The sequence below is a fragment of the Apis cerana genome, linkage group LG8 (genome assembly GCF_029169275.1).
Source record: "Apis cerana isolate GH-2021 linkage group LG8, AcerK_1.0, whole genome shotgun sequence".
NCBI lineage: Eukaryota > Metazoa > Arthropoda > Insecta > Hymenoptera > Apidae > Apis > Apis cerana.
The window spans coordinates 6,833,158-7,333,245 of NC_083859.1; the positions used below are offsets into that span (position 1 = coordinate 6,833,158).

General features: G+C 29.5%; 43 protein-coding genes, 12 long non-coding RNA genes, 1 other non-coding gene and 1 pseudogene across 179 annotated transcripts; 36 read left to right on the forward strand and 21 right to left on the reverse strand.

The window, feature by feature from the left end:
* Positions 1-5,127: 5,127 nt before the first annotated feature.
* On the reverse strand, positions 5,128-39,207 carry LOC108001732 (aquaporin). 9 transcript variants are annotated; one of them, XM_062078425.1, is made up of 7 exons: positions 16,433-18,447; positions 16,242-16,342; positions 13,540-16,153; positions 10,499-10,686; positions 9,894-10,037; positions 7,643-8,098; positions 5,128-6,145 (listed from the first exon to the last, which is right to left on the reverse strand). In XM_062078425.1, the coding sequence occupies exons 3-7, from the start codon at positions 13,553-13,555 to the stop codon at positions 6,140-6,142; spliced, it is 810 nt and encodes a 269-aa protein (XP_061934409.1). In that variant the 5' UTR covers positions 13,556-16,153; positions 16,242-16,342; positions 16,433-18,447; the 3' UTR covers positions 5,128-6,139. The 9 variants fall into 9 exon arrangements, with proteins under 9 accessions (XP_061934409.1, XP_061934406.1, XP_061934407.1 ...); XM_062078422.1 differs by lacking the exons at positions 13,540-16,153; positions 16,242-16,342; positions 16,433-18,447 and adding exons at positions 35,523-35,682; positions 38,324-39,207; XM_062078423.1 differs by lacking the exons at positions 13,540-16,153; positions 16,242-16,342; positions 16,433-18,447 and adding exons at positions 35,523-35,682; positions 36,497-36,635.
* Positions 33,908-34,750, forward strand: LOC133666578 (uncharacterized). The gene is made up of 2 exons (XR_009830898.1): positions 33,908-34,202; positions 34,282-34,750. It is a non-coding gene; the product is annotated as an uncharacterized LOC133666578 (long non-coding RNA).
* Positions 39,208-42,421: 3,214 nt separating the features above from the next.
* Positions 42,422-44,544, forward strand: LOC133666576 (uncharacterized). The gene is made up of 2 exons (XR_009830896.1): positions 42,422-42,934; positions 43,414-44,544. It is a non-coding gene; the product is annotated as an uncharacterized LOC133666576 (long non-coding RNA).
* A 1,458-nt stretch (positions 44,545-46,002) lies between these two features.
* LOC108001700 (coatomer subunit beta') lies at positions 46,003-52,270 on the forward strand. Its single transcript, XM_017062861.3, has 9 exons — positions 46,003-46,246; positions 46,434-46,570; positions 47,105-47,456; positions 47,534-48,472; positions 48,566-48,801; positions 48,875-49,213; positions 49,281-49,880; positions 50,065-50,151; positions 51,993-52,270. The coding sequence occupies exons 2-9, from the start codon at positions 46,568-46,570 to the stop codon at positions 52,029-52,031; spliced, it is 2,595 nt and encodes an 864-aa protein (XP_016918350.1). The 5' UTR covers positions 46,003-46,246; positions 46,434-46,567; the 3' UTR covers positions 52,032-52,270.
* Positions 51,778-53,407, reverse strand: LOC114578030 (uncharacterized). The gene is made up of 2 exons (XR_003698601.2): positions 53,049-53,407; positions 51,778-52,684 (listed from the first exon to the last, which is right to left on the reverse strand). It is a non-coding gene; the product is annotated as an uncharacterized LOC114578030 (long non-coding RNA).
* Positions 53,408-56,513: 3,106 nt separating this feature from the next.
* On the reverse strand, positions 56,514-69,957 carry LOC108001702 (forkhead box protein D2-like). 9 transcript variants are annotated; one of them, XM_062078488.1, is made up of 9 exons: positions 69,733-69,957; positions 67,310-67,670; positions 64,615-64,747; positions 58,328-58,912; positions 58,059-58,257; positions 57,944-57,992; positions 57,772-57,850; positions 57,553-57,672; positions 56,514-57,406 (listed from the first exon to the last, which is right to left on the reverse strand). In XM_062078488.1, exons 2-9 carry the CDS (start codon positions 67,364-67,366, stop codon positions 57,243-57,245), a joined length of 1,386 nt encoding a protein of 461 aa, XP_061934472.1. In that variant the 5' UTR covers positions 67,367-67,670; positions 69,733-69,957; the 3' UTR covers positions 56,514-57,242. The 9 variants fall into 9 exon arrangements, with proteins under 9 accessions (XP_061934472.1, XP_061934473.1, XP_061934471.1 ...); XM_062078489.1 differs by lacking the exon at positions 69,733-69,957 and having other exon boundaries at positions 57,553-57,708; positions 67,566-67,600; XM_062078487.1 differs by lacking the exon at positions 69,733-69,957 and having other exon boundaries at positions 57,553-57,693; positions 67,310-67,444.
* Positions 62,011-72,211, forward strand: LOC108001705 (uncharacterized). Its single transcript, XR_009830904.1, has 10 exons — positions 62,011-62,179; positions 62,268-62,397; positions 62,854-62,963; positions 63,096-63,952; positions 64,054-64,218; positions 64,877-65,467; positions 65,562-70,113; positions 70,207-70,407; positions 70,633-70,765; positions 71,821-72,211. It is a non-coding gene; the product is annotated as an uncharacterized LOC108001705 (long non-coding RNA).
* Positions 72,212-73,872: 1,661 nt separating this feature from the next.
* Positions 73,873-77,254, forward strand: LOC108001701 (dnaJ homolog subfamily C member 11). The gene is made up of 8 exons (XM_017062863.3): positions 73,873-74,058; positions 74,443-74,572; positions 74,646-74,889; positions 74,954-75,267; positions 75,366-75,573; positions 75,709-76,273; positions 76,347-76,476; positions 76,553-77,254. Exons 1-8 carry the CDS (start codon positions 73,987-73,989, stop codon positions 76,573-76,575), a joined length of 1,686 nt encoding a protein of 561 aa, XP_016918352.1. The 5' UTR covers positions 73,873-73,986; the 3' UTR covers positions 76,576-77,254.
* On the reverse strand, positions 75,570-78,572 carry LOC108001704 (uncharacterized protein C1orf50 homolog). Of its 3 annotated transcripts, none has more exons than XM_062078499.1 (4): positions 78,003-78,565; positions 77,601-77,932; positions 77,322-77,492; positions 75,570-76,816 (listed from the first exon to the last, which is right to left on the reverse strand). In XM_062078499.1, the coding sequence occupies exons 1-4, from the start codon at positions 78,031-78,033 to the stop codon at positions 76,790-76,792; spliced, it is 561 nt and encodes a 186-aa protein (XP_061934483.1). In that variant the 5' UTR covers positions 78,034-78,565; the 3' UTR covers positions 75,570-76,789. The 3 variants fall into 3 exon arrangements, with proteins under 3 accessions (XP_061934483.1, XP_028524459.2, XP_016918362.1); XM_028668658.2 differs by having other exon boundaries at positions 77,601-77,929; positions 78,003-78,342; XM_017062873.3 differs by lacking the exon at positions 75,570-76,816 and having other exon boundaries at positions 77,263-77,492; positions 78,003-78,572.
* A 52-nt stretch (positions 78,573-78,624) lies between these two features.
* LOC108001713 (importin-13) lies at positions 78,625-82,831 on the forward strand. The gene is made up of 8 exons (XM_028668610.2): positions 78,625-79,087; positions 79,160-79,324; positions 79,400-79,549; positions 79,653-79,906; positions 80,156-80,918; positions 81,085-81,994; positions 82,100-82,246; positions 82,323-82,831. The coding sequence occupies exons 1-8, from the start codon at positions 78,947-78,949 to the stop codon at positions 82,592-82,594; spliced, it is 2,802 nt and encodes a 933-aa protein (XP_028524411.1). The 5' UTR covers positions 78,625-78,946; the 3' UTR covers positions 82,595-82,831.
* LOC108001717 (INO80 complex subunit E) lies at positions 82,323-92,158 on the forward strand. The gene is made up of 7 exons (XM_062078498.1): positions 82,323-82,610; positions 90,605-90,713; positions 91,023-91,179; positions 91,245-91,426; positions 91,492-91,618; positions 91,682-91,854; positions 91,950-92,158. Exons 3-7 carry the CDS (start codon positions 91,036-91,038, stop codon positions 92,032-92,034), a joined length of 711 nt encoding a protein of 236 aa, XP_061934482.1. The 5' UTR covers positions 82,323-82,610; positions 90,605-90,713; positions 91,023-91,035; the 3' UTR covers positions 92,035-92,158.
* LOC108001712 (5'-3' exoribonuclease 1) lies at positions 82,822-89,899 on the reverse strand. Its single transcript, XM_017062884.3, has 17 exons — positions 89,635-89,899; positions 88,532-89,423; positions 88,204-88,454; positions 87,994-88,121; positions 87,544-87,926; positions 87,184-87,479; positions 86,838-87,103; positions 86,488-86,767; positions 86,144-86,422; positions 85,908-86,071; positions 85,449-85,831; positions 84,929-85,377; positions 84,677-84,724; positions 84,439-84,603; positions 84,138-84,359; positions 83,622-84,053; positions 82,822-83,542 (listed from the first exon to the last, which is right to left on the reverse strand). Exons 1-17 carry the CDS (start codon positions 89,707-89,709, stop codon positions 83,294-83,296), a joined length of 4,962 nt encoding a protein of 1,653 aa, XP_016918373.2. The 5' UTR covers positions 89,710-89,899; the 3' UTR covers positions 82,822-83,293.
* Positions 92,159-92,310: 152 nt separating the features above from the next.
* LOC108001716 (E3 ubiquitin-protein ligase MARCHF3-like) lies at positions 92,311-93,432 on the forward strand. Its single transcript, XM_017062888.3, has 2 exons — positions 92,311-92,646; positions 92,720-93,432. Exons 1-2 carry the CDS (start codon positions 92,404-92,406, stop codon positions 93,218-93,220), a joined length of 744 nt encoding a protein of 247 aa, XP_016918377.1. The 5' UTR covers positions 92,311-92,403; the 3' UTR covers positions 93,221-93,432.
* On the reverse strand, positions 93,106-98,508 carry LOC108001714 (sin3 histone deacetylase corepressor complex component SDS3). The gene is made up of 9 exons (XM_017062887.3): positions 98,195-98,508; positions 94,625-94,735; positions 94,494-94,557; positions 94,321-94,434; positions 94,042-94,243; positions 93,785-93,965; positions 93,610-93,724; positions 93,456-93,540; positions 93,106-93,368 (listed from the first exon to the last, which is right to left on the reverse strand). The coding sequence occupies exons 1-9, from the start codon at positions 98,346-98,348 to the stop codon at positions 93,273-93,275; spliced, it is 1,122 nt and encodes a 373-aa protein (XP_016918376.2). The 5' UTR covers positions 98,349-98,508; the 3' UTR covers positions 93,106-93,272.
* A 42-nt stretch (positions 98,509-98,550) lies between these two features.
* On the forward strand, positions 98,551-102,447 carry LOC108001720 (protein ELYS). Its single transcript, XM_062078891.1, has 5 exons — positions 98,551-100,038; positions 100,225-100,465; positions 100,562-100,880; positions 100,971-102,220; positions 102,353-102,447. The coding sequence occupies exons 1-5, from the start codon at positions 98,551-98,553 to the stop codon at positions 102,445-102,447; spliced, it is 3,393 nt and encodes a 1,130-aa protein (XP_061934875.1).
* Positions 102,448-103,629: 1,182 nt separating this feature from the next.
* LOC108001721 (coiled-coil domain-containing protein 50) lies at positions 103,630-106,689 on the reverse strand. The gene is made up of 5 exons (XM_017062897.3): positions 105,945-106,689; positions 105,791-105,853; positions 105,609-105,726; positions 105,371-105,536; positions 103,630-105,287 (listed from the first exon to the last, which is right to left on the reverse strand). The coding sequence occupies exons 1-5, from the start codon at positions 106,000-106,002 to the stop codon at positions 104,661-104,663; spliced, it is 1,032 nt and encodes a 343-aa protein (XP_016918386.1). The 5' UTR covers positions 106,003-106,689; the 3' UTR covers positions 103,630-104,660.
* Positions 106,690-106,888: 199 nt separating this feature from the next.
* Positions 106,889-110,168, forward strand: LOC108001668 (protein-S-isoprenylcysteine O-methyltransferase). The gene is made up of 3 exons (XM_017062783.3): positions 106,889-108,996; positions 109,083-109,562; positions 109,669-110,168. The coding sequence occupies exons 1-3, from the start codon at positions 108,799-108,801 to the stop codon at positions 109,849-109,851; spliced, it is 861 nt and encodes a 286-aa protein (XP_016918272.2). The 5' UTR covers positions 106,889-108,798; the 3' UTR covers positions 109,852-110,168.
* LOC108001672 (basement membrane-specific heparan sulfate proteoglycan core protein-like) lies at positions 109,961-113,962 on the reverse strand. The gene is made up of 6 exons (XM_062078483.1): positions 113,824-113,962; positions 113,274-113,667; positions 112,835-113,201; positions 112,555-112,756; positions 112,095-112,445; positions 109,961-112,012 (listed from the first exon to the last, which is right to left on the reverse strand). The coding sequence occupies exons 2-6, from the start codon at positions 113,613-113,615 to the stop codon at positions 111,763-111,765; spliced, it is 1,512 nt and encodes a 503-aa protein (XP_061934467.1). The 5' UTR covers positions 113,616-113,667; positions 113,824-113,962; the 3' UTR covers positions 109,961-111,762.
* On the reverse strand, positions 113,889-263,722 carry LOC108001671 (basement membrane-specific heparan sulfate proteoglycan core protein). 50 transcript variants are annotated; one of them, XM_062078450.1, is made up of 53 exons: positions 263,111-263,708; positions 209,692-209,845; positions 209,498-209,622; positions 209,247-209,397; positions 209,007-209,175; positions 208,700-208,860; positions 208,197-208,346; positions 207,600-207,809; positions 207,304-207,420; positions 160,292-160,399; positions 152,831-152,947; positions 150,457-150,570; positions 149,937-150,050; positions 147,428-147,535; positions 141,874-141,990; positions 140,154-140,303; positions 137,866-138,015; positions 137,304-137,414; positions 136,046-136,159; positions 131,417-131,524; positions 130,971-131,108; positions 129,775-129,996; positions 128,631-128,738; positions 128,168-128,308; positions 128,019-128,078; positions 127,870-127,884; positions 127,189-127,416; positions 126,961-127,098; positions 126,633-126,881; positions 125,666-126,542; positions 125,472-125,596; positions 125,221-125,398; positions 124,938-125,148; positions 124,503-124,643; positions 122,593-124,399; positions 122,142-122,438; positions 121,655-121,794; positions 121,407-121,587; positions 121,317-121,346; positions 120,718-120,978; positions 120,063-120,617; positions 119,350-119,767; positions 119,081-119,270; positions 118,722-119,001; positions 118,370-118,630; positions 118,032-118,298; positions 117,533-117,700; positions 116,731-117,000; positions 116,418-116,569; positions 116,033-116,340; positions 115,464-115,930; positions 115,087-115,252; positions 113,889-114,825 (listed from the first exon to the last, which is right to left on the reverse strand). In XM_062078450.1, the coding sequence occupies exons 1-53, from the start codon at positions 263,192-263,194 to the stop codon at positions 114,711-114,713; spliced, it is 11,796 nt and encodes a 3,931-aa protein (XP_061934434.1). In that variant the 5' UTR covers positions 263,195-263,708; the 3' UTR covers positions 113,889-114,710. The 50 variants fall into 50 exon arrangements, with proteins under 50 accessions (XP_061934434.1, XP_061934435.1, XP_061934438.1 ...); XM_062078451.1 differs by lacking the exon at positions 147,428-147,535; XM_062078454.1 differs by lacking the exon at positions 141,874-141,990.
* LOC108001680 (uncharacterized) lies at positions 213,835-215,439 on the reverse strand. 2 transcript variants are annotated; one of them, XR_001766756.3, is made up of 3 exons: positions 214,870-215,419; positions 214,567-214,773; positions 213,835-214,126 (listed from the first exon to the last, which is right to left on the reverse strand). It is a non-coding gene; the product is annotated as an uncharacterized LOC108001680 (long non-coding RNA). The 2 variants fall into 2 exon arrangements; XR_009830905.1 differs by having other exon boundaries at positions 213,835-214,773; positions 214,870-215,439.
* LOC108001679 (uncharacterized) lies at positions 215,694-221,288 on the forward strand. Its single transcript, XR_001766755.3, has 4 exons — positions 215,694-215,831; positions 218,578-218,771; positions 219,376-219,660; positions 220,036-221,288. It is a non-coding gene; the product is annotated as an uncharacterized LOC108001679 (long non-coding RNA).
* Positions 221,959-223,793, forward strand: LOC114578033 (uncharacterized; annotated as a pseudogene).
* On the forward strand, positions 226,589-259,373 carry LOC108001677 (uncharacterized). Its single transcript, XR_009830903.1, has 5 exons — positions 226,589-227,088; positions 228,140-228,655; positions 228,883-229,143; positions 257,781-258,964; positions 259,119-259,373. It is a non-coding gene; the product is annotated as an uncharacterized LOC108001677 (long non-coding RNA).
* Positions 263,723-272,060: 8,338 nt separating the features above from the next.
* On the reverse strand, positions 272,061-274,499 carry LOC108001673 (dnaJ homolog subfamily C member 1). Its single transcript, XM_017062810.3, has 7 exons — positions 273,975-274,499; positions 273,794-273,895; positions 273,512-273,730; positions 273,161-273,405; positions 272,772-273,066; positions 272,492-272,710; positions 272,061-272,429 (listed from the first exon to the last, which is right to left on the reverse strand). The coding sequence occupies exons 1-7, from the start codon at positions 274,122-274,124 to the stop codon at positions 272,364-272,366; spliced, it is 1,296 nt and encodes a 431-aa protein (XP_016918299.1). The 5' UTR covers positions 274,125-274,499; the 3' UTR covers positions 272,061-272,363.
* A 195-nt stretch (positions 274,500-274,694) lies between these two features.
* On the forward strand, positions 274,695-279,667 carry LOC108001675 (leucine-rich repeat flightless-interacting protein 2). 11 transcript variants are annotated; one of them, XM_062078492.1, is made up of 9 exons: positions 274,695-275,704; positions 276,065-276,275; positions 276,832-276,958; positions 277,031-277,170; positions 277,272-277,535; positions 277,646-277,787; positions 277,876-278,001; positions 278,106-278,320; positions 278,390-279,667. In XM_062078492.1, the coding sequence occupies exons 2-9, from the start codon at positions 276,192-276,194 to the stop codon at positions 278,498-278,500; spliced, it is 1,209 nt and encodes a 402-aa protein (XP_061934476.1). In that variant the 5' UTR covers positions 274,695-275,704; positions 276,065-276,191; the 3' UTR covers positions 278,501-279,667. The 11 variants fall into 11 exon arrangements, with proteins under 11 accessions (XP_061934476.1, XP_061934479.1, XP_061934477.1 ...); XM_062078495.1 differs by having other exon boundaries at positions 276,094-276,275; XM_062078493.1 differs by having other exon boundaries at positions 274,695-275,592; positions 276,094-276,275.
* Positions 279,019-282,602, reverse strand: LOC108001666 (targeting protein for Xklp2 homolog). 2 transcript variants are annotated; one of them, XM_028668661.2, is made up of 2 exons: positions 282,394-282,602; positions 279,019-282,306 (listed from the first exon to the last, which is right to left on the reverse strand). In XM_028668661.2, the coding sequence occupies exon 2, from the start codon at positions 282,240-282,242 to the stop codon at positions 280,146-280,148; it is 2,097 nt and encodes a 698-aa protein (XP_028524462.1). In that variant the 5' UTR covers positions 282,243-282,306; positions 282,394-282,602; the 3' UTR covers positions 279,019-280,145. The 2 variants fall into 2 exon arrangements, with proteins under 2 accessions (XP_028524462.1, XP_028524463.1); XM_028668662.2 differs by having other exon boundaries at positions 282,359-282,602.
* Positions 282,603-283,962: 1,360 nt separating this feature from the next.
* On the forward strand, positions 283,963-284,153 carry LOC114578043 (U2 spliceosomal RNA). The gene has a single exon (XR_003698628.1). It is a non-coding gene; the product is annotated as a U2 spliceosomal RNA (small nuclear RNA).
* A 3,069-nt stretch (positions 284,154-287,222) lies between these two features.
* On the forward strand, positions 287,223-290,044 carry LOC108001670 (vacuolar fusion protein CCZ1 homolog). Its single transcript, XM_062078505.1, has 10 exons — positions 287,223-287,668; positions 287,779-287,869; positions 287,981-288,074; positions 288,194-288,409; positions 288,488-288,663; positions 288,766-288,909; positions 288,977-289,122; positions 289,210-289,471; positions 289,567-289,694; positions 289,785-290,044. Exons 1-10 carry the CDS (start codon positions 287,590-287,592, stop codon positions 289,835-289,837), a joined length of 1,389 nt encoding a protein of 462 aa, XP_061934489.1. The 5' UTR covers positions 287,223-287,589; the 3' UTR covers positions 289,838-290,044.
* A 454-nt stretch (positions 290,045-290,498) lies between these two features.
* LOC108001733 (sorting nexin-13) lies at positions 290,499-296,349 on the forward strand. Of its 3 annotated transcripts, none has more exons than XM_017062914.3 (10): positions 290,499-290,669; positions 291,247-291,359; positions 291,436-291,535; positions 291,597-291,683; positions 291,778-291,902; positions 291,980-292,541; positions 292,601-294,163; positions 294,405-294,593; positions 294,675-294,889; positions 294,968-296,349. In XM_017062914.3, the coding sequence occupies exons 2-10, from the start codon at positions 291,247-291,249 to the stop codon at positions 295,296-295,298; spliced, it is 3,285 nt and encodes a 1,094-aa protein (XP_016918403.1). In that variant the 5' UTR covers positions 290,499-290,669; the 3' UTR covers positions 295,299-296,349. The 3 variants fall into 3 exon arrangements, with proteins under 3 accessions (XP_016918403.1, XP_016918406.1, XP_016918405.1); XM_017062917.3 differs by having other exon boundaries at positions 290,663-291,145; XM_017062916.3 differs by having other exon boundaries at positions 290,663-291,140.
* A 1,318-nt stretch (positions 296,350-297,667) lies between these two features.
* On the forward strand, positions 297,668-304,884 carry LOC133666582 (uncharacterized). 2 transcript variants are annotated; one of them, XR_009830908.1, is made up of 2 exons: positions 297,668-298,291; positions 304,129-304,884. It is a non-coding gene; the product is annotated as an uncharacterized LOC133666582 (long non-coding RNA). The 2 variants fall into 2 exon arrangements; XR_009830909.1 differs by lacking the exon at positions 297,668-298,291 and adding an exon at positions 301,508-302,175.
* On the reverse strand, positions 298,324-301,526 carry LOC114578034 (uncharacterized). The gene is made up of 3 exons (XR_009830907.1): positions 301,387-301,526; positions 298,854-300,648; positions 298,324-298,756 (listed from the first exon to the last, which is right to left on the reverse strand). It is a non-coding gene; the product is annotated as an uncharacterized LOC114578034 (long non-coding RNA).
* On the reverse strand, positions 302,188-310,535 carry LOC108001694 (transcription cofactor vestigial-like protein 4). Its single transcript, XM_017062845.3, has 4 exons — positions 310,392-310,535; positions 304,363-304,527; positions 303,487-303,690; positions 302,188-303,395 (listed from the first exon to the last, which is right to left on the reverse strand). Exons 1-4 carry the CDS (start codon positions 310,447-310,449, stop codon positions 303,316-303,318), a joined length of 507 nt encoding a protein of 168 aa, XP_016918334.1. The 5' UTR covers positions 310,450-310,535; the 3' UTR covers positions 302,188-303,315.
* LOC108001689 (uncharacterized) lies at positions 309,986-342,013 on the reverse strand. Of its 3 annotated transcripts, none has more exons than XM_062078503.1 (10): positions 341,843-342,013; positions 315,727-315,929; positions 315,157-315,625; positions 314,763-315,079; positions 314,380-314,680; positions 313,967-314,314; positions 313,779-313,894; positions 313,351-313,645; positions 312,243-313,275; positions 309,986-310,662 (listed from the first exon to the last, which is right to left on the reverse strand). In XM_062078503.1, the coding sequence occupies exons 1-9, from the start codon at positions 342,011-342,013 to the stop codon at positions 313,219-313,221; spliced, it is 2,277 nt and encodes a 758-aa protein (XP_061934487.1). In that variant the 3' UTR covers positions 309,986-310,662; positions 312,243-313,218. The 3 variants fall into 3 exon arrangements, with proteins under 3 accessions (XP_061934487.1, XP_028524440.1, XP_016918325.1); XM_028668639.2 differs by lacking the exon at positions 341,843-342,013 and adding an exon at positions 316,611-316,747; XM_017062836.2 differs by lacking the exon at positions 341,843-342,013 and having other exon boundaries at positions 315,157-315,636; positions 315,727-315,864.
* On the forward strand, positions 312,085-316,025 carry LOC133666581 (uncharacterized). Its single transcript, XR_009830906.1, has 2 exons — positions 312,085-312,194; positions 315,715-316,025. It is a non-coding gene; the product is annotated as an uncharacterized LOC133666581 (long non-coding RNA).
* Positions 316,706-321,700, forward strand: LOC108001688 (cyclin-G-associated kinase). The gene is made up of 7 exons (XM_017062833.3): positions 316,706-316,839; positions 317,397-317,458; positions 317,534-318,119; positions 318,182-318,966; positions 319,240-319,959; positions 320,035-321,123; positions 321,215-321,700. Exons 1-7 carry the CDS (start codon positions 316,716-316,718, stop codon positions 321,320-321,322), a joined length of 3,474 nt encoding a protein of 1,157 aa, XP_016918322.1. The 5' UTR covers positions 316,706-316,715; the 3' UTR covers positions 321,323-321,700.
* LOC108001693 (clustered-asparagine-rich protein) lies at positions 323,432-326,011 on the forward strand. 2 transcript variants are annotated; one of them, XM_062078504.1, is made up of 5 exons: positions 323,432-323,711; positions 323,901-324,131; positions 324,204-324,368; positions 324,445-325,542; positions 325,631-326,011. In XM_062078504.1, exons 1-5 carry the CDS (start codon positions 323,568-323,570, stop codon positions 325,733-325,735), a joined length of 1,743 nt encoding a protein of 580 aa, XP_061934488.1. In that variant the 5' UTR covers positions 323,432-323,567; the 3' UTR covers positions 325,736-326,011. The 2 variants fall into 2 exon arrangements, with proteins under 2 accessions (XP_061934488.1, XP_016918330.1); XM_017062841.2 differs by having other exon boundaries at positions 323,570-324,131.
* Positions 325,233-333,297, reverse strand: LOC114578035 (uncharacterized). Its single transcript, XR_003698614.2, has 3 exons — positions 333,156-333,297; positions 330,019-333,067; positions 325,233-329,937 (listed from the first exon to the last, which is right to left on the reverse strand). It is a non-coding gene; the product is annotated as an uncharacterized LOC114578035 (long non-coding RNA).
* LOC108001687 (uncharacterized) lies at positions 327,056-331,760 on the forward strand. 2 transcript variants are annotated; one of them, XM_062078501.1, is made up of 7 exons: positions 327,056-327,499; positions 327,570-328,585; positions 328,661-329,522; positions 329,602-329,951; positions 330,026-330,398; positions 330,467-330,537; positions 330,612-331,760. In XM_062078501.1, exons 1-7 carry the CDS (start codon positions 327,056-327,058, stop codon positions 331,552-331,554), a joined length of 4,059 nt encoding a protein of 1,352 aa, XP_061934485.1. In that variant the 3' UTR covers positions 331,555-331,760. The 2 variants fall into 2 exon arrangements, with proteins under 2 accessions (XP_061934485.1, XP_061934486.1); XM_062078502.1 differs by having other exon boundaries at positions 330,470-330,537.
* On the forward strand, positions 335,275-338,745 carry LOC108001690 (kelch-like ECH-associated protein 1B). 2 transcript variants are annotated; one of them, XM_017062840.3, is made up of 7 exons: positions 335,275-335,411; positions 336,348-336,647; positions 336,738-336,902; positions 336,987-337,654; positions 337,750-337,998; positions 338,086-338,384; positions 338,476-338,745. In XM_017062840.3, the coding sequence occupies exons 2-7, from the start codon at positions 336,357-336,359 to the stop codon at positions 338,652-338,654; spliced, it is 1,851 nt and encodes a 616-aa protein (XP_016918329.1). In that variant the 5' UTR covers positions 335,275-335,411; positions 336,348-336,356; the 3' UTR covers positions 338,655-338,745. The 2 variants fall into 2 exon arrangements, with proteins under 2 accessions (XP_016918329.1, XP_016918326.1); XM_017062837.3 differs by lacking the exon at positions 335,275-335,411 and adding an exon at positions 336,089-336,227.
* Positions 339,431-342,084, forward strand: LOC108001740 (glucoside xylosyltransferase 1). The gene is made up of 2 exons (XM_017062925.3): positions 339,431-340,325; positions 340,420-342,084. The coding sequence occupies exons 1-2, from the start codon at positions 339,888-339,890 to the stop codon at positions 341,068-341,070; spliced, it is 1,089 nt and encodes a 362-aa protein (XP_016918414.2). The 5' UTR covers positions 339,431-339,887; the 3' UTR covers positions 341,071-342,084.
* Positions 341,987-345,661, forward strand: LOC108001739 (PDZ domain-containing protein GIPC3). The gene is made up of 6 exons (XM_017062924.3): positions 341,987-342,129; positions 343,096-343,418; positions 344,351-344,447; positions 344,541-344,923; positions 345,038-345,119; positions 345,247-345,661. Exons 2-6 carry the CDS (start codon positions 343,104-343,106, stop codon positions 345,402-345,404), a joined length of 1,035 nt encoding a protein of 344 aa, XP_016918413.1. The 5' UTR covers positions 341,987-342,129; positions 343,096-343,103; the 3' UTR covers positions 345,405-345,661.
* Positions 345,662-346,318: 657 nt separating this feature from the next.
* LOC108001729 (succinyl-CoA:3-ketoacid coenzyme A transferase 1, mitochondrial) lies at positions 346,319-350,180 on the forward strand. 2 transcript variants are annotated; one of them, XR_009830910.1, is made up of 8 exons: positions 346,319-346,557; positions 346,802-347,182; positions 347,255-347,680; positions 347,769-347,877; positions 347,942-348,158; positions 348,278-348,489; positions 348,594-349,010; positions 349,095-350,180. XR_009830910.1 is itself a non-coding variant. In XM_017062910.2 (7 exons), the coding sequence occupies exons 1-7, from the start codon at positions 346,468-346,470 to the stop codon at positions 348,782-348,784; spliced, it is 1,626 nt and encodes a 541-aa protein (XP_016918399.1). In that variant the 5' UTR covers positions 346,319-346,467; the 3' UTR covers positions 348,785-349,074. The 2 variants fall into 2 exon arrangements, 1 of the variants encoding a protein (XP_016918399.1); XM_017062910.2 differs by lacking the exon at positions 349,095-350,180 and having other exon boundaries at positions 348,594-349,074.
* LOC108001728 (ATP-binding cassette sub-family G member 5) lies at positions 348,936-352,248 on the reverse strand. Of its 4 annotated transcripts, XM_017062907.3 has the most exons (7): positions 352,110-352,248; positions 351,577-351,700; positions 351,102-351,329; positions 350,455-351,030; positions 350,154-350,376; positions 349,860-350,074; positions 348,936-349,782 (listed from the first exon to the last, which is right to left on the reverse strand). In XM_017062907.3, exons 3-7 carry the CDS (start codon positions 351,295-351,297, stop codon positions 349,115-349,117), a joined length of 1,878 nt encoding a protein of 625 aa, XP_016918396.1. In that variant the 5' UTR covers positions 351,298-351,329; positions 351,577-351,700; positions 352,110-352,248; the 3' UTR covers positions 348,936-349,114. The 4 variants fall into 4 exon arrangements, with proteins under 4 accessions (XP_016918396.1, XP_016918395.1, XP_061934490.1 ...); XM_017062906.3 differs by lacking the exons at positions 351,577-351,700; positions 352,110-352,248 and adding an exon at positions 351,399-351,556; XM_062078506.1 differs by lacking the exons at positions 351,577-351,700; positions 352,110-352,248 and adding an exon at positions 351,502-351,519.
* Positions 352,249-357,076: 4,828 nt separating this feature from the next.
* LOC108001727 (ATP-binding cassette sub-family G member 5) lies at positions 357,077-360,405 on the forward strand. Its single transcript, XM_017062905.3, has 6 exons — positions 357,077-357,195; positions 357,276-357,772; positions 357,866-358,142; positions 358,204-358,709; positions 358,857-359,323; positions 359,386-360,405. Exons 1-6 carry the CDS (start codon positions 357,080-357,082, stop codon positions 359,980-359,982), a joined length of 2,460 nt encoding a protein of 819 aa, XP_016918394.1. The 5' UTR covers positions 357,077-357,079; the 3' UTR covers positions 359,983-360,405.
* Positions 360,406-367,855: 7,450 nt separating this feature from the next.
* On the forward strand, positions 367,856-372,087 carry LOC108001686 (dual specificity protein phosphatase Mpk3). Its single transcript, XM_017062828.3, has 4 exons — positions 367,856-370,015; positions 370,542-370,727; positions 370,826-371,068; positions 371,149-372,087. Exons 1-4 carry the CDS (start codon positions 369,622-369,624, stop codon positions 371,526-371,528), a joined length of 1,203 nt encoding a protein of 400 aa, XP_016918317.1. The 5' UTR covers positions 367,856-369,621; the 3' UTR covers positions 371,529-372,087.
* A 1,685-nt stretch (positions 372,088-373,772) lies between these two features.
* On the reverse strand, positions 373,773-376,791 carry LOC108001684 (phospholipase A-2-activating protein). Its single transcript, XM_017062825.3, has 6 exons — positions 376,616-376,791; positions 375,631-376,500; positions 375,199-375,529; positions 374,891-375,125; positions 374,371-374,789; positions 373,773-374,279 (listed from the first exon to the last, which is right to left on the reverse strand). Exons 1-6 carry the CDS (start codon positions 376,789-376,791, stop codon positions 373,962-373,964), a joined length of 2,349 nt encoding a protein of 782 aa, XP_016918314.1. The 3' UTR covers positions 373,773-373,961.
* Positions 376,792-377,278: 487 nt separating this feature from the next.
* On the forward strand, positions 377,279-379,631 carry LOC108001685 (dolichyl-diphosphooligosaccharide--protein glycosyltransferase 48 kDa subunit). The gene is made up of 3 exons (XM_017062826.3): positions 377,279-377,455; positions 378,106-378,732; positions 378,824-379,631. Exons 1-3 carry the CDS (start codon positions 377,323-377,325, stop codon positions 379,366-379,368), a joined length of 1,305 nt encoding a protein of 434 aa, XP_016918315.1. The 5' UTR covers positions 377,279-377,322; the 3' UTR covers positions 379,369-379,631.
* Positions 379,632-379,906: 275 nt separating this feature from the next.
* LOC108001683 (intermembrane lipid transfer protein Vps13D) lies at positions 379,907-396,555 on the forward strand. 5 transcript variants are annotated; one of them, XM_062078508.1, is made up of 25 exons: positions 379,907-380,160; positions 380,250-380,371; positions 380,580-380,770; positions 380,839-381,070; positions 381,160-381,356; positions 381,439-381,606; positions 381,677-381,914; positions 381,984-388,762; positions 388,861-389,017; positions 389,088-389,316; positions 389,397-389,640; positions 389,710-390,078; positions 390,160-390,348; positions 390,411-390,734; positions 390,851-391,043; positions 391,118-391,300; positions 391,373-391,603; positions 392,146-392,172; positions 392,375-392,535; positions 393,055-393,669; positions 393,735-393,917; positions 393,983-394,354; positions 394,416-394,528; positions 394,655-395,084; positions 395,148-396,555. In XM_062078508.1, exons 2-25 carry the CDS (start codon positions 380,275-380,277, stop codon positions 395,247-395,249), a joined length of 12,024 nt encoding a protein of 4,007 aa, XP_061934492.1. In that variant the 5' UTR covers positions 379,907-380,160; positions 380,250-380,274; the 3' UTR covers positions 395,250-396,555. The 5 variants fall into 5 exon arrangements, with proteins under 5 accessions (XP_061934492.1, XP_061934491.1, XP_061934494.1 ...); XM_062078507.1 differs by having other exon boundaries at positions 379,907-380,371; XM_062078510.1 differs by lacking the exon at positions 380,250-380,371 and having other exon boundaries at positions 379,908-380,160.
* A 169-nt stretch (positions 396,556-396,724) lies between these two features.
* On the forward strand, positions 396,725-399,046 carry LOC108004209 (tumor protein p63-regulated gene 1-like protein). 2 transcript variants are annotated; one of them, XM_017066952.3, is made up of 6 exons: positions 396,725-397,056; positions 397,239-397,455; positions 397,543-397,719; positions 397,822-397,929; positions 398,261-398,394; positions 398,460-399,046. In XM_017066952.3, the coding sequence occupies exons 1-6, from the start codon at positions 396,942-396,944 to the stop codon at positions 398,645-398,647; spliced, it is 939 nt and encodes a 312-aa protein (XP_016922441.1). In that variant the 5' UTR covers positions 396,725-396,941; the 3' UTR covers positions 398,648-399,046. The 2 variants fall into 2 exon arrangements, with proteins under 2 accessions (XP_016922441.1, XP_016922442.1); XM_017066953.3 differs by lacking the exon at positions 397,822-397,929.
* Positions 399,047-399,324: 278 nt separating this feature from the next.
* LOC108001682 (glycoprotein-N-acetylgalactosamine 3-beta-galactosyltransferase 1-B) lies at positions 399,325-401,840 on the forward strand. The gene is made up of 4 exons (XM_017062823.3): positions 399,325-399,518; positions 399,626-400,598; positions 400,674-400,975; positions 401,051-401,840. Exons 2-4 carry the CDS (start codon positions 399,794-399,796, stop codon positions 401,201-401,203), a joined length of 1,260 nt encoding a protein of 419 aa, XP_016918312.1. The 5' UTR covers positions 399,325-399,518; positions 399,626-399,793; the 3' UTR covers positions 401,204-401,840.
* Positions 401,841-401,902: 62 nt separating this feature from the next.
* Positions 401,903-416,629, forward strand: LOC108001681 (hemocytin). Of its 2 annotated transcripts, none has more exons than XM_017062820.3 (27): positions 401,903-402,170; positions 402,238-402,387; positions 402,458-402,585; positions 402,678-402,837; positions 402,951-403,078; positions 403,224-403,319; positions 403,394-403,767; positions 403,861-404,440; positions 404,521-404,808; positions 404,892-405,316; positions 405,399-405,660; positions 405,732-405,962; positions 406,041-406,266; positions 406,342-406,547; positions 406,627-406,989; positions 407,093-407,431; positions 407,675-408,013; positions 408,078-408,412; positions 408,485-411,194; positions 411,390-411,540; positions 411,622-411,977; positions 412,093-412,505; positions 412,586-412,884; positions 412,980-413,622; positions 413,699-414,029; positions 414,137-416,077; positions 416,359-416,629. In XM_017062820.3, exons 1-27 carry the CDS (start codon positions 402,073-402,075, stop codon positions 416,547-416,549), a joined length of 11,763 nt encoding a protein of 3,920 aa, XP_016918309.2. In that variant the 5' UTR covers positions 401,903-402,072; the 3' UTR covers positions 416,550-416,629. The 2 variants fall into 2 exon arrangements, with proteins under 2 accessions (XP_016918309.2, XP_061934496.1); XM_062078512.1 differs by having other exon boundaries at positions 402,032-402,170; positions 402,327-402,387.
* LOC108001735 (mitochondrial carrier protein Rim2) lies at positions 416,630-430,728 on the reverse strand. Of its 6 annotated transcripts, XR_009830911.1 has the most exons (9): positions 430,552-430,704; positions 430,415-430,477; positions 428,803-428,988; positions 427,909-428,186; positions 422,343-422,461; positions 419,846-420,056; positions 419,658-419,762; positions 418,927-419,402; positions 416,630-418,844 (listed from the first exon to the last, which is right to left on the reverse strand). XR_009830911.1 is itself a non-coding variant. In XM_062078526.1 (8 exons), exons 2-8 carry the CDS (start codon positions 430,453-430,455, stop codon positions 419,125-419,127), a joined length of 1,218 nt encoding a protein of 405 aa, XP_061934510.1. In that variant the 5' UTR covers positions 430,456-430,490; positions 430,552-430,709; the 3' UTR covers positions 416,630-419,124. The 6 variants fall into 6 exon arrangements, 3 of the variants coding, with proteins under 3 accessions (XP_061934510.1, XP_061934509.1, XP_061934511.1); XR_009830912.1 differs by lacking the exon at positions 419,658-419,762; XM_062078526.1 differs by having other exon boundaries at positions 416,630-419,402; positions 430,415-430,490; positions 430,552-430,709.
* Positions 430,729-430,885: 157 nt separating this feature from the next.
* On the reverse strand, positions 430,886-432,993 carry LOC108001669 (pachytene checkpoint protein 2 homolog). 2 transcript variants are annotated; one of them, XM_017062784.3, is made up of 6 exons: positions 432,725-432,950; positions 432,395-432,551; positions 432,138-432,329; positions 431,754-431,981; positions 431,343-431,690; positions 430,886-431,276 (listed from the first exon to the last, which is right to left on the reverse strand). In XM_017062784.3, the coding sequence occupies exons 1-6, from the start codon at positions 432,772-432,774 to the stop codon at positions 430,983-430,985; spliced, it is 1,269 nt and encodes a 422-aa protein (XP_016918273.1). In that variant the 5' UTR covers positions 432,775-432,950; the 3' UTR covers positions 430,886-430,982. The 2 variants fall into 2 exon arrangements, with proteins under 2 accessions (XP_016918273.1, XP_061934508.1); XM_062078524.1 differs by having other exon boundaries at positions 430,886-431,690; positions 432,725-432,993.
* A 144-nt stretch (positions 432,994-433,137) lies between these two features.
* Positions 433,138-446,768, forward strand: LOC108001695 (A-kinase anchor protein 9). Of its 10 annotated transcripts, none has more exons than XM_017062846.3 (22): positions 433,138-433,371; positions 433,595-433,717; positions 433,771-434,028; positions 434,102-434,284; positions 434,350-436,950; positions 437,453-437,593; positions 437,732-438,006; positions 438,087-438,778; positions 438,838-438,965; positions 439,384-439,440; positions 440,049-440,216; positions 440,628-440,696; positions 440,985-441,299; positions 441,363-441,734; positions 441,810-442,016; positions 442,081-442,233; positions 442,295-443,897; positions 443,967-444,958; positions 445,063-445,347; positions 445,423-445,596; positions 445,671-446,050; positions 446,123-446,768. In XM_017062846.3, exons 1-22 carry the CDS (start codon positions 433,309-433,311, stop codon positions 446,241-446,243), a joined length of 9,360 nt encoding a protein of 3,119 aa, XP_016918335.2. In that variant the 5' UTR covers positions 433,138-433,308; the 3' UTR covers positions 446,244-446,768. The 10 variants fall into 10 exon arrangements, with proteins under 10 accessions (XP_016918335.2, XP_016918336.2, XP_061934497.1 ...); XM_017062847.3 differs by having other exon boundaries at positions 440,631-440,696; XM_062078513.1 differs by having other exon boundaries at positions 439,387-439,440.
* A 53-nt stretch (positions 446,769-446,821) lies between these two features.
* LOC108001698 (2-phosphoxylose phosphatase 1) lies at positions 446,822-459,571 on the reverse strand. 3 transcript variants are annotated; one of them, XM_062078523.1, is made up of 5 exons: positions 459,511-459,571; positions 449,784-450,045; positions 449,123-449,290; positions 448,448-449,013; positions 446,822-448,371 (listed from the first exon to the last, which is right to left on the reverse strand). In XM_062078523.1, exons 2-5 carry the CDS (start codon positions 449,872-449,874, stop codon positions 447,631-447,633), a joined length of 1,566 nt encoding a protein of 521 aa, XP_061934507.1. In that variant the 5' UTR covers positions 449,875-450,045; positions 459,511-459,571; the 3' UTR covers positions 446,822-447,630. The 3 variants fall into 3 exon arrangements, with proteins under 3 accessions (XP_061934507.1, XP_016918348.1, XP_016918349.1); XM_017062859.3 differs by lacking the exon at positions 459,511-459,571 and adding an exon at positions 450,392-450,985; XM_017062860.3 differs by lacking the exons at positions 449,784-450,045; positions 459,511-459,571 and adding an exon at positions 449,384-449,618.
* LOC108001699 (uncharacterized) lies at positions 451,041-451,884 on the forward strand. The gene is made up of 2 exons (XR_001766757.3): positions 451,041-451,351; positions 451,605-451,884. It is a non-coding gene; the product is annotated as an uncharacterized LOC108001699 (long non-coding RNA).
* Positions 454,701-482,001, forward strand: LOC108001697 (patched domain-containing protein 3). Of its 10 annotated transcripts, XM_062078518.1 has the most exons (14): positions 459,331-459,671; positions 460,027-461,398; positions 462,493-462,627; positions 462,876-463,165; positions 468,473-468,808; positions 469,341-469,516; positions 471,090-471,366; positions 472,028-472,238; positions 472,908-473,093; positions 473,159-473,502; positions 475,696-475,896; positions 475,980-476,111; positions 478,169-478,482; positions 478,987-482,001. In XM_062078518.1, the coding sequence occupies exons 7-14, from the start codon at positions 471,090-471,092 to the stop codon at positions 480,457-480,459; spliced, it is 3,138 nt and encodes a 1,045-aa protein (XP_061934502.1). In that variant the 5' UTR covers positions 459,331-459,671; positions 460,027-461,398; positions 462,493-462,627; positions 462,876-463,165; positions 468,473-468,808; positions 469,341-469,516; the 3' UTR covers positions 480,460-482,001. The 10 variants fall into 10 exon arrangements, 9 of the variants coding, with proteins under 9 accessions (XP_028524450.2, XP_016918346.1, XP_061934505.1 ...); XR_003698615.2 differs by lacking the exons at positions 459,331-459,671; positions 460,027-461,398; positions 462,493-462,627; ... (1 more) ...; positions 468,473-468,808; positions 469,341-469,516 and adding an exon at positions 454,701-455,008 and having other exon boundaries at positions 478,987-480,594; positions 480,701-482,001; XM_062078520.1 differs by lacking the exons at positions 475,696-475,896; positions 475,980-476,111; positions 478,169-478,482; positions 478,987-482,001 and having other exon boundaries at positions 459,264-459,671; positions 466,216-468,808; positions 473,159-474,019.
* The last annotated feature ends 18,087 nt before the right edge of the window (positions 482,002-500,088 follow it).

Below are 500,088 nucleotides of genomic sequence, written 5' to 3' on the forward strand. Positions count from 1 at the left end.
CGCCATTTTCTTGTCAAATATTTTGTAGATATAAAACTTTTTTTTACATATTCTTTTAAATACAAAGATAGAAGATAACTTTTAAAAAATGATTCATTTCCGAAACAAAAAATATTTATTTCTAATATTATTATATAATATCAGTAAAAAATGTTTAAATCCATACCTTTAAAATTTTATAATGAACTTCATGCTGTCTCAATTGTGTAAAATTCCGATAAATATTTCTTTCTTGACCGTTTAATAGCGTCGCGCCTGTTCACGGTCAGGTTAGCCTACCGGCGCGCGCTCACAGACGAGGGGTCGGGCAGGGTCGGGAGGGATCGACCACCAAGTCAAACGACCGGTCGAGTTTGCGCAGTGGACAAAGCATAACCGCAGTACAAACTTTTTCCATGTTCGAAGGGGCAAATAACACAAGCTGTAACTGCGGTAGGTAGAATTCTGAAAGAAATACGATAAGATTCTATAGGTTGAATTCCTAAAAGCTACGATTCACTCCCCTATAGTTCTCTTCTTGCGAAATACGTTATCCTGCGAGATTCGATATTACGTCACTCGTATTGCATCTTTCGATTATCGAACGAATAGTTTTACAATCGTGACCTTCTTCACGACGGATATGCGTCTCAAATGTGAACACATGTTGAATTTGTTTATTGATAAATACATATGATGGATTAAAATTGTTCGAAATGTTACAATACACATTTCATTTTCATTCAAAATTATGTACAGAATGTCGACAATGTTTATACATATTGGACACTACACCAAGATTCGTTTATGTGCCAAGACATATTATCTGATCAACTGTTGCACGGATCCATATTATAAAAAAAATTAAATTGTACAAAAATTTGATTGTACAAAGCTTTTGACAGTGTTTAAAATGTTCAACGATTTGAAGAAACTTACAAGGTTCGTGAATTTTTTTTATTAAATTCATGCATAATTGATCAAACTTTATTTCGACAAGAATCTATTCATGATTTAAAGAAAGATGATTTGTTTTTTGACATATATATTATCTCACAAAGAAAACGTTTATAAATAATTTTTTGATAAACATTTTGTTGACATTTCATTAATTCAAAGTATTTGTAATTCAATCTAAATTTTTTTATAAAAATTTAAAAGTTATTAATTGTTCTAATTTTAAATAATAATAAAATTTTTATAGTAATTATTTCTTATAAATTCTACAGTAGTATAATTCTATAGTTGTAATAATAAATATTTAAATGAAATAAAAGTAATGGTCTTGAAAGAAATTTAACTTTGAAAAAAATCATCTGATGAAACATTAGTATTGATAATAGTTTTTATCTTATTCTGTATATATGGATCAATTAATGCAAACAAATCACATGCTCAACCTTGGTCAAGAATTACAATCTCTTTAGAGTTCATTCACTTTGCTTGTGGTTATCTATATATCAAGTGTTTCCAATGATCATCTTTCATACCAATATAAATCCGCAGACATTTGATCAAACTATTAACAGTCATGTTGCAAGAATATTTTTCAATTTAAATTTAATTGCAAATAATAGATTCATCAGTGTTATCTTAATTTTTTCATAAAAAGATCTATGAGCACAGAGATAATTATAATTCAAAATCAAAATTAAATAGATTCCATGTAACATTTGCTTCACATAAAATTAAAATTGTGAAAATTATTTCAAGCGTCATATAAAATCAAATATTTAATGAAATGAAAATCTTATATTGAAAATTATATATTTCTCAATAATATAACTAAACACATTAAATCTAAATATCAAAATTACAAAATGCTAATGATATTTTTTATTATTGAATTATTATTGAAATTTTATTATTGTTGATATTATTATTGAAATTGTAATTTTATTGTCTTTTATTTTCAATCATTCTTTTTTTTTAATATATGATTTTATAAAAAATTAACTAATTTATACATGTCTGAGTCCCATTTAAAATATTTGAAATTAACATCATGCAATAATATAGAATTAAAAATCAAGACGGTAATTTCAATTTTAGAATTAAAAAAATTTTTAAAAAGATCATTTTCACTTGATTGTGAAAAGCACATCAAAAAATTTGTAACGTGAGATTTTTCATTCGTAATTGAATTCCCGTGCTGCATATCGATATTGAACAGATTCGTTACACTTTCTAAATGGATCTATTCGCAAATATTTTTCCAGAAAAATGCCAGATAGATAATCCTACAATGAACAATTACACGTCCTCATAAGCCTTCCCGATTACAAACGTTCGAACGCGTTCCATTTGTATGCCCCTTTATCTCCATTTTCTATTCGCCTTTTGTGTTACGATTAATTAGATCAAGATTGATCATCGATTTCATTCGTGCATAATATTTGAAAATCGAAAGAATTGGTTCTAGTAATTTCAATTTTTAATAATTTAAATATTTAACTAATTAAATAGTTTCATAATTATTTGACTTAACCTAAAGATTACTATAGAAATTTTGAGGTTAGAATTTTTAGAATAAATAACACGAAATTTATATTTATATTACATTATTGAATAATGTAAAAATTGTAAAAAAGAAAACAATTTTGACAAACTATACGTGTTATTATGATAGAATAATTATAAAAGTATATAATAGTCATGTAATACGTTTATAAACGAATATCTATAAACTTTAACTGTGAACGTAGATAACTGATAATAAAATTTTCTTTACTACAAAAGCTTTCTTAGAACTGAAAGCAGAAAACTCTTTTCGAGGTTGTTTAAATACAACACAGTATCATAAAATACAGGACACGTCAAAATGATTGACGTTTAAAAATGTCTTGCAAGTTCTTACACGTTCCTGTATTGTATTCCAACACGTAGTAATTTAGTAATTTACATATTTGGAATACCAACTAAATATTCATTCGATTTCATTTCATAAGCTTTTCATAAAAAATAAGCACTAATAATAAATAATAATAATAATAATAATAATAATGTACTTTTTCTTTTATTTTTAATTATTCATATAAAAAAAAATTTTTTTATTTCCATTCTATTAGATCGTTATTTATCTTCCAAAAAAGAGATAATTCGATGTTAATATTCAGATCTAAGGCTAAGAGAAATTTAGAGAAGGGAATGTTTGTATATAGCATGCTTGTTCTATTGTTTCCGCATCGGAATGGTAAATTGACACAGCAGGTAACAGAATTACGGGATCGTGCGTACGTTAAGATGACACAATCAAGACTGATAACGTAAAGCAAACGAGGATATTAATAGAAGATGCAAACGTTCCCTCGTAACTCGCATACAAAACGGGATTTCACTTTTATCTGCCTTTATGGCCATCGTAATTCTCTTTCAAATCACTCTGTACATTGTTGTAAATCTACAACCAAATTCTTTATAGTTAATTTAAATTTACAGTTAAAATTTATACGATCGTTGCTCTTTATTTGAAAATCGAATTATGTCAATTTGAAATTGTTCATTACGTGATGGACGTGACACATTTATTTGATAATTAATGACAATCGAAATATATTTTTTATTCTATAATAATTCTCAATTTATTTTCTCGCGTTGAATTATCTCTTTTCCACTTGTCATTCGCGATATATTTTAAAAAGGTTAAAAGAAACTTCAATCGTAAAAATATTAAAAAAAATTTAATCTTATAAATATCATTTATTCCAAAATTCACATCGGAATAAAAATTTGAAATATTCAAAATAACCATTGAAAAAAAAGAATTATATAAGTATCAATCGTTTAATTTTCGAATTTTTGGAAAAATTTCTCGATCTATAGATCGAACGATGAATTGCAGATTGTAAATATTCTATTCCAAAATTATTGGAATAAAAATTTAAAGTATCAACAAAAAAAGTAATTTTAAGAAATAATATTTATATATATATATTAATGAATTGAATTGTTATTTTTGAATTCTCAGATAAAATTCTTCGATTTATAGATCGAACGATGAGTTGCAAACTATATAAATAAATATTTTGTTCCAAAATTTAATTACATCACAATAAAAATTTAAGATATTTAAAAGAATTTTTAAAAAAAAAATAAGTAAATGCGAATCGCTTTATATTTGATATTCTTGAATAAAATTTTTCGATCTATAGATCGAAACGATGACTCATAATTTTTTTATTAAACGACAAATATTTACTATCGCTACACCGTAATCATTTTCGTCTTAGTCGATCATTATTTTGTCTGCAGACGTACACGTCGACGAAGAAATCGAAAGAAATAAAAAAACTAGCAAGGCGAGTGCGAGCATTAAAGAACAGATTGAAAGTTGAATTATTAATGGGCAAACTGACGCTCGGCATGTAAATCATATGGAAATATTACTTTGCCACATTTTCCAACACAGAGAAAATATTCTATCATAATTTCTCGTGTTTCCTTCCCAGAGAAACGTATTTGTTTCTTTCTTGAATTTAATTTTCTGGCTCTTGTAACCAGTTACAGCACTCTTGGGAGCGATTCATGCACGAATCGTGATCCACGAGTCCAGGTACCTCCATCTAATTATTGTCGTAATTTTATGATAATTGAATAATAAAGAATGATTATTTATTAAAATTTAAAAATTCTTCTGAATGAAACATGGGATTTGAAGATAGGATTAATCATTAAATAAATTGTGAAATTTAAATAATAAAGAGGTTAGGTTAGAATTATTTCTCAAGGTGATCTTGGTTTTTTAAAAAAATAATTAACGAAGTATTGATTTTTGTATTTCGAATGTAATTGATTTTTCATATTTGTTTTTATCGTTAGAGACTTCTGAAAAATTATATTATTTGTTCTTTATTTTTTCGATATATAAATAAATCATATGAAATCTGTTTCATATACAATTATTGCTTTTGAAACGATAATCACTTTTCATTCTTGATTTTTAAATAAAACTTGAATATGAAAAACAGAAAATTCTTCTCATTCGTCGAAGAAAGAAATCATAGACGTAGTTTGATATCATATCGCTTTTAAATTTTCATTCAAAATTTCTTAGAAATCTCAATAATCGTTTTAAAAGAATGAAAAACAGAAATTTTTTTTCCAATGATATATGACAAAGAAAGGGAGAAATTCCAAAAAAATTCCACGTGCTTTTGATTCGATTATATTTTTTTTTCCATCGTCACGAGTAAATACATCTATAAAAAAATATCATAACAATTATATACAATGATTATTATTATTAGCGAATCGTTAAATCTCTGGTAAATTGAAAATACGTAATACGAAACATACCAACAGAGTATTAAAAAAAGAAAAACGACAACAATAACAAAATGCGTGTTTCCAGCAGTAATTTAACAAACGCCATTTTGTACATACAAATCACTGAATTATAAAATGGTCGATAATCAATATGGCAACCTTTATGATACATTACCATTCAAAAGTATTAACTACATTTTTCTACAAAGTTTTCGATATTTTCTATTGCCAAATTTTTCGACTTATATAATTCAATTATTTAAATATAAATAGTTCTTAATTCTTATTATTTTTCATTCTTACAAACCAAACTTTGTTCCATGATATTATTCTTTTTCAAATTTTTTTCATATTTTTTAACACTATTCATTGAACAGAGATATATAAGACATAAAAAATTAAATAAATCAAATTATATAACTTTCGATTCGACATATTCTCATAGACTCGTTATATTTTTCATATCAGAAAAATATACAAAATAGTTATATAAAATATACAAAACGAGGTCTATTAAAAATTTGTTAAAATTAATCGAACGTAACTAATAATTTCGAACGGCAATGTACGCTATATCTATACATTTTAACAATATAATGTCGTCGCTCTTTCGCAGGCAACGAACGATTTCTCTGAATTATTACAGTCTTGCGATCTCGTGAATCGTTCGAGCGCGATACGATCGAAAGAAAAAAACGGAGGTGTTGGAGGTCTAAGATGGCGGCACATGATGATGACCCCCCAGGCCCAGGTGATCGTGTATCGCGTTTCAGGCTTCCATTCGATCCTTCCACGTCCCTCCATTTAAACACTTAATCTCTTGTACTTTCTCGAATAAAGTGTCGATCGTCTCGTACCCTGGACGCTCCCGATTGGCCCTCTTCGAATGGTCGTATCACGGCTAAAACAAAGAAATAAAGTCAGTTTGCCTTTTCATGCCCGTTGATAAAATCTTATTTAAATTATACATCATTCTCGTCAAATATCACTCGATATATTTTGAATATATTGTTTATATACAGAATGTTAGATTAGTGTTCGATGGTTGAATCGATGATACATAAATATAGACCCGAGATATTGGAACGAAAATAGATTTCAGTATAAATAATGTATAATTTGTATTTGATTACTCTTAGTGAATTTCGATTATATCTATCTTCGTATTTTCTTATTTCATCTTATTTTCACAATTAACGTATAATTTCATCAAACAAGAGACATCAATCCACAACATGGAAAAATCTATTCCCATTAAAATCGTTATAAATAAAATGTTAAGATATTCTATATATTCGCATGGTTGAATTGTAAGCTTTGATCGAGCTCTTATGCCTGGAAAGTCATTAGATAAGATTCCATTGCAAAAGTTACTTAGATATAAAATATTCTTCCAACAATATCGCGCTAAAAAGTTAAACGACGCGTCGTCGTCCGGAAAGCTTTCCCTTCTTGATCCATGGTTAAGGTTCTTCCCCCATCGACGGTAAACCGAGAACGTTAAATCCCGGCGTGTCGTAAAACCAGTTTCACCAAACTTCCTCGCTCGACCAACGACGACGATTTATCGCCGACCTTTACGGCCAGCCCTTACAAGATAATCCGCTTCGCCAAAATTCTTGATGCACGATTTTGCATGCCGTTTACACGATAGAACTTTGCCAGAGATCCTTCACGTAATTCTCTTTAAAGTTTCGTTTCTCCCGATCGTTATATAATAATCGGAGAATGGGTTAATCGATACTTTGCTTCGATAATTTAGAATCTGGAAGAAGTTAAGAGTTAAGGGGGATATTCTGTATCCTGGTTTTATCGACTGAGAAGATTCGAAAATAGCGTGAGACGGTGGATGTAGGGAAGAGTCTTGAAGGAATCTTAAAAAGTTGATGGAAATATCGACCGAGGAGATATATATAGATATACTTAAAAATATAACTTGAAAAATGGATCTCGAAAGGAGATATCCTGCTCTTACCGACCGAGTAAGTTCCAAAAATAATCATAAAGTGAATCGTTACGATTAACCAGAATTGAGCATCGATTGAAAAAGTAACTAGTTAAAAGTCTCGAATAAACTTACTTTAATCCATTCCTAGCTACATACCGATCCGTTTCTCGATTATCATCCCAACAATAAATCATCGAAGTAACTTTATTCGTAACTTCAGCTATTAAATTTTACCCTTCATCACTTTTTCCTACGAAGGAAAAAAAAAAAAACTCCTAGATCCTAGTATCCTCGATGAAACAAAATCTCTCCTACAAGAAACTTTCTTATCCTCGCACAAAAATTTCGAAAACGAAGTACGAGAAAAGGATTGAAACAAACAAACAAATAAATAAACAAAAATAACAATAAGCGAGTTAAGAAAAGGTATACCGCGAAGAAAGCTCGTACCTCGGCCTTCTGGGTGTCCACGCTGTTCAACGCCACAGCTTCTGCGGCAGGCTCCTCCTGCTTGTTCCTCTTCACGCCGAAGATGGTTTTGTACGTGAAGGACGACAGAAGGGCGCCACCGATGGGGCCGAACCAGTAGATCCAGTGATGGGACCACTGATTGTTCCAGAGCGCCGGTGCCAACGACCTGGCCGGGTTCATGCTGCAGCCCGTGTACGGGCCGACGGTGAGAGCGAGAGCGGCCACCGTCAATCCGAATCTGATTGGCACCGAGTCGGTGTTTTTCGCGTTCCTGCTGTCCCAGACGGCGCACGCGACCAGCATCAGTACAGCCGTGGAAATGCCTTCGAGGAGGAGGCCCTGGATGGCGGACAGCTCGGTGTGCAGATCGGTCACGCAAAACATGTCCGCCTCGTCCACGCTTTTGCCCGTCATCCGACCCGCTGGAGTCACCACCTGCAACGCGCTTTTCGTTTCATTCCATCTCGTTTTTGACAGATTTCCAGACAAGATGTAATTTTTTTCTCTCCGATTTCGTGACTACGAGTCTCTTACGGGAAACGAAAATTGAAGAGGGTTTGCTCGAGTGAATGTTGATTGAGTGGAAAGAAAAGTTGGATACTAATAAGTTGGAAGGCTAGCTTTTCTTGGAAAAGTTGGGTAGAAAAGTTGTAGGATAGGAAACGACACGTACGTTCATTCGCATTCGATGTGTTAACTCGATGGTTAAACGTTCTTTTCGCTGTGCAACGTGTTAATATAATTATGGAACGTGTTTGGAACGCGTTGTTTCTTCTGGAGAGGTGGAAACAAAGGGAAAAATTGTATATAACTGGAAAATGGAGGGAGTTTTATTAATTCATAAATAATTTAAATTTTATCTCTGCTGCTATTGTCATCTTTGTCCAATATCTTTTTGTTTTAAATCCTGCAATCGAACTATTTTCGCGATTCGTGTGAATTGTCTTTCAAAGAATTAGAATTAAGCGATTATCAGATCGGGAGAAATATTATCATCGATTAATCAAAAATTAAGATCTCGTTAAGATCGATTTTCCAGGCGATGAAATTTCGTTAACTTAGTTAATCTATAAGAAAGTTTTAACCACGATTATAACTTGCAACTAGTTATGATTGATGTATGGCGAACATTCCCAATGGTTTAAGGTTGAAGGTTAATCGAACGAACTATCTAATCTTGTTATTATAATGGTTTAACTTTGAGCTAGTTGAGAATTAGCGTGATGGATCAGTTTTATTGATCCGATTACTCGCAATTAGTTCAACTAAGAACGTCGATACAAGCCGTTTTTATCTCGATTATCATTCTTCACGTATCTACAAATTTTTTTCATGCTCGATGCTATGATACACTTCATTTTTAAGTTATTTAACATTTAATTAATATTTTAAGGAAAAAGAATTTTTCCCTCCTGTTTTATAAGCAAAAAATTTTCTGCAATTCTAGGATTAATTATTGACAAAAATTGCAATTGCGATGCAAGTCCATTGATTCCGTAATATTTTGCGATCTTGAAATCAGTTCATTTACATTTTTTCTCCTTTTTTTAAAAAAAACGATACATCAAAGTTCAGTAAACAAAATTGGACATGAGCAATAAACATTACTTGAATCATGTGGAATCAATCTGGATTATTTCTTCTCATCTCGATAATTCGTATATACAAAATGTACAAATATATTCGTACAAACAATTTGGAAGATCAATTCCAGAGACTAAAAGAAGCACGAAAGATGATAGATAAAAATGTCGATCGAAGCCTGTTTATCAAGTTGCGAACAATTTAAATTTGCGTTAGACCAAGCGAGATAGAAATAGAGTAAGTGAAGTAACAGAGACAAAAAGCACTTCATTTGAACGCAAGCTTAAATCGTTTATAATTTAATAAATAAACCTTATATCGATTTGCCAATTTTTTTTTTAAGATCAATCCTTCGAAGATAATCTCACGAATATATTAATATTGTAGATAGTACACGTTATCATAGTTACGTAAATACCCGTTCATTATGTTCTCCTGAATCAGAGATTAGAGGTCTTGAACCTCGATGTAAATATATATAAACGTATATGTATACATGATAAATGAACGTGTAAAATTCCATTCACGTTACGACACTTTTTATCAAACGTTGACATTCTTTATTTCTTTCATTGTTCAACTATTAATATAAGAATCATTTGTTCGTTTCGATTGATGAATAGAAGCAAAAGATAATCATACTAACCTTTAACATTCCAAATCCTAAGACTCCGCCAACTACTTGAGACAGGAGGTACACCAAACCTTCGGGAATAGTCTTCATTCCAAGCACAACCGATCCCACCGTGATGGCAGGGTTAATGTGAGCTAAACTGATGTGGCCAAGGGACTGGAAAAAGGCAAAGAATCGCTTGAGTGGACGTTGCTTCGTTTTTTTGAAACGTTTAATATTTCATTCTTAAGTTATTTAATAGCTAATAACATTTTTTTTAATTTTTTCTTTTCCTCTTCTTTTACTGTACGAACAATTGAAAAAATTCTCTGAAATTCTACGATTAATTATTGATGAAAATTGCACTTCTCTTCGTAATTCGATGTGTCCATTAATTCATGATATTTTGTACTCTTGAAATTTTTTATAATTCGTGTCCTATATTTTTTGTTACTTTTAAAAAAGAAAACACGCATAAAAATTCTGTAAATAAAATTAATTTACATACAAGCATCGTCCATTTTGAGGTTAAAATTTTTAAAATTATAAAATTATTATTATTATTATTCGTAAAACGAATTTGTATTTGAAACTCTTTTATTTTTAACATTTCTACAAGAGAATCTCGTATTGCCAACCTGAATCACAATCATCACAGCCAGACCGAAGGTTAAGGCTATTTGCAAGTGAGAAGGAACGACACCAAGGCTTCCAATGCATCCCATACATCCAAGGAACACCAACATGGAAGTGCCAATCATCTCCGCCAGAGCAGTCAGCACGGTGTTCTTCAAGGCCCCTTCGCCGTGCATCAATTTCTTAAACCCTGAAACATGAAACGCCATCTAGATGATCTATTTCCTTAGACGTAACTGCAATCGATTTTTCTCTTTTCTTGCCTGATTGGAATTAATGTTTTCATACTTTTTTCAAATTCTTTTTCTCTTTTTCTTAATGTTCAAAGAAAAAGAATTGAACACAAGATTTTTCTTTGTTGTGTTTTTGTTTTGTTGAAATAGCGTTTCAGTTTCCAATTTTCTTAAGAAAAATGAAAAAAAAGTAAAAGTTGAATAGTGAGAAGGTCATTTTGATATCCTTGAAGAATATGACAACATAATTATATTAGAATAAATAAATTATAAAAATCGTTTCCTTTCATAATATTTAAATAATAATAATATTTAACAATCTTCTCATATAAAATAATATAAGATTACAATATAATATTAATATTCTTGATATTCTTGAAGAATACAGATGTAATTGTATTAAAATAAATAGATGCTCAAGTATTATTAAATATGATCTCCTTCTGGATCCATATTGAGAATCACTGGACTAGAATATTGATATGTAAATTTATCTGATGTAACGATGAGAAAATGTTTTATTTCAAAGTGGTAAATTGCAAGTCTGATTTCATTATGTAACGCGAACAAAATATGTAATTTATCTAATTTATTCTGAATGATATATGTAAGCGATAATGGAAGAATATGCTATTATAAAACAAAATTTATACAAATAGTTTCACTTTAAATTTCTTCGCTTCAAATTCAATTAAGTACAACTGATTTCATTCTTCTCATTCTATTAATACATACAAGACAAAAATATTCTTTCTTTGCAAAATTCGGTTAAATACAGGTGATCTCATTTTTCTCGTTCGAATATTAATAGAAAATAAAAAAAAAAAAAATTCCTTTGCAAAATTTCAAAATTCGATCGAGTACAGGTGATTTCATTCGAATGTTGATGGTACAAAATAAAAATATTCTCTCTTTGCAAGATTTCAGATTAAATACAAGCAGTTTCATTTTTCTTGTTCGAATATTTTATCTTTTCGCTCATAAATTTCACCGCTATAACGCTCGATGCGATAGAGATGTACTCTTTTGTCGTATGAAAATGTTTCTTCCAACGCTCGTCAACATGGTAGACGTTTTCCACGATGTCGGCGACGTTTATCATGTATAGGAGACACGTCAAACGACCGCTCGTAATAGCGTTCTCGAGACCTGACTCCCGACAGGTGTTGACAAGGACAGAGAGACGTTCTCGTCGAGGCTCTCGCCTTTTCTGGACGAAGTAAAACAGCCGTTGGTAGCGGATGAAAAATTAATAAATCTATTTTTCCTCTGTCTATCCCCGGCGCAAGATATTCGACGACTCGAAAATCGTTGAATTATAAATTCTTGGACTTCTCTGGTTATTCTGAGAACGTGATACTTGAAGGAAAAAGAAAGCGTTGAAATATATACAGGAAGATATTCAGACGATTTTGTCCTACTATTTTTATTCTCTTTCTCTCTCTCTCTCTCTGTCCAATATAGTGTTTCTCTCGTAAATTCTTTTTTTTTAACTTTTTTAAATTTCAATTCGCGTTCGTTCATCATCGATATCACGATTTTTTTCAAATTTTTACAAGTCCTTAATATATATATTTCGATTTACTTTGAGTTTTCGTTTGCGTGGAATATACATTTTTTTATAGAAGAAAAATAAAAGAGGATAAATGATTTAGAATTTTCAACGTAGAGAATAACTTAAATATTTAAATATTCCGGTACGTGAATTTATTATATATAGTCGGAAAATAATTTCGTAAACTTTAAAATTCAACGGTTGAAAAACGATATATAATATTATATTATTATTATTACTATTATTATTATTATTATTTTAAATCGTATATAAAATTTTTATAGAGCGAATATTTTTTTTTCCTCTGCCACGAAAAATATTCGTATTTTCGACTGGTGACACGTTTCTTACGGAAGTGTACACATCTGTTCATTTATCATTCGAACGCTGTAAATTCTCAGCCTTCACCAACTTTGTAAATAAAATCGTGAAGAAATAAATAACAAATTGCCGCCGCACTTTCATATTTTTCAATTATATCTCAAAAAAGAAATTGAAATTGCTTATGATACCTTTAAAAAAAGCCCTCTAAAATATTATTATTCCGACAAATTATTGTTCGCAAAATATTCGATGAGAAAGAAATTTAAAAAAAATTTTAATCAACCTGCCCTATTAGCTTCTTTCAACTGACTTTTTTCAAATTGTTCGCAAAAGACTTCTATGAATTCCGTTTACACGTTTATATCTATATGCAAATTATAATCGATTATTTACATAAATTATTCACATAATAACAGCAGTTGGCAACCGATTGTGGAAAGCTTATCTCGAAAAGTCATTTCCTCGTCGAATTAAATAATCGTTGCAGAAATTAAATTCTTTATAAAAACTAATTCCCTTTTTTTTTTAAAAAAAAAAAAAATACGCGTAAATGAAAGACACCGGGTACTAAAATTTCCTTGGCATCGATATAAATTGAGCAATAGAAATTCGAATTAAAAAAATTGTTCGAAATTGTTATCCGTGTTCTAATATATATTTACTTCAAGGTTATCAAAATTCGTGAAAAGATAATTTTTGACAAGTTCATATGTACATGGTCAACAACCTGATACAGTTTACGTATAAACAATCGATATCATTATCACGAGCCCGTACACGTGCAAACAGATAAAAAATATTTTGCAAGTAATTAAAAAAAATTGAATTCGACCATTACCGTAAAGTAATAGAAAAAAGTTTTTCGAAAATCGAGCACAGAGGAACAAAGAATTATAATCGAATCGTCGAATCAGAGAGGAAGTCTTCTTACCGCAATTCCAAACCATTCCGTTTCGTTGCTTTCTAACCAGCAGCACCGGTTAGACGTGTACACGGAACCACTTCCACCGATGAAATAAGCAGCGGGAAGCGATAACCTGTGTTAACTTCACCCGCAAAAGACAATGTGCATCGTAGATACGCATCGATACAACTCTGTTGACAGTTGATTAGCTCCACTGCCGCACGAAAATTGCTCAACCGAATGACGGCTTAAAGTAAATAACACTTTACACTCGCGCGACAATCGGAATGCAAATATGCTCCCTTCCAATTTTATTCCTCGCTTGGGATCAATATTTTTGAAACGATATACACACACGATATACGTGTCACCGGGGAGAACAAAAATTTTAAATCCGTTTCAACGTTTTTTTAACGAATCATAGTTATTTTGAAACATCCTGTACATCGATATATGTATATATATTCGTTAATCGTATTCGTTTCTATTACCATAAGGAATACGAGGCGAATAATATCTTATCGTAAAGCTGATTATTTTCAATAATTGTCAAGTTTAATTTTCAATAAATTTTTCGTTCGTGCTAAGATAAGGTAGAAAAAAAAAAAAAAAAGAATACAAAGACGCCGCTCGTGACCCGGTTATTGAAAATCATGACGGTGAAAACGATTCCGCTTGAAATTTCTTGGAATCAGTTGTAAATTCGTTTTACGATCGGCACGCCTCTGGAAAACGTAGAATTTCAATGGCAACCAGCCGTTTTGCACTCAAGAATTACACTCGCGTAACGATAGATGAGGATCGATCGTAAATCAGAACGTCACCTTGCCACGCGCAAGGTAGCCGTGTACACCGTGCGCACCGTGGAGATAACGTCGGATGCAGGAGGATCCACGGAGCAAATCACTCGACACGAGTCCACGAACGTTGTTCCTTATGTCGTGCGCAATTTCGCAATGCGTTGGAAGTCGCGAGATATCGAATGCTTCCGTTAACGTGCTACAAAACGTTTCAAAATTCGTGCAACGGATTGAATTTTAAATGGGAACGGATAACTCGATGCTTCTTGATTTCGAGGTTAGGAATTTCGATCATTGAGAATTTCAGTCGGTTGATCACGGAGCGTTGCAAAATTTATGCTTTCGATCGATTTTGAAGATAAAAATGAAATAACGTTTTTGATTTGGAAGTTTATGTTGGAAAATTAATTATCGAGAATTTTTAATCGTTTATTACGAGATGTTTAAAAATGTTTATTATTAAATTCGAGACAAAGAATGATGAAATAAAGAATGCTGCAACTTTCACGAACACGTTTCCGATAAAAGCGTCGAATAATTATAAACATTCTCGTTATTATATATAAAACGTTTCAAAATAAAAAATACGGAGTACACGTCAACCTGATTAATCAATTAATGATCTTTTCATAAATATTTCCAATCGATACGACGGCATCCAACGATTATAAATTTGTCAACGACTTTCGTTACTATACAGGACGTTTCAAAATAAAAAGTTTCAGAATACACAGCAACGCGACAATTAATCAACGATCCTTTCACAATCGCGTTTCTAGTTATAGTATCGAACGATTATAAAAGTGTCATCGATTTTCGTTACTATACAGGACGTTTCAAAATAAAAAGTTTCAGAATACACAGCAACGCGATAATTAATGAATGATCGTTTCACAGACATGTTTTTAACAGCATCCAACGATTATAAATATGTCAATGACTTTCGTTACTATACAGGACGTTTCAAAATAAAAAATCATAGAATACACAGCAATGCGATAATTAATCAACGATCGTTTCACAGACACGTTTTCAATCAATATAACATCATCGAACGATAAATATTCCAATGACTTTCGTTACTTTCGATACAGGACGTTTCAAAATAAAAAGTTACAGAATACGACACCGATACGACAATTAATCAGCGTTTCACAATCACTAGTTACTAATCAATGTTACCATCGAACGATCACAACGACTTTATTATACAGGTTATTATACAGGACGTTTCAAAAAATTATAAAATAGATAGCCAACACGACAGTTAATCAACGATAGTTTCAGAGACACGTTTTCAATCAATATAACATCATCGAACGATTATAAATATGCCAATGATTTTCGTTACTTTCGATACAAAATAATCGTTTCAAAATAAAAAGTTACAGAATACGACACCGATACGACAATTAATCAGCGTTTCACAATAGTTACTAATCAATGTTACCATCGAACGATCACAATGACTTTCGTTATTATACAGGGCGTTTCAAAAAATTATAAAGTAGACAGCCAACGCGACAGTTAATCAACGATCGTTTCACGCACCCATGTTTCGGTGTTACAAGTGTTGTAAAAAAAAAAAGGACGTTTTTTTCGCGCCGAAAACACGCGGTTACTCGTATTTTCGCTCGCGAATTCGTTCTTTCGACGGTGAATACCCGGAAAGTAATCAGAGTGCACGTTCATCGGAAGAGTGGCCGGTGATTGATGCGGCTGTTCGGCATCGCTATCGATCCGACCCGATGAAAATATCCATACTATCCGTGGAAATTGGATCCATACCCCCGTGCTCGTGGATCCTCACGGACCTCGTTATCTACAATTACCCAAAATTCCTGGCCAACGCCAAAGGGAAACAATTTCATCGTTATCGAACGGTCAGATCGATACGATCGGCATACGATGATGCGTTCGTCGGCTCACCTTGGATCCCATATCCCGATTTTATGCTTGTACATCGGATTTTCAAAGTAGCCGGCCATGAATATTTAACCAAATTTCAATGTTCGATTAACTCTTTCGCACTAATTAGGATAATTATAGAATATTTATGCAGTCAATCCTCGACTATAACATGTTCATTATCAATACAAAATTTTGTTTTTGTGACTTACCATACTCGTCGGGTAATTATAATAATTGCAGATAATATCGGAAATGCTAAATTTTGTTGTTGGTGTAATTATCGTAGCTATGAAAGTTATATAATAACTGTGTAAAAAAAAGAAAAAGAAAAAGATGATAACTTTATGGAATTTTGCAGGCGTCGCGGAATTTTTATGCGCTTTTTAAAGACCATTTAAGCCCCTTTCCCGTAACTTGCATAAATTATCGATTTAATAGTGGTAATATTAATATATTAATAGATAATATTGATTGAAAAATTAGCAAATGTCAATTCATCTTTTCAACAAAGTAATTGCCACACGACTTGTAAAACAATTATCTCTTTGCGATCGTTATTTTTTTCATATTTAAAAGCAATAAATTTTAATTAACAACGCCACTTTAACTTTTTATCCCCGCTTAGTTAAAAACTTTTCATAAATACACAATGGTTTAAATGATAAAGCTTCAAGTTTAAAATTTCCGATATATCCATAATTTTTTTTTGCTCCAGTTTCTTTGTGCCGTAAAAAATCGGATTAATGATCAAATCGTTGAAATCCATTATACGTAAGTAAAAAAAAAAAAAAGGAAAAAATCCTCCTCTTTAGAAGAATGATAGAATAATATTTTCGAAAGGAATAATTGGATTCTGAGGCAGACAAGCTTGTGCAACGATGCATTCCGCCGTTCGCTTTTGCAGCAGCGAACAGGTAATTGCGATCCACTGGATGCATCGTAATTGCGTGTAATTTATGCCAGTCGTATTGTTCCACTTGCCCACTAGCGCCATCTTCTCCTTATCCCGCCATAACTTGTTGTTAAACCTAACCTTCTCTTCGCTTCGACTTTCACTCAGTTTCGTGTAGAAGATTCTCTCCACGATTTCTTTGCATCCTCTCGTGCAGAAAGTGATCGATAGAAGAAAGGTCACGAGTTTGATTCTATTCGAGAATCTATATATGTATATGATTTTGTAATATATTATTAAATACGACTAATCTCTTCATTTGGTCAAAGAAAACATCGATAAGAAACTTTTATTCTTTTTCGAATTTTCACTTCAATTCCACGTGAAAAAAATTGTCAAGATTTCTTGAGAACACAGATCGCTAAGAGTTTTGAACTTGTTTCTATTCGAGTGGACTTGTTTTATTACACTTAATTATCGTTATTAATCCGTATTATCTAATCTTTTCATTGATGCGATTTAAAAAAATTGTCAAGATTGGTAGTTTTGAAAAGCACGATCGATAAGAAAGAACACAAACTTCCAAGTTGATTCGATGTTTTATCTTCCATCTTATCGGATCTTTCTCTTGCAAATTATTTAAACTTCTCTCGATAACGACCGACCGTCCCGAAAAAAAAACTAATAAACGTATTCGATATTTTTATTTTCAATCGCGTTATTCATCGATAAATTCACATAAATCATCCACATTTTAGCGGAAGATCCTTCTTTAAAAATTACCAAATCAATTTTAAAAAGATGTCTCTCGCGAATCGATAGAAGAAACAATTTATTTCTCTGGCAAGCAATAAAATAAAATTTCACGTGAACACCATATTTCGCCCTTGTTTTCACGTGACACGGTTACCAAGTTACGTGACGTTTCCCATAAATAGAAGATCGAAAAAATATCGAGGACGGCGGCGAGGCCAAGGGAACTGAGGAAAATCCGATCATAAACTCTCCCATTGTCTCGAAGCGGAGGAAAGTTTCTACTCGCTAAGTAGCGCGGTTCCTTCAACGATAACAATCCCGTTTACGCGGGAAGAAGAAGCTTGCAAAGTCTTATCTCGGAGAAAAGTAATTAATAGCGGCCTACGTGCTTGGCCACGCCCCCTCGATCATTATTAACCCACACTCTTATTCCCATCCGTGTGTCTTTTCGCTCGAAGAAACGAACGAAACTCGATCCGGTCCAATTCCGCTCAAAGTAAACAGACCTTGACGCGACATTCCACATTGCCCATTGAACAAACGTTTTTGAGAGAGCTGTCCTCGAGCCCATAAGCCAATCCGGACACAATCGGTTAATTCCATCCCATCGCCAGTCGAGAGATTACGTGGCAATTAGTATAATCTGCCTATTAGAAGGAGGGGAGGGGATGAATAGTGTAGTCGATATAGAGCGTAGATCATCATCATGCTCGAATTAACTAATGGCTCGTGTCGCCCATTCAACAAGTCCAAGTTCGCTTTTGTTCTCCTCCACGATACAGAGGTTGAATCGTTTCAAAAAAATTCGATTCGATATTGATTTTTCAATATTTCCGCGCGATCGTAACGCGAGGTAATAATAATCCGTCCGGCAGATAAAAATAAAAATTGGTTTACAAAATCTGTGGCAAGGACATCGGGTGAAAATGTTATCGGGTAATCCCCTCTCGACCGATAACGTAATTTCCTTTATTTATTAGAAAGAGACAGAGAGGAGGGGGGAAGATAGGCAGAGAAAGAGAGGAGAGATAAAAGGCGGACTCATAACTTTCGAGATAAAAAGATAAAGGATACATATTATTGAAAGATATATGCGTGTAAATAGGAATGTTGGAGGTGGGATTCGGTGTTGTAGCGTGGAAAAATCCTCGAGGAAAAGAATTGTTGGAGAATTTAATTACAGGGTATGAAGGTTAAGCGGATAATCGGACTCATTGATAATAGTTTTTTTTTTTTTTCTTGGAAAAAACTGAATTATCATCGAAATATGAATGATATTAATATTTTTATGGGCGATGATCTCTCAGTTTATCAATTATGTCAATTATATCTCGTTCGGATTAATCAAGTTAATTGTATACAAATTCAATTAATCGGGAAACGAGTTGAATATATAATTTGAAATTTTGATTTTTTTCATGAGAACAAAAATACTGAAGAATTGAAATTAAAATATTGTTTCAGAAAATATTGTTCAGATATTGGGTTAAAAATTAATTACTATTTAAAATATTTCCTGTTTGAATAACATTAATCGTGGCATCTTAAAACAATAAAAGAAGTTAAGAAAAATAACGAAAGTCAAAAATCTGATCGACATTAAAATAAAAAAATAAATGTTGAACATTTCCTTAAAATTCAAGAAATTTCGAGTCCCGGAATCTTAAAACCTTTTTCTACTCTTTTGATAATTCGAATATATTAATAAATTAAAATAATATTATGAGAAAATTTCCACTCATCTTTAATAAATATCAATTCAATAGGAGAAGTCTTATTTCAAAAAAGAACAGGAAGATGAAGGCCAAGCTGGCGCTAGTATCGTTATGGCCACCAATTGGAAATTTTCTAACTTTTTGTCAATAGAATATTGATATTCATCCCCTCAATAAGTTATTTTAAACAAACTTATCTATCAGCAACTGTGTCATCACGACTGATAACGTTATTTCCATATTATATTTGATAAACGTGGAAAATAAGTGAATAATCAGATCCAATGGAAATCGACATTTTAAAATATCGCATTTTATCTCCGATTTATTTTTACCTAGAACGAAAAAATACTAAAGAAGAAACCATTTTAAAGGTTTATTACTTTATATACATTTTCTATGAGCATTCTATATCGGTACAAAAATAGACCTAATTTAAAATAGAAACACTAGCTTAAATTTATTATTGTTACTTTGATCATTTTTGAATTCTATTTCTCTTATATTTTTCGCATTTATACCATACGATATTATTATGTTAATTATTTATTATTTCCAAAATAATTTTTATATAGATAGAATAAGTATTTTAACGATAGATATATTTAAATAAAAAAAAATCACTAAAAATATTCACTATATAAATAATATATAAAGAAAAACAACTGTAATATAAAAGACTTCAACTTAAGATACCACGTATTGGAAATCTATAGCTTACATTAAATCGAAAAGCTAATAAAATTAATACCATCTAAAATCATGTAATGATCACGTGTTATTATTATCAATATTATTAGAGATATCAAAAATTAAAAAAATTCAATTTTTTATTTTTCTACGAATCTTTAGGAATTCCAATCTTCCGCGAATCGTATTACGATAAGTATTCTTTAAAAAGATAAATACATATGCATATTCATTTTATTCGTGATAGCTCTGTCGATAAAAAAGGAAATTGAAACTGGAGTTTTGATTCAACTAAAAATCAAAGTAACCTCGGCTCGAATTGAAAACGAAGTTAATTTAGACGCACCTCTGACCTCTGAACTATCACGATAACCAGAGAGGAACCGGTTTCAGAACGATACCACTTGCTCGATCGTAAAAAGAAAATATAACGGTCGGTAGAAAATTGTGTGTGCCATGGAGCAACATTGTTACGCAATCAAAAGTTTGATCGCGCGATGCAGCTATGCTATCGAGCCTGCTTGCACTCGGCCACGTGAGCAATTGGCAAATACTCGATTCTGTATACCAAGCGATATTTTATTTTCCTACTTTTCTTTTGAGTGATTCGTTTTTTCTTTCTTTTTATTTTATTCTTGTTAAGTTGAATTATGAATTTTGCGATCTAATATCTGTCAAAATATATTAGTAAAATTTTTTCTTTCTTTTTTTTTTTTACAAATCTTAAAATTTTTTAAAATTATTTATTTAGAAAAAGGAGGAAAAAGATTATCTAGTTTTATTCTTATAAAGAAGTTATGAATTTTGTTGTGTTAAATTTATTGAAGTGATAAAAAAAATTTTGATAAAATTTTTAATTTATATAGTGTATAATTATGATATGTAGATATAAAATTTAATTTAATTTAATTTAATCATTTTATTAAAATTAACTCTGTAACAAAGAATTTCAAAATGTTGAAATTATCGTTAAAAATTATGTACTTTTCGTTCCAGTCAATGATAAGAATTTTTTTCTATTTTCACAAAAGAGATATTCTAAAATACTAAAACGAATAAAAACATAAAATCATATCCGTTTCCAAGTCATGTATTAATTCTACTATAAATAAAGTGAATATACCATTATTCTACTAAAAATTTGAAATTTAAATCGATATGTGCATAAATTTAACTTCTAACTTCATTATAAATAAAAATTTCTTTTGTCTTTTTGTCTTTCAGCTTCAATGATTAAAGAAAACTCAAAGAATAAGAAAAAGCATGTATAATTCAATTCGATAAATGTTTTTAGTAAAATACATAAAACATTCTTGAAATAAAAATATAATACACGTACTCGCAAAGATACTTATTTCTTATGAAAATTTAATTATTCATCGATGTGCAATTTTGATCTGTTGTTTTGCTAATGAAATATTTCAAGGTTATGGATAAGAAAATACAAATCGAATTGAACTCTATCTATTACTTTACGTAATCATATTATTATTTTTTTACGATTGGTTTAATTAATCTTCGACATCTGTATCTAATAAACAAATGCCAATAACTGCTACGGATGATTATGTTACCTTGATCAGATTTATGGCTATCAATGAACATTCAACGACTCGAGTTTGAATAATGTAATGATGAATTTTGATTATAGAAAAATTATACAACTTTGAATTTAAAAATTTTGAAAAAAAAAAAAAAAAAGAAAAAGAAAAAAGAACATGGTTTAACATGATAATCGTAAAATTATTTTTATTATATTTTAAATATTCCAAAAATATTATATTATATTTTTATATGTAATATTATATTATATTGTTTTACTTTATTTTTTTCATATTTTATATCTGAATACCATTGTTAGTCACAAAGTAATCGGAAAATGCTTAATTATCATGCTTTTCTCATGTGATCACCAATTGTTAAATCAAATATATATCATTTGTTAACATAAGTGTCAAAGTCTGAACAACGAATGTGTAAATGTATATGACTAATTGTGATAACAAAGTAAGATTAGTCGACAAAATTTGATACCAAATAATTTAAAATCGTGACATTTTTTTCTCATTATAATAATTAATTTTCACACAACTATAAAGAAACATTAATTAACATGTGTCTTAAAATTATTTCTCAAAATATTCTTTCTTTTCAAAAAATGGAACCTTATATGTAAATATTGATATAAAAATATGTTGTATTTGCATGATATGAAATGATATGAAAACAGCAAAAATTGAGAAATACTATATATTAGATAAATATAAAAAAAAAATTGTACAGTAAAGAAGAAATTGAAAGTTAAAAAGAAAGCAATGTATAGATAAATTTTCTCTGACATGAAATAGCATAAAAAAATTAATTTTCAGTTCTTTTTAAAATAAAATTGAGATAACTACTAATATTTTATGTAGAATTTAAACATTATATAAAATATTTTGCTAAACTGGGAAAAATTTATTTCATAAGAATTTGTTTTGTTTTAATTATCTTTCAAATATCTGTTATTTATATAGATACATTTTGATTAGTCAGAAATTATGAAACAAACTGTGGCAAAAATTTCGAATAAAGTGATTGGCATCGATTTTATTACAAACAGATATATAAATTGTCTTGAAAGTACAAAATATGTAAAAATAGAATTTTAAAAAGCAAAACAAATTTCATTTCAAAATAAAATCTTCGTTAATATCTTAAGTTAATAACGCGTTCAATACATACACAAACCGAATCATAAGATACTATCGAAAAACAAACATTATTATAAAAACATTATACGATCAGTATCCATGCTTGAGTATTTCATTTCACAGTTTCAATTAAACAATTTATATTCTTCTTTCTTTTTTTTCGTCAACATTCATCGAATTTTTCTTTGAATCAATTTTCAATTATTTTTTTTAATCAAATAAAAGTTTATCATATATTATGATTTAATATTGTATTGACTTTTTTCTTTAGTTTGCTCATTTTTCAAGCTTAGAATTTCAATAAGAACACAAGAAATATTTAATTATATTTAATATACGATATTTTCAATGTAAATAACAAAATGTTTGATCAAAACGAGCGAGTAACTGAAATGATGGCTAATTTAACCACATTTTAACCAAATCTAACCTACAAAACATGAATCTATTAATCCATTTCGTATATAATTTATAATTTTTTACTTTTACTTATATTTCGATCAATATATTTGAAATATTTTTAAAAATAAACTGATAAGAAGAAACTAGATAAGAAATTTTTCGATATAACATTTTAAAAATCACATTGAATTGTTTTTAATCTATAGTCTGGTAAAAATTTTACTAATTATATAAATCAATTATATAATTTTACTAATTATATAAATCAATTATATAAATAATAAAAATCTACTGATACTTTTAACTTATGCTCTAATATATAAATATGATATATAAATTGATATAAATTAATATAAAATGATATTAACTCATTCGAATATACCATGCAATTACGTCAATGAAATACAATCAAATATTCAATCATTGTGCACTAATTAAATATACGTGATAATAGATTTACATAAACTTTTTCATACAAATCATAAAAATATCATTAATTCACTGACTTGAAACTAAAAATCAAAATAATGACTGATATTTATCGTCCTATGAATTTGCACCTTATGTTCTATCCAAAGGAATAATCAAAACAAATGGAAATAAAATGAAGTGTATATATATATATATATAAAGTATTAAAATTTTAAAATATCTATCCACTTGATAAATTATCACACAATATTATACATATTTAACACATAGAGTTATATATAGAGTTATATATAGGTTATATATGGCCCATATTGAACTTTTCATCACAGATGTCTCTACCAAATTATTTATGCAGTACATCAATGATGGTACACATGAAATAAATTGATATTTGTATGAAAATAAAACTTAATACTTTATAAATAACCTACTTTCTAATATTTTGAGATATTCGCTATGCAAATTGCATACGCTTTCTCCTTATATATAAATCAAAAATTAAAAATTTTAAGAAAACGATCGTTTTAAACTTTTGTTCTTTACTATGAATATCTATATCAATCTATGAATTAAATCAAATTCATATTAGATCGTATTAAATTTTGAATGAATCGCAACAATAAAAAAGGCTGTTAAATATTATATATAATTTAATTTATTTAAAAATATTTAAAAAATAATTTAAACTTTTTTACTAATTTTTACAATTTCAAATTTAATTCTGTAGTTAAATTCAAATAATAAAAAATGAAATTTAGGTATTCATTTCATAAGTTAAAGTTCATTTCACCACGCTCAAAATCGATATTACTTTTATATAATATACAATTTACAATATTACACATTTAAAAATTCATATGTCTTCAATCTAACAGATATTAAAAAATTCTACATTACCTACAAAAATTTGAATTATCATAAAATTTAAATTATTATTATAAATAAATATGTAATTCATACCAACAACAAAGAATGATTGAAAAACATTGATATAAATACAGTTTAATTGATTTTATCCATGACTTACCTGAGCGTAGATCGTTAGAGGACATGATCGCCAGAGCCGTATTCACACAGTCACTGTATACACTGACGCGCGGCCAGAGATCGAGAGGTGACGATCGAGAGGTAACGATCGAGAATCGATTGAAAGGCACGATGGAGAAGCACAGTGCACTGCACCGTCACTCGTCCCGATTGTTTGTGAACGGGTACGATCGTACGCACTTTTATCGCCACGGCACGTGGTCGCTTCGACGAGTTGATTCAGTGCCCAACCTTTCTCACTCCACGTAGTCGCCCCACCACCATTTCGTTTACTCGCGTGCGCGGTAGCGTCAGCGCGCGCGCATTATCGCGTCGTTTATTTTCGAATGCCAAATAAAGCGAGGTTATTTTTACCGCGTGCAACAAACTCGAAACTGTAAACAATTTAGATTCTCCCTATCTAGGGAGAATTGGTGAATCGTGGAAAAGAAATTCGCGGGAACGTGGTTTTCAAATACAATTTTGGAGAAGAAAAATTTTATTTAAAGGTATTAAAAATTTAATATGGATAGAATAGATTAGACTTGAAATTGATAATATTAGACGATTAAATATAAATATTAGGATGTAGTAAATACGTAGAAATATATATAACAAAAACTTGAAATTTGAGAAGCTTATAATTCTAGTTCCAACCTTTAAAATTTTTTCCATTTTTGTGAAACGAAAATAAAATAAAATAGATCATTATAAAATATTGAAACAATGAGAAAATAGGATAAGTGTGATAAAAATATACAATGAATTTTAAAATATATTAAATTTATTTACTTCCGTTTTTATATCCAAAAAGAGATCGCGATTTTAATAAAAAAGAAAATATATCGAAGAATTTTGAAAAGATTCATCACTAAGAAAACATAACATGAAATATATTATACAAATTATAGTTCCATTTATCGATGATTTATCTTAAATATTATATACATAATATTTTTTTCAAAAAAATATTTTACAATTTTTAATCACTCTGCCATTCATACTACTTTTTGGTATTTTTTTGAAATCATATTAATCATTGATTCGCAATCATTAATAATCTGAATTCCACGATTAATTTTACACATAATAAGTTTTCGTGAGAAAGGAGAATATAAGAAGAAACAGCGATGGAAAAAGAAAAAAATCAGTCTACGCAATCGAGAACTCCTCGAGACCATTTCAATCCTTCACTTCCGCTTTGTGCAATACGATTAGGATTTCTCGCTCGAATTGCGAACATGGACTATCGAAATGCGATTTTGCTCGCTAAAAGTAAAATGACAGTCGATTAACGTAGTTCAATCTATTTTCACATTTCTCTTCCTTGGTTTCAATGAAATAGATTGGGTAAAAGAAATAAATAAAAAGGATGAAAAATTTCTTGTATATAGAAAAAATGCAATAGAAGAAATTGTATAAAACTTATGAGAATCAACGTTTTCAAAATCATATTAGAATTTTGAAATTATTAATAGATTTAATTCATTATTCATATTAATAGACAGAGAAATAACATGTGATTTTTTAATATTGAAAGTTAAAGAATGAAAATAGAAATAATAAAAAAATATTAAATAAGATATTTTAACCAAGGAAATGAAAATCTGCATCACCTTTAAATTAAAAATAATTCTAATTTATGAAAAGAAAATAGGATTGCACAATATTTTCATCTTTACCTACCATTATTATTCTTTGTTCCTATTCTCTTTGTCCAAAATCAGTCTCGGTTCTCTTGTATAGAAATATATATCGATATATCAACGACGCCACAATTGCACCACAGATTGGACCTAACCAGTAAACCCAATGATTTCTCCAATAGCCATTCCATATGGCTGGGCCCAATGTCCTTGCTGGATTGAGGCTGCATCCGGTATAAGGAATGAAAATTAAGCAAAGTACCGTGATACAGAAACCAAATCTTATGGGCACCGAATCTGTGTTCTTCGAATTCCTATCGTCCCATAAACCGCACGCGAATAAAACCAGAATTAAGGTCGCTAAGAATTCTGTCATTATGCCCTGAAATATGTTCAGATTTTTGTGGATGTCGGTCATGCAGAAGGACGATGCTGTGTCTGGAGTAGTGGTGTACATTAGATTCACTGGAGTTATCACCTGGTGAAAAGGAAAAAAATGTGATTACGAAATAGACAAATATCTTACCGAGATTACATCATTAAGAATCAAACAGTGAAGTAAATTTTTAATATAATAATTATCTTTACTATAATGATACACATAAACGAGAATGTAAAAATATATTTATTAAACATTACAAAAAAATTTTGAAATAAGATAAATTAAAATATACTATGAATATTATGCAAGAATATAAATAAAATATAAATAGAAGAAAAATAATAAATTTAGAAAATAAAATATTAAAGCATTGTTCTTTAATATAGCATTTTACCTTAAGAAGACCATAGCCTAACATTCCACCGATACATTGGGCAATAATATACAAGATTGACATAGATAAAGATTTTTTCCCTAAGATCAGTGCTGCTACTGTTATAGAGGGATTTATGTGTGCACCACTGATATGTCCAATGCTCTGTGAAAAATAAAATATAAAAGTGGAAGGAATAAAATAAAATATATTTAAAGTAAAAAAGCATTTATGGAAGAATTTTACAATCGAAAGATTTATAAAGTTTAAAAATAGAATAAAATAGAGTTTGGAAGGAAAAAGGAGATTGTACATGATTGAAATGGAATTGGACTGCCGGAAATTTAAAAATGCAATTTTAATTTAATCATTGACCTTTTGATTTTCTGTTTAGATTGGCTTGATTAGCAATTGTAAATAGACGATGAGTTTTAGAAGTATCAAACAGGAAAGTTGAATTGAATCAAGTATCTGAACTTCATTAACATTATTCCTCGTCCAACGAAACGAAAATTTAAACTAACATTGAATTAATTATAATCAAATCTTATGCGCCATGCAAATTCTGAACAGATATCAAAAACTATTAATTAGAACATTATGAAAGATTAAAATTATTATATTTTTCTGCTCTAATTCTTTTTTAAATTAGATTCTTTTCACTTAAATTTAGTAAATATTTTCTTAAATACTTCTCTTATTAAAATTCATTTAATATCTTTCAAAAGATAAAGAAAATTCAATGAAATTTTGAATCATATGCTCCAAAATACAATATACAATTAAAAAGTTAAAAATAAAATTCATCTTTTCTTATCCAAAAAAAACAGCAATCTGAAATAATATAGGATTATTTTTCAAGACTTCTCACCTGTATAGCTATCAAGACAGCTAGTCCAAATGTTAAAGAGATTTGTAATACTGAAGGATTAATCCCCAAACTCCCAATGCAGCCTGCACATCCTATAAATACCAAAATGGCAGTGCCAATTGTCTCACTGAGGGCAATGGTAAATATTTCCCAACCACTGACAGTTTCATCTGTCAAACTGTTCAAGCCTGGAACGAATAGAAAAAAAAACAAATCTATGATTTTCTAAAATCAAAAATTGAATTCGATCTTGTTATAAAAACATTTTTGTAAAGAAAATTTGATGCATCATCATTGTAACACTTGTAAAATATTGCAAACGAAATATTTAATAATTACAGGAAAAATATTTCACGAACAAACGATATCATTTTTAAAAAAGATAAATTTCTTTTAAAACATGTAGAAAAATTTCATTAAAATTTATTTTCTTAAAATTCAAGAATATATTTTTGCTCAAAAAATATAAAGAACCGTATTTGAATACAATAACACGTTATTTTGTTAATCAAATTTATCGGCAAAAAAATAATAAGTTCGTAAAATTATTTTCTTTATTTTCAATTTAGAATCCTAAAGAACTTTTTCGTGATATGAGAATATGGCATACGTTTTTTCGAGTTACATAATACATCACTTCCCTAAGAGTTCGTGCGTCAAAGAGAATGAATTTTCCTTAACGCACGTGAAATTGAACGGTTCGAATAATTGTGAAAAATTATAAAACCAATTGCAGCCACATCTGCGCGAAAGGATAAATTTCCATTTAAATTTTCACCGCGCGATATAACCCACATTTAGATCTCCCAGTTAGGGAGATTGGACGAAACGGCTTAGAAACATGGTAATGGGAGTGGTGGCCGATATCGTTGGCGCCAAAGTAAACAGAGGCTTCGGTGGAATACAGATGTCAAGGAGATGGCTATTGGTCGAAGAAAGAGGTTTAACGAAGGGACACGCGGTGAATGCATAATGAAGAAACCGCGGCAGGAGAAAGGTGGAACATTAGAGGAGCCGCCGTGGCTTGATATTCGAGCCGAGGTGGAATAATGCTCGCAAGCACGTGCGAGATTTTCGTGGCGCACGGCAGATCCACGCTCGATCGGCTGCAATTTTCTTAATTACGTCGGCAGCCCCTCCCCGACTCATTAAGGTAACCGTGGACGTGCACGATCGATGCCGTTTCCAGATGGAATTGCCCCTGGATCATGCGAAATTTCCTCTTTGCACCACTTGCTCTACCATCTACAATCTGTAGGGTAGGGCATTAGACGAAGGTGGAAATGAGGTCTCTGGAAATTTATTCGCTATTCTGTTATTAGAATTGTTGTTTATATGTTAAATTACTTTAAAATCATCCTATATATGAAATTTTATATACATATATATTTTGTAAAAAATGTGATAAGGATTTAATTTACCTTTGGTTTTGCTAAAAAATTATATTTTAAATTTATTTGTACAACTTGAGTTATATTATTTTTAGGATATTTTGTAAATCTTATATTTGTGTAAAAATGTTGAGGATCTTTGATTTGATATGAGGTGTTCTAAATCTGTTTGTATCTTGAATTAATTCATTTTGAAGCACTTTGTATATGAAATCCTAGATTTGTAAAAAAATGTTTAAAAAAAATATTTATTCTGTGTATATGAAACTATGTGCTTATAAAAGAATCTAACTTACCTTTCAACACTATACAATCTTGAATCACTTTTGTATCATCCTGTATATGAAATTGCACTTATAAAAATGATTAAAAATTTTGCAGAAATTTTGATTTTGATCAGAACAGATTCATCAAAATCATAATTATCATATTTGAATCATAATTAAATATATCTGAAAATGAATTAGAAAATGAATTAGATTTTTTTATCGAAAAAATTCATGAATTCAATATGATTATGTAAACTAGATATATAAACTTGCAGAGTGATGATCAGTATTGTAGAAATTTATCATTTCTTTAAAAAATCTCTTAGGATTGGAAAAATAAATAGTTTTAAAAGAAATTTAAAAAATTTTCCAAAATGAATAATTAAAAAATTATATTTTTATAATCAATATGTATTTTTTCGATAAATAATGTAGCAAGAATTATATAGTTTTATTTAACAATATCCAAGCCTGATTATAAGTATTTTTGTTTCATTTATCGCAGCGAGCCAATCTCGGGTCACTATTACGTATATGTATATTAAAAATGATAAAATAATGCTATCAATGATGAAGAAATCAATAGCATAGGTCATATAAATTTCTGGATAGATAAATATGAAATATAGAATCTAAGATTTTTCATTCATAATATTTATAACATAATTATTATAAAAACTATATTAACAATGAATATATTTTACTAGATTCTTTTTTTCATTCAATCTCGTTTCTGATATATTGAGTGAAACAAGTTGATATAATTAATGATAAAAAAAATTATTTATATTTTTTATGTAGCATGTAAAATGTATATATAAACTTCTAAATTTTTTAATTCTATAATTTGAGAAAAATAAACTTTAACGAATTTTCCTGGAACATTAAACATGAATCACTGTTAAAATATATCTCTTAAATATCTTGTTAAGTAATTTTCAGGATCTTCAGCAGTATTATGATAAATGAATTATTTTATGTACTCAGCCAAGTCATCCATAATTTCTAAAAATATATTTAATGAATCATTCTGTATACATTAATAAATCAATTAACTTTGAGTTTATCTTTTAATATATATGAAAAAAATCACTAAAAAAATCTATCATCGTTAAGGCAAAAATTTTTGTATATTTTATAAAGCTGTAATAGAAAAATCACAATTTTGGTTAGAAATTTCGAAACTTGTTGACAATTTTCAGATAACCCAATTTTATCCACAGATTCTCTCGTGTGCATAGTTAGACATAGGATATGCGGAAACACGTTTGGCCCAGAATTACGTAGAGTTCTCGTGATTAACCGTATATCGGCCGGATATAATTAGAAGGCAACATGTGTCACGCACAATTTCCATTAACGTCCCATCGAGAGTGACAGCGATCACTCATTGGCGTTTATCTCGGTTTTCAGGTTTGATTCCATATTGACAAAAGCCTAATTATTGAAAGACCCTAGTATTATTCAAGTCTATAGAAATGCACTAACTTTTACGGAGTATACATTCTTTATATAAAATTAGGTTATGTATATTTGTATATTAGGTTATGTATATATGTATATTTTATTCGAATTGCAAAAAAGAATAAATTTTAATTTGATGTGAAATAAATTTAAATCGATAATATATAAAGTAGGAAAAAACTGGTTTTTAAATTTATGGTATATGTATATGAATTTTTTATATGTAAATTAAAAAAGAAAAACATTTAATAATATGGAAATTAGATTAATAATTACATAGTACAATTGAGATCAATCGAAATATTCTGATATAATATTTAAACTGAATGTAGTTGAAAATAGTTGATTAATGTTGTAAAATATCTTTAATGTATGTTTAAGCTATTACTTTTTTATGTAACAAAAATTTTCTTGTTACATAAAAATGTAAGGTAGTGTGAATTGCTTGAAATAGCAATTAGAAAACTTTTTCACAACATGATACAAATTTTATTATAATTTATTTAAGAATGAGGAAGTTTCAGAAAATTATATATAGCTAATAGTAAATTAGAATTTTTGTTTCATAAGACTATTTATATAGAAGTTCGTTGATGGTATCTGAGTTTCATAATTACGAGTAGAATTATAAGAAGTTTAGGTGGTACCTGTAATTATGATGAAAGTTACTCGCTCATAATTAGAAAATATGACTTAGAAAAGTGAAAGGATCATCGTTTACCTTTCGAACTCGATAAAAAAATCCACGTTCTCCTCATTTCCTATACCAATTATAATTTATAATGCTACTCTACACGCCATCTATTCATAATGAAAAGAATTACCAATAACTCAATCGTGTGGTTCGATAAAGAAGAAAATGATTATGTCGATGAAAAATCCTGATGATAAAAAATCTGATAAATTAATATTTCATCAGATAATATGTACTTAATTTATCTAAAATAGAATGAAATTTTTTTCTTTCGTTCTTTCTTAAGTCAGAAATTTTTTTCACTTAATATACGCTTGTAATGCAGCGTCATAAACTCGAAGAAAGTACATCACGATTTCTCGATATATCTAAAACCGAAACAATAGAATCCCTCTCGAATTAATAGCGTGTCGAGAGACTAGAGTAGAAAGCGCGCATGGAATTAATTTCTGTCTCGCCGCAGTTTAGTCGCTGCCTGGTTCATATAGCACACGATTCGATGAGAGCACGCGCAAAAGCTCCCTAAGATCGAGGACTACTTCTTGCTCGAGCGTTCCACGCTCCAATTAACGTCGCTTCCGTGCTTTCCGCAACATGTTCACCTCAGCATCTCTTCGCTTGACAAATTTTCTATAATCTAAATAAGAAAAAATTTTTCTTCTTCTAATTGAATTCAGGTTAGTACTGAGATAATAATATGCAATTAAGATTAGGTAACATATTGATTTAAAAAAATATTTAAAGAACATAGTTAGAAATTTCCTAAGAAATCTTTATTATTATATTAATTTTCATAATTTTGAAAAAAAATATTCAAAATATCAGACTAAAATTAGTTATGATGATTAATTTGATTATTTCATCGAAATCAAATTTTATCTTATCAATTCATAGATTCACTGCATCTTTTCAAATCTTTTCATATCTGTTATACTCAAATGAGTTACAAGTATGACAGTAGGTCAAGTTCGTAATGAATGTCTATAGACCGGTTTCCAAAACAACACTATTTATACTCTTTTCATATCATATCGTATGTCAACTATATAAAAACTCCAAGTAATTAGCGTTATGTTTAATAATAATAAAATCTTCATTTAAAGTTTCTTCACTGAAACATAATATTTATTTTCAGGGTTATTTTATTATTTTGTATACTTTTTAAGTGCATATTTCATAAGAATACCATAACTAGGAAATTCCCACATTAGTAAATATTATCATATCATATCATTTTATATAGAATCAGATTAGATTCCTTTCACTTATACACATTCATAAGATAGTGCATCTCGTTAACTTTCTAAGTCAAAGTAAAATATCGTAAACAGAATTTATGGATCGATTTTCATGAGATGAAAATACGTTTCAAAATCCTTCTGAAGGATCATTCATTCGAATTTACGAATCCAAATAAAGAACAAAATATGAGTTGGATGTGTTCCAATTAGAAATCTCTTGAAGAATCAGGTTTATCGATGACTTTTACGAAAGAAAGTATCACTCGAAAGTATTTGGAACGAAGAAAATGAGGGAAATCACTACGATTATATCGATATTGTGGCGCCACCATAAAAGATGTTGTTTCACGTGATTTCGCATTTCGCAAGTAGGACAATCATAAGAATGTATATTGTTAATGGATCTAAATCAGAATAAACAATCGGTGTGACGATAAAGTATTTAGGAAGTGGAGTTTCATTTTCTTCATTCTAAAATCTTATTCAGATTATTCAAATTACTACAAATTCAATTATCAATTGAAACTACTTTATCATTGTGAGTCTGTTATTCCTTTCAATTGAAATGTCTTTTAAAGTTTTTTTATTAGACAAGTCAATTCATATTAATATAAAAATTTTTTATTAATTAGTCGTTTCACGGTGGATTATTCGAATGAAACGATACGATGATTATTTTTTCAATTATATATGTAAACATTCAATTATATTGTATTACATATATAAACATTTCTAATTAATTTTTTTATCGAGAAATATAATTGTATTAAAAAAATATATATCTATTTTTTTGAATCAATAATTAGTTTGCTTTATGCAAGGATTATCAATGATTGATAAATATCTATTTCTCATAATTCAAGGTATGTTAAAACATTATAAAGAGGATTTAAAAAGTTAGAAATTAACACGATATTTTTAACAGCCCTCAGTTTCGATAACGGTGTTTCTAGAAACCGAGTTTAAATTGCTGAGTATGGACGATTTTGTGGCTTGATAAAAGACGAGGTATCCTTGATATTTCTTGAAAATCATTTTCATGGTAGTATGATCTCATTTCATTTTTAAAAAGATGCATTGAATTTTCAATATCACAATTTATCAATTAATCAATTTTTTAGGGGAAAAATATTTATTTTTATGATATTCAAAGAAATATAAGATTTTAAGGTTAACGATCTCTAGAAATATTTTCCTAACCTTAACAATTCTCAAGTTCAAATAACAGATCTGCTAATCTAAAAATAAAATTAGATGAGGCGTAGTAAAGTTATAGCAAATACACGATTTTATTATCTGGCAATTTGTAACTTGTTGATTTACACGCATGGTAATGACTGTTCCTCAACACGATGATAATTACTTCACACTATGTCACAACTATGTAACGAATAAGCTATGTTCCGGGTTATTATTCACCGTAGAATCATTCAAATATCATTCTCTGAAATATGCAAATGCAATTCATCGAATATTTTTAAAAAATGAACCGAAATTTGACACGCAAGAACGAAAGTTTAAAAGTTGTATGATAATTTTGTATGATTTATAATCTAATGACATAGTAATAAAGTAAAGCCACAAAACTGCCTTAATCTTTCTTGCGTAGTGACATTCATCTAAATATTCTAGTTATTTTTTTTATTCCAAAAAAAGAACTAAACGAATAAATGCACCGTAGATAGATATTCTCCACTATGAAGCAATTTTTCTAACAATGTAGGCAAGTTTTTTTCGTTGTTTATCACGATAAATAAATATATGGAGCGTGGAAATATAATTAAAGTCGATTATTCGCCGCTCACAACTTCCGTTTCACGTGATGTACTTTCCGGTTGATCTCTGGCATCTTGTTTTCTTGAAATGCATGCCGCGTTGCCCGTACTTTCTTTTCTTTCACCGAGTAGGATCGAATGTACAACGTTCACCTTTCTAAGCGATATGCTCGAATTTTTATATCTGGTAGAATTTCATCGGGATTAAAGGAAACTCCTCCAATCATCTTTTTATTTCCTTTTCTTTTTTCTACGTGTCACTTTCTTAATTATCGTTGTATTTTACACGAAATTAAAAACGAAAACTTTCGTTGCTCTTTCGTTGGATTAATCGTCTTTAATTTAATTTTGCAGAATTAAAGTAAGAAATAAATAAATTTTTAGATTTTTTTTTATTTTCAATCCTTCATATTCGAAATAATTAAAAACATCCCTCAAACTTTATAGCTACTATATTTTTTGAAATATCTTCGATTAAAAGGTTTTTTTACGAAATCTTAAATATCTTCCAAGATTAAGGATTAAAAGGCTTTAAAAATTCAAAATATCCGTGAAAGCTGAGATAAATAGTTGAAAAGTTCACTTACATGGTGTCACGATTTTTTCCTTTGCAGCTTGTATGCTCGAGCTCGGATTGAACGTGATGCCAAGGTCTTTCGATTTTCCACCCGCATTATCCGCGATTCCATTCGTCTGTATTATCGAGATTCCAGCTGGTTCCATGTCGATCGAGTTTGCCTGTCGAATCTGTCAAAAATTCAACCGAATTGTATTTTTCATACTAATAGATGAGAAAATCGAGTATTTCGAGATAAGATACTTGGAGGAAAATAGAAAACGAATTAACAATTTTGAATGCACTCTTATATAGAGAAAAATTTTCACAAGAATAAACGAAAATTTCTATTTTTGATCCAAGATTTCTCTGATCAATATTGTGAAATTAGCATACGTCGTTTCTCGACTTTCTTTGTCAGAAGAACGAAGTTTTTTTTTTTTTTTTTTTAGAAAGAAATCGTAAATCGCGTTGACAGAAAAGCAAAAAATAAGCCATGCGATTGTAAATCATTTCGATATTCATCTGCGTCGAAAATGGAAATTGATAAGAAGGAACGTGTGTCGGTCGTTGCAAATCTGGTATTACGTTTTCTGCATTCTCAATGTCAAGAGTATTACATACAGATTTTATTTTTCTCTCGCATTGTATAAACCTTGAATTAATTTTCAATTTCTTTTCAACGAATGAATTGGAGCATCTCTGTATTCAAAAAATCGGAATTAATTCGATTTTATATTTTATTTGTAATTTACAAAAATAAACCATTTACTTAATTTTGTTTGCTAATACTACATTTTTGATAATTTGAATAAATCGAACACTGAAATATCCTTTGCAATAATCATTCACAAATGTTTCAACACGGTTTCGTTAATTATTCTTGACAAAAATACCAAGTTCGAGGATTTAATTAATTTTTCTTTTTTTTTTTTTTACAAGCCAAATTTAATTTCCAATCGCAAAAAGTAAAAATATCGCGGTACAACTCGATCAAATACTTACCACGATCCTGTGTGCCGGTAATATTCGCGAGATGGCAGGAAATCGAGGGTGTATAATCGAAACAGAAGCCAGTTAATTAGCCAACCGCAGTCACACTTTGACGCCGCGGATAATTAAATTCTGCCGATTGAAACTGAATTCGTCTAATTGATACCGAGTTCTCCTATACCGTGCCAAGACTTAATGACCGGCGTTAACGAGCCACGTTATCATTGTGTTCCCATTACACCTAGATAATTACTTATGGAAAAACAATTTCGAACCTTCTCATCGATCGAGATTAGATTAATGAGATAAATTCATTATGAGATAAAGAGGATATTTCTTATTTAAAATAAAATTTGAAATTGCCTTTATCTCGGCAATGAAAGATTAATTAAATTATTAAATTTAATTAGAAATTGTCACTTTGCATACTTGCTAATTCACACGTTTGTAAATTTATTATCAGAAGACATTATTGATAACAAAGATTTAATAATGTTGAAAATTCTGGGTGAAATTGCATATTTGTTAATTCACGTGGCACGTTTGTAAATTTATTATCAGAAGATATTATTGATTTAGGTTTAATAACGTTAAGTTTAATAATGTTGAAAATTCTGGATGAAACGTGATAAAAGGTTAAAATGTGGAAATTAATCGCGGTTTAACCCCTTCCGTTGATTACAATTTTAACAAATTTTGTCAGATCGAACAACGAATTGGAATTTATTTTTATTAATTAATCATTTCATCTTTGAATTTGTAAAATCGATCGATTCGGTTTTATTATATATGCGTTCAATTTCTGGAAAACAAACAAGTTATTTACATCGATAATTTGATTCGTAATAAAGAAATGGAACAAATGATCGTATTTCAAAATAAATGTTAAAAAAATACTCGTAACATTGTTTCTCTATTATTTTGCGACTTATGAAGTTATGGCTTCTAACTGGCTCAAGCTAACCTTTAAGTTTGATATTTACAACTTTAAAATTCTTATTCTTTTATTTGAATATAGAAATACAAAATATTTCACCATAGTAATTAACTTATTACTGCAACGATTCACGTTTATTTAATATTTTGTAAATGTATTTGTATTTTGTATTTATAAATAAAGTAATAATTATTCGGTTGATTATCATAGACAAAAGAACTTTACTGCATATTCTGGAGCCTGTAAAGTCATGGATAATCATATTTTAATCCCAGACCAAGGATTTCACGATAACGATGTAATCTTTCATGTGCGCGTAAACATAGGTATTGTTGGTAATCAAAAATCGTATGTATGTACATGAAATTTAACGTACCGTGACCAAACTGTAAATTAGCAGTTTCCAATGTGAATTGCCCTTGCGATTAGAATTCGTATTAGAAAGAATTCAAATAATTTCTTAATCTTAACAACTCTTTTAATCTCCATATGCGTTATATCTGAGTTTAATTTTTTTTATAAAATCACAATTACACCTTTGCTTATATATACTTCAATTTCAATTTCATCGTTCAAACCTTTATCGGATTTATTCATTCATCCTTCAATTCTTTTCGTAAACGTAAATTTAATTAAAATCTCATCGATTCGAACGATTCGAAATCATCATTTTTACTTTTTCAATTTTAAAATATCCCGAAATCCAAAAATTTCAATTCATTCAAATTCATATTTTTTTAAAACCTTTTTTTTACATTCAAAATTAATCCAAGTTCCAACTTCGATTCAAATTCGAAAAATTACGATTCCGATCTAAATATCTTCTTATCGTTACTCGATTGGGAAAAATAAAAAAATTCAAATATTATTAATTTCCAAAAAAAAAAAAAATTACGACACACCTTAAGCGACCTGGAGATCGGCCAAAGGGGTTAATTTATCTCGCAGCCTCCTTCCTCGCATGGGGCGCCGCAGATTGGAAACACGTGGTGCACCACCTTCCCTTGATGCGGCCACCACGTTGGAAACGGCTACCGTCACACCTGGACGAGAACAGAGGCGGTTTTACTTCCGCGATTCGGCACCGAATGTCGCGTGGCTTCGACGAGACTGAATCGTTTCGCGACTCGTTTCTACCTCTATATGTAGAAACTCCTCCTCTGCCAGACACCGAGTCTCCCGTTACTTACTGCCAAATCGATCTGCCGACCGTCCGACACAGTTTCCTATCCTTTTCGACTGTGGCCGAGGTGAGGACGATACTCTTGGAACGCTTCGTTTTTTATTTTTTTTTGAAACGAAATTAATTCAAAATTCAAACGTAACAATTTGCACTCGCTCGCGTTGCTTCGCGTAAATTATTCTCATTATTTTTTATTATGTTGTGAGATAAGACAGTATTTATCGAGAATTGTATTATGTCAAATGACTTCTTTTTCCTTTTATTTTGATTGAGAAATTATTTTTATCGTAAAGTAAAATCGGGTAAAATTTTTTTCAAACGTTTTACACGAAGCGGGGGGATTAGTTTATTTAGGTCGGATGGATTGTTATTGAGATATTTGATTGATTATATGAAATTCCACATGCGAAAAGTATTTGTTGCGAAGCATAATATTTAAAATTGCGCTCTGTTAAAGAAACATAACATTTTCTGCGAATACAATAATACATCGAGATAAGAAAGTTTCGTTCTTTATCTCGAAAAAGAAAAAAAATTTTCTGTCTTGAACTATTTAAAAAAAACAAACAATATAAAGATTCATCGTTGTATGAATAAAGAAATTTATTTCATTATTTCTCGATTCAATTTCCTCCCTTGATCCGATATATTCATATTCTATTCATTATCCATTTAAAGGATATTCTTCTGGGATCTTATGATATATCTTTAGAAAACGTTGCAAAATTACGGAAATACGGGAATTTCGATTCGGTGATCGTAAATCTATGGTGGGAACAGTCAGAATTGGAAACTTCACGGTGACAGGGATCGGTAAAAGCGCAAGTTTTATTGCGGAATACTTTCAAAGAGAATGGATTGTTATGTCACGTAGTAGTACGTGAACGAGCCTCGTCTTTTACGAGGTAAAAAAACCATGGCAATAGTTCAAAGATCTTTAACGTCGGTTTATTAAAAGCTGATCTTTTTCTAAACACGTAGAGCTTATACGTCTCTGTTATGCGAGTACAGCTCGATCGATTTTTATCCTTTCTTTTTTCTTCACGCTCGTAAGAGATAACAGATCACCGATGATCGATCGTAGAATAATAATCGCAATATGATGATACGAGATCACGGATGTTTCTCAGTTCGCATAAATCGTGATGCACGTACACCAGCACGTGAACAGAATTTAAATTTTCGTTTCAATTTCTGTGAAACTTTAATTTCCCTATGTAAATTTAAGAAATATTACAACAAATTAGGTAAGAACGTTCTCAATTCGCAATCTCTTCTGAAAATTGAAAAAGGATGAATGATCGAACAATTTGTAAATTGATTGTCGAAAGATGAAATTGGGTTTTTATTTTGAAAAACGTGGAATTACTTCTAACCTCTTTGATCAAATGAGTATCAAATGAGTTTTCAATAATATACTTGTTGGATTCAGAAACTTTGTATTATTATACTATAGGAAATTACATTGATCCATTGATTTTCGGAGTATAAATAGAAAAGCACATTTTCTATATTTCACGTTTCTATATATTTTGAAAAAATATATCGTAGTATCAGGATCTATATATAATATCCAATTTAAAAGATACTGAAGGAATCGATCTAAAAATTGTTCATCCGTTGTGACTATCATTCGTTTCGTTTAAGAAAAAAATAAAAATTCAAAAACTTTCTATTACAAATCATTATGCGATTTATTGGTTTTTATAAACACGTGTTATATGCATAAAACGTAAAATTTATGATTTTCCAATTTGATGCACATAAAAAAAAAATAATAAATTAATTCAATTTTCTCGCGTATAATGTAAAGAATTTTGTTCTCATATAGCTCGATTTGTCGTTTATGAACCGGTCAGAAATAGAGAAGGAATTATTTGCGTTGCCAAATATTCCCGCGTTATTTCTAGCCACGCGTATTCTTGCACTGTTGCAATGTTGCATAATTACGCGTACATTAACAATCACTCAATCGAGTGCAAAAATATCGCGGAACGAAGAAGTTCGGTCTATCGATTGATCATTTTCTAAATAGGAATCTTCGACGCGTTATCGATCCATAATTTCCATCATCGAATTGCACGATAATGAACGAGTGAGGTAATAATCGAAAAGATTCGTTTCTTGGTAAAACGGTGTTGAATTATTATTGTTTCAAAATTTTTCAACTTCGTTACATTAATCGAACGAGCTCGTTTCCCGAAGAAAGTATGTTCCGTAAAGAATACATGCATATTTATGTTTTATCGTTTTTAGATGAAATATTATTTTTCTTAAGAAAATAGCATATCTTTTGCATTAACGTTATAATATTGATAAGAGATAGAGAAATAAGTATGTTAATTGCCAAGTGGTTGTTACCTTGATGGGTACTTACCACTGACGTAAGAGGGTCACGGATGACTGGACTTAAATGAGATATGTAAATTAGATAAATAGTTTTTTTTTGTATAATTTTAAACATTTTTAATATTATAATAATAATATATAAAAATATAAATTTGATCAATTAATTTTTTTCAACAAAGTTGTACAGCATATATTCTATCAACACTATCCACCTGAAATATCTTTGTCACTTGAAATAATATGCAAAAACATCTATTTATAAGATTTAAGATCGAAAAAAAAACGTAATATGATTCAATGATTTTACAAGTGGAAGTATGTGGAAGTATGATTCAATGATTTTACAAGTGGACAGATTTGAAGGTTAATTTTATTTTTTTCAAATGAAACATCTAATTTCTTATAATAAGTTTATTTATATAAATAATTGAATATTAAAATAATAAAATCAACTTTCAAATTTTACATATGTTTTTACTTGTAAATAAATCATTATTCATAGTATTATCTCTTTTTTGAAATAAAATTTCATGTAATCATATTTATTTCAATGTGAATCAGCTATTATCTCAATTTTCATGTGATAATAAAAATGAAAAATCAAGCTATATAAATTACTTCTGGTATTTAACCTGTCGAGAATAGATTGTAAGTGATTGTAAACAGCGATATGACATCTACGTTAATACTAGCTTTGATAGATTCCTTTAGCGCGAATCGATGATTAAATTAATCGCGACAGTAAATATGTAAACGTGGGATTTACCGATTGAGAAAAAGTAGGTAAATTCCAGCAAATTGCGCGGATTTTCGAGGATCATTTTCCATCTGTCTCAATTTTCTCATATTAATCGATTTTATTTTAACCATAGTTAGGATGTAAAGCTAGATTTCGAATGTAAAGCTAAGTGTATACATGATATGAGTCGATATGAATCGTTCGATAGAGAAAAAAAATAAAAATTGAAATGATTGTGATTCTTATTTATTTTATTTTCATGATTCTTCATTTAAATATATCAAGACTCTAACTCAATATCTCAAATATATTCTAACATAAACTCTTGCACAATTAAATTAATGAAATATTATAAAATTTACACAATTTATATAAAATATTTATATAAATTTATATAATAATTTATATAATATTAAGATATTCTCTTTTATAATAATAATAAATTTGATAATAAAAAAGAAAGAGATTCACATAATAAATTTTATAAATTCTGAAATATCTATTTATCCTATTTGATTTGTAGTTATTAAATTATATAAGAGAGCTCTGAGGATTCTGAGAAATTTCAGAAATAACCTAAGTTAATGTCATCATATTTGTCATATTGATTTGGTTCAAATTTCAATAATGAAAATATTTTTCCAATGAATACATTGTCATCTAATATTAAGAAAAGATCAAGAACATTTTTCTTACCCATCCTTTATGAAATATTTAATAGGCACATTCTCGATTTATTGCTAACCTGCTGCTTCTTTTCAAGCAACAAAAACTTCACTACAATTACGCGGCGAATACATTATTTATTTGTTTCTCCTTTCGACATTAATGCTTATTGTATTTTTTTTATTTGTTATTATTTTTTCCAGTTCTTTGCACAGATTTTTATTTTACAGTTTCATCGATCATGCATCATGTTATTCCATAAATGGAAACGCTCTTTTTTCTTTTTTTTCTTTTTTTTTTTTGTTTTTCTTTCTTCTGAACGTGATCGTCGATCAGTCTGTGATCTATGCTATCGATCGACACGTTGCTTCGGAAAATCGTCACAGCGGAAGTTATATCGCGTATTGATATACGAGAACACGAAGATTTAAGATTGGAGACAGTTTCACGGGAGGAAATTCCTTTCCCTTTTTGCTAGTATTGGTTGTTGGTTCTTGCTTCCGGCTACCAGAGACTTCTGGTATCCGTTTCCCGATCGGGTTTTGTTTTTTTGAAATATGACATCCAGGAAGTCAGGTATGTACCTGAATTACTCTCATGATCATTTCTGTAATCACTCATTTTTCCTGAGTCTTATTCTTTCTCTTCAATTTTTTTCTTTCTTTTTTCTTTTTTTTTAGTTATTAATGAAAGAAAGAATTGAATATTTTTTGAATTCTTTAAACTGATACTTTTGCAAGATTAGCACTTGACTCTTAGAAAATAGGTTATGTTTAAAAAAAGATTAAAAAAAATTGTTTTAATATATAGTTTCATTTCTTCAAGAAATAGAATATATGAATTTTTTTTATAATAATTAACAATATAGCAGATCGTTTAATACATTTTAATTTTAATGATAAAAACTACTCATTAGTTGACATATCATTATGTCATTTATTATACAGTATATATATGATTTAGCTTGTAAATCTAAAACTGTTTTATTTTCATAATTACGTAAGAGAAAGTGGTTCTATTATATTATAATCAATAAAACTTGCATATGTTTTCAGATGTCAACTTTTTACAACTTTTCTGCACAGTCCAAAATCCAATATTCATCGATATAATTGGCGCAGCCGTTAACAAATATAATTATGCATATTCGAATTGATAAGTCGATCATTGTTATCAGTGAGTGTCGATATGATATTTCTATTTGTCAAACAAATCCAGAAGCTAAAATACAGTATCAATAGTATTTCTGGTTGATTCGTGGTCGATGATAAGTCAACGAATGGGCTAACTAACCGATGGTTTCGCAGAACGTTTTTTCGCAACCGAGACGGGTCGACGACTCGAAGCTAGAGACGAAAACGCTCCCTTCCGTATTCGTGGAATTTCGAGACGAGTAGCTCGCAGTAAACGGTGTGTAATATTAAGTTGAGTAATAAGTTCGCGTTTCTCTAATAGAACATTAACGCTGAGAAAATTGAAGAAGAGTTCCTAGGTTTATTATTTAAAAATTATAATTTAAAAATATAAAAATAACAAATATATAAAAATATGGAAATACAGAAATGTAAGAATTGGAATATCTTTGAAGTTTATATAAAAATATAAAAATATAAAAATTTAAAAATATATTATTTTTAAAAATATATTTAAAAATAATTTAATTATTTTTATAGAAAATATATTATTTTTTCTAATATTGAAACTTATAAATTGAAAATTTAAAAAAAAATTATTACTTATAACTTTAAAGTTGTTATTAAGAATCAATTTTGATTTAATAAATTTAATTAAAATCAATGAGTTTAAATTAAGTCTAACTTAAAATAAATTAATTATATATTTATTACATATTTCTAATTTAATTCATAGTTTTAGTACAATATTCATATACATATCTATTATACATTCATATTTAATATATTTGATAATTATTTCTCTATAAAAAAATGAATATTTAATAAAATAACGACATTATCTAAAATCAATCATCAAATATAATTACAAATTATATATTTTGCCAATTATTCACCATTAATAAATATTATTGTCATTATAAATATATATTATTGTCATGTTAATAATTCTAACAATTTTATTTGTATAATACTAGTTGATTAGTTTAAAATGTACGTAAAATGTACATATAAAATATGAAAAATAAAAAAAAAATAGATGAAGAAATCTTATTTCAAATCTATTCTACTTTACTTATTTTTCAATATTCATATTTCCCTAGAAGTAAAAATAATTCGACCGCAAAATCATGATTACCAGATCTTCAGAGGCCATACCTAAATGGTTAAAGTTCAGAAAGCAGGTCACCTCTTTCTGGATCGAGAGGAAACAATCACGAACTCATTTTTTCCCTAGAAGAATTTTTATAATGATAATTTTAGCTGCTCGTTTGCTACTCGTGAAGAAAATCCAGATTAGTTGATAAAACAGATTTATCTTATAATAATTATCTACTAATGAACAAATTCTAGAATACATGGAGATTTAGAAAGAAATGTTATTCTTATTTGATAATTTATTAAAAAGTTAATCATAAAATTTGATAGAAAACTGAGAGAGATAATAATACATATGCAATAATAATTTAAACTTTTGAATACTACTATGTATTATTACATTAAAAAAATTGCAAAAAAAATATTGAAATTTTCAATCTATAACAAATTTAAAATTTATGTTCGTTCCACAAACATGATATTTGTGATTCATAAATGTTTAAATGTTTCATGTTTTACACGTTTTATATTTCACATAATATAAAACTTGGAAAATTAAAAAAATTAAGAAAGAAAATATAATTAATTGTTACTCAGTAATTTGAAGTTCTTGATAATTAATAATCTAAATATAACTTATTGGCATAAGAATTTATTGTTATTACATAAATTGATCTATCATAAATATTAAAAATATCATAATTTCGATAAAAAAATAGTTTTGCTTACCAAACTGAAAATCCATCTTTTCTCAAAAATTAATGCAATACCTAAAAATCGATTTATCAACTTATAGGATAATAAAATATAGGATAATAAACAATTATAAAGTATGTTTCATTTTTACTCAAGAAATATTATACACTTTATGATAGATGCGTATAAGAATAATTACATTTTCAAATTATTTTGTGAATCGCATTTTATACAATGAATAATCTATATTTATATTGATTTATTGATACAAATTACTTATCATTTTTTTTTGTAAAATTTTAATGAAACACGTACTTTTATTGTCAATATTTCTTTAATTAATTGCAAAGAAATATACTTATAATTATCTTATTAGTTTGATTTTTTATTGTACTTTTATTAATCAATAAAACAATTCATAATAATTGTTTTAGAAAAAGACAAATAAAATTAATTAAATATCGGCATTGTTATCTAAAAATTTGGCAGAACAAATGGACAAGATCAGAAAAGATATAGAATAAAAATTAAACACTTAGCGCCATCTCTAGAGCGCCATCGTTATAAATAAAATCAATATATAAACAAAGAAAACGATAAAATGGTATAAGAATTAACATTCAACGCTATATCAAAAAACATTTTTCTAAAGGCAAAATAGTTAGAATAAGAATTGAAGATTAACACCATCTCGCGTTGAACTTCTAATTCTAAAGCAAAATGTTAATTAAACACGTTTTCATTATTTTATTTTTAAAACTAAATGAATATCACATATGAGATAATATATAATAATATATTGAATGTTAGATGTATTCTATATCTCGTTTGTAAACTAATAATCGTTATATTACTCTATAATATATATTTATTTAATAATTATTAAAAGAATTCTATTTTATCGATATTTCAATAATATTTAAGGGGTCACATATGATTACAGACTGTACGTCATAAAAGTGTAAGTTAAGGATTTGACATATTCTATATTGCATCATTAATTTATAAATAAATCTTCAAATTTAATAAGTTAACTATAAAAATTGTCAATAAGATTGGATGTTCTATGAATATTCATCTAATGATAAATATATTTAGTCGATTGTTAAATCCATGTGTAAGAACCTTTAAATCAACGCCATTTTTAGGAGGTGTATATTGTTGTGTAGTGGCAGAGAGGTTGGGCCACGTAGTTACTTCATGGGAGAAAATTTAAATTTTGTGTCTACGTTATTGGGCTCGAAATTGTTTAATACTGTAAATATATATTGTACAATAAAAAATGGTATGTATTTTAAAAATACAAATAATGTAATTTAACAAATTTATCTCCTATTTCTATATTCTAGTTTTAATGGTAGTTTTTATATTTCGCTTTAATGGTAGTGACAAAAAATTGTAATAATAATAGCTATATTCTGTAATAAATAATTATTATATGATTGTTCTGATATAAAAATTCTAGATTTAAATGATTTTTAACGATACATTATTTTATTTTTTATTTATTTTTTTTTCTTATTTTTGACAGCTGGCTATTTTTTATGATAACTATCATTAAATAATGATAAGTTCATATTAAAAAATGTATATAATATGTATATTATTCATTCAATGATAACTCATGCAATATACTTTTAATACATAATTTTTTTTTATTAAAATATCACATATTAAATATCAAGATATTCCAAAATTGTTTTATTATTGTTTAAATACATAATTCTTTTAATAAAATTCCTTTATTATATTAATATATTAACATTATGTAAATCATATTATATTTTAAATGACAAATTTATATTTTCTTTTTCATCAGCCTCTGAGGTTAGATATCAAACGAAAACTGACTGCAAGGTCAGACAGAGTAAAAAGTGTAGATCTTCATCCGACAGAACCATGGATGCTTTGTTCCTTGTATCAGGGAAATGTTAATATATGGAATCATGAAAACCAAATGCTGGTCAAAACATTTGAAGTGTGTGATTTACCAGTTCGTACAGCTAAATTTGTACCACGCAAGAATTGGGTTGTTACTGGTTCAGATGATATGCAAGTTAGAGTATTTAATTATAATACTTTAGAACGTGTGCATTCTTTTGAAGCACATAGTGACTATGTCAGATGTATTGCAGTACATCCAACGCAACCATTTATATTAACAAGTAGTGGTATGTATTCATTTATTTTTTACTTTTAATAATTTTTTTAATTCTTTTTAAAATTAATTTTTGTGTTTTTTTTTTAGATGACATGTTAATCAAATTATGGAATTGGGAAAAAGGTTGGATAGGACAACAAGTATTTGAGGGACATACACATTATGTAATGCAAGTTGTATTTAATCCAAAAGATAACAATACATTTGCAAGTGCATCATTAGACAGAACAGTGAAAGTTTGGCAACTTGGATCTTCAACTGCCAATTTCACTTTAGATGGTCATGAAAAAGGTGTAAATTGTGTTGATTACTATCATGGTGGAGACAAACCATACTTAATATCAGGGGCAGATGATAACTATGTCAAAATCTGGGATTATCAAAACAAAACTTGTGTACAAACATTGGAAGGGCATACACAGAATATTTGTGCTGTTTGCTTCCACCCAGAACTACCAATTATTCTCACTGGTTCTGAAGATGGAACAGTTCGAATATGGCATTCTGGAACATATAGATTGGAATCTTCTCTTAATTATGGTTTTGAAAGAGTATGGACAATTGCTTGTTTACGGGGTTCGAATAACGTTGCAATTGGTTATGATGAAAGTAGTGTTATAGTAAAAGTAGGTAGAGAGGAACCTGCAGTTTCAATGGATTCATTGGGTGGTAAAATCGTTTGGGCGAAGCACAGTGAAATACAGCAAGTGAATTTGAAAGCCTTAGGAGAAGAAACACAAGATGGAGAGAGGCTTCCATTAGCTGTTAAAGATATGGGTGCTTGTGAAATTTATCCACAAACAATTCAACACAATCCAAATGGAAGGTTCTTAGTTGTTTGTGGAGATGGAGAATATATTATTTATACATCTATGGCATTAAGAAATAAAGCCTTTGGTCAAGCATCAGAATTTATTTGGGCAGCTGATTCAAGTCAGTATGCTGTTAGAGAAAGTAACACTACTGTAAAAGTTTTTAAAAACTTTAAAGAAAAAAAAAGTTTTAAACCCGATTTTGGTGCCGATGGTAAATATAATAATTATTTATTCTTAAAAAAAATATAAAATATAATAATTATTTTTCTCTCGTATTTTATTTAGTTATATATTTTTTATTTAGGTATTTTTGGAGGATTTTTATTGGGCGTTTCATCCGGATCTGGCTTATCGTTCTTTGATTGGGATACGTTAAAGTTAATTCGTCGTATAGATATTCAACCTACACATGTCTATTGGGCCGAAAATGCCTCTTTAGTAGCATTGGCAACATCTGATCAATACTTTATTTTAAAATATCACACTGATGCTGTTGCAAATGCATCAGAAAATTCGGAAGACATTGAAGATGCTTTCGAGGTTTGTCATTTCCATTATTAACATTTAGAATAAAAGATAATGTTTTAAAATCTAATCGTTTAATACCATACAGATGGTAGCAGAAATGAATGAAGTTGTAAAAACTGGTCTTTGGGTTGGTGATTGCTTCATTTATACGAATAGTGTAAATCGAATAAATTATTTCGTTGGTGGAGAAGTTGTGACTGTATCGCATTTGGATAGACCAATGTATCTTCTTGGATATGTGCCGAGAGATAACAGATTATATTTATGTGATAAAGAATTATCTGTTGTTTCATATTCACTATTGTTGTCTGTATTAGAATATCAAACTGCTGTTATGCGAAAAGATTTTGAAACGGCAGATAGAGTTCTTCCCACAGTTCCCAAAGAACATCGTACGCGTGTGGCTCATTTCTTGGAAAAACAAGTGCGTATTATTGAAGAAATATATTGCTTAATATATTTTCCATATTTTAATATCTCAAATACTCTAGGGTTTTAAAGAACAAGCATTAGCCGTGTCTACGGATCCTGAGCATAGGTTCGAACTGGCTCTAGCTTTGGGAGATCTTATAACAGCACACTCTCTTGCTAAGGAAGCAAACAGTCAGCAAAAATGGCGACAATTGGCATCTCTTGCAACGCAAAAAGGAAAATTATGTTTAGCACAAGAATGTTTGCATCAGGCACAAGATTTCGGAGGACTTTTATTACTCGCCACAAGCACAGGAAATGCAAATATGATTCAAAAATTGGGCGTAGATGCAGACGAAACTGGCAAGAACAACATTTCTTTCTTATCAAATTTTATTCTTGGAGACCTCGACAAGTGCCTAGATATTCTCATAAAGACAGATAGAATTCCAGAAGCTGCATTTTTTGCAAGAACATATGCACCTAGTAAAATTTCATTTATTGTAAAATTATGGAAGGAAAAACTATCAACTGTAAGCAAGAAAGCCGGACAAAGTTTGGCCGATCCTGAACAATACGAAAATCTGTTCCCTGGATATAGAGAAGCATTGAAAGTTGAGCAGTTTCTTAGAGAAGAGAGTAAAAAAAAGATTCCGGCATCTGCATTTCCGGAAGTACAAGTAAAAATATTTTTTTTATATTTATATTTTTTTAAATATTTTTTAATTTTTTAATTTTTTTATAAATTTAATATACGAAATTTTTATTTTTTCGATAATTTGAAATATCGTACAAAACATATTCCATAATATTGAAATATTAAGTTTCTAATTATAATTTTAATTTTACGTGTTTTCATTATAGTCCAATGTCGATCGAAAACCATTCGAAGAGATGTTGGCAGCTGATTTGGATCTCGATCTCGAAATTGACGATACTATCGATACTACTGTAAGTAGATTCAGGTGATATAAAAAATATGAAATTGAAGTGATATAAATATAAAATTATCCAACAATTAATACAGTTTAGAATTTGGTATACAATTGATTTTTTGTTATATAATTACACATTTGTTTTAATTGTTTTCAATTAAAAAACAAGAAAATATATATTAATCAGTGAAAAGTTGCTTACCAAGTGTACCAAATCTAATACTGACATGATATCATTAACATTTACAATAAATAATTATTTATTTTAAGTTTTTTATTTTGACAAAATTTTTAATATTAAAATTTTTTACATTATTTTTTTTTCTCTTTTTCGATAGTTACGTTAAAGTTATATCGTTAAATTAATTATCCTCATGTTATGATAATGTTATGATTTCTTATCGTGACAGTAAAAATCAAGTATATTTTTTCGTATTATAAATATTTTTTATCATTTCTTTGGTTTTGTTTTTATTTTATTTTATTCTTTTGCGTTTATTAATAATAACTTAACTATAGAAATAATTAATATAAAATAATTTTATTATAATCAATTGTAATAAAATAATTTGGTTATAAATAACCGATCATATGCCATATAATTTATTGGTAGATGTTGAAATAATATTTATAAATATGTTTTTTTATTTTACACCGATATGTATATTGGGGCGAGATAAGGTTATATCAATATGTAATAAGATCAAGATATTAAAATTATAAAAAGGAAGCAATAGGTGAATTGAGATCAAATGGAAAAGTAACAAGGGGTGGGAGAAACAAAAAGGGGATAACTAGACGATGCCTTAATACCCTTAAATACAGACGCGTAATTCTAGAAGGGTATTACATTACTAAAACAGGCTGAAATCAAGCGTAACACGCACACGCGCGTTTATAGCGAATGTATGCGTGACGATATATCGATCTTGACCGATGTATGTGAACACGTTCCAGCTATCGAGCAGAACGAACACTTCATTAAATAAAGCAAAGAAAAGTGAAACATACGCAGGTATAAAAGGAAGGGAAAAACCGTCGCAGGTATGTGAAAGTAAAAGATTTTGAGACATTTATTTCAAGATCGATAATGATATTTTAAGAAATCATTTTTTTCTTTTCTAAAGAAATTTTTTATTCTTTTAAATATTGATTATCAAGATTCTTGAGTCATCAACAATCATGTAGAGAGAGTTGTGGGACCATAAAGTTTGTTGACTTCTCGCCAGTCACGGTTCATTCTCTTTACAGCCTTATTGCCATAACATTCGTGTACAGAATCCCTCTTTGTGTACCCTTTCCTTCGTTTATATTGTTTTATCACACTTTCTTCTTTCAGACAGCAAATATTTCTTTTATGGAATCGATATGTACCCTCATTAGATATATGGTATCTATTAAAAATTGACAATAAGAAATAATTGATTATTTGTTCAAACAATTATAGTTTATTTTTCGAATCGAATTTTTTAAAGATAGTAATTATTATTAAATCCTTTATTATGAATTTGTTGAAGTGCAATTTTGATTTAACAAAAGATTTTTAAACAATTTTTTATGATATAAATATAATGAAAAAATATTAACAAATTTGCAATGATTTAAAAAAAAACCTTATCGAAATTATTTACATTCTTATAAATTTTAATTAAATATATATTTCTTTTAATTATTCATTTTATTATATTACATAGACAACAATAAAAATGATTGAAGAAAACTTTGTTAAATAAAATCTCAAAGAAAAAGAATAAAAGAAAATTAATTTATGGTAGTAACAATTAAATATATCGCATAGCACATAAGTTCATGATTTTTTAAAATTATTAACTATAGAAAATGCGTTTTTTGTTTCAGGGTGTGAATCTTGACGATGACCTTCTTGAGGAAGATTAGTCGATTGGAGGCTAGGTAACGTGTATTTCGCACGTGTAATATCCATTCTTCTGTCAATCATTCCCCATGAGCCAATCAGAATTGTTTAAACTCAAGTATTAAAAAGAAAAGAAATCGCGAAAGAACATTTTTGTGCGCGAGTGTTTTTATCATGCACAATATTCCACCTGTGCACGCAGACTTTATTCATGTACCGAGAATTATATAGTATATTGTAATATAACAAAATATTCACATAAGTTTTCACCTGTTTTTTTCCATGGCCATCATTGCCCAATCTTGAGGTATCTTTTTTATCGATGCTTGGAAATTTAGGAAATCTACAAATACATGTTAATATAAAAAAAATTCAATATAATTTAATTTCCATTTTATTTTGCAGATAAATATTTCCGTGTTGGAGAAATAAACAATAAATATTTATATTCTGAAAACCAAAATACTATATTTCCAATTTGTTGTCAATCCAGTTAACATCACAACAAAATAAGAATGATTCTCCATATCACCATCATCCAATTTTTTCCATGCTGAACAAAACTTTCCTCTAAAGGACCCAAAAATAATTCAAACACTTTATAAGGAACACTCTTAACTCTCTTTGAAATCCGAATAGTCGACGATTTTCATGCATGCGTACGTGTCGTGAGCCACTAGAAAGAGAAAGAGATATATTTTGCGTGACTGGTACGTGCTCTGAGGTTCCCTAACACAACGTGCACTCAAAGAAGTCGTTAACTATCGTATTCCATCTTTATTTTCATTGTACCAGTTACAGATCAGATAAAAAAAAAATACATTTAAAAAAAACAGCAAATTTCATGGATCATGCAAAAAGAAGTATAACAATTTTTTTTTTTAAATCATTTTATTGCCTGCAAAAAAGGTTAGAACTATTTATTGAATTCTTTTTTAATTCTATTAATTAAAAATATCAATAATGAGAAATTGTGGTCAGTGTTATAAAGAGATTTAAAACTATTGCAATTTTTTTTTTATTAGTATTTTTATATTTACCTCTATGTCTTTTTGCATTTTTGTTATTTTTATGGAACAGATTGAGGAATCGCGTGTCTGGATAACAAGAGACGGCTACGAGGACGGATTAATCGCGTGTAAATTTACGCCACACCGGGGTAACTCGGTGCAACAGGCTGAAAAACGATGGAGTAGTAGGTGGAGACAGAGAAAGACGAGGGAACAGGGCGGAAAGATAGCCACGCACGTCGTCTCGAAAATAGAATCAGCTTCGTTGACACTCTGCTACAAATTGTCCGCGTCGTTATGCTCTTTGTAAGAGGCGCTCTTTCTTTCTCTCTGAGTGCTCATTCGAATACTTAGCAATTTTTGAATTCCGATCTCTGCCCTTTGACTAATCGGACATTAAACATTAGAAATATACATATAAAAAAGTTATTATACATTACATGAAAGATTTTAAAAGATTAAATTTACAAACTAAGGTTAAAATTACATTATTAAATTAATATATTTTCACAGGAAATTAAGACAAAATAATTTAAAAAATTACTAAGAAGTTGGATTTTAAATTATTATTAAATTATTAAGTTAGTAAAGGTAAAGATAATCATATATTTTTTTTTCTTTTTTGAGTTTTGAATAAAAAGAGGAATAATAGGAAACAGTATTTATTTCTTATAAGCATATAAGCTTAGAATTCATTATTGATTAGTATACAGTTGCTGAGTGTACAAAACTCTAATCTAATTTTTTCCATAACAATAACAATTTTAGAGAATAAAAGTCCAAGCATTTGAAATTTAAATACCCGTATTTCTACGCGACATCCACTTCTGTGTTTAAATGGAATTCCTTTCTCAGTGTTCGAGATGATTCCCGAGCGAACATCACTAACGAAAAGAGCATATAACAAATAAATACTGTATATTGATTCTGCTAGGCCAAATGGTTGGGTGTGTAGATTATAATTAACTGATTTTAGGTGACGTCTCGAAAAGTAAATGGACCGCGTAACACCAGTCCTACTCTCCAAGCAGTGTCGCTGAGAATTTATTACCATCCGTTCTGTGCGAGGATTACCAGAACTCGGTCGAACGATATCTGACACACTCTCCCTCGTTTCGTCCAGTTAAATCCACTCTAACGACCGCGTAAACGAGCCGAGTAATTCTTAAGGCGGAGCTAAATATAGACCGGCAAAAATTATTCCAATAAGATTCGACGTTCTCTTTCTTTGCTTATTCTTTCATAAAATAGAGATCTGAAGAAGGAGGAAGGTATAACTCAACTTGAATCTCCTTTGATATTTCCTATCATCCTTCTTTCTATAAAAAACATAAACTAATCCTGAATCCTGGTGAGTTAACAAAAAAATAAAAAATTCATAATTTTTATTCATATTTATAACTAATTAATTATAATTAAATAAATCAATTATAATATGTCCATTCAGGTACTGTATCCCAATTCCTTCGTTCTTTTTAATTGCGAATAACGTGTTTATTGAGTATTTATTGTTGGTGTAAAATGATGTAATTATTGATTATGCTAGTCAGTAACACAGGAGGAACAATTTAACCGGCACCAAAAGTCGGAAAATAGTCTCGAATCGCACGTGCGTGGAAGAAGCCGTGAAGCTGCTAATAGTCGCCTAAATGGTCGACACGCTTCCTCTGGCTGTCGCTATATGTTACCTCCGCCCTCTATTTACACGACATGGACGATGCACGTGCGTGTGAATCTCGACGCGACTGAAACGAAAGAATTCTCGACTGCTTGCTACATTATACTCGTTCAAACGTTTAAAAAGAGAGAGAGAAAAAATGTAACCAGTCGAATTTTCCACATAAAAATTAATTCACTCGGTTTCAGTAATTTCCTAAGCTAATATAAGCCATTTACGACTCTACTTTAACGTCCGTAAACAATTACATACACTGTCGCTCGTAAAGTCAAGAAAATTATTGTCTCTGTGATTGTCAGTCCAACTAGAACTGATTCAATGGGAAACAATAACTGCATAGTGGTCGTGTCCGTTGTAAAGCACTGCGACCACATCTCTGTAATCTGAACCTACAGAGAAACACCAGGAATGATTTACCTGACTCCCGGTGGATTCGTTCCACAGAGAGGGGAACCACCGATGATTAACGCCAGTGTTTGCTTATAGAGACTCTTTGCGTGAACCGAACAGTAGCCGACGTTTATGTTTCGAGTTTCTCGTAAGATTTAGCTATTGTATACTTTTTTCCATCCTGGTCAGATGAATGGTTTATTATTTCATTTTCTTGAGGACACCATGTTCATGCTGTTCTTCTTTTTAATCTCACCTGTTTCAGTCAACCAATGAGAGTTTAGATGTTTCCATCTGTCTCTACGATGGTTCTTCTCGAAGAAAGAGACAGTTGCTTCTACCTGTGTCAAAGTGACCAATGAGAGAGTCAGAATAATATAGACCCTCCCCGTAGCTGGATTTACATTGCCGCATACGGTGAAATACACGCTTCTTTTTTCATAATGTAGAAGTAAAATGTATATTGGATAAAAATTTTGAAAGTTTATACTTTAGAGAAAAATTTCATGAATTATATATATATATATGAATATAATTGAAAAATTTAATAATTCAGTTTACAATTCTAAAATGTTGTATTTATTTGATTATCTTTTTAAAACGATATAAATTACATTATCAAATGTGCAAATATTACTGGTATCTGGTCAACTTATAATAATTCATTAAAAAAAAAAAAAAAAAAAAATTATAAAGTGAGGAAATATTAAAAACAATAACATAAAAAATGGAATTTCTGAAAATTCAAGAAAGAACAAATTATAATGATGCAAATAAGAAGATTTCTGTCCATTCCATTCATGCCATGCGTGCTCTTTTCCATCGAGCTGGCAAGATTTATTTTGAGGCGGGCATGCAGAAGGGACGTGGCCGTACGATCGATTTCCAGACGAAAAATAAAGTGCACGTGCTATTCCTGCGCTGATGCACGTACGGTGTTGACTGGCTGTGCACGGCCAACCTCTCTTTTACGGAGAATATTAAAGCTCGCTTGTGTGCACCGTGTTTGTAAAACATCCTCGTCGACGCAAACATCCCCATTGCTGGCCATTGGCTACTTTTCCCTCTTCCGCTCTTTTTCTCATTTTGCCAGGGATATTCTGAGCCCTGGAGCTCGCATTGAATCACAGGAAGCGACTATACTTTTGTTCTGAATATCGGGCAAAAATAGAATCACCATAAGAATGGATGATAATGTCTTCTAATATTTTGTAGAATTATAATAAATTGGAGAGCACGATGATTAATTAATTTACAGGGAATTAGAAAATTGTGGATTTTATATTAAAATTTTTATAATTAATTATGTGCAAAATTATATTAATCACACATAAAATATAAATTACAGAAATGTAATTATATTTGATCCTTTTTTTTTTTTGGAATAGATGATATGATGAAAGGTAAATAATATTCTTCTGACAATATTAGACGATAAATAATAGAGATTTATTTTTGATTTTCCATCTAATTACAGGAGCTGCCACGTGCGTTCGTCTTTGGAATAGCTCACAATTAGTCAATCAAACTAAGTACTTAGGCTTAGATATGTACACTGATGAATAGTCTTCCAGAGAAATTGTTTTTTTTTTTCTTCTTCTTACTATTGCAACCTACATATTCAGATACACAGATTTATCTTTTTCTTCTACAATTACTAGTTATTTATATAATATATATAAAAGAAAACATCTTCGAGTGCTTTCCTATTTCGCGAATACGCCTTATAAACTACTCGTTAATCGTTATCTCTATATTTGTTCCTCGCAGATTCATTTCTTCTCTCGAAGAGAAACCAATTCACGAGGCACGAATCGGTCCCTTATCTCGTTTAAATATCGAATACTGTGCAGCAGTCGAAAACGCACGAGGATAGGGTTGCAGTGTTTATCGTCTCAAGTGGAAGAAATCTTTCACACTCCTCTACGGGCCGGAATTAGTATCACTATAGACCAGTTCCAGCATTCCCTCCGCCATAGGTCCCATAGAATTTCATCATTCAGTGAAAGGAAATACTTCGATATTTCGCTTTTCTGATCTACCAGTTGGTGAAAGATCGATCTGAAGATCAATCGATTCGACGTCGTTTAAATGGACGCAGAATGATCCTTTGAGATTCTTACGAGATGCTCAGTTTATAACGGTGATAAATTGATTCACATGAAGCACTTGGACCGCGATTGAAACTCCATGGGTGCAAATCCAGTCGTGGAAACCCCTGATGGAGTTGTAGAGCCCATCATTCCTGAAGGAACACCTACACTGCCTACGCTGGTACTGGATACTGCTACAGTTCCTGGCTCCTCTTTTACGTTCACCACTAGAATCGAAAGAGAGATGCTCGGATTCATTTATTTCCTTTTGACGAACAGAAAAATAAGCAAAATAATATTATCGTATTATTCTGTTGGAATAATGCGAATATTATAAATTGGAATACAGAAACACCAGGTCGAAGATAATTACTTTCAGGCCAATAGCACCTGGTAGGCACTGTTTCTTGAGTCATGGCGGCATCGTGCCTCCTTGCGAAACTACTTCCAAAAGAACCACTTGTCATCGAGCCTGAGGAACTCGTGGTTCCACCTGGAACATCCAAGTAATTGCCTTGAAACGCTTTGTCTGATCATGAAGCATTTTACCAAGTCGAATATTAAAAATGTTTTAATTAAAATAGAGACTCACTTAACGAGGTGCCTAATTGACTGTAACCGTTCATGTTAGGAATCTGCATGGACTGCATTGGTTGCAATTGCGGCTGAAGCTTCAAGAAAAATCCAAATTTTGTTATTATTGACCGTACCTCGATTTTTGGGTATATGATAAAAATGATGACACTGATGAGAGAAGCACTTACTGATGGACAGTGGCTGTAGGGCAGCTGAGACTGTTGAAGACTCCAAGCACTGGAATTACAGGTAAACAGAGATTTAACGATGGACTTTAAGAGACGAGGGGATAATTAACGATACCTGGTGTCGTATCTGGTGTACGTAGACGGAGCATAGGACGGTGGTGAGGGGCCAAACAAGTTCCTGGGACCTAAGTGGACGTGCGTGGGAGTGAAAGGGTCGCCGAACAGCGGTTTATACGGTGCATTTCTATATGGTCGCTTCATACGTCTACGCCTCCTATAGTTACCATTTTCAAACATATCCACGTATTGCGGGTCTAAAAATGGAATATTGTATGGAATCCTAACTGCTACAATTGTTCCAGATTTAAAAGATTGAACACCAACCGAGAGTCCAAAAGTTTCCTTTCCTCTCGCCACCTCCATCGCGTGGTACTTTCACGAAACACTCGTTCAACGATAGATTATGCCTGATAGAATTTTGCCAGCCTTTTTTGTTCTTCTGAAAGTAGGGAAATCTGGCGGTAATGTAAGCGTAAATCTCGCTCAAAGTCGCCCTTTTCTGAGCGCTGTGCTGTATAGCCATGGCGATTAGAGCAACATAACTATACGGAGGCTTTTTGCTGGCCGAATCATTGTTAGTATTCCCATTTCCGGTTACTGTCGCCGTAGAGGAGCCGTCCGCTACTGTTGTCGGGGTGGAGGGTGTCGATGGTGTCGATGGATTGCTGTTGGTGGTGCTATGAAGAGCTCCGGTCGGTGACGATCCCTTTTCATCAAGATGATGATGAGTGGAACCTGTCGAATGCATGGAAACCGCAGAATTCGGGCTGTGTAGGCTGTGATGAGAGTGATGATGACTCAGAGACGTGTGGTGCGATGTCAGCCCTCTGGTGAGGTTCACGGAAGAGTCCAGCTCCTTCGATGCGACACCGATGCAGCCATTTTGCATCTCTGATACAAAGCTGCTCACTGAAAATATTGCAAGCACGATTTAAATTGCGTCGATATTTTAAATCAACTTGGAGGATGCTCGATCGAATCATCGTTCGATCATGAAATTTTAGATGCATTTAGAGAGAGAAGAGGGAGAATTTTTAATCGAATTTGATAATCTGGAAGAATCTTATCCACTGTTACCAGAGGAGACAAGAAAAGAGATTAGATGATTTTAATTCGAGACTAAACTTAGCCTCCAAGAAATTGGACAATGGAACCGACTCGATCGATCTACATGCTGGTACGACTTCCTAGAAATCTCAGTCGAGGTAAAACAATTCAACCTTTGAAAGGAATTCACCCGGCGTCATTTGAGCTTCGACGATAAGCTGTTTGGAGAAATGAACGTCTGAGGCACACTGGGTGTCCTTAAGTAAAATTATGTCCCTTGTTTTTCATTCGGAATGGGAAAAAAGGGAGAAAGAGGAACATTTGTAGACGTTTCGTTAACGAAAATTTGATAGTAAATACCAGGTAATATAATTACCTGGATTAATTTAATTTAATTTAATATTTAATTCATAATCCTGTTTTTATTCGTGCAAGTGCATACATACTGGACGAATCGTGGATAATTGACCATCAGAAGTTTTAAAGGTGGAAGAAAATCAGCGGAAAACACGGAGATATGAGTCAGAAAAGGAGTGCGTACGTGCATGGCGTCGAATATTCACCGGTGCCTCGCGGCACATGTAACTGGAACCGTAACTAGACACCGATAAGTTAAGCACGGCGCACTTGCGCAACAGAGAGGTTTGGAACAAAAAGAAAAACAAAGTATGAATTTTCGCAAATTCAGTCGGATCGGTTACAAGAATAGAAGAGCGAAGAACCGAATATTTCACAATTTAACTTACAAAATGATAGAATATTCAATTTATTCGATGTATCTCGCAGTTCGATCTGAATGTTATCAATCAACTAGAAGCTGGGGAACATCCATTCCCAGGATACGCGAATCCAGGCAAACATGATATCCCTAAACTAACGGCAAACCTCCAGGGTATATGATTTTCAATGCAGAGAGAGGTTTCGTCATTTGGGGGCACGATGATCCACGTTTCCACAACGGTAACATGTTCCATCCACGTGTATATTGTATACTCTGGTCAGGTGCTTAAGCTCATTTCGTTAATTATACTAGTCGTATATGCCGAGAAAAATTAATAAGTATTATGGAAAACGCGTATAAAAATAATTTATACGCGGGATAAAGAGAAAGTAGAAATTAAAATAAGCTCGTACCCTTTCGTTATTATATCATCAAGATTGAACGTCATCTTTTACAGATCACGTGCCGGAGATTCGATATACGATATCGACCTACGGTGAACACCTAACATGTTCTACACAAGCTCATAGACTCCTGCGTGTAGATTTAAGGTACACAAGCGGACGACGAGATCGCGATAACTCGAAGCGTTTGCCAACACACCTGACTGCAACTGGAGATCCATTGCTACGCGACACCTACGAGACCACATCTGCTCTCGTCATGGGATCCCTTGTTTCAAATTGTATGCGACAGACAATCGTCGACAGTGAAAAACATTGGAGAAGGAAAACGTTTAATTTCCCAACCTGTGTCAAAGGTGAAATTATAAATGTCGTGTAAGTGGATCATAACGCACAAAATATATTTCACAATGTGAATTGTCGAAGAAAAATGCAGTGTTCAGCTGCATTGTGAAAACCTGTGACGTAATCACAGGCTTGCGAAAATTGTTGGCCTTCGTCGAGGTATATTTGTAACGATGATTTAACGATGTCTGCAGATTTATAAAACAAGTTCATGAGTTCTTGATAAGTCGGGGGCTAATTAGGTTATGAATCTGTTTCGTTGAGTTTCTCTTTTATATGTATATATATATATTATAACGTCAAGGATCGAGAGAAAATTCAGTTCAGCTCGAAGCCTTCCTATGATGAAAAACAAAACGAAAGATAAGAGGAAGAAAGTTTATGCGGATCGATTAAAGCGATCCTCGGGGCGAAGGTCGTTGTCTTCGTGATCGTTGTCGCGCTGAAAATCATGGCATTCGCATTCCTGAAATGCTGCGGGTTCCGCGAGGAATCGGCGTCGATAAGCGAAATACAATACATCGTGACATCACGCTGCGAATCGCACGCCTTTGTCCTCGTCGTCATTGTTTCTCTTTGATTAGGTCGACTGGCACTCCGATTCTAACATGACCTTTACTTATATCCTCGAATAATTCGATTTTCCATCATCGAACGAAGAAACAATTCCTTCTTTTTTTTTTTTTTTTTCTTAGCCAATTAATCAACTGCAAGGAAATATGATCATTGAAATAAGGTGAAAGTCATACTCCTTTCAATATCAAGTATCATGGCGATTATAGCGAGCTAGGATAAGCATTAGAGGGCGTCAGGGCACGTGTTCAATGATTCCATTCCTGCCCAGCTACTGAAGGGATCCCATTGGACTAGGCCACTCCCACCCATAGAATAGCACGTGCCTTCCTACACCGATACCATCAACCCCAAACGTATTTTATGACCTGTGTAACAGTAAGTACTTACTTCCAACTTGAAGTATCGTATTCCATTCACGTGTGATCAATCTTACCATCTTCGTTTCTAATGAAAACGAATCTACGCGATAATTATTCTAGAAATTTTTTTTTAAAAATAATATTTAATCCAATTTAATTGTTTCTGAATCGACAGGGATATCCAAGTATGGAATGGCTGTTCGAAATGGGGAATCGAAAGCGAATTTCTGGAAAGAAGTAAGCGCGAAGAAATTACGAAGGCGCCCAAGTAAACGGAATCAAGGGGCCAGAGGGTCATATGCACGATAACTCATCTTATGATATCTTCCACGTAAGCCAATCACCGAGTGGTATCTCGACCTCGTCAAACGTCGTAGCGACATCTTCATAGGTATTCTCGTTTCACAATTAACGAAGGAAATAAAAATTAATTTTCTTGTAAATTGAATCGAGAATCGATCGCTTTTATCTTGGACGAATTTTTATTCCTTTTTCCCCTTTTCATCGTGCAACGTAAGTAACAATTCCTCTTACATTTATCTCTCGTTCTTCTCTATCTAACAACCTGTTGTGTTATCATATTTACTGCAGAGAATATATTTATATATTCGGTATTTTGCAGCGAGAACGAGGCTGAATCTGGACGAGGTCCGATCGAAAACAGACACCGACGTTACTTAACGATGATAATATTCAGGGGGCCCGACTGTATTCTTGCCACTTGGTTCGTCGTCGAACATTTATCTCATTTTCTTTTCTCGCGGCGTTTTGCAACCGACCACCCGTCATTTCTGATCGTTTTATCGTTTTAGAGAGCCAAGGAGCCGGTCGGTTTAGACGCCGATAAGGAAATCGAGTACAAATTGCGTGACTCTCCACCTCCTTATCTGCCTCTGGACTTCTATGCAAGCTGTAAATGACACTTCTCAGATTTACCTACCGGTGGGTGGACATCTAACGTGAAATTATGCTCGTCATCAAAAGTATCGTATCACCTGGCTATTAAATGTAAATCGATCGATCGATCAAATTTGCACGAGGATCGAAAATTTTATTGCATCGATATTAACCGTTGTAATTGGATGAACGCCCGCGATTTCCTTATCAACTAAAGAGTAACCCAGAACCGTGCCCTTGTTTACTAGAAATCTATTTTAACGCGAGTAAATGATATTACGTTCGCGGCCTGGTTTCCGAATAAATAAATAGAATTACGTTATCGACGATGAATAAATGGAGGCACTATCTGGCGGTTTTTTAGTCAGAAATCATCGAGATTCTTGAACTCGTTCCACAGAGGTGATAAAACGGATAACTGTACTTTAAAAAAAAAAAAAAAAAGCAAGTATAACTATGGTATAATTATGATAATGAAATTATCAACGTTTTGTTTGTTAGTTTCGTGTAATTAGAAGGCTCTAAAGAAGCTAAACTACGACCCCAGTTAATCAGAGCACCGCTCAAGCGCTGCACAATTAAACGTGTCAACTTTCTATGGAGCTTTATCGGTGAGTTTTTATTAGCCCGATAAATATGCATGCATAATCGTGAATATGACTATTAAACGCACCACGAAAATGTAGAACATCAGTCGAGACACTTATTAGCTAGTATTTATACTGTTTACGATATTTTTACAGCAAGAAAAAAATTTTTTTTTTTTAAAAGTCATCAAAAAGTGCCGAAGTTTCAAGATCGAGAAGAAAAAAGATCTTAAATACACTTTTAACGCTTTTGCGCGTGTAATAATACGAATAGACGATCAATTGTAAAAATATTATTGGCCGAAATTTGCGAGTAATTGCGCAAAATTTCTTTCCGTTTAAAAAAAAAAAAAGAAGAAGAAGAAGAAGAAGAGGAAACCCGGAAAATCATTCTTCGTCACTCGCATCTGGAAAAATTTTTCGACTGCTACCTACGAGGAAGATCCTTCGCGTCGTCATCGGGACTGACTAATAGCTTTATCTAATCGAACGGAGCAGACTAAAGATTTTTGCGACGTGTACGCGATCAAATCGCGTGCACACGCGCATAACTCGCTGAAGATATTGATACCAACCTTCTTAGATTTCAACGGAGCCCAACGTCTATCTTCAGCGATTAGCGAATCAGAAAAATCTGGTAACACGAAACTCTGGGTGCGATCATTTCCTCTTTATCAGAGGATTTATATGCTCTTTTAACTCTTCCGACGTCATTTGTCTTCCATCGTGTACAAGGAAAATCACTCTTCTCATGAGTCGATATTATTATTATTATTATTATTATTATTATTATTTCTTTTTTTCTTTAATTACAATCTACTATGTATATTGCAGCGATCCGCGTGAATAAGAATTTTACTTCAGTTTTTGATTGGATTCATTATACTTCCATAAACAAATCTATCCACCGAACCTGCCTTTTTCCATCCCGACGAATGATTAATGGACATGGCGTTAACAACCAACGTATGAAGCTGGACACGTCCATCAGCAACATAATATTAATACAACATGTATACACCATCTATACGAAAACAATGCATCTCGCTGATTGTAATTGATAAATCGTCAGAGTATATATATATATATATATATATAAACCCTCTGTTTCCAGGTATACACGCATCATTTGATACACAGGGTATATATTTCCATTAGTGATCATTTTTAACCCGAAACTGTCGAGAATGAACCACTGACAGCTTCTCGAAGAAGCGCAATCGAGGCAGAGAATGTGAACTAAACGACACGTGGAGAGATTAGGATGCAGCCTCCACCGGTATATCATCCATTACTGTCTTTCTCTCTCTCTATCCCTATCTCTCTCTCCCTCCCTCCTCCAGTTTTTACTTTCTTTCCTCGTTCTATTTATTCCCCCTTCCCTCGTAACGCTTCTATCTTCTTTCAGATTATTCTCGACCGGTTTTTCCGTCTCTTTTCGCTCCCTGTCCCGTGCCTTTCAGTCAGTGAGGAGTCGCGCGACACTTGAGCAGCATTTTGTATTATTAGAACGTGGTTTTCGGGTACCGTGAACACGAAGAAATCATTGGTGGCGACATCCCGATGACGTCAAGCCAGTTTTTCAACGTCACTCAACGCGTTTTTAGATACATGCTCGAGTGGTAACGATTTTTTGTTGATCGTGGTTAGGTACGGCGCGAAATGGAACACTTACCTTGATGCAGGGGGGGAAGGGGAGATGGCGGGGACACCTGAAAAGGCTCCTGCTTGATCTTCAACGAATGAGACGACTCCTGCATCCCGCCCAGCCCCGTGACACCCAGATTTCCATTACCTTGCTGTAATTCCTGAAACGAAACAAGGAAATTCATTTATTTTAAACGTATCCCTTACCGACGTAAGGGAACAATGATTTCAAAGGAAGAATTTTTCTACGCTATATCCGATATATATTAAGCTATTATATATGTTCGTAGGACGTGGTTTAAACGAAAAAATGACAGAGTAGATCGTGCAAATCTATGTGGCGAAACAATCAGACGCTATGAATTTGTACATGAGCAGTATTATGATGAACAAGGGGAGGGCAGTGATGAAAGGTGAACGAACCGGAGAATCGTGCAACGTGAACGACGTTGGCGCATCCACGAGGCCGGGCCAAAAAGACTTCTGGCTCGTAGCTGGCAATGTTTGAAGTGCCGTCGCCGGAAGCTTACAAACACCGGCCCGGTGTTGTGACATCGTATTATGCCAAGCGAAACTTACGATCTCGCTAGATCGTTAATTTGCGATCCAGCTTTACGACGTCTAGTTTGCACCGAACCACTGATGTACTTGGCAAAAATTCGTCAAACAACTAGCCCACCAATACTCCGTGTAACTATCGCACAATCCTTGTTCTCCTCCATTCTAGGCAAATTATTATTCAAATAACAGAATGTAATTCGTATAATTATACGTAAAATTTTGTAAGAGAGCGAAATACAGCGCAAAAATGTTGCGCCACGTCACGTAGAGCTGAGCAGTTTCTGTTCTTTTTTTGTTTCGAAGCAAATTAATAAATATTGGTAAATATATATTTTCGATTTATTCTATTCTATCGATCGGACAAAGGGCCGATGTCGTTGACCCAGAGTTTATATAATCCGTTTCATCTTTCAGTTCACGATTATTCTCACGGCTGGAATTGTCAAAAGCGGTTTGCAAATGTGGCAGAATATACAGAGATCGCGTGGAATATACCGCAGAAGTGCATCAAGGGTTGACACTGAAAAACGTTCTCGAGAAATCTGTCGAGGCGGTTGGCTGGAACACGTGGTCACCTCGTTAATTCGCTAGACAGCCATTAAATTAAGCTCCTATACCGCCACCGGTGAATGCTTTGAACGAATAGGAAAAAGAGAATCAACATAGCTGGATTCTTCGAAGGACGAAAATTTTAAGATCACTTTTGGATCACTATCGGTGTACTTGCTGGAAGAAATATGCGCAGAGGTTGGAAAGAAAGTGGTAAATGAAAAAGAAGTAATGTATCTTGTATGCGAAGGGCGTTAATCACTGGATGCGTTCACAGAATCATAGTTTTTCATAGAGATATTAAAAATTGCTAATGATAATTTGAATTTTGTAAATAAAGAAGCAATGGGTGGAAAATAGGGAAATACCGCTTGATAAATTACATGTTTTATAAACAAACAAATGAAAGTTGGTTTATTGTTTCTGATGATTTAGCTTGTTTGCACTACATACAGAGTTCAACATGACTAAAGATAGAGGGCCTATAAACACTTCTGTAGATCAACAAATGAATGAGATTTAGAACCTCAGGATAAACTTATATCTTTGATCCTTTGTTTTTGATCATATTTTAACTCTATTTGATATAAGAGAAACGATCAGATTTTGAAAAGAATAATAAGAATAAATTAAATAATTCTTGTTAGAGAATTAATATATTAAATTCATAGATTTTAAAATCATCGTGCATCAAGATGAGTATTGAATTATGCTTTAACAATTTACTCTATTCCTTTCAGCAAGTGTATCAATATACAGCGATGGAAGTCAGGTCGTGGGAGAGGAAAGATCAGCATAGGTCGACAACGTGAGAGGCAACTTCTCTTATCACTGCCTCGATAAAAGCTCCTCTGCTTTTCCTTCAATTTATCAGCAGTTCGTTTATTTTGAATAACTAGTTCGCGTGTCTGCCCCAGAATTATCGTCTCATGACCACCTAATAATCATATTCTGCCTTCGATATTGCTTTAATTTAACTCAGCACGGAGTATACTCCTACAACTGGCCTGATTTAGCCTGTTAGCCATAGTAAGACGAGCTTCTATCGATTTCTCGAGCTCGCTTTGTAAGTCTATACCACATCCAATCGATCCACAGGTTGAATCAAATATAAGTTCATTCATGGAAGAGGGCTATTCAATAAATTCAACGTCTATGTTCAAAGTGGATGATTCTACTTTCTCGAAGAAATTCCTTGAATTTGAATAAAGAAGAGGCGAGAGCGACGATTATTTAGAAATGGAACGTGGTTAATAATATTCGACGAAGACGCAGATCGGATAGTTGCGAAATTTTCGAGGTCACGACCTCCATTTTTCTCTTTTTTCTTTCCCTCGTATGCGACGATAAGCAACGCTGCTCAACACTCTCGATTATCGGTCTCTCGACTGAACGTTTGACGAACGTTAATTTGAAAATCCATGAAAATTCAATAAAATTCAACGATTTGTAATAATAATTAACTTCGCAATATCCTAATAACGGGATTAATTCCCTATGTGATATAATTATAAAAATTCATGGAATACCATGTAATTATTTGACAAATGATCTTTCATGGTCCTCCATGATTTACAGATGGGCCGTATTAAATGATTAAGATTGAAAGTTACCCCAGCGACGGGAATGACGTGCGAGACCATCCTTGGTTTGTCCAGGTCGTAATTCATAAAAATGCTGGCCGTTGCAGCTGCATTTACACTATGCTGCACGGCTAAGTCCTCCCAATAGGCGGGCAAGCCCTCCACTGTTCAACACTGATTGTTTCAAAATGTTCTAATTTGTTTGGAAGGGATGTTGTTAAGTTTTTCAAATGCACTGGCACAAAATTGTTCAAACTAACAACTAATCACTGATCACAAGCTACACCTTTAATAGTTGATGTTACATCTTTAAGAGGAGGCTACCTTGGCACACCAGAACAGCATCAGGAAATGATGGAAAATAATAATTCTTCCAACTTGTTGATACGATCTGTAACAAAAAAAATAGCAGATACATAGTCCATAAAATGTCATAATATTCTTTCTTACTTAACTTTATTGAATATAAAAAACAATTTTCAAACAATCTTATCACGCTTATCAATATTTACGCATCCTACAGGCCTAACATCTTCTTCGCCAAATAGGAAATAACCGAAATGTCCCCCCTGCTCGTGACAAATGAAGCGGAGCTACACAATTCCCTTCAACGATTCTCAACGTGGAAAAACTCGTGTTAGAAGCTCAAAGCCGCCGATTCGATGGGATAAGGAGTTTGACACGACTCCAGAAGGGAATTCGTTGACGAGCGAGCAACAGCTGAACACTTAGCCGAGCACGAGGAAAGAGACCCCATCCCAGGGGAGTCGTTGAGACTTCCGGCGGCCGCCGACAGAGGATCCTCGATACGTCCTCTGACGGACATGATCGTAAATTTCGACAATAAGAGGATATACTATGCCAACTCATTTATTTTAACTTTAGAATGTGCACATTAAGAAATATTCATGTCGGTTTATCGCTGTTGGATGAGCTCATTAATTGGATATCAGCGTTAAAGAGCTGTAAATGTATCGCAGATTAATGGCCTCAGTGTTAATCCGGATCACTTTTTTTCCTTTAACAATTAAGATATTAATATTGAAAATTAATTAATAAAATTTATTAAGAATCTACTATATACGTACAGCTTGATTAAAAAAACGCGATCACAATCCGCTATTGTCAATCAAGGATCGTAAAACTCGTGAATGGATTCAATAAATATCTATTAATTAATTTTAAACAGAGAGATAATCTTAATAATTGTGGAAAATATAAGTTAGGACTCAATAGGCAGAAAATTAATTAATACCGAGCTGAAATCAGTAAATTAATTCAATAATGAGTGATTTTCTTGTTGAAATCTTTTAAGAATATATTATATATTAATTGATGCCTGATTTATGGAAGTACAGACAGTTGTTTTGACGTAATTAGGAGAGCCCCTTATCTCCTCTGACAGAAGGAAGAGCCGTTTATCTGGCTGTTTACTAAACATACGCGTTAAGTTCATAGAAATTCTTGCTCGATCGAAAAACGAAGTTTATAAACTCACTTCTGGCTATGATATTTTAGACATTTCAACAATAATATTGCACGAAATCCATCTTTTTATTTTGGCTCGTGTGCTACGATAGTAAACCATTTCATTCATAAGTTTCTTGATCATAAATGAGTTCTTGTAAACGCAAACGTTAGATCAACAACGATCCGGAGGTTCTAGAGGTGATGAACTTTGCACATGACGTTGCAGACGAGATCGTCGACATCCGACGGCGTCGCAGGTTAAGACCAAAACCTAAGTCCGAATTCCTTCCTTTTTCTTTCTTTCTTTTTCTTTTTTTTCTTTTTTTTTTTCTTTTTTTAAATTACGAAGCTAAAAATAATCAAAGTTTGCACGCTGAATCTTTGAAAAGCGATGAAAGACACGAATGTTTTAACGTGCAGATAATTTTTACAATAACTTGATACGATACGAAAAAATTGTATCTAGTATCTTAAGTGAGAAAACAATTTTGATGTATTCTGTTCTTTTCTTTAATGGATTTTCTTTATCTTTTTAGGGCTCTTTAAACTTTCCAAGCAAATCTCCGGGGATAGGAAAAAGAGAAAGAAGATATTAATAAAAAAAAAAAAAAAAAACTCATACTCATCTGCTGTAAGTATTTCTTCATTGAAATAATCCAAAACACTTCATTCTCTATTTTCGAGACACGAATAGAAGATTATTAATATCTGAAAGCTTTAAAGACCCTTGTTATGTTAAATAATCACCAATAAAAAGAAACCAATCACATTTTCTGCAACTGAAATCACAAAAAAGAAATGCCTACATTCAAAATAAAAGAAAGAAAAAAGTTGTCACCGTGTAACCAAGAAGAAGAAAAAAGAAAAAAGAACCACCACAATACTTTGATATAATAATTTGATTAAAATTCTTATTATCAAAAATTATTAAACGGATCACTAGAAGCTTATAAAACTATAACAAACTAAAACAAACAACTCACAGTGATCAAGAAGTGAAACAAGCCTAAGCCGAATCTTCGATCGGACGACGAAAGATGGATCACCAGGGAAGTTTACCTCGTTCTTAGCACTGCGATTGCGAGGACGAGGTTTTTTTTTTTTTTTTTTTTCTTTAACACTTGTGTCGAATCGCGATCGCGTGGAAACGGTCGAGTAGCAGCGGAAACACGATGAGCTTGAGAGGAGAGCCAACCGAGATTGAAACTAATTGAGAATGTCGAAGCGGACCAGCGAGTGTTTCGAAGCGGGTGGAGGCGCACAGAGGCGGAGTTTCGTGGTCACCGAGCCGTCCAACTTATCAGAGACCTCCCACGTCTGGTTCTCCGCCCCTTGTGACTAGAACAGCCAAAAATCCTGTCTTCGTAGGCTACTTCCATACTCTCTGACTTTATTGTTACTCGTTATTAAGGCAATGTCAAGTACCCATAAAATGATTTTGATAAACTTCTTTACAGGAAATCGAGCGGAAAAGAAGGATAAACGGTGCGATGCGTTTGTTGGAGGAGGAAGGAAGAATTATTTTTATTGAGACTGAAGAAAGAGGCAACAGTTAAGAATAAGAATGTCTGGCTATTCGTTATTGTTGATGCGCTGATTTATTATTTGTTATACTTCCAATGGGAAGTTTGTAAAGAGAGTAGAGTGATTATTAAATGGTATGAAACAAATATTACATTTAGAATGATAATATTATTTATTTATCAGGTTTTACAAGTTGTTGAAATTTCTGAATATAAAAATGTCTTGAATAAAAAAAATAATTAAAAACGAATCGTTGGATATTACATTGTAAATAAGATTAAAATATATTCGTTTATTTATTTATTCTGAAATTTCAATGTTACATCAATTTATATTAATGATAATCGTGATATATCTAGGGGATTGTGTAGCCAAGACTTTTTTTACAATCACATCTATCCGACATCCTTCGATTTCGACCACGGACAAACACATTTGTTGTGCTCTACTTTAGAAAGAATTGGTCCAATATCGGTCATCAAGTGCAATTATGTAAGCATGTTCAGGTACCGCTTAAGAAATCACATTAGGCAATCGTGTTTTGCATGATAATCATTACCTAGAATCCTGAAGGAATTAAGGTCATCGAAAGAATTGCTGAACTCAATGGAAAACGCCTGGTCAGGTTTTAATCGCGCCTGGTCTGATCATTGGATTGCCGTTTCCACTTTGCCGGTTTTCAATGCGCACGCGTTCATTTGGATCGATACTGTGCAAAGTTTATATCTATCTGTAAAAAAAAAGCTTCATCTTATCAATTATTAGATTCAAATTATATTCTATAATTAATATATACATTTCATTTTTCAAATCAAATATTTGTAGAAATTAATTTTTTTTTTTTCAAATGAAAGATTTACAAATTGTTCGTAGAATCGTAAATCTTTAATATGATGGACCTTTTTATTTCAAAAATTGAAGCACGCAGTTAATTTATCCATTAGAAACGTGTTTCTGATCAAGTTCCGTTTTTCGTGTTACACGAAGCATAGAGGGGAAAGAAAAGCGGTCGCCATGCTTTGGGCGGAGACTGCGAAACATTTGCCTCCTCCATTGGATGAAAAGATCGATCTGGTGCATCAGCTGCACGCGCCTGCTCAGTAAACGTCCTCTAATACCTCGTGATTCGTTTCGCTACGGAGTACTTACAGATTCCTACTGTACAGAATATCCTTTCACTTCCATAAAAACAATACCCATTGTTTCCCGGATAGAAAATATGTTTGAAGTACTTTTATTAGAAGGAGACTGTATTGAAATTTTTTCGAAGCAGATCTGAACCATTTCTAGTTGCTATAATTAAAACGAATTTCATTAAAATTTTATGATAATTAAGTATTATTCTAAAGCTATTGCGAATTTTTTTTTATTTCTTTTTTTTTAATAAATTTCAACAATTATAAAATTGATCAAGTGAAATTCATGTTAAAATTATCTTTTAAGAAATTTATCCTTGAAATTTTTAATTAAATAAAATTCATTAATAATTTTTATTGAAAATTATTTCAAAAGAAGATATGGTTTTATTTCAAATTGGTTTTTTCTAGATCTCGCAAATCAGTGAAACAATGGTCAACAGCCATACTAAGGAAGAATTCCAAAGGATCAGTTTCTTTTTATGGCATCTCTATCGGAATCGAAATCTCCGGACAAATAAACATCGCACAAGTTCCCAGCCATTGATCGTGAGCAATATAAATACTTCTTACTTGATATAAGTATAATTCTGAGAAATGGGACCGTGATACGTGCCACTGATTACGTAATGATTTAGGCAGGATACTGATAACGTCTGTAAAACCGAAGGGGTTACATTTCTTTAACTCTGCCTCAGAATGATTTTTTTTAATCATTTTAGTAAATATTATATGTTTATCTTATATATTTAATTTATTACTAGAGTAACATGAATTATCAGAAAAATAATTCTTAAGATTATAACTTAAAAAGACTTTCATATTATTCGTATAATTATATATATTATATTGTTCATATAAAATATTATTATGATTTGTCCTTTCTATCTCTATTGGATTCTTTCATTTTTATAGAATGATTTTCTTATTATATTTCTTCTTTTTTTTTTTTTTAAAGTATATTTCTCGTGATCAGTTTATTCATTGATTAGAGATTCATTTATCTAGCGTTATGTCACATTGATAAAATATATGTAAAAATTCAGAGAAAAGAATTAAGTTGATCCACAATCTTTTTTTGAAGATATAAAATATTAGATATCGTAATCGTAAAATATTATGCATTGATCATACTTGATGTTTTAATTTAAATTTATATAGAATTTTTATCATAGAATTTACTATATCACTCGGCACTATTAAGTCCTTAAGTATTGAACTATTCATTGAAATTTCCTATTCGAAAAAAAAAAACGATGGCCGGATATTTTTCAATGGTGATAACGGATTGTTGATCTAAGGCTAAGACTCACCGTCCTGGATGTTGTCACTGTAACAGTGTATTGTTAGAGTAGTACAATGAGCGTGTTTAACAATACCGCCGGCCGATCCAGCCGATTGTTTCCTCGCCTCTTAACGTTACTGTTGCCATTAGCCGCGGCGATTGCGATTAATTTGCTACTAAAACAACGTGTGCCTTGCCTGTCCAATTATTATCACGTGCACGATAATCTATTACAAGCGAGCTGATTATATCAAAAGAAATATACCATCTCTCAATTTGTTTGAAATAATTTTTAATCAAAACTTATGCGTACATAATACTTTAATTATTTTATATAAGCTCAGCTTAGATTCTTATAGGCGAGGAGCAAGGTAATTATTTTTATGAGTATAAGCTATGGAGAAACTATAAAAATTCCTGTCATTCATTCGTAACAAGTCACGCTTATGAAGAAACGATAAATTATTAGGAAATTCAATCCTTCGGTCCCTTTAAAAATTATAACTGACCTAACAAGCGCAAGGAAAGACGAAAAGAAAGGGAACTCTTGTTTTGATTAGGGAATGTCAAAGCAAACTGACTCCGTAGCACTGGGCTGCCCTTTTTTCTTAGTCTCTCCCTACCAATTTTATTGGATTTTTATGGTGGTTTGTCGTGACTGGTCGTGGTCACGTTCTATAGCAAGTCACTGCAAGCTATTGTGTCACGGTTATAGTATTCTTAAGTTAGCAAAAGATATATGTAAGCGTAGAATTATTTAAAATTATCGATTTGAAATATTTTTTTTCTCAAAAATATATATAGAAATAAAATCATCATTAGAGTATAAAAAATTGTTTAAAAAAAAATTATTGCAAATATTTATTGAGAATTCCATATGAATTATATAATAAATAATATAAAAATTAAATATTTACCTTTACAATTTTTTTTTTGTTATTTATGATCTTATAATCTTATGTAGACAAAAATAATAAAAAAGAAGATAAAATGTATAAAATTTAAAAAAACAAAGAAATGAAGAAAAATTCTTGTAATCATTGCAGTTGTACTTAAAATGAATCGAATAAATTTTTATCGTTATATTTATAATTGTTGAAAGTCGATAATGCAGACCAACAAAAATGAGCTTTTGCTCATCTAGCACCATCCGACGATGATCATAAGTACTAAATGATAACCGGTTCTCGACTGAGTCTTTCGTAACCTATAGAAGCAGAAGACTAAGTTTTAGGGAAGCATTAGTACTTGTAATTCGTCTGAATCAACGAAGAAAAAATCGAAATTTCGAAATGGATGACGACAATGATCAGGAACATTTAATAGAAGATGATTATTACACATTCCTGAATATCCCAAGAAATGTGAGTCAACACGACATTTCGAATTATGAACGTGTTTTTCTTGTCCGGTTTATTGTGAAGATCAATTCCTAATTTTCCACGTGACATACTATTTCTCAATGTCTGATGTAATCGATCTCTTCGTAACAATATAATATAAACTTTATTGCTAAGAAAAATTATCAAACACTATTACGTTCTGATATTAATTAATTTCTTTCAACATTGTAACATACTTTCATTTTTATTACTCTTTTTGTTTAAATCTCTTCTTTTCTAATAAATAAATAATAATAAATAATATAAAGGAATATATATTTTAAAATTGAATTTTTATAAAATTTTCCGACATTAAACGTAAAAGTTATTTATAAATATTTTAGTTACATTAGATTTATTTATTAGGCTACACAGGAAGAGATCAATTATGCTTATCGTAGGCAGAGCAAACTTTATCATCCTGACAAACATGTCGATCCTGTACTCAAAAAGGAAGCAGAAATTTTATTTAATCGCACTAAAGCAGCATATAAAGGTTTATATAGATTAATATTGTAAAAATATTTCAATCTATCTATTATATAAAATTAATATGTTGTTTATGTTAGTTTTAAGTAATCCCCATCAAAGAGCTATTTATGATTCAGTGGGTATTAGAGGATTACAAACTGAAGGTTGGGAGATAGTAGAGCGTACTAAAACACCTCAAGAAATTAGAGAAGAATATGAATATCTTGCAAAAGAAGCAGAGGAAAGAAAATTATTAAGGCTTACAAATCCCACTACTAGTATCACAATGAATATCAATGCTACAGATCTTTTTAATAGATATGACAAAGATTATGAAGATAGGTAATGTTCTGCAATTTTAATATAGTTATACATATTATAAAGTATATTGTATTTTAAAATATAGCAGGGACATACTTTCATGCATAGAAGTCAGTGGAATGTCTTTCACACAATCCATTGAAGCACCTCTTACTTTGCAAGACATTATAACAATGTATGGTCAATTAAGTACAAGAAATGGTATAGGTTCTGGTTCCATACATATAGCTGCAAAACGATTACTTTCATCGAAAGGTTGGATAGAATTGGAAGTTGGTGCTGGAAATGGACCAACAATATCATTTAAAGGTTTCCGTTTACTACCTCATAAATTGATGTTTAATGGAGCAACAGTACTTGAGTTCACTCCAGTCGAAATTAAGGCTAGTCTTGTAGGCAGTATGTTCATTCATCTTATTAATTATAGATATCAACTAATGAAAAAATATATATAATTTTTTAATTAAAATTAATTTCGGAAATTATATTAATTTTAGCACTTACAATGCAATTAGACACACATACAATAGGAGAGCTTACATACAATGCAGGTTCAGAAAGTTCTATGAGTACTGGCATTGTTAGAGATACAGATAGATCTTATACATCATTTTCCATACATCTTGGTATCATACGGTCATTTATTAGTTTTAATTACGTATATAAAATGCATGAGAAAGAGATGAAACTACGCGGAAGTGTAAAGTTAGTATTAACAAATTATTTTATTCATAATTATATACATAATTGTACATTCATATTGTATACATTATTGTATAGTATATAGTATATAGTGTTTTCAAATAATATATGCAAATTATAATATTTTGTTAATTATAGAGCTGGTACATTTGGATTAGTTGTAGAATATGGCGCGGAAAAAAAAATTTCGCGACACACTAGACTATCTGCAACAGTATCTGCTGGAGTACCAACAGGAGTCATGTTAAAACTTAAATTGAACCGTTCCTTTCAAACTTATGCATTTCCTATTCATCTTAGTGATGAAGTTCTTCCAGCCACTGTGTTCTATGCTACTGTAGTTCCAATAATGACATGGGTCATATTGAAAAAAATTGTGATAGATCCCATGGTAAAAAAACGAGAAGAGCGTGAAAAGGAGAAAGAAAAGGAAGTAAATAAAACGAGAATGATGGAAAAGCAGAAAGAAGCAGAGAGTGCAACTAAATTAATGAAAGCCACTGTGAGTAGGATAAGAGCTACGGAAGAATCAAAGAAGGGCTTAATTATCTCAAAAGCTTTATATGGAAGATTTGTTTATCCTCAACAAGATCAGTATAATTCAGATCAACGACCCATACATAGAGATGAAGTAATAGATGTAACTATTCCTTTACAATGTTTAGTAAAGGATTCAAAGTTAATTCTTTATGATGCATCTAAGGTATTATATAAAATTACTTACATTAAAATTAGTTCATCTTTTTTATCGTAAAATATAAATTTTAACATTGCAGAGCGAACTTCCAGGATTTTATGATCCATGTGTAGGAGAAGAGAAACAATTATTAATACAATATCTATTTCGTAATCAAACACATGAATGCATAGTAAAAGATAATGCACCAGTCAGAATACCATTACCATGTAAGAATTACGAAAATATTTTATAATCTTAATTATTATTTTTGCAAATATTAATAAAAAAATTGTTTTGTTTTAGCACATAGAGTAAATACAACATGACGCATGCGCTATCATAAAAAATTAAAATAAAGTCACAGTGGTTCATGGTAATAGTCTGTACTGCTTCACTGAATTCTTTCGATCATTTTTAGATTAAACTTCTACAGATATTTTGTTGAAGAAATTGAGTGTTCATTAATCATTTGATGATAATTTTATTTTCCCTGATGTAATCATTTGCATGAAGTCCCATGTAAAAAACACAGTGAAAGAATCAGAATATTGTCTTCATAAATACTGCCTATGAAATAGAAACAAATTGCATTAGATAAGACGACTAAATTGTCGTTATATAAAAAATCAAAGGAGAGCAAACTTATTATGCCTTTGTACAATTATAATAGACATATTTTTCATATTATCTACTATTCACATTATCTTGAAGATTAATAATTATTTGAAGAATCGTTTGTTGATAAAACTGTACATCTAATATGCAATTCATTAATATATAAAATATTTTTGTTGCATAAAGTGCAAAATGTATATAGAATTATATACATTATTTTTTAGAATTCGTATATTTTATTTGTTAATAATAATAGTATCATATGAATTACTATGAAAAGTGTAATTGATAAATTATACGAAATCGTGTTTTAGATCACTCATATATAATTTCTTCCTATAATTGTCTAATTCGAAAAAAATAAAAAATATAATTTAAATTTTAGTTGAATATACATGTTTGAAATGAACAAATTTATTTAAATTGAATACATTATATATTATTTTTACATATTTACATTTAAATCAAGACTTTTATAAGTAGGTGTTGAAATATTAGACCAAAGATTGGCCAACATAGTTATTTCTTTATTTTTTTTATCAATTTCCTCTAAAGATGTCCATGAACGATCATGTTCTAATCTGTAGGAACCTTTGTAAATTTGAATTGGTCCAGAATTACCCCATTCCTATACAAGAATAGTATATATATATATATATATATATATAAAATATATATTAAATTTTTAACAACCTTTTTTTAAATCTAGAATAAAATAAAATTATAATTGACTCACTTCTGGACTAATCATTGAAAAGTATAATTGTCCAGTTTCTCTTTGATACAAATGATATACATGTCCAGGATGTTTTACAAAATTACAAGAAACATGATGTAATTTCATATTCCAATCTGCTTCTGTGAGGATATTTTCAGCCTGTTTCTTTAGAGCTTTTATTTGCTCAACAATTATTTGCAACTTGCTACAGGCATTTGCTTTGATAAAGTTATCTGCTTTTTCAATTTCTGTTGCCAATGTAATTAAATCTTGTTGACATGTTTTAGCTACTGATTCTGGATCATTTAGCAGAATACCTTGTGGTTTAATATTACGCTCTACAAGAGCTACTGTTTTCATATTAATAATAAATATTAATTATTATATTAAACAAAAAACTTAGTAATAGAAAAATTATACCTTTAGTAAGCAAATCCTTAGAATTATCCATATTACTAAATTATCATTTCATAAATATTTCATTTTTACTTTTAATTATGTATGTAATTATTTTATGATCATTAAGAAACAATTTATAAACACTTAAAAATAATTTGTAAAAACTGTAAATTAGCCGTAATAGTAAAAAAATATTAATATAATAAAGATTTTATAATATCATAGATAAAATATATCAAAAAGTTCAAATAATAAATAAAAAATAAACTGTCTTTGAATTATGACAATCTCAAAAAAAATATAAAGTACATATCAATGCCTCTCTGTCACAAAGGTAAGTATAGGTAACTAAACTTAACTAAAGCAAGGTTATTTTATTAAATTCTTGTTCACATGGAATCATATTAAAATGTAAGATGTAAGATATAATTTTAAATATTTATATTATAAATATAAATATAATAAATATTTTAATATTTTAATATTTTAAGAGTATGCAAAAATTTGTATAAAATTTTCTTTATTAATATATATTTGTTTTTCTCAAATATAATAAATCTATATATGCTCAATTCATTTTTCAATGATTGAAAATTGTAATAAAATTAAGGTGTGTTTCTAAAAAGTATAATAAAAATAGAGCTGTCGGCCGATAGCGAAAGATGTCGTTTTTGCGCGCAATCATGAAATTTTGAAGACGGTCGAAAAATCGAAAAGGACTGTGTAAACAGGGATTAAGCAATTTATGTGCAAGAATTTCATACGGGACCACGCTTTAAATGATTTACAAAGAAGATGATAGTATATTTATTAGTGAAAGAAACATTGAAACGAATTAAATATAAAATTCTGACGAAATTAGGCGAAAGAAGTAATTCTTTAATGACAATGAGGTCTTTTCAAGTATAAATTTAGTAGTTATCGAACATATAAGATTATTTATAAAATTTAGCAAACAATTTACGATGGATTATGCAACTGTAATCGATCAAGCTGTGAAACAGTTTTACGCGGAAGGAAATAATGATGTGCATGCATGGCTCCTCAGGGTTCAGGCCTCACCAGAAGCCTGGACTTTTGTCTGGGAACTTCTTGATCCTTCTAAGGTATATGAAATATTCTTTTTTCTATGTAAATATAAATATCTTGTTAAAAATAATAATTCTGATTTTTATCAGTCAAGGGAAGCTCAATTTTATGCAGCTACTACATTGCATGCCAAAATTTCTAAGCAATGGGAAGAAGTACCCAAGAGTGAATATCCTGCTTTGCAGGAACGTTTAATAAACTTTATGAAGCAGCCAAATATGCCAAAGGTTGTTCTGTCTAAACTCTGTCATGCGGTAATATTTTATTTGAATTTATTCAATTTAATTTAAGTTAATTAGATAATTAAATAGGGAATCCTATTGTTATAGTTAGCTGGATTTGTAGCAAATACTTGCGCAGTAGCAGAGAATGATGACAAGGATAAAAATGTTGTAGATGAACTAATGCGGATGTTATCATATAATTCTCTTCCTATGTTAGAACTATTATTACGTACACTTTCTGTTTTACCTATAGAGGTAAAATATATATATATAATTTATAAATCTGATAAAAATAATAAATAATAAATAATATAATAAATATAATAAATAATATTAATAATATTGATAATATTATCAGTTTGAAAGAAGACATGAAGCAAGACGAGCCAAATTACATGAATGTTTAGTAAATGGATGGTATAAGACAACCTGGCTTTTACAACAAGTTTTTTTAATGTGCAATCCAAACTCTCAAGACATTGATAATGATATGCACTTATTAGCTATGGAATGTGCATTAGCTTGGCTTAAAGTTGGTCAACTTCCCCTTGAGGCAACAGGACAAATATATTCTCATTTGTTAGCAGCTGCAGCATATTATGCTCCAAGCAGGTATAATATATATATATATATATATATATGTACATATACATATATGATAATAATAAATAAAATATAAAAGTATATTTATTATAAATTAGTAGTATAAAATTAAACATATATGTATGTACTATATAATGTATACTAATATATATCACATATATACATAAATATAAATAGCATATTTTTTATATATAAAATTCAGTATATTTATGTATATATATATGGTATATTTATAAATTAAATTGCACAATTTTAAAGGGAAGGACATGATGAAGAAAATGTCAGAGGCTGGGAAGTTGTACAAGAATGCTTGAATATGATAGTAACTCATAGTGAGCTTACAAAGAGACCACAAACATTGTGGGAATGGACACATAGTTTGGTAACCATGGCAAGGCAATATAATAGAAAATATTTTTGTGAAATTTTAACTGCAATTGGAGAAGCTCATAGTAGAACATTTCTAAATGCTTTAGTGGAAGAAGGAAATGAAACACAAAAATGGACTGTTGAAGGTTTAATTGAATTACTTTTGCAATGTTCTGAACAAGAAGGAAGATATCCTACAAATGAAACTCGCAGTTCTATTCCATTTGGATTTTGGTACGCCTTACAGGACTATCTTCCTACTCTCGACCAGCCTTACGAAAGTCGTGCTTTGTTGATTCTGAAACCTGTTTATGCAAGATTAGTTCAAGCATTATTAAGAAAATCAACACTTCCTTCGTCTCTTAGCGAAGCAGGAGATGCAGATGAACGAGAGCTTTTCAGATGTTATAGACAAGATGTGGCAGATGCTTTGGATTATTGTTACAGAGTGTTAGGACAAGATTTACTAGTGCTTCTAGGACAAAGGCTGAGTCAGACATTAGATAACTCCGGAAAATGGACAGAAGTAGAATCTACATTGCATGCTTTTGAGGCTTTAGCAGACAGTGTTGGTATTGAGGAATCCCACTACATTCCTGCTTTGATGGATTTGGTTCTTAGTCATATCCCATACGATCATTACCCTGGAGAGGTACAACAAATTCTCTTGTATTAAAATGGTGCATAATCAAATTATATGTTATGATTGTTTGTTTATAAAAAAAATATTATCATGTTTATAAAAAAAATAGTAAATTTAAATTTATTTTACTTTATTTAGCAGTATAAATATGTAAAATTTTATTCTATGTTTTCAGGTACTTGCATGTGCATGTTCAACAATGGGAGCATATGCAGAATGGATCGGAGAACATCCAGATCCTTGGCTTGAAAGAGTGCTCCGAATTGTTACTTTAGGATTAACAAGAGGTTCGGTGACAGCACCTTTTGCTACTATGGCTTTAAAAGATTTAGCTCGAGAATGTGAGCAACAACTTACACCTTTTGCTCCATCTATTCTTAATACTATTGAACGAACTCTTCCGAATGTTACTCCAGGATGTGCAGAGGGTTTGCGATTAATGTATGCAGCTGGAAAATTATTGAATACTTTACCTTCTGTTGATGAACAATTAGCTCACTTAGATGCTACATTAGGTTTATGTATAATAAAAATTCGAGAACTTCTGCAACAGCCTTGGTTTATAGCACGTGGTGCAGTGATAAATCAATTAAAAATGGCTACCATGTTTTTCTCTACATTGGAAGGTTCTATTGGAAAGGCTGTGTTAGATGGTTTACTACCAATATTTAGTCAAATCGTTGCTCATCCCGAATGGGGTCAAGATAATTTCACATTAGAAGAGATGTATATTTGCGCTCAAAAATCCTTAACGTCATTGTTGCATCCAGAGGAAGATGCTCGACCTCTGCTTCTTATCTTGGCAAACTCGTATAAGACTTGGCCTCATCCCGCTGCCTTAAATCTTCTTCGACAACTTGTATTATTATTTGGACGAGATCCGAACAACATAATAGGTCCCGTTTTCGCGGATATAAGTTCAATTACTCTATGTGGTGTTAGGGCTTGCAGATCTGTAAATGGAAATTTATCTGATTGGGCAGAATTAATGGAAGCATATCTTGGATTATTGGCTCAAATTTGCAAAAAAAACACCAGAATGTTGTTACAAATTCCTGATCAAATTCCTGAAATGTTGCAATGTGGTAAATTTTAAATTTCAATTTACGTTATTTTTTTATTTTTTTATTATAAAATTTAAAAATCTATAGTAAAGAATAGAATTTTTAAAAATCTAATTTTTATTACAGGAATTGACTGCTTGACGTTACCAGAAACGGGTACCGTCAGAGCAGCCGGACATTTTCTTACTCATGCTATTACTCAGAGTCCACATTTACAGACGTTCGTACAACCAATTGGTCAACAATTAGTTTCTGTGATTTTGCAGTGTGTAGGTATGTAAATAGATAAATATATTTGTAAAAATTTTGAACATTTTTAAATAATAAATATATAATAAATATATAATAGGAGGCGAAGTACCACGGAGTAATCTGGAGCCTCACGCAGAAGTTTTATTGACATTAAATAAGACATGCATAGAATGGACAGCACAGTGGCTTCGTGTCGCCTTCGAGAAACATGGTGCCTTATTCACAATTTCGCAAGCACAAAAGGACGCTTTCGTTAAAAATGTGCTGCGAGAACGAACAAACAAACGGATGTGTGAATTATTGCAAAATTTTAGCTTGCAGAATTTATCTTCAGCAAATAATTGGAATATAATGACACGCAAGCAATAAAAGAGAAAAAGAAAAGGTAACAAAAAATAATTAATCACAATAATGAATTAAAGAATAAGCCAATTATTAAATAAACGCTACTCTATTCTATGTAAAATATCTTTTGTCGCGGATTAATTTGATAAGGGTAACGTTTATCTTTTATATAACAAATAATTTTAAATAAAAACTATAATGTGTATATTAAAAAAATTACATATACAAAGAAAAAGCGATAAACAAATGTATATTACATAATACATTGACTTTTTTTTATTCATTCTTATTGATCAGCATGTTTTAAAAGTTTACAAACGAGTCATTTTTCTTCTTCAATATGATGTATATACTGTAGCTTATAGTAATCAATACTGTTCTTCATAAAACATTGAAACATATAAAATACTCATTTATCCTTGTTACTTCGTAATTACATTAAGTGAATATTACGAATTAACTTGGACATTTTTAACATCATTCACACGTATAACAAGTTCATATGCTTACAAAAAGGGGGCAAAAAGGAAACTTTAAAATAAAAATTATTTATAATTGAGTATTATACGCATGATACTTCAATGTTTTTGAAGTTTTTTCTGCATACATGCACCTTCATTTTTTTGGAATTTTTATTACATAATATCAAAAAGAAATATATGAAAAAGAGATAAACACGTCGAAGTGCATTTATTGCTTATCGACGAATATTCTTTTTCTTTTTTAAGTTGAACTTTTACTGTGATTGTTTTCTTCAATTTGTGATGATATGCAAAATTTTGCAGCAACTCGCGATTTTTTAGGTTTAATCACGGTTTGTGTATTTTGTGTATTTTGTGTATTTTGTGTATTTTGTGTATTTTGTGTATTTTGTGTATTTTGTGTATTTTGTGTGTGAAGTGCTTGATGTGAGGTACTTTGCACTGGTTTTTGTTTTTCGACAATTGTGCTGGCGGTTTCTACTTTTATCGTCTGAAAAAATTAAATTTAAAATTGAATATTTACAATTTAAAATTATTTCAAGAAGAAAAGATATATTTTTTTAACGAACCTTTGTAGGCAATTCCTTTTCTTTTTGTTGTATTATAGGTTGAGGATTATCTTTGGCACTTTGATTTGCACTATCTTTATTAATAGCCTTTTTAGCTATTATATGTCTACTTTTCTTTTGTGCTTGTAAGGGTACAAAAGTTGTTGGGCACTTCTTTGTCTCTGACTTTGGTTCATTTTGAGATATCTTTGATTGAATATGATGCTTATACTGATTATTCTGTTTGGACGTATCTTGAGAACTAGTACTGCGATGATCTTTTTTGACCCATTCAGGAGAAAGTTGAAGAAATTTAGGTTCTGGTGGATAATATGGTGTGGCTGGTGATCTTATATTTTGTGACCAATTACTGTTCTGAGGATTAGAATACCAATGTTGAGGAGGTGGCAAAAGTATTTTCATATTTGGCAATAAGTTAGCTAACTTTAATTCCTGTTAAAAAATTAGAAATAAATTTAATTAATTAAAATACAAAAATTTAAAAAGATAATTCAATGAAATAATTAAATAATTTACTGCATAAACTTTTTTTGCAGCACTTCCTGCTGCCTGTTCGTGATTCACACATGGATCTCCCACAAATATCCTCTTGTCTGGTAGAAGAATTTGTGCTTGAATCAAATTACTTTCTCCAATACAAAAATAGCTATATCGAGGCATTCCTGCTCCACTGAGTTGATAGTAATTCAATAATTGCGAGCAATACCATGTTGGTGTCTTATCATTCTGTCGAGCATGCTAGAATAAAACAATTATTTTTCTTCTAAAAAGTGAAACAATATTTAAATAACAAATAAGTATTGAAATAAGTATTTACATCGAACATTTGTTGCACTAAAGGTGGTGTATCTAATACTTTGTTTTCTTTCTGTGAATTATTTGAACATTTAGGTGTTTTACATACTCCAGATTGTTGATGTTCTTGAGCACTTCCATCAGGAATTTTTAACACTGCCTTCAAGAAAGCACTAGGATCTTGAGGCTGAAATATAATTGATAATTGTAAATAACTTATTATAATAAAATGAGAAAAAAAATTATGTAACTATGCTTACCGGATTTTCGAGTTTTGTTGAAACTTGTGATGTAGCTTTGTTTAATTCCTATAAATTATATTAATATTTAAAATTTGTTAAAATATTATTAGATACAATTAAAATAATTTCAAGAATTATTTTACAAGAAATAATTTCAAAATTAAAAATAATATACAATATAGTATATATATTATAAATTCGAATATATTAAAAGCAAAAAAAAAAATTTAAATGATCTTATTTAGATAAAATATCTTATATTCATAAAACCTGTTTTTTATGCAATTCATTCCATATTGCCTGGAATTCAGATGTTGGCTCTATAGATGACTTTTTCTGTGTGTTCTGAGGAAGTTGCATATTTTTCATTGTTTTATGCGATTTTCGAATATTCACAGTATTCTGTACATTGTACTGTTTAAATTTGTGAGTTAACTGATTCTTTGCCGTTTCTTCGGTATTCTTATGGACAACCCATTTTGGTGACATGGCTGCTTCAATTGGCAAATGATTTTCATTCTTATACGATGTACTAGCATTTGTGCGCGATTGTGTTTCCTGATTAGACATAAGGTTTTTCCATTGTTCTGTAGATTCTACATTTGTATTTATAGTTTCTTTACTATGTTCTATTCTTTGTCCATAACTAATATTTATAAAATCAAGAGCTGCTAAACGATATGCGCGGAATTCAGAAGAGCCATTTATACTAAGACCACCTAAAAATAATATTAAACTGAATCAAATTTATTGTTAAAGAAATAGTGAATAAATAGAAAATTACACACACCTATAATTGGTTTATCAAACAAAACATCATACATAGTATCTGATATGTTTTCCATTTTTTGTATTCCAATTACAGTTCCTTTATATCCAAGAGGTACAGTGAAATTATCTTTAATGCAACAAATTCTATCTAACAAATAAGTTTCTGCTTTTGGATCAGGTGAAAGATTGCGTACACGCAAACTTGGTGTATAAAGCAAATATGGTTGTACTTGCATATCTACAACTTTTCCAATACTGTTTGGTGACTTCAGATATGTATCCACTTCTTCTTCAAGTTTTTTTACTATAGAACTTTCAACGGTTTCCCTGCCACACGTCCGGCTTTCTATTCCATGAAGTTGTTCTTTCAACCATGCCACTGTATCATTTAATTCTCCAGAACTGTAACATCAAAATATTGCGAATGATCAATGATCAAACTTGCTAAAAATTGACTGTTAATTAAATTACTCTTTACCCTTTAATAAATAGATCTTCCTCTTGAAAGATACCTGTGGTTGGATTTTGAGCTAATCGTTCAAACAGAGTAGGACATCTCAACATATAACTACGAATTAAATCGAGAACTTTGGGACTGTAAAACCAAGGACCATCTTCTGCTTTTCGAGTATAACCAGGAATCTAAAATTAAGGGAAAAAATAAGAATTGTTTTATTAAAAAAAAATAAAATATATACATACATATATTCATACCTCCGCGTTCTTCTTAGTGAATTTTAAATTGAATCCAATATTGTGTGTAACTTCATCTTGTTGAAGTCCATTTGAGGATTGTTTTACAAAAATCGTACCGGTAATTCTGCTTAAAAGTAAAGGACTTATACCCAATCTTTGTGAAGCTATATTTCCGCGCATATATTGAGTTTGAAGATCAGCTTGAATTTGTTTGATCCCTTCAAAAGATGGTTCTCGCACCGTAATTACGGATACTTTTATCCGACCTGATTTTTTACAAATCGCAGATTCGCGAACCTATAAAAAGAAAAAAAAATGGAACTTAAAGGTTGATTGTTTTCTTATTACTTTGCACGTCATACTTTTCCCATTGCTCCATAATATGGATGTCCCAACATAAAACATGTAATTCCTGGTTCGAAGATATCATTAACAGTTTTGTATATTGGTATATTATTATTGCAATGAATTGTGATATCTTTTACTATAGTTTGATAAGCATAACAACTTGGTATTTCACTCCAATGCTTTTCAATATGCACTTTTCCATAAGAACCGAAAGTATATTTTTTTCCTACCAATAATCGTACATGAACTAAAAATTTAGTTTCTCCGATATCCACTCCGAGACGATCTTTATACCTACAAATAATTATTATTATAAAAACGGTTAAATTTTAAAATTATTAAAAAAATTTTTTTAATTATTTACGTTTCTGTTATACGCTTTTTCTCCACAGTCCATTCTGATCCATCAATAGTATCATATAAACGTTTTATTTGCGGATTAATTAAATTCATTTTCATACAAGAAGAACTGGAAACACCAATTACCAAAGCTTCCTTTAAATGTGGCCAATTTACGAACACTATTTGACCTAATAATTTTGATCCTATGGTCGTTAAATTAATTTTGGGTTGTGGTTTTATATGTAAAATCATACTTTCTCGATTAGATTGTCGTTGAAATACTTTTATCTATACACGATGATAATACTTTAATAAAATAAAGTAGAATAGATAAAATAATGAAGAGAAAAAAATTTTAAATAATTTACTTTAGCTTTTTCCAAACTTGCAGTATGCTCTATATGTTGTATAGTAGAAAAACCAGGATAGTATATATCTGGTCTTACACCAGAACACAAGCCCCGTACTAATTTTTCTCGAGGAACGTAAATGTCTTCACGATTAATTAGTTGCACTTTCGCATAATTATTAATAACATTAGGAAAATATTCAGGTGCATGATACATGCCCAATTCTTCTTCTGTGTAAGTGAATAAACACATTGGTCCATGCTTGTTTCTTGCTTGTTCTTCCAAAGATAATTTTGAATAATGAGGTGCCATTGCTGTAAAATTTTAATTAATAATTTTAATTTATAGAAAAATGAAATTTTGCAATCTTTTAGTTACCATCTAATAGATCTTTTTCATTTATAAATGGAATAAGTACTACAGCTTCCCACTCTTGCTCCTTGCCATTTAAATCTGTTTCAAATTCTGATGGATAATAGTTAATTATAGGAGATTTTTCTTCAGTTAATAATGTTTGGAATGCTGATGGTAATAATTCTTTACTATAAGATGGTAACACAGCCAATAATTGTTCAAATGGTAAAAATGGTTCTCCTAATTCAAATTCCAATTTCAAATCTTTGAAATCTTTTATATCAGAAATATAAGGTGCATAATGATGTGGATAATACCACGACCAGCTACAACATCCGTTATAATAATAATTTAAATTCCATTGAATTGCTCTAACATAACCCTCGGCTTGTGAACGTAAAAAATCTCTAAAATAGTTAATATACATAGAGAATGTATAAATTAGATTGCACAATTTTTGTTAATAACACTTACTCATCTATATTTTCATATTTTAGTTTATTAATATAATAATCTTTCTTGCATTGAACAAATTCCATTGTATACATCTCACTATCTGACTTATCATCTCCACCATCTTCATCATCATATCTTCCTAATGACTACATTAAGAATCAATATTAAAAATCAAGTATTATAAATTTCCATCATTTAATGGATAATAAATAAATACGATTTAAATACCATCTCCGCGGCAGTTCTAAGTAACATATCGAATTCTTTATCTTGTACTTTTTTTGGAGAACGAATTTCTTCATTACTTGATTTTTTTTCATTGAGTTTTTCAGTTTCAATAAGAGATCTTCCTGTTTTACTTTCGAGATATTTCAAATCTGCATAATATTCAGAAAATTGTAATATATCGAAACGACTAAGTCTTTCCATGAATTTTTCGAATCTATCTAATCTTAACGTTCCTGCTTCATTTATATAACCTAAAATAAATTTTTAAATTTAAGTAACTTATGAAGTATATTGTATTACATGCTTTTTTTGTTTTAGATTATCTGACCATCTAATGTAGGCATTACGTCGATATATACTTGATATAGTACAGACAATGCACCATGTATAATATGTAAATTTGGCAGATGTGGTATAAAATCATTTCCTATAAGAAATCCCATTAAAATCCAGTCATCGATTATTTTTTCTAAATCATATGAAAAAGGCAATTTTTCCTTTAATGAGGAAAACTCATGATTTATATATTCTCTTAATAGAGATAAATGAAATAGACAAAACTTTGTCTCTTCTGGAGTTAAACAAACTTTTCTTTGTTTTTTACCAAATGTCAATTCTTCCCTCAACAATGTAAAATGTATTTCATGAGTGCATAAACCTAACATTATTAAGTCTGCATCTAAACCATATAAACAATGTTTAGTATTTACATCATAATTTGGTTGTGCTTTCATATGACGTATGTAGTCCATTATTTTGTGTTCTCCTTCTCCAGGAACCTGAGATCCGCTTAATATAACTTTACACTTTTGCCAAAGTTTGTCAGTTGATATTTTATATGTAATAAAATATTTTAATTGTTCATCCAGTTTGGACATAAAAAGTGTTCCTGGAGTTATACAATTAGAATCAAATCTTTTTTCTTTAGGTAAATTTATACCTTTAGCTCTTGCTTTAGCTTCTTGAATTTGTGCATCTTTTGCAGCTTTAAAACGTCTGCTTCTTTGTTGATTAATTTTCGCACGTGGCGCCACGCCATCAATCGCTATAAAAAATAATTTTTGAGGCTGGATCATGCAAAATAATACCTGAATATAACGAAATATATTTTTGAATATAATTTCTTCTGAAATGCGGAACGTAATATCCGTATCGTCCGGATGTGAGCATTCATGTATAATACCATTTAAATCTAAATATAAATTATCAAATTCAGGTATCTGGAAATAATGATAATCATTGATAATACATTAATAATATGAAGATATATTTATTTTTAAAATATTATTTATATGCATATTTTAAGAAACCAAAAAATTTATAGTAATAGAATGTATGAGAAAAATGTAAAGAAGACACTATCGAGTAATGATAAAGAATCGTAAAAACATAAAGGGCAAGTACTGTTGACAACTTTTTTTTTTTAATTACCTGATAGTCCTTCAATTTTTCTGTGAGACAAGGATATCTTTCATTTATGTATCGAAAGAACTTCGGTATACCCATTTGGAATGCAAAAATCCTTTTTTAATTATTAAAAACGTTTTAAAAGATTTGCACTGTGACAATAACACTTAACAATTTCTTCTCTAAAGACTGTTTTATAAAAACTAAAAACTTCGACCATGTAAGTTTATTAATTTTACTTCAATATATTCATAGACAATCAGTTTTGAGAAGATAGGAAACTCTTTGAAACAAATTAGAACATGTAACATAGCGCATCGATAGCGACAATTATAAATTATTTTTTTAAAAGGTTTTAAATACTCATTAAAAAAGAAAAAAATATGGTTCTTTAAAAAAATAAAAGATAATAACTATATCGACTTTTTGAATATTAAAAAATATTTTATTTTTCGTTTCGAATTTAAAAAAATTTATTTATAATATTTAAATTTTTTGGCGAAAAATATATATAACATTCATTATTTTATTATTTATAATTCAATCTTTTATTTTTATCATTATTATACATTAATTAGATATAATCAATATTCACTTATGATATATAAAAGATATATAATATAATAAATAATTAATAAATAAAATAATATATTTATATATTACAATATATAAAGATAATATATTTTTATATATTTTTTGTATGATTTATTTATTTAATAGATATTGCACAAAATTATGAAATTTTAATTTAATAAATTTTACATAAATTACATAAATTTATTGCTTATTCCATAAATGAGAAAATGTTGTAATTTTTCTATTATTATAAATTTAAAAAAATATTTAAAAACTATTGATTTAATATTTAAAAAATTTATAAAAATTTTTATTGTTTATCTTTTAAAAGAAGAATTTATTAAATCGTAAATATTTAATTTGTAAATATTTAATTTAATATTTCTTATCGAATGATAGCATTTTGAATTTACTATAGAATCGATAAAGAAATTCAGAATGGAAGCCAGTCATAAACAACTTATTTATCTTCCTAATTGTTCATCTCGATTATTCGCACCACAAAAGAAATCATCTTAAAGTTTTGCGTAAGTATTACTGCATTTTATTTTATTTTAATTCAGATTTTTCAATTCTATCTGATCATTCTTTAATTTTCTATTAAATATATTGTCACCCTATCTCCTATTGCTGAGAAGTTAACCTTAAATAGCATAAAATTGACATTAATAATATATTTATTATAATATGTAAATTATAGAGAAATTATATTGTATAAAAATATTTTTTATAATTATACGAATAAACGATATTAAAAATTTACTTCTTTATTACATGTTTATAAAATATTATATAAAATAACGTTTGTAAATAATTTTATGTTTATCAATTTTTAGTTGCGGATGATCAATGTTGGAAGAATGGTATTGTCGTTCAATTGCAAACAACAATGCAGATGCAGAAGATGATGACGATGATAGTCCAGAGGAGGAAGTGCCTAATTACAAGGATCAATATCGAAATCTTAAAAGAAAATTAAAATTTTTAATTTATGTATGTATATTTAATATTTTTATATAAGTTTTAATTGCAATTGTATTATTTAATAACTATTTTAGGAAAATGAATGTTTTCAAGAAGCTTTACGATCTACACAAAGAAAACTACTTAAAGTAAATAGGGATAAAAGTTTTTTATTGGATAGATTATTACAATATGAGAAGGTAGATGCTTCATTCAGTGAAAGTGATGAAACAGAATCATCTGATGAGGAAGTTACACGTCTTGATACTTCAAAAAGGTAACTGAAAGAAATTCTATTATAAACAAATTATAATTTATATTGATTTTATGTTTTGTTCTTAGAAAAAAAATAGAAATAGGCATTAGTAATCACACACCACATCATATACCAACAGTAACAAAGCCTCTTAATACAAGTAAAAAGAAGAAACCTACTCCAAAAGTGACAAAATCAAATAACACACCCATAGTAAGTAATTATGAGTAATTTTAATGAATAAGTAAGTTATTTCACAAACATTTTATATTTCAGGTACAATCATCAAATAATATAGTACCAATGTCTTTAATGTCAGATGGACATATGACACCAGAAGAAGTAGAAAGACATCTAGAGTCTCGACAAACTTACTTGGAATTAGTACCAGAAAAAGCACCACCTACTGTTCCAACTGAAATGTTTAGCAATGATCCTTCATTAGACAGGTAATGATATTTTAAAAATTTATATTCTAAAAAATTTATAGAAATATATGAAATTATATGAATATATGAAATATATATGAAATTTATATTTATAGCGAATCTAATGAAATCGGAGAATTAGAAACATCTCCAAGTAATATAGGTGAAGATTGTCCCAGTGTGGATATGATGGCTGAGTGACAAACGTTTATTCATAATTTAGTGATTAATTACAAACTGCACATTATTACATATTTCATTAATAATATCTTAGTTAACTTAACTGTATTCTTCGTAATATAATACAAGTTTTTATACATGTAAACAGATACTTCAATCCTCTTTTCCCTATTCATGTATATTTATAATAAATAGGATAAAATTATATAAATACATAATGAAAAAAATTGTTATATTTTATAATGAGATTTATCTTTTTATAACTTCATAAAATGATATAAGTATAACAATAACAGACTGAAATTATCATGTAATTGATATATTTTCGTTCGTCTTTTTTTCTTGAATACATTAAAAATATTCAGATTAAACAACTAAAAACAGTTTATAATGACCAGTCAAAGGAGTTCTGTCGAAAGTGTGCTAGAAAAAATTATAGCGAAAGTCGAAGCGGAATGCGATCAAAAGAATAAAGATGTCAAGCTGACAATAAAACGGAAACTTGATATAAAACATGATTCGAATAAAAGACCGAAATTAAGTTTACCCGAATCTTTTAATGAGGAGATACACTGTCGCATTTGCTATGATTCTTCCCAACATTTACCTATTACATATCCTTGCAAGTGTAAGGTTAGCTAATCGTCATTAACATTAATGAAATTTCATGAATTCCAAAGAAATTAAAAGATAAAATTTTTTCAAGGGAACTATGGGTGCAATACATTTAAAATGTTTAGAACGTTGGCTAGAGGAAAGTAACAGGAATAGTTGCGAATTATGTGGATATCACTTTGATGTCAGGAGAACTCCTCGCTACAATATTTTACATTCTATAATAATTTGGATGTGCCTTAATCAACAACAACATCAATTATATGTTCGCAGTTTGAAAGCTGATTTACTTCGGAGCATTATTATTACGCCTATGGCGATAGGATGTTCTTACATTTGTATAGTTGCGGCCGATTTTTACGCAAAAAATAATTATGATAATTTTCCTCCAGCACGATGGACAACTTATTTATTATTAGCTATGATGTTTCTGTTACTTTTCTCTTATTTTATATGGATGTATATGGCAATACAATATCATCAAAAAGTCTGGTTTTATTGGTGGCAAAAAACAAGTACAGTAAGAGTTATATTGAATCCAGAAAATAGAACTTCAATAAACTACAAGTCTAATATCATATCACAAGTGTAACAATTACTGAACACTTAAATTTATAACGATGAATACTTCATTATGATAGTCATTATGATGCTCTTCTTTTGATCGAAATCTTCCCTCGACTTAATTGGGATAAGTATATCCGCACTTTACTTCCATCTGAAACTTTCTTCACCCAAATCTTGAATGAAATGAGTAAATTATTATTAAAAAAAAAATATAATAAAAAAAATAAATAATGTGAATTTATTAATATTTATTTACTTACGGCTTCTGTTCCTATCGCAGAAATATTTGCAGCAAACCTGGTTAAATCTTTTCCCTCTACATATACTGGTTGTCCGCGATGGAACCTAATAATTTATTTATTTGAATATAAAATATATTTACATTTTATATGAAGATGTAAAAATTAAAATTACCATCGCCTTTCATGTAAAAGTTTTCCATCTTCTATTCTAGTCTCTATCATAGGACTATCAGAGGGTGGAGGAATATGTTGTGAAGGCATGTTGATTGCATTGTAATGTGGTAATACTGTTGTAAGATGATGCAAAATTAATGTATGCATATTGTTTTAAAATTTTGAATCAGTACCTGGTTTGCGAACAGTGGTCAGTACTTTACCGCGACTAATAGCTTTTAAATCACTTTCTATTTCTTTTTCATCTAATAGATAATTTAATTGAGCAGGAGGTGGTTTCCTCCGTTTTTCTACTTTTTCAGGTACAGGATCATTTGGTCGTCTTCGTAATTTTCTTGTCATTACAGGTTTTACCTAAACAATGAATAGAAAAATGAATATTTTATAATAATTATAATATATTGATATACTCATATCAAATTTATATTACTTCCATTGAATCACCAGTAAGTTCCATTGTGTGTCGATCAGATTCTATCATTTTTCGTTTTTCTTCCATGTCAGTTAGTAAATTTTCTTTTAAATCTATTTTCTTTTCTTCAAACTCCTTCACTGCTGCTTTCTTTTCTAATATATAATCTCGTTCTACCCATTCTGTCAAATAATCACGATAAATTATATTCAATCGTAATCTGTAAATAAATAACTTAATTAAAGGAAGAACATGATAATTATATTTAAAACAAATTTTATAGCAGAAAATATGAACCTTTCTTTATATTGAGCCTCCAAGCGTTTTAATTTACGATTGTATTCTGGATGTGTTCCATCCTTTAACTGTTGCAATTGTTTTTTCAAACTAGCTAATTTATCTTGATAAACCCTGGAAATTTTAAGTTTCATTATTAAAAGAAAAAAGTTAATATAAATTTATTTATTTACTGTTCTTTTATTTCTGTGTATTCTTCAGATTTTCCAAGATCTGTTTCACTTGCTTCCTCTGTGTCTGAAAATTTACATTGAATAAATATAAATATTACCTATAAATAAAATTTTTTATAAAATAATTATACCTTCATCACTTTCATCTTGTTCTTCAACATCTCTGTCATCCTCTAAATACTCATCATTGTCTTCATCAATATCATAATCATCTTGACCATACATAGTCGAAAACGGCGAATCTTGATATGACATTTTATAATATAATAATCATTTCTTAATATTTTGTTAATAATTTTAAACTTTGTAAGCCAATTTAGCAAAGCAATTTAATATTAATAAAGGTTAGAATTATTAATTAATATATATTTATGACAATATTATTATAGTTTTAATTTTCATAATTTATAGAACTTATTCTAATAATGAAATAATTGTAATTATAATATTAGATAATATTTATTGTGATAAATAATATAAAAAATATTAGTTTTGGAATTTATAAAAAAATATTCTGACAATCAACTGAGGCCTATCCACTAGAGAAATATCATTAAGAGCATTTAATATATTTAAGATATTTTCATTTTTTTTAATAAATTATTTAATAGTTGAAATAGTTGAATAAATAATTCTCATTATTTGAAATATATATATAATTATAATAAATAATCATATAACAAATTAAATAAAATAAAAATATTTGAAATTCAATATTTTAAGTGCAATATATATAAAATTTAAATATAGGAATTTTTAAGAAATTAAAAATTCATCAATTAAAATATTAATTTTAATAACAATATAAAAAATAACATAAAATCGTTGTTTATTAATTTTATATTTACATTCTCTTTCTTTTTATAAATATTTTTATTCAGATTTAAAATGTCAAGTATTTTTTAAATAAAATTAATATAATAATTAGAATTTAATAATTAGAAACAATGCTTTCTTTCTATGAGCATTGAATATGATAATCAAAATTTATTTCACAATCTTTTAGTATAATTATTCTAGAATATTTTTAAATTTCTTTCATTTGATTAAATTTAAAATTATATAGTAATTAATATTTTATGTTTGTATTAAATGTCATTCATAAATCATGCAATTGGTAACACTTCTTAACGTACTTCGCAGTTGTATAGTTACAGTTTTAAAATGTACGCACGAATAGCGGAACGAATTTAAAAGTAATATAAATTTTCTTCTGTATGATTCTAAATTACGCCGTTTTCCGAATACTCTATCATATTTTACTGTGAATGTACGCTATTCAAGCTTATGCCAATCGTCATTATCGGTATGTAACAGGATCATTGAAATTTGGCGGCAACATAACCTTATGGTGATCTTAGTGAGAAAGTTTATAAATGATTCTTCCTTATTTCATCTATTTTAATATCACGTGTAAAATATGAAAGAATTAGAAGAAGTTAGCTGCGAGGTAATTAATAATATTATATTGCATTTTTAAAAAAATTCATATGATTATTGCAATACTTGTTTATTATAGTGATATCACTTCTAATCACATTATTTTTTTATAGAATCGTAATGTTATAGATATTCAACATTCTATAACAAAATATTTAAATAATATAGAAGATGATGATCATAGATGTGGATCATCAAATATTTCACGAATATATAATAATACTGATAATGTACATGGAGGTTTTCTAAATGATATTACATATGCTTGGCTAAGTTATGGTTGCCATTTAGTAGTTCTTAATGTAAAAACTGGTGAAAGTACCAGTTCATGGACTTTTCGAGGAAAGATCACTTGTGTTTGTCAATTTCCTGCTCAATGTGGGGAATTACCTTTACTTCTTGTTGGTTTAGATAATGAAGCAACAAGAATTAAAGATTCTATGGGTTTATTGTGTATATTTGATTGTACTACCTCTCGTGTTTTAAGAGCTATTAAAGTAAGTATTGAAATAAAGCATTTAGAATGAAATAATGTTTATAATATTTATATTTTTTTTATAGATGCCAGCTGGTATAGAACAAGTTTGTATTGTATCTGGTGGAACACAATGGGAAGAGTTCAATGATAAAAGACCAGAAAATATTCTTATGCAAATGGATGGTATAGCTTGTGTAGTATTACGCAATCTTCATCACCTTATGATTGATCTTCAGAGATCTATTTGGGAGGTTCCTGATTTATCTGTGATGATGGATGAAATTTCTCCTGCTGAAATAGAAATTTTAACAACAAAAGATTCCTTCCATAGAAATAATAGCAAACATATGACTTGCAATTTGCTAACTCAACGTAAGTTGTTAAAACAATATTATTTTTTTTATTTTTTTTTTATTCTATTCTAATATACATATTCTAATATACATTTTCATTTTTATATTTGTAGGTATAGAAAAACATATTGGTTTTAATAGAGAAGATTTTGAATCTAATGGTTTTCTAGATGAAAAATTAACGAATACAATAATTAGTTCAACAAAAATTGGTTGTTTAATATCAGGATGTTTAGGCAGAATAATAATATGGCAAAATAATGGTTCTGTGGGATGGATTAGCATGCCTGTAGATGAAACTATGATAATAACACATTTAGCATTGTTAGAACCAACAGATGATCCTAGACCTTTTTATTATTTATGGGTGGTTTTTCAAGATGACTCATTTAAGATGCCTCCTCTTTTGAGAATGTTTGCTTTGTTGTTTGAACGAAAATATTGTGATAGAGGAACCAATTTATATTTTAATTTAGAAGCTGAGCCTAGTCTTAAATTTGAGATCGAATTAGATCCAAAAGATAAAGTAATTAGTTTGTCTACAATTGAAAGAGGAAATAATCTAGATCAAACAGAGTCAGAATGTAAGAGAGGTGAAGATAGTTTGCTTTTAATTTCGACTATAAATAGAACTTTCTTATTTGATTTGAATCAATGGTATAAGGAACAAATGCCTCAAACTATAAGTGAATGCAAGAATCCAAATAGTATATTAGCCTGTTATAATACGAATAATAGGTCTTATAACATGAATAATAATGAAATAATAAGTTGTGCTTATATTCCTCGCACTCTGCAAGAATTTCCTAACAATAACATAACTTCGTCAGAAGAATTATTCTATCCAAATTCTTTATCTCTTGAATGGATAGAATTAAGTTTATCAAAACTAACTTTTTGGCTTTCTAGAGGCGTTCAGGCTGAGTTGCTTCGTGAAATTGCCATTACAGGCCCAATTATATTAATGCAACCTTCTGAAATATTTCACAAGTGTCTCTCTGTTGGTTTGATACCTTTCAACACAGAAGTTTCTTTTTCTAGTGATCATAATGTTCAAAGAGATATGTTATTATCACTTTGTTTGGAACAACGTTGGGCGACTTTTTTAATCAGATGTGCTAAAGAATGGTCAGATGGAAGTGCAGCTTACATGTATCCAAGTTTTTTAAAGTGGGGAATACAGCGTGCATCTTCTATAAAAATGATTGCTGATCATTTATGTGTTCCTTTATTTGACCAATCAGGTAATAATATAGGAGAATCTGAAGTAAAAACATTAAGATTTTGTTATCAGCAACTGGAATGTCTGTCTAATGTAGTAGGAAAACTACCTTTTGAAACAAACAATTTAATGAAGCAAAAAAGAGCATTGAAACGAGTATCTATGTATTTCAAAGTACTGCTATGGTTTTATGACGTAGGTTTATTACCTGAATCACAAAATTTAGATGATAGTCCATTACCAATTTCTCTTACTCTGAAGATTCCATATCCATTTGAGAAACTGTTCACTTTGTATAAAGAAAAACGAGAATCAATTAAGAATAATAATCCGAAAGACGAAAAAGAAGAAGTACTTTTCATAGATGAATTAATTACTCGAGAATGTTCTGGTTTAAATTTACAATGGGAAAGAGAAGCTGGAGATGCAAATACTAATGGTTATTATCCTCCACCTTCTTTACAGTCATTATTAAGAAGTTATTTGACCGATTGTGACCAAACAGAAGCAAATGAAATTGAATGTAAACATCAAATTACTATATATCTTTTGATGGATTTAGCTATGTTATTACAAGGATCTTATCCTGGAGTTGATCAATTAATCAAATATCCTTCTTCTTTTAAAATGAGACCAAGTCTTATAAAACTTACTCAAGCTTTCTGGCTACTTGATCATGAAGACTATCATGGTTTTCTGGATATGATGACTGGTCAATTAGTTAGTGATTCTGATGTCAAAGATTGGCATCATAAACTTGTATTAAAGACACTGATAAGGAGCAGTCAACATAAATTAGCTTTGATGTATCTACGTATAAAAAAACCACCTTTGTCATCAATTCAAGATAAAAGTACATTGATAAGTTTATCAGTAGAACATGGATTAGTTCAATCTGCTTTTCATCGCAGACCACAATCACATTATACACAGTTACTTATGTGCTTCTTTCAAGCTTGTAAAAATTATGATAAACTCGGAGATATTTTACATTTGGCTCTAGACTCCGAAGAGGAAGAAATGTTTGTCAAATTTCTGGAAGATTCGAAATCTGAAGATATAAAATTATTATATTATTTACAGCGGTGTCGTTATATGGAAGCAAATAGTGGAAATTTGAATATATGGTTCAATTCTTCTGTCTCTAAAAATATGCATACCGATATGTTAAACGCCTATAATGCAACTTTACCTGATGTGGTGAAGCGATTTTCTGTAAGCATAAATAAAACAAATTTAGATGCAGGTTTAGAGTCTAGATATCCCAGACCCATGACTCATAAAAAAAGTTCTCAAAAAAATTTAAATATTTATGAAACAGTTATTAAGAAAGCAAAAGAGACTTATCTTAGAGAGGAAAAATCTGTAATTCCTTTTGTCACTGCTCCTTGGGCTACATTAAAACCAAGTAACGAAAGAGTTAATATAAGCTGTGTAATGACTCCTAAAATAGTACAAAATAATAGAAAACGCACTTTAGAACAAGTTACACATGATGAAGAAGACAATGAAATGAAAACTCCAGATAGAACAAAGCGTAGAAAGTTACTGGATGATGATGAAACAGTTTTAAATGCTGTATTTAATACTCCATTGGTAAAACGAAAAATATCCAGTAATAGAAATACTCCGATTGAAACTCCGCATTCTATTCTAAAAATTCGGCAGCTTATAAGATCCTCAACTTCTCCAACTATAGGTAGTTTACAAGAAGAAGTCATGGACAATTCTGTATTAGATAAAGAGCGTAAAGTTAATCGACAGATACGATTCAATATTAGCCAATCAAAGAAAAGTAGTTCTGATGACGAGATTAATGGAAAAGAAGATTTTTCTAAACTTAATACTTCAGAATTAAGTGAAGAAGTTTTTGAAAGTCCAACAGTGAGTGAAAAATCTTCAATTGAAAATGCAATCTTATCAAATAATGATTATACTTGTAAAAATGTTTACACAGCTCGACCTAGACCAAGTCTTAGAAGAACTTATTTGCAAACATCCACAGAATCTATAAACGAATCTTTAACTAATTATTCAAAATCAAGAAACTATGTAAATTCACATTTAAATACTTCTTCAGTTAATATATTGGATAATCATTCCATAAAAAATATTCCGCAAATATCTAAAAGATTTTCTATGTTATCTTCTTCGATTCATTCTACTGCAATACTTTCTCCAGACAGTAGTTTTGAGACAAATGTTTCTTTAAAAAGAACTAGTGAAAATGAATTTCAGTGTTTATCAAAAATTCCTAAGGAACAGAATACTAATTGTATTTTTGCGTCGACTCCTTTGATAAAAAGTTCTATTCCAGAAGAATCACGATATAGTTCAAAAGAATCTATAAATACAGAGATCGAAAAAGATATTATTCCAGAAAGTAAACTTTCAGAAAGTATACATCAATCAAATCATTTAGAATTATGTGATGATGAAAAATTAAAAAATGAAAAAAATAATTATAAAGATCTTTCGAGTGTTAAAATTTTTGAAACTATTAGAGAAAATTACAACAATGAAGAAGAATGTAAAAATATTTCTAATCTAATGAAAAAAAATTTAAATCATTCAGAGAACAAAGAGCAATGTTATCAATCGTTTCGCGATAAACCGAATGAATTTATTCACGACGTTGAAGAATATACGAGTTCAAAGAATGGTGAGCATTTCGATATTACTGATGATGAGTCTTCGGATAGTGATAGTGAGATAGTTTTAGTTCTTGATGAAATAGAGAGTAAACAAAAACAAGAATCGAAATCAATACCTTCAGACACTAATAATATTTATGGTGATTTAAATATTACAGATGATGAATCTGATTCTAATATGGAAGTACAAGATACTCTTCAAAGAAGTGTTACAGCTTTAGATAGACAAGAAAACAGCCAGTCCAAATTTTCTATAAAAAAGAAAGAAATAGCAGATGAAATTAAGATAAAGAAAGAATCAATACGACTTGATAACAATAATTCTAATAGAAAAACAAGAAAGAACTCAGTCCATGATATACCAGAATGTACAAATTCAAAAGATATTGTTAATATATCTACTTTAAACTTAGAAGTTACACCTAGAATAACCAGATCACGTAGAGCTTCTTCCATTACAAAAGAAATCAATTCATCTCCTTTAAGTTCACCTTCTAAAGTTCCATCAAAAACATCACGGTCGAGACGAGCCAGTTCGCTTGTAAAAGAAGTATTACTTGGATCTATGGTATCTACAGATGAAAATATTAAACAGACGATCTCTTCTGGATCAGAAGGATTATCCGAAATGTCAACTCCAAAAAGAACTAGAGGTAAACGAGCATCTTCTGTAACCAAAGATGTTTCTATAGAAACAGAAGGTGAAGAAGTCAAGATTCCAATAAGAAGAAGCAGTAGACGTTCTGCTTCAGTACAGAAAGAGCTAGAACCAGTAAAATCTTTATCAAAGAACGATGAAATATTGTCAATATCTAATATATCAACAGAAGATAACATGAAAAAAGTTCAAACAAAAACTACAAGTTCAAAGATGAAACAATCTTCTGGAGGAGCAAAAAAATCGAATGCAAACTCTTCTAAATTAACAAAAGAATATAAAACAAATGAACAAGAAATAGAAGAATCAAGTACTATTAAATCGTCAAGAAAACGTGGTAGTTCTGTATCTAAGGAGACAATTAGTCTAATACAAACTCGGAGAACTAGTAATGTAACTAAGGAAATTATTTCACAAGAAATTGAATCACCACTAGAAGGAATAGAAGAGCAGTTTTTGGTAAAACAAGTAATAAATAGACCAACTGCGAATACACGTAATCGTAGATCATCGATACAATCAATACCAGAAGAACTTGAAGAAATTCTAAGTGTTCCATCAAAAAAGAGAATATCTACTGCAAATAAGAGGCAACAGAATTCCCGAATGAGAAGAGCTGCAAGCGTTGATTTATCACAAACAGAAATAAAAAGAAAAACCAGAAGTACTCGGAGCAAAGGAATCTTTGAAGAGACAATAATAGAAGAAGAAATAATAGAAACCACAAATCCAGTAGACGATTTTAATAGTAAAGAAGTTGTTATGAAAAAAAAGCGTACAACTTCAGATTCCTCTAATCAAAAAATAGATGGATCAAGGAAAACTCGAAAATCAATAAAACAAGATACTAAAGATAAAGAAACTAACCAATTTTTATTTTCACAACCAGAGAAAACAAAAGATCTACCATTGGATCAAAAAGGTATTTTTAATACTATATTGAGATTTAAATATGATATTTAAATTTTTTTTTCAAAATAATTTATGAAAATAATGCTATGAATATATTATAATTATATTAATTATAATAAAAGTAATATTATTTTATTTGCAGCAATTGGAGAAGTTCCAAAATATATGTTTTCACCTCCCCATACTAGATCAAAAACTACGACTTCCGATCTTCGTAGGTGGTTACTTTTCAATTAGATTAATTTGCTTTTTTTTTTAAGCATGTTATTAGCTTACTTCTTTATTACTACTCCATTAAATAGTTTTAAGATTTTTCACATTCTATGCTTTACAACAAGTGCATTTCATTTATGCTTTTAAAAAGCTAAGAATTTAATGATTTATATGCTTTTTAAATATTTTAAATACGCAAATTTAATATAGATTTTTTTCATTATTATTATACAGGAAGATAAATAATTTTATTCCGATATTGAGTGATGATGAAGATGAGGGAGAAGATGGGAAAGAAACACAGAATATTATACGAAAAACCACAGAAATGAGAAAGCCAGGTTATTATATTCGATGTAGAACCAAATTTGTGCTACCCATGAGATCAAAACATACATCAAATTAAATAATTGTAATTTTATGAATATTTTTTAAACTCCCTTTTTTGCTCAATCGTACATTCAATATTGTCCAATTTTAAATAATTCACAACTTACAATATATGATAGATAATATACAGTGCTTTCTTCCAAATAATATGTACAGTTATATGTAAAAAAATATGCAGTTGTTTTTCGAAATACTTGGTTGCACAGGGAGAAAAAGATGAATTAGAAATTATAATATGTGGGACCATGTGAAACGAAACTTTTGTTACATCATAATGATGCAAAGTTTATCACAGAACAAGATTAATTTCTAAAATATACAACAAAAGAAGCAGGTAGTTTTTTGCTATCAATTTAATAATATTCAGTATAAGGTATATTTTATCAGTAAGTAATCCCATATGATGTTAATTGTATACTAACATAATATTTTGCAAAGAATATTTTTTAAAATTAATATGTTTTATGTAAAAGATTATTTTATATAATCTATAAACTTTTTTTGTTTAATTAGTTTAATTAACATTTTGCGCCATAAAATGAAGTGTTTTGTTCTAATTAGAGCCATTAAATGTGGACAACTGTATAGAAAAGATCTTTCACTGACTTATATTTTCGGAGTATTAAAACAGCAAATGTATTATAAAAAACAAAAATAACTAGCATATTCTGTAAATTGTAAAACTAATTACTTTTATATTCATATGGCAAATATATTTGTTACATTAAATTGATCCTTTCTTTTTATCATAATAAGTTCATGGAATGAATTATTGTCGTGTATTTGTACGGGGAATTTTGATGAAAATGTGTATCATAACTTTGTAAATAATTTATTAATATACCATGTATAGAGCTGTATTCATACAATAAATGTAAAAAAGAATTAATATTATCACTATTGAATAAATTTCCAATCACCATAAATAATGAGTTAAGCTTAAATATTGAAGTAATATTAAATAATAATACTATAAATACTGCGCGTCTATATTAGATTACTAATAGATTAGTAAAAATTATAATATAATCATTAAATTTGTTTTTTAAAATAAAGATTATTAAATTTACGAAGCACTTTTTTTATAGCACGCATTCGTAACTTCATTTTTCAAATATTTTAAAAAAAAATATATTCTCATGTTGCTAATACTAAACTTTGTCTAATGTAAAATGAACGTTATGAATGTCTTCTTTGGCAGTAAGTTATTCTTGGTTTTGCCTTAAATAATTAAAAGAAAAAATATTGCTCTAAGAAAAAGACAATGAGAATGCAATATATTAGATATATAGTAAATTTAGAGAGCAGTATTTATGTTTAATTAAAATCTTTAGATCATTTAATATTCAGTCTAAATTGTCAATATTTGTACATCATTATTTACTTAATACAATTAAATACAATAACTGAATCTTCCTTTTTTAGTTTTAATTCTGATTGTCTATCTACTATTTGTTTTTATTATTTCTTTCTTTTTGCATAATAATTTTTTTGATATCATTAATATAATAATTGTCAATATATTATTTTCAGTTCGATAAATATATATAGAAAAAGGCAGATTTAAGATTTAGGACGGTGCAATTTGTTAATAAATATTGATGAGTTATTGATATTCGTCGATTTCTTACACCGTATCATTTTAAAAGGCACATTTATTTTTATATTGCTTTCGTTAACTATATTTCGTCGTAAACGAAGGATACAAATTTAATTCTATTTTGTATTGATTTTTAAGTTGCATATATAATAAGAATTTCTATGAAACTTATGATAAATAAAATATCGTTTCTTCATGGCAACGAAAAAAATATCAAAAAATATTTTATTAAAGAAACAGACTATCTCTATTGTTGTTTGCAACCATCTTTCACTCGACGTTTATGCTTTTCTTCATGAGTTTGGGACGGAGATTGCATTTGATTTCTTCGTTGTCCTTGGATAGGCATGTAACATGGAACATCATCATTCATAAGCTCCTGTGGTGGTGTAGGTAATGCATATGTAGGGCTTACTGTACTGCTTGAACTACTTGAAGTGTTTTTATGTATATTTCCATTATATGTAGGATCAATAATTGCAGCCACATTTTGCACTTCTCTTATATTTTCAATTGAATCATCTAGTATTTGTATTTCTTCAGGATCAGGATATTGAGGATAATTTAAAGACTGTTGTATTCTAGTCTTACTTTGCACATTCTTCAATTCTAATCTATCAGGTCGTTGAGGTTTCTCTGTGAGATTTTGTTCTTCTAATTCTTGAAGTTGTTGTCGTTCCAATTTTCTTTGTCTAGCTTTTTGTCTAGCTTTCCTTATTTTTGCACGTTCTTTTTCTTGAAGCATTCGTGCTAATTCAGCATCCTGTGCTTCCATTGCAATTTTTTGATCTAATAGTAATTGCTCATTAATAGGACCATCGTGGTTACTTATAGCACTTTCTTCTTCTTCTTGCTGTAATTTTCTTGCTAATTCCTTTATTTAAAACAGATTAAATTATGACAATGCATATTAGTAAATATAAAATTATAGAAAATATAGAATATCTTTAAATATACCTCATCTTTTTCTTCTTGAATATGTCGTTCAATTTCAAGCTGTGCAGCTTCGTCATCCAACCTCAATTGCAGTCTCATTTGTTCTTGCAATTCTCGTTCTCGTTGTCTTTCTTCACGTTCTAAAGATAATGCAATTTGTTTTGCAACTAGTGCATCTCTTTCTTCTCTAAAAATAAAAATATTTAAATGAAAAATAATAAATATCTAATAAATTATAATTGAAAATATAAATACTAACTGCTGCTGAATGTAGGATTGATATTTGAGAGTTTCCAATTCTTGTTCAACTTTAGCTCTTGGTAAATCTTCTCTGACTTGTGCATTACGCATTTTGTTGCTAGAGTAATGTTCTCTAACTATAAAACATAAACATAATGCTAGAATAAAATCAATAATATTATATAAATGATCTAATCTTACTTTCTTCATCCTGTAAACGATACGCGAGAGCTCCATCCTCATGCACCAACCATTCACGACACACTGCAACATTTTTAAACAAACGATTATTAGGATTAATTAAATAAGTTATTTTAATAGAGAATGACAGAAGATATTCAAAAAAAGAAATTACCTTCATTTACTCGACCTGCTTTTGGCAATGTGTCAGAACTTAATACAGATTTTGCCATTTCTCATCGATTAATTATTACTTAACAAATAGATATTTCTTTCCGATTTTCTTGTTTACAACCACCTTACAGAAAACATACGTTGTTTTCTCTCCATCTTGAATAGCAATAGAATATATTCATGTATTGGTGCCGTTCTCATCATATATATGTATTTCTCCTTTCATAGTCATTTAAGAATGCTCTAAACACATTGAAGACGTAGTACAAGAATACACATATATATCGACACACTTTTGTGCAGGTTTTTATTAAATACAATTAGTAGTAATGTTATTATTTATGAATTTTGAACTATTTTCTTAATAATATTTGATGCTAATAAATAACTATTCATTATTTAAAAAATATACTAAATTTTTATTTTTAGTTTTTATAAATAATACTGAAAATAAATAATACTGAAAATATTTATAAAAATTAAATTTTTGGAAAATTATTATAGAAATTATTAGGTTAAATCCATCGCTACTTTACATAAAATAGCTATGGAGTAGTAATAGTAGTAGTATTTCTACTAAGAATAGTACATTAGTAGTAAGGCAAGTGTACTTATGTCAAACATTAGTGAAGTGGATAGTAGACTTTCCTGTATTAATATCTCTTTTAAAAATTATTCAATAATATAATCTAATTGAATAAATTATTTAGTTTTTATAAAAAAAAAAATAAAATTTCTTTATTTAAAATATATTTCATTTAATGATTATGATTATATTGTTTATCATTTCTAAATCATAAGAAGTATATTTTTATATATGTTTTATATATAAATTACTTTTTCTATATGTTGTACATATATTTTTATTTTACATTTATTTTTATATTTTTTTATATATACTATATATTATATATATTTTTTATATATTTTTTTCTTGTAGTTTCAATCTGCTTGAAAAGATAAACATATATAAAATAAAATTAAAGAATAAATATATCGAATTAAAATTAAGTAAAATAATAATAAAAATCATTTTTGAAAATATGATAATATAAAGAAATAAATATTTAAAAGGTAAGAAATAAATAAGAAACAAATTATATTTTATTGATTAATATTTAATAAGTAGTATAAATTGATCATTTATTTAGAAAAGTAGTATAAATAAATTATTTTATCAGATAAATAATATACATTAATAATTAGGTCAAAGAAATAAGTATAATATAGGTCAATAATTTTATTAGAGAAGTAATATAAATTAATAATTCAGTTAGAGAAATAATATATAAAACGATACAAAATCAAAATTTACATTTTATATTAGGAGAATATAATTCGACGAGAAATGGCATGCAAACTTTTTCGATTATTTCAAAATAAAAATTTTCAATTTTGCGTACATGATTTGAATGTAGCATACAAAATTTTTTTATTATCTGCAAAAATAAGAATTTCTTAAAATTTTATATATTTATTTGAAATATTTACTTTTCATAAAAATTTTATTTTTATAACACTGAATGTTTTTCGATGTTTTTTTAATTCTAGAAGATTCAGAAATATAATGAGAATAAAATAAATAAAAATTTAAAAAGAATTTTAAAATTAACTACCTACGCCATCTATTAAATGTCAAAGATATATTTTTAAAAAAATTCAAAGGATGAAATTCAATGATCTACGATTCTTATTCTATTGTTTTGAAAATAGATGTCTTCTTCATGTCTTTAAGAAATGATATTGATGATTAAATCTTATCTTTCTTTTATTATTTGTTTTTATTTTTTTTATTTATATTAATTTTATTCTGAATTTTGATATTCTGGATATGGCATTAATTTTTATTTTTCTTTTCAATATTTGCTCTTTTTATTTATATTTATATTTATACAATATATATATATATATATATATAAATATATATGTATATATATATATATATATTGATACGTGATTGTGACAGATAAAATAAATTAAAAAATAGATAATATAAAATATAGATAGATATGTAGGATAATGATCTTAAAAGATAATATCTGATATATAATATGATTTGAAATGAGGATTTAAAAAAAACTGACACAACAAACAAAAAATTTTTAAATATTTTATTGAAAAACAATGCAATATCAACTATTCGTTATCAAATATGTATCAATATGTATCAAATATATTTTTTGCCATCTGTTAAGCATATAAATACTATTATTGAATACGAAAGTTGATATATATAGTTTTAATGAAAAATCATTAAAAATATAATTCACAAATATTATATTTTATTATTTAATTCTTTAATTAGTAATCATCTGATATATAAATAATTTTTAAATATTTTTTAAAAAATTATATTTTGTAAATATTTTATAAAAAAATTCTAATATATGTACAATAAGATTGTATAAAAAAACAATTCTGTTACAGTTATATATAGTATATAATTACATATAGTATATAATATAGTTTATATAAAATGGGATTAATCTTTAATGTTATTATTGTATGATTTTAATTGTTTTAAATGTAATAATTTTATTATTTAATTTTTAATTTATTTAATATTATATATATAACTTATTTATGTATTATAATTTGTAAATAACTGAAGTATATTTTACTTGTCAAAAATTGTATTTATAAATACAAAATTATTTGTAAAAAATGAAGTTTGATTATTTATATGATTTATTTTTACTTTTTAAGTGTAAAAGATAATTAAAAACATAGTTCACAAAATTTTTGTTCTGCAAAATACATTTAATTTTATTGATATTATATACATATTAAAGGTTAAAAACAAATCTATAATCAAAATTTGATTTAAAGAAAAAGAAGTTATATAAACTTTAGAAATGTTATGTTATGATGGAAAACTTAGTTTTTTCTGTTTTATATTCACTGGTTTAATCGCGGTTTTATCAGAAATATTACTAAGGTTAGAATTCGATATTTTTCAAATATATTTCAATAATATTTGGCTTATGCATTTATTTCAATATGGATTCTTAAATATACTTTTACTTCTTGTATTTTATGGTTTCTCTTATCAGGTATTTTAAATATGTTATTATAAATTATATGAATTATTATAAATTATTATTATTAGTATAAAGCACTAAATATTTATATTTAATAGGTTGCTGTAAGAGCTGTATTTTTAGGATATGGATTTGGAATTGGAATTATATTGTTTTTTGTTGCACCACCTTCATGGCAGATGTTTGGAATATACGTTACAGTTCTAGCAACATTTCATTATACAGAATTTTTAAGTATTGCTTGGATAAATCCGTCTTCACTTTCTATCGATAGTTTCATTTTAAATCACAGCATAGCTTATGGAGTGGCAGCATGCTGTAGTTGGATAGAATTTATTATAGAAAGACTATATTTTCCTGGGATGAAAGAAGCTTCCTTCATATCATATTTTGGATTAATACTATGCATTTGTGGAGAATTTTTGAGAAAGCTGGCAATGTTTACTGCCAAACATAATTTCAATCATATTGTGCAAAATGAAAAAATGGACAATCATGAATTAATTACCTACGGTGTTTATAAAATTTGTAGGCATCCCAGTTATGTAGGCTGGTTTTATTGGTCTATAGGAACACAGGTAATTTAATTTTTTATTATATTTATATTTCACAATATTTTATTAAAAATATTATTTTATTAAAATATAAACATAATTTATAATTTTTATATATTTGTTTTTATAGTTAATACTTCAGAATCCATTTTGTCTCTTTGCATATACTATGACATCTTGGAAATTTTTCCATGATCGTATTTTAATTGAAGAAGTCACTCTGCTTAATTTTTTTGGACAAGATTATATAGAATACCAAAAAAAAGTTAGTACGGGATTACCTTTTATATCTGGTTATAAATTGGATTTATAGCAGCCGATATACATTTGAAATATTGTAATTGTTTCAATTTCTCAGGAATAATTATATCATTATTTATATTAATATTCTTTTTTATTGTACCACAAACAATAACAAAAAATTAAGAAAAGTTTTTAACAAAATTATATTTATTGTCTCATTTCATTTTGAAGAATTATTCATATAACAATAGACTATACTTTCATATATGATTACTTTCAGTTGATTCAGATTATACACTTATTTGTATATTTACTTATTATAATATGTGTATATATACATATGTATGAAATGTAGTAGATAATAAATATGTATAATGTTGCAATTAATACTTGCATTGACATACCTAAAGCATTCAAGTCGAGTAATAAAAAAAAATTCCAGCAATATTTCAGCAATATTACAATAATTTCATTATGCCTGTACATGATCATTTACAAATCTTAATACTGACAAAGCTTTTTATCATATATCATATCATAATTCTGTTTGAATATTTCTATCTATTTATTATTTTATCTTAAAATCAAAGAATAGATTGAAATGAAGAGAGAATATATATTATTATTTAAAATAAAATAATAAAATTTTATGTTGTGCATCAGAATTAAGTCATATTAGAATTATCACATTTTGTTTGTTATACAAATTTAAAAAACGTTTTAAAAATTGATATTTTTTATGTAAAGCAATTTGCATTTGTTAATTGATAATTTAATAAGCGATTACATAAAAAAAATGAAACAATAATATATTGTTATAATATTTGATAATTAAATATATTCTTTGTCATATTATTCATTCCATATCTATTTCTTTTTCTTAACAATATTATCGATAATACGATATTTTTTTTGAGAAATAACGGTTATATAGAATGTAAGAAAATGTGTGAAGGTTCGGGAGACTAATTATAATTATTTACATATGTTTATCGTATTTTGTTAAATACAAATTTCCTTAGAACTAGCAACATATCATACTAGCACCGTATTTTAACTATGCAAATATTTGTAAGTAATTTTTCTTCGTTAATATCACATAAATGGAGATCGAAATGTTTTGATAAAAAAACAATTCTTATAGCTATTAAACAATCAATAATAGGGCCTATATTTGGTCTAGATAAATATTGACAAAAATTTCATTCTAAAACATAAATCATTTTTTACAATTTTTTGTATATTGAAGGCATTGATTTATTATTATATCTAGGCCTTCTCATTTTTAATTCAAAGATAATTTAATTAGAATCATAATTAGAGTTTGCTAATATATAATTAACATATATTAAAAACTGGAAAATTCCTATAAAAAACGAATCAGACAATGGCAGTGAAAACTTATATGAGATATAATATAATATTATTGTATTCACAGTCGCCTCAATGTTCATTTTATTTCTTTTTTCAATGTGAAAATTAATTAATTTAAAAAAATATTATTGTCAAGTAAAAAAAAAATTCAAAAAAAGAGAAAAAGAAATCTAGCTTATTTTATAAAAACAAAGATTTGTATAAAATATAATTATAAATTGTCAGAAATGTAATTTATATATGTACAGATATAAATCTGTTTATATAACATTTATCACGCTTACTTTCACAATGAAGAAAATATTTAAATTGTCCTTTATCGTAAATAAACTTTTTCATATCTTTATGAAATCCAAATCTTATTGAAAGTCTATTGCTTAAATAATTATAATAATAATAAAAAAAAAGAAAATTGTTATTTAAAATCAGTAATTTTTATTATAAAATATTATTAAATATTATTTATCTTGCCTTCAATCTTAATGAAGTAATAAATAATTTACAAATTTAATCTTTCAATTAATTTTCACGAATTATAATTGAATACGTAATTCTTCGTTATAAAATGCTTTAATGAAGAAATACATATTCATTTGAAAAATAACATTTAACTTAGTATATATTTCAAAATGTCTATATATAATATTGTAAAAAATACGCTTTTTTTTCTTACATCTATGATAAAAGCGAGCAGATTTTGAAATAAAATTAACAACGAATAATGTTTGATATTATAAGCAGCTAAATTGGCCGCTGGTTTTGGGTGAATTATATTAACAGGAGGTGGAGGAACGAATGCATCGAACATATCAGTGTCTGCATTAGTAAATACCAAAGAAGAAGGAATCCATCTTGCTCTAAACAGCGTGAAACATTCATTTTACATAATTTTTATAATCTTCTTCTTAATAATAATGAAAACATAATTCAATCATTTACCTAGTACATGGTGAAACATTTTTTCCCCTTATAGCTTTGTCTCCGATGTCTATGGCTCCAGAATCTTGCACTTCCATAGTATAAATGCAACCAGAAAATCCTTCTTGATATTTTCCATAAGTCATAGCATAATCCGGCACTCCTCCCAAGTACACATTACCTCTAGTGTTTAAATCTTGTTGTGTTCCATAACTAGTACTACTTTCCATATGTTCACCATTTAATTCAATACTACCATCACTTCCTTGGCGTTTTAAAATTATTCTATGTCTTTCTCCATCATCTACTTTCTGTGCAGTGACACGAATCACTACTGGACCTGTTCCTAAATCATATTGATATTCTACATAGCTGAAAAAATAAGAACAAATTAAGTATTAGTTTTAAAATCAGAAATGTTATTAATAATTTCTGCTTAAGTGATTATAGTATTTATTTAAAAATGAATATTATTGATTACCCATCAACCACAGCAAGAGCCATATAATGATCAGGATTCAAATTACTTGGTATCTGTCCATGCCACATGATTAATCCCCTAGTCTTATTCGTTGAAATTTCAAAACCTAATACTTCACGCTCTTCTTCATGTATCATTACATTCTTATCCAATTCTAACCAGCCATCTCCTCTGAATGCAACGTCATATGTTATTTCTGCGACTAGAAATGAAATATAAAATATGAAATATTGGTCATATGATAAAATATATTTTATGTTAAATTTTCTGAAGTAATTACGTTTTTCACAATTTTGTCCATTATAACCCAGTTGACAATCGCATTTGTAAGATCCATGGAGATCTGTACACGTGCCTCCATTTCTACAGGGAAGAAGTAGCTCACATTGTTTTAGAATGTTCTCACAGTTTCTGCCTACATAGCCATATTCACAAGTGCAAGAATAGTCATAAGAGTCAGTATTTTGACATATTCCATGAATGCAGGGATTCGAGGCACACGGATTATAGGGAGTCGTAGTAGATGATGTTGTGGTGATTACAGTAGTTATTTTAATTTGATTAGGATGCAAAACGTTACAATCATCTATATTTGCTGAGTCTATAGCTGATTTTAGTATGTCTACATTTATTGAAGAAACTCCAAGCTGAGAATATAATAGAATATATTTTAATTAAATAGTTTCTTCATTTCATCAAAATTTTCATAATAAACTTACATCACTGATGCAACCTCGAAAAGTTTTATTCACACCAGCATTTTTGTTTATTGTGATTTTTCTGCGATCAACACCTCCAATGTAGAGGGGTGTATTAAGTGTCATAATGCGATCACTTCCTGGAGATTTGCCTATTACTGTAGGTTCTCCATTCACAGTTAAATTTCCTTCTTTGAAGTCCCTATTTATGGATACATGCGTCCATACACCTGGCTGAAGGATATGATTTGATGTAATGATTGCAGGACCAGAACCAATGTCGTACCGGAACTCGACGCGTTTTTCCTTGATTACTAGTGCCACAAAGTCTCCTAATCCTTCGTCACTTTGAGCACAATACATCAGGATGCCGTCTTCGTTATCCAAAGGATTAAAGTTCAAAGCCACTTTTAACCTACGATAACATTGAAATTATTAAAATAATTGTTCTAGTTTGATATTAAATGTACATAGAAATTAATTCCTGTTAGTGGGAAAAAAAATATTAAAGTTAATGAAAAAGCCATGAAAAAATATGAAAAGGCAAATTCCTTTGTATTATGTAACTTACCTCTTTAATGTTCATAAACTATGGAGATGGGTAATCAGCAAAATGAATATATAATTCGGTAAAAGTCCTGTTAAATCAATTTTTATTTGCATCTCAAGACATATATTTATACTTATAGCATCGTTCGAAGCCCGTCGAATACATATAAACGGTCATTCTGGCCCTAGAAACACACCACTTATGGCACATATACCAAATAGGTTTTTACAAAATAAGTACAAACATTTTAAGATGTGCCTGATTTGAGGTGTGTGTATGTTGCGTGTGTGCTTAATACACAAGTCAATGCCACAACACTAATAATTGTTTTAATAAGCTCTTGATATTATTATAAAATGCGATTCTCATTTGGCAGTGACCTTATTAATGATTTATTTTAAACAATAATTAAAATAACTAATACAATGCGTTAAAATGTACTATTTAAAAAGCTGTACAGAGAACTCTTTACGGTCCATCAGGCAATGATCTAAAAGCTATCTTAATAAAAGAGAGCTTTTTTTAACAATAAAAAATTGTTTTTATAATATTATTACTATAAAAAAAATTAATTGGATCCGTAAAAAGTTAATATATGAGAATAACGTAAATATATTGACTGATATTCTAATATTACAGCACCATGAGGTTCATTCCAAGGAACTACTCACTATACAGGCTTCAACATAATTATCTATGATACGTATGAGGCAGACACAAAGAAAAAAATCTAATTGTAAATAAAATTCTCATAAAAAAAATATATATAATATACATATATGCTGACTGACAACTATAAATAGCAGTTAATGTTTTCTATAAACATTTAATAATAATAAATGACTTTTCCTTCTTTTTTCTTTTTCTATCATTATGTGCATCGAAAAAGTTTGATTGTGAAAAAAGGACTAATGTTTCGTGTGGTGCAGCTTATTGTGGTGATGTGGCCTTGATCGCGGCTTTCTAACTTGTGCGTTGCGTGCTCTTAATCGACCGTATGTTTTGATTGGGTTCATTCTCGCCCTGAAAATTATTGTTTTAATTAAGATCAAGATTCCTTTTCAATTGAACAAGTTAATGTGCGCCTGAGGATCCTCCAGGAAGATTTTGCATCCATTGATTAACATTTAAACATATATAATCAATTATTGAACATGAAATTCTAAGATAAAAAACTTTCTAATTCTCTACTGACAAATATAATATAAGAGCTATAGAATAGGATATATGCAGAAAATCTGAATTATCTTTTCTAATCATGCATCATGCACTGTAGATAATTACCGTCTGAGAGCTTTTGGCGTTTCATGTGCTATAAAGGATTTATCGTCATGGAAGGCTGGTTCGTAGATTTTTATCGAGTTCTCACAACGAGAGCCAGTTCTTCCGGGAGGGCAATAACATTCGAAGCCAGTTTCCTTGTTTACGCAATTGCCTTCACCACAAGCACCTAATATAAAAAAAAATAATTACAATTTTTTGGATAACTCTAAGAAAAAAAAAAAAGAAAAAGAAAAAATCAAAAGAAAAATAATTAAAAATAATTAAAAATAATTAAAAATAATTAAAGAATGAGATGAATGAGATAAAATAAGAAAAAAAAAAGAAAAAGAAAAAAATCAAAAAGTAAATAATTAAAAATAATTAAAGAATAATTTCACCTGGATAACAGGGCTGGCCAATATAGTCACAATGTTTTCCACTATAGCCAGCACGACATAGACAAAGGTATCCATTTTTTGTAGCAGCTTCTTGACATACACCACCGTTGTTGCAAGGATTTTCAGCACAAGTTTCACAATTAGTGATTCCAACACTATCAGTTTGATCACCAATCAAATCGATTTCTTTCTCTCCAATTATCAATCTGCTGATACAGCCAACAAAACCACTATTGATTTCTGCATATTGAGTTATTATATTATCACTGGGAACTCCACCGATAAATAATAGCGCTTTTAAATCTAATCCTTGTTTCTTGCCAACTGCGACACCTTTGTAAGGACCTTCACCATCAACTAACATAGTTCCTTCTTTTCTATTGCGTTGAAGTTTTATGGTATGCCATTCTCCAAGTGTTACAGATTTATCCGCCCGAATGATAGCTGGTCCAGAACCGAGATTGAAGCTTACATATAAAAATTATTATTAGTTAAAAACATAATTTAATTCATATTAAATTTTGACTAATTTATATTAATTTAATTATCTTAATTAAGTTAATAATTACCTGAATTGTGGATAGCCTCTAACAAGTGATAATAAAACAAAATCACCATTTCCACTACTGGATTCATCATTATACAAGATTATACCATCATAACTTTGAGGTTTAAAAGAGATTTCAATATTGAATTTTAGATAGGAATCACGTAATGGAGATAAAGCAATAAAACTTCGAGGAGCTTGACTGAAATATGGGACAACTCCTGTTACCACAAGTACTGTGGGTATTTCTATATTTTCATGATTGTTATTTACACTGCAGATATAGGTTCCTGCATCCTCTGCTTTGACATTGATTAGCTTTAATTTACTCTAATAGAGAAATAATAGATGAAATTATAATTCTTAGCTATTATTTTTTATTGATCATAATATTATGATTAATGTACCTCGAAAATCTGAGCATCAGGTGGCAGAAAACCTCCCAATTTACTCCAATGAAATTTCATTGGTGGGTCAATATTAGGACGGCAATCCATTTCTAGGCTAGATCCATAAGGAGCGTATTTGGTTTCAATTGCTGGTGCATCATTATTTCCACCTAAAAAATATTCTCAATTAAAAAAATTTATATATTTAAAAGATTACTATATATATGTATTACTTACATTGATATATTATTTTGTTAGCAGGTAACATAAAGATTATATTAATTATATTAATCTAATTTTTATAATAAAGAACTTAATTATAAAAATTTACCATGCACAACAAGATTGAAATCTTGTTTGAAAACACCTTCAGGAGTATCAGCAGTACATCTATATAATCCACTGTCGCTAACAGCCACGTTAGATAATCTCAGAATATTTCCATATTCTTGAGCATTTTCTGGTAGACTGAGATGGTTAGGTCTAGACCAATGATAACGTGGATTATGAGTTCCAGAACATGCACAACGTATATCAATGGTATCTCCGATGTTCACTGGATCCTGAGAGACTTCTACACTAACTGCAGGTATCGGAGTAGCTAAAATATAAATAATAAAATTAGCAAAATATATTAAATAATATTTTTAACATGTACAAATATGAATTTTTTCTAATATTAAATACTTCTTATAACATTGATTTTTAAGATAAATTTCAATAGATGACAACAGACAACTGCATACCATTTAAATAAAGAGCAGACTACTTCTACTGAATAATAAACACATATGAGAAATATTCAAAACTACTATCTAAAGTATTAATAATACTAATTATCGCTAAAATCTTAATTTTCTTTTGTATAAACATTGTGTAAATTTTCTAATTTTCTTCATGTTTGATAATTTTTTAAAGATGTCTAAAATGTTTTAATATATATAATGATTAACATTTTTGTATGTTAATATAATGTACCATTGTTTTATTTTTATTGAAAATTTAATAGATAGTGCAATATTAGTGAGAAAAATCAATGACCACAAAAATGTTAATTTGTTCAATGAAAAAAGAAAAAAGCGTTAATTGTTCACATTACACATCGGGAACACATAATTTTTTTCAAAACAAACCGCCTCGATTTTGAAGATAGTGGTGAATCCACTGTTTGCTGTTGAAGTAGTGGTTATCACCAGAGAAGAGAGGATTGATGTTGCAATAGTAATCCAATAGAAAGCATCCTTGAATGCCGCACATACAATTGTTTTGCCTGCACTGCGTTTGGTTCACATGCATGCAATCTGTACGCAAATTAACTACTAATAAACAATACCGTGACAACTATGAATAAACCTCTGTTCTCTTAGATTGCTGATCATAACTTATCGATGATGATTTTATATTAAATTATTTGCATAATTTGAATTATGCGAACTGCATGTAATTTAAGATTTGCTAAAGAACAATCTAATATAGTTTTTTTTAATTATAGTAAATTTTGATCATAAATCTATTGTTTGATTTATATTAAAAAAAAAAAATAAAAGATAAAAAACAATTCTTAAAAAAGTCCTAAATTAGAAATGAAGAAAGAAACCATGCATGATTATTAGATTACAAATTCCAACTTACGCGAAACGTTTAAATTAATATAGTCACTGGAGACTCCATGAGAGGTTTGTATTTGGCAGATGTATCTTCCACTGTCTTCTGGTCTTACTCTAGGCAGCTCTAAATAATCTTCTTCTATTCTGACATTAGATGGCAATGGTTGTCCATCTCTGACCCAGTGTATAGTAGCTCTTTCTCTAACCATACATCGTAAACGCACAGGTTGTCCTACGTAAGTAACAATATCTCTTTGGGCAGCTTTGACTTCTGTATTTTCATAAGGATGTTCTGAAAGAATATTATAACATATTTTATTTGATAACTATATTTTTGAAATTAGAATTTATGCTTTTACATACCATTTACCAGAACTTCAGCAACAGCTTCAGCAGTTCCTGCATCGTTAGTAGCTTTACAGACATATTTTCCGGCATCAGAATAAGTGATTCCATGGAATTGGAGAAGTCCACGATTGTGTGTCACTGAATAAGGTAGGGAGCGTCCGATAGCATTCCATTCTATAGTCATGGGTTCATCTCCATTTGTACGACATTCGATTGACGGACTTTCTCCAGAACGAACAGTTTGTCTGGGTGGAATTAATACAATTCTGGGTGGAGCTGAAAGAATATTATATAAACATATATAAACGATTTTCAATTATATTTATTTATTTAAACAAGCAAAATGAAGATTAATCGAGAATCTTACATAATACTTCAAGATGAGATTTAGCTTTAAAGAGAAGATTGCCGGCTTGATCCATTCCAGAACAAACATATTCTCCTGCAGCGCTCTTATCTACAGCTGGAATGATTAGTACACCATTGTGAACAGAACTACCATTTGGCAAAGCTCTATGATCTGTTCTCTTCCAGTCTAGATAAATATGATTTCCATCATTATCATGCACATGGCAACGCATTTCTACCTTGCCTCCATTAGGAATTCTAAGGTAATCTTTTGGTATGGAATCATCGCTTGTAGTATCCTATAATGATTATTGTAATAATAATATTTATTATATTTTTATGCGGACTTTAATTCTTAATAATAAGAAAAGAACATACAAGACAGGGAACATCGCCTCTGCAAGGTGGATAAACCTCTGAATCCTCTACTCTAATATAAACACGTTCTTCGACAATTCCTGCTGCGTTATTTGCATGGCAGGTATACGAACCTTCATCATTCGGAGATGCGGAATATATTTCATAAACAGCTTTTTGAGGGGTATCAATTACTTCATTAGTTGTACCACTAGAAATTCAAACGTTATTTCTATTTTATATTTTTAAAATTATTTAAAATCATTATTTTTTTTTCAAAAGTAACTTACAGAGGTACTACATTCATATGTTTACTCCAAGCGACTGTAGGTTGCGGATATCCGGTTGCACTACAAACTAATCGTACCCTATCTCCAGGTTTCACGGTTAAAATTCCAGATTTAGGTGTTATTAAGATGATAGGTACAGATTGAACTTCTATATATACAGTTGCAGAATTTGAACCAACAGAATTGACAGCAGAACAAATATAAGAACCCCCATCATTAGTTGTGATATTGGAAAGTCTTAAAACACCTCCAGGAAGTTGTTTAATATTAGAAGCGAATGGTCGACCATCTTCATGGGACCATTGTAGCACTGGTATAGGAATTCCAGCGATTGCTCGACATTGAAGATCTGTGGATCCACCCAAAGTAACTGGAGGAACGTTTTTGGGATAAATCTCTACCAATGGAGGTTCTCTCGCTGTTTAAATGAAGTCAAAATTACTTGAATATAATAAGATAAATATAAATCATAATACAATTACACACATATTTAATTATGTTGAAAAGATGACTAATGGAATGACACTGAAACAAAGAAACAATTTCTTTCTTTGATTCACTATATAATCTTATTTGTAGATGATTTTTGGATAATATGCGCATTTATTTTTATAAATGTAAACTATAAATATATTTATCGAAAACTATCAATTCCGTATTTCTTTCATTAGTCTTCTTTAAGTCTTATAGTATTAAGTTTGATGATCACTCACGTTCAACTTCAATGATAGCACTAGCTTCGTGACTTCCACTTGATCCCGTAACCCGACAGACGTAAACACCACGATCAGCAATCTGGATGTTAACAATTCTCAAAGTATCTCCAATTTGTTGCACATTAGGACTCATTTGTTCAAGATATTTACTCCATTTTACTTGTACACCAGGTTCTCCGGTTGTGAAACATTTTACTTCAGCTATACTACCTTGAGGAACAGTCTGTTTTTCAGGTGTTACTTTAATAGTTGGCAAAGGTCTTCTAGGTGTTACTGTTATGTTGATGGTTTTATGAGCTACTGTTCCTATATAGCTGATTGCAGTGCATATGTAGATACCAGAATCGTACGTGCTTGGATTTATAATTGTTAAAATACCATCGCGTTGATTGGCTGTAGGAGGCAATGGAATATTTCTTTCTCGAGTCCAAGTAACATTGGCGTCTAGAGATGGGATGCAAGTTATCACGATTGTATCTCCAACTGATCCAATCCATTGTGGAGGAGTTATGGTAGGTGGTATTGAGTGTGATGGTGGAGTTTCGGGATTATCTATAAATACATTTATGATATTATAAAGATTAATTTTTCATATACTATTACTTATTATTATATTACTATTAGAATAATTTTGATTAAAAATTAATACTACCTTCAACGTAGAGAATAACGGTTCTTTCATCTATGCCAATATTATTTCTTGCTATGCATTTATATTCGGCGGCATCACTTTTCGAGACAGCTTTTAGAATCCACGCTCCATTGTAAACTATGACTTCTGGATTCATGGGGCCATGAACACGAATCCATTCAATTTGTGGCGGTGGATTTCCGCTGGCTTCGCAACGGAATTCCGCAGAATGTCCCTCTACTACTTGTAGAGATGGAGGTATGACAATAGTCCTTGGTGCAGCTGATTTTAGTATTTAAACAAAAAACATAATTTATGATAAATTATGAAATAAAATTAAAATGTGTAAAATGCTGAATCTCTTCGTATATAGATAATATTAATGAAATTTTATAATTCACAAATCAAATTCTATATAGTTTTTATCAATTCTTATATATTGTTGTAAAAATATTATTTCAAAAACAAATTTTATAGAATAAAATTGTATAAAAATTGGAATAAAAAAGAAAAATTTATTAAATGTAATTTATCAATTCACTAATATTATTATTTAATATTAGTATTTAATATCAATATAAATATTATTATTTAAATTATTACATTTCAATCTTGTATACCTGGAATATCCAATAAACTTTGTGGAAAAGCTGCAAGGTATATGATATTTTAAATATGATAAATAAATATTTTAATTTTCTTTCTCTTACCTCCAACAGTGAGGGTAACATTTTTGTAACCAATGTGTACTCCATCACTGACTTGACAAACATAAATACCGCTATCAGATACTTTCACGTCTCGAATAACTAATAAACCATGGTTATCATCTACACTTCTTCCCGGCGGTAGTTGACCACCTTCTTTCTCCCATTTGATATACAAAGATCCCTATATGTTAAAAAATATATTAAATATTTTTTAAACATTTAAATATTTCACAATTTTCTTTGCTTACATTATCTACAGATGTTCCAGAACAATGATATCTAACAGTGCTTCCTGTTTCAATTATTTGGAACTCTGGTCCTCTAATATAAATCAAAATCTTTGGTGGAGTTATAGTAGGAAATGTAGTGGTTGATGTAGTAGTACCTTCTGTAACAACAATAAAAATTAAAAAATTAATTAAAGATGCAAATCTTCAAAATGCTTCACAATCATATAACATAGAAACATATAAATGAAGATTCCACCACTGCCCATATTCTTTCTAATTTTCTATAATCAATATGAATACAATTAGAAGCTCCTGAATTAAAAATATGATTGAAAAATAGGAGAACTAGCAAGCAATTGATAATGTACACCTTTTATTGTATAGGCGTTACTACGGGAAATGATCATTTGATGAATTGCATCAAGAATGAAAATGAAGATCATGATATTTCTGCTTTCCACGGATGGACAAACACGAATTATTCCTTTCATTTGATCCGTCAAACCTGGTAAAACTGTCGACACAACTTTGATTAACTCTTTTCCGTTCAGATCCGAGATACAGCATTCCACATTGAAAGGATGTTGCCGGACGTAAACATACCAAGTCCTCAACGATCCGTTTGTTGTTGTTTTGAGAGATCCCGGCTCGGAGGCAGTCGCGGTTACGGGATAGCCATCACATGGACTCATTGTAAAAGAGATATATAACGGATTTGAGAACTTGTAACTGCATGTGAACAGAACCCACGAGTTTGCCTTTACTTCACCCGTCATTGGCGTTAGACTTACCATCAGTTCACCTAACCGATCCAATGTTTGAAACATTTTATTTAATATTTTTTATTTTTTATTTTTTATTGCAGTTTTGCAAAATTTTTTTAAATCCTAATTAATATCTAATTAAATTTGACATAATTTCTTTAAAGTTCTTTAATTTATTTATTTCATACATACCAGTATCTTGACAATACTGGCCCACATATCCTGGTTGACAATGACACTTCACTTGACCAATTCGTGTCATCTCACAGCTTTCTTCATTATTGTTGCAAGGACATAGAATGCAGGATCCCAAGTAGCTGACGGATCGATCATTAGTATCTCTATAATAACCTCTGGCACAGGATTCACAGGATGTTCCTACATAACCAGTAGGACAGCGACAAACTTCCACTTGAATCGCTCTCTTATTACCAGTTTGATGTTCTACAGCTGTATCCAGACTTATGTCGCTGATATAAGTAGCTGTCATCCATTCACTATGCGTTGCACGAACCAAAATTGCTTCCAAATTAGATAGCACTGTCATCAGATCGATTCTCGATGTAACATGAGGTCCTTCGGTAGTCAAACGTTTCCATTCCGATTCTCTAAATGGTACTGAATAAGTCAATGGTATATCAGGTTGAATTTCAGTAGGATTTGTCCAGAATAAAGTGATCCCATTTCCAATTAGTATAATATCTTGGTCCTTGTAACTTTGAGCACCAGAATAAGCAGTAATGTGTTGAGTTAATGTTAGATTACCACCATAACTTTTGACTTTATTGCCAGTGAAAATAGTTGGCAAAGACCAGAATAATCTGCGTCCTCTGCTGTCTGGATAACGATATCCTATTTCGTTCGTAGCAAAATTTAATTCGAAACCATCATCTATGATTTCTTGTCTCGACGAATCTGTTAAAGTGAAACCGTGTTGATTGTCATAGACCCACATAGGTATTTGCTGAATATAGAGAGAACTCTCATGACATTGATCAGTTAATCCACTACAGTAACATTCATTGCATCCATTCGGATTTTCCGCAGATAGTCCAAATGTACCTGAACGACATCTATTACATTGAGATCCCTCAACATTCCGTTTACAGTCACATACATTTCCGATGCATACACTACTGCGTGAACCAAGTTCGTTACACATACAAGGTCGTTCTGTACTATAAGTACAATCATAAGGAGTTCCTCGAGTTGCATCACCCTCATATCCGCTCTCGCAAATATCACAAAAGTCACCAGTGGTATGATGAGCACAATTCTCGCATACTCCAGTGTCAGGATTGCATTGATTGGAATGACCATTGCAATTGCAAGGTTCGCAAATACCTAAATAGAGGCCTTCGCTTGCTCTAGTGTAGCCAACATCACAATCTTCGCAAGATAATCCTTTATAACCCACTGGACAAGTGCATTCTTCTACTTCCACCGCTCTAATTTTTCCTGTATTGTATTTTTCGGCTGTATCTAGGGATACTAGTGATAAGGCAGCCTCATCGGTATGAGTAGTATACGTGGCTTTGATTTTAATTGCACGAACATCAGCGAGGGCCATTAGCAAATGCTCTCTGTCAGCTTGTGTTCCATCATTGCGTTGCCAATATTGTTCTAAGAGAGGAACGGTAAATGTTTGTGGAGTATTTGGTTCGGGAAACTCTCGAGAGAAATATAACAGATTGATATCATTGGCACTAATTAATTCAACATCAGCAGCATTATTCTTTGAGCTTTGACCACCTGGTGATGGTACATAACGAACAGTATATTTAAGATTTCCACCGTATGAAGTAATTTGATCGCCTAAAAAGATACTCGGCAATTGCCAATAATAAACATCATTGTTTCCGCGATTAGGGAAATCACTATAGATAATTTCACGGTTAACTGCGTCTAGGCGAATACCATTTACAATTGGTAAAGTGTCTGGACTTTTAGATTCGATAAGAGAGAAATCTCTGATAGAATTAGTAAAAGAAACTCGAATCTGAAAAAAATATTATAATGTTATATTAACTTTATAGAGGATAAGTTTTTTATTAATTATATGATGCAATATAATGCAATATAATGCAATATAAAATACTCACATCATTTCTATACCAATTGGAGGAAACGCATTTATTAGTAATGCCCATGCAAAAGCAGCTGATACAACCAAACTGATTTTTCGTTGCCAAATTGAATGTGTTTGCCTTGCATTGATTGCAAGTAAGACCCGTGGCATATAACTATAAACCATTTTATTTAAATCCAATACACCAATATCTTTTATCATACCATAGTTATACTAATCATTTTTATCTATTTCAAATTGTACTTACTTTATAAAAGAGTAGAAATATTTCCGAGTTAAATGATAGCATAAATAATATCGAATACATCATACAAACTTATTTTATATGAATAAATAATTTCTATTCTTTTTCTTATTTCTATTTTTTTTCAAATTTCTACATAGTTATTCGATTTATAAATTATATAGATAATATATATATATATAATAAGAATTAAAAATTTAATACCTTGCATCGACATCTTCCAGTGATAGGATCTGCAACTAAACTAAGACTACCATCAGGATCGCAATGAGATATGGGAACACACATATCTCCTGGAATAAGGGGATTTCCTTGATATCCTACATCACATTGTTCACACCTACGACCTATATATCCTGGTGGACAATTGCAGGTAGGCTGACCATCTGAGCCAAGCTGACAAGTACGTGCAAATCTATTTCAGACAATTTATATGTAGCATAATCTTTTCATTTTAAAATTTATAATAGTTTTCAATAATACTTACTGATTGGATGGATTGGTGAGTGGGCAAGGACACATTTGACAAGGAATGTTTCTCGAAGGATCTCCATAATATCCTGAAGAACATGGTGGTTCATCTCTGTAACATTGACCAAGCCAAGGACCAGACTGTCGTCTTAAATATCCAGGTGCACACTGCTCGCATGATAAACCACTATATCCTAAATAATTATCACACGCCATGATTATTTTAAATAGAAATTGGAAGATATATTAAATTAAAGTAACATTTACCTGAAGGACATTCACATTCTTCAACATAAGATGCTGATCCAAGTCCAGTATTTCTTACATCAGCTGTATCCATCACTATATTAGTAATTTGGATATCCAAGTATGGAGAATTATCATATTGTGCTCTAATAAATAGTTTTTTTTTATCAGTTTCAAGTAATTTTATATAATATTTATTAAATTAGCATACATACTTAATCAGAATATTATCCACATTTTCTAGTGTCATCATGATATCTTCTCTTGTAGCAGGAATTTCATTCCATCTTTGTTGTTTATACCACTCGCCTTGAAAAAATCTAACGATCTCTTCGTTATCGTAATTCGGTATTAATTGTTTTCCTCTATGCACTAGACGATAATTGTTTCCGCTTAGAATAACTGATGGTGCAGAATTTGTTACACCAGTTCCGTTAAAACGTACTCTGTATTTTAGATAACCACCATAGGATTTCAATTGATTCCCATAGTAAGTCTCAGGTAGGGCGAAATAAGGAAGTTCCGTATCGGTGTTCGATAGTAACTCTGATTGATATAATTGTATACCATTTCGATCTATATTTCTCAGGATTGAGATTTGTCCAGTGATATCATTTAGAATTTGAATGTTTGGTTGAAATTTGACTTCTATGATATTGTGACGGTCTATTGGTGGAGGAATATGATAAGTGAAGAGATTGGCACTATGACATTCAGTAGCGACACCGAAACAGAAACAGGAGATGCACTCATCTAGATTTCTGGCTTCAGAATTGAACATTCCTTTAGGACAAATATCTCTCATAGATTTATTTACCATGACAATAGCGTCAGGTATGGCAAATACGAAACCAGCATTGTTCAATCCTTCACAAGAATAAGCTCCTTGATCTTCTGGTTGAATGTTAGGACATGTGAGTGTTCCAGTTCCATTTATAGATGTCATGGTACATTTGGGAGGGACATGGCCCCAATTAAGACGCCAATTGATTTCAGGAGTAGGCACACCAATTGCTGTACAGGTGATTGTTAAAACTTCTCCTATATTCAGTGTAATCATAGGAACAGGTGGCTTTACAATAAAAACTGGAGCTATAATAAAAAAAAAAAAAAAGAAAAACTATTTGTATTGAACTTTTCTTTATGTATCTTATGTTTAGATTATATCAGAAAAATACATACAACATCCTATTTCATCGCTAGCATCTAAACAATCCTTTTCCATATCGCAATGGTAACTTTTAGGTATACATTGGTTATTACTAGCACAAGCAAATTCTGTGAAGCGACAGGGAGAACCTGGTTTATTCGGGGCACAATTTTCTTCATCGCTACCATCGGCACAATCTTTATCGCCGTCACAACGCCATAGTTTACTTACACATTGAGTGTTATTGCAACGGAATTGATTGGGTTCGCAACCATGTGGACCTGTTCGATACAATTAATTTCCCTCCAGTAAGAAAATTTCCAGAAAAATATCAATATTAAATAAATTATAAAAACTTACTGCAACGCATTTCATCAGAACCATCGGTACAATCTAATCTATCATTGCATACATATGATTTAGGAATACATTCACCGTTGCTACAAGTAGCTTCATCATATTGACACACATGAGGTCTGCTTGTCGCTGGTGGGTCGACTATGTACGAAAAATGAAAAAGTGATTAATTTGTTTTATTATAATTGTAGTTTTTCAAACTATAAATTTTTCAAGTTCAAAGATACATACATTTTTCTACAGTAAGGTATACGCTAACTTGTTGGCCAGGAGTAGATGGAGGATAATCAACAGCCTCGCAAATGTATGATCCCGAATGATTCAGCTGGATATTTGGAATTTCCAAACGTCCATTGATATCCCGACTTCCAGATGGCAGAGGAAGATTATTTCCTCGTAGCCAGCGTACTTTAGCCCGAAGAGGACCTTCGTCGCGACATTGAAACACAACTTCGCGACCTGATTTTTAAAATAATAGTATTCTATTAAAATAAGAATAACTTTCTTTCTTTTTGTCATTATCTGTTATTTGTGTGGAATTATTTGTAATGTTTTTGTAAGTAGCTTATGTTATGAGGAAATTTTTACTATGTGTGAGTAAAATTTGTACATGTAACGATACATGATGTTGTTTTGAAGATTTAAAAAAGAAGTTTTAAAAAACGATCTCACAAAATCATTAAATTAAAATATTTATCATTGTATGAACATATTTACATGCATATTGCATTTATTGTCAATTATAAATTAATTAATGCAAAGCTTTCAAATATGTAAATATGTATTATAATTCTTAATGAACAAAATGGTTTTCTTAGATGAATATCCATAATTAAGATGAATCATTAATCACATTTTATAAATCAAAAAATTACATAACAATACTTGCAATTTTTCTCCGTAAAATCTTACCTTGCTTCGCCGGATCTGGCCAAGATAATAATTAAAATCAATTAAAAATCTTTATTATTAATCAAGAGTTTATATAGTACTGTATGTATATTTTGTGTAATTGAATTATTATTCTATAATTATAATCATTGCAAGTTTATTAAACTTACTTTCTTTAATTACTTGCTCACTTGGATAAGTCTTCAAGCTAAGGCTCGATGGTTCTGTGTCTATATAAAGAAGTAAAAAAAGAAAAGAAAACCAATAATGTGAATTATATAATACAACTAAATTTTAATTAATCAACTTAATTACGTACTACAATATTCTTCATCAGATCTATCTCTACATTCTGGTATTCCATTGCAAAGAGAAGATTGAGGTACACAATCTTTGTCTCTGATGCACATAATGAAACCAGCTGGACAACGACCAGGCATTGGATGGGAACCAACATGATCTGATGGAATTTACAAAAAATTATTAATTAAATTATTAATTAAATCTTAGAAAATTATCATATTAATTTTAAAAATCAAAATATACTAAAAAATATATAATAGAGATATAATAGAGATATGATGATGTGACAAAGATGGGAACATCTTATCCTCAAATAAATCTCAAGATATTTTTTTTTTACACAATAACTTTTATATTTATATTTGATTTTTAAAATCAAAAAATATTTCACGAATATAATAATAGGTATATATTATATAACATTATATTATTCTATAATAATAGTTATATAATGTATATAACTAAAATATTATACTTACCACAATCATTTTCATCAGTTCCATCAGCACAATCAATGTAACCATTGCATTGGTCCTCAATCCTAATGCAATTTCCATCTGCGCATTGGAATTGATCTTTGCCACAGCCTACAAATACATTGAACATTGTAACAAATAAAATCTATATCTTTATTTTAAAAAAATGATTGTTCGTTAAGAAAAAATGTGCGTTCGTTAAAAAATTTGAACAAGACACAAAGAGACTCTAATAATCTGGAAATAATAATGTTCTAAGGGATGAAAAAGAGCATGAATTACCACAGTACCTAAAAATGCTAAAAACAGATATAAAATTATTAATATATGTACAAAAATCTGCACGCATAAAAAAATAACGCATAGAAAAATTCAATAACATCTCATACATATTTTTCTATACGTGTTAATATATACTAATCAGAAATTATACTATTCTATTATAACATTTAAAATACTAAATAACATCAATCGCTTCCAAGGAGAATATTTATAAAATACTAAAACATGTCTTCCTTTTTAATCTACTATATCACATGCCATAATAACAGTATCTATATTAAGTTTGTATTAACTGGAATTCAATACACCACGTCAGGCAATAGATGCATTAAAAATTACATAAGAATGCGTTGAACGCGTGACTGAGTAAAATTCATTCAAGTATCTACTCGAACAACCTATACAACATCTATTCGGCTGCTAATACAAACTCAAAAAAAAAATACAGAGTCCAGAAAATCTGTGACGTCCAAGATTTCCAACGAATATTTAATTTCATTCATCAAGCCATAAATAATTCTTCAAACCAAAAATTATTTTCAGTTCAATCAGATTATATTGGAATTGAAATTCCAAATACATAAATAGTACACTAGGATAATTAGTTCCTATTTAAAGTGATCGCATTTCTTTCATTTCCTTTTCTTGAATCTTATTTATTTTTTTTTTTTAATAAACTTTCACAAATAATCTTATGATCAGTTATCCAAGAACTTCAGTAACTGTTTGGATAAATGCTAAGATATCTGTATACTATTTAATTTGACAATTGAAGTAGAATTAAACCAAAGTGTATAACAAAAATAAAATGAAGCGAAGAGAGATGGACGCCAACAGATCATCAAGGTCTGCTCAATGATCTAACCGAAGCAATACTGTTCGTCGGTAAAGTCGCGGCAATCGTAGAAATGGTCGCAGTGGTGAGTTTCAGGGATGCAAGTGCCATCAGCACAAACAAAATCATCGGGAGCACAACTTCTTGGAGTACTCTGATTAGCAGGCGCTTGATAATCCGGATTGTAATCCTTGTTATCCCGAGTCTCGTGGATTAGCCCTACCAGGTTGGTTCTATCCGACGTGTTCTTACCTAGAAGTAACCGAAACTGAACAAAACACCTTGTACATGGTGTTTCTTTTTCATTTTGCTTTTTTTTTTTAACGATCTTTGCCATCTCTGCAATTTGGAATTTAATCGTACGACTACTTACTACTTGCGAATCCAGTTTTGTTTCTCATCTCTATAGGAAGAGGTAATCTGATCAATTCGACTATTTTATATGTAATTTATCATGTACCTCAGATTGACAGTGTATCATGATTAGCATAAGAAGATTAATATTGGATTAACAGGTGAATTTGGATTCTAGAATCTAGATTCATCTATATGTCTGACGTTATACATCTCAGTGTGATGTACAATCTGAAGCACTTGTGACTGAATCAGTGCACGTACAAACTGGGTGCGGCACAATTTAGATTGCCTCTAGCAAGCGGTGAACACGGTGTCACGGCCAAACACTGCGTGTGCACCTGGTGCGTTGCGTGATCTACTGTGGATCAAGTGTGCAATATCGAATAGAGCTTATGTACAAACAGTGGAAACGGCCACGACCTGGCCAGACATAAAAAATCCTCATGAATCTTATTAGAATCTTGAGAAACGTATTTCACTATGAATTATCATTTGTTCATCCTGCATAAGTATTTTTCAAATATTGGAAACAATATAATCCTCCATTAACAGTGGTTCTCATTTGAGAATGTACACATCAAAAGTGCATGTAAAAAAATGTTAAATTCTTTTTCTTTTCATATATTGTACACATATCAGAGAAATAAATAGCTAGCAAACTTGACAATATATTTCTCATGGAATTAGATAAAGCTTAAAACAAGTCTTTGCTCCTGGTACTTGCAGCCTTTTCCACCGATTTTTGGCCAAACTATATTTCCCTATATGTGATATCTAGGACATGTTTCTGCCGGTGCACACGTGTTCCTGCTCAATTTCTCTTTCCCACCATTCTAAGCTGTCTCTTGGTGACATGTGCCTTGACCTACCTTGAAGACAGTTGGCCTCGTCCTCTGCGTAAGGACAATCGGGTCGTTCGTCGCAGAAAGCTGACTGCGGAATGCAGGTTCCATCGCGACAAGTAAACTCGTCCTCGCGACATCTTGGTGGTTGAGTTACACCATTATCTGTAATTTTTAATATTTTTGTAACCTTTTTCTCAACAACATATCATTACTGACGACTCAGGATAAGTTGGATGCACTAAGACAGTATAATTGAATCGATTTTGCTTTCTTTTTTTTTTTTAACACTATGCAAATAAAAGAGACTAAGCATTTTCAGAGATTGATCGTCAATTCAAGAGAGAGAGTTTTTCTATAAATTTTAGAATGCTTTGAAGAAAAAAGAAAAAGAGATAAAGAGTTCCAGAAAGATCCGGAATATTGAAAAAGCACCATCTCGAACAGGTTCGAAACGGTTTGAAAACCCTTACTGCAATCGCGTTCGTCGCTCCCATCGTGACAATCGATGTTGTTATCGCAGAAGAAGTTTTTGTTGATGCACACTTTGTTATCACATGGTAACTGACCATCGGGACATTCTGAAAAGACGGGCGACAATTAATAGAGGAAATGATGATTTCAAAATCGATAAGATCCAAAAGAAACTAAAAAAGAAAAAAAGAAAAGAAGAAGAGAAAGAGAAAGAGAAAAAGAAGTGGGCAGCAGTGTGCTCGCTTCCCTAAAATCCATAACATAATGCCGTGTATATTATTCTAAAGCGACAGGAGAGAAAAAGAGAGAGAGATCCGACTAAATAGTGAGAGTTCAATAGAAAAAAAAGAAACTAGAAAAATAAAAATAGATGAACAGCTTTTGATCGATTTTCTACAGGCCTGTGGTATAATTAAATGTAAAGAGAGAGAGAGAAAGAGAGAGAGGAAAGAGAAAGTATAAGTGGCCTGTGATAATTAAACCGATCGATATACCGTCCCAGTCGAGATATCAACAGGGATAAAAATCGTCGGACAAACAGCGTGCACACTGCCGGATGTCATGCGACGTTTTAAGGATGCGCACATGTACACCGAACCCAAATCGGCCAACTTTCTACGGCGTTTATCATCATCGGTATTTATAGATAACGATAAGTAGAAAGATAATAAATACCAATGGAATATTTTTTGTCGTTCCTTCAATCTTTAATAATATTTTTTTGTACATAATCTTTTCAATTTTAATTTTAATTTCGAATCTTGAATCGCTTCGAATTCTTATTCATATTTCGATATTTTCCTTCTACGTGGAGGAAGAAAGAAGGAGGAATTTCGGTTAACACGCTTGCGTCATGAGATTTCTTCCAAGAAACGAAAAAGAATTTACAGGTATATCAAAATCGTTTCGTTGCTCGATAGCCCTTTATCAAAGAGCACCATTGTTATTGTGTAACGTGCTCTTCGATTTTAATGGCGCACTTTGAACATCGTCGGGACCGTGTTACGGTCACTGTGATTTCAACACAGGAGGAAGCAATACTGTTCTTCTGTTCTTATCTAATAACGATTTCATGATATTAATCGCGCGTGAGTCGATTGGATAATCGAGAAAGGCGCGGGAATTGATAGCTATTCCATTGGTATTGTATCGGTAAGAATAAGTAGGAGAATTCTACTATGCAGCACGATAACTCCACGTGAACTACGTCCTCCCTAGGGAGCAAGAGTGTGTAATGTAATTTCAAAAAGCTACATGAACGGTTTATAAACGGTATCAAACAGAAAGATCTAAAGGCAAAAGGCGATGCCTCGTAAATTCTAAGGCTATGAGGTGTGTGGTATAAGTGAGATAGAAAAAGAAATAAGAGAAAGAGAGAGAAGAAGAGGAAGAGACATACACTGGGGCTGATCGAAAGTTTTCCTAAATTTGTGAAAATAAATCATTGTAAAGAATTTGAATTTTGTATTCAAATTTCTTCTCGACTCCAGTGTATGCGAAGGAAGTATAATCCATTTGTTAAATTTATCGATCTTAGGATCCAGTGTACGTGCGCTGTGTAAAACTTATGATCTAATACCAGGATGGAAAAAAGATATAATATATAAATTTAAATATAAATATATATATATATATAATATACATAAGTATATACAATCAGATGTAGAATAGAAGAAGTACATAACAAGATCAGGCAACCTGTGCTGAAAGAGAAGATGAAGAAAAAGAAATAAAACAACGTACGTGTGAGAAACAGAGAGAAGAAAAATGAAAAAAAGAATATAAGACAGATAGAATATTCGAGCCACAGGGAGATATATATGTATATATATATATAGAATTCCTTGCAACAAAGTGTTCCACGTATTTTCAAAGTATCAGTTAAATAGTTTTGAATATTAAAACGAGATTTGATGTCGCGCTGAAACATATAAAGATACGTCGATGATTGTTAATTAAAACAAAGCTATAGAAGAGGATATGCAAAGAGAAAGAGAGAAAAAGAGAGATAGATTACTTGGAATTACATTTCTGATATTATCCCCATATATAATAAATACCTTCAATAAGTCAAAGGTTCTAATGAATCTTACAGGCAAACAGTATATTTAATGCTCTTAAAGCAATTAAACCGTTTGTTTTTGCCGGTAGAACCGACAAATTATATTTGATTGTTATTCTAACGCGAGAATAGCTCTTCTGTAGGATTCATTCGAAGCAAAGTATTTTTTTTTTAAATAAAATACGAAATAACTTGCGAAAGTGAGTTAATCGTGCGATTGTTAATGGAGAAACGAGTCAAAAATGTGCAATGCATTTTTTCAGTCCGAGTTTCCGTTCTCAAGAAAAACGACTTGAAAGTCGGTCGCGAGTGAGAGCTTTTAACGTAGCTATTCCAACGGTTCTCAACCTATTGCTTTTGAACTTAATTAATTCGTTTCATTTTTTAAATTAAATATTAAGATAAATTTTTAACGCAAAATCAATTGTTCTTTCAATAACTTCAATATACAAACAAACGAAGATCGTTAAATTTACAAAGATGTTTGGAGAACTAAAAATTAATTAGAATTAAAGATAGATTTGAAGATATAATGAAAATAATATTATAAACAATTTTAAAGAGAACCACTGAAATGCCACGAAGAAGTGCACCACCTTTCAAGTTCGATTCTTTTCAAAAAAAAAAAAAAAAAACAAGCTTCTTAGAAGAAACTTTTCCTACATCTTTTCTCCATATTTTTTTTTCTAAAGAACAATTCCATACACAAAAATCAAAACCTCCACCCATGTGAAAAACCCAAATTTTTTTTAAAAAATTCATCAATCCCTTTCGTTTTAGAAGATTTCAAGCATTGAAATCTCTATGTTGTATACGAAAGCTTCCATAACCTCAACGATGTCCCTCTATCGTGAGATTCTGATCCCGGCGTCGGGATTCAAGACGGGCAGTCAATGTCCGCCTCGGTCGATAAGAACGTGGAAACGAGATTAACGGCTCTGCACGGGCGGACAAGAGCAGGCTGGCATTAGTTACAGCTTCTTAATTGCCGTCTTGAAGACCGAGCCGCGACCAGGGAAGAGGTGGAGGGCTCTCTCCGCTATCCCCTGTGTACGCATCGATTTCCATTCTCTGGCTTCTCCTCGTTTTTCACGCTCCACCTTGTTTCCTCGCGCGTCCATCCGATGAACCGACACGTTCTATCTTTTTAACGTATTTTCTAGTTCCTTTCTACCTTTCTACCATCAAATTTTTGGATGGTGGATACGAGGAGACGAAATTTGTTACAATCTGAAACTTTTAATTGGAATTCGATGGAAATTATTAATTGTTAAAAATTAAAAATTAAAACTCAAAGATTGATATATCGATATTAATATAGGTATTTTTCATTTGTTAAGTTAGATTGGGTTAAGTGATAGAGATGTTAAGTAGAAGTTATTTATATTATTTCAAATATGAATTCAGTGATCTATTATATTTTAAAAGATCATAATTATATATAATACGATTTCGTTTTGATTCTATGCTTTTTTTTTGTCGTAACTTTCATTTTTTGAAGTCAAAATATCGATATATGTGTCATTTGAAAAGTTACGGTGCGAACGAAACTTTGAAATATTACTTCCATAGAATGCGTCTTACATCGAGAAGTCTCAAATTGTAACAATGATACGAATTCAAGTCACGAAAGTTTAAAATTTTTCACAGTGGAATATCTTGCGTACGTTGTCATCGAAGATGAAGTTAAAATATATGGAATAGATGCAAAAAAAAAAACGTGTTAAAAAATATATGTTAAAAAAGCTTCTATTTTTCCCTCCATGAAAATCGGTTCTTTTATACGATATAGTCCCAAAAATATCGAAACCCAATCATGGAATAATTTATGATGCGACTTCACGGGTTTAACCCGAAAAGATTGGAAATTGACAGATAAGAAAAACGAGAATAAAAATAGAGAACCAGTCCAAAGTTGGCTGATTTATATTACAGGCTGCTATACTGTGATCGATGGACACTAAACATGATTGTTTAATCCTCTGTGAAACGACTTTTTTCTTTTTAAATTTAGAAATTTATTCTTTACTCCATTGTCTAAATATAAATTCGCAAAAAATGGAGATGTGTTGTTGCAGAAAAAGGGTGAACCCTTTCGTGTAAATTATGCTCCTTGCATTATGAAAAATAGGGCGCAGGTGGTTTATGACAGCAGTTCTCAACCTATCGTCTCAGTAATCGTAAATTAAAATTTTTAATTCATAAATTTTTATTACAAAATAAAATTAAATTCAAGTCAAAACAAAGCAAATTTTATTTTGTAACGATAAATAATAACAACTTCCGTCAATAATAATTTTCTTTTATCCAAAATCGTATAAAAATAACACAATCAAAGAGAAATTCTCAGTAATTTAGTTAAAAATTTGCGACATCAAGGATGAGAACCACTGATACATCAATTTGCCCAGGGGATTCCCATATATTTTTTTATATCGACCGTCGATCATTAGAGGACCGATCCCATTCGAATCTATCGATATAGCATAGCCTGCAATGCGAATCAGTTTAGATCGATAGATAAAAAAGAGGCAAGCAGATAAATTGAGAAAAGTGACGATCGTACGGCAGTTGATTTCGTCCGAGCCGTCCGAACATTGTGGTCGACCATCGCAACGTCTCTTATTGTCCAGGCACAATCCGTCGTTGCATCGAAACATTCCAGCTGGGCATTCATTTACTACAAACACGATCCCCAAAAATAGCCAGGTGGTTTTTCATTAGAGCATTTCGTGCAATGGCGCGATACGGACGAAGAAAAATTATCTTACCGACAGAGTCCATGTCCACTTTTAATTATCATATGTCGATAACTTTTGTGATGAATATATATTCTAATGTATTTATTCAAGAAAAGAATCGTTGAAATTATTAAAAGAGACATATGAGACTCTGTTACCACTCTTGGCCTTTGGCTTCTTTGCGTGCACGTTGGTCCATTAATTCAAAAATGAAAGTACTCACATCTATTTGATATCTCCAATAGATATCCTGAGGTGTATACACAATTCCTTAACCCTTTCATTGTACAGAACACGTTTTATAATGATTAATTTATTATTATATAATTTGGAATTTTTTTTTAGTTATAAAACTTGGAATTTAAGAGATAATTATTGAATAATATCGTTTCAATGTTACTTTGAAAATATAATGGAATAAAAATTTTCCCAAAATATAGTTCAATAGAAGGTGTAGTAGTCCATTTTAGAAATGAAACAATTACATCACTGATGTTTTATAGAAGAAATAATAATCGAGAAATAAAAATCGAGATTTAAACAACGAATGGGTTAAAAAATGACTAGTATACGTTTCAGGAAATGAAAACATGAAGAATATCCATGACGCAATATGCCATACATGCATACATAAGAATAATTTGTTCCCATGCAGAAACATACATTTACATCATAACGGATTAAACAGTCACATTCTGTACGTACAAATGTTTATAAAAAAAAAAAATCCTGCTTACATTGATACGAAAAATAGAGCGAAATTGATTTTTAATAATACCAATTATATATTTTCCAGCAAGGAAATGCGAATTGTTAATTAATGATCAAAATTATATCGTTTTGCATACAGATGATAATAAAGGAGTCAGGGGATGGATGGAGTTAGAGATGCCATGAAATGTGCCTCATCTGTTAGTAAGTCTATTTATCGGATCCTAATATTCAGTGTCAATCAAATTAAAACTGTTCGATTTTGAAACGATAGATATATATATATTTTTTCTTTTTTTTGGAAAGTCACACGCAAAGGAACAAGACCAAGTGGGCCAGGACACTTTTTATCGATTGTCAGGACATAGTTACCGCATCCAGATTCGTCAGATCCGTCAGCACAGTGGATAACATTGTCGCATCTCTCGATTTCCGCTATGCATTCACCACTGGCACATTTCCATTCGGCAGGTGAGCAGACACCTTGACACAAGTCACAACAGCTCAACAACAAGCGTTAAAGAAGCTTCGACAAATAAGGTATATAACGAGGTGATCTTCGGTGCCTCTAAAGTGACCACCAGGATCGTATTACCTCCTAGTCGTCGCTCAATCCCGAGAGGATTGTTTTCACGACGGTTGAAGGCACCAAAGTGGGGGAAAAAGAAGGATAAGGTAAATGGGACAAATTCGTCACTCGAAATCTTGCATCTTCTCAAATTTGAAAATCGTATTCACAATTCAATCATATTTTTATCACTAAAATAATAAAAATTTCAATTCGCGTTTTCATTTTCTCTTATCTCTTCGATCTCTGGTTTTAATTTTTTTCTCGCCCGATGAAAGAAAGAAAAAAGCATATATATATATATATATTTTGGAAACTGCAAGAATTGCTCGAGTGACTTGAAACGGAAGCACAAAGGGGGCTTACCACAACCACGCTCGTCACTGCCGTCGAGGCAGTCGAAGATATTGTCGCATTTGCGTCGAAGCAGAATGCATTGTCCGTCGTCGCAACGCATTTCCTTGCTCGGATCGCATTCCCTCGGGCTCTCGGTTGCACCGCCCGGCCACGGCTGGCCTGAACGTACATACACAGACAAGCACATTGCCAGCTACTAGACACAAGCTTTTCTACCAATGTGGAGGAAAAAGAAAGAGAGAGAGAGAAAGAGAACGAGGACAACGATGCTGTTCGTGGAATTAATTCAGAATTGAATCTAACTGGCCAGTCAAGGTCAACTCTCCACAAGCTTCTTTTGCACGCGTAAAGAAAGGAATTTAAGGGGTCAAGACGTTAAACGTGTAACGTAAACAGGGATCAATGAATTCGTTGGCCCTCGTGGCCCTCGAGTCATTTTTAACCCATCTCTGTCTTGAGTTGGCATTTGAATTTATCGATAGGAGGAAGATCACTTTTTATCTAGATATATTTTTCGCCTTTTTCGTTACAGTATCACGAGGTTTGAAAAGAGTTAAATTAGGTATCGAGCGATTGAAGTATTCGTGGGACACGGAGGTCGGAACGAATATATAAAAGTTGGTATGCAATAATTCGTCCGAGTTCGTTCCGACTAATTTAAGTTCTTCGTTGAACGAAGAGAGATGGATAGAGATCGATTTCCCTTCTCCATTTCGCTTCGACTAAATCGGAGTTAAAAAATTAGTTAATAAATTGATAAATCCAATTTTTTTTGTACCTAGAAAGAATCTAAAAGTGCTTCTGCATTCAGAGTGCCAAATAGTCTTCTATTTAAAGTATACAGTAGAGAGTACTCAATCTTATCGATACGAGAAAAATTTGTTTTTACAACAATTATTTGTCCGATTAAAACGAGATCGGATAAGTAGGAATCTACTGTATTTTTTGAGCAAATGGCCATTTTCACCGTGCCATTTTCAATTCAATATGATATGAGAAAAGTCAATCAGTTCAAAAATCTCTTCACTTTCGATTCAAATTTTCGATCGACAAAATCAATTAAACTTCAACAAATCACTTAATTGACTTGTCAACTGAAAATTTGAAAGAATTTAAAAGAAATTCTTGATCCATTTCACTTCTCCCAACCACGACACTTGAGAAGCCAGTTAATCAAATTTCTCGCAACAAGGGCTATTGATTTTTGAAAAAAAAAAAAAAAAAAGAAAAAAGGACGCGGTTTCAGTAAGTCGGAAAAACTAAAGCCGGAAACGAAGGAGGCTTCTTAGCCAAGTTTTGCTTATATATCAAGCTAATGAATTAATTAGCGGTGAGTAAGCCAGCATCGTCATCCCCGTTGTCAAGTGCTAAGCAAACGAGAAAAACGCGTCTACCCAGCCAGGGGTTTCTACTACCCTACGTGAAGAAGAGGGAGAGGGAAGGGGACCTTCCCTCCCATAGTGTATTCGTAAACACGTTTCTTTGAAACGTGCAGTAGGGCAGGGATGGCGTGGGAGGAAGGAGGAGGAAGAGGGGTCGAGTGTAATCGAATGGTGGATGGTATAAAGCAAGCGAAATGTATCGTAAAGCTCATTTGTTGGAACGAACTATCCGAATATTTCCCGCCATTTTCTCGAAATATATAAAATCTCGCGATGTGAAAAATGTTTCTCCTCTCTCGAAATTTTTCGCGATTTATAATATCAAATTATACGGATTTTACACGGAGAAAAAGAGATAGAAAGTTTCATCTTCCTTCAAACATTAATCATTTAATCAAATTTGCTCGAGATTCCATTTATCCATTTTTCTCCTATAAATAAAATCATTGGAAACAGGCGGAACGTTCCTTCCAACATCGTCGAACGCATCACATCGCATACAAGAAAACTCGCCAGATCAATGTTAATGCTCAAATTGCATCAATTGATTTCGTTCGAATTTTACACCTTTTTTTTCTTTTTTCTTCTTCCATTCGATTATTCTTTCCACTATATCGATCCAATTTTTACGAAAGCATTGATCGAGCAAATTTATGGGTAAAAAAAAATGCATTATATCGCATCACAAAACTCTCAAGATCAATGTTAATGACCAAATTGCATTGGCTTCGTTCACAAGTTTTTTTCCTTTTTTTATTTTTGTCGTTTCCATCAACTTCCTCCATTCGATTATTCTTTCGACGAATATACACATGCATATAGCGATATCAATTTTTTTACGGAACCATTGATCGAGCAGATTTGTGGATAAAAGAAAAAAAAAAAATAAATGAAGAGGGTGAAAACTGAGCGTACTGATAGGTGGAGTGGCGTGTGTAATGGTTTCGTTAGCGCAATCTTCGTCGCTCTGATCCGGACAATCCGGTTGGCCGTCGCACCTGTAGATACCCTCGATGCACTTGTTCCCGGTGATACATTTGAACTGGGTAGGTGTGCATTCCCGTTCTGTTTATTGGGGGGTCGTTTGTGTCGCAGCAGGAATACACAAGAGCAGAGAATACACATTTATATATATATATACACAAGTTGTTATGTCGACAATGAAAATGCTGTTTTGTATAAAGGGAAGGAATTTCTTTTCGTTCGGGAGGGCAGGGATAATCGTTCATCGAAGAAGAATCAATCTTTTTCTGAAATAAAATTGATATTTTTCTAACCCTTTGTGTAATTCTCGGGCAATATTTGATGCTTTAATTCGAACGATGGCAATATTTATTTGTTCTTTTTGATTCCATCAGAATATCGCTTTTTTTTCTCTCTTTATCGCGTAAGAATCACGAAAATTGATACGTAAAATGTTGAAACGTGAAAGTTTTATATGTTAATTCGTGTTTCAAATCGTTTTAAGTTAAATTCGTCTCGAGCTAGGAAGATAATTTTCTCAAACAAAATTCGAATTTTAATTTGGGAATAGATATTTATCGTTGGATAAGGATTTTTTCCACTTTCTCTAATTTTGTAAAAAAAAGTGATTGAAATTCATATCGATATATTTTATAAATGCAAGAAAAATTAGGTTTCTTTTTTTTTTTTAATTTCCTTCTTCGACGTCAAGAGACACCTTGTCCTCCTCGATAAGGGATAATAGTTGATTAATCAAGAGGGGTATCAGTTGTAGGGTTTCGATTCTGTTATGACATCACGAAAAGCTCGAAGCTCGTCCACGAACAACGAAAGCGTTCGACGAACAACGATACAGAAAGCTATATTTGCTTATTGAACAATACGCGAGGAACTCGTAGAGAATTCCTCGCCGTAGATTCTAGCGTTTCGAACTGGAATTAAGAAAATTTCTATAACTTTCTCATATATAAGACTCGTGAATCTATGTACAATTAATGATCTGGAGAGGCAAGGGTTAAAACTTTGAAGCTATCAATGTACAAATGTAGGCACCGTGGGTGAACGAAAGCTTCAACGTTCTTTTCTTTCGTAAAAGAAGAAAAAACATTATCAAATTATTTTGTTCTCCAAGTTTAAATTCAAATATTTTCCTTTATCATTGTTATTCGTCTCCAACCGTTACGAATCGAGGATAATCCTTCCTTCGATCTTAAAAATGTTAAAGCTTTCTTCATCCAGGTTGATGATCCACTGTAAGTTCAGATTACTTTGCAAGCAGAAGCAGAGGCCATCAGAACACCGGGCGATGCTTTCAATTCCAACGCGTCTCGAACCTTCTCTTACTTGATTCTTCAAATTCGTACAAAAATATAACAATAATAATAATAATAAAATAATCCAAATTTACTTCGTTTCACATTTTTATCATTCGCTTCTCGACCAAGATTAAAATATTAAAAATCCCGAATAAATTAATCACTTAAAATGCTAAAATTAAACGTTTATTCTATACATATCACAGTTGATAATCCATAGTCGTTTCGCGTTACAATTACCTTCAAATTATCATTATTTCGAGCGAAATTAAATTATGATAAATAACGTTTCAACGTAAATCAAATTTTCCCCGGCGTTGTAATGGCCTCACACGATACGTAAGTGTTTAATATACCGCAGTGAAGCTCGTCTTCTGCCCGTGGGCAGTCGTCGAATCCGTCGCAAACGGAGCTCTTCAATATGCAAGAGCCGTCGCTGCAGGTGAAGTCCATAGAAGGGCACGGGGCCAAATCTACAGGGGCGCCACCGGCAAAAACAGACACAGCCTGGTATTCATGGTCAACGACCGCCGTCTCGAGCTCCTTTGTTCCTCGTTTTTCGGCTCGCGCCGATAATGTCGAAGCTCGAGCCGAGGTGGTGATGATGGTTTACATGTGGTTCGCACATGTATTTGTATATATATATATATTCGAATGTAAATACACGTATGTACACAAAGCACGCGAGAGGATCCACCACGTGGACACGAGACGCACGTGTGGAGAGAACACATTTAAAGCGTGGGGGGCATATCGGTGTATATATACACATTGAAAGCATTTGTTACACTGCTGAAAATGGTACGTATTTTTATTATATGGGGGGGGACTGCCAGACTGCGATACTGGATCATGACTTCACTTCATCCTATTGTTAGTTCATCCGAGTTTTCAATAACTATTGTCCGTTGCTTTTGGTATTGTACGTGTCCTTTTTCGAACATTTTTCTTTTTTTACGAAATATCGTTGCATACGTGTTTCTTGAACCGATGACCAATGATTAATTTAATTTTATTCGCACGATCTTTTGATTGCTTTCTCGAACAAAACAAATTCTATATTACTATATAATATTAATACTTTTCACTCGAGAGGTGACTCGAGAGGGCACCACTTGGTTAGATATGAAAGTAAAAGTTTTTATAATTTGTGCGTGGAATTATTTTAAGTTAAATTGTCTTCAGTAGTTGGTTCGACCGAGCAAAAAAGGGTTAAAAATATTTTTATATAATGTATATTTCTCATTTTTCTGAGAATAGAATAGATTGGAGACTGTGCTTTTACACGAGGACCAAGATAAAAAAAAATGGAAAAAGAATTTACAATTTTTTGTTTGTTTCTTTTATAGTTTGACATATATCTCGAGCTTGCTTTAGTTGTATAAAAATCTAAAGTCCATTATTCTTCTTTAAAATTCTTAAAAAAAAAAAAATAATTCGAGTCATTTTTCATCGATCGTTTTTTTCTCTAATGGCAGAGGATGAATTACACGAGCCACGATACAATATTCACAACCTGGCAGAGCATCGCGACTCCTCGATTACTGGGTATCATTTTATGTACAAAGGATTCCTTCGAAGCTGACTAACACTTAAAGCAATCCGAACCAAGCCTCCCCCTCGAAGGCGATTAGGTATTATATAAAAGTTCTTTGTACAGTGTGTGAGTTTGATGGACGTGTAACTAGTTTCTCGTGTCTGCCTTAACTGAGGCTTTAACTGAGAATCTCGAACGATCAACCAAAAGAAACGGGAACGACGTTGTTTGATTTCCAAACAGAATTCAATCCCCAGTCTCGATCGTTCTCGAGGATAAATAAACGGATCAACGAATTACCTTACTGTAATTCTTTAAACGGATAAAAAAAACGGATTATTAGATCTAGATACAACTCCCTTTGCATTCGTTAGTGATCTTGATACGATCTAACAAAAAAAAAAAAAAAGAAAACTAAGTTAAGCTCGTTCAAGTTTCTCAACTGCAATTGATAAAATCCTATGAAATACGAATCGAATGCAAAAGAAGAATCCAACGCGTATGGAGAAAGAAAACCATTAACATGTTCTACACTTCAAGGCCTTTGTACAGCAAGAAATTGAACGTCACAAATTAAGTACTGACACATATATAAACATATATCTTCTTCTTCTTCATAACATCTCATATTCTACCATTTTGAAAAAGCCACCACATTTTACAGCACTTTCAATAGAACGCATAGAATCCCATATTCTTTTTTTTCCCCCTCTCTCGACATCCAACGATATCATCGAAGAGCAAGTGTTTCGAAGATTTCCCACGAAGAGAGAAGTTAAAGAGTTGCAGTAGTAGAGTGGAAGAGAGGATATGTCGAAGAGTTAGCCTGTTTCTACCTTCCGTCTCACAGTCAGCTTCGTCAAATCCTTCGTCACAATCTATCTTGTTATTGCAGAGGAGAGAGAGATTGCTGATACAAGTCCCGTTGCAGAGGAACTCCCATGACATGCAAGTCGAACCTTCGTCAGACTCGTTCGATCCGTTCCCATTTCCATTCCCATTTCCATCGTTCCCATTGTTATCACAGTTGAACTCGTCAGTGCTGCCCTCACAGTCCATCACACCGTCACAGATCTTGTCTTTCTCGATGCACGTTCCATCCTCGCAAAGGAATTGATCCTGATCACACTTGAATGTCTCGGTATCCCACCAATCTGTGCTTGTCACATCGACGAACACGTCGCCATATCCTTTGGTAATAGTCTCTTCGATAGAATTGTAATCTGTTATCCATTCCATCGTGCTATCTTTCTCGCAATTCTCCCCAAATTCGTCTTCTTCGTTTTTACTATTTTTGCATTTTGTTCTGCTCGTGGAAAAACTGTTAACCGCTGGCAAATTCGTGGAATAGGTTTTACCATGTTGAGCTTGCTGGTCCCTTCGTTGGTCCACCGTTTCTCTCGATTGGAATTCTTTGAAAGTGTGCTCCGTCGATAATGTCGCGTTCACAGAGGAATTGGAATGATTATTAAAGTTGGTCCGATCAACGTTACCTCTTTTTCCCTCCTTGCTCGAATTTTCTTCTCGAGTTTTCTCCTCGCTGATAATCTTTATCAAATTCGGTGGCTCGGTCGGTAATGAACGATTTTGATAAAGAGGTCTCGCGAAGTTATGACCGAACGCCACCGCGAATTTTGAAACGTCTTGAGAGGAATCAGGAGAATTGTCGAAGTCGGGATTGGAAAACGTAGAACTTTCCTCGAAATCGATCAATCCGGAATCGATCCTCCCGTCGTTTTTCAGAATTTTCTCGATCAACTCTTGATAATTCTTTTCTTTCATCTCGTATAACCTCTTCCAGTAATTCACGCACTTCGATGTACAATCGTATACTTTGTCTTTGAAATTTTCCCTAGTAGGAATGGAGAGATCGGTGGACAATCTCGAATCGCTCAACAAATTTATGCGAACTTTGGAATTATTTCGACCCGTCTCGAACAATTCCGTTTCTACTTTCGCCGATAAATCGTAATCCTCGCTCGGTATCGTAGAAATCGTTGAAACCGATTGCGTCGCGTTCTGAAAATACAAATCGGTGAAATCGTGCTCCTTTTCATTTTCCCGTTCTGCACTTGTAGAACTGCTTAAAATGGACGGCGTCACGCTGTACTCGCGAAAATATTTAGTGAAACGTTTTTTTGCCTTCGAACCAACAATATCCGATTCTATAGAATTCTTACTGGAATCGTCAACAAATATGTCAAATAAATTTGAATTTTCCATGGTTCTGGACGAATTTTCCAACGATACAGTCTCGTCTAATAGAGGTGTTGCTCTTTCTTGAGCCATATTTTCCCCGGAAGAATGCTTGATTCTTAACGAAACGGAAGAATTCTTTTCTTTATCCGCGATGGCCCCCAAACGTTTGTCCAAATCTTCTTCGGAGGACCAATTCGTGTTCGAAACATCCGAAGAATCGACGAAGCTCTCTTTAAGTCGTTTTAAGATCCATTCCGTAATTGTTTCTGTACTTGTGCCGATATCTTCTTCCAGATCTTCACTTTTGGTCGACGATAATTTTTCGCTTCCTTCTGTAGACGTAACGAATTCATCGCTCGTAAAAGACGATACATCTTTCATTTCTGATTCCGTACTTTCCGCCTCGACTTCATCTTTCAACTTTTCATCTTCTTTCATCGTGGAATGCTTTATCTCCGTTGTAACCGAGATATCTTCCTCAAATTTTGAGACTGTGATACCGTTTGTAGTTCTCCAAGTATTGGTCTCATCACTTTTCGAACTTATAGTTTGTAATTTATTGTGAAACGTCTCACTTTTCGTTGTATTCGTTTCATTATTTACCCGAGTACTACTCTTTTCATTTCCTTCTTTAGAACCGATAATTTGCAATTTATCGTAAAATATCTCGTTTTCCATCGAGTTTGAAGTGGTGGAAACAGTTGAACCGATAACTTCCGACAATATTGTCGAATTTTCGGGGATCGCGTGGCCAAAAACTGGAAATACTCGTTTCGATTTCTCCTCCTCCTCTGCTATTTTCTCGCTTTTCTTCGATTTCTTCTTTGCACGTACCCTTCTCCTTGACACACCGAGCGAAGATGTCTCGTTTCTCTTATCACTTTTAAACCTCCTCTCCTCCTTGCCCAGATGCTTCTTCCTGTTCTTGTTCCTGTTCCTCCTCTTCTTGCCGATAACAACATCTCGATCGGTGACGTTTCTCACTTCCTTCAACGAGCGTTGAAAATTTTTGCCAGGTTTCAAGTAATTATTATCATCATCATCAACGATATTCTTAACTTCCTTCAAATAACTTGGAAAATTTTTGTCCGATATTTTCGAATCGTTCCAATTATTTTTCACGAATTTTAAAATATTCTCTGGATGCATCTTGAGATACTTCCTCGGATCGTGGCTGATGTTTCTCTTCAAATTTTTCTCTCGATTCCTCTTCGAGTTCCGCCGCTTAAAACTGTTGTTATTATTCTTGTTGTTGTTATTCCATTTTCTCGATTCCAAAAACTTCAGAAACAAACTTCTATCGTTGTACACGTTCCTCCACAACGATTTTTCTGCGACGACCATCACGATGAACATATATATACGATTTTTCAACCAATTTTTTTTTCTCCTCTTCGAAAAGAGAGAGAAAGAGGAGGTCAAAGGGGAAAAGAGGGGATGATATCGAGGCGGGGAAAATCCTAGAAATCCCTCGACAGAGGGAGACATCAACGAGGGAAAGAAGAGGAAGAAAGAAACAAGATGGCGGATCGTTAAAGACCCGTTTCATTCAACTGGAAAGTTTCAAGAAAATTTCCCTTTGCAATTTCTCCAATCGATGTTGTTAAACATTCAAACGAGGCGAATTATAATAGATATATAATATATATAACATTGAACTGGACACAATGATTTCAATTTTAAATATTCGCAGCAACAGTCCCCTTCGAGAAACACGAATCGAATTTAGGCTTAACTATTTTCCCAATTTCTTCCTCTTCTTTCCAGTCTCCGTACGATCAACGGAATAATATTAAAACCTCATTCTCACCACGCACCAAGACCTCTCCTACACAATCTAATCCAACGTTTATCGAAACGAACTTTCTATCCAACTCCTCGTTCCGACCAATAATAATCTTATCCCTCGATATTATCTAAACGAGTGAAACAATTATCATTATTATCATTATTAACAAGAGAAAAAAAAAAGAACACGCGAATTACTCTTCAATTTCAACATTCTGCCGAGTTGAAAGAAGAAGAGAGGAGGAGACAGACACGGTGTTTCAAAATCCATCAGAGTGTGCGGTATCGGTGTGTGTGCGTGTGCAATTGTGAGGGTATATATATATATATGTATGTGTGTGTACGTGTGTAACAAGTGTGTAGAATAGTGTGAATGGCATAATTACCGCAGTCCCTCTCGTCAGAGCCGTCTGAGCACTCCTCCACCCCGTTGCACTGCAACTCGTAACCGATGCATCGTCCATCCGTGCAGCGAAACTCGGTCGCTCCGCAACCTGCTCCACACACCACACTCATGCACATTTAACCCTTTAACGGATGCCACCCGATCGTAGCCGTAAACGATCGACGTCGTATAATCGTATGGGGGGGAGGGAATAAGAAAAATGGAGGGGAAAAAAGTTTTTTCTTTTAACCCTTCTCCACTATATTATAGGATAAGTGGTTAATTATTTATGGGCCGACATAGGAGAACTCTCGCTCGTTGGATTTGGAAACACGAATATTAGATACAGTTTTGAAAGAAATTTGTAAATCGTGTAATTGATATTTCAGGCGAAAGTATGGATTATAACATTGAATGACAAGTGTTAATTAAGGACGTTGTAGCAGATAGTGAGCATTTGTGAGAGCCTCTTGGACAGTGTTTTGACAATGACAGTAACAATATTAATGAGTAGATTTTAGGATAAAATTATCAGGTGGTTTCTAATTCTATCGAGATATATAATCAGTTAGTATCTGTGATTGATTTTTAAGTATATTAACTTTTGTAAAGAATTTCTTTTTTTCTTTTTACAATTTACAGAAAATTCAATTATTAAAAACAAATATAATTATTGAAGAGTATCGAAGAATATCTTTCATAATATTGATTAATAAAATTCACTCGTTTCATTAATCTTGTTACTGGTAAAATCCATATAAAAAGAAACTATCTTAAAAAAAATAATTCATTAAACTGATTAAATCCATGGAAAAACAAATAAATCTATTTAATCGAAATTAACGTCCATACACAATGGTGGATCATCAAGTAACGTTCTTCTTTTCCTCGACTGTCTCGTCGAGGAGGAGGAGGAGGAGGAGGAGGGGGACTCTCCTCCGTCCAATTGGTGATTTGGAACGAAAAGAAGACCCGAGTGAATGGCACGGTTAAAGGGTTAAAAGCGCAGTCAAGCTTCTCATCAGCCCCTGCTTCACAAAATAAAACGCGCGGGCTTACGATTCACAAGCGTGCTCCCCTCTCGACGTGTTTCCCTTTCACCCTTTCCAGCCGTCGATACCCACATTGTAAAACCCCCCACCCCCCTGTACAGATCGTGGACCGTTCAGAATTCTCTTGCGATGATCAATAGCGTGGCAAGTGAGCGATGACTTCAGTGCGATCCATGATTAATGGTGAATGAGCCAATGATTCCGTGAAACTTCGAATCACTTTGAATTTTATGAATCGCGGAGACATTCTTTTTATATACAGGATGATCACTTTGAAATCGTGGAAAAGATGATGATTTTGCAAAAAGAAGAAGTGAACGTTGAACTGAATAAAGTTTTAAATTTTGTGATATAATAAATATAGAAAATTGTTATATTTTAATAGGTATTAATTTAATAAGATATCCCTTTTGACTTATTCTCTCTATATATATGTAAAAAAATGGATTTTTATCAAGTATTTTTCTTTTGGTAATCTTTAAAATCCGAACACGAAGAGAAAATCCCTAGTAGAAATCGAAAATCCCTAACTCGGGATTGCACCACGATTGTAGAGACATCTAGTTACATTTTCGAACGAAAGATTCCTCGGGAAGATTAATTTTTTACGTGAAACACGTATTAAATAGATTTTTTCAATTTTCGATTTTTTTTTTCGATTGAATTATTAAATTCTAAAGTGATTCGAAGGTTGTGGCCCGATCGAAAGGGTAATCTTCGGGGGGATGGAAATCTGTTGAAGCGTGCCATGGTGGAAAATTACAATTGGGGATGGGGAAGAGGCCGCTTCCGGTCAGGGATTTCCAACACGATGGGGAAAAAATAAAAAATATGTTCCAATCAAATTCACTTTGGATTCAATTTCCCATCGCTGAATAAATTTTCTTCTAGGATAACTTTAGGAAAAAAAATTATATCTGCCCCTGAACAATTTTTCCGATCGAAGAAGAGACGGAGATTCATTCTTTCATTCGGAGCTGAATTCTTTTTTTCTTCTTTTTTTTTTTTTTTGCTCGAAATTGAAGAATATAATTGAAATAATATAATTCATCGTGGAAGAAAACGAGAATTTTACGAAATTAACGGTACAAAACTTGTCTCTTTCTCGAAGAAGGGTAGAAATTAAAAAGAAATGTATCTTGTCTCTCTCTGTTGCAAATTGAATAAACGTTTTTTCCACAATGACATGAGAGTCAATCCGGATGAATTAACAGGTTGTCACGATCACTGTTCACGATCGACTTGTTGCTTTCAAGAAATGAGCTCACACACGAGTGATTCTCAGATACCTGCCAACTTTCGAAACTACGAACAAACACGTAACGATGACGAGGTTATCGATCGTGAGATTCCATCAGATCATTGGAATCCAACGTCTCTTTAAGATTCCTATCGTAACTTGGGAATGATTAAAGCAATTTCTTCTGTTCATTAAAAGGCAAGAACGGGCTGACTCACCACACTGCTTCTCGTCCTCCCCATTGCGACAGTCTATGTTCTGATTACACCTTTTGTCGATGCTGATACAGGTACCGTCCAGACACCTGAATTGATCTCCGCTGCAGGTGGTCACTGGTGGCAAAAAAGAAAGAAAGAAAAAAAAGAAATTAATCAAGGGAAAGATTCTTTTCTGACGTTATTAAAAATATACATATTCAATAAATAATGTTAGTACAGCAATAAAAGTAAAGAGAAATAAAATAAAATTGAAAATTGAAATCGAAAGTGAGATTGAAACGATTCTTTATAAATTGTTAGTTAATTATTAGTTTTTTTTAAATTTTTTTAAAACTCTTTAAAAAAAATTGAATAAATCAAAAAAATAAAATTAAAACTGGACTGTGGAGAAATCTTTGGAATTTGGATTATTTAATTTTTATTTTATTTTATTTCTTCTCGATTAGAAGTTGTATATAAAAATATAAGTAATATGTCTCCACGGTCCAAACGAAATAAAAAAAAGGAAACATAATGATACCGGTGCAATTGTATTCGTCAGAACGATCTCTGCAATCGGATCTTCCGTCGCATCTCGCGGTTTGGCTCACGCAACTTCCGTCTAAGCACTCGAACTCGTCTGACCGACATCGAACTACGAGCCGAGGAACAGAAAATAACGTAATAAATAAAAGGTGTGAGATAAATAAAAATATAAAATTCATTTTAAAAATAACGAGGCGCAACATAAATTTTAATTATAAAATTAAATAAAAAAAAAAAAAAAGAAAAATGAAATATAAGGTACGATAAAAATGTGACTATGAGCCTCATAAATTAATTATTAGAATTATATTTAAAAATAGAAACGTGTTTTTTATTAGTAATTTTTTTTTTAATACAGTATAATTAAACTAAACGAAGGAATCGTAAAGATTTCCTTTTTAAAAATTTTTAATTTTTTTAAATATTCGTTTTTAAAAAAAATATATCAGTTTAATCTGGATTAGATTTCTTTTCCAAAAAAGAAAAAAAATTGTAATAATAAAAATATAAACAAAAACTTTATACTTTCTCTTTTTCCTACAAATAATAATTTTTTATGTATTTATTGCGTGATTTATTACGTCCCTCTTGGAATAAAATATATATTATGGTCCGACCCGAATGAGATTATTTAAAAAAAAAAAAAAAAAAATAGTAATATAATTTCCAAAAATCCACAAAAATAATTTATCTACAAACATCATATGCTGAAATATTTCACGTTTTCTTTTTTAAATACTTTTTGAAAATGAATTTCAATTCAATTCTGTTAATTTATTTTTGTTAAACAGGTTTAACGAAAAAATTTATGTAAATAAATACGTATAAATGAGATATATACAATATATACATACATCATATATATTTATACTGATTTAAAAAATGGAAGCTGATATAACCTATTTATAAATTGTTTAAAATTGATTTGAAATATCTATAAAATTATATCGAAATAATATATTATATATATTATAGATTCAGTGATCAAACTTTTAAAAATAACCTGACTGACAAACATAACCTATTCGTAAATTATTCAAAATCGTCTTAAAAAAATTTAAAGGAAGATATAAAATTATATCGAAATATACATCAGATTCAGTAATCAAATTTTTGAAAATGGAAACTGACAAATCTAACTTATTCGTAATCTGTTCAAAATTGATTTAAACAAAATTGACAAACGTATAAATATAGGCACGTCTGAATAGATAATCGATATACGTCGTTCGAGCGATCGAATTTTTAAAAATGGCTGACAGACCTAACCTAAGCCGTAAACCGTCGTTTTAAACCGTCTGAAACAGATTTTGAAGGGGATTGATCGGTGAGGGGGGATGAAATGGATCCGGGAAGGTCCGTTTATCGGGTCGACGCTTGTTCACAGTGGATAATTAGGCGATAGAATGATGATAATGAATCGGATTATTCCGTTGCGCCTCGTCTCGAAACGGGAAGAAAGGAAGGGAAATAAGATTGTAAGAGGGGAGGGGGAAGAACGATCGCGGCTGCTCTCTTCGTTCTCCGTGCAATTAATTACTCGAGAAACAAGCGTCCATTATCGGGGCCAGTAATATGCTTCGGCTCGAACGATTACTCGGCCGAATAACCACGCGACGAGCGTTTCCGTTTCACCTGAAATCGAATCTTGCGCCATGTTCGCACTTACCCCTTCTTCTTTTCCACTTGTTTCTCGACCGTTTCTTCGAACGTACCGGGTGTCTTTTTTTTCTCAACACATATCGATATTCGAAACATTCTTTTCCTTTTTCTTAAAATCGAAGACAGAGAATTTGGAGCAGGAATTAAGTTTCATTCATTAAAACTCGTATTTTAGATTCAATCGTTTAATTTTCTTTTCTATATCTAGTCGATACGTGTTGTATATGATATTTACGTAAGACACCCGGTATGTATCATCATACATATCATTCCCCTCAGAGAGGTTCTTTGAACGTTGAAAGAAAATTAGTTTTAAAGAAATTTTGCTGGAAAAGTATTTTACATCTTGACGCCATTGCATAAAGATCTTCGTTAATTAAGCAGAACTATCATACTTTAAAATTCTTTTGAGTCATCTGGTATGCAATAAAAATTATACTTATTTTAAATTTTGCAGAAAACATATCTCCTTCTTTAACGCGTGTAGAAGGCAATTGTGAATTTTAAAATATAGGTTAGGTTATGCATTGTTCTGTCATTGTCCAAAAACCAAAACATTTTCAAAACCAAAAAAAAAAAAAAAACATGCGTGCCTCTCATTCACATGTTTTCACAAAGTAATTAGAATGAGCCTTCTCTCTTTTTTTTTTTTTAGTCTTCCTAGAGTTCCTGCTTTATGCTTTTCGTTGGTGCGGTTAGTTTCGTACTTATTTTCCGACAATTTTCTTCATCCTTTCCATTGTTACAATCCATGACGCCATCGCATTGTTTCGAGTTGGATATGCAAACGCCCGGGGTGCATTCGAATTGGTCCTTTCCGCAAGCTGGAAGAATCGTATATATTCGATCTGATAGGATGAAAAAATTGTCCCAAGGACTTTTCCTTTCCTTTCTTTCCTCCCAATTTCTTTCGTGGATATGGATAGACGTTGACGGCACACGAGTTGAAAAAGCTCCACGAAGGCGAACAGAGAAGAAGTTACGAAGACGAGCACACAAATATATATATATAAATATATATATATATATACAAAAAAGAGGCACAGCGGAGAACACATATTGCCATGAATGAAGTTTTATTTTCGATAGACGTGACAAGCTCCATGTTTGAGGTTAAGGAAGGGATAGGTTTGAGAAATGATTCGTGAAGTTATGCTTCACGGCCAGTTGCCACAAATTTTAGAAAAATTTCTTATAACGAGCAAACAAGATTTTATACAAAATCATAGATTGAAAGAATTCCGTTGAAAATGCTTTCTTATTTTAAACATTCTTGTAGAAAGTATCTTGAAAACAATATCACGAATCAAAAATGTCGACAGGTATAAAACACGATGTATAAAAAATTAATCAATTTTTCATTTAAAAATATACCTTAAAAAAATAAATATTTATATACAAATATCCATCTTTTATTTTAGCTTTCATCTCGAAACGAATCCTAGCAAAAAATATATAACATTGTGACAGGAATTGACAAATTTTTTCACACCAATTAACCTTGAAAGAAAGATGAAAGTGGAGAGGAATAAGTGATGAGGCATAAGTAGGTGAATGGAAGATGAAGAAAAGCATTTGTAGAATTAATTAGTGGGCAGAAGGATGTGGGATAGAGGAATGGCCCGCTGGGCTACTGTGGTGTGGTCATTAATTAACACGCACCTGAGGAAATTTCGCGGAAGAGATTATAAATGAACAAGGAGTTACGGGCACGCGGTGCCTGTCTAATTTACAGCGGCAATTAGCTAACGATCGAGGATGAACGGCACTTCGAACGAAGCGCACACGGATGAATGGAAATGGAAGGCAGGCCACGAATTTCCATCGAGCTTCTATCCAGCTCTCGAACGATTCTCCGAGTGAAAAATAACTTAACGCTTCGGGATCCTCGAAATTTAAATACCGGGTGTCAATTTTCAATCGAAATTCCTCATTTTTTAGAACTTTTTAATACGCACACACAGTATGATTCGTGTTTGTTTCAAGTTCACTTGGCGAAAGTGAGAAACTTGAAAATTTTTAGAGAGTGTATATACCGAGTGTCTATTTCGAAAAGAACTCAAAGTTAGAGAAATTTTCCACAAAAAATTTTTTAACGAGCTGTCGTAACTCGCAATTCGTATCATCGACTTTAAAAAAGGTGAAACTTTGAAATTCTTAAGGTATATATATATACCGAGTGAACTCAATTTCAAAGTGAGCTCAAGTTATAAAATTTTGTAAAAAAAAATTTTCAAAAGGATAAGACACGGCGTCATAAGCATTGAAAGCAAAGCATTGAAGTTTCGCTGTTTCATATTTCTTTTTTTTTTTTTTTTTTTCTAACGAAAGTTAATACTCCTCCTTTATACATCAGATCGTAGAAAAATTCGTGGAGACCGTGTGTCGATAAGATCGAGACGAAATTGAAAGATGGATCAACGACAAAGGACGGACCAACAATACTCTGCTCCATTTCATACGATATATTCTTATCGGAGGAAGATTGAAATTTTTGTCGATACATTGTCCTCTCCTTTGAAAAAAAATTCTCAGATCGAAATCTACGCATAAAAATTTGACCCGGCGAAAGGCATAAATAATTAAACACCGCACACAGAATGATAGAACATTCACGATAACGACGCACACCAGTAATACTCGACAGATGCGTTCTAATTACAATACATGTGCATACCGGGTGTTCCAAAAATGATTATCAACAAACGGGGAAAAATTATTGTATTTCTTTCTTCTTTTTATTTTTTTTTAAGAGAGGAGGGGGTGAAAAACAAACACGGGGAGTAATTAATAGAGACAAAAGGTGGCCACCGTTCTTTCAACCAATCCCTCCCCCTCCCCCTCCCCCCTTTTCTTTTTCCAACGAAAATTCGTTCCAACGTGGTCGGCGAGCATTGTTACTCGTCGACATGCGAAACACAACTCTCACGTGCGCAATAATTACACAGAAGCTCGACGTTACGAGCGTGTCCCCGCGTGTTTCCATTAAACGTCGACGTTTACAACACGTTCCTCCCCCCTCCTCCCCCTCCTCCCTCCGTCGTCGTCACCTTTGCACGCGAAAAATGGCGGGACACGCGATCGCCGGGGAACGCATTATAACCCGTTCTGGATCTGAATTTTAATCCAGGGGATCGGTCGGCCAATTGCCTGTTTTTCTGCCATTATCTCTTAAATAATAGTCGCCGTCCGATTGGCCAACTTTCCTGCCACGATTATAATACATTTCCGCGGAGGTGGAGGTTCGTACACGATGCAATCTGGAATATCGTAATTTCTTTAAAATTAGTCGTGTCGTGCGTGTTTTCTTCAAGTTTTAATTGTCGTCGATATACCCTTCTTCCCCCCCCAAGTTCTAACGATAATCAATTACACATTCAATCAATTTGATTCGATCTCTCGTACGAGTCGAATTTCTTTCCCCACGAAAATTCAGTGATCTTCAGATTCTCCCGACAACGCATCGTAGGGGAAAAATTACCACGAAATATGGACAACGATTTCGAACGATATTCGACACTCGACGAGTCGAAACGATTCTCGATAGAATCCTCGATAATCACGTTCCCTCATTGGACGAATGTTCGAGAGAGAGAGAAAGAGAGAGGAAAAAAGAAAAAAGGGGAGGGAGGGAGGGGAGAAAAAAATGGACACAAGTCCAAATTAATTTGATTCCATGGAAGCAACGAATCGAGTGGTACGTGAGGTCGCGACTGCGCGAAAATCCAGTTACGATTGTAACGCGATTTGCCAAGTGCGTGCTCTCCCTTTCTCGCGCTCTAACCCCGGTGATCGACGAATATAAAGCGAATATATTGCGGCCACGCAAATTGGGAAACGGGCGGAAAGGCGCGGCGTGACGCGCCTCACCAAACGGGAAGTTTTCGGAAGAGAATAAAGAAGGAGAGATTTTGCAATTTCCTTTTTTCTCTCTCTCTCTATCTCGAGATTGGGCTCGTTCTACGAAACGATCGGATTAATAGATAAGATCGCGACGATTCTTTCACTTTCCAACGATTTCGTTTCGGAGCGAAACTTTCTAACCTCACTTTTTGAGGCTTTTGAGGTTAGGGATCGAAGAAACGATGTTTCACGATATCTTTTGGTGGCGTTCAAAGAACTGCAGTCGTTGAATTTGAATATGTTATTTTATACTTACGAGAAGGGAATCATACATTTGTATATTTTCGCTTTTTTGGACAGGAGAAATACGGTGGATATTTCGAGAGTACTTTGGAATCACACGCGAAAACGATCGGATAAGTATATTAATCTTTTCTTTTTCGAAAAAGATAAAACTATTATACATCTATATTTGTGATTTTTGAGAGTTAGACATCGATCAATATCTTGCATTTAAAAGAAAGAAAAATCTCAATTCCCGAAGATTAAAAGAAAATTAACTTTTTAAAACGAGATAGTATTAAAAAAAAGATTCACCGGATAAAATAATCAGTTTACGATTTTTCGACAATTTCTTTTCTCTTCTTGTTAATATTTCTCTTCTCCCTCCCTTTTTTTTTTTGGTAATTCGTCAACAAACGTCATTAAGCGGCATTAATATCGACGTCACAAAAACGGACAACGCCGCCCTCCCCCAACGCAGCCAAATTTAAGGCAGCCCCCGTGGCCGAACGAGATTTACTCGCGTTTATTAAGCCGCCCTAATAACCGGCTGCAATTTTAATCCGACGTTAATCTCCAGCGAAGCTTGCCGACCCTTTCGCGGCCTCGGCCCTGGAATTTCATCCGTTTTCACAGGGTTTAATCCAATTCTGATTCATGTCTGGACCCTTCACGTGTTGCCACAACGCACCAACGTTGCGTATCCGACTGATGTTTTTATCTTTTCATACCTTATATATATTATATATATTCGTGATTTGGAATAATCGTATAATTATGTATTCTTAGGTAATTTTTAAAATTTTGTTTCTCTCATTTTATTACTTGAATCGTGTATCAAGTAAAATCAATCTCAATGAAATTTTTCGAAAAATCATTCGAAAATATGCGAGTTGTATTGTAGACGTGTATTTTTAGCTTTTATTTATTTTATTATTGGACCTTAAATTATCGGTCAATTTCATTAAACTGTAAAAATCATGTAGAAAATATAAATGGTAATTGTAATTGTTGGATGATAATTTTGGAAGTCACGGTATTCTTTTAAGAACTTTTTGCTTCGCTTATTTATCGTTTTATCTTATCATCATTAGATTAATGCATACGAAATGGCTAATTTCATCAATGTATAAATTCTGTAAATTCATTGAAAAATAAGTGAATAAATGTATCATTGAGCAACATTTGTTGCGCATCAATTTAAAAATTGAATGTAATTTTATCGCTTTAACAAACTGTTTATTACAGTGAATTCGATTGTTTTCTTACACAGGTTTAAAATTCAATGCAACGTATAAATCTCTCTCTTTTTTAAACTATCCAATCAGTTCATCTATCCAGTTTTGGTAGCGAAGAAGAAACATAAGCCTGAATGGTATCAACTCGTGAAATTCGTTTTTTAAAGAAAGAAAAATCAACAGCATTAACGCGATATCCCCAATCCTGCGGTTTTATTGAAGTTTTCCAAGCTGAATTAATCAACGCAGTTTTTTGCTTCTTCCAAAATGTGTGCCAATTTTCAGGATCGAATAAATTTTTCAACATTCTCTTCAGAATCGAAGAATAAAATTTCTATCAAAACACAATTAATTATTTCTGTCCAATCCTTAATATTTCAATTCTAATTCAAATTCTAATCCAAACTCGTTCCATTTCTTTTTTTTTGAACAATATCAAATATAAATATATAAACAAGAATTAATTTTATTATCATGATGGAATCAAAATACCATTGTATACATATGAAAAAAGTTATGGTATTAAAATATTTGGAGAAACAATCTTCGAAAATATTTGTTCGAAGAAAAGTCGAAACAAGCGCAAAAATTGATTATATAAAAATTATAAAGTAACCGAAGTTTTATACGTTTCTGTATCATCTTCTCGATTTAAATTTGCAATTTGCTCGTAAACAGCAATAAACGAAGTCTCGGCCGAGAATTTTACGTTTATTTCGACTTGGCAAGAATCAAAATACATTTTCCTCTACACATCGCCTCTACAAATAAATTACTACTAAAGTGTAATATTTAATATATGCGCCACAACAATTATTTTCAACGTGTTTGAACGAAAATTCTAATCATCATTTTCAATAACGATATAGTTTCCACACTTATGCTTATGCTTATGCGTTATATCGTGGCCACCATGCACGGTTATCTTGGTGTGCTGAGGGTTAACTATGAACGTGCAGCAGTACGGAGCGTGCCTTCGCAAAAGACGATGGAAATAATAAGGGGTTAAAGGGAAGACAGAGGGTAGCTTGGTAGGCGGAAGGGGGAAGGAGTGCAATGGCCTGAAAATGACTGAAACGCACTCGAGAATCTCTACTACCTTTGCATCTTTTGAACAAGTTGTTGTCACAGTTTTTGCAATTATAGGGCATATCTTGTAATAGCCGAGCGATTAGCGAGCACGGATGCCGTGGATTCTACGATGGTAATCAGAAAATTGGCCTGTTCGCCATCCCTTTATCGCCCGTTCACGTGGATTTTATTCGATTCTGCGTGTAAATTGTTCGCCATTTGGATAGTATTGTTATAATCATTATGGAAAGAATAATGTAAATTCAAGGATGGAGAGTTTAATTTTTGGTGAATCTGAATGATTGTGAATTATTTGAATTCTCAAGTATAGATATTATTATGACATGATGTCAATGAGGATCGAGTAAATTTAAATAAAATTGAAAACTTCTGGATCTAGAGAGAATTTGAGAGATACGAAAAATATCAGAAGAATAAGGATTAATTATGATTTTCAAATATAGATATTATGACACGATGTGATAAATTTGAATATTTTTGTATCTAATGAACCCGTGATTGTGTTAGGATTGAGAGAATTTAAGGGGTTGTGAGAAGTATAAGAAGATTTAAATAAGAATTAGTTGTGATTTTGATTCTATTTGAATTGTCTAATATAAATGTTATGATATTTATACATATGACAATGATTATATAAGTGCAATTTTATTTTTAGATCTAATGAATCTTTGATTATTGTGAAATTTGAGAGGATTCATAAGAATCTAAGAAGGTTTAAATAAGCTATGATCTTGATTCTATATGAATTGTTTAAAAATATTATGATATTTACACATATGACATGATTATAAATGAAGTTTAATTTTTGGTTCTAATGAATCTTCGATTATTGTGGAGTTTGAGGATTTAAAAGAGGTCTAAGGAAATTTTGTTTGAACGTAACACTGATAATTATTACTGGAAATTTGATTTAAGACAACAGTAAATTGAAACATTTAAAGCTTAATAAGAATTTACTGAATATTGTTTTGAGTAAATATTTTTTTATATAAATGTTAGAATAGTGTTGTGGTGTTGAATAGTATGTACACATATGTAATAACTGAATCAATTTGAACAAAAAAAATACACGAAACACTAAATAAATATAAAATAATACTGTTATTGTTTCAAAAAAACGATTAAAACTTGTTTAAATCTTTTCCCGATTTTTCAGTTTAAACTATCCGCTAGACCAGCGATTTTAAATGAATATTAATTTGTTCGAGAACATACGAGGGATTCGTGCTCATCACTACCACACTATTTGCATTTCTGAATGTCAACAGGGAATTGGAGTAAAAAATTCAAGCGCATTTCAATTTCAATGGAATACAAGAACAAAAGGAACACGATAATTCCAGTTCCAGTCATTCAAGCGATAATTCTACTACATTTAGTAATCATTGAGGCAAAATAGCAACATAATTGGCAAATTATTTCCAAATGCATGCCGCAAGCCAAGTGAATTATCTTAAAAAAAACTTCATCTAACTCTTAAAACTATTATAAATATAATATAAAAACAAATTAATCATTAATTCTTCAAACAAATAATTCTTCTACGCTGTTCAATCATGCCATGGCACGCACTCAAATCTATTACGTGACACCAAGTAACGGACACCAAATACCAAATATTACGTATAAACCCAATGAAACGGATTAAGAAAATAATTATCCAAAATAATTATGCCGCTATAATAGAAAGGAATAAAATTTTCTGATACTCACGGCAATTTAACTCGTCGGAATGGTCGAAACAATCGTTCACGCCATTGCACCGTGCGCTGCTGTCAACGCACTGCTCGTTCCTGCATTTGAATTGCGACGCGGTGCAAGCTAGAAAGTGGAAAAAAAAATCACGTGAAAAAAAAAGAGAGAGAGAGAAAAGAAGAGAAGGGATAAAAAAATTTCTGATTGGATGGATGGAAATAAATGATAAGGAGGAGACGAATATTTCAAACTATGATTCGAGATTTGATCCATTTCGGCTCCATCTTGGATCACGTAGTGCGCGGGAAATTGGAGTGGCGACAAAATTTCCCAACTTGATTCTTGTGTAAATTCGCGCACGATGTAAATAAAGTTTGAAGAGAGATTCTTGTGGTTAAAAATAGAGAGAAAATCGAGAATAAGAAGTAGAAAAAAAAAAAATAAAGAATAAAATTTTTCAAACTTTTACCAGTGAAATTATATAATAAATTCTTTAATAGGTTATGTTGAATGGGAAAATAGAGAATATACTTTTTTATGAAAAAATTCATCGATTATTTTCACAATATACAAGTAGAATAATTGTATCCAATCAAGAATTAACTCATTCCCTTTTGAAAAGTGTTCAAAACATCGATTTATTAGAAAATGAAAAAAATTTAATTCTATATTTTTGTTTTCTATTTTTTGTACCATGGAATCTCGTTAACCTCATTTCTATTATTCTATAAATAGTGTTGATAATTTATTTAACAAGTACATAACGCGTCTCACTATTCCCATATTTCGTGATAAAATGAAATAATTCATGTATGAAATCGATATTTCGGGATTTAATTTATTTTTCAATAATTTAATCAAAAGGATGTCGTGGTTAGAAATTATAACAGTCGACTGTGATTTCATTACACGTTCGATTTTAACTCAGGCTCAGATAATTGTATTATTGCTTTCATTTTATTTGCAGATCTTGGGGTTTAATGATTTTATCGTGTTTATGTATCGTGTTGTGAATGTATCAAGTTAAATTTAATGTACTTTCCACCTATATTATTTGAAATCGTCGCATGTTCTCTTCTTTCTTTCTTTTTTTCGAATCACAAAAAGAATGGACATCAATAAGATTCGAATTTCTGTTCCCTTATATACGAATAGACGAAATAGGGAATCCAATAATGTCACTCGAATACCGTTTAATATAAACTCGTCGAGAAACGAGGAGAAAAGTCAAGTTTCAAAGAGCTGGGTTTTCCATGGCCATTTCTACGCCATTTCTTAACGTTCGTACTTTTTAATAAAACGGTACGTAGTACAATTATAAATGCGCAATTATAACAATTCTTTTTTCACTATTATTAATTACGATTAAACGGATATCCTTTCATCTTTTTTAAAAAAAAAAATCTTCTCGCGAATACATTATTTTCCCGCGTTCATTTGATGGAATGGCACCGCTATGAAATTATCTACCACCTGATAATGGAAACACCGCTTCTGATAAATTCTCACGTGTTTTAAACTGCGTGAAGATAAGGGGGAAGAATATATTTTTTTCGTTCCCTTGGCGAGTCATTAAATTTTAATAATCTCGCGAATAGAGAAAAGATATCGAGGTAAAACATTAATAATAACAATATCCCTTTTTTCAAAATGTTTCTTCAATTCAAATAAAAAGAAAAATTTATCTCGATATAAATTTGAAAAAAAAAAAAAAGAAAATTACATTTCGAAGAATTTTTTTCGATCGTTTCCTCTACGAAGGGTATCGTATCGTAAGATATCTCGTACTCATTTCGAAAGAATTAACACAAAAGAAATATTATACGAGCCACGATCAAACGTTGCTTATCACACGTAACTTTTTCTTAACCTCTATGCGATATAATTATATATATACATGTGTGTGTATAAATATATATATATATTTATATACATATATGGATATATACAATCGTAGAACAATACTGTCAAAAGTACCCCCTCCCTCGTATTACGTTTCAGATAAACACAAACCATGGCTGGATGCTCTTGTTTCAAGCTGACAGACCGGACTTCGCTACCACTTCAACGTGATATGAGAGTACGTCGACCACGGTGTTGTTTCAGCAATTGGATCGACGCTGGTTCCTCTCGTTTTCACAATTATGTCATGCTCATTCGAGACAATCCGATCGCACGCCGTTTTGGATAGCGTTACAGTGAGAAGAGAGTACGTGTAAAGTAGAGCAGGTTCGTATTTCCACCGATTTCCCGCGCTTTCGTCCGACTTTAGCTGATATTGTTACCGACCAACGGTCAATTTCGAAAGAATCAAGTAGTATGTTCTTTTTTTTTTTTTGTTTTGTTTTTTTTCTCAAAAATCATCGAGAATTCCTAAATGTATTGGATTGTTTGTTCTATGTAATTTTAAACGTTGAAATTTAATTTAATTTTTTAAACATTTATTTTTCCAAAAAATTAGTATTACGGAATATTGATTTTAAGATTATTTATCTCAGACAATAATGGGTACAAACGAAGTAAGAGAGAATTCTAATTGTGTGTCTTGCGGTTATTTCAAAGTTTGATTAGACTATTTTCGAACAATAGATAAATAAAGTATGATAATTCTTTCAATTGAAGATTCCTCTTTTTCAGTTTTGAAAACTTTCGGTTCGAAGGTTTAGTTTATTAATAAACGAAACTTAATCTCGTTTCGTTTATCAAAAGTATATCTTCATTGCCAAAAGACACCTTTTGTGCACCATGATCTCCGTTGCTTGGCTATAAAGTAATACGAGATTTAAGGTGACCAAATTGATTTCAACCTCTCTGACGAAGGTTAAGGAGAATTCCTGTTGGTTTTCATGGCAATATAGCGGCGAATGGGCAGTCAGAGTCAAGTGAGGAGATTGTGTGACAATCTCTCGTGTCAAAGCATACTTCAAGTCCCTTCACCAGACATAACCTGATCGTGTCTCGTGTTTTCCATATTCTTATTCCTTTCCACTCTTTGAATACCATAATGGATATGTCCATAGACTCGTACTCAGCAAAACTAGTTATATATCCTCGAAAACGACTTTGGAATCCATCTTTTCCATCCATTTCGAAATAATTTTTATTTCATGAAGGTAGACGAACGTTTAAACTGATGTCGATGAACCCTTTCTCTCGTATAATATCGAAGTCACATAGAATCGTGGAATGGATTTATATACACGTGTATATATATATATGGAATTTTAATTCAACGAAAGCAGATTGTCTTTGATAGAGAGATCAGCTTAGACTTTAATTTCAATTCTACGTTATGTATAATTTAATTTTTGTAGAATTAAAATAATTTTTTGCTCTTTTCTTTTTTCTTTCTTTTACGTGTATTCTAATAGTAAAACTCAACGAGAATCTAAAAGTATCATTTTTAAATTTAAGAAATTTATGCGTAATTTAGTTATTTTAACGACGTATTGGATTTAATTTCTTCAAAACTAAGTTTGGTGTTTCATCTAGTTTCTATAATGCAGCATTCATTCCATCAATTTCTAATATTCAATAATTTCACGTATACTTCTATCGATTTAAACACAATGTGTTACAGATGAATCACTAACAAGAAGAAATCTATTTCTGAAAAATATTTATCACTTTAAAAATAAGGGACTACTACCATTCTAAAAATAAACTTTCGCGAAATTTCCTTCCAACTTTTCCACCATCATTTCTCGTGAAATTCGAAACAATCGAATTCCATTGAAATTCAGCATTAACATCTTTATCGAGAACAAGGAAGCAGGAAGGAAAGAACCGCGAGATGGAGTGAAATATTGAGGGAACAAGGTGTCGCGAGGATGTGAAGGTGTACCAAGGTGGATGGAAAAGTTTCCCCGGTTTCCTTTCTTTTCTTTTTTTTTTTTTCTTTTTTTATGCTCTAAAGATGCATGAGAGCGTGTCTCGAGGCTCGAAAAACCCACAGCTTCAAGATGCATCTTTTTACAGCCGCGATTCTCTTATCACTCCTCCCCCCACTCCTCCCGACATCCTGCCGCTCCTTCGATCATAACTATTTAAAGCACCGAGAAGTTCTGCAAAATTGTCGCTCCGCCGTGTTCCAACCACTTTGACGTCGCGAGTATACCAACCCAAAGGTTGATAAAACACGCAATTTTTGCAGACTTGAAACGCCATTTTACCTCCCCCTTTGGACACCCGTGGATGTAACCATCGAAACCGGGTCAAAATAGCACGCAATATACGTATATGTCGCAGTGTATAGGTTATGTTATCATAATTCGTACCATTAAATATTATAATATATCATTAAAAATAAAAAGATTGTTTGTATCTTTGAATCGTCGATATTTGATTGGTCGGAAAATCAATTGACATTTTTTTTTCTATTCCTTCACAATTTTCGTTCTACTAATCTATTCATCTTTTATCCTCTCATTTTTCTACTATATTCGTTTATAAAAATGTCAAGGTCGATTAGAGAGATGATCTTCCTTCTTCCCTTTCTCCATCAAGAAGAAACACACAGTTTTTCGAGCGCGATAACGAGGACATTAGTATCGCGTGCAACAACCCGTGCGAAGCTGCACCGCAGCTTTTTCACTCGCATCAACCTGGAAAAGATACCATCTTCGAGAGGTATATCACGAAAGTTGAATTAATTTGTCATATACAAAGAGGAGAAGGAGGAGAGGGAGAGGATTTTGCTTCTTGTTCGAACAATTGTTTGCAACACGTTTCTTCGAACGGCAATTAATGGATGATCCTATCTCAATGGCTCTCTCGGACAAGAATTTTGGAAATTGCCTTTTTCTTCGTAAATTTTTTTCCTCCTATCCTTTTTTTTTCCTTTCTTATGACACACGTTTATTAGAAAGCAGAGGAGAGAGAGCTGAAAGCATAAGAGGTATAGTGGGTGATGAAGAAGGAACAACCCCATGGGGACTAAACTTCCCCCGCTGGCACTCCATTAGAAGAGCACGGACGATTTAGCAGAGGGGCCGCTCTTGCTTTTAGGTCCAGCAATTTGATGCTGCCTTTTGCCTGTCATGTTAATATCCCAAAGCTTTATATCGAGTCGAGTTTTTTCTTCACCGCGACTGATGTACATTCGCTCCGCGTAAGCATTTGGGGGACACGCGTCGTTGAACATCCCGAGATGTGCTTTTGTTGTTGTTTGTTATTGTTGTTGTTGAAGGAATTTTTCCTCGAGAGATAGTGGTGGTTGGTGGTTTCTTGAGAATTTTTTTTTTCTTCCTTTGTATACAAATTTGTGTTTTATCTCCCCCTTTGGTACATTTTACACTGTTTTTTTTCAGAATTTTGAAATTTTTTCTTTATTAATGAAAATTGTTTTTTTTTTATATTATTATGTAGCATTTCTTTTCATTTCTCAAATTCTTTTTTTGATACATTACATAAAGTTATTTTTATTTATTATTATGAATATATATCTTTCTTTTTTATCCTCATTTTACAAATTTTATTTTGTTGGATTTTATTTGTTGTTTAATTAGAATCAATTGCTTCAGTCATTAGCTAAAGAATTCTATTTTAAAATGTATTCTAAAAAACCATGGATACAATAACATAACATCGGTACTTTGCAAACGGTCACCCATCCAAGTTCGAACCGTGACAATCGAAGCTTAACTTGATGATCAAATAAGAATCAACGTAGCTATGTCGCAAAGATCATTAACTCGAAATTATTTCTTTAATATTCCATATAATGGTTTTTCTTATTAATGTCATTTCTCATTTACATTGATATTTCATTTTTAATTGCTTTGAATATTTGAAAATCTTTTCTACTAATAAAAAATTTTTCGAAAAATTCATTTCCCTTCTTATCACCTTTCCACTTATGCAACAGATTTATTATAATATTATTATCATATTATCTTTCGATTTCTTATCATTGATTCAAAAATAGATATTATATTGATCCTAATCCATTCGTTGGATTAGGATAAAATGATTTTTCGAACTAATCAGATTTTTTTTCAACTGTACATGTACATTCGAATATTCACGAAGAGGAACGAACTGCGTTTTGCAGTTCGGAAAAAGCAGTACAGTAGATGAGCAAGTATTCTCGCAGTACTCGCGTGATTTAGGAGATAACGAGTTCGGGGCTCGTCCTAATGAGACACGGAAACAAAAAGGGCATGATTTCCCTTCGAGAAGCGGAAGCAGTTCTCATTCTACTTTTCCGCCTCTCTTCGCAACAATAATTATCGAACAACAATAATAAAAATCGCAAAAATCGATCTCTTTCTATCGTGAATAAAATATTTACCAGGATATGAATGATAATTATTTTTGAGGTTAGAATTTTTAATATCCATATAGTTTTCAGTCGTATTTAAAGAAAAAAGAAAAAGAAGAAGAAAATGAAGATGCGTTTCTTCTTCTCTCCAAAGATCGAGCAAAAAATTCAAAATTTAATTCTTTTTGCACTGATAAATGTATAAAACTTTATCAACGAGTATCGAGTAGAATTTTATTAAAAAAAAACTTATCTCTATACTTTTCTCAATTTTAGATCGTCGATTTAATTAATAATTAGAATAATATATATACATACATACATATATATCTCACAGTTACACGGAATACTAATCGTTTCAGAAGAATTACCATCGATCTAGCGGGCAAATTTGCATGAAAAATCGCCCCTCGATGGGCAACGGGCGAGCCAACGTTTCCAACGGGACAGTCGCGATATATGAACGCGGCATATAAAGTACAATCGCGTCATACATCCGAGAACGTTCTCTTCCCCCTAACCACCAGGGATTCGACATATTTTACCGGCCGATTTGCAATTTAAACGTTATAATTAATCACCGTATATATAGTCGTATGTACTTGGCTGAATCAGAGATCCAAGATAATTGTTCAAAATTATTTTTACGAAAAATTCCAGATCTTTTTTTTTTTTTTTTACCTTATCTTCAATTTTATTTTTCTTTTTTATCTCTTTCGTTTAACACTTTCGCATCGAAGGATATCGAAGCTTTTTTTCTTGGCGTCACAACGTTTCCTTTGCAACGTGTATGATACATGGGAAAAATAAAAAAAAGGAAAAAAGAAGGGAAAAAGAAAGATGAGAGAAGAATGGGACGAGGATCGATGAATAAATCGTCGAACGTTCGAATCGTGTGCACAATGAAGCCGCGCGCCGAGTGGCGCAATCGATAACTCGTTTACAATTAATTTCCCCTCGAATGACAAATACTTTGGCGAGTAGGAGCGCGACTCGCGCCGGGCGGAAGTCGCGGCGGCGCCTCGATTTAAGCGTTCTTCCGAACAGTGGCTCTCAACTTCCGTTCACTTGGCTCGTAAAAGGGACGGAAGAGAAAACGTGGCGTTTCATCCTTCTATCTTTTTCTTTTTTCCGTGTATATTTTTTCCTTCCTATCTGGATATTATTTTTATTTTGCACAACGCGAAGAAATCGCGGGTAACATTGTTACACGGTTCTTTTTAGATAAGAAGTTTTTTTCTAGGTTTACGATTCGTACAGTGGAATTCTTCTAGGCAGTGGTTCTCAATCCACGTTATTTAACTTTATTTATTTATTTATTTACTTTAAAAAATTTAAATGCTCTATGCGACAGAGTTAAAAATACAAACAAATAAATTGCGAACATCGATATAAAATAAATTTTTCTATCTCCGTTAGACATAAATCTGAACGAACTCTGTCACGAGAGAAAATTTATTCGTCTTTAAAAGTAACAATTTTTTTTCAATCACTCTATCGATAATCTCCTACAGTTATTTTTGACAATTTAAAGGCATCTTGCCTTTCGAACTACGAAAAATGGAATCGATTTGGCAACTGGCTGGTACGACTCGATGGACAAAGTGAAAATTTTCGAAGAGAAATATTTCCTTTCATAATTGAATATTATCTTCGACACGGTGGCCGCTTCCATTATATTTCTAGAGCGTGAAGCGTTTAGCCTTTCGCGCGCGTGCAAAATCAACCGAGTAATCTACACCGGTCTGCATGCGTAAACTCGTGCGATAACCACGGCTAAACGTACGTCTCGGCCCCTTATCGCGATCCAACCCGCCATAATTCCCGTTTCCACGGCCGGATCATTGCTATCTTATGAAATCCAACGCGGAATTGCTCGCGGCCTTCTCGAAAAACGGCTGTTCCAAGCGGAGAAAAAAAATTCTTCGCCCGCGAGTGGGGATCCTCGCCGATCGATCGTCAAATCTTTTATTATTTCGAAAATCACGAGTTGAAGAAAACTTGGATATAATAAACAAACTTTCTTCCGAAAGAAGAATTTCTTTATCCGTAAGGCAGAGTTAAGATGTATTATTTGATAGAATTTTTCAAACGTATATATGTGATTCACGAGAGTGAATTCGAATAATTTTTCTTCCATCGAATGTCAACGAACGATTTTGTATTTTTTCCTTTTTCAATGAAACAATGATCGTATGGCACAGTGGAACTGTATACGAGGCAATTTTTATCAGAGATGATAAAATTTTAAGAAAATGAATTTTCGTGTCTTTAAATATAATGACTAATAAACAGAGAAAAGTGTTAAATTAAAAAATATTTATGATTTACTGTCTCTCTCATTCTGTGAAAAAAAAAAGTCTGAAAATTCAAAAATTAATTTTAAAAATTGCATTAAAAATTGAGAAAAATTATTATGTTCTATCTAGGTGGAAATCAGAATTGTCATAGTTGGACGAATTAAAATAATGTTCGAACACTTTCCCGAACGAGCCCCACTATATATATATATTAAAACAGGAATTATTGAAATTATTAGTATTTTTCGATGATTAATCGAATAAAAGAAGACGTTTGAACGAAGTATTTCTTCATCATCCCATCGCCTTATCTCCGCAATATAATCGCACGTTTCTACAAACCGACTACAACGGACTATTCTGTTCTCCCTGCGGAATCGTGCCGCTTGTAACGCTGGGCCCCGTGGCTTGCGTTCAATCAATGGAGAGGTTGGCAAATTGAGAGGGACGCGAAAAATCGCGACAGGAATCGAGGCAACAGTTTCGCGCATCCCCAAGGGACGACTAGGGATGAAGCGTTGCTTGGATTAATAAAGATATGCACTCAGAGTTTTCAGGTTAGGTTGAAAAACTATAATTGTCAAACTGTCTAATTGCTCCCCTTTGATTAATCGACATTGTGCATGAAAATAGTAAAACGGATTATTATTCTTATCTTAATCATTTCCCTTCGAAAGAGGTATATATAACTCAAACGTGACTAAAGTATTCGTATGTATATTTATTGAAGTAATCGTAAATTTAGTCATCTCGAGCGAAAGATTTCAAAAATCCTAACCTAACTATTCCCCTTTAAAATATTCAAAACAGTTTCTAACCTGAATATTCTCTTCCCTTATATAAACCATTCTTTAAAAAATCCTCCTGCTACATTTAAACTTCATCATTAAAATAAGGACAATCTTTTTCAAACAACGTAATATAAATATATATATCTCTCTCTGGAAAACGATCCAATAACCTGCCCTTCTTCTCCAAAACACTGAATATTCTTCGAAAATCTAACCTAACCATTTCGTTTCCATCACGAAAGAGATAATTTAAATATATAACTCAAACTCAAATTAAAATATTCGTATAAAAATGATATTAATTATTTGCCATCTCTAATTAGATAGATTTCAAATATCCTAACCCAACTTTTTTCCTTTCAACACTATTCAAAACATTTCCTAATCTAAATACTCTCCTCCCTTGTATAAACCATATCTTCAAAAAATCCTCCTGCTACATTTAAACTTCATCACTAAATAAAAACAAATCTTTTTTCCCTCTAAAAAAAAGATCCAATAACCTCGTTTCCAAAAGAAGAATATTCTTCGAAATATTCCAACCTAACCGAACCATTTCCGTTTCTATTCGAGGCTATCAGCAGCAGTCACGAAACGATCGGCAGGATCGATCAATCGGCCGATCGCCAAGCACAAAAATTTGCCGCGGACAAAGGGAGTCTCGTCGAATGGATAGGTTAGTCGACGCGACGAGTGGAGGGCACCGATTTCGACAACGGTCAACGATAACCGTACGCGGCACCCAGCCTCTTTCCGCCCTCGAGTGTCGTAAATAACGTCCAGGTAAAACGAATTGTCGATAAATAAATGCTCGAGCCGCGGATACGTGTCACGCGTGGGTGGACAGCGGCCGACCGGATCGTTATTTCATAACAGGTCACGCTATCGTTTGTCCGCCGAGCATATGCAGTCATTGCCATCTTTTCTCTCTCTCTTTCTCTCTCTCGCTCTCTTCCTCCCCCCACCTCGCTCACTCACTTTTTCTCCACGCGACGTGTTTTCGTTCGTTAACTGACGTGCGGTTTGTTCTCGCCAGACACAATTAGAATTCAACCGAGCGTCCCCTTCTTCTCTGTCGATCGGCCATCCTATCCCTCCCCTCCCCTCAACTTTTCATCCTATTCCCACAATTCTATTGTTTTTTGTCTCTGTTCTGATAAACGCTTCATCCCCTGTTGAAAATCCTTTCTTCTTTTTCTTGGTTAGAATCTTTTTTTTCTTTTTTTCGAGGGGAGGGGAGAAGAGCAAGGGATGAAAGGAAGGGGGATGAACCATTCCACGGATCAAATTCTGTGGATCCATGTGACATAAGAGATAAAGTAACAGTTAAAGATACTCGAAAATTTAACACATTTTCTATTTGATTTTATGGATTTGAATAACAGGATAATTTTGAAAGAAGAGACGTAAAATCGTTTGGTTTAATTTTAAATGTTTCGATTTTGTAAAATTGAATAGATGGGTAAATTTGATTGACAGATCAGATTATTTCCGAATTTATTACGTTTTTTTAAGAAATATTCCTCTGGCAATTCTACTTCTTAAAGGTGGCGAGAACGGTAAAAGATGCCGAGCCTTCGTAGAAATATTCGTATTTCGAATTGAAAGAAGTTTCGTACGGAAGATATCTCTTTATCAACGAGAAATTCTCGGCTATGCAAGTCTCCTAGCCGGTGGGAAGGAATCATATTTTACTGCATCCGCAGCTGATACGCCGAGAGGATGCCTTCCACCGGCACATTTTTAGACACCGTTCGAAATCCCAATATAGCTTCGACGAGCAGACTTTCGAAAGCCAGATTTTGTTTGACAATGTTCTCTCTCTTTCTCTCTCTCACATACACATACACATATATACATATCCGTGCAAATTGTTTATAAATTCCCCAATTCGTATGTATATTCATATCTCTCATAATCCGATTCTCTCGTTGACAGTTATCTTCCGCATTACAGTTATCCATAATAACTATTTTTAATCTTGTGTTCGTTCGATGCTATTCAAAACTATATCCAAAACTATATCAACTTTTATTTCGCATTGGGAAACTTCTCTCTTGCTATTTTAAACATAATAGATAAGCTATGAAGTTGAATTTTCATGGAAATAATTGCTGCAATATCTTCGAACTTGATAACACATTTGACTGGTCGAATCGTGTTAATGGCCGAATCAAGTTAATACTCGAACGTGTTTAGAAACTCGACAATGAATGTGCATAAGCATCATAAGCAGATATAAATATTTTTGGATTTAAGGATCAACAAACGATTTAATTTTCAATATAATCCTAATCATCTTCAGGACAGAATGCATAAAAATGCATTTTTGAAAAATGCATTCGAAACGATTCTTTCGTTTGTAAAATCCATTTGTTTTCTTTAATTGTCAATAATTCATGGATCGATTCAGCCGAACGATTTTCGCATATGACATTTCTGCATACAAAATTCGTGCGTAATTGGCGGCACGAGTCACCTGGACGCTTCCTATTGCCTTTTCAATCGGTTGACAATGTATGGTTAATTACCACACGTCGCATAACCTCAATTATGTGCACAAATGTGCACACTCAGAGGGGAAAAGGGATGTCTCTCTTCTCTCTGGTTTTTTTGTCCTATTTCTTTTGCCAATATACATAATTCTTCTTTACGAATCTATGTAAATATATGACACGATCGAGTCACGTTAAAGGGAACTCGTTGGTGTGCACATGCATCGTCAGTTATGTCACCAGTCGTGCGTTGCACACGATGAGTTCATCGAGCACGGTATCGGTGGTATATCGCGGAAAACGCGGTGACATCACTCCCCTTTTCCGCTCGGCGAAATCTCGATCTTTTATGTTCGATCAAAAGAGGATGAGCAGAATCGAAGGAATCTATTCGATATAGGAGAAGAAAACTGCAGAGAAAATGTTGTGCCATACCGGTTATTATAATATATTAATATCACACAGGTATTTGGATCTCGTCATCGAGAATTAACAAAACATCCCTGGTCTCATATCATCGATTATGAGATCATTTAGCATTTTCTTTCTCTTAGAAAAATTATATTAATTATTTTGCGATATAATTCGATATTACAGGGATATAATGATGGGATAATGAAGAAATTTGAGAGAAAAAACTTGGAAAAACTTTTTCGTGGAAACTAGGGATCGATCCCAGAATCTTCGAGTTACTGGTCAATGGCTTAATCGATGAAGCTAATCAGACAATCGATATACGATACTTTTTTAATTCATATAATGGAACATCATAACTGCGATACAATATTAACGTATATTATATATTACATAATATATAAACATAATAATTGAACATTATAATTTATTTTATATATAAACGAAAGGATCTGTTATTAAAAGTTATTAAAAGTTAAATTGGAGGCATTTACGAAATTTCGTCAGAATTTTTTTATTTTTAAGAAACGTGATACAAACAACTTCACGACAATGACGCAATAAGTCAATTTAAGTTCTCGTAACATAATCGAAGCGCGACATTCAAGTAGCGCACATTGTAGGCTAATTGTTCATCAAGCCACGAGTTTCCTTGGAAATGATTCGTCGCCATTTTGTTAGCGGCGACATTATTATGTATCCGGCCAAGACACTGGCTGACCTCACTTTTCGTCATGTGAGTTTCTGTGTCAATGTCTAAACGAATATCCAGGCGAAAGCCTCTCTTTCTCGTGAAATGTATCAAACCCACACATACGTGACTATTATTAATAGTCTGAAGATTCTATCGAGCGTTGGTGGAATATTCTCGATTATGCAAACAGTGAATCGACTTAGATTCGATCAATCAATGATCTTCGATGAATACAAAAATGATTGATGTGTTTTGACAGTTGGATAAAACAGGAAGTTTTACATCTTCATACTAATTATTTAAGTAAGATGGTAATCTTTGGTAATATAAATTCTTATCGTTCCTCACGATTTCCTATCTTCCTAGATCACCATCTACGAAAATTAGTGTGGGTGTGAATGGAAATTCAATGAAACGTATAAAAATTTATACAACGAACGTGGGTCCGAATTGTCACGAGTGATTTATCAGCGGCAGTGAACCATGCTCGAAACGCAAGAGAACCTGGTTCTGACCGTATAAGGTGATTTGATATATAGAGATACCAGAAATCTAACCAGAAGATTGAGAAATTCCACTAGTTTGGAAATCTCTGATGCGTTGGCAGATTGAGCAACAAGATAAATTTAAATCTATCTGATAATGACGACATCGGAAGATCTCAACAGAAGACCAAAGAAACTTTTTTTTTTGGGGGGCGAACCGGAAAGCTTTTGCACGCAGGAAAGTATAACAATTAAACAAATTTAAGATAAACACGTGTGGAATCTCGCTTGCGTATCACACGCAACACACAGTTCCACACAACATTGTCCAACAACAGCCTTTGTCACCGGCCGTTTAGCTTTTGCAAGAAGCGTCTCTAATTATAACAGTGGTTCAGTCTGTTCTTTTTCTTCTTTTTTTTTTTTTGTTTTTTTCTTCATTCCGTATCACGCGGTGACATCAGCGGACCGCTAATTCTTTCCGTTGGTTCGAATGCTCGACACCCACGGCCATGATGAGATCAACCGAGCAGAGTGGCGTTTTAATTACCGCGTATCGTGGGTGTTCCTCCACGCGGCTCCATTCCTTTCGTACCCAGTGCACGAGGAAACCGAGAGAACCAGACCTCTTTAATTATTTATCAGCACGGCCAGAAGGTTCGTTTGATCCGGTCGCGCCTTTTTCTACCACTCCAATTAACCTTTCTCGCGCATGCGCTCTAAGGATCGTTCTTTACCACTGCGAAGTCGCTGTTGTACGTGCACAACGAGGTTCCATGGATTTGAAGTACAAATTGGACAATAAATGATTCGACGAATGTCTAAAGAGGCATCGAATGTTATATTATATAAATGTTATAACCAAGTTATGGGATATTTAAAGTCCCATTTCGATCTTTTGATTCGTTTCAGGTGCGGAATGACCAAGCTAAACAAGTAAACATTCCAGATTCGATTTTAATGTTTGAATTAATGTTAGAGACGGATTACAATTACTATCGATAAGGTTTCGTGTTAAGTTTTTTCCAACGCATTATCCATTACAATTATATTTGATAGTTGTGACGAAAGCACAGAAGAAACTCTTGGCGAGAACAACAATCAGATTTATTCAAATCCGTCCAATTGGTGTCAACAAGTAGTCACAGTAAAAGGCAAACAGAAGGAACTGGTTTTACCGCCGCTTTGATTGCCCCTTGGGGGTCACTTTCATTGAGCTTCGTCACGCTTCGCATATCGCCTCGCGTGAAATTCTTTCGAAATTATCAATAAATCATCATCATCATCGATTCTTTTATCTGGAATACCAGAAGCGCCTCTTGATGTCCACTTTTGTCGTTTCGTTTTTCGAGAGAGAATATATTATATTGACAACCATTTTATATGTTGTGCTAATCGCGAAGTTGGCTGTTGGAGAGGTTTAGAGAGTTTTAAGAGGCATTCTCCTATCTAGAGATATTTTTTTTTCTACGTCTACCAGAAAGCTAATGTATGTGGCGGCGAGAAATGCGTTTCATAGGCAATTATTATTCATGTATGATTTCTGACCACACCGCGTATAAGATGAATAATTCACAACGGAACATTGTTAAACAACCGTGACAAATATTTGAGATCAAAATCGATCGATATGAAGAACAAAGTGAGAGGAAGCGAGAAAAAATGGATGAAAAAATTTCTGGGGGATAACCGAGATTCGATCCTGAGCCACGCGCGTGGAAAACAAACACGCTGATGATTTATCCAATTTGGTATTTTTATGTTCTGTTCTTATTCTTATTTAAAAAGATAAAAATCACTTATAACATATGTTGCAATAATATATCTTCATAACAAATTAATTTAAATTTTAACTAACTCAATGTTTTTTTTTAAATTTGCAAATTTCATTCAATTTTTCATATTGATGAAGAAAGTCATGCTTAGAAAGAACTCGATGCATATAATAAAAATATGATTTAATGATTAATGATTTACCTTATATAATAATTTTATCATCATTATAATGGTGTTGAAGAAACCTTGGTATTATAATGGTATAATATAATTGATCGTACTATCGATTAAAAAGATAAAAATCACTTATAACGTATGTTGCAATAATATAACTTCATAACAAATTGATTTAAATTTTAATTAATTCAGTGTTTTTTTTTAAATTTGCAAATTTCATTCAATTTTTCATATTGATGAAGAAAATCATGCTTAAAAAGGACTCGATGCATAAATACAATGATTTATCTTACATAATAATTTTATCATCATTATAATGGTGTTGAAGAAACCTTGGTATTATAATGGTATAATATAATTGATCGTACTATAGATTAAAAACGAACATTTATATAATAGGAATGTAATTACAGGAATGTAATAACGATGGCAATTATCACATGAAAATATCTAATTCAAAGATATATATTCATAATTGATATATTCATAATTGATCATCATTTATCAATAATTGGCATAGTACAACAATAAAAAATAAAGAAGAAAATTCCTTCGCCATTCTTTGAGAAAATATAAATAGAATTAAAATAGCTTTGTTTCTTTTATATCGAAATAAATAAGAAACATTGTTATCAAACTTTTAAGATACATTAATGAATTTAAGTGTTACATATGATATGAAAAAAGTTGTCACGATAATTATTGACATATTGACAAAAAATTTTTTTGAATATATTTATGTAAATTTTTAGCATGCAATTCTATATTTTCATTTTCGATATAATTTTAAAAAGAATATACATTCTATAATATTTACATATTTACTGGAATAATATGCGATGAGTGAAAATACAGTTTTATACAAATTTTCAGATTTTATTTTCAATTAATTTTCTGGTTTAACATAAAGAGAGAGAGAGAGAAATATGGATACACTGTTAACCTGAGAAGAAATTGCTCATTATCTGAAAATGCTTTTTTTAAAACATGAAAACAGGAAGAGTTACCTAAATGAATTTTGATAAGAGAAATAGCATTTCGACTGACATCTTTAAAAAATTTTTTCTTTCGCAAATTATTATATTGTTCACGTTTTAAAAATAACAAAAATTAAATTTAAAACGAAGAATATTGGTAACGTATCGTCTTCGTTTCACGGAACGATCATTTGTTCCAAACTTGCAATTACTTAACAGATAATTAATCTCGCCCATTTTTTGCTCGAAATATCGAGATGAAAGTAACGATATATTTGATATAAAATTAAATAATCAAAGATCCTTTCCATTTGTTAAAAAGGAAATAAAATTCACTACCATAAATAACAACAAATTGAGATTGAATCGAATGTACACCGAGATTAGGTATTTACTCGTGAAAATACGCGAGATATCATTTATCAATGATGACACGATATTGTAATCAAGCGAAACAAGCATATTATCTCAACCTATTATATCAACGATCTACATATAATAAATTACATCGAAATGTAAATGAAATTCTTTTCTTAGTTATCTTACTTGTAAACAGCTTTCGTGAATGGTAATCTTTTATTTCTCATAGACTCCTGTCTGCGTTTCATATATATATATATCTATGTGATGTTACACATGTACGTTTAAATATAACATACATTTTTATCACGCGAGAAATCTGAAATGTAACGAACCACGATCGAGAATCTTATCCCCAATTGGATCTATTAGATTCATTTTAGAACAAGAATAGTCGATAACAGAATGCCAACGAGGGGAGTAGTCGTGGAGAATTTGGGGGGGGAAGTATCCGCCACCACTGAAAATTTCTAAAATTCACTTAACGCGATTAAACCGTGCATTTTCGCGAGCTTCATCTTCGTAAGAGCTTAATAAAATATTGAAGAAGGAACGGTGGCGAGGAGCACCGTATAAGCGCAGGAGAAGAAGAAGGAAGAAGCGAGGTGGACGAGTAGGGGGTGTAGAAGGGGGTTGGAGGATAAACGCGTTAAATCTGAGAAATTCGGTCGACCTTTGTACTTGGTCGAGACCGAGTGCACGACCATTATGCACTCGAATCGCCGTGAACTCTAATCTCGTCCTGCCAGAACGGAAGAACGTAACACCTACTCCTCTTCCTCCCTCGTCTCGCGTGACGAACATTTGCTTTTCTCAGGATTGCACACGGCCTTTGAAACGTTTCCACGTACATTGCCGCGAATTATGCATAAAACAATCAAAATTCATTATCGATATATCGAGCTGAAAAAAGTATCCCGCGTATAGTCCTAGTAAAATAAAAAAAGGGAAAGTTACTTTCTAGGGTTACCTAGAATAGCTAAGAATTTAAAAAAGATGTATCTGTCTAATGATATTTCCTCTTTCCCTTTCTGAGAATTTTAAACTGAAGTGTAAGATTTCTAGGGATACCTAGGATTACAGAAAAATATCCCTATATGATATAACGTTCCTATCTTCTATCTTTATTTTTTTCATAGCTCTAAGAAGCTCGAGATTTCTGCAATTATTCGCAATTAGCAGACATAAATTACACCAAAAAAATTTTTCCTTTTTTTTTATAACTTCGAGAAGAAATTAACGATTAGCCACGATTATCTAGAATTGGCTACGATACCGCGTTAAGCAAAGCTGCAATTAGAGAATCTCCCTGGTTACAAATGGAAAAGATTGCACTCGAATAATGAGATTTACGTAATCTAGATAAAGAACACGGAAGTGGGAATCTTGATCAGATAACGGCCTCGGAATGGCTGAGCGACAAACACTCGTGGCAAGCGGAAGCGGCGATGAGGAATGATGGAGTTCGCACAAAGGAACGTTTTGCGTGCTCAACCACGCGTGTAATCATCACTTTTCACCGATCCAAAGCTAAATCCATTTCTACGATTAGTCTACCCTGTAAAGGAAAATCTAACTTAACCATAAATCATCCAAGCCTTAGGCCTCAAATTCGATTCGATTCAATACGAAATTATTTATTTCGAATCGAATGTTTAAAATCAAGTCAAAAATTGGCACACTTTTACGCGAGATTTCGGTACACAAATTATCCGATACGCTGATACGTGTTTGATGTAATCCAATGAACCAGATCTTTTCATCGTAACGCAACTTCTAATTTGAACTGGCACTGCTCAAGATTGTACAATATCTCCACTGGAAACATCCATCCTTAAATAAATTCTTTGTCCGAACTCGAACTTACGTTACGAGTGGCTTATTTGCGTACCGTCCTATCTAAATAAACATACGAACTTTACAAGATCATACAACTCACGTTGCCTATATACTTACATTATTCAATTCAAATCGGAAACAACATCGAGGAATCGATCTTAACTTTCGAGAACAACTTTCAAGAATATCCTAATCATCCAACGTAAAATCCGATCAGATCCATCAACTTACCAAACACAAGAGAGAAATAAAAATTACGTAATTAAAATGGCGAGACTCTCAGACGGGGATAAACATCGAAAACGAAAAGTGAGAAGCGCAAGGATCAGAAAAATCATACATGTTCGAGGCTGCACTCGAAACGTCTAAAAACAGAAACGATAATGTTCCAGGTGAAATTCGCGCGCGCGCAACTTCGCGCGGATAAGTGGATCGACTGCATCACGGGAGAAACATCTTAACCGTATTCGAGGCGCGCGTGCACACACCCACGATAAAGCTGTTCCAATATGCATTAGAACGCCGTTACATGCCAAGGTGAACGCGACCGAATAATTTATTATACCGTCACCGCGAGCTTGCGCGCGCGCGCACACACCATGATCCTCCCGAGTCTTACACATTTAGCATTTATTATCGCATTGCGTGCCATTTTCACGGTTACGTTTCCTGTCATCTCGCTCGACCTCCTATGACTCCATATTTTCCTTCTTTTTTTCTTCGCGAAAATAAGAATCGATATGGAGGATATAGAAAGTTTGGATGTAATCAAATGTTATTCACGGTCCGATTATTATATTATTTCTAAAAAATGAACAAAAATTGTTACAGGGATTGTTGGTACGATTTTCTTGGACTACTTTGAATCCGTTTAATCATGAAAGAAACCATACTGAATGTACGAAGCGTTATTTAACATTTTCAACGCTCTTCTTTTGTAAAAATAAATAAAAATTGTTACAAAGATTCCTGATATACTTCTAGTTTAACGTTCGCGTCCGATGTGTGTAAAGCGTCGATCCAACATTTCTTCCATTCTTTCCGCAGTAAAAATAATTAAAAAATGTTAGAAAGATTCTAAAAAGATTTCTACATCCACGTTGTTTCCATTAAAGCGCTCGTCATAATACGAAAGAGTCGGATGTATCTAATCTAACATTTTTAACGCTCTTCTCTTATTTCCTCCTTAACTAGAAACAATTATAAAAATGTTAGAAAGATTCTGAAAAGATTTCTAAATCCACATTGCTCCCACTAAAGCACTCGTCAACGATATGTAAAAATATATTTAACCTAACCAAACATTTTCATCTTCTCCTATCACTTGCATAAATTAAAAATAATTCAAAACTATTATAGAGATACATATTCCCTTTCGTTCCTGAATTTAGAATTCGTCGTAATAGAACAAATACGAAGAATCGAATCAAATCTGACCTAACATCTTCGAACATATCTCCACTCTCATTTACTTCCGCCCTAAAAATAATTTGTTGCACGGATTCCTTGTGATTCTCTACATCCACTTTGGTTCAGTTTAGCACTGGATAATCGTTTCCTCCCTCTATCAAATCTCAAAATACACCTGGTACGTATATATTGGTTCGATGAGGTCACGGTTCGGCATACGTAACATCGTGGCGTAATTTTAGCCGATAGAATCCCGATGAATATGAACAAAAATACTCCAACGATTTGCGGAATTCGCTTGCTTAAGCCTATTACCATAACATATTCTCGTTCCACAGAGGAGGAGGAGGAACGAATGATGAATCCAGAAGCCGACACAGAGGAGGCCACCGAGATGCAGGCTTTTACGATCCTCTCGCGACAGTCGAACATTGTACTTAATCGCAATCGTATACGAGATCATGACGCATTCCTTGTCGAGATGCAACACGAAGATGGCCGTTGGGGTCGGCTGGTGTTCGTCAGCCTCGTAAATATCGCAATTCAAATCCCTCTCTCCACACGTGGATTCCATAGCGGGGAGGTCGATGATACACGAGGCGAGCGTGCCACGGTTCCAAGCCTCACGCAGCCCTCCAGATAGATGCGCTTTCTAATGGTAATTTAAAATCACTTAACGAGACACGGTTAACGGTTGACGTATGGGTCAGCCCAATGGAAAATCGGCGGCACGAGTGGCAAACCAATCATCCTTTGACATTTCTCCCACGATTTATCCATACACGATGGATTTTTTATTTTTTGCGAAGTTCGATTTAACCCTTTGAGAGCCTAAATCGCTCTAATAACGATGAATCCTGAAAAATTTATCCAAACTTTTTTTGATTTCCTATTGGGATCTCTTAAAATCCGTACACAGATTTTTTCTAGGTTTTTCCGGCTAATTATTCATGAAAATGTTTCTTTCGGGAAATGTTTGTTTGATATTTCACAAGAGTTGAGAATAAGCAAAGAGGCATTTGTTCCTATTTTCGATTCGAGGATAGATGATAATTTCCACAAGATTGTTTTGCCTTAGAATAATAATGTTTCCTTCGTCGATTGCCGAAACTTGAACAGCTGTACGAGATCAAATTTTCCCCCGTACGGTTTTTAATCAAACAAGCAAGTTGAAAACGAACGATATAAACGAAGGATTAAAAACTGAAACTGATCGAGAGAGCAACCGAAGAATCGAGAGAATCCGACTTGCTTGAAACAAGAAGTAAATCTAACAAAGTGTTCGATAGGGAATCGAATTTACTCTTACAAACTCGATTCTCGTGTATAATGAAATCAAGAAAAGACTCATCAACAAGTTCTCAACTAATTTAGAAATTCACGATTAAATATATATATTCTCTCAAGATGACGAGAATAATCAATCATCCCTCTTTCTCTTTTGATTTCATCGATTATGAGATTCGTTTCAGCGTTTTCTCTTTTTTCCTCTTAGAGAAATTACATCAATTATATATTTGCGTGAATAATTCGAATTATACGGATATTACGACGAGATAATGAAGAAATTTGAGAGGAAAAACTTTTTAATGGAAACTAGGGAATCGATCCCAGAATCTTCGAGTTACTGGTCAATGTCTTGATCAATGAGGCTAATCAAACAATCGATATACGATACTTTTTTAATTCATATAAAGGAACATCATTATATATTATATAAACTACTATATAAAATATATATACTTTGTACATATAACCAAGAAATAATAACCTAAACCTAACAAAGAAAAAAAATATCGATACAGAATCGAATTTACTTGCAAATTCGATTCTCGTATATATATATAAAACGGATTCATCAACAGCTTCAACTAATTTAGAGAGATCCACGATTAAATATCCCCTCTTGTCTCGGATTGCCTGGATCCAAGTTTTCTTCATCGATCGTGGTCTAGGATGAGCCTTCGAGGATAGAGGGAAGGCGAAATTCGATAGACAACCGTGGAACATGTGTTATATCTCGAAAAGTGTGTTTACCCCGACAGGGCCACGAAAGTCAGCCAGAAAATCTAATAACTCGGCAGATCAAATATATTGGCTGAGGAAAACGTAGTTTTCGACCCGAGGGCTAAGGGTTGTTCTCGCCGGCTGGGAAGAAAAAAACTTTTCTTGATCAGCAGTTCCAGATTAGACGAGATACGGGTCAACTTTGGACCGAGTTACGTTTTTATGGATCTCAATTTGTCGTTATTCTAATTTTTTCCAATCTATCCAATGAACAAAAATAGATTCGTCATTAATTATTATATATTTATTATAATAACAATTTGGTTAAATCTATATTTTATATCAGGATATAAAAATGATGGTATCTCCTCAATCTTTTCTTAAGCAACACCATGTGTCTAATAATTTTCGTAGCCAAGCTGTTAAGATGATTCTCTGACCGTTGTAATTTATTTATAGAAATATATTCCCACTTTTGAACGTGATTTTCTCGAGTTGCTTGCAAAATCAAATAAATATTGGCATCCAAATATTAAATATCCATCGAATACATGCATTATCTTACATTTGTTTCAAACATGTTTCTCCACATATTTCGAACTAAATTACATTTTGCATATTAAACGATCAGAAAAAAATGTCGAAACATTTTATCTTGTCAGATTCGATCGGACGAAATTGAGACCATAAACGAAAGATAATGTCAACTAATGCGGTTCGTGTATCAAATAGTCGTATCAATTTAGGTTAGTCTTGGATTGGATTGTTTGTACGGTTATGGTCTTAAGTTGGAGGGAGTCACAGGGTGTCAAGTGCTCGCATGCATCGCACGCTTCTAAATAGATTGATGAATTTAGGGTGACGTTGAATCCTTATGTTTCTTCAAATATTCGTAATGCCGCCACTTATCAATATTAAATGGCCAACTTCAACAGCAATTGGTGGATCAGGATGTTAAACGATTATCTGGTTCGTGTTAAAGTGACCGGATGTCGGATATTAACCGTTTCATTCCGTTTGTTAAATGGTTAGATTTGACTTCAAGGCCAGCCATCACTGTCTGTGTGCCTCTGTATTGTTTCCTCCGCGTTAAAACGGCCCATCCATATCCTTCCCATATTCTTCGTTTAACAATCTCTCAATATAAAGTAAGCAAGAAGAGAAAAGGAAAGAAAGAAAGAAAAAAAAACGAAATATTCGTCGATCGAGTTTCCCTTCTCCTCCATTCTTTTTCCTTGAGCCTAACCTTGCTCAACCCACCCACCCACACACACACATACACACACACACACACAGTGGACACCGTGGGATAATTTATTTGCCAAGGGTACGAGAAAGCAGCAGGAAACGGTGGATAAGGGGCGCCGAATAAATCCTCTCAACGGCGCAGGAAGTAGCTGCATCTAAGACTTTGACCGGAAGTGGTACGTCACCGGCACCCCGTGCACCCCAAGAACCAATCGAATGGGACGGAGAAGAGAAGTGGTAACGATTAATCGATACTCGAATAAGAACAGGGGGGAGGAGGGGAGGAGGGAAAAAGAATCGTCTCGAGTTGCTTCGATATATATATGTATAGAGAGAGAGAGAGAAAGAAAGAGATAGATAACTTTGTACATATAACACTGTGTGTTTCTATACACGATATTTATCCGTTACGATAAACATTGGATAAGTGGTTCGAAACGATCTTAAGGCTTAAGTGCTACGCGCTATACATCGTTAGTCATTGCCCGTTCGCCATTCGAGAGAGACTGATTCTCCTCGATACAAGAATGAACACGTATATTTTTATCCCTTTTTTTTCCTCCGTTATTCGATGTTTTTTATGTTATTCGATGGTTTAATACAAAGGGAACGGATCGATATTGAATTTCGATTTTTCGAGTGTTTATTCGAGGTTTTTATATATCAATTTATATGTCATTGTTTTTGATATTCCTTGGATTCCTTGATTTTGGAAAATTTTGCAACTTTGAACCCGCGCAGTATCGATTAATTAAATTAAAATTAAAAATTTCATTAGCTCGAATGCTTGGGAATTTTTTCTGCATTTGTAATATAAAACAAATTTCTTCTCGAATCATTTTCTCGAACATATGCTCGAAAGTTACATTCACGATTGAACGGGAGGAAGAGAGAATGGATTCTCCTCGAAATAACTTTACACCTTATAAATAACTGTATCTCTTTTCTCGATCGTTGGCAAAGGAAAAAAAAATAGAATATTTTCTTTCTATTAATCAAAATCGAACTATTTTATATCAACGCAATATAAAAGATACGAAAGAGCAATTCGAAGAATCAGGATTATACACTAAATTTAAACCTTTCGCCAAGATAATCGTAAAGGATCGTTCAATTCGAAGAGAGACGTATCCCTTTCGAAAACGGGGAAGAAAAATTATTTCTTTACCAATTTTTAATTTAAATTCTTGATAAACAAAAAGAAAAACAATTTCGATCGGTATATTCCAAACGAGCGAGCTTTCCTCGCCGTCTCGTCGAAACAATTCGCCTCTATCGGAGAGAGAAAGGAGGAGAGGGCGAAGGAAGGAAGGAAGAGAGACGAAGATACGAAGAAGTTAAATGGTATTCCAACCGGTTGAATAATACGTGGATGAATCGCGTTGTTGTTGGCTTTTCACGAAAAGGGGAGGCAGGGGCGATAGAGGAGAAGTTTCGCAACAGTTTGTCGCAAGATCGAAGGCAAGAGAGGGAGAGGTGGTGCACTAGGCGCTATGGATCGTCAAAAACTATCGAGAAAGTGTATTCTGCCGGTTGGAAATATCCAGTGAAAATAACCAGTTGCATTCGGGTCAGAGGAAGATTCGGTTGGGTGTATGTAACGCGCACGATGCTCATCGACAACTGTTTCCACTTTCATATACGAAATTTACGATCCGGTATTACCGTACACCAGTAGTTGGAAAAGCTGTACTATATATCCCTGCGAGGAGGAAATTTATCGAATTCATCGGGCCAAGAAAATTTATCGATCCCGATAAAAGTTTGAGTGCGAAATGATGTAAATGTGTTATCAGTAAAACTGCGTGAAAATAGAACGTTAATTAAATATGCACGATTGTTTTTTGTTTCTTTTTTTGGAGGCCACGAAAATTTCTTTCGAATTCTCGTCTTCCGCGAAAAGAAAAGCGAGATAAGAAAAATTAATAAAACGAAGTTTCGTTTTTTTTTATCGAATAAAAATATAGTGAGTTTCTAGAAAAATTCCCTAGGATTGAGAACCGATCGAGAGGGTAATGGAATTTTTTTTCCATTGGAAAATTTCCTTGAGAAATCAATCTTCGATGTTTTGGATGTTATTTTTTTTTTCCATCTTTCGAATACACTCGTGAATTTTTGCCTGGGAATTTTTTTTTTTACGATTGGCTAATTGATACAGTATAAAATTTCAAATTCGAATATTTTTCACATTTCGCAACGTTTCACTCTATCCCGTGCTATTACAAATTTATTTACATACGTAAAAAAGGGAAGGGGGATACGTTGAAAAAAAAACGGAAAAAATTGTGAAAAATTTACGAGTTCATTTTACCTCTCAAAGTGACTTTTCTCTGTAATAAAAAAAAAAATAATAAAAAAAAAAAATAAATTACGATCTATTATACGTTCACACGTATATATATATATATATATTCGCAAAGTTTTATTGAAAACAAAATTGGCATTGATTACACGCGTGTGTATAATTTTGCCACTGATTGTACTTGCATCTCATAAGTGTGCATTGTTTGACAGATACGATTATTGATTTAGAATATATGCAAAGTGGCAGTTGTGTACCATTTAAACGTGGAACAGATTTTACATCTAGATTGGTAGAAATTAGTGTACAGATCGGGTCAGGTTAATAGTTTACACTTGGATTGGGTCATGTTAAAACTGGGTTTTGATCATATTGATCGTATTGATCTATGCACGTATACTCTCGTATTTGCTAAGTTTGTAAGCCTTTGTCACTCGTTTCCAATTTTAATAGAAGAGATCTGTCTTGCTCTTTAACACGAGCTCGTTTGAAAAATTGTTATATTATTTTGAAACTTGTCAAAACGTGTTAAGGCATGTATACACGAAAAAGAACAGAAAACCAATAAAATATGTGTATTTATACAAGTAGTTTATACGAACATTATTTTATAAGGAAATTTAAATAAAAACTTTGTTCCAATTTTCCCACATATAAATTATTATAATCTATATATTTTCATAGGTTTTTATCACATAAAGATAAGAAATTGTTCGTTAATATATAATTAAAAATAATATCGTGAGATAATTACTCATTGTGTTAATCATTGTATTACTCACTCGCTATATTTATTTTTAACTTTTATGCTTTTTAATTGTGAGAACGAATTCAAAAAAAAAAATAAAGACTTCGAAAAGATTCAAGTATAAGAATAGAACTGTATTTTTCCTTCCTTTTTTTTTTTTTTTTTTAAGAAAAATTATATATCAATTTTCAATAATTATCTATTTGCCTGTCAAAGTGGCGTAATTAAATATCTGCCATCAAGCAAGCATCAATTATGATATTAAAAAAAAAAGAAAAAAAACGTGATTTTATGCCAGAAGTTGTGACGATTTAAAATTGGACTTTGATTAAATCGGCCATTTCCATCCTGTCCTAATTAAATCTCGATATTCTCTTTCCATTCTTCTTAATTTTAGAATCCGATTTTTAATCAAATTCTTTGTCATTTTAATAGTGTAATAACATACTACTTTAATAAAAAAAAAAAATTAATCATTCAACCATCATAACAATATAAATGATAAAAGTTAAGTTGGCTTGAATGAAATGAAAAATATCAACAATCACGATGTAGGTTACAAGTGAATTAGATCTACCATAGAAGAAACCATAATCTATAGTCAAAATTGTTCGAGACGAATCTTGATCGCAAGATCCAGAATGAAAACCGTTTCTCTCGAAATGGGAAAGAGGTCGTACTGTCAAGAAATGAAAAAAAAAAAAAAAAAAAAGAAAAGAAAAAGCAAAGAATCGTGGATATTCGAACAATGCTCCATCCCCGGAGTAACCAAGTTACCCCCTCCCCTTAAAGGGTAAACGGAAATCTTCGCCCAGGCAAAATTAAGCGACGAAAGGACGTTCTTTCTTTAAGAAGGAAAGAATAATTCCACGGAATACACGAAATATTCAAGGATTCGCGCGCTATATAATCGCACTATGGCGTAGTAATTAAATCCTTGGTCGATTCTTTCGTCGCCCGTGCAATATGCATGAACAGGTTCTTTTTTTTTTCTTCTTTCTTTTTCTTTCTCCCTCCCTTCAAATGTCCATGGAAGAGGAAGAAGGAGGGGAAGAAAAGGAGCGAGCGGAACGATGATGGATAAAGAAAGCATAAATCGCGGTTTTTCTCGAATAATCTCGGTGCACGCCGAGAATTTTTCTCCCCTGTTTAAAATGTAAACTGTCTACTTGGGAGGGAGAGAAATTTTTCCATTTGATTTTCCCTCAGCGCCATCTGTCGCCACTCTCGATCGAGTCAATTTAATCGGACCCCGATTATTCGACCGCTAATTTCTACCGCTTTGTCCACAATCCCCTCCGCCCACTTGTCCCACGTTTGTTTCCTCGAGGCTCGAGAACGAGACGAGGGTCGGCCTCGACTCTCCTCGTCGAGATTTCGCGCCATTGTTCGATGTGACAATTTTATTTTGTTTTCGATGCCACGACGTATAAAAATTTCGGAAAGTTTTCGTAAAGATAAAGGGAGATGATTGTATACGTCGACGAAGATGAAATTGTATACATACGTAGACTGGTTTGAATCATTTCCATATTCTTTTTTTCTTTTTAGAACTTTCAAAAATGGAATTAACTTTCCGATAAATGAAAATAGGATAAATACAATTCACAGTTTTATATTTATATGGTGAATGAATGAAAAAAATATCACTCCTTCGTGTTCTAAGAATAATTCTTGAAATTCCAATAAATGGAGTGCTATTATATTTGGGGAAATCTCCGAAAGATTCTGGTAACTACGATTAATTTTGATCGTAATTTCGACTACTAAAGCCATTCGGCTCTAATCCATATTTAAGTCAAAACCTAACCTCAAACCTTCCTGGGATTTAATCTATATAAACATAATCTTCCATCAATTCGAGTATTAAATCGAAAAGCCACCACCGAACGATTTGAAATCGTTACAATAACCTAACCTCACTTTCTTCGATTAACCGAAAGCAAAACACGAACGACGAAGACATTATTTTCAACTCTTGGACCGATCAAAAATAATTGGCGTTATTTAAATCGTTAAATCGGCCGATATTAAAACGGATCAAAGGTCCGAGCAGAGATTGTTGCAAGCTTTTTTTTCGTTGGAATTTAAAAAATTTACGAGGTAATAAAAAACGATCATTCCACGTTAATTATTCCGGGGAACGGATGGTAAACCCAGATTTCATGGCTTCGTCCATCAGAATCGAGGATTCTGCGCGAGGGAAGAGAGAGAGAAAAAAAAAGAAATTTCTCCGGATGAAGGAAGAGAGAGAGAGACAGAGAGAGAGAAGAATTTACGTTTTTCCTGTTTATAAATATAACATTTACGCGAATAACTACGGTCGAATCAAGTAGTCAACGACGCATGCAAAAATGTCCACGTTTTAGTTCGCAAAAAGAAACAGCGTTGGTTAAGTCGGAACAATTTTCGAGAGAATTGAAAATATTCAGCCAGAGGAAAAACACTTTTTTCTACCGAATTTTTGAAATTCATTTTAAATCGTTTGAATTTTTATAAGAGTGTTTTCTAAATTTTAACCTAAATATTCGTATTCCAATAGATAAAAAATTAATTTCATCCTTCTGGTACATGTGATTGAAGAAAGCTTCGACTTTCGATATCTTTCGACTAAGATCGATAAAGCGAAGAAGAACGATCTTCCATCAAAAAATCACACAATTAGAGTTAACAGTTTTAATTGCAATTTATTAATCTATTCGCGTAACTTTGCGTTATTTGTTTTTCATTTATCTTTTATTTTAGTTTCTTTCATGTAAGTTTCACGCTTTAGTTGTCGGTTAGTTCTAGTGTTATATAACATGTATACTTTACGACTTTCAAACTCGAATTAGCACGTACTTTCACGATATGCGTGAACGCCAACTTCGATACAGATAAAATTAAAAATTACGAAATTCTTATGAAAAAAAAAAAAAACTTTCTTGTAATAATACATTAAATAAATATGTATTCAGAATCGTTGTAACGATAAAAACATTATTAATATTCGAAAACGTATAAAAATATTCATAAAATAAACTTCGAGAGGGATGGATCGATCTTTTTAAAATTATTAAAAGAGTTCTTTGTCCCAAACCTGCCGCCTGATACGATTTTCTCGGAATAAAACTCGTCAATCCCTGCCACAAACCTTTAGAATGCAATTTTAAGATTTCTATAAGATTTGTATTAATATTCAAGAGTTTAAATCAGAAATTTTGTTGCGATTCATTACAATAATTTTTATATTACTATTGAGAAAAGAGAGGGAAACGAGGAAAGAATAATACAAAGCTGGAAGAACCAACGAATGATACACATTTTCCAATCGAAAGAGATATCAAACTGCGACCCGTTGATAGGGAATATTGATGACACCTTGTCATTATTTCCGAATGAAAAGAACTTCCAATCCTGTGTCCGTTCGTATTCCAAACCTATTGAAATCGACTGAGGATCGTTCCATTAACGGACATCGTAAATCCACGTTGACACGACGCAGCTTCCAGGATCGGTCACCTCTTCAACCGTTTCTCCCTCTTTAATACCTTTCGACCAAGTTTTACGAACGATCAACTCTCTATTGTAAAAAAAAAATCGAAAGTAATAAAACTAGTAATAGTGGCGTCACGGTATCTAAAAAAAAAAAGAAAAAAAAAGTAGAACGAAGTGATTCAAATTGATTGAATTCTTCACCTTTATATCGAAAACATTATTGGAGTATAAATAATTGGATATCTAAACACCTGGTACGAATCAAAATGATCGAGTAATGCATTGTTGGCTTGCAATCGACTAAGCGAGGATTAAAGTGGCTCAGAAATTGATGAATCGCATAGAAACATGTACTAAACTTGGGAATAAAGAGGTTAGAAACTAGACACGCCTTCTCTTTTGAAATTACTCTATTAAAATTTATTAATGGAATTAAATTCTTGTAAGAAGTTATTAATAGTATCTATCAACGATCTTAAATTATTACATTAATTAACTTTAATATCCCTCCTCTGTATCGCTAAATTCATCTCTCTGTATTTCTAAAATACGGAAACATAGATTTACAGGATTTATTCATTGACCGATTTAAAGATTAAAGTTTATTTCTTTTCTGGTAACGAGACATTCGTCTTCCTTGAGATTTTCTCATCTTTTTTCCATAAGCGCACTCTATTCATTGAGTAATTCACATTATGATATATAAATTTGATTTATTTTGTAAATTTTTATTCAATTTGAAAACTAAAATAAAGTCATAAAGCATTCATCTTCCTTGAAAAAAAAATTCAAAGAGTTCTGAATCTTCCAAATTCTTTCTGACACTCATAACAAAATATCCAATAGGATTTATTCATTGATTCAAATTAAAATTTATTCCTGTATTCCTATTTCTGTTCAACTTCGAGATTGTCATCAAATATTTATCTTCTTTAAGAAAAAATTCTAATCTTAGAGATATTTCTAACCAAATTTATTTTTCTAAATTTTTATTCTAAACTGTCAATGAACTACTCATCTTTCTTGAAAAGAAAAAAAGAAAAAAGATTCGTGAACTTCAAGATTTCTTTTTCCTCAATTACATCGATTGCTCCATCAAAACCAACAACTATCCCAAGCAACAACAGAACGCTCAATGTTCTCTTTTCTTCTCTAACAAATGAAAAACCGATGCCCGACAGGCATAGAACACGAGGGGTGACCATCGAACACGTAAGAAAAGGAAACTGGCCACGACAAATCGAATTATTCTTAGCGAGGGGTTGGAAAGACTAACAGAAGCTTACAGGGGGAGAACACATAAACAGAGCAGATCGTTAACGCCGGTTATGGACCTTCCTGGTTTCCCGGCCATTAGGCGTCGTCGTTTTTGTTCCCGCAACTTCTATTTTATCGTACAATCGTAAACGTATTAATAAATAATAAGGAAGATTCTACAAACTCTGCGTTATGAATTTGCCTTTTCCACACGTCTATAATTCCATTTTCTCTTTCCCTCTTTCTCGTTGTCACGTTCATTTACGACGAGATGTTAAGTTGGACGATATTAAATATTAAGACGACGAATAGAATATTAAACATTTTGTTATGGAAAGAGATAATGCAAGAGATAGGTACTCTTGTACCTTACATCTTCTTACTTTATCTTTTAGACGATAAATTTTTTTGCAAATGTTACAATTTTTTTCTAAATTAATGATTATTTATAATTTATAAATAGAATGATAACAGAATATTATAGTTTGTAAATAAAAAATTTAATAGGTTTTTGAATCAAGCACAATTTTAAGAATGCTTGATCCAACAAAAGTGAAGTTTGTAAAAATTAAAATTAAAAATTGAAAGATACCTTCAATTATTGATGGTCCCGTTTATAACATAAATCTGGAAATTTCAAACAGAATGCAATGTAGCACAATTCCAAAATAGATCCCCAATACTTGTCACTTCTCAACCGTTTTATTCACCATTTCGTTGTACCAAAGCTCGCACTACAAGATTAAAATTTTATAGGTTATGTACTACATGGTAACGAATCTTTTCGCACATAACGATAATTTATACCATGAATGATCGACCAGGCTGAATGAGGCGCATATATACATATACACAAAGCAAGCATTGGTTAAAATAAACGTAATGCATGCTATGTACGCGGAGGCAACGGTTTGCACGATTGTTTCATCCCAAAAATGATATTCACGGCCCGCCACGCCGGCAGCTCGTAAAAGGACTTATCTTCCTCTCTTGCATGCTTCTACTATTTCTCTATTCTCTATTTCTGTCCTCTTCTACACTTAACCATGCCTCGTCCTTTTCTCCAAAGCTCGACTGTCGTACTTTTTTAACAAGAGAAACAACGTAGGTAAGATTTACCCTGAAAATACATCGCGGTCCCGACATCATGCAATTAAACATGAGTACTTCGGGGAAGAGGGGGTATGGAAAGAAAAAACTATAGAGCAGTAGATGGCGCAGAGAAAAATCTATTGTCGGTATTGTCGGAACGATGGCTAAATAATCGACACTTTGTCGATGACAAGTGTAAATATCTAGTCTCTGGTCTCTTGTAAAAGCCGAAAATTATTTTTTCTTTCGTTCACTTTGAGTTTTATACTAAAATTAATTTACATTCGAATTGAAAAGTAGATAATTTAAGTTAGAATAATTTCTGTTTCGATTCATTTGATCACAATGAACAAAATTTAATATAAATATAGATGTAGAGGTTAAGTTAAATTTATTTAAATCGATTATTTAATCGATGAATTAGATTTTATTTATTATTTCTCGAGAAAGAATTAGATGTAATATTTTATTCTAATTTTATTCTAATTGCAAAATTAATTTAATTGTAAATATAAATTAGATATTGTTATCGCACATAATTTAGATACGACAATCGTAGCGATTATTCGAGGAATGTAATCAGGTCAGGTTAGGTCTATGACATAAAATTCCACGATCAACCTTCGGGGAAACGTTTCACGCGATTTTTCGTCGCGTAAGGGAACAAACGACCAAGTAATCGATACCGACGACGCCTTCGAGTGCTCTTCATTAATGCATAATACGAGGAGGCGCGCGATACGATTTCGAACGAGTATAAGTGAGATTCTCCCTATGGAGTTAACCCTGATGCGAGGACAACGAAATCCGACAACTTTCTCGCAACATCGAAATTCAAACTTCCATTGAAATTCATTTCAATACCGACTCTCTCCTTTTCTATAATTTATTATACAAAATAAAATTATTACGTAGAGTTCCTTCTTAATAATAGACTGCATAATATAATTTATGTATTTAAAAGTATGTCGAAATATGCATATAAAATAGAATATAAAATATATGTGATGTATGCAAAATCATGTGCAATATAATATGTTACGAATAATAAGAATAATAAAAATATTCTATGATAATGCACAGCTTTATTATTGAAGCATTTTCATTATAATTTAACTTCTCACAAAACTATAATTTTTCTCTATATTTACTGTACTTAGTCGTACATCATTATTGATTCAAGTTAATTTATAATTTATTTATAATTCGACATGATATGTGCCATAAAAATATATTTAAATTTACTTTAATAAAATTGATTTAATTTTAATTTAACATGATCATTTAAAATGTTATTGATTCATAAGTGATTTATAAGTACTTTAAATTTTTTTCCCTGAAATTTTCATTTGATCAAAAATTTAATTTAAATTGTTACAAACTGATGTCTCTACGATATCAATTAAGAATTAAATACCGAATCGACACAAATTCTGGCGAGAAATCGTGACGTGGAGTGAGGTTAGGTTCAACAGGTGCATAAATCAGCAAAGATTCCTAGTGTAGTTACCTCTGTTCCGTTGACGATAAGATCTCCTCTGCTTCTGGCCAAGGTTCGCCTGTACCAGTGCCAGCAGGAGTAAAAGGATCACGAGGAATCTTCTCGCCGGAAGTTCCATTTCACTCTCGACTATCGTTTACTAGCGTCTCATTTGCAGCGCAACAAAGACCTTTAAACGATTTTTCCTTCTTTCTTCACTCGATTGAGCTCTTCACAGTTACAGGACGGAACTATTTCACCAACTGAATTTAATTTTCCGAATTAATCGATCAAAGGCCACGACTGGGGTAGTAATACCTTCTTCGAGGTTGTGGAGGATTCTGGATCTGGTAAAGTTGAAATTTTGATTGGTTCAACACTTCAAGTAGTGTTAATTTGTCTCACTTGAGGAAAAGACGTTAAGTCTTTTGCCATAATGGTGGAATGAAGTACGTGAAATGTAATCGAAATAAGAAATTCCTCTTAAACTATATTTAACGATGTTAAAAATTTAATTATTATCTGATTAATAACGACTATGGTTTCGCGATGATGGACCTCTTATTATTTTGTTCAATACAATGAAAATAATTCAGTATTTTTCTAAAATATAAAAATAAAATAAATATAAATTTTGTTGTTAATTCGTCTCACTTGAGAAGAAGGTGTTAAGTCTTTTGCTATGGTGAAATGATACATGAAATGTAATCACCATCGATAAGAAATTCTTCTTAGACAGATAAAATATAAATGTGCCTGATTAATGAGAATGATTTCACGATGATAGACTTCCTATTATTTTCTACACGATTCTAAAAATAATATATTGAAAATAACCCATTTTCTTAAAAATCAACGTAAATTTTATTAACAACAAGTTCAAATCTTTCGTGAATTCCATACACGAAACCAATCAAAGTAACGCGGCGAAAACAAATCAACACACACGTGTGCGTGTACAAAAAAAAAAAAAAAAGAAAAAAACATCGATCTCGCGATGCGTAGATGTAAAAAAAGAAAAAAAAAAAAGAAATGCAAAAAAAAAGCACCCGCATATTCCCGATATTTACAAAAAAAAAAAACAAATAACCAAAGAAAGAAGAAGAAAAAAAATCTAAAATTCGTCAATTCGACGATCTAGGTACTCCATCTATCCATCCATCCTCGAAGAAAACGATTCGAGGTGGCGACAAAACTAATCGAACTAAAGAAGCTCCCAAAAGAAGAACTCCGGGAAACCACAGGCAAGAAGAGACAAAGAAGGAGCACGATGATCGCCAAGTCCTTCGACAAGGGTGCATCCGAGGTCGATGAAGATTCCTTCGCCATCGATCCCACCCCGATTAATCACCCGTGCTCGTGAAGAAAAGAGAGAGGGGAGAGGAGGAGGAGAGAGAGAAAGAGAAACAGAGAATTCGAAGGCGGAAGAGTACTCGAAACCGGGAAGAACCGAGCTGGTTCTCGTTAGTTACACGAGCTTTTTTCCACTTTGGGGGAGGAGAAGGAGGGAGGGGAGGGGAGGTCCGACAATTCGGTTTTTGTTTTCGCGGGATTACCAGCACCGTGGAAACTGGGAGGATTGACGGAGGAGGAGGAGGAGGAGGAGGAAAGGAAAAGCGCGCGACGGTTCGCGGCAGAAAGGCAAGGAAATTGTGCAGCGAGCAAAGCACAATGGTTCCGCTGTGGCGCGGCGACACGCTGTGTTTTTCAATTATTTTTAATTATTTTCTGAAAGCCGCGACCGCGTTTGATGCACACTCTCCCTCCCCTCTGTTAACCCCCCCTTCCACCCCCTCACCCTATCGATCCCTCTCGCTTTTCCACGTCCAATTTAAAAAACACCACGTCCACTACCATCCCACCCCTACCTTCCGCCCCGTCATCATCACCGTCTTTTACCCCCACCGTCTCTCCCCCTCCTTCCCCCTTTGTTTCTCGCTTTTTTCCTCGTTTCTGTTCTCTTTTCATTTCTTCCTTTCTCCTTTCTTCCGCCACTGGATGTGTCACCGATGACCGGACAAAGAGAAGAATTCGAGGAAGAGAGAGAGAGAGAGAGAGAGGGAGAGAGAGAGAGAGAGAAGGAGAAATAAAGAGAGGGAAGGGGAGGGGGATTTGAGGCTCTAGCTTTGTCATCGCGGAGCGAGAAAGATGGAAATAATTGGAGGAATGCACCGGGTTGAATACCGTGGAGGAGAATGGAATCGGGATATATCGGGGCGAGTTTCTTTGACGCTGGATTTTTAATATTTTTTGGAAATGAACAGGTGATCGAAGAGACGCGATTTTTCGAAGTAGTAGGGATATATCGTAAGAAGAAATTTTGGAATTTTCGTTATAAATATCTTCTCTGCAAAAAGATGACATGTGATGGTAACGATATATCTTTCTTTATTTATATGGGAATCATTGTTGGTCTAAATCATTCGTAAATAAAGTTTTCTTCGCATCTTTCGACGCGAAAGAATTTTACATTTAATTTCGATAATCCGCTGGTTATCGTAGAAATAAAAAAACGAATGAAACAAGTGAAATGTAGTCAAGAGAGCGAGGAAGAAGAAGATTAATCAGAGATATCGTATTTCTTCCGGGAAAAAAATATCCAAACATTGGAAAAATATTACTTACGCGACCTTTTGTGATCTTGATATTGCATTAATCGATGAATTTTTTCATTACCAACTTTATTATATAAACGAATCAAAATATTATACTTATTATTACATAATTACAATAATTATCTTCTCTAAGAACGTACTTGTTTTCAAAACACTCAATAGAAATAATTCAATAGAATAATCCATCATTGTGAAATCAAAGATCCCTCCTCCCTGCATACATCCTACATACGTCGCACAAAAATATAAAAAACTTTCGAAATACTTCCGAAAAATCCATAAATCGACTCGAGGATTTACCATCTCCAAACTTAGAACACTCCACCGTGAATATTGAAAATTTTTTTTAAGATACATTCCAAATAAAAACACACTTCACCGTGCTCCAGAAATATCTTCGAGTCCAGAATCCTCCAGAAGAAGGTCGGTGGTCCCTCGATCGGATCCTCGAGCGAATTCTCCCTCCCTCCCTTCCCCTCTCGTGGCGCAAGAGATAAGAGGGAAGCCGGTCTCGCGGTAAATTTTATCTCTGGGAACGGAGGATTCGCGTGGAAAAGTGAAAAGTAATGGGATACGCACGTTTCTCGATGCAGACGCCGCGCTGGTTCGAGGCTCTGACAGACTGGCAAACTGCTAGTCGCCATCAACCGGACCAACAACAGACCACCCCACCTTCGCTGTCAACAAGCGTGGGAGGCACTAAGCTACTTTGAATTTTTTTCCTTTTTTAGTTTTTTTCTTTTTCCTATTTCTCTCTCAAGTTAACGTTGCGAGTAAACGTTTCTTCTGGTCGAATATGATCGTCGAATAGGGAGTTTTGAATTTTGACGAATCGAGAAAAAGTGAAAAGTTTTCTTTTCTTTTAATTAATTTTGGGAAGGGGATGAAAATCGTTGAAAGATATTTTCAAAGGAGTATTTTGTTGAGAAAAATTTGTAGTCGAAAAAAGTAATTTCTTTTTTTGTTGCTGGTATTAAATGAAAAAAAAAATTGATGATAAATCTGTAATTATCGGCTATCATAACAGTTCCATTTAATCAAATCCATTTCGAGATCATAAAAACAAATTTGTATGAATCAATCGTGATCTCCAAATGAAAATTTATTTATTTTAATATTTTATTATTTTATATTATTAAATATATCGAAAGTTAAATGAAAATATGTGAATAGTATCAAAATTTTGAGAAAAAAGTATTGATTTAAAATAATAATCAATCTCTTATTTTTTTTAGAAGTTTAGAAAATTTTCTTTTTTTAGAAAAGAAATTTATTTGGAAAATTCGTTTTAATTAATGGAAAACTTTGATATATTGTCAGAATGTTTTTAAAAAGAAATACGGATTAAAATTTTTGAAGATTTATATGATTTAAGAGAAGATTCGGGAAATCGTAAGTAGCTCATTCTACGAATGAGCGTGGATTTGTGTAATTTGTGACAGTAAGTTGAAAGGATTTTGCTCTGGTTCCGTGATCGGCCGGTGCTTTAAGAGATTAGGAGCGACTTTTCCTCCGCCTCCGCGGAACTTGTAACGCGACACCGGTTTTGAACAGAACTATAAACGAGAAAAATACGAGAGTTAAAGAATTAGAATCGTTTCAAAATATTTCCATTCGAGCAGCTTAAACAGCTACCACGATGCACATATAAAACTGACTATAATGATATAAAAAAAAAAAAGAAAAAAAACAAATTTTTCATGCCATTTAAAACTCTCTCTTTTAATATTCGTTTCCACGAATTTCCGAAATATTTTAAAAATTAAAAAAAATTCTGGTTCGAAAATAAAAAGTTCAAATCAACTATCGAAGAATAATTTAAAAACGCTTCGAAGAGAAGTGAAAAATGAAAGAAGAAAAAAAAAACTTGATTCATAGAGGAGAATTCAGCTCGAGGATCGTCACCCAGGCCGCCCCGTTGGCGAGGATCGACGATTTACCGATCGAAAGTTGAAAAAGCGTGGCCGTTTATCTCTCGAAGGAACGAACGAACCGACCCGCTTCGATTCGAACGAGTGACTGGCGGACGCGTGCAAGGTGTCGCAGCCACGGCGGCTCTGCCGCATCGCAATTGCAAACGCACCGTTTGCCGCGCGAAAATTCATCCGCGCATGCGCACCAACGTAAGGAGAACCGCGCACGAGAAATTGAAAACCGTTCGATCGGTGGATTTTATCGGTGTCCGATACCTCGTTTCGAACGAATATTTTTCGCATCGATGATTATCAATTGAATCTTTCGTTTCGGAGACGACTCATAGAGAGAGAATTTAAAGATCGTCGAACGATCCGAGAATGAAAATCTATCGACAAGAAGTTAACCTCTTTTATTGCGCATGCGTAAAATTAATTATACGATAAACGATAAGTAAGGGAAATAAGGATTCAAATCTAGATCACTTATGGAGTAGAGAATTCGAAATTTAATTCCTTCGTGATTCGATCAAGATAAAATTCTCTTTGTATTTTGCTATAGAAAGATAAATACATCGAAGAATTTCACGATGTATCGAGATAGATGCATAATTATTTAATTACGAACTGTTAAAATTATTCGGTCTTATTATTTAAAATTAAATCTGAAATTTTTTTTCGCAATTGAACGAAATAAGACGATCTTAAAACGAATAATTTTAAAATATAAATTAATATTGGATTCAAGTATTTCCAAGCCATTTGAACTAAAATGAATTAATTTTGGATCACAAAATAACCGAAGTTAAACGAAATTTAAGATCCGATATTTTCGGATTCATCTACATGAATAAAAAATAAGATAATATTCTCCGGCCGATCTATTTAATTCTCTCCGAGGAAAGATGCCATCCCCTCCAGATCAGAATTCTAATTAACATGAGGCAAACGAGATTATTCTACAGGCTGATCCAATTTCCATCGTCATAAAGCATCCCAGGCTGAATGGACGGAGCATAAGAACACGTTTCGTTCGCGGATTATAAAAGTTTAAATAAAATAAGTTCAGAATCACGGTTCGTGCTTGGTGATATGACGGCGGTGGGAAAAAGGTGTTGCACCGTTGGTTCTGTGCCGTTTATTCGAACAAGGCTTTAGAGCTCGCATTTTCATACTAATAGACTTCTTCAACTTCCTCGACACCGGTGTAACCACTCCTCGAATTATCTTTTTTGTCAGTCGGAATGACGCGTGCCCGAGTCTCGAAAACTTACAACAAGAAATAGTTTCTACAATTTACAAACTCGACCCTCGAATCTTCGATGTACAACACGCTCGATGATTCGAATAAGTCTTAAAATGCATCGAGATTAAAAAAACTATTGTACAAGGGAGTCTTATACATTAATCCTCTCATAACATAACGAACCATGAATTTCTCATATTCAAACGCGAAAAAAGTCCATAATAACCAATCTTTTCTCTCTTTAAACATAGAGTTAGGAAAATTAAAAAATAATTTATATATTATATCAAGCTCTATTATTACTTCTTTCGTCGACATTCTAAGACATAATTCAAATCAAGATAAAATCTTTATACACGAAAACTTTCACACTTTCCCACCATATTTTAAACTCTCGATAACAATTTTAAAAACTTCTTTCTCGTCGATATATCCATCGATCGTCAAACCTAGCCTTAAGAAGAGCGAATTCCTCGAATTTTCCAATCCAATCACTACACTCTCTGACCTTCGTCGTGAATATTCCTTTTCCACGGATTAAACGAACGGTTCGGGGGTCGCGTGTCACCGCGGGGAGGCTAGCAATTCCCCGGTTCGTATCCTCGTAAATTACAAAAAAGCCCGGGAATTGTTGCCTCGAAACAACCCCTCCCCTCCAGCCAGCCGAGCAAAGCGTCTACAAAGCGAACGTTTTCATCCAACGTTGTTGCTACCTACCCATTCTCGGTGGATGATGTCCCACATGCATCCCGGAGAAACGGATTGTCGCAAGGGGGAGGAGGAGGAGGAGGAGGGTGGCGAAGGGGTGGTTCTCGTTACCCAGCGGACCTTAAGTGTGGCAACAACCATGGGTTGCGGTAACGCCTACCAATCTGCCGTTTGTCCCCTCATCCCGGCCAAACCCAACCCCTCCTCTCCACCCTTGGCGCCAGCTTAATTCTGCCCGGCCGAGAAATGAAGCTTAAAGCCGAAAATGAATTCTAAAAAGCGCGGATGATGAAAGTGTGGTTGGTCGGTTGGTCGGTCGGTTGGCTGGTTGGTTGGTCGGTCGGTTGGTTGGTTGGTTGGTTAGCTTGGTCTAGGCGGAGGTGGGTGCGGCTGATGGGGGATTGCCTGGCTGTCGTAAATCTGGCTGAAGTGTCGCGGATGGATTATAATTGCGACGTGACCGAACTGACGATAAATCCTCGGATTCCGTACTTTTTTTTCTCTTTCGTTCTTTTTTTTTGGGGAGGGGGGGAGGATTTTAATTCTTGGTTCTTTCTTCTTCTTCTTCTTCTTCTTCTTCTTTTTCCTTTTTTTTCTCTTTTGGAAAAAGGAAGTTTTAGAATGTTTGGGGATGGTGAATAAAAGGGGGGAGTGGAGTTTCTCGGTTCTTAGAGAGGTGTTGATTCGATTTTTAGAGGAATATTTTTTATTTTCGGATTTTGTGGGTTTTTTTCTCTTTTGCTCTTCTTCTTATTATTATTTCTTTTGAAAAAGGAATGTGTTTTAGAATATGTTTGGGGATTGAAAAAAAAGGAGACGAAAGTGGAGTTTCTTGGTTCTAAAAGAGATGTTGATTCGGTTTGGGAGAAAATTTTTAAGTTTTTTTCTTCAACTTTTTTCCTTTTGCTCTTCTTCTTTTTTTTGGATTTTAATTGTTAGTTTTTTCCTTCTTTTTTTTTGGAAAAAAGGATGTTTGAAGATTAAAAAAAGTGGAGTTTCCAGATTCTAAAAGAGATGTTGATTCGTTTCGGGGGGAATATTTTTAATTTTTATGAGAGATTTTAATATGTTTGGATACTTAAACAAAACAGCAGAGTTTAAAACGAGTTTCGAATTTTTATCTTTTTGAAAAAGGGGCTTTTTAGAATGTTTTAAGGGGATCGAATAATAGAGGGTAGATAAAATAGAGACGCTCGTTTATAGAGATGCAAAGTTAAACAGCTATCAGAGTATTTGTACACATTTTTTGAAATTCTGTTGGGATTATAAATAAAAGAAAAGCATAATTTTTACACTCATTCGTTGAAGAATTTAACGAATTAAAAATTGCAAATTTATTTTCACCACGTGCGTCGCAGTTATTTCGATAATGGCGCTCGATATCTGACCGATCGAGGCCTCGATGACCACGCCATTATCCCACGGTGTTGATTATTTATGAAATGAGCTCAAGGCGCACACGAAGCTCGTTCGTGCAGAAACTTACAGTGTCCACGAAATTTCGTGGTTCGTCGGAGTTCACGCGACCGATCGGGAATTATTTAGAGCAGCCTCCCTGCTCTCTTATCAGCCAATAACACACGACGGGTTAATTGCCTTATGCTCGATCTCTCAATCTTTATCGGGATAAATCGGGAAACCAGTACTTGGAGCCGATTGGAAAACGGTGAGAATTCGGGAGCGACTTTGAACCGACTTATCGGCTGAAAAATCGACAACAATTCTCATCTTTTTGCTAATCAAATCGTGCGCCAATAACTTGGAAAAAAAAGTGTGTGTTCACGTTCGAAAATCGAATACAAATTTCCACAACTTCTCGAATATCAATTGAACGTAAAGTGAAATAAATTGAGTTTCATATTGAATTTCTTTAAATATCAAAACATATAATTCATAGTGAAATACTTAATTATTTGAATTAAGATTGATTTGGATTAGATTTGAAAGTCGAAGGGGAAAAAAACTTGTTCCTTTTTTTTCTTTTCTTTTAGTATAATGTAATTGGGTCACGTGTTAGATTTAGACTTAGACATGGAAATTGAATAAAAATCTCCCGTTTTCCCAGAAACTGTATCAAGATGTAGGATATTTTTGGTACACCTTTGGAAGAAGAAGATATACTCGCTTATTAAATGAGCACAAGAAACGTAAAAAATTTAGCCGGAAGTTAAGTGGTCTCGTTAATTTATCGATCAAGAATCACGCGATGCGGCTGAAATTCGTGACGTGATTTATAGGCGGAACGAACGACTCGGGCGCAGGAAGTTTTCAGACAAATCACGCCGGCCAACCATTCACGACACATTTGCATGTGCTTATTTTGTCAATAAACTGTGCTTTTTCGTTCTCTCGACGAACAAAAAGAAAAAAAAAAAAATTGTATTCGAAGAGTTGGGGAGAGTCTTGTTCAAACAAGTGTTCATAAAAATATTTCTTCTTCTGGTCATCAAAACCTATTTAAAAAAAAAAAAATCACCGTATACAGATAAGGGAACGTACCCACCACGGTTAAAATCACGAGAATCAGTTTAAAGAATCAATTTAAACTAATGTTACTAATGTTTCTGGTATCCTTCAATCACCTCTATCCTCCTTAAGAAAAATAAATTACATCCTGATCCTAGATTTCTTGAATAATAATTTATCGAATAAAACTGTTTGAAAAGATGTTTTAAAACATATTTCAAAATATATCGAAAAATAAAAAGAAAAAAATATAGCGAGATAATCGACGAGATAAACTTTCATACTGATTCTACGTAAAAAATAAGGAACTTAAATAGAATTGAACGTATATCGATATATAAAATAAACGTTAAATGAGGCGTTTCAATTAAAAAAAAGAAAGGCTTGCGAGCCTATTAAAATAAGCCGTGTAGATGTATCAAAGCCTTGTATCACTTTCGTTATCTAATTAACGTTGTCGTTATTGCCGCTGCTAAGTCTGCTGGGTCAAAAATGGCTCACGCCATCTGATCGCGAGGGTTAATCGTACACGTGGTTATATTTATCTTGGCGAACGATTCGAGGCAAGAACATTTGCACAGGGTGTTCGAAAAAACGCATTAGACGATCTCGAATCTGGGGATTGGTGTTATTCTGTGGAATATATGGAATCTGTCGAAGTTTGAGCAATCGATCCGGTCGTAATTATAACGGTCAACTTTGTTGGAACAACTTTAGAGAAATCTCTGATAAATCGATTTTGGCGACGTTCCAGCCATAACAGGTGATCGAATCATCCCGATCTGGATATAAATCAATGTATAGCGTTTCATTGGTGTGAACTTTTCGGTGTAATTTGTTTAGAATTTGTTTAGAATGTTAATACCGTCGCAACAATTTTTAAAAATTTCATTGGTGATAGAAAATAGAAAGCATCGGAGGAAGTGGTGAATAGCGAAAAATTGAGCATAAAAATTTCTCCATTCACGGGAGATAAAATTTGATTTAAGCATAAAAATAGAAGATTAATTTTTAATTTGTTTCTCTCTTGTTCTCGATGAATTTATGAAAAGAAATCTGAAAATTTTTCATTATTAGTTCTTGTAAATGTATATATATATGTATAATATATGTGCAAATTCTTGGATTTGAAATTCGTGAAATATCGAATTGCGTTCAGTTTTACGATCACCTTTGATGTAGAGTTGACGTTGATGTATTATGTTCCTGCTAAGTGTCGGTATATTACACACGGTCATTATCTAACTATCTGAGTGGATAATCCTGCAGATATGGCTTACAAACAACGGCAGTGTATTCTACAGGGGGTGAGTTTTATCAGGAAATTATCTTCGAAATTATGATTTTAAAAAAAATATTATTACGTATGATAATTACGTGTAGTAAGAAGCGATCAAAAAATGAATCGATGTTTTTAAAAAGAATTCATGGTTTGATTCTGCGCAGATCCTTCTTAATTCGTGCCAAATTACACGTGAAAAAAAAAGAAAAGAAAAGAAAAATAAAATTCTAAATTCGATCCAATCCATTAAACATGGCGTCATCTTCGACAACATATAAATCTCGAAAAAGGGGAGTGAAAGGTTATTACCTATTTTTGTTTATCCAATAGAAAATTTTAAAAAAGGATATTAAATTACAGAATTTCGATCCCCGTGCACGGTAATCAAACTCGAATCAATGAAACTAATGGCAATGGCAACTAAAGCTCAACACCCTCCTCACCGATTCCCCGTATACATAACAAAGGGAAAAATATCGACGACGGGTTGTAACTCGGTGTCACCAGGTGACATCCTTTTCGTAACCCTAATAAATATCCCAGAACCGCCATCATTTTCAACCGCCGCCACCACCGCTACCAACGCTCATTATCGATTGAAGGGGGAAAAAGCAAAGGCAACAACCGCTTACAAATTCATCCCGGCATGATGATGCAGCACCGGTTGCCGCATAGATGAGCTACGTCTTTTTTGCACACACGGTATATATATATATATATACACACACACCACCAGGTGGAGAGGACGCAGCTGAATAATGTCCTGGGACAGCAGTTGACGTTTGTCGTGGCAGTGCCTAGCGTGCCGTCGTTCCACCTACCAGCCTAACGTAGGCCTTTCCCCCCTCCATGTTTCCACGTTCCGCTACACCGAAGCCTCGTTTTCCGTCTTCCAACCAACGCTGGGTTCATCCCGAGCCTACCAACCTCATAATTGTCCCCGTCCGAGTTGGCATATCGCGGAAGCAGCCAGGGGGGAGCACGAAAGTGGTTATGCGCATTCCTATCCACTGTGGAGAATAGGCGGTGGTGGTAGTGGTGGTGGTAAGTGAGAGGTGAGAGGTGGAGGGTCATCGATAGCGATGGCCTTAACGAGGATGAAAGGAACGCGATGATCAAGAAAGAAAAAAAGTCGGTTTGATATTCATAGGAGTGAGGTCGAGTGTTCATTTTACAAAAATGTTTGTTGTAAGCGGGGTTTAATGGTAGAAGATATAGAATAGAGTTACCGAGCCTCTTTGGAGATTTAAAGATCTATGGAGGATTGTCGGAGTGAGAAATTTTGAAAGGTTATATTGAGATACAAAGAGATTATCGAGGGAGTAACAAGCTTTGAAAAATTATTCGAGATCGAATGACTATTTAAGGAAGTTTAGGGATATTTATAGAATATTAAAGTTTGAAAAACTTATTTTAAAGAGAGTTATTTGGGATACCAAGATTTAAAACTTAAGGTTATTAGAGTATCGAGCTTTGAGATTTCAAGGAAGGTTACTAGACTATTAAGCTTTGGAAACTTGAATTAAGATTCATGAAGGATTACTTTTAGACCTAGCAAACTCTAAAAACGTATGTTAACGTTACCAAGCTTTGTTAAGATCTAAGGAAAGTATCAATTAAAGTACCACCAACTTTGAAAATTTGAGTCACTAGAATTCCTACATACTACACTAACTAATATTAAATTTAATATAAAAAAAAAACATTTCGTAAAATATAAATGAAAATCCAAAAGACAAAAATTAAAATTTCAAAAAATATGACACAATGTTCTGAAAAGATCACGATGGGAAGGTCGAATACCCATCGCTAGTAATGAGAGGATAAGGTCGATGGTTTCACAACGGTTGAATACTTGAATATTGATTAAGCATGCACATCGCGATTACTGGAAGCAGTAAAAGCGCTGGGCTGCGTGTCTGCGGATATTTATAAAGAATGTTGGTCCCTGTCTCTTTTTTCGTTCTACAACCAGGAAGAATGTCAAGTCGAAAATGTTCAACCAGATCGGACTACAATCAAACTTTCGAGGATTTAACCTTAGGTTTATTGTTCTGTCGTGATCTGGCCTACTTTCTGGCCTCTTTCAAACGATGAATTTAATATCCTTTGTTGCGTTTCTAGACCTCGCATAGATGACGTACACTCTATTAACTGAGAGTAATTCTGATCGAGAAACTTGACAAGATTCAGCCTTTCCCAACTTGTAGGTGACAATTGGTACTAGAGTTTATACTTTGGTTTAATCTGAAATTCGTTAGAATAATATGAAATAGAGGATTGATTTGAGGACAACAGTTATAAACTGTTGCTTTTTCTAATTTTTTTTTTTTCCATTTCTCTTATCTTATCCCCTTAATTTTTTTTTCACTTATCAAATGAATACTATTTAGATGAAAATTTAATTACACAAATAGATGGATAATAGAATGATCCATTTTGTATATAAAAATATTTTTATAATATGGCAATAAAAAATGGCCTATCGTAAAAATGATCGGCAACTTTATGATTCAATCTAGAATCACTAATTTTTATAACAGACTTGGTGACACGCCATGCTTACAAAAAATTCGCGTTCCAGCATCACGTGACCGACTTCCGTGACCGTTGACATAATCATCCGCCTCTCAACGGTGAAAAAAGCGCGGTAAAACAGAGCGGAAGGGGAAAAGCCCTCGAGTTTTGAATATTCAGTAGGTATATTCTGGTAGACTTCCACCTGACCCTTTTTTCGTGGGAAAAATTGACTTCTGGCTTGTCTTTCGCATTGTTTCATGTCTCCGATTTTTCGACGAACCAGCGATATTACTCATAATTAGTTACTGATCAAATAAAAACAAAGATATCCAAGTTGAATCTGATACGTGATTAGAAATCTCATCGATTTAACGCAACGATAAAACAGTTTTACAGTTTACCGACGAAACGAGTTAAATTATTTATCGATAGAGCAGATCAGTCGATAATTAAGTCTTCGAAGATAAGTTATACGGTCGATAAAAACGAAAAGTAGATACCTATATTTTTCCTAAATGATAAGTGTTTTAACAATGCAATTTAGCAATCGATTTTGTTTTTTTTTAAATTTGAAATAACAATCGACTGTTGTAAGTTGAGAATATTTGTCGCAACTTAATAATTAAAAATATTTTATTTATTTTACATACGAAAAATAAAGTTGTATATAATAGAAAAAAATAACTTACCAGGATAGCTGCAGTCATGTTCGTCACTCCCATCGTCACATTCTTTTATGAAATTACATCGATGCGATGCGAGTATACACCTAGATACGTCGCAGGCAAATTCTCCAGGACTGCATCCTATAAAACCAATCAATTCATAACTTTCTAATCATCAAAATTTCATTAACTTTTTTTTTGAAAACAAAAAATACAAAGAAAAAATGTGTAATAAAAATTCAATTTTATATACAATTCTATGTACAAAAATGTAATTGTGAGCAAGCATTATGTAATTGTGAGCATCAGATAACCTATACCTGGATGGGGACAACCAACTTCATCATCGCCATCATCGCAGTCCTTGACGCCGTCACATTTCTGTACAGAGCATATGTAACGACTTTCATCACTGCAACGAACAGTGTCATCGGCGCGACATTTGCTTAATTTTACTCCTTCAACATCTTCTTCCTTTTTAATTTCCTTAGTTATTTCCTCATAAAATTCTGTGATATTCTCGCTGACATCTATTGTTTCGATGATTAGGACAGTCGGAAGTAGCGTAATATCGAAGCGAAGATTAGCAGGATGAATATAAATTATAAACATAAAGAAAGAAAATAAATATATATGAAAAGAATATCATGGCAATAATGGAGTTTATGTAGTTGTAAAATTAAAATTGCAAAATTAAAATTGTAAAATTAAAATACGTAATCATTCTATCCTCTTGATAAAAGATTGATAAAAAAAAAAAGAAGAAAAACATGCAATAAAGTTAATTACAAATGAAGATGTAATAATACAAGTCATCAATATGATGTAATATTGTACACTATTAGAAATATACAATAGTATGTATATTTACAGATGTCAGATGATTTGATTTTGAATTTTGATTTACTACTACTTACGTGTCGTTGTTTCAGGACAACCTTCTTCGTCAGAACCATCCTTACAATTAGAAATTCCATCGCATCGCCATTCGACCGGCACGCATGTACCATCTTTACACCTTATCTCGGTCGATTGGTCGCATTCCGGTTCCTCTATCTCTTCTCCAACTAATTGTGTGTGTTTTGTACGTGTATGGGTGTAAATATCGGATGGATAAAATAATGCAACAAAAGAAATGTCAAAAAACAAAAGATAAATGAAAATTCGAACATGATGGAAGAAAATAAAATCTGATCGTAAACACTATTAAAGCAAGAAGTAGTATTTTACATGCAGATCAAGAGTGTGAAAAAAAGGCTGATCGATTCTTCCAAATTCATATACTTTTAAACAATCATCCATCTTATTTTAAAAAGATTCTTCCGTTTCAGATAATCGATTTACAGATGATATAAGAGAAATTCGAAGTCTTCGAGGAGGAATCGATCATTTCCACGTCACTCGAATAATTTCAACTTGCCTTGGAATACTCTAAACGAGAATTCTTCTGGTCGAACTTGGACGTTGCCCAACGAGTGTAAGTGCAGCTGTTGCTCTATAACGTTCCGCACTTCCATCTCATCTGTGAACGTCGAACCGATGTCTAGGGTAACTTGTGATGTGAAGCTGTCGGACGTTGGCCTGACAGTAAAGAGAAATCGTTATCGTTCCATAAATACTTGCTGGTTGAATCATTTCGACTCAGCATATCAAAATGTATTCTCAAAGAAGACTGATACTTTTTTTTGGAATATTATCTTCTAAATATACAATCATATTGCACTCACGAAATTTTAATAACGTTGACATGGTGATTTTCATTAGGAATATAACGGTTCAACAACTCTTCCAAAGGTTGAGTTAAATTGCCACTTAGCTCCTTGTACTCTCTGCTATTCCTATCCACATACTCTCTTCTGAACGGTTCTCCAACTGTCAAGGTTATTCTATAATACTCTGCAAAATCATCGCCAGAAGTTAGTAAAAGTTCCAATTAGATAAATGACAATGAAATACTAATTGTTTACTTCTCTCTTCTCTCATTGGTACAAGATTGTGCAATCGCGTATCATCAGCGCTGCCCTCCATTTCTCCAGATCCAGCAAGATCTTCGTCGTCGCTATTTCCAAAATTTGCTGATTCTCTTCGACCTTCAGCTGCATTTCCAACTTCATTCTCCTAATAACATCAATGATATTTGTCAAATTTAATATTAGTATTTACTTATTGTTGGAATCGAAAATTTAGATTAGGTTAAATTAGATTACTGAAAACTGACCTCATCAGCTTCGACTTCGAATTCATCTGCAGTATCGCGGGCTGATTTTTCCAAATATTCGTCATCGTTGGATTGAACAAGAGGATCGTTGTCCAATTCATTGTCCGCGTTGTTTTCTTCAGGTTCTGTTAAAATACAGTGATTTCAACGATAGTATTAAAATTTATTGTTAAAGTATGGCACAAATTATTTACCTGGAGCTTCAGTAGAAGTAGATGTAGTTGGATTAAAAAAATCTAAAAATCTTCTCCTTAACCTGTGAAGTATGGAGTCTTGTTGGCGTGTCTCAATCAAAGGTATCTCGTCTAAAGATTGCTTGCCATCCTGGTCAAATACTAGATCGTCATTCTGCGAAAAAAAAAACTTACATATAATATCATTTTTTTTAATTTTAGCAAGCATCCATAGAGATGGGCTCCAATAATTTTTGTTAATTAATGTCACAAATATTATTCTTTAATCTTTAAAAGTGATTATAAATTATTAGATTTGTTCGAAAAATTAGTACATTAACAATATACAGAATGACGAAAATAGATAGAAAATTAAAAAATTGATAAACATTAATAAATTGATAAAAATTAATTTAAAAAATTTATTTAAAAAATAAATAAAACTACCTTTAATTTCCATCAAAATTAAATTATATATAACTTAATAAACAAATCTCAATCGAACATTTTTGCATATTTTTTAGTATCTTTAGAATTATCTTTTCTCTGAATATCAAATATATAAATATATATAAATTACACATCATGAATATCTTTATAAATATTTATAAGATATCTTACGCAAAATGTCTTACGTCAAAGTACCTTTCTAGTTCTTTAAATGTTAAAAGATTGAAAAGAAGACGACATTATGAATAAACATACGAGTTTTAAAGAAAACAGACGTTACAAATGAAAATATTTGGTGCAGTCAATATACGTAATGAGTCAAATCTATCGAGTATATCTCGAATATCGACTATATCTCGAATATCGACTATATCTCGCATATCGATGTATCGCGTAGTGTGTTCACGTACGACTCATAAAGAACCAATTCTCACCTAAACACGCGATATAAATTCAGGATTGGCCGCCCATGATCACGACCGGCCGTGATTCGGTGGCCAGGATTCGACATCGCGGGTCAACGACGTTTCTTCTCTTCAAGGAACAACACGATACACGTATACAGAGCGAGAAAAAAAAGCATTACTTGGTCGAGATAAAGTATCGTTACGCGAGAAAACGACTGACGAGCTTATGCAACCCAGCTCTCGTGTCGATATTCCGACTACGAGGCGAATGACAAACCCAATGTTTCCCACGAATCTATACTTGACGAATCAAACGTCAATCTTTCAATGTAGGTAAGATTTCTTTTCTTTGATACTTTTGCATTTGGAAAGGTTTCATATTTTGAGCTATATTGAATATCTTCGAATGTATCAGAATTCTTTAGATACCTATATTTGAAAAATTTCGATTTTTTTTAAATATTAAATATCTTCAAATATATTGGAATTCCTTTCTTTTGCATTTGGAAATTTTTTTTTGAATATTAAATATTTTCGAATGAATTAGAATTCTTTTTTTTTGATATTTTTGCATTTAAAAAAATTAGATTTTTTAGAATATTTCTTGTTCTTCTTGATCTTGATCTTTCATCTTTCCAAAATGATTTTTTATTTTCATTGAAAAAAATTTATAAACATTTCATTTAATGATTTTCTTTTTCTAAAGTATCCTTTATTTTGTATATCTTTTTATATTTCAGTTTTGTGGAATATTTGATTGTTGAATTTATAATTTAAAAAATATTGGATATATAAGGAATAAATGTAAGGATAAACCTGAAATATCATTTAATTACAAACTTCAAGAACTCATTATGGTACATCAATGACAAATAAGAATCCTATCTACTAGAATCACCAGAATTAGAGAATCGTACAATCCCTTACTGTTTCCATGTTTAGAACACGATGACTTGGAATTTATATTTAGGATAAAAACGAGCACTTGGGAGAAAATAAAAGTTAGAGAAACATCTGGAGACAATTATTAAGACAACTCATGTTAGGAATCGAAAAATTGATCGAAAATAAAATAAAAATTTCATATCTATCTTTAAATTTTCTGAAAGTTATTTTAATTTTAATCCGAATTCTAATTCCTTTACATAAAAATTATACATAAAAAAAATCTAAATCATATAAGATTATATTTAAACACTCGTAACTTTTCAGGTAATAATTTCCAAAAATTAAAATTCATTCTTTAAAAAATTTCTTCAATTCATTTCAAAGATAATATAACTTTTTTTTTTTATTTTATCTCACATTTTATCGATCCCATTAACAAATAACTCGCGCACTAACCTCACTGCCATTCTCTTAACATCATGGCGCGACAACACGTGGCATCCGTTTTGTGGCGCCCAATCAGTGTTGAAAAGCATGATCCAGCAAAAACCGGCCATCTGGCGGATCTTGCTAATCGCGATTAATATCTCGGGTGTCGCGTTTCCTTGCGAACGAGATGATGTTTGACCACGTGACCGGAAGCGCATACGCCACTTCCTGCTTATAAACGATATCAAACTGATTTCTAATCGATTTCCAATGCTTCCATTTAGCGCTAAAATGATGATACGTAAAATAATAACGAAACATAAGAAGGAATAGTATTTATAAGCAGCGAGATTGTCTATGATACGTTTATTTTTTAATGTATGAGAGGAAATGAAACTTTGAGGTTCATTTAAGCGGAATTACCTAGGTTAAGGATTCCATTTCCGCGTGCAAAATGGTACACACGTGGGTAGGGAGATCGACGTAATGTTACGTAACTAGGAACAAAAAACTTCATGGAGGATAATGATACGAATGTCGACTCATTAATTCTCCAGTTAAAATTAGTTTCAAGCTTCAGAACGATTTGCAACTATTTCTGATGAATGAACGGTTTATTTTTGTAAATGATTGATAAATACCTGGTAATGTGTAATGAAATGTGAATCGTTTCGATTGATTCCATAGAATTGATAAGACCAAATCATAAAGATATATTATTAGTATTATTAGAGATAGATAAGCTACGAGATATATTATTATCTGCCTTTTGCCAATCACATATCTGGAACACGTAAGACTTGTCCTAAAAGAAATGAACATTTTTTCGTTATTTAATTTTTCTTACAAAACTAATGAAATTTATTTAATGGAATTTATGAGATTAATAGATCGTGAAAACTTAGATAAGAAAATATCGGGAAATGTTTGTTGATGATCAATGATAATGCGAAATCGTATGTTTAACAATTAAGATTTACTGTTCCCTGTTATCTCGTTGTAATATCAATGGCGAAAAAATTAAATTAAAAGACTTACTTGTAGTAACTGCAATAATTTTTTCATGCAACTTCTTCAATATTCTGCTTGAAAAATTTTAAATATACAATTATATTCTTTCGTTTAAATTTGTCGTGAAATTTTGTTTTGAGGTTATATCATTTAGCCCTTTTTCTTTTTTTTTTTTTTAAATACGAACAGATATAAATATCAGTTTATTTTATACATGTAAATTATAAGAATGAAAAAATAGAATGATTGAGTTTTATCAAGATTTGTGAAGATAACTCGTGATCATATTAAAGATTTTACTATTATATATTATAGATACTGATATTAAAGACAAATTTCGTTAATTATGTTATTTGATTATTCTTTTTCTCTTTTTAAAATATCAATAGAAATAAATATCTATTCACTCTACACATATAAATAATAAAAATGAAAAAGTGGAAAAAGATGAATGGAACTTTGTCAAGACTTGTGAAGATAACTCGTGACCATATTAAAAACAATACTGACGTTAAAGAAACTTTGTCAGTTGAGGTTATATTGAATCATTTAGCGCCCTTTTCCATTTTTTTTTTCGACTAATGAATATCGATATATGTAAATATCAAGAGTGGAAAAAGATCTGATCAAGCTTTGTCAAAATTTCTGAAAATAACTTGTTACCATATTAGGAATGATATTAAAAATTTATATGTGTTTAGACAGAATATATAAAATTATCGTACGAATGAAGAGAGCCAAGATTTTACGATGTATTTGAATTCCTACAATTCAAGTCAATTATAGTTAAATAAATTCAATGATAAAATTAGGACTGATTTCTTTTGTTAAATTACTTAATTTAAAGAAGAAAGAAAGGAAAAGAGAAATATGTAAATATTTCATTTATTTTGAAAAATTTAATCAAAAAATCGAAGAAAATAAAATTAGGTCGATTAAGAATCGTTTCCATGAGGGCAAAGAATTAGAAGATGGAGAAGGTAGGAGACAAAACTTTATTATTCCAGCCAAGTTTTACACGGGATTCCCGAGCTAAGTCCACTCTATGATCCTTTCACGACAACTACGTGCTCATACTTCGACAAAACACCGGGCCCCTCACGCTGTCCAAAATCCTTAAAATGCATGGGAAATACGTGTCGGCGCAGTTTAAGTGGCCAACGGGAAATTCGTCCTCGAAACTTCCACTGTGGCGAATATCGAATCCTTTCGATCAACTTGTCGATATCCTTGATCAATTTTCTTGCACTTTACTGTTGTCTTCTAATCAGCTGATCAATTGCGAACACTTTTTATTTATCATAATAAATAATAATGAATGCTTATATATAATTTAATAATATTCTGTTGTATTAAATAACAGACAAACATTATTCCTTATGGTAATAACGATTATCAATATTATTCCTATCTTATTAACAAAAATTTGTTTTATTAAATAAAATAAAAATTCAATTCTAATTTCATATTAAAATATTATCAATTATCTACATATTATTCGAAAATATCTTTGTATATAATATACAAAGATCAATTATAAATTAAACGATATTACGAGATGAATTTCGAAAAACATCTCGAGAAAAAAGAAAAACATTAACACAAAAACAGGTCGATCAACGAGCTATATGAAAGAGAAAAGAAAGAGATAGATACAGATAAACGGGGTCGTTAAACCTGGTGCAAAAATGAGTCCAGACCGATGACTCACCGGAGAACTGGTCCCGAAAAAAATAAGCGAGCGCGTCTGCATATCGTTAAGCCAATCCCGTGCAGTTTGCACGCACGTGTTGATTGCATAACGCAAGAACGCTGCCTCTGATTCGATTCATCACTCGAAATTTTTGACTTTGAAATAGAAATAGTAATATAAATTTTTTGATTTTGATCACTTCTTTTCTAAATATATATATCGAAACTGAAAAAATAGATATTGGATATTAGATTATAGATAATAGATATTGGAAATTAGATTGGAATTAGATTGGAAAAATAATCAAATGATAATTTTAACCTGAGCTTAATTGTGAGGTTAAACAATGTTGGACAGTATTTGGTAATTATAAATAATTCGTTTTTTTATACAAGTCTTAATCAAATGATTCTGTAATTCTGTTATTTTGAATATGGATTCAAAAATTGAATCTTGAAGTTCTAGGTCTTTTGGTTACTTTTAGGCCATTGGATTTTAAATTAAATTTTATTGACTTTTAAAATGTCTTTGATATTTCAGATTTTTTTTACAAATCCTTTTAATCCTTAAATTCTTAGATATTTAAATTCATGGATCCTTTGAATTAAAATTTGATGCCAAATCCAAACTTTGAAGCACAATTTTCATTTATACTTATTTACTCTTTCATCTACACTTGATACACTCGTTTCCAAAGGTCTAAACGTAGAAGATACACATCATATAAAAAAATCCTCTTTGATCATCAGGATCACTATGTTCCTTCCAATCACTCTTCCTTCCTTTCTCTCAAAGGTTAAGATTTAGCACGTATGGAGGAGAGCAAGAAATCCTCCAATTTAAGGGATTTTCAGGGGCTTCAACTTAACGAAAATATACGCGCTAGCGAGCTAGATGGCGTTGCAGTCAAGTACACTTTTCTCGAAGGGAGAAGGGCTACGAGGCCGATCGTCTTTTGTCTTAAGCCGCTCTATATTAATGTGAAGAACATGCCATGTTGAAGCAAGTTACCGTAGGAGGATGGCCGTGGACGGTTAGGTGTGGAAAAGAGGGCTGTCAGCACATAGAATACTAAACAGCGGCGAACCTGAGGCTGCATAGGTGGCGCTAGTCTCGTTCGACCAAGCCTTTGCATTTTAACTGCCTTTCAAGTTCGAGAAAAGATCTCGTGCAGATCTTTGGCAAACATAGTAATTTTAGATAGCTACCCTGTACATGTGTTTGTTGCGAAAAAAACAAAATTATGATCTCTTGAAGGAAGATACATAGTGTCAGGTGTTGAGGTTAGTAACATTTATGACGTAATTAGCCTTTGAATAATATTTGAATTGAATTTCGATTCCTTAAATAAGTTATAAATTATCAGAACTATAGAATGATACATCATGATATTTAGAAATTTATATAAATTTGCATTTTTAAGAGCAGTTGTACTATCACGCATTTAGGTTAGATTCTTCAATAGTCATTATACACTATATAAATATTAATACTTTTAATTCTAGAAATTCTTCAATCTTTATAAATATGAAAATTTCCATTGAGTTGACAAATCTGCAATTAAAATCAGCAAAACAAAGTGCAAGCTTTAACTGTTATACTGTTATTATGTTATGTTTTGATCTTTAGAATCGAATTTTCAAGATATTTTCATATTTTGTATAATAATCTAATTGTATAGTTGTATAATTAAATCCTATTTTTACGAAATCCTATCTTATCTTTTTGTTCAAAAAAAAATTCTATTATCAAGAGTCCTAAAAGACTCCTAACCTCAAATTTCTCGTTTACGATCGAATCAACTTGTGTCATGTGTTGATTCCCATGCCGTAAACCGAACAAGAGGATGCGATAAGATCGAAAAAAAGAAACTAGAGATCATCTTATACGAACTTTCATATCTCCTAGAACGTGAAAAAGGCGAATGCTACGGGCAATCCTCTTGAAAGGGTGAAATTGCGGAAATCACACATTTCGACTTTCCGACAGAAACGTTCCGACCCTCGGGCTACGATCACTCACGCGTCGAAAACGTTCGAAAAACTGAACTATACTATCGTGAAAGAATTAAAGAGAATGAAGAAAAAAAGAGAAAAAAAAAATAATAGATACACTGTCGATACAGAATTTCAAACGAGCTTACTTCCTTCATTGACTCTTTCCATTCAACGTGAAGATCAACGTGAAATTGGAAATAATCATTGAATTAATTTCACGAAGAAATGCCGATAAAATGATATTCTCTTTAGGTTAGGTTTAGTTGAAGTTTTTTCGATAAAAAAAAGCTAATGATATAATTTGATTATTTTAGATAATTATTATACGAAGTATTTTAATATGTATAGAAATAAATTAATGATTTTTGTTTTAATAGCAATATCATATAATATAGTGATATCTTAAAAATAATAATTACTTTTTAACAATTTAGGAACAGAATCTTTACGAGATTTGATACATCGATGGATTTAATATTTATGATCTGAAAAAAAATATGCTATTACAAAGTTAAAATTTTAATATTTCTTCATTGGTATACATTTTTTTTGATCTATATCTATCTAAAAGAATTGAAGAAGAAAATATAAAAAAAAATTATAGCTTTAATAATAATTTCAATACAGGTATATTATTTAACTAACAATACATTTATATTTCATCAATCTAAAGATTCTCTGAAGAGTCACAAATCACAATATTATGACAGATTAAATCAAAATCTCTAAAAATCTACAAGAATATAAGTATAATTACTTAAGTTATTATTCAAAAGCACTTATCCTCATCAACAGTCTGAAGATCCTCTGAGTAAATTATCATCAAATAGAATCATCAAGAAATTTGTTACAGAGATCTCTACTCAAAAAAATATTTTTAATGACAAACACTAATATAGCTATTTAAGCTACCATTCAAGAGCTCACTTATCCTCATCAACAACTTAAAATACTCTTTAAGGAAATTACAAAGATAAAAAAAGAACTGGATTCAAAGATTGAACAAGATCTTTAAAAGTCTATCCAAAAAAATAATTACATCTTGAATGATAAAAAGTTACTAATAAAACTACTTAAGCTACTGAAGAGCTCACTTATCTTCATTAACAGTCTTTTGAGGAGGTTACAATGCCCTGACACAAAGGCAGAATTCGATTCAGAGAGATCGAACAGGATCTCTAAAGTGCTACACAGATTTGTTTTTACAGCAAACAAGGGAGATAGTGTGCACGCCTTCTAAACATGCCGCTTAACCACAGCTTTATCCACCCTTCTCCTCGCCCCTGGATCTCGGCCACGACTTCTTCCCTCTCCTATTTTCACCCGGTGTTCACCCCTCTGGGTGTAACCCGAGGCGGTTCGACAAATTACGGCTCACTTAACGGCTCGTGTTCCCTGTCATCGCATTCTGAATCCAGATTCCTTCGTCTTTTATAGTATCCTTGCAACCCTAGGTTCACTATTACAAAACTGTTATGTTCAACAAGGTCGTTATTCATTGTCATAATGTATTCCAACTGAGTTTGTATTCTCTATAGAATGAACAATGTAACATGATCACTTTCGTAATGTGTGAATCAAAATATTTTTTTTCCTTTTTTTTGTTAGGTAATATGATTTCGAAAGTCATTCAAATAATATTATTAATCAAATGTATAAATAAATTATTAATGTTATATAATATCTGTTATATAATAATTATTAGTAGTATATAATATCTAAAAATTTTAAAAATTATCACAGAAAATTTTATGAAACGTAAATTAAATAATTATTATTTTCAATCATTGATCGATATAAGATATCAATAAAGAAATCAATAATCAAAATATTATTCGAGGAATTTTAATTTGCGGTGCACATATTCGAATTCGGTGCACATTTTTTTTTATTTTTAATATCTTCAACTATACTTCAATTATATCTTCAATTATAAAATCACCTGACAGCGATAATCGTATATCGACATGATGTTGAATAGAAAGTTTCGTATGGCCTTCGAAAAATATGTTAATATTTTTTTTTCTTTCAGGAGATACAATAATTTTCAAATCTTAAATCGGAATTAATATCGGAGGAAGGCATTGAAGAACGACATCGGATGAAGCAACGATGAGTAAATAACGAATTCGATTGGATGGCTCATTAATTCTCGACAAGAGTAGAGGAATCACATACGTGACACGCATAAACACATTTTTCACGCTTTTCTCCAAACATCAAACGGTATTTTGATTCTCAATATTTTTTGGCACACGATTTTCTTTTATAACAATCAAAAATCGCCACTTTTCTTCTTTTCATATTTAATTCATTGTATAAGTCCATTTTTAAAAAGATCAAATAGATACAATATATTATTTTTAAGAGTCCGTATATACATAAAGATCTGATAAAAATGTGAATAGAATTAAATGATAATATAATATATTAATATTCAGAGTCTATACCGTGACGAATATAAAATGTTTATTATTTGCAAATATAACTATGATGAATTTTTAATATTTTTTTCGATATTTGCTAATATATTGGAATAAACAAAATAAAATTCATCATAAAATTTCTATATTATTTTATAAACTTCTTTTACAAATTTTCCATAAATCCAAATGAAAATAATTTTATCCGTCCACGGATCAAAAAATATTATTTTAATTAGTTACTCATTCTAGTTAGTTTGATTCATTGATAATCGATATTCCGTGAATCTCATTAAAATTATCAAGAATTCTTGTCACCTAATCAATCGATAGAATCTAAAAATAGCAGATAATTCCTAAAGAATTCAAATTAGAAGTAGAGATATCATTTTTTCCTGTTTTCACAGGTGTTTGAGAAAGTGTTTTCTTTGAAAAATTGAAAGAGGCAAACCTTGTCCATTGAAGGCTCTAATAATAAATCTAAGTATCTCCAAGAAAGTTAAATCTTTTAGTTCAACTTTCTGAAAAAATTGATGTGTTAAAAGCGATTACCTGTATCGGCCATCGAGAAGAAAAACATGAAGGTTACACGGCAAGAGATCATCCTGATACGATTTACATGAAACGTTATGGATGTTATCTATAACTCGTAGTTTTGAACGTCCATTAACCTTAAATGGTGTTTAGAAAAGGTTAAAAATATTAAAAATACAGAATATATATGTAAACAGCAGTTTGATTGTAGTTCACTAGTAAACAAATCATTAAATCGTTAAATCCATAGTGGAAATGAAATTGATTGATCAATTAAAAAATTTAAAATTCTGAATAATTATTTAATTGGTTTTAAAAATTCTAATTTCATTTCTAAAAAGTGATTTATTAATTTTTCATTATTTTTTTTTTATATTAATCAAAATATAAAAATCAAAATCTTTTTCTCGTTACAATAAATACAATAAAATACTATTGGAACTATAATCTAAATTTCTCTTATTAAAAAAACTCGCGTTATACCATCTAAATCATTCTTCATAGCGCAATTTACAATTTCATTTTTTTTTCAGCGCGATATGATGGAAGAGCGATTATGGCCTGATTTGGCGGAAAGGGAGGTGTATTTGTTCATCGAGAGTAAACAATCCGTCTAGAGACCCATTTCCGCCTGATCGAAAATAGTCGCACAGAGAAAGGGTTGCGATGGAAAACCGCAATAATCGATTTTTTAAGTTTACAAAAGAGCAACAAGAATAATGAGAGACTATTACGAAAATAAGACACAATTAGCAAAGATTCTAATATAAAAGGGACAGGATACAATGAAATCATAGGAAAACCAAAAAACCGCAAACATTTAAAAAGAAAAATAAAATAATAATGAGGATAATCCACATCCTGTTGATATCGAATTTTGCCTTTATTTCGGTTCAGAGTATCCGTTGACCAAATTAGGACAATCCTGGATATCAAATATTTGTGACTAAAAGCCGAAAATATTCCGTCCTAAATATTCACAATTGAGGAATCACGTTATCAAAACCGAAAAAAATTAGTTTTCTCTTTTGAAACACGTGGTTAATAAGCCGACCAACCGTCCATGAAGCATATTCTTGGTGAAGTTGAATTCCATTTGCCGGAAGTCTGTCGGTTCTGCCACTCTTTTCATATAAAATCAGGCTTTTATTCCATCGAAAGCTGGAGAAAACGAAGAAAAAAGAGAAAAAGAGGGAGGGAGGGGGAGAAACGAAGCTGAACTTTCGCTGAAATCCGATAGCAACGTCAAAGACAATGTTTTTCATTCTTGAAACACGCACAATTACATCAGAAATATAATTATAATCGATTGCGTAATCTGATCATCCTCGAGTCGAATGCCAGCGCACACATGACTCAAATCGTTTATTTTTGAGCTTCGTTGCGTTTTGATAAGAAAAATGTACAATGATGTTTTGATGTTCCTTCTTAGCAGAATTCTTAGCGGAATTCTGTTTTATGTGATTTTTTTACTTGTTAGGATATAAGATTGATTTGTAATAATCAAAATAATAATCAAAAAAGTTTTTTTATATAGGATTTTTATAGGAAGAAAATTTTTTCAAAGAAAGAAAATTTTTTCTGAATTTTTAAATAAAAAGAGATTTATCAATTACATCGAAATAAGTATCAAGAGTTTAAGTTTTATTCATTGATATTTCTGCATTCTGTTTATTGAATGATTTTGATTCTGGTCAAATATCAAAATTTGATCGAAATATTTATTACATTTTGATTAGATTTGTTAAAGCGATAAAAAATAATAAAACTGAAAAAATTCTCTCAATTCTCATCAATTATATTGAATAAGATACATAAACGTCTCATTGAAAATAATAAAAGAATAAATATCTCTAGATTCATATTCAAAAAATTTCAAGGTATACATATTCGAACTTATGACTTTTTTTTCTTCATTTTGTTTATTGATTTTGACTAATCAAACATGAAAATTCGATTTATAAATATAAATATTTATTATACTTTAATTATGATTAGATTTTTTTTAAATCATTCTTTAAAAATAATGAAACTGAAATCTATTCTCATCAAATAAGAGAGCATTTAATTAAAAACAATAAAAAAATAAATATCACCAACCCTATTTCCTACTTCCAATTCTATTCATTCAACTGCCTAGAGCAATTTATTTTGAATCAAAATTCAAATATTACGATATTTAATCGACCTCTTAAAGGATAAATCGGTTTTGAAATTGTATATCGTAATCAGCCTGAAAGAGGGTCTTCATCATGCCCAATTCATGCTTATACTCCATTCCTGACCATGACGTAAACCATACTTCAGGTTCGTTCAGCCGCGGAAAATAATTTTCGGATCGTATTTCCAAAACTATTCGGGGATTGAAGAAGCCTCTGTTGCACTTCTATTTAATCCAAAATATATTAATGTTGATACAAAGCGAAATATTTTTGGAAAATTCTACGGACGAAAACAAAAGTTGGTGTACAAAAATATCGATCGAGCTTTGTTTATCGAGCTATATCGATAAATCGAAGTTTGCGTTGGAGCAAGCGAGACAGAGATAGGATAAGCGAACAATATGATAGAGACAAAGCGATCTTGCTTCGATTAATTATAAACTTCAGTCGTGACTAAACAAATAAGACTCGATCGATATCTTTCTATATCGACTTTTCTTTTCTTTTCGATACCTAGAATCGATTGTTAATAAGATGGCAACGTATACATACCGATTTTTATTTTGAGTGATTAAGAAGGAAATTCGCCAGTCAAATAGATCTTGAGAAAAGAGAAAATGTAAGGAATTGAATTATCTCGGTCTTGGTTATGGGTGACGGCCGATTTATCAAAGAAGAAACGATTGACATTCAATATATTCGGTATCTCGAAGGAGCAACGTGTATTTCTGGATAATGACTCATACCCGTTTCTCCGCCACGTGCTTTCTCCGTCCCATCGAGTCACGAATAAAAAGGAAGCTGTTCTGCTCTTACTTGTCCCTGTTGTGTGTACACACAGTGTGCCAAAAGTGAAGTCACCGCTTTATTGGATAACCGATTACCGTGTAAGTTTGAATCATCAAGATAAAAAGAGTTATTCTCATCATTTATTTCGCCTTTATCGATCCTGCATCTATTTCCGATTGCTGAAACTATCGATGTGTCATCCGAAATCGGGAGAAATTGCATTTTTTTTCTCACGAAAGTAGATTCACGAGTTAGAATGAGATGAAAATATAAATTAAGAGTGCTGTTCGAAACTGAATTATGAAAGATTGATTGAGAATCTGTAAATTATTTTTTAGCACTTTTAGCTAATGTATAGCGATGTAGAATTTTACATTACAAATTTAATTACAAAGTTAATAATTTTCACAGTTTTTGAAATCACATATCCTTCATTGTTTTTTTGTAATTTCGTTTGAAATATTTTGAAATAAAAACTCAGTTTAATAATATATACTCGATCGTAGCATTGGAAAAAATGTAATTTTTTTTTAACTTTTTAAAATTAACAAAAAGAATCTGACTTATATTTTATTCCTGTTCTTAATTAAAATATCAAACGAAACTATGCTAATCGATCTTTGCTTATTTTTTCACAATATTACATCCATCGTCTTACTTTTATGGTAAACATAAAAAATAGACACGAAACAGCGATCGAATAATTCAATTCGGTTTTTATATATATATTAACAATGTTAATATATTCGTGGAATATTTTTAATAGATCTGGAGTCCAAAATGAATACAAAAATTGATACACAAAAATATAAATAGACTATTTATCACATTAATTAAATACGACAAAAATAGAGTTCTATTTCGTTTCATCTAATTCAAATTATTTATAATTTAATCAAAGACACGCATATATATATGTTTAATTTTTTTTCTTTTTAAATTAAAATTATTCCAAATAACAATAATAATAAAAAAAAGCAATTTCTTTTGAAGATATTAATAAACAAGTTTCAACTAATTTTTTCGTGTTCGTCTCTATTCGCAATCGACTCTCCAAAGGTCAAGTGTATATAAATATCCACATATATATACGATCAATATATCAAGTGTAAGAATACTCGCACATTGTCGTGTAAGAGAGATCTAAATCGATTTTCTCGCGATCCAAAATTTATAGATCTGGCAAAAAAAAAATAAATAAACACAGGAGAGAAGGAAAGCGAAATTTGAACAAGGAGAGATCGAAATCGAAGAGACTCGTTATTGGGGGAGAGGTAGTAGCTTGTCGTCGAGCCGGATGCCGAGGTATAGAGACGAGGATTTGTCGGTCGGATGTTAGACAATGGACTATTAGGGCAGTTTCGCGGTATAAGCTGCTGTGCAGCCTCTCTTGGTTGCGCGGGTGAGCCACGGCTGGACCTGGAGAAAAGAGGGTAGTCGAGAGTGCTTCGCGACACATTCTATCCCCTCCCATTCTTTTTTCTACCTATTTGCATCGTGGCTGCTTGGTCTTTGTGAAAGTCGAATCTCTCTCTCTCTCTTTCTCTCTCTTTCTCTTTCTCTCTCTCTCTCTCTTTCTCTCTGTGCTCCGAATTTGTCCTGTATACAAGTTTCAACGATGAGTTTCAATCGATGTCCTGTGAGATTGATAAAGTATGTGTATATATAGGAAATTTGGGGTACAGAATAGAGCAGAAAGTTGGAAATGGAGGATTGGTGTTTTGGAGAATAGAAATCTGAGAGAATGTTTTTGTGGATTGTGAAAGTAGGGATATATAAATGTGTATTTGTTTTTTTTTTAAGATATAATTCTATGTAATTTTTCTGATTATTAGATAATTATATAGACATGGAAGAATGAAAGAATATTTTTTGGATTTTCTTAAATTATGAATGGAATTTTTGAATGCATCCATTTTATCAAAGTAATTTTATGTAATTCTTGTTTAATTTTAGATTTGGAATTTGGGAAGATTGAATTGTTTTGGATTATGGAATAGATGAAACTTTGAGAATATGATTTCTTCTCTATAAATTAAAGTGTATTTTAATATCATCATCTAATAAATATGAAATATGATAGATGTAGACTTTGATGATCCAAAGATTTTTGTTTTTTTTTCTAATAATTAATTATATAGCAACGATAATTGTTGGAATGATTATTATTATTATTATAATTATTTATTGTGAAAAATGTAAAAGAACATAAAAAGAATGAAATATTTATACAAATATTTGTACATTCATAGAATTGAGTTCATTATTGAGTTCATTATTAAAATTATAAAGATAGATACATTAAATATGACTGTTATTTATTACGTCAAATTATTAATATTGCATAAATATCGAATATTCTCCAAACGTCGAATTTATAATTTAAGAAACTTATTTCCATTTGAAATTCAATAAATTTAATAAACACATATGATAAAGATCATAAACTTTTGTTCAAGAAATTATAAAAAATTCATACGAATATCATATTCGTGACAGCAAATGTAACAAGATTTCAATACTTTCATAGAATAAATCTTGTCACGGTAAATTTTTTCGTTAATGCGATCAAAATTGATTAGAATTGACAATAAAACAAGATTTAATGGATAAAACAATCGTATCAAATTGTTTAAGATCAGAATCTTGAAATACTTAAAAAAATTCGATAAATTTCACGCTTGATCATTCTCTTTAAATTTTTTAAATATTTTCAATTCGATTTTGCCAGAAGAATCCTCCGATCATTTGGAATAAAACAAATTCAAAAAATATTCAAAATTTTACGAGTATTTCGAGTATATAATATTTATGTCCAGTCGAACTATCTATCTATTACCGATGACTAAAAGATTTCTTCATGCTACTCGTTAACGACTAATCACGTTATACGCTTGTCTGATCCCTCATGTACTGAGATGTCTGCTTCAAAATTGTCCCTCCCTTTCTGGCATCTCGTCATCCAGTAATTAAGAGATGCAAACCATAAAAATTATTATAATTGAAGCGCATCTCCGCACAAATATATGACTTCAAACATTGAAATGATGCATACCGAGTGTCTCAAATAAATATATACACAAACAAAGGATAAATAATATAAATAATGATTATAAAAAATAGTTGTTCGAACAATTTTCAAAAATAATTTTCTGAAAAACTATAATACAATGCTTTAATCATGTCTAATAAAAACAAATCGTTGACTAAGAATAAATTTTTTTAAGGAATATTACCAATTCCTTAAAAAACATTTTGTAACTCTCTCATAGATAGCCATTTATAGATTGAGAACCACTGCTTTAATGAAAAAAAAAACATTATTTTTACTCTTCAACCCTTTACCCACTTGAACCGCCGAGACACCCTATATACCACGTATTTCTGCATACAGAGATCGCGACAGAGTCGTCACGCAAAAGACAAAGAAGAGGCGCACGCGTAAAAGCGATTTACGATCGCGTCTGCCGTAGAAAAAATTGTCCGCGACTTTTCTCGACCAGTCGATCGACCATAAACTCGTCGATCTTAGGATATCTGTGTTAACAAGAAACGAGAGTTCTCTATTCACTCGTGGAAACATTATAGTGAACCGACAATTGACGTTAATTAAACGGGTGTCTAGAAGAAGGGCATATGGTACAAGTTTATCGAAACGAGTTTCTTCCGTGGAACAAGGGCCACTGCGATATGCGAATACGTTTTGGCAAAGTTTCCAGAATGTTACTCGACAAAGATCAGGAGCAAAGTTTTAATAGTTGACGTTAAGAATAAATTTATTTCGATAATTTATCACTCAAAGTATCGAATAATAATTATAGTGCCAAGATTGTACGAAAACAGATCAATTACAATCAACTAGAATAACTATAAATAAGTATTGTTTAAGTTGTTTTTAATAAAATATTTTTTCAACAGGATAGTGGCCAATTGTCAGAAGTTATTCAGAAAAATAAAATGAACAGTTAAAATGGAAGTGGAAGAAGATGGTATGTATTTCAACTTTTATCATATCTCACTTCATTAAAAAAAAAATTTTATCTTGTATATCTTGTGAAAAATTGATATACTAATATGTAAAAACAAATTTTGAATTTTTATAATACCCAATTTTGCATTTGTAAAATCAATTTTAAATTAATTTATTATAATTCATTATTTATTTTTACTTGCTTGAAATATATAATGATAGAAATTTTTACGAAATGGAACGTTCGCCCTTCTAAGATTTATTCAATTGACGCATCGTCATTGCAAGGAAGATGATCGCGCCATCTACGATCGTTTCCTTTCACTTCGAGTCCCGACATTTTTGCAAGAATCCTTTGAGCCCTCTGAGTCATCGACAAAATCTTCACACTGCGTAGAAAACTCGATCCCTTCTGAACCAAGATCAAACGGGTTTCTATAATTTTTTACGTCTTGTGAATCGTGTGATTATTGATCATAAAGTTGGACTTCATCTATTGTTCGAATAATGAATAATAAACGAAGAAAAAAAATTTGAAAGATTTGTTCGTGAATAAATAACAATTTTGTTTCAAGGGAAATTATTCGATATTTACGATGATTAACTAGAGGAATTTTTGCTTAAGATGTAAATTAAAGTAATTGGCAATTGGATATAATGCAGAGGTAATTATATTTGATCCGAACATAACCTAGATTTTATCTATTCAATATAATTAGACGAAAATAAAAAATTGAGCGATGATTTCGGATTGTTAGTACTTCAAGCTTTATAATTTATTCATTGCAGTTTTGCTTTATTTTTTTTCAGCGCGCTATTTCATTTTTGGTAAAAATAAATTATTTTTTGTCAGGGAACAGAATTAACTTAGCCAAAATCGATTCGTCTAGACTAAATTTTAACTTGATGGTTATATGAAATGTTACTCCCAACAATTAGTATCTTAAAAATAAATAAAAGAATTTTAATTTAAAAATTTTTAAAAATACGATAATTAAAATTTCAATATTAAAAGAATATATATCTGAAAAAAGTAGTACAAGGTTGAAATATTACGTTTGTATTAACATTAGATCCAAACCTAACCTATAATCTTTCATTAATTACAATTTTAAGAATCGCACAATATACATCAAAGAGATAGTACATAAATGATAATAAAATATTTGAATATTGAATTCAATTTCTTGAAAAACATTTTATTTCTTTGAAAAAAAGAAAAAATAACAATTAATATATGCTATTATTTTGCATTCATATTCAGATTCAATTTTTAAAAAATTGATTCTTTCAAAAAAGAAGACTTCTCAATAACTCAATAAAACTAAATATGTATATATATATTATTCTAAAGTTAATATTTTAAAAATGATTGATATTTTAATTGATATTTTAAAAATGACAAAAAGAGAAGACAATTCCAACACGATTATTGAACTTGCTAAATAATCAATGATAGAGCACACGTGCCATGTGTTGCGATCTCGATTAAGCCACACAAGCGAGACAAACGATAGAATTGAGCGTAACGAACCATACCAGACACTCGATTACCCTTCGTTCTTGACTTTGAGAACAGTGGCACGACAATGATCGAGACACGAGTTTAGAGAATAGAGAGTTGACCGGTTTTACTTCTACTTATATCCTTCTATTCTAATTTTGTCAGAAATTTTTATCCATTCTAAGAGAATGATGTTTGATATTTGTTTTCAGGTTTCGGTTACAAACCGTTACAATATGTTTATTCCAGTCTCGATCGAAACAAAATTTTATTGTCATCGTATGATGTCACGAAGGGCTGACGTAAGACGCGAAACAGTCTTTGCAAATCGTGCCACAGTGACAGTATAAATAATATTTTCTTGGATCAAGACCTCTTTTAACTTTTCTTAATAGATCATTGACCACTCGCTTGCGAATGCATCCATTTATGCGATTATTAAAAAGAAACAAAGTAATTCCACGTATGAGAAAGATTAAAAATGTATATATTCAGAATGAGTAGCAAAATGTCAATTTAAATTATTAATTGAAAATTGATTTGTAACGCTACAAATAGGAATTTCAAGTTTATCTTCGATATTTTGTAAATAGACCTGTAATTTTTCACACAGATCCAAAATTCAAGAATATATATTTTTCCATCTGTAATTTAAGAAATTTATTTTAATTCAAGAAATTTAAGAACTCAAAAATTAGATTAGAAAAAATTCTTCCACAAAAGAAAACGTAAGTAAAATTTATATTAAAAATAATATTTACATTTATTTTTTTCAATTATCAACAAAATTAATAGATCTTAAGATTACAAATTTTTCACAAATTGATCTAATTTTTTTTTTCTTGCAAACAAGATAGCCCAATCTCTCCCCCACTCCCCCTCTCTTTCTTTCTTCATAATAATTCATAAAGAGAGCATCTAAGAGATAAAACATTCCCGTTCAATTAATTTCTAGACAAAATTCCTTGACACGGGGAAGAAGAGAGGGAAGGCTTACATTTTCATCGTAATCAATCGCTGATGAGCTCGCCGTCAGTAATGACGGCAGACGTGTGCGGAAGTGTTGGATGGAAAATGTTTGGATAATCGCCGCTTAATTGGAAACACGATAACCTTCGGGATTATTAGGTTCGTTTGCGGGATCTGGCCCGAATCAGGGAGAAGGTCTAACGGGTAGTAAATTACTCATTGGCCGCGAACCTTCGTTTTCGACCAGGTATGTTACTTTCTATTTTTACACCGTGTTATAACACCGACGTTTACGTAAATCGAACACAGTTGGAGGAAGGAGGGGAAAAGAGAGGAGGAAGGGAGAGGGACTTGGCGATGATACTCGATTAAAATTCGAGAAAGACGAGAAATAGCGTGACTAATATAGGGATGGGATTTGGAACAGCTCGAAATACGATTTTTAAAAGCGATTGAAAATATTCGAAATTGTTAAGGGAGCAATTATTGTGTTTCACTTAAGACTATTTATTTTTCTTAAATCTTTGAAACTTGAAGTCGGACGAAATTGAACAATTCTCGAGAAAATGGGTAATGTTGGCGAAACAGAATAATTCTCAATAATTTGCAACCGTTCTGAACGATCAAAGAGTTCGAATTGAAGAGATATATAATGCGAATCTCGATCAAAGTTTAAAAAAAAAAATGTTTAAATTTCGAATCGAAGTTTTATTCGAATTTTTCACTATATATATTTTTTTTTTTTTTGGAAAGGGGATTCGAAGTAATTCGAAAAATTGCAAATTCTTAAGAATGAGCACTGTCGTTAGAACGAGGAGGACACGCGTTCGTTCGAGACGATGTATAATGCCAGGGTCACGCGTGGTCGTTTCCTATGGAACGTTATCATCGCGCATCCGTTCCTTTATGCCAGTCAACACACGCGTTCCTATTTGCGAAATTTCAATGGTAAACGATTCGAGTATGTTCGAAAGGAGAACAAAGAAAATCTTTTATAATAGGAGGAATGTAAATTATATATTTTAACACTTTTGCTTTCAATTTTTTTTTTTAATTTTTCGTTCATTATTTTTTAAATAGAAGAGACAATAAACAGGTGGATTTAGAATCTAGGAATAATTGAGAAATATTTAAAATTTGATATTCTTAGCTAACACTATATGATTTAGGTTATTGGCATCACGCAATAATATTCGATGAAAAAGCGAAATGTGAGGGCTTTAAATATATATATAGAAATATAATATCTAAAGTTACATGTACTTGAAATTTAATATATTTATATATTTTTTAATATATTTTGCGTGCCTTTAGTTAGAATAGGTTAGGTTTCATTAAATCTAAGAACATATCGATTCGAAAGTTATACGCCTTTGATTGAGATAGGTTAGGTTAGGTTAAGTTACTGGCAAAAAAAAAAAATAGCTTCCACGATAACGAATTCACGAGATGAATTTAGATACGAAATCAATCTAAATTCATTTTCGATCTAATATAGGTTAACTAGTCTAAATCTATCGAAAGGAGCAAGGTTCCAAGGAAATAAATAGACCTCACCCTATCCACCCTGAGCACAGAGCACCCGATTCATCCAAATGTAAATTTCACAGAGCTCTCCAACTAATCTCGACTAACACTCAGCTCATTTCCTTCCTGCGATTCGTCGAGTGTAACCCACTTTTTCTCGCCTTCGATCGCGCGACTTATCTGCGTCCGTGTTAGACAAGATAATCGGACAACGGAATAAAAAAATCCCTCTGCTTCCTCCAGAATAGACGGATACCGTGTGAACAACGAGGGAAAAAGAGGGGAACGAGTAAGACTAGTTCTCTTTTCTTCTTCTTCTCCTTCTTTTTCCTTTTTTTCTTCAACATCCGTAAATGGGCAAATTATGCATCGACGAGATGATGAAACGAGCCTTCGACTCGCGACTCGCTTTCTCTACGGCAAGCAAATCGATGTCGCGCCGTTCCGAGGCCAATTGCATAACCTTAAAAAGATGGAACGATTTCCTATTATGGGGTCGAAAAGGAACCGGATCGAGTTTGACAAAATTTGATTAGTATGATGTTCTCATCCTCTTGGGCAATTATCCGATATATTGCTCTTAGGGTTTTCTAAAACTCTTTTAAAGCTCCTTTTCCTCATTGTTCGTATTTTTCAAGATACATTGAAATTGGAGCGATACTTATATGCTCCAGTAAGTGAAGAATCAATTTTCATTTATTTTTCTCGTCGATGATAAAACGAATAGAGTGGCCGATGATATAACGAAGAAGTTCATTTTATGGTATTTTTATTTAAAAAAAATATATACACGTATATTGACAGCAGAACCATCTCTTTATCTAACCGCAATTGAGCGAAGTATCTCTTTACAATTCAACTTAATTATGCGAACACAAAGCCTATATGGAAACGTTTACGAGCAGAGATCGTAGAAATATTGGGGGGTAAAGGTTACCTATACTTTTCTGGGAATTTTTGCGCCAACTCAAGCCGCGAAAATTCAAAAAATTTAAATTACCAAATATCGAATTTACTTTCAAGGTGAAAGTTTTTCGAATATTCTGCACACTTTCCTGCTAATTTATAAAAATTTATAAAAGAAAGTAAAAAATGTTCACGGTTCAAGTTTTCGGATATGAATATATATGAATTCTTCTCAAAGTAAAGAAGGAAACGTTCGAATTTTCTAGGGACATTCGACTGGTGGAAATTAAAATATTTTCGAATTCATCGAATATCGATGAATTTTTCAAGGTGATGAAATATTGAACAGTGAATTATAAATAGAGGCATTATCGTGATGGATAACGAGCCACTTTTATTGAATTATATCGAATATTAATATTTCTGCATCGGCAAAGATGAGCAACCTGTTAATCGTTATTTTTTCACGAAATTGAGGAAGTTTCTTTAAGTTTGTTTAATTTCATCGACGATAAGGATATTTATATTCACGTGCCGATTATCTGATGTACTTGGAAAACCATTGTGACCTTTGTAAATTCTATCTTTAAAAAAAAAAAAAGAAAAGAAAAGAAAAGAAAAAAAAAGAAAAGAAAAAGATTCTCGTTAATCGACACGTATTCGCTGTGCGTGATTGTAAATTCGAAATTCCATGAAATTTGTTGAAAAAGTTTTTTTTCCTCGTGACTTACGTATGTATAATAAAAAAAGCGTTAAAACAAACGTGGCGTCATCGCTCGATTATAAATGGATTGAGTAATAAGTCTCGATCGCGTTTATTTAAAAAAAGCATCAAAGGTTACTACATTTGCACCAAGTTTATCTAATCAACGATGCGTGTGTCAAGTTGATGCATGCGAAATGTAATTTTTTTTTTCCATAAAGTGAGAAAAAATCCTCCTTCTCCATCTAATCAATTTTTGAAAATATTTTACAATGTATATTAATAATTACAAACAATTATTTCGCATTGATATTACATCGATGTTATCTACTAATTAATCAAATCCAAATCTTATATCCAAACTATTTTATATACTATATTATATATTAATTATTGTATTAATTATTTTAGTTTTTTCTCAATATTATCCAAGTGATATCAATAAAAATTATATCAAAATACACAGAGATACACAACAATAATGGAATTCCTATATGAAATGAATATCAATGGTTATAGAACAACGGATCATTTATAATTAATCCAATCACGGTTCTTCTTATCATGTACATTCGTTACATTTTCATTTTCTTCAAAATTCCTCAGAAAGGAAAATATTTCCTCCAAATATTTTTTTTTTCTTCATCAAATGGATCCTATTCACGGACCAACGATCTTTCCCCAGCACAAAATCATCCCCGCCATCCTCCAATTCACGTTGCTCGAGAAATCTGATTAACTGGCACTGCTACACGGTTGTAAATTTTCAATAGCAAGAGAAAATTTCACGTATTACGTAAATCATACGTGCCACAGGTTACATACGCTTTGACTTTTTTTTTATTATTATTATTATTATTAATCTTCTCTCTTTTTTTTCAAGTAACATTTCTCCTCGTCGAAAGATCCGGTCCGGTCAAGCCTCGAAAAAGGGGTCACACGTCTCGACAAAACATGTTTCCTCGCGAGAGTGGAGATAAGCGAGTTGGCATTCGCCTCGAAATCATCTCGTTTTTTCCTTTCTTTCTTTCTTTTTTTCGCGGAATAATTAATTCCCTTCGTTGTCTCTACCTCTCAGCAGCGTTCGATCTAGTTCTCTCGCAAATTCACGCTACTACTGTTAATTTGTTAATTAACCGTACGATTAATCGATTCGAAGCTGTCGTTTGATGCTTTAGCAAACATAAAAATTAAATGGAAAGTTTTCAATCTGCCGATCCTTTTAATATTTCCATCTTTGATTTATAATCCAAAAATCACCTATCTCTCCTTCCATCAAACTCTATTATTCTCCTCGCGTACGCTACTTTTGTCAGCCACACTGTCCCGAATAATAAAGAATAAAGGTATAAGTTTTATACAGGATACAGTAGGATTAAAATTATTCATCCCGTAAAAATTTATCATAAAAATTCAATCACGTAGACTCGTGAAAAACAGCAAGGTTACGTATACACACGTATTTTTACAATGATTATTCAAACAATATATACGCACACGTACATCCAATATTCCTATTGAAAACACTCGCTGAAGAATTATCGAGATATTTGTCATCAATATCCAAATTTATAAAAAAAAAAAACCATTCATCCTCGACGAAGTGTCGATTCTGCGCCTCTTATCTCCCATCTGCCGCGGCTCAATGAACCTACGACAACGATCAATCAGCTATTTGTCAACGATAATCGTATCGTTATCTTCATTCGTAGAGACGTCTTCCAACAACATGGGTGACCAACAACGTATGGGGGGGAGAGGAAAAAGCGCAAGTCGGACCGCTGACTAATTGACCGCGTTGAGCTCCCTCCTTGAACCGGAGCGGCGAGTTCGTTGCATATTTCACGGGGGATCGGTGTAAGTGCGTATTTATAGAGCCGGTCTCTCTGTACGTACGTGCGTACCACCGAACAACGGCAGTTTTTCGGCTGATGAAATTGCTGGAAATAGCCGAGACGATGCTGGGCTACTGCCTTGTTACGTGCCCCAATTCCACGCATTTCTTTCGTTATGCCCGATATAATCGACCTCTCCTTTCGCCCGTGTCAACCGCCATTTATTACACCGATTATTTATTGGATTTCGTTGGATATTGTTCATTGGTGAAGAAGGAATTCGATCTCGTTCGTTTCGATAAAGAAAAAGAAAAAAAATTACTCGAAATATCCAGGAGACGTATTGTTTCCTGGTCGATCCTTGTTGTTTAGAAAAATGACCACGCTTCGCTTCGTTAAACGTGGTTTATTACGGTGTCGTAATTGGCTGTTCGCGAAACACTCGGTTTCAGACACAATTTTCGGCGATCAATCGGTAAACAATTCGGTTTGTAGAAATATTATGGGCGATATTATGACGAATCGTTGATTATTCGGTTGTTTTTTTTCTCTTCTTCTTTCAATTCGGTGATTCTTCGATGTTCGAATATCCAAATTGGTATGATTTAGTTCAATGGTGAATCAAACGTGGACGTACAAAATGCGATAACGCGTCAACTGTTTGCAAAATATTGTCAGAGATATTTAGAGCCATCTAAAGTGATCAAAGAAAACGTTACGTCGTCTTAAACAAATTCGAAGAAGTCCCAGAAAAACGATCCTTTCATGTTTGAAGATCGTCCAACGTTTGTGAAATAAATGACCGAGATTTAATATATCGGTCGACCAAAGTTCTGAATTCTCCATATTCTGCGTGGTGTGTCAAGGAGAATGCCGAGTAATAGAGATTTTTACCGAGTTATAAATGATTTCGTGCATGCTCGCGAACCAACTCCGAAAAAAAAAGAGAGAAAGAGAGAAGACTCATAACTTGAAAAAAAAAAGAAAAAATTTACCGATAAAAATGATCTCGACACAGTTAATACACGTACACGAATCCAAAGAATCGGAAGCTTATTCGTGATTATACACATTTGCAAAAGCGAGCTCTGCGAGGAAAGGAGAATAGTTCGAACAGGCAGGAATCTGTCCTCGAGAAATACCAGGTCGACGATTCGCCATTCTTCGCCCACAGGGAAACACGAGAAGCGGACAAAATGGGGGAGAGGGAGAGAGAGAAGAGAGGAAGAAAGAGTGCGAGCGAGCGAAAAACAGAAAAAAAAAAAAAAAGGAAGAAAGAAAGAAAAGAAAGGGGACGAAATTACGAAGCGGAGGTAGAAAACAAAGGGGGAGAAATTTGATTCATCCCGCTCGACCTGGCCGCACAAAAGGCCAGACACACACGGATATAAACAACCTCGAACCAGCAGAACAGACGACGGTAATCGTCGTTAACACCTGCAATTAACTTTGACGTGGCCAGAATGTGGGACACGCGACCCAAATACCGTTCGAGGGGAAGAGGAAGAAGGAGCAATTTCTTTCCCTACAACCGCCGGATTTTTCACCCCTCATCCTACCTTGCTATCTTCACAAAAGAAACCAGCACCGATACGAGCGCGAAAAAATGTACACGGTGCAAGGGGTGTGGAAATTTGTCGCTCTTTTCAAACAGTTTCGTTCTTGGATTCCCCTTTTTTTCTCTTTTTTTTTTTTCTTCATTGTTGTTTTGGATGCGCGTGGAAAAGTTCAAGATTCTTCTTCAAGACAAAGTTTCGATGGAATCGGTAATGTCGGCCGTAAGATTCTTGGGCTTTTTGAGCTTTTTAAATGAGAGGGATTAAGTGATATCTCGCGATTATTTTTTCGAAAGTTTTAACGATGTTAATTAATTAATGTAAGAGATTGCGAGAAAGGCATTCTATAAAATTGGGTTTTGATAATGTTTATTCGAATTTAGTTCTTTTATATCCTTTCTACTTTAAGTGTGTAATCATGTCTTCAAGATATTATATCAGATTTCTTCTTGTAAATTTGGTTGTATAACTCTGTCTGAAAATATTTTAATTTTAAAATTGATCCAGCATCTCTTGATTCAATTGTAAAATTATTGAATATAAGGAAAGAAAAATTCGAAACAAATATTTTTCGTTAATTCTTCTTTTTTCTTCAAAATTATAATTAGTAGAATTTTTTCAAACTATGAAACTAGTAGAAATCAAATTTTAAATTTCTAAAATCGATGTCTCGATCATTTTATTACATCAGAGTTAATTAAGAAGAGCCATTAATCAGTAAAAAAAATAACTAAAAGTTGAAAATTTCGAATAAAGTTATTAAATAATTAATATCTTTAGTAATTAAAATACTCGACTAACGAATAGTCTAAAGCTATTATAGCCATCCATTCATCCATTCCACCTGTTTGGCATATAGTTATTTACGGTTATTCGATACTTTGAATAATTAATTATCGAATTTATCGAAGTAAGGAACTTTATTCTTAATTTCAATAATTAAATTGTGCCTATTTATGCACACTGAAATCATAGTTATTTTCATCAAACAAATATCTTTTTATCAATATCTTTTTCTAACCTAAAAATCAAACTTCGAATCAATTTTTCGATCAATACATATATTTTAAGATAAAAAGATCCTTACCTTAATCCAAAAATTGTAAATTTCGAATCGATCTTTCGATCATTATACCATCATAGATCACATTTTATTTCATCAAATTAAATATCTCTTCAAACCCATCTTTTCCTAACCATTTTCCATAGCATCCAGTCCCCCTAGCGAGCGAATCCAGAATTCTTTGCGAGGCCGTGTATCTTGCATCGTCGATGTTGTCGATCCATAACCTAACCACCGTACAGTATCCAACTGGCGGCTGAGATCTCTCCTCGATTTCATCGCGCGTTAATGAGCGCACGCACGTTTCAATAGGTGTCGTGTCGTCGTCGAGTATCGGTGGAACGCTCGCGCGACGGTTTGCTTTTTTTAAATAAAAAAAAGAAAAAAAAAAGGAGAAAAAGGGCGACGAGCCGTAGCAGACGCGGTGAATAAGTTTCAAACGACTATGTCTTGCCGCATAATGACGTCTGCTCGCGACTTTAACCGAACCGTTCGAGCAAACGACGCGTGAGATTCGAAGAACGAGGGACGATTCTCGTACTTCGTCGAACCACTGTCGCGACAGTTGATCCTGCGGGTTCGTGATGGCATCCATGTTGTGCCGTTTAACACGTCCCTCGACTGCTTTCGCGCAATTCTACTCCACGTGTATCATGGAAGGGGCAAGTGAAACGCTGGTTTATAGCGAGCTTCTTTTATACGAGAGAAATTTTAGTGGCTATCCTATTGATCCGATTATATATGATGAATTACCCGATTATATAGTCTTTTGTTATTTGAAATATTGTTGTTACATTCATATATATGTATATATAATATGAATGTAAATTTTTATAATATAATATAATTAAAAATATAAATTATATCTTTGATGCAAAATAAGTTAATTCGTTAAGTATTAGATAGTTGAAGATCGATTAAGAGCTAAATTAGAATAATAGTAGAATTTTAATCTAAATTCTAAATCAAATTATCAAGTAAATATACAATTTTATTTTCAAAATTAATGAAATTTAATTTAATGAAATTTAAATTTTAAATTTTAAATCTTAATATGAATCTATGATTGAATAACCTATAATTGATCAAAATTAATTATATATCCAATTAATATAATTAATCGCTATAACTTAAGTTTGAAAAAATTTTTCAAACGAGAATTACGATAAGTATGAAAATGTGTATGTGTCTCTTTTGAAACATCCTGTAGACGTGGAGCTAAAGATAGACACGACACAGGGACTGACGTGAACTGAGTGCTCGCGCCTTGTAATTCCTGCTTCCTATTTGATCGACAATTTCTCTGGCCACTAAGATTCGATCGATTCCCACGCCACCATTTAAATATCTATTATTAAATCTATTATTAACTTGGAAGTATTGAATGATCGATCGAATATTAAACTTTTCGCGTTTCGTGAGAATTAATAAATAATAAAAAAAAATATTAATAAAATATAACGTGACTAAATCAGGAAATATAATTACAATAATATTATTATAAATTATTAAAATTATTTATAATAATATTCATCAATAAAAAAGGAAAAGAATAATTTGAGATAAATAATTAATTAATCGAGAACACGTATTAAAAATACATTGTATATTTATAATTTGTACAATATCAGAAGTCACGTGAGTAAATAATTGGTTCTTTTAAACAAATTGAAGAAAACTGAAAAAGTGACTCATCGGGAGAACCGGTTTTTCAAGTATAGTAAATAAGCGTGAAAGGGTAATATTAGAAAATGATGTCGATTTCCTGGGAGGATGAACGAGGTCAGGCGAGAAATATGTGAACAACTTGTCAAACAATTACGCAATTCTATTTCAATGATGTAAAATTGATTTTTGATTATTGGCGAAGAGATAAGTGGATGGTAACATTTACACGATTCGAAATCGTTTCGTGCAGCGTTATTGAATTGCCGAGTGATAATATCTATCGAATAAAGCGTTTAATCCGTCTTAATTTTTTCGATTATTTAGCGGATCGGATGATAATTAGTTTCTAATATTTATTCACAAAACTAAAAGTTACAGATTATAACTGTTTATCAAAGATCAAATTGACTATGACTCAAGAATAGTTTAAGATTAACAAGTGAATTTAACTTGGAAACGATTCAAGTGATATTTGAGATTGAATCATCAGTAATAACTCGAACAATTATTTAATGATAACTCGATAGAATTACTCAAAGCACGATCTCAAATAAACATTTCTTAAAAAAATTTTTAATATATTTTTAATATATTATATCCGTAAAAAAATTCTTAAATTTTAAGTTTATTTTACTTCATTTACCGAAACTCGACTCAAGTAAAAATTGATAATGATTCAATGACAATTCAAGATCAATTCGAGATCAATTCTTGCACAAACTTATCCTTGCTTGAACTCGAACGTCGCTCGAACCCGTTGCTAGTTTGAAATATGCAAGGCGCGCTAAGTGTTTCAGCAAGAAATCAACCTTGCAGTCATCCAATTAGATTCGTCCGATTGTCGCGTGTTTGCCTATGAATTAGCAGCCGATGCATCCGAGCAATAGTTATGGAATATATATTATTTTGCATATTCAATGATTTACGATACGTATTATTATCTCATTGCGTAACGTTAACCTTGTACTTTGTAACATTAAGAATAATTCATTTAAGAATAGAAAATTGTGTATGAAAATGATAATTTCAAAATTAAATCTAATACAATATCACTTGGAACGGACATAACTTGTAATAACAAGTTCATACGTATATATTTAATGTATAAATTGGAATCGATATAGATAAAAGAAACCATGAAAATTATTTACAGGCGATTGAAATTTGCGTTAGACGAAGCGAGATAGTAACACAGATAGACTGTCTCGTCTATCATCTAATAAAAATGTTATTTATAATTTAATTTAAACGAGCCTGTAGAATCCTTCGATATATATATATATTACACCCTGTATATATATGTGTCGTTTTATATAATTTAAGAAACGATGTGTGATCATTGAAAAAAAATGTTGAAGAAATTGCCGGGCAATTGATATTCATGAACATTAAAAATTATGTCATCGGTATGGATTGCAAGTAGAAGAAACTGTTTATACTGCTATCTAATTTATGCTATCTAATTTGTGTATCTATTTCCGGATCTGACGTTAATACACCGTTTCGTCGCGAGAATGTATTCCGTGAATCATTATGGATAAATATCGGCTGCACTCGCGCAGAAAATTAAGCGTGAAACTATGATTGAGTGTACGATCTATGGTCACAACATGCCGATATTAAGTTCAACGACTGCACGCGCATATATAATTTTCAAAACATCATAATTTTACTCGTTAATCGGAATATGTGAATATTAAATTTAATAACCGAGTGTTGTATGCGCGTTTAACAATATATTAAACCTAACCTAAATATGGATTTATAAATAAATAAACGGGTTAATCGTATGGATAAACGGATAAATCGGAAATGCACTCGAGGTTAATAAACTTGGCAAATGATTTCTAACAATTTGAGTAATCAAGCTTTTAAAATTAGATTCATCATGAGAGGAAATTGACCAAGCTCGCCATTGAATTGTCTGCACTCGCACGTTCTTCTCAACCTCGACCTATTTTCTGTCGAACAGATAAAAAAAAAAAAAAAAGAAACAACGTCACCAAGCTCTTGTTCTATCCTGAAAAGAATTTTTATCGATATATTTTCATCGTCGATCTTCGTATAACATTGACATATCATTTTGCAATTTGATAATCTTTATAATTCTCCACAGTTTTTAATGCGACACGCTCGTTAGATATTATCTAATATAATTACAAATGATTCTTTTACTTACTCGACAAAGGATTTTTTAATTCGTTTAAATCGAAGAATAAAAATAAAATTCCACGTAAGGAATTTCCACCCACCGAGAACAACGAGAATAACTCTTGATAGTTTTATTTTCAAATAAATATTGTTCGAAGACAGTAATTACCCGGTTGCAAGAAAACGGCATACGTAATTCCTTAATTTTGCTTGTCCTCGTATGGTGAGAACGAGGGTCGTAAATTAACGGAATATCGCGGAAAGAGTTGACAGCTCGATAAGATTAAAAAGACACCGCATCCCATATTTCATTTTACGCATTCCTCCCCCGTTACAATCCCACGAATATCATCCGATTTAAATTTACCGCAAAATGAAATAAAGATCTCGTTTAGATTTAGATTGGTTGAGGGGGAAAGAAAAGAGCAGTATCCTCGTGAATGGCATGGAATCGCCAACGAGGATCAATTAGAGAAATGAAATGAAAAGGGAATGCAAATGGAATCGCCCCAATTAACAGGAATTCGATAATTACTGTAGGGAGAAATTGTTTAACGAGGGTCGTTTTGGTTACCTTTGACTTTCTTCCTACCCGGAAACGTGGATGGAAAGTGTCGAATTATCGAAGATTTGTTCAGTTTCAAATCGAGGCGATCGAAGATCAACGATATTGCATTTCGAATGTAAGTAATAATAAGGATAAATTGTGCGGTTACATCATTGATCAAATAGGGAAATCGTGGGAAATAGTGGAGGCGTGCCTCGAAGATGAATGAAAATATGTATGCGTATACATCGTGGCAAATGTTCAATGAATATTAACAGTTGTTGTTAGATGATAACCCACTATTAACTTATGACTCGTCTATATTCAACGATGATCTAATCTTGGTACTGTTCGATTATCATTTATATATATAGATTTATATATATAGAAGTCGAGAAATTAAATGTTAACAATTTCGATTCGATTAACCACAAATTTAAGAAATTATATATATATTCGAGAGTAATTTATGCAGCAATGGTCGTTGAAAATTTTGTAAGATTTTATAAATATTTATATTTGGAAATTTTTCTATTTGTAAAGCGAATAATATATTAATTGATTGAAGTTTGTCATCTTCGATCTCTCTATTAAAATTTTATCACGAAGATATGATTGATATCGGACACAAAGCTTAAATAATTCATACTTGCAAAATCAAATAAAATATAAATAATTCAAGATAAATATGTACAGGCTGAAAGGGGAATTAGAATTCTTCGGGATGATGAATACAAAATTATGTTTTTACATAATTAAACAACATTGTGTTGAGAAATTGGAGAATCTTATTGTTTAATTTATAAATAAATGCTAAACACTTCCTTCAATTTGTGTTATTAACAAGTTTAATTTTTATTCAATAATAGAACACCGATTTAGATGTTTCGTATAATATCGATCTTGAATTTTTAATTATTATTATCTATTAAATAAAACGAGTAATATAAGCTATTTTGATATAATGAATTCAACAAATTGATGACTTACGATGACTGCATTTTTTATCGAAATTTGAATATTATATTTGACTTGAGATTTTATAATCTAAATTGTATATATAAAAATAAAAATAAGATTTCAATAACAAACTTGATTATTTTCTTGGTGAGGAATAAAAATATGTGTGACACGGTGATAAGTAAATAAAATAGCAGCATATTACTATTTGATATTCGAGTCATACAACAGTTATAAAGAGTTAAATTCACTACGATTAACGAACGACAAAGTTAAACAACATTTAATTTGATATTATTGTCCTACTTACGTATATTATGTTCGACAGTTGTACAAAATTCGTACTAAAATTAAATGAGTTTCCATTGAAAAAGAGACTATTACGAGCAGAAATATCGTCGAATCGAGTCCAAATCAATTTTTACCGAACTATCATAAAATGATATCGTTTGAAAATATATCAATCATCTCGTTCGAAGGTTGGTTCTATCTTAATCGATTCGAGTTTGAAAGATCGAGCTCAAGATTTTCTTATAAAACAAATTCATCAGATAAATCAATGTATTTAATTTTAAATTTATTATAAAACATAATATAACAATTTGATGAGATTTATAAAATTTTTTAAAAAATTTATCGTAATTAAAAATATCTTTTCAAATCTATTAAAAGATTAAAGAAAATTTTCGAGAAAGGATTTCGAATATTTTTGGAAAAAAAAATCGAAATAAATCCCAACATTTTTTGACCACGTGCATAAGAATCGATTCAGACTAGCAACGTGGCTCCTGCATGGTTCATCGAGTCTCAAAGGTCTGATTTATGGCAGCTGATAAACCGAGAATTTATTGATACCGTGGTTTTCTTAAAATAAGACGATGATTTCTGCGTGCATCGTCTCTAGGAATTTTATCGAGACAGATATTCTCTGGAAGTCTATCGTTTGTAACGTTGTTCAATGAAAACCGGGAAAGTAATGATGGGTATCGACTGCAACCAGTTTCTGATCAAATTTATTTTCTTTACAATTGTAAATTCTTTGTAAAAATTAAAATTTTGTTCTCATAAAAATTGATGATATCAATATTTGAATAATATCAAAAATATAAGGATTCAATAATAAAATTAAAAAAATTTTCGAGATGAAAAAAAAATGTAGTTCTAAATCATTGGCTGCTAATGTATATATTATTGCAATTAAAATGTTGTATATATAATATCATTTATTATTGAATATATATATAAGTCATTATCATTATCTTCATCTTTCTATTATGAAAAGATAAAATAAATGAAGCATGTATAAATACATCCATGACCCATAATATTTAATCCACTTTACACAATCATACATAAATATTTAAAAATATCTATCGCTATTAGATATTAGTTATAGATTGCTTTTAGATAATAATGATGCTATTAAATATTAATAATTAACATTAATAATTGGTATTAAAAAAGAAGTAGCAAAAAAAAAGTAACATAGTAAAAAAGGAAAAAAATATGAACAAAGAACAGTTAATCGATCAATTAAACGAAACAGCCATAATGACTATCAAAACTACAAACATAACAGAAATAGAGCAGCAATAATGCATACTGATAAGCGTCGCTGATAAGAAAAACAATGCCATCCATCATCTCAGTCACAACTTTTTTCCACTTGCGTTTATGAAGAGAAGGGAGAAAAAAAGAAATCAAAAAAAAAAGTATATAAAGTTATTTTCGAAAGCAAATATAACATATTTTTCTTATAAATCTTTTTTTTTTCAATAATATATATATATATATATATATATATAATATATATATATATATATATATATATATATATATATAATATATATATATATATATATATATAATATTAAGTAACAAATTCTATTGTTCTAATATTTGGTTCTATATGTCAATATATTATATCCATTATATTATATAATGATTTTATCTCTTTGATTTTTTTAATTTTAATGATAAAATTAAATAATGTTTTAAAATAAATAATGTATAAAAAAATGTTACTAGAGATTCAATGATCAATGTTTTCTAAAATTCGTAATAAATAATTATTAGATATTTAAATGTCTCGAAATATATTCTCAGAAATGTCTAATTAGACATAGAGACTAGAATCATGAATGGTAGCTGATTAGGATCGATTGTTGTTCCTAAAATACCAGCATTATTAGCGCTAGACTGATTTTTAAACTTTGATTTTTGACTCGCAAAAAAACAGAAACGGATAAATTCATCGTATTTAAAAAGTCTTTTATGCTAGAAAAAATACGTCTTAGATAAATAATTAACTGTATTTGATTTTTAATTATGTATATATATTTATTTTATTTTTTATTTATTTATTTTAATTTTATTTTACATTTTTAAAAATAAACTATTTCAAGAACTTGAAAAAAAAATCCTTCGTTTCTTCGTAAGTATTATTCATTTTTTAACTCGAAAGTGAAGAATAAATAATAATATTGGGAAAAATTATATTTAAATTAAAACTCGACAAAAATTAAAAATTCTCCGATTATTCATTCTTTAAATAACGATTTTCATTGTTAAAATTCTCTAGAATTTCCCTATTCAAATATTCTTTCTTTATCGTTGATAATCTACCCGTGGCGCTAAACGCGCGCGTAAATTGAAAGAGAAGGGGAAAGCGGCGCGCGCATTCGTAAGCCAATACATGAGAGATAAACACTTTGGTACAGAATGCCTTACGCGGCGGATTCTTTCACTCGATCACACGAGGGAATCGCGAAAGCATATGTAGCATTACGTATAACTCATGTACATATTACAGCAGTCACGATATACACCTTCAATTTTTTCCAAATGATATTTGCCATTACCAACCTCTTCTCATCGTTTCGTAATTAATGAAAATATCCGTGGTGTCTCGTTATTTTTAATTCCCGCGTTCTAATTAAGATAAATCGATTCGAGCTTGCGCGACTCGTTTCCCAACATCGAATGCATTTCCGGGTTCTTTTTTGCGCCCAAACTCCACATTACTGAACCGACTATGAGACGGATATATCGCGATTCGTTTCAAATCGAGTATACCGTATGTCACGTACAACAGTATATGGGGTAATTAACCTTTTTGCTGCGTTGAGGTTAAGTATTGAACATATGTAACAGATGGTAGATATTCAATTACAATTGATATGTGTATTGTAATACAATCAGTTTCTGTATGATATAATATTTTTATAATATGATTTAAAAATTACACTCTAATATGATGGAAATCTTATTAAAGTTCATTGCATTTTGATAATATAATAGTACTGAAAATTTTTGTGTATTGGTTTTGTATTATGAACAAATATCGATATATGGTATAATATTTTTTAATCGATTCCTTAATGTTTTGTTTAATAATTATCAGTATCTTTTCAAAATCAATTTGTCATGAAAGTATAAATCTAATATGTACTATAATGAGCTACATTTTTAAATTACAACAAAGAAAGAAAGTTGAAGATTCGATTTATTCAAACAACTACACAACGGGTGTAAAAATTTGTTGGATAACATCTGTTATGACGTAAGATATTCTAAAAATGCGAAAATCCAGAAGTTGCAAAATCATACATATTGTATACGTCGAGGTTGATCATAAATCCTATGAATCACGCTCGTTTCAAACAAAATATTCTGTTTCATCTCTCTTTTTTCTTTTTTTTTTTTTATTTATTTCCAATGTTTTTCGAATCCAATTCGATCTTGTTCAAAGTGGAGATGAATCGTCATAAAACCTATAGCCTGCCCAAATGTAAATATGATAAAAATATTTTATCATAGAGAGATGATGAAAGATTTCTCAATGGCGATCCAATAAATTCAACGAATGTTAAGTATATATTAGTCAAAGTTAATCGACGATTTATATATATATGTATCGTTATTCTTATATTTTAAAAAAAAAATTAAAAATGTATAAATACATGAATATTGCTCATTTGATATAATAATGACGTAACTAAAATTTTTTTGACACTATGATGATCGGTCACGCGACACTAGCGCCATGTGATTATTAACTATTATCACTCAATATATTTTTAATATTATTTACTTATCCATCTATGCAATTTTCTATGATCTCACACATTCTATTGAAAATTCGTTTTCCCTACGATCTTTTATAATAAATAATTTTTCGTTTTATATTATTATTATTATCCTGGAAAATAAAGAATATCACAAAGTGGTAAACGTTGGTAAACGTCGCCATGTTGATATACGCCGTTTCTTTCATCAAATGCAAAAAAGGAGGATCGAGGAACCATATCCGGCGATATTTTAGGTCCGAGAATTTTCACCTTGCATTATTCAAGCCCCTATGAATTCGAGATATACCTGCCGATCGAAGTCACGGAGCTTAGCCCTTTCGAGATTGCTGTGACAAAACGCGCGCGTGCTAAGGAAGAAAATTCCTGGCAACAATAAGCCACGGATCGTAGCAGCGTGAATCAAAAAGCAGCCGGCTCTCCACTGCACCTGATCTCTAATGTAAGATGCATCCACAATCTTCGATCCTCCATTCTAGTTACAATACGAATGTGAAACGAATATCCTTTTTTGCTCTCTCTTTTAAGATTTTCACTATACCTTTATGAACTAGAAGTGAACTTGAATTAGAAGATAATATAATTATAGAGTGTGGATATTTATGCAAATACAGATTTTTCATGATTCATAATTAATGATACTTACGTAAAAATTTGTTTATAATTTATAATTGTTTATAATCTGTTTATATAATACCGTATAAATATTAATAGTGAGCATTTTCACGCGTTTTATATATTCTTGCATATATTATTTCCACGCATATTTTATTGATTTTTATACGTAAAAATCTATTGTTCAATCATAGTAAATAATGAATCTGACAGAGTTAAAGTTAAAACAAAGGTCACGATTTCCACTTCAAAATTATTGAAATATCACAATTATTACAGAAAATCACTTATTGAAAATATTTATTTATGGCAAAGTTATTTTGAAGAAATTGTTGAAAATCATTTTCCTTCATCATCGTGATTTCCTTCAGATAGTATTACACGCATTGCCGTTTTAGAAACGTCGTAAAATCGATTCGATTCCGCAACTGCGTTATAAACTTCTTACGAGAATACCATATAACAGTGATAAACGCCAGATTCTTCACCGCATGAAAATGAAATGTTTAAGATCCGTACCTTCAACACTCAACCAAGAAAATCAATCTTGCAACGAGATGGTGGATACACGTATATATATTTTTATCAACTTCTTCTTCACTACAAATTCATTATTTATATCTCAATTCTGCACGCAATAAAAATAATAGTTATCGAGTTAATTCATCTTTATTTATTTAATTTTTGACGAATTTTTCACATTTGGAAATTCCCACATCCTTTGCAATAATAAATTTCAATACATTTCAATTTACAACAGTATTTTTAATTTATTGGAAATTAAATACATAAATTATTATTAAACCTTGTATTCAAAATCGATGCGCAACTTTTTTCTACGTATACACAATTAACAGAAAAATAAAAAACAAAGAAAATAACAAAAGTAAAAATAGTAAGTAAAGGAAAGGAAATTTTTTTAAAAAATTTCCCAGAAATGGATCTCTCTTATCTCACGGTCCTCCTCTCCAATTTCAAAGCGAAACGTATAAAAATCAAATGGGGAAAGAATTATTTATGTTATCGTTATCAAAGATATTATCAATCAATTATTAAAAAGAGTGTCTCCGCTTCGTTATACGATTCTTTATAATAGAGAGGTGATGCAACACCTACCCGATGAAATATTTTCAATATCGAAAGGAGGATGCTCGATGCTTCGACCCTCGGATTGGCCTTATTAAGCCATGAATTACTGGCTCCATTAACGGGAAGACGATGCACGTGCCCGAATCAGGGCAACTGCTAATTATTTCTCGTTCGGGTGCTTCTATTATCTCCTCCTTTTATTAATGTATCCGGATTCTAAAAAAGATCTATAGCAGATCGCGTGCCGTCCAATATCTGATGAATAATCACGAATAAGTCAGTTTTTTTTATAAATTAAAAATATGGAAATTATTTATTTCGACGGATATAAGATTTCGATCATCGATCTGGACTAATTAATCGCAGAATAATCGATACGTAGCGAAATTTTTCCCCTTTTCAATGCGAAATATCGATTTTATGAAAGAAAAAAAATTATGCTTCTCTAGAGAAACTCTATTTTTGATTTGATGCAGATGATTGGTTAAGTTTTATAACAATAGCCACGTATACGGTTGTATAATAGTTCGGAGAAAAGATTTTAAAAAGAAGGAGAATCGAAGAAGAAGAAGAAATCTTTATGTATGAATCTTGTTACGAAAAATCTTTTATAAAAATGCTTGATGAATTTGCTTTAGAAAATTAGATACAATAGGTTTGCATAAAAGAAATGCACGTTTCTAAAAAAAAAAAAAAAAAATGTACTCCAGCATTGTTTTAAGTTTCAATGATTCAGATTTTACGAACAATTGTTGATATTTTCTATCTCTCTATCAGGAAAGTAATTATCACACTTTGTTGATAAAAAATATGTATATATATGTATATATAAGAGACTCGTTTAACAGAAATAATTTCAGGAAATGGTGATTATGTTGAGTTGTTATATTAATTATTCTATTAACAAAATGTTTTTATGCCAATAACTGGAAAAAAAAATAGCAAATTTTACAGTTATGTCATTATTGCAAGGAATATACAACATAACACATGGAGAATCGATAATAGTATAACCTCATTTCCAAGAGAAAAGACATTTATGAGAGAAATAATTTATATAGAGACATAACGCGTGTTCAAAAGAATGTTGGCAACATTGTTTAACGGCCTTAGAGAAGATAATAAGGGCAATATGTGACAAGTTAAACAAAGAATAGACGAATAAGATACGTCCTGTACGTGGGATTCAACGTCTCGAAACAATCTCGTGCTAGGAATAATTATAATTTCAACGACTTAGGAATATTGCAGGTTACGCTGTCTGAGTTTCTTTTTTTTCAACTTGGATTTTACAATTGATCCCAGTCTAAATTAGATTTATCGCGAAGAAAAGTTAGGTTAGGTCAGATTTACATCTTGAATGTAAAAAATGGGTTGTTTCTAGATAAATATAAAATGATACGTGTATATTTTTATAACATGGTATAATTTAAGCCATAATTCTCTTTCATAGATGAAAAATTAATATCAGATATCTTTTCTCGAAAATTATATACACTTTTGTCCAAAATATTTTTTGCTACAAGCGAATAATAATAGTAGATGGTTATATCATGTTAGATATATCAAATAGTCGATTTCAGAATTTATCGAAATTTATTAGATTCGATTTGGACAGATGAATTGAATCTTTCTAATTTTAATTCTAACTTATCTTCTCATCGTACTATTGAAACATAACATAATGTAAATTCGTTGTGAACTAAAGTTTTTCGCTTTGGTATTTTCTCAATGTAATAATAAAAATAACAATTTAAAAAAATTTTTTTTCTCATAAATTCATCAACAATTGAAATAAAATCGGCCAAGATTAAAATAATAATTTTAATGAATTTCTCGTTCCGATTCCTTAAAAATAAATCTGCATTCTATAATAATATCCTCTCAATTTCAATTTTACCAAATCGAATTAATTAAATTTAGATTGAATAAGAAAATTTTTGCAAACAAATTCAATAAGAATGATAATCTTACTCTATTACTCTATTCATTGAATATCTATATATTCGATTAAAGATTCTCGGCATATTCGAGCGAGCTCTCCTCCTCTAATTTCAATTTCATTCAATCCAAGTTTACGAGATAATTCGATTGGCGATAATTTTAATTACAAGAAATTCTCGACTCTGTCATCTATTTATCGAATATCCCACGTGTAAAAGATTCTCTCCGTGCTTTGACTATAGAAAGTTGCAGATCTGACGAGTGGCCCCAGATTATAGAGAAGAAGGGCCGGAGGAGGAGAATGGACCAGTTGCAATATACGCGTATACACATACGTGTATATGGCCACCTCCCCTTTCAGTCTCCCCGGCCCTTTCTCACAGACGATGTATGCATACACGCGATGTTGGAAACCAGTTTCACCCGCCCACACGTACCAGAAAACACGCGAGCGTTCTGACGTGTATCTCCCCTTTCTTCCCGTCGTGACATCGAATCTTAATACCCCCGGACTGGACACACGCGGTCTGAGACCTCTTTGTCCCGGCCCGTATATACTTTACGACTTACGATCGAGAAACAAGAATAATCAGACAAGCGTATCCTGCCGGCGAGAAAGAAACAATCGAACGATCGCGATTTGTCCGCCGTTCGAGCCCATTAATCCATTCCTTAAGGCTATATTTATCCGTTTTCTAACTCTGAGTATCGATATATTCAAATTTTAAATTATAATCGCGTTATTGAATTTTTCTTAATTACTCGATTCGATCGAATTTGTTTCCATAAAGGGTTTTTGGTTTTTCTTGAAAAGATTAATATGCGTTTCTTTTTGAAATACGAATACGCGATATCGGTCCATTGCAGCGGATATATTCGGCTAGGTTCAGCGATTTAATTATCATCAAGAGCAGATATTGTGATCCGCTTAAGAGGTTATCTTTAAAGGGAGAAAGATAAATCATATTTTATATAAATTACTTTTATGAATATAAATGAATATAACGCGGGATGTGGAAGAAGAAAAATTTCATCGGTTGATCCGTTCGAAAATCGGAGAAGAATCGAAAAGAATCAAAAATAAGTTGCCACGCGATTTAGATTTTTCGTATAACGCGTTTTTTAACACGTTTCACGAATTCGTTTTTCGTAGAAATCGAAGAATCGTAAATAATTCTCTAACTAAAATTACAACGCTCTCCCCTTCCGAGAATAAATTTTAAATTTCGAAAGTGTACGATCGAAAAGTATATTTATACAAAATATTCGATCTCGCTTTACCGATGATACAGGTATCTACCGTATCGAGATAAAAATCGCGTATACACACGAAATACACTTCGGGAATTTCCGTGACTCACGATCAAGACACGAAGCAATTCCCCGAGAAATCCTTCCTTGGTGAAATCGACTATACCTCTATAATATTGCACGCGGGCTGGAACGGATCGCAAATCCTGGAGAAAATTCGAAAAACGAGGAGAGGCAACCAATGCGGAAACGGATCGATACGGTGGGCCGGAGAAAGGGACGCGCAAACACGTTATTTACCAGTGCATGCGTACCAGATGCACCAAAGCCTCGAGGATCCTACCTGTCCAGGCGTCGAAGTTACTTCATTCGAGCCAGATACTTATTACCATTACTCGCCGTGTTCCAATGTTTCCCAACACCTTTCTCGAAATAAGATCACCTTTTTTTAATACTCGGATAATTATCGATGGCGGCTATCGATTGATATATTTCTACCTCTGAATTATAAATATATCGTTAATCGTTAAAGGTTTTTTTTATCGATATTCGAAAGTTTTAAACGCTTGCATCGAGAAGATTAATTTATTAAATTTATCTCGTTATTTCGATTCGAGTAATAATTTTAAATTCCGATTAAATTAAATTTCAACCGCGTCAGTTCTCAACTCTTTTCTAACTTTTCTTTTAAAAATAAAATCAATCTTCTGTAATTCTGTAATAATTACTATCGATAGTAACTTTCGATTCGACATATTTCTAACTTTGAATAATATGAAAATTTTTTTTTATTAATATTCGAAACTTTTAACACTTGAATGGAGAAGATTAGATTATTAATATTATTTGATATTCGACTAATTTTCGACCGATTGAATTGATTGAATATATATGTATATGTAATGGAAATTGCATAGAATAGAACTTTATCGAAACAAAATATTGGATCAAATGAATTCTGGTCTGGTGAACTGATCTGCTATAAATGAAAATAAAATTATGGACTAACACTGTCTATCTATATATTGTTTGAATAAAAAGTTAAAAGCAATAATGGGGATAATCGATAAACTTTTATTACATGAATTATTTGTACAGTTATGTACAATCATTTTTTAATAACGAAAAAAACTTCTCTCTAATCTTCCAGATTTATAACTGCGAAACATTCTGTAAGATAAATTTGAACGAAGCAATGCAAAAACTTTTTATTATCTTATATTAAAAATTGACATCGTACAAATTTCATTTTTATCACCGATTGTTGACAGAAACGAATATATTTTGCACGCGATTAATTATTGATTAATCACTTCATTATTTAAAATAGATGTAATTTCGTTGTAACGTAAAAGATTGTTAAATTGCCCGACAAACACGGGTGCACACGTGTGTGTAACACACAGGATTGGGGAAAGCCAACAAACAAGCGATTATGAAGAGGCTGATAAACCCGACTAGGATTACGCGAAAAATCGATTAAGAGAGTCGGTGGTCCAGACTCGTTACAGGCTCTCCTCCGATCAGACGAGAATACCCACTTACGACACCGTAACTTTTCCATCGGATATAAAATCGTTCGATTGCAAAACGAACCTTGAAACCAATAATCCTAATCTGTTGTATCTATACCCTCTCTAATATTCCCCTTTATTTCTGTAATAGCAAGATAATTCCTTCATTTCTAATAATATATGTAGAAAAATGCAAATTGCAAAAAAGGAAATTAAACAGAAATATCAAAAATTGGACAAGTCAGTCGGCGGTTAATTTACGATTTCAATTTCCAAATAAATATTTTCCATTTAAATATATACGTTTTTATACTACTTTGTTTAAAAATAGTAGAATACTTCCTTTTTTTTCTCCCTTATTTTGCTTTTATAATTTTCAACTATATATTCGATTTAATTAATATTTTTTTCAATATCCGTCTGATTATCGTATTTTCCATTTAAACATGCTGAAATAAATGAATATTAAATATTTTTATTATAAAACTTGTTGTGTGAATAATTGTAAATAAAAATAACTCCTTCAAATCCTTTTTATGATCCTGCAAATAAACTTTCAGGGATTAAAAAATTCATATTCCGAGATAAAAAATTGCTAAATTAACATTATTAACAATTATAAAATCTTTTTTTCGAGTAGAATTATGTATTATTCAATTTTATCGTTACTCGATCTGAGACACAAGTTGCCTCTGGTTGGACTGGAATAATTGATGGATGAACTCGTCTGGTTTTGATTCCTTCAAAATATCAAAATCTGATTGTAGCCAGGATTGATCTAATTGGATCGTCTTGACAATTTAATAAACGATCTCAATAATCGTTTTTAGGAAATCGTTATAGAATTTATAAAGAGATTGAATCTTAAACTGTGATTTGAATAAAAATTTTGGGTCAGTGTCTATATAGTGGATGAAATCAGCGAATAACAATCAATTGCTTCTTCTAGGAAGAAGAATCTACGAAGACACCTAAGTTATAATACATTCATTAATAGATCGAATCATAAAAGAAAATTCAATAATTCTTCGATCTGAATTGCTAGTCTGACTCATAGAAATAAGAAACTGGGTCAAAGATGTGATGACGATCCAAAAAAGATCGTGCTAAATATATGATTATATCATTTTAAATTACTTGGTTACGCCTTTTATTTCTTTCTGTGTCTGTCATATTCCATAATGAATTGGTATTACACGTTTTTTCATTATAAAAAGGTCAATTGATCAATGAATGATCAATTGTTTGAGTAAAGATTCATTTACACAATGATTATGACAATCATAAAGAAAATTAGAAAAAAAAAATTCATTATTTTTTACATTGGATCTTTAATTTTTTTATAGATTAAGATTTAAAATTTAAAATTATTAATGACATTTCATCTTTTTTCTTTTCTTTTTTTCAGCAGAAAAAACATCCTCGGTATCTTATTTTATTCTAACCAAATATGATTCACAAAAAATAGATAAAAGAAAGATATAAGAAAGCCGAATATCTTCTTTTTTATAAAAAAAAAAATCTCATTTTCTCCCAAGCTTCATACAATTAATAATGTTTCAAATTCTTTTTTTTTTTTCATCTTTTGATTATTTGTTACCAAAAAAAATATCTTTAATACTTTTGATATATTTTTTTATAAAAAAGTCTTATTTATAGTACATATGATATAATTTTTTCTTCTTTCCATTTCCTCTTAATGTATATATTTTAAAATTTAAAAATTAAAATTCGAACATTATCTTTTAATTTTCTGCTAAGAAATAGATCTCTCCTGATTGATCGAAATCGATAAAATTTCGTATTCAAGTGGGAAAAACTGAAGACGTTTTTAATTGCTTCGTTGCTGATCGATCAGATTAATTAAAAAGCGAACGCAATTCACATCCTTATTATATCTCGAATGAATGTTTAAGTAACCGTTTATACTTGTCTGCGCATATATTTATACATAGGATGAGCTTTCAACGACTGGAACACCGAGAGAGTCATCATTCCCAGAGACTTTAATAGATACTGTTGCACACGAGCAATCTTCGACAAACATTCTCGATTTTATAATTTAAACACATCATTGAGATCAATGATCCTTCATGGGCGGTGATCTAAATCGGATTCACCGATAGAAAAAGAAATTAATTAATCATTTCCTTATTTCCTCGAACGAAATCTAATCTGGAATTCATGATTGAATCATATACGATTCTGCCAAGATTTTATAATATATATATATATTTTTTCTTTTAAATGAATGATTAAGGAGAATTTCGATATCTATTTCTAATATGTATTGGAATTTGTCCAAATAAACGCAATTCGTTAGTCTAAACAAAGAGACGAATCATTTCCCTGGAACTATCATCACGTTTTATCTCGTGTGATAAACCATAACGATTCGCCACCTTCGCCTACACACACATTTCAATGAAATGTTGTTTCAATTTTAATGAATTACGTACGCAATGTTATCAATAATCATTTCTTGTTTCTTTTTTTAATGTCGGATAACGATTATTAAATAAAATTTGTATTTCATTTCTGATTTGTTATCTCATTATTATTATTATTATTAATATTATTTAATTAAAGATTACAATGTATTTATAAGAAAAATATTACTTTATATAATATATAAATATTTGTTATTTGTTTGCATTAGGAAGATATGAGATATATAGCTGTTTTATTCACAATTAATATTGGTTATTTATGAAGATTATACATTATCTCTTCAATTCTTCACTCTGAATCACATCTGTTATATTATTATAAATTGATTTTATTTTAAAACATATTTTAACTAAATCCCTTCTTTTGAAACTTTATTCCAAATAGAAACGAAATAGAAATGCATTAACTTAGATCAGATAGATTAGATCCACTTCCGAATTTTTAAACACTTTTAAAAATTCATTCATCAATCAACACGATTAAAAAAAAAAATATAATAAAAATTCAAGAAAAGAGAAAAGATGAGATAGAAAATAAAAGTTTAATTTCCAAAAACGCCGCAAAATAAAGAAATCAATTATGATCACAATATGAATCGGTCGTCAAACGACTTCCTTTCCCACTGGGCCAAGAACCACACGTAAAAGTGGTCAGTGAAATTGCCTGTGAATCGACTCGCGTGAACAAGTCGCTCCCTTCAGGCGATAAGGCACTCGAGCTTGCACTCGTCGCGAGGCATTTGAGCCCACGGTACTCAGAGACAAGCTGCACTTGAAAACACTCCTTCGAGAACTCGAAACAAGGCTGGCAATGAGAAATCGATCGTCGCTCTATCTAGAAATCATGTCCCCTCTTCTCTCCGACTTTAACGCGATTTCTATGACATTTTATAAATAACTAAATCGCGACGAAGGCCTTGTAAAGAAGGCATGAAGGTGGAAGTGGATTCCTTTAATCTTGGATTTTCTCGAGTGTTGGAATGCTTTTGAGATTTGCGCGTGAAGGCTTATGGAATACTTTTATGGATTGGAATTTACTATTTAGAATTCTCTTCAATATTGAGCGGAAATATTATGAATTGTTGGACTTAAAATTGTTAGATATTTTTAAAATGGCAAAAAAAAAATTTTTTCAATTTTAATCTTTGAGGCAGTGATTCGGTATTTATTTTTTTAATGTTCGCAGACTGGACTCTTTGGATTCTATTTGAATTTTGTTTCGTTATCGAGTAGAAATATTATGGATCGTTCAATTTTTAATTTTTTAGAGATTAAAAAAAAATCTGATTTTAATCTTTGTGACAATATCTAGATATTTATTTGAGATTGAATTTGAATTTTATTACTTTAACAAAAGATTTTTAAATACAGATTAGATCTTTTATTTGACATATAGATATATGCTAAATTTAAATATCAAAATTGCAATTTCATTATTGAAAAATTACCAAAATTTGAATGATGTTAAAAATTTTAAATGTAGAATAATAATAGTTTGTTAGCAGTTAAATTTTAAGAAATTAAATAATAGTTAAAAAATAAAAAAATATAAGAAGATTGTACGTTAATCTATCTTATCCGCAAATATAAGTATTTGTAAGATAATAAAATTTTGTATTAATCTAAATTGGCTTCGATAAATTTAAAAGAAACTGGACAAACAAGAAGTTTTATTAAATATTACATATTATCATAAATTATAAAGTATATTGTGATTGCTGTATAATTAAGAAATTTATAAGAAAAAAAAAAGGAAATGATTACTCAATTCACAAAGAAAAATATAATTATGTATATTTAATACATCAATTTTCTTCAATATCGTTTGCTTGACAATTTATAGAAGGTCATATCCATTTTTTTTCTATGCCTCGACAAATCAGTAAACTATACTCGATAAAAACTCGATGCATAAAATGCAGAATATTGATTTGTTAACAATTAGATAAGAAACATATTTTCATATTCCTTCTAATTATTAATTGTCATTATTTTCTTCTTATCAATTTAATATTTTAGAGACTATTTAACATTATTATATCCATGTTATTAATACATGACCTGTAAAATCAATATATAAATATATAAATTTTCACAATTGAATGAATAATAAAGTGAATTATATTGGATTAAACTTAAATTAATTATTTCTATTTCTAAAAATCTTGCAATAAAATAAAATCTATGGAATCTGAATAATTTCTCTGAACAGATTAAACGAGTATAATTTTATTTATAATGACAAATTTTAACATTCTCAAAAAATTCTTTCCAATACATATAATCTTGGAATTATAACCAATTATCCGAAACAAAATTTTTCAGAATATAACAAAATTTTAATTTTCAAAGAATAATATAATGAAAAATGATAAATCCTTCTAAATAATATATATATATATATATATATATATATATATATATATATATATATATATATATCACTCTTCATGAATCTATTTCCAAAGAAATTTTGCAATATAGCAAAGAATAGAACAGGAAAATAAAAATAAAATCTTATACGTCTGTTGGAAATATAATGGAAACGAAGAAAGATCCCTCTCTCCGTATCAGTGTATGAATTAAAAATAGAATCATTCATGAATTAATAAAAATATCCTCACACAACTCGAATTCTATCCTATCGTGGATTCGATGGAGGAGGGGGGAAGAAGAGAAAGAGAGAGAGAAAGAGAAAAAGATGGAAATCCTTTTTACCTTGGCTGTCACCAGTTGTATCTTTTTCTCTCGCCGAGGTGGACACGTCCAGCTGGCCATTTCCAGGCCGGAGAAAAGCTCCAAAGATTTGTACCTTATGAAAAATATGGTAATGCACGCGGCCTTATACTCGATACCGTTCTCCCTCTCTTTTTCTCCTTCGCATCAGGATGGGGTAGCATTTCCTCAAGATTTTTAGGGGCTTCCACAAACTTGATGGAGCCCGTAATTTGAAAAGTTACCCAATCCTTGGTACATATAAATACCAATTCTTTTTTTCTTTCTCACGATTGTTGTAGGTTTCTTTTTGGAGCGAGGATAATTTCTTTGGAAACGAGAAAAGAATTGATTTAATTTGGATACTCGATCTCTGATCGGCGGAGACACTGGATGGACGATGGAATTGAATTGCAGAAGAGAAGAGGATAAATTGTGTGGTAAATTGTGTGTGAAGTTAAATTTATTTTTTTATGCAACATTTTGAAATAAAAAAGATTAAGTAGTAGTATTTAAGGTAAAATATAATAAAGTAATTAAAAAGTTAAGGATAAATTTGGATTTATCAGTCATTTTTATTAACAATAACTCCAACAATTGACAATTTAATTGTTGACACTGTCGTTAATATCTGCCAAAATATCTTTTAAAAACAGGAAATCCAATATACGAATTTAAAATTGCATAAGCTAAGTTGCATCTGCTGATCATTTTACGAACCCGAATTATTTCATTCTTGGCACTGTTATCAACAATATCTGTGTAAATTATAACAAAGCAACACTGATGTTCGTAGTTGCCAAAATATTTGAACAAATTAGAGTGCAACAACAAGGGGTACGTGATATAAAGAAGAGGTCTCAAGTTTCAGACTTGAAGCACAGACGGAGGAAGCCTGTTTTTCGAGGCAATCGAATCACCAATGAACCGTAACCACCATCCCTCGCCCTCTTCCAGAATAGACTATTTTAATTCAATATCCTGTTAACTTCACAGTCGACTTATTTTCACCAGTGTCGCATGTAATAGTAAGGGAAAGCTACACAACATCGTCATTGCAAATCTTCTGAACAAAAATCATCAAAAATCTAAAAAAATTCGAGAGTTTAAAGAAAAGAACTAATATTAAAATTTTACTTGTTTTATTACGGTTTTATTATACAGAATCTCACGAAGATTGGCACATCTGTAATTGCGAGAGAATTTAATTATTTAATAAAAAGAAGAATCGAATCACTGGAACAGCTAGAGATTTCGAAGAAGCGTGGAATTTTTCACAGAGAACGGAAATTGATGAAATAACTTTTCCACGTGATATGTATCGAATTAAAAAAAAAAATTCGACTGCAATTTATTTGATAAACATTAGCTTTGATAAAACACTAGAATTGATAAAATTTCGAACGATAGAGAATAATTCAGAGCGTGATATTTTTAGAGTGAAATTCGTTTTATTAGAATATAACGTAGTATAACGTAGTATAGAGTAAGTATTATTTAACGATAAAATTATAAACAATAAAAATCTAAATATTTTGAATATATTGTATTATTGTAATTGAAATATTGTAAAAATATAATATTTCGTGACTCTCTGACTCGTTTAAACATCGATGAGTACTTCAGAATTTTTTTTTTAGATTCTTTGAGAGCCTTGAGAATGGTGAAAAAAATAATCCTAGATGATCCAGATTGTGAAAGATATATTAGCAGGTGAGAATTGGTAAAAAACGATATTAATTTTATTAAAAATATTTTTTCATTTTTAATAATCATTAACAAGAAGAAAAAAAGCGAAATCTATCGTTTTAAGCAGTTCGTTATTAAAATGGTTTTGTTATTAAATATTCTTTTTCTTTTAAATATAATCGTCGATTCCATGGTTCCATGAGAAATTTTTCCACTTTTTTTTCCATTTTCCAAATTTGACCTCCTTATTATGAAATAAAACAAACAATACAGATAATAAGCAGCAATGACTAATGTATCAGGTGATAAAAGAGTTAACGAGAGAAGGAATTCGTCATTTTTCTTATCAAAATTTCCACTTGACATATACAATACACATTTTTACAAGCAACTATGGAATACCATAATTAATCCACGCTAAAAGCAATCATTCTCCAAAGATAATGAATATATTCTCTCTCCTACGTGTTTCAAAAATTCTATATTTATCTTTGAAAAATTTAAAAAAAGAAAAAGAAGAACTATCACAATTACGTAACATCACTTAATCCATAAAATTAATCGTTCTCCAAAGAATATTTAAAAATCAGTATTATTTTTTTTTCTAACATACAACGATTCCACATTTATATTCCGAAAGTTCAAAGAAAAGAGAGAGAGAGAAAAAAACTGTAACATCAAGGACCATCTTTTCGCTTTAAATCCGTGCCTTAAAGATCGTTGCTCCGATTCCACCTATAAATATACCGCTCTATAAATGCGTTTGCACGATTCGAATTTGCAGAAATTTCTTCTTGGATCAAAATCTATTCCTTTACTTTTCAACCGGAAACGAAAGTTACTTTTATTAGACAAAAATTGTGTCCGAAACCGATCGTACACACCAAGTTTTCATCGATCAGTTTCCAACACCGAGTGATACCCGAAGGAAGGAACAAATAACGCAATCATCCTCGAGTTATCGCGGATAATTCAATAGAACTATCGTCGTGTGCCAAAGACATGGCTAGACTATTCGCGATGAGCATTTTCATTTAATATTATATACTCAATAATATCTCTACCGTGACCTCAATTAGCCCTATGTCTATAAGAAGTTGATAAAAAAAAAATGGTAAAAATGGTAATTCGATAATAATTCGAAGATAAGATCGTGAGATTAACACATTTGAAATGTACGGTTAGAGAGAAATGTGGTGATTGGCAACAGTGTGTTCCAAACTTGGTTAACTTTGATTATCTAATTAGCACGATATATATAAATAATTTAATGTGACCGAGGAGGAGTTTAACGAGTTATTGATTGTTTCAATTATTGAACGAATCTTTTTTTCCGATATATTTTCGATATAAAGCATTTCAGAATTTTCTTAGAATTTTTCAGATGATCCAGATATAATGAAAATAATGATCAATGGTGGAAAAGTTAAATCGAAATAAACCAATCAAAATAGACGAACAATTTTACTATATATTATAACGCTATATTCTATATAACTTCGACAAGAGATCGAGACGATAATTAGAACTTTATTTAAATATTATTTTGGATTATTTTCAGGAATAGTTCGAACCTTGTGAAAAGTAGATCAATTGTATTATCAGTCTTACCTAGATAGTCAACAAAGTTTTCAATATTCTTATCATCACATAGCATAAATTGGTAAGATTACGAAGTATTGCAAATATATCAGGAATTGGATCGAGAGTGTTAAATAGATTAAACAAGATTATCCTAAATTGTTATTTTTTTTTAAACGCGAGGATCAATTTTTTTAAACTCTCGTCGAGAGGCGCAGATAAAATTTAAAATATCACGTGTATCGGATCAATTAAGTTTTAAATAAGAAAAGAGACGTGGATGTGATAAAGAGGGAAGAAGTTTTGGTGGAGGGGGGGAAGCGCACCGTGGCAAAAATCCGTCGAAATCGGATGACATTTCGACGGTTTGGCAGTTTGCAAAGCTGACACGAGCTCTGCCCGCCGTTTCTCTCAACTTCTCGATGTGATCGGAATACGATCGAGTCGAGCAAATTATTCGTATCGTGCGAACCTTTACGAATAATAATCGAGGAGAAGCCAAACTCGGAGACACGGATCGATGTGTGTACTTACTTGTTGATCACGTCTACGCTCTTTCTCTGTTTTAACCATCTTTGCAAATGTATTGCACAATTACATTTTGTAATTCGATTAAAAGAATTAATATATATATATATTGGATTATAGAATATCTCTTCATATTTGTTAGTTATTTTAAATTATGTTATAACGCGTGGAGATACTGAAGTATGGATTCTGAAGTAATGAACGATTGGATAACTACGTTATTCAAGCAATATGAATTTTTTGTAAAATGTAATTACATTGAAACGAAGAATATTGGATAGCTACACGATGTATAATCATGATATATTTACTGTGATATAAGCATCAGTATTTAAACTTTGAAACTTTGCTATGAAGTAAAGAATAGTGAATAATGAACAAAGAAATTGAAATAGTGATAATGATATTATCTTACTATACATATATTGCGAAATCAGGTGACTATAATGATTGACCATATTGCATACTAAAATGAAATGGAACACTTGTGTAATTAAAATTTTCTGATTTTTTTGCATTTCGTATTTTTAATTAATCATTATTAATTATTAATTTACTTGATCAATTCTTAAGGATGACAATGATTTCCATAAGAAATCATTTTATACTATTTTCTTGGAAATATAATTGCAATTGCAATCGCAATCTAATCTAATCTTCTTGTTCTTCTTGTTGAATATATCAATACATTTATTTTTTATCAAATAAATTCTAAACTCGTTTCTCGAATTAACATATATCGTTCAATATCATCATCGTTATTATAATTATGACATCATTCAATATTATTATAACTTATTCAATACCGTGACCAAGAACTGTCCAAGCTTGGCCATGTAAACAAAGCAAGAGTGGCAATCAAAGCTTAGAAATTCGGAACTGAAATTGAACTCCGCCTAATTTATTATATTACCTCTCGGACAATGTTTCAATTCAATTTTGACCAACACGAAGAAACCTATCAACCACACGTGGAAACCTTCGAGCATTAATAAATTGAATCTATTTAATGCTATTTCCAGAACTAAAAAGGAGAAGAAAAAAAGAGAAAGACTGGAATTATGTAATACGTGATTGAAATAGTTTCGAAAGCCAATTAATCTGAGCATTAATTTCACGAGCTATATTTGAATGTTTATTAGAGAACGTAAGTTATCGGAGCGACAGATAAGCTCGTTTCGCCGCGGAAAATAAGCGAAGATCCTTATCATTCCGACATAACATGCCGCGAATAATCAGGTGACTGAACTTTACGGGCCAGTTTCAAAGCTTGCCAAAAAATTTGACCGATCTGTGCCAATTGGCCGCCGATTCCTTGAACCTTGTCTCTTCCTGCCTTTTGGATCTTGGATCAACGAGTCAGGAGGACATTTATCTCATTTTTTCTTCGATGATTCGCAGATTCCTCGTGAACCGAATTTCTTTAGAATTCTTCGTGGTTGTTAGAGTTCGAGTATTCGTAATTTTCGAGAAGCTGCGATAGCGAAAGCGAAAATAAATAATTGAAGAAAATCTAAGGATAAAAAATTTCACTGTCAACGTGACATTCTTGATTGATATATTTTAAAGAACAATCGATTGGCAAAGGCTAGTAGAAATAGTTCAAGGATCTTGTCAAAGCTTGACACGATCCAACTAACTTAATCTCTCCACGACGCTTTCAAAGCATCCCCAACAAATCTCATTCTAAGACCTGACCTATACTGCGAAGAAAGTCATTGGAACTCCATTCGCGTACTTTTTTTTTTTATTTACCACCGTATTCAAAAGTGAATGGAAAACGTTTCACAGGATTAATAAATTTCAAATCGGTATCGAGAGTGATAATACTCACTTGAGAGGCGGCATCCACGAGAAAAGTGGCGGCAACGAGCATCAGCAACAGCAGACAGCCCCTCGGCAAGGTAGAGTCCCTCATGTTGAGGACCTGTTCGTCCCAGTTCTTCTCCTATCGTGCCCACTCGCGTTGCTCTATCTTCTCTGTGCACTTGGATCGTTCGAAGGAAACCTCTCGTCAACGCATGACGAGCGGAATGGAAACGCGCGACCGGTCCCCCTTTCCAAGGCCACTTTGAAATCTTCGGACCTTCACGAGCCGACACGACGAGGAGGAGGGCCACCAGCCACGGGGAGCTTGGACGTACGAAACTGGCCTCGAGTCGCGGGACACACAGGGACCGTACAACAGCGCACCGGTGTTCGGTAGCGTCTGAAAGGCCGAGCGCGCCGGCAAGATAAAACTTTTTCAAAAGCCCGGTGCTTTTCCCTCACCCCGCCGGATCGCCGACAGATTCAGCTGCGTTCCCTTGCGCTCCGACACTCTGTCTCTCACCCGCAGACTTCCTCTTTCTCCCGCTCTCTCTATCTCTGTCACAGTTTCCCTCTCCTGCTAGGCCGTCCACCTCTTCCCTCTCGCTTCCGCCTACTTTCGCGCCCCTCACGCCGTCCTTGTCTAACCGTGCGCGTTCCGCTGCCGTGCTCTATCCCCACCACCGCCGAATCCACGGCCCCCCCTCCCCTCCTATTGACTCCTTTGGTCCGTCTTTCTCCGTCATGCTCCCCCCACCCCGAACCGTCTTTCTCTGGATACCCCCACCCCGCGATATTTCGCGAGGATCCGTTGTCTTTCTCGTTCCGCCACTACGTACGTGTATCGTCTCTTTCCGATACCGCTCTTTCTCTCTACACACGTAGAGAATGGGGAGAAGTAAGTTGTTCCTCCAACATCCCTTCCACGATTCACAATCGTTCCATGCTCGCACGAGGCGACCGGGGACCAAAAGTGGATGTACATGTACGCGGTTCTTTTAATGAGATTAAATTGCAGGTCCTGGATACGCCAAAAGTTTGTTTTTTTATATTTGAATTCGATGGAATATTAAGATATTCTTGAAACTGAATCATAGTCTGAAAGTTATGGACAATCATAAAACAAGATCAAAGCTAAAGTATCATTTATTTTTCCCAATCCCAGATATCTTTAAAAGTAAATTTTAAAAATGCTAATTTTAAAGTGTGTTTTTCGCGATATCGATCCTTCCAATTTTTTTCTAATTCTACAATATCAATCTAGGTTATCCGGTTGAAAATTCAACGAGAAAACAAATCGAATGGCCATCAACAGCGACGAGTCATTCCGGTAGGAAAAAGAAGATAAAAAAGAAGGGAAAAAAAGAAAAAGGAGAACCGCGTGCGTTCGCCAACGCGTATATTCCTTCCTTGTTTCACCCGACATAATCTCTTCGTTCAACCGGAGGATCTGTTGCGCTCAGCAACAGATGCGAGGGTGATCTTTTTTAAACGGGTCAAACTCGCCTCACGCGTATCCATTCGCATTTTCTCCAACGAGAAACGAGACTCGTGGACCTGGACTTCGTACATAGAGTAATTATAACAGTCAACCTATTGATTATAGTCACATTAATTCATAACCTACACATGTGATACATAACCTACCACAACTATGATCAACAAATTATAATACAAAAAGATCAATTTTGAAATTCGATCTATAATATATTTGAATTATAAATAAGAGTAGGCAATTAAATATCATTATATTTAAAAGAAAAAAAAATCACATTTTTTGGTAATCTAAAATTCATTTAAGACTAATAGTGTCTCGAATTTTTTATACTTTTTGATTTTCTTGTTTGAAAAATATATCCTATTATATAGATATCCTATTTTAGCTAATCTAACTATTTTTATGAAATATTTTATACTCATAATTTTAAAAAAGTAAATATGCTACACAATGGTTTCACGGAACAATATCTTTTAATCTAAGTACGAAATATGATTAATAAAAGATTTCCAGATAAAAGAAGAATTCTTATCGAAGGAAAAAATATATTATTTAAAGATATCCTTATTTCGAGGAAAGAGTTAAAAATTAAAAAAAATGTGATGTGTCAATTAGGAAAGCATCGATAAATAAAAGAAAATATTCTCTTGATCTTTAAAGTATACAGATACGTGGAAAAAATGAAGGAGAATATCCGTATAAACTTGACCGGTACGAGGCAAAAATGTCCAAATAAATTTCCTAAAAACAAAGCAAACTTGTCGACGATTTATAGTCTGACAGCTGAATTCCTCGATTGCGTGTGCCTTTCGGCAGTTTTTAGACAGTAGCTCGAACTTTTTTTTTTATTTGATCGGAAGATCAGTTATTTTCAGTTGTTTATCTATAATTCTTCTTCTTCAGCATCTACTTTATCTTTTTTTCTTTCTTCTTTTTAAACAGTCATCGAATGAATAATTAATAATTACCATATCCGATAACTTACGTATATTAAACTATATTTGGATTACATGTAGAACATTATTATTGGAATATATTAAATTAAAATTTAGATAGAATTGAATAGATTTTCAAAGAACTGGTAAATTAACTTGCATTTACTATTATTTATATTGAATCATAGTTCAAATAAAGCCAGTATTAAATCACTTGCTTGTACTTGAGTCAATCAGATAAATTTAATTGCATTATTAAAAAATCGCAATAATTATCGAGATATTTATTATAAAAATAATAATTCAATTATAATAATTCAAATAATTCAAAGATTCGTGGAAATAATATTCTAAATAATTAAACATGTAATATATTCAAAGATTTTTTATAGCTATCGTAATATGATTTATGATTATTTTTAATGAATTTATACAATCTATATTAGCATAAACATATAAATATAATATATTTAATATTTAATCTAATCAACTTATCATTTTAATTAACTCTGCGAATCAATGGCAGCAAAATATAATTTATTACAATTTTGCTGTCGATAAAAAAATTAAATTTAAAAATAAATAATTTAAATTTAAGTTAACGCTCTTATTTAATATCTGTTTCTAAAAGAATGTGAAAATTTTTTCATAATTTTATTTATAAAAAAAATGTATATTTATGTTGTCATTATTTATAAATATATATATTTACCTATGATATATTTATCTATTTTATCATCAATCGATATATAAATTATTAGAAGTTGCTAAAGTTATATTCTGAAATACCGACCTCAAAAAAAATTATATTTCTTACACTTATAATATGATATAAATTTTATTCATATAACTATTATTGATCTTAAAACAATAAATTGAATTTTCACAAATATTTAAAATAAATAAATAAATATTTAAAATAATTAATATGCAAAATATCAATAATTCAATTATTATTTTTATTGAAAAATTTTTAAATGATATTTAAAAATTTTATTATAATTATAATAACTTTAAATAATGCAATGTAATAATGTTTAATTATTATTATATAAGTTATTGAATTCAATTAAATGATCCAGAGATACGAACGTATTATCTCAATGGAAAGGCATGTTAAAAACGCAACACTGAAACGCGATTATTTATCAATGTAAAATTAATTTTTGCAATGAATTTAATATATTATTTTATAAATAAAATGTAAACATTAAAACATTTCAATATATTATTGCGATTTAAACACGATCATCATTTTATCGTAACACTTAGTAATTAATTAAAAAAATTAAGTTTCTTTCTATTCAACTCTAATTCAAAATACAAAAAATTAGATCTCGCAATTTTAATTCAAATTATAATTAATTAATAATGCTTTCGCGATATTAATAAAAAAAATCGCGATTTGCGATATTCATGATATAATTGAGTGACAGGCCAACAAGTGTATTGGCTGATAAATCTTCTACTATTACTACTTCTACGTATTAATACTACTACTATTACCATTGCTACTTTTAAAAACGAGCAAAGTGACAAAATAATAACAAAAATAACTTTCTATTCTTTGAATAAAAAAAAAAATTCAAAAGATGAGAAATCATTCGTTACAGTCCTCCTCATGGCAATTTATTCTTTTCTGATGTTCGCTGAAACTCTGGAAATCTAAACTTAATATTTTTTAATTGAAAATAAAAAAAAAAAAACAAAGGAAATTAATAATAATCGTAATGATCGTTGTCTGCACGTCTGCAAAATCTCAAGCACAACGCTCGTTTCAAGATTTCTAAAGACCGCGAAAATTCGAAAAATCGATAGGCAAAGTCAAAAATGAGCGACATTCTTTACTCGTTCCAGCTTTACCCTCGATTCTTCAAATTTTATTTCCAGAAGCAGGTTGTCACGCAAAAATGCCCCTACCCAACTAGAGACTGTGACAATCTGCCCGGCCCTACCTATTTATAATTAGCAGACATACCAGAAAATATACTACCTGGCAAAACAGGCACACCAACACATTTACTCCATGGTTCTCATATATGACACTCGGGTACAAAAGCCTACATTAGGGAAAACGTCCCGAGACACCCGAGCTTGGCAAACAGCTCGCATACTCTAACTTTATGTACCATTTTCCTGAAATCGACGATGGTTAGAAACTATTGCGTAAAACGCGATAAAAATACATGCATTTTTAATTTTAACATAGAAATTAATTAGACATCAAGTTAATGTTTTTTAATTCAATCTATTTATCAATAAATATACTTTATAAATTTAATGAATTATTAATAGTTTTAATATCAAAAAATATATAAAAAGAAAGAAATTAATGTATAAAAATTAATTATAATTTCATTTATAATAATTAATAATGAAAAATAATCAATCCTTAATGTTTATAATTTAATTATTATTACAATTATTTTTATAATTTAATTATAAAAATAATTAAATTTATTATATAATAATTATTCTTTAGCTCATTTTCGAAAATGCAAAAGCAACATTTAAACTTGTTATTTTGATTTATTTTAATTATTTGTCGCAAAATATTTTCTTACATTTATATAAAATTTAATATATTTTTATACGGAAGAAATAGAATTAATATCTTAATATTTCAAATTATATTTAATTATATGATATAACCAAAATTAAATTAATAAACAATTATTAATTTTTGCAAATTCATATATTCATTCATATATTCAATATATTTTGATTTTAAAAATAATTTTATATACTTAAATTATACTTAAATTAATTATCAATATTATATCATTTATGTTAATTATTTAATATTATTTAATACAATTTAATTATATTAAAACTTTATTAATATAAAATTAATCATTAATATTATATTTTTTAAATATCTATTTATGCAAACCTATCCTGATCTCTCACATAAAATATAAAAAAGAAAAAATATTATCATTATATTCGTAAAATTCTATATATACAACCAATCACTCATATCGATTCAGAGCTTTCGTCCTACGATATGATTAAATGAATAGAGAAACGGAAATGTATACGACTCACTATGCGAAGAATATTGCCATTAATGCTGTATAGTTTGTCAAAAAGCTACTGTGAAGATTGAAAAATATCTGTAACAAAATATAGAATATTAAAATTTAAAATACACATTATTGAAAAAATTGAAATAATAAAAAATAAAATTTTTTAAAATTTATAATACATATATAATAATAATATTAATATAGTTTATTAGAATTTCAATTATAATTTTATTAAAAATAAAAAAAATTTGTAAAGATAAAATTTAAGAAAATTAGAAATTTTATTAAGAAATTTAATAAATTAGAATAAAATATAATTACCTTTTCGCGTGACAGATGTCTATTTTTATATTCTTGATGAATTGATTCTAATATATATCGAAAACGAATATTTTTAAAAAAAATAAAAAAAAAGAAAAAAAAAGACATTGACATATCTGTTTAAGTTATAATCGGTAAATAATTTGACTCTATATTTTCATATGTAACAACTGCAATAAAAATTTATTTACAGATATTATGTTCTAAAAAATATTTTAAAAAAACTATTATACAACAAACATATTGATTCTATTGATCGCATTGCGTATGACCATTAATATTTTTTTTTAGATTGAAATTGCTGTTGGATAATAAAATAATTCAATCTATTTGAAATAAGAGAATAATTAAACTAAATAAAAATAAATATAAGTATAAAAATAAGTTAATCTTTTCTATTTTCATTCTAAAATTTTCAATACGAATAATTATATTATGAATTACAATACTTAATGCAATTACAATTAATACGAATTAATAATAATCAAATAAAAACAGAATGAATACGTACAATACAAAATATCAAACTTTACTACTTCTTTATGAAATAATAGCATAATGAAATTTCCCATCTTCATTAGTTATCCCAGCAATCAGTATAACAATCTGTACAAAAAAATCAGGATTTTTAAATATATCTATAAAATATCTAAAATTATACGATTAAGATAAAACAATAATCAATTTTTCTTAAAAATCAATCTTTCTTAAAAAATCATATTATGAAGAATTTGTAATTTTAATATTTAAATATATTATTATATTATTTAATAGTTAAATATATCATAATTATCAATAGTAAAGCACTACGCAATTTCGATTATCGAATCACAAACTAAAGGAGGATATATTCAACAATTTGACAATAAATTGAAAATATAAAAACATAAATTAATTTTTTGGAAAACTCATATTACAAGAAATTTGTTCACTCTTAGGCATGAATTAAATAAAAAAAAGAGTCAAATAAACGATTTAAGTAGATACACTTAGAAAAAAATATCTATTAAACAATATAATAATAAATAACTTGAAATAAAATTAATTAAATAGTTTTCATTAATTAATAATGAATTGATTACATACATTTTTCTTTAATACGAATAAAAAGATAATCAAAATTTTTAATAATTATCTAAAAAAAAAAATAAAATATTATCAGATTAGAAAGTCATTAACTATATCATTAACTATATAAATCTTTGTGGCATATGCGATAAATTATTATTTTTTTGAAATTATCTCAACAATAATTAAATAATTTGCACAAAATAAAAATCAAAATTAAAACAAATGTATGTAATTAAAACTATATAATAAGATGATACAATAATTACATATATATTATATAAATTTTAATTAAAAAATTAATTAGTTTATAATGTTTAATAAATTATTAAATAATTGAAGCCATCAATAACTTATTAATTATTAATAATTTATAAATTTAATAATAAAATATATGAAATTACTTACTACGCAATCACATGTATACTCGATAACGTGAACTGTCATAATTTTCGAGAGAAGAACAATACGTTATGCCATAGGTTCGTTTAGAAGCTTTCTAATTGGTTTAAGCAATGTAATTTCCTATTTCTTTTTTTGTTCTTACTCGCGCGAAAAATTAAAATATTGTATTTAATTTAATTTATTATTAATTAATTATAGATTTTTATAAAAAAAAATCGAAATTCCATAAAGATTATTAAAAATAAAAAGATAACTTATACAATTTATTTAAGATTATTTATTATTTATATAAAAATTAATTAAATTAAAAAATATTAGATGTTATTAAAAATGGAATTTAATTATTCATTTATTCAGGATTCAAAATTTTCATATATTAATAATTATATAGTTAAAAACATTTACTATTGATAATGAGAATATTTTTGATATTGCCAAAAGTAGATATAAATGAAATCTTATCTACGTTTTAGATGGTATTATCTATTTTACTTTTGAACTTACCTTTCATTTTATTTATAAATTCTTCAAGTTAAAAAAATATTAGTTTTTAGAATTCAAGAATTTTGAAAATTTTTTTTAATTTAATAAAAAAATTGAAACATTATTACATTATATCTAAATCGAAAATCAATTCAATTATTTAGAATATAATCTAATTCCGGCAAATAACCAAGTTATTTACATGTTCATCTAAGTAGCGCATTATTCAACAGACAGATACATTAATAGAAATTAAACATTTAATTATTATAAAAATCATATATTATTTTTTCTTATATGAATTATTATTGGTTTAAATAATGTACTTTAATTATTTAACAAAAGAATATAAAAAAAATAATATAAATTTAAAATGATAACATAATAATAACACGTGATAATATAAACATAATAAAGTTCTCAATATTTTTTAAATTTAATTGATTCAACTTTTTAAGATTTTTTAAATTAATTAAAAAATCAATCAAAAAATTAAAAAGTTAGATTTTATAAAAAATATAAAAAACTGAACGCTTGGCAAATATCAAGAGTTCGAAAAAGACATATTTAAAATGTTTATTGTATCATCTGTAAATAGTATTTTGTACAGATTTATTGTTTAAGAATTAACATATGAATAAATAGTTTAAATATGTAGTTCTTTTTTTACTTTGTTTTTTCATGTATGATACAAAATTAAGTTTTAATTACATAAAATGTTGTTTTTCGCTTAGATAATTATAAAATACGCATGGTGTTGAAATGATAATAGAATTTCTATAGATCTATAATACAAATACATATGTATTTGTACTTTCTTATATAAGATATAAGATAAATATATAAGATAAATTATATAGAATAATTTGTGAGGAATTACTTTGTTCATTGCAAAATTGCAAAATCTTTTAAATATTTACACTGATAGTGCAAGAACAGAACCCCTGTTTCATTTCAAAGTATTGTTCTCTTCGATTAATCTTTAAAAAATATTAAGACACAATTTTTTAGTTAATTTCAACAAATGCTATACAAGAAACATAGTTGTTTGAATCTAATATTGATTAATTTCATACAATTTATTTATATATATGTATGACTTATATTAATAGTATGGAAAGATGTGTTATACACTTTGGCATGATTACTTTTTACAATTTGTTTTTGAAGCTAAAACAATATAGAGCGTCAGTCTCGGAGAATAGGAAAGTATTTAATTATCATATTTTGTCAGTCTTTTCCTCATGATTAATTATTAAATTTATTAAATAAATACATTCTCCACAAACATTTAATAATAAAATGATGTAGGAGTAATTTTTTGTATATAAAGTTTCTTTCTTTCTTTTATTCTTAATGTATCTTCTTTGCATAAGAATACTTTTAAGAAATTGTTAATTCACTTTATAAACGTAAAACAGCCGTGAGATAGGTAACATCTTCATGATCAAATGCTATATTTTTTTTCTTTTCTTTTCCTTTTTGAACTTGATCAAAATTGAACTATCTTTGTTGAAGGAACATCTTATACATGGCAGGCTATTGAATGTATTGTTTCTTTTTGACTAATTCCACTAATTGTCTATACCTCGCTTGGCATTCATCCTTCAAAATATAACATTGATTATAAGTTAACTTATCGATTATAAAATATTCATATATTATACCTTGTTTTTTCCTTCAACACAATTTGCGATTTTCTCCCATCTATCTGTAGATGTGCCTTTAGGATATTTTATAAGGGCTGCTTCCAGAGCTCTTTGTTGTTCTTGACTCCATTCACTAATATTGTCCACAATTTCCGCACGAGTTTTCGTCTTTTTTGAACGTTCTTCTATTACTGTTTCTTCTACAGACGTACCAGGTTTCAACCCTTCGTCTTTTATCTAAAAAAATAAAAAATATTATCATTATAATTAAAATTAAAATCTTAGAAGAAAAATTAACCTTTTTTGCCATATGTGTAACTTCGAAAACTGTACGATTCATCGCATCCGCGATTTTATCCCATCTTTCTGATGTACCACTAGGATATTTTTTTACGAGTTTTATTAATTCTAATATATCATCATCAGTCCATAATCCCCCAGAAGGAGTAGGTTTCTGATAAATATGATTTGTTTGATCTTTTTTGAATAATTCTTTGACATCATTACCACTTCTTTCTTGTGGAGTAAAACCAGTTCTACGTTTTCTTGTGCGAGATGTAAATTCTGGTTCTAATTGTTCATTCTCTTGTATTCTAAAATCATATAAAAATTCTAAACATATCCAATGAGAAAAAAATATTTAATAAAAAAAAAATAGATTTCATATAAAATAAACATTTCACTCACAATGTTTCTTCTTCTTCCTGTTTTTTTCTACGTTTTCTTTCCTCTAATACACCATACATTACACGCACAATATCAGGTATAGATAATGTGAAAGCTATTATCCATCTTGGAAATTGGAATGGAAGAGTATTCCAAATAGTTGGTGTAGGAATTTTTTCCAAAATATCTGCTAAATCGGGTACATCCATTTTTCCCTTTTTATTCTTTTTTTGCATTTTTTGAAGTTTACTGCCTAAAACTTGTTCCTAAAACATTAATTAATATTAATTAATAATAATATTAATTAATAATAGTTTAATTAATTAATAAAGAAACTTAATTTTTATCACTTTTAATAATTGTTTTACATACATATGTATATCTTTTTTCAAAATAAGCAGCCCATGCGACTACATATTGTCCAATCGTAATGAGTAAAAATAAAATTATTCCTAATTCTAAAAGTCCCATTTTCCGCACATGACGATAATAATATACAGCTGATCGCCAATTTGGTAATCCATTAATAAGCACATTGTCGTATCTCTGACGTTTTCCTGGATCTTTCAATATATCATATACAGCAACTAACTGAAAATGAAATTTATTATTTCTATGGAATTTGTTTTATGATTATGATAATATATGACTTACTTTTCTAAATTGCTGCTCTGCATCTTCTGCAGAATTTTTATCTGGATGTAATTGTAACGATAATCGTCTAAAAGCTTTTTTAATTTCTGAAGCATTAGCAACCTAAAAATTTGATTCATCAGTCATTCTTTTTTATACAGAAATTAATTAGATAAATAAAAGCAATCAGAAAAGAAAAAACCTGCGGAACACCAAGAATTTCGTAAAAATTTTGGTTAACTTCTTCGACAACATCAAATACTTCCAATTCATCATTATCCCAAGCATTTATAATTCCATATATATTGAAAAAATATAAAATTCGAAAAATTAGTAGTAATGACACTCTCATTTTTTTTATATGCTAAGTATATACATTCATATCCGTTTAGAAAATTTTGCTTTTTGATTTAAACACGTTCGTTGCTAAAACGCTATACTATGATCATTTCACCCAAATTAAATCAATCTTCTATAAAACAAATTGAAATATGTTAAACTTCTAAGTGCCACATCGCAAATTCAAATGAGGTTAGATTCAGAAAACGTAGGCCGTGTGTATTAAACGCGTTAATGATATAGAAAAAATAGAATTTATACTTGTGTTAGTATATCTGTTGCACTGAATTAAAGCACTATTTTCAAATCGCGATATGAATTTTATGATCACTGATCTAATTTATCGACTAAGAATTATCATCTACAAGAAATTTACTCTAATATTTTAAATTATTAGATTGATCATTTAATAAAAATTTCATGTTAAAATTAAATTATATATAATTTATTTTACGTAGCTTTGTGCAATTCTTTCAATTGTTAAATATAAAATTTATATTAATTTAATTAGATAAAGATATATATATATATAAAATATTTATATAATATATAATTTATTAAATTTTTTTAGAGAAAGATTATTTCATATGATTATTTTATTTATCAATCCAAATGATCAAAATTAAATTTAAAAAGTACACGATTACGATTCGTAAGAGACTGTATTTTCGATATAGCAAATATAATGTTACAAATATGATACACAGATGACTCCACCAATTTTGGTTATTCAAGGCGCGGCGCACAGTGTGCTTTTGCATTCGCATGTATCACCGTCCAAGCTATTCGATCGAAAAATGTGTCTTCCGCTATATTTAAGTGCGATTACACGCACTGTTTTTACAAGCTTTCGCCTATAGGAAGTACAAGGTTAACTGTTGAATCGCGTAAGCGTAATTCGGACCGGTAATTGGAAAATTCCATGGACTCGTGGGTCAACTAAACGGAAACCGCATCGTTAATTCTCTGGCCACAGATGGTCATCGTGGCGAACTCATCCGATTTCCATTGATTGTATTTATAGTGTCCTCCAGTTTATTTTTGCATGCGGTTCCTTTGAGAAAAAGATGCGCCTATCCGCTGGCTGACAGCTTTTCTCGCATTGTAAGTCCCTTTAATCATAGGATTATAAAATTAGGAAAATTTTTGAAAAAAGAAATCAAAAGAAAAAGAAAGAAGAAAAAGATGATTGACGACTATAGTAAGGTCTTATTTGCATGTGTTTGGTCTGACGTGATGTGTGGGTGTGCAAGTCTATTTAATACATTTCGTTTAACGTGCAATTCGATTGCTAGCCTCTTTATTTCGTTTGTATTATAAATTCATAATCGTGTATGTCGTTCATGTCGTCGTTGTCAATTATACCGACAAATGCGAATTTTTATAAGGGATTCGTTAGACGCGTTATGATACAACAAAAATGAATCGAATAAATACATAATTAGACTGTGCCATGAAGATGTTATTCTTAGCATGAAAACGTAACGTTAGAACTACGAAAGACCATTTTTACCTGTGCTAGATTCTTTTTTATATTTCTATTTCAAATATATCTTTATATGTTATCCATGTCAACCTATAACTTTTAAAAAAGTACGAAGTTTCTTTCATATTTACAGTTAAAATATTTTAATTTTCCGTTATTAATATTCATTAATTCTTGATAAAATGATAATTTTCCATTTGTGTCATTATACATATAAAGTATTTTTGTTGCATAATGTATAATTATCAGCAATTTAGAATGCAATTAAGCTGTATTGTAATGGTTGAAATATTATCATAATGTATCACAAACAAGTTTTTATATAATTTATCACAAATAAGTTTTTATATAATGTTTTAACATTAATGCTTTATGTCTAGTTAAGTTGCAAACATTATTTTTTTATTTGTATAATCCAGTTATCATGCCTATATTAATCATGCTTTAAATCATGCTCACATTTTTAGCTCTACCATATTGTCCCTATGTCCTTTAGTATGGTGGTTTCTCTTCTTATACGGTGAAGGAGCCGGATCTGCCTAGCTCAAGTCCTGGATACAAGCAAAATATAAATATTATAACATTGAATACAAAATGGAATCTGCTATAGCTGGACGTAGGCGGACAACCGCAAGACATTCAGCAGAAGATCAAGCTCTTGATCAGATAGCTAAAGAGGTATGACCTGATTATTTTATAAGAATGTAGTAAAATGGAGTTGACAAAAAAAAAAAATATTAAAACTAAATTTTATATAATTTACAAATATTTATTAATTTACAAATAATTATAAATTTTATATAATTTACAAATTGTATGTTACCTTAACAAGAACGAAAATATGTTAATATGTGTTGCTATAAGTGTGCTTGACCTTCAGTATTTACATGTGTGCATGGCTATAATAGGTGGGGATTTATATCTTTTTTGATAAGTTTATCTTTAAAAGAGAATGTGTAAAGGAAATTATTAAATAGGTGAGAAATAGGTGTGTATATTGTATTTCACAATTATTAATCTATAGTTAATATTTATCTTTTGATTGAAATTAAATATAAAGTAAGTATTTGTTGATTGATATTCTAGCATGTTATTTTCATATAAAGTCTAATAATATTATTTATCTAATACATTTATGACAGTGCTTGTATATCATGTGTCAATGTGTTAATAATAAATTGAATGTAAAACTATGTTTTTGGTAACAGGATGGATTTTCCATACATACTTTCAGGCAGAAGCTAGATTAGCTGCTAGAAGACAGGCAAGAGCAGAAGCTAGAGAAATACGAATGCGAGAATTAGAAAGACAACAGAAAGAGGCAGAGGAGAATGCAGATAGAGTATATGATATGTGTTCAGGTATTTCTTTAAAAAATTAATACTAAAAAAAATTTTGTAATGTAATAAAATATTTCATTTCTAATTTTTCAGCTGATGTGAATAGAACAATGAGAGTAACTCCTGATTCTGTAAGAACGTCACGACTTCTTACGAATTCTAATAATTTTCAATCCAGTCGTAGATCTTCCGAAGATTCACTGGAAGATGCTGGCCTAAGCAGAGATCTTAGGGTATTTATATTTTTTTCTTTTCTCACAATATAAATGACAATTAAAACAAACTATATATTTATTCAAATATATAAATATTCCTTCGAATTTTTATTTTGCAGTTAGAATTAAAAGAATTTGAAGAAAAATTTAGAAAAGCAATGATAGCTAATGCTCAGTTAGACAATGAAAAATCTTCATATGCTTATCAAGTCGATCTGTTGAAAGATAAATTGGAGGAATTGGAAGAAACAGTTGCACAACTTCGTAGGGAGCTTAGAGAAAAGAATCGGGAATCCGAACAATTGAAAAGACTTAGTCAAACATTGAAAGATGAATTAGATGTATGCCATGCACAACTAGTAGAAAGAGATACGCTTATACAAGTAAGTAAACAGAAAATTCATATTAATAAATATATTATATTCATTTTATTTTTATAATTGATAAAAATAAATAATAATTAATAAATAATAAAAATATAAAATTATTTTAGGAAAATGGTCTAGTTATTATTGATGATGAAGGAAGTGAAAATGAAGATAATGATATAGAGAATGGCTCACGTCCTAGACGAAGAGTACTAGTCAGTACAGAAGCAGCAGAGTTATTGCAAAATGCTGGAAAAGGTTCATTAGGTACATAATTATAAAAAATAAATCATTCTTTTCAAAGAAAAAAATATATTAGCATAATAATATGTATATATTTCGTAATAAATTATAGATGTCCGACTGAGAAAATTTGCTTCCGAAAAAAAAGAATTGCAAGACGAGATACGACATCTAAGATTGGAGTTAGAAGAAACAAGAAATCGTATTAGGTCCGAAAGATCGCCTGGTTCAGTATTAGGTTCGTATTCTTAAGATATATTATTATCAATAAAAATTTTCTTATATTTTAAATATAATAACATAATATTTAATATTTTAAAATTAATATAATATTTTTTTTAGGCTGTTTATCAGATTCTGAAGATGTGCAACGAGAAGCAAACAAGCTTTTAGCAGATTATAAATTTAAACTCCAAAAAGCTGAACAAGATATGTCTACTTTACAAGCTACTGTAGCCAGGCTAGAAAGTCAAGTAATACGTTATAAGTCGGCAGCAGAAGCATCTGAAAAAGCAGAAGATGAATTAAAAGTTGAAAAGAGAAAATTACAAAGAGAAGTAAGAAATTCTATTCAATATTTTTAAATATTCTCATTGAATAAAATAAACGAGAAATTTTTGTTATAGGTTAGAGAGACTCAAGGGCGTGTAGAAGAATTGGAAACGGCAAATTCTCATTTACAAAGGCGATTAGACAAACTTAAAAATGCAAAATCTGCTCTGTTAAAAGAACTTTGACGAGACGATTTCTTGGGATCTGTACAATGAGTCTGCCATTTCGATTCACTGAGAACCGTGTGCCTCATAACACGAGATACTACTTAACGCATTGCATAATTTATGCGAACGGAACACGTACATATAGTGATCGTTACGCGGATTTTATGATTTTAATTGATTTTTATTTGTACAATATTGCATACAAGTATGACATTCCAAAATGGCCACTATTGTACAATGGTTTTTTGGAATTTTATACTTGAATTAATTATATACTAAACTGCTGTGAAAAGAAATCGCTGTTTTATATTCAACACATTCTTTTCTTTCATTAATTTTTTTCTTTTTTTTTCTTTTTTGGTACTAACATTATCTTGCAAATTTTAAAGAAAAAAAAGGAAAAGGAAAAAAGAAAAAGAAATAACAGCCTTTTCGATGCATTTGAAACACCGAATATTTTTTTCGTGAATTTTATAACAGTTATGGAGTCGATTCGTAATATATTATTTGAAGGGAAAAATATTCTGACTCGTGTATTATAAATGGAATTCAATATTCTTTTTGCCTTTATTTTTTGAGGCACAATCTTTTATGTTACTTCAGTTTTTGCTCATTAGAGCAACATTGATAATAATTAAAAATGATTAATCATATTACAATTCTTCACTAGTTTATGATATACGGGTCAAGACATTGCGTACGTCGATGAGTGTAATTTTTGTGTTACATCGAATAATTTATAAATGATATTTCTAAAGATACAAAATATTTATAACTCCTACGAGAAACGTGTTATAGTTAAAGCTAGCATTTCGAATGGAAGCAACCAGTCTACAATATTCATTTTCTACTGTGACCGTTTACTATTATATAAATGTTTTTAATTTTTTATATCATACTTATAACTGAAAAAAAAATATTAGAATTTATATACCTAATAGGATGATAAAGATAAAACTATTTCATTGGCACATTACACTGATAAAAAAAAAATATTGCTGCTAATTATATTGCCTGATTCAATGATGGTATTCAATTTTTTAATCATAGCATTTTTAATCAATTGAATTGTCTCCAAAACTGATATTTTTTACTCCTCGGACTGATGTGAAATAAAAGAAAGTAGATGTATGATAGTGTGGTCTTTGTACATTCGAAATAAATTAAACTATGTTGTTGAAGCTATATAATATTCTTGGTATACAAATTTATTATATATATTTTATATGTGATACAAGAAAAAAGTATTAAAACAATTATTTATGATCTTGTCAGTGAGGATATATTTAAAAAAAATAGTGAATCAAATAGAAAAAAAAATCATTTAATATTTAGTTTAATAATTTGAAATATCAATATTTCTAATTCATTTTTAATTTTTAACAAATCATTTTTAAAAATCTTTTAAGAAAGGATAAATTTTTAATTTTAAAAATTATAGGAAACAGAGAAATATTTTTTATATTTCATTAAGATCTAAAATTCAATTGCACCATTTTCTAAAAAGAAGTTACTTTATTATGATACTGTATATGCGCGTGTGCGCGCGAGTAAGTTTAAATACTTGTTACATCTTAAAGAAATATTATCTAACATATCATAGTTTGTTACTTCTATATATTCCATATGTAATTAAATTGTATAATGTAGATCAAGATTAAAATTAAGAAACACTTTTTGTTTTGATTCTTGCAGGAGTTTGTGGATTGGTTGGAAGCTTGGTTGATTTTGCAACAATTAAAGATTTATACACTGGCATTGGTCTAGCTTTCACTTCTGCCATTTTGCGCAGTTCTGCTCTTTCCAATTTTTCTTTCAACAATTTATTTTTTTCTTCTTCTAATTTTTTTGCTTTTAATTCTTCTTTTTTCTTGCTTATCTTTTTATCAAACTCATTTCTTTCTTGAGTTTCTTTTTTTTCATTCAATTCAAACTTATTTGTTTTTTTTTGATTATTATTTGATTTTTCATTTTTAATAATAGGTTTTATCTGATGATTTACATGTTGTTTTATTTGTTTTTTTTTTGTATCTATGCAATCTATTGTAACATTCATAATATTGGGTTGTTTGTTTTCTTGATCATTGCAATTCTTTGTTTGTTTTTCTTCAAGTTGCTTGGAATTATATTTTTCCTTGCTATGTAAGTTTTCTTTAGATAAACCATGAATCACAACAGGTTTAAAATTTGGAACAGGATTGGCATGGAATACTCTAGATTTTTGATTCTGTTCCTGCAACTGTTTAACAAGTTCTTTCTTTTTATTAGCAAGAGATTTGTTCCTTTCTTCAAAACTAAATGGACATGGGACTACTATTCTCTTTTTTGTGTTTTGTTCTTTTATTGGATTTGTTGACTTTAAAAATTTGGGTGCAGGTTTTGCATGAAATTCTGTTTTAATGCTATTTGTTTCTTGAATCTGTAAGTTTTTCAATTTTTCTTCTTTTTTCTTTTGAAACTCTTTATTGCGAGTTTCGAAATTTAATCTTTTAAGCTTTGTACTTTCTACAGTAGATTCTATACAAGTATTTTCTTTTTTAACAATATTTGAAGCACTCATGGAACGAACAATAGGTACAATTTTTTTCTGTTCTTGCAAATTCAATTGAGAATTTGTCGTATGCCGAGTTTTCTTTGATTGATCTTGATTAAATTTTTCTGTAACTTTTTCTGTAATTGTGGCTGATTTTTTGTCTACTTTTTTCAATATTGATGAATTTTTTAAAATATTAACTGGTACAGGATTTGCTTTGATTTTATATTTCTTCATTTCTTCAAGCATTAACATTTCTCGTTTTTCTGGATTTAATATTTTAGTTTGTCTTATTCTCTGCTTACATCTTAATGCAGGAGAAATTGGATAAGTAAGTTTCAAGGGAGATCGTTTTAATTTCATCAATTGACTAGGTTTTAAATCTTTGTTACTCAATGTGCGAAATCTCTGTGGTGTTCCATTTTGAAATTTGAGAATTGCTTCTGCAAGACTTACAAATTGATTTGAACGCTTACGACATTTTATTAAGCTTGTTCTTCGATACTGACAAGTAAGTACTCTAGGTTGTGATTTGCCTAATGAACATCGTTTCATACATGTATTGGATTGTTTTTTTGGAAATATATTTTTTTCAATTTTTAATTTCATTGGTTTTTCTTCAATTTTTGATTTCATTGGTTTTTCCTCAATTTTTGATTTCATTGGTTTTTCTTCAATTTTTGTAAAATTAATTTGTGAATTATTTTTTTTCATTATATCATTATTCTGAACATCTTTTGATTTATGAATAATATGTTTAGGTTCTGACAAATAGATATTTTTCTTAATTTTCTCAGGTATAGTTGTAGCTGTATGTTTAGATTTTATTACTTTAAATGCAGAAGTTAGTTCAGTTATTGGTATATTCCATGTCTGATGAATCTTATTAGATCTTTCATCTAGAGTGAAATTTTTTAGAGATTTCTTTGACTCATTTTCATTCTTTTTTCCTATTGAATGCTTTTTATTGTCATATGGTATAAAATATGCTACACTATTACGTGCAGAAGATTCTGTTTCTAAACTATCATCAAATTTCACTTCTGTTATTGATTGATCATTTTTATTTTCATTTAGATATGATAAAGATGAATTTGAATATGTAGTAGATTTTAAATATATTTGCGGTTTGTGCACCTCATGTTCTACTTCAAAATAACTATCAGAAGGAACTTGAGGACTATGTGTAAAATCTGCCCATTGTGGAGCACAACAATTATCCATCATTTTTAAAAAATTATAACTGCTAATATAACAGCGGATGTTACATTGAATAATATTGAATCATAATCTGAAAAGAAAAAATGTTAAAATTATGAAAAAGTGTAAAAAATACTACTTACTTTGTTTACTACTTTATTTATAATGATATATGCACCTTTAAAATATATGAAACAATTAAAAATCTTTTTAACACAATTTTACACAATTCGATATAAATAAAAATTTATATCTCACAGAATAATTTTTTTATAGTTTTTTTAAATTTCTTATACAATAAGAATACTTTTATTTAAAATCTTTTATCAAATATAGAAAGTACCAGCAACTGATTAACAGATTCGTTGACAAATTTAAGTTTAAAATTTTCTATTTCTTCAGCTGATTGGTTGAAAATAATGCGTATAATACAAAATGAAATATCCCTAGCATTATTATAAATATTATATCAGTAGTATTTATTTATTCTTATATAAATTGAATGATTAATCAAATTTATTTATTGTTATATGAATCATTATATAGATTGTGTTATACAATAATATTATTTATGACTTTTATATATAAATTTGTTATCAAGACAATTTGGAAATCTGTTTATTACCAGACATTAACCAATAGCTATTAGCCAATAATTAGAGTTGAATTTTATTTTAAGGATTAAAAAGTTTTTTTTTGTATCGTTTGATAAAATTTAACGAGTAGAATTCAAATATAATAATTTTAAAAATTCATAGGATCAAAATTTATACGAATGTAAAATTACATTTTAAGAGTCACTTTAATGAATTTCTCATTATAAAATTTATATTAAACATATCGTTGATAAAATAGATTATATAAATCTATTTTATGCAAGTTTATTGAATATAATGAAATTGAAAATGAAAAATATCTTTAAATTCTAGAAACACAATTCTATATTTTAATTATATATAGAATTATATTAATGTAAATTAGTTATTAGAAATAAATATTAAATAATTTATTATATTTTTTATACTTTTCAAAAATAGAAATATATAGACTATTAATTATTAATTATAATTATAATATATTAATAAATTCTTAAGGAAATTGAAAATTATAATCGAGAAAAAAAATTATATAATAGTTATATGTTATAATTATGATTGTGAATTTGCCTTAAAATATAATTAATATTTTTGTCAGAAAAATTTAATTTGAAATAAAAAATTCAATTTCAAATCATTTATTTATTTATTATTTTTTTTCATTAAATATTATTCTTTATTATTATTACTAATTATTATAATAGTAATAAATATTTTTTTATTCATTATTTGACATTGAAGAATTAAAAAAAAAAAATAAATTTTTTGTTAAAATATGTTAATAAAAAAAAATTTAATTTTCTCTTTATAAATATACATAATATATATATATGCATTTATGAATATATTATTATTATGTATAATTATTGTTTACAATATATTATGATGATTATTATATTTATACGTTACTACATTTTTAATTTATTATTTTTTACGGAAAAAAATTTATTTTATTGCATAGTTTATTTAATTTTATTGACACATTTATCATATATTATTATACATAGAAATGTATTAGTATCCGTATTCCCTATGTGTGAAATTCGTAGTATCGAAATTCACCGCTAGGTGTTCCCTATCTTCAGAGTTATTCTCACAAGTGCTTTTGAGTATTCTAGTATATAATAGACGCATTTCAAACCGAAGTAGTTATCGCTTCTCGGCCTGATGGCTAAGATCAAAGTGTAGTATCTGTTCTTATCAGCTTAATATCTGGTACACTCCCCACCGGGAGTCAGAATATTAGTCTGATTTTTGGAACCGGGCGGAACCCCGGGGCTTGCTCCGCTTCTGCCGCGAGTCGGCTCGGCATTGCAGTGCCGTCGAGATCGGCTCAATAAGTTATATCAAAAATTAAAAATCTTTTCTTCCTTTAGAAACTTTAATTTATTTCAAAAAAAAAACTTTTTTTTATTAGAATTAGCTACAAGTATACGGGAATACTAATACTAACATTGGTATTCCATTCAGTAAAAAAAGTAGTGAGGAAGTGCTACCAAATGCGTCAGAAATTTACTTTATGTAACTGAAAAGTGAAGTATTTTTATCTTATTAACAAAGTAATTTGAATTTTTAAATAGTCATATTTTGATGTCTTTTGAATCGAGCGAGATATAGGTTGATTCGAACTTTTATTTATAAGAGAATTTGGTTAAAATTCACTCGAATTTTTATTCAATGCTATGTATTGCGCATGTATATTATATATACTTTCACGAACATTGAATAAAAGAGAGGATTTAAAAACAAAAATTAAATATTGATTTTTTACAATTTATTATCTACAATTTATTATCTGCATATTTTAATATATTAGAAATATTCATATTACACAAATATATACATATATATATTACGTATATATTTATTATATCTTATATTATTATTTTACATTTCAATAAAATAAAAACATATATAGTCTTATACATAATGATATCAGAGTGACTCAGAAAAATATAATAAATAATCAAAAATAGAAATAGAAAAATAGAAAAGAAATATAAATACAAATATAATAAAACAAAGTAAAATATATACATAAATATATAAGAAAATTATAGTTGTATAAAATAAAATCAAAGAATAATGGAAAACAAAATCAATATTATATTAATAAAATTAAATTATTATTAAATTGTATTTATACATTTTTAAGAAAATAATTCGAAATTATTTAATTTTTACACTTGAATTAAATATATATAATTAAATTTCAACAAAATTATGCGTATTCATTAATATTATAAAAAGAATTTATTTAATTCAAAAAACTTGTGATTCTTAGATTTCAGATATTGGATTTTTTCTCCATTGAACAAATCACTTTGATAAAATTGTATTGATTGAAATATTATCATAATATTAATATTACAAATAAGTTTTTTATGACAAAATACTTCATTATTATAAATTTGAATATGTCATATTATCAATATGTTGAATATTATCAACAAAGCATATGAATTACAGAATTAACAGAAAAGATAATTCCATTTTTCTGTAGATGTAACAATTTCTATCTTCACTGTTGTTAATACCCCATCGTTTCTGATTCCGATTCTGAAGAGTTTCAAGTAGAAACAACCAGAACGACTATCAGAAGTAATAATAATGAAGTAACAGTAACGTACATTTAGATTTGATCATGGGATGATATGTAATTACACAAATTCGATTGTTTACGCATTCAAGAAAATAAGAAAACTCATGCGGACAAGTACGATAATATTCACAATATTACAATTCAAATAGAGATTGTTTTCAAATATAATATAACAAAATATATATACTCAGGAAATTGCATATGATATATATTATATTTGAAAGTATCATTTTTATATCACTTTTCTATATAAGCGTGATTTCGTTAAGTTGCTGTTCTAGAATGATTAAAAATAAAATTCATATTTCTATTTTCTGTTGAATTCCGCTACCCCTTCTGTTACAAATCTGGAGAATATATCTATTGTAAGTATTTCCTGTTGAATTCTGCTACCTTTTCTGTTATAAACTCGAAAAATATTTCTATTGTAACATATGTAGAAAACTATTAAAGATTTGTTATAACAAATTCTATTATACTTATTATATTTTTGTTGTATTTTTTTATATTATATTTATAATTGTTATAATTAAAACTTTAATTTATTTATTAAATATATCTTCTATTTATTAAATATGTCCTTTTATTATTACATTTATTACATGTAAAATTTATTAACTATATGTTTATTATATATGTTATATATTATTATTATATATATATTTATTATATACTTTATTTGTTAAAATTTAGTTACATTACATAATAATCATGTATATAGAAAAAATATATGTAATATAAAATCTAAAAAAAAAATTTTTCTTTTTTTAATTTATAAAGAAAATGATGAATTTATAAAGAAAATTAATCAAATATTAAAACTATTTTTTAATCGCACATCAAATCAAATTTTGCAGATCAAATATAGAAAAGTAAATAATGGGAGAAGGATAAAGATAGAATAAAAATTCAAAAATCAGCACCAATTCTAGACTATCCCAAATAAAACTATAGCTAAAAAAGGATAGAAAATAATAAGACAAAGAGATAGAGTAATAATTAATCTTTAGCATTCTTGAATAAAACATTTCTTGAATAAAAAAATTTTTGAATGAAAAATCATTTTTTCCGAAAGATGATATTAGGAAGATAGAATTAAGAAAATATTAGGAAGATAAAATAAAGTATAAATTAGTAGTGTCAAAAATGTTTCTAAAAATATTTAAAAGATGGCGGTAATAGTCAATTCTTATCGTTTCTATCCTTTTATTATTTACTTTTTTTGTTTATATTAATTAATTTCATTTTGCGACATTCTAGAGATGGCACTAATTCTCCAATTTTTCTTCAATTACTCTATCTTTACCCTTCTATTATTTATCTATATTTGCATTATATATATTTTTAATTTATGCGCTAAAGAAATAATGCCATTTGATCAATAATCAAAAAACGAATGAAAAAAAATTAAAATGGGAAAACTTGCAACTTTCATATAATTTTAATAATAAAATATTTTCATTTTTTATCAAATTTTTATGAAAACATTTTATTGGCATAAATATTTACATTTTATTTAATATTTACAGTTTTATGAATAATATGTAAAAATTAATTTAGCTTGAATAATATTAAATCTATTTTTTATAAAAAAAATCTCATAATTTGATATTATTTATATTAAAAAATATAAGTGTAATTTTTAATTTACTCATTCAATAAGTTTTTTTACTATTTGTAACAATCAAAAAACCATGAATATAATCCAATATATATAATACATGAGAATATTTACGAAAAAAAAAATATTAAGATTATTTTTAAAATCTGTTAACTTTATTAATGAGATTTTATCGATTTTTGTGAAATTAAATTGAATATAATTTCTAGAGGGCATACCAAACACTTTGATTTTTTGAGCAATCGGTATTTCAGAACATGCAAAGTCCCATAAAATATTATATCTTTCCTATATTTTATTTGTGCTGAAATGCTGATAAAATAAAATTTTTACATTAATTTTATCTAATTCCATTTAAAATAAATTTATTCAAGTTTTAATTTATATTATCTTATAGTTAATAATACTCCATTTATGATTTTGAAATTATTTTTAATTTGTTAATTAATATCTAAAATGTCTAAATTAGAAATGTGCAAATAAATATATATTGTGCCAGAATTTAGGCATTAAGAAAGGTATAATATTTATCTTTTGTTTAAATCATTCGTTACAATGTCTTCAAAAACAGAGGTTACATTAGAACATTTTTATATATTTAATGGTACATATGCAAAAAAAGAAGGAGAGGCAAGTAAATCAAATTTAACTTTGAAATATTTATAATTTTTTAAAATCTTTATAAGTTTTTTTATATGTTTTTATTTATTATGTTTTTTATATATTTTTGTTTTCTATAGGAAGAAAAAAAAATACTTTATTATTATCCAGAAAGAGACTTAGATATTCAAATTAAAAATATAGGTCTGAGTGAAGCAATTATTAAATTTGCACAGTAGGTATTTTAATTTTAAAATAAAAGTTCTAAAAATTAACATTACATATAACATTTCATATTAATATTAATATTTTTTAATACGTTATGTATCTTTTTTTTTAAATTTAGGTCATTTAATCCTGGACAACCATGTGATTATTGTCATACACATAAAACTCGTCAAATTTATTATCAACCAGAACCAAATTTTTGGATGGTAATGGTAAGTTTTTATTATTATCACAAAAAAAAATATAAAAAATTAAAAAATACAATATATTTTATATTTTATATAAGATTGAATATTTGGTAAATTTTTAAAACTTTGTAATCATTTTATAGATTGTCGGTGTACCATATATATGGAAAGAAAAAGATGGTAATAAATATACAGAATATCAGTATGATGAAGTTTCTAGCAGTGTTTGTCAAGCTATATTAAAGCAAGCATATGTTATGTTTAGACTATTTATGGGATCATTTGATACTATTATTAATGAACCTGAATGTGGTTCTATAACATTATTGAAACATAAACTTGAACATTTTTATTCAAGAGTAAATATTCAATTTTCAAAAATATTTATTATAATATTTTTTTTTAATATAATTTTTAATTAATGCATTTTTTTACAGTATTTAATGTCTTTAAAGTTAAATAACAGTGATATTTTAGATGTTTTTCAAGGTTTACAATTTTTGCCTCTTGATAAAATAACATTTTTACGAGTTCAATGTTTTATGAATCTTGTAGAAGCTATGTTTTCTCAAGTAAAATACACTGCATTTCTTTATAATGATCAAGTTGTGTGGTTAGTATTATAAATAAATACTATAACATATACAATATATAACAGTTTAAATATTATTTTTTAGTACATATTATATTATTTTTTAATACATTGTTTTTTTAGGAGTGGTTTAGAACCAGAAGATATGCAAGTAGTTTATAATTATTTAGTAAGTACACTTTTACCAGCTCATCTTGAGAAAGAACTTCATGAGGGTTCATTGCCCAGAAATTCACCTTCACCATTTACTACTATTCATTATGGAAAGTTAGTAATCATATAATTATTTATTTTTTTATATACAACAATATAATGAATTATATAAATCTTATAGATTTGTCACTGGACCATCTAGTATTAATGAGCCAAGTTTAATTGGAAAGTCTCCTAAAGTATTTATTAATTATTCTACGAAACCAGTCTCATTATATTTGGTTGTTTATAGAGCATTAAGTGCTACAATATGTCTGTTTGTTGATAGTAAGATTCCTTTTTTTTAAATTTTAAAGTTTTTTTATTTTAAAAATGTCAAAAAATATGTATAAAATTAATGTGCTTATTTTACAGGTAAAACAAGTTTATTAATAGATTTTTTTAAAAGTCTTGATAATTTTCTTGGTCCACAATTGACTACACTTGTTAGTTCTGTTGCAGAACAATGTGCTAAACACGTAATTGTTTCTTCAGAATCTTGCAAATACTTATATTTTAATAAACTTAATTTAGCTTATAAGAGTACAATACATCCAGACAATAGGCGATGTTCTAATGTACTTACAACATCTGAAGTATTGAGAGTTATTACTGATATATATAATGATACAAATAAGTTAGTATATGATACAACAAAATTTTAATATTAATATGATACAACAAATTTTTTATATGACGATTAATAAAAAAATATATTTTTTATAATTTTAGATTAAAAGAAGCTGGAGAAATTATCATAAAAACTATGAGTGATTATTGGGTTGTTGGAAAGTTATCGAATTTAAGAGAATTTTTTGTAGTTATTCAACAAAAAAGTGCAAGTATAATGGAAATAGAAGGTAATAATGACAATATGTATTTTTATATTGATTTTTAATTTAAAATTATATAATTGAGAATAATATAAAAAATAATAATTTTTATTTCAGATGATGTTAAAAAACTTTGTGAAAAAGAATTAAAAAGTATATTTTTCCATTAATAAAAAAATCTATCTAATAAATTTATTGGGTATAAATATTCAGTGAATATTTTATACAACGACTAAATAATTATTTACACTTTTAATTAATGTATAAACAATATATAATCTAAGAAAATTAATATTGTAATTATAGAAATAATTTATAATATTATATATAATATATAAATTTTAATGTAAAATATAAAATTTGTATATATACATATATATTATATATTTTTAATGTATTTAAAATGCTTTAAAATGATATATTTTCAAATAATATAACTATTATTAGATCAACTAAATAATACAAATCAAACAAATTTATAAATCAATTTATATTTTACTTTCTGTTAAATTACAATATATTTTATATAGTTTAATTCTTATTAATAAAATATTGATATCAAGTGATAAACAATAATATGTGATCTTGAATAAAGATCTATTTTCATATTATTGATCATATTTTTTTTTAATTTGTTAAAATCATCATTTAATCATTTTTAAAATTTTCTGTAAATTGTATAATAATGAAAAAATTTGAAATTAAATTATCATTAATTAATATTACTAAAAAATCAAAATTAATCAAAATTGAGTTATATTTAAATCGTAGATAATCGAATAGTACATGTGATATGCATAAAGTTGGCGCGCGAAAGCGCCACTAACATTCATACTCAGAATTAATCAGACATGTCGTCGGACGTATTTGCTGGATTAATGTTCACTTGTAAAGATATAAATAAACTGTTAATTAGTTGACCTGTTTTGTGCAATGAACCGTATGAAGACCGCAATATGTGCGTAGTTGTATGTACACAACCTTTTTTCCGGCAATCCAAAGGTAAGCATACAAGAATGGCGCGCGCGCGCGTGTCCAATGATCGACTTTACCGTAGCAGACGGAACATATTGTTTCGTCGACATTTATTTCTACTTTAATGTGCGCAAATTTTCTTATTGAGCACGCACTAGTTGATGAAATAATTTTCCTTTAATATTTTTGTTATTTATTCTATTAAAATTTAATTTTGAGAAATTTTATCTCTATTTCTTGCCTCTACTCATTCTTATATTTACTCAAACCTGAACTTCCGATCCATACTCTAAATGTCAATTTGACAATTGTTGAATGATGTATTGTGATATGATATTGATATTGAATAAATTAAAAAAACTAAAACGGGGAAAGATGATTTGGTGAAAATAAAATTCTATAGTGAGAATAAATGAAAATTCAACCTCGCGATAATGCGAGGAGAAAACTATACTTCATACTGATCATTGATAAGGACCATCAAATAGGAAATTTCCAGTAATGTACATTTTTCATTTATTATCTAAATCAGGAATTATTATTATACTTTGTTATAATGTAGCTATCTTATTTTAATATGTTCTATATTACATTTTTTTTACAGATGAACGTTCCACTATATGGACTTCTTGGAGTTGTAGCTGCTTTACTAGTATATATTGTTGGAATTGGAATGATTGTGAAGTTATTCATTTGTCTACTTGCCTTAATTTTAGGGTATGATTCAATAGTTATTATTTTATATAGTGTATATTTTAATATCAAAAACATTAATTTATATCTTTTATTGTAGAATAATGACATGTATATATAGAACATATGGCGCAAATCTTGACAATGCAGTTAAATCTGAAAGAGAAGACTTAGATAAGAAGACTGAAAAGTTACGACAGGTAAATAGATATTAAATTAAATTAATATTTAAAAATTTTAATAATTCTTTTTTTATTTTAGTATATTCTAGATCTATCTAAACAGAAGATGACTTTTACTTTAGATAGAAGAATCACTGGCAGCCGTATTATTGATGAGTCCCTGCAAGTACATAATCAATTTATGAACTTTTATTATTTTTATGTACTTCAATGTAAAATAGAAAAAATAACATAGCGATTTATAATTTTCCTCTATGTAGGAAATATTAGATTTTGTAATCAGAGATTATGTGGAACCATGGTACAGCGTTATTACAGATGATGAAGAGTTTATATATTCTGTTCGAGATACTGCTCAAAAAATAGCTATCAATATTGCAAATCGGTACATAATATATATAATTTAAAATATTTGTTAATTTTACTTTTATTTTTTTTGAAATAATCTAATTTTCTAATTAGAGTGAAAGGTGTAGATTGGATACCATATTTAACCACACGCCTTGTAGACGATGCAGCTTCTCATGTTAGGTTGTATAGACAAGCAAGAGCAAGAATAAAACAACTTCGAACGAAAAAAGTACAGAAAGGTAGTACTAGTTCAAGTACTTCTAGTGGTACTCCTAAAAAGATACCAACGCACAGACGAAATAAAAGTGAAACAGATGTATTTTGGTATTCCCAATCTAAATTTTACATTCCCAATTTATGCTCTCTTACTGAACCTATTGAAAGTAATGAAGAGAAAGAGGAAGAATCATTAGAAAAAATATTCTTTGATTTGGAAGTACAGATGGAGAATAATTTAATTTGTAGAGATCTTTTATGCACTAATAGTACTCAAGAACTCGAATTTCTGGGAGAAATATCTGAAATTTTGTTATATCTTGTGTTACCAAAGGGAGACTTTGATTGCTTGACTGTGAGATTTATTTTGAGGGAATTATTAGTAAACGTGATAATTAAACCATTATTGGATTTATTTTCTGATCCTGATTATATTAATCAGGCATGTATATGGCTGGTAAGTTATAAAGGCAATGTAAAAATTATAAACGAAATCTAATAATTTCATTTTTCTAGTGTGCTAAAGAAGGTGGTTTACCCAGTGATGTGTTTCTAACAGTGATCAAAGTAACAGATAGCTTAGATGAATTAACGGCGACGAAAAATATAGTTTGTAAAGAAATAGCTCATCTTCGTTCTAAGGATTCTGGGGGGGAAGATGATCTGTTAGTGAAACAACAATTAAACAGTTTACTTTATGTAAAAAAAATTCTGGAAACTAGAATTATCGGAATGCAGGAAGGATTAGAATCTGAAGCTGATGGAATTGGTGCTCAGCCCGATTGGAATAGGTTACTGATACCCGGACAAAAACTAGTGAATTTACCTCTAGATGAATTGTTAAAAAATAATATTGCATTAAGTTACTTTATTGATTACATGACTTCCATAAATGCAGAATCATATTTGTTTTTTTATCTGAACATTTATGGTTGGAGGGTTTCAGCAGAGCAACAAATATCGAATATAGAGTTACAAAAGCTACATGCAACCCAAATAACTCCTGGTCTTATGGGTACTAAACGTAAAAATACAGATTTAGAAAATTTAAAGGAAGCAGCTACTAAAATCTATCAGCAATATCTCGGCGACAAAGCATCCCTCAAGTTACAATTGGATGATGCCTTAGTAAAAACTTTATTGACTAGAATAAGAACTGAATCTGTAAAAGAAACATGGTTTGATGATCTTAGAGCTTGTTGTTATGAAAAATTGCAAAATGAAGATCGATTCCTACCAGGTTTTAAAAAATCTGTAGCTTATGTAAAACTTCTCGCTGAATTAGATCTTCTGAAGGATCCAACATCTGAAGAAGATACAAAATCTCTAGATAGTATTAGTTTGTCAAGTACTAATAATGAATTGGAAACTTTAGATGAAATATCCGAGATATATAAATCTGAAGACACTAAAATTGAATTAAAGGACAGTAAATTAAAATCTAATTCTTCTACAAGTTTAGCTAGCATTGTAGAGCCAAATGAGAACAGAACAATTGAACCTGATTCTGAAATTAATATGAGAACTATGAAAAGCATACGGAAAGCAGCAAGCATGGATACAGATCATATTACTGAGGGCAAAGACATTTCTTTTTTCTTGGAATCGAATGTAGATCAATTTGTTAAATTAGATGAGAATACTTATGATCAGAATGCCATTAAGAAGTTACAGCAAGGAAAATTTGAAATAACTGCAAAAATTATTGAAACTGGTATAGTTAATGATCGTGGAAAGACTTATGGAATCTATGCAGTGGCTGTAACTAAAAATTATGATTCTGGTTATCAAGAAAAATGGCACATTTATAGAAGATATTCTGATTTCTACAATCTTCATCAAAAGATTAAAGAAAAATATTACGATCTAGCAAAAATTCCTTTTCCGGCAAAAAAGGCATTTCATAATATGGAGAGAACAGTTTTGGAAAGAAGAATGTTGATGTTGAACGCCTGGTTGCATCAATTAACGAAACCAGCTATTGTCGAGGGACATATGGGTTTACAAAATTTGTTATTGAACTTTTTGGAGCAAGGGGATTACGATAAAGGTGTTACCGGCGGACAGATATCCAAAACAGTAAGTATAATAATTAAAATATTTTTTCAACAACTGAAAATAATTAAAGATAGACAAAAATGTAAGAATGTATACATTTTTATATTGTTTTTATGCATTTTTTATAATTATATTGTTTTTCAATTAAAAAATATAATAAAAGTAATTAGAAGTATTTTATTTAAAGAATTTCAGTTACTTAATACATTTCACATATGCATAAGAACATTATAAAAGATATTTAATTTTTAATTTAATATAGATAGATACTCTGATGAATCCATTAAAAACATCAATGAAAAGCGTAACTCAAGCAGTGAAAACTATGCCAGATAATATGCTGAATACTGTAGATGGTGTTATGGATAATATAAGTAAATTTTTTGGCAATCCAAAGAAATCAAGCGCCTTATATGAAAACACTAAAGTTGGTGCTAGTCTAGATGTGGAGGTACTTATTTTTTCTTTTTAAACTATATTAATAATCAAATTTAATTATTATATCTTAATTTATATTTTTTTCTTATTTTAGACCGATGATAACATTCCTTTACGAATAATGTTGCTTCTAATGGATGAAATCTTTGATCTAAAAGTAAGAAATCAATGGCTTAGACGAAGAATAATTACGTTACTGAGGCAAATCATTCGTACAATGTTTGGAGATATAGTAAATCGAAGAATAGTCGAATATGTTTCTTTATTAACAAGTCCAGCTAGAGTAGCAGGCTATTTAAAATTATTTAAGTAAATAAATTTTACCATAAATAATTATTAATAATTAATTAAGATTAATTAATTATATTACATTATATTACATTATAGGAATAGTTTTTGGCCCAATGGGATTAAAGCCGACAAGAAACCGCCCAGAGATACAGAAATGAAAAATAGAACAAGAGTAGCAGCCAAGATTGCTCTTCTGTCATGTCTTTCGGATGAATTGAAACATATCATAGGCAGTGAAACAACCAGGAAAGGTCTTCTGAGAGTATTTGAACTTTTCCAACGACCTGTGCTCAATAGAAGACTTCTGTATGTGCTTCTAGAAGGAATTATAGAGACTCTGTTTCCTCAGAATAATTTGGTGGATATTTTCCGAAAACTTTATTCAGTTTCACCACGAGTACAAAACAAAAACTATCAAAAATCTTAAGATCTAATAATGTTCTTTGGAATTTAGCAATTTATGAGTCTTTTCGTCGAATTCTATCTGCGCCAAAGAACAGAAACTAGATAGTGGAATAAGTGATTATTATGATTATTCAACATTTTTGGATGAGCAATTGATTTCTCTTTGATTGTAAATGATTTGGAGAAATCATTTAGACGAATAAATAGTTCACAGAAAAAATTAGGAACCAATACTCATGCCTAGATGAATTGTAAAATATAAAGGACGTCAATCCATGCTCATGTGAAAAATTATCTAACTTATTAAAACTAAGCGATCGTGTACATTATTATCTCAGTCCATTTCATTGCAATAAGTGAAAAAAAGAAGAATAAAGAACGAAAATCGTTTTTCAAACTGGGAACAAATTGAAAGTTTAAAAAAAAAACTTTCTGAATCGTAATCTTTCAATTTCTAATATGTATATTCAAGTAAAAAAGTGCAGTAATTCAGTGGCCAAATAAGTTTAATAAACGATATAATTATGAGAAAAAAAAATGCACGAATTAATTCGAGCACTTTCAACAGTAGGTTTCGACTTAACGAATCTCTTAATTATTTCATAGAGACACACATATTTAAGGATATTATGCATTCCAATTTGCATTTCAACGATGTACTTCACATTAAAATATGAAAAAAGAAAAGAACACTTTTTACACGTGTACTAGAAGACCAACTTTTTCACGACGGCGTTATTCTTTACCATACAAACCGTCGCGAATATATATACTTAATTCGTAAAAGATTTTCAATATATTGTGCCATTTTAAATCCGCATGTAGTGAGGGAAAAAAGGTAATATAAAATTTCTATTTATTTTGAATTTTTTTGGAGAAAATCTCTTTGGTAAGTTATAAGTTTGTAAAATGTTAATTTAATTCTCTTGTCGTTAATGGATAATTATTTTCAACGACAGTGTAAAATTATTGTAAATGTCGTACAATTGTATATATACATAAACGTTATTTCTATCGTGTTAAGGCGCCATATCTGTCATCGTTTACTTATTATTAAAGAAATTGTTTATAAATCGATACTATTTACTCTCTTCTCGCATCCCTATCTAGCATTATTATAGAAAAGTTATAATTGACTGCTATATTCTTGAAAATTTTCTTTTTAAATATAAACATTTTTTTTTTATTTTTTTTATTTTTTTTTTAAAGATCTAAAACATTAAATCAAAATTATTGAAATTTATGATTTGTGAAATACATTACAAATATTTCACATAAAAAAGGTAGAAAAAAGAAATTAAATCTATAAAGTTGTATAATTGAAGATTTGATACCATGTTATGAAGGTCAAAGATGAAAAACTAATTTTTTGACTAATTTTCTGTTAAAAAATCACAGTGATTAATCAGGTTTGTACTTCAAAAGCTGTGATAAAGAAACTTGTTAATTACCCCGAATCGATTAACCGTAGTTACTAATAATAGCGGGGGAACTCGCGACGAGAAGAGAGAAAAAAGTGAGCGAAAACAAAGAAACTTTATTACCGGAGGCCTGCTGCTGCAAAGATTAGGGGATGTATTAGGAGAAAAAGAGGGGGAACGGGTACAAGAGCATCGTCTCATCGTTGTCGCGTCATACGGGGATATTTTGCTCGGGCAAAAAAAAAAAAAAGAAGAGAGAAGGGGGTTCCCTAAGTGTTTTTAGCGTCTGAGGAAGAAGGGTCAGACTAGACCATCAGGCCATTTTAATCCTTGCAAATTTCTTTTCATTTCATCAGGCTCCTCATCTCCTCATTTCCTTTTTCAAATTTTGCTTCTTCACAATTTGTAATCTTCTAAATGGCTAAAAATTAATGTTCTTCAATAAATGCTCTCTCCTTATACCTTTTTTCCCCTTTATCGCAATTTTATATAGATACCTGTTGTTCATTTATTCATTTACTATTTATTCATTTTTAAGAATCTTCCTCCTACTTTTGTTACAGATTATTTCTTTGGAGGGTCGAAGGAACTTCTTATCCCCTCCTCTCCCTCCCCTAAATCTTATCCTTTCCAATTTCCATCCCGGAATCTTTATCCAGATCATGGCTTCGATCTCGAGACCGCTAAAAACGTACCTACTCTACCCATTGTGGCAAAAAGAATCGGCGGTGGCGGGACTAGCGCATTTTCAGAAGGGGTTCCAGCAGCGGTCGGCCCCCGGGCTCTCTCTCCGCGCGAAAGCAGAGGGGAAGTACATCGTCAGAGGCGTACACGGCCGGGCAACGACTACCGAACGACGTACTAACGAAAGAAAATCGATATGCATGATTCACGCACGCGAGAGAGGACGCCTCGAAGGGGGGTCTAAGGGGCAGGGGTACGCAGGGGTGGGTATATACGTACGGTGAAAGGCTGTAGGAGAGGCAATAGAGGGGAAGGGAGAACGGAGAGCCACTCTTCTCCCTTCGTGCTCCCTTTTGCCGCGAACTAAGGGGACGGAGAGAGCTGTATGCGCGATCAACACACGTAATTCTATACAAGCGCACGAGGAGGGGTATTCTTACAATGCTACCCCCTCGGTCACTCGATCAGTCGTGTCCAGAGTCCCATGCTCGTTGCGAACCTTCATGGCTCTCCTCGTCGCAATTCTTGTGTCTTCCCGTTCTTCCAATTTATTTCCATTGTCTGTATTCTCGCTCGTTTCTTTTCCTTATGACATTTCCGGGATCTATGCGAGTTATAACATCGGGGGGAGGGGGGAGGGGAAGGGTAGTGAGGGTTTTCATCGAATGCGTCGGCGTCGACTCGCAGATACTAACTCCAGTGCGCGATCGCTGATGATCCCGCGTTTGTGATTCGATTTTGAGAACTGATATATCGATATATTCGGAGGATCGAAGTATCTCCAGTGTACTGGTGTTTATAGTGGTGACTGCCTATGTTAGAGAAGCGATGGGATGTCTTTTGCGTCGTTCTTGTAAGGCATCATTGACAGGAAGGACATCCTGTGGGATATCATCAATTTTGGTAACAGGTAAAGAGATTTTTAAATTTATGAAATCAACGGATGATATGATGACTTTTTAATTGTTTCATAATGATGGACCAATAATTTTTTTTCTCATTTCAAATTAATACGATATTTGATAATCTTTATATATACACACATATATATATTTTTTTTTATGAGAAATTTTTATTTTATTTTTATTTTGAAATTTATATTGAAAAAGTTTCTAAATTAACAATAAATATATAAAATTTAAATTCACATTAATCAGAATGATAATTATTTCCGGTAAATTAATTTTTTTTAATTCGAATTTTATTTTTAATTCAATTTTAACTTTTCGAATTTATATTTTTTATACGTAAAATTTAATATAGAAAAAGAAATCCGTGAGAGGAATATGTGACTGCATCGCTTCTTTCTTCGCGTTGGGGTGGCTTGGGGATTTCGATGCAAGGCTAGCAGCGTGGTTTCTTGGCGCGTCTAAAACTATTATTATTATTCGTTTGTAAAGTCATTGACCATCAACATCACTCATTAATTCCATAAATTTCATAATTATAATGTTAATTATTTTTAATCTTACCTGTTGCTAAAGATTTAACTTCATTATCCTTTTCGGTTAAAACAACTATATCAAATTTCTTTTCGGTCAAAACAATTTTATCAAATTTCTTTTCCGATCCTTTCAAATTCTTTCTCATAAATTAAAAAATTCTCATGTATTAAGTTTACAAAAGATTCAAATTCTCCAAATTTCTATCATGAATTGCTAAAAAGAAGAGATAGAATTGCATAAAAATATATAAATTTAATTGCCTAGAATATTGTCAGATTAATATTGTTATTCCAAAAAATCGAATCGATCGTTCTGGAAATTGCGTGCATCAGCTTCACGGCGTCGATTTTTCTCGCTTAATTCGCACCACCGACACCAGGTCGATGCGTAACGCAAGAGAATAAAACGAGAAAACGATGCCAGGCTGCGGTCAGCTGGGTCTGGTTCCGAAACAAGATACGCCTGGGACTTAAAATAAACAAACAGTAATATGCCACGAACCGAATAGAAAAGTTAGTCGATCTACTATCGATTCTATTATAAGATCAAACTACATACTGTACCACGCCTCTTCTTCTGAAAAAAAAAAATTCGATTGCAATAATTTTAATTAATTTTCGGGAACGTTAAATCGAAATGAACGGAACGATGTAAAGAAAATTTTTGGGAACGCGATTCGATCGAAGGCGAGATAGAAATTTGAATCGATACCTATCTCGGCTAGAGCGTAATGGTAGAGCCTCTTTCTACGAGGGAGACCATCTGTATGGGGTGACTGTTGATCCATCCGTCGAAGAATCCTTGCGCACACAACGGCGCGCATTACGAATTCGATTCACTTTTCTACTTGAAAATATAAAGTGTCTTTTAAAAGATCATATATCTTACTTGTTACAATATAAAAATAAGCTTTTAAACAATAAATTCTTTTTTTTTCCTAATTTTTATTATCGAATAATTTTTTATTTATATTTAAAACATTTTCCAGTGTAAAATAAATCATTTTTCTTCCGAATCTTTGACGATCTATTATTAATAAGAATTCAATCCAAATATTATTAAAAATTTTCAATTTCATCGAAATAGACGAAAGAAACATTTCTAGAATATTAATAATTCAATTCATTGTTTTAACTTCGTAATTTCCCTTTCCAAATAATATCCAAGAGAAATTATAGCATTTAACAAGGATGGAATCACAAAGTCGATGCTGGGGAATGTGTTTCATGTCTAATAGGAGGGTAAAACTACTAGGGACAATTGTAGAAACACCTGCGTGCACGGGGAAATAACTTGGACGAGCATCTGCCCGAGGTTTAATAGCCTATTTTCAATTACATTTTACCCTCAGAGACTGATTAATTCTCAAAATTTCCCAAAAGTATAATCGAATAGTTATCGCATCTCATTCAAAATCTTTAATTATCATTAAAAACTAACCTGCACACATGTCATGGCACAAACAAATAATAATGATAATAAAATTAAAAGCTTATCATTGAAGGTAATATTCTTTTATTATAGAATTAAAATTCTTAATCTTTTTATCAATTTAAATGAACTTATGAAGCACAATTAGATAAATTGTTAAACTCGTTCGATCAGAATTCCTAAATAAACAGATGAAGAAACTGTCTGGATCTCGGAACATGCGACTTTCGCGACTAAGGCGTATCAGTATCATTTAAAGGGGCTGCAAACATGATCCGCAACCGGATTAGCTTACTTTACGTCCAAAGAGATACGTAGACCACTGGTTTATCCTAGTTCTTCGCAGCGCGAAGGTCGTCGCACTTCGGGGAGCGCTCACAGCGGCATTTGTCTGAAAAAAACATTGAAAAACGGGATCGTATTTCTGCAATTCCGCGTCACGGATGTTATATATCATTAATAAGACAAAAAGAACGTAGAAAGAAGGAAGTTTCTTTCTAAATAAATTTACCTATTATTTGTTTTTAAATTACTTGGATACTTTAAAATTAATCTTAGGCAAATATTGATCCTTGCCTTACCATTTTTCTTTATATATTCATCGCAAGATGTGAAAATATAAAATTATAACAACTTGAACTAACTAACATCTGTCTTCGTTAACGAATTAAAAGAATCTTCAAATATCCTTTCAAAGACGAAAATCCTAGCGAGATTGCAAATTTCTTCATTTTCGCCAATCTCTTAACAAATAAATATCCTAAATTTAAAATCATCTTAATGCTAAAGATCCACTTAAATAGATGTTATAATCCAATGTAGATGCCTTTTCAGTAAGAGAACAGAGTCGTCTTCTCGAACGACAGGCTAGAAGGAGCTTGCTGACAGGAAGAGAGACGCAGGTACAGGCTGGAAATGGAGAAACAGGGACGACGATGCATAGGTGGTCGCAATTTGCACCTAGAAGCACAGAGAGTACCGATATCTAGTATCCCGTCGTATTATTACGCTCGAGGGCGTTCGTAAGGGGGAACTGAGGTCCAGGGATGGCCGGCCGAGTAGGTGTAGGCTTACTTTGGACTCTGGTGTGGGATTACCGTACTTATATTCAAGTCTAATATTAAGTTACCATTTTGCTTTACGGCAAGTGAACAGGCTGCCTGCATATAGGAAGCCATCCGAGCGCTCTTGGGACAGTCTGGGTTAGGTCTGGGCCCACCTACGACACATAAAGCCTCACTCTTTCTTGCCATCATTCTTCTCGTTATGTCCAAAAAAAGTGTCACCAGAACTTCCAACTTCTTCAAACTTTTTGAATGAAGAACTCGAACAGGAAATACATTTCTAAAGGAGGAGTACATTATGTTACTGGATGGAACTAGAAGAAATACATTTGTGGAGTGGAATTGTTGATTAATGATATTAATTGTTGGATAAAAGTGATTTTTACTTGATTAATTCATATAAATGAAAGTTGGAGTAGGAATATTTTTAAGTGAATATTTTTATCTTGAAAAGTGATGTCTTCTTCATTAGTTTTAATAGTTTTCTCTCGTCAGTGGAGGATATAAAACTTCTATAAGTTTCTTAATTTAATGAAAGTGCGGCTCTGAAAGAAATCGATCTTCTTCATCTTCTACTTGAAGTGTAACATTTATCTCAATTTTACATTAAGAATAGTGAATGACAACGTTTAATCTTAGAAAATATTGAAAATGAAGGATTTGAAGATAAAAAGAAGTGAAGAGAATTTAAAGACAATAAGAAGATAGAGGTACTGACTTCTATGCGTGCTGGGGTTTGTGCTAAATCTCCTAGCACCATTTGAAATCAGTACTACTCTTCTTAGCAATCTTCATCATCAACCATTGGGAATCTACTGAGGAAGGAAGGATACGGATCTTCAACGGCGAAATTGGTATTAAAAATATTATCAATAATCTTCTTATGTATTCTCTTTCATTCTTTCCTTCTCTTCTCTTTAATATGACGTGTATAAATATATATATACTATAATATTGTTATATATTGTTATATATCATTATAATATTATATATATATAGATACACACGAAGTGAACACGTGTTACAAGTTTGTGCAACGATCAGTTCATACGGTTTCGCGCTTATTATATATCCTTTACATTCTTTATAAAGATTCTCGGTTTTCTATAATTACGTATTAACTATATATATGTATCGTAATATACAATATATAATATATACAATATATATATTTATATACGTAATACATATATACATATATGTAATACGTCTAAACGAATTATAATAATTAATTACAAACAAGTCGCTCCGTTCATCATACTCTTTCTTCTAATAGCTGCGGTAATTTGAATTCTATATCGATCTTGTAACGAATTAAATTTGATATTCCAATATTTTCCATTTCTAGTCTGAAAGTTAAAAAAAATAAAATGCTTCTGTTTGCAATTTTTCGTGTTACCTTAATCAATATATATAAATTTTTCATCAAAAAATAAACAATTAATTTTATTATGTTATCAAAATAAAATAAAAAAATCAAAATATTGGTATAGATATATATCAATTTTTTTTAATATCACAGCAAAAAAGAAGATAGAAAGAATGAACAGATCTACTATTTAGCGAGGCAGTATGGTACATCGTATAATAAATAATTTGAGACCTCTAGGGCCACGATGATGGCATGATTAAAAGAATACGCGTCTATATATACAATATTTCGAATACAATTGTCGCAAGGAGTTAAAAAAATCGCGAGCACAGGTCACGATATATCGTCAATAATACCTAAGAGTATCTGTGATAGTTGAAGGACACTTAGGTCTGCGTCTGCGTTCCATGCGAGCCAAATAATAATAGTAATGATAATAATATTAATAATAAAGAGTTCGTTGCTTGCTCCCACTTATGTGTCTTCTACAAATATTAATAGCAATTTCATATTGCTCTGTGGGTTAATTAAACAAGTGATGAAATTTTGTCATATTAAATGTCACAATGAAAAACGGCAACGACACAATAATAATACGGATTTTTGGTTAACTGTCCAGCAGTTAGATTGAGTCCTTGTTTCTGCTAGTGGCTTGTAGCCTCGTCCAAGTTTCTCCAAGAGCTTTTGCAAAATGATCATCCACTAAAAATGGAAATTTATTTCAAAAATATAATTTTTTTTCAAATAAAACAATAAATTCTTTTTCATAAAGAAATATTTTTTAATAATGTACCACTGAGACCAGCCTCTTTATCCGTAGAGGTGGCGTTGAAAACTGCAGCGTACTCTTCCAGACCTAAGGATCGTTTGAAATGCTCGTCTATTGCAGGATCACTCACACCACCTACGACTCTGATCCCAGTTCTTTGGCCTCCTGCTGCTGCCGACGGCGTCAACGATGGGGTGGGCGTTACTGCCGTGTCTTCAATGGTTGTTCCTGATAATAATTTTTTATTATTCAATTGAAAAAATTTTTTGTAAAATATAATATAAAATATTTCAAAGAAGAGAATTTAAAATTTAAAATTTATGAAATTGACTTAAATAAATATAATTGATAAACGACATTATTCTTAATATTGAAGATATTAATGATCATTCTGTAAAATATTTCTTTTAAACAAATATATAATTATTTCATAATTACTATATATATATATATATATATATATATATATATTACTTTTAATAAAAATTAATCAAAAATAATGAAATCGAATTACGAAGTTTAAATTTAAATTTAATTTTAAATTATAAAAATGTTTTTATTTTTAAATCTATTTAAAATATTTTCCAAACTATTTTCTTTATATCTTTAATTTCAAATTTATTTTAATTTAAAGAAATGTTATTGGCTTGTTTTTCTCTTTCACAGTTTTGCACAGAGGAATTTCAGCTAACAGCCGATGTGAATCGTGTATTCCTCTATTCAACAGCCAAGCATCTGCGCGACGTGCATCACGCCACATTGTCAAAGCACGTAGTCACCCCATACGCGCCAGACAATAGCCCTTCTTGGCTGCCCCCTGCGAGGCCAAGAACAACGGTAGCCAGCCTCTTGCCTAACGAATTCGCGTGGAACACTAGGAACCAGCAACCAGAAGCTTACCAGGTTGCGGTGTGGTAGGCACAATCACGCTGGGCCTGCTGTGATGATGATGGACCCGGGCCGCAGACATGTCTAGGGCTTCACTTTGAATTGGATCCCTCCTACGCTCTTTGCGCCACGCGCTACTTGGTTTCCGGTGGAGATTCGTCGTCTTTGGCCTCTCCTCTATGCAATAAAAAAGCTTTTGCATGAAATTTTTTTACATTCTATTTAATATTAAGTTGATATTGAAGATCTTTCTTTCTTAACATTTTTTTAATTTCCTTTTTTTAATTTTTAAAGATTTTAATCATTTTAAGATAAGCTTGTAAAGTGTGAATTTTTTTTGTTTTTAATATTTGATTATTTGAGATTCTCTTTATAAAAAAATATTTATTTCAAGATTTTAAAATGGATATGAAAATATGGATAAGAATAGTAGAAAATGATACTCTTGAAAAATGAATAAATTTGGAATTGTATTTTTTAACATTTTAAAAGAGAACTTATAAATAAATATAATAGATTATACATTTTAAATAATTTTAATTTCTTTTATTTTAATACCTAAATTGCATGCAGATATTCGATCAATAATATTTGTTCAATTAATTTTTGCATGTGCAACAAAAAAGTGTGCAATAGCTCGGAGAAAAAATTAAAGGTCCGGGTTTCAAGCTATCCTAAATTTCAGACTTCCTTCTTGAATCTCTCTGAATACATATCGAATTTCATCATAAACTATCTTAAATCCATTACAAAATAAATACAACGCGCAAATCTGTTCTCGAACCTTCAGTAACAAAGTATTTAATTTATTTATAAAACATCACGGTTCATGTATTATTATTCCCTGTGATAAAATTGGAAACCGATCTAGCAACCCCTTGATCGAGAAATATGCGGAGGAGTGCGTAAAGAATAAAAAAAATGAGGTGGGAGAAGAGAAAAGCGCGAAGGGTGAGTAGAGAAACGAGTCTGGTTCCCAGGATGGGGCAGGAAGTACCTAATAGCCGTGAGAGGATCGTCAGGAAGACGGTCAAACTGGTTTAAAGGCGAAGGATGAGCCAGCGCCCGGGAAAAAGATGAATGGACCGAACGCGTGGACGAAGCTGACATGGTTCCATTCAATTAATTCACTGGCTGCTACCATACTTTTGTCAAATTCGGTAATTTATAAGAGGTACCAGAGGCGTGGATTCTAAAACATTGATGGAAACTAAGTTAATAAAATTTCAGTATAAAATTAATTTAACAAAGTTTTCGAATATATTATTGATACACAATATGATAATAAAAATTAATCTATCATTATTTTAAAATTTATCTAATTATAGTTCATCTTCATTTCTTTTACACTTAAATATTGAATATTAAATGTAGGTATTTTTAAATCTCTTCAAAATTTAAAATCATAATATTCATGTATATATAAATATTATCCAGCGAAACTATTGAAGAATTTTAGATTTTTTTATAATCAGTCAAAAACATTTCCTCACGTACCTCTGGATTTATATCTCGTTTGAAAGTTCTCTGTAGTAAGCCACGGCTGCCAGAGGCACCTTCTCCTCGACGAAATTTCCATGTTTCTTAAAATCCTCAGATGTCATGAACTCAACTTATAATCACCACGAATAATCATAAATCAATGATTTTTTTCTCTCTTATTTCTTAATAAATAAAGATAATTTCAAAGATAAGAGAACACTACGAGCCATTAGTTAGTTCTCATTAAATTATTAAAAATACACAGATTAATCCACTTTTTTGTATCGAACTTTTTCTTTTTCTTATAAAATCAACTTCAGAGAACAAAATATGTGAAATATCCTTTTCACGGAAGAATCTTCTTTTCACCGAAGAAAGCAGCTTCCATGATGTCCTGGTTGCCCCGAGGAGAACTCGAAGAAAGCGGTAAGACGCGATCTATCGATGAATTCGACTGGTAATCGACAAGAAACCAAGATCATTGGCTTTTAGAACTATAATCCTATGTTGAATGATCACCAGATTGTTAAAATTAGCGCGTTGAAGGATATAAGATAGCTGAGGACATTGGGTACGAGGTTTCTGGAAAAATAGACAGAGTCAAAGATACGTGGATTCGTGAATGCCCCTCTTACACGACTGTCTTAAGATTCATTCATTCATCCGCCTCGTCCCGTCGTCTGCCCCCTCCACATACAGTTGGTGAAGCTTGCCTTTTACACATGCATACGGTCTGCACGCTTTGATATAGTGATGGCTTGATTTTATCAATAATCCTTGAACAAATTTGATCAAAATATATGTGAATATAGATTGCTACTTTTCGAAATTTTCTGAGAAGAACTTCTACTATAGAATTCTGATATTAGCATTGGCTTGAAGATAGGATTATTTGAAAATTCTTAAATAAGAATCTTTCAAAATTCAAATTAAAAAATAATTCTTAGATTAGAAATGCTATAAGAGTTAATTATGATATTTGAAGATTAAAAAATTATAATTATAATTTAATATTTCTATATTTGAATAATATACAATTCTTGTTGTAGCTATAAAACGATTCAAACCCATTACTGTTTGAATCCAACAGTGTGAGTGTATAGGGGATATAAGCATCTTCAGCCAACTAATTCGTTTCTTTCTTCTATCTTCTTCCTCTTTTTCTTTTTTTTCTGTGGCAGGTAAGTAAGCGATCGATGCACATGGCGTTCAGTACACGTGCACACTACGTCCACGCTGTCACGCTCGCGTAAAAAATTCACCTGATAAGAATCCTCAGATTTTTTCCAATTCTACGGAAAGTATGTATTCGAATTAAAATACTATCACATCGTCTGAAGAATTATACATTCTTGAATACATTCTTTTAATTTTTAAAACAAAGTTATATTCATTTTTTGTTTACAATAATCATTGTATATTAATAAAATATCTTTCAGAAGGTTAATAAGAAAAGCTTAATAATATATTCGATGATAATAATAATAAAATAAAAATAATAAAAAAATATCTGTTCATAAGAATTATTTTACAGATTTTATATATCTATCTATAAAAATTATTTTTTTTAAATTTAATAAAAAAAAATTGTATAAAAATAAAAAAAAGAATCATAATTTAAATGATAAGAGAAATCAGGAATCCCAAGTAATTTCAATTAAATTGTATCATTATTATTATTATTAAGAATAATAATAATATCTTAAAAATATTTTATATCCTTTAATAAGAAAATAAAAAATAAAATTAGCGATAATAAATAAATAGTATTTAAGAAAATCTATCTATTTGAAGATCAACCTATAAGATTCTATATTATTGTAACCACGTAATTCCTAAGCAAGATCAAGGTGGCAAGTTATCCTCGAGGAATCGTGAGGCATCGAACAGGAATGCCGGGCATTTTAATAGCAACGCAACCAGGTAATCGCGTATGGTTATCAGACGTTGTATATATGCGAATTGTGGCTTTGTGGGTGTACATTCATCGAATATTTCAGCACATTTCAAACACACATCCCTATATTTCTTCCTCATGCTTCAAAAACTGAATTTAATTGAAATATACATTCGATATTCCTGCAAGACGAGCGTAATTCACACCTTATGGAATCTGCTGAATTAAAAAGAAATCTGTGATATCACACATATTGAAACTCAATATTTTTAAATATAGATTAAAACATATATATTATATTTTTTGATATAGAATTTAAATAATATTCCTTTTTTTTTTTAAATAATGATTTTTTTCCATTCTTTAAAATTTTGAAAATATCGAAATTTCTGTGTTTTAGATTATATACTATTTAAATTTCTTTCAATCGCATTCAAAATAAATATTTTGAATCTACAATTCTTTTTAATATTTGTGACTACGTTAAAAAATTAAGTTAAACTATTTATCTTGTGATATTGCAATGAAATATTAAGGCTATGTCGATAACTAGTGAAACCGACTGGGAAAACGTATTTTTGGCTCTCGAGAAAGTCACAGAACGCGCCATCATTCGCAAGTAGACGTAACTACGTCTGGTATTCGGAACAGGTTCGAGGCACGGCATTCCATCACAACAAACCACATACAAGAGGAACCAGTCACACTCCCGAGAATCGGGGCTTGTTACGCTCCACTGTTCGCTCCAATAGCAATCCGATGATTTATGAAAATCATCGTCGCGGATGCGTTGTCATGCTCCCAATTACCCTCGAAAGTGGAACCTTTTCTCTAATACGTCATACTTTACAGCTATTTTTTCGACCATTCAAATTTTTCACTATGTCATTTAAATCAATTCTATTTGATTTATATTATAAATATAAATATAAAATTTACAATTCTCAAATAATCCTTTTTACAAAAGATAGAAATAAAAAATTGATTTCAATTTTTAATTAAATAATCATTATTTCTTTTCGCCTTCTTATGAAATATTGTAAATATTCCTTTTTGCCTTATTTTGAAATATTGTAAATATTTGTAAATCTTTGAAGTGAAATAAGAAAGAAAAGATTTCGGACTCAATTTCTGTTAAAAAACGTAGCTTCGCACTTCCATCACTTCCTCTTTTCGCATAACTTAAATTATCCAAAATATATTTCAGAAATAATTAAATTTATCGATTCTTCATTAATAAAATACTAAAATGAACTTCATTATAGCAATATAATGATTTAAACAATGATTTTAACAATTCGAATGTGAAAAAAATGATTGTTTACATTCAATTGTACATTATAATATTGTCAAAATAGCATACAAATAACTAACAAATATTTCATAACACTGCAACTTTAAAATACAGAATACTAGATTGATTCTCTTCAATACAAAGTTCAATTTAATCATTATTTTCGAATATGTTAAATTGTGTAGAATAAAGATTTTTTAATTGAAATTAAACGTCAGAGAAAATTCATTTGAGAATTTTACTAAGAAACTCGTCAGAGAAGCTGCAAACGCGACGAATCTAAAATAAACGCCGCACAATGTTATCTAATTCGACGCGAAATTGGCATTTCACAGGAATGCGTGCTCGTATTAGCCTCTCTTCTTACATAAATCACGAACAATCCTATTGGATAGATTTCATCAATCGGTTCGACAGACCGTAATTTATGTTTTTCAATTAGTCATGGAAATGCGATTTTTTTATCGTTTTCGTGGACTCAGGAATTTTTAGGAAGAAAAGTGGATTGTTTTTAGATGAAACTTTGGAGCATATATATATAATATATACACACACACACACACACACACACACACACACACACACACACACACACACACACACACACACACACACACACACACACACACACACACACACACACACACACACACACACACACACACACACACACACACACACACACACACACACACACACACACACACACACACACACACACACACACACACACACACACACACACACACACACACACACACACACACACATATATATATATATAGTAAACTAGATATCTGCAAACAATTTTTTTTTTTTTAGATTTCATAGAAATGGAATTTAAGAATTAATTATGACTTCCTACTTTTTCTGTAATGTGATATTATAAAATAAAAAAGTAGAAATTGATATAATTTCTCAACAAGGTACCATAAAAAACATAATCAATAATACAATTTATATTTTTGTTTCATTTTTTGTAATTTTAATTATACTTTTATAATTTTTATTATTTTATGATTTATATTTTTGTACTTTTATATTTTATATTTTTGTAATTTTATATTTTATAAAAATCTGAGCAATTCAAAATGCACTAAATTAATTTTTTTATTACTATGGATTTTACTATTATTATATTTTTTGTTGTAGCCTGTACATCAATTATAATGCTTTCAATTAGGTAATCCTTATTTTGAAATAGAAACTGGCTTTAATAAGTTTGTCATTACTGATATATTATATTAGTTAAAAAATATTCTACCATATAGACTCCAGCTTAATCCCAACCCACTAGAACCTTGATCATCCAATAATCACGAACAATCTCCAAGTCCGTTGAAAATATAAGTCACGAGGCAAACTGACCTTGCACCATAGTGGCCGCCCTGGAGAGGACATCCAAGGCGCTCTCAACGGCAGACATCTCTTCTCTTCCTTCCAAAATTCCAAAATTCTCAAAGATATTCTTGATTTCACCAATTTCACCCCTTTGAATTTTAATTTAAAAACCAACAAACTTCACTTATTCACGATTAGGCAGATACTTTTCGCTAGGGATACAGCAGGTGTTCAACACGGGTTGAAATTCCCGCGATGGAGCGCTGACGAGCCCAACCGTCACAAGGATCTCTGCTTTCTGGGGACAGAAGTCGAAGTTAACTGTTTGGGGACCTTCCTCGCGACCGAAGCAAGCACAAATAAAGTAAAACGAGGATTAAAAAACGTGACATTGTCTGTGGAATGCGGACCCCTCACCAGAGATCTGCCGCCCGCGTCCTCCGTAGCCCCGCATATAGCCCACCCTACATCGCTTCGCGAGTCCCCACGCGTATCCACTCGATCCCACTCCTCCCACTGTTAATATGCCGAAGTAATGGCTTCGAATTGTTTTTATCTAAATTTTCCTTCCTTTTTATATTTTTTTATTTTCCATTCCATTATCACTAATTAACAATAAATAAATATTTTGATATATAGGATAATAATAATTTAATCATGGTTCTTATTTTCAATATTATTTAATACTGTGAGATCGAAACGTAAATTTTTTTTAAACAATTATCTAAATATGATATTTGATGTAATTAATTATCTAAATTAATAATGGCTTCTAAATTTGAAATGTATTTTTGATCTTTATTATCAAATATCTTTATGAAATATAAAGATTGATAAAAAATATTTAGTATGCTAAATAAAATTTGCTTAAAATCTTTGATAAAAGAACAAACATTAAAGATATAATCGATGGTAATTTATTGACGATAAGCATTCATATATTGTAAAAATTTGAACAATATATATAAATTTCGAAAGTACTCTCGAAGCCATTACTACATTGTTCCTCTTCTTGCCCTGTATTGTGCCCTCTGCTCCCTTTCCAAACTTCCATGCAACCGGCATCATAATTTCATTTCTAATAACATAAATGATGCCTTTTAAATAGTTTTTTTTTTTAATTATTCCTTTTTTTTATGTTTTCGTTAGGAATAGGTAAATATTAACATAAACAATAATAATAAATAATAAATATTGAAATTTTTTTTAACGAAATATATAAATTGAGAAAAAAATTAATATTGAATTATAATTCAAATTACAATAGTATACGAATAGTAACCAATCTTATAATTTCAAAACTTTATTCTTATCTCAGAAAATTTTCTCGAATTTTTATGATTCTTCTTAAAATGTAATTCTTCTTAATTATTTCTCATTTTTTCTGCATTAATTTTAAATTATTATTAAGAAGTAAATTACAAATAAATTTGAAAAATTAATAATTATTCAATTATTAATAAATCAGAAAAATTGTAAATACTTATCTTTTGATAGATAGAATTCATTGAAAAAGATGAATCAATGAAAGACCAGACACGCGAATTCTAATATAATGTAACAACAAATATATATATAAAAGCACATGCATAATTATAAATTATAAAATTTTAAAGCAATAACAAATGGTTTTTCGAAATTGTCCAATAAAAAAATTTTTTTAATTATTTTTAATAGAAAGTAGATGATCGATAACAATTTTAATACTTTTTTACCGACTAAGCAAACGAAATGTTCTTCCTCACCTCTCCACCCGCTTTGAAGCAGGAATCGATAGAAGAATGCGACGTAGCGTGAAGAAAAAAAGGAACAAGCCACGCATTCCTCGAGGTAAATCGAACTTAAGGTGGTTCTCCCCCCATTTTCATGATAACTCACCGTTGGTTTTGCTATGACAAGCCAATGAATATAGAATCAAACATCCGGCACAATGTTCGCTGACACGTCGAACTAATGTACAGTACGTATTTTCATTGAAAACGATGGAAAATCTAATGGTATGCGGTCGAACACACACGGAACACAGGCTGTTTGACACACGAGAGCCAGCCTCGATTCCCCACTACTTAAACATTACGTTGGAATGTCAGGCATTCATTCGTCACAACGCGCTCTATCGGCAAAATTGTCAAAGACGCAAGCGCGTCACAATATTCATATAAATATAATTTAAAAATTCTGTTTTCCCTCCAACAATTATATTTATATTTCACATAATTTTTTATTGATATATAAAATTTTATCAAGAAAATTTTTTTTAATTTTTTTTATCATTAACATCAAATGAACAATTATTAGGAAATTATATAAATAATTTTAATTTAATTATAAACAATTTTTTTAATAATATAGGAAATGTTGAATAGAATATTTTTTTTCAAGAAATTTATTTTATTTGACGATATTTATAACGTTAAAAACAAGAGACATAATCTCTATATATATATTATTTCAATTTTCATATAAAATCTCTATACAAAAGTTATACCAATAATAGAACAAATTCTAAGTTTATAATATTTTGACGTAAATAATCTACGTCAAATGTCAATATTATAATAAAAAAATTTAAAATAAAATAAATAAAATTGATGAAAAAATTAAAAATGAATATTAGATTCATATAGTCTTGAAATATATTCCACGATAAATTTTCAATATTTTTTTCATGATAAAATTGAATTTTTTAAGTATTATATTACATATATCAAATACATTTTCGTCAAGAAAAAAAAATTTAAAATATTGTAGGAACCGAAAAAAAAATAAGGAAGATGAATCCATAATTCTTTTCGATGATTGTGCTTATTTAAATGAGCATAAAATCTCTAATTCTGTAATATAATAATATTTATCACATTTTTTGATCGTCTTCGTCTTCATCACTTATATTATCCAATGCATAGCAAAGCTGTAATTAAATATATTTAAAAAATTAACAAATTTTATAATATCAAAATTAATAAAATTTATAAAATTAAGATACCTCATCCAAATCGGGTCGTTTAAGTATTTCTTCTAATCCTGACAACTTTTCTAAATAATTTGGTATATTACACGCATCCAAAACAAAAGATAAACCCCGATTTTTATATTCAATAATAACAGGCACAGAGCAGGCTGTGCAAGATGTAAATCTGTGAGTAATCGTCAATTGGGTATCATAATTCCATAGGGATCCGCGTATAGTATGTGGTACACATCCCAATAAACCAACTAATTTTGCGTCATTTGAATTGATATTATCTCTGCTATTTCCCACCAATGCCTCTGCTTCAACACTGTTAAATATGAAACAATAAATTATCAAGCATTAATGATAAAGCAATTGAATAAATTCTTTTATTCTTATATACTATATACATAAAGTGTAATATCTAATAAAATTTATTTAAATTTAAATTCACTTCTTACCCTTCGGGATGTTGCAATAGAGCTACCAATAATTCTACTGCCAACCCTGCAGCTATTTGTGATAAACCTGGCCTACTAACTGTGCATTGTTGATCCAATGTTCTGTCAGTTTGTGACTATAAAATAAAACAATTTTCATTAAAAAATAAAATTCATATAAATCCTTTAGACTTAATTTATAAACTTACATTTCCCGGTTGTGTTACATCGTTGCAAAAATAACAGCCAAGATCCATACCACGAGGATTTTTAATTTCTAAGTCTGGAGAAATTTGATTATTAAAATTTCGAGTACCATGTCTCTGTACAGTATAAGAATCAAACCCCAAAGCTGCATTGATAGTAATCTTGTTTTTAGCAGCGCAAAGAACTGTAGGTAACCATCTAGCTTCCCGAGAATCCAATAGAAGAAAGACAACATCGCTTATTTCAATAAGTTCCTCTAATTTTTTCAAAGATTGCTTTGTAGATTCCAGCATGCTTTGACCAACAACGTGTCCGGGCATTGGAATATGTAAAACTATACCTTCTGTATTCTATATTATTAATAAAATTAATATAATGAAGTTTCATATAAAATGAAATTATTTATAATACTTACTATGCTTGGTCGGATATTGAGCAGAGCATCTTTGGCTGCATGAGCTTTATATTTATGCTTTATAGCATCTTGATGATTGTACAAACTTTGACGTACTGTATTACTATGAGATACATGAGAGCTATCGACGAAAATTATGTTATTTACTCCCCAACCTAAGAGAACTCTTGCTACAGAACAACCCAAAGTTCCAGCACCCAATAAAAGGCATTTAAGATTACAGATCTTTTCTAGATCTAGATTAGGAACAAGACGCCATTTCATTAGTTTTAAGTTTAAATTAATAGCTTTGTCTGATAATCTAATAGAAAATAAAAACATTAATGAAGTAATTGATATATTTTCAAAATATTTTTGTATTTAAATTATTTTTAAATAATTACTTAGTTGGATCCATAGTATCAGATAAATCAGCTATAGTGGGACCTAATTTATCATTTGAATTGCTCTCCCAACCCACTAGATGACTCAGAAACAGATTATCTCTTATGTTTTTATAATTTTTATATTCTTTAGTTTTTAGTTTAAAAACGAGACTTTTCTGTGCCTTATTTCCTCGTATAGATATGAATTTAATAATTTTTGAAAAATAATATGTAGGACAATACCAACATAAAAGACATAATAGATTACGTAAAGGCCAGCCTGGATTAGAACTTGTACATGGATCATAAAATGCAAAATAAATTTCAGTATAATCCTAAAAATAATAAATAATAAATAATAAGTAAATAATAAAATATTAAAATATTTTTATTTAAAATTTGTTTATCTTACCTGTGATTGTTTTTCATTATTTATACTGATAATATTTATTCCTGTTGCTAGATCAACAATGCACATTTTATTTTCCTTTGATATTAGTACTGTGAAATAATTTTTTGTTCTACAGTCCAAATGTAAAAAGTCATTACATAAATCTTCAACATGTTTCTCTGAGAATTCTTCTGTGATCGATTTTGGAATTTCTTCATAATACATTTCTGGTAACTTTAAAGGAGTAGGATGTGCAACCCAATAATAAAATCTGTACTTTTTTAAATCTGAATAAGCTAATACTAAAAATAATGAGAGTTTCCATGGATTTTGTAATATTGTTCCATCTTGAATACTGTTTATAATATCTTTTCCCATAGAATCAATAAATTGTTCAGGATTAATTTGACGAAATGCTTCAAAAGTATTTGTATTAATCATATGTCCAAAACAAATAACAGATGATTTATTATTTATTGTTTCCAAGTCTCTAAAAATTACCTATATAGAATTAACTCTGACATACATATCTATTATTTAAGATAAACTAATTAAAGCAATTACATATATATGTTACAGATATAAACTTACTCATTGAACGATGTGAAATCCAGCACCAATGGATTAAAATTATCTTCATTCAATGATTGAAGACTATAACTTCCCCATAAATTGATACTTTTTTCATCCAATTTGAATTTGTCAATCTTCAATTCTACAAATTTTGCCCAAAATGTACAATCTGTAGTAGATCTGAGTTTTGTAAATTTTACAAATTCCGACATTTTTAATTTCTGAAAATGATTTAATCATGTAATAATGTAATATTCATATATTTAATAAAAATATAACACCGAAATGATAACAATAATAATATTTATAAAACACAATTATCTGCTTATTTCAGTCATAGATTTATCAATGTAATTATCAATAATTGAATTAGTAATACATGAAGAAAAAATTCATAGAATCAAAGAAAAAATATAGTTTGTTTTGCTTTAGATAATGAATTTGCGAAATTTTCTTTACGCATGCGCGTCTTTTGTACAATATAATGAATTATACTTCTTTTAAAAATCAAGCAATAAGATTTTTATATACTATAATTTTCTCTAAATTTTTTATCTATAAAAAAATAATAATACATTTTTTTTATAATTATTGTTACAAAACAATCTCAAATTTCTATTAATTTATTCTCAAATAATTAATGCAATATAAAAAGCATTAATTTCAAAATCATAATTGAAAAATTTTTCAATTAAATAATAAAAATAAAAAATATATAGACTATTTTTAATTTATATTTATATATACTTAATTTCATTATTATTGCTAAATAGAAGATCTAATTTAGCCTAAATTTACATAATATCATAATAGAGTTTTCTCTTAATATATTAATTATTTAAATAATTAATATTAATGAAAATAACAATTATTAAAATATAAAAATATTGTTGGTACGGTACTGTTGATGACGTCACAAAGACAGTATGGCCGGACAGCATCGGCTGTCTGCATTGTAACGTACGAAAACGCTTTTTGGGGGTTCGACGGGATATTTTAAAGGAAATATGTCAGATTACTTAAGATCCGCTTTAGGATACTTGAACGGAGCCACGAATACTAATGAATACGTCGGACAAATATTGGAAATCAACAATGTGAAATTACGCGTGACTAAGCTACTCGCCGAGGGTGAGTCTGTCAACCCTTGTAATATCTCATTATTAAACAATTTTATTTTAATTAAAACATTTTTGCATTATGATCGTTTCTAACTATCAAATAAAATTATTTTTTTACGTAATTCAGATGATATAAAAGGATGGTTGACATTGTGCCAACAGTGTGAATTATCCTCCTTTTGACATGTGTCAAATTTGTTTTGACATTCAGCTATATAATACGAAAGTGACCGAACTTTATAATCTATATTAGTGTTAAAGAAAAATAATTAGTTATCTAAATGCATTTAAATATTTATATTTGTAGATATTTTTAAAAATTTAATATATAATTCATTATTTAAATATTATATAATTTATTATAGTAAAAATATATTTTTAATTAAAAATTTTTTTTCATATTAAGAGAATTTTAATTCATTCAAATATTGATATTTAAAAAATATCAATAAAATAATAAAATTTCAGTAAAAAATTCATTAAATATTTGTATAATATTAAAAATATATTTATTTTCAAGTTATTTATTATAATAAATAATTAATATTAAAATACTTGTATCAACAGGTGGTTGGGCTTTAGTATTTGCTGTTGAAGATATAAAAACAGGAAAAGAATATGCACTTAAGGTGAATTATCTATTTACATTTATATTATTTTAAAATATTAAAAAAGGTCATTCTAATATGGACTTATATTTTCAGAGACTCATAGCAATTGATGAAGATACTAATAAAATTATTATACAAGAAATAGAAACTTTAAAAAGATTATCTGGTCATCCAAATATAATTCAGTATCTTTATGCTCAGCGTTTGGATCGTGAAGATCGTAAAGGATATGAGTATTTGTTAGTAACAGAATTATGCCCTGGAGGTACAGTAGCAGATACACTTAGAAACTTATCTACAAATGCTCTGACTCTTGCTCAGATTTGTAAAATAGCCTATCAAGCTACAAGAGCTGTGCATCATATGCATAGTCAACAACCTGAACCACTTGTACACAGAGACATAAAATTAGAGAATTTTCTTATTGGAAGTGATGGTCTGATTAAACTTTGCGATTTTGGAAGTACTTCTAATCAGCAGATTTTACCTAATCCTTCTTGGAATGCTCAGAAACGAGCTACTTTAGAGGATCAAATGGCAAAATATACTACACCAATGTATCGAGCTCCAGAAATGATGGATACATGGAACAATGAGCCTATTGGTCCTCCAGTTGATTGTTGGGCGCTTGGCTGTATAATATACTCCTTAATAACACTCAGGCATCCATTTCCTGAAGGTATAAAATTTATAGTATGTTCATAATAAATTAATTCTTATCTCGTTTCATTTTATTTGTAGGTAACAAACTTGCAATAGTCAATGGGAAGTATGCTCCACTTCCACCTAATCCTCGGTTAATTTGCCTTCACGACATAGTAAAAGGATGTCTGGAGGTATCTCCTGTACGAAGATTGACTACATCAATGATTTTGGAGCGTTTAGCGGCGATAGCTGAGTCAAACAATTTTGATCCCAGAGAACCCCCAAAAGTGGAAGTCCCAATAAAAACCCCACCGCCTCCCAGACCTGCTCAACCACCCAGCACACCTACTCCACCACCGAGACCATCTCCTCCAACAAATGTACCTCTTTCAAAACCTGTCTCAATGACTCAGACTATTGCCAAGGTCCCCGTAGCTCAAACAACAGGCCTATTTAGCTCATTGAAAGGCGGTGCTGGAAACATTTTGCGAAACCTAAAGGATACTTCAAGCAAAATGATGTATTCTATGCAACAAAGCATGGCCAGAACTGAATTAGATGCCAGTTACTTAACGTCGCGTATATTAATTATGCCCTATCCAGCAGATGGAATAGAATCTGCTTACAGAGCTAATCATATAGAGGATGTAAGAGCATTTTTACAGGCTCGACATCCTCCACCAGCTCGTATACAATTATATAATTTATCTCGAGGACGACCAAATATGTCTAGACTTCCTGGTAGACATATTGACTGTTCTTTTGCCTATGCTTCCTCGGATTCTAATGCTCCGTTATTATCAGCCTTGTATCAGATATGTCAAGATATTTATCGATATTTGAATGCCGATTTTAATCACATTGTAGTATTATATTGCAATGTAAGTATAGAATATATAAAATATTTGAAATTGAAAAATTACAAAATTAGTGAAATTATTATAAAATATAATAGAAAAAAAGATTTTTATTTTTGCATTAAACAATGAAACTTTAACAAAAATACAAAATTTATATTTTTTATTTTATTTCATTTATTTATTTATTTTTTTTTTTATTTTAATATTTTTTCTTTTTAAAAACTCTATATGTTATACTTAAATTAATATAATTTATATTAATTAAAAAATATAATAAAATTTTTCTTTTTTTAGGATGGGTACACAACCAGTGCCACAATTGCCTGTACTTTGTTAATTTATGCTAAAGCGTTTAATACTCCTAAGGAGGCAATAGCGATGTTTACAACTAGGCGACAATCTCCTCAGTTGCAGCCGTCGGAATTACGTAGTATTAATTATATGAGTTTGCTGAGTGCCGGTGTACAACCTCATACTAAGCCTTTAATTCTTCGTTCTTTAATAATTAAACCAGTTCCATTATTTACTAGGGCAAAAGATGGTTGTAGACCTTATATTGATATTTATAGCAATGGAGCTTTAGTATTCTCTACTAAACGACCAGAATATGAAGATATAAAATTGTTTGGAATGATGAAAGGAAAAGTTTCATTAGCACTTGGTAATGCTACAGTTAGAGGAGACGTTACTCTAGTTATATTCCATGCGAGGCAGCAATTGGGACGTATGATTGGAATTAAAATTGCTTCTGTTCACTTTCATACGGGTTACATACCACATACTGAATCTGAATTAATATTCAAGAAAAAGGATTTAGATGATGCACCTGAAATTGGTGGAAATTTTAGTGTTATTTTAAATATTGCGATGTCTGAAGAAAATTCGAAAATGGCTAGAGTTCCAGCTCCTTGGGAAGCAGAATTACATTCGGAAATAGAACCAGATCCATTATTCGGATCTACTTTAGAAATGGAGGAGACTTTAGAAAGCTTTAGAACTACTAAATCAGAAGAAGTAAGTTATATGGTTTTAAAAATATTTAATATTTCAATTGTATATTTTAATTATTTTAAAATTATTTTAAAATAGACTCAAAAGGAAACCATAGTTCCATCACCAGTTGAAGCACAAAGCAATGTTAATGTACAACAAGAAGTACCTCAACAATCTGTAGAAAATATAGAGAAGGAAGAAGAAATCAAGTTACAAGAAGCTGATTTGTTAAACTTAGGAATGCCAGGCACCAGTACCATAAACAATACTCCACAAATTGCAGCGAATCCGGGATTAGATATTTTTTCTAATTCTAGTCAAAAAGAAAGTGATCTCTTAGGAGGATTCGGTAATTTTATTCAACAAGAAACGAAAAATACTGTATCCACTATTACTAATCCCGTTCAGAATGACCTACTTTTTGGTCACGATCAGCCTATTAATAGGAACGATAATAGTAACAATAATCTAAGCGATTTGTTCTTCAATCAAAATCAGTCTATTACAAAGCAAAATCTCGAAGATTTATTTGATCCACTTGGTAAAAGCACTGTAAACAATCTGTTAGGAAACACTAAATCGAATAATGCAAAACCTCCACCTGAAGAAAATTTTCCAAGAAATTCGAGCGTTCCGAATTTTACAGCTCAAAACAAAGATCCCTTCACAAATCTTGCCAGCTCTTTGGGAGCTGGACTAACTTCTAGCTGGAATGGAACACCAAAAAATTCTAACACTCCACAATCAACTAGTCCTGCTCCTGCTAGCACGCCAATCCATTCGAGTCCTAATACGCACAGAAATACAATTAACGAGACCAATACTTCTGATAATACTGCCTCAGGCAATAAAACGAATAAATCAAGTGGAGATGCTTTTGAAGATCTATTAGGTAGTCAAGGATATAATTTCTTTAGTTCACGGAAAGCAGAAAAAGATAGTCCAAAGACAATAAATCAAATGAGGAAAATGGAAGCAGCCAAGACTATGGATCCAGATAGATTGAAAATAGCTGAATGGACAGAAGGGAAAAAGGGTAATTTAAGGGCTCTTCTTTGTTCATTACATACAGTTTTGTGGCCTGAAGCTGATAGATGGCAACGGTGTGAAATGCATCAATTAGTTACTACGGCAGATGTGAAGAAAGCTTATAGAAAAGCTTGTTTAGCTGTGCATCCAGATAAGGTATTATTTAAAATCTGAAATTACTAAATAAGAAATTAATGTAAATATATATTGTATCTGACTTTAATGTTTTTTTTTATATTTTTTTTAGCAAGCAGGAACGGCTAACGAGAATATTGCAAAATTAATTTTCATGGAACTGAATAATGCATGGAGCACATTTGAAAACGATGCATCACAACAAAATTTATTTAGTTAATTACTTCGATATGACTGTAATACGCTTCTTATGTCCACGAGTTAAGGTAGTTCCTAGCAAAAAGAGAGAGACCCGAGAATTATTAATTATTATTATTAATTGTAAGATATCTCTCTATGTTACATTCCGGCTAATGTTATCTTAGCTGTAGTAAAAAAAAAATAAGTAAGAATTTTAACGAATGCAAATTTTCGAGTACTGTATTTGAATGGCAACGCGTGTACATGCATCTCTTTATGATATAAAAAAGCCTTGTAAGATTACTTAAAAAAAGTAAACTCTGTTAAGTGTAACTGCGGCATAACGTATATATGTATATAAAGTAAAATGTAAATTAAGGAAGATTCCAAATATATAAAGATATTTTCCGGTCGATTATATTAATGTCTTTGATATTAAACCAATTCCCATTATTATCAAGAATTCTTTAATATTTAATAAATTTAAATATTTAATTTTAAAAATCATAATATATAATAAAAAATTTATTACATTCTATAATAAAAAAAATTATTTTAAATATTTTAAAATAATTAGTTATTATATAATAAAAGACACAATGTTATGATTTTTATATTTTTTTAAAAAGAAATTCCAAAATAGAAAGAAAAAAATCTTATTTTATGATAGTTGGAAAAATATTTATATATATGTGTCCTACAGTAACTTATGTGTAACTTATATGAAAGAAAAGAACTATTCAGTAAATTCAACTATTATTATACTCATTTGAGAATAAATAATGTCATTATTGCATTATAATATAATGTATCAATATATCACATATATATATGTGATATTTAAGTTTTTTTTAAAAATTGAAAATTTTTTGAAAACAAAATATAAATATTAATATGAATAAGTTAAGAAAAATATATTCTTTTTCTTTATAAGATTATAACAAAATATTTATCATTATATTATACTGATTATGTCACTATATTATATTAATATTAATAAAAACTAATGAAATCTAATTTTTATCTAATCTAATTATTAATTAAATTAAAATTAATTTAAAATTAATTTAAAAAAATTAAATTTTACCAATTAAATTTAATTTAAAAAAATTTGTAATTTGGGGATATCAAAATTTAAAAATTTCGATTCTATTAAAGTTCCATATCTTATAACTTTAGAAAATAAATATTAAAAAATTATAAATTATAAATATTATACAGTATACAAAATAATTATAAAAAATCATAAAAATTTTTTACAACAGTAATTTGTTGACGTATATGTATTCCTCTATATATATATGTATTATGTATTCCTCTTTATAACTTACCTTATTTTTTTTTATTATGTTTATTATTATTGAAAACTCATTATTGATTAGAAATAAATATATTGTTTAAAAAAAAACATTTTCCTATATTTTATCTACCAAATTTATAAACGTTAACTTAATCTCCTAAACTAATATATATACTAATATATATATATATTATATATAACATAACATATATTTGTAATTTTTTATTTCATTATATTTTCTCTGTTTTCAGTTTATTAAACTTATGAAATTATGTAAAATGAAAAAACACAAATATAACCTAACTAAATTTTAAAAATTATATTAAACGATTCTTAAATAACACAACGCAACTCACAAAAATTACCAATCGTTATACGTGATGAACAGTTTCAAAAATAAAAGCCCAAATCAATACTTATATGCTCGATCATTAAAATGAAATAATCGAAAATTAAATGCGATCATACGTATTATTTCACAATTAAATTTCTACTTATTATATATTTATTTCATTTTTTATTTCAGAATTATTATTTTATTATTTTATTATCTTGGTAAGATTAAATTATTTACGATTATAGTGACATATAAATATTATTATTATTTTTTAATCATTTCTTTTTACGTCGTTTGTTCAATATTTGCCGCCTAAAGTTTTGTTATATATAAGAACACAAAATTGACTACAAAAATAGATAATATAATGCACATTATTCAGAACCATTCTTAATAGTTCTTTAATAATATATTAAAGTAGATATTATACAGCAAGTGTTGAAAAAATATATATATACACAAGAACAAATACTAATGCATTGATATTTATTTTGGATAAAAACAAAATTATCAATACGCAGAATTTCAATACGTGCGAATTTTATATTTAGTATAAATCAATATTAAGATTATAATCATTATATCATTATTCATCTAATTTTTGCATTATTAAACATTGTCAATAATTTATTCAATAAACAGAACTTTATGATAAATAACGCGAATTATGATTATTTAGCTGCATTTCTTCTCCTTTTTTTAATTATTTTATGCGTCGAAGATATCAAAATTGTTAATTTTTGCATAATTCATATATTTCTTTGTTCTGCCGACGACTTTTTAATCTTTTCAGTAAGTATAATTAATATTTTGTTGATAAAATGTTATTTATGAGTGACTTATTTATAAAAATTTTTATGATAGTATGATATTTTTATGATAAATTTTTTATCGATAAATTCGATTTTTTCATAAGTTATTTTAATGGATAATGAATATTATTATATAAAAAGAGATATTAAAGATAATTTTCACTCCAAGAATCTTGAATTTAGTTCTCCATTCATGATTGATGATGAAGATGAAGTTCTAAATGCTATAGAAAATCATGGAAATATGAATTTTTATATGGCTAATTATATTAAAGATGCTATGAAAATGATGTTCATTATGCGTAGTCATCATATGCTCACTGATGTTATATTAGAAGTGGAATCAGAATTGTTCTATGCACATAAAGTCATTTTAGCTGCTGCTAGTCCATACTTTAAGGTAATTCTTTTTAAAAATTCAAAATACATCAAATAAATACAAAATTACATTGGATTATTGGTCATATTTTAGACAATATTTACAGAAGACTTAAAAAAATCTCAAATATCTAAAATAAAACTTCAAGGTGTCAATTCAACAACCATGGCGTGCTTAATATATTTCATGTATACTGGCAAAATAAGAATTACAGAGATTACAGTATGTTCTCTTTTATCAGCAGCTACAATGTTTCAGGTATGCAAAAATATTATCTTAATAAAAAAAAATTATTTCATAATATTTATTATATTTCCCATCATTTATCATATAGATTAGTAATGTCATAGATGCGTGTTATGTATTTTTAAAAAAACAATTACATCCCACAACTAATATTGGATTTACTAATTTTCCCGAACAATACAATTACTTGAATATATGTCAAAAAGTAAGCATAAAGCAAGAAATATCTCAACAATCAGCAGAAAATGTAAAGGAGAAAACCAAAAATAAATCCAAATTACAAGAAACTGATTTGTTGAATTTAGAAATACCAGATAGTAGTAGTATAAATAATATTGCGAATTCTGGATTAAGTAACTTTTCTAATCAGAAAGAAGGTGATCTTTTAGGAGAATTTAATAATTTTTTTCAGCAAGAAACAAAAAATACTATACCTATCATTACTGATCCTATTCAGAATAATTTAATTTTTTATGACCAGCCTACTAGGAATGATAATAATAACTTGAATGATTTATTTTTGAATGAAAATCAAACTACTTCAAAGCAAAATCTTGAAGATTTATTTGATTCACTTGGTAAAAAATCTATGAATAATCTATTAGAAAATGTACAAAACATTAAGTTGAATAAGAAGTCCTCATTAAAGGAAAATTTTCCAAGAAATTCGAACGTTCAAAACAAGAATTTCTTAGTAAACCTTGTCAATTCTTTGGGAGCTACTGAACTAACTTCTATCTGGAATGAAACAACAAGAAATTCTAATATTCCATCAGCTAGCACATCAATTAATTCAAATTCTAATAGACATAGAATTAATGATATTAATATTGCTAATATTGCTTCGGACAGTAAAACTAATAAATCAAATGGAGATGTTTTCAAAGATTTATTAGATAGTCAAGGATACAATTTTTTTAATTCACGAAAAACTGAAAAAGACAATCCAAAAACAATAAATCAAATGAGGAAAATAGAAGCAGCCAAGATTATAGATCCGGATAGATTAAAAATTGTTGAATGGACAGAAGGAAAAAGAAGTAATTTGAGAGCTCTTCTTTCTTCGTTACATATGGTTTTATGGTCAGAAGCTAAATGGCAACGATGCGAAATGCATCAATTAGTCACTACTGCAGATGTAAAGAAAGCTTATAGAAAAGCTTGTTTAGCTGTGCATCCAGATAAGGTATTGTTAAAAAATTTAAAATTACAAAATAAAAAATTAATATAGATTATATATTTGATTTTAATATTTTTTGTATTATTTTTTCTAGCAAGCAGGAACAGTTAACGAAAATATTGCAAAATTAATTTTTATGGAACTGAACAATGCATGGAATACGTTCAAAAACGATGCGTTGCAACAAAATTTATTTTAATTATTCATTATTTTTTTTAAATTTATTATTTCGATTATTAAATGTAAAAAACTTCTTTGTTTTATATTCCGACTAATTTTAACTGTAGTGAAAAAAAAATCAATAAAAATCCAATTCGAAAAAATTTAGCGATTGCAAATCGAAATTATATTTGAATGGTTCCATACATTCTTTATAATATTAAAAAAAATTTTGTAAATAAATTGTGTTAAGTGCAGCATAACATATATATGTGTATAAGATAAAATATAATTTATGAAAAATAATTTTTAAAAACATGTAGAAATATTTTTCGTCCGATATTTTTCCTATATTATTATTATAAATATTTTTCCTATATTAACTCAATATTGTTATCAAGATTTTTCTTTCATATTTAAAAAATTTAAATTTTAAAAACCATAATTTGTAACATTTTATAATAAAGATTATTCAGAAATGATTTATTATTTTCCTTAAATAAAAGAACAATATCATAATTTTCTGAAAAAAAATTAAAAAATTAAAAAAAAATTCGATCTTATTTTTCAATATCTTATAATCTAAGGAGAAATGCATATGATATACATACTTGTATGTGTGCGAGAAAATAGTATGTGTATCGTAGGGGTGAAATTTAAAGGGAGGGGCTGCTCGAAAATGGCTGTTATGGGGTAGGACGTTTAGAAAAGGGCAACTGACGGTTCATCCCTGTCTTCCACATTGACCAATTGACATTATTTTACGACAATTGATACGGTTACCTAATCGATAGCTATTATGTGGCGGCTAAAAAGTAATCTTCGTGCTCTTCTTCATCCGCCCCCGGATTTGCGACATATGATTCGCTTTGGGAAAAGGTAAACTATCTTCACTATTTGCCTTTCCTAAACATTTAAACTTGGTAAGTTTAATCATTAAATTTATTCAACTTTGTGCTTTGTTCTATCATGTGTAAAAAATCCGATTATGTTTTTAATAAAGTAAAATTTATAAACGGAAAAGTGCAAGTGTGTGAAAAACATTTTCGGGCAAAACGTTACATGATAAAAAAAATATTTTTTATGAGAGTAGAGTTATTTTTCATTAGTAAGATTTAATCATGAAAAATATTCTTCATATAATAAAAACGCAAAATATTCGAATTGTTATTGTCAACAAGGTATTTTAATTTGTAATGTGTCTATGAAACATAAATGATATATATAATTAAAATATGAAAATAACAAATTATTTTGTTCTAATTTTAACAATTACAGATTGGAACCTTACATGAATAATGTAAACCAGACGAGCTAAGTAAAGAATAACGCAGAGGAGAAACACATATAAGCAAAGAAGATGTTCGGCTTCTTTCGAAGAATTTTATTCCTTTTTTTGTTGGGAACTTCTTTTTGTTTTTGCTCCACAGATCCTGCCAGATCTGTGAGAGCAATTAAAGGACGATTTCGAACATCTTATGCTGCATGGCGTATAGTGTTTTCTTTGACACAACCACAAGGTTCGCTAAAAACGGATGTACAAAAAGCATGGGAAAAAGCAAGGCTGGAATCATCTCATGCAGACATGAATGTATCTTTCATAGAAGCTCCACCTAAGACAGATTCGCTATCCTATCCTCTGTCATTATTGAACAAATTTTGCAATGAAATTAAAGGTGGAAGAACTGCATTAAGTATCATTATTGGAGGAGGCTCTGCAGCTAAATTTCTTGTAACTGCTGCAGCTTCATTAAATATTCCAGCATTGTGGTTACCGTTCACTCATGAAGATTTTCTTAGACAGGTTTGTTATAAGTTCAATTATTTATTATAATTAATTTTAGCATAATTACTAAAAAAATTGTAATTTACAGGGAAATCTTGGTCAATTCGAAAGTCGTATAGGGTCTAGTACAAAGGAAGTGGGAGCAGCTGCTGCTGCTTTGATGCACAGAGCAAACTGGCATGCATTCACTCTTCTTATAGATACTACTTTGCTTCCAATCAATGATTTATTACATGCAAATCAAACAATTTTAACACCTAGAACCATTATACATCTTCCGACAAATGATAAAACTTTGAGAATTAGACTGAGAAGAGTTGCCGAGCAAGGGGGTAGTGGAGGAGTCATAGTAATGGGTTCTGACTTGAATAGTGCACGAAAAATATTAGCTATTGCTGGCAAGTATGAAATGCTTGCAGGAAGATTTCTATGGCTTTGGCTGGACTTGAAAGCAGAATTAAGACCTAATGAACCAAATGTTATCAGCTCTCATATTATATATAGCTCAAGATCATCGATAGCAACGAATGAAAATCCTTCAGCCCTAGAGAGTATAAATCGAAACATGAATCTCGTAGCAGAAAACCAGTTATCTTTAAATTCCTTGCCCAATTTATCGAATGATATACATCGATTACAAGAATATAGGTGGCAAAACGAAATGTCTGTGAATAAACAAGAAGATAAAAATTTTAATTTTGATGATGATGAAGATATTAGAATAAAGGACAAGGAATTGAATTCCAAAGATTTTATGCCAGTTGGTATGCTAGTATTAAGGCCATCTGGTATAAAATTAATGGGTAGTGATACTATATTATCCAGAATGATCAGGGAAACTTCTCAGGCATTGGACGAAACATTTATAGAAGTAAAACCTAGATTGAATCGTTTAAATGAGGCTCAAATGGAAGAGAACTTTATACCAGAATGCTTCTCAAAAAATAATGCCAAATTTTTGACAAGCAAAATGAGGCATACTGTTTCAAAGACTTTAACTCAGAAGTTGAGGAATTCTGTAAGTCAACTTTCTAAGGACAAAGCTAAATTTCATTTGTTGAACTTACAAGCCATAAGATTTCCAGGAAATAAGACTCAATTGAGGTATGTTTAAACAATATTCATTCTTTCAATTAAATATAAATATTCATAAATATTATTTTAATTTTTTTTCCATAGATGGACCAAAGTTGGCACAGTAAAAGGTGGAAAAGAAGTTCATTTGGATACCATAATTTGGCCAGGGGGAGGTATTGTGCCAGCATATTTAGAACAAGGAGGCGAAAAAATTGGCATGCCAATGTATCGCATAGTAACAGCATTGGCACCACCATTTACAATGGTTACAAATCTACAGGAAGGTCTCTGCTTGAGAGGAGTTTTTTGTCGTCAAGAAAATACTCTGATGTGCTGTTACGGTTTAAGCATGGACCTGATGTCCTTGGTATCTCGTGAATTAGGATTCCGATATGACTTATATTTGGTGAAAGATGGTCTGTTTGGAAAGAGAAATGGCAGCACGTGGAATGGGATTATGGGAGAATTAGTTTCTAGTCGAGCTCAACTGGCCTTTGCACCGCTCAGTGTGTCTGCTCGTAGAGCGGAAGTAGTTGACTTTACCACGCCATATTTCTTCAGTGGAGTCAGCTTTCTTACTGCGCCAAAACTCAAATCAGAAATATCGCTATTTGCTTTTCTATTTCCATTCAGTCCAGAATTGTGGATCGCTGTTTTTACATCGTTGAACTTCACTGCCACAGCAGTGGCACTGTACGAGTGGTTCAGCCCGTTCGGTCTGAACCCATGGGGTAGACAACGAAGCAAGAACTTTTCGATAGCCTCTGCCTTGTGGGTGATGTGGGGTCTCCTTTGTGGACATTTAGTTGCCTTCAAGGCACCGAAATCCTGGCCTAACAAATTTTTGATCAATATTTGGGGTGGTTTCTCGGTTATCTTTGTAGCCTCTTATACAGCCAACATAGCTGCCCTTATCGCGGGCCTTTTTTTCCATCCTGCAGTAAGCAATTATCATGATAAAAGTGTAAGAACATATTTTTATTGTATAACAACATTGAATATATATTATCTCGAATGATAATGAAAATTAATATCTGTTGCAGTTGTTATTACAGAAGGTTGGTGCACCAAGAGCATCCGCAGCCGAATATTATGTACAGAAAGCAAACGCACAATTATGGTCCCACATGGCTAGATATTCTTTATCAAATGTTGCTGAGGGTGTAGAAAGATTAAGAAATGGTAGTTTAGATATACTTATAGCAGACACTCCTATTTTAGATTACTATCGAGCGATAGATGATGGTTGTCGATTGCAAAAAATCGGAGATACTATAAATGAAGATACTTATGCTGTTGCTCTTACCAAGGGCCATCCTTTGAAAGAAAGTATATCCAGAGTTATAGCTAATTATACAAGTACTGGATTACTGGATATTCTGCAAGAAAAATGGTAGTTTATTAAAATTATATAATTTTAAGTATAATCTAATAAAAAAATTAAATAAATTAAAACTAACTATCTAGGTATGGTGGTTTACCCTGCATTCGAGGAAGAGAAGGAATGGATACCGGTTTTGAACATGAACAAGGGGGACAACCTAGACCATTAGGTGTTGCGTCTGTAGCTGGCGTATTCTGTCTTTTAGGAATGGGTGTTGTTCTCGGTACAATTATTTTAGCTGGGGAACACTTATTTTACAAATATACATTGCCCAGATTGAGACACAGACCGGAGGATTCTATATGGCGCAGCCGTAATGTGATGTTCTTCTCACAGAAACTATACAGATTCATCAATTGCGTAGAGCTGGTATCGCCACATCATGCTGCCAGAGAACTGGTTCACACGGTACGACAAGGACAAATTGCCTCCCTTTTTCAAAAAAGTGTCAAACGAGTAAGTAACTTTTTGTTTCAGTAAATTTGTAATATTTTTCATATATCTACAAGGTATCCATGTTCCAGAAGGAACACGAACAACGTCGAAGACGCAAAAGTAAAGCTCAGTTTTTCGAGATGATCCAAGAAATTCGAAGGTGAACTAAAGAATCTAAGAAATTATTTCATGCTTTAGATATAATTTAACAAGAATAATATTTTAATTTTACAGAGTTCAACAAGAGGAAAAAATAGAAACTGTATCAGAAGAGCAGGAAAAGATATCCACCATCAAGAAAGAAGAGAAACTTATAAAGGGAAGAGAAAGAAGCAAAAGCAAAAGTCCTTTAATGCCTCGGAGTCCAAAAAGGTCAGAGAAGAGTAGAAGTTCGACCAATCTATCAAGTTCTAGATTAGGATTGTCTCCTATCAGTTTGGAGGCTCCTATGAAGCCCAGAGAATTTACTCTAAGTAGTACCAATTTAAGAGCGAGAAGTCCTCTTGAAACGGTGGGTCGTCGTTTGAGTCATGGAGATGGTGGATCACCACCTCCACGTTTAGGTTCTCATTTCGGAGGTAGTGCAACATTAAGACCTTTAGCTCCGACAAAAAGCGATTCCACCGGTAGTACAACGCCAACGATTAAAGGTGAATCGACTGGAGGAGGTGCACCTACGCCTAGATATGCCAGAAGTCCAGCGAAACGAGGACAATCGTTTCCAGTATTCGCTACCTTAAGACCACCACATTCTTCTACCTATCATATATCCAAAAGTCCATTGTTATCGCCGAATAACGAATTAACTTCGGCCATAGGGAGAAAGTTATCTCGTGAATGGGGTTCAGGAACAATAGATATCAGCAGGTCCTCAGAAGCGGTGGCCAGTGGTTCCACTTACACATTAAATCAAGAAATAACATTGTCTCTAGAACGGCCATCGCATGAGAAGATCCAGGATGATACTTTGCCCATTAAGAAGCCTATAAGAAGAGCAAGAAGCCATGAAAACAGAGATACTGGCAAGCTGATGGCCGATTTACCATCACCAAGACTTACCGCTCAACCGGTAGTAGGAGGCCGATCGGTAAGCGAACGAACGAAAAAACAATTAGAATCCGAATTGAAAGCAATTTTAAGTGCTAGAGCCCATCATCGCGATCTGCATCCTCCTTGATAGATAACAGGCTATGTCACTTAATTTCAATAAAAAAGGGAGAGAAAAAGAAAAAATTCTTACAAAAGTGAGTCTTAAAAGCTTCAAAAATCGTTGCCTCTGAGGGGCTTTGATCGATTTAAGCAATATCAGATTTATAGGTCAATTTGTAGAGGAAAAATCAGACAAACAGTAAAATAAAAAAAAGATATATATAAACGAAAAAATATATACATAGACACAGTGTCTTCGGAAGTATTTAAAATGTAACACAAGAAAGAGATTCTCCCATAAGAAAAACGAAATCTCTTTATCTGTTCATGTTGTTACATACATTGATAATACTGATAGAATATATTGATTAAAAAAAAACGGAAAAAAAAGTGCTATAAAACTTTAGTAGATTGTCTCTAATAAGTAGTGACTTAAATGAGTAACTGAAATATTTTCTTGTTGGCATTTTAAACTCTACAGATGTTGTCGGTCTGAGCGAGTCTCTCTTTAAATTATAATGCGATTATTAGACGTCGTACACTGCCGTATTTCTCGATTTTATTTTAATCATTTGTAGATGATTCATTAACTTTTTTCAGTTCGCTATTTGAAAGAAATACAATGAAGATTTAAATGTTCGTATAAAAAAATGATGAATATTAAAATAAGAAGAGTTAACGTTGAATAGACTTAAGTGAAAAGTAAGGAATATTGATTTATGAAATTTCACTGACTCGCATACTGCCATATACCTTTTAATAATTCTCTCATGGAGAGGGAGAGACTCGCTCATAAAATTCTCGACATAGAATGACCATTTACTAAAAGAAAAAAAATACATAATCTTATTAAAAATATTATCTTATTCAGAAGAAAAAAAAAAGAATGAATAATAAATATTTAAAGGCGGATGAAATTTTAATCAGATAAATCTTTTTTACGGATTGCTGGTATGTCATTATATAGAATCAAATTCTATTAACAAACATTTAATGATCGTATGCACACATCAATCATTCTATTTGTAATTTCATTCATTGATAATAGAAAAAATCATACGTTTACTATACAATATCCTTCATCCCATTATTGTTATTATTATTATTATTATTATCAACTATTGAACATATTCAAAAATTGCACATATGCATTGTTGGATCATCGGAATTGAACATACATATACATATGCACTCTCTGTTGTTTCTTCTTTTTTATTTTCTAGAAAAACTGAAAATAGAGTAACGTCCTTTCAATTTAATCCCAATTATCCTAACTTAGACTTTTAGAATGAATGTGTGGGACTAAATTAATTCAAAATAATTGATGAGCGAGGCCTTAGGAGTAGTCGATCCGCCCAATTCTTTACTTATGAATATAGCATTTAATCGTATTACTGAGCAATTCGCTATACAATTATAAATTATACATAGAAGATAGCGATTTAGTTTCATAGTTTCTCGTTAGGCATTGTATCTGACACTCATAATTGAAATTCCTGAAAGTTTAATGAGGTAGACTCTCACGAATGCATGTTAGATCCCTGAAATTCAAAAATACATTTAAATAAATTCAAATACACATCAGAGATTCAATAAGTTAATGAAGTTGCTTGATGATTAATTACGTACATTTAAATCTTCATTCTGCTGCATGATAACAAATAATCATTATGAATGAAAGTGTCTCAATTAATTGCATTTGTTTCACTGTTTAAATAATTATCAGCATTTATATATTATCATTTTTTAGCTAACAGATTTTTGAGAGTATCTCATATGTGAAGATGAAAGAAAATTATTATTATTACATTAAAAATGATAAAATTGATTTCTATTACATTTTTTTAATTAGATTAATATTGAAAAAAAAAAGCAACTGTCTTGCTTACAATAGCAAATTCAGGAATTAATCAAAATACAAATATAGGGGGCCAGTTTAGAGTCACCCAAGCCTAACTAAATCAAAGATAGACTTATTAAATTAATTAATAGCTGTAAAATTCTTTAATATGTGGGTTCTGCCAGTAATTTGGTTCAGTAGTGATATATTCATTTTTTTCAATTAATATCCAAATGATATTCATTTACTTCAATATGTATAAAAAAAAAAGAGAAAAAAGAAAGAAAGCTGTCTTCTGAAAGTCCTTGTACATATGTGTCTTCTACTCTAGATACCTGAAGAGGCATTATTGCACTGAATTAAAGGTCGAGCCCCCTATTTCATTGTGCGCCAACAAGAACCTATACAACATGAACATTTTGTGGAAAGATTAGAGCAAAAATTATTTTTAATTCTATCTTTATTACAATTTAAAAATTATTACATGTAATAATAAAAAATTGAATCGGCCTATTTAATATAAGAAAAATATATTTTATTTTTTGGTTAAATTATATGAAAATTTATAAATCTTTTCATGCTCTTTTCTTTCCATTTTTTAAATTAATATGAAATGTTCTCTTTCATCTATAAATTTCATCTATAATATAAAATAATTTAAAATTGAAACATTCGAAAAATCGAACTTTGAAAAAATAATAATTAATTATTTAAATTTAAAATAAATTTTTACAATTTTATAATTCTTAAGAATAATTAATATCATAATAGCCTTAATTATTTCTATATTTTATGGCAATAAAATTATCCACATCATAGAACACTGCCATAATTTTAAGTATTATTAATTTAAAATTAATTTAAAAATTTTGTCAAATTATTATTATATTAGATTGTAATGTCTAAACATACATATTCTTTAAATCTTTTTTAAAAATTTTGAAAATTTCTCAATGAAATTCGAATTTTTCAAAGTTCGAATTATGATGGTATATTGCAAATAAATAAAAAAAAAATATTTTTTTTCTTAAATTTATAACAAAATATATCAAAATTAATCAATATAATTATGAGAACATTTCTAATAAAAATATAGAATATTAATAAATAAAAAATTTTCATTGAATTCTATGCATAAAAATATCTTAATTCACAGAACAAGGTTCCTATTATCTTTGAAATTTATTTTTTCAATAACCACTACAAAATGGAACTTTGTATGTTGTGAAAATCTAATAATAAATTTCTTAAATGCATAGAAAACAATGTTAAAAATCTTAAGGCTCAATATATTTTTCATTTAGCTCATATGAATAAAAACTTTTTTTAATGAAATATAATACATAATACATAAATTCTTATCAAAAATTAAATATTACTTTAAAAAAATTTCTTTTAATGGATATCAAAATTTAAAAATCTATTTCTATTATAATAAAGTTATGCACATTATAATTTAATATAATGTGCGTAACTTTAAGAAAACGGACTAAATATTATAAAATTATAAAAAAGATTAGAAAATTATATATAGTAATTGTAATACATCACAGAGATTTTGTCGACAGTGACTTGTTGGCGTACGGTATTAGGTTAGGTTCCTCGTAACCTACCTCGTCTCTCTTGTTACGCCTACTATTATACTGTTATTGTTGAAAACTCCATATTAATAAGAAATAAATATATTGTCTCAAAATAATCATTCTTATTATGAGAATTTGGTGAGATTCTCTTAATCTTATCAATTCCTAAACATCAATCTACAATCTCTTAATTCTTTTATTATAATATTAAATTAATTTATAAAAAAAAAATATACAAATATATAATGTAATTATATTTATAATTTATCACATTTTATTTTTAATAATATTTTTAATTTATCAAATAATTTATTCATAATTAATTTATTGTATATTTCGTGAAATTGATAATAATATAATTTGCAAATATATACACATAACCTAATATATTTAAAACATTAAACGATTCTTAAGTAACAAAATGCCAGCCAAAAAAAAATTACCGGACGTATTGGATCAAAGGTGCGTAAATGGTCTTAAAAGTAGAAACCGAAGTGAGTAGCTAAATGCTCGATCATCAAAGTAAAATAAGTGCAAGTCATTCACGTCATCTACGATCACATCACAATCACGAGTATTAATTCACGGTCGAACTTTCGCTTGTGTTTGTTTCGTATATAGTTCCGTGTAGCACTCAATGCTTAGACAATCTAGACATTACTTTCTTATTACCTTATTATCTTGGCAAGACTGAACGATTGTAGTTAGCGATTATAGTGACACATAAATATTATTGTTAATTTTTTTCCAAACAATTTCTTTGCACCGTTTCTTCACTGTTCGCCGTTTGAATTTTCGCTATTCACACATGTTAAAAATTAATGTATGAATTATGAAAATAGATACTATAATGCACATTTTTCATTGAGAAGCCATAGAAAGCAATAGAAAATAAGTTGTTCTTATCAGTTGTTAAACAATGTGTTAAAATAAGTATACAACAAATATTAAAAGCTGTGTGCATGATTATTGATATATTGATGCTCATTTTGGACAAAGATATAATTGTCAATACAAGATTTCAACACGTGCGAATGATAATTTGGTGGAAGTAGTATCAACATTGTAATAGTTAATATTCGTCATTCATCTCATACCTGCGTCATCAAGTATTGTTATTAAATTATCCGATAAATAGCATTTTCAAATTATGATTATTTAGCTACATTTCTTTTCTCCTTATTAATTTTATTTTATATCGAGAATATTATCAGAATTGTTAATTTTTTTCGTAATTTATAATTCTTTCTTCGTACCAAAGATTTTTCGATCTTTTCAGTAAGTATAACTTTATTTTGTTTATAATATTTGTTTATAATACTAATATTTTGTTTATAATTTATGAATTTATATAAAATTTATATTTATCTTTTGTTGATGAATTTAATTCTTTCATAGGTTATTTTAATGGATGAAGAAGACTGTTATATGAAAAAAGAAGCTCAAGGTAGCTTTCACTCCAAGAATCTTGGATCTAGTCCTTCATTCATGACAGAGAGTGAAGGTCTAGATTCTACAGAGAAACATGGTGATCTTGGAGACATGACTTTTTATATGGCTAATTATATTAAAGATGCTATGAAAATGATGTTCATTATGCGTAGTCATCATATGCTCACTGATGTTATATTAGAAGTGGAATCAGAATTGTTCTATGCACATAAAGTCATTTTAGCTGCTGCTAGTCCATACTTTAAGGTAATTCATTTTAAAAAGTATAAATATATAAATAAATATAAAATAATAAAACAAATAGAAAATTATATTAGATTATTATATATATTTTAGGCAATGTTTACTGGAGGTTTGAAAGAATCTGAAATGTCTAGGGTAAAACTTCAAGGTGTCAGTCCAACAACTATGGCACGCTTAATGTATTTCATGTATACTGGTCAAATAAGAGTTACAGAAATTACAGTATGCTCCCTTTTATCAGCAGCCACCATGTTTCAGGTATGCAAATATTTAAATATCATCTTAACAAAAAATAAAATATATATTATAATATTTATTTATTTGATATTATTTATCAAATAGGTTAGTAATGTCATAGATGCGTGTTGTGTATTTTTGGAAAGACAATTAGATCCCACAAATGCTATTGGAATTGCTAATTTTGCTGAACAGCATGGTTGTCAAAATTTATATCAGAAAGCGAATCAGTTTATTGTTCAACATTTTAGTCAAATATGTCAGGAAGAAGAGTTCCTACAATTATCTGCAATGCAATTGATTGCACTTGTGAGAAAAGATGAACTAAATGTACAAGAAGAGAGAGAAGTATACAATGCAGTTTTAAAATGGGTTAAATACAATGAAGAAGCTAGAGGACCAAAAATGGAGCATATATTGCATGCAGTGAGATGTCAATATCTCACTCCTAACTTTCTTAGAGAACAAATGAAAAATTGTGATGTTTTGAAAAAAGTACCTGCATGTAGAGAATATCTTGCACAAATTTTTAAAGATTTGACTCTTCATAAAAAACCAGTGGTGAAAGAAAGAACTCCTAATACTCGTAGAGTAATATATATAGCTGGTGGTTTTTTGAAACATTCTTTAGATCTTTTAGAAGGATATAATGTAGATGAAAAAACTTGGACTCAACATGCTAAATTAATTGTTCCGAGATCTGGATTAGGTGGAGCATTTTTAAAGGGTATGTTTTATGCTGTTGGTGGAAGAAATAATTCACCAGACAGTAGGTAAGTATTAATTCTCGTTCTCAAATATTAATTATATATATTTTTATTTATATAAAAATAGACAAAAAATTAAAGAATTTATAATAAATTTGCAGATATGATAGTGATTGGGTTGATAGATACAATCCACTCACAGATCAATGGAGAGCTTGCAGTCCAATGTCTGTTCCAAGAAATCGAGTAGGAGTAGCTGTGATGGATGGGCTGCTATATGCTGTAGGAGGTAGTGCAGGTGTAGAATATCATAATAGCGTTGAATGTTATGATCCAGAACATGATTCTTGGACTAATGTAAAACCAATGCATATCAAGAGGCTGGGAGTTGGAGTAGCTGTAGTTAATAGGTAAAATTTGAAAATTATTTAAGTATTTAAAACTTCATATTAAATTATGTTATATAAATTATTTTATATAAATTAAAATTATGACAGATTACTTTATGCCATTGGTGGATTTGATGGAACAAACCGATTAAATTCCGTAGAATGTTACCATCCTGAAAATGATGAATGGACAATGGTTTCATCTATGAAATGTAGTCGATCAGGAGCTGGAGTAGCCAATCTTGGACAATATATATACGTCGTGGGAGGATATGATGGAACTAGGCAATTAAATTCTGTAGAAAGATATGATACAGAGAGAGACATATGGGAACATGTTAGTAACGTCACTATTGCTCGTAGTGCACTTAGTGTTACTGTACTAGATGGAAAACTATATGCTATGGGTAAGAAAAATAGAAAAGTATTTTTACATAGCGAATTTTATTTATATTTAATATTAATTTTATTAAATAAATTTGCTTTGAATATTTTTAGGAGGATATGATGGTGAACATTTTTTAAATATAGTCGAAATTTACGATCCTGCAAAAGATATCTGGGAACAGGGAGTACCAATGACATCTGGAAGATCAGGTCATGCAAGTGCAGTATCATATCACCAATGTCCCATTCATTGCGACCATTTAGATCATAATATGCCTTTAGAAAAATGACCATCATGATATATGTAATTGTTAGGCATTAATTTACATATTGGTGTAAAATATTTAAATTCAGGAAATATATAAAAAAAGCAAAGAAAAAGTAATAGAAACAATTTTTAAAACTTTGAATGAATTACAGACTGATATAATTATATATTTTTGTGTTGTGGAATAAGCTCTTGAGATTGAACTTCATTAATATTTTATAACTTTTTTTCTGAAAAAACGAATAACTTCGTTTGATTAGAAGCAGCATATAATATGTCGTAAAATCATAAGGATCTTATTTATAAATATGCGCGATACATTATGTATATATATATATATTATTTTTAAAAGAAAATTTTTATAAAAATCTTCTTATTTGTGAAAAGCGCTGTATATTTGTAATGTATTATTAAAATAATATATTGATATATGCATACATTGATACATGCATGTGTACACACACACACACACACACACACACGTGTAAAATATCACAAGCAAATTGTGCATTTTTTATTTTATCAATTAATAAATATCAATCAATTGTGTCCTGTCTTTAATTAAAAACTATATATTAAGAAATATTTAATTATAATATATAATTTTTTGAAAGATTTAATTCAGAAAAATAAAAAATTTATAAATATATAAGATTCTATATAATTTTTTTTAATTAATATTTCATAAAATCTTAATAATTTTATAATCTTTACTTTCTAATAAAAAAAAATGTTCACTAATTAATATACAATATAAAATTATTTCTATTGCAATTATATTATAGTTTAAAAACAATTAATATTTTCAAATCTATATAGTCCACAAATTATTTATTATAGTAATTATTTCGAAAATGTATATGTATCAAAAATTGCTTCTATTAAAATGGACCATACTAATCGATATTTTCAAAAGCGGAGAAATGCGGATGGTTCAATCTTTAATATTAATTTTCATATTTTACAAACAACAATTATTATAATTCAACGACAATCAAAAATTCTTAAATAATTTTTTTATAAATTTTTATTTATAATATATTTTCACATATTTAAAATATAATATCTATTGATTGATTATAGTGATTTTTCGATAGTGAGGTTAAATAAAAATGTAATGATTAAAAAATTATTAATTCAATGATAAATGAGACAAAAAACAAAAAAAATGATAGATTCTTTAAACTTTATGATAATTAATCATGATATAACAAAAATTCGACGGAGTACTTAAAAATTAAGAAAGTATAACACAATGAAATCTGTGTATAAATTGTTTTTTCTGTGCCTTATCTTTATTGCACTCATCATATTACTTAATTTAACAAATTTCTCCAATAAAATTTATGATGCACGTATTAAAGAAACAGTTGTTTCTACTACTGTTAAAAAATTTCAAGCATCTTCTGTAACAAAAGTCACAATTTGTGTAGTGGTTTGTGGAGATAGAATAGATGAAGCATTGACTATGCTCAAATCTGCCTTAGTTTTTACACATAGATTTTTACAATTCATTATTCTGGCAGAAACCAACTTAATTCCTGTTTTTAATGAGAAGTTAGCAGAATGGAAACTTTTATCAAACAAAACTTTTGATTTTATTGTTAAATCTATTACATTCCCTAAGGGTAGTGATGCTGCAATGTGGAAAAAACTTTTCAAGCCTTGTGCAGCTCAACGATTATTTCTTCCAGTAAATATATGAAATATATTAATTAAAAATATTAATTAAGAAAATTAAGAAAAAATATTAATGTGTATTAATTTATATAATTTGTTTATTACAGTCAGTATTAAATAATATAGATGCAGTTCTCTATGTGGATACAGACACATTATTTTTGGCTCCACCAGAAAAAATTTGGGATGAATTCAAAAAAATGAATTCCAGTCAATTAGCAGCTCTAAGTCCAGAACATGAAGATCCTAATACAGGATGGTATAATAGATTTGCTAAACATCCTTATTATGGGAAGTTAGGTGTGAATTCTGGAGTAATGTTGATGAATCTCACAAGAATGAGAGAATTTAGATGGATAGAATATGTGATACCCATTCATAAGCAATATAAATTGAAGATAACTTGGGGAGACCAAGATATAATAAACATTATATTCCATTATCATCCTGAAAAACTATATGTCTATTCTTGTAGATATAATTACAGACCTGATCATTGTATGTACATGCCTGTTTGTATAAAGGCAGAAAAAGAAGGTGCTTTGGTTTTACATGGTTCCAGAAGTACTTTTCATTCTGAAAAACAGCCTCCTTTCAAAGCAATTTACAGAGCCATGCAAGAATATCAATTAGGTACAGATACCTATGATTATTTATTAGTGCCAATGAGAAATTATTTAGCTTTGGAGCATAAGTCTAACTGTGGTAAAGTGTGGAAAGCATTTATTATTCAGCCTGAATTGCACTTAGGACAATAATAATATTTAAATGTTTTTTTAACATATAAAAAATAATCAATAGATCAATCTTTTGATCAATCATTAAAATAATTCATGTTTGATACACAATATAAACAATTTTATGCATATTATCCATACTACACAAAGTGAATATGTTCCATAATATATTCTGATTTTATTGACAAATGTGCTGTGATTATTACTGTTTAATGTAAAAAGAAAAAATCATGTTATTAGCTAACATTGTTTTGATAATACTCTTTGAACATAGCTTTAGATAACATTTAAAAAATTTTTTTGTACATTTAAAATTCGATAGATTACTTTTATAGTATTAAGCAAAAGATATATTCATAAACTATTTAAAAAATTTTTTACAAATGTATTGTCACGTTTTTTTATATCTAACTATAACTGTAATTATTTTGTTATTTTGAAATACATATATATATATATATATATATATATATATATATATATATATATATATATATGTTTTTGTGATACTTTTCTTATATGAAATAAAAAAAAAACCATTCGAATTTAAAATACTGTTACTGTTTTTCCTATTGAATGAATTATAATAATATAATATATAATAATAATGTGCTATAGTAATTTGTCTTTACTTGAAAGAGAGGGGGAGTTATTATATCGAAGATTCTGAATAAGGGAACCATAGTACGTTGGTACGTTCCTGTGAGTCATGATCATTCGTGCGAAATTGTGTTACCAAATATTCCAATATTTTCTCTTGAAAATCCTATCATAATTAAATAATTTAACTTACTTGGAAGATCCCAATGAGAGACCAACCACAAAAAACTTTAACTAAAAAAGAAAAGAAATGAAATCCACAATTCACGATCCACAATGAAACACAACGATCGCGTGGCCAGTGAATTACTGTTCTGATAACGATCAAACGGATGGTAATAAAAGCGATAAAAACGAAATCCATTAGTACAAATTTAATTAAAAAATACTATTTGTCAGATATGAAAGACGTTTTTTTTTTATGTTAATTTGCATCTTACTCGTACGATAACATTGTTTTCTACTCCATACAGAGCAAAGGTAAGAGATTTTGCGATTACATGAAGAATATTTATCTTTGACTTTTCATACGTGAAAAAATATATTTGAATATGTTAATTCTTATAGATAAAATAATCAATTAAACAAATAAAAGTAGAATATAATAATTAATAATTGTGATAGTTGTAACGCAAGTCAACAATTCAATATCAATTTCTAATAGGTTTCTTCTGTAGATTAGTTTTATTATATTATTGCATTTTTATTTTTGATATTTATATTTTAAGTATTTTAGATTTATTTTAGAAGTATTTTAAATTTAAATTTAATATTAAATTGAAAAATTTAAAAATAATTTTTTAATTGATTTTTTGATTCTGAATAGTCGAATTCTTTTTGACATGATTGTTACAATCGTACATATAAAGATCATATCATCGAGTTATAAAATTCTGGGTTATTTAAATATTTTTTAAAATATTGTTCTCATTATTATTGATATTAATTAATGATTTCATTGAACTATTATTTTTAAAAAACTTTCATACGTTACAAACAAATTAATTTTTTTTAATTAATTTATCTATTAATCTTATCTTATTTTTATCTATTTTTTATCTCTATATCAATAATGTAATCTAATATATATATTAATAGAAAAGACTAATAGTATTATTTGTTTGTAATAATATGAAAGATTTTGTAATAAAAAAAAAAATAAAATAAAAAAAAATCAATATTAAAAAAAAGGAGCATAAATAAAAAAATATTAAAAATAAAAAATAATTAATAAAATAAAATAATTAAAATTTTAAAATATTTTAAAAAATACAAAATTTCTAAGCTTTATATATTAATTCGAATTAAATTCTATAAATAAAAAAAATTATATACAAAATATTTAAATACTGCAAAAAAATTTTAAATTTATTATTCATTATTTATACTTAAATTCTAAAAGAAAAATTTTTAATAAATTGAACTTAATCACGTTCTATTCCGCAGAAATAGTCATGCCGTTGTTCAAATCACGTGCTGCTCCTTCCACACCAGAGAAAGAAAAAATTTTGAATAATGAAACTCATTACTATAATGATCGCAATCAATCGAATGGAAACAAAAATGATCAAGAAAGTTCTCAAGGAATTTTTGATCAGCAACAGAATAGTAACCAAGAGCAAAGACGATCTTCTAAAATTTCTAATCCTCTACCTGTATTTCATTGTCAATTAGCACATGGGAGTCCAACAGGATTGATATCGGGATTCAATAATGTACGAGAACTTTATCAAAAAATAGCGGAATATTATGATATACCAATCGAAGAAGTAAGTCTTTTTATGATTTAGATCTATCTCTTTCTTTTTACATTAATTGTTTGATGGAAACAATTTATCTAGTATTTGAATATGTATAATAGCTTTTAATGTATAGTAGTTGTAATTAATTTTATAAAATTTTTTTATAATTTTCTATATAAGAATAAATACAATTTTTTAATACATATAATTATTATAGTTTATATAATTATTATATAATTATTATAGTTGCAATTTATAAAAATAGAAAAAATAGAATATCAATATATATTCAAAATTATATTAAAAAAATAATTTTTTTTACGATTTATTTACTTTTATAATAATGTTTTTTTTGTCGCATAGGAAGAATATCCCGGATACAGGAAATATCGGTTCCGGGCTATGGGCTCCGGCCGATTTAGCGAATAGAGTTAAATGTAGCTTTCCGTATAATAGATCGTAAAAAACAATATTAATATCTACTTATCAAATTACAGTATATATTTTTATCTATTAGTAAATAATTTAAATCAGAAATAATATTGAATTAATTTTCATAATATTATTTAAAAACTTTTATGAAAATTAATTTGTAATTGTAATTGTAATTATATTATATTCTAATTGGATGAATTTTTAAACGTGATGTAAAAATTTAATAAAAAACAAAAAAAAACCACAGAATATAATAGGTAAAATTAGAATAAATATTTAAATAAATATTAAAAATAATAATTATTTTTAATAATTATCTTTTTGATATTTTGATTTTTTCTTGTTATTAGATATAATAAAAAAACTGAATATGATAAAAGAAATATTATAATGATTGGGAAGTTTATTTCGATGATCTTCAATTACAAATTAACTAATATTTCAATTTTTAATTATAGCTTCAATTTAAAAGAAAAATAAATTATGATATAAAAATCTCAAAAAACAATTTTTTATTATTTTAGATACTTTTTTGTACTCTGAATACTCATAAAATTGATATGAATAAATTGCTGGGAAATCAAATAGAAATAGGAGATTTTATATTTGCACATAAGAAAGGTAATCGCGAACTTTATAATTTATTTAACATTATTTTGAATATTATTTGGTTTTTTTAATTTTTAATTTTTATTAATTATTCATTTTTATCAGGAACACCTAAAGAAATAGAATTAACCAAAACGAACGATTCTTTTGGATTAACAATAACCGATAATGGTGCAGGATATGCTTTCATAAAACGTATCAAAGAAGATTCGGTGATCGATAGGATAAAAGTAATTCAGGTTGGAGATCATCTTGAAAAAATTAATTCTATCAGCCTAATTGGCAAACGTCATTTAGAGGTAGCAAAAATGTTAAAAGAAATTCCTAAGGGAGACACATTTACTTTAAGAATTGTGGAACCATTGAAAAATGGATTTGCCAATATTGGTCCACGGGGAGATATGAAAAAAGGAAAGAAATCCGGTTATGGAACTGGAAAAGAAACTCTTAGATTCAAAGCTGATGGAAATGCGCAAATTATAGAAAAAGTAATTTTTTAATTTATTTTCTACTTTATTAATTATCCATTATTAAAAAATATTATTTATAGCATAAATATTTATAAAAAATTATTCTTTTTCTTTTTTATTCTTAACTAATAGATGGATGATGCTGCTACTATCGGTATAGAAAAAATTAACGTGATATTGGAAAGTTTTATGGGTATTTATGACACAGAATTAGGTATACAATACATATTATCATTTAAACTGTATTTTAAAAATACAATATTTCTTTTTGCAAAATTCAATATTTAAAAATATTTTTTATATTTTTGAATAATATTCATCGAATTTATTTATGTAAATAGCTACACAAATTTGGGAACTCGCAAAAGACAAATGCAATACTATAGAATTTGCGGAAGCAATCGATAATTCAGATTTAGAAGATTTTGGATTTAATGATGATTTCGTTATCGAATTATGGGGTGCTGTGACTGATGCCAGAGCTGGAAGACATCGATGATATTAAAATTTATATTAAGAAGTTATATCAAGATTATATAAATGAAATCAAACAAATATGAACTATTATCATGAGCTTATTTATATTTTAGAAATATAATATATAATGAAACTGTAAATTATTTATAAAAGCTAGCATTTAGATTTGTACAATTTATATTATATATTATATATAAATTTATACATTTATATAATTTATATAATTATATATGTAAGAATTAAATAAAATAAAAAATAAATATATTTGTACAAATTAAATAACATATTTCTGAAATAATACGTAGATAATATAATATAACTAAAATGAAAAATAATTAACTATTCATTATTCTTTCAAATGATTAAATCTTTATTATTTTTATAAATATAAATTATATTATAATTAATATAATTAACGAATCAAATAAATTATATTTAAATGCATATATTAATTTTTATTTTAATTTTTTTGAATATAGAATCGGTCAAAATAAAAAAATTTTATTTTATATTCTCGGTTCGGTTTTTAAGTTCAAAATTACTTCTCTTTCGGTTATATTATAATTTTAGAAATATTTTATGAAAAAAAGATAAAATTTGAATGAAGCTTATGGTGTTACATATCGTGATTTATTTTATCATTTTATCGAGATTATTATTTTATTATTATGATTTTTACAATCTTTTAATATTCATTTTATATTTATTTTATTACAAAAACAGAAAAAAAATAGAATGGATTAATTAAAAATGAATTATTTTAAAATTTATTTTATGAAATGATACAAAGATAAGTAAAAATTTAGCAAAAAAAGAAATTTTTAATGGAGTGATAATTGTGCAAATTACAATTGTGTTTCACTTAGAAGAATTTCATAACTTAATATTTTCTCTTATATAATCTCGGTATAATTTTTTCTTATGTAAACTGATAATTAATAACTGATATTTTAAAAAATTATTATCTATATTATATATATATATATATATATTTGATAGTTTAGTATACTGCTAGTTTAGTAAGCTAGTACACTTAAATGCGCCGCAAAATTTTATATAAAATCTGAGAATTTTATATATGAAAAATGGTTTTTGCCATAACTAGAGCTTGTTGTTTATTTTTCCGTACTAACATAGGATTTAAAAGTAATTATAAAAATTATAAACTCTTAAAAGTAAGTAATATTGATATAAAAATTAAATAACCTATATACCTTTTTTAAATAATTTATATTGTTTTATATTTAGATTAATTATATTTAACATTATATATATTTTGAAATTTGAATATATTTTGTTTATAATTTTATTAGTTTTAAAATGGATAATTTATTTATGAATAAATTTAGATTTAGATTATTATATCTATTATATTACCTCTTCCATTTAAATTAAATAAATAAATATTTCTTTCATCAGATCTGTTCAGTAAATTTCTCCATAAAAACTGATATCTCTCCTCTAGAAGAAGAGATCCCAAAATTAATACCTCCAGTTGGAGATGGAAAAATATTTGAAACTGTAGAAGATGCTATATCGGATATGCCAGATGGTGCTAAACTTCTAATTGGTGGATTTGGACTTTGTGGAATTCCTGAAAATTTAATTTCAGCTGTGTTAAAACGAGGTTCTAAAGATTTAACTGTTATTTCAAATAATGCAGGAATTGAAGATTTTGGATTAGGTATACTACTAAAAGAATGTAGAATTAAAAGAATGATTTCTTCTTATGTTGGTGATAATCCTGAATTTGAAAAGCAATATCTTACTGGTAAATTAGAAGTTGAATTAACTCCACAAGTAAATATTAATGATAAAAATTTTTTATTAAATTATATATAGAAAATTTTATATTACATTTTTAAAATTTAGGGTACACTAGCAGAACGTATTCGAGCAGGAGGAGCTGGAATTCCAGCTTTTTATACTCCTACAGCATATGGAACAATAGTACAAGAGGGTAATGTTATTATAAAGTATGATGAAAATGGAAATGCAGAAATATCTGGAGAACCAAAAAATATAGCACAGTTCAATGGCAGAAATTATGTCTTAGAAACTGCTATTACTGGAGATTTTGCTCTTGTGAAAGCTTGGAAAGCAGACAAAGCTGGCAATTTAATCTTTAGAAAATCAGCTAGAAATTTTAATCCAGTAATGTGTAAAGCAGCTAAAATTGCTATTGCTGAAGTAGAAGAAATTGTAGAAATTGGACAATTGGATCCTGATCAGATTCATTTGCCTGGAATTTATGTAGATAGGATTGTCAAAGGTCTTTCATATGAGAAACGCATAGAGGTTTCTATATTTTTATTAAAATTGTTTATTTAATTATTTAAATTATTCTAAATGTTATTAAAAATTTTTGTTTTTTTTTTTCAATTAGAAACGATTCACGAAACAAAATATAAAACCTAAAAAAGTAACACCAGCAAGTAAAGCAAGGGACAGAATTATTAGACGAGCTGCATTAGAATTTAAAGATGGAATGTATGGTAAGAAAGAATTTATTTTATTTTTAATTAAAATAATTAAATTATTCTAAATATATTTTTATAGCAAATTTGGGAATTGGTATACCTATGCTGGCTTGTAATTATATTCCTAAGAATGTAAAAATAACTTTGCAATCCGAAAATGGTATTCTTGGTGTGGGACCATTTCCAAATGAGTCAGAAGTTGATCCAGATTTAATAAATGCTGGAAAAGAAACAGTTACAATTTTTCCAGGAGCTTCTTTTTTTAGCAGTGATGAAAGCTTTGCAATGATTAGAGGGTATATATCCAAAAATTTATATATACAATTATATGTACAAATAATATATACAATCTGAACATTAAATTATTATTTTCTTATTTTCATAAGAAAAAAACTATGAATTTTAATTTTTTTAGAGGTCACATTGATTTAACAATACTTGGTGCTATGCAAGTGTCAGAGAATGGAGATCTGGCTAATTGGATGATTCCAGGTACTATGGTAAAGGGAATGGGTGGAGCAATGGATTTGGTTTCTGCAGCAAGCACAAAAGTAATAGTCACTATGGAACATAAAGCTAGAGATGGGAGTCCAAAAATTTTAAAAAATTGTACTTTGCCTGTTACAGGTAATATCAATATAAAATGAACATATAAAAATACATACACATATATAAAGATCATATCTTAAAATATTTTGAAAGAAAAAAATATTCACTCATATTGATTTTAGGTCAACAATGTGTCGACCTAATAATTACAGACATGGCAGTATTTGAAGTGGTTCAAGGAGAAGGATTGAGATTAATTGAAATTGCACCTAATATTGATATTAGTGATATTGTTAGTTCTACTGGTTGTGAATTTTCAGTAGTTGATGATCTTAAAGAAATGAGACAAGTGAATTTAGATGACTGTCAATAAATATACATTCTTATATTCTTTTAAATATAAAAAATAAATATCAAAAATTTATTTTTAAGAAAGGGAAATATTGATATCGGGAAAGTAATAATTAAACTATTATCTTTAAATTATAAAATTACAGAATTATCTTTTATCTCTAAGAACTGTAAAGTTTTAAAAATTGTAAATTTAATATAAATACTTTATTTTATGCAATACATATAATAGTTAGGATTTAATAAAGGTAATATATTTTTTGTAATATATCTTTTAAGATTAAAAAAATAATAAATTCTAAAAAGGTCAAATACTTTTCTTATATTTTTAGCATTTTAAAATTTTCAAAAATTACTCTCTGAATTTGGCTTTTATTCTTGCTGGAAGTGGTAATAAATACAAAACACTATTTAATATACTTAATCCAACAGCAAAAGCCAATGAAATTAATAAATTTAAGTCAACATTTAATACTTCTGAAATATTTTCACCTTCACGTGTAAAACGTTCTATTAAATAAGATCTTCCATCTGGATATCTACATAGTTCTGGTATTCCTGGGCATGTAAAACTCTCATTATAATGTAAATTTAAAAATATGGGCATATCAATTGCTAATTGATTTAGAGCCAATGATGCATATCTAGCAGGTAATGTGGTGGAAATTGCAGCAAGCCAATAAGGCAAGCCTTTCAGACTTCTGATGGTGCCTGATGAAACTATCAAAGATACTAATGTCATGTATAAAACTATTATTCCACCTGTAAAAGGTTTGCCAATAATCATAAGCACAGCTACAGTTATTTGTTCTGCTGCTACATAGCTAGCCCATAAAACACCACAGGCATAAGCCCAAGTGGATAAATCTAGCTCTAAAATAGGTACGAGAATACCAATAGTAATCATAGTGGATACAAAACTCAATGGCAAACTCAATAATGCATATGCAGTTAAGAACATAGCTCCACCATATAGACCTTCTCTTTTTTCTTGATAATATCTGGCTCGATATCCTGGAACTTTATAAACAAAATAAATTTTATAATATTAAATAATCTCTTGAATTGAATAAAAAAAAAGATTAATTAACACTTACAGAGAAGAGTTGTGCATGCTATTCCAACAACATAGAACAATGTTACTACATTAAAAACTAAACCACCTGTTTGTAGAAATATTCTGGATTGTACAGGAGTCGAATGTGAATATAAAATGCTCATTAAGGCTATAGAGAATGGTAGCAATAATAATCTAGCAGCAAAATGCCCCAAACCACATTTATTGAAAGCAAATGTTGCTGCCATACCTCTCCTAAAATATGAAAAAAAATATTAATACTAATTATTTTAGAAAAAGTATTTACTATAATATTACATTTATAAAAACATACAAATAAAGAGCAAATAGAGTAGAGAAACATCCCGGTTTAATCCCTCGTCCTAAACCTTTGTGCATAATTCCTAAAGGCGTATCTTTGACATTGGATGGAACTTGGGGTGCTTCTTTCATATAAATAACACCTTCAGCTTTAAATTTTTCAACTAGAACAGATATCTGTTGATTAGACTCTAAAAAACGATCTCTAGAGCGGCGATCGACAGTTGATAGACACACTAAAATTATAAATATTACTATTTAATAGGATTTAGAATTATTTATTTTTATTATTTATTTTTTAAATAAATACTTACAATAATACATTAAAGGATTTTCAAGTTCAGGACATGGAAAACCAATATAAGTAAAATAATCTAACATACTCCGAGTTGGCCCTGAATAAACTACTGCTCCTAAACATAAAAGAGTCACTCGACTAACGAATGGTAGTACATCTGATCTAGGAGTTTCCATCGTTAGAACAACAATGGATCCCCTTCTAGTTGCATAAGACCAAAGCATAGAAACGATTAAATATGTGTTCAAAGGATCGGTATCCCATGTAGGTTCATCCAAAAGTAACAATGTAGGATCTTTAGCTAATTGCACTCCCAACATCAGTCTTCTGTATTCCGGCTTTGTTAAATCATTTACTGATCTATTTGCGACTTGAGATAAAGCCAGATCAGCTAAAGTTTGTCGAAGCCTTGCTTCTCTATTGTTTAAATTAGCAAGCCATGTAGCATATATCAATGTCTGTCGAACTGTTAGACTAGGTAATAAATGACATCTATGAGCAACGTATCCACCATGTCGTCTGAATAATTCTGGAGTTAATAAGTTATTATTTAAGGTGACTCTACCCCTAGTTTCTCCCTCTGCTCTTCCGGCTAAAAAACAAAAAACTTCTAAATGATTTTTGATCTAATTAAAAAAATTTGTAATTGAATCATTATCTTACCGATTACATCGAGTAGAGCTCTTTTTCCAGATCCTTTTGAACCCAAAATTGCTAATACCTCACCACCATGAACTCGAGCGGATACATCTCTTAACACTGCAGTCGGTTCTGACTTGTTTAAACAACTTCCTTCAATAACTACAGTAGTGGAATGAAATACATTTGAAATATCTAAAGTACAGTCCGATGGGATCATTCTGAATCTATTTGAATTACTTCATAACGATCCTTTGAAAAAAATAAATTTATATTTAATATAGAATTTATTAAATTTATATTTAATATAGAATAAATTACAATAAGTTTTAAAGATAATTGTATTAAAATGAAGAAATAATAATTTTTCCAATGATAATATTTGAATACAAGGATTGTATTTAGAAACACAAGTAAAACAGACAAAACGCTGTAAAGTCTAGCACTGTGATTAGAGAAGTGAACATTGCAAGTAAAACGTAGCCAGTAATAACGATACCTGGCTGGGAGTTGGCTTCATGAGGTGAATGTCTCCTTTGAGAAGAGTTTGGTGGGAGGAAGGTAGTATCAGTAGTAATTCAAGAATGTATTCATTAATTTCAGTTCCCAATCCTTTCTTCAGCCTTCTCATAATGCATGAAAGAAAAAGGACCTTTTAAATAACTCTCCTTTCAATTATTTATCTCTATTATCTTTTAAAAATATTTATAATTTTATATACAATATTTTTCATGCTTCAAATAAAGTTTATATATGTTTTCAATTATAATAAATTATTTTTAAATGTTTATTGAATATCAAAGACAATAAAATAGAATTAAAAATTCATTAGAAAAGAAAAATAATTGTCAATCAATTTGGAAATTCATATAATTGAAACTCAGGGCCCAGATATTCTGTAATTACGTCACTGCGAACTTGAAAGATCAACGAGGAAGGAAGGGAACGTAGAGAGGGGAATCCGTTGGAGGTTCGGAAAGCACGTCTGTCAAAAGGTAGCGTTTAGAAAAGGCTCTTCAACATTGAACATACCGATGCCATTGCGGTATCGCAATCGCGGATCGGGTGATGCATTCACGGGTCCTTTGTTGTGTGATTTTAAGTTGACGACTGTAGTGTTTGTCTTTAAAATTTTCATCTATAGAAAAATTTTCATCAAGAAGAAAAATAACAAAGAAGACCAGGAAGGAATCGGCGGAATGGAGAAACAGCATCACCTTGACTCGATCAGACTCGCTTGAAAGCTCATCCTGAATACCGGTGGTGAGTCATTCTCACAAAGATTCCCCAGGATGTATCAGATTTCGTGGTACGCGCAATTCCTGACATTCACGTTTTTCTTTTTTATATGTTTTGCTAAAAAAATAGATAAACAAATATAATTTTTTTTTCTTCTCTTGAATAAAAAAGTGTGATTCATGGATAATTGCAACATTTCTTACCTAAGTTCTTTAAAAAATGCTAGAGCAGTACCAGAATGTCTTAGATGATTTTCATGGATCTTTTGAAAAAGAACGAAAATATAAGAAATACGAATACATAATTCCACGGCTAGTCATGGTTCAATGACTGGAAACCTGATTTTGCATAACAAGAAAAATTCTTCTGATACAGGTGACACAGATGAAAGCAATAAGAGATTAAGAACTTTTCTTAAAAAAAATAAAAATAAAAATGTTAGTTATTAACAAATTTTTCAATAAATTAGTAGCTTATGAAATATTGAAACTCTTTTTAACGAAGAAAAGAAACTCAATGAACATAGTTAATATTCCGTAACCACACTTTTCTCTTGATGATTTTCATTTCACTGTCGATGCTTTCACTCGCTCGATAATAGTATTATAATTTGAATTAACTAAAAATTAATTTAATTAATCACTATATCACTAATCATCATATTTCTTTTTTTTTTGCAATTAATAGTTTTAATTGAATGATTGAAAAAATTGTGTGTTGTATATAATAGATAAGATCAATTTCAAAATGAAAGGATTTTATTGTTTTAATGATATTATGAGGATAAAAAAATACCTAAATTCCTTGAAGACAACGCTAATGTTTGGAGATTTCAATGAACGCATAAGACATGTTTCCTATACCTTCCCACGTGCCATAGACGGCTGTCTGATCAATTTGCAATGTTAATTAATTCTTTCTTGTCGCCGACAGGGGTACTTCCATAGAATATTGAAAAATCCGACAGCACTGACCTCAGTGCACGTCTCTATAAAACGATCTTTATTCTATTGTGTACCTCAATAACGGAATGAATACAAATAATTGAGCTCTTCAAGTAGAGTAAAAATAGAACATAAAATAAGAAAAGTTTAATTGTTTTTTGTTTACAAAAATATAAAAGCAAATAAAAAGTAGCAGTTAAATTCTTCGATTTTAATAATATTTTTATGTAATATTCATTTTTTATTTTATTTTATTATTTTTTTCTATTTTATTTTATTAGTGGAATATTTCTTTTTAATTTTTAAAATTCTCTTTGGACTAATAAAATAAAATTCTTTATAAATAATATTGTAATGTAAAATATTTTATGTTATAAAAAAAAAAAATAGATGCTTATACCAAATCAGCATAATGTACTTTCAATAGAAAATATGCTGGTACTCATTATCGTTTCTGATAATATTAATGCCAAGGTTTGTATTCTGATCAATGCATCAATTTGCTCAATAATTCAGTGAATTTTTCATATTTTCTTGTACGCGGTAGGCCATGGTTTATTAAAACACGTTCTTTATCACGTGTATACGAGATTGAAAGACATGTTCATAGAAATTAGTGCGTGGGATAGTCTCACAGTTAGCGGAAGAAATTTCGAAACCAGAAATTAAATTATCCAAGTCTACCAGATTTCTGAAAAACGCTCTAATTAAAGAAAGAACATATATGTCAATTTCATGTATTGTATATATTGAATATAATATCGAAACATATTTATGGATTAAAAATAAGATGAAAGAAATTAGTCTCAGAGATTATTATATATTTATTATAAAAAATAAATAAGAAATAAATTTTCTAAAAAAAAAAGAAATTGCTTCTATTAGTTAATAAATAATAAGAAAATAATTTATACTTCCTAATAAAATGATTTTTCTCTCAAGTTTCATTATGATAAATCCTATTTATATTTCATAATTCTCTAAATATAAAAACAAAAATAATGACAAGGACTAAAATCAATAATGCACTTCGCTAAAAAAAGAAAAAAGAAATAATATAAAAGAAGAATGTTATCGCCACATCAAGTTACATGTTCATGATAGTTAATCCATTTAAAGTGGTTGCTCTACTGGCACACAACTATTGCTTTTCATTATGAAAGCCTATATTCAGTGAATTGAAAAGTGAATTTACATACTGCTTAATATTTGATGAGAAAAATCATCGAACCATAAAATACATATTAATTATATATCTTCTACAAAGATAAATTATGCTTTTTTTCGAATCCAAGATATGTCGACACTTTTCAGAAAGTGTAACTAGAAATTTTTAGACGTTGAAGAAACGAGGATATAAGGAAGAAAAATGTATAGCGGCCAGTTTGATACAACTGTTGCAGAAACGGGATATGCAAATGAACAGTTAACTCGAATATAAGATAGTTATCTGATTCTAAAAAAAAGTTATGCATGATGTTACGTAAATCAAGAAAAAAATGTGATCGATGATCGAGATTTATTGGATCATAACATTAAACAAAGAGAAATCAATATGAACATGGAATCATGCAGAATTTCTAGTTAAATTCTCAATATGATGATAAAAGTAATAGTCAAATTCCTATCTCATATGTATGCAAACTAACTACTTTTTTGGAAGATGAAATTAAAATTATAAATGAGAAAAAAATTGTTCTATGAAATTATCAAAGATAAATAAAAAAATTTAAAAATTTTAACTTAAATAAAAATTTCTGATTACTTTATAGAATTCTACAGTTCAATGGAACATGATGGAACAAAGTTTGTTAGTTGCCTATCGAGAGTGATGATTAGTAATTGGAAATAACATAGAATCTTGACTATTTTCAATTGTACCGTTATACGATGATGAATAGAAATCTCAGCTGATGTTGAAAATGTATGGAATTTTATAAATAAAGAAAATCCATTAAATAATAATAGACTATTTTCATTTAATGGATTTTTCATTTAGATCATTAACAATTTTTATGTTATTTCAAATTCATCAAAGAAACTATTCATTTAATAAGTACTTGCAAGAAAAAGAAGGAAAAGAAATTGACTAAACATAGTGATTCACAGTAAAAGTCTAGAGAAACATCCTTTGTTTGAAGGAACTGCTGAAAGAATGCTTAGTTTCGCGCAAACATACAGCAAGTGAGTCAACATCTAACGGGAAGTCACTTGATAGATGAAAAAAGATGTTTCTATGATGACATCTGAGTAATGTTATTTGCATGGACCTGATATAAAAAGAATATTATCTCAGATGACTATTCTATTGTACTTATTAATTTTTTGAGATTAAGCTTTATAATTTAAAACAATTTTATCATTTTATGACTTTTAAGTAAATTTTGATGTCATTTATAAACGAATAATATGATTTACGAATAAATTTTTATAAAAATCGAAAGGATCAAGTTATAACAAGTAAAAAAATATTATTTTAAGAATTTCAATAATTTTATAATTATTCAAATTCAAAAATCTTATATATATATTCAAGTACATCATGAACTACACCGTTAAAAGGAATGTTGCTTAGCTTCTCTTGGCTACGTGTACCGCGCAATGAGCATAGAATGTGTAAGACTAAATAGCATTCTGTATAAACTTACCGGGATATGAAGCAAGGTACTCTTGCGAAATCGGTTTATTCGTTCCAAAGGTATTCAATGAACTTAATTTGCGATACATAGTAACGTTCTGAAGTTAAAAGCATCATTACTAAAAAAAAAGAAATTGAGGAAAAAAAATTAAATTATAAATTCTTAAGCACAATACTTTAAAAAGGTTTTAAAATCTTTTAATGAAAAAACTTATAAATTTCAAACTATTAAGATAATTTTTATAATTTTATTAATTGAGATATTGATGTTGATGTTTAACATTTTTTTTTTATAAAGTTATGATAAGAAATATTAAATAATCAAATAAGCAAAGAAAAAACTTCATGCATTATTTTAACAATAATGGATAATTATTAATATTAATATTAAAAAAAAATGATTATAAATATATATAAATATGATCCAAAATTAAAAGAATATAATAATAAATTAATGTTAATTTAAAAATTAAAGGTAAAAATTTAAAAAAAGATTTAATTCAAATGATATTGAATTAAAGAATCGCAGATAATAAGTATTCAATTATATACAATAAAAATAATTATGTTTGAAATGAATTCTAATTCTAATTTTTTCCTTTTCATAACATAAATGGAAAATTATTCAAGAAATGAATAATTTTGAATTTTTGATAACGAATAATTTAAAAGTGTACTGATTATTCACATAATATGCATATGCATATTTATGGCATGTTAATTTTTTTAAATCTATACGAATATATATTATATTTTCTGTATTAAATATTAATATTCATTGATATATATATATATATCAATATTTGTGTTTTTTGTTAATTTATAATATATAAAATATAATTTTTCAATCAATATAAGCAATAAATGAATATAAAGTTATTATTTAAACAAGAAAATAAATTAATTTTAAAGATTTTTTCCTTTAGAATATTTTTCAATTATATACATAATCTTTTAAGCATATAATAATAATAAAACAATTTAATAAATATAAATTCTAATTATAATAATTTGACTAATATTAAAAATTTAATGATATAAATTATGATATTGATTATTTTATTAAAAAAAATAAACAAAATCACTTACATTTTGATCATATAACTCAATTGAAGCTATGCATGTAACGCAATCCGCAGATTATTTTATTCAGTCTCACTTGAATTGTTCAGATATCACAAATGATGGGATCGGAAGCGTGGGAGCTAGAACGAAGATACTCAGTGCCTGGGGCATTAGACACCAGAGGCTTAGAGCCTCCAGCCAGCGAGGACCTTCATGCTTGGTCAATCTACAGGTATTCTTACTTTATTCTTACTTTATTTTTAATTTTCAATTCTAAAAAATATTGTAATTAAGTATACATCATTCTTTCAGACAAAACTTGAATTCTGATTTTACGGATTCAGCACTTGGATCAGCAGAAAAATCTCCTCTCCCATATGGAAATTTTCAATTGAGAGACTCCACAGTACAGAGTATTCTCAGACATCCAAGATACGGGCCAAAAAGTCCCTTAGCCAGCAATTCATACACTTACCTAAAATTTGGTCTTCCAAGGGTTCTTCCACCTAGTTCCAGAAATAGAGATGGCTCTAGTGGTTACGATTCCAGTGAAGAAGGTCGTAGAATATCTCATGCAGGAACTTCTGCACATGGAACTTCTGCTATGAGATCTGCTAGGAGTGATCCTGATTTTAGACATGTTCATGCTGTTCCTAGAGAACATGCACATTCTCAGTTGACTGTTTCAAGGGAAAATCCTAGATTGAGAAGTGTCAGTGAAGCGAATCTTCTTCACGGAAGTAGCAGAACGAATAGAAGACATAGTATCGCACCTATAGATCCAGGATATGGGGTTCATGAACTCAGAGGTGAACATCCTATATTTTAACATTTATATTTTTATATGCATGTAGATATTCTTTTAATTTCGATTATAATTAATAGAGAAAATTGGTTTTTAGGTCATGGGATCCTGGGTCCAGAGAGTTATACATTACCTCTAAGGCCATGTCTTCAACATCCTCATCTTCAATTACGAGGTGTAGAAGCTTCAGGATCTGATGGTTTGCCTCTTTTGCGAGGAATTACTTTAGAAGCTGGAGCAACCGAAGTATTAGCCATTATGGCTACTACAGAGAAAGAAGGAAAATATATTGTGGAAACTATTGCTGGACGAAAGAAAATTAAAAGAGGAGATATTTTGCTAAATGGAAGATCTGTATCTTTTAGAACTTTAAGGTATAATTTATTTTTCAAAATTATTTTGAATTATCAATTTGAATTTTTTTTTCTTTTTTAGATCTCGAGTTGCTTATTTGTCGACGGAAAATAGTTTAAGTCCAGGTTTAACTGCCCAACAAACTTTGAGTTTTTATATGCTTCTTAGAGGAGGTCCAAATACTTCTAAATTAGAAGCCGACGCAATTCTTCAGGAACTTGGTTTAGAAGCAACCAAGCATTGTCTTGTGAATTCATTGACAACCTCCGAAGCAAGAAGGTTGGCTTTGGCGTGTCGTTTATTACAAGATTCACATATTCTTGCACTAGATAGGCCAACACATGGTTTGGACATTTTCGACGCTTTCTTCCTCGTAGAATATTTGAGACAATGGGCTAACAGAGGTCAAAGATTAGTGGTATTGACCTTACATCCACCGACTTATGAGATACTGACGATGGTATCAAGAGTGGCACTTACGTCCGGTGGAAGAATCATGTATTCCGGTCCCAGAAGGGATATGTTGCCATATTTTGCTCTTGCAGAATTTCCTTGTCCCCCATTTAAAAATCCTTCTGACTATTATCGTACGTAATCTTAATGCTATTGATATTATTAATAAATTACAAATTATCATTTTGTGCTATTATATTCTGTTTTTGTTCATTTTGTTTCGTATGATAATAAAAAAACCAAAGAATTATTTTTAAATTTTTAACAATTTTCTTTTTCAGTTGATTTAGTAACACTCGATGATTTATCTGCGGAAGCAATGCTAGAATCCTCCCAAAGAATCGATCATCTAGCTGAGCTTGCAAGAACCAGGCTCCCAGCACTAAGTGATCCTGGTCCACCTGGAGCACTTCCTCCTTCCATTTCGAGTCCTAATATATTTTCACAGATTTACGCATTACTTCTGAGGACTCTAATCTATAGTCAACCATGGACATTGACCAGATTACTTAGAAAAATAGTTATTTCTGCCTCTTTAAGTATTTTACTTGGTGCAATATTTTGGGATGTAGCTGGGGATTCAAATTTATATCTTAGAGACCGAATTGGTTTTCATTATGCCAGTTTAGGAATCTTCTTCTGGCCTTTAACTTTAATAGCTATTTATGAAATAGCTGATTACAGACCAAATGTGGAAAGAGATATTAAAGATGGCTTATATGGAAGATTTGTGTGTATTTTAATAGAGGTAAATTTTCAAAGATAGTTATATTCAATCATTCATTATATTAATTGGATCTTTTTTTTCAGCTGCTCTGTGGAATACTTTCTTGGTGCATAATTTATTTGATCTATTTGGCACCAGGTTATGCTATGTCTGGTCTTCACCTAATACCAGATGAAAATCTAACTTCCTTATGGAATTATCTTGGAGTTGGTTTACTTTATTTAATGTTACAACATTTAATCTGTATATTATTTGCTCACATTTGCAAATGGACATATTTAGCTTCTTTGTTTTCTGGCATTGTAATTGGCGAGATGACTTTAGCTGGAGGAGTGACCTTGCATATAGAGAATTTGCCAAACTGGTATCAAAAAATTAGTCCAATGCAATGGACTCTGTCTTTGTTATTACCTCCACTTCATCAAGCAGAAGTCATGAATAAACTGACAAATTGTAAACCAAAACAAATTCAAAGGCAGGATATTATAGTTCAAGCTGCTTGTGAACCACCTGATGGTATATTGGCATTGTATGAAATTGCACTGCATAAGTTTAATGTAAGAGGAGAACTATGGCTAGGAATAGGAATAACTATTGTCAGTATCCTAATTATATTAGTATTCTTATGTATTAGATATACTACTCCTAAGAGACTTAGGAGTGCACCAAACAAGCCATAAACATAAAATGCAATAATTTAATGACTGAATCAACATCATTCTCAATTCATAAATATATTATATCTCTATATTTTTATTAATGTTAGTAGAATATTCTTAATGTTATAATTTTATAAGTACAATATAATTTAGCTATAGATGAAAAATATGATTATTTACTTCATCATAAAATATAGGTACTTTATCATATCATGCTCATAAGCTTTGATATGATTTGTCTATTATCGTTATTGCGATTTTCTAAAGTAATAGACTTCAGAAACTTGCAAAATAGACTCATTTACGAAATTTCAAAGCTTGATGAGCCGATACATTTTGCAGTCTCTTCTCCAAATATCTTAAAATTATCTATTTTTTGTAATGATATATAATCAAATCAATCAATACAAATGTTTTTATGAAATAAAAAAAAGAATTATTGAACTTCTATTATATATTAATTACTTTTTATAATTTTAAATGCATTTTTTTTTAAATTTAGTGAAAAAATTTTTAATTTAAAATTTAAAATAATTTAATTACATTTAGTTTATATTGAAAATAATTGATTAATATGAAAAATTAACTTCGTCAGTTGCTTTACGAAACTTGATCGCAAGCTCCATCTACAACTTTAAGAATATCGGCAAAGTTCAATCGGTAAATATGATTTTTCATATATATACTGGAATCGATTTTTTAAAAAATATATGAATATTAATTAATCATATTATTTACAAATAATTATTAAATGATTTATTCCTCAAAAATCGATTTGGTTGTTTTTTAAATTTTAATCTATTCACGATTTTACAAATTTATTATCAATTATTGGAAATGTTTAAATTAAAAACGGCTAAATCGATATTCTATCTGTCACAAATATATCTGTCGACTAATAATCTAATGTATAACATAACGATAATTTTCAAAGAAAATAGATAATCTATATTTGTTAATTAGTTAAATCACATAATTTTTTCATTTAATCAATTAATTTTTTAATTATTTTCTATTTAATTTTTAATTTTTATTTTAACGACTCTTCTTATTACAGTGAATAAAGATATCTTAAATATCACAAAATATTTAGCTTTATAACTTCGACATTGAAAATCATCAAAGTGAAAAAGATGGCTGAAATTTTATATTTGAACATGTTATTTTGCAATATTATTTTTTAAAATTTTTTAAAATTTTATATTTTTCAATGATTTTTTTAATCAAACTCATACATTTTGAAAACTGTTATTTATCTGATAAATTATTTAATTAATTTACAATATTCTAAGAATTATTTATTGTATAAATTCATATTAATTAAAATTCTTTTTTTTTTGTTTTATAATATTTTTAACATTGCAAGTTTCAAGGCTCCGTCAATTCGTTCACTGAATTAGTATAAATTGGCAACAGAGCAATCGTCGTAAATGCCAACTTCCGTCGATAAAAGTAATTAACTCATAGATGTAAGCTGGGTAAGCAGAATTCTTGGAAAAAGCGTGGGCTTGTTAGGCAAAGAGTCACGTTCTTGTTTCGCGAGCATTAAACTTTAGCGTGGTGTCGTTATACCTCAAAATCAATGAACCAACTCTCTATTCCACATTCGATGTGCGTACATCGAACTTTTGATTCATTGAGATTACAACTATACTACGTGCATTCATTCTTATTTTCATTTCGTAGCATTGAATTATTCTTAAATATTTCTAATTTTTCAAAATTGTTTTAATATCTTTAACAAATTATTTTATTTTAATAAATTGTAGAATTAGTAAAATTATTAATAATTCGAAATATACATAGAATGTCATTTAAATATTACTTATTATTTGTTGATAAAAAAAATATATAATTTCAATAAATAATTATTTCTAATTAATACATACCAAACGAAAATTATATTGTTATTGATTCAAATATAAATTGACTATATTTCAAAACTAACCTCATTTTTTCTCCTTTGCTTATGTTTAAAAAAAAAAACTGCTTATATTCTTTAAATAAATTACCTAAATACTGCAAAAATTTAATATAAATTAAATTAATATCAATGATTTTATACATAAACAATCATTCCAATTCCTAGTAAGGTCTTTCTACCGGCAGGAAGAAAACGGCTGAGATAATAACAAGAATCTGTGAGTCGCGTGGGCGCGAATGTATAAAGCATATTTCGTTTTCTCCCTCCTGATCCCGTTCGCCTCTTCATTGATTATTTTACTTCACCACCTACCAACATGCGTCGGCACATTCTATATTAGCACGTTACTTCTATCGAAACCATCTTACACGGACACGTATTCTTAGATAGTTAAAGCGAATTACTAATTAAATTCTTCCTCTATCCATTTCATAAAAAAATTATTTTGTCATTAATTTATATATTGATGATATATTAATGAATTATTATAAAATTATTATAGTTAATATTATTTATAACATTTAATTATTTAATTGTAACTATTAAATATATAAATAATACATATGCTTATATATTAACTTGGTTGGAAATCAATAATCTTTATTCTTTGAATATATCGATAATTGCATAAATACTCAATCGATACTTAAAAATTTTAATAATTGAATTTCGATACATATTTTCGATACATACATATACATAACTATATATTTTTATCATGTTCATTTATTATTTTTTCGTAATTCTTTATTATTAATTCTAAATGTAATATTTCGTTTAAAAATAATCTTTTTATTTCAATATTTTATGTTATATTCTGCATAAAAAATATATTAAAGAAGATACAGAAAATATCTTGATTTAATTACTATCAAGTAGCGAAAGTAGTGAAAATAAGTACAGATTAATAAAGATATAATATATATTATAAATAAAATTTTGATATTGTTTAATATATTTTAATATATTTTAATATTATGCTATAATAATTATGCTATTTAAGCAAAATCATTAATACTTTGTTATATATAATGTAACTTTTAACATTTAAGTATTTAACATACAAGAATATAATTTTAAAATATAAAGATGCTATTTACATAATAATAAATATAATTATTTTAACTATTGAATGAAGAAATTTTTAAAATATTATATTACTTTTAAAATAATTTAAAAATATTTTTTATTATTGTTTAAAAATAAAACATTTATATTATTTACCGATCTCCTAAATATTGTTCAATTTCAAATTTGATTTCGGTCTAACTAATTTTCAAATTATTTAAACAATTTCTATTAAAGATGATCTGTTTTTATTTTTTTTTAATAATTTCAATTGCAAATTATATTCCAATATATTGAATAATAATATATAATTGATGCTACATAAAAATATTAAACTTTAAAATTTATTTCTACAAACCAAGAGATGCAAAATATCAAATATTAATAATATAATTCATAGAAAAATAAAAAAAATTATTAAAAATTTAATAATCATAATAAAGATAGATAATCAAATTGCGAAATTACATTTACTATTTTAACAACTTATTTTAACAACTTTAACAATTTCAATAATTTTTTGAAAAAAACAAGAATACCTCAAAAACTTTCATCTTTCAAAATAACCAAAAACAAAAATACAAAAATTGCTATTGTCAAAAATTTATTTTAAATTCATATTAATTCTTAACATATAATTTATAAAATATTTAATTAAAATAATATTTATTAATTAAAATAATATAATATTTAATTAAAATAATTAGAAAATAAAATTCTTAGATTCTTTATAATCTCAAATATTTTGTATAAACTTATACTATATACTTATAATTTATACTATAATTATACATAATCAGAATTGAATTGTAAACATCGAATTAATAATTATATCGGAAATGAAAGTGGAAATAGAAAAAAAATTCTCAGCGCCATTTTCTTATTTCTCTCTTCTTCATTTATTAATAGATAATAATCAATTTGTGAACTATATATTCTCACTAAATATATTCAAAACTTAAAAATATTCTTAAAAACTTAAAAATTTAAAAATTAATTAATAACTATCATTTTCATTAAAAATAATTAATGAAGAAATATAAAAAATATTTATTATAATATATTAATATTAATATTTATATATTAATATTAATATTAATATTTATTTATAATATATTTTTTTATTAGCACTTTATATTATTCAGTTTATTTAATAAATTTGTTATATTTGATGAAAATTATTTTTTTTCTGATAAATGGTAATATTCAACAAATGCATGAATAAAAAACACTATAATATTTAAAAATCAAAGTTAATTATATATTAACAGAACTTCAACAGAAAAAAAAATTTGTTTAAATTTGATAATAATATTTGATTATAATTTATTTTCATTATTTATAGATCTATAATCGAAAATTATATATATCGATTAATTTATGACATCTGTTCGTTCATTTAATTCGTTGGAGTACAGAAGAAATTTTATGGATTTTGAAAGTTAATAAGTATTTTTATACAAGAAACTTCAAATTTTATGTAAGCATATAAATTTTAAAAATCATTTAGAAAATTCATTTAGTTTTTTATAATCTTTTTAGAATAAAAAAAAAATATTTAAATTCTCTAACCTATAAAAATCTATCGATGATCTATAATTATCAATTTGAATTCAATATTTCATGACTAATAATATAATAAATATTAAATAAATTGGATTTAAATATATATATATATATATATATAAATTTAATATGTATATCCAATATATATATATATATATATATATATATATATATATATATATATTTGTTATTATTATAAAATACTAATTTTAAACATACATTTAATTTTTTCTTGCTTATTAAAAATAAGATGCGAATATTTAAATAGAAATTTGCTTCGTTTATATTATTATTTTACTTGTATATTTTATTTGTATATTTTGAAAAATCCTCATAAAAAACTCAAATGTTATTTTTGTATGATGCAAGATTTTTAAGAATTAATAATATCATCTTGATTATTTTATTTTAGAACTTAAACAAAAATTTGTAGATTAATTAAAAAAATCATTTTTTTTACTTAATTTTGAGAAAATGATGAGAAGATTTCTGAGAATTTCAAATATTATTTTAATGATAATTTATTCTGAATTTTATTTATTTTATTGAATTTTGTGAAAAAAATTTTGTAGATTTTTTTACTATATATTTGGAAATTGAATCAATACCTGTCGCCGAGTTGCAGTAAGAAAAGCTTCTCCAACGTCCAAGTAACGAAGAAAGCAGCCGGATGCGAGAGAGGCAAGGGACGTCATTATCTTATCTCGAACCATTTCCTGTCAACCTGGGGCCGCTTTTCGTGGTAATCACATGCACACGCCTACGCAGTAATATATACAAGCTAACATATATCACATACATATATTCGCGAGTGCGTGCACTAATGTCCAGTCAAGTGCCAGAGAGTATTGCTTCCGGTGCGTATACCAGCATCCATTTCGGTTTAGTACGTTCATGCATGTGTAGAAGTGTTCGATGTTACATCGGGTAAGGTACTATGAACCCGATAATCGGCTTCCTTCTCCGGTACACAGCAGCAACCAGACATCTATATGATTCGCATTGTACAGGTTCAAAGAAAGGAACTTATTTTTTTTAAATTTTATTCTGTAGATCCGAGATGTGATTTTAACAATCAATATATTTTGTTAAAATTTAGAGATTCACAAAAAAAGCAGATTTCAGATAATCTTTTAATTTCTAAATTCTTAATAAAATATGGAAAAGAATATTAATTGAGATTTTTTAAGAACAAGAAATATATGTTTTAATAATATATGTTATAATAAGAAAAAAGAGCATCAATATCAATGAAACTTATGTACTCTATAGAATCATGATTCAATAATGTGCTGCGACTTCCGACTGCATCACGAAATACGTAATGCCATTGCCATTAAGTATGCACACCTGTTAAGGTCATCAACAGGTATCACTTACGTCATCTTAGCGTACACATTTGTTGTGACTACTATAGTGATACTGCATATATATTCTCTACTGTTTTTCTTGCGAATGGATCGATAGTCCCTTTAATGGAATTCGTTTATATATCAATTCGAAAAGAAAAGATATTAATAATTTTTCATTCATATTAGTATAAATAATTTATAATATAATTTACAATTCGAATATATCAGAAGAATTATTTGTGAAACAAAAAATTTGATAGTAAAAACTATAAAAATTTATAAAAATTTCAATACAAAAATATTTAAATACAAATTAATTTTATATTTTGAAAATTTTGGGAATATTATCTCTTTTAAAGACTAATTTAATATAATAAATCTGCATAATCTTTATTTATTTCGATTTTAGTCTAAATATACAGTTCAAACTTACAGTTCAATGTTTTATAACAATATATTATATAATATATTATAACAATATTATTAAATGCAATTCTCATATTTATATTTTAAATATAAAATAATAAAAATATTTTTATTATTTTGTATAATTTATAAGTTTATGTTTTTTTGATGATGAAATTTATTTTTTAATTATTAAAATGATAAAATTTTAACGTAATTTTTAAAATTACATTCTAATATCAGATATTTTTATTTTTTAATAAATGTTTTATTTTCAAAAAAGTCAGTTATGTTATTCTAATAAGATTCATTGGTATCTCGCATGATGCGTTCAAGTTCAATTAAATTTTAATCCATTAGATATATTGTATATATTGTATATATTGTATATATATTGTATATATATAGTTAAAGAGAATTTAACTATATATTTTTTTTCTCATAGAAATATTGAAAAAATGCAAATGTAACAAGAAATTTACATATAAGTATAGAGATGTATGACAGGTTCTTACGTAAATTTATAACTGTCATTGATCGAAATAAACGTGGAGTAAGTACCAAGGACGCCGTAGTACGCTCACTTTATCATGTTCCTATACAATCGAAACGAAATTCGTCTCGTGATTTGTTGAATCATATGATAATGAGAGTTTTTACCTCTCTCTTTTTCGTTATTTATCATTCTATCGACTTATTCTTTTTCCTAGCGACAGTTCTTTCGGGGTCATGATAAAGTGGCCCTGCGCCGTCCGCGTGATCGAACGTGAAAATCTTCAACGACAGCAGCCCAAATGAATGGAATACCAACCCACGCCCGAGAGTCGCCTGATAGGCTACCCGATTCGAGGTGAGGCTTCACGTACAATACGACAGAATTCAGGGACGTAATATTTTGAATAGGACATAATAAAAAAAATATAAAAAATTGAGAATTTATATTTATTATAATACGAATAGAATAGTATACTTATTTATAATAATAAAAAAAATAAATAATGCATTTTAAAATATAAATTTTAATCTTATCAAAAATCATAATAATTTTATTTTTGATATTATTTTACATATTGATATTTATATATTATTGATATTGTGTGTGATGAAATTTTTTTAACAAAAATTTTGAATATTGAAATATAGAATTTTCATATCATTCTATATATTTTAAATAACAAAAGATAAAAAAAAAGAGAAAAATATTTTAAAATTTTTAGATTTTAATATCTTTAAATAAATTTTTTATCGATATTAAAAATTTCAAAATCCAATTTTAAATAATTATAAAGAAGAATAATTATAAAACATGAACAAAGATATAAAGAATCTTGCATTTATTGAATCATAAAATTCACAAAAATTTCTTTAAACAAGAATTATGTTTTTGTGTTTCTTAAAATTTTTTATTCAAGTTTTAATCTTACTTAAACCAGATTTGTATCTTATAAACTCTAAAACTCTTGAGAAAGAGTTATTTTAATTTAATTTTTGTTGTCCTCAGATGATAATGAAGATATATTATGATTTATAATAAATATTAATGAATTATGTAAGAAATAAAATTTTTTAATTTCTGCAGGGTGACAGAGAATATCATGTCGATCCTGACATGCACACAAGTGTATGTGCACGTCGATGCGATGTAGCTTGGGTAGACGATGCCGTGTCTCCTGCGGATTGTAATAATATGCGCCCACGCACGCGTGAGAGAGTGAGTGTGTAGTGTACTAGCATTCCCCGTCGTCTCCTCACTTCTGGCTCATACTGCGGCTCGGTCAGTACCGATTCCCCGACCCATCTACCCACGCCTTGTTAATGAAAACATCTTTTGTCAATGAACTGACGTCAGTCCGAACTGGGATTGGTCCGATAGCGAGCACCACGTGACCTGGCACCAATCAATGTAAAGACCAGTTTCCCCTACAATCGAGGATTCGAGCGCCATTTGCCCATTCTGGACGGAAGAACGCTCGAGGTAAGGTGTGGCCTGCAGCAGGCTGGCTAGAAGGCCACAGAAGAAAGACAGAGATAGTATATGCTGTGCTTTAAACGTTAGAGAAAGACCGGAAGTTAAAAGAAAGCGAGAGGAAGATAGAAGGCAAGACACGAGAATTGTAGCTGAGCTCTACTGCTCTCTCCGTGTTCGGTGGAGAGTCAGAAGAGTGACGTAAAAGAAAAAAAAAGAACAGGAAGTCGGTACGGCATTCTAGGAAAGACGCGTCGAGCAATGTTGGAGGGATTTGTAAGGTGAGAACGACGGTCTCGAGTCGCGTAGCGCCGAGATACGCGACTGATTTCTTGAACTACGTATTTCGTTCATTCGGACCGTTTCGAATGGACTGTTCACGGTGGCTCCAGCGTATAACGCAGCATCTCTGTGTTAGTGAAGTGTTGAAAAAGAAGCTGAAGTTGAGAACATGTGTTGCAGTTGTGATTGGATTGAGTTCACATTAAAGAAACGATTGAGGAACGAAGAATAAAATTAACATATAAAAAAAAGATACAAACACATACATTTGCTATATGTTCTATTGTGAAAAAATAAGAATAACATTAACACGTTTTTTACGAAACATGATGTCGAGTAGACTGTCGATGTGGTTGTTGAGATAAAGAGATAGAAAGAAGTGTGTGGTGACACAACGCAACGTGGGATCATGCATTTGTCGAATGAACTGAAACATTCCGCTACTGTGGCGTTAATTGGACCTGTCGTCTTTATTTACAAAAGGATCAATAATCGAGACGAGCTGCTGGCAGTGCCAGCGGCGGAGGAGAAAGAGGAGGAGGAGTAAAAGAAAACACGGCATTGAGATGCCGTAAGAAATGATGAATACACGTGAGAAAACATTGAATTGAAACATAGATACATATATATAAAGTTCGAGAAAGACACCAAGCATTTGGATGTCTCTAAGAAACGTATTCTATCATACAATTCTAAGTGCCATTTCGTATTTGAATATTTAAGAATAAATGTATAAGACGCGTGTACTTAGAATGCGTCCAAGCACTTAGTATTCATACTGTCCTCAGTTACCGATAAACATGTAACCAAGATTGATATTCAATTGAATACAATCCTAAACAGATATCATGTATATACATTAATCATTACATAAAAACCAATGGTAAAGTGTTACTTGAAAGTGCCATATTAAAAAGAAATTTTTTTTCAATTTTGTTAAGTCTCAAATGTTTTGGTACTCAAATAGAATATAATAGAAATCAATGATTTCATTATTAATATGAGTAAATTATATTTAGAAAGAAAACAAATGTGCTCTAAGGAAAGAAAATTACAAAATCAAAGAAACATTAAGAGTTTTATTTAATGCTTACAACATGCCAGGTGGAAGTGTTATAGAGGAAGATTTGGTGGATCCTGAGTGGCTTTTTAAGCAACTAAGATCACCAGATGGTCCTAACAAGCTTCTTATTTTAGATTGTAGAGCACATTCTGATTTTTCTGAAGCTCGCATTAGAGGCTCTGTACCTTTAGCTATACCTAGCATTATGCTGAGACGATTGGCAGCTGGAAAAGTTGATCTATTATCAACAATAAGGTGCTTAGAATTAAGAAACAGAGTAGAAGTATTTCTGTGTGGTGATGAAAATAGTAGAGGGACATTTGTATTGATTGGTGACTCTACAGATCCTGCAGGACATCAGGGTGAAACAATTCAAGTTTTAAGTCGAAGACTTAGAAATGGTGGAGGATGTGTTGCTATTTTAATGGGTAAGATGATCAACATGTTTGTGAATATTCTTATTGTTTTTTTAAAATATATGCATTAAAAACAAAAAAAATGTATCTCAATATTTTTATTGTATTTTAAAAAATATAAAGTAATTATAGATTATATTATAAAATTTTTCAAATTTTTATAACCAATTATATTTACTATAAATCAATAAAAAATATATTTGAAATAATATTGATTTATGATTATGTATAAATTATGATTATGTATATTGATTATGTATAAAGAGTATTACTGTCTAATATTTTCTATTATTTTATTGTTATTTATTTCTTTATTGTTATTTATTTCTCAATTGTATAAAATTTTTATATTCCTCACTAAAGTATATATTTATTTCATTCAGTCTTTTCTACTTTTTATTTATTATTTCTATAATATATATTATTATATAAAGTTATTATATCATAAATATAAATAATAAAATAATAAAAATAATAATAAATAATAATAAAAAACATATTTCTTCTTATTAAAATCCTTTATTTTATTTTATTTTAGATGGTTTTGGAGCATTTAAAGATAGATATCCCGAGTGGTGTGAAGGTAGTCAAACTAGTGGTGAAGGTCCCCCAGGTCAAGATTCTAATGAAGGTGAATTAATGGGTCTTAGATCACTTCGAATTTCCACATTACCTACAAGATCATATTCAGATTCTGACAGTGATAGTACATGTGATTCTGTTGGTTAGTATATTCAAATCATCTTCATTTCTTTATGAAATATAAAAAAAATGCATTTCAATGAAATTGTGAAGAAATCATAAAGTTTGTGATTTTTTTAGGTCCTGAGGAGGATAAAGATTTTCCAGTCGAAATTCTACCGCATTTATATCTTGGAAATGCAGCCAATAGCGAAGACAGAGAAGCTTTAGCACGTCATAGGATACAGTATATTTTAAATGTGACCCCTGATTTGCCAAATGTATTTGAAAGCGCTGGTTCGATAAAATACATGCAAATACCTATAAGCGATCATTGGAGCCAGAATTTAGCTAGTTTCTTTCCACAAGCAATTCAATTCATTGGTAAATATAATAAAAAAAAATAAAAAAAGAATGGGTTAATATATTTAAATTTGAAACATAATCATTTGTTTATTTTTCAGAGGAGGCTCGAAGCTCAGATAAGGGAGTGCTGGTTCACTGTCTGGCCGGAGTGTCTCGGTCCGTTACGATAACTGTAGCCTATCTTATGCACAAATGTAGCCTTAGTCTGAACGATGCCTTCAATTTAGTGCGCAGTCGAAAATCTAATATTGCACCGAACTTTCATTTTATGGAACAATTGCATAGTTTTGAAAAAGAACTGAGAGATAGAGGCGATAGAAGTAATAGAGGAAATGATCAAAGATGTATAGGAGCGTGCCGACCTGGTGGACCTTGTAATTGCCCAGCTCCCAGTTTTCTTAGTCCCATAGATTTGGGTCTTAGTCCAGATTCGGGAATAGAATTCGATAGGTGGGCATCGAGTACGCCGGCTGAATGAGACGGGCCAGGGGGGACCCAATATAAATTTTAGGTCCCTCCTAGTATGCTGCCATAGCAAAAAGTAGCAAAAAGAAGCCCTAATTGAAGGGTGCGGGAAGTTCACATTTCTGTGAAAAAGAATGTTGCTATGATTGCGATAAATTATGATTATAAATATATTGTGATTAAAAATTTAGAGTCAAAAAAAAATTTTTAAACAAAAATTTAGTTTTAAATTAGCTCAAGAATTAAGAATTTTCATTATTAGCTAAATTATTATTAATAACTAATTTTGAGGTGAAAATTAATAAAAAATTCACTATTCGTACAAAAAACAAAATTTCAAATTTTTATGATAATGTATATTAATTATATATTAATTTGTAACGATATATTAATTAATTTGCGACGAACAAGGCTTGAATTCAAATATTATTAAAATAGTCTTTCTAATATTTTTCTATTAATTGAATAACAGAAATTGTTTTTGACAAGATTTTGCAAACCATAATTCTATATTGTTTAAAAAAAACAAAAAAACAAAAAAAAGAAAAGATTTATTAAAAAACATAAATAACGAGTTACTTTCTAAAAGATTATTTTTAATTTAATGAAGTTATAAATCAAATTTAAATCTTATTGTAATTTAGGGAAAAAAAATAGACATATGACTGCTAAAAAGAGTTCTATAACTCTTTTCTAAGTTGTCGTGATATATGATGTTAAACACTGAAAGTATTTTATAAATTTAAGTCTGTACTTTCTTACAAATAATTATAATATCTGAATTATTAGATAAAAATTTAAGATTCTTTTTTCAATAATGTTCAAAGACATTTTTTTGGCTTAATCTATTGTTAAGATACATTTTTATACGTATGAGATGTCTATATTTTTAATACTTGTTTCCTGAACCCTTCAATTATCGAGGCTGTGTTTGATTTTATTGCGAACAATGCTTATTCAAAATGAAATGAAATGAAATTACAAATCGTAAAATAGGCAATCATAAATAATTGAATTAAAAACAATTCATAATGAATAACTGCTTGATAAAAAAACACACTTTAAATTCAGAGGTACAAAAAATTGAGAAATCTCTCAGCAGTTTAGATTATTATAACAGAAAGAATAAAAAAATATATATTTAAAGGCTACAAATCGATACTATTTGAATGTAATTTTTGACATGATTTTTCAAATCCACAAATGTGACTTATCTTAATAAGGAATACATATTTCCTATGCAAATCTATCTTTTCAAAAGATTTGTAATTTTATGTGCACATTCTTTATCTCTGTTTATCTTTATCCCTCTTCCAAATATTTAATCTTGATTAATAATTCAAGACACATCTTTATGGATCAGTGCATTTTTATAGGGCATTCCGCGAATCGTTTATTTCTGAAATAAAGAACTTATTTTGCTTAAAAAAAAAAAAAAAAAAAAAAACACTATAGAAATCATACTCATATATTTCAAAATTCTGATAAAAAAATTCTTCATAGTAATTATATATTATGGTTTTGATCCTCAGCATTGGTACAAAATGAAAAGAAAAAGAAACTAATTAATCATAGATATACATATGGTAATGTATAGCAATTTGAAATATACTAAAAAATTCTTAATTGTACGATCCAACACTGTTTCTATTATCTTACAGATCTCAGATTATATATTTCAAATTATTTTTATAAGAAAAAAGCAAAGAAAGAAAAAAGAAAACAGAAATTACATATTCACATTCCCACGAACCACAAATGACCTGATGATACTATAAAAAGAAAACAAAGAATAAAATAATTATCTTTCATGTATGTATTGTTCATCGAAGATAATTGAAGTTAATGAGTGTACACAGTGAATGTTATTATTTTTCATTGTAATTAAATATGAAATCTGATTACTTGACCGACTCTTGACTTACTCGTGAGAGTGAATTGATATACATACATATATATATATATATATGTGTGTGTATATTTGACGTTAATGTAATAACAATATTCTACTATTACACTTGTTGTCTGTTGTATGTTTGTCGGGCAAGTGCTCGAAAGATTTAATTACATTACATGTATATTACATAAATTATTATTTTATATTCATTGTTGTACATATATTTTAATTAATTTTCATTTTAAAATACACAGATTATCTTATCTAAATTGAAATTAAAGCAACTGATCTTTACATATAAAAGGAAAAGGATAAAAAGAAATGTACATGTTTTTTTGATAAACAAAGATTGTTTCTCAATTATGGCAAAATGTACTTTTATTAGCAATGAGATAATTATAATGTTTAAACCATCAGATTGCAAAAAATATAAGAAACCTATTTAACGCAATATTGGTGAATATGTTCGTTAATTACAACACTTTATAGTTTGAGTCTTGATTTGAGTCTTCCATTGTTTTTTTCAATTTTTTTCTATATTTTATATATTTAAATAATTAAACTGATTATCTGTTTTGAACAATTTGCCAGCTTATCTGTTGGAATTGTAGTTTCTGATATAGTATAAAGTATATTCAATGCAACTTCTGATTGTCGTACTGCTTTTATTAAATTATTTCGATCTTCTGAATTTGATGTCGTACTCAAAAGCGTTCCTAATGCAACGAGAGTTCTGAATACTGCTTCAGATTCATTGAGACGTGGTAATAATGAGAACATTGCATTCAGACATTCTATTTTACCAAGGGTATCATTGTATTTATTCAGAGCTACAGTTAAATTCAATATATAAGTTGAAATTGCTACCTGAAAATATGCAAATGGAATTTTGTATTAATTATTTCAATTCATACTTTTTTTTAAATGATATACATTTTTTTTTTTTTATTATTCATACCTGATTATTTTTATTTGTAAGGGATTCTAACTCTGATAAAAGTTTTAGTATTTCATCTTTGCAATTAAGACATAGTTTTTCACCTTTCTCGTGACTGAACATGTTTGCCAGTAAGCGGAAAGTGAGCATTTGATTAGAAGGAAGTGCATCAGGTTTGATGTGCTTTTTTACAATTTGCAAGAGTTCTTCTGTACATAATACATCATTGACTTCTCTGCAAAGTACTGCAAGCCTAGTAATATCAAGCACAGGAAATAATATATCGTCTGACCAGTTTAAAAGTATTTTCAAAGTGCTTAAAGCATCAGTTTTTAATTGCTCAGAAGCTTGATCACCAGCAAGTTTCACCAAGGATTCCAATTTATCATTTGGTACTTTAAAAGGATCATTTTGTTTAGTATTTAATTCTTTTATCTTTTCTACAAAAAAAAATATTTTAAACAAATATTTTAAACAATTCGTTAATTAATTCTATTATTATAAATGCAATAGAAATAAGAGCAATAAAAAATATGAATACCTAAAATTTGAGAAAGATTAGCTTGTTCCAATTTCAAATATTTTGTATGAGGTATATAAGAAGGTACAGATGCGTCTGAAGAATTTGATGCTGTTGATCTTGTGAATTCGTGCGAAGCTGTATTTGTTGTCGACTGTGGAATGTACCTACTGCCTCCTGTGAAAGGATCAGCATATTGAGCATCAGTTTTCAAAACTGGTGCAGATTCAGAATTTTTTATTATAAAATTTGCAACCTATAAATAAAAATAAATTGCCATAAAATTTATTTTCATTAAAAAACAAATATTTAATTTTCAAGTTTTATACCTGATCTAGAAACAATTGACTAAGACCATTATCATGAAGGAACTTCTGGGCAACATGCCAAGGATCCTGATCATTATTATAAGGTAATTTTAGTGGAGGAATACCATCTTGTATATCCACTGAAAACACATAATCATACTCTATGCCGTTATAAAGCTGTTTTCCAGATGTAGCTACACTACCACCTGATGCACCCATAACATTTCCAATCTTTATCCATCTTTGCTCATTTTGTGACCAGCTATAAGCTCTTATAGCATCTCCATCATTAATTATTTTAGTTTGACCATCTCTCTGTCCAGGTTGCAGCAAAGCTTTGGCATCTGGTAAACTGTTAATGTAATTAAGTTAATTAAAATTATTTATAATTTATTATTTATAATCTAATTCTTACATATCATTATAATTTAAATTCTTAATTATTTGACTTACTCCTTAACTTTGATCCCACCTAATTCTTGTTGAGCATTAAGTTTAACACTAGCTACTTGCTGTTCAAATTCTTGCAATGTCTCTGAATCTGCATAGCGTTCAGGATTACATGAAAATATCCTAACAACTCCATCAGAGCTTCCAGTAACTACATCACCATTAGGAAGTAAAGCCAAACACCATACAGATTGAGTGGGCAAAGTAATAGTTTGACTTAATTCACTATTATGCCATATCCTAAGTGTCCGATCTTCACTACAAGTAAATATGCTTGTACCATTTTCTAAAGCTAAAATGCTATAGATATAATTCTCATGTCCACAATAAGTTCCTAAACAAGTTCCGAGGGACACATTCCAATGACGTACAGTGGCATCATTAGCACAAGTTAAAAATTCATTACTATTTATTGCAGATATATCACGAACACAATCAGTATGCCCAATCAATTTATGATGTATAGAACCATCACTTGTCCATATTATAACTAGCTTATCTGCAGATCCAGTTATAATGTATCCACTCAACAAATCTGCCACACACCATACAGCAGCTGTATGGCCCAGTAAATTTAATTGTGGTTTACTTAAATCACTTAAATTCCATAATTTAGCACTCATATCCCAGGAACTTGATAAGAATGTTCCTTCCTTTGTACCAGTTGTCAATTTGCAAACAGTATCCTGATGACTTTTTATAATGTTTATGGGCTCTGCTTGGTCCGAAATATAAATACGTATAGTCTTATCATGACTACCAGTAATAATAAAACCTGTAGGATTTTGCTCAGAAGGATTTATAACACATACAGAGGTGACAAAATTTGAGTGTCCTTTTAAAGTTGCAGTGTGCTCATAATCTTTATCATTTCTACAAAATAATAATATCGCTTTTATAATCGTATAAAATATATAACATATAAATATAGAATAAATAAAAAATTTTTTTTTTTAATTTTAATACAATCCTCGAATAGGTTAAATACCCGCATGATTTCCAAATACGTGCAGTTTCATCCCGGGAAGTAGAAACTATAGTTCCGTCGGCGAAGGTTGCTACAGCTCTCACGTCGGATGTGTGTCCGAAAAGAGAAGTTCTCAATTTGTAATACGGTTTAGCCATACCACTCTGATAATCGTGCGAGGCACGCAACAAGGACATAACTTATGCGAAACTGTCAAGAAAATCTTAGCGATTCTCGATGCAAATAAATGTGGATAAATTCGCACGGTTTTGACATTTAAAACGCGTTCGAGCATGCGTAACAATAATCACTATATTCGCATGATATTATAAGAAACTATTACTTAAATCATTTTTATAAATGTAAACAAATTTTTATCTTTTTGTCAATGTCATTAACCTAATATGATTGTTTGAAATTCAAGGTTATTTTATAAAGAATCATAGCTTGAAAATAATTTTATATTATATAATGTCATACAATTTGAATTGATTATTTTTATAAATATATAATCAAAATATCAATGCACTAAAGATAATATCTCTTTATCTTTTTTTATAAAAAACTTTGATTAAATATCGATAGTATATGGTAAATTTGATTCATAGGGTTGAAGCATGTCATTTCCGTAAAGTGAACAACTTCCGTTTGGTTACGTGTTGTATGTGAACCCGCTACTTTAAGATAGGGAAACCGGTCTCGTGGAAGAATATTATATATCATACATAATGAAATTTATAAATAAATTTTTCTATCTTGTTACGATATTTGGAATAGCGAATGCTGGGGGACCGACACTCGTTTTGTTAGATAATTTAGCTATAAGAGAAACACACTCCATATTTTTTAAGACATTGCAAGGTATGTAAATATTCAACTTCAATACTGCAAATTTCTATAAATTCAGAATCAAAATCAGTTAGAAAAACTAAATTTTTCATTATATATTCAGAAATTAATATTAAAAAGATTTTAATAATAATAATTAAGATTTTAACTAATATTAAATATAAGATAATTATTATAAATGAAAAAATTATAGTACAATGAATAAATATTATTGCAAAAGACTTTAATATAAATCATATTGAAACTGTTATATTATTGAATAAATGAAATACCTATAAAATGAAGTAGCTTTTAAATATATTGATTTTACAATTTTATAAATAAATAAGATAGATAAATAATAAAAATCTGTATTATTTTATTATCTATAGTTAATTAATAAAAAATTATTAATAAATAAAATTATTAATAAAAATTTATAGATATTGCTCTTTTTTATTTGCAATACTCATATATTTAATATTAATTAAAAATATTTTTTAAAAACATATAGTGAAAAATTGATTAAAAATTTCTTTTATCTAATAAAATAATTAGTTATTATCAATTGCTTTTTGAATTATGATGGCATTGTTTATGTGTATAATAATATTGTAGTATATTAATTGTAATGTAATTTATAAAAATATATGTATTGGTTAATGTTTTCAATTTTTTTATAGATAATGGATATATATTAACATTTAAATTAGCAGATGATGCTAATCTGCAGCTTTCTAAATATGGAGAATATTTATATCAACATTTAATAATATTTGCTCCTTCTGTAGAAGAATTTGGAGGAGCATTAAGTGTTGAAACAATAACAGATTTCATTGATGGTGGTGGTAATGTCTTAGTTGCTGGTTCATCTCAATCAGGAGATGCTTTACATGAATTAGCATCAGAATGTGGTTTCGAAATTGATGAAGAAGGTTCTGCAGTCATTGATCATTTAAACTATGATGTTTCTGATAATGGTTATCATACAAAAATAGTAGCAGATCCTGCCAATTTAATAGATGCTCCTGCAATTGTTGGAAGTAAAAATATAAATTCTTTACTTTATCAAGGAACTGGATTGATTGCAGATACAGAAAATCCTTTAATTTTACGTTTATTAACAGCATCTAGTTCAGCATATTCATATAATCCACAGAATTCTATAAAAGAATATCCTCATGCAGTAGGCAAAAATACATTGTTAATTACAGCTCTGCAAGCTAGAAATAATGCCAGAGTAGTATTTTCTGGTTCTTTGTATTTTTTTAGTGATGAAGCTTTTACTAGTCCTATTCAGAAAGCTCAAGGTAAGAAAATCAGCTTAACATCAATTAAACATCATAATTCTTTTTTAAATTATTAAATATATTTTTTTTATAATATTAAAATAATATACAGGTGGTCAAAAATATTTGAAATCTGGAAATGAAGCTGTAGCAACAATGATTGCTCGTTGGGTCTTCAAGGAAAATGGTGTGATACGTGTTTCCTCTGCTCATCATCATAGAGTAGGAGAATCTGAACCTCCAGCAGCTTATACAATTATGGATGATGTAGTTTATTCTATTGATGTTCAGAAATTAGCAGGAGATAAATGGATTCCTTATGAAACTAATGATCTACAATTAGAATTTGTTAGAATAGATCCTTTTGTTCGTATGACTATGAAACCTGTAGGTAATGGCAGATATGAAGCAAGATTTAAAATTCCTGATGTCTATGGTGTTTATCAGTTCAAAGTAGATTATACTCGTATTGGTTTAACACATTTATATAGTACCACTCAAGTATCTGTCCGTCCTCTACAACATACTCAATATGAACGTTTTATACCTAGTGCATTTCCCTATTACATAAGTGCTTTTTCGATGATGGGTGGAGTATTTTTATTCTCTTTGGCATTCCTATATTATAAAGAAGATACAAAACCGAAGTTTGAATAAATTTATTATTAAAAATATATAGATGCTTAGTCAAATCTATTAATAAAATATATTTAAGTCTAATTAATAAAAAAGCCCAAAACATATAATGATAGATTTATATTTATTTAATAAAATATTAGAAAACAAAAGAAATGATGAAAAAGTTAAAGTTAAGATTAAAGTTGTACTAAAAATTATATACTGTTTTTAGTATAAATATATAACTTTGAAACATGTTTTTATATCTCTTATAATAAATGAAAAAAAAATTGTAGAAACAAGTCTTTCTTTATATTTATAAATGTACATATAAATTTATTAACAGATAATTCTCATTCATTAAGTCAAAAATAGTAAGTTAGTTAAATATAAATTGCATAAAAAATGTATAAATAATAATATAAATATAATATAATAATTATTTTTTTAATTCTATATTCAAAAATTTTATTCAATTTCAATTATTATAATTAATAATTTCTTTGTTAAAATTTTAGCTAATTTAAAAAATTTTCACTAAAATTTCAGAGTTTTAATTTGATATTAGTATAATTCATTATTTAATTTGACATTATAGAAAAAAGTTTTATTATAGATAATTACTAATTTCAAAGTTTTTTCGTGATGTTGAAACTCTAACATTTGGCACGATGATATTCACGATCGATGAAGATTGTTTGATATGACTCGCATTGTTGATTGATCTTATAATTTTTATCATAAAATAAGGATTGAACGTGAAAAATGTTTTTTTTATGTGAAAGAAGCTGTACCTTGTCGATCGTACGATCTTTTAATTGCTGTTACATCGTGAGTTTTGAAAATTTGAATAAAACTCGACGAACATAACCTATAGAAATTACTTATGCCTGCTTCTGTATATAAGCTTATTCTTATAGTTAAAAAATTGTTCAATCTTCCAAAATGTTGGAAGGACTTGTTGCTTGGGTATTAAATAATTACCTCGGGAAATATGTTGAAAATTTAAATACTGATCAATTGAGCATTGCTTTATTGTCTGGTAAGGTTATATTTTTCTTTTCAGTCATATTAGTGAAATTTAAGAATAGATTTTTATTAAAAATATAAAAATATCGTTTATTCATTGATAATTTGAATTATTTTTTATAGATTTTATTTATAACTTTTATTATTTATTAAATATTATTTGAATTTAATTTTAAATTAAATTTCCGTGAAATTTCTATTTTAAAAAAAATGTATTTTAGGTGAAGTTGAATTGGAAAATTTACCATTAAAAAAAGAAGCCTTACGTCATATTGGATTACCAGTAGAAATAAAAGCAGGATTTATTGGTAAAATAAGATTGCAAGTACCAGTTCGTCAAATAAGAACAGCTTCATGGGTCATAGTAATAGAACAACTATATTTAGTAGCTGGACCAATTAGTTTGAATGAGGTATTTATAAATTGTTATTCTTTTATAATATTTTTTATTTCATATATTATAAATAAGTATGTTCATAGTTTGATAATGAAGCAGAGGAACAAGCAATTTTAGAATATAAATTAAGTCGATTAGATTCATTAGAAGCAAGATGGAGAGCAGATACAGAACGAGATCCTGGTTATTATGCTACTAGTTATAGTTCTTGGGTGAATTATGGTACATCCTTAATTACCAACATTATTGAAAATTTACAACTTAATATTAAAGATGTTCATATAAGATATGAAGATGGAGTAACATTGCCAGATAGTAAGCAAATTATTTAATAAAATAAAAAAAAGATATTATTTAAAAACAATTTTAATAGTAATAATAAATAAATAATTTTAAATAAATAGATACTGGCATTGCACTTGGTGTAACTATTGGAGCTTTAACTGCACAAAGTTGCGATGCTAGTTGGATACCTGGTTCTACTTCCTGGAATCTCACAGATGCTTCTTTCAAGCTTATGGAACTTGACAGGCTTTCTATTTATTGGAATCATTTGAAAAAAGACGAATTTCTTGGTTTTCTCAATCTTGGTGATTTAGCTGTATATATATTCATTTTTCTATATATTATTTTCTTTAAATATTTAAATAAATTATTAATTTTGAAATTGATTTTATTTTTAGATTGCAATGAGTGAACCAAAAAATATAATAAAAAATCTCATTTTATTGCCTGTTAATGCAAGAGCTCATGTTAAAAGAGATAGGTCTGAACGACCATTAAGATCTACAAATAAACCTAGAATGGTTGTCGATCTTTTATTAGATGATGTTCCATTATGTCTTACTGATGTAAGTTTAAAATTTATGTACAAATCTGATTTTTATTTAAAATCTGTAATAATAAGTTATTTTTTATTAGATACAATACGATCAAATAGTTAAATGCATAAAAGGTTTGAAAGATATAGAGCGTCGTAAGCAACAGAGATGCTGTCGTCCAATAGTTAACGTGTCCACTGCACCAAAAGAGTGGTGGAAATATGCAATAAGATGTCATATTGGCAAAGATGCTTTGAAACCTAAACTATCATGGAAAGATATTCTTCAAAAAGGCAAAGAAAATATTTTATATGTGGAGAATTATGCTAAATTGCTAGGTATTTAAATAAAAATTATACAAATTTATTATTTTATTATTTTTTGATATTAAACAGTATCATTTTTAGGAACACCAACTAATGTTTTATCTCCAGATATCAAACAGTTTAAAGAAAAGATAGAACAAGAACGAAGTTTTGACGAATTGAGAATATTAAGAGAAATAGCAATGCAAAGAATTAAACCACCAAAAATACTTCAAAATTCTAATGTAAATGTGCCTCAACCTAGAGGAATGTTAGAACAGTGGTTTCCACAATGGTGGGGATGGTATTCAAAAACTTCAAATACAAATATTCAGAGCACATCTTCTACATTTGATGGTGAACTTTTGGATGTTTTGGCAGATACTATAGATGATGACACTTTACTACGTCGAGATACAGTATTTGGACAGTTTAATTTTACTTTATCTAAAGGCACTTTTTCTCTTTGTACTATGAAAAACAATGGTGAGAACACGAAAGCAATAATAGAATTGCAATTTGAACGAGTAAATTTGAGTTATGATTCGAGACCCAGATATGGATCTCACAAGTTTTTCATTAGTTTGGGAGCATTATATCTTCATGATTATCTCACAGAAAATTCCACTTTTCCTATTTTAATACAACCTCAAATGATTCCTACAATAAACTCAAGGATACGGAGTTCTGCGGAAAAGTTAACTACTCAATTACCTCAATATCTCTTTGAAATGACTTATGAAAAAAGACCATTGCACTTAAATGCTGATCATTTGCTGCAGGTGAACTCTAAGTCTTTGGATGTAGTTTATAATCCTACAGTAATACATTGGCTTATAGATTTCATATGCAAGCCTCATAGATCATCTTCCAATCAAAGATTTCAAGCAATGAAACGTCGAACTCGAAGACAACTCATCAAAAACTGGGAACAGATTTTAGACGGAGATTTAGTGTATCGTTCTTCCTGGGATTTACAGTTCAATATATCTGCACCACAAATTTTATTAGTTGAAAATTTTATCGATTCCAATGCTGCAGTAGTCGTCGTAGATTTTGGAAAGCTTCATTTATCAAATAATGTACAAAATAATGAAGTAATTATTAAATCTAATTCTTCTGAACTTAATAGCGACGATGAAGATGAAAGATTTGAGACACCTTGTTCTACACCACCTGGAAGTCAAGAAAATGGTTCCATACAAGACTTCCAAGCTATCTCTGAAACAGCATTGCATCAGAAGTTGTATGATCATTATTCTATTGATTTAGTAGATTTGCAAATTCTTGTAGGAAAGGTAAAAGACAATTGGAAGCATGTACGAACTAGAGGAATGTCCAGTTTACATGTTTTGGAACGTTTTAATATATCTTTACAAATTGAACGAAGAGTGTTCGCTTCTTCTGATCCGAATTTACCATCTGTAACTGTATCTGGAAATCTACCAAGACTAGTGGTACATGTTAATGAACAAAAAGTGGAAGCAATTAGACTGATATATAATTTATTATCTAATTTTACGAAATCCACTGGTATTTCTCAAACTGATGTAGTTAGTATGGAACCAGAGAGTCCTAAAAAAGAAGATAATTTAGATAAATCTTTAAATTATGCAATGATGGTACAATTTATTATTGATCAAATGACTTTTGAATTGCAATCTAGAGGACGTAGTGTGGCAGAATTACAAGTTTCTGGAGTTCGTGCTGCTTTCAGTAAAAGAACTGCAGACATTAGTATGTCTCTATCTGTTCATGGTTTACTTCTTGTTGATGCTCTTCAAGAATTTGGTCCTGATTTTGAATTGTTAGTGGCTAGTCACAAGCATGTAGGAATGGATAGTATTTCTGGAAGTTTAAGAGATTCAGAACCAACATCTCCTGTCTCTCCAGTCTCTCCTGGTTCTCCTGATCTTAATATGCCAAGAAGATTAACTTCTCCAATTGCTTTGACTAATGCTTTATCTAATTTAGCAAGCAAAGCAAAAAATACTCAATCTCCTAGAAATAATTCTTTAATTGAACTGGATAAAATGGATTCTGAAGCTCTGATTGTAATTGAATTAACCCTGGTATATGATACATTAGAAATTCTAAGAGTAGCCAATATTCAATTTAATAACTTGGATATTATTGCCAATCAAGAAACAATAGTAGAACTTATGGGATTTTTTAAAAGAATATTTCCTTCTCGTAAAATAAAGGCAGGATATATTGAAAAACAAGAGTCTTTTTCTAATCAAACCATAGAGCCAAAAATTTCGACTAGGACAGAAATAACTTTCGATTTTCATAGACTAAATGTACTTCTTTTAAGAGCAGTGATGCAGGATAATCATTTAGTGGGTCAGAAAATTGCTACAGCTACAATGTGTGATGCTCGTATACAAGCTACCTTGGCAATAAACGCTTCCATTTCTGGTTCACTTGGAGGTTTACAGATTTTGGATCAAACATTAACTGGTAAAACGCATCAAAGAATCGTTAGTGTTGGAAGAGATCCAATAGCTGATCCATCTCAACATTCATTGGAATATTTCACTGGTTTTCCTGATCAGCCAGAAGCTTTACGGTTCTCAGCCAACAGATGTACCAAATTAAATACACAACAACATGACGGAATGGAAACTTTAATAGATTTAACCATCCGTATAGGTAGTGTTTGGTATACTCACGCTCCTCATTTATTATCAGAATTACGTTCCTGTGCCGATGAGTTCAAACAATATTTGAGTAATCTTGCAAGACAAATCAGTGCAGCTGCCACAGATATGGCCATAGGTCTGGTCAATGCAGAAGATTGGTCTATTCCACCTCGTAGACGTTTACCAAGTTTGTCTATGGACTTAGAAAATTCAGGGAGCTTATCTTTAAAATTAGATATCCTATTAAATAGTCCCGTTTTAGTAATTCCACGTTCATCTCATAGTAGACAAGTTTTTGTTGCACATCTTGGTACTATGGCTTTGCAACACGAACCTCATTCAACTTCCATGGCAAAACATAAATTAACTCTGGAAGTTAGGGAAATGAATTTATACTCATTAGAGATATCTGCCAATATTGGACAAATTCATAACAATCTTCCCTTAAGAGCCGAAGAAATTTATTGCTGTAAAGAATCAGGCAAACCAATCTTACATGATACTATTTTAAAAATTGTGGTTGAAAAGGAGAACACATTAGCACAAAGTCCTAGTTTCTTGCTTGATAATGAATTTTCTAACAATCCAGTTGTTCAAGTCCATGGAATCGTGATGACGCCACTGAAAGTATCTTTGTCTCGAGAACAATATGAACAATTACTAGATACTACAAATAGACTTTTTTCCATGCCAGTTACAGTACCAGTTGTCCAGAAATCTGAAACAATGAGCAAAGTATCAAATTATTCTGATAAACTCGATCTCTCTATTAAAGTTCTATTTGAACTACCAACTTTAGGTGTAGAACTGAAACAAGGTCTTCAGGAACAGCCTCTAGTTGAATTATCCATGAGAGATTTCGTAGTAAAATATGAAAAATTACAAAAAAATGAATCTACAATCCAAGTTGCATTACGATCTCTTCTTATGGAAGATCTTTTGTGTCCTATTGGTTCGAGACATCGATGTATGATGCAGTCTTCAGCGCCAACTCGTGCTAAACTTCCAGCTGGTGTTTCTAAATCCTGTCCTAATTTTGCATTTGTACAACAAATTAGAAGCGAATTTGGACGTGGCAGTTTACCTGACAGATTGGAAACTGATACTCTATATGGAACAATTCCTGCCCATTGGCGTAGGAAACCAATTTCTTTAGCAAACACTCCAAATACTCCACCTCCATCGCCTGGTGCATCAACCACTGAAGAGAATTTGGTATTAATGAGCATTACTATAATTGAACCAGATTGTCATCAATTAATGAAAGATCAATTTCATCAAAAAATTGTCACTGTCGATTTTAGTTGCCTGGATTTAATCATTAATGTTGAATCCTGGATGGTGGTATTTGATTTTTTTGGATTTGCTGGTCCCTCAGGAATTAATCCAAAAGTTACTATGCACCAGACTTCTATTGACATAGATCAATTGGATAAAACAGATAATTTGCCTTTGCGTTCAGAAACTGAAATAGAAGTTAGATCTTTAACATTGGTTTTGATACAATCTGAGAAAGAAATTGCTAAAGCTAATGTATCCAATGCTAATATGCATATTTTGAAAGCAAATGGAAAGACGAAAGTATCAGGATCTTTGGGATCAATGTCATTGTTAGACTTAACACCTCATGGAAGATTTTATAGAGAAAGATTTCTTTCATCTGGTAGAAAAGCTCTAAATTTTCAGTATTCTAGTTATGTAGATTCTGAAAAACGACCTTACGATGCTCAATTAAAATTAGAAATGTCTGCAGTACATTATGTACACACTCAAAGATTTATAGCAGAACTTCAAGCATTCTTTAGTCATTTTTCTCAACTGTGGACTATTATGGCTAATTTGAGAGCTGGAGTTGGAGCTATAATTGACACCAACAAAAGAAGCATGAGATTGTCTTTAGAACTAAAAGCTGGTGCACCAGTAATTTTATTGCCAGTTAGTTCTAGATCAGACGAAATGATATTATTGGATTTGGGAGAGCTTACTGCTTATAATAGATTTGAAGTTTCAGAAATAATAAATCAATGCATGTTAGATATAATGTTTCTTGAATTAGTTAATATGGATATTTATGCAGCTAAACGAATAAAATGTGATGATCAAAATAACGATATGGATACTATAGTTGTTGGAGGTTTTCATATTAAGAAACTTGGATCATCTTTGCTTACTGAAATGTGCCATTTGAAATTACGCATTGAAAGAAATTTAGATATTTATATTAGTAGAGAGATTCCTGATTTGAGCATTCATGGAACACTATCTACAATGGATTGTGCTTTAGATCCTGCTCAATACATGCTAATTCGAGGTTTACTTTCTTATAACATTGGAGAAAATTTGGATGATTTGCGTCAGTTTATGCAAGATCTAAACGAAACCATTGAATATTCCATAGTTAATCTGGATAATAAAGAAAAAATTTGGAAAAAATCATGTATAACTTTGGAATTAGTAAATGTTACTGTAAAACTGCATCCAAATCATAATATTGCAGCTTTAGCTTGTGTTAATTTCATAAAATCCAGGCTGACGTTAGATTCATTGAGTGATGGATCACAAGATATTGATTTAGTATCTCAAGAAATATTAATTATGGATATGAGATTTCAGGATGAACCTACTAATAAACAATCTAATGTTTTCACGAGTATTTTACAGCCTCTAAGAAATTCTAAAAATGAAAATCGTGTCCAAGCTGAAGTGCACCATAGAAGACGTAAAACAAATGCAGCTACAACCATTCTAGTTCATAGCATGCGTTTAACTGCTATTCTAGATTGGTGGGAGGCTGTAAGAGATTTTTTAATGTTGAATTCTATTGAGCCAGAACCCATTCTTGGAATTGTACAAATAAATACTGAAAACAATCAAGAAAATGAGAATAACACTTTAAGTGTGACTCCATTTGAATTAAAAATCAATATTACTGATTCAGAATTAGTTATTGTAGAAAATACATCAATTCGTGATACAAATGCTGTTATTCTGAAAAATACAGCTGTTCTTTCCTATAGATCTATACCTCAAGAAGGTGAAAAACCTCTTTCTTGTAATCTCTCTCATTGTGAGTTGTTTTCTTGTATTTTAGGATTAGAAGAAGAGACTGCATTATCTATAATAGATCCTGTTGGAGCTAGTTTGGATCTAACATTAGATAAATGTTTAGAAATACAGTTACAACCTTTATGTGTAAGATTAAGTTACCATGATGTGACTATGTTTTCCAGAATGCTCAGTTCTTTACCAAAACAGACTCTAATAGCTAAACAACGTTCCAATGAAATATTGACACCTATTGAAAAACAAGTACAGAAGTTGATGGCTCTTGGATTTACTAATGCTGACTGTAAAGCTGCTTTGAATCTCTGTAAAGGTCAATTAGATGAAGCAGCTTTGTGGTTAACACAACATGCAGTACCTTATTCAGATATTAATACAAATAACGAATCTGTTTTTCATGTTATTGAATTACAAACATCTTGTGCAAGAATATGCATCATAGATGATTGTAGAGATGCTGATGTACCATTGCTGGAGATTTCTTTACTGGATCTCAATTTGAGACAACAACGTATAGGACCTGGTATAATATCTGCTACTTTTAATATTGATTATTATAATAGAGTACTCAGTGGTTGGGAACCCTTTATTGAACCTTGGCGTGCTACTCTTCAATGGGAGCAGACATTAACTAATTCTCTTAATGCAAAGAGATTACAAATATCTATTGATTCTCAAGATTCTGTTGATGTTAATATAACTTCAACACTGATAGAATTAATAGAATTGGTTAAAAACAATTGGATGCAGGATTTTTATTTAATTTCCAGTAAGGATGTTAATGTGAATAAGCCAAATAATGGACAAGCATATAAACGTCGAATGCCTTTCATTCCCTTTGCATTAAAAAATGAAACAGGTTGTAAATTATGGTTTAAAACGATTATTGCTGCTGCAGATGATACCAAAAATTTGGGACAAAATTTCAAGGCTAAAAATGACTTTAAGAAAGATGATACATGGCTTGAAGTTCCTCCAGGTGAAACTGTTCCATTTACTTTTGAAGGAAGAGGTAAATTAAGACATCATGCCACACATACTGTCAGACGACATCAGATTACAGTATTGGTGGATGGATGGAGACCTGTAGATCCTGTTACAGTCGATCGTGTTGGAATATATTTTCGTCATGCAAGTACAAATATCACTGGAATACAAATAGATACAACATTGGTATGTAAAGTTTTTTATTTTATTATTTGTAATAAATTATTGCATGTTATCTAACTGTTAAATATAAATTGCATTTATATCTAAACAATTCTTTTTAGTTTCAGATGTTAATGCCAAAGGCTAGAATAGTATTTGCTGTTGAATTAGAAGGATCAGCTAGAAAATTAGTAACTGTTAGATCAGCTTTACAAATATTTAATAAATTAAAACATACAGTAGAAATCAAAATGGAGAAATCTTTAAATCAACTTGGATGTAGGTTGCATGTACAAAATGAATTCAATTATTATTAATTGAATTTTTATTTTCACATTCTTTTTTTTAGATTTGCCTTTAAATTTATCTGTTAGTGACAGAATTCTTCAAGTACCTGCACAATCTACGATATCAGTCCCTTTAACGCACACTGGTGTACAAATGTGTCTAAGACCTATTAATTTAAACAATTTGTTTCAATACTGTACTGAGACAATAGATTGGACTGTAGTAAAGAAGCCATTAGAAGTTATAGAGAATCGTATCACATGTAGAGCTAATCATAATAATATATTTAGGTATGTTCTAAAATATATAAGCAAATTATTAATCAGTATTAATTAATCAGTAAATGTTTCTAAATTGTTTTGTCTTATAGAATGTGTATAGCAATGATGAGAGATAATTATCCATTAGATATGAGTCAAATGTTACCAGCACATATTATAACATTGATGGCTCCTCTTACATTGACTAATTTATTACCTCACGAATTATTATTTGAAATTGGTATAGAAAATGGGAGAATTTTGCCTGGTGATAGTGCAGATTTGCATTCTGTAAATGTTGAAGAACAATTAGAAATTATTATACAGCTAGATGGATATCCTGGATCAGGAACAGTAAATAAAAGTCTTTTTTTAATATTTTTTTTTAACATTATATTGATATTTAAAATTTATGTTTTTTAGATATTATTACCATCAAATACAAGTTCTTTCACTGCTCGTTTAAGATTAACAGATTCTTCTGGAAGAATATTATATCTTCATGCAGCTGTTAATATAGAAAAAGGATCTGCTGTACAGATTAACATTACTGCACCATATTGGATCATAAATAAAACTGGTTTACCATTGGTGTTCAGACAAGAAGGAGTTGGTATGGAGGCAGCTGGACAATTTGAAGAAAATGAAAAAGCCAGAATGGTAGCTCCTTTGTTATTTTCTTTTAGTGATGAAGAAGCCAGTAGAACTTTATCAATGAGAATTGGTACTTCAGTACATCCTCAAGGAATTCCACAATGGTCTCAGCATTTTCATTTACAACCTGGAATACAGGTCCATATATAAATATATAAATATTAAATATATAATATTGTTAAATATAAAAAAAAAAATATAAATGAATTATGTCTTTAGGTACATCGTCTTAGAATATCTTTACGTGATGGTAGACCTGACATAGTATATCTGATTAGTGTTGCTACTAGAATAGCAAGAGGAAAATACAGAGCTACAACTGTAGTCACATTATCTCCTAGATATCAGTTACATAATAAATCAAGTTCTACTTTGGAATTAGCCCAAAAATGTTTCACCACAACAATTGTAAGTAATAATACGAAATTGATTTTATTTTAGACTATTGTCTTATTGCTTTTCATTTTTAGAGTCATCCAGATGCTCAAGCAACATATATTAAAATTATGCCTGACTGCCACATGCCATTTCATTGGCCACGTCTTGATAAAGATTTATTGCTTTGTGTTCGCATCATGGATGTTAAAGATTGTATATGGTCAGGTGGTATTAAATTGGATGATAATTATTCATTGACGATTAATATCAGGGATACGACGGGAAAAATGTATTTTCTTCGTGTAGATGTGGTTTTGCAAGAAAGTACCTATTTTATAGTATTCACTGATGCAGATACTATGCCACCACCTATAAGAGTAGACAATTTCTCAGAGGTGCCTTTAATAGTGAATCAGGTGATTAATCAAAAAATTATATAAAATATGCTTCGAATTACATTATCATTAGATATTATTTGCTAAATCAATTTAACTGAATTAATTAGAAATTATTTTCAAGATTATTTTTGTAGGTTACTGTACATGATAACTTACAATGGACAGTCAGACCACACTCCTCTGTACCATATGCATTAGATGAACCTATACAATCTGCTGGTTTGATTCTAACTGCACCAGGAGGTGTGACAGCTACATATGATTTAAATATACTTGGAGAAGGCAGAGTTCTAACTTATGAAAATTTTATTTATATTGCTTTTACAGGTAAATTATATTTTTTTGTAGAATATACACATATTTTTGTCTTATACATATATTTCATGATCTTTTTAAAACAGGAACCTTTAAAAATGATTGTGATCTGGGAACAGGAGAAAGTGGTTTAGATCCTTTGGATGTTGAAACACAGAGATTAGTTTTAGAAGCTGGTCCTGGTGGTTGGGTTGCTTTGCGAAGAAAACAATATGGAGCTAGATCTCAATTATGGAGAATGACTGGAGATGGTCAATTACAACACGAAGGTATAATAACTTTGTTAGATTTCTTGCAATTTCTTGCAATTTAAAATTTAAAATAATTTTTTAAATTAATAGGATCTAGTCCACCTAGAGATAAACATTCAAAAGTTCCAGAGACAGTATTAGTATTAGATATAGCAGGCACAGCACCTCAACCATTCACTTATTGTGCTCTTGCCTTAAGAAAACCTGATCCCCGAAGGAGATCTACACAAACTTGGCGATTCACAGATGATGGACGATTGTGTTGTGCACATAAAAATATGTGTGTGCAATCGAAAGATGGATTCATGGGATTACATGAAGGTTTGAGCAATTATTAAATCTTATATTAAACCTTATTCTTTCATGTGTATTCAATCACCTACATCGTTTTTATTTAAATTTTTTATATTTAGAATAGAATATAAAATTGTATATATATATATGTATATATATGTATACATATATACACATATATATGTATATAACTAGAATTTAATTTCATAAATATAAATTTTTAAGTTTTACGAACAATTTTGTGAGTAAATAGATTCATTATCATCTTTTTATTTTATTTGCCATAGCTTGTCATCATATATTTAATTCACTGATACTATCATTATGTCATGTAAATTAAAATTTTATTCAATAAAAAATGATATTTCATTTTGTTATTTATTTAATTCTATTTATCGTTAAAGTTAAAAAAAATATATTTCAATGCAAGTAAATTGTAATTCTATATGAATCAATATTTATATTATTTAATTTGGATAAATTAATATGAAATATTAAGCTGTTTTCTCCGTTTATTATTTGAATTATATCATGCTTGTAAATTTATACTCATAATGATAATGTTGCAGGCGGCAGTGTCGCCCGTTGGCAAATGTGTACGTATAGATTCGGAGTACATTAAAATCATCAATTATAAATATTTTATGTGCTCGAACTTTGCTTGTTTTTTTATTTTATTAACGCTACGTTCATCGGATAATAAAATGCATGAAATATTATTTTAATTTTGAATTCTTGATACAGCAACTGGATCTTCATAGGAATATACATGTATGCAGCTTTTGCATATCTTTTTAGGGAGTGAAGCAGTATTAGGTCCTCAAACGCATACTAATCCTCCTCCAATTGAACAACGTGTTGGTAGACAAAAACTGAGACCAGGATCTGGATTTTTATCCGTTACGGTAACTACTGATGGTCCAACAAGAGTGTTACAAGTGTTAGATATCAAAGAAAGGGTATGAATATTGAACAATTATACAATAGAATATAATAATATAATAAGGTCATAATATTAAAGAAATAAATAATTACATATATTTTGTTATTGTCGAAAGAAAAACTTAAAATATTTAAAAGAGATAAAAAGCGTCACTCGAAAGCGTTATAGAATGTCAATTTGAAATGGATTACAAAAAAAAAAAAAAAAATAATAATAATAAGAATAGGTTATAAAAAATTAAAATTCTTTAAAATAATCAAAATATAAATATATATCAATTTATTAGCAAATTAATAATAATAAAAATTTTGAAAAAAGTTCTCAAAGGATTTAAAGTTTTTTTAATATTTAAATTAAAATAAATTAAAATTTAATTCTTACTAAATTAAAATTAAAAATAATTTTCTTGTTTAAAGTTACAATATTATTTCAATATTAATTAATATCGCTAAATATAATAATTTGTGATCTTTCTATATCTCTAAAACTTTAAAGATAATAATATATCAATTTTGTTTTTTTTTTTTTTTTTCAGAAAAAAACATTTGCTTTATTAGAAGAACGTGATTGGTCCCATATTGCAGTCAGTCACCGACCAACACAAATAAATAATGATGCAGAAAAAATTAATTCTAGAGAATTGGAATTAAAAATTAGCTTAACAACTGGCTTAGGATTATCAATTGTTTCTCGAAGACCAGTTGAAGAGTTATTGTTTATTCGTATGGCCGGTATTTCTCTGGAATTAGTTCAAACTCCTATTAATACCACTCTAGATTTAAGCATGAAGGATATACAAATTGATAATCAACTGTTTGAAGCACAATGTACTTCTGTTCTTTACGTAACACGTCCTACTAGAGCTGAGAATGAGCATAGACCAGCTATACACGTGGTTGCAGAGAAATTAAAATCAAAAAATCAAAATGCAGAAATATATAAACATGTTGTAGTGAGCATTAAGCCACTATGTATACATTTAGAAGAGAAATTAATATTGAAACTGGTTGCCTTTGTCGGGGCAGGTAGATCAGAATTGGAAGTACCTATGGATGAGAATGATTTCAAAGCTCAGAGATTTATTTCCGAAGTATCAGCTGCACATGCTAAACGATACTATTTTGGCGCTTTAAAGATTGTTCCTAGTCAGGTTAGTTTTATGAATTGAAATTATTTATAAAACGAAAAATATTTTATATATTTTCTTGTACATAGGTAAAATTAAGTGTACTCACTACAACAAAACTACCACGACATCTTCAAGCTATAAAAAGACAACTAGGTTTAACATTAATTAAATTTGAAGATGCTACTATTGAACTGGAGCCATTTATTAAGAAACATCCATTTGAAAGCACTCAATTTCTAATACATTCCATTATAAAACACTATAAAGATGTATGACTCATCACAATTTTTTATTTATTAATTTATTTCGAGTTATTATATTTTCTTTTTTATAGGAATTAAAATGGCAAGCTGCCGTGATATTAGGATCGGTGGACTTTTTAGGTAATCCTTTAGGTTTTGTGAATGATGTCACAGAAGGAGTCTCTGGTTTAATCTATGAAGGAAGTGTAAAGACTTTAGTAAAAAATGTTACTCATGGTATATCAAATTCTGCTGCAAAAGTAACAGAGTCTCTTTCTGATGGGTTAGGAAGAGTAATAATGGATGAAAGGCATGAAGAAGCTAGACAAAAAATTCGAGCTAATACTGCAGGCAGTAGTGATCATTTAGTAGCTGGATTAAAAGGCTTTGGCTTTGGATTGCTTGGAGGAGTAACTAGCATCTTTAAACAAACATATGATGGAGCAACAAATGAAGGATTTCCTGTATGTTCATTAAAATTATAAATAAAAGTGATAAACTAATTGAATATATAAATAATTCTAGGGTTTTTTTGCTGGATTTGGTAAAGGAGTTGTTGGAACTATTACGAAACCTGTTGTAGGAGTTCTAGATCTTGCCACAGAAACTGCTACTGCTGTAAGAGAAACTAGTAGAAGGTATATATCCTCTAGATTATATTTAGTAATATTTAATACATAATATTTATTTATGTATTAAATATAATTATATAATATAATATAATTATATAATATAATATAATTTATTTCCCGTAATATGTTCAGTGCTCATCGTACAATACCAAAACGCGATAGACCTCCTCGTGTGGCAAGTGGTTCTGCTGGTCTATTACCACCCTATAATCGTCAACAAGCAGAAGGCCAAGAATTTCTTTATATAATAAATGAACATAATTATTCAGAATTATTTGTGGCATATGAGTGTTTACGTAGTGGAACGGAAAATCTAAGAATTCTTGTTTCTAATGAAAGAGTTCGAGTGATTTCCGGAGGTACCAAAGGAGTTGTAACCGAAGTCAGTCTAGCGGACTTATTATATTGTCAACCAATGCATAAGCTAGAAAGTAATGGTGTTACTTTATACTATATTGAATTAATATCTAGATCAGATTCAACGATAACCGTTAACATGGACGGTCCAGAACTTCTAAGAAGACCTAAAGTTCGGTGTGACAATGAAGAAGTAGCCAAAAAAGTCAGTATATAGAATTTATTTATTCATTATTAATATATTTATATTATTTCAATTTTATTATAGGTATCGCAGCAAATTAATTACGCTAAAGGAATGCACGAGGAACGTAGCTTGACTCTTTCTTCTTCGGATAATATGTTAGATGATGTACAGTACTATAAGTAGTTACAAACAATCATATATGAACATTTATTTTGTATTTGACAAAAGTTTGGAATCACTATGTGTTTACAAAAAATTTTTATGGAAAATTAATGCATTAAAAATATTTTCATTTCAATATTAATTCCGAAGTAATTAAAAACAAATAAGTGATCCAAATTTTTGGCTAATAATGTATATTTTGTATGTTAATTTATTTTTTGGTTTTCTTGTATATTTCTCGCTTTTTTTTTTATTTTTTTTCAATAACACATGTAATAATGCCTTATTACGCTTAAAACTAATTTAATAATAAGACTGATGCAAAACACCATTTCTGCAAAAAAATTCGAATATAAAGGCAATTCAGACAATATTCTTTAAAAAAAATATTAAGTTATCGCACAGATAGCACATATATGTACAACACATTTTGTATATTAACGTACAAGTAAAATCAAGCAGGAATTCTGAAAAGAAAATATAAAATTTTTTTATAGAATGTATGTATGTACGTACGTGTGTATGTGTATATACATATATATACATATATACATATATATATACACATACACACGTACGTACATACATACATACATATATATATGTATATATATATACACATATATATGTATATATGTATATACGCACACATACGTACATACATACATATATACATACATACATACATACATACATACATATATATATATATATACATACATACATACATACATATATGTACATATGTACATATATATATATATATATATATATACATATGTATATATGTGTATATATATATATATATATATTGTTGATAAGTGTAAGATATAATAAATTCATTTGTTTGGGATAAATACTACTTAAAACTGAATAGAAATAAAAATAGAAAAAATAACACAAACCAAAGTTTTTATAGTAGTATAGGATATTTATTTTCTATATTAACATGTTTGATATCTTATAGATTATTTTTTCTTTGTGACTATAAACTATATATTTTTTATGTCATTCGTTGTATAAAGATAATATAATTATATTATTAGTATTATTAACCATACATTCTTCTTCTAATATTACGAAAATAAAAAATAATAAAAGAATATAATTTAAAAAATTTGTACAGATATGTAAAATTCAAAATGGTCAACTCTATTCAAATATGATTTTTATAAAGCCAATGCCTATATATATATATATATGTATAATAATTAACAAGTAACAATCAACGTATTAACAATGTATACAACGATTGTCTAGATTTGTTATACTTTGAAATTTTCACATTGTCAATGATATTTAATAAAGAAATCCTATTTTTGTTCGATAACTGTCTTTTATTATAAATACAACGAATATAATTTCTAAATATATTTAAAGATTTTTTTATATATAATTTCTTTACATTTTTTTATGTATAGTTAACATTATCTTTAAAGAAAAATCACAAATTTCTTATTTGCAGATAATATTATCAACAGGAAATATAAATTTCATAAATATGGCGCTTCTTACTATTACTTAAAATGTCAAACTATTCATAGCATTTTATTGAATAATATAATATAAGTGTAATTTATTAACGTTACAGAAGTTATTGAACGAAAAAAAATATTGATTTAGACATATTTTAGAAATTGTTTAAATCTAACATTGTAAATAACGAAAGAAGAAGAGATTCTTGATTAGATAAAAAAGTCATAACCTGTAATTATGGATGAAACTTATTTCGATGAAGGACTACCGGGAAATTTCGAAACAGCTACACTAGAAATTACTAAAGAACTTGATAGCAATGAATTTAATATTCAAAATGCTGCTTTTGCTGGTAAATATTTTATATATAATATTGGTTATAATATTTCTGTCAATTTATTATCTTAATGAAATTAAAGTGATATAAATATTGATATTTTTTGTTTCTTTCAATTTTGATCTTTTAGATTTTTGTGAAATTATCTTTTTATAATTTTAACATATTAATATATTCATTTTTTAATTTTTTAAAAGGTATAGATACTACAAAAAAGAACAGAGAAAATGAAACGTATATTTCAAGTCAAGTTCCATCAACAAGAGATATATCTAATATGCCTTTCAAGCATATAGATACTCATTCATTTTTCTCTGATAGAAATGAAGTTGTTGATAGAGCATTAAAAGATTGTCAGGAAAGTTTGATAAATGAAGAGGAGAAGGATATTGTTGGAAACTGGCTTTTGACAGAGTAAGAGATTTAATATAATAAATTTTTATTGGATTATTATATAGATTAACATATAACATATAGATTAATATTAAAAAATATTTATAGAATAAGTCTGTGGGATATTGAAAAGGAAAGACTAGTAATATTAACTAACAAAGCTATTTATTCAATAAAATATGATTTCATCTCCTTAAAAATATTAGAATATAATCGAATACCTTTATTGCAAATTGATACACTTGTTTCGGGTGAATTAGTTTATCCTCCTTCATCTTTAGCACCGTAAGTATCATTATAAAATTTACAAAAAAAATTTATAGTTAAATTATAGATAAAAAACAAAAGTTAGGATTCATTTTTTATAAATTTATGAACGATTTTTAGACGATTAAGTGGATTGGCTGAGGGTGTATCATCAATAATTCATTGTGCAGGTCGTCAAGAGTGGTCTTCTCTTGTTTCTTGTACAGGTCTTGCACAGTTTGAACCTAGGTACACTGTGTTTTTATGTAAAACAAAGACCCCTCTTATTTTAAAAAGAATTGCTGTGCACTATTTTATTGCTTTTTGTTAACAATATTAATATTTTTGTATATTCTAAATTCATGTAATTATTTTTAAATAATTTTCCTTTAATTAAAATGCAAATTATATAATAAAACAATTTATTTATTTCATCATTATTATTTATTTTTATGCTTGCTAATTGTTGCTTAATGAAAATATAATACTTATGTTTCAAGTATATTTATTTTTAGATGTCAAATATAATAATTAAAATAAAAGTAATAATCGCTATACAAAATTTAAATTGAATTTTCAGGAAAAGGCACATGTCTGGAATAAGATTGATGTGGAATAAAGGCAATCCATTACCATTAATAAAAAAATGGAATCCATTTGCAAAAGATATACCATGGCTTACTTATTCTAGTCATCCATTATTTTGGTACAAAGGTAAATATATTTTATTTATGTAACTATATCAATAATTTTTTGCAAAACTATGATATTATTTATAGGATCTGAAGCTGAGAAGGCAAAGTTCAAAGTTGAAGATTTCCAATCATGTATTAAAGATTTTTTGCCATCAGACTGTAGTGTAAGAAATGGACTTATTATCATAGAAAACTATTTTGGTGTAGGTGCATTAGTACATAACAGAAATAATTTAGGTTTCTTTAAAATTCGTGGAAAAGTTAGTTTTTAATCAAATTTGCAAGAAATTATAATCTTTGACTTTTTAAAATTTATATTTCAATTTTTAAAGCTATTTATCTATTTTATGATATTTATAACAAAAAAATATTAAACTAAATATATAATTATAATTTATCTATAGAAAAACATAATAGATCTCCGTTTATTTTCTAAGGATTTTATTGTGAAATTATTAATCATCTTATAAATTTTTATTATATAAGATAAATATTTTCACAGTACCTGGATAACAAAAAACAAAAAATAGATATTAAGCATTTATATCATATTATGGTAATTCATTTCTTAAATATAAAACTATGTTTTGTAATTATATATTGTAAAGATAAGATTTAACCTTTCTTTATACATAATAAATAAAAATAATTTATCTTTAAAATTTAATAAACTTTTTTATTATATTAATCAATATCTTTTATAAATACGTATTTAATTTATTTTAGAATCTCTATATCAATTTTATAGGTAATTAATATTACATAAAAATTTTTCAGTAAAAATTAATTTTTTAAAAATAAAATATTTTATGAAAAATATTTTATATTTTATCTAAATAAATAATATACATATATATTAATTAAATTTATAATTTTTTTTATTATTTATATATATAATCTTATGTAAATAAGATATTCTTCTCATACATATATATATATATATATATCAAAATGATTGGTTATGTCACGTATAATAGTATATATATAATTCCACCTGTTGACCTAATTTATTATAACGTTCAATTTTACTTAAAAAGTTATACAAAAGTACAAAAGAAAAGTATATTTCATAAAAAAATAGCGTTATTGCAGTTCCTAACTTAGATTTTTATATTAATAAAATGATTAACAATATAAATAAACGTAATAACAATTTTTTGACAATTCTTTTGTATAATTTTTATACAAATATTATACAATAATTTTTATACAATAATATTATTTATTATTTTTATTTTTTGATATTTTAGATATTACGATTTAAAATGTAAACTTCATGATTAAAATGATTTAATACAATTGAGTATTTATGAATTTAACAAGAGTCAATTAATGTTATTAGATTATAAATGAACATTTTAAAAAGAAAAGTATTACAATAGAGATGTATTTCATTAAATCAATGTCAAAGTTATAAGATGTGTCTTCATCGTTTTAAATTACGATCCGTGTTTCTGATTGGATTTGGAATTGGTTTTCTCTTTGCAATATTTTTGTTTACTCATCAACATTTATTTTGCAACATTTCTTACCAAAAATCTGCATTAAATTTATATTCTACAAGTAAGAATACTCTTTTTAAATGGTTCATATCTGATACATGGATCAACAAAGAGATTATTTTTCAAAATTGGAATAAATCAACATATAGTGAGTGGTTGAATAATAAAAAATTGATATTAAATAATATTGATATGGATATTTATCTTTATGGATCTAAAAAAAAAAAGGAATTAGAATCTAATTGGTTGAAATCACATGTTCACATCACTTGTGCTGTATTTGTAAAAAAAATTAAATTAGCTAGAGCTATCCAAAATACTTGGGGGAAACATTGTAATAGAATATACTTTTTTGGTCAATTAAAAGATATCAAAGTGCCTATTATAAATTTTGAAATAAAATTAGTATCCTCATGGCAACTTCTTTGTGAAGCTTTTAATTATATTTGGAGAAATAATGAAACTTTAGAATGGCTTATCTTTGTAAAAGATGATACATTAGTAATTCTTGAAAATTTACGTTATATGCTTGCTCCATTAAATCATACTCAGGATCATTATCTAGGTCATGCAATACTTCTATGGGGTCAACCGTATAATGTTGCTAATGCAGGATATGTAATTAGCATGGGAGTTCTTAAAAAATTAATTAATATGTTTGATAATTCAAAGAAATGTATAATCAGTGGCAAATATTGGAAACAGGAAGATTATTATCTTGGTAAATATTTCATTAATCTGTAATCTGTATATCTTATCTAAGCTTTAAATAAATTATCATTTTTAATTTTTTCAGCCAGACATTTGGCTTCTATAGGAATTTATCCTTCTGATACAAGAGATCAGTATCAGAGAGGCACTTTCCATGGATATTCTTTGCAATCTTTATTATGGGGTGTTGTTAAAACTAGTGCTTATTGGACTCATGCTTTATATCCAATAAAAAATGAGTGCTGTTCATTTATGTCTGTTACTTTTAATATAGAAGAATCTGAAAAAATGTATACTTTTAGTTATTTATTGCATAATTTTTATGTCTTAAAGAAGAAAGCTGTGTTTGGAAATAGAAAAGTAACAACATCTATATCAGATGAAGATGTATAATTATTATTTTATTGTAAAATTGTTACAATAAGAAAGAACTTGGAATTAATCAAATATTATTGTTTTCAGGTATGGAAAGTTGCATTGAAAGAAGAATTTAATATTACACATTTAAGTAATATTTCTAGTGAAATGTATTATGAAATATGGCACTCAAAATATTCTGAACCAGAACAATTAATTAAAAACAATTATCAAACTAAAGATTCAGAATCTAAATAAATTGTTCTTCCATAATTTTTATATAATGGTGTTTTATCAATGTAATAAGTTTTTTAAAGCTATTTTGTATTAACATAATTATGCGTCATTGTTAATAATTATGTTAATAATTTTAAAAATTAATATTGTCTATATTACATTATATAGTTTTATAATTGTTGAAATTATTTAAACAATTGAATTTTTAAAAAATAACATTGTTGGAAATTTGAAAAGTTTATCAAGTTTTATATAGTTTATTAATGAGTTAATTGCTATGATAAATGTGGGAACAGCAAAGTGGTGTTGTTTGATAACTATTTCCGTTGTTATACCATTGTTGCCTTATCTAACTAATTAAGAATTCATTAACGCTTATAACTCTGATAATAAAACTATAAATCCATTTTAAATATATGTTATGAATATGTTGAAATAATCTTCATGTTTCTCTATTCTTGAAAGCAATGATGGGCACGAAAATTGTTTGAAAGAATAATTTTTAATTGCAAGTGGATTATAATAGTACCTGATATTATATTTTTAATAAATTACATATTATATGTATTATATGTATTACATTTTTAATGTGCATTTTCATCTAATAATTATTGTGTAAATCTAATTCTATGACAATAAATTCTTAATTTTTTCAGAATCAAAGTTCTGTTAATTTACAAGTTTTGAACTTGATATCAATCCCACTAATGACCTATATATTTCGTCGAATTTATTTATCAAGACAGATTTTAATTATCGGTTATCCGCTTCCTTTTCAAGGTGGCTATATAAAAGAAGAATTGTATTAATTCATATATTTTGTGAGAGGAGACTTACTAAAAAGATTTTATACTTTTTTTTTTTAATTATAATATATCAAAGACATTAACATGCTATGGAAAATTTTTTTCAATATTGTTATAATCATTTCAATTTCTAATCAATTTGTCATTGGAGATAATTTTCTGAAATCTTCTGACATAACAGAGTAAGTAACTTTCTATTTTTCTTTGATTTCTTTAAGATTGAATTTAATTATAATTTAAATTATTTAGGACCACTATCTCATTAAATGATATTTCAAAATTGAATTATGAAGATATGAAGAATGTAAAAAGTAAAACAAAACAGCTTTTATTTCCAGGAGGTTGTAGCAAGCAACCAGATTCACCTATAAATGGAGAAATAAGATGTTCTATAGATAGGTAATTTTTCATAAATTAATAACTAATTTTTTTTTATTATATTCAAATATTTTATAAATTTTTTTTATAGTGGATGTATTGCGACTTGTAAGCATGATTATAAATTTCCTAATGGGATGACACAATTAGCTATAACATGTATGAACAAAGAATGGTATATTCATGGCACAGATTGGATTTCTATTCCTCATTGTGAACGTGAGTTCCATTAAATCATAAAATCATGAAATCATGAAATTCTTTTCATTATAAAAAATGTAATATGGATAAATATATTTTTATGTTTTTAGCAATTTGCTTACCAGAATGTTTAAATAATGGAGTATGTATTACACCTCATCAATGTAATTGTCCTGAAGATTTTACTGGACCACAGTGTCAATTTGAGAAAAAACCATGTCTAAATTATCCTGCTCCAGTGCTTAATGCACATAAAACATGCAATTTACAGTATGTTCTAAAAAATTTCAAATTTGAATTTATTTAAAATTAATTTAATATATTAAATATTTAAATCAAATATTATATTAAATATTTAATTGTTTCAATATCATTTTTATTAGGTCATGTACTATATCCTGCATAAAGAATTTTACGTTTCCGGATGGTACTTCTGTAACTAATCTTTTATGCAAAAATGGAAATTGGGAACCTACCAGAAAAGACTGGGTCTCGATACCTGATTGTGAACGTATGTTTTGAATTTTTTTTATAATTTTTCTCAAATAATGTAATCTTGACTTGAGAATTTATCCCATAAAATTATAAATAAAAAAATGTTCTTATTTAAATGTTGTATTTTATATTTATAAAACTTCCATATTTTTTTTTTATAGCTGTTTGTGAACCACCTTGTCAGAATGGTGGTAATTGTCTTCCATCGAATCTTTGTCAGTGTCCTCAAGCATATAGAGGATCTCAATGCCAATATTGTAAGTATAATTTGTAAGTATAATTTAGTTATTTTAATATTATTTAAATAATTGAATAATTAATTTTAATATAGCTGCTAACATCTGCAATGGAGAAAAAATGGGTTTCAATGGAGGCTTTTTTTGCTCAAATATAGACGATACTTACTCATGTACTATAAATTGTCCTGCTGGAGTGGAATTCGAATTTCCACCAGCTTCTGTATACATTTGCAATTACGAAACAGGTGTTTTTATGCCTCAACCTATTCCTCAATGTAACTACAGTGAAAATATGAACATAATTTCTTTGGGTACTATATATAATTCGTATATAAAGGAAACTAATCATACTTGGACTTATCAAGATATTTTTAATCCTCATGTAAACCAGTTTCCATTGATTCATGGCAATTATGAAATTAAAGAACATTATAATAATCATAAATCCAATATAACTACGAATACGGTAATAATTTAGAAATATCTTAAAATTATATATGAAATATTTATAATATTAATAGTTTCTCAATTAATATTAATAACTTATTCTAATTAATAGATGATGTTTAATCCTTTGGAAAATAATATGCTATTTATTGAAGAGAAGAAACCAATCCCAAAAACTTGTTTTACATGGAATGGAATACACTATAAAACTTTTGATGATAGTATATTCACTTTTGATAGTGAATGTTCTTATATTTTAGTACAAGAAGCACAAAATAGATTGTTCACTGTGACTGTAAATAATAGTCCAACATGCGAAATTCAAGATTGTTTTAGAGTTATTAAGATCTATATTCAGGATAAGGAATATATTTTATTGCGAAATAAAGAAGGTGTTCCAGAATTTCGAACTCGAAAAAAATTGCTTCCAATTCCTGCACAATTGTCAGCATTAAGAGTTGAAATGTCTGCACATTTTATTGTGGTAATATTGGATTCTTTAGGAATTCAGTTAAAATGGGATGGAGCTCTTATGCTACAAGTTGAAGCTGCCGAAAATATGTGGAATAAAACTATCGGTTTATGTGGTAACATGAATGGAGATAAAAGTGATGATTTAATAAGCAAAAATGGAAAACACACTAAAAGTGTTGCATCATTTGCAACTTCTTGGAAAACTGAGGATATTGGAGGTATTATTTTATTATTTTACAATATATAGAAAGTATATTTCTTTAGTTGTCGATTTTTAATTTTTATTTTATTTTTTTAGAAACGTGTGACAAATATCCAACAATTAAACATTCTTGTGAATCTGATTCATTAATCACCAAAGATGCTATTCAATTTTGTACAAAATTATTTTTTGATTATCGATTTAAAGCTTGCTCCAATACAATTAGTGTTTCCGAATTACAGATAGCTTGTTTATGGGATTATTGTTCTTGCGTGGATTATGATAGAAGAAAATGTGCTTGTAATACTATGAATGTATATATTAGACAATGTGCTCATAAAAAAATTATCTCTGTGTCTGGTTGGAGAAATAATGATACTTGTCGTAAGTTATAATTTTCTAAAATATAATTTTTTTCAATATATATTATTGATAAAAAAATTACTAATCATTTTATAATATTATAGCTATGACATGTAGTGGTGGACGAGTATATATGCCATGTGGTCCAAAAATAGAATCATCTTGTTGGACAGAAAAGGAATTAAATATAGAAAATTGTGAAGAAGGTTGTTTTTGTCCAGAAGGAACAGTAGCTTATGAAGGAAAATGCATTTATCCTGATGAGTGTCCTTGTAGATTACGTGGAAAACTATTTCAGCCTGGAAAAATTGTACAAAAAGATTGTAATACTTGTACATGTTCTTCTGGAAAATGGATATGCACTCAGTTAAAATGCAGTGCCAGATGTGCTGTGATTGGAGATCCTCATTATGTTACTTTTGATGGGAAGCATTATGATTTTATGGGAAAGTGCAAGTATTATTTGATGAAAGATGATGATTATAGTATTGAAGGTGAAAATGTACCTTGTTCTGGTGCAATATCAGAGGTATATTTACAATATTTATATTACTTATAAATTATTATTTGTAAAATAGTATATCATATAAAGATTATAATTTTATTTATAGAATATGGGACTTATTCCTTCTAATGCACCATCATGTACAAAAACTGTTACAATTAATTATAAAGATACTTCCATGAAATTAAAGCAGCATAGACAAGTATTAATTAATGGAAATGAGTTAACAATATTTCCTACACTTATGAATGGCATTAGAATACGTATTGCAAGTAGTATATTCTTAATTGTTCAATTACCAAATGGTTTGGAAATATGGTGGGATGGAATTTCTCGTATTTATATCAATGCTCCTCCTGAATTTCATGGTTAATTAGCTTTCGTTCTTTTTATTTATATGAAATATATTTTTATATTCATTTTATATTTTGATTATTAGGCAATACTAAAGGGCTTTGTGGCACATTTTCTGAGAATCAAAAAGATGATTTCATTACACCAGAGGGTGATATTGAAAACACAGCAATTTCTTTTGCCAACAAATGGAAGTGTGATGAAGTTTGTCCTAATGTTCCAGAAAAGGAATTGGATCATCCTTGTGATCTTAATCCACAAAAACGAGTTACCGCAAAACAATATTGTTCTTATTTATTTAGCGATATTTTTAGTGGTAAATTATTTAAATTTGTGTAGTATATAATTTTTCAACAAATTTTTCACTTTAGTTATATATAATTCTTCTTTTTAGATTGTCATTGGCATGTAGATCCGGATACATTTTACAAAGACTGTTTGTTTGATATGTGTTCTTGTAAAGTTGAACTTGAATCTTGTCTTTGTCCTATATTGGCTGCATATGCAAAAGATTGTTCTACTGCAGGAATAAAACTTTTATGGCGTCAGAACGTGGAAGAATGCAAAATTCATTGTTCTGGAAGTCAAGTTTATCAAATTTGTGGAAATAGTTGTACTAGGTATATATAATTCAATGTTAGTAAAATATTAATAATTGTAAGATATTTATAAATTTTTTTTGAAAATATTTTTAGATCATGTGGAGATATATCTTTTTATCAGAACTGTAAACAAGATTGTGTAGAGGGATGTAATTGTCCAGAAGGAGAAACGCTAGATATTCATGGAGAATGTATTCCAATTGGACAATGTCCATGTACTTATGAAGGATTGGAATTTAGTTCAGGACACAAAGAAATCAGATCTGGAAATAAATTTCCTGAACTTTGTACTTGTGCAGGTTTTAACTTTTGTAAATCTAATAAATGTTAGACTTTTAATTACGTTAAATTTATAATTTTATAAATTTTTTTAAATAGGAGGAATCTGGAACTGTCGAGAAGCCATGCCAAATGAAATTATAAAATATCCAGCAGTCAAGAATTTATTAACCTCATGTTTAGCAAGTAACCATCAAGAAATCACTGATTGTATTCAGACAGAACCTAGAACTTGTTATAACATGCATAAACCAATCCAAAAGCCATCAATTTGTAAATCTGGTTGTGTTTGTAAATCTGGTTATGTTTTAAATGAACCAAATGGTAATTGTATTAAAGAAGAAACTTGTCCATGTCATCATGGAAGTCAAAGTTATAAAGAAGAATCTGTTATACAAAACGAATGCAATACTTGTAAGTGTACTAATGGAACATGGAAATGCACGGATAGAATATGCGCAGGTAATATTATAAATAATATTTTTTCTATATAAACATTATAAATAACTATTTATTCTATAAATCATTAAATAAAATTTATTTATTGAAACTTCTATATTATTAGGAATATGTTCTGTCTGGGGAGATTCTCATTACAAAACATTTGATGGTAAGATTTACGATTTTCAAGGAATGTGCGATTATATTTTAGTGAAAGGTTCCTTGAGTCAAGAAGATTGTTTTGATATATCTATTCAGAATGTTCCTTGTGGAACAACAGGGGTATCTTGTTCTAAAACAATTACTCTTACTATTGGAAGTGATCAAACTTCTGAAAGAATTGTTTTAACTAGAGGAAAGAATCTTCCATTGAATAATTTTAAAAGAATCATTATAAGAACAGCAGGATTATTTTTATTTATTAATGTACCAGATATGGGATTGACTATGCAATGGGATAAAGGTATTTTTTTAATATGATAATTTTCAAATAATTAAATTTTTCTTTTCAATTAAGGTTTTATAAAATCAATTTCTTTTTTTTTTAAATTAATATATAATATATTATACAATATATAATACAATATATAATTATAAATTTAAATTTAAAATATGACCTCGTAGATTTATTTTTTGTATTCAATAAATATATTATTATAATCCTTTTTTATTATTATATTTTTTTTTTAATATTTTAATAATATAGGCACTAGAATATATGTAAGATTAGAACCTAAGTGGAAAGGTCGTACAAAGGGACTTTGTGGTGATTACAATAATAATAGTGAAGATGATTTCAAAACACCTTCTGGTGGCATCTCAGAAGTATCTGCAAATTTATTTGGAGATTCATGGAAAAAAAATGAATTTTGTCCTGAGCCCAAAGATATCCAGGATCCTTGTATACAACATCCAGAGAGAAAATTATGGGCTACACAAAAATGTGGAATATTAAAATCATCGATATTTCAATCTTGTCATTCTGAGGTTGAAGTTGAAAGTTATATTCACAATTGCATTTTTGATAGTTGTAGTTGTGACACAGGTAATGTTATATAAATTTATAAAAATAATTATAATTTTTATTTATATTATTATTTTTATTTTAGGAGGAGATTGTGAATGTCTTTGTACTGCTTTAGCAGCATATGCTCAAGAATGCAATACAAAAGGAGTTCCTATAAAATGGCGCAATCAAGAACTTTGTCCAATACAATGTGATGAAAATTGTAGCTCATATTCTCCTTGTATCACAACTTGTCCTCAAGAAACTTGCGATAATCTTATAATTTTGAATGATAAATCTCATTTATGTTCTCAAGATATTTGTGTTGAAGGATGTTCCATCAAATCTTGTCCTAAAAATCAAGTATACAGCAATGATAGTTATACAGAATGTGTCCCTAAAAAAATTTGTAAAACACCTTGTACTGAAATCAATGGGGTATAATTAAGATATTTAAATATTCAAGATTAAAATATTTTTCCTTTTCGATAATAATGATTTGTATTGCAGATAACATATTATGAGGGTGATAATGTAAAGAATGATGATTGTCGAACATGCTACTGTAGTCGTGGAAAAGTGTTATGTAAAGGAGAACCTTGCACAAATATTATTATGCCAAGCACTATACCATTAGAGGAACCACAAAAATGTGTGAATGGTTGGACAAATTGGATAAATCAGGATCCAGCAATTAAGGGAAAGAAATTTAAAGATATTGAACCTTTACCTTCGACTTTAATCTTATCAAATATTAAAGGATCTGCTATATGTGATAAAAACCAAATGATTGATATAAAATGTAGATCAGTAAATGATCATCTAACACCAAAAGAAACTGGTTTGGATGTAGAATGTAGTTTAGAACGTGGTCTTTATTGTCAATCACATTTTAATCTCTCATGCATTGATTTTGAAATCAGTGTTTTATGTCAATGTTCATCAATTACCACAGAAAAGTTAGATATATCGCCTGCAACAGAAATAAATCTATTTGGAAAATGTAATATAGAATTTCCAAATAAACCTCATTCTACAGATTGTCATTTGTTTTATCAATGTGTTCCTGGAATAAATGGTAATGAATTTATAAAGAAATCCTGTGGAGAAGATATGTTTTATAATCCTCAAACACAAGTATGTGATTGGCCAGCTACTGTTATATTAATAAGACCAGAGTGTGGAATGAAACAGATAACACCAAACAAGATTGAGTGGACAAGTGACAAAAAGATTAAGTACAAAACCACTACATCTACTACTTTGGAGAAAAATATCATAATATCCAAAACTTGTAAAGAAGGTGAAATATGGAATGATTGTGCCATTAACTGTAACAAGGTTTGCGATTATTATAAATATATATTATTAAAGGAAGGAAAATGCAATGGCATTTCTGATTGTATACCAGGATGTGTTTCATTGGAGAAACCACAATGTCAACCAAATGAATTCTGGAGAGATGCAATGACCTGCGTGAATGAAGATGATTGTAGTTGTAGATCTCATAATGGGCATCCAGTTATTTCTGGTGCTATTTTAACGGAATCGGAATGTGAAATTTGTCAGTGTATAAAGAATTATTACACTTGTGATAAATCTTCATGTTTTACTGAAATTAACAATATGACTACTGAACAACCAAATACGCAATCATCGACAGAAACTATTTCTCCTTTATTTGAGATTCATACCTTCATAGTATCAAGTACTGTTAGTCCACCATCTTATTGTATTAGCAATAATTTTGTTCCTTTAATTCAATATTTGGATAACCAGGTTTCTTTTGATGCTAGTACTATCAAAGATTCTAATTTTCAATCAAAAAATGCATTGTTGAAGAAAATTGGATTTTGGGAACCTGAATATGATACTACAAATCAATGGTTAGATATAAAATTTCAAAAATCTGAACCTATCTATGGCATCATTATTCAAGGCAATACAATAGAAAATAAATTTGTAACCAGTTATAGAATATTGTTTTCAGAAGATGGTCACTCATTTTCTTATGTTATGGATAATAAGAAGAAACCACAAATATTTAGAGGACCTATGGATCAATTCAAGTTAGTCGAACAAAAATTTTATCAACCTATTGAAGCTAAAATAGTTAGAATCAATCCATTATCTTGGCATAATGGTATAGCTATGAAAATAGAATTACTTGGTTGTCAAGAAATGGTGAGCACAGTAATTCCTGTGACAGAAACTATTCCAATAATCACTACAACAATCACAGAAAAAATCATAACACCAATGTGTGATGAGCCAATGGGATTGGATGATGGAATAATTTTTTCTGATCAAATTTTGGTATCCTCTTCTTCTACTGATTTATTACCAAATTTAAAATTATCTTCTCCAAAAATCTGGCATCCTAAATTACATAATCCACATCAGTTTATAAAAATTGATTTTTTAGAACCTCGCAATTTAACAGGAATTGCTACTAAAGGTGGTGAAGGCACTTGGACCACAGTGTATAAAGTGTTTTATAGTAACAATGATTATCAATGGAATCCAGTTATGGATGATAATGGTAATGAAAGGGAATTCTTAGGTAATTTTGACTCTAATACTATCAAAAAGAATTATTTTGACAAACCGTTGAATGCAAGATATCTAAAAATACAACCAATTAAATGGCATGAACAAATAGGCCTCAAATTTGAAGTTTTTGGTTGCTTTTTGCCCTATCCTTCTTTTAAAACAACTGAGAAATTAGAAATAACATCAATGACTACACAAACATTTGAAAAATGTAATGTCTGCAAAGGAGTGCAAAATGAAGATCAAATAACATGTAAATGTAAAGAATCTCTTTGGTGGAATGGAAATACTTGTGTTATTAAACAAGAATGCCCTTGTGTAGTTGAACATATATTATATAATGTAGGTGCAATTTATGTAAACAAAGAATGTCAAGAATGCATATGCACTTTAGGTGGCATTTCTTTCTGTCATCCAAAGAAATGTAAACCTTGCGAAGAATTAGGAAAGAGACCAGTAGTTAATGAACTATGCAATTGCATATGTAAATCTTGTCCAAATGGTACACGTCATTGTCCAACAAGTGATGTTTGTATTGATGACAATTCATGGTGTAATGGAATACAAGATTGTCCAGATGATGAAAAAGATTGTCCAAATATTACAACAAAATCTGAAGAAATCACAGCAATGAAAATAGAAAGCACAACTATTATGTCAACTTTAGGTATTAAAAAAATTTTTAAAAGATTTAATAGATATTTTAATAATATTTTAAAATATTTATTATATTTCTTATTATTATTATTAAATATTTATTATTAAATTTTTTTTATTGAAATTATTTAAAAAAATTATTTGTAAGATAATATAAAAAATTATATCATTATATTACATTAATATCTTATGATTTCTTTGTTAGATATCCCAATTATATGTCAGGATCCAATTTGTCCACCAGGATACAAGATAATTTTGAAACAACCTCAAAATTCGCTTTATTATATGAAATCACATGTAAAAGAGGGAATAAAATCTCCTCATACAAAGTTATCAAGAAGAAAAGGATTAAGGTATATTTTTATCTTAGATATTAAAATCTGATTCTAAATATTTCAATTTAATAATAAATAATACAAAATATTTATCATTAGAAAATCTATGCAATATCATATAAAATATACTGAAAATGAGAAATTTAAAAATGAGATAGAATGTACACAATTCATATGTGTGCCTATTAAACCATGGATAATTTTTAATGAAAATGTATCTCAATCTTGTCCGAAGATATTTTGTCCACCAGATTATACTATAATTTATGAAAAGATAAGCATGTATAAACATCAAAAATGTCCTAAGTATTCTTGTAAACCTCCAACACCAAAAGAAGTTGTTTGCAATATTACAGGAAGAACTTTTAATACATTCGATAAACTAGAGTATAAATATGATATTTGTAATCACATTCTGGCCAGAGATATGTTTGCTAATACATGGTATATCACAAGTGAGTCTATATTATATTAAAATTATATATTATATTAAATTATAATTATATATAAATTAAAATTATTATAATCAAGTTTTTATATAAAATATTATTTTTAATCATATTTTTATAGTGGAAAAACAATGTTTAAATATGGGCCAATGCACCAAAATTCTAGTAGTGACTTTAGATGAAGATGTAATTCTTTTATATCCTGATATGCATATGGACATAAATGAATATACTTTTACATCAAACCAGATTAATAGAATTGATAATAAATTTCATTCTTTCAAAATATCAACTATAGGAAATGTTATATATTTGGTATCAAACTATTATGGATTCTGGATAATATGGGATACAAATTCAAATGTGAAGATAGGAATTTCCACAAAATTAACACGTCAAGTGGATGGTTTATGCGGATATTTTGATGGATATTCTATAAATGATAAACAATTACCTGATGGAAGTCAAGCTCGAAGTACTGTAGAATTTGGAAACAGTTGGGTTATAGAGGGAACTCCGAAATGTGATTCACAGGTTTGACAATATATCTCAATTAATATTAATATCACAAAATAATAATAATATATTTAATAAAAACATATTTAATTTTCAAGATTTGCCCATATCAGTTACAAGCTAAGAGTTGGGATATCTGTAACATAGTAAAGGATGCCTCATTAACAGAATGTTCGAATATTGTTAATTTAGAAAAATTTATATCCAGCTGTATGGAGAATATATGCAATTGTCTACACAGTAATCACTCATACGATGATTGTCGTTGTCGTTTATTAACCAGTTTTATTACTGAATGTCAAGCTGGTGATTTAAATATAGATCTATCTACTTGGAGAAATATTCATGATTGTCCAGTCATTTGTGCTTCACCTCTTGTTCACAAAGACTGTTTCAGGTATTTTTAAATTCTGAATCTAATATAATCTAATATAATTGAATAATCTGCTAACTGAATAATCTAATATATTTTTATGAAAAATTTCATTTTAGGAACAAATGTGAAACTAGTTGCAATAATTTACAACAGATAGATCCTTGTCCAATAATGCAGGGAGTATGTTTTTCCGGTTGTTTCTGTCCTGACGGAACAGTGCGTAATGGAGATGAGTGTATACCTCCTACATATTGCAAAGATTGCATTTGCGAATGGTTAGGAAATTCCAAATTTATTAGTTTTGATAGAAAAAATATTAAATTTGATGGAAACTGCACATATATTCTCTCTAGAAATATTGTTGAGAATGCAAAAAGGAATAAAAAGTACACTTATCAGATTTTGGTGTCAAATAAAATTTGCGATACTGGAACATGTACAGAGACAATTATAATTCTTTATCAAAATCATGTAATTAAAATTAAAGAAAGTATACCTAACCAGGAATTTGAAGTAGAAGTGGATGATTCAAAAATATATGAATTACCTTTTAATACATCTTGGTTGATTTTAGAACATACATCTTTAAAAAAATTGCGATTATTAATACCATCTATCCAATTAGAAATCATTAGTTACCAACCCAACTTCGCATTTAGTTTAACCATACCTTCATATATCTTTGGAGGTGCTATTGAAGGTCTCTGTGGTAATTGTAATGAAGATCCAGAAGATGATTTAAAACAGCAAGATGGAAAAGTATGATTATTTTACATATAAACAGAAAAAATATATAATTAATAATTATATTTATTATTTATTATTGATTAAATAGGTCATAAAAGATATACAAGATTTCATTACAAGCTGGTTGGTCACAGAATCTCCAAATATCAATTTAAATACAAATATATGTGTTTTTAATAATCAAAGCAAATGTATTTCATCAGATCAGGATTTATGTCAAAAGTTATTAAATATAGCAGATTTTGGCTTATGTCATAATCTTGTCGATCCAATGCCATATTTTATGGCTTGTAAAGATAACACGTGTTCTGAAGGAAGCTATTGTAATAGTTTTGAAGCATATTCAAGAAAATGTCAACAAATGGGAGTTTGTTTAACTTGGAGAAGTAGTGAAATATGTCCTTACACTTGTCCTTCACGTAAATATTTTTTTTTATTTTCCAAATTAAATATTTGTCCTTCACGTAAATATTTTTTTTATCATCTAAATTAAATATTATCATCTAAATCAATGTTTATTTTTCAGACTTAGTATATCAACCTTGTAATTCTACTTGTAAGCAAACGTGCGATACGATCAATGAAATGAATGATATTATGTGCATAAAGAATTATGAAGAAGGCTGTTTTTGTCCTGAAAATTTCATCTTTCATAATGACACTTGCATTTCAAAAGAAAAATGTTTGTTATGCGACGAAGAAGGTCATATTGAAGGTGATATATGGTTTCTAGATATTTGCACAAAGTGCACTTGCAACAAAAAGATTGTTAAATGCGAAAAAACCGAGTGCCCTGCAGTGGAAACTATTTGTGAAGAGAACATGACACCTATGATCATTAATGGTACAGAGAAAGACTGTTGTGCTAAGTATCTTTGCATTCCAAAAACAGTAACTACTATGATGCCCTTCTGCATTGAACCTCAAATTCCTGAGTGTGGCTATGGACAAATTATAAAAGCATTCGTAGATTCGGATGGATGTAAAAAATTCATTTGTGAATGTGTACCATCATCAGAATGTCCTATACTCAATGAAATTTCATTAGAAGTTGATCAACTACAACCTGGTTTTATACAAGTAACAAACACCTCTGGTTGCTGTCCAAAATTTATGACTATTTGTGATCCTCAGACTTGTCCTTCAGCACCATCTTGTCCAGAATATCATGAGCTAAAAATTGATATAAAGAATGCTTGCTGTAATATTTATAAATGTGATCCACCAAAAGATTTATGTTTGTATAATATTAAATTCGAAAGTAAAATAGAAATGACAGAACATATAGTGGCAAAAAAACTTGGAGAACAATGGATGGATGGAAAATGTACTTCCTGTATTTGTGAATCTTCTGAGAAAGGCCCTAAACCGACGTGCTTTACGACAGAATGTCTCAGAATTATGGATCATCCAGATATATCTGACTTCGTCGTAGAAGAAATCCTTATAGAAGATAAATGTTGCCCTAATTTTAAAAGAACAGCTTGCAAAGATGGAAATAAAATATATAATATTGGTGAAATTTGGCAACCAAATTTAGAAGATTTTTGTAGCTTCATAGAATGTTTTAAAGATGAAAATGGTATTCAAAAACAAATTAAGGTACAAGAATGTAACACTACTTGTGATCTTGGTTTTGAGTATCAACCTGCAGATAATAAGAGCATTACTTGTTGTGGAAAATGCGTTCCAGTAGCTTGTGTAGTTTTCAATGAAGTAATAGATGTGGGAAAAGAATTATTTTCTTCTGATTTTTGTACTAAATACTCTTGCAAATCTAATAATGAAAGTATTTATGTAGAATCTTTCATAGAAAAATGTCCAGATCCTTGGGAAGAAAGTGAATTTGAGATAGAAAAACAATACATACCAGGACAGTGTTGTCCAAAATTTATTAAAACTGGTTGCCGTCATAATGGCATTATATATAAACCTGGAGAAAAATGGAAGTCTGTAGATGATAAATGTGCTACAGAAATTTGTGCTTTGGAATCTAATATAACGAAATATAAAGAAATAGAAGTTTGTAATAAAAATTGTACTCCTGGTTGGATATATGAGGAAAAAGAGAATGAATGTTGTGGACAATGTAAACAAGCTTATTGCATGATTGAAGATATGTTTTATAAGCCTGATACAACATGGTATTCAATCGATAACTGTACTATTTTTACTTGTAAAAAACAAGGAGAACAATTAGTTATTAGTAGCAGTTCTGTAGTATGTCCTGATGTAACTGATTGTCCAGATACTTTACTTTACATGCAAAATTGTTGCAAAATATGTAATTTAACCTCATACAATCATAAGATTGAGTCTTGCGTTGCTAATGTTTTGGAGGAACAAAATACGATTGGTATGTTTAGCATTAAACATCGAGTACATGGTCTTTGCAAGAATTTGGAACCTATTAATGGAATTACAGAGTGTCATGGCATATGTGAATCTAACAGTTATTTTGACACAGGTGAAAAAAAAATAAAGTAGTACACAAATAAATAATCATGAAACAAATTTATTTATTATATATTTATTTATTTAGAATATTTTTTTTTAAAGAAAAATAAAAAAGAAAGTCGTCATAAATTTTTAAAGAAATAGTAACAATAAATTTTTATAACAAAAAATTTTAATGAGGAAAATGTGATTATTTATTTAAAAACTACTGTTATATTTTATTATATTTTATATTAATATCATATATCCTAAAAAAATTTTTGATAATCATTCGATTTTTTTTAACTATAGATAATTGGAGTCAAATAGTTAATTGCCAATGTTGTCAACCAACAGAATATAAACCTCTAATTGTTGAATTGATTTGTGAAGACAATAAAAAATTCAAAAAACAAGTCACTGTACCAGTTTCTTGTACTTGTTCAACTTGTATGTCTAATGAAAAAATTTACAACAGAAGAAAAGATGGAATAAAAGGCTAATTAAGATTAAACCACTAAAAATATCATAATTAAGTTAATATATACATTTAAACTTCAAAATAAACTCAAAAATACAAAAATATTATTCGTTGATTTTATTGATGAATGTACATATTTATGTGTATACATATTATATACATATATTATTTTAATAATATCGGTATTTTCACATTACAATTCTTATTTTCAGAGCCATACTAAGTACAGTAAAATCTAATTCAGTCTTTTTTATCAAGACTTATGACTTCGAATTTTTTTTACTTGTTTGTACTTCAAAATTTGAATTTTTAAGAAAAAAAAAGTTATTTATGAAAATATTTTAGAGCACAATATTAAATTTTTAAATATCAGCCGAAAATATATGTAAATTAAAAATTACAATTTCTCTTATTTTTCACTGGTCATTAAAATCATTAATTATTAAACAGAAAAAATTCAAATTTTTTAGTACCATTTTTATTAAATTGCAAATCTCAAATTGCAAAGTTTTGATTTATTCGATTTGTCACGAATACAAAAATAGGACTTATCAAAAATGTTTTAGACTAGTTTTCAAAAAACCTGAGCTATCGAATTATCATCTTAAAAAACGGTACTAACGAAAAAATACAAATAATTCATTAATAACATCAAACCAAAAAGAATATAAAAGCTATATTACATTTTTTATCATCGTATGGCATTAGATTGCAAATATAATCAAACTTATAAATATTATGAATGTTTCTTAGTAACAAAAAATTATTAATTCTTTCTTATGTACGTGTATATATGTGATATAATTTATTTTTTAACATTTTCTCTTCTTCAACGAATAATTATTTTGAACAACAACAAACGCACTTCAATATAATATTTCTCTAAGTGCACAGTATTTATATAGATATTATTGATTCCAAAAACAGGATAATAACTATAAATAGTTTCCTCTCCAAACATTACAAAAAAGAAAGGAAGTAACATTTTTGTTATATTGTTTTCATTTGGCGTAACAACGCACTCTCAAAATATACAAACAGTTATATTGATATTGATCTAAATTAATTTACATACATGATTCCTACATTATAATTTTATAGAATTGATTGATTGTTATTCGATATATTCAATACAATGAAATTTTTTTTCTCTTAATTTAACGTTATATATGAAATTGATATGCAATTTTTCATGCATTTTTAATTTTTTTATATTTTCTTCGTTGCAAAAGAAATTGATGTCAATACATATTTTAAAATAGATTTCTCACGTACAGAAAAATTAGATTTTAATCAATAATGCATAAATTTTGAGCATTTTATGGAAGAAGCGTTTTCGAAAATAAAATTTAATATGAAATACAAATTCTATGTAATGATGAACAACAACAATAATGATAATAATACATCTCCTTATACTAATAAAAATAAACATAACAATCGTCCACCTTCATTATCTTGTATTTATATAGATTTGTAATTATAATGATTATTTTCTATTTTTCTTTTTGTTAAAAGAAATTGCAAAAAACAATGATCGCATTTTTTAATAACCATTAAATTCAGAAATATATTTGCTATTGATGATATAGAAATGAATATAATGAATTCTTCAACAGCAATCTATCTCTTACACTATATTTTAATAATTTTTAATTAGTATAAGTGCATATTGCTCTAAAGAAATCACAATACTGCATAAAAATGAATAATGAAAAATGATTTCTATCATATCGAAACAAGGGAGGTATGAATTTTAAATGTTTAAATTCATAAGAATATCAATATTATTATATATAATATCCAATTGGTGAAAAATTAAATTTATTATAGGTTTTTAAGAATTAAAATCCATTTTTCCCGTGTTTCGAAGATCTTTAGAAAGAATTAAGACGCCTAAAATGAATTTCCCATGATACCTGTTATTATCAATGATAATGTCAATGATTCCATTAACCTGTTAACTTAAGAAAAAACAATATTATCAATATTTTTGACTTAAATTTAATTAATTTAATCATAAAAAATACATTATCAAATTTTAATTTTCAAGAGATAAATCAAATTAATTTGCCTTGAATCAGATTTGCTAAAAATAACATAAATATCTATACAAATTTTTCATTAACAAACCAGTTAACAGATTAATAGTAACGAGAAGCTGACATAATCTTACTTTTGGAGCATTCTGAGTCTACGTAATTGACTCATTTAATCCAGCTTCACGATCCTCGCCTCCGTGTATGTGTGTGTGAATGTGTCGACGAAGGTACAGACAGACAGTTTAGGCTGTTCCTCGCGTACGTAGGTACGCTACCTGAAAGGAGGAAGGACTACTTTTTGCTACACTTATAGAGCACACAGCAGCGTACAACGCGCTGTGATACCTATTTTGCTACCTTCGACATGTTCGATTGGACCTGGCCGGCCGGCATGGCCCCAAACTCGGAAATGCGTTCTCTCCCGGCGTATGGACTCTCTCTTGGACGGCGTTGTTGTTCTTATGGTTCATTTTCTTTTTTCAAAACAGATGCAATTTCAAGACTCGCCGCAGCATGCGAATTATTGGCCCTTTACTCAGGGGCCGTGAGTAAGTCCTAGGCCAATTCTCGTTTACCCTTTGGATCTGTATAGAACTTGGACTCGCTTTCATTGTTTATGCTTAAAGATCGTTCGTGAAAGTGCTTGCTTAGCAAATATACCACCGCTTCATACGTAGCCATAATAATTGCTGTATTTGGAATTTGTCTAATTAGATGAGTACCAAGACCACGATATAGACCATGAAATCCTTCTTCAGCGTAGACTGTGCTCAATGTTTGCCAGAAAGTCTGGTATTTCGTACCTTCCTCTCTAAGTCTCGTCCTTGCTACTTCTGAAACAATAAAAATAATTTTAATTAATATAATTTAATTTAACTATGTCAAAATTATTATGACAAGTGAAATTGATTTTTGATTAGAATTATTTTAAAAGAAATTAAAAATTTGAAAGTATGAAGAACATAGTGTCGCTAAACAATAAAATTCTTCTTTTAAAAAGAAGTTATTTTTTTCTCCAATCAATTCTTTTCTTTTTTTGATATTCTGATACATTAGTCATTCATATGCGTAATGAAGATGAGTCGTACTAGTGTGCAGGATGTTTGCAAGAATTATAAAGATTTTTGCAAGTAAAGAAGTTTGTGCAAACTGATGCTTTACTCTTGAACCACAGCCAACTCGCTGAGCAATGCCTTAAAAATAGAGCTTAATTGAAGTAGGAAGCAGAAGCCTTGCATTTTGTGATGGCAAAATTGCACAATACAGCCAACCTTACCATGGGGGTAAGCGATGGTGGAGGCAATCGTTTTTGAGAACGAGCCAGCCGCCATGAACTCTAAGAAATCGCGCAATGTTTTTCGATCTGCATTGGGAGCCTTGTATGTTGCTAAAGAGGCCTTCACAGCCTCGTAGATCACAAAATGTATCACAGTCTCGCTTATTCCTATGTAGGAGGCCATAATGCCTTTGTAGAATCCCAGGATACCCTGAAAAAATAACATATAATTTTAATTTGAATTCTATCAATCATTCAAATTGTAACCCTAGATTCCTATGAAAGGATTGTTATAATATTGTTTAATGTCACTAATTGTTAGTTTTGAATAATTCAAAATACCCAATCTAACAAGTTATAATTGAATGAACAAATAATTATTTAAATAATGGTCTAAAATAATGAATTTAAATGAAAATATGAATTAAAGAATATTCTTAATATATATATATATATATTATATATATATATATATATATATATTATATATATATTTGATAAAATAAAAGTTTTGTTTTGCAAGAAATTAAAAAAAAAATTCAAAGTATTACAAATTTAAAAGAAGATATCGATCAAAAGATGTATCTGTAATACATATTTTGTTGACAAAAGATTAAGATATGCGCTTGCCACCAACAAAGAAATTATCTGAAAAATATATATGGGATATATTTTCAGAGATAAGACATTAAATTTCAAGAATATGCGATATACTGATATAATTTATGACTAAATTATCACATTGACTTCTTTTAGTAAATACTCATTTATTTTACTTTTGAATTCGCAAAAATGCGATAATGGAAGATTCCGTAATTTAAAACTTATCGCTGAATTTATAATAAAAAAAAAATTATGATATTGTAATAATTAATTTCTGTACGATAAATATTTCTCAAAATATTGATTTTCTTATTTGAATAAACAACATGCTTTGATTTTCATAAACAATATAGGTGAAAATAAGAGTCACAATAGCTATGATTAAACAATATAAGTGAAAAAGAGTATAAACATTGGAATGAAAAAAAAAATTATAATGAATGAAAGGTTTTCCTGCAAAAAATTTAATATCTAATAAATCTTATCGCCATATATATACGCATGTTATGTAATCATATTAATATAATTATCTAAAAATTAATTAAAAATTTTGCTATGTAATTCTTTTTTTTCTTTTTTAATTATTATATTTATTTTGCAACTATTATTTATAAAAATTATTTTCTTATTTATTTAAATGAAAAATTAGAAAAATTTGAAGCTTTCTATTAAAAATGATAGAATAATTTAAATTTATTAATGATTAATAAATATTTCAATTATTTGTTAAAATATATCTCTTATATTTTATTATTTTATCCTATTTTTATATAATATCCTCAATTTCATTTTATTATTTTATCCTATTTTTATATAATATCTCAATTTCATTCTATTATTTTATTCTATTTTTATATAATAAATAAAAACAAAATTAATGTAATTAAGACACAGTTAAAAATGTGACAAAATGATATACAATAATTCAACAAATCAACTATGAAGAACGATGTTTTCTCATCTACGAGATATTTTCGGCACATTTTGACTATTTGTAGATTGCAGAGACAATTTTAAATCTGGCTCTGCTGCAATTGCGATGCAAATGTCTGAAGAACGCAATCGAATAATAATAAAAAAAAATCTCAATTTAATAACTTAATAACTTAAATAAATTTTATCTATTTCAGTTATCCAAAAAATCATTATCTAAATTCTTCAAAGATTATAAAAATTATATAATAATTGTAATTTTATTATTTTATATGAAATTATATAAAAATTGTAGATGTGAATATTTTAACGCACAGTTTCTATGCATGTACGATTGTAAAAATATTCTTGGCTGCCGGATTGACTTGTCCATTGTACATCACAACAATTACAACATTGAATGTTGACTTTTGATTGACAAAAGTTCGAGACTTTATTCTTTTTCAAACTACAAACAATCAGATTTATCAATGTACTCAAAAAATTCTTAAATTAATAATTGAATTATAAAAAAAAAAAAAAAATTTCACATTCACTCTGTTCTACATTTGTCATCAAGCTCTTTCATCATCCTTATTCTCTCTCTCAGTCCCAAAAAGGATCTATCCTCTCTATCCTCAAACATACTTTGTTTCCTAAAATCAAAATAAGTTCATATATATATTTTACTATCTAGAATTATAGTTTAAGTCTCATCCCCAGAATATTACAGAAACTATCTCAATGAATTGATGATTATAAATTCAAAATGATAAAATAATTCAAAATAATTCAAGATACAACAAAATCTATTATAAGCTGTATACCAGCATGTTTAACTTTAAGGGTAGAAAAATTCTCCAATGATATGCTACTGATTATATGCAATGATATAATGGATTAAAAAAATCTTCCAAGATGTTCCAATATGGCATGTCTCATGGAACGAAGAGTTTCTTTCCTCAAAACAGGATTTTCGTACCGATTGTTGATATATCCTTTGCATACATTCCATCGCAGTGATTTTGTTGGTTCGATGGTCCAGTTGCAGCCTGGTCTTCACGAACCAAATAGGATTTGTCAATGTGCATGCGACGAAACCTGAAAAATGAATCTATGTGTTTTTAATCCAAGCGGTATGTGGAGGAAGGGGGGAGGGATTGTGTGTAGCGTACTGCGACTGTCTGAGCTCTCTCGTCAATTTACTGGTTTTTCTAAAGTTGTTTCCGAAAGATGATTTTTGAAGAATCAGATTGAAGACTTATCTACCTAAGAAAAATTAATAAAGCTAAGTTAAAAAAATTAAAAATATTTTATATAATTTCCTACTATTAAAAATAATGAAATTTAAAATTGCAATAATTTTCACGTTTATAGTATTCTATTAAAAATATGAGAGTTGGTTTGAATGTTATGTTTACATTGAAATCTCGAATACTATGAAAACTCTACTAATTAATAAAAAATTCTTGTTTACAAAAAATAAAGCAGTTATAACCACAGATGATTTAACCTTGTACCAACAAATTGTAATTCAATAAGAGTTGCGCCATCAATCTAACAAACAACAAACACATTCGAGCCAAGAAACCGACTGGTCGAATTCTTTTTCGCGATTCCAAATCTAGTTAAGCGTTGGCAGAAATTCTCTGATTGATCCTCCGATTCCTGTAAACATGCCAACTTCTAAATTTATCATAGTTACAACAGACAATCTTGTTGTCAACTAAAATCAACAACAAAATTGGATGAAGTCAGAAACAAATTTATATATTCGATATTCACAATTCTTGTTGATCAATAAATGAAATTATATTCAATTCATGTATTCCTAATCTATCTGAAATTAGAAGCACGATATAGGAAACTATATTGATTAGAGATGCCACAAATTAGAAAAGGCGATAAATTGCCTAATATAATTTTGTACGAAGCTGTACCGGAAAATGAAATCAATATTTTAGATTTAGTGTCTAATAAGAAAGCTATTATTTTTGGAATTCCTGGAGCATATGTTCCCGGATGTTCTAGAGTCCATTTGAAGGGATTTATTGAAAAGTAAAAATTACTAATTATTTTTTTAAACTTTGTGAAGATTTTTAGAAGAATATAGAAAAAATATTTTAAAATTTCAAATTGAATATATAATATTAATGATATAATTTAATTCTGGAATGCATAAAAATTGTTTGCATAGCCTATTTTTGAATTGGATGATTTAGATCAACAGACCTGAAATGCATGGGCTTTCAAGAGATAATCTGCGTGTCCGTGAATGATCCGTTTGTGATGACTGCTTGGGGAGATGCCAAAGGAGCAACTGATAAAGTAATAGCATCAATTATAGAAATTTTAAAAAAATTTTTTAAAATTATCTTCAAAACAAAAAAATCGATTGTTTTTGTTTAATAAAGTTTAATAAACTATTAACAAATATAATAAAAATATAATACAAAATTAATTTAGGTAAGAATGTTAGCAGATCCTATGGGATCCTATACCACAGCTATTGGAATGGATGTAGACATTCCAGAATTGGGAGGAAGAAGAAGTAGAAGATACTCGATGGCTACCGTAAATGGTATTGTAAAGGAATTATTTATAGATGCACCTAATGTAAAATTTATATGTTTACAGACAGAAGGTTTACCTACATATTGTACTTGATTATTTTATTAAAATAAATATGTTTAATTTTTAGATTTGAAAAATTTTAAATGATCCATTTAAGTATAAGATTCATAAGTACATCACCATAATGAAATTGCACATGCATTCAAGGTTAATATAAATGAACAAATGGCAATTATAAGAATTGTCATTGGTTACTAAAATAGACTTTGAACGAGTATAGTGCATGTTGCGTGGGCGATATGCGTGTACTTCAATGAAGACACGCAATTTCCCACGTGGGGTACTCGTACACGTCGTTGTAAATGCAACGTGATTCTATCGTAAACACGTCTCATTTATTTTTATCTTACAACATTACAAATCAATAAGATTACGAGCAATGAGTATTCGTTACTTCCGTAAATTATTATGGATTTATCTTATCTTAGTAGTATACATATATATCATGTTGATTTGTAAAAAAATAAAATTCTTGCTACGCAATAATTTATCCTCACCTTTTCAATTATGTAACGTAGATATATAAATAAAATGTATATTTGTAGTGAAATTTATTTTTATCTATTGAATATTTTTTATTAATTAATATTTATGCATTTCAAACAATTAATTGTTTCAGAAAATATTAAATTTTAAACAATTTTAAACTGATGACCTGATTTATGAATTCCTATGTTTATCATTCTTTCGAGCGGATTTAATAAACGGATTCTTGAGTTCAACAGGAACCTGGTGGACGTATTGACTGTTTCTGTTTGACCTACCTCACTGTGGAAACACTAGAACCGCAGTATATCGATTCCAAGCAAAGGATTCCACGATGACACACTTTGAATTTGCCTCTTAGATTTAAAGATGAAAATACTAATTTATTTTTCAGAATATTATAGTAATAGAAATAATAGATGTATTAATTCTGTAATACTTTTAAATTCAAAATTCCAATATTTAATATATATTTCAAATATAATCTCAAATATATCTATTTCATATATCTCAAATATAATTGAGATACCACATTGTCTGCTTCAAATATTTTTTTAATCTCAATGCTATATGATTATATATTTTTAATATTTCAAATATCCAATTTAATATTTCAAATATCTTTGATATTTTTAATTTAAATGTTTAAATAATATATAATATATAGATTAACATTAGTATTTTGAGATTTAGAAAATGCGTATGAAATACTTGCGTAATTTTATAAATGTTTACAAGCAATACATTGGATAAACATTGTATACATTGACCATGAATTAGATTAATATAATGAAATATTTATTGTGAATAAACAATTGTATTTTTAATAGTTAATTTACAAATTATTTTTGCTTTTCATTTTAAAATGAATATTGTAAAAAATCCCTGTAAAATAATTTAACTATAATTCGAAATTTCTTGCAATCATTTTTGCTGAAAATTTTCATATTATAATTTAAAAGTAAATTTGCATAATTCGAAAAATATTAAGAGGAACTTATTTCAAAAAATAGTAGAGAATAAAAAAGATTGAAAATTAAAGTGAAAAGGCAATGCTTTCGCTAGTCAAGTAGAAGTGATTTTTCATTGAATTCTATTGAGAAGATTCGAGAGTTTCTATAACAGAGTCTTCTATTTTTAGCCAAACATTTAATTTCAATGATAATTCTTGTTGATTATTTATAAGCAATGAAATACGTAAACAACTTATAAACTTGGTTTTCTTCAATGATGATTTATTGTAAAATAGTTGATCTTTGTTATTAGATTTAATATAATTAAATTTCTGTTGCAATTATTGAAATAGTAAACGTAATTTATTTTATGAAAAAAAAGTATAAAATGAGAAAAAAATATAATTTAATTTTATATAAGATATAAATTAAAATAATATGAAGCATTAAATATAAAGAAATTGCAAATAAAAAATATTTAATTCAATATTTAATAATAATAATTATTATTATAGTCTAATCAGGCAGTAGTTAAAAACATTCCTTTTTTTTTATCTTTCATTCATAAAATCGTATAATACTCATGAGCTTAAGACATATTGTTTTCGAAAGATTCAGATGAAAATAACACGCAGCTTTAAGAAGATATTAATCTCTTATATATTTCTTGCTGCATACAACGTTGATGTAGCATAAATAAGCCATAATTGTCCTAATAGCGAGTGTCTCAAGGTTAGTCGTACTTGAATACGATTCTACGTATAAAATAGATCTTCAACAATTGAGAATAATAGATCTTTTGCATAGCTGAAAGCAAAATTAAAATGAGAATGATTTAAAATTTTGAAGAAATATAAAATATTTACTTTTTGAGAATAATGTACAATAGGAAAATAATTTTAAAGATTATTTAAAATATATTATTAAACTTCTCATTTAACATAATCCTATTTATCAAAATAATTTAAAAAAATAGACAATAGATAAAAAATAGATTTTTTTAATCTAAATAAAATAATATTGTAAAGAAATATTATATCATATCATATAATATTAATATTTTTTAATAGATGAAATTAAAATTAAAATAATAGAGATTTTAAAGAATAAAATATCGCTTTTAAATTGTGAGAAAAAGTAGGTCATTAGCCAAGATAACCAAAAAGTCGTTGGGCAATTACACAATCGAACATGTTTAATCTGATAGAAAGAAAGAAAGAAAGAAAGAAAGAAAGAAAGAAAGAAAGAAAGAAAAAAAGAAAAAAAGAAAGAAAGAAAGAAGAAATATGGACCATTTGATGTGATCAGTAATATCAATCGAAATATATATTTTATTTTTTTTTGATCCATTTGAATTATTTTTCTTTAGAATTAGTTTCTGAATCATTTCTTCACATATTACTGACCTCATACAATGCATTTATTGAATACTTCGAATGTTTAAGAGCACCCCTGCAGAGAAATCAGTATCTACAACAATATGCAATATACGTATATATAATCCAGAGGTTGAAGTTCAGCCCTCTTCTGATAAACACTATCCATTTAACTGACTATGTAAACACTTCAATTAATTTGAATTGCATACACATCATAATCTCTGAAAACTATAAAAAAAAAAAAAAAAAACACTGTTCGATAGATTCATAATATCAAACAAGTAATTTTCATTAAGACAGTTAATTTTTCATTATGTAAAAATTTATAAAATAAATTAATGATAAAAACACCAATGTTACAAGAAATTTTAAATATAGATTAATATAAATATTTTTAATCATATGATATTTAAATATATGCAAATTATTAAAAGTACAGAATCAAATTAAATCAAGTTAAATTGGGTTATCATATTACAAATGATCAGAAATAGAAGATTAAAAATCAGTTATTTATGGCAATCTATTCAACCAGATAACAGCGAATAACATGAGATGTGACCCCACTAAGTTCCTTATCAATGGTCAATTTGATTGTTCCGGGAGAAAAGAAACGAACAACGCTATCCAGCGCTTTGATTAAATAGTGCTTTGCTTAAATCTTTATATATTTATATCTTGTCTTTTCATAATCCATATTCAATAATATTATGTTCAAGAATTTTATGTTGCATTTATTTTTTTAATTTTTTTAATTAATCATCAGAAAATTTTTTAATTCATAGTAAATCAATAATAATTGTTAATTTAAATAGTACTAAATATTTGAAAAATATAATATAATTGAAAAAATATAATGTAATTGATTTTATTTGCATTGATATAATAATATTTTTATACTTTATATATCAATTAACATTCATATAATCACTTTTAATAAACATTAGTATTTTTCTATTATTTCTCTTGCTCCTTTACTTTAAAAAATACGTCACACCACAGCAATGGTTAAAATTATTCACATTCAAATATGGTACAAGAGCCGATGAAAATACGAGTTTAATCGATAAAAGCGGAAGTAAAATGTTCGACTTACCGGCGCAGAATGCGGAGAATACATGTACAAGAGCAGTATCCGGGGCAAAGATCGCGTTAAATGCGACTTTGCTTTTTGAGTAGGCGCAGAAATAGATTGCTCTGGATGGTGCAACACCTACAAGGTTAGGACCCAATCCTTTGAACAAGGCACGAATACCCTCGTTTTGAACGATATATCTGATACATTGATATACACCTGGCGCAGAATGACTGTGAGGAGAAGAACCTCCTGAAGAAGCAAACGCGCCAAAGTGAGAGAGAGCAATTAAAGCATGCCTGAAACACAAACAAATTATTGTAAAAATGAAGTTTCAATTAATTAATTTTATTCCATTATATGTAATTATCATTTTTTATTTTATAATTATTAAAAATTATAAAAAATTGATATAACAGATTTATAATAATTAAAATATAGCATATTTTAAAGTATACATTGATTATTGTGTATTAGATATATGAATATGAGATTATTTGAACTAAATAAAAGTAATCATTTAAAACTCTGTATTGTAATGAACTTTATAATTAATAACTAAAACAAAAGACAAAGTTGATATAAAAATAAATTTTATAATTTTTAATCGAGAAAAATAGGTAAAATTTCTAGAATCGACAATGGGAAGTAAGCGTTTCGTTAAAGCTTTATTTTTAACCAGCTATGTCACGAATGCGGGAATTAGTTGAGAGTTAACACTGGATTCTGAGATTTCAGAAACATATTTGAATGTTTTATATATATATCATAATATTTTAATATTCATATACTATATATTCATTTACTATTATATATATATCATAATATTTTGATATACTATATATACTATATATACTATATATAGATTATATATATGATCATCATATATTATACATCAAATAAATAAAAAATTACCTTGTATAGCCGCCAGTACAAAGCCTTCTCCTTTGTTCCGGTTTCGGAAAACTTTTACATGTGACATGACCGGAAGTAAGTTCCTTGTTCACCGGAGGTGGATAAAATCCAGAAGAAGAAGATTGTAAACGTGTTTTAACCACTTCTAAGGGACAAGTAACTATAGCACCAGTAGTTCCAGCCACTCTATAAAACACAAAATGCATCCAATATGAAGATTTTCCTCAAAAAATTGAATTTTTTACTTAATCGATTAAAGATTTCGATAATATATATTTTATATTTAAGATTTTAAAATTTTAAGATTTAAAATAAAACATAACAAAATAAAAAATGAATAAATCATATAAAACTTATATTATTTGATATGCTATTCAATATGATTAATTATTTAATAATTAATAATTAAGCAATCTAAAGTTTGGTTAGAAATAAAAATTTTGTTAAATTTTAATATAAAATATTTTAATTTAATATATTCTTCCTAAAATCAATCGCTTATTTTTATAAATTATGTTCAAATTTTTAGAAACACATTTGCATTGTCCATCAGGATAAATTTTATTTTTAATAAAAAATATAAATAAACACATTATCTTTTTCATTACAAATGAATAACAATATTTTTTTCAAATTTTCATAATAAAATAAATGAATTTTGTTAATCATTAAAGTTTTGAAACATATAATTAATTAAAAATTTGAAATATTTTAAAAAATATTAATTCTTTAGCATTATATTTTAACAATTTTTTATGCTTCAAAGAATAAATATATATAAAAAATACAAAAATGCAATTTAAGAAAAAATGTATTTGTATTATTTATGCGTATCATTGCACTTATGAAAAAATTGATGTAGTGACGTAGTAAAAAAAATAGACATTTTTATACTAATCTATTTTTCTCCTGTATACATACCTATATGACACTGGAATGTTATTAATTTATCAAATTAATAATTTGAATATTATACACTAAATAAAAAATAATATATCTTTTTATGATATAAAAATTCTTTCAATAGATAATCGAACTTGGTTACGATAAAATCTAATCGATTTATGTACGTTTCAGAAACGACGAAGAAACTCGTATATTATACATTCGTTATGAAAACATATATCTTCCTGTTGGAAAGCCGGTTATGGCGCGTATTATACAATATATGATATTATTTCGATTTATATAAAGTTATCGATCATCGAAGATTGAATAATCGATGTAGTAATGAAAAATTATCATTGACATAAGTCGAAAATACATCGCAGTTTCTAAATTGGGACGATAAGTTATATACATGCAACATACGCACGAAAGCTGTAAGAATGATGTAACACATGAACCGGTAACTATGTCGCAGCATTAAACACTAGAATTCACCTATGTTATGATATATAAAATTTTTTTAGAAAATATATTTGTTATATAATATTTTTATAAATTAGAAACATTATGCAAAATGCACATTTATTAATGAATCATTTTGGTATTTTGATCAAAATCACCGGTACAAATTTATGACGCACATTTTTTAATCTGATTATTTTAATAAATATAAATTGCAATTAATCGAAAATTTAATAAAAAGAAAAAAAAATAAGAAACCCACCCTCCAGCAATGAGATGTATCGCGGTATCGCGATCCAACATTCTTCCACTCGACCCTGTTACCCTGGGAGCATGAACTTTAAGAAGAAACAAAACTAAAAATCACAGATTCACACGCGTGAAATACACAAAACCTACATTCAACCGCAATGCTTTACTTTTTCGACAGTATAACTCGATTCTTCTTTTGAAAATCGAATTGTATGAGAAAACACAAACAACGAATATCACCTTCACCTTCAACAACTCGACAACAACTGGTCGCATTGATCGTAATCGTAACAAGTAACAAACGTACGGCGCACCGCACGCCATAGACTAATTCAAGACTAGAGAAGTTGCAGCATTTCGACAATCGGTACAAGAGCGGGAAATTGATTATGATTTTAAATATTTTTAAACAAAATATTTGCAAGGAATTTAAATAGAAGGAAAAATAGAATATTAGGGAAATTTAAACAAAACATACACGTATTAGAAAAAGATTAAATAAATATAATACTGAATCTTACATTGAAATAAATTCAATTACAATAAAAAATGAATTTAAAAATTTTGGAGCAAATACCTCAGAATTCCAAATGTTGCAATACTTGAGATACATCTTCAGTGTTATCTTCTTTTTCTCTTTTAAGAGCCAAATGCATAGCTCTTAAAAATCGTGTTAAAGTACATTTTTTTGTTCTTAAATAAAAAGCATGAGCTAAAAATGGTATTTTTCTTAAAATACGTCCACTAAAACCCAAACTTTCCTGACTTAATTCCATCAATTTAAGACTATTTTTTGTTTGAGATGTTTCTTCATAGCCCATTCTTTTTAAATATGACAAATCATATATTTCTTCTGGTTCCATTAGTTTTGTCTGAAATAAACAAACATAAACATATTTTATAAAATACATATTATATAAAAAAGAATATTTTTTTACCCTCATTAATTCTTTCAGACATGAAGTATATATTTTATATATAGCTTGATGTGTGGGATGTCCAATATATTGTTTTATATCTGCTCTATCAATAAATGCTAAATCAATAGCTTCTGATAAATTACTAGTCGTTAAAATCAAAACATTTGGATATTGTTTTATTTGATCCAGTTGCGTTAGTAAAGCATTTACTACTCTTATAGAATCAGTAGGTTCCATTCCATTACTACAAGACTTCCGAGCATGCGCTAGAGATTCCACTTCATCAATTAAAATACAAATTAATGCATGCGAATTTTCTAGAAGATTTTTTATTTCATTGAATAGTTTCATAACTAATTTACCACTCTGTAAATAATATTAATTTTTTAATTTTATTGTTACTTAATTCAATATTTTTTCTAATATTACCTCTGAAAACCATTTTGAAAACAAACTATGACTATTTATTTCAATGAATTCTGCATGAGTAAATCTTTTGTTTAAACGAATAATAATTTTTTGAGCAAGAGCTTTGCATAAACTAGTTTTTCCTGTGCCTGGTGGTCCATGTAATAATACTACTTTATTCCAACTTATAATATTTGTATTAACATTATGATCTGCAAATATCATTGCTGTTTCTACAAAATGAAGCAGCTAAAAAATTATACAGATTCTTAAATTTTTAATTGATAATTAATGTATAATTATAATTATAATTAATAAAGAATAAATTAATTAAAATAATATTATAAAACATTAATATTTTATAATCATAATTATAATTTAAAAAATTTAATATTTTCAACTAACATAATCTTTTATGCTAGAATCAAAATAAAGACTCTCCCACAAATAATGAAATTCTTTTGTTGGTAATATCCAATGAGAAGAAACTGCAAGATCTTCTCCATCATTTTCCATTGTTTCTGTAGCTGCAGATTCTGTAGTTAACCTATATACATGAAACTTTAGAGTAGCATTTTGTATTTTCATATGATTTCTCTGTAACAACAAATTTTATATTGCTAATATATTTTGTACAATTAAGTTTACTTTTGAATTATTACCTCTCCATGACTAGATGTGCATATTATTGAATCAATATGAGTCTGTAAAATGCAATTTTTTAAATCCTTTGCATAGATAATAGTGTTTAACATAATATCCTCTAATGTATTTATTTCAGCATATATTAAATTTTCTATTTTTTCAATAGAAAGTGTGCTGAAAATTAAATATTTTAAATTATAATAAATCATACAAAAATATTAAAAATTTGTTATAAAACATTAAATTATAACTTATTAAATAATATAAGAATTAGATTTCAATTAAAAACTTGAGACAATTATCAATTAAAAAAAATATATAAAATTTGTAAATAAAAAATATAATACCTATCAATATTTTGACAGATTTCCACGTGCAAAACCTCGGATCCTTCCATTTTAATTCAATTTTCTGAACTTTAATATAATTTTTAAAATCAAACACTGATTTAAAACTTTTCTTATCGATATATAACAATTTTAAAAAGAATATGAAATTGTGTATATTGGAACATTCAAGAATTTAAAACACAATTTGAAATTAATTATGCAAGTGTTTTTAATAAGTTTTATAATATACACACATAGATACATATTAGGAAAAGAAAGGAAAAAAAGCTTTAAAAAATTTCAAGGTAGTTTTCAATGATTGAATGATTGAAAATTGAATATAAAGTTCGTGAAGTGTTTCTGATCAATGTTAGATCACGATCTATTTCATGAAAAATTTATGGTATAATGTCAGACGCTATAGTAATTCGTATTTTTATAAGTCGACAACGGTCAAACGTTTTGTAGTGAACGATTTGAGCACATGGGTTTGAAATGTAGTGTATATCGAATAAACTTGTAGATTGTCCAACAATTAATAATCGATTTGCTTTTTATCGTCAATTACTAAACAACTAATTGTTGGTCAGATTTTTAATGAAATGAGTAAAGCAATAGAAGATGATGAGCGTAGAAGACGCTCTTTGGAGGCGGGTAGAGAAATGGTAGGTCTTTTTTCTTAAGATTAATTATTTCTCTTATGACATCAAGTCTCAAGTATTTTTAATTATTTTTAAGTTATTTCTATATTATATACAACGGAAAATTTATTTAATATAATGAATTTGAAAAATGAATAAAATACTTAAAAAAATTTTAATTCCTTCAATAAAAAATTATATGAAAATTTATTTTGTATATAAAACATTTTATTTGATTTTGATTTAGTTGGAAAAATATAAGGCAGAAAAGGCTAACAAAGTTCAAGGTACAAATTATAATCAGAGGGATGAAATATCTGACGAAGAATCTTTCCAAAATGACAAATCTATTGGACATAGGGAATCTTACGTAAGAATAAAAATTTATTAATTTGTTTGAAATTCTAGTTTTGTTAATTATAGGTACATGAAGGAGTTTCTTCAAGAGATGTGACACAAAGTAGTGTCAGTATGAGTGAAGGAGAAGCGGATGGAGATTTAGAAGGTCTTGCAGGAAGAGTGGCTCAATTAGAAGAATTATTACAAGGAAAAGAAGCCATAGTAGAAGCTTTAAATGCAGAAATAGATCATTTGAGAGCAGAAGCATCATCTCCAAATTCTTCTCAAAGCCAGAATAGTAGTATACCTAGCAGAGATGTTATACCTTTGTATCATACAAAAGTAAATGAAATATTTTTTTTCTTTTTTTGACATAGTATATGTAGATAGTTATGTCTTTTGTTTTATAAAACAGTTACAAGAATTTGAAAAAGCAGTGAATCAAAGAGATAACCTAATAGAAGAATTAATGTGGTCTTTACAACAAGCAATATCTGCAAGAGATAATTTTGCTAGTCAATTGAATGCTTTGAATGCAATGGAGATACCTTGTAAAGATAATACTAATTCTATGAATAATAAAAGCTTACAAGAAAAGGTAAGATTATTTTTCAGATCAAAAAAATGATTGGAAAAATTTTTATTTTTTGAATTTTTTTTTAGATTGATACTTTAGAAAAAACTCTAAATGATCAAAGATCAATGATACAGAAATTAAATAGTCAGTTGGCTCAAAACTTAGAGCATGTACAAACACTTGAAATGGAGAAAGAAACTAGAGTTGCAGAAATCAATGATTATAAGTTACAAATTAATAATTTAAATGAACAAATTCGTGTAAGTGCTGCTGATAAAAATTTAAATATTACTGAGACTTTAGAGCAACAGAAACAATATGAAGCACGTGTAGATAAAATAAAGCAAGATATGCAACACATATTAAAGAAATTCACAACTGAAACAAATATAAATACTACACGTCATCAGCAGGAATTGAAAGATCTAGCTGCTAAACATGAAAAGGAAATAATAAATATTCAAGATAAGTATGAAGAAGAAATAAAACAGATGAAGGAAGAGAATAAAATTCTAGCTGATCGTTTAAACAAGGAGCTGCCAGATTTGGATACTAGACATGCCAAAGAACTTTCCATTTTTCAAACACAGTTGACTCATTATAAAAAAACTGTAGAAGCTTTGAAACTTGAATTAATGAATCGTTCAGAATCTCAACAAATTGCCCAAACTGAATTAAATGAATATAAGTCGAAGTTTAATGAGTTTAAAGTACAATCAGAAAGAGCTCGACATATTTTAAATCTAGAAAATCAAAAAGAAAAAGAGATGCTAAGCGAACAGATTAAGTTACATAAACTTCAATTAGAAGAGATTACTTCAAAATATATTGCAGTGACTGCAATTCTTGAATCAAAAGAAAGTATTGAACGTTCTTTAGAACAGGCTTTATCAAATGCTGCTATATTAAAAGAAGAAAATGAAAGTTTAAAATTTAAGCTTGATGATCTCTCATCAAGATACTCAGCAGCACAATCATTAATAGAAAACAGCCAAACTCATGAAAAAACTTTGAGTAATAGGATACATGATTTAGAAAAATCATTATCTAGACTTAGTGGTATAAATATGAGTACTTTGAGTGAATTAAATGAAACCACATATCAGACTTTCGATGAAGTGGCAGTTCAATATCAATTAACAAAACAAAAACTCGAGGAGAAAGCAGAATTAGAAAAACTTCTAATTCAGAGAATTGAAGGTCTTGAAGAGGATATTCGCAAGTCAAAAGAGGAATTGGAGCAAACAGATTTAATTAAGAAATCATATGAGAAACAACTTAAAGATATGAAAAATGTGTGTGATAAATATAAATCTGAATTGATTTCCTTGAAAAAAAATGAGCTAGATGATCAGAGTTCCTTACTATTAGAAGAGGAATTGAAGTTATCTAATCAGAATATGAAAGATACTGTTAATGATTTGTTACTTAAAATTGAAGAGGATCAACAAGAGATTAAGAAATTTAAAATAATTCTTGAACAAAAAGAAACAGAGTTTGCAGAGTGTATAAAGAAAATGTATGATTTAACAGATAAATTGAAAAAATCTGAACAAGAACGTGAACAATTGAAAAATGGATTGGCCACAGCATGGGCTCAATGTGCAGAGGTAGAGGAGAAATTGAATCAAACCTTAGCTTTAAATGACAGTAAATTAGATATCTCTGTGCCATCATCCAGTTATAATAGTGCCTTGATGAAGCAATATAAATTAGATAGAATTGTTGATGATTCTGTTAGTATGATGCATGATCAAAGTTTAGATAAAAATAAAACTTTATCCGAGAAAAATGAAAATCTTGATAATAGTAATAAAAGAATATCATTGCAAGGAAAATTAACATTTGTACTAGAAGAAAATGAACGATTACGAAAAGAATTAGAACATTTAAGCCAACAAACAGATTATGAAGAAATTAAAAGCAAATTGAAATATTATATTAGTCTTTCAGAAAATCTTACCACAGAAAAGGAACAAAAAATGGAAGAAAATAAAGTTTTGAAAAAGAAATTAGACAATATATATTTATTAAAAGAATCTATAAATCAATTAAGATCAGAAAAGGAAATTTTACGCAAAGAAATTGAAACATTGATTCACGTTCATGATGAACAAATAAATGCTATAAAAACTGAAACTACATCTGAAATTAGAAAAGTACAATCATTGATGTTAGGCTTAAAAGAAGGCACAACAGAATTAAATGATCTTAAAATCGAATTGGAAAGGCGACACGCAAAAGAGATGGAAGAATTGCGCATGTATTTCGAACAAAAATGTTTATTAATGGAAAAACAATATTCTGAAGAAATATTTAGTCAGCAATCCAAAAAAATGTCAGATAATGATAGTGAAATTGCTGATATAACTGAAGATTTATATTTCGGAGGTGCAGGCGATTGTTTGAATGTTTCTAATATATCTGAACATAATTCAAGACTTGGTTCTCCAATTGGAGATGAACAATCTAAATATTCTAATAGAAATTTTAATACTTACAATAAATCTGAACTAGAATATGAAATAAAAACTTTACAACAAGAATTGCAAAACAAAATAATAGAGGGACAAGAAATGAAATTAAATTATGAAAAAGCTTTGGAAGATCAGAAAAATATATATGAAAAAGAACTGTACAATAATAAAGAAAGGAAACATAGATTTTTAAAAAATATGGTGAATCAGGCAAGTAAAATTCTTAAAATTATCACATTTTATGCACTTCTTATTTGTATATTTAATGCACTTTATTTGTTATTTGTTATATTAAATGTTGGATATCATTTTTGTGTAATACAACTGCTTTTTTTTTTTTAGAAATATGCTAATGAAAATCGAATTTTATTTCTTTATGTATATTAAATTGCACTTTAAATGTTTTATTTTAATTTAAATGATATGTTTTTTTGTATAGCAGCATTTATATATTTATATATTTTTAAAAAATGCATGATTTTTTAATTTGAATGTATTTTATGTTTTTCTTTTTGATTTTTTTTTTTTTAATTCTTAAAACATTTTTTAATAAATTTTACCAATTAATAAAAATTATAATAGGAGTTTTGGATTATGAATTAATTTGGATATGAATCAATTGGAAAATAGAAGTATTAGTCCAAACTAAATAGATTCACAATGTACAGTTTCTCTTGTAACTAACAGCTATTGTGTGATCGTGTGCATGCAGCATTGTCAAACAGAATGGGATGCGGGTGCATTGGAAAACGGTGAATTAACGCAACTGCGAGCAGCCTACAACCATCAATTGGAAGAACAAGTTGCGCTAGCTAAATTGGATATTATTAATGCACTTCAAGAACAAATTCAGGTAGCTGTAGATTTAGCTACAATTTACAATGTATTATAGAACTTGCAAAAATTTATTAGAATATTTATTTAATTTAATTTTGTATTGAAATATCATTTTCAATTTATTATTTTCATATTATTGTAATTTAACGAATAGGTACTTTTAACGATCGAGTCGGATGTAGAAGACAATTGGCCAATAGAATTATTAGAATTACGAGATAAACTAACTGGTAATGTAAAAAAAGAAATGCAACTGCTCAAAAATACACATATTGAAGAAATGCAACATTTAAAAGAAGAGCATTCTCGAACTATAACTAGGATGATTGATTGTCATCGAGAAGAACTTAATAAAATTAAATCAGAATATTTCCAAAATTATTGTGGTGATAGAAGCTTGTTAATAGATAATAAGATTTTTGAAGAAAGGTATTTATATTTCGATAAAATTAAAAATTATTTTTATTGACATTTATTTTAAAAAAATATATTTTATTTTTATTAAATAGAAATAATTTAACTAAAACATGCGCCACTCTTAAAACTTTAATTGAAGAATTGATAAAATACTTTATTGTTTGTGAAGAAGAAATTAATAACACTCTTTTTACTGAAATTACTAAAAAGCAATTATCTGATAGTGTTAATAATGAAAAAATCATGCAACTTGAGGGTGCAACTGATGAAACTGAGGGATTGAAATGTAAAGAATTAAAAATGAGTTCAAAAAAGGACACATTGAATTTATCTGAGATGATTGTTCGAAAGGTGCATTTTGCTCCAAAAACTACAGAAATAATTTCAATAATAAACAGTAATGTTGAAACTTTACCAACTATTCTAGAAGAAGATGATAATATAACAGAAAAATTAAAACAAGAATTAAACAATTGCATACTTCGTTTGAAATCTGAGAGTGCTGAAATTCTTAATACTTCATCGATTGAAGAAAAATTATCTTCGAAAGATTTTTGGTTGAATAAAATGAATGAAGAACTAAATTTGAAGCTTCATCACGCTGAAACTTTAATTATGGGTTACCAAGAAGAAATTGATCATCAAAAAATGACTATTTTCGATCTTCAAAGAAAGCTAGTTAATGCAGAGAATAAAAAAGAAACAATCACAGAAGGTTATGGGGAAAATTATGATGTGGGTATTGATACCACATTACAAGACTTTTCACAATTACAAGAGAAAGGTATGAAAAATAAAATAATTTTTCAGTATATATTTTTATATTTATATTTTATTTTTTAGTCAGACATGTATTATCAAATGGAGGAGGAGATTGTACAGAATTGTTACAATTGATAGATGAACTATCTAGACAGAGTGATAAATTGATGGAAGAAGCTAAAAAAGAAAAGGAAGATTTACAACAACAGGTAAATTAAACATTTTTCTTTTAAAGAATGCACAGATTGCATGTATTTTTATTATATAGAGTTGGTATGCTATATACGAAATATTTGTGGTGTATTGCATATTGAAAATGAGAGTTTAGTATTTGGTAGTTTATTATTTTAATTTTTCTATGTACTTAAGCTTAATTATTTATATATATTCCACAAAATTTTATTTAATTCATAAAGAGTGTTTATTTCTATATATCAATATTTTTATTGAGATTTAATTTTAATTTTCCTATTATTTAATATTTAAATGATTGAAATCAAAAGAAAAAAATTTTCAAAAAGAAGTATATGAAATAAAAAAAAAATAGAAAAAACAGAACGACAGATAAAAATGTATAGCTTTATAATGCAGTTTTAAAACGATTGATTAGCGTTCTGTTATCTGCAGCAGGTGCCTTTAGAACCTACTCCTACCCCATACATTCACAGGGTTTGCCACCGAAAGGTAAATTATAGATTTACTAATACTATTATAAAAATCTGCTCCGTAAGTTAATTTTAGTGCTAAACTTTAAAACTGCACAATATTTTATAATAAATTAATAATAATTTTATAAATTTTTTGCAATTTTAACAAAGTTTATAAGTGGCATATACAAATAATTTCATGCTATATGTAAATAACAATAATATCTTGATGAATATTGAAGACATATATTATATTAAAAATGTATTTCTCTGTAATGCTAGTTTATATGCATGTAATTAACTTTTCCTTATCCTTTCAGATTGTTTTATTAAGTATCTGAAAACAGAATCAAATATGTTTGAAAAGAATTAATTAATATTTTTTACAAATTGTAGACACATATTATTTTATTAGATTGATGTTTGTTTTGTATAAAGGTATTTTTTTTTATATATAATGTGTTTATAATTTCATTTTCTATAATATAATTTATTGAATGTGTATTAATATAAATATGATTAAAATTTTTAATTTTAATTATTAAAAAATATATTTTATTGATTTTTTAATTCAAGATTTTTGTTAACCTATTTTAATACATTTTAGAATCTTTATTTATATTAATTGAAAGAAAATATGTGTAGATCGAGGCAGCAGATAAACAATTAAAAGCAACCCGTAAATTTTTGGATGAACAAGCAAGTGAAAGAGAAGCAGAGAGAGATGAAGCTGCAAAACAAATACATATTCTACAGGAACAACTTAAAGAGCGTGAACGAGAGAAGGAAAGAGATCAACGTATCACATCTGAAGTGAGTTTCAAGAAATCTTATATTGTTTAAAAAAATGATCAACAAATTCGAAAAATGAAATATTTGTTTTATGCATTTAAGGCATTTGGCTTTTTTGAAAACTCTTCTTGTATAATAATAATTCATTTGAATAATAATTCAATCAGATATAGAAACTTTTTCAGATATAGAAATAATTAATTTTATTTGTTTTGGATTGGGATATTTTCACAATTTTTACTGATCTCTTATAAATTGATGAAACTAATAGAAAAATTTTAAGATATCATATATAATTTAAATCAATTTTTTATAATTGTCATTAGCTATATTGCAATAATTAAGCAGCTTATTATTAACACGCATTTTTACTAATCTCTTAACACGAGTTTTTCTGCACTTTGGTTTTGGTTTTCTGTTTGTCGCACAAAGCAGTCCACATTATCACCTGAAGCAACATCAGACATCCCTACGCTTCAAGCATCTGACATCGATGCAACTGTGAGTGGTTACTTACTTATAAGAATTATAAGTAATATTATAAGAATTATAAGAATATTTAATAATATTTCAAATTTATACTATATTGAATAAAAAATAAATTAAAATAATATATATTTAATTTTAACAAATGTATTATGCATGTAATTTTTATTTCACTTTGAACAAATGTTATATATCTTTGTGTGCTTTATATATTGCTGGTGCTTTCTAGCAGCTAATTATGGTTATGGTAATTAATTAAATTTAAAAAAAGAAGAATTTGTTAAAAGATTAAATGTAATCTAGGTAGAAGTTCTGGAATCTCAAATGAGAGAGATGTCCTCTCTTATGTCTGATACAGAAGCAAAAAAAAATGAAACTGAGAGTGAACTCAAAGCAGCTATTGACAAAATTTGGGTACTTAGAGAGATTATCACAGACTTAGAACAACAGTTACAAATTAAAACTGAGAAAGAAGAATCTCTGCAATTACAAATCAATCAATTAGAGACTGTGATTGCTGCACAGACTAAAAATCAGCATGAATTAGTTCAAGAATTGGATGCTGTTAAAATGGGTAGTGAAAGCAAACAACTGAATGAACACATTATTCACTTACAGGTAAGTTTAAATTTATTATCGAAAATTGTATAGAATATTTGTTTCTAAAATACATTTTTATAGGAGGAATTAAGAAAACATAAATTAAGTTCTGAACAATTCAATGTAAATTCTGCTGCATTGAAACAAATGAAAACGGAACTTCGTGATATGCAAAATCAATTAGATAAAAGAATTAAAGAATTAGAATCTGCGCACATGTGCAGTTCTAATTTAAGTTTAAGCCAACCAAGTGAAGATGTATCTATCAGAGATCAAATAGATGCCACACGGTGTCCCACACCAGATGATCCCACTGCTCCACCTATGTTACCTCTTGATCAACTTTTAAAACTTAAAGAGAAAATGTTAAAACACGCTAGAGCCGAAGAAGTAGCTTTCAAAAGAATCAAAGACTTAGAATTGCAAGTGACGGCACTTAGAAATCAAAATGAAGTAAAGAAAAAAAAATTAAATAAAAAAAATTTGATTCTTATAATTTTAATAAAAATTCTTTTTTTTTTTTTATAGGAATTACAAGCAGAACAAGAAATTCTTCAACAAACAGCTTCTGAACAATTATTCCAAATACAATCAATGCGTGGTAGATTGGAACAGCATAAGCAAAGTGCTCCATTTGCTCAAAGACAAGCAACATCTCGTTTAGAATTACAACTTCATGAAGCTAATACAAAATTTCAATCTTTGGAACGAACCATTGCTGATAAAGATTTAGAAGTAAATATTAAATAGTATATTTCTTTTTATCATCACTTTCTATAAAATATTTTTTATTTTTTAGTTAAAGGATATGAAGAATCAATTAGATAGAGTTAACCAATTATTACAAGAAAAACAAGCAGAGATTGCAAATGTGGTACAAGTAGAAAGTGTTACAATTCAAAAGTTGAAAGAACATCTGGAAGTAGTAGAAGAAGAAAAAAAAATTCTCCAGGTACATAATTTAAATTAAATATCTATAAATATTGTATTTAACTAAATAAAATTATTATTAGGCGAAAGTTGGCGTTCAAGAACATGCTCAATTGGAATTACCAAAACTAATAGATAGTATGTTAGCAGATAAAAACGAGGAAATAGATCATTTGAAAGAACAATTATCCAAAAAAGAAAAGCAACTTGAAATGTATTCTTCGCTAAATCTAGATGAAACGCAATTAAGAGAATTAGCACGTCAAACAGAGGCAAAGAACAGTGCACGTACATTAAGTGATATATTATCAATTCACTCGGAATGTGAAGAGACTACAGAAGCTATTAGAGGAATTAATACAACTCAAAACTTACCTAATGTATCTACTTTTAAAGTTCCATTTACTCTCAAAAATATAGATGATTCAATTGTGCCTTTGATGGACAATGCTAAAATGGTTCATCCTCAAGTTCCTCCTTTGGATCTTGGTTCTCAGAGCTTATCTGCAACTTCTAGTCAACAATCTGGAATGTTAGATTTGTTACACAGTGGCTTAGAATTAAAGACTTCCTCATCAGAAAATAATCTTTCCAATGACAAAACTGATTATGTTATCCAGTCAAGACAACAATACATTCAAGTGCAGAAATCTCCAGAAAAACATATCGATGAGAAAAATGATAGTAATAGTAATAAATCTTGTGTTCAAACATCAATAAAATATACTCAAACATCCATTAATGAAACTTTAAATGAAATGGAGAAGTTAGAAAATCAATTGCAGATAATGAAAGAGGAATTAAATACAAAATCAGCAATTTTAAATAAAAAAGAAAATGATTTAATTACTTTACAGAAACATTATGATGAATTACAAACAGAATTCAAAGATGTAATAGAAACACTTTCTAGAGACAAATATTTCTATCAAAATCAATATGAATTATCACGAGTATCAGAGAATAAAATAAAGAAAGATCTTCAAGAAATAGAAAATGTTTTGAAATTAAAAGATGAAGAAATACAAGATCATAAGAATAAAATGCAAATGAATGAAAGAATTATAATGGAGCTGAATTCAGAAAATATTAAATTGAAGAAAAATATAGAAGAGAAGGAACAAGAGTTAGAACAAGCACGGAAATATACTACTTTGCTTCATGAGAAGATAAAAGAAATGCAAAATTTTAGAGATATGATTCTCGATAAAGATATTACCATTGAAACAATTCAAACTCGCAATATTGAGATCGAAAATGAAAACAAACAATTATACGAATTTAAAACCAAATATCAATCGATTAAACAAGAATTATTAGAATGTCAAAACGAAATTCAGAGATTGACTGAAGGTCTAAACAATAGAGATCAGATCATTAGAAGATTAGAAGAAATGGCTAGACGCACTAACGTGTCGGAAACATCATCACCTTCTAATGAAAAGGATCAAGAAATTCATCATTTGCAGGAATATTTAAAAGAAAAAGATAAAATGATAAGACAAATGAATGATGATGGAAAGAATTTACACAAAGCTTTAGAAATTATACAAAATAAAATGAAAGAATCTGGAAATGTAGTAGAATTGAGAAAAAAGTTGAAGGATGAAAAGAAGTTAACTGCTGAGTTAAGAGATATGATGGACAAAATGAGCAAAGAGTTGTCTGATTTAAAATTAATTGCGCGTAAGTATTTTTTTTATATAAGATATATAAAATAAAATATTATTTATTTTAATAATCATGTACTTGCAGAACGATCACAGGATGATACTGATATTGAAGACATGGTACAAAGAGAATTAAATTTATCAGTTCATTTAGACAAGCAGATCATGAATGCCATAGAAAGTGATACAAAGACACATAAAACTGAATGTGAAAAACAACATAATTCTGCTCCTTATCAGGATATGGAATTAAAATTAAAACTAATTCAAGCTAACAAAATCAATGAAGAATTGAAAAAATTAAAAGACGATTTGGAAATTGAAAGAGAAATGCTTAAATGTCAGATAGCAGAATATGAAAATCGTATCTTCCAGCTTAAATCAGATTTGACAGAAGAATCAAAGAAAGTTGTGAAATTAGATGATGAATTATCTTCTGAGAAAAAATTGATGAGAATGTTAAAGATTGAAATTGAAAAAGAACATAGAACAATGCAAATTGAACATATCCGGAATTCAGAATTAATAGATTTCCTTCAAAATAAACAAAAAAATTCTTTAGATAATGAGGCAAAGCTTAAAAATGAATTGAACTTGCTACAACAGGAATACAAAAATTTAGAGATGCAATTGAGTTTGATGAAAGAACATGTACAATCCCAAAAAGCCGATGATTTACCGAAATTAACAGATCTTTTGGAAAATGAAAGAAAGAAATATTTATTACTAATGGAAAATTTTGAAAAAGAAGAAAAAAATAATGTAGAGCTCAAAGATATTTTGAAAAAATTACAGATGGAGAAGAATCGCATTGAGAAACAACTTGAAGTAGAGGAAGAAAAAAGAGAGAATTTAATAAGTAATTTGATTTTAATAGAGGGAACCAAAGATCATTTGCAAACTGATCTCAGGCGTACCAAAGAAGAACTAAAAGCGAAAGAAGAAGAATGTGAATGGTTACAGAAAAGAATCAAGACCATGTCTGATGCAGAAACTAGAAGACAGGAAAGAAGTACTTCTGAACATAATGATCTTAAAGCTTCGAGAAGAGAAATTAATAATGCTAGAGAAGTAATAGTTAGTATAAAGATTTTTTTTATAATTTTTTTATAAATTAAAAGATATATTTTTATAACGATTGATTTCTATCATTTTTAATAAATAATTAATTGTCTTTCTAGATGGATCTAGAAGCCGATATGAAGCAATTAAAAAGAGAATTGACAGAATCCCTTGAACGTGAAGTAAAATTAACTGAAACTGTGGAAACTCTTAAAGAAAGAGAAAGTGATCTAATTAAAAAACTAACTACTGCCAAAGATGAGGAAAAAAATTTTAAAGATATGATCACTGAGTTACAGCAAGATATAAAAACATACACGATAAGAGAATTAGAAATAACGAAAGAATTGAAAAATAGGTTCTCAAACGAAAATGTTCCTGCTAAATTCTTACAGAAGATTGAAGTAATGAGTTTAATAATAAATTCTTAATCATTTTATGAATCATTACATTCTATAACTATAATATTACATTTATAGGATCTTACGAATATCAACGAAAAATATTTGACAGAGAAAAGTATTCTTCAGGAGAAATTAATGAAAGCAAGGGAAGAAAAAGAGCAATTGAATCAACGAATTAAATTACTTGAAGGTCAAGTGAAACGAAGTAAAGTACCTCAAGATTTGAACACTCGAGAACATACAGAAAAAGTAATTTCTACTTTTCATATATATATATATATATATATATATATACACACATTTAATGATATTTTTTTTTACAGTTGCAACATTTTTATGGAAAATTTTTGCGAGCAGATAGCAGACGAAAGGCTCTAGCTTATCAGAAACGCTATTTGTTATCTATTGTTGGTGGCTATCAATTGTCTGAAGAAAATACTTTATCTGTACTTGCTCAATTGACTAAAGTGCAACGATCCTATGCAGTAATAGGCCGCAATAAGAAATCGCCAAAAGTACGTTTTAGGAGTGCAATACTTGTTGTGATTAGTATTTGTAGAATGAAATGGTTAATTGTGAGATGGAATACTGGCAAACGAATAGGTGTAAAAACATTATTATGGAACATAGATCAATCTTTTTTACCAATTCAGAAAACCGCTATGAATCATTCGCCTCCTGTTCGAGATAAAAACACTTCAAAGTAGGTAAATTAATGAATTATTTCGAATTTAATTTTAATTATTTTAAATTGTAATTATTTATTAATTTTCAGCGGGGATGGTGGTTTCGATGGGTTTACACTTGAACAGTATTATCAACGTTTGAAAAATATTCAACAGAAATTGGGTTTAGCCATGGCAGAAACTGGAAATCTTCAAATTATTCCAGAATAGTATTATGTTTTGTATCTAATTTTTCTAATTATTATAGACTGTGATTTAAATATCACATCATTGTTTTGTGAATGCGGTTATTATTGTATAAACCGCATGGGATTGCTGTTTTCGGTTGTATTATCAACCAAAAACGTTCAAAACTGGGCATTTTTATTGGAAAACATGTTGTTGAAAGTTTAACTGTATTTTTTCTACAAAATGTATATAGAACTGTAGTATAGAAATTATCATTTGTCGAACACGCGTTAATCTACATTATTAGATAATGATATATTGTGTGCTATAATTTCAATACTATTAATATTTTTAACAAATTGAACAAAATTATGTTATATTAGCGTTTATATATTGTGTTTTACCAAAGTTACTGATAATAGATAATGGATAAAGAAATATTGTTCTTATATATACATTGTTATTATAAGAATACAAATTTGTGCCTTGTACATTGTAATAAGTATTCTAATATTTATTTATTAAAAATCTGTATGTTTTTGTATTGTGAATAAAATATAAAATGTCTTTTTTTGCAGATTGTTATTCAGTAATAGGAATTAATAAATCCTTCAATAATATAATTTATGATAAATATGTATTTTAACAAAAAATGTATCTATAATTTAATTTAACATTGTTTTGTATATTTTTTGGATAAATACTGATTTGTACAACTTTGCAATAAATTTGAATCGTGCAATTTTTTTCTAAATAGATACATAAATTTAACAGCACTTGAGTGTGATAATTATTCTTATATAAGGATTTTGGTCCATTTTAAGTATAACAAGAATTAATTTTAACAAGGAAAATAATATTATTTAATTGTAGCAAAGATGGAGAACTACATAGGATTTTAATTTTTTCAACAATTTTAAAAACAAACATAATTTCCGTTTGATAAAAGTTATTTACATATGTACATTAAGACATGTGATAAAATATATATGGCGATCATTTAGCTTTGTATGTATATTTAAAGCTATATTCGATTTTGTAAGATATAATCTAAGAATATAAGGCTTCCTTTTTCTTATTTGTTCGAAAACAGTATCTAAACAGTGCAAATTTTACTATCATTTTTTATATTTTATACTTTGAGATTTCCATAATAAAGCTTTAATAATAAAAGAAATTCGCTGAGATTCTTTATAATATATTTTTAATACTTTCTTTATAAAATATTAGAATATTAAGTATTATTTTATTTGAGTTCATGAAGATTTGAATTTGCACCGATTATATTTCACTTCTAGTTTGCGAGAGCTTATAGAATATTCAATTTTGATTTTGGTTATTTTTCATTTCACCAATTTCACAAAAAAATTAAATAAATTATTATATAATTGATAATTTATATCATTTTAATAAATTTTCTGCGTTTAAACTATCCATATTTATGATTAGTACATGCATCTTTGAAATTAGTTGCATTAAATGGTCCGAAATAATCATCGTGAAGTTGTCTGATGATTGTCTCGATTGGGCACAATTTTGAATCTTTGCGTTTTTCCATTTCATTGCGTTCGATATAACTGATACTATAAAAATTTGCATTCCTGCAGAATGGAATTTTCTGAGTAAAATCTTTACCATTAATCACTACTCGAAAATAGAAATCGCTAGCTACGTGATTTTCATTTTTTGGATTTATTCGATAAACTTCGATTACGAAACGAGAAGCATAATGCGGCATTGTCAATTTATCAGAAAATATACCGAGAGCAGTTGCGAGATATTCTAATGTTTTATCATGACCAGAATATAAAACTATTTTCGGTTTAGCTTCAGAAATAATTCGTAACATATAAGAGACAATATTTCGAAGTAACCCATAAGCCCTTAGCAATCCATATTTTTTGCGACTATTATTTTTTGCCACTTGCTTAGATTCCCATTCCGTATAAGTGAACAAGCTTGTTACATGTTCAGTTTTCACGCAAATTCTTTGAGTGTTAAAGTCTATGCAGGGCAGAGAAGCACCATGGCAGATATAAGTTAACAATGCATCCTTTAAGGTATTAGGATCTGTCATCTGGGCTTGATCAGGAATTTCGAAGACTGCATTGGAAGCTTGTCGTATAAGATCAGCCACTGCTGGATGAGATTTCAAGTGGTCTGACATTTCCTGTAAGAAGAAATTCAATATCAATATTTCAAGAAATTCAATATCAAATTCATGAAAAAGATTAAAATGTAATTACCTTTAGATATTGCTTGTAAAATTTTTCAGCAGCAGGACATGCACAGTCTGTATTACAAAAAGCATAGCTTTGACTTTCTTGCATAGTAATTTTAGCTAAGTTCTGGAAACCATCTGTTTCTAATAGAGCATATAACAATGCAACTGCACTTTGAACTGTCCTTCGGTACCTAGTGCTATATACAATAATATCCTTATTGGATATAGAATTATTTCCCAGATTCAGTTTATGATAATAAGCATTTTTAAGTATAATTCCAGTTTTTAATAATTGTCCAATGCCAAGGGTTGTCAGTTGGCCAATTTTGCAATCTTTAGAATTGCTAGGCAACATTGGAAAACCATGAAATGGTCCTAAAAATTGTGCCCAAGCAGTTCTGGAATAGCTGGAAACATTTTGCAAAAAATTTACATAATTATGATATAAATTTTCTAATTCAGGTATGGAACTAAAATCTCCACCGCAATTCACTAAGCTTATATTTCGAATATGTGCTAAAGGGCCTCTGTCTCCATGTCGAATAAACACTAAAATTCCTCCTAATGTTAAATTTCCATCTAATTTTCCTAAAAATGAAAATTAATTATTAATTATTTAAATTTTTTATTAATTTAAAATAATTTAATAATATTATAATTATTTATAATTTACTAATATTACAAACATTTTATTTACCTTCTGTTTCTGTTGTAATTTCACTAGGAGGATTACAAAATCGAAATATTTTTTTAGTTTTCACATCAATTTTTAAATTTCTTGGGAATTCTCTTATAGAAATATCATTTTCTATAATTCTAGCTTGCATAGAACTTTTTTCATCTATACCAATATATTTGTACATACCTATAAAATTTAATAATGTAATTTTACTAATTATATTTTAAAATTTTATATATATATTTATAATGGATAAATTCATATAAGAAATAAATTCACATTCAATTTTTTGCTAAGAAAAAAATAGAAAAAAAAACATTAGATGACAAAAGGAATTTTAAAAGTGTTTATATATATGCTTAACACCAAGTTTACGAAGCCGATAACATGAAATCGTGTATGTACTAGTTAATTGCATTGTCTCGCGTATTTATTTTTAAGCGCTTATGTTAAGATAAAATAGCGCATTAAGATATTAAAAGAATTTTCTAAAAAAAATCATAATTAAACTATCATGTTATTCCATAAAATAATATAAAAAATAAAAAAATATAATAAGTAATCAGTTTTAATAAAAATTAAATATATAATTAATAAAATTATAAATAATGCATAAAAAAATTAAAATAAACATAAAAAATAAAAAAAATAACTGCCGAGATTTTCTTCAAACTATTACCAGCAACAAGAAGAAAAATCCACACACTTAGAATCACATAGCAATAAAATGCTCGATGCTGATACGAAAGACGGACCATTTCCGCCAACATCCTGTGGCTGACCTTGAATCCAGCCAGGTCTTTCTTGAACCTCGACAACGAGGACGTTGATAATAACACCGAATCAAATAACCAGAATAAATCCGGTTCAACGACACTTTTCCAAACTGCATCCTTTTTGTTCAGCGATCCTGCATTTTATCTCAATAATTTTTGAAAAATCTAGAGGAATTAAAATGCTATAAATGATATTATAAAGCAAATTTTTTATGACTTTCCATGGTTCCAACCAGAACACATTGGTGAACGCAAATTGCCTATTTTTTGACATTTCTTTATACTTTTAATCTTTAATTTTATTTTATTATTAATTATTCGTTTATTTTTTTGATTTATTGCTGTTAAAGATGTTGAACAGCTGAGCTAATTATTGTTTCTCATCACGTTTGGTTAAAAGAATGTAAATATATATAATATTGACAAATTCTGTTGGATTTTTTTTTAATTTTGTGAATGAATCTTTTTTAATATTTTACGAATTAATGTTTATATATATATATATATATACCTTAAGAATTTCTATGGAAAGCATATCGAGTATTTCAATATTCGCATTCTGTTGAGACAGGTTAGTATCGAATACAAGAACTTTTTTTTTTCTCTCATAAAGCTATTTATTCATATTTTAATTTTATACTTTCAGATTCGTTGTCTGTATTTGGTAAATAATTGTGGAAAAAAATTGACAGGATCAATGAACAATCTTTTTCTTAAAAATTTTTTTATCGCGAAAGTGATTCCACATAAATCTTCTCTTTTCTTTAGAGATCATTTATCCTTCTTCAATTGTTATTGTTAAACTTTTATATTTACAATTATCCATTTTTACAATAATATTAATTGAATTGATTGAATTGATGAATTGAAGTTCAATTAGTATATGAGAAATGTGGATTATCGGAGATGCATTTCAATGACATTTTACAAATTATAGAAATTATCACTTTTCACATCTTTATTATTTTACTTCATAAAACAAAATTTGAAAAAATCATTCACGATTAACCGAAGCTACGACTTACTAAAATATTTTTCTGTGTCTACGACAGATACGCGTTCCTTGTTACAAGAGTAGGTTATCAAAGTACGCATGCGTGCAAGATATGCAACCTGATTGGTTTCGTCTTTTGGTTTTAAATCTATTTCGATCCGCGGTTGAGAAAGCTGCGAAAAAATTTCAATGAAAGTGCGCGACATCCAATGATTTATAAGTGATTATAGAATAAAATAAGATTATCCCACGGTAGAAAATCATTAAAAATAAATGAAACTTTTTTAATTGTTCAATATTTTCGGTTACAATATTTGTATAAGAAATTTAATTTAAAAAAATTTTTAATTATCGTAACATTGTCTTTTTATATAGATATATATACAAATTTAGGATTAATTTCGATAGTATTTATTACGTAAATGTTTATCAAATCTTTTTTATGAGGTTTACCTCATAAAAAAATGAAAATAATAGGTGAGTTAAGAGCGCAGGCGCTACCATATCTATTTCCAATTTCAGATGTATATCTGAATTTCATCACATTTTTAGAAACTATTCTACTGATGTTTTCAAGTTAATTTTAGTAATTTGAAAAAACTTATACTTCGATATTTATTAACTAAGGAAATAGATAATAAACGAATCCATCAAATAATTGAAATGCCTAGAAGATAATTGTACAATGTATATTTTAGATTAATATTGATTCGTTTTTTATTATTTTTAGTTATTAAACATCCATCTATGGAGAAAAGGAATCTCTAGATATATGAATTAACAATTAGGCAGATAATATAGATCTGTGATTTTACGAGGCGAACTACACAGATAACTCGAGCTGAATGGTATGATATAAGAGTTCTAGACTGTTAACTACATCAGTCTTAAATAGAATATATTAAACACGTATGTTCTTTCTATGTCAACTATCTAAAGCTATGTCAACGTCCGTTTCCTCATCGCTGTTTGATACTGAAGATTTTTCTAAAATAGAAAAATGAAATTTTATATGTTGTTATGTTATATGTTATTATGTTTCTAGATCATTAAAAGATATAATTAATAATCGAAAGGAATATGTTAATCAAATAAAATATAGACTACTTTTTACGTAGCTTTATCGAAGTTTAGAATAATGTTTGAAAAATTGATATCAAATATGAAACTTCTCTTTTGTAGAAATTTATTGTAAAGAAGTAATGATATTGTACAAATTTTTATTTTTTAATGTTAAATTTATTATTATTTTTTGAAATAAGAGTGATTGAAAAAAATAGCACGTATTGCGAAATAATAAAAATCAAGATTTTTTTTGTTGAATTGAAATTTAAATTGATACAAGGACATGAAAATTTTGATTAAAAAATTTCTTAATCATGAATATAGGAATCTTTGAATTAGATTTTCAAGGATTTATGCAGAATAATTGAATGGGATAATAAAATCAAAATTAAATATAAAAAAAATACTATAAAATCAAATATAATAATACTAATAATAAAATGATATTAAGATAATGTGATATTAAAAGATATTAAAATCATAAAAAATTATAATATAATAATCCTTGACCGATCATTTTGTAAAACATATCAAATCCATTTGATCTGGCACATTCATATAAATAGCTATTAAGTACAATTAAATGCAGGGCATTCCATAATAGAGACGCAAATAATCACTGATTGTTTCTCGTGTCATCGCTACAGTGGCAATGATCTTGTCAAGGTTACAAGATCAAGGATAATGATTATGATTATTGTGATGGATAATCAACAGAGTTATATCATCATGAAATTAAATTTCATATATAAATTTCATATGACAACAACTTATGACAATAAAAAATTATTTTATTTTATTTTATTTTATAAATGAGTATGTTTTATATTATGAAGATTTCGCAAAATGATTTGACTCAAAAAGCAATAAATTATAAAATCATAAATTTTTGATATTGAAAAAAATAAAAGAAATCATATGAAAATGTGCTGATTCATTCTCGTAGACATTACTGTTGATTTTTAATTAATTTCTCAATGCTCTACAATTTTTGAGAACATGTATTTCAACAAAATTCATTTTAATAAAATACGAATTATTGCGTTAAATAATAATATGTTTTGAGCAGTATCTAAATTCCAATCAGCGAATATTTATTTTAAATATAAACGAATATTTATTTTAAAATATAAACGAAAATAAAATGAAATTAATAAAATACGCTTAAATAAATAAACAGAGTTAACATAGATTTGGAATTTCGTGATCAAAATATGGATATTTAAAATGAAATTTTATTTAATATATAATGTTTAAAATTATTTTATCACTATATTTTAAAATCAACATTAAAAAGATATAGTAATACAGACAATTTTCTTTTTTAAAAATGTTTAAAATATTTGAGTAAATAAAAAATGTTTAGAATAAAAATGAAATATTAATTTTTATTCTAAATATCTATTATACAAGAATTTATGATTATGTGTGATTATGTATCATCTTTTTCTTTCAAAATGTAATGTAATTTATTAAAAAATAATCTTTTAATATTTCAGATACAATTTCAGATGCAGATCATATTTTATAAATATTTGAAAATAATATAATGAATAATAAAATTGATGTTAACATTATGTTATTACGATTATATGAGAATTTGAAATTTTAATTAGGATTACATAGAAATTATATTAACGATGCTCCCTATCGATCGAATTGATTATAGATCATTTATAACAATGATGTCAGGAACTGTATATTGAAATGATTATTCAATAATAAAATAGAAATCTCACGGAAATTATCATGATTTAATGTAAGTTAAGAATTCAGTTACTTATAAAAAATAATTATTTTTATTTATGTATAAATTTGTAATGTATTATTCTTATTCTTTTTTTGGGAAATATTTTTTATTTTCAATAAGATGCAGCATTTTTCATTTCAATAATAATAAGTATTTTACAAAATAATAATATTTTATAAAACATATCCAAGATTATCAATTGTATAATATAATTAATATTATTCGATAATTTATTAAAAATGAAATATAATGTAATACAAATAATGTAACGTAATATAATATAAAATTATATTTTAGAATAAGAAAAATTACAAATTAGAGATATTAATTGAACTAAATGATGATAGTAATTACAATGATATCCATAGAAAGTCTGCCTACGCTCTTGTATAAATGCTTGTAAGCTGGGAAGGAAGTATCAAACTAGATAAGCGTAGTAACGTTCATTACTTCCGTCTAGTGTGGATGTTGTGCGTTTTATTCGTTCGTCCGCTATGAGATTCGTGAATTGGTCCTTTTCTACCGCATTTGTGCAATCATTCTCATGAATAAATATACATTCTTAACATTTTCTACACTGTTATTTTCTTTCTTATTTCTACTAAATTAAATAGCTTCAAATTTGCAAGTATTTTTAAACAAAATACATGTTAAAAGACAAAAGAGGATTGACAGAAAAAAGCCATTTTTTAAAATGATAAAAAAATTAAAAAATGGAAATATAAAATAAAACAAAAAATCGAAATGTTTATTTTTGATATTTCCTTATTTTTTTACTCATGAAAAAATAATAAAATTAATGAAATTTTAATTAAAAATTGAAAAAAAATAAAGAGAAGAAGGGAAAAAAATTATATTTTCTTCATTGATAACATCTATAATTATCCAAAAGAAAATCATATCTAATTGGAAGAAGAAATTCACAGACAAGGAAAGTGAGAAATTATGGTGGAAACTTACAAAGTGGGGCGAATGGTTTCAAGACCGAACGAAAGTCGACGATCGCCGCGCACTCATAGTTGTAGTAGGAGAACTTGAAGCGCGCGGTGATCAGTTCGAATTTAGCGTTCCGCGGCGAAGCAAGTTGAGTAGTCGCGTTTCGATTTTTTTGTGTGGTGTGTTTCGTTTCTGATTGTTTGCATCGTCGATGATGACACGCCGATGCCAGAAAACGTGCAGGTGAAACATTATTGCAAGAGGAAATATTCTGTTAACTATACTTCCGGTGTTCTTCGTACTTAGTGTTCTTTGAAAGTAATCAACAATTCACGTGGAACGACGATTCTTCAGTAACGGGATTCTGATCATTGTAAAATAAGGTTTGTGATATTTTTTTTTTAAATATTGAAAAAATCATATGGAATATAATTATTTTATTTAATATTTAAGAAATTTTTAATTTTTATTTTTAATATTTTAATTATACTTTACGCTATATGTGTATAAATATGTTTTTCTAAATATTCTTTTAATTCTTTTTGGTATTAGATAATATACATCTGTATATTTGAATTGTTTAAAATAATAATTTGAAAATGATTTTGCAAAAGTTAATGAGGATGCTCCGATATTTTTGTATATGAAATTTATTTATGAAATTTTTTAATACTCTTGTGAAAAAAATTATAGAGTAAAAATACTATATGATGATAAATTAATGAGATTTTAACTGTGAGAATATATCTTGATTGACTAGAAATCAAAGTGAAGTAAAATTAAAGTTAAAGTTAAAGTTAAAAACTAACTAAAAATTAATTAAAACTAACTAAAATTAAAAACTATTTTTAAATAAATATTATCTTAAACTCGAATTTTTAAATTATATTTATATAAAAAACTAAATATAAATTAAAAAATCACAAATGAAATGAATATATCTAGAATAAACTATCATTATTATCTAAATCTTCGATTTGTTCATATTGACATTTTTTTTTTTAATAATAAATTATTTATTAAATATTGGATTTCTATTTCAATCTCGTTAAGAGAATGTAGACTTTTACTATTCAAAAACAAACCACATCGTTTTTAAGTCTGTAACTAATAATTTAACAGGTTTGCCGTTATCAAGCATAAACAGGAAACTTCCTTATTGCCTTATGAGAACTTTACGTTGAATTTATTCCACGTTACCCTTTCTATTATGCAATATTGAATTCTCTCTATTTCTTGAGATCTTAAGTTTCTTAAAGATTACTTAAAAAATTTATTATATTTATTTAATATATTTTTAAAGTTTTAAAATAATTTTTATAATAATTTATTAAACTTTCCAAAATATTCTATAATATTCTAAAATTATATATTAATTATTACTATTAATAATTTTTTATATTTTTTTAAGAATGTAATATATTATATTTTTTTCAATAATATATTTCCTAGAATTTTTTAAAATATTTCAAAATTTTTTACTATAATTCAAAATTTTTTTAAGATTTTTTAGAATAGACATTAGAATTGTCTTTTTAGAATTGTTTGAAATCTAAAAATTTTTCAGATTCATTTTCTATAACAATTTAAAAATTCTTTGTATTTTTTTAAAGATTTTCTCTCTTAAAGCTTTTTAAAATTATTTTTTAAAAATTTCAAAAATTTGAGATTTTTAAAAAAATCCATCGTATAATTCAAATGTTCTCAAAATTTTATATTTTTCAAAACTTTTCTAAAATTTTTTATATCTCAAAATTTTTATAATTTTTCATAAGTCTTCATTTCAATTCAATATTTATGAATTTCTCATTTTGTTATCAATTATATATACCATTTTTCTATAGAAGATGGTTAGTGAATCGTATCTGAACTATCATCAAGTTGCCATTACATTTAATGCACTCGATTGTTCTTGTTACGCGGCGAAGGTATGCAGCTGTTGAATGTGCGTCGCGGCGACGGGTCAATCAACCGCGGGTGTTTATATCCCCTTGAGGGACGATCCCCGTAACAAACTGTTGACCTCGGTTCAGAGGGGAACTTGCGAATCACTAAGTCGAGGGGGTTCTATTTTTATATCATTTTTTAAACCTGTGTCGATTGGCATATAAATCTCAACATTAATCGACAGAATGAGAAAAATGAAAAAATAATGAAAAAATCATGCTTTGGTATTCTTGAAAATATTCTTTATTAATATTAATTGAGAAAGTAAGAAAATTATTGTAAATAATAGATTAAGCCATTTTTTTTATAATTTTATTTTAGTTTTATATATATATATAGTATTGTTATTTTCTATTTATTTCAAAATTTTATTTTATATTTTGCATTATGAAATAGGAAGCGTGTGATCAATGTTGTTTCTCTGGAGAAAAGTCTATTACGTCGTGAACGTTTAATGGCTTGCAATGGATTATGGACAATTTCATTTTTAACATCGGTTGAATGAGTTAAACGGTTCTGCGCTCGTTTTTCTAGAATGTAATTTAGCCTAGGATTTTGAATGATAAATTATTCGTTCTTTTATTACTTTTGGAAGAAATATAAGTACTTCCTAAATATATTCTTTAAATCTAAATAGATTGAATAAATTTTCCAGAATTTTTTAGATTAGTTAATATTATGTTATAAATATTTTATATATGTTCTCATTATTAATGAATTGATTTGCAAAATTCGCGATTATTATTTTAAAAATTCTATAGATTATAAAAAAGTTGCATAAATATAATATTATAATTTATTTTTAATACTTTATAAAAATTAGAAATAGAAAGAAAATTTTCATAAATTTAAAAAAAAAGTGAATTATAAGTTTATTAATTTTATGTTTTTTTCCTGTCTCATGTCAAAATTCTAATTATATTCTAATTGTAATATTCAAGATGAAGTTGAATTAAGTCAAAATTAAGTTGAATTAAATTGGAATCCTGAAATTAAATTTTGTATTTAAATTTTGATTTTGTTTAAATTCTCAAAAATGTTTTTCTACTTTATAATACTTATAATCAAAATATAGAAGCCTAAAAAATATGAGTAATACTATTTTCTTAAGAAATAATTACAATATTCGGAAATACAGAAGAGTTTTCACAATACAAATCACTTTCACAATAAAGTACTCTCATAATCGCAACTATCGCGATTGGTTGTAAAAGACTCTGGAAACAGGTGCGTGGTTAATGGCGCATAAATTTTATTCGATCGCATAAATCACTAGCAAATGACCAAAATCGGTAGAAAGTCTCCATGGTTATTGTTCCGATATTGAAATTGGAAATCATGTCGAACTTAAATAATAGCTGTACAATCTTCTGGAATTTTCTAAAAAATTCTGAAGTTAGCATTTATTTAGGAATAATTAATCTTATTTGAATGAATTACTTTTATTATTTGAAAAAATTATTCATGATATTATATGAATATATGATATTTAGTCTCATATTTCTATTTAAATTGCTTTATTTTTGTGTCTTCATTATTTTTATATTTATATTTATATTTCTCATTAATTTTTAAATATTTATATTTTATTAATTTTTATTTTTTAATTGTAATCTATAACATATGCTATTTTTTAATCTTTTTATCTAGAAAAATAAACTAAAATAAAATATAAAATAAAATAAAAGAATAAACCTATAGAAAAATATGTTTTCTTATTATATCTTAATTCCACTCACAAACCTTCGCAAAAAGGAATAAAATTCCTGGAAAGCCAAGAGAAGGGAAAAAAGGATGAAAGGAAATGAATGGTTTCTCCATTGTCACGAAAAATGAACTCACCATTTCCCTTCATTGGAACATGCTTTCGAACCGGAAGAGATATCAGAGAGTTTAATTTATCGATTGCAGAGAATCATCTTGATACAGTCGCTCATGATATTAGAAACAAAAAAAATAAAGTCAGTAAAGAAAATTTGAAAGGAAAGAGAAAAATTTGTATCTTTTATTTCTTTAATTTAAATAAGATAGCACATTTGTATTGGCTTTTGTATAATATCTATATCATGTAACACACCTGATTAGACATGAGTCATATGCTGATGATTTTAAAAACTACATTATATCAAACTGCAAGATATTTTGCACGAGCAGGATCAAAAATATGATTCTGGAAGGTATAAGTTTTTAAGTATAAGAGTATGAATTAAATATAATTCATATTTATAATTCATATTCAAACTCTCAAGGATGAATATTACATCAATATATAATTTCATTTGCAATTTTTCAATTTACATTAAATTTTATTTTTTTAAGAATCTTATTATGAGAAGAAATTTTAGAATGAAAAACATGTTTAATACTTTATTCATCGATATTTTTATTTTCATTTAGATCTCATAATTCATTTCAAAGTTTAAAGAGTTATAATATATTATAATTATTTAATTTTTATTTTAATTTATGGAAATTTTTTTGTGTTCTTGATTTTTTTAGACAACTCGCATAAAGTATCTATTACGGTAGTAAATATTATTATAAGTTTATAATATTAACTTATTAAAATAATTAAAAATGGAAATTATATTAATTTTAAAAACTCTTTAAAATATTCTGCTAATATACAGGAAGTTAAGTTATAAGGATCAATTAATTTTTTTATTTACTATACATTACCTAAGTAAATTAATAACGGTATGAATACCACACGAAGCATGAAATCGATTATACTCGAATAATCGATATTTTCTTTACATTCTCTTGTAGTGAAGTTCAGGTTGTTAGACGGTTACAATTAGTGACAAATGAGACTTCATTTGATAAAAAGTTTTAAGTTTCTGGTTTTTAAACTATTACAACTTATCAATTAATATTGAAATAAAATACAATATTTTTTGAATTATGATTACGAATTTGTTTGGTCGTACAAACTTACTTTTGTCATCCTGGCTGGCTGCAGCATGCTTTGTTATCTCTATACATATCGATCACGAGGATAACTGATTTCACGACGAAGTTCCTTCAATTAGCATTGGACTACTATTCTAAACTATTCATACTAACATATTGATATTTTAATACTTTTTGCATACATAAGTAAGTGACTTATAAAAAGACAGGTGAAATTATTAATTATTTTTAATATATTTAATATTTTTTATATTTAATATAAAATAATATAATTTGTATAAGTTATGAAAACTATAAATAACGTTATTTTGATATTTATGTCTCAACAAACATTTAATAAGATATAGATTAATAATCAATAATTAAATATTGCCTGTGATGTAGAGTAAAATATTTTATTAATGACTCATGGAATTTTTATCTTTTATTAGATAAAAGAGAATAAAAAAACAATAATTTAATATAAATAAATATCTAATTAAATATTTTTAATAACTTAATTAATTTCTAATTTAAATATTTAACATTTAATATTTTTTAGGAGATATTGAATAAATTTTAAGAAAAAAATTATCTATTAGTCAACTATTTAATTACATTAACATATATCGATTTCACGTCTATATTATCTTTTATTTTCTAATTGAGAACTTACAAAAGGACTTTAAAAATCTCGATAGAATGTGGTTAATAATATAAGAAGAAATACTAAAAATTTTTCAAATTTAAGAAAAGAAATGAGTAAAAGAAAAATTGACTTCTGAATCAAAAAAGCAAGTGTTAAACGAGATTTATTACTACTAACTTGTCTAACAAATCTAAATCCATCCAATCAATTTCTACAAATGTTGTACACACGCGTCCAGTTTGCATAATCGGGTTATGTCGCGAGTTTTAACGATCAATCCGAATATCCGATTAATGCATGCTTCTAGAAGTGTAAATTGTGAGAAAGCGCGATTTTAGGAAAGATCGATGGATTTAATTAATTTTAATATATTTGTTTATATGATCGATTGGTTTGATTATAAAATAAGAATCTAATGATTCGATATATATATATATATATATACGCAGATTTCATATTGAAATTATGTAACATGCACTTGAATATTATAAAAATAGAGAGATATAAATGCAATTATAGTGAAACTTTCTTGAATCATTGTTCATGAATGATATATTTGATTTTTATTGAAAAAGACACATGATTTGTAAAATGTATATATTATATCAGAATGATATTTTTGATACTCAATTGACAAAAAATTCTTTAGAATTAAATAATTGCAAATATTTATATATATTTTTGAAATATTATATTATTGATATATATATATTTGAAAATTATGAGTTTTATAAATAAAACCACTACTTTTATAGTAGTATAAGATGTTAAATAAATAGTATATATTTAAATGTATGCTATATTAAGTTTGCTCTAAACTAAAAAATTATGAATGTATAAGAATGAGACAATTACACAAACGCACTAGTCCAACTAAATACTTGCACAAAGAAATTGCTTTAATTAGATTTAATTATAACTTATTCTCTCACGACAGACAATTCAATTGTTTGATATACTTTAGAAGTATTTTATTATTTCTTTTTTTATGATTTATTAATAAATATAACATATATAATATAAATATAAAATTATTATGATCATAGAAGTCTAATAAAATATATGTATAGATCATAATACAGATAACAATAAAAAAAAAGATTATCTATTGAATAATTTATTGATAATAAGAGAATATAATTGCATGTAATCTCTAGTAAAGAGACATGGAATTCACGCATACGGCCTTGTTCTGATTTTTTCACGGTTGACCCGTTGATTTTGCAACGCATAACGGATGATGCGAAAAAAAGGGCACGTAACTGCATAATTTTGCAGCGTAAATGTAAGTAGCATGCTTTCGAGGTCGACTTGTTCCCTTCGTATCACTAGTTCTATGTATCTAATCTGAATATTTTTTCTTTTTATTCATATGATATAAGTCGAATCAAAATTAATTTATTAAAGTATTAAAATTTAATCAAATTATATTGGAATTAAAGTTAGTATTTAAATCTGATTAATCTAAATTTAATAGATCTAAAAATTTAGAAATAATCTATAAATATAAATTATACTAAAAGTTAAACCTGAATTAAATCTAAACTTGATCTAGATTTGATTTTGAGGATCAGGATAGAATTTAAGTTTAATAATAAATTAAATTTTCTTAAATCTAAATTCGTTTTTGATTTAGATTTATATTGAGTTTGAATTATATAATTATATATATTGATCATATAAAATTAGTATTCTAATTAGTTTTTTTATAATTCTTTTGGAAACCAAAAAAATGCATAATGTTTATGGATTCAATAAATGAATATTTTTATTTATTCTGAACGTATTCTGTCTTTCTAATTTTATGAATAATAGAGATCTAAATATTGCTAATATCGTTCACTTTGTGACACCTTTTTTCGCGATCGGCTATAGATCATAGTTTCATACTGCTTTGACGTCACGATGAATAGAGCAACGTGACTATCATTGATAATCGAGCAAGGAAACTGTGTGCTAACAGTTTTGTTTGATTAATAGCCCTTCTTTCATCAAACGTGCGGTCACACAGGTGGATTATTTCGTGGAATAAAAATTTCAAGGTCCGATAAACCGATGATCAGACTTCTTGAACATTAATCATCTATTAAAATGAATTATTATTTTAATCAACAAATGAAACTAAGAAGAATAATCTTTTGAAAACAATTTTAACAGAAAAAAGAATAAAATACATTTATATATATATTAATAATAATGGAAATATAATAATGGATTTATTATAATATAGGATATATTATATGTACTTTTGTCCTTTTATACTTCTTTTAGAAAAATTTCAAATCAATTTGTTTGCTTTCATGATTCCTAAAATCTATATATTACATTCCCCATAAAAAATTCTTATAATTATATAAATATAATTATTTTTGTTTCTAGGAATAAGAAATATATTCACCATAAAAAAAAAGAAAAAAAGAAAATGATGGAATTAAGAATTAATTCTTCCCTTAAAATATAAAATACATAAAATATTTTATCAGAATCTATGATTTTCTAAAAAATTTAACTTAGGTAAACCTCCATTCTAGATCATATAAAATATGTTTAAGTTTTATTTATTTCATGTTAAAAATTTAAAAATTTATTCATGTTAAAAAAACTATTTTTCAATTTTTAAAATATCATTTTTTCATTTTAAAAATACGATGTATTGATTTTTTAAAGAAAGCTAATTTATAAATATAAATATAAATTAATTTATAACATAACATAATTCTTTTATTTCGATTCATTTATTATTCCATGAATTTTTTTTACAGGAGTTTATATATGAACAGAAAAATCAAGAAAAAAGAGAATTGCAAGAATTGCAAAAGCAATTTGATTTAAGATTCTTAGAAGACGTAATTTTTGCATAGTTTCAACAGTGAACAACGAAAGTAACAATTATTGTTCTGTTACGCAAAACTAATGCTCCATAAAACTAAAATCTGTCGTTTCCTTATCGGTTTCTCGTAACATTCAATGAAATTTTCTTCAATCAAACAAGAATGAAATTCAAATAGAATAAACAAAATCAATGATATATTAATTGCTCTAAATCTTTCACGTAAATATTATCTTTATTTCCAGCTATTAATATGATTTAGAAAAAGTAACAAATGCGAGGAAATTTCTTCGAGTAATTACTGTGAAACACAACATGTTCGTGAAATATTATTTTGCATTCCTGGCTTATGCAGTATTGAATTATGTGAATGATAGATTTATGTGTACACGCTGTTTGAAAGTACTTGAAAGTTTTTTAAAATTCAGAGCTATGAAGATTTTCAAATATTTTTGATCTCAAATTTTGAAAATAATTTTTTTATCAAAATCCAGGGAAGATTTAAAATATTGAAATTCTTTAAATATCGATGTAAATGTTTAAAAATTTGCAGAAATTTTTAAAAACTTATATATGCTCTGAAAGATTATAAAAATCTTTTAATTCTAACGATCTTTGAAAAATTCTAAAAATTTTTAAAAGATAATGAAAAATATAAAAATCAAAAAATTCTAAAAATCTCGAAGAATTTTCACATAAATTCTAAACTAAATATTAGGATGAAGAATTGGTCACTTTTCTTCTTATTTCCTGGCCATAATTTTCTTCTTCATTGTTTTGAAAGAATTGTTTCGTCACTGGTTGATCGACGAAATTACGACTAGGGACGATTGGGTAACATTCATCGCACTTACTTTCGTTTCACGTAACATCCATCCATATTTGTACACACACGAAATTGACCTAAAATCAGGTTTTAATACTTTCGCGGTCAATTAACAAACGAGTCCGCGTGGAAAACCGGTATAACGTGACGTAAATACTAGCTTGTGAAACTTACCCTCCAGGAAACTCGTTTTCTGAATTCACCATTATTTATGAATATTTCGGAGTTAATTAAATGTTAGCGTGAGAAATTTACTTGTGAGAGATATTTTCAATCTTAATTACATCAAAAGTATTTCATGTCACAAATTTAAGTGAAACAATTTTTATAATTGTCATCAAAATTATTTAATGCGATGATTTAATGTTTTTCAAAATATATTTAAAATCAACTTGCAATATAATATTATAAGTATTTATATATTATTAAAAAATATATATTATAAAAATCATTAAATCAAAGTATTAAGTAAATCTAGTTTTTAGTTTCACTTTACTTTTAATATTGGACTGTCAGTAACCTTAATATTTATGGAAATTAATATTATAAGTGTTTGAATCTATAGGAGAATCTTAAAAATTACATACACAAGTACAATAATACTTAACAGATTGTGAAAATGTCGAGGACATTGTGCAAAATAATTTATTATCGGCCAAGGGATAGAAAAAGAATAACTACGACGTCAAAACATGAATTTCGCAAGAGAATGCGGCAAAAATCCTATATAGCTTTCCACTAGTTGTTTTCTTGCAATCTACGTCAGCATTTTAAGTATTAGCTACGGTTTTTTCCGTAATTTTCCTCCTCTTTCCTCGAATAGTACACGCGCTGTTTATTAATTTTCCTTTATTTTTTATTCCCCTCATGTGGAAATGAGTTGCAAAGTCGAATCTAGAGAAGAAAGAAAACAGAGAGGCATCGCCGCAGTGAAGCGGCTCTTGTACCTCGAAGCAAGCAACCACCGTGTCGACGAGAAAGCATATCAAGCCCGAGGATTTTCCATTTTTTTTTTTTTATTTATAAATGTTACTTTCGTTCTCGGCCACGTGCCAACCTGAATTTAGAATCAATTCTAACATTGTAATTTCTGGTATCTAATTATATTTAGATCGATTGTTAACATATCATTATAAATTATTTTGCATGTACTTTCTCTGGAGATGTGAAATTGAGTTAAATATTATTTTGGCAATTAAATTTATTCTTGTTACTTCAATTAAAAGAATAATAAGATCTAAAGTTTAAAGAATACTTTAAAATATGAATTAACCATTTAAAGAATACTGAATATGAAATAATAATAGATTAATTTTTCATGATTATTTATAAAATGTAAAAATATTATATTTAAAAGATAAAAATTTTAAAAGATTTGATACAAAATAATAATAATTTCATATAAAAGTTTTTTATTAAAAGTTTTCTTTTCGAAGGAGAAAGGATAATTTGGACACGTTACAATAACGTGATCGCAATTTTCTTGTCTTGTGATGATATAATGATGATATGTTAACCCGACATTGATTCTCGAGCAAAATAATCGTCCCCTAGATGTAATCTTCACGTCGTTTCATAATTTATCAATTCACAAGTGAAGGTATATCAGGTCTAGGTAACTCTTTATCGGTTTACGTTTACCGTTATACGATACGGTTATGATTTCACAGACTTATTTTGAACTTGTTTGATTTCAATTTTAATCGATTGAAAATTATAGAATAAAGTTCCGATTAATAATAATAAAATTAAGATCATGATTAATTATGTTAATCATTATCTTAGGATTTAAAGAAAGTTCAAACAGAATTAGTTCAATCAGAATTAGATAGAATTATGTCTATCTATTATAAGGTTTTTTCAAAGCAATGGTATTTAGTTTTTTAATTGTAGAGTTTATCTTCTGAATTTTAATATAATTAAATTTTTAAACACACGTTTAACTTTATTATTTTATTATTAATTTTATTACATTATTTATAGATTTAATCAATAATTAGCGAATGATTATTTTAATTTTATTTATTTATTTTGTTCAAATTATTTTAATTAATTAATTATATATAATAATTAATTATTTATCTTAACACTAAGTTATTTTATTCTATTAAATTTATTCACATTTATATAGCGTAATTTTCTCGCTAGTAGATCTAAAGAAAACACATATAAGATAATTTCAAAAGTTAATACCAAATGTTTTGTCGCCAGTATCATGTAACATGCAGGAATTATCGACGAATAAGATAATAGTTCTCAAATATTTATAGACTGAGACTCATTTTCAATCAATGATTATTTTATAAATAAAGAATTGCTATCCATAAATATTTGGGGATTAAGAATCTTTAAAATTATCTAATCGATGTTTCCTTTTGTTCCATTAACGAGAAAATTATCTGTATATATTTTACTATAATTAAAATAATCGCCGATATTCTTTTAGGTTCCAAATTTCAACTAATAATTCTTCAGATATGTTCAATGATAACAGCTCTTTGAAAGGGCAGTCATGATTACGAAGGGATATGACAAATTTCGAGCACAAGGTCCATGGAGCGAAATCGAGTTGATATTCTCAATGCAAACTCGCGTGACCTGCGTCTCAGATGAAACAACGTTACGAGAGATCGTTCACATTATTTAAGTCATTTTTCAAGATATCGTTTATAATGATGGGATTTAGAATAAATATTGTACATCAAACGAAAAAAAATTCAAGTTTAAATCATTTTCAACTGATTCTTTTAAAACAAATTTTTAATTAAAATTCTTGCGAGTTATTTTGTCTCGCATTACCTTTTATTTTTGTCCTTGAATCGGAATACGATAATGTTGGTCAATTCTTGAAAATAGGTAAAAATGGAAAGTAGGTAATGCAAGTAAAATAATTCTTAAGAATTTCGAGTTGATCAAGAATTTTTTTTCAACAAGACTTTTAGACTTTGAATCACCTTTAATGATTAATAATGATTCGATTTTTCTATTTTATAAATTAAAAATAATTCAAAACATTCTAAATCTCATTCCTTCATCATTCGTCGTTATGAAGTTCAAAGGTATCAAGGAATCGCTTAATTCTAGAAAAACATATTATTATTTTTTTATTACTTTCTTACAAAACTTACGTAAATTGATTCTACGTAACCTATACTATCGATAGTTTCGCTAAAAAATATCAAAAAATTAGTGAAAGTATCGCAAATATGTGTTTAAACATTAGTTACGCATTTTCTACGTAATATAAACACAGTTTCTCATTTCCTTCTTACTTATCAAAAGTTATTTCTGGCGTTAGGGGTTATCTATTTAAATTTCCGTCTGGTCATTAGAGCGATTTAGTCAATTCATCGAATTGAAAGTTGAGTATCCGCTAGTAGATATCACTGCTATTTCATTGCTATCGACATTGTGATTTAATCTGATGATTATTATTCAATATATTATGTTACCACATCGGTTGACCAATCTACATTCTGATCAATTAGGCAATCCGGTGCATGAGTATCATACTATTTCACATATGTAACAGTCTGGCAAATGTTATTAAATCCTTTCAAAATCTGAGATCTAAAATATATATATATGTATATATATATATATATTAATTATGTAAGAAAAATGGATAAGATCAGAAGATCACCATAGAGTTATTGATCAAACTTCTAATGAAATCTAGATTAACTTCATAATTTCATAAGAGAAATAATTTTTCGAAATTATTTAAGAATGTTGAAAAATTTTAAGAAAGTATTTCTTCATGCCATTCTATTTTTTTTTTATTCGTATGATATAAATTTACTTTTAATCCAAACTCGAATATTATTTATTATCCTCTTTCATTTATTTCGTAATACTAAATAAACTTAATATTAACCTAAACAAAACTGAATTATGAAGTCCATTAATCTAAATAATTAATATATCTAAATCAATTAAATAAAACCGATTAACACAAATATAATTTCAAAAAAATCATTTTTCTAAAATTCTGCATTTTTTTGATTGTATCAAAAGAGAAAGATGTTACATAACATTGTAAAGATTACTTTCCAAATAATGTAAAACTAGTGAAACTTGTGTAACGGCTGTTAATTAATCTAATTAGATTGGTTACGTACGCGAAGTTATTATTCCGTTGGACAGCTCGAACAAAAGCTTGGATCGATTGTTACGCGATTGGTTATTCAATCGAGCGATCGAATAAGGAGCGAGTTCTGTTACCCAATGACTGGTAGGATCGGTTACTTTCTCCGTGATGAGAAGAGAAAGATGGCCATCTCAAAGATCTGTATTTACTATGTTGGAAACCACGTCATCGGCACCAGCCACCGTTCGAGAAGCAAGTTGGAATCGAGTGCAAGTGGTTTTAGAAAGTCGTTCACGCTCGATTCTGCCATGTCCGGAGCCAATGTCCTTCCGTTTCTACGGATAACCGCGTCCACGCTTTCGAATTTTATCGATAGTATCTTATATTTTTCTTTGATCTTATTCTAATTTTCTTAAAAATTTTGTCGAATCAAGTGACAATTTTTTTTAAATATTCTTTTAGAAGATATTTTTTTAAAATGTTTTGAGATAATTTCGATTTATACGAGACATTCAGATTGAATTTTATTGATAATATTTTGTATTTCCTCGATCTTATTTAATTTTCTTTCGAAATTTTCTCGAGTAAAATAACATTTCTAATATTCTTTTAGGAGGAATCCTTTCATAATTTTTTAGAATGATATTGAATTATATGAGGGAAGATATATGGGTAGCAGAAGGATGTGTGAATTAAATACAAAGTAGATCTTCCTTCAAAAATGTGAAATATGAAACGCTATTTAGATGAGATGCTGGGAAAGAATCCAAACTATTATATATGCACACGAGCTACCAAGGAAGAGTGGGAGGCACTAGACATGTGAGAATGATGAGACGCTAAGGAAGAATGTACGGTGTACAGTTACTTTATTCTGTATGCGGGTTGATGATCCAGAAAGAACAAGTTTCTTCCCGAACAAACAATGAACGTAGGACATTGATCCAGGGTATGAAATAGGAAACTTTGATCTAAAGCTACCGGTTTATTCAAATACATGTATAGTATATATATAGTATGTTTTTTTTTATATAAATATTGAAAAAATTTCATCCAAACTAAGTATTTACGTTAATATAATATATTTACGTATTTGAACTGAATATTGCAAAAAATATTGTGAAAAATGTTTTCCTTATCAAGTAATCGGGATTATTCCATTTCTTCGAGCTTCTGTTCTCATGTATTTTGCTTTTATATACGTTTTTCAACGGAATTTGAAGTAATGAGAATTGCAAATCAATGAGCTCTCTAGAAATTGTGGATCATTCCTTATAAGTATTTACAACGACTTGCAATCTCGTCTTGAATCCGAAGATCGACGCACAGTGATGATTTCGCTATGCTAAACGCGTATTGTCATTATCTGGGTCAAGTTTTCGTCACTTTTACTCCCCGTTTTTCAATGACATTTTATTTGAATTCGTTTAACCCATTTCTCGTTTGGAATTTTTAATCCGTCCTTTTCTTTTCTTGATTAGGATACAAGAAAGATAATGATCTTGGTGTATAGCGAAAGTGGATTTCATGATAGTATGATTGGTCCGAAGAGGACGGATGTGTGCGATTTTCATCGTTAAAATTGAACACGAATTTCAGCGTGAAGACGCGGATGATTACTTAAGAAGAGGGACGGATGTCTGTGTTATTAGACTAAGTATGTTTTTCCATTGTGACATAACTACAATACCGTCATATAACTCTTGATGCACTTTGGAAAATGTTTGGTCTGTTGTCGTTGTTTAGAAATTGTGCATTCAGTTGAGTCTAGATTAGGTATAGATATGAGTAGAATATACATACACGAGCATTTCACTTAACTTTATTATTTAAAATCATTGATATAATCAAGATTGCATAAAAATATTTCAAAAGATAGATTATTTATTATAAATTAAATATTCCATTTGAAAAAATTATTTAAATCAGATGTTTTCCTTTACAATACTAGGAGTATTAATACTAATTTCGATATTAAAATTGCAAGTGGTTGACTTTTATATTAATTTTATAATTATATTCTTGTTCAACTTACTGTATCTGATAAGGAATTGTTTGTGGGAAATTACAATTACTGTATAATTTTTCGCGCATTATATATTTATACAAGCAGGAAAGAAAAGATTGATAGAATCTTGAATTCTAAAATCTTTCGTCACGCATCAAACGGACCGTGTGATGAATTTCACATATTTTACGCTATAAACATGTGGAAAACATAAGCAATTTTATTGTTTAATTTCTTAATTTTTATTGTTATCGCTATAAAAAAATAATATTTAAAAATAATTGGAAATATCTTATATTAAAACAATTACAAATTAGAAAATTGAAAAATTAAAAATTGTAATCAGTTTGTAAAAATAATTAAATTCCTAGAAATTATACATTTTTTAAATTAATGTAAATTTCTTTTATATTGAATTTTATTTAAATCAAGTTTTTGATATTCTAGAAAATATAAATGAATTTTTCATTTAATAATATAAATTATTAATTTATACAAATTTTTGCACAATGGGAGAGTTAAAATTAAGACTGTATTAATCTCAAATAATCGTAATTATAGTTTTAAATTCCGAAAGATTCCGAAATGATATTATAATTAATTATAATATCATTATTCGCTTTATTTTTCTGTAATTTTTTGCGCCGTATTGTGATATAATCTATCTTTAACATTTGAATTCATTATTTGTTTAACGAATAGTAGGTTTCACTTTCTATTATTTTTTCCTCGTTTTAAAATAATATTATGAAATTATAATAATCAACAAATCGTAAATATCTTCACGTATGTTTTTAACAGGAACTAATTTTCGAATTACTGTTAGTCGTCATAGAATCTTCAATTATATCTATATGGAACGAATTCAGTTATAATAGCATAGACAGACAAGGATCACGTTCATTTTTTTTTCATCTTGTATCAATTATTTTAACAATAAAAGAACAATAAAAAGAAAATAACAATATTAATTAAATAAAAAATTTTTGAAACATTTTTATTATTTATAAATAATATTATAAGCATTTTGTGCTCTGATAATTATAAATATTAAATAGAATTTCATCTTTTATTATATATATTTCTAACAATAAGAAATAAAAATAGAATACAAAAATTTGAAAGCATCTTCATTATCTTTTTACAAATAGTATTATAAGCATTATATTCTGATAAATATAAATATGAAACAAAATTGTGATTGTATCAATAATATTTTTAGATGTGGAACAATCTGACGTGTGTGGACGATTTCTTGAATCGAGCCTTTCACAAATTAGGTCTAATAGTTGGCCATCATCCCGGTTATTTCGTCATAGTTCCAGTTCTCCTGGCCTGCATCTGCTTTACCGGATATCAGAGGATCCATTACGAGATAGATCCGGAATACCTCTTTTCTCCGATTAATGGACCAAGCAAAACGGAAAGAGCGATTGTCGAACAGTACTTTAAAGTCAATTACAGTCATAGATTCAATCTAGGTCGTATCACTAGGCCAGGTAAGTTGAATTTGAGAAAAGGGAAGTTCTTCCATCGAGAAACTAAAAACAATTTCATAATTTCAGTTTTAGATTTTTGACCTTTTTTACTCCATAATTCTTTAACTTATCAAGACCAATGATGCAATATATTATAAAATTTCTTATTTTATAACTGAAAAAAAGTTTTCTAAATATTCAATTTTTTACGTATTTTTCTTTTTTGTAAAACGAAAATTAATATTCGTAATCAATTTTCAGTGAGATCTCGAATATATTAAAAATATTCGTTAAAAATTTTTAAGTTCCAATTGAAATATATTCGTATGATTTACATTACATATGATTTAATGACATATTATTATATGATCCCACAAGGAGAACAATAATAGCGATGGCGAAGTTCAAGGAGAAAGTGCACGCTTACATCAATTACTCTGACAGTGTTTCCTTGTTTGCATTATGTGTAATTTCGTGCTGTAGAGCGATTGAACATGGGTTGCTATTAGTTTGAGAACTTTCATGTTTCATTGAACCATTGCTAATTAATCTTGATTACAACAACATAATTAATGTAGTTTCTTATGTGCATTCTTCTTTTCTTTTTCCATGTTAATATTTTTTCCTTCAAGAATTTCTCTACTCGTTTGTAATTGAATATTATTTTTGGACATGATATTAGGTCGATTCGGGCATGTGATTATCACATCTAAGGATGGGAATGAAAATCTATTGAGAACAGTGGTATTCAACGAGCTTAGAGAACTGGATAAGACTATAAGAAATACGAAAGCGATGTACGAAGGAGAAGAATTTAATTATAGTCAAATTTGTGCTAGATGGTTAGATACATGTTTCAACAACGATATTCTAGATCTACATCATATCATAGAGTAAGTATCATTATAATTATAAATTAAGAAAAAATTTAAAAACAAACAACAATAATGGCATATTTATTGCCTTATGTTAAAAAAGACTAGGCATTTTTAATCATAAGCGAATACTAACGTAACTGAAATTCTATTTAATCATTAAAAATCTATTTTATATTAAACAAATTAAATTGAAATTTTCTTTATTTATATATGATGCATATGTGATTTTGCCAATTACTTGCAGGTATCATCCATATGTGAGTTTGAATAGCTACCAAATATGCTCATAAGTAAGCGTCATTACGCGATTGTTTATATGAAACATGACACATGACTTTCTAATATCTTATATCATCTTATTTTTAAAAATATATAAATATATATATTTTTAAATAAATTTTTAATATATAAATATTTTTAATAATTTTATTTATATAATTACAATTATTGTAATTCATTATGATTGATGACTAAAGGCATTAAAAAAAAATACCGTGCATAACACATGTTTCATAAGATCATATGTAGTTTCATCGTACATGGAAGACCATTATAAAATATCACTTATTTTTGTTTATGTGTCATGGCTAAAAATAAATATAAAAATACCCATTGTCCTTTTATGCAAATTGAATAAAAAATATAATAGTAGTAGGGGTCTAAGTACTCGGTAGCATTTTGCAGATATGTGGAGAAGAAAGAGCTCAATCTGACGTTTCCTGTCACGCTGAATCCTGTCACCTGGGATTTTTACATATTGCCGGTCTATTTTGGAGGAAGCGTGATCGACAAAGATTTAATGATCGAGTCTGTACCCTCTATGCAATTGGCCTATTTTCTCACAGCTGACAATGCTCGTCAAGATGCGATGTAAGTCGATCTCTAAAATTCTTACATCCTTTTATTTTACATTTTCCGTCTTATTTTTGAAATAGAGGAGCAGCCTGGGAAGAAGCATTCCTGGAGACATTGAGAAAAGTGGAAGAGGAGAATATCTTCAAACATATTACCACTGCCAGGTTTGCGTCTAGGACTTTGGAACTAGAACTGGAAGAGAATACCAAAACTATAGTGCCTTATTTTTCGAGCACATTCATACTGATGGCTCTGTTCTCCGTGGTCACTTGCATGATGACCGATTGGGTGCGCAGCAAACCATGGCTGGGACTTCTTGGCAATGTTTCCGCCGCAATGGCAACGGTGGCAGCTTTTGGTCTTTGTATATACCTAGGTGTCGATTTTATTGGTCTCAATTTAGCTGCACCTTTTCTCATGATTGGTGAGTGAAATATTATTAAAGAGATTTGTAAGCTTCAATAAGACTTAAATTTATAGAATTAATAGAATTTTACTGAGAAACTGAAGAAGAATTGTAATATGATAATTAATTATTCTTTGGACATAAATTCAATAGTATGCGTTTCTGTAGAATTCTGACAAAAGAATGATTTACTGCTTTTCACTAAAGTTTAGTGCACCTGCACTTTCTTTTTCCATATAATATAATTTTTATCATGCAGGAATGCTATGTAGGTTAAATAGATTCTGTAACATTATGGTTAACAAAATATTAAGAAAATAATGGTGTTTAAAACATCAGCCATTTATTTTTAAAGGTGTGGAATTCCCAATTAAATGCGAAAGAAAAAATAAAACTGAATCATGTTAATTCCAATTTACATTTCTTAGATTACAAGAAAAACCTGTGACGCATTTCTGCATGGAGTGAATGATTGATGAGAGGAATTATTATGTGAATTCTGAAAATGAGGTGAATAAAACCACAAATCAATATGATTCGCATATCTTTTTTTTATTAGAGAGATATAAATTAAAAAGAATAGGTTCAAAACGAAAAAAAAAATTTCACAATCCAGTCAAACGTGTGCAATAATGAATAGTCACATTGCTCGATGATTGATACACGCAAATACAACAACAAAAGGGAAAAGTTGCAGCGAAATTTCCGCTTTTCACGTAAATCACTCGGTGTTTGTCGATCCTATTGCTTGACTCGTGATCATTCATTCGAGTCGAACAAAGCTAGTAAACATAATTTCGCAAAAGACTTTCGTCAATGGCTATTACGTTATGAATCATTTAGTTTCTCTAATACACATATTTTAATTGGATTATTATGTTTTTTAAAACAGTCATACATATGAAGGTTAGCTAGGAAATAATGTTTTTTCACTTATATTTCGAATATGAAAAGAGATTAGATTTAAAAATCTAAATAGAAATAGATTTCTGAATTGTATGTTTATTTTTTAATCGTTTACTATCCGTTTAAGGATAATATATAAATTTTTTTTCAAAACAAATTTTTTCGTTCCATGAAATATACTGAAATGTTCGATATTTTATCGATACATATTAATATTAATAGTTTTCGACATATCTATGATATTCGATATATTTATGCAAAATATTATTAATGGATAAAAATGATTGGATTTACATTTTTTAAAAATTATTATTAAAATATTGTAAAAATTTATTTTTAATAAGTTATTAAAAATAAATAAACTTTAATGAAAAATTATATTGTAATTAAATTAAGTCACTTCGTATTATTGATATTTTAATAATATTTCCAATATGTAATTCAAAAAAAATCAATTAAATAATATTAATGTTAACAATATTAATAATTTTGAATAAAAAAAAATAGAAATTCTAGTCATTTTTATTTGTAATCGATGTTCTAGTAATATCGGTGTTCTAGTAATATCGAATTAATAACATAGCAATATTTATCGATATTTATCGTTATATAAAAATATCGATAATCACATCTGAATTAGATGAAAATGGTGGATGTGAAATTTTTAATTTTCTTTAGAATATCAAGTATTACATATAGTGATGTATATAGTGTATAGATATAATGTGCTTATTAATCTACACTGTAAAATGTACAACTTATAAACGATTAAAATAATAAAAATGAAGTTTGTATATTTGTAAAGGAAAAATATAATTATATTTCGATAATGTACGATATTTTCTATGTTTTTTAATATCAGAGTTATGCAAGAGTACATTACTTTTTCTCGAATCAAGAAATTATTCGAATACTGTGAATTTAAAATTTAGATTTAAAATTTAGGTGAAAAAACATAGTTGAATTCGAACAATAACGCGGGAAAGGGTTCTGAAAATCGGTCGTCCTTGCTTGAAATTGAATAAATGCGTTTATTAGCGGTTATAAATCGCCATCCAAATGTAGACAGGCTGAATCACGAATAAGCCGGTCATTCTGATTCATTCGACGTATTAACTGCCGCCTTGTTATCACGATAATGACACCGTGGTCGTTTTTATACCGACATAAGGGGTGTTTGCGCCGACAATTCGTTCTTCGTATGATTCATCAGTGTCATGATTTATTTATTTTTTATCCCAAATAATTTATGACGAAGCGATTTAATACTCTAAACGATTAATTCAATCCTTTAATTGTTCGCAGGTATTGGAATAGACGATACGTTTGTGATGCTAGCTGCTTGGAGACGAACCAGTATAATGAAACCGGTACCTGAAAGGATGGCTGCGACTCTCAGCGAGGCTGCTGTCTCGATTACTATTACTTCCTTGACTGACATGATATCGTTCTTCATTGGTATTCTCTCACCCTTTCCCTCTGTTCAAATTTTCTGTATTTATTCAGGTGTGTAACAGATACATCCACTAAAGAGAATTGAAAGCTAAACTTGGAAACTGGTTATGTGACATATTTCTTTTTTGTCTCAGGATTCGCCGTAGTCTTCACCTTCGTGTTTCACCTGACCTTCTTCACAGGCTGTGTAGCCATCAGTGGCTATTGCGAGCAAAAGAATCTTCATAGTGTAGTATGTTGCAAGGTGCAACCTCTCTCCAAGTCTTGTGAGTTTTTTATTACTCTATTTCTTTTCTCTTAGTTAGTTTCTTAAGTTCATATCCTTTAGTAGTATTAGATCTAATATATCTTTAACGAAATTAAGCAATAAATATTCGCGATAAATATTCTCAAATTATCTAACATAATATATTTTCAAATTGTATATATTTAAATTTTGTTATATTTCAAATTAATTTGACAAAATTATTCATATCTAAGTAATTTATATAATACAATCTTTGAAGAAGTATATATATATAAAAAAATAAGAATTCTTGAATATAAAAAAGGTGAAAAAGAATAAGAAGAAGGAAGTAGATATATGTTTTCTCGTTACGTAATTGTCCAAGAACTCACGTGGTAAAAGTAAGAGTTTGGCGATCGGAGAATTCCTTTAGGTTACTACATCCAATGTAACCATTTTACATTTAAATATACTGCATACATGTATAGGTAACAAAAAATATCCAAAGAAGACGTTATCCGGAATACTTTCACGGACAGAGTATACGTTGAATGTATCATTTGCCAGTATCTTAAGTTTAAACTTTCATGTATTCTCTACATGACACAAAACTTTCTACACTACAGAACCTAAACAGAACTAAATCTTCGAATTTTGGAATCATAATTCTTTACTATTTTTAATTTAATTAAAATGATGTAATTTTTAAAAATCACAGAACAGATTTCTATTCTTTGTTAAAATTTTTTAACAATATTGCTTTATTTCTAGAAATCGATGCATGATTATTAAAAGGGAAAAGTTGTTGCAAATGGTTTACCATTTCGATCGTGAAAGCCGGAAGATCCTGGCTAACCGTTGTTAAGTCTCTGAAATGATTTGTAAATTGTAGTTTGATCGCATCAGGAAGTCTTTTATTATGAATGGTTATACATCAATGAAACACTTTGATAATATTGTTATAATTGGTAAATGGCTCCCGTTAAAATTGATTATTGTGAGATTTAAATTCGGTTACTTTCTTTGTACACACATTCGCCACATGTGTCTAGTTAATTTAATAAAAATTCAAGATATATCGCTTGTGGTACACCACCGGTTACGTGAGAAAAGCGTTATGTTCAAGCTTCGCTAATTTGTTAGATCACCGTTCTATTACGTAAACATGTCACTTTCTCTCGAGACATTGTAAACAGTTACGAACAATGTCATCTTAGTCACATTTTTACGTAATTTCTTCCTGTCACCGAAAAATATTAGCAAATACATCAATTTCCATTTTATTATCTATGAACCGAAATTGTCTTGTAATATTATTAAAAAATGACATTTTAAAATCAGTTCTTTTGTTGAATTCCCTTGAAATTTTTAGAAAAATCGATGCCGATTAGCTTATTATCATGAAAGGACATGGACTGGAAAAATTCTTTTTTATCAAGATTCATTGGAAAACTGTATTTTGGAAGATGATTCATTTAGTCGTTTGGCCGGAAATTTGGAGAACAAATCCTGGAAATTGACGGGGCAGAAAATTGGAATGGAAATCAATTTTACGCTGTTGTTATATAATATTGTTATATAAAAATTTTTGATAAAATTTTTCTTTTCAAAGAAAGGAAGTAAAAGGTGTACAAGTGTTCCAAGAGATCTGCGTTGTCCAATTTAACCTAATCTAACCTTATCTAATCTCGTAATCTCAGAGAGATGGTTTTAATAATTTTTATTTAATACACGCGAAACGTAGATAAGTTGTTCGAATTTATAAACAAAAATCGATTTGATCGAAAAGAATTGTAATTAACAATCGGTAAAGGTGAAGATATGGTCAACGCATCTTGGAAATTGATTATCCTCATCACGAATGCGTACTTGGAATCTTAATGTAATTAACATTGTCGGTTGGCGCGTGACATTGTACCGACATTCGCCGATGCCTTTGTTCTCACCACACAATGGCTTCATCATTCTTTTTCCCACAATGCTTAGAAGTTATGCTTTCAAAGTCAAAGACAATGGCTTCTTTACGAAAACGGCGATTGTCTCGTACATAAACATCAATTGATTTATGAATTAACAAATATCTTTTATATTTTTCAGCAAACAGATCTTGGTTCTATAGAGCATTATGCACCGGGGGCGTGGATCCAGACGATCCTTATAATCCTACCGACAACCCGGAACACGGATGCATGAGCTGGTTCCGGGATTATTTGGCCGCCGCATTGAATTGCAGACCCATCAAAATCATTGTAATTCTGATATTCGGCTGTTATCTAGCCGGCGCTCTTTACGGGCTGACGACTCTTCGGGAGGGCTTGGATCGACGCAAGCTCTCCAAGAATGACTCTTATTCGATTGTCTTCTATGACCGTCAAGATTACTATTTTCGGGAATTCCCATACAGAATACAGGTACAATCAGGATTTTAATCGGATTTCGTGTGATTTTTTTTTAAAGAAATTATGCGATAATGCTTAAGAAAAATATATATATATTGAAAAATATTTTAATATAAAATTTATAAAATTTTACTTGGGATGTAACAAATTTTTTAATCGAAGAATTTTTCCATTCGGATCGTAATCAATTTTCGAAGATTCGTCGTTCCAATAATAATTTCTTACTCGCAATTATGTCACGTGAGTGACTTTCTCTTAGAGTCCAGTCGAAGAAAAGTGACTGGCATTGCGTCAGACGGCACTATCACGATTCAGGCTACAGAACGTTCGTTTAAATATTCGAATGTTGAAAATACCACATTCTTTACTGTATATGATTATGTATAACTTCTAATTTAATATATTTGAGGATTTGCTTGATTCTTATCGAGTCATAGAAAGATCTTAAATTGATTAATAGAAAAATCGTTTAAACTAATTTTTAGAGTATTAAAAGAAAAAATATCACGTTTTCAGGTGGTGGTAAGCGGAGAATATAATTACAGCGACCCAGTGATTCAGGAACAGATGGAGAATTTAACTCGATCCTTGGAAGCCAGCAAGTATATCAGCAGCGCTCCTATCTACACGGAGAGCTGGCTCAGAAATTTCCTCAGCTACGCCAACAACAGTGCGACCGACGTAGATATCGAGGACGAGAAAAGTTTCATCAAAGAATTAAAAGACACTTGGTTGTCCCCTAAAAGTAGCTTTTCCTTGGATGTGAAGTTCGACCCGAGCGAAGAACACATTATAGCTAGCAGATTTCTCATTCAGGCGGTGAATGTAAGCGGGACCAATCAGGAGAAAGACATGGTGAAAGAACTCCGTCAGATTTGCGCCCAATCTCCTTTGAACGCCAGCGTGTTCCATCCCTACTTTGTGTTCTTCGACCAATTCGAACTTGTTAAACCCACTAGTATTCAATGTATGGTGTTTGGTGCCCTTGTCATGATGCTGATCAGCTTCATCTTTATTCCCAATGTAATGTGTTGCCTCTGGGTTGCTTTTTGTATCATTTCAATCGAATTGGGAGTCGCTGGTTACATGGCTCTGTGGGATGTAAGCCTAGACAGCATATCCATGATTAATCTTATCATGTGTATAGGTTTCAGCGTCGATTTCACTGCTCACATTTGCTACGCCTATATGAGCTCCAAGCAGAAGACACCGGAGGACAGAGTGAAAGAAAGTTTATACAGCCTTGGCCTTCCCATAGTGCAAGGGGCCACTTCCACGATCCTTGGATTGATAGCCCTGGTTCTTGCCGGAACGTACATTTTTATGGTATTCTTCAAGATGGTGTTTCTGGTGATATTTATCGGAGCCATGCACGGAATGTTTCTACTTCCTGTCCTGTTATCATTATTCGGCCCTTCATCTTATCACGATGACAAAACAGAAACGGATAAAACTCAACAGAGAAAGATTTCAGAGAAGGATCTGAATTGCGAACTCCAACATCCTTACGTGATTCCACATCCAACTCTAACTTATTATCATCATTCTTCCGGGCCCGACAAGAATTTTCAAGGCAGCCCTGCGACCAGTTTAGCTGCGTTCGACGATAGGGATCCTGGATTGGGGACCAGCGAGGACAGCAATTCCACGGAAAGTGGATCGTCTCAAAGCAGAAGAAAGGAAGGTCAGCTGGAACAAGAAAATCAAAGGCGGCACGATGTCTGCAGAAAATCCATAGGCGTCCTCTATGGGATGTCTCAGTTTCAAACCGCTTCATCACCGGCTGCACCACCTCCGGATTATTCTGGAACACTTCCAGAACCAGTTTCAAATGAGCAGGAGCGACGAGCGGTTAGGACAGTGTCTTATGTAGGCCCATATCCGGCTCAAAGGCCCACCAATCAATTACACAGAGATCATAGAAGAAGTAGATCGTACCATAATCTTCATTACTCGTCGAGGTACCTGAGTGATTCGCGTTATCCTTAATGATATCTTTCAATGAAGAGTAAAATAAGTGTTAAACAGCTTTTGTACGGCGCAGAAGTAACAAATTTAAAATTTTTCTTGGAAGGAAGTCAATATCTTGAATTTTCCTTTCTGTTCTTAGGATAATTATTGGAGGTATGATTTCCTTTTTTTTTTTTTTGACTATTGATTCTCTTTATGGTTGTAAATATAAATTGGTGTCTGAAAGATCAGTGAATCATTTGGTTTTTTTTTGTTGAAGAAAGGATCTTTTCTCGTGGAGAAAACTCTGCGAGTCGTGTTCTATTTTGGAAAGAGACTTGAGTGAGTTTGGAAGAGACTATTTTTCAAGTGTTTTCAAGTTTTAAAAAACTGTTGGAGGAACTATATCATAAAAAGTTAGAACATAATAGATAAAATTACATCAGCCTGCATTTTTAAAATCTTTTAAATCTGTTTCTTTGTGATTAAATTAAAGAAAAAAAAAGAAAGAAAGAAAAAATGAAAAATAGATTGTCGTAGAATTTTAAAAATTTAGGCTGACGCGATTAAAACTGTGAATTTGATACATTTTTACTTTGAGCTGTATGCATGATAATGAATTTTTTTCTCCATTAGTTTCGTGAAAATCTTAGAATAATAGAAATCTAACTATATCAACAGGCAACAGCAGTTACCGCGCGCAAGTTAGTCAAAGATCTATCCATAGATCGTGGAAAATAACAAAAATGATTTTTCACGATCTATGGATAGTGTGTAAGAATTAATCTGCTCAATAGAAATCAAAACCAAAACGCAACAGCAGGGAGAGCCAATTTTTCAAACGCAAAATTTGAAGAATCTGTCGTGCCTTATTATGAAATATGTTCTTGATGAAAAAGAAGAAGAAAATAAAATTTTTGTGAAATAAGATAATAATTTTAATTGCACAAAAGAGAAATGAAATCAAATGGTTTCATCAAAAATTTTTACAAGCACATGTGAATCAAGTTCAATTCTCCACCAGTGTTTCTCTTCTTCGTTATTTGATCGCCCATTTATGTTAAAATATCGTGACACATGGACGTATAGTATGATTGCAGGTCAATTTGTACGCGCAAAGGAAATAATGTTTGCTCATCTATTTTGAAAATTTTTTAACAGTTTTTTAATAGTTTGAGAAATTAGAAACTCGCATAAAAGTTTCTATTCAGAAAACAATAGTAAAGTAAAGTGTAAATTACATATATTAAATGTTGGAAGAATTGCATGCTATTCTTTATACAATAGACAAGAGAATTTCAATCTTAAAAAGCTTTTAATCGCATAGTATTAAAACGAATTCGATTAATTGTTAAAAAAAAAAAAAAAAAAGATTGTGTGTATATTTATTTACAATTTTTAAATGGATGAAATAAACGATGTATCCTGAGCGTTCAGCACAATTTTTTCTGTATAGCACTTATGCGTGCGTGTTGATGAGTGAGAAGAATGTAATAACTATTAAGTATTATCAAACTGGCAGCTGCCATTGAAAAATAATTCTTGTAAACGAAATATATTCTGGTGACGATTTCCTCGTGACTATTTTCCAGATACATTATCATCCCATGTTTCCTGTGCAAAATAATTATAAGGAAATTTATCTAAGGCAGAAAAGCATAATTAACCATTTGAAACAAAACAATTTTATGCATACAAAGTATTTTTACTTTTGGAGGAACAAATAATAGCAAAAGAAATGTGCAAACAAGTTGAATATTAATATAATATAATAAAATGCTTCAAATCACCAGATGAATTTAAAAAAAGTTACAAATTTTTATTAATTTTATAAAATTATTGTGTTCATTATTGTAAAACAAAAAAATTTAATAGTTTATAAGAATTCTTTCTATTTTTATATATTTTTGTATTTTTAGTACAAAATTAATACAAATTAGTATAAATTTAGTACAAATTAAAATTTTGTTTCCGTCTTAATTATTCTCATATTTTGGATATTTTAATACAATTATAAATCAAAAATATTATAAGAAGTATAAACTAGTTATAACAATCAATATCATATTAATATCAATATCAATTATTACATTTATTATTGTTATAAAATGCTAAAAATAATACAATTAAAAATAAAAACTTAAAAAGTTATAATGTATATTATATTTTAAAAATTATTTTTTGTCGGCACAGATCACGTATTTTTTGTCGGCACAGATCACAATTGCTGAACTTCTATTATTCATTAAACTTTCCAAGCTTTAAATAAATAAAAATATGCCAATTGTTCATTTAAAAAATTAAACAAAAATTATAATTAAAATTTAAATGAAAATAAATCATTAAAATTGAATTATCAGCTGTAATATTTTCTTCCACATGAAAAAATATTTCTAGAACGATAAATTCTGATAAATTAAATATTTCGTATATGTAATCATGTGTTAAAGTCAAAGAAAATCAATTAAATAATGACAGAAATAAAGAAAAGAATAAGAATGATAAAGAAAAGGACAGAGATAGAATAAAAATATTGAAATCAGCGCCATCTCTAGAGTGCCGCAAATGAAACTCATTATAGAAGGACAGAAAATAATATGAGAAGGATAAAGATAGAATAAGAATTGACTGTTAGCGCCATCTGTTAAGAATTAAGAAAAACTTTTTGAAGAGTTAATTTTGGTACTCAGGAGATGGCGCTAGTAGTTACTTGTTTGCTATTTCTGTCTTTCTTTCATTATTTGTTCTCTTTGTCTATATGTAATTTCATTTACTCCAGAGATGGCGCTAGTTGTACAATTTTTATCATATCTCTATCTTTCTCTTACTATTTGCTCTTTATTTATATTTGCTTTGCGCGGAAGAAACGAATTTGATTAATTTCATTATTCTTTTTACTTAAATTTTTTGCTTAAAATTTCTTGATTAAAAATTTAAACAGTCTATTTGATACATATTTTCATATTATAGATACAAGTCAATGCAATATTATCAAAAAATTTTTGCGAATATTTTGGAAATTAATATTGTCTATTATAACTGTCTACTAAAACAAAAAATTATTTAAAATATTAATTTTATATAAATTTTAGTATCTGTAGTCGAGTTTATAATAATTGAAAATAATTAAATCGAATTATGGAATGTTTAAACTGGATTACAGATACTGCGTAGTTCTTGGTATCGATTTTCCAAAAATTAATCTTTGAAAAATTTTCTTCAAAAATCTTCAAAAATTAATCTTTGATATATTATCCTTATAATCCTAATATTAAATTATATTATCCTAATATAATTTAATCCTAATATTAAAATTATATATTATAATAAAATATTAAAATTATATATTATATATTAAAATCCAAAAAATTTAATTAGCATCCGTATGATATTGATATCAATATCCTAATTTTGACAACAAAGAATAATACTATTTTTTATTAAAAAAAAAAACTATTCTCTTATTAAAAAGAAGCCCAGTGGAAGAAAAATAAAATCCAGAAGAGAATAAGAAAAAAGGAAAGAAAGAGAAAAAAGAAGTCCAATGAAAGAAAAATAAAGTCCAGAAGAAGGAAAGAGAGGAAAAAATGAAAGGAACAAATCAATCAAGAAGTAAAACAATCAACTGCCGCCCCCAATATCGCTTACGTCAATTGACTCAAGAGAGTGGATGGACAGATGATACTCGTGACCAGTCGAGGATTACGACAACGAAGGAGGAAACGACTTACGTTCTGAAGACGTAGAAAGGGATAGATTTTCGACCATTAGAGCCGATTTACGAGAACAACGTTCGACCACGAGATCCGATTCCGATCGAGTGCTCGAGGATACCATCGATCGGTAAAAGCGCCACCATCGATTGAACACTGAAGTAGATCACTCATCCATGCAACTGTTGCACGACACGTGATCGACAATAAATTCAAATTCGATTTCGAACTCGAGGGAATATTCGATTATTAAATTTCGAACTTGAGAAAAAGCGAAGAACTAGATATTATAAAAACTATTCGAACAGATATTTGATAATTGACGAGATTTTTATTTTTTATTATATAAGTTTGTACAGAATGTGCTCATAGTAATTCTAATATAAATTATCTATCTTATCGTATACTTAAAACTAAGATTTAAATCTATTGTGGTTTAGATTGGATTGCAGCTACTGTTCTTATTTCGAAATCGATTTTTCGAAAATTAAACTTTGAACAATTTTCAAAGATAATATTGAAAATTTTTCGAAGAATAATCTATGAAGATCGATTTCAATTACCATGAGAAGATCCGTCTGAAAAAAAGAGAGAGAGAAAAAATATATAAGCATAAAATATAGAAATAAATTTACAACGTTAAATAAAAATCTGAAATAAAGGAAAAATTAAACAAAAGAATTAAAGAAATTAAACAAATTGGAAACATAAATTAAAACATAAATAATAAAAGAGAAACATAAAACATGAATAATATAAAAAAAGAATATGATATAAACTTAAAGTTATAAATACGTGTAGAAAAACCTAAAACATAAAAAGAAAAAATTAATACAATAAAAATTATTTACAATAAATTTTTACAATTTATCAATTTTATATACTATAAATAAATTACAATAAAAAATCTAAAAAATACTAACTTAATCTTAATACCAATATTTAAAATCTACAACCGTATCAAGAATAAGACTCTCGTCTTAACTTAAAGCGAAAGAAGAAAACATTGAAATATTTGCCATTCGCAATTTAATTTAAAAATAATGAACACGAATGCTCGAAAGGGAAAAAACGAAACAAAAACGGAAATAATATCGAAGACACTAAAAAGAAAACAAGAAATTACCCTCAAAAAACTACCCTCTTCTGAACAACTGATCGTGTCACGAGGATCACCGAATGATATTCACCAGTCGTGACCAATCCAGGGTTACAGCGTAATCTTCTAGTGGCTGAACGCCTTCCTAACGACACAGGAAGGAGCAAGGGATTTAGGGATCACTGGAGTCGAATTACAAAGACGACGTTCCACTACGAAATCTGACTCCAATCGAGTACTCGAGAGTACCAATAGATCGATCGACCTTCGACCGGAAGTAGAGCGCCTATTCAAGGACTCCTGCCATCGTTGCGCGACGCGTGGCTCATAGTCACTTGGAATAAGCGATGACAGAGCATAAAATGAGGATAAGATTGAGGAAGAAAATAGGATGCTTCGAATAATGTGAAGAAGAATGTGATGGAAACGGAGGGGAGAGTATAAGAGTTATAAGGAATTGAGAATTTTATAAAATTGAACTAATATTAATTTATTAATCGATCAACGATCTGTGCTAAGGATATTGATCGTTTTATTTGTTAATGTAAATATATAAATGTAAAATAAATATGAAATATGAGAGCGAGAATATCCTTGTACAGATTTTACTAGTATCTGCAGTCTAGTTTATTAATTATTAAAAAATTAATAAATATGCTTTGGAGTAGAGTACAGGGGTGCGTAGCTCTTCGCTTTTCGAAAATTATTTGATTGATGAAATATATCTTATATTTCTTGCATTTAAAATTTTTAAATAAAATATTTGAATAAAATATTTGAAAAGTGATGCCAATTATCGGGTCTCACCGACGAGGAGGTGACTACGCATACGAGGCCCGTCTGTAAAAAATATAACAAAGTATATGTAACAGAATGATTGATAAAAATGACACGATGTATATTGTAAATAATAAATAATTAACATTTTTTCCATAATTACAATGATTTTAAGCAACGCTACAAGAATTAAAAAATATTTGCGTAAACAATATTTTCATTAATAAGTTGAAAAGGAAAAGAAAATAGGCAGAAGAGGCTGAAAAAACCTTCTTCCTGCTCTTATAAGATTATTAGGCTAATAAAAATTAATAAAAAATGAAATGGTAATGGATTCTGATAGTAATAAAAATTAAAATTTTAATTGAAATTTATAAAGGCTGAAAATTTAAAAATTAAAAATCTAAATGATTTTATATGGATATAGGAATAGAAATTTAAATGAAATTAAAGATAATTACCGTTTCGCGTGATAGAAAATCGTTTCATCCTCTTGAGAAATGATACTGACTCTAATTTGTACACGAAACGAATATTTAAAAAGATTAAGATCACCGTTAAAATTATTATTAATCGGCGAATAAACACTGATTTTAATTTCGCGTTATTCATTAAAGGATTTAAAAAAACTTTTACGAAATAAACACTGACTCTATCGACCGCATTGCGCGCAGTCACAATATATTGCTGAAAATAAAACTGTATTAATAATATAATAGGGAAATAGAAAAAGAAGGAAAAATATTTAATATTTTTCCTTCTTTTTTTTTATCAAACATAATAAAAAATATTATATTACTATAGGAAATATTTATTATCTTTATTATTTACTATTATATCTAATATCTAAGAATCATAAATAAATAAATAAATAAATGCACAAGAAATAAATAAACATATAAGTAAATAAAAGAATAAATGAACAAATAAATAAGTAAAAAAAAAATTAAAAAACAAATAATATATAATGGTATAAATAAATAAGAAATTAAATGAGGAAATAATTAAATGAAAAATTAAATAAAAATTTAGATATAAATTAAAAAAGGAAAGTATAAATAAATGAAAATAAAAATTAAGAAATAAATTAAAAAAAGCAAAAGTATAAATAAATTAAATAATAAGTGAAGAAATAAATAAATAAAAATAAAAATTAGGAAATAAATCAAGAAATAAAAGTAAAAATAAATAAAAAATTAAATGAAGAAATTATTTAAATTAAAATAAAAATTGAAAAATAAATTAAAAAAAAAGTATAATTAAATTAGAAATTAAAAGAAAAAAAAATTAAATGAAAATAAAAATTGATAAATAAATTTAAAAATACAAATAAATATAAAAATATAAAAAATATAAATATAAGCAATATTAAATATTATTTAAAAAGTGATAAAAAATTATTCTCTATAATATTAAAATTTAGTCAGTATTATAATATCGATATTTCTCTCAGCTAAGTTCGTTAGGAAATGACATCGCTCGAGCCGTCTCGTATTCTTAAAAGGTCGCAACAATTACGAAATTCCACGAGAATATACGTTCTTTGCCGAAAGTATCAAAATCGATTTTTTGAATATAATGATCAATAATTTGTTAATTTTTAGATTTTTATTGTTAATTTATGCATTAAACAATCTATTATAATAATAAAAATTCAATAATTAATATACAATCTTCGATAATAACATAAAAAATTATTTTTTATCAATTTTAAAAAAATAAAATAATAATTTTAATAATAATTTAGAATCATTTTATACAATAATTTTATACAATAACTTTATAATTACCTATGTTTGAATATTTGACTAAAATTAAATTTTATATATCGAACAAAACTATTTTTAAATTTAGTTTTTTATCTTTTAGTTTTCTTTAATTTAGTTATATTTTATATTTCTTTTCTATATTACAATCTTTTTCAGATATAATTTATTTTTATTTTAAAGTTTTTAATTATTATTTTAATTATAAATTTTTTGTAATTTATTTAATTTTCACATCAAATTGATTTTAATGATTAATTTCTATTATATTTTTTATTATAAATTGATTTTTATATTAAGATTTGAATGTTATGAGAAATTATAATTTATATATAATACTTTAATTTTCGCGCGTCTTAAATGAATAAAGTATTGTATCGCTTCAACCAATTAGAAGCGTCCTAGGCGAATCTGTAATTCGTGGTTTCTTTAGTCGAAAATCATCGTGGTAGAATGTGTCTCGCGTCGTGTTTGTGAATTTCAACTACGCAGTAAGTAATTTTACTTTTATTCTATTACTTAATTTATAGATTATTATTATAGATTATTATAGATTATCTAATAATCTATTATTTATGGAAATAAATAAAAAAATTAGTTTTTTAATTAATTAATTTTTTGTACTTTTGTCTTCGATTTTGTATTCGATTATTGAGGTTATCGGTAGCTTGTCTTTTATCTTTCGGCTGAATTTTACCTTAAATTATTTTAATATCTTATTATTTGAATATTATTATTATTATTTTATTATTATAATTTAAATATTTATTTTTATTGTTACAATCTTCATTTGTTCAGATTATCGTTTGTGTGCTGGCATTACATCGAAAAAATTTATAGCATGTACATTTATATGTATTATATGACGACAATTTTTTTATGAAATTTTTTTAATATATCAGGTAAGATTTTTTTTTCTCCCAAAAATAGATGTATTTAAAATAGATTTTTATTAAATTTTTATTCGTACTAAAATGAATATATAATATATAATTTCCTATGATTTTACTTGATCAAACATTATATTATTAAAAAAAGTATAACGAAAAAATAGATGTATTTAAAATAGATTTTTATTGAATTTTTATTTGTATTAAAACGAGTATATGATACGATTTTATACGATTAATTTTATTTTATCAAACATTATGTTTTGTGTTATTTCAGAAATGTATATTTCTTTTTAAATATTTAAAATATTTTATTTGTGTATTCATTTTTTTCGTTCATTTATGTTATAATTAGATTAAGAAGAGATTAAAAATATTTTTGTATATTAATTTTGTATATAACCTTTCTCGAAAAATTATTAGTTCGCATTCGTTCCATGTTCGATGTTTATGTTGTGCTTCGACCTGTCGAGCGTATCCCCTCTCCCAATAATTCGATAATCGAAATTGTAGCGCGACATGTCATTGTACTATCGATAGTTGTAGAGTGTAGTTGCTTCTTGAGGTGTGTGATTTATCTGTTGCTATCTTTTTAGTTTTTTATTTCTATAATTATATTTTGTTATTTATACGTTAATATTTAATTACGTGTTTAATATTTGTGCATCAATTAGTGTTTTTTATTATAATTCGAAATTTTTTGACGATTAAATTATACTTTTTTCTTCGTCCTTCATCGATCTTTTAGAGTTACAGGTTAGTATTACATAGCTTATAATTTGACTTTTTTAAAGTACAATTATATGCTTGATTATTATTTTGTATTATTTTAATTGATTAATTCAGTATATTTTATACGTTTATTTGAAAATTTTGATTTTTTTGTGCAGATTATTAGTTGACAGTTGAAGTGATAAAATAATGAAAAGGCGGGAAAAATTTCAATATGGCCGCCATAAGGATCGATGATTTGAACAAATGGTGAATTTAATATATGTATTTGTGTATTTAAAAATTTTTTAATAATTAATACTAAATTTTCAAGAAAAAAGAGATACATTTAATATTTTATTTTTTATTAAAGATATTAATGAATTTTATAAAAATTTCTTTTAGTGTTTAGTGTAAAAAATTTGCGATTGCGTGCAATGTAATCGAAATAGAATCAGTGTTTGTAATAGTACTTTTAATATTTTTTAGAGCACAATAGCTCTTAATTAAATTTAATAATAAATTTTATAATAAATTTTTCGCAGTTTAATATCAATGTTTGAATTATAATAGTGTTAATAGTATTTTATTTATTATTATTTTTTTTTTAATATTTATTTCTGCTATATATTTTTGGTATTAGAGTCAGTGATTCAAGAAAAAGAAAAGACAAGAAAATATGACAATCATTCATCATATAAAGAAGGTAATTATCTTTTATTCTTTACTTAAAATAGAATTATTAAATATTTCCATTTTTTAACTTTTAAATATTTATATTAATATATATTTATATTTAAATTACTATTATTATTATAATTTATTAAAATGTAAGTTTCATTATTTTAATATAAATCTGATAAAGTTTAATCTTTTTTTTATTTCAATTTTTTTATAGTAATTTTATTAATAAATTATAATGTTCCATATTTTGTTACAGATATTTCTCTATTTGAACAATGACTTTCTGATGGACCATACAGAATTTTGATGGCAATGTTCTTCGCATCTAATGGTGAGTCGCATACTTTTTTTATTCCTCTGGTCATTCAATCATGTCGTAGGATGAAAGGTCCGAATCGATACGAATGACTAGTTGTATACGTAGATTTTTTTTACGAGCACAGTGATGGCAGATATTCTTTATATCTGCGAATAGTAACATTTCATATTTTATTTATTAGATCAGGATAGGTCTTCTTGCATATCGCGTTTTTTAAATATTGGGAAAATTTTTTTGTTCAAACATTCTTTTGTTTTTTATCTTTTATCTTTTTCATTATTAGTAATGTTTTTTTCATTATTCAATTTTCTTATTATAATCATCGGTTATAATTATAAAGATAAATTTTATTATTTTTGTCCAGAAATATACAAAGTTTTATGCAAGAAGACATTTCGCGACAGATAGATCTTAAAATCAAAGCATCAAATTTTGAACATTTTGCTTTTGTATTTTCAAAATTATGTTTTGATTAAGAGATCGTCTGAGGTTATTTTCATTAATAAACATTTAGAATTAATTGCTTTTTATTATCATTATTATTAAATAAAATAAAATCAATGTCTTTATTCACATTTTTTATATAAACTTTTCTTTGATATTAAAATTACTAACAGTTTATTATATAAAATAGATTTATCAAAATTTAAAATAAAGTAAGATATAGAATTGAAAAACATTAGCCCGTTAGATATGAAATAAATGTACTAATACTCTTTTTAGCTCAGGATTTTCAGATTTAATCCCTTCCATGTTCGTTGCCAGGATCTCACTCACGTGCCCAGGTGCTACTTGGGTGAGAGAGAGGCGATGGGCATGATGAGCATAGTTTATAAGCTTATAACAATTTTTCAGCGACCGATGATAGGTTAGTGTATCGTGCACGACGTATTTTCCATATTGTATGCGTTTAGACTGTGGAATTGCGTCGTTTCGTACATTATTCAACATAATTCAAAATGCTTGATTAAATATTCACAATAATTAATTTCGTTACAATCTTTGATAACAACTTGTATATATCACTATTATTATCCTTGAATTACAATTGCTATCTTGAATTACAATCTCGTATCATTCTAGTTTAATTTAATTTTCCTTAAAAAGATATATCATCGATAAATATTCATGTATAATTAATAAAATTAAGACTTACGCTTGTTTTTATCGCGTTTCAACGCAATGGTCACTAGCCATCGTCGGTCGATTTCAGGAAAATGGTACGTAAACTTAGAGTGTGCGAGCGTGTGTGCCAAGCTCGGGTGTCGGAGGCGTCCCGGGATGCTTTCCCTAGTGTAGGCTTTTGCGCCCGGGTGTTATGTGTGAGAATCGTGGAATGAATGTGTTGGTATGTCTGTTTTGCCATATTTTTTAAATATAGGGTTAGGTAGGATAGGTAGTATACTTTTGGTATGTCTGTTTAATTATAAGTAGGTAGGGCCGGGAGCAGATTGTCACAATCTCTCTATGGTCGGGTAGGCGCGTTCTCGCATGACAATCTGTTTCTGGAAATATAATTTGAAAAATCGAGAGATGGAAACGAGTGGAGAATGCCACTCATTGACTATTCGATTTTTCGAATTTCCGTGGTCGCGATTTCGTAACGAACGTTGCGCTCGAGATTCTGCACGTGATCGGTCATGTGTTCTTCGTTTATTGTTATTATCTTTTTTCTTTTTTGTTTGCGAATTAGGAAATCTCGAGCCTAGTTAATAAGTTTCAGCGGGCATCGCGCTCGAAGAAGGAAGACCGAAGAGGCCCGACAAACTGTCACGAAGAGGGCTGCAACGAATGGCTTCTCATTTTTTGGATCTGTTTTGGGTTCAAAGGATGGGAAGTCATTGTTACTATTTTGTCACTGTGCTCGTTTTAGAATACAGTAGTAGTAGTAGTAGTAGTAGTAGTAGTAATTATATTTACTGATGTACATTTCCATCATCATGGGCAAATCGCGTTTTTTTAATTAGTGTTGCGATAAATAAATTACGGATTGAATTAGAGTTGCGAAAAAATAATAATCGCGTTTGTTTTAGAGATATTGCGATTTTTTTTTAATAGTTTTGATTGTGATAAAATATAATTTTTTGAAGAAATATCAATTATTTAAAATTTTATTCAGTTTGAATTTTAAGTATAGAGATATTAATTTTCAATTTGTTGATATTTTTGTTAAATTCATTTCAAAAATAGTGTTGCGTTAAACATGATCGCGGTTTTTAAAGTAGTGTTACGTTTATAATATGCCCAATATCAACGTTTTCCACTGAAATTGTGGATGTTCCTGGTTCCTGAATCACTTACTGCAACTAATAAGCTGTAAAAGAAGTGGTTTAACATAGCAGCTTTTCGTACGATTGAATGGAAGGGTAGGTATTTTACAAGGTAAGATCAATAGATGGCGTAAGAAATACTTTTTCGAGGTCGGTATTTCAGGACACGTGTCCAAAAATCTCGTAAGATGTCACATCTATCTTCATATGATCGATAATTCAGAATATAGGGACAATCCCATAAGATTATAGGTCTATTCTATGCATTATTATATTCTATGTTTCATTGATTTTATACTTTGTTGATACTACAGATTTCTATAATCTTAAAATAAGGTTACAATAGATAGAAGATTTTGACAGATATATCTCTTTAGATATCATCTTTAGATTCAATTTTACGATTTCTTATGAAAAAGAAAGAGAAATGTATGGGATAACATATATATATATGTATAAGATAGAAAGTTGCAGAATGAAAGAAGAATCGTATTCTAAGAAATTCTTTTACTTCCTCTCGCAAACCCAACCATGCATGAAACACCGAGCTTTAAGTCGACCTGCCTCTTTTAGGATATTGCATCCTTCACGTTCTAGATAGCAGACCATTTTCAAAGGCTTCCATCGAAACAGAGATTACCATGAAATTCTTGTATACGTATAGAAACGTTATCAAGACGTATATCGAGGAAATAACCACGTTTACGAGTCTGTGAAAATTTTCCACGACTTCGGACAGTCTTGAAATTTTCATAATATTCAGGGCGGAACGTTTAATCGTGCATTGTTCTCAAATTTAAAATAGTTGCCAATTTCAAGCGAATTTCTCTCTCTTTTTTATTTATTTTTTATCACAACTAAGCTATCATCTCTTTCGAAATTGTTGTTTAGATCTTTTATTTTTGTTTTCGAATGGAATCCTTCCATTGTTCGAACGCGGAACCGTTTTAAGCCGTTTTATCCCGTTATTTCGTCAAGATAACAATTCCACCTATCGAACGCAATGCGCCTCGATAGAACAATTCGCTTGTCGAGAGAAAATAGAAACACGGACAGAAAAAGTCTTGCCAAAGTGGAGACTTGTTACCATTGTTATCCTTTTCCTTTCTTATTAATCATTTTCCATTCAACACGGTGTTCCCCATTAATTAAACATTTTATATAACTTCAACAACTTACATAAATGAACAAAATTATAATTTTCATAATTTTCGACTTTATTGAGTTCATATATATATATATAAATTTATTTTTATATAAATTATTATATATAAGAAACGGAAGTTAATTGATTCCAGTAAGCGCAATTCGATGGCATCACGAACTATGCGTGTTAAACGTAATTGCTACAATTATTATCCGTGCCATGTAGTTTCACGTGATTCCCGTGTAGCCCGAGCCATTGATCGGACAAATTGATTTGCTTCCACCTGGAGGAGGATGAGCATCCTCGTAATCCATTCCTATTCGACCCGTCTCCTGATATCATCGAATGAACATCATTCTGCGAGGGTAGCACCGCGACAACATCACGCGAACGTCGACAACGTTATTGGACATGGGACGTCCAATCAAACCTGTATTCACACGTAGAATGTTGTTGGCCCCTCTCCCTACACGTTTTACGACCTCGCTATCTCGCCTAGCCGTACTTCCTCACTTCCCCTCCGCCCTCCTTCTTCTTTTTTTCCGCCTGAACTCTAAATTTTAAAACATTCTCTCTCCGTGCTCGGTCTCGTTTCCTCGTCTTAATTTCCCGTGCTGTGATATGTGTATAATTTTCTTTTTCTTTTTCTTTTTTTTTTTAGAGAATCTCAAAACAGAGAAAGAGAAATTATTCGTCAAATTCCTAGAAAAAAAATTCTTCTTCCGCTTTTTCCATCTTGTTTGGATGGAAATATCGAATAAATTAGCATATCGATTATGTATATATATATAAACTCGTTTATACGGATGAAGATGGAAGCAAATTTTACCTTCGTGAGATATCTCTCACGTTGAATTCCATCGTCTTGGAGTAACTCGATCACGATTCGAACCTCACTCGTTCCTCTCCTCGAATCTCTTCCTTTGAGACGGATGTCTGGGTTCAAAGGTATTCGGCTATTGTCATCAAAGTGGGGAGGGAACTATTCCCCCGTTTAGATCGAATTATCTCGGTTGAGAAAATACTTGCTTTTGGACAATTATGGTTAAGTTTGAGCGTGGTACTACTGTTTATACGTAATTATTTCCACTCTTTCCATTAATCGATATAATATTTCCTGGTTACTATAGTAATACCGCGTTACTTCGACGATACATGTCGGCGTGATGATTACAGTATTACACTACATTATTTCAATATACTATACTATACACGCACATACATACGTATATCGATATCATAATACTACATTATTACATTACACTACTTCAAGTGTATTACATCACTCCATTACGTCACATTCTATATGCATTATCTATATTACCACACAACGAGTACTCCCTGCGCACAATATTTATCCATTACTCCATTATCTCACTGTATACATCAAACCGTACAACGATACACTCCCTATCACAATATTTGCTTCAACGCGTTATTCCATTTCTTACATTTCTCATCACTACCTATCTATCTATTTATATCGAATACACATAGCTCTATTCCCCCCTGTAATAATCTATCATTCATAAATTATACATTTATATACGCTCACAAAAATAGTGAAACGAAAAATCAATCGGCATTCGATACTTTTCACTGGTCACAAAAGATTATTTGAATCGAGATCTGTTGGCAGGTTATGGGGGCACGTTCTCCCTCCAAGTCGGGAATCCTTAGTCGAGTTTCTAGCCGGGGAGAGGAACCTGACGAGTATCCTGACAAGCAGCCTGTTGCGTGACCTGCCCGATCAATATCTGTACAGGCGCAACACCCGCAACCGTTCTTCCCATCTTCCCAAAGCGCGTCCCGTTTCATCCCTCTCTGAGGTAACTCGTCCTCTTTTTTTTTTCTCCTCCTCTTCCTTCCTTTGTCGTCGAACGAGGCTTCTGGCTTCCAAGGGGAAGATACCTTGCCCGTCCTCGGTGAATTAATCTTGGAGACACAGAGGAAGGAGAGAGACTTGAAGAGGAGAAGAAAATCAAAATTGTGGGATTGTTTATTACATTGGATGGGGGAAAGAATGGTTTTTTAAATCGGTGGTTTCTTTTTCTTTCAAGTTTTTGATTCTCGCCTTCTGATTTCGAGGATATTTTCTTTGCGAAACGATTGGAATAATGAACGATATTGTTTAGATTAAATATTGGGGAGAGAAAAATAAATGTTCGTTTCGATGCTTGGGTTAGGATGAGCAAATCGATTGAGTCAAAAGTGACCCGGATATCGAAGTTAATTATGCTTCAAATGTTATACGATATTTTGCAACATTTTGAATAACACGTTTTTCTAAATTCTGAAAACAACATTTTCCAGATATTGGATAGTTCGAGTGAAGTATATATTTATAACTGAACTTTTTGTTTAAACAGGAATAGGACAATAACAACGAAGCGTAATAATTTTTTCTTACAAGCTGCACCATTATCCCATTTGTTTCAAATCGTACTCGCGAAAGAAATATAATTTCGTACGATTACAAGATGTATAAACGCAAGATGCATAATTTCACCCTCTCGAAGGAAGATTTGTTTCTGGAAGAGTGAAGTTTTTAATCTGGAAAATGGGTTATCAATTGTTATTGATTTCAGTTATCAGCATAGCTATATTAATCGCGTTATTTCCAGCCGGTGTGGTTGGCAACACTTCCGGCTAGCAATTTGCAATAATTATCAGTAGCTTGTCGAACGGACCAATCGAAACCAATCGATGGGTTTTGGGTATTCTTTTCGAGGAATCGCGCTATGCAATCTATCTTTATCCTTATTTATTTGGTAGAGGAAATATCGAGCGTTCTCTCGATTCGGGAAAGGAAGAAGAGAGAGAGAGAGAGAAAATAATTAACGCGGCTTTAAAGAGCTTGACCCGCTTTTTCCACGTTTGACGTCAAAACTCGTGCACAAGTTTCGACGACGAGCCGTGCCGGTAATAATTTCCATCCCTTCGTGCATCGAAAGCATTACAATTTCACCATCCTTTCTTTCTAACGTTGGAACGTGGAAAATTAGGATTGAAAAGAATGATAAACTCGATCGAATGATCGAATTCGATCCAAATTGTCCCGAGTGGAAAATCGTGGATTTTATGAAGCAAGGATTAATTAGTGATTTGAATTTGTTTCTCTTTTATCAATAATTTCGTATCGATGGATTCGTTGTGAATGTTCGATCGTATTAATTGGATAGATTAAGTAGATTGATAAATTTCCTTCGTTTTAATCAAGTAAATATTAAAATAATATCGATTCGATATTATGTGGAAGGAAATGGATCATGAAATATATTGAATTATATGTATAAATTATAATGTGTCTTTCTTTCGTTTTATTTAGTACATAAAAATTCACATTAATAGAATGTTCTATTACACGTATTTATAGATCCATATTAAGTAAAATGTCTCGTTAGTTTGAGAAAAGAAAATTAGAGGTAACAGTAGATTTCAATTTTCAACTTGGAATTTGCACGTTAGATTTGAGGTTAGAATCCATCGTTCCTCCACGGTACACCATTTTGATCACACGATATCTTTCCTTTAAATTTCATTAAATATATTTTAAGCTTGTAAAAGATTAATTAAAAAATTTCTTCCTTCTCCTCCATTCATATAAAAATCCACGATTATTAATAGATAATACTCGTATAAAAGTTAGATTTGAGGTTAGAATCCATCGAGTTTCTCCGCCATTATTTTGATCACACGATCTCTTTCCTTTAAATTTCACTAGATATATTTTAAGCTTGTAAAAGATTAATTAAAAAATTTCTTCCTTCTCCTCCATTCACATAAAAATCCACGACTATTAATAGAGAATAAATTCGTACAAAATTTGGTAAAAAATTCATTCTCTTTAATTCTTTTTTGAATTTAGAATTTCCAGGTTAGGTTTGAGGTTAGATTCCATCGAGTTCCTTCACGGTACGCCATTATTTTGATCACATGATCTCATTGTTATCGCGTTGACTGCATATACACACACACATACGAAGTTCTCGATGCGGGGTGGAAAGAGGGGTGTGGGAGGAGGCGTTGTTGGCGCCAAGAAGGCGTCGTTTACCGAGGGTTGGGTCGTTCACGAAGACGCAACTCGACCCACGAAAATCCCACGAATTTAAACAGCTTCGACGCGCAATTTAACTAGCTACTTGTTGAGAGATGAATCCCAATCGGACGTCCAATTCCCTCCTCCCGCTTTATGTTTTTATTCAACGAACCAATTATCCTGATCGAGTAATTTATTCTCGGAAAATTTTTTTTCTTCACCAATCGAAACGAACAATTTCGATCAAATTAAAGATAAAGGAAAAGCAATCGTTTTTTACGGGATAGAGGTGTAATACTTTAATTACAATTATGCTTCTCGTTGTTTAAATTGCAATTTTAATTCTCTCCCAGCCTTCCCCTGATATTTTTGCACAAAATTACCGTTGGAATTATTACGGTCCTCGCTTGTTTATTTTATTTCTGAGTTTTATTTCAAAAAATACAATATTCCAATTCCAATTATACACCCTGTTCCTCATTTTCGGCGACAATTTTAACTTCGAATTTAAATCAGATTTATGTGTTTTTAATTTTCAACGGTAATCACACGCGGTATGTATAAATATATGGAAAGAGAGAGATCTTTAATTATTAGAATTAGATTCTCGTCGTGGAATCCGGCTCGAGGAACTTTGTTCCAATTCGGGATAAATAAGAAAGATGGAAGGTTCGAATTAATCATTTTAGTATTCACGGGTCGTTCTACTCCGCCGAGCCTCCTCCGTTTCCTCCAGGATGGCTCACGTGTTTCCCCCTGAATCGATTGGAGGCGCGCCTCTCCCTGAGCTTCCATTTTTGCCTCCACTTCTCCGCATCGCGTGTGCCTCGACATTGCCTTCCAACTACGCCGCTAACGACGTCGACCCGCTTTTCGAACATTCGAATTTCCCGGACATCGTTAAATTGCAGGAAAAATTTTCATTCTCCCCCTCCATTTCTTTTTTCGCGTTTCAAATTCGAATTGATCGGAAAATCCAAGGATCGCATGTATATATCTTTTGGAGGGAAGATTTAACTTTCCATTTGTTTGGACGAAGTGCTTTCACGCAAAAAAGAAATTCTTCCTTTTGATAAAAATAAAATAAACGGAGTGATATGAACAGAATTGAGAAATAAATTATTGGGTACAAAGGATCGAGCTAATAGGTTTCTCCATTGGACGAAATTTTCGTCAATGTTTTCGTGTATAGTTGCCTTTCTTTCGATAAAAATAAAATAATGGGCGAGAAGATGTAAGAAACAAAATAAATTGATTAATACAAACGTTAAGAGAACAGGTTCAACATTTACTTGGATGAGATTAATTCTTCGAGGCACGATTTTTTTATAGTTGAAATTTTTCTTCCTTTTGATAAAAATATGCCAGAAGTAATAGAGGAATGAATTAATCAGATTCGAAAATTCGGCTTCAAAAAATAAAAATTCCAATATTAAAAGTATAAAGAAACATCTCTCTTCTAACGCAAATTTAACGTATTATTCGTAACTTGATAAATAACTTTTTCGTCTTTACCGCATTAACAATTTTATAACCGTAATAAATCCGTACAAGCATCCCCAATAACCCACAACAAAACCCAAGATTACTCGTATTTTTCACTCTCTTGTTTACTTATTAAATCAGGACGATCAATTTACTTTTTCAACCGATTAATCTGTTTGGCGTGATCAAAAAACACCAGACTCGTTCCATTATCCTTCTTAATCAAACTCACTCGTTAATTCATAATTGTTCAACGTATGTAATGCAACTAACTCTCTGATTCCCTGTATTATATCTCGTGCTCGTGTAACCGTGTATATTTCAACCATTCTCAAATTCGACCATTTATTCCTCTTCCTCAAAAATTCATACATCCTTATTTTTGCCCGTGAAAAGACAATTCTTTCTCTTCATTAATTTCCACGAGCATCTCTCTCTCTCAAAGAGAGGATCAGTCCAATTACGATCCTTGGATTTTCCCTCAAAGTCGCAAGTTGATGTGGGATCGAACGTCGATGTATGCATGCAGATTCTTGTTAAAGTCAACCACTTCTTCGGCTGGTGGAAACAGAGGGAGGATGACGCGGCCAGTTGTTTATCCGAGGCCACGTCAATTCCAATAATTGGAGGATGCTGATAACACGGTTTAGCAACGGAGCCCGGGGGCGGCTGGCATTTATTAGCCGAGATTTCTCTCGACGCGGCGCCCAAACCCTTTTCCATCATGTTAATTCCCTTGGACCCTGGAATCGTGAAATTCGGTGTTCC

What these genes read in the sequence shown, in the direction of transcription:
- LOC108001732 (XM_062078420.1), bottom strand. Translation starts at nt 24,855, where the DNA reads ATGTCCTCTAACGATCTACGCTCAG. An exon ending in CTCTAACGATCTACGCTCAG is followed by an intron (nt 10,687 to 24,830) that starts GTAAGTCATGGA and finishes TTCATGTTTCAG; the next exon opens with GGTTTAAGAAATTGATGCAC. An exon ending in CTGTGATGATTGTGATTCAG is followed by an intron (nt 10,038 to 10,498) that starts GTTGGCAATACG and finishes GCCTTTTTCCAG; the next exon opens with TCCCTTGGCCACATCAGTTT.
- LOC108001700 (XM_017062861.3), top strand. An exon ending in ACCCGATTTTGGTGCCGATG is followed by an intron (nt 48,473 to 48,565) that starts GTAAATATAATA and finishes TTTTTTATTTAG; the next exon opens with GTATTTTTGGAGGATTTTTA. An exon ending in ACATTGAAGATGCTTTCGAG is followed by an intron (nt 48,802 to 48,874) that starts GTTTGTCATTTC and finishes AATACCATACAG; the next exon opens with ATGGTAGCAGAAATGAATGA.
- LOC108001702 (XM_017062864.3), bottom strand. Translation starts at nt 65,141, where the DNA reads ATGTCACAACACCGGGCCGGTGTTTGTAAGCTTCCGGCGACGGCACTT. An exon ending in TCAATTAGGCACCTCGTTAA is followed by an intron (nt 57,709 to 57,771) that starts GTGAGTCTCTAT and finishes CTTCATGATCAG; the next exon opens with ACAAAGCGTTTCAAGGCAAT. An exon ending in CAGGTGCTATTGGCCTGAAA is followed by an intron (nt 57,407 to 57,552) that starts GTAATTATCTTC and finishes TTTCGATTCTAG; the next exon opens with TGGTGAACGTAAAAGAGGAG.
- LOC108001701 (XM_017062863.3), top strand. Translation starts at nt 73,987, where the DNA reads ATGGATGACGACAATGATCAGGAACATTTAATAGAAGATGATTATTAC. An exon ending in TAAGGCTAGTCTTGTAGGCA is followed by an intron (nt 75,268 to 75,365) that starts GTATGTTCATTC and finishes TATTAATTTTAG; the next exon opens with CACTTACAATGCAATTAGAC. An exon ending in AGTCAGAATACCATTACCAT is followed by an intron (nt 76,477 to 76,552) that starts GTAAGAATTACG and finishes GTTTTGTTTTAG; the next exon opens with CACATAGAGTAAATACAACA.
- LOC108001704 (XM_062078499.1), bottom strand. Translation starts at nt 78,033, where the DNA reads ATGGATAATTCTAAGGATTTGCTTACTAAAG. An exon ending in TAAGGATTTGCTTACTAAAG is followed by an intron (nt 77,933 to 78,002) that starts GTATAATTTTTC and finishes ATATGAAAACAG; the next exon opens with TAGCTCTTGTAGAGCGTAAT. An exon ending in TTTCAATGATTAGTCCAGAA is followed by an intron (nt 77,493 to 77,600) that starts GTGAGTCAATTA and finishes ATTCTTGTATAG; the next exon opens with GAATGGGGTAATTCTGGACC.
- LOC108001713 (XM_028668610.2), top strand. Translation starts at nt 78,947, where the DNA reads ATGGATTATGCAACTGTAATCGATCAAGCTGTGAAACAGTTTTACGCG. An exon ending in TGTCTAAACTCTGTCATGCG is followed by an intron (nt 79,325 to 79,399) that starts GTAATATTTTAT and finishes CTATTGTTATAG; the next exon opens with TTAGCTGGATTTGTAGCAAA. An exon ending in TCCTGAAATGTTGCAATGTG is followed by an intron (nt 81,995 to 82,099) that starts GTAAATTTTAAA and finishes TTTTTATTACAG; the next exon opens with GAATTGACTGCTTGACGTTA.
- LOC108001712 (XM_017062884.3), bottom strand. Translation starts at nt 89,709, where the DNA reads ATGGGTATACCGAAGTTCTTTCGATACATAAATGAAAGATATCCTTGT. An exon ending in CAAGTTTGGAAAAAGCTAAA is followed by an intron (nt 87,104 to 87,183) that starts GTAAATTATTTA and finishes CATCGTGTATAG; the next exon opens with ATAAAAGTATTTCAACGACA. An exon ending in AAAAAGCGTATAACAGAAAC is followed by an intron (nt 86,768 to 86,837) that starts GTAAATAATTAA and finishes AATTATTTGTAG; the next exon opens with GTATAAAGATCGTCTCGGAG.
- LOC108001717 (XM_062078498.1), top strand. Translation starts at nt 91,036, where the DNA reads ATGTTGGAAGAATGGTATTGTCGTTCAATTGCAAACAACAATGCAGAT. An exon ending in AATTAAAATTTTTAATTTAT is followed by an intron (nt 91,180 to 91,244) that starts GTATGTATATTT and finishes TAACTATTTTAG; the next exon opens with GAAAATGAATGTTTTCAAGA. An exon ending in AATCAAATAACACACCCATA is followed by an intron (nt 91,619 to 91,681) that starts GTAAGTAATTAT and finishes TTTATATTTCAG; the next exon opens with GTACAATCATCAAATAATAT.
- LOC108001716 (XM_017062888.3), top strand. Translation starts at nt 92,404, where the DNA reads ATGACCAGTCAAAGGAGTTCTGTCGAAAGTGTGCTAGAAAAAATTATA. An exon ending in CATATCCTTGCAAGTGTAAG is followed by an intron (nt 92,647 to 92,719) that starts GTTAGCTAATCG and finishes AATTTTTTCAAG; the next exon opens with GGAACTATGGGTGCAATACA.
- LOC108001714 (XM_017062887.3), bottom strand. Translation starts at nt 98,348, where the DNA reads ATGAAAAGTACTTCTTCTTTTTCGTCTTTCGGATTATTATTCTTAATT. An exon ending in ATCTAAATTTTGTGATTCAG is followed by an intron (nt 94,736 to 98,194) that starts GTAATAAACCTA and finishes TGTCATATCAAG; the next exon opens with ATTCGCCGTTTTCGACTATG. An exon ending in GACCACTGTTCGCAAACCAG is followed by an intron (nt 93,725 to 93,784) that starts GTACTGATTCAA and finishes ATCTTACAACAG; the next exon opens with TATTACCACATTACAATGCA.
- LOC108001720 (XM_062078891.1), top strand. Translation starts at nt 98,551, where the DNA reads ATGTTATTACAAGGATCTTATCCTGGAGTTGATCAATTAATCAAATAT. An exon ending in ATTCAAAATCAAGAAACTAT is followed by an intron (nt 100,039 to 100,224) that starts GTAAATTCACAT and finishes AATGAATTTCAG; the next exon opens with TGTTTATCAAAAATTCCTAA. An exon ending in TAATTATAAAGATCTTTCGA is followed by an intron (nt 100,466 to 100,561) that starts GTGTTAAAATTT and finishes TAAATCATTCAG; the next exon opens with AGAACAAAGAGCAATGTTAT.
- LOC108001721 (XM_017062897.3), bottom strand. Translation starts at nt 106,002, where the DNA reads ATGGCAAAATCTGTATTAAGTTCTGACACATTGCCAAAAGCAGGTCGA. An exon ending in AGCAGGTCGAGTAAATGAAG is followed by an intron (nt 105,854 to 105,944) that starts GTAATTTCTTTT and finishes AAAATGTTGCAG; the next exon opens with TGTGTCGTGAATGGTTGGTG. An exon ending in TTCAAGAAGAAAAAGATGAG is followed by an intron (nt 105,288 to 105,370) that starts GTATATTTAAAG and finishes TTTTAAATAAAG; the next exon opens with GAATTAGCAAGAAAATTACA.
- LOC108001668 (XM_017062783.3), top strand. Translation starts at nt 108,799, where the DNA reads ATGTTATGTTATGATGGAAAACTTAGTTTTTTCTGTTTTATATTCACT. An exon ending in TTTATGGTTTCTCTTATCAG is followed by an intron (nt 108,997 to 109,082) that starts GTATTTTAAATA and finishes TATATTTAATAG; the next exon opens with GTTGCTGTAAGAGCTGTATT. An exon ending in ATTGGTCTATAGGAACACAG is followed by an intron (nt 109,563 to 109,668) that starts GTAATTTAATTT and finishes TTGTTTTTATAG; the next exon opens with TTAATACTTCAGAATCCATT.
- LOC108001672 (XM_062078483.1), bottom strand. Translation starts at nt 113,615, where the DNA reads ATGTATTGTGCTCAAAGTGACGAAGGATTAGGAGACTTTGTGGCACTA. An exon ending in TTCGAGGTTGCATCAGTGAT is followed by an intron (nt 113,202 to 113,273) that starts GTAAGTTTATTA and finishes TTATATTCTCAG; the next exon opens with CTTGGAGTTTCTTCAATAAA. An exon ending in AATGTTTCACCATGTACTAG is followed by an intron (nt 112,013 to 112,094) that starts GTAAATGATTGA and finishes CACGCTGTTTAG; the next exon opens with AGCAAGATGGATTCCTTCTT.
- LOC108001671 (XM_062078428.1), bottom strand. Translation starts at nt 263,194, where the DNA reads ATGAGGGACTCTACCTTGCCGAGGGGCTGTCTGCTGTTGCTGATGCTC. An exon ending in CTCGTTTAGAGTATTCCAAG is followed by an intron (nt 208,347 to 208,699) that starts GCAAGTTGAAAT and finishes ACACACAATTAG; the next exon opens with TTGGAGAAGAGATAGAGGAA. An exon ending in CCAATTGGTATAGAAATGAT is followed by an intron (nt 124,400 to 124,502) that starts GTGAGTATTTTA and finishes TATTTTTTTCAG; the next exon opens with ATTCGAGTTTCTTTTACTAA.
- LOC108001673 (XM_017062810.3), bottom strand. Translation starts at nt 274,124, where the DNA reads ATGAGAGTGTCATTACTACTAATTTTTCGAATTTTATATTTTTTCAAT. An exon ending in CAGAGCAGCAATTTAGAAAA is followed by an intron (nt 273,731 to 273,793) that starts GTAAGTCATATA and finishes TTTCATTTTCAG; the next exon opens with TTAGTTGCTGTATATGATAT. An exon ending in CAGGAAGAAGAAGAAACATT is followed by an intron (nt 273,067 to 273,160) that starts GTGAGTGAAATG and finishes ATATGATTTTAG; the next exon opens with AATACAAGAGAATGAACAAT.
- LOC108001675 (XM_062078492.1), top strand. Translation starts at nt 276,192, where the DNA reads ATGGAATCTGCTATAGCTGGACGTAGGCGGACAACCGCAAGACATTCA. An exon ending in TTGATCAGATAGCTAAAGAG is followed by an intron (nt 276,276 to 276,831) that starts GTATGACCTGAT and finishes ACATACTTTCAG; the next exon opens with GCAGAAGCTAGATTAGCTGC. An exon ending in TGCTGGAAAAGGTTCATTAG is followed by an intron (nt 277,788 to 277,875) that starts GTACATAATTAT and finishes AATAAATTATAG; the next exon opens with ATGTCCGACTGAGAAAATTT.
- LOC108001666 (XM_028668661.2), bottom strand. Translation starts at nt 282,242, where the DNA reads ATGATGGATAATTGTTGTGCTCCACAATGGGCAGATTTTACACATAGT.
- LOC108001670 (XM_062078505.1), top strand. Translation starts at nt 287,590, where the DNA reads ATGTCTTCAAAAACAGAGGTTACATTAGAACATTTTTATATATTTAAT. An exon ending in GCAATTATTAAATTTGCACA is followed by an intron (nt 287,870 to 287,980) that starts GTAGGTATTTTA and finishes TTTTAAATTTAG; the next exon opens with GTCATTTAATCCTGGACAAC. An exon ending in CAAATTTTTGGATGGTAATG is followed by an intron (nt 288,075 to 288,193) that starts GTAAGTTTTTAT and finishes ATCATTTTATAG; the next exon opens with ATTGTCGGTGTACCATATAT.
- LOC108001733 (XM_017062914.3), top strand. Translation starts at nt 291,247, where the DNA reads ATGAACGTTCCACTATATGGACTTCTTGGAGTTGTAGCTGCTTTACTA. An exon ending in GCTATCAATATTGCAAATCG is followed by an intron (nt 291,903 to 291,979) that starts GTACATAATATA and finishes TTTTCTAATTAG; the next exon opens with AGTGAAAGGTGTAGATTGGA. An exon ending in GTGCTAGTCTAGATGTGGAG is followed by an intron (nt 294,594 to 294,674) that starts GTACTTATTTTT and finishes TTCTTATTTTAG; the next exon opens with ACCGATGATAACATTCCTTT.
- LOC108001694 (XM_017062845.3), bottom strand. Translation starts at nt 310,449, where the DNA reads ATGTCTGCCGTTGAGAGCGCCTTGGATGTCCTCTCCAGGGCGGCCACT. An exon ending in GGCGGCCACTATGGTGCAAG is followed by an intron (nt 304,528 to 310,391) that starts GTCAGTTTGCCT and finishes TTTATTGCATAG; the next exon opens with AGGAGAGGCCAAAGACGACG. An exon ending in TAAAGAGGCTGGTCTCAGTG is followed by an intron (nt 303,396 to 303,486) that starts GTACATTATTAA and finishes TTCCATTTTTAG; the next exon opens with TGGATGATCATTTTGCAAAA.
- LOC108001688 (XM_017062833.3), top strand. Translation starts at nt 316,716, where the DNA reads ATGTCAGATTACTTAAGATCCGCTTTAGGATACTTGAACGGAGCCACG. An exon ending in TTGTAGTATTATATTGCAAT is followed by an intron (nt 318,967 to 319,239) that starts GTAAGTATAGAA and finishes TTCTTTTTTTAG; the next exon opens with GATGGGTACACAACCAGTGC. An exon ending in GAACTACTAAATCAGAAGAA is followed by an intron (nt 319,960 to 320,034) that starts GTAAGTTATATG and finishes ATTTTAAAATAG; the next exon opens with ACTCAAAAGGAAACCATAGT.
- LOC108001693 (XM_062078504.1), top strand. Translation starts at nt 323,568, where the DNA reads ATGATAAATAACGCGAATTATGATTATTTAGCTGCATTTCTTCTCCTT. An exon ending in CTGCTAGTCCATACTTTAAG is followed by an intron (nt 324,132 to 324,203) that starts GTAATTCTTTTT and finishes GTCATATTTTAG; the next exon opens with ACAATATTTACAGAAGACTT. An exon ending in CAGCAGCTACAATGTTTCAG is followed by an intron (nt 324,369 to 324,444) that starts GTATGCAAAAAT and finishes TTTATCATATAG; the next exon opens with ATTAGTAATGTCATAGATGC.
- LOC108001687 (XM_062078501.1), top strand. Translation starts at nt 327,056, where the DNA reads ATGTTCGGCTTCTTTCGAAGAATTTTATTCCTTTTTTTGTTGGGAACT. An exon ending in GATATTCTGCAAGAAAAATG is followed by an intron (nt 329,952 to 330,025) that starts GTAGTTTATTAA and finishes CTAACTATCTAG; the next exon opens with GTATGGTGGTTTACCCTGCA. An exon ending in ATGATCCAAGAAATTCGAAG is followed by an intron (nt 330,538 to 330,611) that starts GTGAACTAAAGA and finishes TTAATTTTACAG; the next exon opens with AGTTCAACAAGAGGAAAAAA.
- LOC108001690 (XM_017062840.3), top strand. Translation starts at nt 336,357, where the DNA reads ATGGATGAAGAAGACTGTTATATGAAAAAAGAAGCTCAAGGTAGCTTT. An exon ending in CAGCAGCCACCATGTTTCAG is followed by an intron (nt 336,903 to 336,986) that starts GTATGCAAATAT and finishes TTTATCAAATAG; the next exon opens with GTTAGTAATGTCATAGATGC. An exon ending in GGAGTAGCTGTAGTTAATAG is followed by an intron (nt 337,999 to 338,085) that starts GTAAAATTTGAA and finishes AAATTATGACAG; the next exon opens with ATTACTTTATGCCATTGGTG.
- LOC108001740 (XM_017062925.3), top strand. Translation starts at nt 339,888, where the DNA reads ATGAAATCTGTGTATAAATTGTTTTTTCTGTGCCTTATCTTTATTGCA. An exon ending in CTCAACGATTATTTCTTCCA is followed by an intron (nt 340,326 to 340,419) that starts GTAAATATATGA and finishes TGTTTATTACAG; the next exon opens with TCAGTATTAAATAATATAGA.
- LOC108001689 (XM_062078503.1), bottom strand. Translation starts at nt 342,013, where the DNA reads ATGGATTTCGTTTTTATCGCTTTTATTACCATCCGTTTGATCGTTATC. An exon ending in GATTTCACATCGTTCAATGA is followed by an intron (nt 315,626 to 315,726) that starts GTAAGTTTATAT and finishes GGTAATTTTTAG; the next exon opens with AGACTTGGAAACAATAAATA. An exon ending in TCAATATCCGACCAAGCATA is followed by an intron (nt 314,315 to 314,379) that starts GTAAGTATTATA and finishes TTAATAATATAG; the next exon opens with AATACAGAAGGTATAGTTTT.
- LOC108001739 (XM_017062924.3), top strand. Translation starts at nt 343,104, where the DNA reads ATGCCGTTGTTCAAATCACGTGCTGCTCCTTCCACACCAGAGAAAGAA. An exon ending in ATGATATACCAATCGAAGAA is followed by an intron (nt 343,419 to 344,350) that starts GTAAGTCTTTTT and finishes TTATTATTTTAG; the next exon opens with ATACTTTTTTGTACTCTGAA. An exon ending in TATTTATGACACAGAATTAG is followed by an intron (nt 345,120 to 345,246) that starts GTATACAATACA and finishes TTATGTAAATAG; the next exon opens with CTACACAAATTTGGGAACTC.
- LOC108001729 (XM_017062910.2), top strand. Translation starts at nt 346,468, where the DNA reads ATGGTTTTTGCCATAACTAGAGCTTGTTGTTTATTTTTCCGTACTAAC. An exon ending in CATATGAGAAACGCATAGAG is followed by an intron (nt 347,681 to 347,768) that starts GTTTCTATATTT and finishes TTTTTCAATTAG; the next exon opens with AAACGATTCACGAAACAAAA. An exon ending in ATTTAAAGATGGAATGTATG is followed by an intron (nt 347,878 to 347,941) that starts GTAAGAAAGAAT and finishes ATATTTTTATAG; the next exon opens with CAAATTTGGGAATTGGTATA.
- LOC108001728 (XM_017062907.3), bottom strand. Translation starts at nt 351,297, where the DNA reads ATGATCCCATCGGACTGTACTTTAGATATTTCAAATGTATTTCATTCC. An exon ending in AGCTCTACTCGATGTAATCG is followed by an intron (nt 351,031 to 351,101) that starts GTAAGATAATGA and finishes TTTGTTTTTTAG; the next exon opens with CCGGAAGAGCAGAGGGAGAA. An exon ending in AAATCCTTTAATGTATTATT is followed by an intron (nt 350,377 to 350,454) that starts GTAAGTATTTAT and finishes TTATAATTTTAG; the next exon opens with TGTGTCTATCAACTGTCGAT.
- LOC108001727 (XM_017062905.3), top strand. Translation starts at nt 357,080, where the DNA reads ATGATGGGATCGGAAGCGTGGGAGCTAGAACGAAGATACTCAGTGCCT. An exon ending in CATGCTTGGTCAATCTACAG is followed by an intron (nt 357,196 to 357,275) that starts GTATTCTTACTT and finishes TCATTCTTTCAG; the next exon opens with ACAAAACTTGAATTCTGATT. An exon ending in GTATCTTTTAGAACTTTAAG is followed by an intron (nt 358,143 to 358,203) that starts GTATAATTTATT and finishes TTTCTTTTTTAG; the next exon opens with ATCTCGAGTTGCTTATTTGT.
- LOC108001686 (XM_017062828.3), top strand. Translation starts at nt 369,622, where the DNA reads ATGCCAGGTGGAAGTGTTATAGAGGAAGATTTGGTGGATCCTGAGTGG. An exon ending in ATGTGTTGCTATTTTAATGG is followed by an intron (nt 370,016 to 370,541) that starts GTAAGATGATCA and finishes ATTTTATTTTAG; the next exon opens with ATGGTTTTGGAGCATTTAAA. An exon ending in TAGTACATGTGATTCTGTTG is followed by an intron (nt 370,728 to 370,825) that starts GTTAGTATATTC and finishes TGATTTTTTTAG; the next exon opens with GTCCTGAGGAGGATAAAGAT.
- LOC108001684 (XM_017062825.3), bottom strand. Translation starts at nt 376,791, where the DNA reads ATGTCCTTGTTGCGTGCCTCGCACGATTATCAGAGTGGTATGGCTAAA. An exon ending in GGTGGGATCAAAGTTAAGGA is followed by an intron (nt 375,530 to 375,630) that starts GTAAGTCAAATA and finishes TTACATTAACAG; the next exon opens with TTTACCAGATGCCAAAGCTT. An exon ending in TAATCTTTCTCAAATTTTAG is followed by an intron (nt 374,790 to 374,890) that starts GTATTCATATTT and finishes TTTTTTTTGTAG; the next exon opens with AAAAGATAAAAGAATTAAAT.
- LOC108001685 (XM_017062826.3), top strand. Translation starts at nt 377,323, where the DNA reads ATGAAATTTATAAATAAATTTTTCTATCTTGTTACGATATTTGGAATA. An exon ending in ATTTTTTAAGACATTGCAAG is followed by an intron (nt 377,456 to 378,105) that starts GTATGTAAATAT and finishes ATTTTTTTATAG; the next exon opens with ATAATGGATATATATTAACA. An exon ending in TCCTATTCAGAAAGCTCAAG is followed by an intron (nt 378,733 to 378,823) that starts GTAAGAAAATCA and finishes AATAATATACAG; the next exon opens with GTGGTCAAAAATATTTGAAA.
- LOC108001683 (XM_062078507.1), top strand. Translation starts at nt 380,275, where the DNA reads ATGTTGGAAGGACTTGTTGCTTGGGTATTAAATAATTACCTCGGGAAA. An exon ending in TGGAGTAACATTGCCAGATA is followed by an intron (nt 381,071 to 381,159) that starts GTAAGCAAATTA and finishes TTAAATAAATAG; the next exon opens with ATACTGGCATTGCACTTGGT. An exon ending in TGTTAGATATCAAAGAAAGG is followed by an intron (nt 392,536 to 393,054) that starts GTATGAATATTG and finishes TTTTTTTTTCAG; the next exon opens with AAAAAAACATTTGCTTTATT.
- LOC108004209 (XM_017066952.3), top strand. Translation starts at nt 396,942, where the DNA reads ATGGATGAAACTTATTTCGATGAAGGACTACCGGGAAATTTCGAAACA. An exon ending in CCTCCTTCATCTTTAGCACC is followed by an intron (nt 397,720 to 397,821) that starts GTAAGTATCATT and finishes AACGATTTTTAG; the next exon opens with ACGATTAAGTGGATTGGCTG. An exon ending in CTTGCACAGTTTGAACCTAG is followed by an intron (nt 397,930 to 398,260) that starts GTACACTGTGTT and finishes TTGAATTTTCAG; the next exon opens with GAAAAGGCACATGTCTGGAA.
- LOC108001682 (XM_017062823.3), top strand. Translation starts at nt 399,794, where the DNA reads ATGTGTCTTCATCGTTTTAAATTACGATCCGTGTTTCTGATTGGATTT. An exon ending in ACAGGAAGATTATTATCTTG is followed by an intron (nt 400,599 to 400,673) that starts GTAAATATTTCA and finishes TAATTTTTTCAG; the next exon opens with CCAGACATTTGGCTTCTATA. An exon ending in CATCTATATCAGATGAAGAT is followed by an intron (nt 400,976 to 401,050) that starts GTATAATTATTA and finishes TATTGTTTTCAG; the next exon opens with GTATGGAAAGTTGCATTGAA.
- LOC108001681 (XM_017062820.3), top strand. Translation starts at nt 402,073, where the DNA reads ATGCTATGGAAAATTTTTTTCAATATTGTTATAATCATTTCAATTTCT. An exon ending in CCAATATAACTACGAATACG is followed by an intron (nt 403,768 to 403,860) that starts GTAATAATTTAG and finishes TCTAATTAATAG; the next exon opens with ATGATGTTTAATCCTTTGGA. An exon ending in CACGGATAGAATATGCGCAG is followed by an intron (nt 406,990 to 407,092) that starts GTAATATTATAA and finishes CTATATTATTAG; the next exon opens with GAATATGTTCTGTCTGGGGA.
- LOC108001735 (XM_062078525.1), bottom strand. An exon ending in CACCATCGCTTACCCCCATG is followed by an intron (nt 419,763 to 419,845) that starts GTAAGGTTGGCT and finishes TCTATTTTTAAG; the next exon opens with GCATTGCTCAGCGAGTTGGC. An exon ending in TGCAAACATCCTGCACACTA is followed by an intron (nt 419,403 to 419,657) that starts GTACGACTCATC and finishes TTATTGTTTCAG; the next exon opens with AAGTAGCAAGGACGAGACTT.
- LOC108001669 (XM_062078524.1), bottom strand. Translation starts at nt 432,774, where the DNA reads ATGGAAGGATCCGAGGTTTTGCACGTGGAAATCTGTCAAAATATTGAT. An exon ending in ATCTGTCAAAATATTGATAG is followed by an intron (nt 432,552 to 432,724) that starts GTATTATATTTT and finishes TTTAATTTTCAG; the next exon opens with CACACTTTCTATTGAAAAAA. An exon ending in TTTCAAAATGGTTTTCAGAG is followed by an intron (nt 431,691 to 431,753) that starts GTAATATTAGAA and finishes TATTATTTACAG; the next exon opens with AGTGGTAAATTAGTTATGAA.
- LOC108001695 (XM_017062846.3), top strand. Translation starts at nt 433,309, where the DNA reads ATGAGTAAAGCAATAGAAGATGATGAGCGTAGAAGACGCTCTTTGGAG. An exon ending in TAAAAAATATGGTGAATCAG is followed by an intron (nt 436,951 to 437,452) that starts GCAAGTAAAATT and finishes GTGTGCATGCAG; the next exon opens with CATTGTCAAACAGAATGGGA. An exon ending in CACTTAGAAATCAAAATGAA is followed by an intron (nt 441,735 to 441,809) that starts GTAAAGAAAAAA and finishes TTTTTTTTATAG; the next exon opens with GAATTACAAGCAGAACAAGA.
- LOC108001698 (XM_062078523.1), bottom strand. Translation starts at nt 449,874, where the DNA reads ATGTTGGCGGAAATGGTCCGTCTTTCGTATCAGCATCGAGCATTTTAT. An exon ending in AATTACAACAGAAACAGAAG is followed by an intron (nt 449,014 to 449,122) that starts GTAAATAAAATG and finishes TTTCATTTTTAG; the next exon opens with GAAAATTAGATGGAAATTTA. An exon ending in TTTACAAGCAATATCTAAAG is followed by an intron (nt 448,372 to 448,447) that starts GTAATTACATTT and finishes TTCTTCTTACAG; the next exon opens with GAAATGTCAGACCACTTGAA.
- LOC108001697 (XM_028668649.2), top strand. Translation starts at nt 471,090, where the DNA reads ATGTGGAACAATCTGACGTGTGTGGACGATTTCTTGAATCGAGCCTTT. An exon ending in GATCTACATCATATCATAGA is followed by an intron (nt 472,239 to 472,907) that starts GTAAGTATCATT and finishes AGCATTTTGCAG; the next exon opens with ATATGTGGAGAAGAAAGAGC. An exon ending in GCAACCTCTCTCCAAGTCTT is followed by an intron (nt 476,112 to 478,168) that starts GTGAGTTTTTTA and finishes TATATTTTTCAG; the next exon opens with CAAACAGATCTTGGTTCTAT.